Genomic DNA, 576,716 nt, shown 5'->3' on the forward strand with positions numbered 1-576,716 from the left:
CCCTCCCCCTCCACGCTTCCAAAAAGTGAACAATTGAGGCTTCCAGTTACTAAAGATACGCGCACTGCCTACCGCCTCGATCCTTTCAGCGTCATTTGTCTGTACTACTGTGCGCGCGTTGTGACTGAGCCATGAAACATTGTTGTACACTACCATCCAACCGGCGCCAGGGAGCTTTTTGAACTTGTTAAAAATACCGCTGCAATCCCAATCCCTCGGAATTTTTGCTGTTTGTAAAAGTTTCAGAAATCCGCCATCAGGTCTGGAGGGATACTGGCCAGTCCGTTAGACAAACTGCTGCTCTCCTTTCAGGCTGAAGGAAAAAGTCTCTCTCTTTCTGCTCAAAGAGCGGTTTAAGAGGACGTTTTATTTTGATTACGTCAGCAGGATTGGCCCATTCATATTTTCAAACTGATCATTGAAGTGGCCGGGCTTTAGGACCACGCGGAAACGTGCATTTGTGGTCGGGCGGACAGCTTCCCTGGGAGGACAGAAGCTGCTAAAGTGGCATTTTCAGAGCGGGGTTTCCCGTCTGGGTCTGGAGCACATGAATCGGGCATCTGAGCCGTGTCCTGCTGCTTTGGGAACACATGTCTCTCCAGCCCGTGTCCCAAGTGAACTTTGTGACAGTAACCGTGATCCTGCCTAGTCTGGGAGGGCTGAATGAGGCGAGTCACCCTCTGCCGGAAATCTCCCACGTCCTGATCTCGGCTCCCTCTATATTATGGTGCTGATCTCCCTCCTCCAGTCACATGAAACGATCGCAAAGTTATCTCACAGTCTGCACAAGATGACAAGAAGACTTGGACGCAGTGGTTTGGCAGCAAGGCTGCAAATACTTTATGTTCTGATCAACGTAACCGATGCCTTCGTAGCATCGAACGATGGTGAGATTTTTTTTAAAACAAACAATCTATATTTGTATAGAGCCCCAGAAGAATTATAACTTTTTTGTGTATTGCTTTTCCATGTATTTTATGTGCAATGCAACCCTCTTGCTACCGCGCTGTGCCCACTGCTACTAATTCACGTTAGTTGCAGCCATCCAGTGGCCGTTGCAGCATCTGGCTCCTATTTGAATTAATCAAAATACATTGGGAACAAACTTCTCTCCTGTGTACTCCATCAGCGAGACAGTTTACTTGGTATCCTGGGAGATAATGGATTCAATCGAGGTGATTCGTGCCCTGGTAACAATGAACTAGACTGGCTTTCTGCCTCTTGGTTAATTTCCAGTATCAGATTGTTAACTGTTAAGGATTTGATTGCCAGATCTAATAATTACTCTGTTCCCCAGTCTCGTCTGCATCGTTTCCAGCGCCAAGCAGTTCCAGTTTGTTACACTCTGCACTCTGGAAAACCTAATGACCATTTTTAGGTGCTAAAAGTTGGAAGTACCTTCAAACCAAATATTCTCCTTGTAACATTTGTCCAGTTAACTCATGCATAATAACAAGACCTCAGCATTTTACTTGTAAATTAACAGGATACTGAACAAAGTGGCTTTGATTGCACCTTTGAATAGAATCAGCTTTTAAATGCAATGTTCTGTGTACCTCACTAACATTCTGGTTTAGAAATATGAAACAAATACATTTAGCACTGTGTAGAACTTTACTATAGGTATCCTAGTTCATTGTTGTCATTACATCACCTCTCATCCATCTCTTCCTTACTAGTGTGACCAGCAGTGATTCAGACTTACATGTGCTAGCAACAATAGCCTGCCTCCAGACATCAGTGCCAAATGTCAGTTTTTGCCCCAAACCTCTGGCTTAATGCTCCAAGGGCAACATCCTTTTCTTATCTGTTACAGTTAGAGAAATGCTCACTGGTATTCTCCCAGTGAAAATGTATGGACTTAAAATATCTTCCAGTACTCTGTGAAATTACTGTAGGGCACATGTCTCAGCTCAACTGGTTACACAAAACGGGAGTCACTTGGTGTGTTCCTTGTGCATGACTGTAAAGTCTTCAGGTCTTCTTTTTGTTGAAATATATTCTTCATCTTTTATCAAAAGTTGGGACAAAGCATCACTGCTTCCAAGGCTGGACAGACAATAAAATATTCTGTTTATTTCTTCAGTTGGACAAATTACCTCAGAATTTACGAATTAGTTCAGCATCAAAGGCTAATTGCTTCTCCAGTTCAAGCAGTTGCAGTCATCAGCTGATTATTTTCTCTGCAATGATAGTGAATGCTGTTAGGATTTAGAATTTCCTCCACCTTTATGTCTGAATAAAATTGTTCAAATAATTCCTCTCTTCAAAGCAGAAATCTGGACTTTCACAAGCTGCATGATTCTGAATTGTTTGAACATATCCTTTTGAAGAAGGCTAGAATCCAATTAGGTGCCTTAAGGATTTTTTCAATGTCTTACGCAAGGAAATCAAAAAGGAAGAAATATTTAATTATAGACGATTGTCCAACTCCTTTGGAAACAATGTTGTCAGTTCTGTAGACAATAATAGAAACCAATGAATTATTTTTGTTTGTGAAATCCAATTTTTTTAAATTTCAATGTCAGTGAGATTAATACTCATAGAGGAAATACCATTTTTGTATGTAGTCATGGAACCTCAAAGTTCCATATCACAGACTGTTTCAAATTCTTTCCCAGACTCAGCAAACAATGAGTTTTCAACCCTTGCTGGGTTAGTATAGGAGATGCTGATATCAGGGCAAACACTCTCCTGCACAAGAATATGACAAATTCTAAAAGAAACTCACTGGAAGGTCAGTAAAAAATCTTGAATTGGTTACACAATGACATGACAGAAGCGTATGAGCTGCTGCCCTTTCTAATTCATAAATAATATGCTTTGCATCATTATAGGGAAGACAAACAAGCACTTTGAAATTCTTCAGAGAAAGAATATTATAGTTTGTATCTTGTTGTCACCACGTTTACAAAGAACGAGTACTAGTTTTCCTTCAGTCTCATTGAAGTTTGAGGATTATTTCTGAATCAGAGAATGATAGGAACATTATCATGGCACTACAGCAATTGTTTAGGAGAATATTGCCTTGCACCTTCACCAGCCACTCCAGAGCACAAATGAAGCTGACTGTCCAGTACAATATTGAAGGGGTGTTATACTGTCAATGGCATCCTCAGTTGGATGAGATGCTAAACTGAGGTTTTACCTTCCTCTTGGGTGGATGTAAAAGATTCCATGACACTATTTCAAAGAGGAGCAGGAAAGTTATATTTATGGTTTTCAGGCCAATGTTTAAATGTGACTGAGAACCAGATCAGAAAATTTTGAAATACTTGACACGTTTGGCAGCATCGCAAAACATAAACTCTGTTTTTCTCTCTCACTACAGATGCTGCCAGACTTCCTGAGTATTACTCATATTTTTTGTTTTATTTTTGTTCTCTATCCTTTGCAGTATTTTGCTTTTCTAAGAAACAGTTAACTTAGTCATAATCATATTTCTAAGGTGGGACCACACTTTGTGTATTGCAATCACAACTACAGTTTGAAAATACTTAATCAACTGCACAACATTTTAGGAAGTCTTGAGGTTTGAAAAAAAATATATAAACGCAAGTCTTGCATAATTTTTTATTTCAAAAATGTATTTTGTTCATAAAAATCATGTATTAGTACATACAAAGGTTCTAAATCATATCTGTACAGTCTTTTCAGAGAAAAAATAAACAAAACATTGGAGTTTTGACATATCTCCGAGCTTCTCAACATTTCAAAAAAATCAAAGGCATTTCCTACTTATGCAGGTAAGGATTTATGTTCATTTTGAGGCACCAACGGAATAGACCCTTGTTATATTTGGCAGAAAGTCTATAGACAGTGGTCTTTCCCCACAGCACTTCAGCGCGTCCCTCAGCACATGGTCGCATCGAATGAGCAAGTCTGAAGCACTCGGAAAGACCAACGAGTTTCAGGCAGATGAAAGGGCATCTTTCACTAAGTTGGTAGTCCACCAGGTGCAGTCAGTGTTTGTCTTGTGTGTGTCTTGGCGAACAGCCCATAGTTAAAGTCCTGCGTCACAGAACTGCTCAGAATAAATCTCGACAAAACCCATTGCATTTCTCTCCTGACGTCCTCTGCAAAAGCACATTCCGCAAGGAGGTGACTGATAGTTTCTTCAGCAGTGCAACTGCTTCAAGGCAGCCTGCAGTGTCACTCAGAAATTGAGTATTCATGAAGTATCTGACGGACAGTGCCCTTCTCACCACCAACTAAACTACATCTTGGTACCTGTTGGAAAGTACTGCTGATGAAGAATTCGACCAAACGACTTTAACAGTCTGCTCAGGGATGCCCCCGATCCACCCTCAACAAGATTCACACTCTCTCCTTTGCCCACAGAGTCTCAAGGAAGCTACGTGCTGACCACTGCCAGTTGGTCTTGTGGTCAAAGGCTTTTTCTTCACACATTTTTCCACAAGGGACAGGTGATATGGAATGGTCCAACTGCTTGGAACATTCCGCAGTGCCAAGGCCAGAGGCCAGACCCATCACAACACCGGGGGTAGGTAGAACCTTAGTACATAGTGACACTTGATTTTGCATACCAAGAAGATATGCACAGCTTGATGCAGCCACATACAAAGGTGGCAGTCAGGATGAGGGCAGCATTGGATATGTCCTTTCCCCCACTTTATTCAGAGCGTTGTATATGGTGTCACTGTGGATGCAATCTATCTTTGACCTCCAGATGAAGTGGAAGATGGCTCTGGTCTTGGTTGCTCATGAGTCTGTGCACTGACAGCAGATCTGAGCAGAAAACAGTATTTTTTTTTCCCTCCATGAACAGGGAGGCTTTGACTTGCAGGCCTCCGCTGCCTGGAATAGTCATCCCTCTGAGGTTTATTTTGGAGAGCACATCCGTTATGTAGGTGTATGATATCCTGACAAAGGTCTAGGATGGTGAAGCAGACATCCATCTGCCTGTCATACACTTAGGCTCTAAGAAATCTTCTGTTTCAGTACTGCACTGGTTTGGTGGCAGTGAATCACCGACCCACTACAGACCTGACGCGATTGGTAGAATTTTGTAATTGGTCATCAATTTCTGATTTCATCCCTCTCCGCCTGTAGTTGAGGGTGATGATACATTTCCTCATGGATTCGCACATGCTACCAGAAGCTTACTATTGTACATCTTCAGCAGGTATTAGAAAATCAAGTCCCACAGAGCTGAACATAACACAGCTGGTAAGCTGTCAGTTCTGGAAGTTTCAGTCTTCTCAAAGGACCCGAGGGCATTGGTCAGCTCATTGAGCTCACCATAATGGCTGGTCCAATCTCTCCTGCATACTGTCATGGTAGAGGACAGGAATAATTGGGAGGCCACATTGTCTATGGGCATCATGTCATACAGTCTGGCATAAAAGGATTTGCTGACCCTCAGGATGTCAGCCTGAGATGATGTTACTGAGCCATCTTCTTCCTTCAGGTTACTGATCACAGAGCTCTCCTTGTGTACCTTCTGGAAGAAGAAACACGAGCACATCTGATCTTGCTCCGTGGAATGGACCCTGAACCAGGAGATTATGTTGAAGACCTCAAAGGCAAAGATTGAAGCTTGCTGGTTCTTCACCTCTTAGAGATTCTCCTTGACATCAACACCCATTGTCTGCAGCAGGAGTAGGTTCTGCAGGCTTTTCTGGAGTTTGGACAGTTTTCTTGATATCTCTTGCCTTTTGAATATCTTTGAGGATGAAGACCCTCTTGATGTTCCCCTTGACTGTTTCCCACCAGTTCACTGGAGATTCAAAGAGGGATTTCACCATTCCCCAATCTGTGTATTCCCTTTCAAATTCCCTAATGTGTTCTGGGGTCAAAGGTTTCACATTCAGTTTCCAGATTCCCTTGATGGCTTGCTGGTTGTCCTATTGGTGACAGCTGGATATCAATAAAAGCTCATGTCTTAATGCTTGCCTTTATGTCATGCTTGTAGCACGTGATAAAATGGAACTGAAATCGGACATTAGGGATCCCATAGGGCCAGATGAAGTACTCAGTGAGATTTGTTTGGTAAGATATGATGAGAAATCTTTTTGGGCCTCATGGTACAATTCTGTCCAAAATACTCAATGCACATCTAAAATGAAGACCATAAGACCATAAGACATAGGAGTGGAAGTAAGGCCATTTGGCCCATTGAGTCCACTCCACCATTCAATCGTGGCTGATGGGCATTTCAACTCCACTTACCAGCATTTTCCCCGTAGCCCTTAATTCCTAGTGACATCAAGAATCTATCAATCTCTGCCTTGAAGACATTTAGCATCTCGGCCTCCACTGCACTCTGCGGCAATGAATTCCACAGGCCCATCATTCTCTGACTGAAGAAATGTCTCCGCACTTCTGTTCTGAATTTAACCCCTCAAATTCTAAGGCTGTGTCCAGGGATCCTAGTCTCCTCGCGTAATGGAAACAATTTCCTAGAGTCCACCCTTTCCAAGCCATGTATTAACTTGTAAGTTTCTATTAAGTCTCCCCTTAATCTTCTAAACTCCAATGAATACAATCCCAGGATCCTCAGCTGTTCCTCGTATGTTATACCAACCATTCCAGGGATCCTCCGTGTGAATCTCCGCTGGTCACGTTCCAGTGCTAGTATGTCCTTCCTGAGGTGTGGGGACTAAAACTGGGCACAGTACTCCAAATGGGGCCTAACCAGAGCTTCATAAAGTCTCAGTAGCATAACGGTGCTTTTATATTCCAACCCTCTTGAGATAAGTGACAACATTGCATTCGCTTTCTTAATCACGGACTCAACCTGCATGTTTACCTTTAGAGAATCCTCGACTAGCACTCCCAGATCCCTTTGTACTTTGGCTTTACGAATTTTCTCACCATTTAGAAAGTAGTCTATGCTTTTATTCTTTTTTCCAAAGTGCAAGACCTTGCATTTGCTCACGTTGAATTCCATCAGAAATTAAGAGTTGTAATAACCATGAAACCATTGCTGATTGTCAGGAAAACCCCATCTGGTTCACTAGTGTCCTTTAGGGAAGGAAACTGCTATCCTTACCTGGTTTGGCCTACATGTGAGTCCAGACCCACAGCAATGTGGTTGACTCTTAATTGCCTTCTGGACCATTAGGGATGGGTAATAAATGCTGGCCTAGCCAGCAATGCCCTCGTCCCATAAATGAATAAAAAAAACTTACACTAAGCCAAAAATAATAATGTACAACCCATTGTTGTGCCCCGATTTCATATTTTTGTTCCTGGAAATCTATATTTGAATCTCGTCAATAAAGGGCTGAATCTTTTGTTTTAACTCAGTGTAAGTTGTATTGAATGTGTTACAATGATTCTTGCTGCAAGGTCAGGTGAGTTTTCTCACCATACCTTACCAAACTCACCACATTAATTGGCATTTCTGACCTTATGGTGAGTACCATGTTTAATTTCCACCCATCTTACCATGTGCCATTCTTGGACCAACTTGCCACTCTCCATCAATCCCAGAATTGACCAGCAACCCTGGTGCCAGCACCATTTTTAAAAGGCTGTTGTGCCCCAGTACAAGCACTGTCAGGCTAGAGCTGCCCTTCATGAGTTCCTGACATTTGCCCTGGCCATGGCAGATAGGGAGAAATGCCCTGCTTTGTGGGCATTATCCTAGAGCCCCTGCTGATGGGGTCATACGCAGGGGTACCTTGCTCTTCCCCCAGGATGAGCAGTGGAAGCCACTACACCAAACCATGCCAGGCTGTTCTGGGGTTCCTACCCAGATTAAAGCAATCTCATCCACTTGTAGGGATACCAGGATTGTAGGTGGAAGTTCAATGACCTGCTGCATTTTACCAATATAAATGTCATGATTTTCTTTCTGAAATCTCACACTCTATCTCTGCTACTGTACCCACCTCCCTCACCAAATCCTATACTCCACCATTTTCACTCATGCTTGCACCATCTTCCTAACTACCCTCATCCACCTCAAACGGTGGTACCATTCACCCTGCATGTCCACTGCATGATCTTCTCACTCACTTGGGATGCCTCCCCACCTGCGCCGCCAACATTCATCTTCCATAAAATCTTGTTCTGTCTCATTCCAGGAGCAAAGCAGCCCACAGTAAGGCAGAAAGAGTCAGGACCAATGATGTACTGCTCATTATTCAGTTTCTCATTTCCTTATGAGCAGAGGAACCTGACTCTGACTGCCCCAAGCAGGGCCTTGACTGATATCAGAGGCTGCATTTGATTTACTGTGTCAGGGACCCTGAGCGATGAATATCTCCCTTGACTGGACTGAGACCTACTGACATCCATGTCAAGTTTCCTGACTTTATGTCTGCACTAAATTCTGTGGAATTCTAGCTCTATCTGCTTCCCTGTTGAAGAAATTTATCCAAAGTGTATGATAGTTGATTGATTTCATGTCCATTATTGTACTGCATAATAACCCAAAATTACCTCAATGCTGCTTCTCTGTTATCATTTTATTAGCATTCACATTTGCTTATAGAAACTTAATCAATTTATAACTGGTAGAAGAATACACTGTAGCTAATTAATATTAAGTAGATCATTTAATATTTAAATGCTAGAGTAGAATAATAGATTTTATTGCACAGAATGTATTAGGTACAAATTCAAAAAATGGAATACAAAATAAGAATTAAAATACTCATGAAGCACAATGAAATTTATATGCATGCAGGAGAAATATTTTTTAAAAATGAATTTGTAGCTGAATTCTTCAAATGGATTTCTCAAAATTTTAATGAGGTAGTATATGTTTATTGGTAGTGAGAAATTCAGGAATAAAGATAATAATCCCGGTGTTATTAACTTTTGATGAAGGAACTATTCTTTTACATTTCTAAGATCATAATATGCTTATCAACGTTCATAAACATATGATGTTAAGTATATAGCATTGTGAAATAAAATGTTTTACATAAGTCAGCATTTCTTACCTTTAATTCCATTTAAGATGCCCATCCAAGGAGTCTTCTCTAACTCAGATCCTTACAGAACATGTTCAAAGTTTGTCAATCAACCCCAGATGTGTTAGATGTTAAACCTAAAATACCAAAGCTGGCAAGCAAGTTGTGCATAGACGCATCACTTTTTTGAAGAGCAATAAATCATTAATATTAGAAGAGACTCACTTAAGATACAAAATAATAATTATTCTGTTCCTAACAATTTCAGTTATAGCTTTCTATACTATATATTATATGCGCTCTGCTGAAAGGCGGGTCCTTGGTTCATAGTCAAGATACTTAATTCTCAGCCATTTTAGGGCACTATTTGCTAGTGGTGACTTGCCAATGTCTTTCATTCTCAGAAGTAAGGTGAGAAGGCAGATCCCAAGATCACCTCATTTGGAATGGGAATCAAATCCATGCTGTTGGCATCTTAATAAACCATTCATTAGCCATTTGAGCTAATTGTGCTTTGTGTGTTTGTTGCTCTTAGTGAAGTAATATTCTTTATCAGTATATTCATTGCAGTTTACCTTGGAATTACAAACAATGAAAAGATTATTACAAATAAAGTAGTCCAGATGCTTGAATATTTTGTAGAGTCTTGCCATTTTACATTATTTCTGGTTAAAATGTCTTGATGTGATTGTGAAAAACCTCTATATTATCAAACATTTTGCCAAATGTTTTGGCAAAAGGAAGAATGTATTTTAAGATTCTTAAAATGTTTGTCCCACAATATCCAAACATTTCCTTGTAACTACCAAGTTTGAATTACAACAAAAAAAGTAATGTTCTTGACATGGTTTTTGGTTCATTGTGCTATCACCTGTTTGTTATTTTTTAACATTTCTGTTGTCTTCTCCTTCTGAGTCTGAGTGTACTGAGTCATTGTGGGCCCCTGGCTCCAAAGACCTAGGGTGGTATCTGGTACTTCATCCAAGTGGTCATTCTTCATGACCATATGCAAGGAATTTAGTCTTGAACCTGACGAAGAATTGACACTGAGACTAATCAACTTGTAACAAGTCAGAGAGTTTCTTTTTAAAAGCACAAAATTCTCAATCCTAACAAACCATGTGCAGGCTCAGACAAACTTTGCTTCCCACTTGTGAATGGTGGAGCTTTCTAGAACTCGTCAAGCAGTCTTGCTTGTTCCTTGCCTTTCACTGTGAGGCTGTCCTTTGTGATGATGTTCCTTGTCCACTGTGACTAAGGTTTTTGTCTTGATGTTTTATATAACATTGAGGTGAGAATCTCCACTTGCACGATCATTTCTAGTTGGTGTAGACAGATTTACACAAGGATTATATACAAGTCAGAATGGAACCATTGATGCAAAATTGAACAATCATTTGCATAAAACTGTTATTCCCTCAATGTACCTAGATTGTATCCAAAAGCTATTTTGGTATGAGGGCATCATAGTTGAGTCTAATCCTGTCCTCATCAAATATCCACACAAGCAGTTGCAACAGAAATCAGTCAGTGGCAACCAGTAGTGAAAACATGGATAGATTTTCTGTACTCTAGCCCAGGTTTACTGAAATCAGTTGCAGTGTGTGCTCATCACACATGGTTGTGATTGTTGAGCTTACCATACTAAGGACCAAAACTACAGTTTCTGGGGCTTGGAGTTTCAGCAAATCTTTCAAACCCAGGTGAAGTCAAATCAAGAAAACTTTATGACTAACCATTTGCATCCTTGCACAAGTTCAACACTCCGTTTGTAGAATCAGGGCAGAAAAAGCATTTCAATTACAGTGATCCTTTGTTGGAGCTCAAAATAGCAGGGTAAAGACGGCATTTATGCTAAAGGTGGGGGTGAGGTTAAGGAGGGTTGGAAGAAAATAGAGTATGTGGAGACACTGCTCAGAAACAAAGAGAGAAAAAAGGATAAGCAAACAAAGACATTGTTGATGATGAGCCAAGAGAGATAATCGCTCGAAAGATGCAAACGAGAAGTGTAAATGGTTGAAAGTGAGTTGGCTATGAGTGAGCAGCCTATACACAACAGGATTTAGGGGTTTGGCGAAAGGTAATGAACATGGAGAGGATGTTCATGTCCTCAAATTGTTAACCTCAGTGTTGAATTCTGAAGGCTGTAAGGTGCAAGGCAGAAGACAAGAAGTTGTTCTTCCAGCTTTTATTGAGCCTCATTGGAGCACTGCAGCAAGCCTGAGATAGAAATGTTGGCACAGGAACATGGTGGTATGCTAAAGTGGCAACTAGAAACTCAGGGTCATTTTATGGACAGGGCATATGTGTTTGCTTGGAAGATGCAATTGAGAGGTGACCGCTTTGCAGATTATCTCTCCCTTGGTTTGTCATCAGTAATCTCTTTGTTTGCCTATCCCTTTTTTTTCTCTCTCCCCCTCTCTCTCTCTGGGCACTATCTCCATGTACTCTGTTGTGTCCCAACCCTCTTCCACTCCATATCCATCATTGGCATAAAGACACAGCTATTTTGAAATATTAACAGGGCTTCTCTCTACACAGATGCTGTCAAACGTGATGTGTTTCTCCACTACCTTCTGTCTGTGTTTCAGATTTCCAGAATCCACAGTTTCCTTATTTTATTTCACACTTCCCTTGCCTGAAACAATCCTTATCCACAAAACAGTTAGTTTTACCAAGATGAAGTTGCACTCTGACTTATTTGAAGAAATGTATTAGCACAATACCAAACATAAAGTCTGCATCTATCAGTGTAAATTTCAATTTCTAAACAGAACAGAGCCAATCGTGCCTCAATGGTCTGGAGTGGAATGGTATAAAAGGTCAGCAAAAAAAAAATGTTCTAAACCAATTATTATTTCTGTTGCTGAAGGGCTGATTTGGTCTCAATTGACTGCTCCAGCTTGGGAAAATGAATTGTTGCCACTTGTACTTTTTATTTGGGAGAGGGGGGTGTTCATCACACTGTGTTTATATTCTCAAGTGTAAAAGCACTCCATGGTCACATGAATCCAGCATGTGTTACCTGACCACCAGACAATTGAGACAAAATCAGTCTTCAGCAACTGAAATAATAATTTGTTTAGAATGTTTTTTGCTGACCTTTTATACCATTCCACCCTGGACCATTGAGGCACAATTGGCCCTGTTCTGTTTAGAAATTGAAGTTTACACTGATACATGCAGACTTTATGTTTGGTAGTGTCTTAATACATTTCGTCAAATAAATTAGAGTTCAAGTTTCTCTTGGTAAAACTAACTGTAACCAACGTTTTATCAGCAGATGCTGATTGCATGCCCAGCAGAAACTCCAGACTTTGGATTTTATGGCATTGGACTATCTTGACCAACTGAGCCATTAAGCAGATCCAATTTTAAAATGTTATTTAAGTCACGTTTTAATCTATGTAATGGCTCATAGCGAATTCACAATCCCCTAAAATTCCCTTTGAAACCATGTCCAGCTGAAGCTGATTTAAATCTATAAAAGGCTCCAGTTTACATGAACATTTGATGTTTTCAGGTTTTACTTCAGGCACAAATCTAAGGCAGGAAATGAAATGCAAAAATATGTGTTGAAAATGCTTGTGCTTATCTTATCCCTCGCGTGGCAGCTTGGCACAGCTGATAATGCTGTCCTCTAAATCTGAAGGTTGTAGGTTAAAATTCCACTCCAAATTTTGAAAATGTGCAGTCAGTTGAAGGAGTTGTTACATTGTCGTGTGTGTCACCCTTTGGGTGAGATATTGAATACTGCCCCATTTGCTTGTTCAGCCAGATATGAAAAGAAAATCCAGAATACCATTTGAAGAAGAGCAAGAAGTTGTTCTGGTACAAAAACAGAAAATATTGAAAGAACAGGCAGTATATACTGTAGGGAGATAAGAGAGTTAAATGTTTTTTCTTGATGTCATTTAAGATTTCTCACATCTCCAGAATTTTGCATTTGTATTAAAACTCTCCTGGCTTTCTTTAACAAAGATGGATTAACTGATTCTTCATCTCTTTTGCTGTTTGCGATCCTGCTATATGCTAATTGCTTGTCACGTTTCTTCAATGATAACGGTATTCACAAGTCATTATTTTTCAGCAATTTGTTGAAGGTACTATTTAATGCAATTTCTTTTTCCTGAGTTCAATATGCTTGCATTTATAAACCACTTTCCATCGTGTTGAAATGTCTGAGACCACAGTGAGTGATATTTGAAGAACATTCTTGTAAACACCAGACTAACTGTGCTAGATAGCTGCAAGAATTTACACTTGTGAACTCCAATCCCTTCTTCTGATCAAATCTTGTTAGTTTTATAAATTATATACAGTACACAATTCTTTTCCTGGTAAACATTTACAATAAATTGTCTTATCTGTTTCACAGTCTTCAACAGTTCCTTCTTGTAGTGGGCTCCAAATTTCACAACCATTTAGTGATCCAGGCATTTTTGGGGGGAAGGGTTAAAGATAAACCTGCAACTGATGTCCAAACATTTTAAATCCACATATTTCTATTCAGTAGAAAGATAAAGCTTTGACATATCAGGAGTCTGTCTGACCTTCCAAAGTAGGAAGCTTAGATAGTTGGTTTCTTAGATAATCTATACCATCGCCAAATATAACCTGAAAAGGAACATGCAGATCATGGGGGTGGGGTGGTGAAAAGAATTTATTTTCTGTGGACAACTTGCAATGCCATTAAAATTATCTTAAAATAACACTTCCAAAATGTCTTTATGAATTTAAAGCTTGAAAACGTAATCTAATTCAAATAACTTTAACCAAACAGAAATTCTTATTTCACGTTTGCTAATCTGATAATTAACAGAACTAATAATAAAACTTAACCCATTACTACAATTCCTATGCAACATCTAAATGATAAAATGCAAATGCCCACAAAGCACACATAAATAAATTGGTACAAACCAAAATGATGATGCCTTAACTAGAAGATATTATCTGAACATTTAAGTACTGTATGCTTGTTTATATTTAAAGTGATTGAAATACATGTAGCTGTGAAAAATAATGGGAGACAGTTTCTTAATGGTTAGTTTCATGGCTACCCTCAAGTCTTTTCAATGCAGAAAACATCAGCAGTGTTCCACTGCAAATTTAGAAACAGTTTTAAATTGACATACACTGTGTATATCATATTTTCAAATTACATTTACACTTTGAATGTTTGTGACAAGAAGAGAATGTAATAATTATCAATAATGGTAATTCATTTCAGAAAGAAGAAACAATACACTAGATTGTTTTGAATAGGTCTGGTTTGATTCAACCTGTCAAATTGTCTCTTAATGTGGTTTGGAACCATAACTGTTGTACATAGATGAAGTAAGTACTTTGCTTATAGCTATAACATCCATTTAGGGATCGGTGCTGGACAACTGGATTATGATGGGAAGTGATGACAGCAGCGCAAGTTCAATTGCTGCACTGGCTGAGGTTACCATGAAGGACTTTCCTTCTCAACCTTGCCTCTCGCCTGAGGTGCAGTGACCCTCGGGTAAAACCACCAGTTGTATCTCTGTAATGAGGGAGCAGCATAACTTTACCTTTACTTAATATTCATTAAGAATTGGTGAAATAAGATGGCCAAACAGGTGGTTTTAAAGGTGCAGGTATCCCATTGGGGATTAGTTGCTCAGTTGGCAGCATTGTGGTATGCTAATTACACATTGGGTTTTCTGTACTTCGCTTGTGTATTCTAACAAATTATTGAAGTAAACTTAAGTTTCTTGTACATCTTGATTTCAGACATAGTAAATTTGGTTAATTTACTTCATGGATTGGAACAATTTATTTATTGTCAATGGAATTTGACTATTGCTAGAGCAATCCAAGGTCATAAAGTAATATCTGCAATGAAGTCTTTAGGTATATTGCTGTTATAAACAGTTACAACATGGAGAGTTGCTTTCAATTAAGGATTGGCAACCAGCTGTGTTTAGTGTCAGGTGAGTATCTACTTATAAATTCTGCTACGTATATTCAACCTAGTTAAGAGGCAAAATATAGTTTTTGTTGTTTCCCAAAGTTTTTTAGGAGTTTAGAGAAAATACGTGACATAAACGTATTAATTGCATTCACTTCTGTAAATCTCATGTAATGCAATTTTCTATTCTCACCTCCATAATGAATTGGATACACATCCAAATTTGCACCTGCAACAATGCTGTTGTGCTGGTATGTGCAATTAGGTGTAAATAACATTAGAATCTTTCTAAAATCTGCCACTTGCCATTCTGATATGAATATAATAGCACAAAAAAAGCCAATTTCAACAAAGAGTTCCAATAATAAGTGAGGACAGTCAAGCCCAACCTAAAATCCAAACTTGAAAACAAGTCTTTGTTGTCATTGGCAGAATTCTTCCACCTGTGGAAGATGTTGGTGATGTGCAGCAAATCCAGTTGTTGAGAATGGTTAACTTCATATAGTGCACTTTTGCTGATAACTGAAGAGATTAATCCATCAGAGGCACATTCTACCACAAATCCCCGTATGAAGTGATTATTGGGTGTTGTTGTGAGTTGACATTTTTAGTGTTGATGTTTCTTGGCAAGCTGTGCAGACACTGATTTTCATGGTGATGTGCATATATTGGTGAATTGATGAATTATAACTAGGATCATTAGATAATAATATGAAGTAGAAATTCAACAGCAGTTGATGCTTTTAGTCATAATGTGCTCTCATAGCCAGAAATTATATCACAAACACCATTATTAAATTGTAGATTATTGTAGTACAACGCATGAGACCAACAGCACCATTTTATAAGGCCATAATATATAGGAGGTGAATTAGGCCATTCAGCCCTTTGAGTCTGATCCACTATTCAATCATGGTTGATATGTTTCTCACCCCCTTTCTCTTGCCTTCTCCCCATAACCCTTGATCCCCTTATTCACTGTACATACAAGCATAAATACTTTGGAACAGAAAACTGTAAGTCAGAACAGGAGCACCCCACTCCAAATCTGCTTTGCCATAGAATATTATCATGGCTGATCACCTGACTAAAGGAGTAATAAAACCATTGAGGTTGTGGCCTATATGGGCAAGTCTTTGTTGAATGAAGGCAATTATTATTTCTTAATATATTAGAAACTAAATCAATAGGTAACGTTATATGATATGGCTACGGAGGAAAGCCGTTGGATCCTTATATCAGTCCAATTACATGATTATATTTAGTTTGCGTGACTGGAATAGGCAATATAACTGAGAGTTAAATATATGAAAGCAAGTTAATAGGAAAGTTGTGTAGAGCTAAAATTGAAACATTATCTTAAAAACAAGAAAACAACAATTGGTGAATTTAATCATTTTCCACATAACTCAGCTTGTTTGCATTTCAGTCATTTTGCAAGTTGAGTGGTTGCATGATATAGAGATGGTGGATGAACTTCAGCTAGTAAAGCTTTGAAAACCAGTTATAATTTTGGATAATTTGTTTACCCAAGGAAGTAATACTTAATACTTATAATGGCACTCCAATTTTAATCATTTCAATGTAAGTAGTCCTTCTTTCTGCTGTCAAGGCCCTACACTATTTGTCTACCCTCCCTAATCCTTCTCCATTCCCATATCCTCCTTTCAGGTGTTTCTTCTCATATCTCCATACGTGGCCTGGTGTCAAATTGTTTTTAATAATGCCAGTGAAGTGCCTTGAAAAGTTTAATTGATTTAAAAGTGCCACATCAATGCAAGTTGTTGTCATCTTGGCCAACGTTTATTGCTTAAATGACATCAGTAATTCAGATAGTTTAATAACTTATCTCATTGTTGTTTGAGAATAAAATGGCTGTCATGTTTTCTGACATTGTGAAAATAGCATTTGGTTGTGTCATGAGTACTGACAGTGCTTGGAGTGAGTGTCATTTCTGCATTGACACCATTATATTTATAGTGGACATTCTGTGAGTGGTAACTATTTTTGCAATTGGTACAGACGGATAGTGTTGGCTCAAGGCTGACTGTGAATTTTTTAACCTTCTCTGGGCTCTCTTTCCCACCATCTGTCTGTTTTCCCCAGAAACCCCTGATTCATTGCTTCCAAGTATTCCAGTCAGCATTGAGGACTTGAGTTTGGTAGAATGAGAGTGGGCTCTGATCGAAACGTACAAATAGTGGGCGGCACGGTGGCACAGTGGTTAGCACTGCTGTCTCACAGCACCTGAGACCCGGGTTCAATTCCCGACTAAGGCGACTGACTGTGTGGAGTTTGCACGTTCTCCCCGTGTCTGCGTGGGTTTCCTCCGGGTGCTCCGGTTTCCTCCCACAGTCCAAAGATGTGCGGGTCAGGTGAATTGGCCATGCTAAATTGCCCATAGTGTTAGGTAAGGGGTAAATGTAGGGGTATGGGTGGGTTGCGCTTCGGCGGGTTGGTGTGGACTTGTTGGCCCGAAGGGCCTGTTTCCACACTGTAAGTAATCTAAGTAATCTAATCTAATGCATAAGAATAATGAGAGGTCATGATAGAGTGGAATGTAGAAGCTGTTTCCATTCGTAGGAGAGACTAGGACCTGAGAGCACAGCCCCAGAGTGAAGGAACAACACTTTAGAACTGAGATGAGGAGGAATTTCTTCAGCTAGAAGGTGGTAAATCTGCGGAACTCATTGCTGCAGAAGGATGTGGAGGCTAAGTCTTTGAGTATTTCAAACAGAGATAGATAAGTTCTTGATTAGTAAGGGATCAAAGATTATGGAGATGGGCCAAATAGCCCAATTCATTTCTTATATCTTATGAATTTCCCATGCACCAACTCTGATCCCAGTAAACATGAAGTCTTGCATGCAACCAACCTTGCATCACAGATGTGGGAAAACAGTTGACCTCATGTTGGTAGCAAGCTCAATAGAGCTGGTGTTTGGCAAATTGGCTGTCATCTATTCAACATCCATGATGTAGCCAACAGAGCACCACTGAATCAAGAAGGCAAACATGCTGGGGATTCCTGCATGATGACATACTTCTGTATTTGCCACAGAGTCTTGCAAGGCAAGGCCCAATAATGGTCTGAGGAACAGGAGATAGAAACTGTTGAGCCTCTTTTCTCAGTTTGCATAAGGCCTTACTGATACAATCTGGTGAATTTAACATAAAAGTATCTGGTTTAGTGTGGGAAGAGTGAAAAGGCTTTGCAGTGGGATGTATCAGGCCCTCAGGAAGTTTATGCCAAATCAAACACATAACTTTTTTTTTGCATTTAGATTGCTGGGCCTGGGAAGTGCTCCCTTTTCTCCGGAAGGCAGAAGTAGGACCCAACATGTCTATCATCTGCCTTTGCCCCTCATACTCTGCAGGTAGTTCCTGCATCCTGTTTACACTCAGCACCATTAACTGGGCAAGGAAATTACCTCAACACTAATTAAGGTATTTACATTTTGAAATAGCATCAGGTTTTTCACTATTGTTTAAAATACATCCCAATAGCGAAAAAGACTTCACTGTTAAATATAATTTAAATTTGGTAGAAGGCATGCATAAGAAGATTCTTAAATAAAGAATGTAACTAAGCCAACCAGTTCTGTAAAAGATGACTGTTTTAAGACTATAGCATGAAAAGTGTAATATCTCTGTACATGTACACACACATGGAATCAAAAAAAGGTAGTGTAAAAGGGAAGACGCTGTGTTGAAATTATAGAAAAATGTAAATTTTTCCCTGTTGATCAATAGAACAGAGGGCATAATCTCAGAGTATCATACCATAGAATCCCTATACGGTGTGGAAACAGGGCATTTGGCCCAAAAGGTCCAGAGAGTAACCCACCCAGACCTATTCCCCTACTATACATTTCTCCTGACTAATACACCTAACCTACACATTCCTGAACACTATAGTCAATTTAGCATGGCCAATTCACCTAACCTGCATATCTTTGGACTGTGGGAGGAAACCCATGCAGACACAGGGTGAATGCGCAAAACTCCACACAGACAATTGCCTGAGGCTGGAATTGAACCTGGGTCCCTAGCGTTGTGAGGCAACAGTACCAACCGCTGTGCCAACCCTAAAGAAGTGCCAATTTAATACTGAGATGAGGATGAATTTCTTCTCTCAGAGTGGCTTTGGAGCTCCTTGCCACAGACAGCCATGGAGCAGATTCCTTGTGTATATTTAAGGCTGAGGAAGGTAGACATTTGATCATTCGGAAAATCAAGGGTTACGAGGATTGGCAGGAAAATGGCTGTGAGGAATGCCGTATCAGCCATGATCCTATTGAATAGTACAGTAGACTCATGGGGCTGAATGGCGTACTCCTGTTCTTATTTCTAATGGTCTGTGGTGTCACAGGGGATCACTTTGTTTGTATGAAGTACTTCTTTTTCTCATCTCTATTTTAAGATACAATCACTTATGATTCAGTTTGGATTGTTTAATTTGAAGAGAGGATGGCATTCTAATAATAGGGGCATAATATTGAAGGTGAACAAATTAATTATTTAGAATGTCCTTGTCATGCAGTTTTCAAGAAGAGAATTAACAGAAGTACAAACAGTTAAATCATCTTGTATACGCTACAATTGTGAATTATTGGAAATCAATTACATAGACGTAGGGCCTTATTATTCAGTCTGAGAGCAATGAGGTTAGGACCACTGTGCTTGGGAAGAACACATACCTACAGGGCATAAAACTGATCACAATGTCTCAAGGCAAGGTCAGTTTCTTCAAATTAATATCCATTGTTCCTTGTAATGCTTGAAATATCAAAACCAATGCCTGGGGATAATTGAGGGCTGAAAATCCTTTAAAGGTCCTTTAAAGGAAAGCAACATAAAATTTTTGGAATGTAAAATGATCTTTGTGTTCAAAATAAAATATAAATTAGTAAGCTACCTGGCTGTGCATGAAAGAACCTAACATATGTTTGGAAATAAATCAGCAGGTAGTAAGTGGAATTTTACACTAGGAATCCATTGTCTGAATCAAGACAAACATTATCCCATATCAACTCTTAGAACAACTATTTGAAACAACATTGAACATCCATGGCAATCATCAGGCAACAAAGATCTGCTACCGAGTTTTCCCTTGTTTACATAAAATTCAGGACCTTAGCTTTGAGCACAGTTCATTTGTACATTAGTGCATTGGGCAGTAAATAGAGAAATCAACAATACAGGGTGGTTTAGCACCACCATCATCATGGCTCGCATTATTGGCCTCATGGAGCTGTGGTAACAGTATTAAGTGCTGTTTAACAGAGTTAAAAATCTATCGTTTATTAAAAGCCCTAGAATGCAATGTCCGAGACAGCTATTATTTTTCAGAATTCATACTTTGCATTGCTACTGTTTCACATTTTGAGTTTCTACTTGCACGAGTTCACAATGTTTCCTATATACTATTTTTTTATATGTCATACCTTATAAAATTTATATTCATTCCTCAACTGTTAACAACAGTGATTCCATGGGGCAGAATATAATTCCAAGTTGTTGATAGTGTAGAGATGAAACTTGTTTTCATGTAAAGTGTCTCGTAACCATGGTACCCAGTAAATATAACACAATTTATCCCTTCTGTAAGCTGTATCCCAGCAACCAAAAGGAACCTGAGCATTGCAGGAAAAATTGGATGCCATAGAGTTTGTTCTTTTGAAAATTAGTTAATACCAAGTCTGGGCAATAATCTTCCCTGGAACTGTCCAGGGTACCAGACAGATCTTAGCCACATCAAATATGCCAATCAGGATCTGTAAATCTATTATAAACCCTTGTACAAAATTGATTATAAACCACACATACTTCACACAGCTTTTCTAGTTCAACAACAACATCACCAGTGGTTTTTAAACAAACTGTTGGAAGTCATTTACAAAAAAGTAACTGACTTTTTATTAACTTAATGCTTATGCGGAGGTAACAGGAATGTTTTGTGGTGCTTGCGGTAGTGTCCATGCCTCAGAGGCTGACGCTATCAATTTCCATCACACCGAGAACTTAATGGCCATAATACTATTGTGTATCATGTGGCCAAACAGAATGATTTCCAACCTGTAATTTTTTTCCGTTTTGCCTGAAGAATACGAGAGTTTCTTGGATTGCCATGCTGCAGAAGTATTGGCAAACTACTGCAGTACTTTTGCAAGCATAATCATGGACGAGCATAAACACTATGGAAGTCCAGCATGGTACCTGAAGAAACAGAGAGAAAGGGAGAGAGAGAAAAAGAGCAAATGTGCTCATATTCATTCCACAAAACTACTGCTGATCTAAGCCCTCTGACCCCAACTCACTTTCCCCCTTGCCTGTATACTTGCTCAGTGTTGCTGCCAGTGAGTTTCTTGAGTCTCTGCATCAGGAGCGGTAAGATGTCTAATTGGTGTCTGCAACTTAATGCCTTTATGCAGGTGAGGCACGAAATCCAATTTGCACTAAACCTTGTGTACGGATATACATTTTAGTCGACCAGCAATAATTTCTGAGATCGTTTGCCTCCTGTGGGGTCTTCTGAGGCAAAACAGACTACAATTGTGGATGGGCTGCTAATAATTCTCCATCCATTGCCCTAATAAGTCAAAACGTTGCACACAAAATGCATGTGTTTTTCTGATTTGTTACTTGTTAAGTTCTGGGCTTTATTGGAAGGAGTGAAGATTCAAGTATCCATTGATTTTTTTGACAAGTTTTCCATTTAAAAACATACTGTCATTTTAATTGGAGATTATTGATATTCCAGAAAGTCAGTTAATGAAGGACAGAACTGGAACTAATCTTCAGAAACTTTTCTAAGTGTTTATTTACATGTCAGAAGTTTACACCTCCGAATGAAACAACCCAGCAACCTGAGAAGTCCCACACAATCAAGGATAAAACAGCTCACTTGGCTGCAACTCTATCCACTAACTTCAGCATTCATTCTCTCCACATGTGCACAGTGCATTACTGCGTACCATATGCAAAAGGCATTGCAGTAACTCACTAAATTTCTTTGACAGCATCTTCCAAAGATACAACCTCTATCAGCTAGAAGGACAAGGGCAGCAGATTTATTACCACCAACTTCAAGTTCCCCACCAAGTCACACATTATCTTGATTCAGAAACACATTGCTGTTCCTTCCCTGACAATGGAATCAAAATCCTGGAATTCCCTTTATAATAGGATTATTGATTTTACTTGCACTGAATAGAAGACAAAGGCTCTCAGGGACAATTAACAACGTGGCTCAGTCAGTGGCACTTAGTTCCCATGGAAGATTTTTTTAAAAAATGTAATTGCAGCGTTTGTCTATTTACAAGCATCACCATCTGAATTTGTATGCAATAGAAAATTGTTACCTTTATGTAAATGCTTTCTGCAGTATCACTGAGTTTGCTTTGTCTTCACTTTTCCCTCAAGAGTAAGAATGGAAAAGAAAACATATTTGACAATCCGTTTGTCAATTAAACCTTTCTTTTGCCAGGATCCTCTCTGCCTCTTCATTCTCCTTCTGCTTAACCTGCTTGTCAAGCCTTCTTTGCATCTGCTCTTTCTTCTTTCAGTTAAACTTGAGTGATGGAGCAGTTTACATCTTGGCCTAAGATACTTGATCATTTTTCACCTTGATGACCTCTGTCCCCTCCTTCAGATGCCTTGTGAAAACCTATCTTTTCAAAATTTGGAGATGCCGGTGTTGTACTGGGGTGTACAAAGTTAAAAATCACACAACACCAGGTTATAGTCCAACAGGTTTAATTGGAAGCACATTAGCTTTTGGAGCGTCACTCCTTCATTAGGTGGTAGTGGAGGGCTCAATCCTAACACAGAATTTATAGCAAAAATTTACAGTGTGATGTAACTGAAGTTATACATTGAAAAATTGATTGTCTGTTAAGCCTTTCATCTGATAGAATATCATGATAGTTTCACTTCTTTCATGTAGGAGAAAGTGAGTACTGTAGATGCTGGAGATCAGAGCTGAAAATGTGTTGCTGGAAAAGCGCAGCAGGTCAGGCAGAATCCAAAGAGCAGGAGAATCGATGTTTCGGGCATGAACCCTTCTTCAGGAACACATTTTCAGCTCACTTCTTTCACGTGCAAATCAGAAAACCTTTTCTTAAAAAGTTGCCTTCTCAGGTTAGCTGTTAACAATGGTGATAGCTAGACTATATGTTGAAGGTGTTAGCCCCCTGTGTTCTCTGTCTATGCCATGATGTTTAGATTGATTCTAATCTAAAAAGTGAGATAACAGAGTTTTACATGAATTCGTGCTGTTCTTGAGCTCAGAGTTCCACATGAATGCATGCAGTTTTTGAGTAAAGTATAATGTAACCCTGCAAGTACAAATTCACCCAACAAAATATATGTGTGCATGTGGGTCGTTGTCTGTCTATGTGTGTGTGTCTGTCTGGGTTGGGGGTTGTGAGTGTGAGAAAGTGTGTGAGTGTGTGTGTGTGTGTGTGTGTAGTGAGTGCAGAGTGTCTTACGTCTGTGAGGGGATGCATGTGGGAGTGTGTGTCTATAAGGGTGTGTGTGGGTGTCTGTGTGCTCATCTGTGTATATGTGTCAATGTGTGTGTAGGAGTGCCTGTGTGTGTGTGAGTTGTAGGATGATGTGTGTGTATAGTGCAATGGTGGTCACCTGTAATGTGACATGAACCCAACGTCCCGGTTGAGGCCCTCCCTATGGGTACTGAACTTTGCTATCAGCCTCTGCTCGGCCACATTTCTCTGCTGCCTGTCCCGAAGTCCACCTTGGAGGATGGTCACCCGAAAGTCCGAAGCTGAGTGTCCTGGACCACTGAAGTGTTTCCCAATGGGAGAGAACAGTCCTGTCTGTTGATTGTTGTGCAGTGCCCATTCATCCATTGCCGTAGTCTTTGCTCGGTTTCCCCAATGTACCATGCCTCCGGGCATCCTTGCCTGCAATGTATAAGATAGACAACATTGGCTGAGTCACATGAGTACCTGCCATGTACAAGGTGGGAGGTGTTCCCAAGCGTAATAGTGATACCACTATTACGAATGGGAACACCTCCCACCCTGTACATGACAGGTACTCATGTGACTCAGCCAACGTTGTCTATCTTATACATTGCAGGCAAGGATGCCCGGAGGCATGGTACATTGGGGAAACCGAGCAAAGGCTACGGCAACGGGTGAATGGGCACTACACAACAATCAACAGACAAGAGTGTTCCCTCCCAGTTGGGAAACACTTCAGTGGTCCAGGACACTTAGCCTCGGACCTTCGGGTGATCATCCTCTAAGATGGACTTCGGGACAGGCAGCAGAGAAAAGTGGATGAGCAGAGGCTGATAGCTAAGTTCGGTACCCATAGGGAGGGCCTCAACCGGGACCTTGGGTTCATGTCACAATACAGGTGATCACCATTGCACTACACACACACACAGATATTCCTACACACACACACTCTCACATACACACGGACACAGGTACACACAGACACCCACACACACCCTTATAGACACACACACTCCCAAACTCACACATGCACCCCCTCACAAACTTAAGACACTTTGCACTCACTACACACACACACACACACACACACACACTTTCTCACACTCACAACCCCCACCTCAGACAGACACACACAGATAGACAACAACCCACATGCACACATATATTTTGTGGGGTGAATTTGTACTTGCAGAGTTACATTGTACTTTGCTCAAAAACTGCATGCATGCATTGTCAAACTCTGAGTTCAAAAACTGCATGATTTATATAAAACTCTGTTATCTCACTTTTTAGATTAGAATCAATCTAAACATCATGGCGTAGACAGAGAACGCAGGGGGCTAACACCTTCAACATATTGTCTAGCTATCACCATTGTTAACAGCTAACCCAAGAATGCAACTTTAAAAAAAAGGTTTTGTGATTTACACATGAAAGAAGTGAAACTATTATGATATTCTCACAGATGAATATCATAATGATATTCTTTGAGAAGGTGACCAAGGAAGTGGATGAGGGTAAAGCAGTAGATGTTGTGTATATGGATTTTAGTAAGGCGTTCGATAAGGTTCCCCATGGTAGGCTAATGCTAAAACTTCGGAGGTATGGCATTGAGGATACATTAGAGGTTTGGATTAGGAATTGGCTGGCTGGAAGGAGACAGAGGGTAGTAGTTGATGGATTATGTTCATCTTGGAGCGCAGTTACTAGCGGTGTACCACAAGGATCTGTTTTGGGACCATTGCTTTTTGTTATCTTTATAAATGATCTAGAGGAAGGACTTGAAAGCTGGGTAAGCAAGTTTGCGGATGACACAAAAGTCGGTGGAGTTGTGGATAGTGAGGAAGGAAGTGGTAGGTTACAGCGGGATATAGATAAGTTGCAGAGCTGGGCGGAAATGTGGCAAATGGAATTCAATGTAGCTAAGTGCGAAGTCGTTCACTTTGGTAGGAATAACAAGATGATGGATTACTGGGCTAATGGTAGGCTACTTGGTAGTGTGGATGAGCAGAGGGATCTTGGTGTCCATGTACACAGATCTCTGAAAGTTGCCACCCAGGTAAATAGTGCTGTGAGGAAGGCATATGGTGTACTGGGCTTTATTGGCAGAGGAATTGAGTTCCGGAGTCCTGAGGTCATGTTGCAGTTGTATAAGACTCTGGTGCGGCCTCATCTGGAGTATTGTGTGCAGTTTTGGTCGCCATACTATAGGAAGGATGTGGAAGCTTTAGAACGAGTGCAGAGGAGGTTTACCAGGATGTTGCCTGGAATGGTAGGAAAATCTTATGAGGAAAGGCTGAGGCACTTGGGGCTGTTCTCATCGGAGAAGAGAAGGTTTAGGGGAGATCTGATAGAAGTGTATAAGATGATTAGGGGTTTAGATAGGGTAGATACTAAGAACCTTTTACCGCTAATGGAGTCAGGTGTTACTAGGGGACATAGCTTTAAATTAAGGGGTGGTAGGTATAGGACAGATGTTAGGGGTAGATTCTTCACACAGCGGGTTGTGAGTTCATGGAATGCCCTGCCCATATCAGTGGTGAACTCTCCTTCTTTATGGTCATTTAAGCGGGCATTGGATAGGCATTTGGAAGTTATTGGGCTAGTATAGGTTAGGTAGGATTCGGTCGGCGCAACATCGAGGGCCGAAGGGCCTGTACTGCGCTGTATCCTTCTATGTTCTATGTTCTATGTTCTATGAAAGGCTTAACAGACAATCAACTTTTCAATGTATAATTTCAGCTACATCACACTGTAAAGTTTTGCTATAAATTCTGTGTGTTAGGATTGAGCCCTCCACTACCACCTGATGAAGGAGTGACGCTCCGAAATCTAGTGTGCTTCCAATTAAACCTATTGGACTATAACCTGGTGTTGTGTGATTTTTATCTTTTCAAATGCATAGTTAGTCACTCCTCTAAATATTCTACTACTGCTATGTTACTGATAATGATCAGAGTTAGGAATCTTGACTGATTTTCCTATGCATAACTTGAGGACAGTAAGGCCGACTGCCACATTTCTGCCAGTGCCCAGCAGATAGCTAACACAGCATTGACCAGATAATCAGGCTAGAGATCATATTGCTACCTTTCCTACCATGGATAGGTCATACAATTGTTCATTCACTGATGGATTTATATTTCTTAATCTGTTAGAAATTATAGCACAGAAAATACAATCTGTGACATGGAAGCAGGTATATAATACAAAATTCAGCATGCAGTGTATATAGTGCAAAATCCCTGTCATTAGGGAGCGAGTTAAAGATTCTAACCTACTTCATCTTAGTTACAGCCAAATATATCAGCTGTCAATTATCCAACATGTAATACACATTAAATGAACAAAAGATTATTATAAAATATACTTAAGCGTGCACAATATTGGCATAATCTTCTGATGCAAACATATTTCAAAACATGGTCTTTCTATGAAACGTTTTTGCTTTTAATATAAGCCAAACATGTGCTTACCATGACTGATGAGTACAGATTTCCAAAGTCATATGGTTTGAATGAAGCCATTTATTAGGTCCAGACTTGAGGTTTTCAATACACTGAAATTAGAAGCTTAACATATTCAAACTGCCTAAAGTTAGGTACAGAAACTAGATGTGATACTTCCTTTTTGGGATGATTCTGTGAACTTAGAATTGTGTTTCATGTTTTTCAAAATGTTTGAAGAAAAATGGATTTTGCAGAGTTGGAGCTATTTTCAGTATAATAGAGATAAATAAAAGTACTTCCGTCAGGGATGAAAGCTACTCAGTTACATGCTTGAGTACAGAACCAGAGGAATTTGAGAAGTTAAGAATTTTTTTTATTACATTGCATTTTGAATCATAAATTAACAAATATACTGAAACCATATGTAAAATTTTATGAAAACTTTAGAAACTGCAATTCACTGGGAGGATGGTAACTTATCTGCTATTGCTTTGCGTGCATTGAGTGATGGCATTTTTTAACAAATCCAATTTTTCCCTAAGCAATTTTGCCCTGACAACCCAATGCCACATTTATTTATCATGCAATGCAATTATCATTTTATTTGCTTTCTGTTTTTCTCCAGCACTGCTCATAGTGGAAGTTGCTGAAATATTAGAAGCTCAATTATTGAAATTGCAAAGTAGCAACTGCAAGGTGTATGTAGATGTTGATATTCTACAGGAAAAGAACTGCCCGCCATTAAAGGGCACAAAACAGTGAATGAAATTTGAGTTTAGTTTCAGCAAACAGCCATGGGACCAAGTAATTTGAATACTCTTGAGTTTAAGCCCAAGCATTCAAATCAATTGATGAAACCTCAGTATTTGAGTATGAATTTGCTTTCAAATTGACAGCAATGACATGCACTTGTATAGCAGCTTTAATGTAGTAAAACATCCCGAAATGCTTCACATAAGCATTTCTGAATTTGTTATCAGACCACATCGTGAGATATAAGGGTAATGATCAAAGCTTTGGTCAAATTGGCAGATTTTAAAGAGCTCATAAAGCCACAAAGATAGAGAGGGTTAGGGAGGGAATTCAAATGCTATGGTGGCTGCAACAGAGCCATCAGTGGTGGAGAAACTGAGCTAAAGGTTACTTAAGAGGCTAGAATCAAACGAGTGAAGATCGCTGAGAGGTTAGTAGGGCTGGAAGAAATAGGGCGTGGTGAGGTAATGAAGGCTTGGAAAAGTACGATCAGAATTTTAAAAATAGGGCATTGCTTAATTTGGATCCACTGTAGATCAGCCAACATAGTAGTGGTAAGTGAATAGGACATGGCATTATAAGGATGCAAACAGCAGAGATTTGAATGACCTCAAGTTTAAGGAGAGCAACAATGACATGGTAAAAGGTTTCAATAACAAATGTGCTGTGGAGGGAGTGGCAGTGGGCAAAAGTAGTATCAATTAATGAGGTTGAAGTTGAAACTTTAAATTAACTTCAATAATTTCACCCACCTTTTAAAAATGGACATACAAAGCAGCATGTTGTGTAACCCAAATTGTAGTTTGATAGCCAGTTTAGAAATTGGACTAAAAATACCTGTGTTGTTTTAAGATTGATGCTTCCCTGTGTCTTGGTAGAGGTATTTTTATTTTGTACTCTACTCATGCTACATTGTTCTGAAGTTTATTTGATTCTACCACTGGATACAAAGGTAAATTAATATTCCTTTTTTCAGTTTTAATGTATTTGTTTTGATGCTAATGAACAATTACCTCACTTCTCAAAAGAATTGATTTGCACATGCATCACAAAAACATTAATTTTCACAAATATCAGCATGTTTAGTTCTGATGAGACCTCTAAATTGAATATAACTCTATAACTTTGAACTGAGTTATCAAAAAAGCTTTTACAATGGCTGCATATTATCAGGAAATGGGATAAATCCCGCCATCAGGATTGCACCAGCAATTTGAACCCACCTGCACACGAAACTTTCTGTCAATTCTGATCCTAAGTGACCTGCAGACAGATTGAGTCCAGAGGAAGCAGCTAAAAACCCTCACTTCCATTCTGAAACATCTCTGCGCTATGATTCTGATTCAATCAGTGACTCATTTATGCACAGTTAACCCTTCTTAGTATTTCGAATCATAGAACCCCTACAGTGTGGAAGGAGGCCATTCGGCCCTTGGAGTCCACACAGACCCTCCAAACAGCATACCATCCAGACGCACTCCCCTACCCTATCCTTATAACTCTGAATTTCCCATGGCTAATCCACCTAACCAACACATCTTTCGACTGTGAGAGGAAACTAGAGCACCTGGAGGAAACGCATGCAGACATGGGGAGACTGTGCAAACTCCACACAGACAATCACCTGATAGTGAATCAAACCTGGGTCCCTAGCGCTGTGAGGTAACAGTGCTAACTACTGAGTCACCATGTCATCCCAAAAACTTCAAAACCCCCCAATCTAATTCCCATATCACTTCACCTCTCAACCTCGTGCACCCTCACACTTTCATCCTCAATTCCACCGGACCTTTCATTCCCTCACCCTTTATGAACAGAACTCACAAACCCTATAAGAAATAGTGGTCAGGTTTTACTGAACTTTAGTATTACTGAAAATAGACACATTTTGTTGAAGCTTTTCACTTTGCACTCATCAGGACAATTCATTGGAAATACCAATGTAAAGGCAGATCAGTGCATGTGGTTTTATTGGATTTTCTAAAAACTTTTAATGAAATCCCACATAAGAAGTCATTGTGCAAAATCAAAGCATATGGGATTGGTAGTAATGTACTGGCACAGTTTGAGAACTGGTTAACAGTCAGGAAATAGAGAGTAGGAATGAATATGTCATTTTTGTAGTGGAAGGCAGTGACAAGTGGGTGCCACAGGGATTGGTGCTTGGTGCTTCCATCTACCCACAATATATATCAACAGTCTAGACGAGGAATTAAAATGTAATCTTTCCAAGTTTGCTGGTGACACAAAACTCATTTGAAGATTGAGTTATATTGAGTTTTGAGGAGTACATAAAGAGGCATCATGACAAATTAAATCAGTGAATAGGCAGTGAATCACAGACACAGTAGAATATGGATTAGTGAAGTTGTCCATTTTAGAAGGAGAAATAGAATGACAGAGCATTGCTAAATCATGATAGGATTGGAAATGTTAAGTGCAGAGGGACGTAGGTGTCCTTCTAGGTTGGACACTCTATGCAAGCATGCATGTGCAGCAGCAAGAGGGCGACTGGTATGTTGGTCTTCATTGCATGATAGTTTGTGCACTGAAGCAAGGCAATCTTGCTGGACCTGCGCAGACACATCTTTAAAATAGTGTACAGTTATTGCTTCCTTACTCAAGATAAGATGTACTTGCCATGGAAGGAATATATTGATGATTCACCAGATGAATTCCTGGGATGGCAGGTTTGTCATATGAGGAGATTGGGTCTTTATTCAGCAGCTATTAGAAAATTTAGATCTCATTGAAACACAAATTTCTAACAGACCTGGCCAGATAAGAAGCAGGATGATGTTTCCCCTGGCTTCAGGAATCCGAAACAACTCATCATTGTTTAAGAATGTGCAGTAAGTTACTTAAGACAGAGATGAGAAATTTCTTGACTCAGAGGATGTGGAGGCCATGTCACTGCATATATTTAAGAAATAAATAGATTTATAGGAACCAAAAGATGTCAAGGAGTATGAGCAGAGAATGAGAGAATGGTGTTGAGATGCAGCACCAGCCATGATCATACTGAATGATTTAGTGGACTAGATAGTTCAAACAGCTACTCCTATCCCTATGCTCTATGATTCTAATGAACATTTATGCTGTTTGAGAGGGGAGTGCTGATCATATAGATTCGTATTAGTAAGAGGTGTTCCCATGAAGAATGCACTAGATAAATGATGACTGATAGCTGTCAAGCTTTGTTCAAATTTTAAAGCAGACAAATTGTCTCTAATTGGTCAAAGCACAGTCCTGAGAAATGAACCAGAAAATGCTGTCACCTAAAGAAAACAAACACAGGTACTGTATTTTTTTTCTGTCTGCAAGGAACAGAACTCTGTATTAATATCTCTTTTCTAGTGTAGTGTGCTGCAAGCCAGGGACAGACAGATCGAAGTTAGTTGTTGACATAATTCTTTACACACTCAGGAATTTTTAGCAAATATTGTCCATTTGTGGAATCACATCTAATGTTGGACATTGTTTTGAATTTTGCAGGCATGGGCTGATTGCTCACGGTTAATACTTTGCTTGCTGCAAATGGCTGAAGGGATTTTCTGTTTGATATGATTTGCAAATGTTTGGGCATATAGCCTATCTATCTCGCATCACACTGACACTGAAATTCATCTGCCACCTTACGTATTTGTGTGATAGAATGTGTTTCGGCTTGATGTCAGGATTATGTTAGTGGCAAACATCACTTGTGGTGCTACTGCATAATAGGAGCAAAAAGCAGCTAGCTTCACCTGTCGTGCAATTTTTCATATACCTTACCCTTCGATAATAATTTGAGGTAGACTGGGCACTAGATCAAAGTTGACAGCCTTGTGTTGACTCATAAATATACAGTGAGAAAAAATCTGATCAGAGTGACCATTATCCCACAGAACAACTTTGATGAGTCCTCAGTACATGTCTAGACAGAATGTATAAAAGCAATGGGAAAAGATTAAACATTAGCACATTGATATCATACCAGACGATCCTTTCAATGGTGAGACGTACACTGTACCTGTATGTCCATGAGATGAACTTTATTATCTGAACTTTTCCACATTTGTAATATTGCTTCTTTACGAGACATCTTGCCAGTTGGCAGAGGTAACAATCTCTGTTTTCGGGGAGTTAATTTTTCAGTCACACTGTCACAACTTGCCTTCCAGAATACAAACACGAATTATACTGCCACATTTAATGTAAAAGGAGGCAAAGCCACTTTGCATGACTTTTAAACTCTTCCTACCTCCATGTACATAAGAATGTAGGAACAGGAGATGACCATTCAGCTCCACGAACCTCTTCCACCATTTACTGAGATCATGGATGTTCACTTCATATATCTGCCTTTGACCCATATCCATTTATACTTTTGCTTATTTATCTCAGATTTGAAAGTAACAACTGAGCTAGCATGCACTGCCATTTGTGGAAGAGAGTTCCAAATGTCTGCCATCATTTATGTGTAGAATTGTTTCCTAACAGTTCTTCTCAACTGTGTGGCCCTAATTTTTAAAACATGTCCCCTAGTTCTAGTATTCCCAGCCAGTGGGAATAGTTTACCTATTACTGTCTTTTGCTGCTAATATTTTGAAGACTTTAGTCAGACCACAAACTTTTAAATTCTAGAGAAAGCAGGCCCACACAATAGGAAAATGTAGAAACAACAAATCAAAACATTGTTTTTTTTCCAGGGCTTGCTTGCATTTTGACCAATAGCAAATGTACACTCAATGAATGATGATTTCATTCAGCTCAGATCTAATGGAACTTGATGGGCTGAATGCCTGATTCCACACTTTAGAGATTCTATGATTCTCAATTTCCCTGTACCATGGCCACAGAAACGATAACACTTGCTGCAGTTGGATCGATTGGTCACGATCTTGATGTGTAGAGAATATCAGAAACAAAACAGTTCCTTAGTAACAGAAATAATCAGCATTCACATCACAAAAAAGTAACAGGTTACCATAGTCCTTAAACAGTGAGATATGGTGGACTCTGATAATTAGGGCCAGGAAATGGACTGTTGACATAATGGACCTTATTCTGATGTGTACAACACAATCCAAGCCACACAAATTGAATAGGAGATTGTAGATCTGGGAGGATATCTGGGTGAGATAAGGCCCACAGAAGACTAATTAAATGTCACCTATCATTGTTTATGTCTCACAGAATTTCTATGAACAATTTATAATAACCAGTGACATGTTTAAGATTGCTTATGTCGATGATTTGTATTCAACATAGTTATTCAATGCATACACTTTACATGCAGAATCCTGTGAATACTGATCTCTTTAACCAGTACTGTGTAAGGAGAAAGTGAGGACAACAGATGCTGGAGATCAGAGTCAAAGAATGTGGTGCTGAAAAAGCACAGCAAGTCAGGTAGCGTCCAAGGAGCAGGAGAATCGATGTTCCGAGCATAAGCTCTTCATCAAGAATGAGGCGTGTGGGTCAAGGGGGCTGAGAGATGAATGGGAGGGGGATGGGGCTGGGGAGAAGGTAGCTGGGAAAGCAATAAAGAAGGGGGTGAAAGTGATAGGTGAGAGAGGAAGTGGAGTAGATATGTGGGTAGGAAGTTGGACTGATAGGACAGTTCAAGAAGGTGGTGCCGAGCTGGAAGGCTGGATCCGGGATAAGGTGGGTGGAGGGAAAATAAGGAAACTGGTGAAATCCACATTGATCCTGTGTGGATGAGGCGTTCTTCCTCCAGGCAACTTGCGGATCAACTCAGGGAACATCTCTGGGACACCCAAACTAAACAACCGCATCGCCCTGTGGCTGAACACTTTAACCACCCCTCCCACTCTGCCAAGGACATGCACATCCTGGGCCTCCTCCATCGCCAAACCCTAATCACCTCTCCTATTTGTCTCCCAGCCCCCTTGGCCCACAAGCCTCATTCCTGATGAAGAGTTTATGGCCAAAACATCGATTCTCCTGCTCCCTAGATGCTGTCTGACTGGCTATGCTTTTCCAACACCACACTCTTTGACTCTGTACTGTGTAAGTGCCTGATTAAAGCAATTGTTGCTTGTCGGGTCTCTCATCACTCACAAATAGAATCCATGCCCTCTGATGGAAACAAAACCATTTACTCTGCCCTTTCTGGGTGTGTTGGCAGCTGTTTATCATTTCTATTGCAGATTGGAAATTTGGAAAAGATAGAAGGCAACACAGGTAGCACTTCCTAGATTAACCCCAGGTTCATCCTATTAATCTGAGTAACACCCCCATCATCATTAACCTTCTTCCTTGCACTGTCTGCTCCATTTACTCTGAACTTCCACATGTTCCCACCCAACTTGTTCATTTAGGTCTTCATCTCCCCACTGTACCCCTTGTACTTCAGGCCTACAGGTTAGTTATGCCAACCATCATGATACATTGTCTCCCTGTCAAAGCCAGTGTGATGGTGACGATGAATGACAAGCACTCCAGCAGTAACTCGTGCCTTCAGTTCTCTATGGACCTGTCCATACATGTGAGTTGCCTCTATTCACACATATTACCTCTTCCAATATGCCAGCAATTCTCACAATTGAATTCCCACATTTTTTTATTACAATAGTAGCCCCTGATAACCTCCCCTTGACTTTCATTGGGTTGGCATCCAGGACTGACCATGGTCCATCTCCTGACCAACTTGGAAGGACAGCCCTGAATGATGGCTGGTCAGACTTCTAACTGATTTATCACTATTCACCTAACTGTGCATGTGAACCTACAGAACTGACCATGGCCCATTCCCTGGATTATAATCACACGTAACCACTGATTCCAAACACCCTGTGAGAACGATTGACTATGTCCAAGCCCCTGGACTGAGATCAGATGGTGTGCAAGACTGACTGTGGCTAACCCTCTGACTGACGACAGTCCCCCTGGACCTGACTGAGTACTACTCCTTGTAGACTTGGAACATGTCCATTTGGCTGAAATACATTCAGTGTTTGCCGTGTACACTGTGGGTACATGATGTGGGCAAGAGACTGATGTACGGGTACAGAAACATGATGCCATCCTCTTTGATTGCTGCTGGCAACCATGACATGCTGCCTTGCTTTGTGTCGACAATGAGAGGTAAAGCGAAACAGAAATAACTGTAAGTTATAAATTCTGAACAAGAAATGTGCCAAAAGGCAAGGCAGGGCCAGTATTAGTGTCTAAGCAATGGCAAAGTGAGTGTACACTAAGATAACATGCGCAGGTGTAATTGCTCACTTCCTTTCCACGTCACCAGTAATTTGGTTCTACAATTTTCTCAACCTATTGTAAACAAAAGAAGAAAATACTGATCACCCTGTTCCAATAAATGGGATGGCACTTGTCTCTGTGCAGTAGGCGGCCTGGCAGCATATGGCAATGGAAGGTGTTGATGATCTTCAAGTACAGTATCGAAATGCATTAGAAGTGCATCAGAGATGTGCCATGATGCTGTTGTGAAACTGATGCATGCTCAATGCCATCTTCTTTGGATGAGTGATGTAGCTGCCCACAAAGCACTGGCCAAGATGTAGCCCTGAAAGAGCAACCACTGAACTGAAGCTGATAGGGACCCCCTCTGACTTTCGTGTTGGAAATTGTTACTTCTTTGCTACATGGGAAAAACAGAAATTTGTGTATAAATAAGGCAATATTAGATAATAATAAGTAAGCCCCTCATTGTTCACTAGCGAAACTCTTGCCTCACTGTTAAAACCTTGGGTGGAAAATTATACATTTTCTCTTGATGATGAAAATCTAACTTTACCAGCATTGCTATATTTTTACAATTGACAAGCCATTTTCCACATCATTCAGACATCGGGAAGATTTCACCCTAATGTTTTTCAATTTAGAGTAATAAGCCTGTAACTCAATATTCAGGGACAACTATATTGAGGATGCATGAATTCTCGTCAAATTTCATCCATACATACTGAACAAGTCCCAATTTATTGCTGTCTAAGCAGTGGAGTTGTTCACATCGCAAGTTTGATTCAGAGCAACAATTTTTGTTTGTTCCAGTAGATTGTTTCTATGTTATTAATTTTTACAATTTTCTGCACGTAACTGTGGTTTTGTCATGAACAATTTCCACAAGCATAAATGAGATTTCTGGACAACTCAGTCCATTTTCCCAAAGATATTGATGAATTGTGGGTGAGAGTCATACTTGATTGTCAAAGCCATATCTGGTACTGAAGTGTTTTGGCTTGTTTACTTTGTAATTGATTATTGATTGGCTTGTTAAAATCTTGGTTCTCACATTGTAAGGTATAATCTCTGTATAGTTTCAGACAAAAGATATTTCACAAAAAACAAAGATGTGAAAGATTTAAAAAAGTTTGGCATTTTTAGCAGGAAGGAACTGAGTAAGAGTATTTATAAATAAAAATGGGCAAGGAAGATGCAGGAGTATTAAAAATATTTGTTAGAAAATAAATATACATTACCTATTCATGTGGCAATTATTATACTTAATTAATAAGTTAACTGAGTTATTTCACAGTTATGGTAGGCCATTTGAAGAGAATGAGAAATTTCTTTATTGAGGGAATGGGAATCCTGTGGAATTCTCTTCGTTGGAAGCAACTGAGGCCAAAGCATTTACTTCTTTCAGGAATAAGATACATATAGTTCTTTGGGCTAAAGAAACCAAAGGGTATGGGGAGAAAGGGGGAACAGTGCACTGAATTGGATGATAAGCCAGGATTATATTGGAAGGTGGGGAAGATTCGAATGACCTATTTCTACTTTCTATGTGTCTATTCTTCAGTATGCATGTAGAACTCTATGGTGTACTATATGTAACTTTCCAAAATATTGACAATTCCATTGATCCCCTGTTGCATTTAAAAATGTGTACAGTACACTGCATACAAATGATAACACTGACAATTTTACATATTGGTTCAACATTTTTGAACTAATTTTATATTAGGGACAATTATTCATCGTTCAGTTACTAGGGAATATTAAATAAGTGAACACTATATACACACCCATACAACAAACACAGAACAGAATCAATCTTCCAGTTTTTTTTTGGCCAAGTGTAAGTGATGTTGAGTTTGGTGGAGTGATTCTCACCACAAGGATGAACAGGTTTTCTTGCTGTATCTTACCAAACTTGCCATATTAATTGGCATTTCAGCTCTCATGGCAAGTATCAAGTCAGTTTCCTGTCCAACCTTATCACATGCTGTTCCCAGAGAAACTCGCTGTTCGCTGGTGATCCCAGAAATGACTGTCATTCCTTGTGCCAAGGCTGTATTTAAATGACTGTTGTGTGCCCTGACAAGCACAATCTGCCCAGAGCTGACATTTACCTTGGACAGGGGGAAATTGGCAACTCAGTTTGCAGACATGGTCCTGGAGCTTCTGCTGGTTGGGCTGATGTACAAGTGGGGACGAAAGACCATAGACACAGGAACAGTAGTAGGCTATTCAGCCCATTGAATCTGCTCTGCTATTCAATATGAGATCAATTCCACTTTCCTGCTTTTTTCCCTGTAAACCTTGATTCCCTTATTCTGCATCAATCTGTCTATCTCAGCTTTGAATATACACGATGATTCAGCCTCAACAGCCTCTGGAGTAAAGAATTCTGCAGAATGCTACCCCTTGATGAAAGAAATTCCTCTTTATTTCTGTCTTAAATGAGTGACCTTTTGGGGGACTTCTTCCTCCCCCGGGACCAGTAATGGAGGCCATGAGATCAGACCATGCCAACCTGGTAAAAGGTTGACACCCATGTTGAGGCTGTCCCGGCTATCTAGAGGCATATTCAGCTCTGTAAGATGAAGGTAAATATCCCTTTCTAATACAACAGCGTAAATGCCACCATTTCTCTCTGATACCTCGCACTCACTCTATCACTACTACTGTTCACCTCCAACCAAAGCACATGTTCAATTACTTTAACTAATGCATGCAACATTTTCCCCACTCACCTTTACCCACGCTAAAGTATCTCAGCACTATTCCTGCGTCCCTTTTTGTAGCCAACTTACTCTCTTGGGAAACCTGCACCAAGGGTAGTAACTGTGCCATCCGCTTTCATCTTCCATCATATCTACTCCTGAGTCCGCAGCACAACAATCCACAATAGGGCAGAAAGAGTCAGGTGAGTGATATGGGCACCTTATCCTTTATGAACAGAGGATCCTGACTCTGACTGCCCTGAGTAGGGTTTGGGATGGTGTTGGAGGCTGCCCATGGCTGACTGTGCCAGAATGGCATGGTAAGATTAGTAATATGAACTAGATGTTTCTGACTGTGGAGGCAAAGTGTAAAAAGGCAAGGCAATCCAGGTAGGGTCAAAGTGAATGAATGCTATGATAGGGAGTGTAGAGCCCAGAGATGCAGTCTGGTCCAATCCCTGAGCACACAATGTTTTTGCTGCAGCATTACAATAATAAGTTGTCAGTGAAGCTCATAGTGCAGCATTGAAATATAAAAGCGTCCTTTGAAGCAGATTGAGATGAGCCACGAGGGCTGTTAGAAGCTAGCTGAATCCAAACGCTAATGTCCCTGGATGTGAGGGTGAGTGGGTCGGTGCCTATGCATCATGTCTAAAATGTTGGTACCCAGGGTCCAACATGGAGGTCTTTTGGAACAAGCAGCAAACTGAATCTGCCAAGAACCCACTCTGCTTTCAATGTCAAGTTTTTGTATGTCAAATGTGCTCAGATCACAACCAATGGTGCGTGGAATGTTAACAAAGTGTTTAACCAGCAATAAAGAGCATCAATTGGAAACTCACCACACTGTCATCAGAATCTCACTGCATTGCTTGGGAAAAACAAATGATGAGATGATCTCAACATCAAGATGGGCTTCACTAAACATCTCACAAAACTCTATCACTCACCTTCCCATACCCCTGTCACTCAGAGCCTAATCCAATTCTCTCATAAGATACATACTAGATTACTCATAGATGTACAGGAGATGATGCTGAAGCCTGCACATAAGTGAATTGCTTGTTTGGCCTGTATTAAATGTAGAAGCACATGAAAAGTGTCAGCTGACATATATATCAATCATTTGATAACTGGCCAATTATGTAAAATGACTTGAAGTGAAATGTTCTATCATATGCAAATTCCTTCAAAATCAAGCAGTCTGGTTTTAAAGAAAAGATGAGAAGTGGAAGATCCATTGTCTAAAAGAAATTATTAGAAAGGTTTAATATTGAAAACTTCATAGTTGTGTAGAAAACATGATCCTGTTATTTTAGCTAATACATTGACTGTTGGTGATTAGGAGCAACTTAATGTTATATCGTGTGTTTTTCAGGGCATAATAGTATTCTGCAATGGGTCAGAAACAACAAGAAAGTTATTCGTTATCAGATTTGAACAAAACAAAGTAGCTAAATCATATTTCTTTGGCAGAAAAACAGTATCATTATCAAGTTGCCTATTTTAAGATGATCAAAAGGTAAAGGTCTAATTTTTGTTTTACAAATGAAATCCTCCAAAATATTGCATTGTTTTGAAAACATTGACCAGTGTGGAAAGACGAAGGGTGAAATTTTCCACTCCCTGGGAGTGGTGAGGACATTTGTATGAATTGGAAATAATTATGTGAGTTGGCTCTGGACAGATACTCCCTCCCCCCCACTCCTCGCTAGCTTACCAATCAAGATCCACTGGGGACTCTCACAACTAAATCCCTTAAGTGGTCAATTACAGTCACTTAAAGGCTTCAAGCTGCCATGTGCCTGTGCATCTACACTTGGCAACAAAAAAAGAGCTGATTTCTCAACAAGGGAGACAATCACAACCTGCTTATCAGTTTGCGAAGGGGGTTTTATTTGCCCTAATCTGGGGGCAAACAGACAGAGGGCCAGATGGGGCAAGTGGGTAGCCTTTGAAAGCTTAACCTCTTCCCTTTTGTGTCCAACCCCTCAACACCCTTCTCCCCATGAAAAGCAAAAGGAAACTATTTACCTTCTCGTCTTCTCCCTGAAGATGAGGTTTTGACCAAATGGTCTTTGTACCAAGAAGTTGATTGTCAAGGCCTACAACAGGCTGAGATGCTCACTAGGCAGCTCTTAACAAGCTGACTTATAAAGAATTACACTAAGAATGAAGTTATACAAATAAATAAAAACATTAAGGTAAAACTGGAGATCAGAGTAAATTGTTGTCATTCTTCTTTATTGTGTCAGAAGTGGGCAGTTTTGGAAGCTGTTTATAAGGATTGTTGCACCAATTATAAACTTCCTGTTGCTTGGTTTAATCAGATTAGATACAATTTCACATGTGGGTGGATGTAGGTTAATGTAATGCATAAGAGAAAAGTATAGCCTCCACTAGGATTTTGCCATTGCACAGCATAATTAAAGGATGTTCAGGTATCCCATGTTTAGTAGTTGGCAGAAGCAATCCAAAAAATGCTCTCAAAGGTACCTTGCGCTTTCCTAAAAAGTAGGTATGGAAAAATCACTTTAAAAGATTTTTTCTTTAAATTAGCACTCCAGAAGCTTCTTGTCTTGTTTTCTGTATAGGTTCCTGAGGCCTATTCTGTCAAAATATTCACTTCAATTTCAAGGGGAGATCCATTGATGTATTTGTGGATGGTTCCATGACAAAATGAAGCTTGACCTCCACACTTTTGCATATGCACCTGAATTGAGGGATGTTAATGTACTGCAGTTGGTTCAATGTGAATCTGGCACTGAAGTAGGTTGCATGCATTTGGGTTTCTGTAATGTATTTTAATAGCGACTACTTCTAAAGTAAAAGGAATTGGCAGTAGAATCACATGACTATAACAAGCCACAATTATAAAACATAAAAATGCATTTCTCCAACCATCACCCATTTCCTGCATTTAGAAATTAGACAAGTTACCCCTATATATGGTCAACAAAGAAAATTGGCATTCATGAACTAACTCATGTATTTATTCCATTTCAGACTCTGCAAATACATTTCATCCCTGATTTTGAAAGCTTTCAGATCTTTAAATGGCACGCTATGACTTAAACTGGTACCTGCTCCAACATGGAAGTCGTTCAGAGCAAACTGGTGAGCTGAATCTGCCAGGTGTTCGCTCTGGCTTCCACATCGAGTTTTCTCAATGTCTAGCTTAGTTAGTGAGCTTGGTAAAATGGCAGGCTGAATATTGATGAATCAAGTTGCAGTAATTAACAAGCAACAATCCCCCTTAATTGGTAACTCACTGTTTCCTCATGAGAGACTCACCAAGCCGTTTATGAAAAGCATAAAAGATGGAGTGGGATGCTCCCAATGTTGGGATTGGCCTCACTGGACATTTTGTCTGATTCAGCCACAAACCATGTTATGTCATCTACACCCTATAAGATTCAGCCCTTGCCATGCTGGGTTGACTTCTAAAGTTTATTGTTATTTATTGGTTGATTTGAGTGAGAGCTGCTTCTTGTTCTGTGCATTAATACCACTGCACATCATTAGCAAAGAGTTTGCATATAATTTCATACCCTGATGGCCCAGACTGTCAGGAAGTTCACAAACCCAAACACAACTTTCACATCTATTGGTTGCTACATTTCTGATGCAGCACTTACATTGCGAGGATCACTGGAATCCTTTTGCTGTCAGTATATGACCTATGTTCTTGACATCAAGCATCTTCAATTGCTTATTTTTAACTCATCCATTTTTTCTGAATCACGCTTTCTCTTCTGTTGCTTTGTGATGACTGACTCTTATGCTTTTGTTTGCTTACCATAAACTGTCAGCTGTTCAAAGAACAATTTCTTTGTCTGCTTGTCTTTTCTTCCATACTTTCAGACCTTCTGAGTTGGTGGAGCTACCGGTTCCTCTATCTTATCTTTCAGGCTGGGCTTAAGAACGATTGGAACTCTCCCTGGCAAATACTGAGTGGATGGCTCACACTCATATCCACCTGGAAGACATCCAAGACCTGCAAATACATCTTTGCAGTCTCATTGGATCTGTGCAACATTCATTTGGTGACCTGTGAAACATTGCACATCTCTTCTTGCACATGTAGTGTTCCCAACTCAAGTATTAGACTTGCTTCAGCTGAGATGAATGGACTTTGCTGTCAACTATTTAGAACTCCAGATTTTCTCATTCTTCCTCTTGCACAGAGCTGTAGCTTCATTTGTTCTTGTGGGATGAGTATCATTCCATTATATAGCCTCAGTTTTATTTTTGAAGACTTCATTTTTTGACCAATTTATATAGGTATGTGAAGCTCATGATGTTTTATGAAGCACTGGTATCTAATGCTTCACATTCACCTGATGCTCTCCTGTAGTTATCTAACAGTCACAAACCATATATCACCTTTAGACGTGATGTGCCAACCAGTTTCATGATATGGAGTGACTCAGTGGAATCATTTTTGGATGTCTCTTAAGTGACCATCCTCATTGGCTTCTCTCAAGCTAAGGACATGTCATAGCAATAGATCACAAGTCTGGATTGCCTATGGACATATGGAACTTTTTAATTGCAATATATTCTATAAAAGAGGGCATATGGTCAAAAGGTGACTGCAGATGTAAATTCAGTGGCCATTTGTCAAAACCTGTGTGAACCAATGGAATGTCACACCTGTAGAGTGTCAAGGAAACTTTCTAAACAGGAAGGCATAAATGGAAGAGATAATGAGGGGCTGAGTACTCCATTAAACAGTTAACACCTAAAATTATGTCTCAAATTTAGGACATGCTTGTCTTTCATGCCTTCAGAAATATGCAAAAAATGTTTAAATCCAACTACAACCCTTAGTTTGTACGTTGCTACTGGGCTGATGAGCTATTGTTGGCTACTGTGCTGTAAAGGTCACCACTTGATTACAGCCAATAGGCACAACTCTGCTGCCAGTGGAAGAAAAATAATCTCTCACTTTGGAATGCTAGAAACCATGCAAACCAGTAATGTCACAAAGGAAATGGGACAAAAGCCAGTCAACTAATTGCACAGCCAAGAATCTTGAAAATAATTGCTCCGCAACCAGTGTCAATGTTGCCAACTTAAAGGCCACATTATTCCATCATCGAATCTTCATGGAACACAGAGTTTGACTTGTATACCATGTAACTGTTGCATCTTACTCAACTCATTTTTCTAATCTGCATGTACGCATGCCGTGTTTATAGTTATCTTTTGTAGTGTTTAGCAGCTTATAAAGTTAACCCTTCCTTAGCATAAGAAAGCTTGGTTAATTTGGCTCCTTTTATGGCCTAAATATATTTAGATTGTGGAGGGGTATCTATGAGGAAATTATTCCTTTTTAAATTCAGCTTGTTGTGACAAATTGAGAGGGGGCTGAATTAAAATGGGAAACTACTGCATGCCTTTTCACCTCGGAGCATAACACATAGGGGGTATCTCATGTGGAATCAAACTGGGGACCCTTGTTTGGGGACCAGACATAACAAAAATCATTCTACTTTTCACAGGTAGAGCACTGCTTCCCTCAAGCTGAACATGCTTCCTTTTGTGTGGTGTTTGCTGTAACTTACACTCTGGCGTTGATCTTTCTGCTTGACCGTCTGCAAATATTTCTTCCTGTTTTCCAATACATTGTTCTTTTGAGCTGAAATGTCTCTTAGTGTAATGCGAGCATCAACAGTTCCCTGTTAATACTTTCTAACTGATGGTTGACAAGCTTAGAGCTTCTGGACGCATTGGTAGCCTGTTAGCTCTATTGTTGAACACATCCCTTTCTTTCTTTAATGGTTCAAGATTTGTCTTTATGCCCTCCAAACTTTCTCCTGTAAGGTTTTTCTACTTCTCAGAACTAGATTTCAACATAGTTCTACAAGCTATGTCTTCACACTGATAACAGAGTTGCCACTCTTATTTGTTACAGCATTTTAATTCATTCTGTACCTATTTCAGAGTTTTGCGACTGAGACAGAAGAAATTCTAATTCTGTCTCATATCACATTTTATTTCCTCAGTAGTAGAGAAGAAGACTCAGAGCCATTCTGACTCAATCAGGAAAATCTAACTATATAATGTCCGCACAACGTTAGCTTCACACTTCTAATATCATATTTCAGCTCGTGTGTTTTACCAACAAATACTTATAAGTGAAATTAAGTTGCATGAGTATGACAAGCTGCAATTGTATAATGGATTTCACCAAACAGTCTGCTAGGAACCTGTAGTTAAATTTATTTTACCCCACTGTTTTTACCTTTTCCCAAATATCTATAATTATCAATGATCTCTAACACCAATATAGGTCTTAACGCTGAACAAATTTTGCAAAATATTAATACAAACCTTTCAGATTTGGAATTTTGTCTGTTGCTAGGATTTTTTCTTAAAACATAAAGTATGCTGAAAAAATATTTTGCTTAACGAGTCATTTTAACACTTGTTATTCTAATATTTCATAATTTCTGCTGTGAAAACCATTTTTTAAAAAATTGCAACAAACTGAGCTCTGCCTTTTGTTTCTGCCTGTTACCATAGCATCAGGATCTTTGGCTGGAGGTCAGTGGTACAGCCACGACAACAAAAACTATGTGTTCCTGTTGTCTCTAGGTCTAGGCAGGCTGTCTTTAATAGAATGACAGGCAGAAGTGAGGACTGCAGATGCTGGAGATCAGAGTCTAGATTAGACTGATGCTGGAAAAGCACAGCAGGTCAGGCAGCATCCTTATGAAGGGCTTTTGCCTGAAACATCGATTTTCCTGCTCTTCGGATGCTGCCTGACCTGTAGTGCTTTTCTAGCACCACTCTAATCTAGACTTTAATAGAATGACACTTTAGTGCATATATTTATGTTGACAAAAATACTTTTCTGACTGCTATGGAGATTTAAATGTAAGCACGTTGAAGAAACCATTCTGTATTTGGAAACAAAATAGTTGCCATTTTATTATGTATGTCTTCAAAATTGTTTTGGTCTCTAAAATTCATTGTCAGGTTTTACATACAATGCGACCATTTTTGATTTTCAATTCACAGATGTGAAAGACCTCCAACTGTTTTGGGCTTCTGTGAGCATGATCCATTTGCAATTACAATGATGAAAAATGTACATTCTCATTTATTGTAGATTTGTGATACATGTTTGCTTATGCATGCTGAACGCATGCATCAATTTGGATAAAATGGGAAGCCATTGTGTACATATGGGAATTTGCAGTGAGACATATTATCTTAAGCTTTTTCTAACCTTTTCAAAAAGTGATTTATGTTATAAGAAATAAAGCCAGATTTTTGTTACAAAAAGCAAAATCTTGAGTTATTATTTCTTAAAAAGAGCATGTTTTAAACATTTAGTGCTTTACCAGCAAGACAGATGAAACATCTTATATTGTACCCTTGGGCGAATCCTCTGTGTTTAGGGATGAAGAGAAATTTGTGGTTCAGATGTTCCTTTACAGCTGGTTTTATGACACTAGAAGGCTAAAATCATTGATCTATCACATTTTGGTAAAATTCATGAAATACTTTCATGTACAGATGTGATATTAAGAAAACAGAGGAACAGTTATGCAAAATAATATATAATTCATAGGGTAAGGTACCTTCCCTTGTATTGTACTTAAACCTAATTGTTATAACATTGCAGTAGGCAGAATTTGTGACCCAATGTAGTGGTGTGGAAGGGGAGGCTGGATGATGCCATAAATCTGAAAAGGTGAAGTGAAATGGACTGCCTGTTCATACTCCAGGTGCTTCACTCATGGTTGGGGAGTACTGAGCATGGCCTTTTTGCCTAGAATTTAATGAAGACCATTAAGTGGCCAGTTAAGAGCAGCTTTCCACTATTTCTAGCATTCAGTGCGCACTGAAAAAAACATTCTTCCCTTTTCTCAGCAGCTCTCCAACCTTATGATGAAGCCTACCTGAATAGCCTCAAGGAGGCCAACTGCAATAATGTCCATTCTGCAGCCTACTCTACATTTACTTAAACACCAACAATTTGTTTTTAAATAAGATTCATACATCTATGTAAGGTACATAAGTTCACTTCAGTGTATTTGAATCTGTTCTTATCAAAGTGATGCTTTTACTTGCTCTAGGATCACTCAATGTCTTCTGTTCTCCTACATAAATAATGTAAAGCTTCAGTATTTGATTCCTATTTTGGTTTAAAAAAAACACAGATCCCTCTTCAGACATTTCAACTAAATGGACTGTTCTTGTGATACAAAAGTGTTGGAAGAGATAATGGTATTGGAAATAGTTTTCGGTTGCTCTAGACATGAATTTGAGTCTTCTCCTATGCTGCAAGTTTTTTATATGGTTCTTTAGGCAATATCTGTGACCTTTATGTGTTTAATGCATTAAATATTTGAATAGTGGCAAATCTAAGAAGAGGTTTATTTTTGTGGAGTTCTTCTGAGATGATGTCATGCAGTTGAACTCCAGTATCATTAACAAAGGTAGAGAATATGGACTGCACTTCGTTTTCACCAAGGAAGGAATTCTACATTTATCCTTTGGCCTGCAGTTTTAAAGCATAAAGTGCTGGAAAGAATGAGGTTTGATAAACAATGATACGGGAACAGTACCTCCCTTTTGATATCTTTTAGAGTTAAGTAAATGTTTTGGTAAATGCATCTTAAACCTAAGTAAGAAATGAAATTAAGTTGTCTGTTATTTTATGACATCATTGCTCTGAAATTGTCATTGACATTTCTCTGCAAGTTATTCACCTTTGTGAACATCAGTAATGCTTTTGCTCATGAAACCAGTATCGACTGTGCCATTCAATAATTATTGAAACTTTAGCTGTTGAAAATGTCTTTAAATTAAAATTGCTTTCTAGTTTTCTTTTCAGAATTGTAAAAGAGATTAGCAGCCTTTCCGCACTAACAATTGAAACTAACTGTAACTGTATTTTAAAATGTCATACTGTAGCAATAAATACCGACTACTCATCATATCTTCATTTTTAAGAACTCTCATCCTGTGAAATGTACAATGTAAAATAGATCAAGGTAGATCATTAGTATCTTGTAACAAATACTCTACCTCCTTTGTTGTACTTCTAGCCACATACACCAATATCACAGCAGTGCTGACCACTTAGCTTGAGAAAGTATGCTTAACCTGTTGCACGCAATTGAAGTCAATGGTAATAGTGGATGTTTAATGCTACTTCCATGATGTAGTCAGCTTTCTAAGGCAAATGTGTTTGTTATCACAGTATGGGCTGTATTTATCCAATTTCCTTTATAATTTTATTAAATCTGCTTCCACAGCCTTTCAAGCATTGCAGTCGAAGTTAAAACATAATCTCCCCATCTCCTTCTAAATCTCCTTTGTAAATCTTTTGTCTGTTATCATCAATCTGTGTGTTCTTGTTACTCCCCCTTTTAACAATGGGAACAGTTTATCCTTATTTCCGCAATTGAAACCCCTTCATAATCACTTCCTAACCGACCCTGTTCTAATTAGATAAATCTCAGTATCTCCAGTCTCTCCACAAACCAGAGTTCCTCCTTTTGGAGAATTCTCCAGACCCTCTCAAGACCTTAACATCCTTCCTAGAGGGTGGTGCCCAGAATTTATTATAATGCTCCAGCTGAGGCCTAACCAGTGATTTATAAAGACTTGGCGTAACTTATTTGTTTTAAACTCTGCCTTTGTTTATAAAACCAGAGTCCCACTTACATCTTTTATGGCACATCTGGACTTCAGAACAGGAGAAGGCCACTTAGCTTCTCGTTCAGCCCACCTTCATTTCATACCACTAAATGTCTTTGTAAAACTAAATTCCAGCAACCTCTGATTTAAGATTTAAATTGATTTATCATTGTAGGGGAGCTCCAAATCTCTACCATCTTTTGTGTGCAGAATTGTTTATTAATTTCACTCCTGAAAGGTCTTGCTCTAATTTCAAGATTACATCCCCTGTTCCTAGATCCCTCCCATCTCCTTTCAGCAGGAATAGTTTCTTTCTATTTGCCCTATCTGTTTCACTTAATATCTGAAATCTTGGATAACAGGTTTCAAGAAATGCAACCCTAGTTACTGTAATCTCTCCTTATAATTTAAGCTTTTATCATTCTAGTAAACCTAAACTGCACTCAGTCAAAGGTTGCTAACATTTGTTAAGTTTCTTTTTTTAAGTTGTTCTTTTTATATCTGAAGTTGATGACCTTACAATTACCCCTACTTTGGATTCCAGTTCCATGGTTTTACCCATTCATTTAATCCATTAAATTTCTGCAATGTCATGCTTTCACCTACATTACTTATACTAGTGCTGATCATATGTCATTGGCAAATTTGAAACTATGGCTTTCTCTCTTATCATTTAATTTGTCAGTAAACACAAACTATCATAATTTATTACTGATATCGTGGAATCCCATGTAGATCCTTGAAGAACACCATTCGTCATTTTCTGTCAATTATCCTTTCACTCTGTTTCCCACCACTCAAGTTATTATCAAACCATATCAATAACTTTCCTTCAGTTACATGGGCTTCAACTTTAGCTAACAGTTTCTGATGAGGGACATCATTGAATGCCTCCAGAAATCCATGTAAATAGCATTGATAGACCTTATTCTGTACACTACTTCTGCCATTCTTTTGAAAAGCAGTTCAGTCAAGGTCATAAACCATGCTCTTTTTTCCTTACATAATTGTAAATAAAAATCAAGTTGATTATGATATTCCCTTCAAACTTCTTTTCACACTCCCTTTTTATAGCTCTTACTATCTACCTTGCCACATTTTGCATTTTTTTCAGTTTGTTTTATTCCTTTAAAGAATAGAGGCAATGCACGATAGGCTAGCATTTATTATCCGTCCCTCCTTGCTCTGGAACTGAGTGCTTGCTAGGCCATTTCAGAGGCAGTTAACAGTCAACCGCTTTATTATGGAACTGGAGTCACATGTTGGCCAGACTAGGCAAGAAGATCAGATTTCCTTCCCTAAATGGCATTAATGAACCAAATAGGCTTTTATGATAGTTCACAGTAGTTACATAGTCACCATTCAGCTAGATTTCGGTTTCAAATTTTGATTGCATTCAAATTTAACAATCTGCTATGGTGTGACTGAAGCCCATGACACCACAGCATCAGAGGCGGAGTCACTTTACCACTATGACTGCACACCACCACCACCACCCTTCCCCCACCCCGATCTATTTCTTTTTAATGCATTTTGCTGTATTTTCTCTTCCAGTTTTATATTGTCTCTTACCTTTCTTGTTATCCATAGCTGTTCTATTTAGGCATGTAGAGTTCTTGCCTCTTGAGAGTATTGATGGTTCTTTAGTTTTAACTTTTTCTGATTTTCTGACATATTATAAGGAGACCTTTTTTCAGTTTGCCATAGACAGTCTCTGTCTCACCCCATTTAAATCAGCCTTACCTAACCAATCTTGTCATTAGCTGTTTTATACTTTTACTTTTCAAATGCTGCAGTGACTTCAGCCATATTATAATTACTATTAAGTGAATATTCCCATCTGTAGATTCAGGAATTCAGGAAACAATATTGACATTTGTGGATAAGATGATAAATTATTCTGAATAGTATGAAAATAGGCTAACATGGCAACTAAGTAATCTAGAATTGCAGTTCAACGTAAAAGATGAATACATGTGTTTGGCAGACTAAGCAAAATTAATGTAACATTTTAAACATTGTTGCAACTATAGTACCTTGCCTATTTTTACTATAACTACAAAGGTTAAGGAATTACTCAATGCTTTTGGAGATAACATGTAAGCATCACCAGACGATTGGCTGGATGGCAAAAAAGCAGCGATAATGCATAATAGGTCTGTGTCTGATTGGCAGGATGCAACAAGTGGAGTCCCAGAGGACTCTGTGCTGGGGCCTCAACATTTTACATCAGTGACTCAGGGAGTGAAGACAGCGCAACTAAATTCGCAGATGACACCAAAATAATAAGAAAGTATGGTGTGAAGAAGACATAAGAAAGTTGCAGAGAGATATAGATAGGTTGAGTGGCTGGATGAAAATCTGGCAGATGGAATATAATATGGGAAAGTGGGACAATGTGACTACAACTTGCTGTTGTTCCATCTGGTCCACTCACTGAGAGAGTTTCTTGCACTCATCATTATGTCAATATTGCTACTTCTATTTCTGGTGTATCAATTATGATAGTAAAAATATTATCTCTGATCTTTTATCTTCTTGCATTTGATAATGAGAGATATTTTTGTTGTTATTTTTCTGGGTGTGACAATTTTGTAGAAATTAAATCTGTTTAGACACCTGCTTCGCATTGGCTCTCATTTTGTTAATGCCATGATGTTATGATTCTCCCTTCAACTTTGTCTTTCTTGTTTTCGAGGATTGCAGGTCTTCCATGTGGTTTAGCCCTACACAGCAAGCTGCATCATATGAATCAATAGTAGGATTTTACCCCCTACAATATATGAGCTGGTCTAAAAGTAAGCACATTAGCCAAAGGAAGAAATCATCCTTGCTGATAACACTTAGAAATATCCAGGGATGCAATTTTATTTGCTGTCTGAAGGCTGTGATTTTTATGTGTTGTATGGCAGAAGTTGGTTTTAATGAGGGAAATTTGTAGCATTGCTTATTTGATTTTAAGTCAGAGAGGATCTTTGTTGCAAGAATCTTGATAATGCATGGATTAATGTACTTCACTTTGCCTACTGCTGCAAGGTATAAACTTATATTTTTCATTCTTGACATCTAAAAGCCTGAACAATGTGTTACATCATGTACATATAGGAACATAGTTCATTTCCGATCTTTAACAATGATGTGTTTACAGGTAATACATTGTCCAGTAAACTCTCATCGTCTAGGCAACAAGGCCATCTAAAGCAGCTGCAACAATATGAACAAATAGTTCCTTACCTCCTGGATGGAGATCACCAGAAACAATCTAGCAACCTGCATGGAAAGGTCAGCATTTTTATTTTTCCTGTTTCTAACATGAAAAAGTGACCTATGCCTGATTCGACGTAAATCATTCTTCATAGCGGATCAAGTAGATATAATTGCCACTGTGTACTTTTAATATCTTTCTAACATGACTTATAGTGCTTTCTGTCTGGATTTTTAAGATTAGAGTTTGTATCCAAAGAAAATTAAATATTGCTTAGTTGGGCAAAAACAATAATAGCATTTTGAGAAAAAAATTATAATTCTCAGTAATGTTTATATTAATGTTTAAGATCAGACACAGTCCATTCGACAGAAATATTCTAATTTTCACAGGGGACAGCATGCAGCCAAATCTGACCTCAGCAAATTTCATGCAGCTTAAGTTTACTATAACCTCTAGGCTGAGGACTGCTGCCCAATCCATTCATTATTTTCATTGTTACTTATTACTTTCCTGAGGATAATATCTTCCTAACATTTCGGTACCTTTACAAGTCTACTGAAGATTTTATAAAAAGACCAGTACCTGGTATACTGAGGTCAATGAATGCGGGCAATAAGTTGGAAAACTAAAACACATTCAATTCATGTAAAGTTTGGTATCGAGTACCAGAAGCTGGACTTTTTTCTTCTGTGCTGACTAGTGTTTTTTTTTACTGTTTCTTATCTGATGTTAGCGCTACAATGGTAGAATGCACTTTTTAATTAAAGTTCAGGAGAAGCCCAAACATGGTTTACACTACATAGTCAGAACTAAATTCAAGTTGAAGTTTCGTGACCATTGTTATTCAGGATGTGACTAGTGATGTTCCTTAGGGATCTGCACTGGGAGGCTTTTCATGATATTTATAAATGACGTGGATGAAGGAATAGCAAGGAGAAATTTGGCATGTAATACACAGATCTACATCAATTACTCAGAAAGGGTAATGCTAGGGGCTACTACCTGTGTGGTCCATGTAGTGTTCTACTTTGATCTCGATGAAGAATGGCATATGAACTATTCAGGGAATAGCCTGTGGTGCTGGCTGCTCTGGGGAACCAACCTAAGTCTGCAGAAGCAGCGCTACATGAACACATTTCTCTCTCAGAGGGTGGCACAATAAATAATATAGATTGGAGCAGAAAGTTGCAATGGGGTTTTGATGGATTGTGGATTTTGTGGAAAATATGATATCATTCACTCTGGACCTAAGAAAGATGGAACAGAGTAAAATAATGAGAAATTAAGATCATTGGATAAGAAAAGATATATCGATCCAAATACAGAAATCACTAACAGCTAGTGGACAGCCACAAAAATAATTTAGAAGGCTATCAGAATGTAGAACTTTACCTAACAGAGTTGGAATACCAAAGGTTGAACATTGAAGAAGTCTTAAACTCTGGTTAGATCCCATTTGGAGTACTGCATCCAGTTCTAGGCATCATTCAGCCAGAAAGATATATCAGTCTTCAAGGCTGAGCAGTTCAGCTTCATAAAATGATAAGACAATGAGTGTTAAATTATATTATCTGGGTACATAAACAAGATTTACACTTTCTTGAATATAGAAGGTACATTACTTGATTTTATTGAGGTGTTTCCAGTGTGTTTTTATTGTTTGGATCAGGATTCTGGTAATTTGGATTTTCTTTATTCTTTAACATGATGTAGGTGTCACTGGCTCGCCCAGTATTTATTGTCCTCTTGATAGCTGACAAAGTACTCCCATTGATTCAGGACTTCAGAGAAATCTAGACATCCATCTGTAGTGCCATACTTCCTACTGGGAGACACTCCATACCCGACCAACTGATGCCACATTTTGATGTCACACCTTCTGGTTGACTGTGGACATCAACAACTGCAACTTAGTAACTGACCGGAATGAAGTTCTATGTTTCAATGATGCTCAACCTCCTGAAGGGAGATCAGAGAAGATGTGTTCACTTTGCTTCACAAGTGGTACATGAGGAACAGGTCAACTCATGACTATGCCCATCAATGTCAGACCATCTTCCACATTGTGAACTTATCCCCTGATAGAATCATTCCTGCCCACATCTTGATCATTCATAGTGCATCAGCTGAAACTGTTGATTGGATTGCTAGTCTCGACATTATACTTCCCAGCCATATGAATAGTAATAATTGAGGTGTTAAAGATGATTAAAGAATTTGAGAGAGTAGATAAGACAAACTGATTCATCTGATGGGAACAAGGGGCCGTAATCTCAAAATTATGCACATTTTAAGTCTCAAATCAGAAGTAATGTCAGGAAACAATTGTTTGAACAAAGGGTAGTGAAAATCTGGAATAAAATAAAGATCTGCAGATGCTGGAAATCTGAAACAAAACCGTAAATTGCTGGGGGAATTCAGAACGTTCTGAAGAAGAGTCACTGGACTCAAAATGTTAACTCTGCTTTCTTTCCACAGATGCTGCAGATCTGCTGAGCTTCTCCAACAATTTTGGTTTTGTGTTGGAAACCTGGAACCTCAATAGACCAGTGGAGAATTTCAAAATTGAGATTGATAGAGTTTTGGCTTTTCAAATATATCACGGGTTAATAAATGAGGATTGGTAGAAGGAGTTGAGATTCAGACTAACAGTGACTGAATAAATTGGTAAAACAGGCTTGAGGGGTTGAATGGCCAACTGTTGTTTGTGCATTTTGTGTGTTACCATTTGCAACTTTGATGTAGCACTGTCAAGTGACTTTGCTGAAGTGATAGTGAATGATATAATTGATTGCACTGGAAGTATACTTACTTTCATGTCTATACGGAATAGAAACTATTTGGCAGTAATGGAATAGCTTACTGAACATCTGATGGAGTAGATTGCAATGATCTTTGGAAGGAGGGCATTTATAATACATTTCTAATATTCTTATGACCGTTAATATTTATTCCCATTTATTTTACCAACAAGTGAGACATTTCCTTATGATCACAAAGTGTCTGCAACAGGATGTCCTAGCAATTTTCTTTAATGGGCCGTTCAGTTGTTCTTCTAAGCACTTGCATGAGCACAAAAGAGTTATGACATAAAATATCAAATTCTGAAGCACACATAGATAAATCTCTTTCTATGCTAAATTGCAATCTATCCCTTCAAATAGATGAGGCCATTTGAATTTTTTTGTCTTGTTTTGCAAAAATACTGGTTTTGTAGCCTTCAAGTTATTTGCAGTCTGTAACTTAGATACCTCAGATTCACAGCAAAATAACTTGCGATTATGGTCTGCATTATTTTTTCCTTCACCATCACTCCTCAAGGCTCTATACTTGTTCGTCTCTGATGTTGGAAAGGTAGAACTGCGTGTTTTCTGCAAAAACATGAAGCTGTTTTTTAGTGACATTATCCACAGGCACAGGACTATTTTATACACATATGTAGCTCTGCTTCATCACCACTGACTTGCAATTCCTAGCTGTCCCTTTGTTTTCAGGCTGCATGTTTTAGATGAGATGCTCTTCCTTTCACAGGAATATTGATAATAATGAGAATATTGGATGGAATCTTCCTAAGCGCTGTGCAATGATGAGAAGTTTGGCAAAATCAAGTGATATTTCAAGAGTAGCCTTTCTCAACATTAAGACCAAAAAGGTGCATTTTCAACCAAATCCCAGATCCCGAGATGAGATGCTTACCAGTGAATAAAGACAAGCCTATTAATGTCAATTTCTCATCATAACCCTCATTATTATCGAATCTCACCTCATTAATACCATTCTCCCACTCACTGGATAGAAACTAAATGCAGTCTGAGCTAGGGACAAAACCTGCAGATGTTGAACACCAGCTCACTACCTGGTCCTCCGAATGTTCATCTTCAATAGCAGGCACCAACATTCCAGGGCATGCTCAATAGGGAGTGACCAAACACACCCCACACCCACAGACATTGGCATCTGAAACATGCCAGCCTCCATCATCATGTGCCTCCAGTGCACTTACAGTAAATGCCTGCACTGTAATGCTGTGCATTGGAGCACTCTGTCACCTCGAATTGTAATGCTGATGTTAGGACACTTTGCGCACATGGACAAGCATCCAGCTGATGGATTGAATCAAGTTACGTCTCATGGCTTGCCACTCAGTATCATAGTGTACACTTACTGAACGCCTATCTGGATGCTCACAGCATCCCTGGCTTCGCCTGGCATTGTCTTTTGGCACTATGCCCGCGCCCAGCCAAAACATGAAGGCTTCCAGTACATCAAAGTTGCTATTTATCACAGATACAAAGTCAGGTAGCCTGTCACAGTTGTCAGCAATCAGTCAAGGGGATGAACATGTTGGTGTACCACGCTGTACTATGCCAATCTCACACCGACAGCATGTGCCAATAGCCTACGTGGCAAACAGACTCCATGAGCCTCAACCAAATGGCTATATTCCAAAGTCGAAGGGGAATAGTTCTTTATAAAAGCAAGGGGTCTGCTGTCACTCAAGAAACCCTGGTACAGTAAGGGCAACATCTGTCTACATTCAAGGGTTTGTCACAGTCAGCCATCCACTCAGACTTGTCAGGGTCTATAATCAGTCCGGTAAATCCAACCCACTCAGTGAATTATATGGAAAGTATTCAAGGTCTGGTCAGTGATCAGTCAAGACTGTGCATCCAAGTAGGTTGGGGTTAAGTCACAGTCAGTCCTGAGGTTATCAATTAATATCGGGGGAGGGGGTACCAGAGGATACTCTTATGGCAGGAAACTGGGGGGAATAAACACTGGAGATGAGGCATTGCGACATGGGATGCAGACAGTGAATGACGGTGAAGGGAAATTATTTGACTTATGAGGGTGATGAGAGCTGAATGGGAGGACATGGATGCTGCAAGAGAGAGGATTTTGGGTGGTCACCACCAGTGTGGCCTGGATGAGGAAAGTATGCATCATGATGATGGGCATGGCTAAACTGTACTGACAGGCTCAAGGGATAAGGATGAGAATTGCAGAGGGATCAGTAGATTGGGTGTGCAGGGAGTGCCAGGTAGAAAAGTACATAGAAGTTAGGGAAGGGCAGTTACTGATGACCAGACCAAACCTGGGACCATTATGGCGAGCACATTGTGTATTGTCTCCCATGATCTCTCCATTCCTACAAACAACCTCCAAATGGAATCTAGTTACAATGAAAGGGGCCCAGTAATTATGATAGCTAGCTCACCTCCTGCTTCTCCAAAGACTTTCCACTATCCACAAGGTACAAGTCAGGAATGTGATTGAATAGTCTTCACTTCCCTAGATGACTGCAGCTCCAACAATACTTAACACTCTCAAAATGAGCCAGTACAGAGCAGTTCACTAGATTGGCACCCACCACTGTCTCTAACATTCATTACCTTCACCATCAATGTACAGTAACAACGGTATCCAACATGGGTAAAATGTACTACAGTAACTCAGCAAGGCTCCTTCAACAGCCTCTTCCAAACCCATGACCCCTATTGGCTAGAAGACCAAGTGCATCAGAAGCCTGGGAATACCACAACCTGCAAGTTCTTTTGCAAGCCACACACCATCCTGAGCTGGAATTGTATTTCTGTTCCTTCAGTGTTCTTAAGCCAAAATTGTAGAACCTGCTTTTTGACAGCACTGTGGTGACCTTACACCCCAAAGATTACAGTGGTTCAAGAGATCAGCTCACCACCCCTTTTTCCAGGGTCATCAGGGATGACTTTGCTGCTGATTTTTTAAAAAATTGAAACACGTTAAAAACAGAAGGGTGCTAAAACAATTTATACAAGTTTGCAGGTCGCAGATTATACTCAGTTGGGACATATGTAATCTTGATAATGCCATTGTTTGTCCCTTGGTTTTCATTTTCAGAGACCTTTTGTTAGATACTTTCACTATAAGTGGGCATTTTAAATGTTTTCAATATATTTTACAGTATCTTCTAGAACCAACTTGGAAGATTTGCAGAGTAGTTAAAACAGGCCATTTTTTCTCCGACTTATTTATGTGCAGAGATTATTAATTGCACTCTCAGGGAGCACTTGACTACTTAAAGTACTTCTATTCAGTTTACTTTTGCATTGATGAGAGCAAATGCACACTTTTCAACATGAGCATCAACTGTTTTTTGTGTATTAGTTGTCAGTTGGCACATGACATCATTACTGTTAACATAGCATTACTGCAACAGATTCATAGAATCCCTACTGTGTGGAAACAGGCCATTCCACCCATCAAGACCACACCAACCCTCAAAGGGCATCCCACCCAGACCCACCCCCTTCCATCCATGTAATACTGCATTTTCTATGGCTGGATACAATGGGCAGTTTAACATGGGAGAATGTGCAAACTTCACACAGACAGTCATCTGAGGGTGGAACTGAACTCAAGTACCTGGTGCTATGAGACAGCAGTGCCACGGTGCCATCCTTATAGTAATGTTTATGGTCGGATATCACAGAGCATTGAATTCAAGAATGAAATTAATGTAGTTTATTTAGGAGCAGCAGTTTCTAAGCTGCATTAGCTAAACCCAAAGGCAAAGGCGTATGACTTGTGACAGGTTAGGGTGATTTATTGAACGAGAGGGTGAAGGGACAGGTGAAACTGAATTTGGTATTAGGGACTGTAGTTTCTGTTTGCAACCTTCTGTATTGTTCTCTTTCTGCTCAAGCTAACCAAGGCAGGGATCACTTTGAAAAGCTCTTTTTTTTTCTGCCTCTCAGAAGTTTGGTTTTTAACCTTTTCTCAGAGAGTTTGTTTATACATAGATCATGAGATCCAACCTTATCAGGAATGTCTCTGCAAGAGACTTATCCTTGGCAGAGATAACAGGCCAGTCCTATGTTTCTCAGACAACAAACTGCGATGATAGCATTCCTCATTACATTTTTATAATATGTAATAAACTTATTAAAACTTCACAGTGATTTCTGATAAAATTCACCTACTGCTGCAAGACATGACATTTTTTTCCATTTTTAGTATTTTTTTTAAAATTCACTCATGGGACATGGGTTTTTCATAGCTGGACCAACATTTATTTCCCATCACTGGTTGCCCTTGAGAAGGTGGTGGTGAGCTGCCTTCTCAAACTGCTGCAGACCATGTGCTGTAGGCATATTGCACAATGTCCTTAGGGAGGAAATTCCAGGATTTTCACCAGTGACACTGAAGGAACAGCAACATACTTCCAGGTCAGGATGACGAGTGACTTGGAGAGGAACTGGCTGATAGTGGTGTTGAAAATGTGTTGCTGGAAAAACACAGCAGGTCAGGCAGCATCCAAGGAACAGGAAATTCGATGTTTCAGGCATAAGCCCTGAAGAAGGACTTATGCCCGAAACATCGAATTTCCTGTTCCTTGGATGTGGCCTGACTTGCTGCGCTTTTCCAGCAACACATTTTCAGCTCTGATCTCCAGCATCTGCAGACCTCACTTTCTCCTGATAGTGGTGTTCCCATGTATCTGCTGCCATTATCCTTCTAGATGGAAGTGGTCATGGGTTTGGAAGGTATATCTAAGGATATTTGATTGAATTTCTGCACTGTATCTTGTAGATGTTACACACTGCTACTACTGAACGTTGATGTTGGAAGGAATGGATGTTTGTGCTGCAGTGCCAATCAAGCAGGTTGTTTTGTCCTGGATGGTGTCAGGCTTCTTGAGTATTGTTAGGGCTGCACTCAACCAGGGAAGTAAGAATATTCTATTACATTCCTGACTTTAGCCTTGTGGATGGTTGAAAGGCAATGAGGAGTCAGGAAGTAAGTTACTCACCATATTATTCCTAGCCTGTGGGCTCATGTAGCCACTGTATTTATATGGCTAATCCAATTCAGTTTCTGATCAATGGTAAACCCCAGAGTGTTGATAGTGTGAGGTTCGGTAATAGTAGCACCATTGAATATCAAGGAGTCAGGGTTAGATTCTCTCTTATTATAAGCAGTCTTTTCCTGGCATTTGTGTGGTATGAATGTTATTTGCCACTTGTCAACCAAAGCATGGATATTGTCCAGACCTTGTTAGATTTGTACATGGACTGCCCAAGTATCTGAGGATATGTGAATGGCGATAAATGTTGTGCAATCATCAGTGAATATCTCATTTCTGACCTGGTGATGGATAGAAGGTCATTTCTGATGCAGCTGAAGAGTATTTGGCCAAGGATATGACCATTAGCAGAGATGTCCTGGAATCGATGACTGACCTCCAACAATCACAACAATTTTCCCATGACTCCATGCATTGGAAAGCTTTTTCCCCCATTTCCATTGACTCCAGGTTTGCTACGGTTCCTTGTTGCTACACTGGGTCAAATGCAACCTTTATGTCAAGGGCTGTCACTCTTACGTCACCTCTGGAATTCAGCTCTTTTGTCCATGTTTGAACCAAGTCTGTAATAAAGTCAGGAGCTGAGTGACCTTGGCAGAACCCAAACTGAGCGTCAATAAGTAAAGTATTGCTGAGCAAAATATATTAGGTCATACATTGCAAAATGAACCTCTAGGAATATTACTAAAAATAGAGGAACTACATAAAAAGCAATGACATTATACTAAATCATTATAAAACATTTGTTAGACTTCAGGTGGAGTAATGAATTGTATGTTTGGGCACCACGCTTTCAGGAACGATATTGAGGCCTTGAAGAAAGTATACAGAAACTTTATTAGAATGGTATCGGGCAGGAAGGGCATCGGTGACATAGGGAGACAGGAAGGAACTGGAGTCACTGATTTTTGAGCAGAGACCTTAAGAAGAGTTGTTTCAGAGGTGTTAAAAAGAATTGTTTTGATATAGTAACTAAGAAGAATCCGTCTCCAATAGCAGCAAGGTCAATAACCAGAGGTCATGGATTTAAAGTGATTGACAGCAGAACCAGAGGCACCAAGTGGAAGCTTGTGGTTGATACAGCAAGGTAATATGACCTGAAATGTACAGCCTGGGCGGGGAGTGGAAACAGATTCAATACTAATATTTAAAGGACAACTAGATGCATACTTGGTTGGAAAAACGTTCCAGTGTTATGGGGACAAGCAAAAGTCTAGGATGAATTGGATAACTGTGAAAGAGCTGACACAGATGTGATGGGCTGAATGATCATTCTGTGACTCCAATTGAATTTTGGCAATAAGAAGGACATTCTCCAGAGGCTGCATTGCAGGATAAGTTATAGATTTTTGTTGTTGTTGTGGGTTGTGTGTATTCCTACATGTCAGTGAATGTGATGGAGGACAACTAAAAACAGGATGACATTTGCCCCAAGCCTGATTAACAGCACTGGACTTTACCTTTCCTTACTTCATTGAAGCTGTTATAGCAAAGGATATCAATAGTCACATCTTCAGTGGGAATAAAGGGTTTGTAATTTGAGTCTTCTTATAGTTTGAGTGTCAGCCAGGATTCTGTTGGTAGTACTCTCACCTCTGAGTCACAAGGTTTTGGGTACAAGTTCTAGCCATTACTTGATTTTTAAAAAAATCAGAACCTGGCACTGCAGGGCAGTATTGAGGGAGCACTGCAATGTAATATGATGCCATCTTCTCTATAGTAACATTCAACTGAAGAAACATCTACCCAAATGGTTAGATGCGAAAGATCCTACGGTACAATTTCAAAGAGCAGGGCAATCAGCTCTGTGTCTTGGCCTGTATTTATAACTCAGTCAACATCACAAACAATTATCTGGTCAATCATCTTGCCTCCTTTCATTCCTCCCTCCTTCCTTTCCTTCATTCCTCCCCTCCCTCATTTTCTCCTTCCTTAGTTGGTTCCCTCTCCTTTCTTCCCTCTTTCCTTCCTAATGCAGTTTAATGGCCACCTAAGGACCCAGTTGTTTTGTTCTGTTTAAGCCAATATTAGAAGTGTTTCTAGTTACTAACTTGAAATGGACATTACATTATGCACGTATTATGCATGTTCCTTGCTGAATTTCAGAAGTAATTTGTTCAAAAAATGAGAAGTAATGGCAACTGTTTCTGAGAATATGAAAAAAGACTGTTCAGTTTAATTTGGGGCTCTGGAAATCCCATGAGATGAAACAGATTTTTCTCCTGGTCTGTGGTTTGCCAGCTGTGCTTCTCATTCTGAGAACTATGAAGACAGACACTGAGTGCAGTCTGTTAATGATAAACAGCAACAACTTGCATTTAGTTAGCAGTCTGTCAGAAAGCTCCAACATTGGCCTAATTAAGTTTCATAAATATACAATGTCTGATGTTTATGTGCATTTTTCAGCCCCTAAGAACTCTCAATGGTCCAAATACTTCCAAAATCTGATATGAACAGGGCAATTTTACAAGAGTTCAGTTCATTGCCTAAGTCAGTTACTGGACATCTGGGTCTTCACTTAAAAGAGCTTGAAATTGAACTGCTAGGATCCCCATTTCCAACAGGGAAGCAATTGAATCTTGTAGTTGTGCAGTTAGTTTGGAAAAACTTAGTTATAACCTTAATGGAAGATGCTCATTTCAGGAAGATGGAGCAGTGCCATAAACTGCATTTATGACTCCCTTGGAGCCCATGAGCTTCTTTAACTGACAAAGTTAATGGTTCCCATGCTATAGAAAAAGGAAGTGGAAAACATAAAGTAGAGAAAGAATAGATATAGTGAAAAGTGAAATAGGCAGAATTTCCCATTTTAAACCAATTTCATTGGTGACACTTGGTTTTAAACAGTATATTATTCATTAATATAAAGTTTTATTTGTGGTGACATTCACTTCTGATAAAGACTGTGAAAGTCAGAAAGGCAGACTAATTTAGAAATGAATTTATGCGGTTAATATCAGACACCATCTAATGGTCAAACATTTATTTGTTCAATATCTTAGTAGCAATCACCCATTCATTTTAATACATTAAACTCGAAGATAAAACAAAACCATATGCATGAAGGTTTGCATGCTGACATTGTAAAGAGTGTTTTCCAGATTAATTTACCCTATGCCTTATTCTGATACCTTATTATGCTTTCAGTGGATCTCATAAACTGGCTTGAAAAACCATCAATAAACAAGCAACTTCTCACTCAATCAGATTTGTGCATTTTTTGGTCTGTATGACTTTACCTAGTCCTCTCAAACTAAGATGTGCCGAATGTTCATTGTATAGGTATACAAATCAAAGAACTGAAATGAATGATTTATCTGGAATGTAAACTTAGGAAAATACATATGCAAAAATTAAAAATCTTAAGATTTAAAATTTTAAAATATAATATTTCAAAGTTAATATAAATTAAATAGAGAAAATGCTAGAATCTACTATAAAATGATAATTGAAAATAATGGTAAGATTGAGAATAGCCAACATGGATTTATGAATGAGAAATCATGTTTGACAAAATCTGTTGTTGTTTTTTGATGATGGATCTAGAAGAATAGATAATGCTCTGGGAGTACAGATTTAAGCCCCACTATGGCGGCTTGTAGAATGTGAAACAACGGAGGAGGCGATGGTCTACTGAGATTGGGGGAATGATGACTTTGTGAGATTATCATTGGACTGTTACTCCTGAGACCAAGGTAATGTCCTGGAGAAAACAACAAATGCTGGAGATCACAGCAGGTCAAACAGCATCCACAGAGAGAAAGCAAGCCACCATTTTGAGTTCAGAGGAGTCTTCATCAGAGTTGCTGGAGGGGGCAGCATTTATGCCACAGTTGGCAGGGGGAAGTTCCGATCACTTAATCTGAACTATCAATATCTTTTCTCCCTAGCAAATGCACCCCACCGTACCAACACCTCCCCAAACTATAGCATCCTCCATGTTTCATTTCAATTCTGATAAAAAAATCATCTGGACTGACCCACTGTGACCTCCAGCATTTGTTGTTTTCAGTACAGATTCTAGCATCTGTAGTGATTTGTTCCTATAATTTCCTGGGGACCTGGGTTTGAATCCTGCCACAGCGGATGGTGGAATTTGAACTCAATGAACATCTGAAATTAGGACTCTAACGATGACCGTGAATACATTGTCAATTGTCAGAAGAACCCATCTGGTTCACTAATGTCCTTTAGGGAAGGAAACTGCCATCCTTACATGATCTGGCTTACATGTGACTCCAGATCTTTTGATAACATTGGTTAGGCCATGTTGGAATATTGCATGCAATTCTGGTCTCCTTCCTATCGGAAAGATGTTGTGAAACTTGAAAGGGTTCAGAAAAGGATGTTGCCAGGGTTGGAGGATCTGAGCTAAAGGGAGAGGATGAACAGGCTGGGGCTGTTTTCCCTGAAGCCTCAGAGGCTGAGGGGTGATCTGATAGAGGTTTACAAAATTATGAGGGGCATGGATAGGATAAACAGGCAAAGTCTTTTCCCTGGGATCGGGGAGTCCAGAACTAGAGGGCATAGGTTTAGGGTGAGAGGGGAAAGATATAAAAGAGACCTAAGGGGCAACTTTTTCACGCGGAGGGTGGTACATTTATGGAATAAGCTGCCAGAGGATGTGGTGGAGGCTGGTACAATTATAACATTTAAAAGGCATCTGGATGGGTATATGAATAGGAAGGGTTTGGAGGGATATGGGCTGAGTGCTGGCAGGTGGGACTAGATTGGGTTGGGATATCTGGTCGGCGTGGACAGGTTGGTCCAAAGGGTCTGTTTCCATGCTGTACATCTCTATGACTCTTAACTGCCCTCTGGGCAACTAGGGTTGGGTAATAAATGCTGGCTTAGTCAGCAACGGCTTCATCCAATGAATCGACTTTTAAAAATCTGTAAAATAAAGCTAATCTTAATAATTGTGATCATGGCAAATCTCATCAGTTGCTGTAAAGTTCATCTTTTTCACTGATGTCCTTTAGGGAAGAAAATCTGCCTTTTTTAGCTGACTTGGCCTATATGTGACTCTGGATCCAGAGCAATGTTCTTGACTCTTAACTGCACTTCAGTTCAAGGACAATTAGGAATGGGTAAAAAATGCTGGCCTTGCCAGCATCATCCACTTTCCATGGAAGAATAAAGAAGAAGCAATTTCAGCCTGTGACTAGTGAGGAACTTCAGTTCAGTGCGATGCATACCAATCATTTGGATGTGGGGGCTAGATGCAATATTTCCAAATTTGCTGATGACACAGAACTGAGTGTGAAAGTGAATTTGTTAGAAAGAACAGGAGTGCAGAGGATTTCTCAAAAGGTAAGAAATTGGAATGCGTTGATGCTCAAAAAACCTAGGTGTCCTTGCTCATAAATTATTTTAAGCTAACATGCAGGTCCGCTGGGAGAGCAATTGGTATGTTGGCTTTTATTACAGAAGCATTTGAATCCAGGTGTGAAGAAGGCTTGCTGCAATTGTATAGAGCCTTGGTGAGACTGCACATGGAACATTCCTTCCCTGAGGAAGTGCAATGAAAATTTATCAGACTGATTCTGGGATAATGGGATTGCTTCATGAGGACGTACTAAGGACACTGGGTATTTATTGATTAAAACTTAAAAGACCGGGAAGGGATTTTATTAAAAGCATACAAAATTGTAACAGGCCTCATCAGCGAGGTTGAGGGAAGAATGTTTTCTCTGGGTGCAGTGTCCAGAAGCAGGGAACACAGTTTCATGATAAGAGATAGATCATTTAGGAGTTTGAGGAAGAATTTCTTCAGAGGTTGTTAATGTTTGGAATTCTCTAACCCAGAGGGTTGTGATGATTCAGTCATTAAGTATATTCAGGACAGAAATTGACACATGTCTAGATATTAAAGATATCAAGCAATAAGTAAATGTTGCAAGAAAATGGAATTAAGATCAAAGCTCAGCCATGAATTAGTTGATGGGGAAGCATCCTATGGTCTTATATAATTGGCTTCAGGTTTTTCTGGAAATTAATGTCTCGTAATATAATAAATCTTTTGGTGATCAAACAATTAAAAAATATAGCTCTCAGGGAGAAAGCAAAATTTAACACTCCTTAGATGCATTTGAAGGAAGCATCTTTGCTTTGAGCGTGTCTGAATTTCAATTTTTTGGCAATATTAGTTTCAGACCATGCAGATTACATTACCCACATATGCCAGAAGTTCAGCCAAACTGAAAAAAGATTTCTTCATCACTGTGGGGTTTATTCTTGAGGCAGCTGTACAAGTATAAATCATCTGTTTTAGCTTTCTGTGTTCACGAAGGTTGTAACAGAGAACGAAGACTTAGGTTCAAGTTTGTGCACTAGATACTACATTTAAAAGGGTAGCGTTTCCTGCATCTGCACACAAGCTGAATAGCTTTAGCACAACAAATATCAGAAAATTGTATGAGTTAAAATGTATGCCTATATCAAATCCTAACTCATTTTTCTTCAGACATAATTTTTCAATATTGGCAGAACCTGAACAATCCAGTAGATCTTAAAAAATCTGCCTAATACATTTGAATTATTTGATTACCTCCAGTACATTTATCATCAATACAAACTTTCACTCTAGGTGCCACAGACTGGAATAATACATTAATTCAGACAATACTGAACAACAATGAGTGTCTCAGGCCATGCATGATCAGTTAAGAAGAAAATGAGAAAGTTAGCTGTAATTTATCACATGCAGATTATTTCTTTGGTATGTCCATCCACCCTGAAATTACACTGTATGACTGTTAAGCTTTAAAGATTAACATGTTCACATACAGTTGTGTGCCCTCTGTTCCAACAGATTCAGAATTCACTTTAACTGGTTGAAAACTGTGCAATGAGTCTCAATTGCAATGCCCTAAGCATCTGGGAAAACGAAGGTAGTGTATTCACAACCTCAGTAAAACAGGGCAAAGAGGTTCAGAAAACATTTAGCTGGAACAGCATTGGTAAAATGGAGCCATAAGGTAAATTGTAAAGGTGAAAGAGGGATCACCCATCTTTCAACAAGGGCTTATTTTAATATCGATGTCTAAGCTTTCACGAGTTGCATTAAGTATTTCTCCAGGTATAGAATCAGTTTCAATTCTTAATTAACGCAGGCTTTGTGGAGAGTTAACATCTATTGAGAGGCGATCAATCTTTACATGAATTAGCCTTTTTACTTTCCATTCTACTTAAGGCCAAAGGACATAAGGAGAAGTAGCATATTATAGTCATTTCTCTACTCATTCAGGGAGCATTATTTAACTTGGCAATTGGATCTTGCCCACTGGCTGGAGAGCAGGTAGGAGCCCAGTGCCCGCATATTAAATGGAAGTCAGTCATTTAAGTGGTCAGCAGTGGGGCTTCCCTAGATTCAAAGATGAAAATCCCACCTGCTGAGAGCTGGGGACCAATCACAGGCTGACACCTCTTCAGGCAGTAACTACTGGTAATGCACCTACCAGTTGCCCAGGATAAGTGAGTGACCCCAGGCAAGATGTGAATGAAGATCAGTGGCAGTGAACTGAAGCGCTTAAGTGGACATTAATTGCTTTGTGTTTAAATCCCTCATCTTCTGTCTTCAAACTTGCTTTGGGAGTCAGTATTTAATTCCACTCAGCTTTTCCCCCCCTCACAATCTGGACTTTGCTGCCTGCTTTCACAGTATTATCAGCTAGGCAGTTCTGATTATAATACGTAAAATGCCAGAATTCAAAATAGCCCAGTATCAGCTGGATACAAACTACAGAGGGAATCAGTGAATAGACTAAACACTACTTCAAACTGTATCAGACATCTACAAACAGAAGGTCTAACTACCCATGTATTTTAAATATTATATTTTGTGATTTTTCTATTTTGTACCACAGAGTCACCCGAAATGGGCTAAGTTCCTAATTGAAGCTGAAGGCAAACAGTTGGTCATCGAACTTGAAAGAAATGAGTGAGTAGTTCTTATGCAGCCTGAGCTACAAATTGATGACATATGTAACACCTAGGGCAATAACTGTGTTCTGTTAAACGATGCATAGCTTCTGGTAAACATTTTATAACTCTAATGTTCCTATTTAAATTTAAATTACTTCAAACTTAAATAAACATTAATCAACACATTCTAAGATTTTGGTAAATATGTAATATTGAACATTCATTAATATAGTAGATGAAATGTTCATACTAATTTAGCTTTGCTTTATGTATTTGTCTTGTGCTGAATATGATGACAAGTTAGTATGTCTTAAAGACCTTGCTGTTATTATTATTAATAATTAAAACATGTAACAATATTTCTTTATCATCAATCAAATATTTCTGTGTTGGCAGAATTGGTACTTTGTGGTAACACTGTCTTGCCCTTATAAATCTGAGCCTCAAGATTTCAGTTAAATATTTTTACTATGAATGCTCCAGCAATGCTTGAGTGCAGACATCACGCTCAATTTTAAAGTTGAAGATTATGGTTTTGACATTAAATCTGTCTCCTGAGGATTATAAAGTCCTTACTATACAGAACAAAATAATCCTTTTTTTGTATTACGCAACTGTAGTGAAAAGAGACGAGTTTTGGTTTTGGAAACATAAGCACTCAAGATGGAAGTTGATAAGGTATTTTGAAAAAACTGCACATGGCAATTAATTTTGAACCTCCAGCAGCTGCCATTCCTAGAAGCTCTCCCTGTTTTTATTCCATGGAGACATTATGACTGCACTTATTTGAACAAATGGAATCTTTGTTCCTCTAAGCCTCAGCTACCTTCTACAAAAGATTGGTTTGCCTGCGATCATTTCAATAACTAGTGAGGATAACCTGAGCAATGATGATGAGTCCATCAAAGTTGATTGGTAACCAATAAGTTTTTTTTAAAATTTGCTCATGGGATATGGGCATCACTGGCTGGATCAGCATTTACTGCTTGTCCTTAGTTGACTTTGAGAAGGTATTGGCTTTCTTCAAGTTCTCCAGTGCAACTGCTGAAAGTAGACCCACAATGTTGCTTGGTCAAGAGTACCAGGACTTTGACCCATCAACACTGAAGGAACAGTAATTTATTTCTATGGCTGAATGGTAAGTGGCTCACACAGGAACTTGCAGGTGGTGTTCTGCTGCCCTTATACATCCAGATGATACTCGTGAATTTGAAGGTGTCAATAATGAACATCCTTATTTCTGATCTTAAGATGGATGAAAGGTCATTGATAAATGAACATGGTTGGGCCTGGACACTGCCCTGAAGAGCTCCTGCAGAGCCCTGGAGCTGAGGTGACTTCCAGCAACTATAACCATCTTCCCATTGTGCCAAACATTTCTCCATCCAGAGGAGAGTTTTCTCCTGGTTCCCATTGACTCCAGTTTTGCTAGGGCTGCTTGAGGCTACACTGAGTTAGATGCGACCTTGATATTGAGGGCACGTGTACTTACATCACCTCTGGAATTCAGATCTTTTGTCTATGTTTGAACCAAGATTGTAATCAGGTCAGGAATTGAGTGGCCCTGGTGGAACCTAAATTGGGTATCAGTGAGCAGATTATTGCTAAGATGGGTTGGACAGAAGGGTCTGTTTCCATGCTGTACATCTCTGTGACTCTATAAGTGCAGTTTGATAGCACAGTTGATGACACCTTCCATCATATTACTGATGTTTGAATGCAAACCGATGGGGCGTTAATTGGCCAAGTTGGATTTGTCCTGCTTTTAGTATACAGAACCTAACTGAGAATGTACCATATTGTCAAGTAGATGCCAGTATCGTAGTTATATTGGAACAGCCTGGCTAGGGGTGCTGCAAGTTTGGGGCACAAGGCGTCCAGACTATTGCCAGAATGTTGCCAGGCCCCACTGCTTTTGCAGTATCCAGTGCCTGCTACCATTTATTGACATTATGAGGAATGAATCGAAATGGCTGAAGATTTGCGTCTTTGATGCTGGGAATCTCATATTGGTCTTGAAACATTAACTCTGTTTCTCTCTCCACAGATGCTATCTGACCTGTTGAGTTTCTCCAGCATTCTCTGCGTGTGTTTCAGATTCCAGCATCCACAGTATTTTTCTTTTTTATGGCTATCATGTAGCTAGCTTCCTAAACTGCAGCCATCCTTTCAAACACTATTTTTTAAACAGCTTTTTCGCATTCAGTTTCCAGTTTTTAAAAAAGCAAAATTAAAAGACATGGTCCTTCAATATGGAAAGTAAATGCTTTTGAAGATTGCTAACTAAAGACCTATAAGAGTCAAATAGTGTTGATTTCTCCTTCGTTCTATATTACTCTTATAAATTTGCTTTTAGTCATTGCCTTCAGTTGCTACTACTAACTATGTGCTAAGTAACCACTGTAAGGTTTCTTAAATTTGACTTGCAATGAACCTACCAGAAATAGTGGGAATTCTGTTGAGATAACAAAGCAATATTTGACTAGTTTATTCGTACATTGTACAGCTGAAGCAGAATTTATTCAGAACAGAGGAAATCAACAAAATCGATACATCTGCTCCTCAATACCATTTTTTTACCTGAATTTTTACCTGGTTTGTGATAAAATATTGTTACTCTATTGTTCAATTAATATATATTTTTAAAGACATATTGGGTTAAAATCCAATGTTATGCATGTGAAGTGAGATTAGATTACTTACAGTGTGGAAACAGGCCCTTCGGCCCAACAAGTCCACACCGACCCGCCGAAGCGCAACCCACCCATACCCCAACATATACCCCTTACCTAACACTACGGGCAATTTAGCATGGCCAATTCACCTGACCCGCACATCTTTGGACTGTGGGAGGAAACCGGAGCACCCGGCGGAAACCCACGCAGACACGGGGAGAACGTGCAAACTCCACACAGTCAGTCACCTGAGGCGGGAATTGAACCCAGGTCCCTGGCGCTGTGAGGCAGCAGTGCTAACCACTGTGCCACCGAGTGAGGAGGGTGAAACGTCTTACCTGAGTGGTGAGATCTATGGTGGCCCTGATATCAGGCCTTGTGCTTATTTTTAACAAGCTAATTTAGTACAAGTAGTCAGCAGGTGAATCAGCAATGTGGATCTGACTTGAGAGCTGCTGACAGTGCCACAACAGTTCTCAGGCAAATGGATCTTGAGGAGAACAGAGGCAGGGAAAGAAGTGTGGAAATAAGACTCAGGAGAAACATAGACAAGATAAATATTCAGGGACAGTGAAAAATGGCAAGGTGGGGAGTTGGGCACAGTTATAAGATCAGTGGTCCAATGTTGATCAGAGCCCAAGAATGATGGAGCCTGCATTCTTTAAATCTGAAATCCTTAGGTACATTCTAGCTTCTCAAAAAGTTATTGTGTTTGAAGTGTGAATCCGAAAATCTACTACTTCCTGAGTTCAGCCAAGGTAACCAGTCTTGTAGTGGGGGTCTCAAAAGATAATAGGCTCATTATTCTCCCAGGTATGGCATTGTTAGTCAAGGACAGTATTACGGTAGCAGAAAGGACACTTGAGAACTCGTCTATTGTGGTAGTATGGGCTGAGGTTAGAAACAGGAATGGAAAAGTCACCCTGCTGGGTGTTTTCTATAGGCCTCTGAATAGTTCCAGAGATGTAGAGGAAAGGATAGCAAAGATAATTCTGGACAGGAGCAAGACTAACAGGGTAGTCATTATGGGAAACTTTAACTTTCCAAATATTGACTAGAAATACCATAGTTCAAGTACTTTAGATGAGTCAGTTTTTGTCCACTGTGTGCAGGATGGTTTCCTGACACAGTATGTAGACAAGCCAACAAGGGGCGAGGCCACATTGGATTTGGTACTGGGTAATGAACCTGGCCATATGTTAGATTTGGAGATACTTTGGAGATTAGGTGAGCACTTTGGTGATAGGGACCACAATTTGGTGATGTTTACTTTAGCAATGGAAAGGGGTAGATACATAACACAGGGCAAGAGTTATTGCTGGGGGAAAGGCAATTTTGATGCGATTAGGCAAGATTTAGGATGCATAGGATGGGGAAGGAAATTGCAGAGGATGGGCACAATTGAAATGTGGAGCTTGAACAAGGAACAGCTACTGTGTGTCCTTGATAAGTATGTACCTGTCAGGCAGGGAGGAAGTGTTCGAGAGAGGGAGCTGTAGTTTACTAAAGAGGTTGTCAAGAGGAGGAAGAGGCTTATGTTAGGATGAGACATGAAGGCTCGGTTAGGGTGCTTGAGAGTTACAAGTTAACCAGAAAAGACCTAAACAGAGAGCTAAGGAAAGCCAGGAGGGGGCATGAGAAGTTATTGTTATGTAGGATCAAGGAAAACTCCAAAGCTTTCTATAGGTGTATCACGAATAAAAGAATGACTAGAGAAAGATTAGGGCCAATCAAGGATAGTAGTGGGAAGTTGTATGTGAAAACTGAGGAGATGGGGAGACGAAAAATGAATATTTTTCGTCAGTATTCACACTAGAAAAAGATAATGTTGTAGTGGAGAATACTGATGAACAGGCTACGAGACTAGACCTGGTTGAGGTTCACAAGGAGAAGGTGTTATCAATTTTGGAAAATGTGAAAATAGATAAGTCTCCTAGGCCTGATGGAATTTATCCTAGGGTTCTCTGGGAAGCCAGGGAGGAGATTGCAAAGCCTTTGGCTTTGATCTTTATGTCGTCATTGTCTATAGGAATAGTGCTAGAAGATTGGAGGATAGCAAATTTTGTCCCCTTGTTCAAGAAGGGGAGTAGAGACAACCCTAGTAATTATAGACCAGTGAACTTTACTTTGATTGTGAGTAAAGTGTTAGAAAAGGTTATAAGAGAGAAGACTTATAATCATCCAGAGAAGAATAAGTTGATTAGGGATAGTCAACATGGTTTTGTGAAGGGTAGGTCGTGCCTCACAAACCTTATTGTGTTCTTTGAGATGGTGACCAAATAGGTGGATGAGCGTAAAGCAGTTGTACGGGTGCATATGGATTTCAGTAAGGCGCTTTATAGTCATTGAGTCATAGAGATGTACAGCACGGAAACAGACCCTTTGGTCCAGCCCGTCCACGCTAACTAGATATCCCAACCCAATCTAGTCCCACCTACCAGCACCCGGCCCATATCCCTCCAAACCCTTCCTTTTCATATACCCATCCAAATGCCTCTTAAATGTTGCAATTGTACCAGCCTCCATCATATCCTCTGGCAGTTCATTCCATACACGTACCACCCTCTGCGTTAAAAAGTTGCCCCTTAGGTCTCTTTTATATCTTTCCCCTCTCACCCTAAACCTATGCTCTCTAGTTCTGGACTCCCTGAACCCCGGGAAAATACTTTGTCTATTTATTCTATCCATGCCCCTCATAAGTTTGTAAACCTCTGTAAGGTCACTCCTCAGCCTTCGATGCTCCAGGGAAAACAGTCCCAGCCTGTTCAGCCTCTCCCTGTAACTCTGATTCTCCAACCCTGGCAACATCCTTGTAAATCTTTTCCTGAACCCTTTCAAGTTTCACAACATCTTTCCGATAAGGAGGAGACCAGGATCGCACGCAGTATTCCAACAATGGCCTAACCAATGTCCTGTACACCCGCAACATGACCTCCCAACTCCTGTACTCAATACTCTGACCAATAAAGGAAAGCATACCAAATGCCTTCTTCACCATCCCATCTACCTGCAACTCCACTTTCAAGGAGCTATGAACCTGCACTCCAAGGTCTCTTTGTTCAGCAACACTCCCTACGACCTTACCATTAAGTGTATAAGTCCTGCTAAGATTTGCTTTCCCAAAATGTAGCACCTTGCATTTATCTGAATTAAACTCCATCTGCCACTGCTCAGCCATTGGCCTATCTGGTCCAGATCCTGTTGTAATTTGAGGTAACCCTCTTCGCTGTCCACTACAGCTCCAATTTTGGTGTCATCTGCAAACTTACTAACTGTACCTCTTATGCTCACATCCAATAAGGTTCCCTACAGTATGCTATTACACAAAATACGGTGGCATGGGTTTGAGGGTAATTTAGTAGTTTGAATCAGAAATTGGCTAGCTGAAAGAAGACAGAGGATAGTGATTGATGGGAAATGTTCATTCCGGAGTTCAGTTACTAGTGGTGTACAGCAAGGATCGGTTTTGGGGCCAGTGCTTTTTTATAAATGACCTTGATGAGGGCATAGAAGGATGGGTTAGTAAATATGTGGATGACTCTAAGGTCGCTTGAGTGTGGATAGTGCTGAAAGATGTTGCAGGTTACAGAGGGACATGGATAAGCTGCAGGGCTGAGCTGAGAGGTGGCAAATGGAGTTTAATGCAGAAAAGTGTAAGGTGATTCACTTTGGAAGGAACAACATAAATAAAGAGTATTGGGCTATTGGCAAGATTCTTGGTAGTGTAGATGAGCAGAGAGGTCTTGGTGTCCATGTACATTGATCCCTAAAAGTTGCAACCAGGTTGATAGGATTGTTAAGAAGGTATATTTGTGTAAACTTTTATTGGGAGAGGGATTGATTTTCGGAGCCATGAGGTCATGTTGCAGCTGTACAAAACTCTGGTGTGGCCGTGCTTGGAATATTGTGTACAGTTCTGGTCACTGCATTATAGGAAGGATATGGAAGCTTTAGAAAGGGTTCAGAGCAGATTTACTGGGATATTGCCTGGTATGGAGGGAAAGTCTTATGGGGAAAGGCTGAGGGACATGAGGATGTTTTCATTAGAGAGAAGAAGGTTGAGAGGTGACTTAATTGAGACATACAAGATAATCATAGGGTTAGATCAGGTGGGCGTTTTTCCTCAGATGGTGATGACTAGCATGAGGGGTCATAGCTTTGAATTGAGGCGTGATAGACATAGGACAGATGTCAGAGGTAGTTTCTTTAGTCAGAGAGTAGTGGGAGTGTGGAATGCACTGCCTGCAACAGTAGTAGACTCGCCAACTTTAAGGGCATTTAAATGATCTTGGATACATATATGGAAAAAAGGGAATAGTGTAGGATAGATGGGCTTCAGATTGGTATGACAGGTTGGCGCAACATTGAGAGCTGAGGAGCCTGTACTGCACTTTAATGTTTTATGTCCTGATGGGTAACTATTTCACACAGAGGATGGAACGAACTTCCACAGAAAGTGGTGAAGGCGGGTTCAAATATGACATTTAAAAGGCATTTGGATGGGTATATGAATAGGAAAGGTTTAGAAGGATATGAGTCAAATTCTGGCACATGGGACTAGATCAGATTTAGATGCTTGGTCGGCAAAGATGCGTTGGACCAAAGGGTCAGATTCCATGATGTATGACTCTATGACTCTATGAATGATGAGAGTTAGTTGTAAAAACAAACTGTTGATGGAACTGAGTAAAGTATTTGCACTTTAGAAACAAAAACAGTTAACAAGCCAGTATCTTGTAGCTTGACCCTAATGTTAGGTAAAAAAAACAAACAAAAATGTTTAAGTAAAGAGTCAGTCTTACTGGATAGTGTTACAACTGCAGCACATCAGTGAAATGTCCAAAGCAGGCTGGGCAAGTCAGTTCAATCCCCAATGAACCAAGCTAAAGCCTGCCGTTAACACTGATGCTAAGTGACCAAAGAAGTGCTACTCTGCTGAAAAAAAATTTACTAAACAGAACTTGCTCTTTCTACAATTAATTATGTACTTGAATTACTTGCACCATGCATTATTCTACCAATAGAATTGACCCTGTCATTCGTTAATGCCAAATTCAATATCTCAGGGAGGCGCATTTAAATTAAAACAGATTAGTATTATGTCAAATACTCCATACATATTTCAGGACTTATGTTTTGACAGCAGCATCTATTTTGTTTGCTGTTCATTGACTATCTATCTTGGTGTAGAAATTCGAGGCCATTAGAGCAGCCTCAAGTATATTAAAAGTGCTGCACAGACTTTGATAGCCAGCTTTTGCCTAAAACGTCGATTTTCCTACTCCTTGGATGCTGCCTGACCTGCTGTGCTTTTCCAGCACCACTCTAATCTAGACTCTGATTTTCAGCATCTGCAGTCCTCACTTTTGCCTAGCATTTGTTCACCTGCTCACTGACTACATCCTGCTCACCATCTGAAGCTGAAGCAAATGTCATTAAGTTGATGCAGAGACAAGCTTCCCACCACATCTTTGTGTTTGTCAACTTCCACCTCCATAACATCACTGCCTCAGCTAATTTGAGGCTAGAACCCTCGTCTGTGATTTTGTTACCTCTGGATTTGACTATTGTAGCGAGTTCTGCATATCTTATGTAAATTTGAAATCATCCGGCACTCGGCTACCTATTTCCTAACACACATCAAGCCTGGTGCAGAGTGATTTTGGATTTGAAATGTTAACTCTATTTCCCTCTCCACAGACGCTGCCAAACCCACTGAGTTTCTCTCCATGTTCGTTTCAGTTGACCAGCATCAGCAGTATTTTTGATTTTACTTGGTGCATACATCATTCCTGTGTTTGCTGATTTACAATTGGCTCCCTGCTAAGCAAAGCCTTAAATGTAAAATTCTCATCCTTATTATCAAAAGTCTCTGTTGGCCTGCCCCGCCTACCTCTATTATTTTCTGCAATCCTATTATCTGCTGAGATATCTGGACACTCCTAATTCTGGTTTCTTGAGCAGCCCCCATTTTAACATCACCTTATGTACCTGAGTGTTAAATTTTGTTTGTTAATGCACCTGCAAGGCACTTTGGGAGGTTTTAGTACATTCAGGGAGATATCTAACTGCAAGGTTTTGCTGCACTCTTCAATGTAGCATCATGAAATTGCTTCAAGGTCAGTATAATAGTATTGTTATGGAGCAGATACATCAATACTGTATTGGATTTAATTCTACCTTGTTAATGGGTTAGAAAGCCAAATGGGGGACAAATTAACTTCAGCAGCCGGCTTACCCACTGCTTTGCCATTGAGCATTGCAACAGTGCAGCTGCGTGCTTGTGTAATTGATGCCCGCTTCTCAACCTCAATCTGCTTCTGCAAAGATTTAACTGACAGCAGGAGAGGCCCGGCCAAGTAGTTTCCCTCCAAGGGCTAGTGAAAGGCATGGGTCAGTCCAACTTAACAGGCCAACTCTGTTCATTAGACCGCCTCCCCTACCATGATTTTACTCATCCTCCCCAGGTTTCTCCTGCAGTGATCTCTCAAACCCCAGCCACTCATTTTCCTTGCTGATACCTTCCAGCATGGAACTGACAACAGCAGTGTAAATATTCCAGCCTATGAAGAGGCCAGCAGCTCCCTGAGGTGAGAATACCTCCTCCACCAGAACAGAAATCCCATTTCTAGCCTGTGCAATGAAATGGCTGTATGGTAGCCAATGTTCCCCTTGTTATGAACAGATAAGGAAGGGTGAATTGGCCTCACTTTGCTTTTCCCTGATTGGTCACAGAAATCATTCAAACTCATTTCAAGATGCATAAGTGCTTTCCCCAATTAAAATGCAGTTCACTGTTTTCCTCAGAAACAATAAGCAGCCAAACATAAGGTCATCTTTAGTGAAAAATGTCAATTTTATTATCCACTAATGCTGAGATAAAGAATAAAGATGCAACTTTAAGTAAACAGACTCTGAAATCAAGGACTGATTCCTGATAACACAGGACTATTGTATGAAGGGAGACATAATTGGTTGCAACTATATTCACTGGAATTTGGAAGATTGTGTGTGTGTGTGTGTGTGTGTGTGTGTGTGTGTGAGAGAGAGAGAGAGAGATAGTGGAGGTGGTCTGTGGGGATGAGTCTCACAGACACCTCTAAAATTCCAAGAGGTATAGACAGGATAAAAGCAGGAAGGATATTCCTGATGACCAGGGAACCAGGAGTCAGAGCCTATGGCCATTTAACACTGAGATGAGGAGAAATTTGTTCACTCAGAGAATGCTGAGCCTGTGAGATTCTCTGACACAGAAAGCAATTGAAGCCAAAACATTGAACATTTTCAAGAATGAGATAGATGTAGTTATAGAATCACAGAACACTATAGAACCTCTTCAGCCCATTGAAGCTGCACCAACAAAAATTACTCTGAACCTACACTTGTCCCATTTTCCAGCACTTGGTCCAGAGCCTTGAATGTTATGACATTTTAAGTGCTCATCCAAGTACTTTTTAAAGATTTTGAAGTGTCTTGCTTCAACTTTCCACCCAGGCAGTGCATTCCAACCTCCAGCACCATTTGCTCAAATCTCTTCGAAACCTCTTGTCTTTCACTTTAACACTATGCCCCCATGTAATTTACCCTTCAACTAAGTGCAACAGCTGCTTCTTAGTTCTAATGGGATCAAAGGTTATGGGGTGAAAGCAGGAACAAGCTGCTGAGTTGGATGCTCAGCCATGATCATATTAAATAGCAGAGCAGGCTTGAAGGGCCAAGTGGCCTACTCTTGTTCCTATTCCGGTGTATCTATATAAACCATTTATTTGTAGTAACAAATCCAGAACACAATGCCCTGATGTATCTGTAATAAACCTGGTGTTCCTATAATTTTCTTGTGAATTCCTTAGTGTATGAGTTAGTGCTTTAAAAATGAATAAGTTTTGACGTTCCTTCTCTTTCTATCCTTTGACATGACTTTCCCCTCTCTATTGTTGGTGAGGAAGGTGGCAGGAAAGGCTAATGATTGGGTGGGTTGGCACTAGAGAGATACTTCAATTCCCTCCACCTCAGCCAGTAAATTCTGAGTAAGAAAGTCTGTGGGTGCCATTCTCAACTTGACACCAGCTCAATTACCTGGCTTGCCAGCAGGAGGGGTAGCTGTCTTCATTGTTGCCAGTCTGGGGCAATCGAGGGCAGGGATGTAGGACAAGTGGGTTGGCTGCTGAAGGCCATCCCGCCGCCTTTGCCATCACATCTTCTTCTCATGACCAGATGACCTTCCCACTGGTCACCAATGCAGCTCTTCATGGCTGTGCAGCCTGACTCTGCTGTACTGTTCTTCAATTCCTTGAGGTTGCCAGTCTCTGTTTGACCAGCAGTCTCAGTGGGTGGAACGTCAGCAGTGAGGCTCCTGATGGAAATGAGAACTTCTCCAGAAAGCCATTAAGTAGCGACTTGGTGCTTAATCCTGCCAGCTTTATTTTATTGTTGGAGGTGTAGAGTAAATCATCCTTGAGGTTACTACCTCAGCAACTCAGTGGCACAGAGCACTAAATGCATGAGACATAAGAACAGAAATAGACCATTCAGTCCATCAAATCTGCCCCTTGCCTGTGTTTCCATAGCCTCCTCATGATAGACAGCAAGCCTGAGACAAAAATCTCTACAAAATGTCTCTATATTTAAACAGCAAAGGGAAGGTATTCTTTCAAGTTTCTTTTCCTTTTGTGTGTTACTGTCTGGTTGGACACGTCCTCTGCAGGAAGTAAAAGGACAAAGGTTATAATTATCAGCTTAAGAAGCTCTAAGCAGGACATGACTTAAAGCTGAAAAATGTGTTGCTGGAAAAGCAGGTCAGGCAGCATCCAAGGAATAGGAGAATCGACATTTCGGGCATAAGCCCTTCTTCAGGACATGACTTAAAGCTCAACTGTTTTTCTCATGTAGGTTTGTAAACTCATGGAATATTTGCTACTAAACATGACTGCGTAATCTCTGGTAGCATTAGAGAAGGAAATAGAAAGGTTGCTGATTAGGGAAGAAGGATATACTCTTGGCACTGATTCAGATCAGCCTGTCTGGAACAGGAATTCAGGGAAAAAATAATTCAGCTGGAATAGTTGAATTATCTTCCTTTGTTCCAAAACATACTGTTTTTTCACACAGTGGATCACAACTCTCGATTCCCAACATTTGGAAGCCCAAAACTCTGGTGCTGAAGTCTTGCAGAATGCTTGTTAATAAATGGATGTAAATATGCAATTTAGAAAAAAAATCATAAAGTAATCCTTCACCTGAAGGCTCACGTTTCATTTGTATATAATTGTTCTTGCTGCTGTTATGTTAATGTACAACACTTCCTCAAGGTATTTTCTCACAATCCTTTACCACTTTAATAAACTTAAATTATTTATTTCCCATTATTCAGCTCTATAATTTGTCACCCATCTCAGTATTTTGTTTGTCTCTTGTTTCAATTCTTTAAGACGTTGTTAAACATTCTAAATTAAGCTGATAACCAGCTTTATTATTAAGTGCAGGACATTGAATAGTGTTTGAAGAAGGTTATTCGCAGGAATTTCCTCACCTTCTGCTCTGTTGCTTTACTTTTGGAAGATGTCAGCAGCAAGTTATTTTATCTGAATAAGTGAGGGTTTTTCTAACCTTTCACCAAATTTAAAGCAACACATTGAAGTTAGCTCAAAGAAATTCATACAATTCATGCAAAAACAGCCACAAGCAGCCCAGAAGACTGTTTATTACACTAGCATTTCACCTCTCCTGTTGAAGACTGAATCTTGCGAGAATTTATTTTTCATTTGTTAGCAACCTAATCCAACAGACCATTCCTTATACGAGGTTAGGTGGGACTTGTCAGCAGCTCATAACATTATGAAAGGCATGACAGTTGAGCCTGATCCAGTTTTAATTTGATGTTCTCAAATGCACACTTTACCAGCGTGGATCACGAACAATCAGAAGTGGAAACACTGCCTGGTTTCTCTGACGATGAGGACTTCAATTAATTCAATCAGCCTTAGACTCAAATGTGTCTGCTATAATACTCAGTACTATCATATGTGACATAAGATACATTACCTGCGCTCTCCTGAATTAAGGTATCAAAAAAACCCACCTAATGTTGAGCAGCTGTTAACAATTCAGCTACAAGAGATTATGGTTTTAGTCATTAATCTCAGGCTTTAATAGTAATGAGCCTTTTTTAACCAGACATTTACTGCTGTTCTGCATCCAGCTTCAATAGAGATAAAACCATTTCCCTTTATGAAATTGAGGCCTGGAGAGCTTTTAGGAATATGATAAAAAATGGAACTCTGTATCATGACTCATTGTTGGGAAGACACTTTGGCTTGGAAAGGAGAAGCTTTGGATTAATACCAGTTGTAAAAACATCACCCATTTCTTTGAAATTGTATTTTAGAGTCTCATAAATTTCAAGTGTCTATTTCATCCATTGCAGTAAATGTCAGCTTTTTTAAAACATGATCTAATGTTCCAATATGCCTCATCCACATAAAGTTTTCCTCTTTTCAAGTGTACATGCTTTTATGCGGCATAATAAGGATTATCGTTGAGCAGCAATGTTTTGTTTTGTATTAGATTTACCAAAGTTTGTAACATATTTAAAGTGATACATTGTTTATTGTAATCCAGATGTTAGATCATTTTGGCACTTTCCCGCCTTTGTTAATGCATTTTATTTAGGACATAGGAACATAGAAATGACTTCGTTGGCTTCATCAGTATGCAATACAGATAAACTCTGTGCAAAAAAGTCAACAAATGTGAAAAAGAGTGGGCAGTCAGGCCATCCACTTGTCTTTCCGCCACGGGCGTAATTGGGGCAGTGGGATAACATGCCAGGTTTCCAATCAATATCTGTCCACCGAACTGCACCCTCATCACCAAATTTGCTGGAGCAAAGGTATGAAATTCCACCTTAGCGTTAAGAAAACAATGTAATCAAGGTATATAGTCTGAAGTTTTGCTCTTCACATTTATTATTCACAATCACTGGCAGCTAATTATATTTCAATTCACAACAGGTCTAGTATTGTCATGATCATGTACTGCCCATGGGCTGGCTTTACAGAGTTGTGAATGCACATCTTGAAAAGACAGACTGAAACTTTGAATTTGACAAATTTAACAATTTGTCATCTGGTAATGGCTAGTATTGTTAATCAACCAGTTCAAACATGTAAGACACATCCTGGGAAAGAATTTGAACCTGGACCTACTGCCCCAGAGGTAAAGACAATACCATTACTCCACAAGAACCCTCTTCATATTTTTAATCAACTAGTTTTGACATGTTATGACACACCTCCAGGCAAGTAGAGCTTGAAAATGGAACTACTGGCTCAGGGATAGGGACATTACCCAGCAATGACTATATAAGCTATTACATGGTTCATCAATGACTTTTCAGAGCAATTCCTTCCTGGTTTGGTCTAAGTTGACTCCTAGGTGAAAGTGAGGACTGCAGATGTTGGAGATTAGAGTCAAGATTAGAATGGTGCTGGAAAATCACAGCAGGTCAGGAAGCATCCGAGGAGAAGGAAAATCTCCTCGGTGTTTCAGGCAGGAGCCCTTCATCAGTTGACTCCTGTCTCAATCAACATGGTTAATTGGTAATGTTCTCAAGGAATAGGGGAAGTGCAATGAATGCTGTTTAAACAGTATGTCCACTTGCTATGAACAATTTTTAAAATAAATTGCTTCTGTTTTACATTTGCATTTCAATGTGTTAAAGGCATGACAGCAGCATGACACGTCATCAACTGCAAACAAAACCCATTGAAAAACTCTGTTAAAGTATTAATTACAAGAAGTTGAAATGAAGTCCAGATTATTAGGAGGAAAGGAAGGTGATGATAAATAGCAAAATTCCTCATTGAGATGAATCATGGATTTGAAGATGGAGCAGGGACTTTGGGGGTGGTCTGTTTTTGACCCCGGCTGTTCCCACTATGATGAAACAAACTGAATGAGATCTCCAAATGTACATCTTGTATATATTAGAGGTTTGCTGATAATGCTAAGCTGTGTGGTTAAAGGAAAGTAAACAGTGTTCATAAACATTCCTATCAATTAAACAGGGGATCAAGGATGTCCAGATGAATTTTAATGTAAACAAATATGACGTAATTCATTTGATAAATGTGTGCACAGTGAAGGGTTCCCATTAAATTGATTAGTATTGATGGAACAGGCTATCATTCACCAAAGCTTTCCAGCCAATTTAAAATTGCCATTAAACTATCACAGCACGCAAACTATAGTGGAATCTGTCTTTTTTAAAATTGCAAGCAAATAGTTCAGTACTGGAATGTCAATCAAATAGCTATTGGTGTTTAAGTTACTGTTCACGATTTTGAGAATCTGCTACCAATTGAGACCTTTAAATGAACAATTAATGCCCACTTAAGGATCTCACCCATCACTTTTGATATTAACCTTGCAGTATGGAGAGGAAACTCACCATGTGAGGAATCTAAATAAAAAAACTGGTGTGTTTGTGGCTTCCGATGAAGTCTGTCACTCAGGTGCACTCAGTAGCTGATGGAGGGTACTGGCATTGGGCGAGACTGAGTGGGTGGCCTGCTGAGAGCAACCCCACACACCCTTGTTAACGTGCACCTCCCCTCACCCATTGTGAGCCCCAACATGAGACCTACAGTGACAGAGAAGGATGAGGGCATTGGAGGGACTGAAAAATTACAATTTCAAATATTATTTTATTGGGAGCCAGTGCAGGTCAACAAATACAGGACTGATGATTGCACAGGACTTTGTACAAGAAAGGACATCATAGCAGCCATAGCAATGTTTCAGATAACTTTAAGTCAAAGTCACCTCTGCTTTACTGAGTTTAAAAGGGCTAGATCATTTAGTGGCTTTGGTGCAAGTGGATTCTGCAGAATGCATAGGGAACAACAAATTGTGTATAATTCTAAAATGTTACAAAAAGTAATTGAATTACAATGCTATACTATTATTCTGCGTTTGCAGACTCACAACTTCACTAGTACTTCACTCATAATACGAATGGCACGGTGGCACAGTGGGGGGGGGGCGGCACGGTGGCACAGTGGGGGGGGGCGGCACGGTGGCACAGTGGTTAACACTGCTGCCTCACAGCACCAGAGACCTGGGTTCAGTTCCCGCCTCAGGCAACTGTCTGTGTGGGATATGCACATTCTCCCGTGTCTGCGTGGGTTTCCTCTGGGTGCTCCGGTTTCTTCCCACAGTCCAAAAATGTGCAGTTTAGGTTAATTGGCCATGCTAAATTGCCCGTAGTGTTAGGTGAAGGGGGAAATGTAGGGGTGGGTTGCTCTTCAGAGGGTTGGTGTGGACTTGTTAGGCCAAAGGGCCTGTTTCCATACTGTAAGTAATCTAATACCTCTTCTGCTGTGCTGAAATCAGCAAAGTATAAAACTTCATCTTCATTGAAGATTGTGATTTTTACATAAAGGCATATTTGCACAGCTTTAATTTGAGACTACCACCATGCTGACATCACTGCTGTCTGAATCTTGCTGGTTCTGACACCAGGTTCGTCTGAACCATACTGTTGAATCATGTCTGAGGCAGCGGCAAAAAAAATGCTGCCATATGGCATCACTATATTTTAATTTACTGCTGTGAATATAAAACATAACAGATCAATGAGACAAGATTTCAACTTGTTGAGTTCTGTCGTTAAGGAGATTTGTCCCAGAAAAAAGTTCAATTTAGAAATCTGCTCACCAGCCAGTAATGAGATTTGATATTGATTGATTTAATGCAAGCGTTAATGGAGGGTGGGGATGGGGTCTCAGCTAGTAGCTGAAGAACAAGCGAGAACCTGGTATTGCTGCCTTTGAGGAAAGTTTGTCAGTATTAAGTGACTCTCGGCATTGAAATAGTCAGGAGCAAGTCTTCTCTGGTATTAGGGAGCCTGGAGTGGAAAATCTGCACCTCCCTGGGAGCTGTCAGCTAGTCAGGGGCCAGTCACTCTCCATTACAGGCAGAGGCAGTAAGAGCAGTGGCAGCTGCCAGCAATGCACCAGGGCAGAGGCCTAGACCTGTCATGGGACTACAACTACGCCACAGGTGAGTGATGGCAGAATGGGTGTCCTGAGAAAGGCAGGAAGATGGAAATATTCATTTACAAGGACACAGTGATGACACTTAGCAGGCCTCATCATTGCCAATGTGTCCTTTGATCAGGTACTAGATGGGGTTGGTTTTCAGGCTCTTTGCAAGACAACTGTGCTGATTGAATACCAGCAGCAGCATGGTGAGGTCCTTAAGTGCACACTTGCTCCACAATTAAGGGTCTTAATTGGCTGCAAGACAAGAAAAGTCCTCCCATCAGGCACATTATCTTCCCCCAGTGCCCACCTTCTATTAAGTATCTTAGCCCCCAGACTCACCACAGGTGAGGGCATCAAATTTAGTCTGCAGTTTCTATATTGTGTTTAGTTATCAAAAAAGGAAGGTCTTGCAAAGCAACAGTAGCTGTCATTTGAAAACCTTAGCATCTATGTGACATCTAATTGAAGCCCAGGAGACAATGACATCCCTTTATAGGGTTGGACTTAACACAGAAGTGTGGAGTGTAACGTGCCAAACTAAAGACACTCAAGACAGTTGGTCATTCTTCACTCAGCCAAATGGATCCCTGCCTTGATTTATTATTTTATGTATATTGCCAGATGCTCCAAGTTATTCAGACACTGATGGCTCTTCAGACTAAATCACAAAAATGTCAAATTGTTGTGCTTATTTTTTTTCTTGCAGTGTGTTAGTCAAAATTACATCTTGTTTATCAACTACTGAAAGCTGATTGCTTAATACAACGACCAAAATTAATTTAAGGCATTTACATGGATTTCTCTTACCTTTTGTTACCAAATTTCCTCAAACTCAATTTTTTTCATCGTACTTCAGTTCAGTTTTAAAGTCACTTTCAGTTGTCAGCTCACATCTATGGGAAGTTAATTGCAAATCCCTATGGAAAATATGTATATTTTACTACAGTATGAACTGTTCCCTTCAGGTGCAAAATTTAATCTAAGTCTGTGCAGAACACTGCAAAGAGTGGTGTAAGTATTTCACAGAAATCCTTTTCTAAGTAGGTGGATTTCAAAGTTTTCTGTGGGGAAAATGACTGCGAATGAAGTCATATTCTATCAGGACTGGTAACTGTCAAATTCTGATCAACAAATTGAAGTGGACAGTCAAAGAGATTTACTGTATAATCAATGCCCTGTTTATGTAAGCTGAAATCCTTTGATCCCATTCACATCATGTAAGATCATTCCCTTCCACTCCATCCCATTTCCTTTCTCTCTTGTCTTACAAATAATGGCTTACCACTTTGAGCCATTGTTTTTCTTTTCATTCCATTGAATTGCATTCCATTTTGTTTGCATTTTCCCATTAGAAAAAGTGCAATCCTATTCTTAGCAGACACAAGGGCAACATCTAGGCATTACATTGCATATTAAATTTATTATTTTTCCTGATACACATTTTCATAATTTTAGCAGATTTTACATGGATTTCCTGAATTCAGAATCCTAATAAGGACATATGGCTGGGAAAGCAGAGGGAAAGCATGTGTCTGTAATGTTCAAACTTTTTTTTCATTTGGTTATGTACTGGGTGGAAGATCAGCCAGTACAGGTTCGCAATCTACCATTCATGTCATACTCATGCAAAATATCCAGTGTCACTAGTCTCTACATTTTATAGAAAATTCCAAAGAGAAAAGTGCTTACATTAGAGAGAATCTGGAGCATGTAACAAAAGTGCATCTTTAGATCATCTTTACCACTGAATTGGATACACAGCAAGAGCTGTTTATAATCTTATCCAAAACCTACTGTTCTCAAGAATGTGTTGTTTTCAAAGAGGAATTCCTGTGGACAAAATATGTAAGACAATTATCTTTTTCACTGCCTGGGTGTAATCTGGCAGAATGGTCATCTGTCCATTGGAGAACCTGTCAAAACTTCATTTTGAAGTCAGTAAATGTACATTTTTAATCTATTGAAAGTAAGGTTTTGGCTTAGTTCCGTATTCAGTAAAATAATTGATAGTGTAAAGAGATTGCCAAGATGTCCAAGGAAATTCTGCCCAATATTTCAAATTTTTTCCATTGCATTGGAAAAATGATCAGTGTTGCACTGCCTTATTCTGGACACTTGAATAATTTTTCACCAGAAATAATGGCAAACATCCATTTCAAAACAAAGAGAAGGCATTGTGGTAACACACAGCCATATATGGACTGGGAGAAAAGGATTTAAATTTTAAAAGAAATGTTCATCATGTTAATTGATCACGGGACATAATTTATTTCCGTCCATCTATTGCAGAAATCGTCACTTACAAGAGGTCTTTCAGTCAGTGAAATCCATATTGACATCCAGTCAGATGTCAAGTTCCACTTCATCCTTCATTCCTGTTCCTGATGACATGGTAAGGTGGCTCAGTGGTTAGCACTGCTGCCGCAGTCTGGGTTTGATTCCATCCTCAGGCGACTGTCTGTGTAGAGTTTGCACATTCTCCCCATGTCTGTGAGGGTTTCCTCCCACAGTCCAAAGATGTGCAAGCTAGATAGATTGGCTTTGCTAAATAGTCCTGTGGTATCCAGGGATGTGTGGGTTAGATGTGCTAGCCATGGGAAATATAGAAGTGATGCTCTTCAGAGGGTTGATGAGGACTGGTTGGGCGGAATGTCCTATTTCCACACTGTAGGGATTCTACTCTATTCTATAACTCAAATTTAAAATTCTGATCTTAAACCTCTAGCCTTTTTTTTTATCTCTGACTTCCTCTAATCATACAAGATATTCCTCTTTTACAATGTTTTTAACCACAACTTCTTAAAACCTTAGGCTCAGTGCCAGTGTATTTTAAATCATGGTGAAGTACCTTCAATGATTTCCTACAGTAAAGACACCATATAAATACAAATTGTTGTATATGTCAAATTAACTATTCCAAAAATTAGAACCGTATTTCTGAGGGAAATATATTCAATGAGACTATTGCAGGTTGTTTCTTCTCATTTCTGTCATTGTTGTCTTCTGATCTATTTACAATGTCTTTCAGATGAGGTCACACTTTTTCTCTGATGGAACTATTTTGAAGAAGGGCAGAGGAGTTCTGCCTAAAGTCCTGGCTAATATTTATCCTGCAACCAACATCAAATTTAAAAAAAACTAAAAATACTTATTTAGTCATCTATCACATTGCATTTTTGAGAGCCTTGCTATGTGCAAATTGGAAATTATATTTCCTACATTACAATAATAACGTACCTTGAAAATACTTCAATGGTTCTGAAGCTATTTGGGAGATCCAGGGGTTGTGAAAGATGCTATATAAATGCAAGTATTTATTCCTTTAATTTGTGACAATTAATTTTGCCTCAGTGCTAGTTTGGAATACAAGGTCCCAATTAATTTATACTAATTAGATATTTGCCAGAGTCATTCAGAAGCATCAGTAGTCAATATTACAATGCTTGGTTATGCAGGGGCGTCAGGTGGGTGTGGTGTTTAGTGGAAGGCAATATCTTCTAGGTAGAGAGAATTTAGATCACCTACTATGTTAATTGGGAGGAGGCTTGCACAAAGACCAACCATCCTTGTTCCATTAAGAATGGGAATGATGGTTATTGTTAAAGCTTAATCAACCAGCACAATAAAAATCTGCATTCCAGACTCGGCCATGTAAGATTGGCTAATATATGTTTGCCTTCCCTTCTTATTTAGGAAAGTGGAGCACATGCTTGGCAAATTTCTGGTTTAATCACGTACTAATTTTCATCAGCTATTTCTTTTGCATTCTTAAGTTTTAGGTCATGTAACATTTACTTCTTGAAGAACATCAGAGAAGTTATTTTCGTCATTTTGCACTTTTCTGGGAGAATTGGGAATAAAGCAAGGGGACATTCTGTACTGTGGAAAAGACCACAGTTATGCATGGCCTCTGAGAAGTATGTAACTCAGGTCAAGCTTCATTACTGCTCATGGCTAGTTTTGAAAATTTAATCTGAAGGCTGCATTGGTTCCAGAATTCAAACTGCATATTGGAATTAAATCTCTTTCTGGGCCTGTGTTCAGTACATAGGGCTATAAGGTTCTTCTGCTGAACGGAGCTCTACAGCAGGAGTGCATTTTGAAATGCCGTTCATTTCCTTATTAAGCACAACATTTTTCCACATATCATTTTCATGTACCTGGGACTTTACTGTGGGTTCTGCTCTCAAAATTTCTCCAGACATCTACTACATGTTTTTGTAATGTAAATACTTAATCTGTTTATTTGGTGTTCTTCCTTTGGTTATTATATATCCCCAAACTCTCACCCTAACCCTTGTATTAAATATTAACTAAATTCAAACATTTATTTTTTGAAATGCACGCTGTTTCAATACTGTAATATTTTCCTTTGACTCCGAGATTTGAATGCTTTAACTGGTTTAATGAAGTTTGTGCTGTGTCAGTGGTTTGGAGTCAGTGGTTTGTGCAGCTCTTTTCTAGAATATTAAAAGATCTATTGCAATAGAAGGAATGATTGCTCAGGCTGGTTATGTAAGAAAAGGGGTTTAAGCATTTTGGGATCAAAACTGATTTAAACTATTTGGGATTGTGGAATGTAAATTTTCGTATGGACTACTTGTGCTAAAAGTGTATTTTTAATTATTTTCTTATCTTCCTATGTGTTTAAATAAAGTTCTAATTATAAACAGGTGTGCAATTTGGAGATCAGCCCTGATGTCACCTTAAGGTCTAAGTGATGCTATTCATATAGATTCATACATGTTGATAGCACAGAAGGAGCTCATTCAGCCCATCATGTCTGCAACATCAACAAAGATCTGACCACACTAATTTTCCATATTTGACCCAAAGTCTTGCAAGCTATAGCAATGTATGTCAGCATCTAAATGTTGCTTTCAATATTCTAAAGGTCTCTGAGTCAACCACCCCTTCAATCAGTAGTTATGCTCTTTGGCTATTGACTCCTCTACTAATGGAAGAAGTGCTTTCCTATTTATATCCATTTATGTCCCTCATAATCTTATATACCTCTATTAGGTGCTCTCTCAACCTTCACTGCTCCAAGGAAAACAACCCTAGACTTTCCAATATTCCTCATATCTCTAGCCCAGGCAGCATCCTGGTAAATCTCCCCTGCATCTTTTCTTGCACACTCACATCCATCCTATGATGTGATGGTCTGAACTGCTCATAGTACTCCAATTGTGGCCTAACCAGCAGTTTATACAGTTCCAGCATGACCTCCTTGTTCTTGTATTCTATAACATAGCAAGTGTCCCATATGCTTTGTTTACCATCTTGTCTACTTGCCCTGCAACCTTCAGGGGTCTGTGAATATGTACACCAAGGTCCTTCTGACCTTCAGTGCTTTCCAGGGTCCTATCATTCATAGTGCAGTCCCTAGCCATGATAACCTACCAGGTGCATTACCTCACACTTGTCTGAATTAAATTCCATTTCCAACTGACTAGTCTGTTGATATTTTCCTGCAGTTTATGGTTATCCTTCTCCCTGTTTGCCATTCTGCCAATTTTTCTGTCTTCCACAAACGTCTTGATCATGCCCTCTACGGTTGAATCCATATAAATAATGTACAACACAAACAGCAACGGCCCCTGCACTGATTCCTGTGGGACTTCTTGTGAAACAATACCCTTTCTTCCTACTTCTCATCCAATTTAACATTTTCCTTTGGATCCCACAGGCTCTTACTTTGTTGATCAGACTGCCATGAGGGATCAAAAGCCTTGTTACTGTCAATTAGACCGCATCAAAAGCTTTCCTCTATTGGTCAGAGCATTGAGTATAGGAGCTGGGAGATCATGTTGCTGCTGTACAGGATGTTTGTTGGGCCACTTTTGGAATATTATGTGCAATTCTGATCTCCTTCCTATAGGAAGGATGTTGTGAAACTTGAAAGAGTTTAGAAAAGATTCACAAGGACGTTGCCAGAGTTGGAGAGTTTGAGCTATAGGGAGAGGCTGAATATGCTGGGGCTGTTTTCCCTGGAGCGTCGGAGGCTGACCTATTAGAGGAGATAAAATCATGAGGAGATTGGGTAGGGTAAATAGACAACGTCTTTTCCCTGGGTTGGGTGGGTCCAGAACTAGAGGGCATAGGTTTAGGGTGAGAGAGGAAAAATTTAAAAGTGATCTAAGGAGTAACATTCTCATGCAGAGGGTGGTGCATGTATGGAATGAGCTGCCAGAAGAAATGGTAGAGGCCAGTATAATTACAATATTTAAAAGGCATCTGGATGGGTATATGAATAGAAGGGGTTTAGAGGGATATGGGCCAAGTGCTGGCAAATGGGACTAGATTAATTTGGGATACCTAGTCAGCCTGGCATGAGTTGGACTGAAAGATCTGTTTCCATGCTGTACAACTCTATGACTCTAAATGCATTATCCTCAACAACACTCCTGATTGCCTCTTCAAAATATTTGATCAAATTTGTCGAACGCAACCTTCCCTTAACAGATCCATGCAGACTGTCTCTGCTTAACCCCTGCCTCTCTAAGTCCAGATACATTCTATCTCTCAGAATTATTTCTAATCATTTCCCTACTCCAAATATCACAAACCAGAATGGTTCGTGATTTCCTGGTCTATCTCTTCCTCTCTTTTTAAATAATGGGAGAACATTAGCAGTCCTCTAATCCACTGTTTCTCATCTGTAGCCAGAAAGAATTTGAAAAAGACTATGAGGGACCCTAATATCTGCACCCTTCCCTCCCTCAATAGACTGGAATGTGTCACATCTGGGCCTGATCCACTTTCACCCTCTCTAACCCTTTAACATCTTCTTTTGCTCTGACTCTCTCTCTGATTTAATTTCTTCTAATATTTCACAGTCCTCTGCATGGATTCTATACATGTACCATTATTTTCATTGAGAAGATTGACACAAAGTATTCTTTGAGAACTGTACCCACGCCTCCCTGGTCCATACAGAGATTAACATCTCTGCTCCCTAATGAGCCCTATTCTTCCCCTAGTTATTCTCTTGCTGCTTATATATTTAAACCATCCATTTGGACCTTCCTTTATTCCACTTGTCAATACATGCTCGTGCATGCTTTCCTAATATCCCTTTTAAGTTCCCTTCACTAGGGACTTTGCCATATCGAGCCCTCTATATCTGCCATAAGCTTCTCTTTTTTTGCTTAATCCAAACCTATGTGCCTTGACATTCAGCATTCTCCAGACTTAGTCCCACTCTTTGTCTTTATGGGAACATATTTGTCCTATATTCTCACTGTTTCTTGTATGAATGCCTCCAACTGGTCTGACACAGAAAACTTCTGCAAATAGTTGTGCACAGTCCACTTAAAATCCCTTCTGACTTCTGACTAAATCCAGAATTCTGAATGTCTACCTTCAATTCACAAAGAAATACGTCATTTTGGTAAAAGAGATGAAAGTTTCTGAATTATGCCCAAATTATTGCATTTTATCAGAAGTATTAAATTTTCTAGAATTAAAAACCTTGGGCCACACAGTCCATACATTTTTTTTTCATGAAGAAATTGACACACAGATGGCAACATTGGCGTATCCACTCACAATCCTTTAATAAGGGACATGTACATTTCAGCCAAAATGTCAAACAGCTGGAAACACTGTTGGAAGGATAGGTTGAATTCAGGAGGGGTTCTGTGCGATGCATTCTGTGGTTTGAAGAGCACTGTATATAGAAAGTATTGACATCTGTTTGATTTTACACCTTTACATTCAGCCTATGTATTCTAAACTAAGCTCCAAGTACTGTAAAAAGCAGAGATGACAATGTGAACATTGTCTGAGGCAGAAACTGCTACATTGCTAATATTCAGTTTCTAACTTGAATCCAAGGAATGAAAGTTTCTGGCATCAATTTAGGAACAACTACGTGTCCACCAGCCCTGCATCTTTCACAGACTGTGGTCTAACATTCCTTCCTGTACTGAGATGGTCTGTAGGGAGTGTAAGGATTTCAGTGTAGAATAACATCTGGAGGGGGCAATTAATAGAATTATAGATTATTTGTTGTTCTGCAGATTTTCCCACAAATAATGTTGTATGTTTTTACATATCCCCTATGATTTGTGTATTTTGGGCATTTTATTTATGTATTTGAAATAATCTATGATGTGATCTGATCACAGATATCTTTTTGGAGGGCTTGAGCAGAAACGTTTCATGAGGTTGCCTGGAGCCTTTTCCATATTATGATATTTTCTATTCTTTGGGCAAATATTCCTGCTAGTTCAATTATGAAACACCCAGCCTGAGGATGATGGTGGCTACAAGGAGTGCTCTTCATGCTGCTCGTTCAACACGGCTGTGCAGGGTAACATACTTACCGCATGAAAAGCTCTATTGTTCCTGTACAGTAATCATTTAGCTTTCAGTCTTTTAACACCATGAGGGAAATTTTCCTGCACTTTGTCCTGGAAAAAACTCCTGAGGCAGGAAGGAAAAGATGATTTCCATCATTGGGTCATCATGTCTTTTATGTTTCTCTGGGACTTTCAAGGGAGCAGTGCTTGGTTCTAGTCAGCAATAAGCTCAAGCCAGTTGGAGAATTTCTAACAAGGCAGGAGGTAGGAACTTATCATCATCTTCCCCTTTTTGGCTGCTTCCTAGACATCACAAAGCAAGAGCTGTCAAGTAAATTGATACTGTGGTCGAGCCCTGGATTCTCACTGGACAGAGTGATTGAGAGAGAAAGCCAAACATTTCAGTTGAGAAATAGCTGCATTTTTTACAAAAAAAAGTCCAGTTGGAACCTTTTGGCTGGCTGTAACTCAGTTTTTTACTCCTTTTTCTATTGCCAGCCCTACCCCTGCTTTGGCTACATTGTTGCTGATGCGTGGTGTGGTGAATAAAAAGAACAACCTCATAGCTATTTTGAAAATGTTACAGGGAAGGTGAGGTAATCTGAACCCCACAGGGTGAACAGGAACATGTTGAAACAGGTTGTAAAAATGTGAAGCCCAGTCCTAACCTGTTGCAAAAATCTGCTAATTTTCAATGTAGTTACTGTTGCTTGGGTATATCTCAAGTATGATGGGGCTTATGCCCGAAACGTCGAATTTCCTATTCCTTGGATGCTGCCTAACTTGCTGTGCTTTAACCAGCAACACATTTTCAACTATATCTCAAGTATTGTCACTCTGGAGAGGTAGGTCCATCAGTATAATATTTAATTGAGGCTCCCATCATTTGAGTTCAATGGCAGCTGCATGATCCAACACGTGTATGTTTTTTATTAGCATTGGCCCAGGAGAAAGGATATTTCCTCTCACCCCTCAAGCAAAATCTACCTCCCTCCCTGCCATCAGCAAATCACTCAGCAATCTTTAAATACCACTACAATCATTCAACCACTACCCGCCACTGCAAGCTCTTTCTCCCCCCAACTATGCCTCAATCATTTCAAATTGCTGGGAAACACTAATTCCAGCTATGCTGCTCTACTGCTGAACTTCCGACCTGGACAGGAAACCAAGTAAAACAATTATTGTGAGGTCCTGCAATTAAATCTTGCAGAATCTCCATGTTTCTTGCATTTCCACATTTTCTGACTGCAAAAAGGTAAGCTCTGGCCCCCTCGTTATTCCCCTGTAAATATTGGGGTCCATCCATCAGAATAAATATGAGGTTTCTCATAAGAAAATGCAAGCCGATGACGTAATTTTATTTTTTTTTAATCCCATTTCTTATTATAAAGCTGTTACTGCTCTTATTGCGAAGAGCAGTAATGTAGTTGGTACAGAAGGGTCCTATTGCTTTGCCAATTACTGATAACAGTGCAGATTATTTATTTGCCTTGTGTAGGTAATTGAGATCAAAGCACAGAAACAGATTGAGAAACCCTGTACAACAGATTAGTGTCAGCTGCAATTCAACCTTTCCCTATGGCAATTATTACATCTTATGAATGAAGATTTCAGGACTTTTCCAAGAATTGGGCCTGATTGGAAACTCCTAAACACACTGCACACTGCTGTTCATATAAACAATAGGAGAAGGTTAAGGAGCCACTTGCTGACTGACCAAGGGGTATTTTAATAATTTCACTGATACAATTCCAGATGTAGTTTTACATCCAGATTGGAATTATTGTAATTCATAAGTCTGTCAGTGCAGTACATTCCTCTTTAATGTATATATGGATGTCAGCCTGATCTGATGAGCACATTGCAAATGCATTGAATAATGAGAAAAAAACTATTTCCCTTCTCCATAGTTCCATAATCAGATGGAATTTTGACATGGAAGAAATTCAATAAAAAAATTTAACTAGATGAAAATATAATTTGCAACAGATAGAGAAAAGGAACATTCACAAAACGTTTAATGTCAAATCTTTAGTGTGTGTCTGACAGCCCCAGTATTCTCATGTCTCTGGAATTTCATTTTGTTAAAAGAGAATAAATTTGCCTTTTAGTTTAATGTGATCCCGGAACTTTTCTATTATTAATTCAGGCTATGTGGTCATCGCTGATTAGGCCATCATTTTTTGTCCATTTTTAAATGTGCTTAAGACGATGGAGAGGGCTGCCTTAATGAACTGTTGTAATTTATGGAAGGTACTTCCACAGTGCTTCTGTGGGAGCGTATTTCAGGCTTTTGACCAATTTGCACTGATAGAATAGTGATATATTCCAAAGTCAGGATGGTATGTGGGAATTCCCATTGGGAATTCGGAGGTTGTGGTATTTACCTGTTGTCCATGTCCAAGTAAATTAAGGAAGACTGAAACCATTGTTTACAATCCCCACTTCAAAATCCATACCCTTGCTTCTTACTACACACCTTTCCCGGGTGACAGTTTGCGATTAAGCCAGTTTCTTCAGAACTTTGCAGTCATATTTGATCCCAAGGTGAGCTTCTGACCACATATTCATGTTACCACTAAGACCTGTATCTCCATTCCATCACTCAGCTTGTTCCATGTCTAGTTTCATTTGTTGCTTCAAACCTTTTTCATTCCTTCAATACCTCTTGATTTGAGTATTCCAGTGGATTCCCATCTGGTCTTCCACATTCTATCCTCCACAGGCTTGAATGGTGATAGGCTAGGCGAGGGGGAGGTGCAACGACAGTTGGGTGTCTTTGTACACCAATCGCTAAAAGTAAGCATGCAGGTTTAGCAGGCGGTGAGGAAGCCAATTGGTATGCTGGCCTCAGAGCAAGAGGATTTGTGTATAGGAGCAAAGATCTCACTTAGCAATTGAACAGTGCCTTGGTGAGATCATAGCTGAGTATTGGTGCAGTTTGGTCTCCTTACCTCAGGAAGGATGCTATGGAAGAACTGCAATGAACAGTTACCAGTACCGGGGATAGTAGGACTCTTGTATGAAGAGAGACTGGATTGGTTGGGACTATGTTTACTGGAGTTTAGAAAAATGAAGGGGTGAGGACTCTCATAGAAGCCTGTAAAATCCTAACAGGATGAGATAGGGTAAACGCAGGAAGGAAAATCCAATAACCTGTCTTCCTGTTTTTGCAACCAAATTGGATAAGCTCACAGTTATCCACATAATACTTTGTCTGCCATTCATTTCCCCACTCACTGAACTTGTTCCAAATCACACTCAAGCCTCTCTGCATCCTCTCATCCTCCCACCCAGCTGTGTCATCTGTAAACCATCTGCAAATAATTAATATATATTGTGAATGGCTAAGGTTCAAACACTGATCCTTGCAGTGCCCTGCTAGTCACTGCCTGCACTTGGAAAAAAGACCCATGTATTCTTACTCTTTGTTTCCTGTTTGCCAACTAGTTCTCTATCCCTGTCAGTACACTACCCTCAATCTCATGCGCTTTAATTTTACATACTAATTTCTTATGTGAGACCTTATTGAAAGCCTTCTGAAATTCCAAGTAAACTACATTCACTGGCTCCCTGTTATCAACTCCACTTGTTACATCCTTTAAAAATTGCGGTAGATTTGTAAAGCATGCTTTCCCTTTCATAAATCAATGCTGACTCTGTCCAATGCTGACATTGTTTTCCAAGTAATAAGCAACCTGGGGGTTGTCATTAACTAGAGACTGAACTGGAGAAATCAGTTAGATACTGTGGCTACAATAACCAGGTCAGAAGCTAAGAATACTGCGTGAGCAATTCACCTCCTGACTCTCCAAAGCCTGTCCACCATCTACGAGGCACAAGTCAAGAGTGTGATAGAATACTCCCCACTTGCCTGGATGAGTGCAGCTCCAGGAACATTCAAAAAGACTAACACCATCCATTTTACAACAGCCCAATTGCTTGGAATCACACCTACAAATATCCATGAGCAAGACATAACAGTAGCAATGTGACCCATTGATAAGGTGCATTGCAGAAATTCACCAAACGCCTTAGCCACGAGATGGACTGCATTTGTTCAAGAAGGCAGCTCGCCATCACCTCCTCAAGGGCATCTAGAAGTGGGCAATAAATATTGACCCTGCCAGAAAGGCCCATATTTCATGAATGAATACAAAATAAAGAGCCTTCAAGATTTGTTGGCCGATGACGTAGTTGATGCATTGTTTTTAATTTTCCAAAATTCCCTTGGTTCAGGTTTCATCCTACTAGTTTGGAAAATAGTGAATGTAACTCTTTTATTCAAAAGTTGGGAGACAGAAATCAGGAAGCTACAGGCCAGTGAACATCTGGTACAGGGAAAATGTGAGAATTTATTATGGCAAAAAGTTATGGCAGGGCATTTTGATAAATTCAAAGTAATTAGGCAAATGAAGCATGGTTTTATAAAAGGGAAATCATGTTTAACCAATTTATTTATAAGCCGGATATAGACAGATTCTTGTTGGGCAAGAGGGGGTGAAAGGTTTCGTTATACAGGCAAGTGGATTTGAGGTTACATTCAGATCAGCCACCATTCTATTCAAAGATGGAGCAGGCTGAGGAGTTGAAGGCCAAATCTCTGCTGCTAATATGTATGTTTGTATGTATGTTTGTGTATTCATAATCTTAACCCATTTCAAAGACAGGTCATTGCCTTTATAAGGTGCTGTTAATTAATCTATAAGCCCCTCTGCCTCTCACACACATGTATACCCACAACTAAATGCGCGCGCGCACACACACACACACACACACACACACACACGTACGTACTGATGGTTGTGGAAGCAGTCACACAGGACGAATCCTATAACGATAGTCCTCCAGCTTATGTAAAAAAAATCAATTAAAATTGCAAGCACCATTTTCTTTCAATCGAGTCAAAGCAAGTTTTTATTCCTCCACAATTTACAGGGCAAGGGATTTAAGATCTTGACAGCTTAACAGTTCCATTGAGTGCTTGCATTTCTTATTCACAGCAACAACCATCTACTGTTACCAATCCTAAACAGAAGCCCAAACCTCTCTACAAGGATGCCCGGAGCTCTCCGAAAAAGGAGATCTCTGGTAGGTTTAGACTTTTCCACAAATACCAAAGCCTATGAGTCATGTTTCAGAAATGGTGACAAAAATTTCTTCTGAGTTAAAGCAACTGTGATCTTATGTATGCTGGGGCCTCCAATTCCAAATCTGACTCCTGACAACGTGGGTGCTGTATTTTGGAGAGGCTTCCAGAATGTTGACTCTGGTTAACAAGAGGAGCCCTTACAACTCAGCAAACCAATTGAAACCCAAGAAACGAAAACCAGGGAAATTGGAGTTTGCTTGCTAGGGGATAATTATAAAGTTCAAGGAGATAAAGCAGATACTGCACAAATGGTCAGGGTTTGGAATACACTCCAGACTCAATAGGAGCTTTCAAAAGGAAATTAGAAAGAGAATAAAGATTTCAGAGAAATGGAGTAACACTGGGATGTTTGGAACTGGCATTTGGATTATCAAAGAGCCATGGCAGACCTGGTAGGTCAATAGCCTTCTTCAATGCTCCAGTTTTGCTGATTCTCTGATGAGATGAGGCCATGAAAGAAAAATAAAGGGAGGAATAACTTTGAGGATTATGAGCCAATGGGCTTTAGTGAAGATAGAAGTGATGAGTGTAGGACAAAGTACCAGCAGCAAAGGTTTGAATGAGGTTGAGTCTCTGGAATTTGGAGGATGAGAGACACACAGGAAAGCATTAAAGTTATGAAGTCTAGAATTTTTGCAGGTATGCATAAGAATTTCAACAGCAACTCTCACGGCCTTTAATCTCTGTCCATTCACCCCACCTTCAGCTACTTTCCCCACGAACCTAGGTCGATGATCTCTCTTGTCCCCTTAGTGTTTTATCTCTCAATCCCATCTTGCAGGCTTCCCATCCCCAACCCCTTGACCACCAATTCCATCCCCCAGCCTCCAATCTCAATCTCACCCTTCAAGATCTTTGAATCTCCACCTCTCAGGACTCTGACTCCCCCCTCACACTTAGCTTGTCTCTGTGACTGCAGCATCCTGCCAAAGGCTTAACCACTTGATAGCTAGCTTCCCTTCTAGCTGACTGTGGTCAGGAAGTGGAGAAAAATGGATCTTGTATTGTAATCTTGTAATGTACTTTTGCAGGAGCTCGTCCTTCCAACAAAATGTGAAACAGGACAAAGCAGCATCTATCCCATGTCTCCTTTCTCAAGTCTAGACAGAGGCTTTATTGTGACAGGAGTATTGGATTAAAGGAGAAAGCTAAGGTTACTGAGGTTATGAAATAGGCTCATGCCTTTTGTGTGTGGTTGCCTTCAATTGCAAATGTTACTTTGCTCCAAATGAAAATAGTGTTTGTGTCTAAAATGCACAGGATAAAATAAACATTGAGTGTCAATATCAGACGATCAATAATACAAACCAGGACTTAATATTTGAACCACATTTATATATTATGTTGCACTGTGGCTAGCAGGGAAACATAAGCTTAAAGGCTTTAGGTATTTCTAGCAGACTCCCTAAGCTTCTGTAGGCTAAGTAATGTTTGAACTCTCAGCGCTGCAATAATGACAAAAAAAACTGACAGAGTGCATATTACATTATATTTAAGTTGGTGCTTTTGTTTTGTTTTGCCTAGTATTTTGCAAAAAGGTATAAAGCAGAAATTGAAAATTAACCTGGAGCTGTTTACAGAAAGTGGCTACTTATTGGCCTTATGTGGAAATACCAAGTTGGATCATGTGTTCTACTCCAAGGAGTCTAAAAGACAGAATGGTACTGTCAATTATATTTGCATTTCTGAATTATTTATGTTTGCTTCAAATTGGTTTATTCAGAAACTTTGTTAAAACATACTTTAAAACTTGCCTCTTTGACAAAACTCCTAGTCATGTAAAATGGTTTGGTGTGTTTCTCAACATGAAAGGTGCGGTAAACATATCAAGTTGTTGTTGTATGTTGATTTTAGGAAAAGCAGTATATGGCACCAACTCTACGTGAATTTGTATTCCTGACAGCTCCATTAATGCGATTTGGATGGAAAGGTTAGTGCTGTAAATCTGACGTAAAGTAAAAAATCCTGGAAATACACCACAATTCCACCAAGATTTGAAAGCAAAAGAAAATAATTCATGAGAATTGCAAGGAACTAAGGATCTATGTCCACAACCTTGTCTTTTATCCTTTTAGAAGCTATTAAGACTGATATTTATTTTAGGTGTTCAATTTTGAATTTCAGGATTAATCATCAGAAATATTGTTCAGAGATGGGAAAAACACTTATTTCTGTCGGTTTCTGATACTATAGGGGAACATTTAATTCCCAGGAATGGATAGGATTTGAAGTAGTGGGTTTAAATAAGCCTCGTTGGAGACAAGACAAATCCCTTGAGGAGATGATTATTGGCCCCTCAAGGGAACCCCAGACAGATACAAAGTCATTCTAACAAATGCTCCCAGCTCAGCGTAAAACCACTGAGCAGGCCAACAGGCATCTGAAGTTACAATTTCATGATTGGTCAGGTGGTGCCATCCTGCAAAAATATTTCTCATTGTAATGGTCTGGTTCAAATCACCATGACATGAGCCACAAGAAAGGAGTGAATCGACCTTGAGGATAATGAGACCCTGGAAGGGAACAGTTCATTAGTGAAGGAGTAGTAGGAGGAAGAGGAAACAGAAGGATATGTTGCTGAACAGAGAGCTGCCTCTGCTACAGGACAAGATGACATTCTGCTGCCAATGTGTAAAAAAAGGATCTAGCTCCTCTCTCTTACCGTGTTTAGCATTAGTTTCAGGTGGGCATTGATGTCCTCCCCTGCCATGGTAGCCAGACCTTTGTCGTTCTTGTAATATTTTGCTTCCTTTATGTAAGTGGAATGCCTTGTGCAATCAGTAGATCTGTCCCTCAGAACAACTAGATGCCTGCCAGAGGGCATTCTAAATGACTATATCTGATCCATCTCTGTTCTAGCTGCTGCTGACTCTGCAAGCACAACTAGAAATATAAACGATAATCTGATAGATATTACGGTGACATGACTGGATAATGCTATGGATTTGGGCTTAAATATTGAAACATACAGGAACTTAGGAAGAGGTCAAGGATTTGCTCTGTTAGTTAATGATGATATTGGGACAATAGAGAAGAAGACCTCAGTTCAGGAAAGCAGGACATTGCAGCATTTTGGATGAGATGAGAAATGGTAAAGACAAGAATTCACTTTGGGAGGTGTGACCAGACTGCCTAAGAGCAATGTCATGGGAGAATGGAGTATAAAGGAAGAAAGAAATGGGATAGAAGCGAAGTAATAAGAATGCTGGAAATTGGAAATAAAAACGAAATATTGGAGAAACTCAGCAGGTCTGGCAATGTTGTGGAGCGAGAAACAATGTTAGTATTTCAAGTCTGACATGACTCTTCGGAATAATGACAGCATTATGTTAGAATTACAAAAAATAAATGCATTCCAACAAGAAAGGAAAATTTCAACATTGGATCCAGTTAATAATGGAAATTAAGGAAATGGCAGATGAATAGGTTTTTTTTGTAAAGGATACAATTGAAATCAGCCTTCTACTGCACGCCCTGCACACTCAAGAACGTGTGTCCAAACTTCATCCAAACTCCACCTATACGTTTGCTGATGATACCACATTGTAAGCCAGGTATCAAATGATGACAAGACAGAATACAGGAAAGAGATAGAGTGCTTGGTGATGTGGTGCAAAGATAACAATCTCTTCCCTCAATGTCAGCCAAACTAAAGACTTGATCATTAACCTCAGGAAGCAAGCAGGAGGGAATGCCCCTATCTCCATCTATGGAACTGAGATGGAGACGGTTGAGCATCAACTTGCTAGGAGTAACAATCACCAACAATCTGTCCTGAACTACCCATGATGCGACGGTCAAGAAGACACAAAGATGCCTTAAGAAATACAGCATATCCATAAGGATCTTCACCAACTTTTACAGATGCACCATAGAAAGCATTCTATCTGGATGCATCACAGCTTCGTACGGCAACTGCTTGTAAAAAACTGCAGAAAGTTGTGAACACAGCCCAGATCTTCATGTAAGCCAACCTTCCATCCATTGACTTCTTGTTGTCATGGAATGGCAGCCAATATCATCAAACACCTCTCCCACCCCAGTTATGATCTTTTCCAACCTCCTCCATCAGGCAGAAGACACAAACGTTTAAACACACATACCAGCAGATTCAAGAGCAGCTTCTTCCCCACTGCTATTAGCCTTCTGAAAGGATTTCTCAAATTTCAAATCTAATGTTGATCTTGCTTTCTGTGCTCCTTCTCTGTAACCATAACTCTGTATTGCTCACCCTGTTCAATCACCCAATGATCTTTGTGCAGATAGATTTTCTATGACGTGAAGGTTGCATTCTTGTGCAACCCCGCATTATCGAAAAATCATCCTTTAGAAACAGCTCTTAGAGTGTTGGCAATGTAATCGCATTACAGTCAACACACATTTTAAAAGTTCGCACTTTAGAAATGGTGTCCCCAGTTCATCAATCACATTACAGCGAATTTGCGTTAATGAAATGTCTGTTGTAGCAGAATAACCTGCATGTTATGATCAGCCTGTAGTGCACATAAAACAAAACTTTTTACTGTATTTAGATACATGTGACAATAACAAATCAAATCAAATTATCTCTGAAATAGCTGTAAATTGGGAAGTGGAAGTAAGAAAGGATATGAAAGGAATTATAATCACTGCGGAAGTTGTACTGAGCATATTGTTGATGCTGAGGATTTGCATTTTCCCGGGTCCTGATGACCTTCCTAGGATCATCTGAGGATATTAACAGTAGCGACGAGTGAGACAGTCGATGCATTTGTTTTAATTTTCTAAAACACCCTTGATTCATAGAAGATTCCATTAGATTCAAAAATAGAAAATTTAATTATTTTATTCAAAAAGTGAGGAAGACTGAAAGCAGGAAACTACAGCCCAATTAACTTAACATCTGTCATTGGGGAATTGTTAGAAGTTATTATTAAATATGTTATACCAGGGCACTTAAAAAAGTTCTAGGTAATCAAGCAGAATCAACATGGTTTTGTGAAATGAAAGCTTTTGATTTGGGGGACAACATATTGGCATGGATGGAAGATTTTCTAGCTGACAAAAAAACAGAGAATGGGCATGAATGGGTATTTTCTGGTTGGTAAAATGTAATGAGTGGTGTACGACAGGGATCAGCACTGGGACTTCAGTGTGTTACAATTCACATAAATGACATGAATGAAGGTTCAGAAGGTATGGTTGCTAAATTTGCTGATGATACAAAGATAAGTATAATAGTAAGTTGTGAAGAGGATATAAACAGGCTACAAAGATTTGCGTGCAGATAAAACAAATCATGCGGAAATCTTCCAGAATGTGAATTTATTGTGATGGCAATTAAATACGAAGTAAGGCGATCATGCTTCAGTTCTATATTGGTGAAATCACATCTGTAATGTTGTATTAGTCTCCAAATTTAAGTAATGGTGTGAATGCATTGGGAGCAGTTTAGATAAGATTTATTGGACCAATAACTGGAATGGGTGGGTTGGTTGGTAAAGCAAAGAGGAAAGGTTGAAAAGATGGGCTTGTATCCACTGGAGTGTGGAAGAGTAAGAAGTGATGTGATTGAAACATTTCAGATCCTGAGGGATGATGACAGAGTGGATGTGAAAAGCGTGTTTCCTTATCTGGGAGAATATACAAATAGCAATCACTGTTTAAAAATAACATGTCACACAGATATGAGAAGAACTTTATTGTCTCACGAAGGGTCATGAGTTTTTGGAACTCTTGTCCTTTAAAGGCATTGAAAGCAGAGTCTTTGTAAGTTTTTAAGAAAGGAATAGATATATTCATTGTAAGCAAGGAATGAGAAGTTTTAGAGTAACTGGGATTGTGGAGTAACGGGTCAGTTTGATTCTATTGAACAGTGGACAGGGGCTAGAGGGACCAAGTGGCCTATTCCTGCTCCTAATTCTTTTGATAATCTAAGCTGTCAGGAAATCCATATCAATTAAGGGCTCACTCCCATTACAACCAGTTTAATCAGTTTCCCACCATGTTTCTTGAAACAAAGTCTGGTTCCTGTTGCCACATTCATGGCAAATGTTCAGCTCCTGAATTCTGAAAACCTGAGGCTGAGGGTTCCAGGTCCTTTGGGAGTGTGATTGAAGGTCGGAAGCCTTGAAAATGGTGTCAGAAGGCATCAAGAGCCATCCCACTGTCTTGCCTTATGTTGGAAAGTTGTTGTTTGGATGCCCACCTGGAGACCAATTGAGTCTGTTGTGTGCCAATTAGGAGTCACCACCCAGCTTCATGGGTATTTTGATTTCAGTATTCAATGATCCCTCAGTTCCTCTTGGAGGAGCTGTGCTGTTCAGGTGCCTTCTTTCTGGAGCTGCAGTCTCACAATGTCCGCCATTAGTGGCAATGGTGGCACTGCTGACAATGTGTTGATCTGGAACGCACCTCCTGCCAAAATAAGATAGCCTCCTACTTTCAGCTCTGCCATGGGAAAGGGCAAACCTCAGCCCTTGGTTTCATTGGAATGGTTGGAACCTAAATTGTTTTGATGTCTAAAAATACACGACTGCATTGTTAGTCTATTTTAAGAATACAATTTTAACAATTCACTTTGTAGCTGCTCAGTAAATTATAGCCTTCAATGCTCTACACTGTGGTACTTCAGCATACTGTGTAACAAAAATAGGATCATGGGGATTAAATAACTGTCTAGCTTTGTAATTGATGTAATGTAAAACAGTTCTGATCTGCTGCTGATAATATTTCAATCTTTCTGTTTTGTAGCACTTCAAGTCATGAGCAATGTTGCTGGTGCTCCTCGTACAATCACAATGTTACCTAGTTTCAGTTTAACACTGAAATTTATTTTTGATACCTAAAGCCTGTGCATGGGATTGTTAGAGAACTGGATAGGGAGCATTGGAGATCCCAAGATGGGAAGTATTTTGGGTTATTGAGGTAGGCCATAGTAGAAGGAACAGGCTGCACAGCAAACTATGCTGCTGTTAGAAAGACATGTAGTGAACTGGTAAGCAAGTGAAGAAACATATTGTTTAGTTGTATCAATTCAAAAGGCAGCCAGTCAAGAAATGCAACTGTGAGATTCGGTGAGCATGATTTCTTTGGTCTAATGTCCATAATTTCAGTTCAAATGGTAATTTGGAGAGGCCAAGACTGTTTTCCTTGGAGAAAAGAATGCTGAGAGGTGAATTGATGGAAGCATTCAAAATCATGAGGTACCTCGAGATAATGGATAGGGAGAAACTGTTCCCATACATGAAACGATCAAGAATGAGAAAGCGCATGTAGAAAGTAGGGAAAGGGTCATGAGGATTTTGTTTTATGCAGCAAGTGATGAAGGTCAGAAATGCACTGCCTGACAGTGTGGTGAAGGAACTGGATTGTTATCTTAAAATGGAAGAATGTGCAGGGTTACAGTGAGAAGGTGAGAGAATGGCACAAAGAAAACCTGGTGCAGAGAAATGGACCAAATGATGTCCACCTTCATTGTCAAAATTCTGTCATTCTGTATGTCTTGCTTAAGAACATAAGAACTGGGAGCAGGAATGGATAATTTAGCCCCTTGAATCTGCTCTGCCATTTAATATGATCAAACCTCAGTCTCAACTTCACTTTCCTGTTCGTTTTTCATAACGCTTCAACCAGTTACTAATTAATAATCTATTATATCTCCTCTTTTAAATTTGTTCATTGTCCCAGTATCCACCACACTCTGGGGTAGTGAAATCCATTGGTACACCATCCTTTGAAAGAAATATTCCTCCTCATCTCTGTTTGAAGTCTGCTACCCCTTATCCTAAAATTATGACCCTTTGTCCTAAATTGCCCCAGATGAGGAAAATGTTGGATGTTGTGGGATTGACTGGGCTGTGAAATGTCAAAGAAAACGTAACCTAGGTTGGAGATATTCATGAGGTTATGTAAAGTCGAACACTTGCTGTTTGAGTTTTCTTGAACAAGGAGTGTTACGATAACATTACAATTTGTTCAAAGAAAAATTGAAACTATTTTAATCTGTTGATTTCTAATTGCATGTAAAGTGAAGTATATTATTTTTAAACCTGTGCCAGTTCAAGGGATTTTCTGACTGTATTTTATGCACATAATAATTGACAGCATCATAGAAATTCATTATCTATGAAATAATTTGAGATGTCTTACTCACTTATGCTGATCACAAACTCTGATTGGCTTGAATCAGATTTTTTTGTTATTTGCCAAGTTCATTGAATAATGTCACAGAGCATTGCAGGAAGGATATGTTCTCTACCCTGTCTTTCCTCAAATCAAACTATACCAGTGGCTTCCCTTCAAGTCCTGCACACTGAAATATGCTGTCAGATTTTCCAATAGCATCTGCAGGCAGTTGGCTGTATTTTCCCACTTCTGGACCCCACAGACTGTACTTATGGTCTGATCGGTGAGTCAGTTTCCCTTCTTCAGCAGAAAATGTTAGCCTCAGGTCAGACATCCTGCTTTCAGCTTCCCTCAATAACTTTGTCTTAATCTGATTGAGGGCAATGGTCTGCATGTCACCAATTATGGCCTTTGTGGTGAGCACTCAACGGAAACATGTCATTTTCTGTGTTCCTTTGGGAGCAGTTTCCTCATTGCATGGAATCCTGTATTATTGGCTGACATATGCTGACTGAGTATTGTCAAGTGCACGTAGCTACCAAGCTACCCCCTCTGCAAACTTCCTGTATCTGGAAGGAATGCTCCAAGTTCTGACTAACTGTTTCTGTGAAAGTGTTGTCCTCATTTATTTCTTCACCCCCATCCCTCCCGCCCACCCCCATCACTCTTGCAGCTTTTTCATTTCCAACCCCTCCTGAAGCCTCTTCCCCCATTTCTCTTGTGGCCCTCTCTACCCCACCCTTCTTCTGGCCTTCTCCTCCTCTTCCCATTCCTCTTGCAGCCTTCTGTTCTTGGAGTGAATTGAATACTTTGGTTTTTTTAAAGTAGTCTGCAATAGGAAATAATCCTTCATTTCTACCTTAATCCAGGAAGGCCCAGGTTGCAGGGCATGTCCTCACATGGTCATATCCAACCTTGGTCGAATGCTCCCCTTTTAGGAACACAAATGATTTTTGCTGTCTAAATATATCGCTGTTCTGCAGACATTGGAAGAGTATTATGCATATGAATCTCATTATCCTAGCAACTCCAACAATTCCTTCATCCAACAGCAGTCAACTGTGTCAGCATTTTGGAAAGGGCCAAGAAAGCTGTGGAAATGCCTGTCAGGAGACTAGAATACGTACTGCTGCCATAGCTCATAGCCCAGGGACGGGAGCTGAGGTGAAATAAGATAAGGCATCAATTTCAACCTTGATCGTAATGAAGCACGTGAGCTATCCAGATGTCTGGAGCTATCAAGGGGAGTGTTAAATTCTGACTCACAAAGATCCTCAAGATTGTTGTATCTCGCTAAGCCCTGTTAAACATTGTCCTAATTAAAGGGTACAGCCACGCAAGAGGCAAAAAGATTTGATTTGATTTGATTTATTAGTGTCACATGTACTATCTTGCAGAGCAGACTCAATGGGCTGATTGGCCTAATTTCTGCTCCTATGTCTTATGGTATCTGGGTACAGTGAAAAGTTTTGTTTTGTGCTCAGCAGAGGCAGATCATATCATACAAAGAGCAGAAGGTGGTAGAGCAGAGCAAGGAATAACAAGTTAGGCTGCAATGAAGGTGCATGGTCAAAAAACATGATCAGCATGAGATTTGATTTGAAGGGAAAGGCAGCAGCAAATAGAGGGAGAAGTAATAGCTTATTTATACAAAGATGAGCTGAGTTATACAGAGTCATTAACCAGTAATAAATGAACCAAATATTCACTTATTATACAATCCATTTCAACATGTGTGCAGTCCCCTTACCAAATATAGCATTGTCATTATTGTACTCCTCATGAATACCACCTAATTTCGCTCTAAGAACATTAATCATGCCAAACAAAAAAAACCAACAGGACACACCATGATATCAGGAGTTGTGACTACCTCACTTGGGACTCCTGGATATGTGGGGCTGTCCTGAAGCAAGTATTTGTTGATGATTTTCTCAAAGAGAAGTAAACAAAATCTACCTCAAATGTCATTGAACAATATTGTATAAATGAATGCAGAGAACAGCTGTGTTCACAAACTTTTCATGTTCATAGTAATTCAGTGATGCATTGGTTGCTTGATGAACATTTAAGAATTATTTATACAGATGTGAGGTTTTGTTAACAAGAATGAGATTTATTTCTCATAAAATATGTCTACTACTACCTTAGAAGTGTATTACCTTAGCCTTCTGGAAGTTTAGATAAATAACATCCATCGACTCACCTCTATCCATTACCTTTTTTCATCTCTTCAAAGACTCTGAGGTTTGTCAGACATGACCTATCCATTATCAATCCATGCTGACTCTCCCTGATTAACTGAAATTTTTGAGGTCATCAGTTACTCTATCCTTGATTGTAGACTCCTACAATTTTCCCACCAGAGATGTTAGGCAAAATTAAAGCTGAATGAACTATGGATTTTGTAAATCCAGAAAAAGAAATTGCTGAGAAAGCTCAACAAGTTTGGCAGCACCTGTGGAGAGAAATCAGAGTTAATGTTTCAGAATGAGTAAGTTCTGAGGAGGAGTCACTCGACCTGAAATATTAACTCTGATTTCTCTCCACAGATGCTGCCAGACCTGCTGAGTTTCTCCGGCAATTTCTATTTTTGTTTCAGAGTTTCATCATCTGCAGTTTTTGTTTGTTCAAAGATGTTATTATACTTCACTGGGAAAAGTGGGACTTGCTTAGAGGTAGGGATATTACCACTGCACCACAAGAGATCCTATTGTCCCATTCGTTTTTAATCGTTTTGTTCAGATAGTTTAGAACAAACCTCTGGAGCAGGTGGGACTTGACCCTGAGCCATCTACCTCAGGGGTAAGGGATATTGCCACTGTACCACAAGAACTCTCAGAGTCCATCTCTTTATCCTAATTAACCTGTTCAGGGACGTTTTGACACACCTCTGAAGCAGGTGGGACTTGAACTTGGGCCTCCTGACTTAGAGGTTTAGCCATTACTAATGTGCCAATGAGCTCTAATTTTTTTCACATATTTGTTACTGACATTCTTTGCAACCATGAAAGCATTCCTAATTGGATTTGTGAGCCTTGATTGCTATCCAACAGTAAGTCTGCAACTTGACAATCTGATTGAATTAAAGGCAGCACTGCGGATAAATGCAGAGTGAAAGATTAGTGACTGTTGCCTGGAGCGCAGGCACAGACCTTCATAATGCTTTACTTATGCTCCCAAACCAGTTAAATATTGAAGGATTGGAATCACTTTAAATTGATAAATGTTTCAGAAATAATCCTTAGTGATTTCCCTGATACGTGGGTGGAATGCTAACTAAGAAATGTTGATGCTATCACCTGTGCAGTCTGAAAGGAGCTTGGGATATGTATGTTAAGGATAACAGTGATCTCAACAGTCACGTATATTGATGTGTATGTCACGGCCTGAGACTTTGGATGATGATTAGGCAGTTTCAATAATTTGTTAAGTCTCCTCATTCAAGTTGAGATAAGTATTCTCCCTGAAGTTCCTCAGTGTTCAATGCCTTTCTTGAAAAGCACCCTCCTTCTTTCTTTTCTGGCAACTTCTCCTACTCTCTGGTGCACTCTTTAATTCTCTTAACTACTATATTCAAATGCAGTCCCATCAGATCACTCATCTCTGCAGGCAGACAGTTTGTGAGACAAACGTTAACAACATGTGTCGTGCAAAACAAACCCTCCAGCTAGGAGGGTCCTCCATGTGAGAACTTTCACAAAATGAAAAGGTAGCAAGTAATAGTAAACCACAGCAACAAACCTCTTTGGCCATCCATTAGATGTTAGTGGTGAAATGGCCTTGATACCAATTATTGTCAAGTGTGTTAAGTGAGCTCAATATGTGGCATGCAATTATTGGGGGTGATCCAACTCAAAGATAGGCTTCCTAATAATGCAGGCCTGTCATCTGTGTGCATTACTCTTAACTCAGGGTGCAGATGCTTGTGCTATTCTCTTTACCAATATGTTAGACTTGTTACCCACTATTTTGAGATTTTTGAAGGACACATACACTTGGAAAACAGGTTATGCTGCCATGGTATATTGTTGCAGTGAAATAGCACCATTCTTACTATAATTGTTTCTACCTTCTGCCAGTGCAATGTATGAACAGATTTACTATTCATGCAGTGAAACAATAGCAAACCCGACTTCATAAACACATCAATGTTAACCATCTTGTACACACTCCAGGCCATAAGTAAACACTACATTTAAATAGTTTATGAAGGTCAAATTGAGAATCACTACCTTTTTCTTAGGAACCACTACTATGTGCTCAACTTTCTAAGGTCACAATTAAATTAAACTTTTGGCAGTTGATGTATAGTCTCAGGGGATGTGTGTCTGAACAAAAGTGCACAAATGGTCATCTCTACTCAAGGGACCATGAAAGCATGTGAAGAATGCAAAGTCAGCAAATAGCTGTGGGCTTTTAATGCTTTGGTAATTACTTTGACTTACTTAAACAGAAACGAGCATTTCTTCGATATGGTAACCAGAATTATGTATATTAACTTTCACTTTTTGCTTATATTGTTTCAGTAATGCAAATTTATACATAATAAATGACACCTGCTGCTTAGTCTTTGGGAGGTTAAACACCCCAATATTACAGGTTACAGCTAAATAATTTGAAAGCTGGAGCCAGCCAAATGTAGGCTGTCAAGTCTATTTAAGCTTTTCTTAATTGTTTAAATAGGTTCTAATCCAAATCTTTGTGCTCAGCTATACCTATGTTCCTGGAAAAAAATGACAAGCATATGCATGAATGAACAAGATGCACATGCTAGGTGCCGTTTTCTATGTCTCTTCTCTACAGGAGAAGAACACCATAGATCTGGAGCAGAGAGTGAATAGACGTGAGTGAGAGAGTGCTTAATGTTTCACTGTCAGCCAGCGTGTCGTTTTTACCTGTGCAATCCCATATCCTTCAGTCTACTTTTCCTGGAGGTGGGATGGGGATTGGAAGGGCTACCCATCCACCTATCAATGTCAGGTAGCCAATGAAGGTAGTAGTTAAATTACATATCACAAGTCAGCAGGAATCCTGGCTGTAGGAAAAAAGAGGTTTGGCTCATTCTGGCAAAACGTAGGACATGTTTCCCAAAGGCATTCGTGCTTGAACCACTGTTGTTTACAATATGCATAAAGAAAGCTGGACTCAAGAATTGGAATAATTGTGGTGAAATATACAGATACCACCAAACTGAGGGGTACAGATAATAATGTGGACAATTGAGCCAAAGTGTAAGAGGACATAAACAGCCTAATAGAGTATACAGGCAAAGGGAAAATCAGGTTTAATACAACAAATTATGGCGCATTTTGATGTGTGGAATTACAAAAGACTACTTATCCCTTGAAAAGTAAGATTCTAAAACACATAGTGGATTGAGATCTCCTGGAATAGTTACTTATATCACTAAATGTAGCTCCAGAAGTTAATGCATCCACAAAGAATGCAGAGTATTCCGGTTCCTTTCTAGAACAGGTGGTGAAATCATGGGGTTAAGCTCACTTTGCGTGATGCTTTGGATTAATCATACTTGGAATTCAATGAGTAAGTCTCCAAGTTGCAGAAAGAACACTGAAGTACCAGACGAAGTGCAGAAAGATTTTCAAGGGTGTTATCAGAACTCAGTGGATGCCACTATCAGGAAAAATTGAGCAGGCACAGTCAGCTCTTTTCCCTGGAGACTTGGTAAAAAGCTTTAAAAATGCAACAGGATTCAGTAGGGTGAACACGCAGAAATTATTTTAACTTGTGTGCAAATCCAAATAAAGGGCATCTGTATAACATAGCCATAACAAACAAAGAGTTTAGGAAAAACTTCCTTCCCCACACGTTGAGAACAAAGTTGTTATCAGGTGAAATTGTTGAAGAAGATAGCATTGATGGATTCAATGGGTAGTTAGATTAATGTGTGAATGAGAAGGAAACAGAAAAATACAGGGGCAGAGAAGGAAGAGATCATTTGAGTTCAAGGAGAGTCATGTGGAATATAAACATGGGCTGTGTGGTCTGTTTCTGTTCTGTTAGATATTGTGTGATGTGAATTATTTTTTTGTTCTGGTTGCTGTGTACACTGTTCTTTTTTATAGATTTCATGTTTTTTTGGATTGTTTTTACTTTTCTTAACATCCTTTTTACCATGGTTTGCCCTGCTATACAATCATTCTTGAGCAATAATTTTGATTGTATATGCATTATTCAAAAGAAAATGAATTGTATACTTTAGCTTCAGTACTAAAGTAAATAACATTGACAGACTACTTTGGAAAGTTCTGCTGTAGCCAAAGAACTAGTCTAAATAAAAATCAATTTCTTGCTCAATGAAAAGTGTATTGTCCAGAATAAAAATCTATTTATTTTGATGTAACACTTTGGGTATAATAATCGTATTGCCAGTGGGCTGTTTAATATCTAACCAAGCTGTGCTTAATTAATACTGTCACCAAATTTAAAAAGAAACAAATTCTCCTTGACTGATGTTATCAAGGCTCAAACACAAATGGTCACTTGGAAAAATATAGTCCTTAGTTAGCAATTTATATAAGATAGAAGCTGGCAACTCCTGCTTTTGTCTGCCAAATGTAGCAATGAGAAAAAACTGGGCATGATCAGCTATTTTCTTTGAAATAGTACCAGTTATTATTTAATTTTATTATAGTAAAAATACTAATTGAACCTTTAGCTCAGTTCAGATGTATTGGTAGTACAGTTTGCACCTCACTTATTTCTGAATTGAAAACCATGGGTTAAAACTGCAGTATGAAAGCTAAGATGATATTCCTTCAGCAGCGCTGAGAGAAGCTCTCTTTCAGACAGAATGTTATTGATGCAGTTTAATATGTAAAGGCATCATCAACCTGTTAGAAGTGGTTGCTGTGTGACTTTTACTGGTCATTTCCGATAAAGTTGAAATGTTTCAAGGCTTGAATTGTCACATGAAGCTTATGAAGTCTTCAGAAAGCTGTGTCCACCCTCACCTGAAGCAAGGAACAGTGTTTGTAATGTCACCCTTTCCTAAAGGAGCTTCTCAGAGAAATTTGCCACCTGAGGTAGGAGGAACTGTTGCCTCAGAGCAGAGTGAGGACAGCATTGTCAATGACTGTGAAGGTGATCATGGCTTTACACATCTTCATGTTAGGCTCCTTCCAGGCTGCATCAGGCAATATCATCAAGTTCTTGAGGTCTGACATCGACTCTTATTGAAAGAAGTTGTCTGACGCAAAGAGAGAGAAATGTATCGGGGGGTAAGGCATGGCCTGGTGGTATTATTGCTAACCAATTAATCCAGACGTTCAGCTAATATTATCAGGGCATTGGTTCAAATCCCACAATGGCAGCATTTGACTTTGATAGAATCTGGAATTAAATGTCTACTGAAGATAATGAAACCATTGTTGACCATTGGAAAAAACTATCTGGCTCAGCAATCACCTTTAGAGAAGAAAATCTGTCATCCTTACCTGGTCTGGCCTACATGTGACTCCAGACATGTGGTTGACTTGTAACAACCTGATGGGCAATAAATGTTGAACGAGCCGTAGACACTCACATTCCATGACTGACTTTTTAAAATGTCAAAACAGGAGGAACAAAAGTATGACTTTACCAGGACTGTGCACAAGTATTTTGTAGGTGTCAATTGAGTGATGCACTGCAATTGCTCAGGGTTTTTGTCTCCCTCTATAATGATGGACTGAGTAGAGTTGCATCCCTGCTGGATATTGAAGAGACTGTGTATGCTGACACCAAAGAGCAAACATAGTCACAATGAAATCTTGGAAATAAATTGAAATAAAGAGAGATAAAAACCTATCAAACGCCTAAAAATGAAAGAAAAAATGTATGACCTGAGGTACAAATCAATTTTTTTAATTGTACAGAATTAGCTTTATGTTATGCATGTGCATTTGAAAACAATTGTAGGTGAGCATGTGCAGTCAGAATTTATCATTGGATGATTGGTGTCAGCAGATACTGTCATAAATTCTTGCTACACAGGTAGCAGCCATTTTTTTTTAACTTTGTGCCAACCCATCAGTAGGAAGAGATATTAGGTAGAATGTCTGTACTTAAATTGATAAAAACACAGGCCCAGATGAAGTGCATCTAAGGATACTGAAGGAAGTGAGATTGGAAGAGGCACTGGCAATCATGTTCCAGTTATCCTTAGACCCCAGACTGGTGCTTGAAGAATTGCAAATGTTACAACTTTGTTCAAATGAGTAAAAATGAGACCAGGCCAGTCATTTTAAATTCAGTGAACTTTGGTAGTTTGTCTTCCAAAAGTGATATTTGGGGCAAAATAAACAGTCATTTTGGCAAATGTGGGCTAACTAAGTAAAGCCAGTGTGGGTTTGTTAAATGTAAACCATGTTGGTGAGGTCATCAAAATCATGAGGGGTCAGGACACAATAAATAGGGAAAATCTGTTCCAATTATTAGAGGTTCAAAAATTTGAAAACATGTTTTCATGTTGCGAGTGGTTAAGATCAGGAATACATTAGATTACTTACAGTGTGGAAACAGGCCCTTCGGCCCAACAAGTCCACACTGGCCCCCCAAAGAGCAACCCACCCAGACCCATTCCCCTACATCTAACACTACAGGTAATTTAGCATGGCCAATTCAGCTCGCTTGCACATCTTTGGACTGTGGGAGGAAACTGGGGCACCTGGTGGAAACCCACACAGAGAATGTGCAAGCTCCACACAAACAGTTGCCCGAGGCTGGAATTGAACCTGGGTCCCTGGAGCTGTGAGGCAGCAGTGCTAACCACTGTGCCGCCCCTCCCACATTGCTTGAGAATGTGGTGGAGGCAAGTTCAATTAAGGCATACAAGAAAGAGTTAATATTTTATCTGAAAAGGAAGGATGTTTCAGGGCTATGGGAGAATACACAGAGTGTCTTTTGATCAACTGCTTCTTTGGAGAGTCAGAACAGACATGTCAGGCTGAATGGCATTCTTCTGTGCTGTATCCACTTTCTGGTTCTGATTCTATAACAAGAACTATATAGGTACAAGGAAGACCATCAAACAATTGGCAAACAATAGTCTTACTTTTTGAAATTCTCCAGAGGACCTCTGCGTTCCAACCTTGATTGACTATCCAGATTTTTGGTTGTATATTGTATGTTCTAGAATGACAATTATGAAGGACCACCTGGGAAGCAATGCATCTTGGAGGAGGATGAGAGCAAGCAATCATCCATCTACTCAAACTCTCAGAGACCTACTCAATGAAGATTGCTTCTACTGAGTCCACCCTCCTAATCCCCATTCATTAGCTGTCATATAATTCACATCCCTCTTTTTACAACAACCACCATCTGATTGCTTTCCTTCACTCCACACTTGCTAGTTTGACCTCACTTCACGACAAAGGCAAATTCCAACATCAAGTCTAGATTTAGCACACATTTAGAATCTTTGAATCCTACAGTATAGAAGAGTCCCTTTGGCCCATCAAATCTGCACCAAAAGAAATTCTAAATCTACATTCATCCCATTTTCCAGCACTTGCCACATAGCTCTGAATGTTTTGACATTTCAAGTGCTCATCCAAGCACTTTTTAAAGGTTATAAGGTATCCTACTTCAACTGCCCTCCCAAGCATTGTCTTCCATATTTGCATTCTGAATGAAAGTCAATTTATTCAAATCTCTTTTAAGTTTCCTGCCTTTCACCTTAAAATTATGCCCCTTTGTTATTGACTTTCAAACTAAATGTAACACCTACTTTCTATCCACCTTGTCCATGCCCCTCATAAACTTATACACCTCAGTCAGGTCTACCTCAGCTTGCTCTGCTCCAAAGAAAATAACCTGAGCTTGTCCAGCCTTTCTGCATTGCTAAGCCATTCCATCCCAGGTGGCATCCTGGTGAATCTCCTCTGCAACCCTTCCACCGTAGTCACATCATGCTTATAGTGCAATGAGCAGAACTGCACACCAGAAACCCAACTTTGGCATAACCAAAGTTCTGTATAACTCCAAGATAACCCCTGTGATCTTATAATCTATGCTACGACTAATAAAAGCAAGTGTCCTGCATGTCTTCTTAACTAACCTGCCCTGCTGGCTTCAAAGATCTGCAAACAAGTACCTCAAGATCCCTCTGTAACTCTGAGCTTTGTAGTGTCCTGCCATTCATTGAGTACTCCCGGTCTTGTCACATTTCCCAAAATGCATCACCTCACACTTACCAGGGTTAAATTCCATCTACCACTGATCTGCCCAGCTGATCAATCTGTCTATAACATCCAGTAAACTAAAACATTCTTCCTCACTGTGAACCATCTGGCCAATCTTTGTGTTATTTGCAAGCTTACTTTTCATCCTGCACTGCATTTTCTTCTATACTATAATGACATACAATAAGAGATCCAGCACTGATTTCTGTGGTATACCCCTGGACACCAGCAACAACGAGCCTTCTAGCACCATCCTCTGTCTCCTATCGTGAAGCCACTATTGCATCCAACTTACTGAAATTCCCTTAATCCCATGTACTTTTACCTTCTTTATCAGTCTCCCATTTGGGATCTTGGCAAAGGCTTTGCTGAAATCCATTTCAACTACATCATCTGTGCTCCCTCAACTCCATACCCGATAACTTCCATACCCGATCCTTGAAACATTCAGTGAAATTTATTCAGCACAACCACCCTCTGACAAAGCCATGCTGACTATCCTTTATCAAGCCTTGCCTTTCCAAGTGGAGATTAATTCTCTCCTTTGAAATTTTCTCGAATAGTTTTCCTATCTCCGACATAAGGTTCACTGATTCGCTGGTTTATCTCTACTACCCTTCTTGAAAAGTTGAAGACATGAGCTGATCTGCAGGCCTCTGGTACCTCCCCTGTTTCAAAGAGGAATTAAACATTTGTGTCAGAGCCCTTGCAATTTCCTCCCCCATCTTCCACAGTAAATTCAACTCATCCATACCTTGGGATTTGTCAGCTTTTAAGCCCCACGAAAACATCCAAAACCTGCTAAGTCCCTACATTAATCTGATGAAGAACTTCACAGTCCCTCTCCCCAAATTCTGTACCTACTTCCTCCTTCTCCCAAGTGACGACAAAAATGAAGTATTTGTTTAACACCCTACCAATGTCCTCTGGCTCCAAACACAGATTGTTCCCGTGGTCCCTAATGGGTTACTAGCTCCAGACTTCCTGGGTTCTGATCTGCTTTTGTAACCGCAGTGGTTTTTTTTGCCTGTTTTAGTTCAGTTTCTGGTTAATATTAACTCTTCAGATATTGTCTATTATAATTATTGAAATTATAATGTTAATTGATGTTGATATATTGAAAATGTTAATACCATTGAATTTTTAAGGGTGTGGGTTAGATTCTTAGGAGATGCTCATTGCCTGTCACTTGTGTGGCATAAATGTTTCTTTCCTTTTAATAGTCCAAGTCTGGATATTGTCCATGTCTTGCTGTGCATTGTCACAATCTGCTTCAGTATCTGAGAAGTCATGAGTGATGCTGAACATTAGGCAATCATCAGTGAACTTCCCCACTTATGAATTTAGGATCATTGGTGAAGCAGCTGAAGATTTTTCTTATCTTCTGATAGAAATATATGAACATTTTGGTCATATCCTATGTAGAAATGCTAAGTGTTTACAAGTTAAATATAATTTTACTGCTGAGGTTCTGGAGTATTTCACTTTTTATGAAGTATTGATTTGAGTAAAGTAGCAAAAACAAAGAAACATTAGTGGTGTATATTAAAAATAACTAAAGTACAAGTTGAGCAATCATTCACAACAAATAATATTTGGTTTTCATCCAATCCACATGTGTCCTCAACACAGGCTCAATATCATGTCTGGCACCAAGTGAGGTTTACATTACAGTTCAACTCTTTTATACTTCCATTAAAAAAAATCAGAATATCCTGATCCCATTCCCTTTCAAAATAATCCAATGGAAAGAAAATCAAAACAACTTTACATAGAATGTAACTTTTACATTTCAATATTAATAGCTGGAAAAAGACTGGGCTGAGATCATAAGTTTTGTTCATATTCAAAATAATCACAATATCACATATTAGACACAATTCAGTCACCAGATGCCAGGAGTAACCTTTCACTTTTCAACTTATACTATCCAAAACTGTCCCTTCACGATGCTGTATGAAAACCTATCTCTTTTGCCAAATGTTTTGCTGATCTACCCAAATAACATGTTTTACAGTTTGCTGTCAAACTCTGCTTTATTATGCACTCGTAAAGCACCTTGTGGTGTTTTATTATGTTAATATTGCTACATAAATACATGTTGTTGTTATTGAAATATTGAAATATGATTGCATCTCATTTTCACTATCTCTTCTCAAAGTGAATGTAATTGCAAAAATTAAGACTGGTATGTTAATCCAGTGCTGGTTGTAACACTGAATGAAAGGCTAAATTATAGGCATATACACACGGATTAATCAGACATAATGACTGGATTACTAACTGTGTGTCTACTAATTCTATTTGCTCCTTCACGCTGCTTTCTCAGTGACTCCAACAGATCGAAAAAAATGTTCTAAAGATATAGGAAGAGTGAACCACAGGATGGTAAACTTAATCATAATTCTCTGTAACTGATTTTGAAGATATAATGGTAACAGCGTCTCAATCTTTGACCTAGCAAAAATATTTATAAAGCTAGCTCTGATAATATTCAGTTTATTTTTGTTCTGTTCTATATTATTCTACTCAGCATTATTTTCCTCTATGATATTGTGTTACAAAAGAACATTCTCTATCAGTGGTTCAGAGGAAGTTTCCACTGTGAATTAATATTAAATCAAAAAGATGAGGGAAGTTCTGATCTGTGGTGACCGCATTGACTGACTTGCTCCTCGGCTGCTGCATGAACTGCTGTGCTTTTCCAGCACCACTCTAATCTAGAATTAAGACTGTTAAAGGTTACCATTAATTAATCTGAACATAGAACATAGAATGAGCAGCCTTCTATGCCAAACTACATGGATGCTAGACGCAGGCATCCTCAAGACATTTAAGAATTATTTAGATGAACACTTAAAGCGCATAGCATGTAAGGCTATGGGATAAGTCCGGGAAAATAGGATCAGAATCAATAGCTGTTTGATGACTGGCACAGAAACGTTGGGCCAAAGGCCTCTTCATGCTATAAAAACTCTATGATGCTATATGATTGCACTGCTCGAGGTTTAGAGTTATGAATGGTACATGAGGACATAATTGGGACAAATAGTTCATTAGATTTTTACCACTTGGTTGAAATACCAGAAGGTCACTGCTGATCATGGAATCATGCTCTATCATCACTCACTGCCTTCAGAGAAAGGAATAAATTAAGCAAACATAAACTTGAAGAAATGTGTTAGATCATCCCAATACATGTCAATCCCTTTCAATACAATTTAATGGAAAGAACATTAAATCAATTTTCCAGCAAATGTAACTTTTACATATCAACATTAATTGTCAGGAAAAATATTAAACTAGCCTGTGATCCCAAGAGGTGCCAGGATCTCATTCACCAGCTGTAGAGCCAGCGAGGCACCAGCTCTGCCTCTTCCAGGGAATCAACTAGGCGGAAGTGGGTACTGCAGATGCTGGAGATTAGAGTCAAGAATAGTGTGGTGCAGGCAGCATCCAAGGATTTCATAAGGTGTCCATTTTCCTGCTCCTTGGATGCTGCCTGACCTGCTGTGCTTTTCCAGCACCACTCTAATCTTGACTCTTCCAGGGTGCCTACTGAACTATATACCAGACAGTGGTGCAGCCACTAGTGGATCTTCCTTTAATATTGTAGCAAGATGAGGTATACACTGTTGCAAGTAACTATTCAGAGGCTTTACTAAAGACAAAACAAAGGAATTGTAAGAAAGGAAATTTTATTCAGCCCTGTAGACTCAGGGTGCAGTTTCATGTCATCACACATCACTAAGATACAGCTCTTTACTCATATGCTCAATAGCTACTCCTACAGATAAGACATAATTAACCGTTAGTTCCACAGGAATCAAGAGCCTGTGACAGAAGTCCCAGTGCAAGAGCTGGTACTGGTTAAATGCTGGCAGCTCTTGTACTCAGCAGCACCACAGAGGAGGCCACACCTGCTAGAGGAAGAGGACCCCAGTGTCTAAGGATCACACAGAATCCAAAACAAAAGTAAATGATGAATCAGCTCAGTAAGGAAGGGGTTGGTTTTGGGTTTTGGCCATGGGGAGAGGGGTACCAGGGGATTCAGAAGCAAGGATAAGGGGGTGAGGCCTGGTGGGCATTCCCTTGCCTGATGGTCAGTCTCTCAATAAGGCCCTCATTGTCCATGTCAGCCTACCCAATCTAGATAAGCTGCCGGTGGGGCTATCAGAAATTATACCTGACAACAGACCTGCGGTTAATCCCAGTGGCAATGGACTGATGTCATTTAAATGCTCTTAAAAATGTCCCAAAAGTTCCATTTAAGGACCTCAGTTAGTTTCTGTGCAAGATTTGGCTATATCATTTCCTGCTCAATTAAGTTCCCTTCCCACTAGTAAGCTGCACATCTCCAGCAGCAGAGGATTCTATCCAAAGCATCTTAATGTCTTCTCTATCTACTTAATGAAATTGCGACAGTGTCTATTTATCAGCCTCTTCCTATAAGGTAACACTTTACTATATACTATCAAGAATTTTTATTTTGCATTTCTTGAAATTTACTTCAAATTAAATTGTCAGTTGTTATCTTTCTTGCTAATTAGCTCAGTTAGCCAATTTAATTTGGATCAAAGCAGACTTTAAAATATTGGTTTTAGGCAAGCATTGCATCCCAACTTCCTGGTGCTGCTGTTCTACAGGTACATCACTTAACTACCTTTTTAAGGGCATTTCGGTATAGGCAACAAATACTGCCCTTGCCAGTAACATTTATATTCTATGAATGAGTAAAAAATAGTTGTCACTATCCCTCAGAGGCAGACTCAAGAAATAACCTGCATCTCAAATTGTTTAATTAATGTTTCAAACTGCACAAAGGGAACAATGTATATCATCTATAATTTTATTATGTTAATGTGCCTGTGGCAGCATTAAAGAGTGTTCAGTCGGTTCAGCTGTTGAAATATCAAAAATAGTTTATTGTAGAATATGTACTGTGCATTTCTGTGTCGGTTGTTGCAATCAATCTGCAGTGAAGTAGATTTTGTGGCATTACTGAAACTATTTTTAAGCATGTGGATTGCTTTCATTTTTACTTTTTATAAAAGCTAAAGCAATAAATCAACATTTCACAACAGCAGACGAGAACAGTGTCCAACAAATCTGTTAGGTAAGGTAATCTTTATCTTCTTGATCTTATTGCTTGAATATGTAGATATCTAGAAAGATTTGTTTCTGAATTTGAGATTCAGATGTAGTGATGATATATGTAATGATTTCTGGCACAGCCTGAAAGGTATCCTATTCTCAAGTATAACATTCTTCTGGTGTAATTACATGCGAACGATTAATGCAATGAATGGCATCGGCTGTATATATTCACCTAACTGACAGCTTTTCTGTACAAAATCAAGGCAATAATCTTTACACTTGTTATGTGTGCCAGACGTTTCATCAGACTAAATATTCTCTATAAAGACACTCCACAGATTAAAAGAGGAGGAAAAGCAATGAAAGTGCATTTTGATAATTATGGTCGTTTGTACATTTGGTCACATTCAAAACCGACTGCAATGACCTCAGTGTTTAAATCTGCCAAGTGTTCTTCTGCACCTAGATCATGATATATTTTTAAATACAACAACATGTGTTACAGCTAAAAGTTAAATGGCGCCTTCCTCATCAAAGGGTGGAAAGGGTTAGGCAAACAGTGGTAATTATAGGCAGTGGTACTAAAGTATGTACGTAAGAGATTGGGCCAGCCCTGCAAAATATCTATGTTATTGTCAGAAGAACTAAAATGAAATTTGGTGGACAGCTGAATGTTGATAACTTGTTCAGAAGTGCACGATAATTGAACATTTTAGATGTTTTTGGGGTATCCATTGAGTATGCACAGAATTTCTGAGGTGGATTGCAAAGTTAAGCAAATTATCTGTGAACAGTTGTGCATAAAACCATATAGCAATCATGTAAACCAGCAAATTCTAAGCTGAATAAAAAGTGCAACTAAAAATGATGCAGTTGATGTCGTAGGTTATGAATATGCAATTAGAAATAGTGGAAGTGACACTAACAGGGTCAGTGAACTTATTGGAGTTCTGACAATAGATGATCCAAGGTGCTTGGTGGTAATAAAATTTGATCTTCATCATAACCATCAAATATAATAGAATATTAGAGGGAATCCATTCATCCAGATCATTGATCCAATGCAAGGCAGGAAAAGATGGGTCACAAAAGTTAGCTTTCTCTTCAGAAAAGCTAGGAATGGAATCTTTCAGAGTGAGGAGCAAAGTTATGAGAGAAAATCTGGTGGAATGTAAAGTAACCAACAAATTTGCTGTAGTTCATTTTTACCTAGTGACCCAAGTTACAATTGTTCCCACAGCGTGGTTTAATGTGGTGGACAAAATTATCAGAAAATACATAAAACAAAATCTTCACATCTCAGAAGACTGAATTTTCAAGAAAAGTAAGTGGATTAATGAAAGAAACCTTACAATATCATGATTCAACAGTTTCATAACATTGTTAACTACATTTTGTGAGTTATCATATCACAACCGTTCTTTCATTTATAGTGTTCTTGTAGTATTTTTGTTGTACCTTTAATAGTGGTGCTTGTTCCTCAGTCCTGCAGTCCAATGTACTTTAATTGAAGATAAAGTGGAACATTGCACAACAAGGATTGGGAGGCAGGAGACATAGGCCATGAGATGGAGAGCCCTTCATGTGCCCGGTTCCTCTGATTAATGAAGAACAGGATGAACAAGGCCATCCACTTGCTAGGATGACCAGATAAACCTTAAGAATGAGTCCCTCTTTCTCAAGGGGGAGTTTTCTGCTTCAATAATGGAGAAAATCATCCTGGATTTGAACCATTCACTCTTTTTTGCTCTACATAGATGCTAGCAGACCTACTGAATTTCTTCAGTTTTTTCTGTGTTGTTTCAGCCAAAAACATTTTGGAGTCAGAGACTAATATCTGTGTTTCTCCCATATCCTGAGGGACTTGATGGACTCTGAAAAGTCTGTTCCACTTACCTCACTTCTCGGCTCTCCATTGTTGCATCTGCTCCAGGATCTCCCGCAGTCACAGCAGTGATGACTGTTCATAATGGACCTCTGATAGCGTCAAGACAACACAGTTAAGGACACAGGAGTCCCTGGTGCTAGGCACTTAACTGGCTGATTGGCATTTAATCTTGTCAAAACCTCCACAAATAGCCACAGCTGTGATACTACTGGTTTTCCAGCTGGTGGATAGAGACTGCTGGTAACATTAAATTCAAGGGGCAGCATGGTGGCTCAATGGTTAGCACTGCTGCCTCACAGTGTCTGTGTTGAGTTTGCACATTCTCCTCGTCTCTGTGTGGTTTCCTCTGGGTACTCCGGTTTCCTCCCACAATCCAAAGATGTGCAGGTTAGGTGAATTGGCCATGCTAAATTGCCCATAGTGTTCAGGGATGTGTAGGTTAGGTGCATTAGTCAGAGGTAAACATAGGATAAAAGGGGAGGGGAATGTATCTGGGTGGATTACTCTTCAGAGGGATTTGCTGGACCGACAGACCTGTTTCCACACTGTAGGGATTCTATAAAAAAACATGGAGGCTGGCTTAATTAAGGCTAGTGATTGTATGTAGTTACTATTAGTAATATTTCTGCCATCTCAATCTTTTGTATTGCTTCATTTGTCCAAAGGTCATGGATTGTTTTGTAAAAATAGCTTGTTTGCTATTTGCAGTTAAGAGATACTTAAATTTCTTGGATCAGCTTCTCTGCGTGCTTTCAGCCATGAGAGAAATGATTGAAGAGATTCAGTGCTAAAACACTCCAGAGATCGATTAGATAACTGCTATAATATCTGGATTGTAGTGTCATTTTTGTAATTTAAGTTAAGAATTACTACTGCCAATATAATTGGATGAACACAATGTGTTTGTGTGCAATTCCTCTGCTGTTCTATCAACAGTGTATAAATGAGCTTAAGCGTCCAATAAAATACCACCCAGAGAATATCATCTTCAACAGATTGAGTATTAAAATTTGTGAATATCTCCAGCTAGCATTTCCAAACAATATTCTTTTATAATGAATTGGAATGATATATAGGCAACTGATACTTCCAAAACAAGATGGTCAAGAGAAAAAAAAAATCAGTAGCGACACAATAAAGCATTAATGCTTGGTGTAAAAGAGAAAAATGCTGCCAGAAGTGTAAGCAAAGTGGATCTCGGTTCAGTGGGTAGCTTACCTACCTCCATTCTCTGAATGCCAAGCCGACATCCAGCAGATTAGTCTTATCTGTTGAGATTGGAGTGGTCAGAGTTGTTGTACCTAGCCAGTCCTCCTGGTTGGGCTAATGACCGATCCGTACTGAAAAAATACCTTGTTGTGGAAAAAATAACTCTGGGATGTTCCTCAGCAGTGGAAGAAAGGGGTGTTGCTTATGCTTTTGGATACGGAAAAGAGAATGAAAGGTAGCGCAAGCCCATTCTTAGGTCATGCTGCTTAATAAAGCCTGCTATGCTTTCAGGCGTGGTGAGCATTTTGTTGCTTCATTTTTCCAATGTTCATTGAAACATTTTGATAAGCATTCAGTCGGATGGCTGATGAAGCCTGGCTTTTGTAATATCAGCTGAAAATTCTGTGAAAATGCTATGGCAGAAAGTAATCAGGAGCAATCAGGAACATAAAATTATAAAATCATAAGAAATAAGAACAGGAGTATGCCTTTCGGCCTCTTGTACCTGCCACACCATTCAATAAAAACATGGTTGATCTGTGATCTAATTCCACTTTTCCTGACCTCATCCCTCACCAAATCCCCTGTCCTTAACTGCCCTGTGGATCAAAAAATCTGTCTAACGCAGATTTGAATATGTTCAATGACCCAATCATCATTGCTGTCTAGGAAAGAGGATTCCAAAGATTAACAACGATCTCTGAGAGAAGAAATTCTACGTCATCTCTGTCTTAACCAAGACCCATTACTTTTAAGCTGTGTGCTTTAGCTCTAGATATTGAGGTTTTATTAAAAGCAACATAGACAGGAGTACTGTAGTCTAATTCATGTTTGTTTGGGTTGTAGCTCAACCTCCCTCCACTTGTACTGTTGGCTTCAGCCACTCAAGGAGAGGATCCCATATGCCTTCTTTACTATAAATGTATGTGGATAAATGTACGGTTATCCATTTTGGTGGCAAGAACAGGAAGGCAGACTACTACCTAAATGGAATCAATTTAGGTAAAGGGGCAGTACAAAGAGATCTGGGTGTTCTTGTACACCAGTCAATGAAGGTAAGCATGCAAGTACAGCAGGTAGTGAAGAAGGCTAATAGTATGCTGGGCTTCATTACAAGAGGGATTGAGTATAGAAGCAAAGAGGTTCTTCTGCAGCTGTACAGGACCCTGGTGAGACCACACCTCGAGTACTGTGTGCAGTTCTGGTCTCCAAATTTGAGGAAAGACATTCTGGCTATTGAGGGAGTGCAGCATAGGTTCACAAGGTCAATTCCTGGAATGGCGGGACTGGAGCTGAAAGACTGAGCGACTGGGCTTGTATACACTTGAGTTTAGAAGACTGAGAGGGGATCTGATTGAGACATATAAGATTATTAAAGGATTGGATACTCTGGAGGCAGGAAACATGTTTCCGCTGATGGGTGAGTGCCAAACCAGAGGACACAGCTTAAAAATACAGGGTAGACCATTTAGGACAGAGATGAGGAGAAACTTCTTCACCCAGAGAGTGGTGGCTGTGTGGAATGCTCTGCCCGAGAGGGCAGTGGAGGCCCAGTCTCTGGATTCATTTAAGAAAGAGTTGGATAGAGTTCTCAAGGATAGTGGAATCAAGGGTTATGGAGATAAGGCAGGAATAGGATACTGATTAAGGATGATCAGCCATGATCATATTGAATGGTGGTGCAGGCTCGAAGGGCAAAATGGCCTACTCCTGCACTATTGTCTACCTTCAGGGGTATGTGGATGTATATACTCTAGGATCCCATTAACCACTGCATTTCTCAGAACCCGATCATTTGTTGAAAATAATCATTTTCTTGTAGATTTTCACAAAATATAGTATCTTACACTTTTCTGAGTTACTATTGTGCCTACATGACCAGTCCATTTATGGTTTCTGGCAGCACACAGCTTTCCTTCATTTGCCACATGATAAATTTGACATCATCTGCAAGCATTATAATCATGTATGCCACCTATACATAAGTAAACCTAAGTCATTAACTGTGCCATAAAAGCAGGGATCACAGCACTGAGTTCAGCAGAATCTCTAAGAAAACAGCCTTCCAAACACAAAACACCCATCAATCATAAAAAAATGATAGGATTCTGAAGAAATCATATTGTAAACTCTATTTCATTCTCCACAAATGATATCAGGTTTGTTGAGTTTTTCCGTCATTTCCTATTTCATTTCAGATCCCCAGCATCCGGAGTACTTTGTCTTTTAATTGAACATAACTTTGATTTTTGATTTGATTTATTGTAGTGACATGTACCTAGGTACAGTGAAAACATTAATCTTGCGAGCAGTACAGGCAGATCATAGCAACCGAGGACATATAGATTGTAGGGTGCTTAAATAGAGCAAGACATGCAGGTTCACACTGGACAGGAGGTGCACAAAGCAAGATCAACATTATTTAAAGTTAGAGAGTCCATTCATTAGTCTAACAATGACAGGGAAGAAGCTGTTCTTGAACTTGTTGGTGCCTGATGGAAAAAGTTGTCGGAGAGCCGGAGTGGTAAGGGTCTTTGATGATATTGGCAGCTTTTCCACGGCAATGAGATGTGTAAATTGGATCCATGGATGGGAGGTTGGCTTCCATGATGGTCTGAGCTGTGCTCATAACCTTCCATAGTTTCATACAGTCCTAGGCAGAGCAGTTGCCATACCAGGCCGTTATGCACCCAGACAGTACGCTTTCTATGGTGTATCTGTAGAGATTGATGAGGATCCTTATGGACATGCCAAATTTCCTAAGCTGCCTGAGGAAGAAAAGGTGTTGTTGTGCATTCCTGACCATCACATCTACATGAGAGGTCCAAGGCAGGTTATTGGTTATAGTCACTCCAAGGAACTAGAGGCTGTCAACCCTCTCAACTTGCACTCCGTTGATGTAGATTTGGCCATGTCCTCCTACTTTCTTCCTGAATTCAATGGCCAGTTGTTTTGTTTTGCCAACATTGAGAGAGAAGTTGTTATCATTGAAACATGATACCAAACCCTCTATCTCTTTTCTGTGTTCTGAATCATCGTTGTTTGATGTCTGTCCTAGCAAGGTGGTGTTGTCAGCATACCTGTAAATGACACTCATTCAGAATTTGGCTAGACAGTGGGTTTACAGGGGCCCACATGCTTAGGGGACTCCAGTGTTGAGGGTTATCATGGAGGAGATAGAGTTGTATATCCTCAATAATTGCAACCTGTGGGCAAGGAAACTGAAGATCTGGTTGCAGAGGGCAGAGCCAACACCTAGCTCTTGGGGTTTTGAGATTAGTCTGGAGAGGATTATTGTGTTGAAGGCGAAGCTGTAGTCGATGAGTAGGAGTCTGACATAGGTGTCCTTGTTATCCAGATATTCCAGGGATGTGTGCAAGGCCAGGGAAATGGCATTTGCTGTGGACCTGTTATGTCGGTAGGCAAATACAGGAGATCGAGGCAGGCTGGGATCCTAGAGTTGATGTACGCCATGAACAGCCTTTTGAAGAACTTAATGATTATGGAGGTCAGCGACACTGGGCAGTAGTCATTAAGGAACATCGGCATGTGCTTTGCTTCCTGCCACTAAACCAATTTAGATCCAGCATGTTGCAGTTTCTTTGATCACAATGAACTTTTAATTTATGAACAGCCAGCCACATGGGACCTTATCAAATAAATTGCTAAAATTCATCTTGGCCATCAAGTGCATCAGCCCACCTTGTTATCTCTGCAAAAAACTGAGTTAAGTTAGTCTTTCTATTCATTCATGGGCTGAGGGTCTCACTGGCTGGGCTAGCATTTATTGCCTAGTGTTCAATTAAGAGTCAACAACATTGCTGCAGGACTGGAGTCACATGTAGGCCAGATCAGATAAAGAACACAGTTTCCTTCCCTAAATGAACCAGAGGAGTTTTTCCAACAATCATAATGGATTCATAGAGCCATAGAGCCATAGAGATGTACAGCATGGAAACAGACCCTTCGATCCAATCCGTCCATGCTGACCAGATATCCCAACCCAATCTAGTCCCACCTGCCAGTACCTGGCCTCTATCCCACCAAACTCTTCCTATTCATATACCCATCCAAATGCCTCTTAAATGTTGCAATTGTATTAGCCTCCACCACATCCTCTGGCAGCTCATTCCATACACGTACCACCCTCTGCATGAAAAAGTTGCCTCTTAGGTCTCTTTTATATCTTTCCCCTCTCACCCTAAACCTATGCCTCTAGTTCTGGACTCCCTGACCCCAGGGAAAAGACTTTGCCTATTTATCCTATCCATGCCCCTCATAATTTTGTAAACCTTTACAAGGTCACCCCTCAGCCTCTGACGCTCCAGGGAAAACAGCCCCACAGTCCCAGCCTGTTCAACCTTTCCCTGTAGCTCAGATTCTCCAACCCTGGCAACATCCTTAGCCTCTTAATTCCAGATTTTAAAAAAAAATTATTGAATTCAAATTCCACCATCTGCCATGGCAGGATTTGAACCCTGGTCCCCAGTACATTACCTGAGCTTCTGAATTAAGAGCCCAGCAGTAATACAACTAGGCCCTTGCCTCCCTACAGGCATGTACTTCACTAAATAAGTCAATACTGAATCTCTAAACAATCTGTGCCTTTGTCAACACATTCAGGATTGTTTCCAATAATTTTCATACCACTGAGGTTAGCCTGACTGGCATGTAATTAATCAGATTATCCCTTCCTCCCTAAGCAAGAGTAGAAAATTAACTGTCCTCTGGTCTTGGGGCACCAGGCTTGCTGCCAGAGAGACTTGGATAATGACAGTAAGAGCTTTTGCTATTACGTCCTTTGCTTCTCTTAGCAGACCTCTGGGCACAGTAATTTAACATTTCATCTGGGTCTCGTGATTTATCTAGTAATTTAACATTTCATCTGGGTCTCGTGATTTATCTAGTAATTTAACATTTCATTTGGCCTAGTAATTTGTCCACTTTCCAGAATGATAAATACTGTTTTCCCTTTCACTATCTTTATCACATTCAATATTTCACACTCCTCTCCTTTAACTACAATGATTACTTTGTCCCATTCCTTTGTGGAAAATATATGTAATGTTGATCATTAAGTATTGTGACCACATCAGTGTGTGTACTAACCCCTCCAAAAATGTTATACACAAGTTACCGGCCAGCTCTTTCATGATTCTTGTCATAATACCTAGTAATTTTGAGAGTTTCAAGATTAGAATAGGTGTCAAACCTTAAATTAAACATATGCTGTTTGACTTTGGCACTGATATAACAGATCTGTTCAATCATCCAAGAAAACCTATGTTAACCAGATACTTCCAAGAAAAGACAGATTGTAATTATGATGGACCAAATGTACTTGTATCAACACAGTGAGTGCTACTGCCAATATTTCTGCAAGTTATGCTCTGTTAGTGAATCCTACGAGACATATGAGAATTATCCAGAGTGATTTGCCCTCCATAAATTTCCATGTCTTGCTTCTGTTTGGTGTACTTCTTGGTCATAGAGTGAAGAGCAAGATATTGTGTCATTTAGAAGCTGTAGCCTCACATTCACAACATTCATGATCTGCTGTGAAAGCAACAGTTCTTTTTAATTATGCAATTTTATTGACTCCAGTACAGTCATGTATCCATTAGGCCATCTGCCATTTTGATCTTTCCTTTTTATTGTTATATGTAGCCAAGAATGATCATTTCAGACCACAAGGCACAGCAATAGGAAGTATTGACTGAAACAAATGAGACCAAATCTAGATATATCTAGCCATATTCTCAGGACATCTTAGGCAATGAAACCTAGTTACTGCTATACCACACTTTTACTGGTCACCAAAATGTAAACTTAGAATGTTGAAAACCTGATGAGAATCCTGGCGACTCTTTGGATTGCTTACAAATCCCATCCACCAGAAAACCTTCATGTCTTAACTATTAATTTGTGTTTTTTCTATACATTTGCATGTCTTCATGTTAAACTCCAAGTTCTATATTTAGGTTCTATATTGGAAACTGAACAATTTAATTAGCCATTCAAAGGATTCATATTTTCCCTGAGGAAAATTTGCTGTACTGAAGCTCATGAACAACAGTTTTGTATTTAATTAATAAATAGCTGCAGGAAATTATCAGCAAGTAATTTTCCATTGCCATGTGCAGTATTTTGAACTATCAAGACATATGTATCTAATTTACTCTATCTTGACAATTATATTGAACTTCTAGACAAGCATGTGGTATGTTGAAATCACTATGAGTGTAGAAAGTTTACGCAGTAATCCTTTGTTGCAATGTGGTGTGCTTATTGCAGACTTAGAAAAATTGCTCATTGGGAATTGCAGGATAATTCTACAGGACAATTGATACTGTTGGAGAGTCATCTGAACTTAATTGAGCGTCTTTGTTTTATGTAATGATTGTTTGCAGAATTTAAGGATCTGATTTTCCTTCCTGAATCAGAACACAGAGATGGGAGATTTCCTGGCTCTGTGAACCCAACCTGGGAAATACTGGCCCAACAGGTTGGAATTTTGTTTTCGGGCAGCTGGATTTCCTGGGAGGCAGCTGGTTGACTCCAGAAGGACAGCAGCTCCTACTGGCTGTGAATGTGAACTCAAAACAAAACCCACTTCCTTGTATTACAGTTTAATGAAAAAGTCTAAAATCAGCATTATCCCTCTGGCCCTCATCCTGACACATTTCCTATGCCAATCCATGCCACCCATGCACTAACTTTAATGAAATTTAATGACTCATACTGTTACTAACAACTGGGTGATTGTGGAGAAATCTGTGCCATCTGCCCTGATGACATTTACTGTTTGATGTTCCCTGTGGTTGTTTGATCACAATTATCTGTTTACCAATATTTATCTCATATTAATCCTTGATGTTCGAGGATAAATAGTATACTGTACATAGTATAGATTGCTTTATTGTTCTAATCTTGTATAGTATAGTTCAGTTTGATTGTTCAAAACAGTACAATCTTGTTGCTTTAATCTCTTAGTAAGGACATGGGATCACATACTCCACCTCTTTTAAACAAAGAAAGGTTACTGGTTCCTAAACAGATCGTAACATAAATATAGTCATCTCGGGGATTGTAACATAATTTGGTAGCTTCTCCAGGATTATTAAACAGTTCTTTGACAATACCTTGATAGTTCTTTGACAGTTTGTCAGCTCTCTAGTTGACATTGCTAGTGGTTCAATGCACTTTTTAGGCACATTCTTCTAAGAATCCCGAATGTTATCTGACACTCCTCATAAAGAGGGCATTTGACTGCCTAAGCGCAGCCGATTACCCCTTGAAGGTGTCCTGGTTCACATCCACAGATGTACTTCAGTTCTCCAAGCAGGTAGTATGGTTTTTCAAAATACATTTGCTGAAACAGACCTATTCTGACTGGATCAGCTTTGTGAACTTAGAGTTCCAGACCCTAGTTGCATCTAAATGAAGACAGCTGATCATTTAAATGGCCAGCTATCTTTGTAATTGTGCTCATGTGCGTCTGCCCCACAAAATCAGAAATGACGTGCTTGGAGTGGGACTTCTGGTTTTCCAGGAATCTTCACCATTTCCTGAGCGTTAGCTGAATTTTCTGATAAGTCTACACTGTTCCCTATGTGAGGGGTTATGCAAATTTTAATTGCATTTAGTTTTCAGGATTGACACAGAATTAATTTTCCATTAGTAATATGTGTAAGATTGGAGTAAGACATGACATAATTATTAATGGAACTGCAGAGTGAAGCATGCTAATAGCTCCATTTTATATGTGGTCTAATTGTAGATATACTAAAGGGTTTGATTGATAGTGGTTATAGTTGATGGATCCATTAGAAGTTGGAAAAGTTATGCGCTAGTACCTGGGTCACATGAAAATAAAGTGGCTATTTTTTTCTCTGGTAATACAACATTTTGATGTTTAAAATTTAGAATTCAGAAAAATATTTAAATGTTAGGTTTAAATACAACGTAAATCAAATTTCAACTTTCTAATGAATCTTTAGTTTGATTCTTCATTTTTTTTATGTTAATAAAACTGCTTTATTGAAGGTGAAATAATCTTTAATCAATAGCCATTGAACTTTTAACAGCTGTCATTAACAATTTCTGTGCTGAAGGCTATGTCAGAAAGTAATGAATGTTCTTTTGAATTGTATTCTTCAATGTTACATGAACAACATGGTTCGTCTTGAGCTTCAGGAATTCTATACGTGCCGCTGCTGTAGTACATCCATCAAGAGAACAAAAGAATAAAATAAAACAAAGATTGGGGACACTGAAGATCTGAAACAAAGACAGAAATTGCTGCAGAAACTCAGCAGATCTGGCAGCATCTGTGCAGAGAAAACAGATTTCATGTTTCAAATCCAGTGACCTTTCTTCAGCACTGATGAACTATCAGGTTTGATGAAGGGTAAGAGAACAAAAGAAACTTGGATTCACTCAAAAAAAGACAGAATTTACAAGCAAGTAGGGCAGAAAAATTATTTCATGACATGTTCTAAGAATCAAATAAGTATTGCTTCAGGGATAATTCACAGATCACAGATTAATCTATACTTTTCTAACAGTAGGAGGTAAAACAAAGCAGCTACTTATGTTTTCTAGTCCCAGAAATTGAACGTTAATTTAAAATTATGTCTGCCACGATGCTGCAAATTCATGACTAACTGATCACCAAGAATTTTGATATCATTGAAGGAACTTTCAGATTCTCTCAACCTGGCACCTTTACACTCAATATTGGTAAAGCTCTCAAATTAATTTAGTCAGCAAGCATCATGAAGCCATAACCAGATGGCTAAATAAAATGATTTAGACTAGATTTTAGAGTAACATTTTTGATGCTGTCCTTCATTTATAATTCCCCACTTGAGTTCAATGTTTCACCCTCTATTACTCCCTGCAACTTACTCATTCAATCCTGGGCTGTTGCTTGGGGACATTCGTATGAGATGGTGAGCCATAATAAGTGCCTTCTCTTCCTTCAGATCAGATGTGCCCCTAGCAGAGCAAAAGAACATAGGTTAGGGTGTTAGCAGTACAAAATTTCATTGAACAGAGTTTAGCTTGTGGGGATTTGTAAATTATAGGCTCTTGTGAATTGAATATATTTATATCATTGACTGAGTGAGTGATTGAATTAGCCAGTAAAAGAAAAAGTAGTCAAAACATAAGGGTGTTGCTGTCCCTGAGCTCCATTTTCTCAGTGAAGTCTGACACCAGAATTTTGAGGACTTCCTCTTCATCCTGTGTGGAGGACAATTTGGGGACCCTTTGAGTGTGCAGCCTTTATCCTGTATACATTAATGAAACATATTGGGGTAAATTTTCATTTTCACTGCCTGGGTGGTAATCTGTCAGAACTGAGCAGCTGCCCATTGGAGGACCTGGCTGAGATTTGTTCCATTGATTTATCTCCAGGAAGGAGAATAATGTGAAATCACTGTTTTGTTGTCATTGAATGTAATTAACAATTCCACAGTTGGAAAAGCCTGCAGAGTATCACAAAATAAGTGAAAGCAGCCAAAGCGATCAATGTTTGTTTTGATAAGGAGTTTTATAGCGAAGCTGTCTAGAAACTGTTGTCTCACATTATTAATGGTGAGATGTTGATGGTACCGACTCCACTTCACATCAGTGGGAATAAAAGAACTCTTTGAAATGTGCATTTTTGATTCTTATTCGTTTGTCCTTGCTGCGTAGATGTTGCAATGCAGAGCCTATACAGCAAGAAGCAGGGTAGCCTAACAATTGTACTTAATGGTGCAATTAACAAGGCATTGTATTTGGAATTATTTGTAAAACTGGATGGCAAACTAAACATTTCTGCAAGTGAAGTCTAGCCATTTGTAAGAATATTAAACTTCAGGCAGCTGTGCAATTTTTTTCTGTAAAAGCTTTAGAACTGAGATTGAAAAGCATGTCTGTGCTAAAAATCAATGACACATTCACAGAATTATCAAAAGAATACAGCACAGTCGGAGGCCATTTGGCCCATTGTGTTTGTGCTAGCTCTTTGACAGAAGTAACTAATCAGTCCTACTTACTCTTTCTTAGAAACCTTACAAATTCATTTCCATCTAGCATTTCTCCAATTTCCTTCCAAAAATTATAATTAAATCTATATCCATAGCTGCAATATATTCTAGGTCATAGCACCTTGCTGTGTATTATTTTTCTCTGATGTTGCCTCTGATCCTTAAACCTACATGTTCCAGTTGCTGAATTTTCCAACACTAAAAGCAGTTTATTTTATTTATTTTATCAAAAATCTTCAAAATTTGGAACATCTTTATCAAATCTCTCCTGAGGCTTCTCCATTGTAAGATTTCCAGTTTCTTTAATCTCTCAAGTAACAGAAGTATTTTGCCCTCGTAACATTCGTGTAAACACCTCTACATTAGAAATCTCCAAAACCGTGACACTTCTCCTAAAGGATAGCATATGAAATTTGTCACACCTTCCAACTTGGGACTAATCAATGCATCAAATAGTGTAACCACGACTTCCTTTCTTTTGTATTCTGTGTACTGTATTTGCATGGTTAATGTGAGAATCATAGGATCCTGATGTCAAAACTCATACCTCCTACTTTTCAGTGCCTACCAATGCTGTCTTGATCATGGGGTGACTGGCACAACCTACAGTTGAACCTTTAGGCTCTGGCAGAGGATTTGAGACAGGGATAGGAATGGGCTGGTTAAATGACCTTTTCACTGGTTAAGCGACTAGCCCATTTCTGGAGATGTGTGTGAGATTCTGTTGAATCCCCAACCCCCGACTTCCCACTTCTCCCCAACATCCGACTCCCTTTCTTACGACTCCTCACCCCCTCATACACCCCAAACCACTCAGCCATTATCCTTTATAAACAGAACTTACAAATCATATCATATAATTTCATATTCTTTGAAAAGCTCATAGATACAAACTTTAATAGCCATGCAAAATGATTATCGTCTTTGAAAACCTGTTAAAATCCATCAAACAAATTCACATTCCATTCACCATCTATGACTAGAAACCTAGCTGGGCATAATCCATTAGTGGATTATGTCAGGCATTCACAATGAAATTCCACTCAAAACTGAATAAATAACTCTTTGCTGAACTGAATTCATTAATGGGTTATAAGTCAGCAAAACATTTGTAATGAGACTCTCTTGAACAACTATGTTAACAAAATCACGTGTGCTGGATCCATTAAAGCTTTTGAACATAGACAGAAGCTCAGTTATCCATCAATACTTTGAAACAGCCAAATAAATGTCTGGGTTGCACTTCAAGAATTAAATAACAGCTCAAATATCTGTCAAAGCTTTGAAACAGCCATACAGATGGCTGAACTAAACTTCAAGGATGAAATAAAGCAATTGGAACATTCAAATCTAAATCACCAGATGTAGACTTCAGTATTGTACAATGCAGAACATCACTTTATCCAGTAATAACATACTCTGATGCATTTGAAGGATTTTCTCCTGTCACTGTGCTGTTCTTGGTAGAAGTGACAGCTGGCAACTGCACTCTGTAAAGGACATTTATCCTGTCAAAATAAAGTACCATGATCACACACTGTAGAAAATATACATGTCTAACTTATGGTACAGTACTGTATTATGACATGAAGTTGGTAACACCTTTTGAACATATCTTTCATACAGCTCACACCTCCAAACTGTAGTTTCAAGGCAAACCTCTACCATGCCTTTCAAATTAGGTTTGATTCCATCAAAAGTATGGAAGGTCTGAAATGTACAAGTCTGTAATAGAGCCAGCAAACTCTGAAACATCATCACGTGGCCATCTAAGCCAAAACCCTGTGCTTGCTTTATAGTGCCTTAAACATCACCCACTATGAAGATGCTATTTGGACTTGGTGGGAATCCAACTTAGAATTTCGAAGGTATTAGAGCTGTCACCTAGATTTTTCTCATTGCCTCTGTCACAATGTCTAAGACATCAGTGTAAATTATACACAGTTGCTGCAATGCAATAAACTAAATTTGTTTACAATAAGGCCTCTTCCTATTAGACTAGCAAGTGTTTTTTTCTACAACACTCGACCAAGCAGGCCTGATAGATTCACACCAGGAATGAAGATGGTGATAGTAAATCTACCAAAAAAGCTCATTCAAGAACACTCATCAGATTGGTCAGAGTGCTGGGAACGAGAGTGGGATGGCTAGATTTAGAACCAGCTTTCCAATTGTTTAAAGCCTGGCCAATGCACCCGAATTCTGTATGGAAATGGGGAAATCTGACCCAACCTCTGAAGCCTAGGAATTTTTATTCCTTTTAATAGCCTACAGAAAATCTGTACATCCATATTTTGGGCTCTCTACTTCTCCACCCCTTTAGAATTTCCTCATTATTTTTGATTCCCCTTCTTCCCATTCTTCCTACAAATTTGAATAACTTTATCCTGCTTTGAGCTTAGTCTGCCCATTTTATGATTTTCTAAATGTCTGCTAAAGTCTATTACATACCTCATTGTTTATTATAATTCTGAATTTCTGTCTCAGTCAATTACACTTTCATCATAACGGTCTCTTTAATCATCTTATGGTTTTAATATTGCCTCTCACTTAGGTATTGGTTGAAAGTCTTAATAATAATGGTTTAATGTCATTGAAAAGATGGATCTTCCTGAGATAAACTGAAGACCTTATTACAGAAATTTTGATGTAGAGTTAAAACATCCTCGAAATGTTAACTCTGTTTTTCTCTCTCTGCAGATGCTATCCGACCTGTTAAGTTTCTCCAGCATTCAATGTTTGTTTCACATTTCCAGCATTCACAACATTTTGCCTTTATTTTCCTAAACATTTCTTTGAATAGGGTATCCATACCTTAATAGGATAATGGACATTTCTGTACTTTATTACTTTATCTTTTGCTACTGTCTGTTTTCTTCCACTCCTAACTCAAGTTGCACACTCCACAAAGTTCAGTCTTTTTTAGCTGCTGAGAAGCCTGGAAATTAATTAAGATCACAAAACTAATATGCGAACTTCAAAACTAAAATGGCTCACTACTGTAGGTTTCACAAATACATTGGTCAAATCCTTCACAATATTTTCAATTGCTGAGCACAATTTCAATCCCAGTGTTATGATAAGGAATAAATGCACCTCAAATGTTATAATGACCTGCTGTGTATTGCCACCATTTTCTTCTTTTACATTTTACTGCTACGTTTTAAAATGTGTTCCTGGCCCTTGTATCACCAGGTGGCAGATATTACCCTGTGGTAATGTACATGAGCCTTAGCCAGAAGTGGAACTGCAGGAGTAAGAGTGGAGTTCTGAAAATCAAACAGAATGCTTTCAAGAAGCAACACGAGCTAAAATGGCCAGCTGCAGGTCAGCACTTTATTGAGCATAGAGGTTTCACGTTGTCAAGCTGTAAAATGTTTTTACCTGTCATCTAGTGGAAAACACGCATGCAATTTCCAAACATAAATCCCTGAGACATTGAGTTTTAAAATAAACATTTGACTTTGTGTTTGTTGAGTTTTGTTTTTTTTTCATACACATGCACAAATATCTTTCTCCTTATCTTTCATTCTATCACACAGATAGTTTCACTGAATTTATACCAACATGACAACCTAGAGTTGCCAATGAACAGCCAAGTCCTATGTTCAAACAGCAGTAATATGTATTTATTTGGCATCCAAGATGCTTCACAGGAACACTATCAAACAAAACTGTGATATGTGTAGAAATAGTTTGCAATCGTTCAATCTAGAGGCAACTGTAGCCCAGATGAGGGGTTCCGCAGGAAAGGGATAGAGGTGGGAGCACTGTCAGGTGATGTTATAGAAATAGAAATAGGCTATATTCATCATAGTATAGATATGTAGGCAAAATCTCACTTTGGAGTCACATGTGATGCCAGCATTGCAACCTGCCTGGTTTAAACTGAGACAATTGCCAGGGAGTGCAACGAAATCAGTAGCAAGAGAGGAGAGTTTGTGGTGAGACCAAAGGTAATAAATTCAGTCTTGTCAATTTCTCGTAAGAAAATGATTGAGCGTCAGTACCTGATGTTGGGTAAGCAAATATGGTGAGATTGGAGAGGTTGAGAGAGAGGGTAGTGAGAGGGAACTATACATCATCGGAACTCATGTGGAATGTGACATCATGTCTTTCTAGGACTTTGTCAAGGGTTTCTATGCTGATAAGAGATGGGAGAGAGCCAGGGATAGATCCTTGTGAAACACTAGAAAAATAGTGAGGGAGTGAGAAGATATTGAAGATAGTTATCAGTCAAGGATTGAATATATGAGAATGGAACCAGGCCAAAAAGTGTGAGGAGAAAAGTTTATCTTTGCTACAGTCACATCAGATGTCATTTTGACATTCACAAGAGCTGTTATTGAACTATAATTATCAGAGAAACCTGTTTCAAGAAAGTCAAACATGGATTTCCAAGTAAGTTGACTGTGGGTTTGGAAAGTGTTATTCTTAGAGATAAATCCTCTAGGGGCAGCACGGTGCCTCAGTGGTTAGCACTGCTGCCTCATAGCACCAGAGACCCGGGTTCAATTCCTGCCTCAGGCAACTGTCTGTGTGGAGTTTCACATTCTCCCCGTGTCTGCGTGGGTTTCCTCCGGATGCTCCGGTTTCCTTCCACAGTCCAAAGATGTGCAGGTTAGGTGAATTGGCCATGCTAAAATGCCAATAGTGTTAGGTGCATTAGTCAGGGGTGAATTTAGTGGGGGGGTGGGTTCTCTTCGGAGGGTCGGTGTGGACTTGCTGGGCCGAAGGGCCAGTTTCCACACTGTTAGTAATCTAATCAGTTGAGGTCAAACCGAATACAAACTGTACTTTCTGGAGATTCCACTGGGCAGCTCCAAGTATGAAGAAAGTTGATGCAGACAGTCTTAGAGGTGTTTTTCTATTCATTCATGGGTCACAGGCATTTATTGCCTGTCCCTAGTTAGAGCAAAGAACAATAGAACGATACATCGCAGAACAGGCCCTTTGGCCCTCAATGTTGTGCCGACCTGTAAACTATTCTCAGCTCGTCCCCCGACACTATCCTATCAGCATCCACGTGCTTATCCAAGGATTATTTAAATCTCCAGCTCTTGAGCAGCTGGAAGTGAAATGCTTTTTTCTACTGCTGCTGCCCATGTGCTGTAGGTAAACCCACAATGCCATTAGGGAGAGAATTCCAGGGTTTTTACCCAGCGACAATGAAGGAATGGTGATATACTTCCAAGTCAGGATGATGAATAGCGTAGAGGGGAACCTGCAGTAGTGTGTTTTCATATATCATCTGCACTTGTCCTCCTAGATGGAAGTGAGTTGGGAAGGTGCTGTCTAAGGATCTTTAGTGACTTTCTGCAATACATCATGTAAATGGAATACACTGCTACTACTGAACATTGCTGGTTGAGTGACTGAAATGTTTGCAGATATGGTGTCAACCAAATAGGCTGCTTTGTCTTGAATGGTGTCAAGTTCCTTGAATGTTGTTGGAGCTGCAGCCAACTGGCAATGGGAAGTATTCTACCATGCTTTTGACTTTTGTCTTGTAAATGGTGGACAGACTCTGGGGAGTGAGGAGGTGTGTTACTTGCTACAAAATTCCTAGCTTCTGACCCATTCTTGTAGCCACTGTATTTATATGGTACATCCTGTTCAGTTTCTGGTCAATATTAATCCTAGCATATAGACAGTGGGAGAATTCAGTGATTGTGATGCCATTGAACGTCAGGGGGTGATGTCTCTTAATGGGGATGCTTGGCATTTGTGTGCTGTGAATGTTACTTGCTACATTCAGCCTAAGTCTAGATATTGCAAGTCTTGTAGCATTTGGACATGAACTGTTTCAGTCTCTGAGGAGTGCAAAATAGTGCTGACTATTGTATAATCATTGCTGAACATCCCCATTTCTGACCTATAATGGAGAGAAGGTCATTGATGAAGTAGCTGAAGATGGTTGGGCCTAGGACATACCCTGAGGAATCTCTGGAGCTGAGATGAATGACCAAGAACCACTACCATCTTCTTGCGTGCCAAGTATGACTCTAACCATCAGAGAGTTTTCCCCATGATACTCATTGATTCCAGTTTTGCCAGTGGTCCTTGGTAACACACTAATGCGTCTTGATGTCAAAGGCTGTCACTGTCACGTCATCTTTGAAATTCAGCTGTTTTGTCTGGCAATGCTGCAGTGAGGTCAGGAACCGAGTGGCCCTGATGGAACCAAACTGGGCACCAATGAGCAGATACTGTTTGATAGCACTGTTAATGATATCTTCCATCACTTTACTGATGATCAAGAATAGACTGACAGGGCAGTAATTGGCCCAGTTGGATTTGGCCTGCTTTTTGTTCACAGGACCTACCTGAGCAATTTCCCATATAGTTGGCAGATGCCAGTGTCGGAACTGAACTGGAACAGCTTGGCTAGGGGAGGAGCAAGTTCTGAGCACAAGTCTCCAGTGATGTTGCTAGAATGTTGTCAGGGCCATAGCCTTTGCAGTATCCAGTCCTCCAACTGTTTTTTGATATCATGTGGCTAGAGTTGCTAAATCTATTCGAAGTCTGTCCTATTTAGCACAGTGATAGTGCCATGGAACATGATAGAGGGTACTCTCAATATGAAGGTGGGACTTTGTCTCCTCAAGAGCTGTGCAGTGGTTACTGTTACCACTACTCTCATGGACAGTTGCATCGCTGGCAAGTAGATTGGTCATGATGAGGTCAAGTATGTTTTTCCCTCACCACCTGGTGCTGACCCAGTCTAGCAGCTATGTCCTTTAGGACCTAACCAGCTTGATCAGTAATGCTACTGCTGACCCATTCTTTGTGGTGAATATTGAAATCCCTCACCCAGACTAAATTCTGCTACCTTTGCCATCCTCAGTATTGTTCAACATGGAAGTAATTAGCAGAAGGTTTCCTTGCCCCTCTTTGACCTGATTGTCTGGGATCAATGTTGACTCACAGGCAACTCCGTCCTGACTGTATACCACTGCACCACAATCTCAGCTGGGTTTAACCTGCCGGTGAGACACAACGTACCATCGGATGGTGACGATGCTTGAGACATTGTAAGGTTTGATTCCATGTGCATGACTGTGTCAGGCTGTTGCTTGACTGGTCTGTGAGACAGCTCTCCCAATTTTGGCACTAGCCTCCCGCCAAACTCAGTAAGGAGGACTTTGTGAGGTTGACAAGGCTGTTTCTGCTGTTGTCATTTCCAGTGGTTAGTTCAATGCCGGATGGTCTGTCCATTTCATTTCTTTTTTGAGACTTCATGGCAATTGATACAACTTGGTGGTTTGTTAGATTGTGAGGCAGCCTTTCAGGTCAAAGGACTTTTCAACCAGAAGCAAGAAAAACAGTACAACATTTCTTCCCAAGATGTGGAGCTGCTGGTGTTGGACTGGGGTGGACAAAGTTAAAAATCACACAAAACAGGTTTATTTGGAAGTACCAGCTTTCAGAGGACTGTTCCTTTGTCAGGTAGCTAGCTACCTTGAGTAGCACTCCAAAACCTTGTACTTCCAAATAAATTTGTTGGACTCCAATTTGGCATTGCGTGACTTTTATTGTTTTCTCCCAAGACACTTGTCTAACTTTGAGATATAAATCATTCAAAACTAGTTTTTCTGGGCAGTTTTTCTGTTGTTTGCCTAACACCAGACCCAAAGAAATTGTTCTACCCAAGACAACAGGCAGGTTTACGAATATCTTCAAAGCAGCCATGGTGAGGACTACAATGCTGGCAACCCATTTGGGTCCCTGGCTAAGATAAACCAAAATGCTGATAAGGTTCATTTGGAGGACACAGAATAAATTGCGAGACTTCTTGGGAAACTCGCAGAGATGAAAATAATTTGTTCGAGACAGCATAGAAAATTCTAAACAGCTTGTCAGTTCATTATTTGACACTCAAAGGACTACTTGCCTTGCATGTGGCGTAGACTGAACAGCATGCATTGGACCTATTACCTATCTCAGGACCCATTGACTTTGAGTGAAGCAAATTATCTCCAATCCCAAGGACTAAAAGGCTGAATGTACAGAAATACTTGGGTTGAACTAAAGTCAATTCAAGTTCTGGCAACAGTGCCCCCTGCACCTTACCACCATCCTCAAACCCCCACCAACCTCATACTGCTCCTACAGTGGATGGTTTTGCAAAATCAACTCTTTTTTATTGTTTTGTTATTGGTACTTCTTTGGAAAATATGTAGCAATCTTAAAATGCCATTATTTTGGTGTACACAAGTTCTTAAACTGGAATACAACACTAATGATTATATAAATATGTTGTCTTTGAGAACCCTTTTTTTCCTGATGTCACCAATTTCATCTCTCAAAATAAGTAAGACTAGAGCCAGACAAATCGAGCGAAAAGGTTGATCATGTTGCAATGTTCACGTTAAGACAATTCACAATCTGAAAAGGTGTTGGAAACAATTTGATGTGTAACAGTAGGTTATTAAATGACAAAGCAGAATCTAATCAGGAAAGACTTAATGCAGTCAATTCATGTCATATCCTAGAGCTGATTATTGACATGTTTTCTTTTATGTGTACTGCTGCTATTCGTTCAAGTAAATTATCTATCACTTGCAGATTGATTTCACAAAAGCAAAATATAAAGGTTTTGAGTCATACAATAATCTGACAGTTTTGATGTTGGCTGCAGTTTGGATATACTGAGAAAAAGGATTGTTTTTATAATTCTGAGAGAAATAAATTTTTGATTGACAACAAACACAAATGGGGTACTCTGCTTATGTAACATTTGCTGTCTTAATTTTTAGGAAGATATGCAAAGGAAGGCGATTGTATAAACTCAACAGATAAATTTATCTCTTAACTGATGCAAAACTGCTTTTTATTTAGTCAAAAATAAAGAACTGCAGATGTTGGAAATCTGAAACAAAATTGAAATAGCTGGAGAAACTCAGTAAATCTGTGGAGAGAAAGCAGAGTTAACATTTAGGGTCCAGGGACTGTTCTTCAGAACTCTGAACTTCTTCTGTACTGAAGAAGGGTCAGTGGACCCAAAACATTGATTCTGTTTTCCCTCTACAAATGCTGCCAGACTGGCTATGTTTCTCCATCTAGTTCTGTTTATGCTTTATTATTTAGATTGATTTCAACAATTAGATACTAAAATTATGTATCAGTTTGTCGTTGTTCCTTTGAACTTAATAGTTTAGTGTTGCTAATTTTACTGGAGTGACTGTGACTCGTTTGAATCGATGTGAATTTTGAATTCATGTGAGAATGCAGTGTAAACCCTTTGCAGAAATCCAGAGGCACTGGTTTTCTCAGTGCACTCTTATTTCATGCAGCTGGTCTCACTTCAGTTAAGAAGAAATGTGGGTTTGCCTGTCAGATCTGGCTTTTATATTGGACACAAGAAACAGTACCTAGTTGTCTTGAATTGTATGCAGTGTGGATGTAGGGGGTAGGAAAAGTATGTGGGCCTCTTTCTTTCATCGAAAACATGTGAGCTCTACTTTCTGTTGTCATTCCCTATTTTATCAATATTATGGTTGTCACTGGTGTTCTGAACTTACATCTTCTTCACCTCCTGAACTGGAAACATGCCATCTGAATGATGTGAACTGAAGGCACTGTTTGATTTTGCCTGGCCCATGAATCTGTGAGGTTCAGTTTCCCTGGTGGTCCATGGTACTCCATCTGCAGTTTTCAATTTCACTGGCAATTCTGGGGGAGGGCAGAGACGTTCCTTCTTTGGTTGCTAATTTCCCTAGTGAACTTTGAAAGCTGTCACTGTGCATCCTTTAGGCGAGAGTATATTTTTGCAGGCATCAGATTCTGTTGTCAATTCTTCAGAGATGGACAGATGGCATCCTATTCCAAAAGCTAAAGCCACCTGATCATTCATCCCTAATTTTAAAAATAAAAGTCTTGTCTGTGGTATTGGCAGAAGTGTTTTTCCCGTTTCCATGAGCTGAAAATGTTATATTCCCTCAGTCCATTTCACTGAAACTTTACAGTGGTTATATTTCAGAGCAGAACAGAAGAAGCTGAGTGTATCTTGAAACAGATCCAACTGTAAGCTTCAATAAAGGTACACATGATGTAACATGTTCATGATATAAGCCATTTTAAACATCTGAATATTTTTTCACTAATTAGGCCTATTATTTTGAAAACTCCCTTGTAAGGTTTACTATGACTCACTGAAACGTTGTAGTTACATTTTCTGGAAATGGTGAAAATTAATTCCAGTGAGTGACCCTTCACCCACTTCTACTGATCCTGAGTGCTGTTTCTCAAAGAGTGACTGGAGAGATAGCGATCATGTCTAAGTTAACAAAGTAACTTGCAGCAATCTACTAGTTACTCTTAACAGGCTTAATTTAGTGAACAACTAATGTGCTACTTAAAAGCAAAATCTGTGGAACAGTTGATAGGAAGTGCTTAATAACATTTGTCTGAACAGCTGCTAAGGTTTGAATTCCTGGCTGCATCGCTTGTCCTAATTGACAGTTCACCCATTGTATTAACTGATTGAGGCACCAAATTGGAGGGAGTGTGTCTAGTGGGTGTAGGGGTAGTTGGTAGCACTGCAATAGTTTAGTGAGGTGAACTCATTTCTGAGTCAAAAGGGTCCTGCTCAAATTGCAGGGTTCAAACATAAAACTCAAGGCTGACATTGCAGCACAATAGTGAGGGAACTGGTACTTGTTGTCATTCAGATTGAATGTTAAAGTTGAGGCTTAATCCACCTGCTTGGATGGATGTAAAAGATCCCTTGCTATTATTTGTAAGACAAACAGGCAAGTCCTCTTCAAAATCCTGACAAATATTTATCCCTCAATCAATATCAATAAAACAGATTTTCATATTGTTGTTTGTCAGCTTTCTGTGCTGGTACTACCTGCCATGTTCCCAACATGACTAGGAGTGAGTAAGCTTCAAAGAGTACTACATCAACAATAAAGCAATTTCAGACATTTGATGGTTGTGAAAAAATGCTATAGAAATGCAAGTTTTCTTTTAAAATGATGAGTGTCAACTAAAGTTTAGCCTTTGTTCACCAGATAGCTTGTCCAAAACAGCAAGTGGCATTTTTGGGCAGTAAAGGGAAACAAAATTGAGGATCACAAGACACTAACAGAATAATTTATGTTATTGGCTGTTATACTTCATGAGAATAAGTTTGTTATTGTCAAAGCTGATAGCTTACACTTTGCCACAATGCCAAGGTTTAGTTACTTGCCAACAGTTCCGACCTCCAAAGCAGTGAAAGTTTGTGAGGAACACCGGTAAAGTTCTCAACTCGTTTTTGACTCTTTCTGACATTTTGTTTTTTCTGACTGCCTACTGGTTTATAGCTTGTTGTAGCTATCTGCCTCCTAAAGGTCAATGGGCCCAATCCCTCTCCAATTTCACACTAAATGCATGATTTATTCTCCAGCGGCATTTATTTCTCCTAGTCTGTATTAATATTTGGTGAGTACAAAGTTAATTTCCTATTCATCAAATGGTAAGGCTTACAATGTCAAGATTATAGATGTTTTCTATCACTCTGAGAATTACATTATTGCAGTTTTATTTGTATACATTACTTTAAAACTAGTTTGATTTATATTCTCCATAGAATAACATGGTTTGATTGCTGAATCCAGTTGTATGCTTTAATTATAACAGTATTTTTACAGCCAATCAGAATCATGCTACTACTTTAACTCCAATAATATTGTTTATTTTATTCTGTCACTCCTTCAAAACAACTCTTGTGTTTTGAGAAATGAGGAGGAAGGATGGGATTCGAAAGAAAGATCATCTCAAAGTTTTGGAGATCGTGGATTCGTCTGTACATTTCTCACCTCAGTGCGTGACTCACTCAAAACATATGGGAGCACTTTCTGTACTACAGATGTGGGAGCAATGGTAGTTACATGGAGCTTTTTTATTGCTGTCATAACCTTCTTCTGTCATCTGACTTTAGACGACTTCAAATGCAGCTTTGTAAACGCATTAAAGTCAATTGCTTCATTTTTTATAAGAATAGTATGCATATGGCAAAGCAATTTAAATGAATTTATGGTTTGTCCCTCTGTATAAACAGTGCTGACTCAGTAAGTTGATGTGTCGTTTGCATTGACATGCCACTCCTATGCAAAGGTTTCTTTCCATTCATTCATATGCACTATGCAATTCAGAAATATAATAAGTTTTTTAGTTGCCTATCAATAGATGTTTAGCATCCTTTCATCTGTGTGGGATGATGGGAAACCAGTCTCAGAACCTTGGCTGAGGTCAAATGAGATCATTGGCTGCACTTTGTTTGATCGCGGAACAAACTGATTCTGGAAAGGCAAAGTTTGACACATGTGTTACACATGAAGTTTGCCCTTGCTGACGTGTGGGGTAATGTCTTTCAGTGCTTTGTTTGCTGACCTGGCACCTGCTTTGGAGGTGATCATAAGCAAGAGCCTTATGGTTGTCATCATTAACGTTGAAGGTTTTTATGTCTCTTTGGACAGCATTGCTGAAGTGGAGGTTTGGACACCCAACTTCTCAATTTAACATTTCCTTTTGGAGATGGCCATTTTCTATTCCATTTATATGACCAATCCAATGAAACTTTCCTTGTATCTCAGCTAGAACTCTTTGAGGAAGTAACAAGCAAGTTAGACCAGGGAAAGTCAATGGATGTTATCTACCTGGACTTCAGGAAGGCCTTTGACAAAATGCCGCACAGGAAGCTACTGAGTAAGATAAGCGCCCATGGTGTAAGAGGCAAGGTGCTAGCATTGATAGAAGCTTGGTTGTTTGGCGGAAAGCAGAGAGTGGGGATAAAAGAGGTCTTCTCAGGATGTCAGCCAGTGACAAGTGGTGTTCGCAAGGCCCAGTATTGGAACCACAACTTTTCACTTTATAGATTAACAATCTAAATGAAGAAACTGAGGGCATTCTGGCTAAATTTGCGGACAATACAAAGATAGTTTGAGGGACAGGTAACATTGAGGAGATGGGGAGGCTGCAGAAGGATTTGGACAGGATGGAGAGTGGGCAAAGAAGTGGCAGATGAAGTACAATGTGGGAAAGTGTCTCTGGTAGGAAGAGTAGCGGCATGGATTATTTTCTAAATGGTGAGAAAATTCAGAAGTCTGAAGTGCAAAGAGACTTGGGAGTTCGAGTCCAGGATTCTATCAAGGTAAGCTTGTAGGCTGAGTCAGGAGTTAGGAAGGCAAATGCAATGATGGCATTTATTTTGAGAGGACTTGAATATGAAAGCTGGGATGTACTTCTGAGGCTCTATAAGGCTCCGGTCAGACTACATTTGGAGTATTGTGAGCAGTTTTGGGCCCCATATCTCAGGAAGGATGTACTGGTCCTGGAGCATGTTCAGAGGAAGTTCACAAGCATGGCCCCAGGAATGAAGAGCTTAATATATGAGGAACGTTTGAGGACTCTGGGTTTATACCCAATTGAGTTTAGAAGGATGAGGGGGAATGTAATTGAAACATACAGAATATTGAATGCCCTGGATAGAGTAGATGTCGGGAAGACATTTCCATTAGTAGGAGAGATTAGAATCTGAGGGCACAGCCTTAGAGTAAAGGGAACACCTTTTAGAATGAGACAAGGAGAAACTTCTTCAGCCAGAGTGTGGTGAACCGATCATTCCCACAAAAAGGCTGTGGAGGCTTGGTCATTGAGTACATTTAATACAGAGATAGATAGGTTCACATATCAAGGGGATCAAAGGTTATGGGGACAAAGCGGGACAATGGTATTGAGAAACCTATCAGCCATGATTGAATAGCAGAGCAGACTCAATTGGCCAAATGCCATAATTTCTGCTCCTCTGTCTTATGGTCTTATGGTCTAATTTGCACTAATGTGCTCAACTTTGATGACTTTGTGCTGGATTTCCTTTTGCAGAATCAAGGAGATTTTGTGGGCCTTTAAAATTGATAGACAGTATCTGATTGCAGAATTCCCATCCCTATTCCCAGTTTTTGTTAACATGAGAGAAAGGTGCAGCGGCAAGCTCACACCCAGCACTCCTGACAGAGAAACCGCCATTACTTCTCCTAAATCCCAGAAATTTTCAGGGAGTCAGGACAGCTTCTCAAGGCCACGTGGTTTATGGTCCCTTACTAGTGTGTGAACCACAGTCTGTTCAGCAAAATCTTTTGAAAGATAACTTCCAGAGGTCTTAGCAATGGTCCACAAAACCATGACCCCAGCACCACCAATGGTCCCTGTTGCCTTCCACATCAAATGACAGTCCTTCTATGCCCATTTACCCAGTATACATTCTGTACAGAACCAAAAATTTTGCAAAGACTTTAAAAATGAGACATTGGTAACTTCCTTTTAAAAACATGTTATCATCATAACCCTAAAAAGTATCAACCAACCAGACTTTAAAGGTTTCAAGAGCAGAAACCGCAGAATCTGACCCCTATTTTATCTTGTGGAAACAAAAGACATTGACAAAATAGATCTAAGAAAGTAAACTGCACATCAGCTCTTCAGAACACTGAAATTGTGACTCTTAACTGTAGTTAAGGGGAAACTACAAGTCAGGGGAAACATTTATCATCAAACTTTATGCTGTCTCGTGCCTTTTTGATTGCAGATATTTTGATGACACCACCTGTTAGTCTCCTAAATTTAAGGAAATAAATGCTGATGAAAACCTGGAGAAGCTGGTCTTGTTTTCCTTAGAGCAAAAAAGGCTAGAATTATGTTTGATAGAAATACTTAAAATAACGAAGGATGTAGAAAATGTAAATGAAGAAACTATTTCCAATGACTAAAGAGTTGATACCCAGAGGACACAGATTTAAGGTGACCAGAAACCGAAGTAGAGACAATATGAGAAATTCTTTTTATGCAACAAGTGTTTAAGATTTAGAATGCACTACCTGACAGGATGATGAATACAAATTTAGTGGCAGTCTTCAAAAGGGAATTGTATATTCCTGAAGGAGAAAAAATGGCAGTGCTATGGAGAGCATCAAACTAACTAAATTGGTCTTTGAAGGAGCAGACTGAAAAGGCCAAATAGCTTCCACCTGAGTTGTACCATTCTGTGATTCCATTTGGTCTTTAATTCAGTAAGTTATGGTAATCGCAATATTTCACAGTTAAATATTGAAAAAATGGAAGCCATCATTGAATTCACAACAATATAAATGCAACTGCAAAATATTCTGTTGATATGGTTACAGTTTCTAAATAACATTTGATATCCTCAAAATAGGTATGAGTCATGAATGGAACGCACAGGTCAACTGTAACTGGCCATCTATGTTGCTGAGTTACAGGTAGCACACATGGAACCCTGGAGCAATGTACAGTCCATGTGGTATCTTCTAAGAGGAGCCATAAATTAATTTTCCAAGTGTGTTATTTGCAATAAGTTAATTATGTAAGAGTCACTTATATGCCACTTGCTGTCATTTTCATCTGATTGAATAGAAACTAAGCGATGTAAGTAATGGAGGCTAGATCAAAATTACCTGCAAACTAGTTTCTTAAATCCTTGTTATAATATCAGCAGTTGACCTGCTAATAAGAAACCCCAAAGGAGTTGCGATTGTGATAAGTTTTTTTAGATTTTCAATTTTTTGAAAATTAATGAATCTTCCTTTATTATGAAGTAACTAAAATGCCGCACATGTGCTTTTATGAGAGAAATGATCTTCAGAACACATCAGATTTGTCATGATTTAAATTCTTCGATATTTTGCAGGCATGCACATGTGCAGTGTTAAATTCATTCCTCTTTTGAAATAGTTAATTTATTAATTCACTACAGAGAAGTGTACTGTGCTTGCTGGGTTCCAGCAAGTGTACAAGCCACTGTGAAATTCTTTCAAAATATATTTTCTTCACTGAATATAATATATCGGTTTTACATACGTCCTGCTTTGCATCTTTTTAAGTTTATAATAAAACCCAAGGTATTGAAGGCTGTCAGAAGATCTGAAATGAGCACTTCACATGAAAATATTAAAACATCTCAGGAATTGGAGCAGGTCTTCGTTAGTACCAGTATCGTTTGAATGAGTCAAATGACCTCAATCCTGCTGAAATGTCCATACTTTTGGAAACAAAGAAAACAAAGAAAATTTACAGCCCAGAAACAGGCCCTTCATCCCTTCAAGCCTGAGCTGATCCAAATGTACTGTCTAAACCTGTCAGTCAATTCCTAAGCATTTATATCACTCTGCTCTCCACCTACTCATGCGTGTGTCCAGACGCATCTTAAATGAACCTACCGTGCCTGCCTCTACCACCTCTGCTGGCAACGCATTCCAAACACCCACCACCCTCTGTGTGAAGTACTTGCCGCGTGTATCCCCCTTAAAGTTTCCACTTCTCACCTTGAAAGCATGACCTCTGGTATTTGAACCCTTTGCCTGGGAAAAAGCTTGTCTCTATCCACCCTGTCTATACCCTTCATGATTTTGTAGACCTCAATTAGGTCCCCCCTCAATCTCCTTTTTTCTAGTGAAAATAAACCTAAACTTCTCAACCTTTCTTCATAGCTAGCACTTTCCATGCCAGGCAACATCCTCGTAAACCATCTCTGCATCCTCTCCAAAGTGTCCACATCCTTTTGGTAATGTGGCAACTAGAACTGTACACAATATTCTAAATGCAGTCGAACTAAGGTCTTGCACAATTTTAACATGATTTGCCAGCTTTTATACTCAATACTCAAGTATACTATATTCCTTCTTGACCACTGTATCCACCTGTGCAGCAACCTTCAGGGTACAATGGACCTGCACTCCCAGATCTCTCTGCCCATCAATGTTTCCCAAGGCCCTTCCATTCATTGTATAATTCGCTCTAGAATTAGACTTGCCTAAATGCATCACCTCACATTTGTCTGGATTGAAAGCCATCTGACACTTTTCTGCCTAACTCTCCAGTCTATACTGTGCAATATTGTAATCATACAGTAATATATTCATTGTTATATATACTGCACAGTATAAAATTGATGTACAGTATATAAAACATCATGTTGTACACAAACCATTAGACAGGAATTTGTGATACTACATTTTTACCTGTATTAAACACAATGACAAATTATGTAAATTTGAAGGTCATCTTTCTAGAGCATTGTAATCACTAATTGCATTACCATATCACCTGTTGACATTTTTGTCTCAAACTGATACCAAGCCATATTCAGACAGATGACCAAATGCTTCTTCTTTGACATACCTCTGCTGTTGAAAGGTGGGCAAAAATACAGAGACTTTTCTTCATGTATTCCCGTTTTTGCATTAATTTATTCCATTTTGAGGTGTTCAGTATCTTGTTTAAATCCTAATGAAAGATCAGCCATGCAGTCTACTATTAGGCTTCTGCCAGCTTTGTTTCTTTCTTGCCTAGGTCTCTTGCCCTCTCTTCTCCCATCTGTTCCTGTCGGGGTCCATCATTACCTCCCTTTGCTAGTGCAACAGTGATTGGAATCTTTGTGTACAAACTTGAACTATGATTAATTATTATGATAAAAATGTTAGAGCTGCCCTTCAAAAATGGAAGTTTTAATTTAAAGGTGTTTATAGGCACAACATTAAAATGACAATAAGCCAAATTGCAAGAGGCCCACTCACACATTGTTATTAAGTAGAGCATCAAAATAACCGAGGAACTCCAGTGTAACCCAATTTGCCTATAAATGTGCTTGGTGCCAAAACAAAATGAGAACGCAGTGACGCAACAGATATATGTAAAGTATCTTTAATTTTCAATTTATTCACACCTGCCTTCATACAATCAAATACATCAAAAATGTTCAGGGTTAGGTTTGGAAAAACTCCGTACTCTTTTTCTGCATAGTGCGCTGTCTTTGGATGTGTTCAGCAATTTCTGCACGTAGTCAAACATGCTTTCAGTATTTCCATAATCTTCTTCTTGTTCATCTTTTTCTTAATGCTTTTTGTCCAATTTCCTGCTCCGTGTAACAAGTGTACTGGAGATCATACAGGTAGATTTTGTTAATCTCATACTGCATGGGTAATGTCTTGACATTCACAAAGGAATGTAGTGTCTTGGAGTTCCTATCATTGTTGGCACAGAGACATGGATGATATGTCATGGAAAGCAATGACAAGTTTTTTGCCTCATTTGCCAACATAATACATTTCATCTTTGAACAATTAAGATGCAATCTGGTAAAAGGTAGTAAATACTCTATTTTCATCCAGGTTCAAAACATGTCTTGGTACATACATGCTGGAGTTCAGAGTAATGAGGTGAGGGCACAGAATTCATAGAAACACATAAAATCTTAACAAGACTTGATATTTAGGTACAGAAAAGAGGTTCCCGTTGACAGAGGAGTCCAGCACTAGGGGTCACAATCTAAGGACAGGGGTAACCTATTTAGGAATAAGACGAGGAGAAATTTCTTCACCTGGAGAGTAGTGAACCTGTGGAATTCACTACCACGGAAAGCAGTGGAAGCTACAACATTGTATGCTTTCAAGAAGGAGTTGTATATAGCCTTTGGGGTGAAAGGAATCAAAGGATATGGAGAAGTGAGAACAAGCTATTGAGTTGGATGATCAGCCATGATTATACCGAATGGCAGAGCAGAATGACATATACTTGCAGCTATCAGTAGGTTTCTGTGTTTACTCATCCGGGATATGGGTGAGACCACTTTGAAGCCATTATTGCACACTTCCCTGTGACTTTCTGCTGTAGTGTGACACAACCCCACTCCAACTGGTTGGTGTGTTCACATGGCAAGCCACTCCACAACTTCTATTGGATATTCTATTCTGTTAACAGGAATGGCTAACAAGTTCATGACAACAAGAATTTTGGGTCAGCCAAATTTAACACATCACAATTTCACTGTATTTCTGAAATTAAGTACTGATAGAAGAACAGTCCACCTTGTGACACATCAAAAAAATTTTGCTAAACCAACTTTTTGCTGTTGTTGCTCTCCCAAAGCAATAGAAATATAAATCAAATGCAGAACCTGTATGAGACAAAAAAAAACTGCAGATGCTGGAATCCAAAATAGGCAGGCGGGAGGCTGGAAGAACACAGCAAGCCAGGCAGTATCAGGAGATACAAAAGTCAATGTTTGGGTATAACTTTTCTTTAGGATTTGGGATAGGTGTGGGGGAAGCTGCAGATAAAGGGGATAGTGGAGGCAGGGTGGTGAAGTGGGGATTGGTGAAGACAGGTAGAGGGTACAATCTAGTTAGTCAATGGGAAGAATGAATCCGTTTGATGACAGGGAGCAGTGGAAGGGAAGGGGAGGGGGTGGGGGGATGTGGTGAGGGAGGTTATTTGAAATTGAAGAACTCAATGTTAAATTTCTGGGCTGTAGGGTGCCCAGGTGGAATATAAGGTGTTGTTCCTCCAATAGGAGCTGTGCTTTGTTTTGGCAATGGAGGAGGCCAAGGATGGTCATATCGCAAAGGGAGTGGTTGGGAGAATTGAAATGGGCAGTGGCTGGGAGGTCTGGTCGGCCTCTGCGGACCTGGCTGCAATGCTTGGTGAGCCACTCCCTGAGTTTTCGTTTGGTCTCCCAGATGCAGAGAAGACCATATTGGGAGCACCTGATGCAGTAAACTATGTTGGAAGAGAGGCAGGTGAACCTCTGTCACACCTGGAAGCATTGAATGGAGGTAAGGGGGTGGGGCACCTGCAGGTTTCGCATCTGTTCTAGTTGCAGGGGAAGGTTTGGGTATTTGTAGTTGGGGGTGGCCGTGAACCATGGACTGTTGGATTCTGAACTTGCGGAAGACAGAGAGGGATGGGGAGGGGAAGATGTTCTTGGTGGTGGGGTCTGTTTGGAATTGGCGGAAGTGTTTGAGGCTGATGCATTGGATGCGGAGACTGGTGTTGTGGTAGGTGAGGAAGGGGGACTCTGACTTTATTGCATTGGAGGGGGTTTAGAGTGGTGGAGTGGGGAATAGAGGTCGTGCGGCAGAGGGTTGTCTGGATGACAGATAGAGGAAAAGCACATTGTTCAAAATAGGTGGACATCTGGGATGCTCGTGAGCAGAATGTCTCCTCGTCCGAGCAGATGTGGCAGAGGTGGGCGAATTGGGAGAATGGGATGGAGTTCTTGTAGGATATTGGATGGGAGGAGGTGTAGTCCAGGTAGTTATGGGAGCCTGTAGATTTGTAGTAGATGCCCATGTGGAGACTGTCACCGGAAATGGAAATGGTGAGGTCAAAAAAGGGGAGGGAGGCGTCCGAGATGAACCAAATGAATTTAAGGGCAGAGTGAAAGTTGCTGGCGAAGTTGATGAACTGCTCCAGTTCAGCCTGAGTGCAGGATGCTGCATCAATGTAATCATCGATGTAACGGCAGAAGAGTTGGGGTACAGTGCCTGTGTAGGTACTGAAGAGCCACTGTTCAATATCGCCAACAAAGAGGCAGGTGTGGCTGGGGCCCGTCCAGGTACCCATGGTCAACCCCTTGATTTAGAAGAAATGGGAGGAGTTTAAAGGAAAAGTTTTGAGGGTGAGAACCAGTTCAGTGAGGCAGAGGAGGGTGTTGGTAGAGGGGGACTGGATGGGTCAGCTGGAGAGGACGCATCAGCTGGAGTGTGTGTACAGTTCCAGGCAACACATTTTAGGAAGAATATGAATCTGTTGGAGACAATAAAAGACTTTTGATAATGGTTCCAAGGATGAGAAACTTTAGTTGTGAGGTTAGAGAAGTTGGGGTTATTTTCCTGGAGAGGGGATTGCTGAAGGGAGATTATAACAGAAGGTTTCCAAATGATAAGGGGGCTAGACAGTGTTTAAGAAGAAACTGTTTCTGCTTGTAAAGGGATCGAGAACCAGAGGGCACAGTTTTAGACTCTGTTTTAATCTCTTTTCTCTCACAGACATTTCCAGACTTACTGAGTTTCTACAGCAATTTCCATTTTTGTTTGTTTCAGATCTCTAACATCCACAGTTCTTTGTTTAAAAAGTTTTGTGAAAGAAGTAAATATGGGGTGAGAATTCTTTTTTTCTCACAGCAATATGTCAGGGTCTGGAAGTGTCATGGAGGCACAGTTGAGGGATTTGGATGATTATTAAATTAAAAAAAAATGCATGTTTACAGATTATGGGCGGCACGATGGCACAGTGGTTAGCACTGCTCAGGCGACTGACTGTGTGGAGTTTGCATGTTCTCCCCGTGTCTGTGTGGGTTTCCTCTGGATAGCACCGGTTTCCTCCCACAGTCCAAAAATGTGCAGGTTAGGTGAATTGGCCATGCTAAATTGCCCGTAGTGTTAAGTGAAGGGGTAAATGTAAGGGAATGGGTCTGGATGGGTTGCGCTTTGGCGAATCGGTGTGGACTTGTTGGGCCGAAGGGCCTATTTCCACACTGTAAGCAATCTAATCTAAAACTAGCATCATTTGACACCTGCACAAGTCTTCAACTGCATGTGCGAATATCTGAATAGAAGTATGTCTAGAATTATGGAGTGCATTAATGGTAGACTCTTCACTACCTTGTCTTATACTTTGTTTCAAAAGTGTCAGGTGACCTCACATATGTTTAAATCAGACCTATTTTGATATTATTGGAACTTTCCAATTGTAAATCCATTTAAATGCTTCAGTAAAAGGTCATCTTTTCATTTCAAGGTAATAGAATGAATAATACACACATTTCTATCACAATGCAGCTCAAAGCAAACATGAATTAAATTAACTCTTAATTTATCTCTAGTATATTTCACAATTTCCTTAGATTTCTTTGAGTTGGAGCTTCCAGAAGAAATATTGTGATTCAAGTAACTTTAATCACTTCGATACCATGAACTGTAGTAAACTCTGTTGACTTTAGAAATATTACGATCCACTGGACATAATTAATGGTTAACACTAATTATCTACTCATGACGAAGCTAATTGAAATTCACAAAACGTGTGCACTTAATGATAAGACTTTTTTTTTCATGCCGAATTTCAGTCATTGACTAAATCTTAAGAGATTGTACCACTGGCTAGTTTCCATGCCACAGTCCAAAACATTGATGAGAAAAGAACTATTGTTCTATAGAATATATTTGCTTCAAAAATATGTGAACAAAGATGTCATCAAGGAAATTTAACACAAAGAGATTCATTGTGACTGTTCTGAATTAGATATTGCTTTGATTTTTATTGATCTATATAATTCTTTATTACTGTCAATTCAGTGTTCATTTGTTATATTGATAAATACATTTTTTTTGTTATTGCCAGCTCTAGGTTGCTGAACTGACTTGTCATGTATTCAGGCTGTAGGAACTAACCAACAGAGCAATTAATATGCGACAATGTGTCAGGAAGTAACAGGGTACAAGTTATCATTGCAGAATGTTCCAGAATCAGTGCAACGTGGCAGATGTTGTAGCAGTACATTGTGCACAAGTCTGGTTGCGAGCTATGATAATGGAAACTGTCATGCAGACAGCACTGCCTTGTCTTCTTTGATAGAAAACGCCTATCGAATTGTCTACAGATGCTTTAGTTATAGCATGTATAATACAGGGCAAAGAAAGGTTATTCCTCTGGTTTTTATTTAAAGGGACCACAATCATGTACACTCTGCCTGAGCAGTCATGTCAGATAAAAGACCGTTTATTATTATAGTCATAATATTAAGTTGCCCAGTGTCGTATTAACTGTGTTCTGCAAATCCATAAACCCCTATGCACAATAGTGAAGGTTAGAAGGCGTGAGTATTTAATGTAGTTCTGAAGAAGGGTCATTGGATTTGAAATGTTAACAGTCGTCTCTCCATAGAAAGTGCCAGAATTGCTGTTAATATTTAATCTTTTTGGATGGCATGATTGCATTGTGTGTTGCCAAGGCATGCAAACTCTCAATGACCACCTTTCACCTTGTCATTCTTTCTAATAAATTCACACTCAATAAGTAAATCATTAGAGGACCATTCACTATGGCTCAGATCATTTGAAGTATCAGTACATTTTCACCAGTACTTTGTTGAGTATATTCTAAGCAGATAGAATATTACTGCACACTGCTAAATCATATTAAGCATTAAACAATGACAGCACTTATAAAATACAATTAATTTATGATGCATAAGAGATTACTTGAACAGTGTACTTCCACCTTAATTTCAATACTGGTGCATAATTAATGAGCCAGATTGCAATTTTCATTTTATGGTGTCCTTAAATTGAGTCATAAAACAGTCAGATTAGCTTAATAAAATTTATGTGTAATATTTATTATGAGAACGATATGTTAGATTCTATTTTCTGGGATGGATTTAAGCCTAGGTGGCACTGCTGGAAAGGCTAGTGCTCTGGACCTAACCTGCTCATCCATTCTGCATCACATTCTGTATCAGTTATACATGCAAAACAGTCTGTAAGTTGTTTCTGAAGAAAGGAACAATTATGGACCATTTATCTTAAGTGTTTCTGTACATTAGCTCACAGAAAAATTTCTACTTACCTCATTTATGTGTATCTACAATTCTACCATTGGGATAAGTGATTGAATTTAGCAGAGTGCAATTAACAGCCAGACAGGTATCACTCTCAAACAGTCTGAACGACGGAAATGATAAATGAATTTGCTAGCATTAACAGACAACCACTTCGTTAATATATCCTTAAGTAAGTAGGATTTCTTTCTCACAAAGAGAGCATTCAAAATGATAGTGTACTGCAGAAAGATATTAGATTTGTAGAATCATAGAATTTTACAGTACAACAGGAGGCCATTTGACCCACTGTGTCTGTACCAGCTCCTGAAACAGCTACCCAGCTAGTCCCACTTTCCAGCCCTATCGCTGTTCTTCTATAAATTCATCACTTTCAAATATGTATCTAGCTTTCTGTAATCTCCAATGGAATCTGCCTCCACCACTCTCCCATGCAGCACATTCCAAATCCTAACAACTCTCTGAGTAAAGAAGTTTCTCCTCATCTTACTCTTCTGCTAAAAATTTTGAAATTGTGACCCCTAGTTACTGACATAGGAGAATGAGCCCATTTTCTCTAGTCTTTCCTTATATCTAAAATCTGTCATTCCCAGTATTGTTCTACTAAATCTCCTTTGAACTGACTCCACAAAACTGGCTTCACCATTAATCAGGGAGATGGTAGCTACATCAATGCTCCTAGTACTCATCAAGTCAATAAGTACAACTCACTCACCGCACATTACTTTTAATCTAAAAGTCCAATATCAAAATATCTACTTTTTGTTCAGAGTTTATTCAAGTCAATTATTTTGTCACATTGGTAGCAATCTTTGGTGTGCCATTCAGCTTTTCAGTACTCTCTAATGGGCAAACATTTTTAGATTTTGAATGTAAGGTTGATCAGAATATGAGGAACATTGATTTTAAATGTCAGTAGTCGCACATCAAACCTCCAAAATTACAACCTTGATGATATTTTGAACTATGTAAACAGTTTCAGACAAATGTCTGTGTCTTTAAATACTTCATTGAATAAAATAAATGGCAGTACAACTGCAATGTCTTAAATAAGCCAATGAAACCTGATGACTCTGTGGTTCCAGTTTTCTGTAGCCTGAGAAATGTTCCAAAAATAATGGCTAAAGCAAAGGAATTAACAGAAGGCTTGTAGGCATTTTTGGAATCTTGATTTTTTTTAACAGCAGTTTATATGTGGAGAATAGATTAATCCCTTTGTCAGTGCTTGAATAAGAGTCCCCAGAAATAAGGTCAGTCACTAAAATCTAGAATGTTTGAATAATCCACAGGATTATCCATAAAGGCTAGCTGTAAGATTTCTAAAAATGTTTCATGAAATTAATTTAGAAAGAGAGGTGTGAGTGTATATTCTCACTTCTCATTACAAATAGGGCTGAAAAACAAACTGAAGTCACTAATCTTTCAATTTTATAAAAAGGCAAGGAATATCATTATGAAACTCTATTGCTTACAGTCAAAATAATTTTTGATTTTTCAAGAGGGAAGTAACTCAATTCATTTAATGAAGGTTGATTTCATAGCCAGCAGATTATGGACGATATTGTCTTAGTGGGCGGCACGGTGGCACAGTGGTTAGCACTGCTGCCTCACAGCGCCTGTAGACCCGGGTTCAATTCCCGACTCAGGCGACTGACTGTGTGGAGTTTGCACGTTCTCCCCGTGTCTGCGTGGGTTTCCTCCGGGTGCTCCGGTTTCCTCCCACAGTCCAAAGATGTGCGGCTCAGGTGAATTGGCCATGCTAAATTGCCCGTAGTGTTAGGTAAGGGGTAAATGTAGGGGTATGGGTGGGTTGCGCTTCGGCGGGTCGGTGTGGACTTGTTGGGCCGGAGGGCCTGTTTCCACACTGTAAGTCTAATCAAAAAAAAAAAAAAAAATGGGTGAATGATATAAACATGGTGAAAAAAAGCCTACCCCTGACCTGTCAGAATTTTACCAAGTGAGGGAGAACAGACTAATTAGTGGCTGAAAATAGCCATGGTTTTAATGTGAGAATTGGAGGCATGTTTTCATTGGTGGTGCCTACATATCTCACGAAGGATCATTGGTTAGGCTGCATGTAGATTAAGTAAGTTTTACAGGAAACAAACTATTTTCACTTTGAAATTTGAAATGAGCATTAGGTTTCTTATTAGCATATCCAAAGAACCCATCAAAGGGTAAGAGGAGAAAGCGGGGACAGGATACTGATTTGGATGAGCATCTATGATCAAATTGAATAGTGGAGTGGCAAGAAGACCAAATTTTTATGTTTCTTGAACATGTGCTTGAGTTGGCTGCCAGTGAGGGCTAAACAGAAGTTCAACCAATCTGGTGTTGGATATTTTTCTTCTGCTGTTTGAGCATAAGACATTCAGTCCCTAAATCTGATGATTTTACACTTATTTCCTGAAAAATCAGTGCCACACAGCCTAATTTTACCCGTGTATATTCTCAGATGTATTCTAAATAGGAATGAACAGCTTTCAAAGATAGCATAGTAAAATTTGTAAATACCACCAAGTTGGATGAATAGTACATCAAAAGAAATCAGTGAAGTTTACAAGGAAGTATCAGAAATGACTGAACAAATTAAAGTATTGAAAGTTTGAGCATAATACCTTTTGGAGCTGAGCATTAAACATCGTTCAAAGGGGAATTATTCAGGTCAAATAGTTGACCAGACATTAGATGCATCGTCAATGAAAGGACAAAATTTGTGCAGACACATCTGAAATTTAGAAAATGATTTCCGGCTTTCAAAGAATGCTGTACTGAAATTATATAAAGCGCACTGTACATTTGTAGTCTCTCTATGATGAAAATAGAATCAGTGAAAACAATTTTAAATATAGGATGAGGAAGTTAAATCCATTCCCATTATTAGGAATAGGGGCCAAATTGTGAGATGTGATTTCAGCAGGATAAAAGGAACAATACTACCTGTAGAGTTACTTTTTGCAAATCAAGTTAAGGAAAGTTGGAGGACACTATAATAAGTCTATTATTCCTTGAATCATTATCTTATTAAATAGTCTGTTATTTCATGTTAAAAATGTTGATTTGTTGGAAGCATTCAAAATAGGATTGGTTCACATCCATTTTCTGCAACGGTCAGAGGGACGGATATTGAGTTACTGAAGAAAATAAAAACTTATCGGCTAAAATCTTGAAAAAGAACAGTGTGATGGAATAAGCTAGATAGAACGAATGACAGTCTTTACATTCAAATATCATTCTGTTCATCCTTCACATTTCCACACAATTTAATGATTTCTAGAAAATGGCAAGAATAGCGTTGCATTGTATCCAAATCAGTGCCAGAGGGAAATATTCCAAATCTCAACTTGTCACCGGCTCACAGCAATGACAAACACCTTCAGAAGGTGTTTGTCAATGAAGTTATGCATGGACATCAATTAATTGGAGTTGCAAGAAGGTATGTTTAACCCTTTATTTCATCTTAGACCAGATGAGATTCAGGCGTCTTTGTTAAAATGTTTCTTCATGCATGCATGGGAGATGAACACTTCAAGAAAATGACATACAGTGGAAATTGTATTGCAAGAACAAAGTGTTTTATACTGTTTTTACAGATAATGAGCTTCCAATCACAGGTTACAATTTACTCACTCCTATCTAGGGGGTGGCATGGTGGCTCAGTGGTTAGCACTGCTGCCTCACGCAGCAGGGACCTGTGTTCAATTCCTGCCACGGGTGACTTTGCGGAGTTTGTGCATTCTCCTGTGTCTGTGTGGTTTTCCTCCCACAGTCCAGAGATGTGTAGGTCAGGTGAATTGGCCATGATAAATTGCCTGTAGTGTCAGGTGCATTAGTCAGGGGTAAATATAGGTTAGGGGAATGGGTCCATGTGGGTTACTCTTCAGAAGGTCGGTGTGGATTTGTTGGGCTGAAGGGCCTGTTTCCATACTGTAGGGGTTCTAATCTATCTCCACCCTGTATATTTGTAGAGTTCACATCCCATGTATGTACTGTATCATTTACCATGTTCAAACAAATACATATGACTAGATTTTACAATCATATCCTCATATGTTCAAACCTCAACTGTTAGTATGTACTTTGCATTTACCTTTTAGTCTGTCCTATGCCTATACAGTCTCCTGTCTCTTTCACTGGAAATCAAGATAGCAATTTATCCTTAACAGAGTTATTAACTATACAGTGCACAAGGAATAAAGAAAGTTATCTGCACTCTGATCCAGAAGCAGCATTGCAAATATAATGTGGAAATATTAAAGAATGAAAGCCATCTGAACCCATACATGTAACACTGGCAGCATTTCAGAAGATAAAGGGATAGGGTTCATCTTAAGCAGTGGATCAAAAAAGGTGATCAGATTAGCAGCCCCAGATACACAGCACTTGATATTCCTTTCTGTTACAGTTGATGGAGTTAAATGTCAGGCATTGAATATAACATGTGGCAGATCTGATACCACTATTTTATTCCACCACCTAAGACAAATTTTCAGTGTTTCAACATTCATATTTCTAGTGAATCTAACGAGAATATGTACCTTACATGTCAATTGACAGCTAAAAGGACAGGGCCTGAAATTTACCAAAAATCAGCTGTCGATTTCAGGAAGTTTCATGGAGGGGTTCTCTCTACGTGCTCTAGTTAATCATTTCATGCAGTTCTCCACTGTTCATCTTACTTTGGTATGCACCGAAATTATACCGTGCCATGCTCACACAATCATGTGCTTACCAACAGCGAATGTGCAGGCCACTGACAGGACTCCCAGGACCCAAGCTGCTGGTGCCATATTTAAACCTTAACTGTACAATGGCTCAGTCACTGCCAGTCATATTCAGCCCTTCACAGTGCATGTAGTGGAAGGGAAACAACGTGGAAAAGCTTCTTCGGGCACATAGGTGGCACAAGTGACCTTGTTGCAAATAAGACGCCACATTCATTAACATATTGCTATTTTCCATTGTCACCTGTCTGATTGACTGTCATTGTAACTGTCACTACAATAATCAAGCTACTCCTTGGTGCTATACCATGTTAGAAACATGTCTAATGGAGTGCAACTCTTTCCCTAATGCTCAGTGTAGCATAACATGCTTACATTGTTCAGTGTGGGAATAGCACATGTTGGAAAGCCTTCAAACAGTTGAAAATGTTAGCTTTTACTCAACAACATAAAAAGTAAAGAAAAAGCAAACAGCTGTGTTTGCTTCTGGGAACAACAGGGACTATTTTCCTTTCAAGCAACAACAAACTTACAGTCAATGAATAATCATTGCACTGAGCTCTCATCTATTGGCATTGAGTGTAATTAAATCTTATCTGGTTAGTTGAGCCCAATGCTGCATCACTCTATCATACTAAATGTGATGTTCCTTCTGCTCAGTGGCCTCATTTGCATCCAAGGAAGACTGCTGCTGCTCTGCCACCTCATCAGTGTCCAATACATCCCCTGTTTTTCTGCTTGAGTTGTGCAGGGCACAATATGCAGAGATTATGCAGCACACTTTTCTGAAGTTGTTAGTATGCACACCTCAACTTGATCATTGACCAGACCCCTTACTGATCTCTATACAGCTCCCTGACTGAATTACCATGAATCCTTCGACTGGTTGCATTTGACCTGCGTGACTGACTATGGCCCACTCCCTGGACAGCGGTATTATAAAACACCTGACCCTGATCACCACAAGAGGCCAACCAACCATGTCCAAGCCACTGGACTGAGGTTGGTCTATGCCGTTGACTGACTGTGACAACACCCCTCACTAAAGACAGTCCATCTTGACTTGAATGAGTTCTACTCTCCTTAGACTTTGAGACATGGCTACTTGACTGAAGCACATGCAATGTGTTTGCCATATAAGCCGCTGGCCATGTGACATTAATGTAGCATAGTGCCATACAGCAACACGATCACCCTCTTGACTGATCACTACTGACAACCTTCACAGCTACCTGGCTTTGTGTTTGTACTGTTGGAGTCACTCAAGTTGCTCCAACAAAGCAGAGGAGGCCCATAAGCACCCACAGAAGAATGCTGCTTTTCTGATTCCTCTCAGTGAAGAATGGAGGTGTCTTGACACAAGTAATTAATTACCTTTGCCCAATATGATTTTAAGGCATTTTGCAACCTGAATGTGCATAAGTTCCTGGGGTTGCATAGCAACAGTCCCATACATGTTCCTTTAAGACCCAAAATTTCATTTCTATAACATTCCACCTATTAATTTTGAGGCTTGAAAATTGTTTGAAGCAGAATTGTAATTTTCAAATTTATTCTTCCTATCCTAATTTTATACCATCATCACTATAGTTTATAGTTGCCAACTTTAAGCAAAATCCTGGACCATTCCGTATTTGCAGCATGAGGTGTAATAAACCAGATAATGTTTTCCAATAGTTTTGTATCTAATCATTTTGAAGTCTATGATAGTCGGTTCTCTAGACAAAAAAAATGCCATATCACAATTAAGTTGGTGTATAATGTGCATTCCTCAATGTAGTATATTCCAAAAAAAAATCAGCACTTACATAACATTGAGCATTTCACCTTGTTCTGAAGAGGTTTAAAGTCAAAGACCACTATTCGTCCTGCTTTTTATCTGATTTCACACTTTATTTTTGCAGGAGGGTTTTACCACTTCCAGAATTTTTTTTATTTCGGATGGCAATGCATGGTTTTCCTCCCTTTTTTTTGCTTTACCTCTATATTCTGAATATTTTCCGCACTCTGCTTTCTCATAACAGTTACATTAGTGTAGATGAAAATGCAAGCACTTTGGGGATTAATTGTACAATAACTATATATTTGGAAAAATAATTTAAAGTATAATTGCTATTAATTGAAAACAAAGCATCAAAACTCTGAATTATTTCAATGGAAGTCCTGCCAGAGCCAACAACTGCAGTTTCTCCTCACTGGGACAGAATGATTTAAGAACTTGGATAATTTACGAGCAGCATCTGATCCCACCAACATTATTCAGTTTGACACAAACAAAGTGACCATAGTAGTTCATGAACTTTCCAATTATTGAAGTTAGAACTTAGGTTTGGATGCCGTTCCTAGAGAAAAACCCTCTGAAGGGAATTATCCTTTATTGGGCTGCAATTATATTCTCTAAGAATGGATTGACTTATCTGGTATTGAAACGTTGTTGGTCACACCGTGGGAAAATTTAATTGAGCATATTTTTCTGCTCTGTGCGTCAATAGCAGGAAGATGGTAATTATCTGATTGGCAGATGAATTTCTTTACGCAAAATTGGAGTCACAAAAGAGTCTAGTTTCTGTTCTGGAGCACCTGGGCAAGAATTAAGGTAGAGGATCAATTTTGATCATATTGAGGAGCATAGCAGGTCTGAATGGTAAGTGGGTCACTCTTGTAGATCTGGTCCTACTTTCTCACTCTTTTCCCAAGTAGTATTGTTTCTCTAGGTTAAATATCCAATTCCTTTTTGAGAGTCACAATTAAATCTGTCACCACCAGAAAACTAGGGAGTACATTCCAGTCCTAAACATGAGCTTCACAAACAAATTTATCCTCATACGAAAACAGAAATAGCTGGAGAAACTTGGCATATCTGTGGAGAGAAAGCAGATTCAATGTTTACAGTCCAGTGACCCTTCTTCAGAGCTGCTGTCCTCATGCTGCCTTAAGTTCTTTTCATATTCGGTGTCCTGTGATTCTTAACCCATCCACCAAATGGAACAGATTCTCCATAACTGCACTGTCTGGATTGTAATATAAACTGTGTAATTTCTATATATTTTTAATATCAGTTATTTTAAGTTTGGATTAGTGACATTGCCATTTTCTATGCATCTGAAAGTGATAATTATCGTGTAAATACTTCTGTAGCCATGCTTTTAAAAGGGTTTGGAAGAGTTACTTTGGCAGCACTAATGGGTATTTGTTCACCTTTGAAGCATTTTGACTTGGCAAATTAAACATTTATGCTTTAAAGTCCATTCAAACATTCTAGATTTAGCATTTTTTAAAGTTTAGGACAAGACTATTAGTTTAAAAGGAGATATTTCTCATTTTGTTTTACTTTGTTTTGGGTAATTCCTTGAAGGCTTTGGATGGAAATGGTTGAATAGTGCCTTACATCTGAGAAGGAGACAATGTGGTAAAACTAGTTTGCCTTAGGTAAGGAGTTAATAATACTCCAAAACCAAACGTTTGAGAAAATCCCTAAAGGTGTTGCTTGAAGTTGAGTATGTTTAAAATCATGTATACAATTACTCCAGAAAGAAACTATCAGCATTTCCAATCACAGTTAAAGTCACAGTTAGCTTAAGCTGATCAAAATGATAGGAAAATATCCTTTCTGTGGCATAAGTACTGCACAAAGAGTGCTTTTGGGTACAGTACAAGGGATTTTTTTCTGGAATTTGCAAAGGAGTGTTTTGGGATTAATGGAATTTTGCATTTATCGTGGATTTAAAAGTTGTTGAATCTGTGTTATAAGTGAATAATCTGGTTTATTCTAATTTATCTCCATTTCTTTTTGATTAATAAACTTAGGTTTTATTGTTGAAACTGAATCTGCAGCATTGTGTGCTTGAGTTTCAGTGAGAGACCACCTCGGTAAAACCTAAACAAAACAAAATATAACCTATCTAGTAATAGTCGATCCAGTAATAACATCAGCTGGGATCATAACAAGATTTCTCATGGTTATGACCACCTCAATCAAACCACACAATCTTCCCTTGTCTAAAGAGAACAACTTCAAATTTCCATGTATGTATAAGCAACTGTAGTCCTTCATGCCTGCAAGCATTTTCCTCAATCTTTTCCAAACCGTTTCCAATGCTTTCACTCCATTCTTAAAATATAGTTTCCAGTTGAAGCCAAACCAGTGTTTTAGAAAGCTTTACTATAACCTCCTTGCTTTACTGTTATCTGCTTCTAATTATAAAACCCAGGATGCCTTATTAACCACTTTCCCCTTGTGCTCCTTCAATGACTTGTGCATGTACACCTTTGAGTCTGTCAGTCTTTGCACCCACTTTTAAATTATATTCTTTGTTTAAATCTTATTCTGTGTCCTCCTATTCTATCAGATAACTTCTCTGAATTGATGTTTTTTTAGTTAGTGGTTGCATTTGCCCAACATACATACATAAATAAAAACCAAAAGATCTGCGAATGCTGTAAATCAGAGACAAAAATAGAAATTGCTGGAAAAGCTTCAGCAGGTCTGGCAGCATCTGTGGAGGGAATCAGAGTCAACATTTTGCGCCAAGTGACCCTTCTGATGTTAGCTCTGATTCTCTCCACAAATGCTGCCAGATCTGCTGAGCTTTCCCAGCCATTTCTATTTTTGTGTCTAACATATATACTGTATATAAAGGCTATGTTTTCAGCTGTTATGGCTTTCATAATTGGGAGGAAGTCACACTCCACTAGACTCAAATACAAAATACTTAGCCCTATAAATCTTTGTTACCGAAAAGTTGATTTGAATTTTTTTATATTAAAAATCAGTGAGCAGTCATTCATCATTTGAAGGTCCTTGTTGTGAAGAGGTTAGTAACTAATATAAGAAAATGTAATTAAATGAGGCTGCTGAAATGTGCAGAACAAGCAATAAAAACTTATCAGTAATAATTTTTTCAATCAGCAAAATTGGCACTTCCATAGTGGAACAAGCAGATATTTCACTGGGTTGTCTGTGCACTCTAGAAAACCCTATATGTTAATACTATATTTATAATATGAAGGTACAGATAGAATTTATAAAAGGTGACACTCAGATGAGGTTACAAATGGATTTCAAGAAAGAAATGTATGACTGAATGTTGCCAGAATTGGTGAAGCAATTTCAAAGAGTTTCATGGATGGTTTCTGTCCGTGAGTTCCAGTCGGCTATCTCATGCTGTTTATTACACTTCTCACCTCATTATGTATGTGTCACAGTTCGATAGCATCACGGTCACGCTGTCATGCTCACCAGTGGAGGAAGTACTCAATACTGCCAGGTCCTTCTGGGAATCCCAGCACTGACACTAGATTTAAACTCCAGCCTGTACACCAGATAAATTGCTGCCAACCTGGAGCTGTTCATTCCAATTGCAATGTAGCCACTATAGATGGCTGACAGAAGCAAGCTGGCATCCTGATATGCTGTCAGGAAAGTGGATGTCCTGGTGGACAAAGTCTTTTCTTAGGAAATCATGGTGCCAAATCCTGCCAGACTGGTATGAACTTGCCATCTTGGTTTGCATGACATCCATGGTTTGGAAGAATGGCCAGCAATGCAGGAACAAGGTTGATGAACTTCTCCATTGCAAAAGAATAAATGCTACTATCTTCCTTCTGCTGCCTCATACTCACTCTAACTCTGCCATTGCAACTATCTCCCACCAAGGTTTACGGTCTCATAATCTTAGCAGAGATATATATATATATATATATATATATATATATATATCACATATCTTCCCATGCTCACACTCACCCACCCCAAACCCCCCAGACTGCTAACCCTGCATGCTCTCTGTGGTGCCTATTCACATGGGGCATTTCATGCCCCTATCTTCACATTCACTGGCAGCCACTTGCATCTCACTTAATTCCTCCCTTGGTTTATTCCAAGAGAAAACATCCCACAGTAGGATGAAGAAAGTTAAGACAGGTGGTAGGGTGCCTGATATTCATCTCCTCCTCACCTGTGTTTTCTGTTGTTGCTGTCTGTACGTCCAAGGTCCGTGACTTCCGGAACTGGAAATCAATGTCTCCGTTTGCCAATTGGCATGTGCGGACCATCCAAGTGGCACGCAGCTTGGAGGAAACATTGTCCCTCGCCTCCTATTTGGAGTCAGGCCTTCCTTAGGGGAAGTGGTCTGTCAGCACCTATATGTCATGCTGAGACCTCCATGTCCTGATATGCATATAAGGTCTATTGTCAAGATTCAGAGTCTTCCCAGGTTCAAAACAATATGGCCTGTGGTGAGAAATTTGAGAGAATCAATGACATGTTGAGTGAGGCCTTTCTCTTCGTTGAGACTGACAAACTGCATTTTCTAACCAAGTCCTGCTAGTGAACGATGAGAGGCCTAATAAGGGGGATTATTGCTCAATAACACTCTCATTATTACCTAACCTTGCCTCGTTGATGTGTAGGCTCCCAGCCTCCCATTCACAATAGAAACTAGACGCTGAGAATTCCTGAGATGGAAGCTGGATTTGGGATCTGGTGATTCCAGCTCACCACTTCCTCCTCTGAAATGCCACCACGAGACACCAACATCTCAGGCACATCCATTGGCAACAGCCATATGAAGCCCATATTCACAGATACTGGCCTCTGGGACAATCCAGCCTCTTTGCATCATCACAGGGCATCTCTGATCCATTTACATTTCGGAGTGAACCAGCATCTATTATTGCTGTGCTGGTGAAAGGACACTGCATGTAAGAACAGGTATCCAGTTCACAGTCTGCATCAGACTGCAGTGTTAAAAGCTATAAGGATTAAACAGATGAGAAGAAATATATATATATTATATATATATATATATATATATATATATGGTCTGCAAACAGAAACATGCATCTTTTCCCTTCTCCCTCTTTCCATTTAGGAAAAAAGACAGAAAAATAACAAAAATGTAACAGAAAGAATTCTAATACAAAAAAGACCTAGGTTCATCTTATCGACTATTGAATCAAAGAATAATCACTATCCTACACAGAACCGTACACCATTCCTAAAATTAAAAGGTCTGTGCAAAAATAACTTTCCACTTTGAGATCTGGACTTTTGATCTTCAGAATTTTATTTATTTTTTACCTGTTTTTATCCTTTCTCAAACCATTGCCTTACTGATGATTGAGTGTACGTTTATTTAGGGTTTGTGAAAGGGTATCGTTTAAGTTGCAAAGTAGCAGATCAGAAATCTTTTCTTTTTTTTGGTTGTTAATTGTGTTATTTTCCATTACTGGCAAAACCTGATGTTAATTGCTTTTATCCTAAATAGCAGTTCATCAGGCAAATTGATATTTTGGATGTATAATTGGCATATATACATTTTGAGATGGTTTGTGGAAAAATGGGTCATGCTTATTGGCAGTTAAGCTATTACACAGTTAAGTTGTAACACAGGGCAGATATCTAAAGTACCCCCCCCCCTCCACATTTACTTGAGGGTATTCTTTCACTGGGCCTGGTAATAGAGGATGCTGCAACATGTGAATAGCATTGAACAGTCACTTAAGGCCATAGACAAAATAGTGGGAAGGTATTATGGACAGAATGCAATGGGAATTAATGGTAAGAACCAACAGTGGGGGGTGGTTACAGAAAACTCATCGTTTCATAATGGAGGACTTGCTTTCAATAAAACTGCCTATTATTTGTCGGTCAGATATTAATAGCACAAGAGCCTTCTGTGATGCCCCTTGAATATAAAATAATTGTGACCATCATTGATGATGCAACAGAGAAAGTCAGTTTACCCTGTAACCTTCTGTAAATTAGGACACAAATGTCTCCAGCGTCTAGCTGAGACTTGGTATTTCTGCTTTATATCAATATAATGCTTTCTGAATGTCTTGAATACTGACGTCCTCAGGCTCTGCTATACCATAAAGCAACAGTAACAGATTTCATCAATAACAACAGCAAAGCGCATTTACGTTCTGAAGAAGAATCTATTGGATTCAGACCATTAACTCACTTTCTGTCTCCACAGAGATTGCCATGGCCGCTGACTTTCCTCAGCAATTTATGTTATTATTTCAGATTTCCAACATGTGCAACTTTTTTAAAAATTTGAGTTCATTTATATAACTTATTTAACACAACAATATCCCAATGTGCTTCACAGAAGTGTAATGAGATAAAAGTTGAAGAAGGAGAGAGTGAGTGAGCTCATTCAAAGTTTAATTAAAAGAGATAGATTTTAAAAGGAGGTTTAAAGGAGGAAAGAGAGTTGACCAGGGACATGTGTTTAAGGAAGGGATCCGTGATCTTAGAGCTTATACAAAAATATTAGCAAAACACAGGCAGTGAGAATGGACATATTGAGAGGTGTAGGAATGCAGAGCCTCAGACTGTTATAAACTGAGAGAAGGTGAGAGAAGAATGAGGCCATAGAGTGATTTTAGTATGAGGATAAAAAGTTTAAATCTGTGACATTTACAAATTGTAATCCAATGTATGTCAGGAATACTCTTGGTTGAAAATTCCTTCATGCTATTTGCTGATATCAATGATGCTGTCATATTTCCAAATACAATTATTTGGACTGCTTACTAGTCATCCACTATCCTTTACTAAAAAAAACCTTGTTACTAAAATTTTCAAAAGCTCATTTCAGTAGAGTACGTAATCCATGGTAGTAGCAATAGTAGATGCAAAGTCAGTCACCATTGCTTTTCATATCAGCTCATCCTTGTACACATCTTTCAGTAAAATCAGAAGAGGATCTTGGTCCATAATGTCAAATCCTTGCCTTGAGGGTTCATCTCCTTCAATAGAACGAATTTCCAGAGAAAGCTTCCTTTATGAGCTGTTCCTTGCAGTTTTGGTCAGAATTAGTAGCAACAATAGTTGTCAACTGTAGAGAGAGCAAGTTGTGAATGTGATGTCTACACTTTTTTCAGATAATAAAATGTCACAATTTGAAAAGGTGACTATTGCAAATGCTGTATAGTGTGTGATAAAGTGACCTTGAGATAAGTAGAACAATGAGAACTGTTACCTGATGTGAGACTGAGAGCATGAACATAAACCCAACTAATTATTCTTGATTGTTCCAAGACAAAGTAAGTACTAAATGTGTCAATTTGCTAGATTTAAGATTGTACAGCTTCAGGGCCAAAGACAGTTGACATTCAACATGTTTAGAATTAAAAGCTACTGGAACTTCAAGAAAGAATCAGTTATAAATGAAGAATGTTTCTCGTATTTCTCTGAATTCCTCTGTGTGCAATAATAAGGTACATGGCTATCAGAGAAATAATCAACCTTCATTAGAACAATGCATAAATTAGAAGCTATCAGGAGTACGCAATTGAGTGAAGTGATTAGTGTCGCCTAAAGTTTTTTGAATAGTCTCCACTGTGTTTTCTATGAAAAAAAATGTCTGATGTGAACAAACCATTGTTTTTTGTTCTGAACAATTGTTCAAAGTTTGGGAGAAGATTTGTAGCTCGAGTGCTCGTTGTTGTGGTTCTGTTCGCCGAGCTGGGAATTTGTGTTGCAGACGTTTCGTCCCCTGTCTAGGTGACATCCTCAGTGCTTTGGAGCCTCCTGTGAAGCGCTTCTGTGATCTTTCCTCCGGCATTTATAGTGGTTTGTCTCTGCCGCTTCCGGTTGTCAGTTCCAGCTGTCCGTTGAACAATTGTTTGTGACAATATTTGCAAATTATGAGGCCAAGAACAGGAGGTTCTGAGCAACTGAGACACCACAAAAAGAGTCTGGAAAACCTAAGGCAATTTTTTTTTGGGGGGGGGGTGGTGGTGGGAGGGTAGATTGAGATTTTGAAGCATTATAAAGCATTTCTTGCAGCGTCACCTTTTTCTTGGCAATTTCTTTGCCTAATTCTGAATAGAATACATTTCATTATGGGCGACATGGTAGCACAGTAGTTAACACTGCTGCCTCACAGCGCCAGAGACCCGGTTTCAATTCCCGCCTCCCCGTGTCTGCGTGGGTTTCCTTCGGATGCTCCAGTTTCCTCCCACAGTCCAAAGATGTGTGAGTCAGGTGAATTGGCCATGCTAAAGTGTTAGGTAAGGGGTAAATATATGGGTAGGTTGCGGATCGGTGTGGACTTGTTTCCACACTGTAAGTAATCTAATCTAATTTGGTAATGGTCAGTTTGGGCTTACTTCGATCACAAGAAGTATTTAACCCCAGAGCTGAAATTAAGAGTCAATTATGTTTAAAGAATAACAAGAGCACTATCATCCAGTGTCTTGGTTATGCATCCTAATATTTGTGAATGAATCCAGTGTCAATACAACTCTGTTGTAAATTTTAATAGTACTGTATCTATTTAGCTTATGTTGCTTATGTTAAATTTATACCCATAGTATAGAACATAGAACATAGAACAATACAGCACAGAACAGGCCCTTCGGCCCACGATGTTGTGCCGAACATCTAACCTAGATTAAGCACTCATCCATGTACCTATCCAATTGCCGCTTAAAGGTCGACAATGATTCTGACTCTACCACTCCCACGGGCAGCGCATTCCATGCCCCCACCACTCTCTGGGTAAAGAACCCACCCCTGACATCTCCCCTATACCTTCCACCCTTCACTTTAAATTTATGTCCCCTTGTAACACTCTGTTGTACCCGGGGAAAAAGTTTCTGACTGTCTACTCTATCTATTCCTCTGATCATCTTATAAACCTCTATCAAGTCACCCCTCATCCTTTGCCGTTCCAACGAGAAAAGGCCGAGAACTCTCAACCTATCCTCGTACGACCTATTCTCCATTCCAGGCAACATCCTCGTAAATCTTCTCTGCACCCTCTCCAAAGCTTCCACATCTTTCCTATAGTGAGGCGACCAGAACTGCACACAGTACTCCAAATGTGGCCTAACCAAAGTCCTGTACAGCTGCAACATCACTTCACGACTCTTGAATTCAATCCCTCTGCTAATGAACGCTAATACACCATAAACCTTCTTACAAGCTCTATCCACCTGAGTGGCAACTTTCAAAGATCTATGAACATAGACCCCAAGATCTCTGTTCCTCCACCTGACTAAGAACCCTACCGTTAACCCTGTATTCCACATTCATATTTGTTCTTCCAAAATGGACAACCTCACACTTGGCAGGGTTGAACTCCATCTGCCACTCCTCAGCCCAGCTCTGCATCATATCTAAGTCCCTTTGCAGCCGACAACAGCCCTCCTCACTGTCCACAACTCCACCAATCTTCGTATCATCTGCAAATTTACTGACCCACCCTTCGACTCCCTCATCCAAGTCATTAATAAAAATTACAAACAGCAGAGGACCCAGAACTGATCCCTGCGGAACTCCACTTGTAACTGGGCTCCAGACTGAATATTTACCATCTACCACCACTCTCTGACTTCGACCGGTTAGCCAGTTTTCTATCCAATTGGCCAAATTTCCCTCTATCCCATGCCTCCTGACTTTCCGCATAAGCCTACCATGGGGAACCTTATCAAATGCCTTACTAAAATCTATGTACCCTACATCCACTGCTCTACCCTCATCCACATGCTTGGTCACCTCCTCAAAGAATTCAATAAGACTTGTAAGGCAAGACTTACCCTTCACAAATCCGTGCTGGCTGTCCCTAATCAAGCAGTGTCTTTCCAGATACTCATAAATCCTATCCCTCAGTAGCCTTTCCATTACTTTGCCTACCACAGAAGTAAGACTAACTGGCCTGTAATTCCCGGGGTTATCCCTATTCCCTTTTTTGAACAGGGGCACAACATTCGCTACTCTCCAGTCCCCTGGTACCACCCCTGTTGACAGTGAAGACGAAAAGATTATTACCAACGGTACTGCAATTTCCTCTCTTGCTTCCCACATAATCCTAGAAAATATCCCGTCAGGCCCGGGGGACTTGTCTATCCTCAAGTTGTTCAAAATGTCCAACACATCTTCCTTCCTAACAAGTATCTCTTCTAGCTTACCAGTCTGTTTCACACTCTCCTCTTCAACAATACGGTCCCTCTCGTTCGTAAATACTGAAGAAAAGTACTCATTCAAGACCTCTCCTATCTCTTCCGACTCAATACACAATCTCCCACTACTGTCCTTGATCGGACCTACCCTCGTTCTCGTCATTCTCATGTTTCTCACATACGCATAAAATGCCTTGGGGTTATCCTTGATCCTATCCGCCAAGGATTTTTCATGCCCTCTCTTAGCTCTCCTAATCCCTTTCTTCAGGTCCCTTCTGACTATCCTGTATCCCTCCACTGCTCTGTCTGAATCCTGTTTCCTCAACCTTATGTAAGCCTCCTTCTTCCTCTTTACTAGACATTCAACCTCCCTCGTCAACCAAGGCTCCTTCACATGACCATTTCTTTCCTGCCTGATAGGTACATACATATCAAGGACACGTCGTATCTGCTCCTTGAAAAAGTTCCACATTTCCACCACATCCTTCCCTGACAGCCTATGCTCCCAACTTATGCTCCTCAAATCCTTTCTTACAGCATCGTAATTTCCCTTCCCCCAATTGTAAAGTCTACCCTGTTGTGCGCACCTATCTCTCTCCATAACCAAGGTGAAAGTCACAGAATTGTGGTCACCATCACCAAAATGTTCACCCACTAACAAGCCCATCACTTGTCCCGGTTCATTACTGAGTACCAAATCCAATATGGCCTCCCCTCTGGTTGGACAATCTACATACTGAGTTAGAAAAGCTTCCTGGACACACTGCACAAACACCACCCCATCCAATCTACTTGATCTAAAGAGCTTCCAATCAATATTTGGGAAGTTGAAGTCGCCCATGACTATGACCCTGTGGCTTCTGCACCTTTCCAAAATCTGTTTCCCAATCTGTTTCTCCAAATCTCTGCTGCTATTGGGGGGCCTATAGTAAACACCCAACAAGGTGACTGCACCTTTCCTATTTCTGACTTCAGCCCATACTACCTCCAAAGGCAGATCCCCCTCAAACTTCCTTTCTGCAGCCGTTATACCATTTCTAATTAGCAATGCCACCTCCCCCTCCTTTTTTACCACCCTCCCTAATCTTACTGAAGCATCTGTAACCAGGAACCTCCAACAACCATTCCTGTCCCTCATCTATCCACGTTTCCGTGATGGCCACAACATCGTAGTCCCAGGTACCGATCCACGCCTTAAGTTCACCCACCTTATTTCTGATACTCCTTGCGTTGAAGTATATGCACTTGAGCCCATCTCTGTGTCCGCAAGTATTCCCTGTCAGTGCTACCTTCACAGCCTCCCTACATTCTTGGACATCCTGACAAACAGCTAGCTTACTTGCTGGACTACAAGTCCGGATCCCATCCCCCTGCCGAATTAGTTTAAACTGCCCTGAAGAGTGCTAGCAAACCTACCCCCCAGGATATTGGTGCCCTTCTGGTTCAGGTGCAACCCGTCCTGTTTGTACAGGTCCCACCTTCCCCAGAATGCAGTCCAATTGTCCAAATACCTGAAGCCCTCCCTCCTACACCATCCTTGCAGCCACGTGTTCAACTGCACTCTCTCCCTATTCCTTGCCTCACTGTCACGTGGCACCGGCAACAACCCAGAGATGATGACTCTGTCTGTCCTAGCTTTTAGCTTCCAGCCTAACTCCCTGAGCTCTTGAATGACCTCCCCACCCCTCTTCCTACCTATGTCGTTGGTGCCAATGTGTACCACGACTTCTGGCTGCACACCGTCCCCCTTAAGACACGGTCCGAGACGTCTCGGACCCTGGCACCCGGGAGGCAACAAACCATCCGAGAGTCTCGTCCATGTCCACAGAACCGCCTGTCCGTCCCTCTAACTAGAGAGTCTCCTATAACTAGCGCTCTCCTCCTCTCCCCCTTTCCCTTCTGAGTCTCAGAGCCAGACCTCACGCCACAGACCCCGTCTCTGCAGCTTACACCTGCAAGGCTGTCCCCCCCAAACAGTTTCCAAAACTGTATACTTATTGTTTAGGGGAACGACCACAGGGGAACCCTGCACTGCCTGCTTCTTCCCCTTCCCACCTCTAACTGTTACCCAGCTACCTCTGTTCTCCGGTGTAACTATGTCCCTGTAGCTTCTATCAATCACCCTCTCAGCCTCTCGAATAATCCTCAGTTCATCCAACCCCAGTTCCAGTTCCCTAACTCTTTCGGTGAGGAGCAGGATCTGACTGCATTTCCTGCAGACGAAGTCGGCAGGAGTATCGGTGGTCACCCCTACCTCAAACATCCTGCAGGAGGAACATTCCACTGCCTGCGCTGCCATGACTGTACACTTTGTCTCCAAAACAAGAACACTGAGTCAATAACACTGAGTCGCTTACCTATAGACTTTAAAGTTAGAGGAGGAGGATGGGAGGGAGGCCCTACGAAGTAGGGCCTGGGGTCTAGAACACACCCACTCAAATACCAATCACTTACCTTCCCGACCAGCTCTGCACTCCAACCTCACTTCCGCCCAGCTCGCGCCGTTCTCTGCGGTGAAAAGACCGTTGGCGTCAAGGTAAGTTCTTTAAATACCAATCACTTACCTTCCTGACCAGCTCTGCACTCCAACCTCACTTCCGCCCAGCTCGCGCCGCTCTCTGCGAGTATATCCAGTGTTATGTTGCAGTTCAACAAAGATTCATCTTAATCCAGGTCAGATGCTTTATCATTACTTAAGCTCACTCAATTTGCACTTTTATAGAAATCCATTTTATTAGTTCCAGTCTAACACAATGTATGGATATCTAACTCACCTTACCTGATTCCATAACATCCATTCCTGCACTATGGTATATTGGCCTAGCAACAAATAATCCATGCTGTGCTGTTTTAACATATTGAAGAGAATTTCTTCCTTCTGACTTCCTTCTAGTATGGTACTGGAAGTAAATATCATTGTTTTTAAACATCAAGACTGAATAAATGCACTTTCAAATCATTTCTGCCTACATTAACCTGATGCAAAAATCTCCTGACAGAGGCAACAAATTCTAAGCAGCTATAAGAGAGCAGTCAGTGAGGTGCATCCACAGTAATGCTATGTCAGATGATACAAAGGCTACATATGGGCCCTGAAAACATCCTGGCTGCTGTATTGAAGATTAATACTCCAGAATTAAACTTGTCAAGCTATTTCAGTATTTATAACAATGGTCTTATTTGACAATGTGGAAAATTTACCTGGTATGTCCTGACCACAAAAAGGATGACAAATCCAAACCAGTTAGCAATTACCTAATCATGCTATTCCTAATCATCAGCAAAGGGATGTAAGGTGTCACTGACATTGTTATTAAGCAGCACTTGCAATGAAGTTACCTGGTCACCAATGTTAATTTCTTCAATAACAGATCAGTTACAGGTTTCATTGTAGTCCTGGTCAAAACATGGACAAAAGAGCTGAATTCAAGAGATAAAGTGAGTGTGATGTCCTTGGACTTCAAGGCAGCATTTGACTGAGTGTGACATCAACGATCCTTACCAACATTGAATTCAATAGGAAGCAAGGAGGACGCTTACTGTTGGAGAGTTGGAGTCATACCTAGCCCAAAGGATGACAATTGTAGTTGTTGGAGGTCATTCATCTCAGGTCCAGTACTCACAAGTTCCTCATAGTGGAACCCAGACCAAGTCATCTTCAACTGTTCCATCAATATGAAGTCTGAAAAGAGGAGTTTCGCTGATAATTGCACAATATTGAGTACCAGTTGCAATTTCTTAGATGAAACAGTCCATGCACATAATGAATGGATCCTGAACAACATTCGTCCATGCCTGTTTAGTGGCAAGTAATGTCAGACAACAAAAGAGCCAGACAGAGATCATCAACAAGAGAGACCATACCATATCTCTTCAATGTTCAGTGGCATTATCATCATTGAATCCCCATCAAAATCCTGCTATCATCATTGACCAGAAACAGAACTGCAGCAGTCATTTAACTACTGTGGCCACAAGAGCAGGTCAGAGACTGGGAATACTTTGGCAAATAATTCACTTCCTGACTCATCTACAGGGTGCAAGTCAGGAGTATGATGGGATACTCTCCATTTCCCTGGATAAATGAAACCCCATCAGCACACAAGAAACTCACATTATCCAGGATAAAGAAGCTCATTTAATTAGCACACCTTCAGAGATCACCCCTTCCATCAGCAGCACAGAGTGGCAGCAGTATGTACCACCAACAAGATGCTCCACAGAAACTCCCAAGGCTCTTTAACATCTTCCAAACACCCAGTCTTTGCCATCTAGAAAAAAATAAGAACAGCGAATGTATGAGGAGAGACCAGCTGCAAGTGTCCCTCTAATTCATATGCTATTCTAAATAATAACCATATATTCTTGTCTTTTTGTCACTGGCTCAAGATCCTGGTATACCCTCCCTAACAACACTGTGGACATACCTACACTGAACTGATTTCAGTGATCCAAGGAGTTGGTTCACCACCACAACATGCACTTCAAAGACAATTAGGAATGGGCAATAAATGATGGCATTGCCAGTGACAAAAGCAACAGAAAGCTGGAGTAATGCTTTATTATCCAGTATGCACACGCTATACAATATATGTGGAAACAAGCATTGTGGATTTGTTACCAGCAGAAGTTTAGAGATGAGAGGCCAGTCTTTATATGGAAACTCATGCTTCCTCTGAGACACTATAAGCATTTGCTATTCAAATTTCAAAGGAGGGCAATTGTGTATGCTAGGTACAACGTGATCAGCACACTAGGGAGCTAGCTACTTTCAGGTGAATTGGGTTTTAATTCAAAGCTGTCTGTATTCTCTAGTGACCGAGTCTGCATCTTAAATGGCAAAAATGTTATAAAAGTACAACTGCTATTTGGAGTTACTTAAGATGCCCAATGGGCTGATTCAGATTTGAAGAATGTTCATTGCACTGAATTGGACAAGTTAATTGTAAACTGATTCCAGAATAACTTTTCATTAGGCAAGTAAAACCATTGAACTTGAATTCATTCTACACCCAATCCATTACAGTCCATTGGAAGACCATGCTGGAGAATTGACATTTCATAAGCAATTGTGATCTTGATGTTTTCTAGTCCATTTCAAGTGTTTTTTAAAGAATATTTGCATTGCTGGGCCTGAAGTATCCAGCTGATCCAAATTTATTCTGCTTCTCTAGAATAAATAAAGCTATTGACAAAGTCTGACATTATCATGTTAATTTAAATCAGCAAAGGAGTTTGAGAAAAATATTCTCCCCCTTAAGGCAAACCGAAAAGCTTTGCTTCCTGTCATAAATCCTGAACAGTGAACCAATGTTGTTTCACTTATTATACATGGTACAGCTGTGGTTGTCTCCATTGTCTTACAATGGTCACAGCTCCACTGTTGCTTTTTCTGTTATCTGAAATGAGAAATGCAAGCCACATTAGCAAAGCTGTGCCTCATGTTACAGACAATATCAAATAAGTCTAATGTATTGAGGTAGATCAAAGTACTTTTTACATCACTAATTTTACTTTTGTCTGAAGTCCACGGATCATTAGGTGGTAATTTGATCTTAGAAACAAAAGCAGTGAAATGATTAACATCATTGTAGCCCTTATTTAGCTTTGGATACTCTTTAATGTTTCCATAATTGTTACTTGTGCTTTTATCTCTGCAAACTCAGATTATTAAAGACATTTAGTAATCACGAGACTTAGTGAAGACGAGCCAAAAGTGTTGCAGTATTTAAGTTATTCTCTATAATCTAGTTATTGAATTTTACATTCTTGTCAGTCTTTCATAAAGTTTTAATATCCTGTCTTTGCTGGATGTATTTTTACTTTGTAAGTACGAGACATGTATGTGGCATGGGGGATTTCATGGATCTTTTCACAACTAGAAGGAATCAGGGCAATTCATTTTATTCTGTGAGTTTTGTGAACAAATGGAACACTACAACCGTATATTTGACCATTATTTGTGTGCATACAGTGCAATTGTGGAGTGTTTGACATTGTGAAATAAGAATCACCTTTCCGTTACTATCAAGACTGAAATGAGTAAGAACCACATTGACTGAATGCGCAGCATTTAAATGTTAAAGGCAAGGAACTGTGGTGAGCCTAGTGTGGTGGTGTAACTGTGATAACTTTCTTTTTGCTTTACTCTTTGAGTGAACCATTAAATGATGACATAGTCCATTTTAGATGAAAGCTTTAACTTTTTTGAAAAAGACTTCTAGGTTTGTTTATAAAATGAATGAAAATAAACATCTTAACTTTAAGTTTCTTTGTCAACAATTTTAAGTTCTTCATTTGGATGACTTTCTTATTTAATATTTTTTTGCACCAAAGCTCTAAGTTAAAGAAACAACTTTTAAGGCAGTGACATGTTTGTCAAATATTTTCATAACCTCTCAGTGACTTTAATAGTAATAAGATTAGCTTATTTCCCATGTGAGTGTAGCCTAGTCCTATTTGCATTTATCACTTCATAAATCTGAAGTTGTACTTGTGCATTTATGGATTCTATAACTGTGATGTAACCACAGAGAAGTTTAATATTTTATATAACAATGACTTTAACTTTGATTTTCTAACGTTAAGTTGATATGTGAAACACTTTTGGACTTTGTGAAACATTTTCATCTAATAGAATTAATAGGTTTTTTGGCCTTATGTTTTGGTCTTATTGTAATATGCTACAATTTGTCATCAGGGATGTTATTAAAACTTATATTGTCTTCTAGTAGTGTTTTAGTAAAATGCTGTGACAGGATTGATAATGTACTGGTCCAGTTAGATTTTTGATCTGATTTGAAACGTTAGGGGTAAATATTGTTGTGCATCTATGTTTGTACTTGTGACTTGTGACGTGTTCACACATTGAGGCACTGTGAACATTTGGTGCTTCTTCCTCTGTTACTGGGTGGTAGTGTTGGTCTGAGCAGTGTCCACACTGGTGAGTGCGTAGCTGTGGAAAAAGCAGTACCCAACAAGCTCCTCTTAAGTCAATCTGTCTCTCTTAAAGGTAATATGCTTTGAATTATGGTACACTGCTGCTGAATGTATTCGCTGCAGTTGTGAAGAAAGGAAAAGAAGCACCAGGGCAGAGATACAGCTTGCAGTTCATCAATGTGGCATAAGAAGCCTTAAAGCTGGATGTGGACTAGAGAAAAGAGATCTGTGTTTCTATGGTAGCCAGAAATCCCCAAAGGAGAACTCTTTGAGTTGCAGCAGTAGCTGGAGAGTTTTTTAGATTTGATTAGATTAGATTAGATTACCTACAGTGTGGAAACAGGCCCTTCGGCCCAACAAGTTCGCTCCGACCCTCCAAAGAGTAACACACCCAGACCCATTTCCTTCTGACTAATGCACCTAGCACTATGGGTATGTTTAGCATGGCCAATTCACCTGACCTGCACATCTTTGGACTGTGGGAGGAAACCGGAACACCCGGGGGAAACCCACACAGACACGGGAAAAATGTGCAAACTCCACACAAACAGTTGCCTGAAGCTGGAATCGAACCTGGGACCCTAGTGCTGTGGTCTCAAGCTCTGAATTGATCTCAAGTAGTTAGTCAAGGCAAGTGAATGAATCTTTATATGACATCTCTACCTACTATGCCACAAACTTTTCATGCCATTCGGTGTACCCTCATCAGACCAACTGCAGCACTTTGTGACACTCAGAACTAAAATCCAGATATTCCACCTCAACATTCACACTGGCCAATGATGTTAACCTCAAAATTAGACCCTTGACGTAACTCAGTTTATTCAACAATGGCAGGCTCATATGCAAGCACAGTATCATACAATTACTGACATTCCTCTCTCCCCCTTACAGGACAACATCTTTCTGAACTGCTGGAGGAGTCTTTCCAAGAAGATAGCTCCTGGGTGTGACATGTCATCTAATGACATTGACAATGTTCCTCAATTACATGCCTTTCTGTGCTATGTTCCAGAAAGCTAGCTGGGGAACAATAGAACCTTTACACACTATTTATTACTTGCTTATTTGGGGAGTCTATAAACATCGATCATGGACTCAGGATACAGAAGTGAGATGAGGAGAAATTTCTTTACACAAAGAATTGTGAAGCTGTGGAGGCCAAGTCCCTGAAAGTATTCAAGAAAGAGATTGATTGATTTCTGTTTTGAATATTCAAAGCATTGAGGGGTATGGGGAGAAAGAGAAAATATGACATTGAGATAGAAGATCAGCCATGAAAATATTGAATGATGGAACAGGTGTGAGGGTTGACTGGCCTACTCCTGATCCCAGTTTCTTTGTTTCTATATTTGCAGAGTTACACATTCTGATCATGCCCTGCCTAACCCCAACCACCACATTTAAGCTTACCTCTATTTACAGGAATTTAAGTGAGTCACCAATTAATGTTCAATGCTTTTATGTAATTAAACACAATTTTCACCGTCTCCTTATTTGGCATATTGATTGACAATGTTGCCATGAGCCTATTGCTTTCTATTCTCATGCTCCTTCCCTCAATCCAACCTTCCTCTTTCTGGCCATCTGCTTTTAGACACCCAAGAACTCTCACTTATCAAGTCACAACAGCATCAGGTAGAAAAGTGAACACAGCATCATGGTACTGGTGAAGCATCTCTGTCACATGATCTGTAATTCACAATGAATAAGTCAGATGCTATCACGGTACCTTAGTTTAATTACAGGCTTATAATCAGCATATGCTAATGGAAGGATATAAATGGTTTGCAACTAAGTCAGGGGAACAGACTAGTTTTAATTCTGTGGAGGTTGTTGTCACAGATGACGGAGACTCTGATGAGGATCTTGGTGAGGCAGTATTCAGGAGAAAACTGATGAAGATACAAAACAAGAAACTGAGGACATTGGTTGAACTCACATAACTTCCCAATCCTCTCAAATGAAATGGATTTAATTGAGGAACAAAAACTCAGTGAGAATGATATGTCTGTGGCCGACGAATTAGGTTAAGAAGTGTATTGGACTAAAGGAAGAGGCTTATAACTTTGTTAAGATTGACAGTAAATTGAAACATCTCCAGCAAATGAGAACACACAATGGATAAAAAGGAACATAAATTGTCTGCGATAGTGAACTAACCAGGAATATAAAAATGCATTATAAGAGCCACGATAAGTTTATGAAAAGGAATAGAATGTTTAAAGTTTGTCCTCAAACACCAAGATAATAGAAATTATCATGGGAAATGAGGAAATGGTGCAGGCATTGAATGAATATTTTGTGTATATCATTACAGAGGCAAGAGTGTAGTGCTGGAAAAGTATCTACAGTCCTTACTTTCTCCTGTATGTCATTCCAGTACAAAGCACAAGTTATGGAGCAGAAATAAATGGTACCCTACAGGGGCTACTGAGAAAATTCAGTAATTAATTTCAGAGAAAAAGTCAGCAAATCCTGATGGCCTTATTCTAAGTTTCTAAAAAGGATAATTAAAGAGATAGAATATATGCTGCATATCAGTTTCCAAAATTATCTATATTTTGAAACAGAACCAGAAGACTGGATGTTAGCAAATGTAAATTTTGCTATTCAAGAACAGAGAGAAAAAGATATTGGATATCTACAGGCCAGTTAGTCTGGCATCAGTCATGGGGAAAGCACAACCATCTGTTAAGTAAATCTTTGCAGTACACTTTGAAATGCATTTTGTGATTTGAACAAATCAACACAGTTTTACAAATGGGAAAAACTTGGTGTAATATGTTAGTATAGATAGAACAGTTATTAACATACTGGAAGTGTAATGTAGGGATAAATGGGACATTTTCAAGTTGGTAGGCTGTGACTAATGAAGTCCTGAGGACTTATATTTACAACACATATAAATGATTTGGATGAAAAGTCCAGGAGTCACATATCTAAAGTTTCTACTGGTACAAAACTAGATGGAATGCAAACTCTGAGGATGGCAAAGATGCTGCAAAGAAACATAGACCAGTTAGGTAAATGGGTAATGTAGTGATTGGGATCAAGTTGACTATGTTAACTACAAGGTTCCTGATTGGCCCAAGTTAACAACCCCAATCAAGAACCTTGTGGTTAACCAGGTCAACCTGGACCCAATCATTACAGGCAACAATGTGGCAATTAAACTATAATGTGGAAAAGTGTGAGTTTATTTCTTTTGGTATAGGATAAAAAAGCAGAACATTTTTTTAAAAAGTGTAATACATTAATGTTTGCATTCAGTGTAATTTGGGTATATTTGTGAAAGGAACCCAAAACGCTATAGCATGCAATTAGGAAAGTAAATGACATGTTTACCTTTATTGCAAGGGAACTGGTGTAAAATAATAAAGAAGTCGTGCTACATTGATATAGAGCATCATTAGACCACCCCGGAATACTCTGTGATTTTCATGTCAATGTTTAAGGAAGAACTGTGTTTATGGAGAACTGTGACCAGTGGTGTTCCATAGGGATCCATGCTGGGACCACCATTGTTTGTGATATACATAAATGATCTGGAGGTATAGGTATAGTTAGTCTGATTAGCAAATTTGCAGATGGCACTAAGATTGGTGCACTAGCAGATAGTGAAGGGGACTGTCAGAGAATACAAAAACAGTAGATTGGAGAGTTGGGTGGAAAGTGGCAGATGGAGTTCAAAATGGAAAAGCCTTGGGCAAAATTGATGTACAGAGAGATCTGGGTGTTCAGGTCCATTGTACCCTGAAGATGGCAAAGCAATTTGATAGAATAGTCAAGAAAGCTTACAGCATGCTTTCCTTCATCGGATGGAGAATTGAGTTCAAGAGTGGCAGGTCATGTTATAGATACATAGGACTTTGGTTCGGCCACATTTAAAATACTGCATACAGTCCTGGTCACCATATTAACAATGGGATATGGATGCTTTGGAGAGGGTGCAGTGGAGGTTCACCAGGATGTTAGCTGGTATGGAGGGCATTAGCTATGAAGAGAGGTTGAGTAGGTTCAGATTGTTTTCATTAGAAAGACAGAGGTTATGGGGGGACCTGATTGAGGTCAACAAAATCATGAGAGGTATAGACAAGGTGGATAGCAAGAAGTATTTTTGCAGAGTGAGGGACTCAATTACTAGGGATCACACGTTCAAGGTGAGAGGGGAAAAATTTAAGGGAGCTATGTGTGGAAAGTTCTTTATGCAGAGGGTGATGGATGCCTGGAAGATATTGCCAGCAGAGGTGGTAGAGGCACGCACGATAGTGTCATTTAAGATGTATAGACATATACATGAATGGGCAGGGAGCAGAGAGATACAGATGCTTGGAAAATAGGCGACAGGTTTAGATAGAGGATCTGGATTGGCGCAGGCTTGGAGGGCTGAAGACCCTGTTCCCGTGCTGTAATTTTGTTTGTTTTTTGAAGGGACTGCTTACATTGGAGGCAGGACAGTGAAGGGTCCCTGCAACAAGACCACTGTCCTGTGATGAGAGGCTGAGTAAACCCCCTCTGTATTCTCATCAGTTCCAAACACTTAAGAGGGTATCTCATTGGAGTATTTAAGTTTACGAAGTGGCTGGACAGGTTAGATGCTGAGAGGTTGTTCCACTGACAAGGGAGTCTAAAGCACAGTTTCAAGATATGGTGTCAATCATTTCGGACTGGATGAGAAGAAATGTATTCACTCAAAGCATTTGAGTTTTTGGAATTCTCTATCTTAGTAGATTGTGGAAATACCATCATGGAATACATTAAGGCAGAGACAATTTTTGATCTGTCAGTGAATCAGAGGAAATCAGATCAGTCACAATCACACTGTATGATGGAGAATGGTCTTCTCCTGCTCATTTTTCTTGTGTTCTTGCAATGTGCTTTTCCCAACATGTGGCACCATACAGGCCACATTCAGTGGACACATGCCCGCTCCATTCCAAGGACTTTAGTTTCTGTTCATTATGTATCCAAAATTGGCGGTCTTGTAATTTTTTGAGATTTAATATATAAATGCAAATACTGATTTGTGGAAAAATTGTATTATAACAAATACAGCATGCCACACAACCTTTCTTTAGTGTTTATGCAGACAAATCTTTGGAACAGGCTGCTCTTGTCTTTCTAGAAATCTGACCAAACTTTCCACTGAATTGGGAATAGCGCATGGGACATGAATGCTCAAAGCCCTGATTGAATGAGTATAAAGTTCAATAGATTTGATCAAATTGTCTGGAATGACAGAAGATGGTGAAAGGATGGGTACTTCCAGTTCTCTCAGGCATAGCTTTTGGTAGGGAGATGATCAAAAGCCAGTACTAATAATGCCTGTAGAGATTTCCACATGTTATCCACACCTTAGAAACATATGTGAATGTGGGAGAGTAACTCATGTGCTGTGAAGACAGAGGGAAAATGATGGAAGACAAATTTTCATTCAATAATAATATGTATTTAATCAAGTATGTAAAAATGTATTGAAAAAATAATAAGTAATGATCTGAATTTATTAAAGTCCAGCTGAGGAAATGTTGAGGCAGTGATTTGAAACATTTTGGCAGAATGTACTACATTTCATAAGGAATGAGATTCAATTCATTGTAGTCATTAATTCTAGCCTGATCTAATACTGTAATACTTCTGACAATTGTTATAAAAGGCACTGACACTGAAAATCCAGGGTCATAATCGAAGTGGATATGCCAGAAATGTACCCGCCAAGACCCTTCAATCCACATCTAGCCAAACAGAGACTGAAATAAAAAATTATAAGGGAACCTACTGTTATAGAGTCATAGAGTCATAGACATGTACGGCACAGAAACAGACCCTTCGGTCCAACTCGTCCATGCTGACCAGATATCCCAACCCAATCTAGTCTCACGTGCCAGCTCCTGGCCCATATGCCTCCAAACACTTCCCATTCATACACACATCCAAATGCCTTTTAAATGCTGCAATTCTAAGAACCTCCACCACTTCGTCTGGCAGCTCATTCCATACACGTACCACCCTCTGCATGGAAAAGTTGTCCCTCTCACCCTAAACCTATGCCCTCTAGTTCTGGACTCCCCCACCCCAGGGAAAATCCTTGTCTATTTACCCTATCCATGCACCTCATGATTTTATAAATCTCTATTAGGTCACCCCTCAGCCTCCGATGCTCCAGGGAAAAAAACTCCAGCCTATTCAACCTCTCCCTATAGCTCAGATTCTCCAACCCTGGCAACATCCTTGTAAATCTTTCTGAACCCTTTCAAGTTTCACAACATCCTTCCAATAGGAAGAAGACGAGAATTGCATGCAATATTCCAAAAGTGGCCTACCCAATGTCCTGTACAGCCGCAATATGACTTCCCAACTCCTGTACTCAATACTCTGACCAATAAAGGAAAGCATACCAAACGCCTTCTTCACTATCCTATCCACCTGCGACTCCACTTTCAAAGAGCTATGAACTTGCACTCCAAGTTCTCTTTTTTCAGCAACACTCCCTAGGACCTTTCTATTAAGTGTATAAGTCCTGCCAAGATTTGCTTTCCCAAAATTCAGCGACTCACATTTATCTAAAATTAAACTCCATCTGCCACTTTTCAGCCCATTGGCCCATCTGATCAAGATCCCGTTGTAATCTGAGGTAACCTTCTTCGCTGTCCACTACACCTCCAATTTTGGTGTCATCTGCAAACCTACTAACTACACCTCTTATGCTCACATCCAAATCATTTATATAAATGACGAAAAGTAGTAGACCTGGCACGATCCTTGTGGCACTCCACTGGTCACAGTCTCCAGTCTGAAAAATGACCCTTCACTACCGCTCTCTGTCTTCTGCCTTTGAGCTAGTTCTGTATCCACATGGCTAGGTCTCCCTGTATTCCATGAGATCTAACCTTGCTTACCAGTCTCCCCTGGGGAACCTTGTCGAATGCCTTACTGCAGTCCATATAGATTATGTTTACTGATCTGCCCTCATCAATCCTCTTTGTTACTTCTTCAAAAAACTCAATCAATTTTGTGAGACACGATTTCCCATGCACAAGACCATGCTGACTATCTCTAATCAGTAATTGCTTTTCCAAATACATGTACATTCCTGTCCCTCAGGATTCCCTCCAACAACTTGCCTGCCAGCACTGGTCTATAGTTTCCTGGTTTGTCCTTACCACCTTTCTTAAACAGTGGAACCATGTTACCTAACCTCCAGTCATCTGGCACCTCGTGTCAGATCATTAATTTTCATTGTATACCCCACTTGTATCATAAATATTAAACTATTAATACTACTGAGAACATTGAATTATGCATTTACTTTACAACTTTAAACAATTTTAAACGTAACTTCCCAGTTTAGAAATTCAACAAATGAAACATTAACATTTCACTGGATGCAAACTATTTTCTTGATGTTGAAACATTGATAAAACACCAAGCATCGTAAGCAAAGCCAATGACATATTCTCGCCAGGAGCTCTCCAGCAGTATATTAATTGTTTAAAGATTTTTTTGCTTAAGCCACTGGGCCTGGAAGCTTGAGACTAAGTGCTTTTTCTTTTATTTATACCTTGCTTTTGATCAGTGAATATCTTTATCTGTTTCTGATCATTTTTAATACTGCAAAACCCTTGATGGAAAATTAGATTGCTCCTGAAAATATGATGTGGAGGTGCCAGTATTAGACTGGGTTGGACATGGTCAAAAATCACACGATACCCATTTATAGTCCAATGGGTTTATTTGAAAACCCTAGCTTTCAGAGCTAGCCCCTGATGAAGGAACTGTTCTCTGAAACTAGTGTTTTCACATAAACCCATTGGACTATAATGTGGTGTCATGTGATTTTTGACCCCTGAAACTAGGCAGGGGTTTGCAATTCCTAACTAGCCCATACATGTTTAATCTGATGCTGTTATGTTGCCAAATTGTGCTTTACAAAAGCTGCATCTCTGAGGAGAATCCCAAGAAATATGAGCAGCCAGACTTCAAACTAGCCTGCATAATTTAAAGTAAGTCTGCAAATCTTCAAAGGAGATATGCTTAAATTGGAACAGATTCTGGAAATTATTCTAAGAGCAAGATTGACCTGAAAAGCACATACGAATGGCACAATATTGGACAAGAGTAAGCTCCAAGTTTCTCCAAAGACGCAACCAGCATAGGAGTTGGACCAGAGGCTAGAATGCATCCGATCCAGACAATGCAAAGGCAGTAGAAGCAGAGCATTGTGTGGGTCATTTTCAGTTTTGTATTCATGAGGACATTAATGCAGACCCAAAGAATATTAATGACTTCCCATGAATGGTCAAGATAAGTGAATGTGTCTTCAATGCCATTTCATTACAACTGAACAGCTAAACCTGGATTACTCAATTGGCCATTCATTCCTTCACACAACTACAAGCAACCCTAACTAATGACTTACATCTGTGAGTAATGTAACATACTTGCAATTTTGCCTGTAGTCACCAGTGAGCAGAGAGATTTTGCAAGGGCTCAAAGGAGTCCAGCAATCCATCTTCCATAAGATTACAAGGATTGTTGACACAGCGCCTGGGGAAGTGGGAGCAGTTGTTTGGATGATGAACCAATTGGATGATGAGCTCTTCCTGAAGAAGGGCTCATGCCCGAAACATCGATTCTCCTGCTCCTTGGATGCTGCCTGACTGCTGCGCTTTTCCAGCAACACATTTTCAGCTCTGATCTCCAGCATCTGCAGTCCTCACTTTCTCCTGATGAACCAATTTCCCATCTCAGCATGACAGATTCTTCCTCTCAATCTTGCCATGCTGTGGCTGAATCTGCTGTTGTCTGCCAGCCAGTCATGGCAGAATGCCACCCATGCAGAATGGATGCATCCAAAGCTAGAACTATGTGAGTTCATTCTTCAAGTTGTCTGCAGGCTCCCCAGTGAAAATCAGCAACGTTCTAGCAGCGCTGCTACAGCTAGTGTGGTAGCACTGTATAGCAGCACTAGAACAACCAAAGGGCAAAGGCACAAAAAAAAGGCTTTCAGTGAATGTATGTCAGTGATTATTTGACGTTAATGTGGATGGTTTGATTGATCATGCTAAGTTGACATTATTTCCAGTGGTTTTTATTTCATCGCTGTGTTCAAAGGGGTGTGTGATGGTCTATAACCGCAAGGAAGTAGGATATGGTGCTATTGTTGACTGGGATATTGGAGTTATGTTCATTTTCAGCTGTCAATTGAGCTGATCACAGACACCCCAGCCAAAAAGACGGTGAATTGGTTTCCTCCTCTTTCTCCTCCTTTGCTTCCACTTTCTACCCTTCTCTTCACCTACACACTGCATGTTGGTGGCAAGGACTTCATGAAGCTCAACTCATTTTCCCTGTCATACTGTTGGTCAAATGAGATAGAAACTAGAGCATTCATGCTAGTGTAAGTAGTTTGTGTAGAATCTTGTGTGAGGACTAACTTGCCATCTTTCTTTTTGTTTAACACAGCCTTTTATTTAAATGCGCACAGCCTGTAAATATTTTAGCATGGCCACATACATGCAATAACTTATAGAGACCTACTTGTTTTCGGCTTGTGATAGAATATCTGTGTTGCTAGGCAACCATGCAGTTTAGAGGAAATATTGACTTGTGCCACACTATTCCTGTAGATGCACCAGAGTGTATATGTATCGCCAGGAGACTATTTCAGTTCCAACAGGACACCTACAGTGCTAAAGATGCAGCAAGCCATTAATTAGAACATCTATCGATACCTAAATTGCCATCATTTTTTGCACAAATTTTCTGATTTGAGGACACTGTAATCTTTATTGAAATTGTGGTTGAAGACTTCTAGTGGCATTAAATATTTTAATGCAAAGTTGTAAACCTTACTAAATTGTTAGAACCAAATCCAATACAGATAAGTAGGCACATTAAAAGGCAGCAATCGACATTAACCAGATAAGAACACTATAAACTTAATCCCTATCATTCTGCTCCAAACCCAAATGCCACATCTCTCTTCAGTCTAGTTAAAAATGAATTTAAATACGTAGAAATCTTTTGATTGTAGGCAACATCTGACAGATGCTACTGTCAGCTTTTTACATCTTTTAATGTTTATGATGGAAATTGCTGAAATGTTATCATTTTAAATTATTTCAAGTCTTTCAATTATAATCTTGTGTTTAAGCTCTCATATGTGTGCAAATTAATTGAAGCATCAAAATCTTAGCAAGTTATTTGAGAATTGGAAAGCCCTTTATCCTATCCAGAAAATGGTTAACTATCTAACCTTTATCAAATGTACTCTCTATGAAGAATAATAATTAGCATTTCTTATTGCACATCTATCATATAAATCTAATGTACATGAATTTGTTTTCCCAAAGGTAAGAAATCACAAATAATACATATTTTGAAATAAACAAATTACTTACTTAAAGGAGAGGCAGAACGGCAGACATCATTGTTGTTGAAATTGAGAGGCATAAACAGAAAATGCTCGAAATTCTCAGTAGGCCAGATAGCATCTGTAGTAAAAGAAATAGGGTTACAATTAATTGTGTTCCTCTTTCTGGAGGTACTTGTTCTGCTGAATATTACCAGCATTTTCTGACTATATTGTTCATCAAACAGCCTGTGTCAATGAGCTATGAATTACAAACATGCTTAATGGGCACAAATACAATAGTTTTATGTGTGGTGTTTGACATTCTAGAGACTAACCTATGATTCTACATAGAGGTTTCATTTTAATTTTAAAGCTTATAAAGGTGGGGAGGCATGGTGGCCCAGTGGTTAGCGCTACTACTTCGCAGCACCAAGGACCTGATTCCGCCCATGGGCAGTGTAGAGTTTGTACATTCTCCTAGTGTCTACATGACTTTCCTCTGGGTGCTCCAGTTTCCTCCCTAGAAACGTGCAAGTTAAGTGGATTGGCTATGCTAAACTATCCATAGTTTCTAGGGAGGTGCAGGCTATTTGGATTAACCATGTGAAATGCAGGGATAGGGTAGGGGATGGGTCTGAGTGAGGTGCTGTTTGGAGGGTTGGCGTGGACTCGATGGGCTGAATAGCCTGCTTCCTCTCCATAGGGATTCTATCATTCTACGAAAATGATATTTAATAGAGAGCATATACAATTCTTCTATTGTCTTTGAGGCAATGTATTGTGTGCTGTTTCACATATAAAAGGTGGACATATAATGGGTCTGTTAGGTTCAATGTGTTGATGAAATTAGGAAAGTAGGTTTCTAAGTCCCATTGCTGGATTGTGGATTTCCAGACCTATTTTTGTTTGCAAGATTTTTGATGGTAATAGTGAAAAATCAGAATGTTTTGAATTTGTTAAGCCCATTAGCTCATCCAGTGTAGTCATCTGTTCTTGAATTATGCTAATACAAACAATTTAGCCATGATCCCGCAACTTAAGCACCCTAACAGGCATGTTTACTAATTAGTGCATTCTTAATCTTCCTGTCAGACTGTAGAGAGCTAGAAAATGGTAGCCCAATACCTTACTACACAAGAGACCTCAGAGCATTATGCTAACTGAACTAATATAACCAGCTGATTGTGTTTTGCAGCATATTTCACATATTACACATGGTAGTTCCCCTCAATGTCAAAAAATGACATTATATTATTACATTTTCATGGTATGTTTTACTAACAACTGGACATGTTTGACACTTTAAAAGTACAGGAAAACTGAGCAGTTTACAGGAAAGGCCTGACCATGATCTTGGAGCACTGGAGTGCGTTACAAGATTGAAACTCAATCAAGAGATTCAGATAGCATCATAAGCCACAAGAGACCATGCTTGAGGAGTTCCCCAGTCATCCGAACCAGCAGTGTGTTATAACATAAGACACACTCCAAGTCATTGTTCCTTTTTATAATAGCTTGATATCATTTAGCATTTCTTAAATATTTGGAGCTTTATTATTGGTGTTTGTATCTTCTATTACTGGCACTAACCACTGCCGTTACGGCTGCTGAATATTTTTGAGATGATCTGTGTCCTGAATCAGGAAGTGGCAATGTTTTACAACATTGTGACAGTCAACTGGCATTATAAAGGAAGAGAGGATTTCTACTGAGCAATAATACTCTGTTTTGACAACAACAGTTGCAATTGCAATGGTTATTTTGGGAGAGGATAAAGCATAAATTCATTAAGAGTGCTATTGCTAAAAATACTATTTCTCTATGTGGATTTACCAATTGGTAGAATGCAAACGCAGTGAGATTATTAACTTTTGGATACAACAAAATCAGTGCAACCTAGTTAGTTTTTCTAATATTAAACTGGTTTATTGGCTGAAGGCCAAAGGAAAGCCCATTCTCTGGAATCAGATTGACTCATTAATGAGAATGTATTGCGGTATATGGTTAGACATGATTTTCTCTGGTTTCTATCTTTTCATAATATCATAAACATAAGAACAACATTATCTCCCCATTTTAAGAATTCTAATTTTGCTGGAACAGTGGGCTTCTTTGTTGATACTGTTCCTAAAGCACAGCCTGCAGAGGAAGTGAGCTGATTTGTTTGTTTATGTTTGGGTCACGAACCACACTCCACAATGTTCAACTTAAACTAAACAGTGTTAATAATAGGCAGAAGCTTTTAAAGATTTTGAGACAGTGCTTTTACATGAATTGGCTTTACTGGCCATTACCAATTTCGTAAATTGGTTCAAAATGATCCCACAAATAAGATTCTTGTCATTAGATTTCTTGACCCCTGGATTCAGTGAGACAGTGTATGAATAAGATGGTGGGATTCTTGTAACACAGTGGTGGTGTCCCTATGGATCAAACTCCAAAGGTGTGTAATAACATGTCTGAGCAGATTGATTTGAAAATAGCTATAACTGAGGTGGTAGAACCAGTATAAGATGGATGGAAACAACAAAACTGTTCAGGGAAATTTATGTAATCTTTCTGCAACTGGGGCAAACAGGTAAGAGAGGTAAAGTGCTTAACTCTTTCATGTCACTCTTAAATGACTTAACTGACATCATAGCAATATTTTTTATTTCACTTGTGCACAATTTCAGTTCTGTGTTTCTGTTCATCCGAAAGTGCAGTGTAACAGGGAAAGAGGTGGGGGATGACACTAAGTTCATTCAAAGAGCCAGTGTAGACATGATGGACCAAATGGCCTTCTTCTGTACTGTGACAAATAATTCCACTTGTGACCGTTTACTGCTCCAAAAGTAACATTGCCTTGCACATTTGAAATATGTGCATCTTTTGATTTTTTAACTTGTAATACTATCCTTGTTTTACAGTTATATAGCAGTATCCAACTTCCATTCCAGATTATAATCAAAAAGGGAAAAATATATGTTCCCTTACAGTTAGACAACTCAAACAAAGTTATGTTCTTGACAAAACCTTGGTAATGAGATTGTTCACATTGTTGGGGGTGGGGATATTCATTAAAAGATGAGGCTGTAATTGCAAGTTCCATTGAAATAATATGGCATTTTGTTTTTTAAAATTTGTACGATTGGCATTTATCAATATTTCTCTCTAGCCATGATAGACATATATTTCAAAATGTTTAAGTGCCAGTAATAATCCAACTGTTACTTTTTCTGTCATGGAGTAGCTGTTTTGGTGTTGAATTAGATTTCTAGAAGGTTGTTTTACTGGTTTCTCTAACACCAAACCATGCTCTTGTAATAGAACTGCACCCAGTTTCAAGTCATTTGCATCAATTGTTAAGGGCATGGTGAAATTTGGTAAGGCTAACTCTGATTAATTGATCAAAAAGACTTTCAACATCTCAAAAGGATTTGACTAACTACACTCCATTGGCATTCATCAATCGTAGAGCTGCCCTCATGCTGGCATTTGGTATAACTTCATAATAAAACCCAGACGTTCCCAAAAATCCAATTTCCCATTTAGCTTTAGGGGCAGGGAACTCCACAAATTTGTAATCTTGATGTTTTTGTCTTTGTCCTACAATATCAATGTTTGGGCGGCACAGTGGCACAGTGGTTAGCACTGCTGCCTCACAGCGCCAGAGACCCGGGTTCAATTCCTGCCTCAAACAACTGTCTGTGTGGAGTTTACACATTCTCCCCATGTCTGCGTGGGTTTCTTTCCACAGTCCAAAAATGTGCACGGTAGGTGAATTGGCCATATAAAATTGCCCATGATGTTAGGTGAAGGGGTAAATGTAGGGGAATGGGTTTGGGTGAGTTAGTCTTCGGAAGGTCGGTGTGAACTTGTTGGGCCAAAGGGCCTGTTTCCACACTGTAAGTAATCTAATCTAAATATGCCCGTTCTAGGTTTTACATGTCTTTTCAAAATATTTTTGGAATGCGCCCTTCCAAGTCAGCCAATTGAAAGAACTGGAATCTTTGTTCAGGGAATTACAAGTGGTTCTCTCAAATGCCACTCTATACCAGGAAATTATCAATGTAAACACTGCAATTAAAAATGATGGCTATAAGTTGGTTCATCAGTCTGTGGGAAGCAGGTCCGTGTTGCTGAAGTGGAGGTGGTCAAGAGCACTGAGAGTTTAGGAGTGATGCTCACCAACAATCTGTCCTGGTCCATTTATGTTCAAGAAAGCATAACAACTCCTCTGCTTCCTCAGGAGGCTAAGGAAATTTGGCATGTCCATAAAGACTCATAAATTTTTATAGATGTACCACTATCTGGATGCAATGTGGTATGGCATTTGCTCTTCCCAAGACCCCAAGAAACTACAGAGAGTTGGAAACAAACACAATCCATCATGTAAACCAGCCTTCCTTCCATTGGCTCCATCTATACTTCCTGCTGCACTGGAAAAGGAACCAATATAATCAATGACCTCTCTCACCCTGGTTATATTCTCTTCCGTTCTCACCTGGCAGGAGATATAAAAATTTGAACACACGTATGAACAGATACAAGAACAACTTCTTCCATGCCATTTTCAGACTTTTGAATGGACTTCTTAAATGTTAATGTTGACCTTTTTTTGCATTTTCTGGGCAGGTGTAACACAATATCCTGCACTTTGTTCTGTTACCCTGATACACTTGTATAGAATGATCTGCCTGTACAGGCCATAAGACAAAACTTTTCATTCTAACTTGATATAATGTAATAAATCAAGTTAAAAACCCGGTTGTTTTCCCACCATCTAATGTATGTGGCGCATTTTCTAAAACATTCACTGCCACCCTTTATCCAGTTTGAGAAGGGTTTGAGCAAATTCACATAGCTCCTACTAGATCTTAGACTCAAAACTTTCCTCATTGGAACATTCCCCAGAGCCAGAGCTTTCTTTTTTTGACATTTCAGTTTCTAAACTTGTATTTTTAACACTTCCTGTCCTTTTCCCTTGCTTCAAATTCCAGTTCTACCTTCTTAAATTTTCTTTCTTTTGCCTTTTCTTTATGTTGAAGTGTACTTGCCTTTTAATTTCCACTCTATGAAGTGCTCTTTCTCTATTCTTGCTCTCTGGAATGCTTCTCATTTAAGTATTTTTTATTTCCATTTCTCTTTCATGTTCAAGCTGCTTCATTTACAATTGCTAATTCAATTGACTCACCATCTGGTTTAGTGTGTTGCTGGAAAAGCACAGCAGGTCAGGCAGCATCCGAGGAGCAGGAAAATCGTATTTTGGATTGGAGTCCTTCATCGGAACCTGCCCGAATCGTTGATTTTCCTGCTCCTCGAATGCTGCCTGACCTGCTGTGCTTTTCCAGCAACACTCTAATCTTGACTCTGATATCCAGGATCTGCAGTCCTCACTTTCACTATCTGGTTTGCATTGCTGTTCTTCCACTTTCAGAATGTAGTGTTTTTACCTCAATGTGTCACCTCCTAGCCCTCCTATATTTACTTCTAACTATGACCTCCAAGGAAGTTCAGTTAGCCTAACCTTGGTGATAATTTATAAGCCATTAAGGTATAAATCTACCACCCTTGGAAATGACTGAGCAACTGCCAAAGCCACTTTAATGTAATAATCACCACAAACCCAGGATACTATAGGACTGCTTTCTCATTCAAGAGAGAAGGCAGGTGATGAAGTTGACCTGAGGTTACCACTCCTCAGTTAAGGAAAAAAGTCAAGAAGGTAGGATTGTCATGATGACTTCAGTCATTGTGGGCATTGCAAACCAGCTATCTCACCAATTGGGCTACCGACTCCTCTTCTTTGATATAGTAATGCACAAGAAACCTAGTGTATTTCCTGTGTCCTTTTTCAATTATTAGAAACGCATTTCCAATTTAATGATGCCCTAGTTGAGTACCCAGAATGGTTCTTCCTTTTAAAGTTATGACTGAGGTTGGAGTATGCACTAGCAATCTAGTCCCACTACTCTGGAGGTCACAATGTTAAATAATTTTTCCCAGTTAATAGGATAACCAGTTAAATGCCTTATCTATATCAATTTGAAAAAACAGAATTTAGCAATCAGTTTTCTTTATAAACGCAGCTGTTTGTTCATTATGAAAGCAGAGCACATTTTATAAAGATGCAATGATTGCTTGATGTGCACAATCTGTAATATAGAAGATAAATATAATATGCCCCTAAATATTCCCAAAACACACACACACACTCTTCAGGAAAATGAGATATTCATTGAAGGTAGAAGAGTCTGGAGTTTATAGCTTTCATGTTCTGGTACATGGTCATGAATCAAGCATTACTGTCTCCGAAGTCTTGTAAGACCATAAGAAAGAGAAACGGGAGTAGATCATTCAACCTCCTTGAGCCTGTTCTGCCTTCAAAGCATAATGTCTGATCGATGTTCCTCATGTCTACTTCCTTGCCCTTTCCCCATCATGCTTAATTCTCCTGCTGATCAAGAATCTTTCTATCTCAGCCTTAAATATGCACACGGACTCTGCCTCCAAAAGCTTTCTGTGACAAGGAGTTCCAAAGATCTCAACCGTCCAAGAGAAGAAATTCCTGCTCATCTCAGTCTTAAATTCATACCAGTTTATTCTGATTTTATACTCTCTGATTCTTATTCTCCCAAAAAGGGGGAGTGTCCTCTCAGCATTTACCCTGTTAAGCCTTTTAAGAATCCTATATGTTTCAATGAGATCACCTCTCATTCTTCTAAACTCCAATGAGTAGAGTCCAACCTGTTTAAACCTTGCTAATAAAACAATCCCTCCATGTCAGGAATCATTCTAGTACATTTACTCTAAACTGTCCCCAGTGAAATATCTTTCCTTAAATAAGGGACCAAAACTGTTGGCAGTGCTCCAGATGTGGTCTCGCCAACACCTTGTACATTTGCAGGAAGGCTTCCCTTAGTCTTATACTCTAACCTCCTTGAAATAAAGGCCAATTTTCCATTAGCCTTCCTGATTACCGACTATACCTATGTGTTTACTTGCTATGTTTCATACACAAGTACCTCCAAGCCCATTCATGTTGGAATTTCTGCAGGTTTCCCCACTTAAATAATACTCTCGTTCTTTTGTTCATCCTTCTAAAATTATCAACATTATATTTTCCCACATTATAATTTATATGCCAACTCTACCTATTTACTTAACCTATGAATATCTCTCTGTAAACTTGTACACAGAGCTTACTCAAGAGATAGAAGCTTGAATTGTTTCTTCAATCACAATTTTTAAAGAATGACTGGGTTTCACCCTGAACTGATGTAGAGAGGTTTTATTTCGAAAAAAAAGGGAGCATCCAGCTGAGCAGCTTGTTCTTTGTAAGCTTTTCTCCAAATCAACATGTTCAAATCAGAATTTCCTCCAACTAAACCAAATAACCTTCCAAGTCAGTCGCTGTTCAAAAGAGCTGCAGAATGGATCAATAGCAAAGCAAACAGTTATCAGCAATCACGTGATTTCTAAGAATCCTTGTTTAAAACAAAATTTCTAATGTGCACAATGAACTTTCTATGACTTATTTTTCTAAAATAAACACTAGTATTTCTATAAAACTTGAAATAAATCCATTTTCCACAATTCTTCAAAACAATAGTCTTCTAAGCAAAATTGAATATAAAGCATCTTTGTAACAACTGGCACTGGCTTTCATCTCCCTCACACCAGGACTGCAGGATAGTGTTGGAAAGATTATGCATTCTCAACAGGACATGCACTGTTCATAGCTGTCTTTTAATCTTTTCTCAGTGTTGGTGCCAATAGACTCATCACTTTACTCAATACTTGCTTAAGTGACAAATCTTTATAATATTGTAAACAATGAAAAAGCATTTTGTGTGCTGAAACAGACCACTCTGTACAATAGTTTTACCGTACTTCATCTCAACCTATCAATGTAATGTGTAAAAGAAATGCATGTAGCCAAAGCTTTTCATATTGCACTCATCAGGACAAACACAAGAAAGCTGAATTTCAATTGACCACAACAAATACACCAGGAGAAAAGGGTGCTGTTACATTAGCAAGGCAGCTTTGATAGGCGAAGGCACTGCCAAGTATAAAGCAATGGGAAACTGTAGGCACCCCAGTTCCCAGATAATTTTTAAAAATTCAATGTTTCAACTTTTTTAAAGAAGAATGAATCCCTGCATATGAATACATTCTTCTTCCAGCAAACATAACTTGAGTCACATGATGAGTTTGACTAATTTTCTGAAATTGTTTGTTGAAATAGCTATTAACGCACTCCTGTTGATGCAGCAAGTACTGTCTAATCATGGAACTGGTAAACATTATATTTGAAATTTAGCAAGCTTGAGCTTATTTGTTGTGGTCTGTACTCTGCTGGTCATTAAAAGAACATTTTTATTCATAATGTGGTTCAATTATGTGGTCGGCTGAAGACCTTAATGGACTGAAATTCAGTGTCGGTATCACGCCAGGTACATAGATTGTGCATCCCAATGAATGGGTGATTGAGTCTAACCGCATGTTCCTTTAGTTGTGTTTTAATAATTAAATTAGATAGCCACACAGCGTAATGGCCTGATAATTGGTAAAAAAAAAGAGGCAATAAAAGGAAAAGCTTTCTTAATAATGTTTTTTATTAACATTGCTTGTCAGGTGATGAGTACAGCTTCAATAACAGCCTTCAAAACAGAATTGAGTCCATATTTGTAAACAAAATATTACTGGTCTGTTGGGAAAGAGCAACAGCAAGGGACTAACCGGATTGGTCCTTCAAAGAGCCAGTGCAGGGTTGAAGGGTTGATTGGGCTTTTTCTGTGCTGTGCTAACTTAGGATCATATGAAAAAGCATTTTCAAGCTACAGAAATCACCATATAAAGTTTTCCATCCTGATCAGGTAATCTCAGCAGCTGCTGTGCCTCCTGTGTCTCAGAAAGAATTGCACAAAGTACAGGACTAATGCAAAGTCAGGAAACCCAGAATTGGTTGGGTCTGTCTCTGACACATGCAAATTAAACCAGCGGGACTCATTGAGTTGATTGCAGCAAGGCTCAAAAGCCACGAGCAAGCTCAAGAGACCCGTTTTACGAGGAAAAATTGCCTATAAACAAGCTCAACAAATTTTCTCACGAAATAGCTTTCTGTGTTGATCCTGCACAGCATATGCTGAAAAATGCAAAGAAATTCATTACCATTATGTTATAGATTGCATCCACCAGTTCGTTACTTATTCTTGTATGTGCCACCATGCATTGTATTTTGCTCTTTTCTTTGTTGTTTACCCAACACTCTGACATTGTAAACAAATGTTTTAATGATATTTATACCATATGGTCCATAAGCAATAAGAATTAAAGGTGAGTATCCATTGACCTCAGGGTAAACCATTTATAATGCTTCTCCAATATATGCAAAAACCCTTAACACATTGTTTATTGATCTATTGACCAAATTGCTATTTACATTCTGACATGTGCCTGAATTTTGTGTAATGAACTGTCTGTCATATATTCTATTGAACACCTTCTGAACATGCATTTACCTTACAGCAGCTTGTACCTCTGTTATCTATCACAACATTAAACCAGGGTTCTTTCATTTTCTAAGGATGAGTTATCTGCATTCAGTAATTGATGAGCTCTTTCGGACTAATCCATGTAGTTTATTTAATGCACAAGTGTAGTTACTAATCTTTTCATTGCTGTCACCACTGGTCTTGGGAGTTAGTTAACTCTAATTATGAATTATGTGAACAGTAAACAAATATAAACTGTTATGTCTCCTGATGTTTAAATTTAAGCAGTAAAATTTTATGAGATGAAAATGTCTTGCCGTAAAGGTTTTTCTTTACAAACTCTGGAAGGATGCTGTCTGCTCCCAACACATGCACTGAGAAATGTTAAGATAATTAAAATTAGTATTTGCTACTGAATTTATTTGAACCATCCAGAGTAGTCATGATGGCAGAGTTGTAAGGGAAAATCAGGATGCTGTAACCATATTTAATTCCACACATCAGGAAAATTGTATGCAATTAACTTAGTAGTAGGAAGGTCCCGACATGGGAATTCTGCTTACTGGTGTTGAGTTAAGCTTATGACTGGACCAATACCACCAGATAGCTGGGTGAGCTGACTGGAATTTAGTAGGCCTAAAAGCCTGTTAGATTTGCCTGCAGCCTGGTAGGAAGCTGAATCCCTCATTTGCAGACACTTAGTGTCTGATTGATGGAATTGAGAAGTTACGGATTGCTGAACATCAACTCCTGACCTTTGCCTCTAACTCCTTACCATCCCCTCACTGCTAATGCCCCATTTTACACCTGCCCCCATTCATTCCATTCCCCAGCCCATACCATTCTCTATCCTGTACCATTTACCTGAGTCCAGGTATCCATAGAGTCATAGGGTCATGCCGCCTTTAGCCCACCATATCTGTGCTAACCAACAAATACCATTTACCAACTAATCTCATTTACCTGCACTTAATCCATAGCCCTGGTATTTTAAGTGCTCATCTCGATGCTTCTTCAGTGTTGTGAGTGTCGCTGCCTTCATCATCCTCATAGGCAGCACATTCCATATTCCCAACATACTGTGAGTGCAAAAAGAATTTCTCAGATCTCCTCTAAACTACTTACCCCTCACCTCAAGCTCATGTCCTCTGATCTTAGGTATTTCTGCCATGGGGATAAGTTTCTCACAATCTACCCAGCGGCAATCCTTGGGCTGAGACTCGGAGCACTGCAGACAGTAGCCATCAGATTGACAGGCAGTTCCCACGGATGTGATCGCTGATCCATTGGCATTTTAATTGTGTGAAAGGCCTAATGCTAGCCAGTTAGGTTACCAGCACTGGGTCTTCCCCATGGAAACAATGCATGGGTTCTGCTGGTGGCAGAAGGAAAGTAGAAAAGACCCTCATTGCAGTAAGTAAATCCCAGCCATGAGATGTGTTTTTCTATATTTCTGATTGGGACTGCATGCAGTAACCAGCCGAAATATACATGATGACATTAACCTTCTCAATGGACTCAATTTTGTAACCATATCTGAAATTGTAACCACCACAACTCAATATATGGAGCAAAGGATGCAAATCTTTGCTGCTGGCAAAATGGAGTGACAGATTCTGCACCATTTGTTTTCACAAGTGCCTTAATACGGCCTAATATCTTAGCATTTGGCCGCAAAAATTCCAGGTTATTTCAACTCACTAAATGCCTCTCTAATCAGCCTAAAACATTGGACCCTCACCCTGATGCTGCATCCTTCCTGCCTGAGGAGGGTCCATGCATTGGGGTTAGGTAGTAAACAGCTCTTACATTGTTTAATCCATTCAATTCCCCAGAAATGGAGCTATGCTGAGCAGTGTCCCACCATAAAATAGGTAAGGGGAGGAGGATGGGTGACAGGAACACCATTCAAGCTGCATACTGACCCGGGCTGGGTGAGTAGTATTCAGTGCAACATGACTTGCATTTCAGATGAAATGACAGAGCATTGGGGCTATGGGCAGCATAATGTAGCTTGCTGCTTCAAGAGTAACATCAGAAGGATTATATACAATGAGACATATAATGAAAATGCACTTCCTTTCATGAATACATCCACCCTATTAAATATCAGTTCAGACATAGAGAGTTTCGAAATCATATATAATAATTTACAATTCTGGCAGTTATGAGAAACTGGCCAAATAGCTCCTTTGCTTAATGTTCTGCCCATGTTCAAAAAACTAGTATAACTCTAAAGAAAAATTGCTATTCTGCAAAGTTTTTATGCACTCAATTGAAAAAACTGGTGCTTGATTATTTTAGATTTGCAAGGAAGAAAGATTTTTTACTCTTGAATCACACTGTGTGCATCTGATCCAGAGTTCGTCAGTGACAATATATACAATGAACTGTTTATGAAATCTGTATTATATGGGACTATGCTTTTAACTGTTTCATACTGTTCCTGTTTTGCAGTGTGCTTTTTGCTGAAAACTACACAGAGACACACTACCTGTTGGATGGCAGTGCTGTCATAAACACACAGAATCATACGGTAAGTAACTGCAATCTCCTGTTTGCAAACAATAAAACCACATTGCTATGTTTTCAAGGATAGTTGTTAAAGTGGCCAAAGAGTGTACTATGTCAGCACTAACAAAGTTATCCATGTTAACCAATTAAACTCACCATTGCTCTTGTATTTCTAATTCTTCTTAGTCTCTTAATTTATTAAAAATGTCTGGACTAAGTGTTTACCTTGAAAATAAAATCACATATATATATGTGGAGGAGTGCTTAATACTCGAACGTGCACACCAGTATAAGTTTCATTTGATCCTGTTTGAACCAACACATCAATTACTTTATGGGAATGAAAAGTTCACTTCTTTAGCAGATAAAAGATGATTTAGCCATGCTTGACCCTGCTTGAACTGTTTCTTATGGCTGCCTGATGACATTTGCAGAACGGGACTCGTTTGAGGCCATCCTGCTGTTTCAATGAAACACTTAAAAGAGTGGGCCAAAGGTGAACGTTGATATAAACTGCTCTGATTTGGAAGCCATATACTTCAGTTTATTTTCATTGGCCTTGCCTTGCTGTTAATAAATTGTCATTATTTCTGGTTTTACTCTTAACACCCTCAGAGAAACTTGATTCTATTTGATTCCAAATGTTGGAAGGATTACTTGGAAGAATCACATGAATTGCAATTGCTGTTTTGAGTATCAACACTAAAGTGCTCTTGGTTTGACATATCATTGCTGTATTTAACATGGCCAATATTGAATTTACTGCTTAAGCACTTGTACTATCGCACTACTACTGCCGAGTATTGCTCCATGTTGATTTTCCTGACCTCAGCTGACTTTACTGTCCTTGGGCTTGCGGAATAAAAAAAACAAACAACATTCTCACTTTTGATCGCGAATTAGTGATTGTGCTTATACGTTTTCTTATGTTTATGACCATTGAGGGTAGGTTTCCTGTCAGATTTGACAGCTTCCACTGGTAAACATCCCACTGACAGTTAGGCCCAAATTTCTATCTTCAAGGCTGGAATCAAAAGTTTCTGGTTAATGTTATCCCAGGATGTCAATGAAGGGATGCTCAATGCTGGTGCTGTCATTGAACATCAAGGGAAGGTGTTTAGAACTTGTAATTTGGAAATAGCCATTGCCCGGAATGTGTATGGTTTGAATGTTAATTACCAAACCTGAATGTTATCCAAACCTTGATGGATATCACAGAATCCCTACAGTACTGAAAGAGGCCATTTGGCCAGTCAGACAACAACAACCTACTTGCACATTTGGTTAAAACTGAAGGTACCTCGATACTGGCCAGCTGCCCACTTCCAATTCATTAATGATCCTGTTCTGAGTATTTAGGACGGGTCACAGATAGGACGGACAGGCAACTGAGAAATCCTGCCACTCCTCCAGCAGTGCAACAGGTCTCCTGGAATCCATGTAAGCTGATACCACAATAATGCATTCATCATCCCAAAGGCATAACCATAAACTTATATAGGCCTGATGAAATGATAAATTAAGAGTGCCATTGATTCCCAGATTTTGGCAGTATTGAAGAGCAGTGTGTTTTTTGACCTGATGTTGAACCATGTATGTAGCATAAAGTGGAGCTGTATTGTCAACTGTGCGACTTCTTTCTTGAGAAAGCAAATATTTAATATAGAAACAGTAACAAATGTATTAGATTCACACATATGGAAAACAATTCTTAATCATACCCTTTCTATTTTAGTGGTACTATGTAATGGGAAAAGATGACTATTGCTCTTGTCCTCCTGAAGCTCTTTGGCTTTTACTGCTCTCATGACCTCACTCTACATTATCTCAATGATATTTTTTCAGCAGTACGTGCTTCATTCCCCGCATACTATATATGCTTTTGTGCCCATTCTCTGCACTTCAATTTAATGAACCACTCTGGCTGCCAGTGCAAGCATTCCATCTGGTTTTTCCCCTCGTTTCCCATTGCCTTGCCATCTTCCACCTTGCTTTCAGTCTGATTCCTAAAACAATCACTTCCCTTTGACTCATGATTTGGCCCAAGTTTCATTTCTTTTCTGTTTACCCTTTCTTCCTTCTGCTTCCCAGCTTTGATGTGTCCATTTAATTCATGAAAAATGCTGCTGAGTTCAAAGCAAGAGAGGAGAATTAACTACTTTTTTATCCAGTTCCATAATAATACATTGCCATATGTTTTATCCTTGGGTTTACAATTGCAAGGTTTTATTGTCAATGGGATACTTTTAATGATTCTGGGTTGAAAACAAATCAAAACTCCAGTAAAAATTATTACCTATTTTATGGTTGTACAAAATTCATTCTTTTGTTTGATGCATCAGTTTTCAAAGACTCAGTATTCTAAGTTCATCACAGTGATTCCATGAGAATGTTTCACAGAGACAGATTTATGCAGCACACTATCATAAAGAAGATTTACTGATAGTATCTGATCTCAGGAGAGTAATAGAGGAAAAAGTAGTATCACTTAAGAGAATGAAATCTTACTAATCTATGATGCTTTTAAGCACATAGCCAGGGATATCCTGATGAGCATTGATCAGAAGAAGGTGAAGGCATTACAAAATGGTGTGGCATTAGTTAATGTTCTGAGGAGTGCCAGGCATTTAAGAGAAAAGTGATCTGGATCTAAGCTGCTGAAGGTTCTTTATTTTCTGTTTAGGCTGAAAAATAAGGTGACCATGTTGCGTTTAATATTCAGTCAGAGGCAGGAAAGGATGCTGGAGATTGCTTAGAGGACAGGAAACCCAAAGTAATGAATTTCTAGCAGATCCTGCCAAATTTAGCATGCACATTTTTTGTTTCTACCTCGCAGCATTAGAAGCTGTCTAATTGTTGGGCAGGTATGCTTTTGACAGATGGCCATTGAATAGGAGGGACAAAAAAATAGAAAAGACTTGGCAGGAGTGGGCTGGGGAAATATTAGAAGGCAGAGAGAAGACGGGTATTCAGATCAGCAGAAATCTGAGCCCAAAGGTAAGATTGGAATCTGGAACAGATTGAAGAGCAGAGCTCAAAGGGAAGATTGTAGAGAACAGTCAGAGAAACTAACAGGCCTGCTGGAGGTGATCAGAGATGTTGAAGTGGAAATCAGAAGAGTCGGGAAAAGATCGACGGGGTGTGGGGTTGTCCAATTGTGGAGATTTGGTGAAGCAGGAAAATTGGATCCAAAAGGTTAATGCAAAGTCACCAGCTCCCGGATCTGGCAGTACTTTTGGGAAAGCTGCTGACTTTCCCAAAACTTGGAAATTAAGCCAATCAGGACTAAGCTTAAAATGGTGCTAAACATGAGGCACACAGTCTCATTATGGTATTTAAATTTCCACCCTTTCTCCTGGGAGTGAGTTCGTTGCATATGCATTCCCTGTCCCACCCCATTAAAACTGAAGCAGATGTGTTGGGATTGGAATTCAGATTTTTAACATTCTAACATCCTACCCTACATAAAACCACCTACTTATGTGGCTGAAACACTCCACCCTCCCACCTCTTTTGGCATCAAACTTGGTTCACCACTGGAAATCCATTATTATAGATCACAACCAAATCTGTCTCTGATCTCAGTTCGATTGAATTTCAAATTGATTAGAATTTGTGTTCTGCTCCACAAATCGTTTTTGTTCCATTTCCGAGTGTTACAAATTATTTGAACTACAACGTAATCTCTCCTTCACCATTAAGCATTATTTCCTAATCTTCAACATGTTGCTATTGTTCTGAGACCATTATTTTTGTGTTAGTTGGTCAAAATATGGTAAAACGCGGGTTAAATAAGTTATGAGCACTGAAGTAACTGCAGTGGACAGGAAGAGGAAACTGTTACATCCTATCCTTTTACAGGTCTGTGCTGATGAGCTATCCATTTTGTACAGCCTCAAAATTTCCTGCTTGCCTTTTAATCTAAAATGAATTTGTTACTATCATAACATTGAATATTAGAGAGTGTACTGGACACAAGAACCTCCAGCTTGCATAGTACATTCGGAAGAAAATTATAATCCCGTACTGTTTTTGAACATATGTTTAAAATAAAATTCCATAAGCCTTTTATGGTATTATATTTACAGTCACTTATAAAAACAGGCCACAGAAAATAATGTTTTAGCTTATTACTTCTTAAAGAAACTAACATTAAAAGAATAAACTTATTCAGACCCTGACAAATAGAAATATGCTTTATTCTTTTGAGGCTCTCACTGCTGCTGCTGTGTCTCTTTTCTGGTTCTTCTTTGCAGTAATTTCCTGACTTCCTGATAGTAATTTCCTCCTACATACCAGTGGCATAATTACTCAAAGCCAATCAGGTAGTGCATTAAGTTATGTGTGCATTTGGAGACCTGATTTTGCTTTTGACAAGTTATCGGATCACCCCCACCGTCATACACATTGAGGCTGTTACCAAATTTAGATCTTTAAGTGACCTGAGTACCTTATATTTAAGCATGTGCCTGCTATCTAATTATCCAAGGATGTTACAATAACATTTCCTTACTTTTATTCTTTAATGGGATGCAAGCATCACTGGCAAGGCCAGCATTTGTTGCCTGTCCCTAATGTCCTTGAACTGAGGGACTTATTAGGGCATTTCAGGGAAGTTAAGCCTGAAATTACATGCCAAACAAGCTAAGGACAGAAATCTCCTTCACTAAAGGGCATTTATGTGGGAGATTTTAAGGCAATCAATAATAGTTGTCATGGTTACCATTAATGAACATAGCCTTCAATTCGAATTCATCGAATTTGAATGCCACCAGCTGCTTTGATTAAATTAGCTGTACCCATAGCATCACTATCAGCCTCTGCAGTACTAGCCCTGAGATATAACCACTTCACCACCATCTCCCACTTTGTGATCTGAATCATGCTTCTTGTGTGCTACTTCAATCCTCCAAAAGTCAGATTGAAACACCTAGTGGGATAAAACCAGATACAGATCATTAAATTTTTCAATTTAACTGAATATACAAAGTAACATAAGTAATCAAATCCTACCTTGACTCAACAAACTCTCAAAATGCGCATTGGGAAAGGAAACATCATAGTATCACTATTGATAGATTCATCTAACTATCTCTGGAACATATACTGGTCCTTAACAGCTTTAGACTTCAGAAGCATGAGTTTACCTTTAGTAAACTGACCTTTCTCCAGCTTTAACTGGATGGCTGATTCACTGCCCTGGATCTTTCTGCCCCTTTTCTCTATGTGATCATGGAGTATTTGGGCTCATGCCCGAAACGTCGATTCTCCTGCTCTTTGGATGCTGCCTGACCTGCTGCGCTTTTCCAGCAACACATTTTCAGCTCTGTCTTTATTTTCCTCTAGGTCAGTGATTCAAGAGGAACTCTGCCAATAATGCTAGCTACTCTTTGCTGGAAAAAAAAATCACATTTTTTGAAGCTTTTTGTCTTACCCTCATCTAGACGATTTGCAAGAAGTACCAAGTTAAAAGATAGAGAGGGGAATAAGAGAACTCAAAGGCTAGAATCAAACAAGGCCACAGTTAACAGTACTGGAAATGGGATAAAGAACAATAAAACAACAGACCTTAAGGCTTTGCATCTCAATGCATGGCATATTTGAAGTAAAGTGGATTAATTAATCACACAAATAGTTTAGTGTGAGGGAGGAACAAAGGAAATCTGTACTCGTAGAGAAATGATGTTGAAGAAATTAATGGGTTTGAAGGCTGACAAATCCACATTGCCAGATAATATATATCCCAGAGTAGTTAAGAAAGTGGCCCTAGAAATGGTGGATACATTGGTAGTCATCTTACAAGATTGTTTAGACTCTGGTACATTCCCTACAGATTGGAGAGTAGCTCATTTAACCACACAATTTAAGAAGGGAGGTAGAGAGAAAACAGTGAATTAGAGACCAGTGAATCTGACGTCAGTAGTGGGAAGATGTGAGAGTCTATTATCAAGGATTTATAGCAGAGCACTTATAAAACAGTGGTAGAATCAGACACAGTCAGCATGGATTTACAAAAGGAAAATCATGCTTGACAAATCTACTTGAATTCTTTGAGGTTGTAACTAAAAGAATTGCTAAGGGGGATCCAGTGCATATGGTTTGTTTGGAATTTCAGAAAGCTTTTTACAATGTCTCACATAGAAATGAATGTGTAAAATTAAAGTTCATAATGTAGTGAGATGGATAGAAAATTGGTTAGCAGGCAGGAAACAAAAGCAGGAATAGTTTTAGAACAGGTCAATTTCTGAACAGCAAACAGTGACCAGTGGGGTACTGCAGAATATCAGGACCTTAGCTATTCAGAATATATGCTAATGATTCAGATAAGGGAACTTAATGTAATATCTCAAAATTTGCAGATGAGACAAGATTGGAAGTGTGAGCTATGAGGAGGATGCTGTAGGGTGATTTGGTAGGCTGAATAAGTGGGCAACTGCATGAAAGATACATTACAATGTGGATAAGTATGTGGTTATCCGCTTTAGTAGCCAAAATATAAAGGCAGGTTACTATTTCAATGGCTGTAAATTGAGAGAGGGAAATATTCAATGACACCTAGGTGTTCTCCTGCACCAGTCACTGAAAGTAAGCATGCAGGCACAGTATGTAGTAAAGAATGCAAACTGTATGTTGACCTTCAAAGAGGATTCAGATACAGGAACAAGGATGTCTTGCTGCAATTATACAGGCATTGGTGAGGCCACATCTAGAATATTGAATGTAGTTTTCGTCTCCTTATCTGAGGAATGCTATTCTTGCTATCGAGGGAGTGCAGTGAAGATTTCCAAAATGGATTCTAGGGATGACAGAACTTTCATATGAGGAGTGATTGAGTTAGTAAAGATTACATTCGCTACAGTTTAGAAGCATGAGGAGGAATCTCAGAGAAATCTGAACAATTTTATCTAATATGAAGGGTTAACAATATTTGTAATTTGTGAGAGCAGAGTGCTGATTTGGTCAGCAAGCAGACTCTGATTCATAAAGGCATTACCATGCAGCATGCACTAGTGAAATGATGACTGACTACTAACAGCCAAGTTTTGTTTAAATCTTAAACTAGATAGATTTTCCCGAATCGGCAAAAGCATTTCTTGAGAAATTAACTAAAGAATGACTGACCTACTTTGTTGAGTTGTAACTGGTGCGATGTGTGTATATATATATTTCATTTATCAGTAAAGGACAGGCTGTGTGCAGATGTGCCATGAGCCCACCTGACAACCTGAATTAGTTTTGTTTGCAAGGGCAGGTTGGTTGGGTAAGATCAGTGCCTGGCCTGTCTGAACAGCTGAAGGGATATGCTTTTTGATACAATCGAGAGTGGACAGGCAGGAAGCTGGAGGAACACAGTGAGCCAGGCAGCATCAGGAGGTGGCGAAGTTGATGTTTCAAATCAGATATGATGTTCATACTAAAATTGTGTGATCAGCAGAATGTCTTTTAGCTTGATGACATTATCCTGTTAGTGGAAAACACCATTTACATAGTGAATGCATGTAACACCACCTCAACTTATCAAAGTCTGCTTTCCAACCAATTAGCAGTCTGCTCTCATTCAGTGTAAATGTTCATTTCCTTTGGTATTTCTTGCAAAATGTCCTGATAAATGCAAAGCAAAAGCCTTGAAGAAATGTCTTGTTTTCAGCAAGCACTAGTTGCTAAAGGACTATCAGCTATCATTTCTTGATTCCTTGGGATATGGCTTTAAAATAATCTTGTGTCACTCTCTCATGAATAAGGAAGATCCTGGCATAATAAGCCAGCCAATGTCAAATCAGTTTGGAAACTAACATGACATTACAGTGATCATCCTCCAGCAAGAAGACAGAACGTGGTCAACAAACATTCGACTAAGGCAATTTGTTCCCACCTGCAAAAAAAATCTCTTTTTAACAAGCTGTTGACCACAATTTGTCTGAAAACCCAGAGGCTTCCCATGTCTATTCACATTCAAAGAACTGTGAGATATGATCTCATCCAGATCTGCAATGATTTCATGTTAAAGGATTAATTTTTCACACTGGAAAGAAGAAGGAAGAGAGATGACTTAATTGATGTTTACAAGGTAATGAGAGACATAGATAGAGTGGATAGCCAGAGACCTTTCCCCAGGGCAGAAATGACTGTCATGAAGGGTCATAATTTTAAGGTGATTGGAGGAAGATATTAGGGAGATGTCAGAGGTTGGTTCTTTATACAGAGAGTGGTGGATGTGTGGAATGCACTACAAGCGCTTGCAGTAGAGTCAGAGATATCAGGGACATTTAAGCGACTGCTGAACAAGCACATGGACGGCAATAAATTGCGGTGTGTGTAGGTTAAGTTGATCAATGCTCAGCACAACATTGTGGGCAGAAGGGCCTGTACTGTGCCGTACTGTTCTATGTTCTAAACATGTGATTTGTTTCTCATTATTCCATTCTTATAAGTATTTGTCTGTGTGTTTGATCAAGTGAGTATTTTGTTCTGTTTTATTACTCTGAGTGAGTAAACTTTTCTCTTCTGATTTACACTTATCAGAAAACCTGCTTGTGTCTATCCACTAAAGTCATAACACTCAAATGGTTTAACTCACTCCTAAAATATATATTTTCTCCTCCTTCTCTGAAGGTGTTGATTGTTTGTAAGCTGTCCCCATCCCTACAAAATAATGCTTCTTTTGTTCCTTTTCCATGCCTTGTGGCATATGAGGTTGCCAACGCAATGCTTACATCTGTATCGATAGCTGTTTTTTTGTTTTCGCAGGACAGGTTACTAGTCTGCAGTCTGTAAACTGACATGCATCTCCACATCAAACATGGCTAATCAGGAGACTCTCCTGCTCTTACTGTCTGCCTTCGGCATGTTGGTGAAAATGGTGACATAATGATCCAGAAGCTCATGCTAATGCTGCAGGAGACATAGATTGCAATCTCATCGCAGCAGCTAGTGGAATTTAAATTGAATTAATACATCTGGAATTGAAAGTGACCATGAATAATTGTTGTAAACGTCTATCTGGTTTGCCACTCTCCTTTAGAGAAGGAATTCTGTTCCATAATCCTTAACTGCCCTCTGAAATAGCATTTCAAATCAATCAGTTCAAACACAATTTGGGATGAAGAAAAATGCTGTGCTTGCCAGTGTCATCCACATCCTATGAAAGAATAAAGAAACCTTATGAACAACTGAGCGGTGAGGGAAAGTTATCCCACTATTTCTCTCCTTCATAACACAACCTTTTCTAGGTTTTCTTGGCTATCCTATCTGCCTACCAGGTACACAGGTAGCAGTGTAAAGTCCATCTCTCCAGGTGATGAAGGTTCCTGCAAATTATGGAGTTAGTACGTTGTGTCATAATATTGTCACCAGATATAATTGTAAACACTGCATATGTGCTGCATGACAGTGCAAGTTGTAAGGAAGACAAAAGTTATTGAAGAAACAGGCTTTACGTTTGGAGCGACTACCTGCCTCTAAAGTGAATGTGATCAGTGCCATATCTATAACTCGAGAAGATAAAAAAAATTTGACAAAGAACCAATGCTAAACATAATGCAATGCAAGAATGAAAGATAAATGATGGCTGAGACTATTTTTTTTCTTTCTTCTAAGATATTAAAAGCTTTCATCTATAATTTCTGGAATTGTTTGTTCAGGTGCAGTATGAATGGATAAGCACATAGTCTTAATTGAATTTCATGGTACTATTTTGCTTACTTTCCATTTTATGAATCTGGTTCACTGCTGCAACTTAACTGAAGTTAATAATTATCATAATATTTATAGAAATTGTGCACTGGGCTTCAGTAACATACATTTCAGAGCCCCATTCATACCGCATATTATTGCAAAGTAACAACTCCAAAATAAATCGATCAGGTTTCTAACTTAGGCAGTGAATTGTGTTAATAATTTAACACTTAATGACCATGAATATTCTAAAATTTATTCTGTCAACTCTAGTTGGTATTGCTATCTAGACTTCTTTTGTTACTACAACAGTTCCATTGGGTGTCATAATCTATATATTTCAATACTATGATAACTGTTCCATTCTTTCAGCATGTATGTAATTATTGATGTTGGTAAATGCATTTTAGTTTCAGTACATGCCACACAGGGATCATCCTATGCCCTTAAATTTGATATAGAAGTCAATCGGTTTTGTCAATTGATTAGTGTTAAGTAATAAACCAATCACCTACAGCTTCTCCATGGTATTCTAGTATTTAATATCATCTTCTCAACTAGAGCAAAGAGACAGATAAACCAATTTACAGCTATATGGATAATCATTTGTTGAAAAGTCCTACCAATGTGTGTTTCCTCTTTCTATAATGTTTAAAATTTATTCTTACATCTTCTGCTCACCACTTCTTTTGGGAAGTGGGTGTCACTAGTGATGAAGTTTTATGGTTACTATATATTAGTCTACATAATTTTTATCGCAAACAGTCAGGTTCTTAACTCATATTGGTACGATGGTATGCCTATTTAGAATGTTAGCCGTGCATGCATAATCAGTACTTACTAATGTTGTTCTATATTAGTCTACACATAACCAACTGACTATACTGACTCCTTTACACAGGCAGACTGACGACAGGCAAGTAAGATACCTTTATAGTAGATCATTACATATCATGGTGTGATGTACCTGTCTTAAGTATACAGGCCTGTTTGGTCTGGATTCTGCGTCATCATTCAACATCCCAACTTCTCCCATCAGAGAATGAATCACAAGTACAAGGATCGATATGTGTAATTGTTTTTGTATGTTCAGATAACATCTTGTGCAACATGAACAATCTCAACATAATGTAGTTATCATAACTTGGTGGTATAACTTCACTCTGCAGTATGCCTTCTGTCTTTGCGGATGGATATGTAACCTTTGTCATGTATGTATAGTTGCTGCAGCTAACTAGCTGTCATGACCAGCTTTTAGTCTACACTTTCTGAAACCTTCTACTGTCCACATACTGCCCATAATGCTGCCATTTTTAAATCCATTACTGGGAAGTGGGAATTACTGGTTGGGCCAACATTTATGACTAATCCATAGTTGCCCTTGAGAAGGTAGTGGTGAGCTTCCATCTTAAACTGCTGCAGTCCATTTGTTGTAGGTAGAATCACAATGGCAGTAGGGAGGGAATTCCAGGATTTTCACCCAGCAACAATAAAGGAACAGTGATAGATTTCCAAATTTGGATGGTGAGTGGTTTGGAGTGGAACTTCCAGGTGGGTAGTGTTCCCATGTATTTGTGCTCTTTGTTGTTAAAGATGGTAGCGTTCATGGGTTTACAATGTAACTCTAAGGATCCTTGGTGAAATTCTGCAATGGATCTTGTAGATGGTAAACACTGCTGCTACTGAGCATCAGTGATGGAGGATGTGAATGTCTGTGGATGTGATGTTAATCAAGAAGGTTACATTGCCCTGGATGGTATCAAGTTTCTTGAGTGTCATTGGAGCTGCACTCATCCAGGTAAGTACGTAGGGTGCAAGAAAGTATTTCATCACACTCCTAATTCATGCCTTATGGATCGTAAGTAGATTTTAGTGAGTCAGGAAGCAAATTATTCATTGCGGGACTCGTAGTCTCTGATCTGCTCTTGTCACAGAACTCATGGCAAGTCTAGTTCAGTGTCTAGTCAATGATGGAGAGTTAGTTTAATGAATACTGATCTGCATATCCCAGACCACATTCAGTCGATTCCTCTTGCAATAGATATTTGAAGTTTATTTGTATCAGTGACTACTTACAAAGCTACAATAACACCAATTCACACACATGATCTGGGTTGGGTACTTACTATTATTACTGTACATAATACACACACATAACTGACTGATTCCTTCAGACAGAAAGAATGGCTGCTGGCAAGATGGCATAAAACACCAGAATGTTTTATGTTGTGATGTCACGTGACTTTCTTAAAGATACAGGCCTGTCTGGTCTGGAATCTATGCCGTAATAAAACTGGAGGTAAGATGAGTGTTGTACATTCCTATTAGCCCTTGAATTAAGCAGTTAGCTAAACCAATTCTGAGGGCAATTGAGAGTCAACTACTTTGCAGTTATATGGAGTCACATTTAAAACAGACTGAATAAGGACACCAGATTTCCTTCCCAAAAGAAGATTAGTGAAATTGTTTTTTTTTGTTTTTTAACAAGTGGCAATGGTTTCATAGTCACCATTGCGTAAATAATATTTTAAATCCAGATTTATTAATTGAATTTAAATCCCACCAACTACTGTGGTGGAATTTGACTCCATGTCCCCAGAGCATGAATGTGGGCCTTTGAATTACTAGCTTAATGTGATTATCACTGTGAACCCACCTCTGCTAATATTGATGTCTTTATTTTGGAAAAGATAATTTTGTTTGTCTGTGAGATATATTCAATATGAATGTTAATTATGTTAGTAGTACTTATTATGACTATCAGAAAAAATGAAGTGACTTCCAGGATATCGTAATATTCCTCGAAGTGTGGAGCAGTGTTTGTACAGAGCAATTATCTTTGATATCTTAATGAATTTAATAGAATCTTGCTTGTAATTTTGTATTGATGTAGCAGTCACTATGAGATTTAACAAATTAACATGTTGGTTATGCACCATGATTTTTTTACCTGAAATATCTTTTTAGTTTAACTTCAATAGCCTACAATACGAGTTAAATATATGTATTCAAGGAATAATTCAGTTGAATTATCAACCTATTTACCATGAAGCTGGACTACATATAGTTCCACCAATAAAGCACTGAACACAGAGCATAGAAGTTACATTGAGGGCCAGCCCTTCTATTCTTGCTTCTGTCTCCTGGTCCCCCTGTAACATTTAAACTACCTGAGAGCTCAGATGTCTCTCTGCCTTTTGAACAAGCAAACAAAACCTCCAATATAAACAGAAGACTCCACCAATTATTATTGGTAAGGAAATATGAATGTGCAAATATTATAATAAGTGCATATGTCTACAAATATTTACCAGTTTATAGATACTTATTTTCCTAATCTACATGTCCAGAGTTATCATTACACATCTCTGGAGCAAGTCGGACATGAACCCAAGCCACCTTGCTAAGAGGTAGAACACTGCCAATGTGTCACAAGAGCCCTAGTTTACTCATTTATACATTTATATTTTCTCTTAACTTTTCAATAAGCATAGTTTCTAAATCCGAATTATTATATTTTATCTGTATTCAATTAATATACTTGCGTAAATTACATTCCAAATCATAAAACTAATATCACAATATTTCTTAAGTAAGATGATAATGTTGGTTAGCTTCCACTGAACTGGGCGAAAGAGCTGAATGGATGCGTTAATATAGAGAAAAGAGGTGGGATTGAAATCATTGACTCAGTAATTGTATTTGAGCCAATCAGCGCGTTTGCAGAAACATAAAGAGAGGTCAAACAGTCTTCCACTAATGCCTTATGTGAGAGAGAACTCCTTAAGTGGACTACCATTTCAATAGATGCAGTTGCTTATTGTACAAAGAGTTTTAACTTAGAATCAGTAACAATCACCTAAGAAATTTGTTCTTCTTGGGTTATGTCTGCCAGAAGCTTTAGGATGAAGGAATTAAGGTAAAGTTTCCATAATCTTACCATAAAGTTTCCATAGGGCTGGTCTCTCAATAGACAGAGACAACTGGTTGTAGTTTAATCTGAGGTGAGACAAGAGGTTGAGAAGGTGAGTCCTTCATCATAACAGCAGCCAGTGCAGGAATTGAACCCACACTGTTGATGTCACTCTGCATTATCCAGCCAACTGAACTAATTGACCCCAATGAAGAAAATATGGACTTGCTGAACAGAAAAGTAAATTCATGATGAGCTCAAATGAATCTTTGATCTTGTTTGTAACCAGCAACCTCTCCCTTCTAATGCTGCTGCCAGTTCTCGGGTTGTCTCCTTCTCCCCAGCTGAGACTGCCCCCAATTGTTTAGCTCCCTTCAGCATGTGAAAAGTATGAGCTGCACTCTTTGGTCAGGACATTTTTCTCCCTAAAGATGGGTGGGAAAGAGTAAATGACCAGTTGGGTTGGCATTGGGAGATATCTGCCTCACTCCGGCCATCACAACAATTACATTTATGGTGGAAGGTCCATTGTCAAGCTTCCTAACTCACCTGCGATCCGCTTACCTGCCTTCCCAGAGAACATTGGCTGTCTTCCTGAATGGGAAAATGGGACCACTTATCTGCCGTGTTTGGGTAGAGCTCTCAATTTGCCCCCAACTTGGGGAGTAATCAGGGGAACGGATGGGTAGTAGGAGATTGGCCTTTGTGAACTATCCACTTCCACTTGCCTCTATTCCCCAACTCCACCCTCCCCATCCCACCCCCCAATCCTGTTCATTCCATGACCCTACCCTGTGATTTCCCCTGCACACACAGCCCCAATAAAAAACATATATCTTTCACTGGTTGGACCTCTGTACAGCTGGCAGTCTGGTCCTTCCCTCGGTCACTGGGAGAAGGAAATGCTTGAGTAACACTAATAAGATCAAAGATTCATTTCCGCTCAAATTTGTTCTTGTGTTCAGTGAGTCTACGTTTCCTTCAGCACAACACTTCTGGCAGAGATAACTCAGCAAAGATGTTTTCCTAATGCAACAGCAGCATGGGATATCTCTACTGTAGCACTGGTTTGACAAGACACCATTCCACTCACCACAAATATGCCTGATTATCAACTCTTTTAATGATTATCCCTGATAATCAGGGGATCCCCCACAGTCCATACCACCTTCATGAAAAATCATATCTACTTAGAGAAGGGGGCTGACATTTATGAAGATTATCATAAGTATTTAGCTGTTCACCCTAGCAATAGAGTTGGCAAGGACCGGAACAGGCAAGCTACATGTGCCAATGGCCTACACCTGTAAACCAGCCAGGAAATGGGAATAAGAGTCAAAACCCTGCAATTGAGTCCTGTCAACCATTTCTAAAGGATTCTCAAGTCGATTTAGCTCAACAGAAATCCAGACCGATATCTCTCACCTCCCCTTTAGTTGTACATATGTATCAGTCTGTACTTTAGTCTAAATGGGAAATCTTTTACAGACCGCTTATAATTGTGTTGGATGGAAACATTATAATGTCTGATTGTTGCCAGAGTGTTCAGTAGAATCAATGAAAGGTTACGTTTCAATGATCAGTTTTCAGCAGGCTTTCAAGAGTGTTCCTTGTAAGGGAAAGGGAAATTCCTGTTTAATTTAACTTGTTGCAAATTAACTCCTGGCAAACAAGCTGCTTCCAACATGTGGTATTTTCTGTTCTGGATGGCACAGGATTCATTTTTCTCTTTAACAAATTAGTGCATGTTATTTTAGTGCATGGAAGATGTCAGTTAATTTTTATTAAAATGCTTTAGTGATTAAAATAAATTACTGTTTCTACGGTCCTGTGAAAGCTGGTCTAACAGAGGCCCAACAATCAAACTTATGACTTTAAAACTAACAACAAATACAGAACACTTCTTCTTTACTGAAGATCTTAGAATCTTTTGGGGAATATATTTTGTCCAGTGAGTTAAGATAAACTTTGAAGAATGTATTTGAAATTGTTATAACTGAAGGATCCTATTTAGTCAAGCAGCAACTCATTCCTATAGAAATTCTTCTGTAGCAATATTTTCACATGTTTTTAATTTAATCATCATTCAATGAATATCATTGTACATCGTAAAAAATTGAAAATTTGCAAGAGAAGAAATATAGTTCATGCTTTGCAATATTTTCTTTTAAGGGTCACTGCTACTACCACGGTCACGTGCAAGGATATTCTCAATCTATTGTCAGCCTCAGCACTTGTTCTGGTCTCAGGTATGAATCCAACCCTTTTCATTTGCAATGCCTATACAGAAATAGGGTCATTCTGCTCTGGGTGAATGTGCCAAATTGATCATTATTCACATTGATTTGCACCATTTCCTGAAATAAAAATCTGTGCCCCTAAGCTTACTTCACAGATAGACGGAGAACAAAAGAGCAGGAAATTGACCGACTCCAAGATATTTTAAGAGGCTGAACTCCTGATTTTCACTCCCTGTGAACAGCACTGCCTGATTATCATGTTATGCCTCACCAAAACCATGCAGATGAAAATTGGAATTTATTGAACTGGGAATTAATGAGGCCATTCATCCCAACATTTAAGATTTTGTCTTTAAAAAGCTTGTTTCTTATTATGCCTTTTATTTCATATGGTTTTATCTTTCACTGAGAATATCAGTCTGATTTCAGAATGTGATTAGTGTTTGTAGTTACAACTAGTTGAAAAGGACCTGAAGTTTTTTATATATAAAATGCCCTTAAATGTGACAACGTTGTACTTATTATAACCGGAGCTGCCAAGCCAGGTTCTTTAATACAATTGCTCTGGAGGAAACCTGCAATTCATGTACATAGTAATAGAACTTTTATTTGGTGCCCGTGTTACGAGCTTTATGTTTTTGATCCGTGCACCTGAAGTAAGATTTAGAGCCATTGAGTTGGTCTCTGGGCACCAGTCTCTGGGTGGAGTCCCTCTACCATTTCTGACAGCAGGGGAAAGGGGACAGGGTATGAATCACAAAGGAGGAAGACCTAAACTCAGACTCACTGTCCAGTTTGATGGTCCCAAGGTCTTAACCCAATATGAGAGAGATTTATCAGGGATCCCAGTGCTGCTCAGGCATGGGCCCCTGGCCCTGTTATCACCTGGTCCTGACCAAAGAATATCAACTCCCACTCCTGGTCTGAGCACAGTGACCCCTACCCCCAACCACAGAACAGTGTCTCCTGCCCCAACACAAGCACACTGGCCCTCACCCCTGCCTCAAACACAGTGTGCCCCATTCCCTGACCCAAGCACAATGGACCAACACCTTGACTTGAGCACAGCTGGCCAAACCAAACACAGTGGCTCCGCACTCTGACCCCTAGCACACAGTCTCCCGCTCTAGTTGATAACTCAGCTACTGGGCCCTGACATGTTCCCCTCATCTGTGCCTTCACCCACAACGTGAGAGTCAGGAATTTTTAACATAAATGTACTCATTTGTCAGGTGAATAATGTTCATTTAAGCACCATGATTTTGAGAATTTCAAATCCCTATTTTTAAACATGAAACAAGCTGAAGCCGTCAGTGAGAGCTTAGAAAATCTTCTGATTATGCATTTTCAATTAGAATCTTTGTTAATAATTTCACAAGGAATTAATGATGAGTATTTTGCATTAGTGTTTATTGTGGAGAAGGACATGGAAGATATGGCATGTGGGGAAATAGATGGTGACATCTTGAAAAATATTACAGAGGAGAAAGTGCTGGATGTCTTGGAAAGCATAAAAGTGGACAAATCCCCAGGATCTGATTAGGTGTACCCGAGATCTCTGTGGAAGCTAGAGAAGTGATTGTTGGGCCCTTTGCTAAGATATTTGTATCATTGACAGTCACAGTTGAGGTGGCACAAGACTGGAGGTTGGCTAATGTGGTGCCACTATTTAAGAAAGGTGGTAAGGAAAAGCCAGTGAACTATAGACCAGTGAGCCTGATATCGGTTGTGGAAAAATTGTTGGAGGGAATCCTGAGAGACAGGATTTACGTGTATTTGGAAATGCAAGGACTGATTAGAGATAGTGAGCATGGCTTTGTACGTGGGAAATCATGTCTCATGAACTTGATTCAGTTTTTGAAGAAGTAACAAAGATGATTGATGAGGACAGACCGGTGTATGTGATCTATATGGACTTCAGTAAGACGTTTGACAAGGATCCTCATGGGAGACTGATTAGCAATGTTATATTTCACTGAATACAAGGAGAACCAACCACTTGGATGCAAAACTGACTCAAAGGTAGAAGACAGAGGGTGATGGTGGGGGGTTGCTTTTCTGACTGGATGTCTGTGATCAGTGGTGTGCTGCAAGGATCGGTGTGGGGCAACTGCTCATCATTTATATAGATAATTTGGATGTGAACACAGGAGGTATAGTTAGTAAGTTTGCAGATTACACCAAAATTGAAGGTGTAGTGAGCAGTGAAGAAGATTACCTCAGAGTACAACGGAATCTTGATCAGATGGGCCAATAGGCTGAGGAGTGGTAGATGGAGTTTAATTTAGATAAATGTGAGGTGCTGCATTTTGGAAAAGCAAATCTTAGCAGGACTTATACAGTTAATGGTAAGATCCTGGGACGTGTTGCTGAACAAAGACACTTTGGTTCATAGCTCCTTGAAAGTAGAGTTGCAGGTAGATAGGATAGTGAAGAAAGCGTTTGGTATGCTTTTCTTTATTGGTCAGAGTATTGAGTACAGGAGTTGGGAGGTCATGTTGCGGCTGTACAGAACATTGGTAAGGCCACATTTGGAATATTGCATACAATTCTGGTCTCCTTCCTATTGGAAGGATGTTGTGAAACTTGAAAGGGTTCAGAAAAGATTGACAAAGATGTTGCCATGTTTGAAGGATTCGAGCTATAGGAAGAGAGTGAATAGACTGGGGCTGCTTTCCCTGGACCATCGGAGGCTGATAGGTGACCATATAGAGGTTTATAAAATCATGAGGGGTGTGGATAGGATAAGCATACAAGGTCTTTTCTCTGGGGTGGGGGAGTCCAGAATAGAGGACATGGGTTTAGGGTGAGAAGGGAAAAATATAAAAGGGTTCTAAGGGGCAAATTTTCACACAGAGGGTGGTGCATGTATGGAATGACCTGCCAGAGGAAGTGGTGTAGGATGGTACAATTATAGCATTTAAAAGGTATCTGGATGGCTATATTAATAGGAAGGGATTAGAGGGATATGGGCCAAGTGCTGGTAAATGGGACTAGATTAGGTTGGAATACCTGGTTAGCATGGACGAGTTGGACGGAAGGGTCTTTTTCCATGCTGTACATCTCTATTACAGAATGACTCTATGTTTGACTCAGTTTCAAAAGCACGTTATTTTAGTAGGAAGTTCTGAGTTCACAGTTTGATTGCTGGCTTAAATTGAGGGATAAGATGTCTTTAATTTGAGCTCTGAATAGAAGTGTGTAAGTGGGTTTGTCGTAGTTGTGGGTATGTTTTTGCAAGAAACAAACTACTTGAGGAATTTAAAGCTTTGAATGCGGTTGTAAATGAGACATTTTTCTTGTTATCAAGTGTGTAGGAATATGAGGTGAATTAGATTGTTTGAATCTAGGAAGTTGAAAAATGTGCACTAGAAAAGGCACAGCAGATCAGGCAGCATCTGCGGAGCAAGAGAGTTGATGCATATGCCTGAAACATCGACTGTCCTGCTCCTTCGATGCTGTCTGAACTGCCTTTTCTAGCACCTCACTTTTCATTTCTGACTCTCCAACATCTGCAGTCCTCACTTTCTCCTGAATATAGGAGATGGATTGGGAGTATGAGGGAGCAGGGTTTGGTTAGGAGGCATAAATTGACACGAAAGTGGCATATGGGTATTTGGATGGGAAAGGGTTATGAGGTGGCATGGAAGTGAAAGGGGATTTGAGTGGATAGGTGGCATGACTCAACATGGAGATTGTGACAGCCCATTAGGGTCTTAGAATATGAGCAAAAGAGAGCCTAATGGCTTCCAATAATTGGACATAGGCTTAGAGAAAGAGGTTAGCCCTTCTAACCAATCCACCTCAACACTCACCCATCCCCAAGACCATCTAGAATCTTACTTTAGGGTTGACGGGCCAGATTTATTCTTGTCCCTGTGTCTCCCCGAAGGGAACATTGGGCCTAATGGGGCTCTTTAAAACCAAAGCGAGTGTGCCAACTTGGAACATTTCCTAAGTTGAGAGTGAAAATCTGTCCATAAGTCTTTTATATCTTTTATAGCTCTCACAATAAAATGCAGTCTAAAATTTGCTGACGTTGTAACAAACGGAAACAATTGTGCACAGTTCAGAAGCAGTCTATGCTGCTTTTGCTTTGTTGACTAATGCGCTCCACTGAAACATAACTAACATTAGATACAAGAAACATCTGCAAAAGATCTATTGCATGACAATAGCTTGTTTTACATTACCAACCTGCTAAAGATTGAATCATGTTTTATAGTTTCCCAAAGTAATCTGTTTCCCATCATATTAGTTTCTGACATTCTAAAAGGAAACCATAAGTTGAGTAGTCCAACATGTAGAAGTTGGATCGAAATGTTAGAACAAAATAATTAGAAACTTTTTAGGACAAAGCACAACAGTGAGAAGAGTGTGCTTCCCTGAGTTTTCTTATGCACTTGTATTTATGCTTCCAGCAATATACTGCATCCACCTGCAGCGAGGTCACAGTTATGATCTGAATAGCCAGTAGAGTGTATCTCAGTGGCAATTGAGCCCTGCATATATTTCCCTCTGTAGCAAGCTTGTTTAAAACAGGAAATTGAGATTAGGCGTGTTGCATCTCTCTTACAGTGACAAGAACTAGAAGTGATTGTTCAGATCTTCTGCACGAGCATGGTACTTGGGAATGTGAGTTTGCCTCATGTTGGATTTATACAGAATCTGCTGACAACTCCAAGCTATGTCTGTAAGTTAGGGAAAGGGGCTTTCAACTTAGTAGGCATGACTCCCCAGTTATTCAGCCAACTGTGATAAAGATTGCATTCTAATAATGAATACATGCCTTGCTTAACTAAGATTATTGTCAGGATGCACAAAATGGGCTGATTTTTCCCAACCCCTGAACAACGAGTCATTCGGGAAAATATGACAAGATCAGAAAAATGAGATTCTCAATGGGGAAAAAAAATCCCATTTTTCATCCAAGTTTTGAACAGTGAGATGAGAATTTTGCTAGTCAGAGTGGCAATAGATCTATTTGCATGCATTAACATCTCATCATTACCTACTCACTCCTCGTTTATATCCAGTTTGTTATCCTCCCACATGGTGGAGAGAAACTAGATGGTGACAGTTCCTGACATGAAACTCGTTGCAGGTACCTGCCAGTTCCAGCTTACCACTTGCTTCTCTGAGCATCTAGCTTGGACAGGACTCCTCGTGATCTCAGGGCACTCTGTATTGACAGTGACCACCTGCACACCCTGTCCATGGAGGTTGGCATCGGATGCACACCAGCACATCATCATCATCACATCATCAGGACTCATGGCAAATTCACTTAGAATACAACTGTCAACTTTTACATTTCATTTTGGAGCACACTGATTCATTTACAGTAATACACACACACACGCACACGCACACGCACTCACTCCCCACCTCCACCTTGCAATTTCTCTCATGTTGGTTCTTTCTTGCCTTGCCTTTCAGCACAGACATAAAGTGAGACAGCTTGTCATGGATATCAGCAGTGATCTGTCAAGGGGCTGGATGTATTGCTGGATGTCCTTGTGTTAAGTCAATGCCACAGCTGCACCATTTGCCAACAGTTTACATGGTAAACACATGTCCCATGAGCATGTCTCAAAGTGAAGAAGAGTGGTCCTTGCTCAAGTCAACAGGGACTGTCATCAATTAGGGGTTGCACCATAGTCTGTTAAGGGTCACATGCAATCTCAGACCAGTGTGTCAACTATAGTCAGAGCAGTCAAGATCAGGGGTTCCTTATCAGTAGAGTCAAGGGACTGGGCCACAGTCAGTCCTACAGGTCCAGGGCAGTTAGTGTAACTACTCATGGTAACTCAGTCAGGGGGCTGCACAGTGATCAGCCAAGGGTCTGGTAACTCATTTGTCAGGGTTGTATTTCCAAATGGGTGAAGGGTCATGGTGCCACAGTCAGTCCTGAGCTCTGATTGGTGAAAACCAAAGCAGATTATCAGGAGTCACAGCTGTACCAGGAAGTTGAGGGAGTCAATTTTGAGGATGTAGAGGGATGCAGAGGGAAAATGAATTGTGACAGGTGCAACTCAACACATAAGGATGGGAAACAATGGTGTTTTGGAGAATATGGAGAACTGTGCAAAGGGAATTTCATCAATGGTCACAAGGATACTAGCTGTAATGGGTGCAGAGTAACATTGCTGAGCTGTTGGCCCAGGGCTCAAGGGCAATGTTGGGCAATGATGGCTTAAATAAAAGACTTGGCTGTGAATGTGTGGGAACATATAGCACATGGCATTGACAAGAGTGCAAGGAAAAACAGAATATATAAGTTTGGGAGGAGCCCTTTGGTTAGCAGGCTAAGCCTGTAACTCACTCTGCCAAGCATAGACCTGTGTTACCTTCCATCGTCATCTGAATCCCAAAGGTTCAGTGGAAATAAAAATGGATTACACCACATTTGGAGGGGATGGAGCAACTGGTTTCATCTGTCTGAGCACATAGGCTCTACTTGTGAATTGTACATGACCCTTCATGGGGCAAGATCATTCATACAGCACTTTCACAGCACAGCTGACATCATCGAATCCTGCAGTGTGTGGAATATAAAGCCTGATCTAAAGCAATTATGACCTGTCTACGGTCATTGTAGATGGAAGGTAGTCATCTCTATGATGCACAAATAATCACTGATGACCTTTAAAATGTCACCTGCTGGCCATATTCCATAGAAACAATCCACAGGCTGCAGAAGGACGCAGAGCTGCTTTACTGTTGAACTGCAAGTATGGTGACATACTTGAACTGCAAGTATTCACTAACATACTTTTATATCCAATGCTGCATTTCTTGGGTGATATTGAGGGTGGGGGTCAGGTTTTCGTAAATCTACTACATTTAAAGCTCATATTGGGTTTGTTACTGTGGATGATGTTACATATATCAGAATAAGGTCCACTATGTTAAATTCCATGAAGGGGTATTCTATTTCCCTCTGACAGATTGCTCCAGGTTCCATTGTATGGAAGACTGCATAAACTGTCACCTGTGTGATGTGAATGCTGATGGCTCACATTACTAAGAAGCTATTCTGTTTCTGATATTCCCCACACCGGCTCATTGGAGCCGTGACCAATGGATCCAGCCACAGTACACATTATCATAACTGAGGCCGTGATGCAACAAAGACACTGAGAAATTGAGAAGCAAAAGATGAGCCAGTAAGCTCAGGACCAGGAGCAACCTCCAGTGGTCTACATAAGGAAATTTATGCTGATAGTCCCTCTCAATAAAGAGAAGATAACAGGAGGACAAAGTGTATTGTCCTCTATATCATTTCGCCCAGATGAGGAAGATGCAGTTTTACCACAGGCTGAGGATATCCTGGGGCACCATCAGAACTGTGTCATTTGTTGGAGTGAGCCTCTCTGAATGGTGGGTGGCCATTCTAACGCAGCGGCCATCAAGGCGATTGGTTCCTTTCTGAGGTCTCTCCGTGCTCAATCCACAAAAGTTTCAAGGCCATAATGGGAGTAATTTGTGCCAGATCACACTGCTCCGTCTTTTTTCCCCAGAATGAGATCAGTGCTATGGGCCAGGAAATAGGCTTTGCCAACATCTCTGGCTTCTCACATGGACCAGGCTGCTGTATGTATGCACATTGCAGTAAGAACACCATCTCAAAGTATGGCAGACATGGTCAATAGAAAGAAATTCTATTCCACCAATATACAAGCCATCTGTGATCATTGGTACTACATCCTAGAAGTCTGCACCAGGTACCCCAGAATGTAACATAATTTTTGAAAACTCTCAGGTTCCTGCTTCATTTCAAGGGCTGGCTGCCTTACACGGATAGTTAATAAGAAGCAAAAGCTACTATCTCTGAACATGGATGATATCTCCATTACTGACTCCCTGACTGATACAAAGTATTGACAAGATGCAGCCCATTCTTTAGCAAGGCCATCCTGGAGCAAATGATAGGCCTTCTGAAGATGAAGTTATAATGGTTTACTTTGTCTGGAGCTTGGGGTACTTTGAAGTACAGATGTGTCACATAATCCCAGCATCCTATTGGAGGAAGCAGAGTGGATGTGATGATGCTGAAAAGCTAGTAGAGTGGCAGTCATCTTCCAAGGAGGAAGATGGAGATGTTGAGCAGGAGAAATATTACCTTCTGCATGGTAGAGCAGCGCAGAGTCAGACACAACAAGCAGACTGGACTTGATTGACGTCCCCTAGGAGAAAATGAGGACTGCAGATGATGGAGATCAGAGTTGAGAGTGTGGTGCTTGAAAAGCACAACAGGTCAGGCAGCATCCGAGGAGCAGGAGAATCGATGTTTCGTGAATAAGCCGTTCATCAGGCTTATGCCCAAAACGTTGATTCTCTTGCTCCCCGGATGTTGCCTGACCTGCTCTGCTTTTCCAACGCCACACTCTCAATCTTTATTGGTGTCCCCTTCCAGTTGATGTTAGTCATCATTCATTGATTGTAAATTTTGTTGGTGCTTGAAAGGCAAGCAACTTCTGAATATTCCCAGGCAAATGCAACTTTTTTTGCTTGTGTTTTTTATCTTGATTTTTCATGTTATTCAGTAAATTGTTGTATCAGCAACTATTTGAAGGCCTTCCAACATGTGATGCTCTTACAGTCAACTTTGACAAGGTGTTATGCCACACTGGATGCTAAGGAAAAAAAAAGTGCATACTCTTTGGTGACAGCCTCATGAAACTCTTTACTGAAGAACAACTTCTGTGAAAACAAATAGTTCTTCAGTCTTCATAATTTCAGACAGAAATAGAGCAAGTATTTCAGGTCAGAACTGTCAAATGATCATCAACCTGAAATATTGAGCTGAATTCTGTCATGAGTTTAGATGTCCAGCTGTTGTGTGTGAATGTGGGATCCAATTCCCATTATCACAAGGTGTCAGAATCAAAGCAGCATTTTACCAGAGGCATCTAATTAAGAGACTACCATTTGTTTGAAGATGGAAACCCACCTTGTAGAGCCTCTGGTGCAATCAGAGAGCTGACAGCTTAACTGTCTCAGTAGACCCACCATTTTAAGGACAAAATATAGGGGACCTGAGTCAAGAAGGTAAGTTTGTTTAATTTTGATGTCAGGATGAGGCAGTTAAGCAGACAGGATGCAAGGAAAGGGAAAACTTTAAAGATTTTCAAAAAACACATTGCAAAAATTAATTTTTCTCATTGCTATGTGTGGCTAAGCATTATAGTGAGAAAGAACATGTTTGCAATAGCGTAACTTTTGTTTTCCACTGCTTGAGTAGTGATCCTTCTAAATAGATTGTCTATCTACTGTAAATCCATGAGATGACTATTCCATTGTTTTAAATAAAAGGGGGCTCAAGAGATACATAAGATGCTTGGAAATTTGCTTTGTCATATCTCTACCTAAACAATGAAGAAGAAAATTTACTTCCAATATCTTTTTGATTGGTGAGTGGAACAACTCTTCACCCATAATGACTAAAACCTAGCACATTGAGTTAAACCAATCATTTTCCCTAATAATTTGAGAAGAAAAGAAAGTAGTTATATAATTGCACTTTGTAATTTCAAGTGTGTTATGGTGTGGTTGAGGGAACTGACTTTGAACAGTAAATGAGTTTAACAGATTGAAGGAGATGAGTTAACATTGATGGGTGCAGAGTCATTTTTTTCTATATTCCTTGACCTTCTGTTCTGCTTCTGCTGCAAGGCAATCTCTTGACAATGTCATTAGCATTCATTATTATTAAAAAACTCAAAATGCGTAGATTGTTTGCAAATTTGAAACCTCAGTTTCAGTCAAACATAGTGCCCAAAGTCTAACCAATATTCAAAACAAAGCAAGGCAATATAAGCACCTAGATATGTAGAGCAAAAACAGGGAATGCACAGCAAATCAATGGAGAAAAGACAGCTAATGTTTCAAACTCGCATCCATCTTCAGGGCTTAAAAATTAGAGAGAAACATGTTAAATGCAATAGAAAACAAGAAGGAAAAGACAGACAAAGATAGAGAAACCACCTCAGTAAGTGCATCTTTAGTCTCAGTGTAAAACCTCACAGATCTTTCTCCTGTGTTTCCAACCTTTCCCAAAGTCTTAGCTCTTCAAACCTTATTGCTTCACTAATTAATTTAAAATTTATTTACATTCCTTAAATCATTTGTTAAATTTAAAATTCATTCAATTGGTATTTCCTTTCTGTGCTTGCTTGTTCTTTTCCTTTCTTTCCTGCTTTCCATATTTCATTATTATCTCTTAGTTCATCTCTTAGTTTTCAGGAAGAAACAACCCTCATCTCTTGACTGTTCAGTCCACAGATACTGGCGTGAATCACCTGTTTTTCCCTGTTCCCATCTGGGTTACTGAACAGATTTTATTTTGTTATAAAGGGGAGGAGAGAGAACCAATAAGACTGGTATTGTTTGAATATGCACTCATCATCCACGATCGAATGGCAGAGCAGACTCGAATGGCCTATTTTTAATCCTTTATCTCATTTTACCCAATTTCAGAGTGATGTGGAGTGATAATGAAACATCTAGAGCACACCCATACAATAATTCCAGCTGTGCCATCATGACATGTTTGCAGAAAAGAAAGTACCAATAGACAGGGCTAAGTGATCCCACAACCTAAAATTAAGATCTGTGTCCTGTATTCCTGACCATATGCAGTCATAAATAGTGGTGGATAAGTATACAAGAAACAGGAAGTGGAGACTACAATGATGGGGAAGACCACTGAATTGGTGCAAAAGATAAGACTGAAGCATTTGCATTCATCTTCAGGCAGAAATTCAGACCAGATGTTCCAACCTTGCCTTCTATTGATGCTCCCAGTATCACAGATACCAGTTTTCAATCAATTTTATTCAATCCACATGACATCAAGAATACAGGACTCTCCAAATGTTATGGACCTTATTACATTCCAGTTCTGGAGCACAAGATTTCATTATTACTGCATTCCAATAAAAGTAATGAAATGCTGTACTCCCAAACTAGTCATGTCCTTATAGGCAAGCTGTTTCAGTACAGGTGATACACAGGCATCTAGCCAACAATAATCCAAGTAATTCCTATACTCAAAAATAAGAAAACTTCAACTCAATCAATTACCACCTCACCTGTCTACTCTTCATCATCAGCAAAGTGATGGAAGGTGTCATCAACAGTTCTCTCAAGCAAGATTTACTTCCCAATATCCTGTTCATTGACACTCAGTTTTCATTCTGCCAGGGTCATTCAGCTCCTGACCTCATTACAGCCATTGTCCAAAAATGGGCTTGGGTTGAACCCCAAAAATGAGGTGAGTGACTGCTTTGCCATGAAGGCAGCAGTTGACCAAGTATAAAATCAAGGAGTGCAGCAAAACAAGGATCAATGCGAGTCAAGGGAAAAAAAACCTTCTATTGTTTGAAGTCATACTCAGCTCAAAGGAAGATAGTTCTGGTTGTTGGTAGTCACTTCTGCTCGAGGAGTTCCTTAAGTCTCTCCTAGGGTCAGCATCATCAGCTTCTTCATCACAAGGCCAGAGGTGAGTATGTTCGCTCATGATTGTACAGTATTCAGCATTATTCACGATTCTTCAGATACTGAAGCCATCTGTATTCATTAGCCACAAATCATGGGGCCCACTCAGGTTTGGGCTGATAACTGGCCAGTAGCATTCATACCACACAAGTGCCAGGCAATGGCCATCTCCAAAAACAGAGAATCTAGCCATCGCACCTTGACATTCAATGGCATAACCATCACTAAATCCCCTATAATAGGGTTACCATGCACCAAAAACTGAACTGGACCAGCCATATAAATATTACAGCTACAAGATTAGGCCAGAGGCTGGGAATTCTATGGCCAGTAACTCACCATCTATATTTCTGATGCCTGTCCAGCATCTACAAGGCCCAGGTCAAGATTGTTAAGGAAAACATTGCATTTGTCGGGATGATTCTAGCACCAACAACATTCAAGAAGTTCAATATAATCCAGGACCAAGCAATCCATTTGATTGGCACCTATCTATCTCTCCCTTTGCCATCAATAAACAGCGGCAGCACTCTGTATTATCTACAAGATGCACTACAGTAGCTCACCAAGTTTCCTATGATACCACCTCCCAAATCTGCAACTTTTACCACTTAAAAGGACATGGGCAGCAGATGCATGGGAACACCCCAAACTGCAAGTTACTCTCCAAGCCACACATTATCCTGGGACAAAACTATACCACTGTTCCTTCACTGTCATTAGGGCAATATCCTAGAATTCCCTACGAACACTACTGTGGCTATCCCCACACTCCAAGAACTGCAATGGTTCAAGAAGGCAGCTCAACACCACTTATTGTAGGGCAGTTAAGGATTGCCAGCAATGCCCACACCCTATCACTGAATTAAACAAATGCATATATGCATTTTCAACACATAAGCAACTTTGCACTTTACTTTCAAAAGGTGCCTTACCACTCCCAGAGCTGTCCTGGGCTTATCTCTCTATCAGTGTACGCAGCTCTCCAAAATAATGATGTGCTGAGAACAGACCTACTTGTTACCTGTTCTAACCTGCATATTCTGGGTCCCACACTCCAGGGAGTCCAAAACCCGATCTCACTGTAGGCAGTTGATCATTTACATCGCTAACTGCTTCCGTACCAGGCACTTAACTATTGACTGCCCTGAGTCCTATTCTGTCAAAAATGAGATGCTGGATCTGGGGGTGGGGGGGGGCGCGGTGCAAGACTAAGAATTCATGGCTTCATCCAGAATTTTCATCATACTGGAGATGCTTTCGGTCATTATGAGAATCTGAGTCATTGCATCACACATACTTGGAAGCTACTTCCACTATTTGTTCAAAAAAGCAGGACAGTGATGAAGTCCAAAAATCCATAAAAGCATGAGACGTAGGAGCAGAATTAGGCCATTTGGCCCTTCAAGTCTGCTTCTCTGTCTTATCATGACTGATGTTTCTCAACCCCAATTTCCTACATTTCACCTGTAACCTTTGATCCATTTACTAATCAGAACCTATCCATCCGTGTCTTAAATACACTCAATGACTTCTATGGCAATGAGTTCCACAGATTCACTACCCTCTGGCTGAAGAAATTCCTCCTCAGTTCTAAAGGGTTGGCCCTTCAGTCTGAGTCTGTGCCATCGAGTCCTAGTCTCTCATATCAGTGGAAACATCTTTTTCACGTCTACTCTATCTAGACTTCTCAATATTCTGTGAGTTCCAATGAGATCCTCCCTCATCCTTCTAAACTCCATCGAGTACAGACCAAGAGTGGGAGAATTAAATAAAATCTAGATAAGGAATCCAACAGTTTAAGACATGTCACTAACAAAAGAAATTTGAGAAATGTTCTTATCTGCAGGACAAATCCGGTTTTCCAGTGTTTTTTTTTCTGTATTACTTTCTCATCACTGTAGTGGTACATTGCTAAACAAGCAGTCAGAAAGGCTGGGAATTAATCTGTCTCATCAGTTAAGTGACATTTAACTTCTAACATCCAAACATTTAAACCCTGTGAATGGGAAAAAAATCAGTAGATTGCTGCTGCGTTCAAAGAAAATCTCGCTGTGGTGTCATGTCATGGTATAGAATATTAAAACTATGTATTTAGTGAAATCAAAGGAGGGTTTCATGGTAATGTGAAATTTGAACCAATGTTAACCTGTGACGAGTCTAGGAAAGTACTGACACATGAAATACAAGCAGACAGTTTATGTTGGCACTTTCTTCACTCCTGACCATGGTGCATTACATCAAATCAATTCAAGCTCTCAAATAGTTGGAAAATACAAAAGCTCCTTTATGCTTTATGGTTTCCTGAAATTTGTTGATTTATGGAATTTAATTGGGTACTCACGAAGGATAAATTGCTACAAAATTAGAAAGTGCTGTGGCAAACATTTCAGTCACCACTTAACAGATATTAAGTACTGGACGTAGTTTAATTTTAGCCAGAGTGATAATAAGATTAAAAACTGCAGGCTTTGCAGAGTTTCTTTAGTTTAAACTCAAAAAAAGGGAAAGACTTTATTCCCTGATCATTTGAATGGTATCCATAAGTTCCGGTCATTCTTTCACTGATCTATTTTAGTTGGCTGCATGTTCAGAATTTAATATTACAACATAAAAATGTTGTTAAATATTTCTGTGCATAATGAACACACTTAGGAGCAGGAGTACAGTAGGACATTCAGCCCCACTATACTGCTCTGCCATTTAATGTAACCATGCTGATCCAATTGTAGCCTTAGCTCCAGCAATTCCTGCCTATCCCAACAGCTTTAGATTACCATTCTTTAGAGTAGAGAGTTCCGAGGACTCAAGACTCACTGAGAGAAAAAAAAACTCCTTCTCATCTCTGTCTTAAATGGAAGATCAGTTCTGTTTAAACCATGTCCCTGAGTTCTAGTGTCTCCCCTAGGACAAACACCTTTCAGCATTCACCCTGTCGAATCCCCTCAGGATGTTATGTGTTTCAATAGATCACCTCTTACTCTTCTGATGGATACAGGCCCAAGCTATCTCATCTTTCCTCATAATGCTTCTTCCTCTACTATCCGAGGTATCAGTTGAGTGATCTTGCTCTACATTGCTCCTAACACTTTTCCATTCTTTCTTAAATAAGGAGCCCAAAACTGTACACAGTACTCCATATATGACCTCACCAACATTCTACAACTGTCGCAAAACATCTATATTTCATTACGCTTGCAACAATAATTTGTTGTTGCTGTATTCTAAGATTTTGCGATTCATATACCAGGACATCCATAAGACCATAAGATATAGGAGCAGAATTAGGTCATTTGGCCCATCAAGTCTGCTCCAACATTCGATTATGGCTAATATGTTTTTCAATCCCATTCTCCTGCCTTCTCCCCATCTCCTTACTAATCAAAAACCTACTTATCTCTGTCTTAAATACAATGAGTTCCACAGATACATCACCCTCTGGTTGAAGACATTCCACTTCATCTCAGTTCTAAAGGGTTGTCCCTTCACTCTGTCCCTCCTTACCTCAGACTTCTGCAATCTCTCTCTGTTTAAGTAGTACATTGCCTTTCTATTTTTCCTGCGAGAGTGAATGAGTTCACATTTTCCCATGTACTGAGCATCTATCATAATCCTACCCATTCCCTTAACCTGTCTGTATCTTTTTCAAACTCTTTATGTCCTCTTCACAGTATAATTCTTTTATTTACTTTGTGCCATCAACCAAGTTGGCAAATATGTATTTGGTCCCTTCATCTAAGTCATTGATTATAGATTGTAAATAATTGAGACCCTAATACTGATCCGGATGGCATACCGCTTATCATAAAATGCCAACTGAAAAATGACCGATTTATTCCTCCTGCCTGTAACCTATAGGTAACCAAACCTCTATCCATATTGACATGTTACCCCCTACACCATGATTTTCTAAGTCCCCCGCTCTATCTTCCTTAATAAAAATAAAATCCAGCATTTTCCCAATGACAGATATTTAACTGGCGTGTAGTTTCTTGTTTTCTGACTCCCTCCTTTCCTGACTGGGAGGAGGCATATTCTCTATTTATTATTCTAATAAAGCCTTTCCAGAATCCAGGGAATTGTAGAAAATTAAACCAATGCATCTATTATCTCAGTAGCCACTTTGTTGAGGACCCTAATATGAACACCATCAGGACCTGGAACTTGTCAGCTTTTAATTCTGATAATTTTCTCATTATGCTTTCTCTGGTGATTGTAACTGTTGTATGTTCCTGACTCCCTTTCAAAGTTAGTTAAATTATTTGAAGCTTGATATTGTATTCTCTACAATAAAGATAGATGCAAAATAACTAGAGAAACTCAGCAAGTCTGGTAACATCTCGGAGAGAAACAGCGTTAATGTTTTGAGTCCAGTATGACTCTTCTTCAGTACTTTTTATATTTCAGATTTCCAGCATCTGCTTTCATATGATACAAAATATCTGTTCAATTCATCTGCAGTTTCTTTATTGTCCAATATAAATTCCTCAGTCTCACTTTCTGGAGGGTCAATCTCATTTTACATGTTCTTTCCATTTTTAAATACGGAAAGAAACTTTTACTTTCTGTTTTGTATATTCCTAGCTAGTTTTTTTTCCTCTCTCTCCTCATTATTCTTTGAGAAATTCTTAGATGTTTTAAAAATATTCCATCCAATTTTCTGGTCTACATCAACCCTTCACAGACTTACATGCTTTTCTTTTCAATTTGAAACTATCTTTAACTTCCTGAGGTAATCACAGATATGCCTGCTTCTCCAGAGACTTTCAGGGGGTTTAAAGATCTGTTTAAAATGTCTGCCACTGCATCACTCTGACCCTTAACCTAGTTTCCCACTCACTTTAGCCAATTCTGTTTTCATACTCGCTTATTACCATTATGTAAGTTTGAAACATGAGTCTTAGACCCACTCTCTTCTCAAACTGTATGCAAAATTCAATCATGTCATGATCACTGCTACTGAAGGGCACCATTAGAATGAGGTCGTTAGTTAATCCTGTTTCATCCCAGATTACCAGATCGATCTAGAGTAGTCTGCTGTCTATTTGTCTCCAGAAAGTGCAGCTCTAAGAAACTGTCTTGAAAATACTCTATGAACTCATCTTCCAGATTACCTTTGCCAGTCTGATTCATTCTATCGATATGTAGCTTAAAGTTTACCTGTGAATGGCAGCTTTTACACCTAAAAAAAAACAATCCATATGTGCTTCACTCTGGTATGATCAGACAAAAAAAATGGAAGCTACACCAAAGAAGGAGCTATTAGGAGGGATGCTCACGAGCTTTGTACAGAGTTGTTTTTGAGGAGGGTCTTGGAGGACAAGGTAGAGAAAGGCAGAGGGAATTCCAGACTGTGGAGCCTCATTGGCGGTAGGCACAACTATCAATGGTGGGACGAATTGACAAGAGGTCAGAATCAGCACAATGGAGAGTTCTTGGGGAATGTTATAGAAGAGACAACAAAAAAAAGGGCGAGGTGAAGCTCAGTTATTTATTCTATTAGTGAAAGTTTTAAGTTGAAAGACTAGAATCTGTCTGTTTTGACTAATTTTCTCTATTTTCCTTGATAGGGGATTTGTTTCATTTGAAAATAAAAGTTATATATTAGAACCCATTGAAGGTGTCACCGATAACACACACTTGATCTACAGAGCGGAAAATCTTAAAGGAAATGTGGGTACTTGTGGACAGAACTTCAGAACATCAGCTACAACTGTGGACGCTGACACTGAGTCCTTACAGAGGTCTTCTACAAGGGTAGGTTAATTGCATTTGCTTAAGGGAATAAAATACCACATGCAATGTGTGGCCAAGTAGCAATGATGTTTTAAGAAACTTTCTGAAAAGAACTTCCTAATGTAATTATTTTGCAATAAATCTGTCACATATTTGAAGATTCCTAACAGATTTAATGTATATTTCTGTTTTTCCTGGCAATTATCCTCAGCAATAGTCTATCTTTTAGTATAAAAGATATGAGCAGACACAAAGAAGTTGGAGTTGGATGTTTTTCCTTTCATGCAAAGCAATATTTTTTTTAAAAATGTTAGGATAAGCGCATTTTTTTTAAAAAGTACGTGGCTAGTGTCTTCTTCCAGTTCATGTAAAACTAGCATTTGGAAAATTGCTGGACACTAACTCATTGCTGTTAAGGTCAGCAGATGAGCAGAACATTCTGTGCCTGACATAGCTGTGCAATGTCATGGGTTCGTTGTTGAACATTGCAAGAAAAACATTAGATCTACAGTTCCCCACTTGCATCCCATTACCCATTGACCTGATTTGCAGTTGAGGAATGAAGACTTCCCCAAATTAAAAATTGCAAAAAAGTTCAAAAAGATGAAAAGTAATAAAATGAAATCATGCATTTGACATTAAATCATCTGAAATATTTTAGAACTGGCTCTGGGTGAAAGGTAATATTAAGAACTGCTTTTCCAAGTGCAATAATGTTAGCTAGTGCAAGCAACATGGATATGCTTGCAAATCAAAATTACTATCCAGGTTAGTTGGACAGAATTTGTTTTGGTCAGTAATATTCAACACATGAAATTACATATAGGTCATTCTGCGATAACGTCTTTCATCAACGCAAATTAGCTGTAACGCGATTGGGAACACTGTTTCTCAAGTATGAACTTTTAAATGTGTGTTGGCTGTAACGTGATCACACCGCCAACACTTTAAGTGCTGCTTCTAAAGCACAATTTTTCTATAACGTGGGATTTCACAAGAAAGCAACCATTGTGTTGTAGAAGAACTGATTGTGTAATAAATTAAAAATTAATTGAGAAGAAGAAGCAACTGTTGGAGAAATGTTTTAAGAAAAACGCATCTTTAATGATTTTCATGTTCTCTGGATACCTCAAAGTGCATCATGTCAAAAAGTTACTTTTGAAGTGTAGTCACTGCAATTTTGTGTGCAAAGGAAATAGTAAAATTTTGCAGAGTTGAAGTCCAATCAGCACACATTAAGTAGCAAGTTAATGTGTAATACTGATGTTAGGTTGGGAAGTGGGTGAATAACATTGACCAAGATATTGGGATGATTCCTTCTTCAGTTCAAATAGGGACTTGAGCTCTTTTATATCTGCATGAATGTGGCAATGGAACTTCTATTTAACATCAGTGAAACAGAACTAGATTGAAATGCCAACCTAGATTACAAGTAGATGCTTAAATCCAAGAGTAAAGCTTGAATCCATAATTGTTTCATAATCCATTTCATACAAGAGAGATATCAACTTCTGCTATCAATTGAACAGCACAGTTTTAATTCCTACCTTTCACATATAGCTATAAAACATTTTCATGTATATTCTTTTTTAATCGGTTAGTGGTACATAATTCTCAGTATTTAATGTACAATTGTTAATGTAATAGCTACACTCAAAAACACTCACCAGTAATGTTGAATTGTGCTATTCATAAACTGTTACAAATCATTTGAGAAGAAACAAAAACAATTACATGTTTTAAATTAGATAAGGTTATGAATCTCTTGTTTATTACCTTTGCTTTTGAAATGTTTAACATGATTGTGACAATATGATGGATTTACAATCCAATCAAGTAATCTAACTGACTGTCAGTCTATACCCTTAACTGAAAAGAAATTAGCCAACAGTGTTCCTTTGTGTTATAAGATAATAAACATCTCCTAAGCAATCTTGACATTTAAATTGGGGAATTTATCACAAGTAGACTCAATACAACTGAATACCATTAGAGTTATAAGTGATTGTTTTTTACACTTTCCTTGTCTACCAGTGCCCAGAAACAGGTGTCTGTTTGGCTGTTAACATACTATTAACTTTGTCATTGGGAAACTGCCTCCAGGATAAGGTTCAATTGCAAAGTTGAGTATGTAATAAGACAATGTTTCTGTGTTCATTTTTTTTTCGGCCTCAATTCCAGAAAGAAATTGAACCATTTAAATATGACAGGAAATTGTAAAAAATTTGAAAATTCTTCAAACAATAAAAAATCCAAGTTTTAAAAATGTGTCTAATTTTCATGTTTTGTATACAATAAGAAAATAATTCCACAGAAGAGCAAGAAAATGTTCTGAGTCTCATACTGCCACAAGATTCCTATGTTAATATTACTAGCATATCAGGTGAATGTTGGCAATGTCAACATACAAGGCTTTTTATTAGCAGTGTTAATAAAATAGGATTTTGCTTATGATTAAAGAGAAATTGAACCCGATATGTGGTAGGCATTGTACACGCTGATGAGGGCCACATGTTTTAAATCTGAAGAATGTCCAAATTTCCCAATGTTTGGCACCCGAGCATTATCATCTGACGACAGAAAGCTTTTGTGTCTCTAAACCAATTAATGACTTTGCCATGTAAGCGGAAAATGTTCAGTTTCCAACTTGTTTTCCCTGCAAAGAAGAAATGCATTAAAGAGTATCTCCATTGGACATTCATATATATATACTACTGAAATATAAAATCCTTTGATAAAGCACATTTCTTTACAGATCATGTACTAATTCTAGAGGGAGAAATTTGAGACCTTCACATTTGGTTGAAGACACAGCCAGTATATTCAGAGTTGGGGGTAAACTGAGGTGTTAGAGGTTTGAAGAACTAAACGGTATGACAAAAATAGAGGAGGAATTTAGCACAGAGCTTTAAGTTCTAAATTAGAAATGTTCAGGGATTGACAATGTTGATTGGCTGGTCAAGTGTGAGTGTAGCTGGTGAAGGTTAGACTACAGACAGCAGACCTTTGGATAAGCTGAACTTCATGGAGAATAGGAGATGACAGGACATGCACTGGATTAAGTAGGTTCTGGATGTATATTAGCATCTAAAAGGAGTTAGGCTAGATTTTGTGAGCTATTCTGTGTGTAGCCTCCAGCAGTCTCTTTAAGGATAATTAGCTTATCCACTGATCATCTAATACAGGTAGGTTGGTTCACTCAGATGGTGAGATCGTGGTGCTAATAATGTCACAGTCATGACCAAAGACATTGTTATGATTTGCAAGTCGAGGGTTCACACTTGTAAGCTATGCATTTGTCATTGCTTTGGGGTGGCGCCGTGGCTGCCTCACAGTGCCAGGGACCCAGATTTGATTCCAGTCTTGGGTGACTGTCTGTGTGGAGTTTGCACATTCTCCCTGTATCTGCATGGGTCTCCTCTGGGTGCTCCGATTTCCTCCCACAGTCCAAAGATGTGCAGGTTAGGTGAATTGGCCATGGTAAATTGCCCATAGTGTTCAGGGATGTGCAGGTCAGGTGCATTAATCAGGGGTAAATGTTGAGTAATGGGAATTGGGTTTGGGTAGGATATTCTTCGGATGATCAGTGTGGACTTGTTGGGCCGAAGGGCCTGTTCTCACACTACAACGATTCTATGATTCTAAGATCCACATATGCACGCAAGCTTTGGCCATTTGTACCTGCAAATTGGAGACCTACAGCCAGTGCAGCACCTTGGTTTTCATATTTAAGCAACTTCACGTCCGCTTCAGGCAACTTGTCCATTTGGTGCATGTCTAAAAATTGCACCAGGTGGGCCTTATGCAATTAAAGGCCAGCTGTCATGACCTCTCTATCAGATCTTCAATTACTGCCTTTATGTGATTAAAAAACTTTTTTTTTTAAAAATGCCTCAATTTGTTTTAAATAATCTTGGTGAGACATTAGTAGGAAACAAAAATTTGTATTGCATTTTCAACAAAACATATCAGACAAGGAAGTTCACATGTAAATGTTTACCTTTTGTATAAAATTACCAACAGTTTGATGCTGCATTTGACCCTTAGTTATATCACCGATGACAATAGGTTGCATGGTTACTCTGAAAATGAGATTTGACACAACTTTGATGACCTGCAAAATTTGAAAACCCAGCCTCAAGTTAATTGACTGTGTAGAAAGTCTAGACTTTCCCACCCACTAACTCTAGAAATTTAAACTTGCCCTTGAGGGTTGGAGTTTTGAGCATTCCTGTACTAATGAGGTGCTGGCTGGCTGAACGAGGTACTGCCTTTACAAGGAGTGTAGCCCAACAGAGGTTGGTTTTAGCAAAAGGTTCACTTGCTGTCTCTTCAAAAACAAAAACAGAAGTTGCTGGAGAAACTCAGCAGGTCTGGCAGCATCTGTGAAGAAAAAGCAGAGTGAACATGTTGATTCCAGTGACTTTGCTTTCTCTTCACAGCTGCTGCAAGACTTGCTGAGTTTCTTCAACACTTTCTGTTTTTAGTTCAGATTTCCATCATCTGCAGCTCTTTGTTTTATCTAACTGTCACTTGAAAAACTTATTACATTTAGTGATGTATAGAGTTAAAAAATAGTTAATTATTCGAACATGCTTTACATGCCTGTGGTGGTTAATAGAAATATTGGTGTGCCATGTCACAGACACTTCTCAAGCTTTGTGATATCTTCTTTACTTCCTTCTCTATTATAGGATATATAAATAGAATTTGAGAGCTTTATAGAAATAGCAACTTATTACCTGTACCTTGTTTTGCAGCACAAAAGAGACATATCGAAGACCACTAAATATGTGGAACTTGTTATTGTAGCAGACAATCGAGAGGTAGGATATGAACTTACTTTCAGTTCAAGGTACTTCAGACTAATTTTTCAATTAGGTATAATTTTGCTATTTTTATTCTGTTCCTTAACAACTGCAAAAAAGTGCACCATCTTAGCAATATCTCATGAAATGTGAATGAATTATGAAGGAGCACCTTAAACATTTGCTATGTGTCTCTTTTTGTTTGTCCACATTTTGTCAGCTAAGCGAATTGTCGACCCTCAGCCAGTGTCTTTACCTTTTCCATTGCAATTTTAGTGCAAGATTATGGGATTTCAGTAGTGAGACTTTCCACAGGAAATATGTACTCTTGGAATCCACGCCCTGCCAATCAATTGTTCCAGCAATTAATATGCTTTGATCTATTTCTGTTGTTTCTTTAATTGTTTAGAAATTAAAAATTGCTTTAATTGAAAAAATTTCGCTAAAATACCTGAGTAATCATTATCAGCCTATGCTGTAATATAATGAAATGTAGCAATTTAGGAATGGGCCAGACCACCTTAGAGACACCCACATCCTACAAAATTTCTAATATCTTACTGTCAGATCATTCACCCAGTATTTATCTGGTTTGCTGATAAAATTAATCTTTTCTTGCAGTCAGATTTTATACCTTCACCACTGTCACTGTGCAATGATTGACTAAAAAAATGAGAATAAATTTCAATTTACATGTAAAACTGACATTTGCATATTCACCATGCAATTATACAGCATCCCCTCCCCCATCACTGTTTTTCTTTTTGTCAGTCAAGAGGAAAATCAGACTGATCACATGATGAGCTGCTGAAAAGGAGGCAGCAATTCTTCATTTACAGCCAAAATGAAAAATCACCCTCTTAATTTTTCCCTCTTTAAATTTGGTACATGCATACTAAAACTTGCAATATGGCCAAATTTTTATTTATTTATGTTTCTAAAAGTTTTAGAAGGCTAGTTCTCTTAGTTCATGACATGAACCATTTAAGAACATCAAAACATGTTTGGACCGGATTGCCTTTTGCAGTTAGCTAGTGGCCAAGATTAATTCTCATGCTGTGATTTACTGATCCTAAAGTTACGTCTCCACATGACCTGAGCTAATGGAAAATGACAGTGATACATAACATCATATTCTAACAACGAACACTTATACAACTTACTTCTTCATAAAAGATATCTATCCTTTTCAAATATCCTCAAATATCAAATACAGTAATGTATACTGTATTCTGTGAAAGCATTATAATCTCATCATTCATACATAAGCAACTGTAACTCTATAATGCATTGCATAAAAACAGGCATTGAATATTTTTGCAAAAGTACACCCTATGCTATTAGAATCCTTGAAGAGACTGATAATATTTTAAAAGATGTAAAATTCCAGGGAATAACTGAAAGGATCACAACAAAATTTCAGGATTTTATTGTAACACTAAAGGCAACTTTAACTGAGCTCTATTTCAGTCGAAAATATTAATTCTAAAACTACAGAAAAGTTACTCATGGGCCTTAAAATAATCAAAGGTCAACCTCTATAGTTGTGCTTTATTCAGTTCCTTAAACTGACACTTCATTCTCCAGGAACCAGTCAAAGGTGACTCTTAGCTCCCAAGGACTTCCTTAATTTTTTTTCCTTTCCCAGTCAGGTAACTATTAATCTAGAATTGATTTTTACCCTGAGGGATGAATTGGAGATTCTTCCCTCAAACCAAAATTAGGTGAGCCTTCTTGCTCTGGTTAAACTGTCTAAAACTTCAGTTTGAGCACAAGCTCCCACCCACATTCTATGTGGTGAATAATCAAGATTTGCTGCCTTTCTTCTGTGTGTGATATTCAGGGATTACTTAAAATAAAGCTCTGTGAATTGATATTACAATGGTTTGCTATGGATTCTTCACCATCCAGAGTCCCACACTCTGGCAGTGCGAATCGCATGGACTTTCTATCCAGGTGGAAATGTGAACTAGCTATCCTTTAGATCCCCAGGTCAGCTATCTGAAGATAAAATGACACTCTTTAAACATTTAGAAAACATTAAATTCTTAGCACTTCTATATGAGATGTTGAGACTAGTAATCTACCTAGAGTTATCACAGATGTCTTTTCCATTGTCCACAGGTCTAGGCATATTGTACCTTTTTTCCATTAAATTAATTTGGGGCTCACTGACACCAAAGCAACCAAACTAGCCAAGCTTGTTGTCAAGGAGGATTTAGAGCAGGTCACATGATACTCTTTATTATTCTGTTTTTCTTCAAATTAAGCAGAAAGTCCAAAAAGATAGCAAACATCTAAACTTCATATTTGTAATAATGTGCACCCTGGACCTCAATCACTTGCCCGAGCTCACTTTTAAGAATGGGTAATCATCCACATGGGACAGGATCATCCACATGGGACAGGATCATCCACGTGGGACAGGAGCAAAGTTCCAGTGCTTACCACATTTGAAATCTTGAGAAATCCCGTAAGGAATACGAGGAAAGACAATGTGCCACTTTCCCCATTTCAGAAAATGTGTGTCCCTTACTATCTCCTTATAATGAGATGAGGTTTTAAAAATATTTTTTAAATTGTTGCATTTTTGGGACCGCAACCCTGATTTAAATGCTTGACTCCCATTTTGGCCCATTATCTCTGATTGTCACAAATGTATGCCTGGTCCAGGATGCCAGACCCTGGGTCTAATCTTGTCAACAAGCTTCTTGAGTTCCTTTGAAAGTTGTACACCAATACACCCATATCTCTAAGTAACATTCAAGCTCAGTAAAAACTTAATCAGATACAAATAAAAATTTATTGCAGCATCATTTGTCAGATAAGTAAATAAGAACTAGGATCAGGTGTGGGCAATATGATCCCTGACCCTCCTTCGTGGAATCACTGTAAGATCATATCTGATTGTATTTCACCTCTATTTCACTTTCACATCGGATCCCCATGTCCATTGATTCCTTGAGAGTCCAAAGGTCTATGTGTTTCCACTTTGCATACTCAGTAACTGAGCAACTACAGCCCTTTGGGATAGAGAATTCAAAAGGATAACAAATCTCAAACAGTTGTTGAAGTTAAGGTTGCAATCTCATAATCCAGTGCGCCATGAACATTTTAGAGAGGACCATAATTGTCAGAAGTGATAAAGTAAACTTCATAAGCCAATGTAAACATAATTATAGTAATCTTTTGTGTAAATTTCAAGTTTCAGAAACAAGGGAAGGATTTGGAAAAGACTAAACAGAGACTGATAGAAATTGGCAATTTTGTGGATAAGGTAAGTATGCAAAACAATATTTTGAAAGCAATTAATTTTGTCCAACTATGTGATAAACAGAGAAGGGAGTAAAATGCATATGTGATAAATATTGTAGTTTGAGAATCAATAGGAACATGTCCTTGCTTTTGATTTCTGCTGATAAGACTTCATTAGAGATGCTGTCAGCTAGAGTACATTTGGAATGGTGACAAGAATAAGAAGTGTTCGATAAGGCTATCACCTCGTATCTACACCCAAAAAACTGAGCCTCATTTAAGTTCATCCCACAAACAAATCCTGTGCCCTGTAAGAGCCTTAAAAGATGCCTAATATAGTCTGAAACTTGTGGAAAAAGACTATGACTATCTTCTCAAACTGATTCCCCTCTTCTCTAATCAGCACCAACAACTTCTATTTGTTGGAAACCTTTAAATAACGAAGCGTCCCAAAGTACTTCACAGAAACATTACAAAACAAGGTCAATTCAGAGCCAGGAGAAAGTGAGGACTGAAGATGCTGAAGTACCAGAATCAAGAATGCAGTGCTGGAAAAGCGTAGCAAGTCAGACAGCAATTGAGGAACAGGGTAATCGACGTTTCAGGCATAAGCCATTCATCAGGAAGCAGACTGATGAAGATCTTATGACCGAAACGTTGATTCTCCTGCTCTTCAGATGCTGCCTTACCTGCTGTGCCAATCCTTGATACAGAGCCACAAAGGAAACGGGCAGTCAGTTGATCAAAAGCTTAGATAAGAATGACTTAAATGGAGAAAGTGAGATGTAAGCAGAAAGGTATAGGGAGGAAATTTCAGAGCTTGGGGCATGGCAATGGATTCTTTGGACACAAATGGTAGAACATTTATGATTGGGAATGCTCAAGAGACCAGATCTAGAGGTCCAGATGTCACAGACAGTTATGGCTTTGGAGGAGGTAGAGTGGCAGGGTCACAAAGACATTTGAAAACAAGGATGAGCTTTTTAAAGCCAAAACATTATTTGACCAGGAGTACATAATCATCAGTGAACAGAACGGTGTTAGGAAATGGAGCTTGCTGTGAGTAAAGAATTGGACAACATAATTTTGGATAACCTCAAATTTATGGAGGGCAGAATACGGGAGATCAGCCACAGTGCATTGGAATAGTCAAGTCTAGAGGGGACAAGAGCAAGGAGAAGGAAGTCTGAATAGATCAGCTGAAACAAGTGAAGATGGGTTGGAGGATTTGAGCTGTAGGGAGAGGCTTAATAGGCTGGGGCTGTTTTCCCTGGAGCGTCGGAAGCTGAGGGTGACCTTATAGAGGTTTACAAAATTATGAGGGGCATAGATAGGAAAAATAGGCAAATTCTTTTCCCTGGAGTGGGCCATCTAGAACTAGAGGGGCATAGATTTAGGGTGAGAGGGGAAAGATATAAAAGAGACCTACAGGGCAACTTTTTCACACAGAGAGTGGTACGTGTCTGGAATGAGGTGCCAGAGGATGTGGTGGAGGCTGGTACAATTGCAACATTTAAGAGGCATTTGGATAGTTATATGAATAGGAAGGGTTTGGAGGGATATGGGCCGAGTGCTGGCAGGTGGGACTCGATTGGGTTGGGATATCTGGTCGGCATGGACGGATTGGACTGAAGGGTCTGTTTCCGTGCTGTTCATCTCTATGACTCTATGAATAATGTTACTGAGATAGATAAAAACAATGTTAGAGATTGCTTGAATAGGAATTCAGAAGCTCATCCCAAGATCATATGCGACACCCAAGTTGCAATACAAACTGGCTTAATACCAAACTGCTGGCAGGCAGCAGACTAGAGTCAGTAGTTCAGGGACAGAGTTTGGAGCAGAGACCAAAATGTCTTTAATTACAAATATTTAATGTTCACCAATATTAATACTTATTATCACATCATCATCCCAAAAAATGATACTATAAATGTGGGACTGGAGACTAAAGGGTCATTCTTGGGGCAAATGGAGTCCTTAAGACAATTTTGTTCTTGTATTAAAGATTGGAATTTCTTTACCTTTGTTATATTATTGAAAGTTGTAATGAGATGTTTTTGATAATTATACTGCTTAGCATTCTTGATTCCATTTTCCCATGGAAATGAAGATGGATTTATTTTCATACTGTAAAGAGGAAGAGAATGAGGGCATGAAAATTGTCAAATTAAAAATGCTTGCAGTTGAACATCAGAGAAGGTAGCTCTCCACTGCGGTGGACACTCAGTTACCAGACCTGCACAGTAAGAACTGCCACAGAAAACAATACTCACCCTCCATCATCTCCAATAAAAGCTATTGGGGAAATATGTAAACTTCTCGCTCAAATCCTACACCCAAGGAACATATTGTATGGAGCAGTCTAGTTCATCACTACCAGAAACTCAATCCTCCCAGGCAACAACAGGTGATGTACCCCACATTAGCCAATTGTCAGCCACAGACACTTGCTTCAAGAGAGTTACACAGTTTGGTTCTCCAAGAACATTATTTCATGTTGTGTGCTCATGATGTTGGAACAAGAAAAGGCCTGCTACTTCCAGACCCTAATGTTCATGAAAATGGTGATAATCATAAGGAACATGACCAGCATTGAGGATCTTATGCAGGAATGAATAATTAGCACCAGAACAGCCTAAGGTCAAATAAAATTATTCTTTATTCAATGCGGATATGTTTGTTGCCCATCACTATTTATCCTTGAACTGAATAGCTTGCTAAAGTCATCTCAGAGGCATGGCTGTGGAGCCACAGGATGTCCAGAACAGGTAAGGATGATAGATTTTCTTTCTTCAGAACATCAGTGAACCAGATGTGTTTTTATGACAATCAACAATGATTTCGTGATCACCATCAGTCTGCCATTAATTTCAGATTTATAATTGAATTCAAGTTGCACCAACTGGAATCTGCATTGATCACTAGTCTGGTGACATTACTGCTGCACCACTGTTTTCCTTCAGTAAATAACTAATATTGAAGATTGCTTCATAGAATAAATCACATCACACCTCCTTGTAAAATTCTAGATGGTCTCCTAGGAGGATCAGCTACTGACAGGCTTTGTTCCAGTACAAAAGAGGAGAGAGACACACCTGAAGCACATGAAGGCATTAGAGGAAGGCTTTTGAGGTACCAGCCATGCTCAAAGTCACTGTCACTGGGAAGATAGCAGTATCTATGTCCACGTGATAAAACTTACTGGTTTAAGGCACAGGCTCAGAGATTAAATCACATACTATCATGTCTTCCAGGGACTGTAACATTCTTTTGTTTGGACAATCTACAGAAGTTAGCCGCTATACTGGAGGTCCCCAGTATTTTAAAAACACTTTGTTGTGTTTTTATCCACAGATACCTATTCAAACTCGTCAATGTAACTTTCTCCAGGGTAATCTACAGGTTTTTAGATACTTCCTGCAATATGCTATAGATGTGGGTAGTGAATTACATCCACATTGCATCTTAACAATTATGTTTATGGAATCTATCTCCATTTGAAATGTATCCTTCTGGTCGTTACTCTTATGAATGTGTTGAGATCTGGATTCTCTGGGTTTTCAGCTCAGGATGATTATCTTTCACTGAATATCCACTGCAACTTGTGCTTGCATAGCGTCTTTGATGTATCAGAGAAGCTTCCTAATGCAATTCCGGAACGTAGGCTCTTGACAGCTGAAGACGTGACTCCCAAATATCTTCTGCAAAAAACAATGGAGTCTTCCCTTTATTTCAGTCCAGGTTTTTATTCTCTACCATACTCCATGCTTCACTCAGCAACAACTCTTTTACTTCACTAATTGCTCACAAGTAGGCTCCTTGATACTAGTTCTCAGTGGAAAATACAGTATGACAGAGTTGTTGAGGAAATGGCAGGAATGGTACTTTCCTGAGAGTTGTAGATCATGTAGGAAGTGCCTGGACTGCCATTAGAGTGTCCAACCTTCTTTTTGAAAGGTACTCCATGAAGTGACATACAGAGAAACCTTCTTAGCAATGCAGAGGGTGACAATGCACCTGGAAGACCTAATTTCTGAGTACAAAAGCAGCGCAAAACTTTGAGAAAGCACGTGAGGTTGAAATGGATTTGGATCACTCTTCTACTGAGAAGCTCACCTCCAACCTGATGATGGCCTATCGACACTCTTTGGTGTCATCTCAGAATTTGTCAAGCCTACTTATCTTTAACATGGCTCTCCTCCATTAATATTTCCCCAATGAGAGAATGCATTGTTAACATCTTGTAAGTGTCATGGACTCTGTCCTCGATACAAGTGCTTACATGCCAATATGATGACAATATAAGTTGTTGGCTTAGATAAAATGTCTTTGCAAATTGGGAGTGGCATTTATTCCATCCACTGTGAGTCAAAAGAGCAACTGCTAGGTTTTGATGGTGATTAAGTGTTTGAAGAGATTGTCTTTTGCATTGGTGAGTACTCTTGACCACAAAAGCTTTCCTTGGAGAGAAAAGACTCAATAGCTCAATTACCAGCAACAATGTGGGTTGATTGAACCCTTGATTGTGCTAGTCACCTGCCTCAAGACAACCAATGAAATCCTCCAATAGCAACCTGTTACCACCACTAGTGAGAAACCTTGTCATCACAATATCTGTCTATTTTACGTTTCTCAGAACAGAATGATAATTTTAAATAGGAAGTTCTTTCCAATCATTGTTATCATAACTGCAGTTCAATTCAATAATTATTAGTAAATGCAAGATGCTGCAACTCTATCCTGACCATTCTGTTGTTTTCCATGAATGATGATTGTTCTGGCTGTGGATGAGTCACTTCAGCCACCAACTGTCCAACCCACCTTTACTTTTGGTTTTGATCCAGATACTTTACCAGTCCTTATTTGGTATTTATTTCATTTTCACAGTAATTGATTTGGGAAGCTCTAACAGTGTAGGTATTAACAAATGGTTACCATCAACTCTGTTTAATCAGGGGATTTTGACATTTTCGTTTCTGTTCTTTCATAGATATGTAAGTTCTGGTCATTGGATGCCTTTGGAAAATGTTCATAAAAGAGACCAATAATTTTGATAGATTATTTTGGTTTTAGTGAAATGATAGACAATTGTGAAGAATGAAAAGAACCAATATGATAAAATGTGATGATTTAAAGTAACTGAAATTATTAGCCAAGATTTAGTGGTCAGGAGTAAAGTGAATTTGCTCACTACTAACTTTGGAGTAAGCTGTCCATAAAGATCTAGTGATCTCTATGACATAGATTCCCCCATTGCAGATATCAATTTGAACCTGGCTGCAGGTTAAGGGGACCTTTAGGCATCAAACAATAGTATTAGCATCAAACAATGTGAGTAGCCAATCATATTGAAGAATTCTGACAGTCAGCAAATCAGAAAGATAAAGGCACTGATTATTCTTTATTTTTAATATCATTTTATTGAAAGTGAAATAAAGAATGGGACATAAATAGTGAATTAAGAAAGAAGTTGAAAATCATAAACTTTATAAATAACATATCACTTTTAAAAATGTGGAGTTCTTTTCATCATACTTGTGGAATGTCAGAAGTCATCCGTTAATTTTTCAGTGTCCAAGAGATTATTTAATAATAATTATCATAATTATTATGTTCATACACAATTAAAAGGCCCAGTTGCACCTCATTTAACTTCTATTTGATTGCAGTTCTATGGGGACATCTACAGCACACCTGATGAAAAAGCATTGAATCAATGATGTTAACTTATAAATGTCAGTATTGAACTGTGTTTGTATAGTCTCTGGGATTTGCTGTAGGTTTTGGAGGGGTGATAACAGTGAACATTCAGTTCAGTTGTTGCAACATCCAGCCAATGATTACATATTGTGATTAAATATGACCCATTTATGACTTTTTGGAGGTTTCATTGTCTTATAATGGATGTAACTGGTATTAAATGATGATTCACTGAACTACTTACAGCTAATATATGGTCCCTATGTTCCTTTAGGTATAATATTTATTTTATTATAGTTTTACAGATCTTTGAATATACGAGTTGCCCTTGTTGGAGTTGAAGTTTGGACTGACATGGATAAATGTTCAATAACTGGAGACCCATTCGCCACACTCAATGAATTTCTTGACTGGAGGAAAATGAAACTACTGTCCCGTAAACCACATGACAATGCCCAACTTGTGAGGTGTGTACTGTCTGGTACAATTAATTCTGTAGCCATGGAGTCAACAAGACCCAATCATATGTGCCACAATCTTAATCCATCATACAGCTGCACTCTTTTCTCAGTTATAGTAATAGAGGTACACAATCCTTTATCCAAAATCTGATTTTGGAATAAATTACATTTTCACCATGAATTTTTTTTTAAATTACCAAACAGCAGATGAATGTGTGAATAGTATGAGTGCTGAATCACAATTGACATCTGCCAGTGCTGGGCCACACTACCACGTCACATCAGAGTGATGTGGTTCGAGTGGATGTGGAGTTGGGTCACCTGTTTGCACGCCAAACTGATGTTCCACATTCCGCGAAAAGTATTTTGGATTTTGAAGCTTTTCTAATTTTGGAATTTTGAATAAAGGATTGTTTACCTGCATTGCTAGTTCAGTCACATCAGCTTTGACCTTTTGATGTTGACACATTTACATTTCAATCAAGAGTGTGGTGGAAAAGCACAGCAGGTCAGGCAGCATCTGAGGAGCAGGAGAATCGATGTTTCGGGCATAAGCCCTTCACTTTCTTCATACTTACATTTCAAACAGTTGAAACAAGAGGAGACAGACGAACAAGAGGTTCCCATTTGCCCTCTCAAATCTGAGTCACCATTCAGTCGGATCTGTATATTCTCTCTTTGCACCCACTTTTCAGAATCTTTCATATCCTCGTGTAAAAACAATTGACCAAGTTCAATTTTAAGGTTGCCTCCAGCTTAGGGAAAAATTAACTTAGAGTGGTAGAGTCTGACAGCATGGAGCCAGATCTTTTGAACCAAACTGGTCCATGCTAACCAAAGTGTCAGTCAAACAAATCCCATTTCCCTGCACTTGGCCCATTTCCTTCTAAACCTTTCCTATCCATGTATTTGTCCAAATGCCTTTTAAATGTTGTTAATGTACCCGCCTTAACCACCTCTGCTGGCAGCTCATTCCATGTACATACCTGTGTAAAACAGTTGCCCCTTAGGTTGCCTTTCATTATTTCCCCTCTAATCTTAAACTCCCTGGAAAAAACATTGAGTGCATTCACCCTATCCATGCCTCTCATGATCTTATGCATTTCGATAAGGACCCCCCTCAGTCTCCTATGCTCTAAAGAAAAACATCCCAGCTTGACCAACCTCTCCCTATTAACTCAGACCATTGAGTTCTGCCAACATCATTGTAAATCTCTCCAGCATTCTTTCTAGTTTAATAGCATCTTTCCTATAGCAAGGTGACAAAAACTGAACATGATACTCTAAGTGTGGCCTCACCAATGTCCCTACAACTGCAACATAACATCCCAACTTCTATCCACAAAACCCTGACTGATGAAGGCAACTGTGCCAAAAACCTTCTTCACTGCCCTGTCTACCTGTGACTCCACTTTCAGAGAATTGTCCATCTGAACTCCAAGGTCCCTGTATTCGATGACACTTCTTAAGGCCCTACCATTCACCATGAAACTCCTACCTTGATTTGACTTTCCAAAATGCAAGATCTCACACTTATCTATATTAAACTCCATTTGCCTTTTCTCAGTCCACAGCTGATCAAGGTCCTGCTGCAATTTCTGATAACCTTCCTCACTGTCCATGATACCTTCTATTTTAGTGTCACCTGCAAACTTACCAATCATACCTTGTACATTCTCATCCAAATTATTGATGTAGATAACAGACAGCAGTGGGCCCATCACTGGTCCCCGAGGTATTCCATTAATCACAGGCCTTCAGTCCGACGAGCATCGTTCAGGATCTCTGCTTGTATTCCTAATGAAGGGCTTTTGCCCAAAACATCGATATTACTGCTCCTCAGATGCTGCCTGAACTGCTGTGCTCTTCCAGCACCACTAATCCAGAATCTGGTTTCCAGCATCTGCTGTCATTGTTTTTAACTGGTCTGTATATATCCAGTCCACCACACAAACACTGCATCTCATTATGCATTAAAATGCCACTTTACTGCCAGTTTCGAGGCAGGTCAGTTTCCATGTTAAGAAATAAGTTCAGATGAATGTTGTGTGTAAATTACAATTCCAGCTCTCAATATAAAAAAACAGTTGAAATTGTTGATTATGGAGAGTAAATTATCTCTAGAAACACTCTACCAATTTTCAGATCATGACTACTCATAAAATTCTCCAACTAATGAAATACCTGGGCTGAATCTGAACTCAGCTGATGATTAACACAGTTAGACCACAAGAACAGTTCTCATGAAAGATATTTACATAAAATCTCATGTAGCTTTGCATGTGCCAAATCACGACAGGAAAGAGAGGTGATAGCAAGGAACAGCAATCTGAAACAAACAGCACCTCATAAATTAACTTCTCAGTTAAAAGCAAAGGATAAGTGAACTCAGTTGGAATCCTCCTTATGTGTATTTAAACCACTTCCTGTTCACTGGAAAGTATGAGATTCTGACAATAATTAATGACAATGGCTTTGTAAAATAAATGTTGTGCTATCAAAAGGAGCTGAAAATCCACATTAAATTTATTTCAGGCACCAGCAGACAGTGGGATATCACATGAACATTGCCAGTATCACTAATCCTCATTTCTAGACTAGAGAGTTAAACACTGATGCTTTTCAGTTTTTATGCTAGATCTTTGCTGAGTGCCTTGATTCCTTTCTGGAACCTGATTCCATAGGCATTAGGGACGTGAAATTTAACCGAGATTATCGGTAGGCGGTTTAACCATGGGGTCATTATGGACAAATCCAAACTTGTCCTCAACAATTGCTTTTCCAACAAAGTCATTAGATAATGATTAAGACTAGAAGTTTGGCTGAATTTTTCCACTGTTATCTAAGATGCCACAGCCAACTGTAACACCTCTAGTACAGTCCTGCTGAGATCAGCTAACTGAACACAAACCAGAAATCAAACCCAAACATTATGGCACAGTTTATTGAACATCAAGTGAGACCGTAATTTGAATCTGACAGCATCAAAGAGTAATTTATCCACAAGCAAATTCGCTGCCTTGATTTTGTATAAGGCATTTTTAAAATTTTAGATTTCATGTTCACTCTTTCTATATTATATGAGAAAAAATTATTGAAAGAGATAGTAGTAAGCTCCAAACTCACAGTTAATCTACTGTACTTTAAATTAGGATCAGTTATTAATAATGAACTGAATACGTTTATTTTTATGATGAAATTCTGCAAAAGAATTTTCCATGCACTGTTTGTCATGTCAAACAATGAAATAACACTGGTGGCAAGATGAAAAATGTATTTCTTCTGAAAAATATAAAAATAAATTACCTCAGAAACCTCACAGGGAATAAATCATTAATTCTGGATCTAATATTTTAAATGACAATCTGTCACAAGGATAAAATGCTTCAAAACCTTGGACAAAATTTAATTTCACCATTGGAAGGGGGCTGAGACGTAACTGAGTGATGGTGGAGGACGGGGTACAGCAGAGGTGCCTGTGGTGGTGGTGATAATACATATAGTCAGTTCAGAAACTATGGGGTGGAGAGCCTGATGTCTTCCCTACCATTTCATCCAGGGTTGGGAAAGTCAAGGAGGTCTACCTGCCCAGGCCAATTGAGCCCAATTAATGATCACTAAAGAGGCACCATGTAAGATCAGTCATAATGCAGCCAAACAGGTTGAATATCAATTTAAAGATCCTTCCAATATGCCAATGGCAGACAGTGAAAGTAAGGAAATTTCCTGGTCAACCAGAGCCATATGGTAACAGCCTTCTGAGTTAAAAGACTCCACATACAGGTTCTTGCCATAAACAAGTCTTAACATTGTTCTGAGGGACTACCGTACATGCATGAACACTCAAAGACAACCTCATATACATACACAAAAGCACAATCTCACACAATCACATGCAATCATACACAATCACACCAACACAATCACGCATCCACTCGCTCTCTCTCTCTCTCACACACACACACATATACACACACACACACACATTTTTTTTTAAACAGACTTCTATTACCTTTGGTAGAATACTTTGATGACTTCCCTTCTGGCACAAAATGAAGGGTCTGTGGAGCTTGTTTCCATGGAGAGCCCATTCAGCACACTGGGAGTGAATTTACTGGCTGTGACAATGATCCCATCCACTTAACAGAAAGTCTGTGGTTACCCTTCTGCAGGGAACATTGATGGGAGCACTGACAGGTTTAAATGTCATTCAGGCAGCAAAGGTTCTTAAAGACAAAGGCCTCACCTCTCAGAGCTGTATTCAGTCAGATTGATGGCAGGTTTTTAGTCTCTACAGTGGCACGGGGAGCAATAGACACTAATAGTATTACAGCAGGCCCAAGAGAAATAACAATAATGGAAGCCTTGCAAGAGAGATGAGTGGAGTGGGCTTTCTGAGATTAGTCAAGTAGTCCCCAGTGGTAGTGGAGGGCTTTCAGTTTGAGGGAAAAGGGACCTCAAGTCAGGATGAGAGGGGGCATTCCTTGCTGCAAGGGGCACACTCCAGAATAAATGTTGGCTCCTGCTCCCACTAAGCTAGAAAGGAAGTCTTCAGGGTGTACCATTAACTGGTCACTTCAAGTGGCCTCCAGCAGGATGGCTGCCCTCAGCCTTCCCTGCTGCTGACAACTGGAGGAATTTGAAAAGGCAACAGACTCTTCCTATCTCTTAATGTCTTCCCATCCCTCTTTGCTGCTACAGTGAGGTGTGGGAATGAAATTCTGCCTTCTTGGAGAGCAGTGGTTATAAGCTAAAAAAATCAATAGCCCCACCTGTTTATTCCTTCCACCACAGTTTCTTGACTGAGAGCACTAAATTACCTTCACTTATGAACATTCCTCAAGTAAACATGGTCCAAATAAATGTTTTGAATCCACCCTGGATTACAGGTATCTCAGTAATATACAATGTTCCACAGACAGCTGTTTTCACTGCATTCTGAGATCCACACTCAGTGCCATGCATCGTTACATGCACACTCACGGCCATTCTCTCCAACAGCACTGCTTCATGCTGGCTCAGAGCTGCATTGTCCTTCCAGTTTCACTGCATCTTCTGGCTCATTCGACAGGCTAACAAGAAACTTTTTCTTTTCCTTTCGAGCATTAAGGAACTCAGAGATACCCATAGCCCTCTAGAATCTTCCTCCCCTCCCCTTCCACTCTCTGATAATGAACGTTCTGTACTCAAAAAAGGTTTCTTTTTTGTCCCTCTAGGTCCCCAACTTAATGAATTTTGGGCACAACATGGCTCTTCTTCCATCACTTTCACCTCCATGCCCATTTCTTTGGACAAGAGCCCTCTCCCCATCCAATAGACCCCTTCACCCACCTCCCAACACTCTCCCTCCACATAGACTCCTCCCTCCTCCCTCCGGCACTCTTCATTGAGAATTGTCAATGTGACTTTGGTTGTCTCAATTTGTCCACACCCCCCCTCCCATTACAAATTATCTCCCCAAGAACTGACTGCACTCCGTGCCCTCAGATCCAACCCTGACTTTGTCATTAAGCCTGCTGACAAACGTGGTGCTGTTGTAGTTTGGCATACTGACCTCAGCATAGGCTGAGCACCAGCTCTCAGATACCTCCACCTATCTCCCCCGCACCATGACCCCACCACAGAACACCAGGCTATTGTGTCCACTGCAGTCACGAACCACATTTCATCTGGTGATTCCCCTCCCCCAATGCCTTAAAGCTCATAGTCCCACAACCCCGCACAGCTTAACTTTGCCAGTTTCCCAAAATTCACAAACAGGACTGCCCGGTCAGGCCCATTGTTTTTGCCTGCTCCTGCCTCACAGAACTCATCTGTTCCTACCTTGACTCAGTTTTTCTCCCCGCACCCAGAACCTTCCCACTTACATCTGTGATTTTTCTGATGCTTTATGTTACTTTCAGAATTTCTAGTTTGTAGGCTCCAGACGCCTCCACATCACCACAAACATGCAATCCCTTTACACATCTAATCCCTCATCAGGACGGTCTCCACTTCTTCCTGGAAGAAAAGGCCTGAAATGTCCCCATCTAACACCACTCTCCTCCGCCTGACCAAGCTCGACATCAACCTGAGCAACTTCTGTTTTAACTCCTCTCACTTTCTTCAGGTCAAAGGTTGGCCATGGGTACCTGCATGGGCCCCAGTTATGTCTGTCTCTTTGTGGGGTAAGTGGAACATTCCTTGTTCCATTGCTATTCCATCCCCTAACCAAAACTTTTTCTCTAGTAGATCAATAATATCATCAGTGCTGCTTCCTTCTCTCACCCAGAATTAGAAACGTTTATCAATTTTGCTTCCAATTTCCACCCCATTCTCACAGTCACCTGATCTATCTCTGACTCCACCCTTCCCTTTCTTGAGATCTCTGCTTCCAGTACTGGGGTTAGGCTGGCCACGAATATTCACTACAAACCAATTGACTCCCACAATTACCTTAACTATATATCTTCATACCCCACTTCCTGTAAAGACTCTATTCCATTCTTCCAGTTCCTCTGTCTCTGTCACAACTGTTTTGATGATGCCAGCTTTGACAAGGGAGCTTTGAAATGTCTACCTGCTTCCTCAACCAAGGGTTCCCCAGCACCATAGTTGACAGCGCCCTCAACTGAATCCAAGCCATCTCCCACACTTCAGTCCACTTGCCCCTTCTTCCCTCCACAACAGCGATAGGGTCCTCACCTATGGTCCACTAGCATCCGCATCCAGAGGATCATTTCTGCCACCTCCAGCGGATGCCACCGCCAGACACACATTCCCCATCTGTTTCCTCCATTGTCAGACTTCCACAAGGACCATTCTCTTCAGGATACCCTGGAGCTCACCTTCTTCACTCCCAACACAGCTCCATGACATCTTACCCTGAAACCACAGAAGATGTAACACCTGCCCATTTAACGCTTCCCTGCTCGGTATCCAAGGCCCAAACATAGCCTCCAAGTGAAGCAGCACTTTACCTGTACTTCCTTCAGTCTAGTCTATTGCATTTTCTGCTCAGAATGTGGTCTCCTCTACACTGGGGAGATAAATCATAAACTGGTGACTGCTTCACAGAACAACTACATTCTGTCTGCAAAAAACACTCTGTGTTTCCAGTTGCTTGCCATTTCAACACATCACCATGTTCCCTGGCCAACATCTCAATCTCAGGCTTACTGTATTATTCAGAGAAGCTCAGTGCTAGCTGGAAGAACAGCACCTCATTTTCTGCTTGGAAACTGTACAGCCTTCTGACTCGCTGTCGAGATCAACAATTTAGGGCTTGAGGTACCTTTCCCATGGCCTTACCCCAAAACCGTCAGACCAGACCTTGTTATCACATGGTCTGTTATACAAACTACCCATTATTAGACACTAATAGCCCCATTAGAAACCATTAGGATGACCATTATCCACTCCTTTGTCTGTTCCACTGTTTTTCTCTCTCTTTGGGCCCTATCTCCACCTATCGTTTACCACTTACCCCTCCCCCACCCACCCTAACCTCTGCATTAAAAAATAACTTTTTCCTGTTCTGAGGAAGAATCACTGGATCTGAAACATTAACTCTGATTTCTCTCAATGGATGTTGCCAGAGCTGCTGAGCTTTTCCAGCAATGTCTGTTTTCGTGTCTGATTTCCAGCATCTGCAGTTCTTTCAATTTTTTAAACATGATCCCAATGCATCTTCTTCAATAATAACTCCAGTTCCCTCTGGATCCTGAGCAGCCAGAGGATAAATGTCAAATCAGCATTTAACTGGTTTCTCTTGTCAACCAGAAGGTCCTACCGTCACGGGAGACCCAGATCTGTTGTTTGGTTTCTGGCCTGTTTACCAACTGTACCTGTTTCCCAACTGCCTGAACCAGGACTACCTTCAATCTACATAACTGTTCCTGGGGAGGAATTCCCAGTGATCCTTTATTGGAGAGATACACAGCTCCTGACAAACTTTGAGGAAGGCTAAATAGGCAGGAAAATTGTTGTATTCCCTTTTAAGTTATTTTGAACTATGGTGGTCAGCTGCCAACAAACATTGAAGAAGCAAGAATAAAGCAATCGACGTATGTGAAGACAGATCCCCATATTTGGTTCCCCTTCCCAGTTCTCATCCTGTGATACATAAAATCTAGTTAATTCCCAAACCCTTAGCAGTGGAAACTTTTTGAAGTCAGGAATTGGACTGCAAAGCATATTTCTCCAATGAACATTAGACATGTTTCTCCAAGTTATGTTTATTTGTTAGATTACTTATATAATGAAACTCATGAGACAGTTTTCCTAACACATTGATTCCTGAGGAAAATGATCCAATAGGTGCTATCCCTGCAGTATTGATTATGCTGATGGAGTTCTCAAAATATCTCTGCTTGTAATTTTTCTGCAACTCATTGACACATGAGTGATGATTCCATCACAGGCTTTATATCATTAGATCTGGCTCCACACAGAAAAAGTACTGGATGTGAAATGTACCCATGAACAATTCTCACAATTGAAAGCCAGAGTTCTGAGCTGGGAGTATGGAACATTGCTGTTTCTTATTACAGCATTGAGGAGTGTAGCCAGCGAATTTCACTTTTTACACATTAAATCCAAATGCTTTCTCTGCTCCAGTACAGAGCGGGTACTTAGAAAAAAAAAGTGAATGTTAACTTAAAAATAATATATTTTTATAAATTTGAGAAGTTTAATTTACAATTAACATTTGGATGCTGCCTGAACTGCTGTGCTCTTCCAGCACCACTAATCCAGAGACTTGATTATGTTAAAACGTATGTGAAAAGTAAATAGCTTTTGAATTGAAACTTATCAACAGACCAAGTTACCAGAATGGTTATTCCCTCTTCACAAATGAGCTCTTTCTGCATTCGTACCTCACTGCCAGACTAAAATGTCAATTTGAAAAACATACATTTTTACTGCATCAAATCACATCCAGATTGCTCTTTAATTTTCTTCTAATGATGGAAAGGGATCATGAACATCCATCTGAAATTAGCACATGTGCAGAATAAATGTAATCTCCCTATCCAAATCATCAACAGAGATTATGAATAGCTGGGACCCAAGCATTGATCCTCACAGTATGCCTCCAGTTAGCACCTGCCAATTGGAAAATGATCCTTTTATGTCTAGGCTGTTTTGTCTGTTAACTGATTTTCAATCCATACCAAACATAATACATCCAAATCCATGTGTTGTAATTTATTTACAATCTCCTGTGTGGAATCTTATCAAAAGCCTTCTCAAAATTTAACTACTTCGTTACTGTTGGTTCCTCCTTACCTTTTCTGCTATTTGTATCCTCAAAATATTTAACTGGTTTGTCAGTTCCATCACTGATTTCCAAATGTACAAATATCACACTCTTATAATAAATTCCAGCATTTCCCTGTCACTGATGTCAAGTCATAAGTCTATAGGTGCCCATTTTCTCTTCCCTCCTTTCATAAATGACATTTCCTGTTTTCCAGTTTACAGGAACTATTCCAGAATCTATAAAATATTTTAAATTGACCACCAATATATCCATTCATTACAACTACCTCTTTCAAGACTGTTATAGAGATCATCAGGTTCCAGGGACTTACCGGTTTTCACTCCCATTGATTTCTCCAGTACCACTTTTTTCATTAATACTAATTTATTTCAGCTCCTTATTCTTTCAAGTCCGCTGGTTCTCTAGTTTTCCAGGGAGGATTTTTATATCTTTCTCCATGAAGACATACATGCAGTATTGTTTAGTGTCTCTGTTATTTCCTTATTCACCCTTATACATTCCTCTGTCCCTACCTGTAGTGAATCCACATGGCTCTTTGCTAATCTATTTTTTATAAACAAGCTTTTTCTCAACTGTTTCTACTTGTGGATTCTATTTTCTTTATCTTTTTTCAGCTTTGTTGAATTCTAAATCATTCACAATCCTCACTTTTTTGACAACTTTGTAAGATTCATCGTTTGATCTAATACAATCTTTAACCTCCCTCGGTAGCCAGGGTTGGATCACCTTACATGTTTCCTCTAGTACCACAAAGGAACAAGAATTTGTTGTAAACCATGTATTAAATGTTTAAATTTTCAGACATTTTGTATCTATTGTCATACCTTTTAATGCAGTTTCCCTTCATGCCTTCTTGGTTTCTTTTGTTTAGATTAAAGTTTGCAATCTTGGATTGAGCTACATCAAACACTGTAAAACAATAAAGCCATCATGGTGGTGGTGGTAGTGATGGGAGGTGTAATCCTGTCGAGCAGAGTTAAACTGGTAGTTTGTGGATAGCAATCGACAGGCATGTTGTCAGGTACAGCGGAGTCAGGTCAAGTTGGAGGTGGAAATGATGTTGCATCAGGTGGATGGGGTCTGGTTAGACGTCTAAGAGATGTACATTAATGGAGGGAGTCAGCGTAGGAGGTAAATTGGATTTTTAATCCTCTAACTTCTCCTGGATAACAATATAATTTAACTGAGTTGGAATCCTCTAAATTTAAAGGGCTTCTTTGCAGTGTTCCAAATGCAGGGGAATTGCCTACTGGAGTCTTAAACTTCCGGGCAATTCCTATAGATGCAGCTGTGTCAGCATGATCCCAGTACCCAAACCCAGTGGCCATCTAGCCATCAGAATTCTTTTATTTTCTAATCAATCTGTTCAGAAATGTTATGACATGCCTCTGGAGCAGGTGGGACGTGAACCCAGGTCTTCTGATTTAGAGATAGGAACACAATCATTGTGTTACACGAACCCCTAGTCATCAGAACGCCTGGACCAACATATTGGAATAAAAATGAACACATCAACATCTTGACCATTTAATTAGAAATAATCAACACTGATTGGAGCAAGTTTGCACATCAATCAATCAACAATCTCCCCACGTAAATAATAGCAAAGGTTTAGAGGCTGTTATGGTACAGTGTTTGTGTCCTTATCTCGAGCAAGGAATGCCACCTAATTCAGATGTGTGACATAACCATTCTGAACAAGTTGATAGGAATATCCTTAGATCTTTAAAGGGATCTAATGGCACAGACCCTACCTCTATATTGGAAGGCCTGCGTTTCAAGTCCCTGCTTCTCTAGAGAAGTCTTAATGCTTTTGAAAAGGTTGATTTAAAAATATAGTACAGCTTTTTTGTGCAATAATCTTCAAGCAAGCACCTCATGCTAAACACCTTACATGTATCTCAATGGCTATCACCTCAGAGGCTGTTGTGTATTGATGAATCAAAATCATTTCAGAAAATGAATGCTCAGAGCTATCACCTGCAGTTTTGGCTTATGATACAATATTTTCTTCAGCCATTGTTGTTGTTTTTAACGGATAAAATGTCTATGCTTATTCATTATGTGGTTTGTGAAAAGTGACCCATGGAGGTATAATCTTGAAGACAAATGAAAAGAGGTAAAATAGAATGGGAAAATAATCAATGTTATAAAATAAAGATACTTTTCTCAGCAATGTATTGACTCATTACTGTTCTGTTTTCTTTCCGCAATTGTCTGACCAGCTGTTAATAAGTATGTCAGAGTGGACTTCGCGTCAGAAGTCTCAAATATCAATCTTGGTATCAGCCCTGCTGCTGTTACTGAACAAATAGACAGTATTGAAATTATGACTACATTCAGTAAGGTAAAATCTTTAACTTCATAACATGCTGAAGTGTCTTTTGTTATATATTTGCAGTGGGGTATACTTCCAAGGAACTACAATTGGAATGGCACCTATAATGAGTATGTGCACAGCTGAGCAGTCAGGAGGGATTGTTATGGTGAGTAGTGATCAGAAAAATAATGCATGCAAACCTAGAATCTGCCTATTTCTATAGGACTATTAGTTTCATACTTTTAAAGAAAAGAAACTGAACTTTGAACACTTCTTTCACCTCTGTGACCTAAGTTCAAAGGCAGTACAGCTATTGGTTGAAAGCCTCTCCCTCTCTATTGATTGCAGTAATTTGTAGTAATTTGTAGTTTTCTCTAAATCAGATATCTTCTATGGGATTTGCAAATGTGTAGATATAGATCCAGAATTAGATCAATTTTTAGAGTTTGAGTAAAGGAACATAATTTCATTAGTTTGAGAAACTAAGGCTGCTTTTGATCTTTCATCATTGACGTTCATTCTAGGATCTGGGAAATTACAGGTGTTCCATTTTCCTTGCCGGTAAAAACATTCATCTAAAATCATTTCCCTGAATTCTAGATTTACGAAAGAGTTCATTGGTACTGGTATTCTGTACCTGTTGTGTTAATATGTACAGACTGATTTAAAACTAACTGTCAAAATATGCTATATATGTGTTCTCACTTGCTCTTTTGCTGTCCTTTCTTGGTAGAACTGCTAAATCAATTTGTATACGGTGCAGGAGTGGGGCACTTAACCTCTGAGACAAAAAAAAACGGGGAATCTACCGTATTTCAAAAAATATATTTTGTTAATATCCTTGACAGATTGCCAGTGTTTACTGTATAATATTGTGGGAATTGTTTATCTGGCATTACAAGGCAAGTTATATTTCTTGCCCACCTACACCCCTTCCTCAACCTGAACCTTTAATAATTTGTTAGTGACTACACTTCCTAAAGGAATATGTTATATTTATAATGTAAAACTGAAAGAAATTGTTTCCAAAATACTGTACTTGCAACAAGTTCATTAAAACAAGGTTTTATAACCCTCACGTGTTCAACATTATTTTGCTTTATCCGTTTGTTTTCAAATTGTCAAACAATAATCCACTTATGTGATTCTGAAGCCAATTATTTAAGTACCAACAGATTTCCCAGATTTCCTTAAGGAGTCAAATTAAAACTTTTAAAAGTCTCAATCAGGGCAGGCTTCTCTTGCCATTTCTCTTAATAAGTAACAACACATTAACCTTTGTTTATGATGGACTTCAGCCAGATATTTAGCTTTGACTTTAGAATTATGAATTGCATAATAATAAATATAATTGTTACCATTTGCATATATCATCATAACCATGAGAGAATTGAAGTGTAGCAGAGGGGTCAAAATATTTATTTTACAAAAACACAGAATATAAAAATTGTAATCCTTTCACTAAATGATTAATTCGATACCAATTAATTAGTTCGTGCTAAAATAATAGGCAAGGTGCAACAAGATTATACTGCAGTATTTGTGTCAATACAAAGTGATTTCTGTGTTTAAACGATTCAAAAGCAGCAGCATAGCTAAGAAATTAAGTTGCTCGATCGATAGCATAATCATAATCACTGTGAGGCCACCTGAGGTAAATAGTCTCACTAAGCATTAGCTTTGCAGCTGCTGTGGCAATATACTTGGGCCACTTTGGAGCTAGTTAATTTTTAAAATTGTTCTTTAATTTATGTCGAATCAATTCTTCCCTGACATTGAAATGTAGCCATCAGTTCAATGACTATGGGTGTATATTTTAGCAGAGATCAACTTGACCAGCCATAAAGTGATACAGGACTGATTGCATAACATATCACTGGCAGCTCCAATGCACTTCTTAAGTGACAAAAGGAAAGGTCATGTTGTTAGTGAATAGTACTTGATGTGAACTGATAGATCAGATTTAAGTTCTCCGGTTCTGCCAAATCCAGTTGTGAACTGTAAATTATCAAAATATATAATGCTAAGGATTTGCTCATACTTATGAAAGAACAAAAATGATGTGGATGTTGGGTCTGTATTGTCTGCAAATATCTTTTCATTTATTTATTTACTGAATGCAAATCTGAGCAGCCAAGTGAAAGTTTCTCCTGAAGGTGATTAGCCTGACAGTTAGGCTAAACAGGGCCACATCTCAGTAATGTGAAACATTGGTTGCACTTCTCCATCAGTGCATAAACAGTTTCTACTCAGGCTTCAGCCATACAAGTAAGCAGTGTAGGGTACACTCTCCAAATCCCACAATCTAATGTAAAAGGCCTAACAAACCTCATTGGATAGATTCTAAATGTCCATCACAATAGCCTTAAAAAATATTTTGGCCTTTAAGTTAGATCTTCCAATTCACCAGGAGGTTTTCCCTTCCTGACTTCTCCACTAATTACATTGCCAAGCATTTTGGGCTCAATCTAATTGACATAACTTTGACAGAATTGCCTATGCTTTTCTAGCAAAATTACAGAAAGTTTAATGCACACAAAATAGTAATATGTAAGTTGACTGACAATGTGTGATATGGAAGAGATATCACCTGGATTGAATTGCCACAAAATGCAGCATGTTTCACTGTCAGCACATTGTAGGATGGATCTCATCGTCAAATTCCCTGTGGAAGTGCATTAGCACATTCAGTGTGCAGTGTTGTTGTTAAGAGAATAGTAGAAACTATAAAGTCTCATCTCTGCTGGTAATAAGTTATTTTCATAAAACTCCAATCATCTAAAACTGCTCCTAGCTCATTTCCACCAAACTAGCTGTGCTCTTAAGACCATAAGACCAGAAGACATAGGAGTGGAAGTAAGGCCATTCGGCCCATCGAGTTCACTCCACCATTCAATCATGGCTGATGGGCATTTCAACTCCACTTACCCGCATTCTCCCCGTAGCCCTTAATTCCTCGTGACATCAAGAATCTATCAATCTCTGCCTTGAAGACATTTAGCGTCCCGGCCTCCACTGCACTCTGCGGCAATGAATTCCACAGGCCCACCACTCTCTGGCTGAAGAAATGTCTCCGCATTTCTGTTCTGAATTGACCCCCTGTAATTCTAAGGCTGTGTCCACGGGTCCTCATCTCCTCACCTAACGGAAACAATTTCCTAGCATCCACCCTTTCCAAGCCATGTATTATCTTGTATGTCTCTATTAAGTCTCCCCTTAATCTTCTAAACTCCAATGAGTACAATCCCAGGATCCTCAGCTGTTCCTCGTATGTTATACCAACCATTCCAGGGATCATCCGTGTGAATCTCCACTGGACACATTCACAAAGGGGAGCTAGTTAGGTAATCCACTGATTTATCTATTTCATTTATTCTTTCTTTGTATTTCTAATGGATGCATTTTTATTCATACCCATCCATATATGTGTGAATCTATCTGCCATTATAAAAGCACTTCAGTTGCTTGCTAATCCATGCTGGTCCCACGACTCAAACAATATTCTTTGTGATGATTTTTAAATGTATAAACTTGAAACAATTGCAAGGGTTAACAATGACATCTTTCTTGCGCAACTAAAAAAATTGGAGACCAAACTGTCCTTGATTTTCTTATTTCAGCTGAGTTAGCAGAAAGGGTACTAAAGTTGGCCTCGGCATCTTGGAATAGGGTGGAGAAAATTCAGCCAAGCTTGCTGATTGCTTTTCAGTGATCTTTGTTTTATGTGTGAGTGTGTTTGTAGAGTTAAGTGATTGCAGGATCAGGCACAATTGTATTGATTCCCAGAATATAATTAAGTGCTTTGAATTAATGAGGCATATCCACTGGGTGAGAAACTGAGGCAGCCAACACCTCTGGAATTATGCCCCAGCATGAGTGAGCATTTTCAGTAAAGGAAATGGTGGGGAGAAAGGACCTCTTGAGTTGCACTGCTGATTGCTGATATCCCCTATTAGAATACACAGATTTGTAGATTTTGGCTCTGAAACCAGGCCCCGGCATGGGTCAAACCTTCAGACGAGGAAAGATTTTGCCAGGAAAGGTTTAGTAAGGAGTTTGTTCTTCTCTTGTGCATGTTGGAAACCATTGGCTTCGGTTTTTCATTTGCAAATTCCAAGTGTACTTTTTGAACTTGCTGCAAATTTTTATTAATAATAGAACAAAATATATCTTCCTTCATTCTGAAGACTAAAAGCAATGTAAATTAGACTTTAAGATCAGCAACGACATATTTGGCCCTAGTACAATTGCTGATTCATCAAGCTGGATCCAACATGTTTAGTTTTATTTGTTAGTTTTCTTAGTTTGAAAATGTAGATTTCTTTTAAAATCACTTTTATTAGATTGGTATATTTAATATGAAGGGTAAGAACCACTTGCTACTTAGAAAATAATGATGATATGAGCTTTCACTGACATTATCATTGCTAAGTACCCAGTGTCAACATCCTGGAGGCTGCCATCGACTGAAGTACTTTAGGCAGCACCTTCCAAACCATAACAGCTATCATCTGGAAGGGCAAAGATAGCAGATAGGTTGCCGTGCAGTCTACCCATCTGATACCCTTGGAAATAGATCGCCGTTCCTTCAGTGTTGCTGGGCCAAAAGCCTGGAACTGCCCCTCTAGCAGCATTGCAGATTTTGCTGCAGAAAATAGTCTACAGTAGTTCAAGAAGGCAGCTCACCACCACCTTATCAAGGGCAACCAGGGATGGACAATAAATAGCAACACCAAATCCCCTGAATTAATTATTGAAAAGAAAAAAGAAATATGCAACCAGCTTCAAATAAAATCCACCCCTCTGAATTTTGAGGTTTATTATCAGAATAGATTATTTGCCTTCAACATGAAATCACTTCTTGCTTGCCTAAAAATTCTTGCAACTGTCTTTTGGACATTCACATCCATCACTGTATTTGCTTACGTGTCCTTGATGGAAGAAATAGCAACTTCTCTAGAGCTTCTGATAATCATTCACTGACATAAAATTGAGACTGCCCTGAAAGAGACCAAGCTCTAATCTTAACCAGACCAGATAATAAAAGTTTGAGAAGTTGTTATTTCCTGTGCCTGATGTTTTCTTTCTTTTTCTATGATTAAACTTGTTGAGCTGGAAGACCCATTGACCTAACTAAACTGCTTTTGGAAAGTTCCAAATTGCTTTCTGATTAGTCGAAACCCACAAATTGGAGAGCAGCTTTTTTTTTATTCCTCCAGATCTAGAAGGTTTAAAAATCTGCTGCTGAACCAATGATCCAATCCTCATTTCTCAGATTTATCATTCAAAGTTAATTTCAAGTGTTTTTACCATCAGCGGTTGCATATATTATCAGAAGAAGTTGGCAAGTACTTTTGCCGAGAGTTGGCAGTTAGCATTCTATATATTTATTGAACTGGAGCAGGATTGAATTTTTAAAAAGAGCAATTTACAGATTATGCAACTTCAGAACAAAGATCTGTGGCAGGTGGAGCACAGTGTAGGGAGTTCTGAGGAGTTAGTTTCAGATACAAGAAAGAAAATTGGAATAATTTTTTTAATGACAGCAAGCTAAGAATTATGATTAAATGAAAATGCATGCAAACTAAAGTTTAAAAAAAACTGAGAGGCATTGCGTTGAAATCAAGGCACCAACATTCACCAATGAATCTAAGTCCTCAGATAACATCCCAAAGTCCCAGGATGAATTTCAACAATCCTTTCCCTTCTAAGGCTGGGGAAAGAAGGATGTTTAGAAGTAGCACAATGAGCTTTCTTCAGCACGAAGGCTAGTGTCATTATAATTTGGAGGTGCCAGTGTTGGACTGGTGTGTACAAAGTTAAAAATCGCACAACACCAGGTCGTAGTCCAACTATAACCTGGTGTTGTGTGATTTTTAACTAATGTCATTACAGTCCTCATTGCAAATATGGTACGTGGCCAAATGTTTCTTCACTGGCCATGTGGAATGGAGTTGGTCATGTTTCTCCTCAATCAGGACTTAGGGTTTCGATTGAATCTCTGTTAAAGAAATTGAGAGATTATTGGCCTAATTAATATGTATTTATGTAATTGTGTGGTAATAATGTGGGATCTCTATTTTTCCAACTCTGTTCTATCCACCTCCCTCAACCCAACTATGAAACTGTTACAATTACTACCTTATAAGGACGAACAATGCCATATTTTTAGCTCTGAAAGATATTCATATTCTGTACACTATGAACTTCCAAATGAGAACATATTGATGGTGAGCAAGCTATTTCCTATATTCAGGACTTTGTACTGACTGGCCAAATGTGACTCAGCTACTCTAGCATCAGGTTTACAGGTATAAATTTGTCCACTGAGTTTATTTAAACTTAGTCCATTGGGAATGACAATAAGAGCAGTTTCTTTTTAAAATCTGTTCCTTAGTAACCAGATGTTACTTTGGAACAGACCTTATACATGTGTGATCTCTGTGGGCAAGGCTTCCTGCTTTCAGCACAATTTCATAAAGTCTTATTTACTAATCCAATGTGAATCCCAAAATTCTGTCGAAGCAGAATATCTTTATTATTCCATATGTTCAAAAATATTTGATGTATTTTATAATTCTTTTAAAAATGTTTTATTTATATTTAAAATATTTTGTAAATTAATTGAAATTTTAAAATTATCTTTGTATTTTATAAAGTATTTCATGTTTTGATAAAAGTGAGGAGATAATGTAGAACTAAAGGAACGGATATACAAATGTGCATGAAATAGTGCAGATCCAGGGACTGGGCTAGATAGAAAAACCATGCAACAAGACAAATATAGTAAGAGTTGTAGAAAGAACATTTTAAAAGATGCTTGTGATGGATGTCAAGATTAACACAAACATTTTTCAGTTATATTAGGAAAGAAAGGGGAGTCAAGAGTTCCTTAAAAAGTGTTCTTTAAAAAGAGGTGCAAGTATCATGGGAAATGAAAATAAGGAAATTGCAGACTTGTTGAGTAATTACTATGGAGGGAGCTTGAGCCTAACAGAGTGAGTGGGTTTGAGTGTGGGCGGTTGCGTAAAATGCTGAATCCACAACATGTCAGGAATTCAGCTCAAATCTGCTGACCATCCTTTTAAATGTAGCACATTCAGCTGTGTGCGAGAAATCCCTCTGGGAGAGGAATGTTGCCAGTTTAAATATGTTAATGGGTAGTTAGCAGTTGTTTTAACCAGAACTACCAATTTTAATAGCGGGCGCATAAGATTCTCAAGCTTTGTGGAACTTGCCAGTGCAGGAAAGATAAATGGAGAGTGGGAATTGAGGGGATTGAACAAATGAAAGTCAGAAATGCTTTAAATACTGAGATCTCACATTAGCTTCCTTTCCTAAGTGAAAAGCATTTGTTTTTGCAACTTGTTCTGGGAGAGTGCTTTTCCTACTTTGAAGATGATTTTCGCCAACTTGGAGGTCATGGCTGCTGCTTTGAAATTTTGTCTGTGCGATGTGCACTTCTGGTCTGCCAAACCAGACAAGGACAGCAGTTGCATTGGGAGCCCAGCACTTGCATGGTCCCCTCCAAGCCACACATCACCTAGTTGGAACATTCTGACAGTTGCTTCACTCTGAGTGGATCAAAATCCTGGAATTTGCTTCCCAGCAGCACCAGGTGTATCTATTCATCCAGAACTGCAGTGATTCAAGTAGGCAAGATTCCATCAACTTCTCAAGGACAATTAGGAATGGACAACAAATGCTGGTTTAAACAACAATCTAACATATCATGAATTAATGTAAAACAAAATCAGTTCAGCTTTGGTGTCACTTATGTAGCTTTGCCTTTGTGAAGCTGTGATGAGGACCAAAATGAGCAGCAGCACCAGCGCTTTTCCTCACTTACCTGCTATTCCACAAGGACAGAGTAAATGAGTGCACAGTGAAGCTGACAGGAGGTGCTAACCCGAACACAGGATGTACAGGAGTAAGATCAGCTTCCAGTGATGAATCAGTGCCTCAGGAGGCTCAGGGTATCACATTTATAGTTTAGTGAAAGACCTCATACCACATAGACCTGTAACAACAATTTACCAATGGTTGCCAAAGTCACTGCCGCACACAGCTTATTAATGTTTGTCTTCTTACAGGTATCTGCGTGAGATATTTGCAAAACATCAAAAATCTGCTGACCACAAATAAATTGTACAAAAGACAGATGGCATGTTTACCAGAGTCAGCAATTCTGTACACTTTGCCACACATGAGGTCAGTCAGAATAAGTAAACACTTGGGTTTGTGGCTATGGCTGGCTTCCCACAAATCCAGGGAGTCATTGACTGCACACATATGGCAATAAAAACATCCAGAACTCTTCCAATCCACTGTAAGAGATGCATTCCATTAGTGTGCAGCTTGTTTGCATCTACAAAAAGATTACCTAGTGTACGTGTGGAGGATTCCCAGGCAGGTGCCGTAATGCTTTCAGCTTGCACTCTCCTTAAACTCCAAATTTTGAATCGGATTTAGCCCTTTGGAGGCAGAAGTTATCCATTTGAGGAATACCTGTTAGGATCCCAAATAGTGGGGCCCACTGTGATATAATGATATAATCAAAGCTCGCGGACCACAAAAACTGTTCTCAGGAAAGCAGGATGTTGAAAGTATGCATTAGATACCTGGACAGATCTGGGGACGATCTCCAATATAAACCAATCAGGCATCAAGTATGGTAACAGATTGCGCAGCAGTGAGGCTTGGAGAATACAGGAGGAAGAAGGTGTTAAGCATACCACCTCTTCAGTGGAGAAGAAAGCAGAAGATACTGTGACTAGAGCACCGGTAGTAACACACATTGTTATCAGGGATGGCCTATTCTGAAACAGTTTGTTTAGATTCAGTCCTTTGGACAAGAGGCAATATATATGTGTTGACTGAGGAGGGGTTCAGTGACTGTAAAGTGGAAGTATTTTAAGTAGGTTTCCCACATCTTTGTCTCTTTTCTCCATCTTCCCTTTCAAGGTCCACTTATACTTAACCTGCTCCACAAGGAGCTAGAGAGCACTTTGAAGAATGAAAGCTGGGTTTTCATCAATCCTGTTTAAGATGGCATTCTAAGATAGCAAACCATTTGGGAAGGCCACCTTATGCTGTCTGTCTGTCACCATTAATGCTCAGTACAATGGACTAAAGTTTCAATGGCTGAAGATGGCATTCTGAAGGCCTGAGACTTATGATGTACCTTATTTGAGACCGATTCCTCCAGTCTCCCTCCAAGTGTGCACAGATTGGCTGGAAAATCTGCCAGCAACGCATACATTTTTTTGCTGCTGTTTAGAATTATCCACTTTATTAATAGCCTCCAGGGCTCAATATTCATATTCAGCTCAGTGATGTTTGGAGCCCCTGTATTCTCCAACAGGGATTCCAATTTTCTAGTCTAGGATTTTCATAGAATCCCTACAGTATGGAAGCAAGGCCCACACCGACCTTCTGAAGAGCACCCCTCCCAAACCATACCCCTCCCACACCTTCACCCTATTACCTGAGCCACTGTGTCACCCTTGGGTTAGCACTGCTGCCTCACAGTGCTGGGGATTCAGGTTCAATCCCACCCTTGGGCAACTGTATGTGTGGAGTTTGCACATTCTCCCTGTGTTTGCATGAGTTTTCTCAAGAGGCAGCAGTTTCCTCCCACAGTCCAAAGATATGCAGTTTGGGGGAATGGCCAGGCAAGATTGCCCATAGTGTCCAGGGACATGCAGGCTAGATGGATTAGCCATGGAAAATGCAGGGTTGCAGGAATAGGGTGGACGGTGGTGGGTCAGGGTCGATGCTCTTCAGGGAGTCAGTGTGGACTAAATGGCCTTCCACATTGTAGGGATTCTCTGATTTTGGAGGAAGTAAATGAGCAAATTGCATCTGTTTTCACCATCATTTTCAAATCTCTCCCAATTCTCGTTTGGAAAATTACAATTGTAGTTTTGTAACTTTAGAAAGGTGAGAGAAAACAGGAAATTAAGGGTCTGTTGATCTATTCATTGTTTTGGGGAAATTATTTGAATTTATAATTAAGTGCAGACTAAAAGGAACAGTGAGAGAAACCTAAGTTGATTCAGGAGACCCAACAAGGAATTGTATAGGCTAGGCTGGTTAGCTTGGATGACTGGCTTGTAATGTAGAGTGATACCAATAGCATGGGTTCAATTCCTACACCAACTGAGGTTAGCATGAAGCACTCTCCTTGTTAACCTCTGCCTGAGGCATGCTGGTCCTCAATTAAAGCTCCACCAATTGTCTTTCTCTAATGAGAAAGCCGCCTGATGCCCTCGTAAGACTTTTCCTTTACCCAATCGACACTGTCCATAGGCCTCAACTATTCACTATCTATTAATGGTTTATAAAATACAATAGAAAGCCATATTTTCAACCATGTTAATGACACGTACAATAGTGGTATAGAATAAAAGGAACATTTAATTACAAAGAGAAAGTGATAAATTACGTGGGTGAACTAAACTGTGCTAAATAGAGTTTAGGTGATGTGTGAGGCAACTTTGGACCAAAACATGGTAGCCACGTGGATGCAACTGTCAAGAAGGCACAACAATGCTTCTTCTTCCTCAGGCAGCTCAGGAAATTCACCAACTTCTACAGATGCACCATTGAAAGCATACTGTCCAGGTGCATAACAGCGTGGTATGGCAACAGCACTGCCCAGGACCATAAGAAACCACAGCAGGTGGTGTGCACAGCCCAGACCATCATAAAAGCCAACCTTTCATCCATATACTCCATTTACATGGTACGTTTCTGCAGAAAAGCTGTCAACATCATCAAAGACCCATCCCACCCGGGTAATGATCTCCTACAACCTCTTCCACAGGCAGAAAATACAGGAGCTTGAGCAAAAGCTGGTGTCCAGCCATTATTAGACTGATGAATAGACTATCTAATTTCAAATAATGCTGATTGTGCTAACGCTGATCACGCCTAATGCACGCCCTGTGCGATGTAACCTATATACCTCTGTTTAAGTTTTTTTTAACATCCTATGATCTATACATCCTTGCTTACCATGATCTGCCTGTTCTGCTCGTAAACAAAGCCTTTTACTGTATTTTGGTACATATGACAATAACTCAATCAATCGAGTGTTATTTAAATCATGTGAAGCTAGGATATCCAAAGATGTTTAGATGTCCATTTATACTACTAAACTCTAGCAACCAAGTTTAAACAGAATGATTGCTCTGATTATGAGGATAAGACATAAAGAATAGCATGTTATTTTATTGCTATATGAAGCCCTACTTAAGCCACATCTGCACCACATGGGCTAGATTTTACCCCACCCCGGCCGTGTCCCCTCTTTCCACCACCCTATCAGCATGATTTTGGCTGGAGGAGGGAATGGTGAGGCACATCAAATACAGGGGATGACAAGGCCACCAGCTTCCCGTCTCCCCCAGTCCCTAATGAGCTGTACCCCCAAAGTATGGTTAGTGGAAAGGTGTTGAAATCAGCAGCATGTGTGCTGTTTTTGACATAAATAATTGTTAGCAAGACTTCAATATCATGCTGCCCATCTCACAGTACTATTGGTATGGGCAGATGGACAGGTAACTGTTGAAATGGTTGATGGTGGGACGCAAAAATCATTGACTCTACCCCCCACCCCCTGCCTTCTCCCACTCCACCGCCAATGAAGTTTCAGCTGATTGGCCTGGGAAGGAGAGCAGTGCAAATTCATTCTAATATTACCTGCACTCCCGGGTTACAGGAGAGGTTAATGAGGCTTATGCATCTGGAAAAGGAGTGGGTTGTGGTTTTGCAGGTTTTGAAAGGAATTGATAGCATGGATAAAAAAAAATTCTCTTTTCAACTGACCTAAAAACGAGTATGGTGCTCTATACTACAAAAAGCAGTTGATACTGGGTTCATAGTTTGAAGTTTGGGATTGACATTTTTGTTAGTCAAGGAGTATTAAGAGGTACACAATTAAACAGGGTCAACTGGGTTAGGATACAGCACAGCTGTCCTGGAGGTGAGTCACAACATGTCTGAACAGGTTGGTTGTGGGTATCTTTAGCTCCGTCAATGGGCAGAAAAGGCTTAGGGCATCAAATACCCTATTCCTTTTCTTACGACTGGGAAATGAATGTAGATGCTCAGAATTTCTTCATAGTGAGGTGTTCATTTACTGATTCAGACTGTAATTGATAATATGATCAATTTCTGGTTATGATTTAATTTGATTTCTGTACCCTTTCCGATCGCATTCTTGAAGTACAAATTTTGAAATGTAACTAAACATTGTTCTGTAATTTTACCAGGATCACTCAGACAATCCTCTTGGAGCAGCAGTAACAATGGCCCATGAGCTGGGCCACAACTTCGGCATGAATCATGATACTCCTGAGCGTGGCTGTACCTGCAGGGCAACATCGGAGAAAGGGGGCTGCATTATGACACCATCCACAGGGTAAGCAGGAGCATAATTAAATACCATAAGTGAATGTGGTTGTCTCTCCTTCCCATTGAAGCTTGGATATTGCCCAAGGAAATATTCCAAAGCTGAGGTTTTGGAAAAAAAAGAACAAGATTTTTTAACTGAAAAGCAAAAATGTGTTGACCATCTATAAGATTCTTTGAATATACAGTTAGCCAAAAACAAACCCTCAGAAAACTGCCTTGTTTGTTGTCTCAGTTCATTTTAGTTCATTTTCTTTAACACTTCATAAGTGCATCTTTGCTGGGTTGTCCTGGATATTCTCTCAAGACACTATTTGTCAATAACCCACTATAGTCAGGATTTAAACAGTATGTAGTCATAATGTCCGGAAACTGAGCTGTGTGTTGACGACCTGATAAAATTGTCCAGAAATATCAAAGAATGAATTACAAATCTCATAGAGTTATTGAGACAATTCAGAATGTGATTCAAATGTACAATTACAAAATTTATGGTTGCACTATATTACGTTAAGACAAGAAAAACCTGCAATGAGCACTCTGCAAACTTCACCACTGCATTTAAGGGTTTTTAGGATTGGGATTTTGGTCCATTTATGGAGACTTATTTTCAAAACATTAGCTGAATGGAATAGATTCTACTATCCTTTTCTGGTCATCTTGTTATAGGAAGAATATTATTAAATTGGAGAAGGTTCAGAAAATATTTACCAGAATGGCACCTGGAATGAAGGGTTTGAATTATAAAAGTAGGTTGGACTTTTTTCACTGGAGCATAGGAGGTTGAGGGGTGATCTGATAGAGGTTTATAAAATCAAGAGAAGCATGGATAAGGTGAATAGCAAAAGTCTTTTCCCACGATGGGAGAGTTGAAAACTAGAGGGCATATTTTTAAGGTGAGAGGAGAAAGATTTGAAAAGGGCATGAAGAAGCAACATTTTAACACAGAGAATGGTTAGTGTGTGGAATGAACTGCCAGAGGAAGTGGTAGATGTAGGTATAGTTGCAACATTTACAAAACATTTGGATAAGTTTATGAATAGGCAAGATTCAGAGGAATATGGGCCAAACACAGATTGGCATGGACCAGTTGGACCAAAGGGTCTGTTTTCATACTGTATGACTCTATGACTCTATCATGGTAGACTAAATATGGACAGCATTTTGAGCTGGTATTAATGGGTCGTTTGCACAGGGCATTTAAATTTCTTTAGAAATGCTAACCATTTTAACAATGGAAATCTTCATGCTATGACTACAATATTGTGACACATTAAAGATAATTTCAACCTAACTTGCCAGGTTGGAAGTTGACTCATCAACCATATATTTTATACCCTGTCCAGTTTTGCCAGGCTCAAAGTGGATGGTTGATACATGTCCATCCATATTCCACCGGTGAGTCAAATTAAAACTGCCACCGTTGTGACTAGGGCAATACTTTTCCTAATAATAGGGAAGCATGAACTCAAATATATGCCTGATTGTTTTCGTCTTAGGAACTCAAAGTTTATTTGTTAGGAAAGAAAATGGAAATAGGTGGAAATTGATAAAATTTACTTGCTTACCATTGCATTGAGTAGACAGTACATCATGACAAGTTCAGTTGTAACTTTCTTGTGGCCTGTGCATATTATCACCAACTCACAATAGATACATTCCAAACAACAGGGCCTGCTGCCAGCATCGTTGATACAAACTTATTATTGAAATTTAGGATTATTATCCCAGACTAATGTTCAAAGATTACTACTCAGCATGGTGATGTCACACAGACTTGAAACTGCCAAACGGAATTAATTATGTGCTGTCTTCCTGCTGGGACTAACTATATAGCCTATAGTTTTATTTTTCCATCACACTGCAGTTCATTGTAAAATGACTTTGTCAGTACAGGAAAACCTGGATTACTGCACGTTACAGTAAATATTTCACAAATAAAGATCGACCTTACTTTATTGTTGGAGTCAGTCATGCTGAGGTTGAAACTCTGCTTATGGAGAAAATAAGTAGTAAGAAGAACATCATGCTAAACCTCTCTCTGATATATTGCTTGTGACAAGAGTTGTATGGTTTTGCCAGCAGCACAAGATTTCATGTGATATGCAAGCAGAAATATCAGTTTTACCCAAGAGATATACTGTTGTAATATGTACTCCTGGGTCTCTTATTACTTTTCAGAAGTAAACTGTCCCAAATGCTAACATTTGAGCTTGTTTCAACATTTTAATCTCAATTTCTATTGTCCAATGGACTAGGCTGTTGCAAGTCCTATCCTAAAATCTGTGTGGCCAAACTATGTTTATTTCAATGTTTTATTTTTCTGCTTTATTTTAATATAGTATGTGATTTATGAATAAAATAAACAAAAAATAGTATTTATCTAACAGTTTTAAAGTAGTAAAACATTTCAAGACACTTCACAGAAGCATTCTGAATCAAAATGTGACAGAAAGCCAGATAATGATCCACGGATAGATAATCAGATGCTTGATCAAAGAGGCAGATTTAAGGAACATCTTAAAGGATAAAAGGGGAGGAAGAAAGTCAGAATGTTTATGGAGGGAAATTGCTTAGTAGCTGGAGACATGGCCACTATTGATAGTGATTAATCAAGGACATTCAAGAGAACAGAAGTGAAGGGACTGATAACTCGGAGGGTTGGACTGTTGAAGGAGATTATCCAGGTCGGAAGGTTCAAGACCACAGAGGAGACTAAAAGAAGAATGAGAACCTTTGGGAGACCCCTTGAAATCTGTTTACAGACACCTGATTGATAACCTCAAGGTCCAAGCTCTAAAATACATAAAGTGTCAGTTTCTGAGCTGATGCCTGTGAGTCTGAGTGACAATGGTTCTTCTTCATCATATTTTTTCTGCTCTTTCATCTATTTCTCCTCTCCCACTAATTGGACATGACTTGGAGACACCGGTGTTAGATTGGGGTGTACAAAGTTAAAAATCACACAACACCAAGTTATAGGTTTATTTGGAAGTACTATCTTTCGGAGCAGCACTGCTCCAAAAGCTAGTGCTTCCAAATAAATCTGTTGGACTATAACTTGGTGTTGTGTGATTTTTAATGAACTGGACGGGTTGTGTTATTAAGTATCTCAAAGGAGGAACAAGGGTAGGATTGTGCTGAGGGAGATTGGGGAAGCTTGCACTATTTAGTTTGTAAATCAGAAGCAATTGTGTGACATGGATCTAGTGGGACAGGAGAAAGTTTGAATATATTATTGTCACCATGGCCTCAGTTATGGTTGTTCCAGTGATAACAAGAGCTATCTCCCCCAGGGGTTAAGGAAACGCAGCTAACACTGTACTGCTGCTGCTGGATGTGCACCATCTTGCCCTTTAAGATAGAGGGAGGTTTACTAAGGAGTGTGGGCTATCATGATTAAATAGTCCAAACTGTGTGTAAGGAATGAAATGTTGGTGTGAGGCTTACAACATGTCCTTGTTGTGACAGCTAGGTGAAGCTATATATGTTATGTATTAGTTGTGGTTGATAGAGATGGTTGGCAAGTGACTGATGGGCATGTGGTGTATTGTGCAGTGTGTGAGGCTAGTATTAGGAGAATTTTGCATTTGAAGATGGCCATTTGTGAGGTGAATTAATTTCTTACAGGACTGTATTTTGATCCTCAAGGCTAGACTTGTGGCATTGACGATCAGTTATTTGATTCAGAGGATTTGTCTGGAAGGCCTGACCACTGCCTTCTCCTCTCTACTTTTTCCATCCAAGCATCTAGACCCCTAAAACTTTATGCCAAGTTGCAACATGCTTTTCTGACATTGTCATTTGCAACCAGCTCCTTCAGTCAGAATGCATCATCAAGAGGCTTATTGGCTGCCTAAAGCAACAACGATTAGCTTTAAGTAGTGCTTATATCATCCAAATGTGAGTCGTCAGATGAAGCATGCATCCATTCAGTACTATGTTTAGCACTGACCAAATGCAGCTATCATGCAAATCAGTCGACACAATGAAGTTTGCCTCATTGGAAGTAACTGGTACAACATAATTATGCACTGCGACATCCCCTTGTATTCTTTTTCAGGCCCTGTCTAATTTCACAGGAACTGTTTATTGAATAAATAAACTAGATCTTTATAGCCAAAAGAAGGAAAGCATTAGCATTTTACCATCCTTGCATCCATCAAACATAACTGTGAGACTATGGGAAAATAGCATTTCACCTATATGTAGATTTATATGATGTGTGCAAAAAACTCCAATGTGAAGTAACAAACTATAGATCAGCAACTTTATCCTGTTCTGTCATGCTCAATCCAAGGCCATTGAACGTTGTGCTAAAACACACACATGCTTTGAAAAATTGGCATGTAAGTGGTTTTCTCCATTTATCAACTTCAGAGGATGTAGTGTTTCTGTTTACCAAATTTAAACACAGCCAATCTATCTTGGCTTTTTATCAGTGGTTTTCTGCAGATGCAGATGTAATTACTTGCCAACACGCAACTGTGCTCTAATCCCATTGCTTTTAACATTCACTCTTTTTGTTGTTCAAAGTTTTCTAAAATGTCAGCAGCAGAAATGGTCTCAGATTCAAACACATAGTTCATATATCTCACCTGTGGTACTTTTGTAATTTATTTTCTTGTGGAATTGCGACATGAAAAGTGTTAGTGAAAGGGAGATGAGCCAACCACTGATACGTTAGAGCTGATTACAGCTACTTTACTTGGCTGTCTGATTTCCTCTAGGAAAAACTGTTGTCTGAATGAAATTCCCACTGTGGTCTGGAGACAGTCCCCTCTGGAATAACGTAGCAAGCTGTCAGCTTTGATGAATTAGCACTAGAGTTTACTTTATGCTTTAACCACAACTTCAAAGTTTTACTGTTACATTTGTAAATTTAATATCTTTTGTCAACCCAGCCTGGCCATGCATCAAATCTGTCATAGATCACAATAGCATTAAATTTTTATCATATGGCTTTCCTTGTATGAAAGTGATTTTATGTATCTTGTGAAAATAATGTTTCAGATTAAAGCTCAATATTTTCTTGTAGATTTTTGGAAATAAGGTGGGTGTTTGGAATAGAGCAATACCTAAGTAGTGTTAAATGTAGACTTTGAAATGTTATAAGATATTCACCCAGATATTTGTGAGGAAATGTTGTGTGTGCCGGTAGGTGATGTAGTACCAGAAGGTTTAAGGCAGCTCCTAATCTCGACCTGATGGACTCGACCACCCAAACAGCCAGACTGAAAGGCTGGATAGCAGTTGGGCTAGAAGATCTGTGACATCAGGTCACAACTGAAAGCAGAAACGAAAGAAGGGTTCATGCAACAGTGGGGACATTGGTGAAAGCTTTCCCAGAAAGATGGAATTGACGAGTCAGGGAGTCATTTTAACAGTCAGGTGATCACAGCGCTTGAGTCACGGGAAGGTTAATGGATTTACTTGTTGAGCTGGGGAAAACAATCCTGCTTCTCTTGGCCTACAAACAAGGCTGGAAAATCACATACCCATTTGATCCAGCCTGGAAAGCTGCCAACAGGCACTAGATCTGACCCAATGTCTCAGTAAAATACTTCAATAAGGGACTTACATCTGGAGAATATTATAAATCCCTACCTGCTCTATCCCACCTCCAACCCATCTCACCACATGCCCATTTCCAGTCCGCCTTGGAAGTTAACATTATTCTATTGTTTCATTTTTTTAAATTCTGTTTTTGCCATATTCCCTGGTGATGGTACAAACAAAGAAACAAATGGATCTGTCTAGGGAAAGAATGAAGGAGTCTGCTGTCTGAAAACAAGAAGAGAAAAAATACAAGACTGACAAGCCTAAACCAGTGAAGAAAAAGTAATGGGGGAAATGTTAGAATCTGAAATTGCTGAACTCAGTGTTGATTCTGGTAAGCTATAATGTTCACATTGAAAGATGGAGTGCTGTTCCTTAAGCTCTTGGCAAGCTTCAATGAAACACTACAGCAGGTCAACAAGAGAAAAGTCAGCCTGGGAGCAAGGTGCAGAATTAAAAGAAGAGATAATTAAAGACTAATTTACTTAATTTAAAGTTGTACTCATTTTAACTTATATTACATCATTGATTTCCCTAGTTTGAAGCTATTTATTTCATAAGGTGACAGTAATAATTTAATTACAAAAGTTTACAATACGTTATATATCGATGAAACACCTACCTGCCCACATCTGATGCTGCACCTTGATAGGTTTCATGTTCTCTCAGTCTCTGTTTATCCTCACCAGTGGTCTCAGTTGCTGATTGCACTCTCACTGTGCTTTTGAGCCTCTGGTCCTTTAAACTCTATTAGTCTCAGTCACTGACCTTGCTCTTCTGTGTACCCCATCTCCTACACCCTATTGCTAACCTGATATTTTATGTATTTTTGTATATCTGTAGAACAGTTTATAGTTTATTTTTATGTTCCTTGAAAACTTAATTTAATAGTTTCTCTCTGCTTTCCATTTTTGCTCATTTCTTCATCATTTTGTTACGATCTCCTCTGCTATTCATGTACTTAGTGTATGCCTTTTCCTTTGGTCTTAATTATATACATATTTCTTTACTCATCTATTACAGGCTGGTTTGTTCCTTTTTTTAGTGGGTTGCATGTTTTTGGTTCTCATGGTCACTGATTTAAATATTTCCTATTGCCATTCTATTTCTATATTCTCAGTATTTATTTCCAGTGTACATTCCCTAGTTCCATTCTATTTCACTTAAAATCAGCATTTCCCCAATGTATTACCTTGGCATCTGTTTTACTTATCACTCTCTTAAAACCTAATATGTTGTGACTGCTCTTGTTAAATGCCCCATCCATTTTCTTTCCTTATCTTTTCCAATATTTTTCTCGTTAGCAAATCCAGCAGAGCTCCTGTTCTCATCGGGATTTTTACACAATGGGGGGAGGAGTGCATGCATTGGAAAACTCTATTCATTTTAGTTCTTTTATTAGTAGTATTTGGCAGTAGTGAAAACTCCTGTGATTATTATTCTATGTCCTTCATTCATTTAATATTATTGCTTCCATATTTCTTCCTCTATGTCCTTTCCATTATTAGATGATCTGTGATACACTCCAATTATCAGGACCAATTTTTTCTCATCTTTTATTTCAATCTTCATGAAGTCTGCTTTGTTAATTGTGTTCTGTTAATACTGTGAACATTTGTTAATATCCCATTTCTCAACTGTCATTGTATTATTCAAATTAATTCAGCAACCTACAGCCTTTTTTCTTTCTGAGTTCTTTAAGATTAAATTATAATCTACAATATTTGGTTGTCAGCCTAGTTCTTTATAATGCCATGTTTCAGATGTATATTGTTGTTTGCTGTTTTTCATGCCTTCAGTACTTCATCTTTTGTATTTTTGTGTGCATTATTATGTTGTCTATGCTTTGAACACTTCAACTAGTTTCTACATAAACTCATTTACTTGGGTACTATACTTGGGAGACAAACAAAAAGGGTTAGTGTCGACTTACAATTTAATGTAATTTTATTCACAAAATTACAAAAGGGGCCATATGGTTGAATATTATGTATAAGCCTGCTCTTTCATGATAAAACCATGATTCTTCCGTTAATTACTCTACCAGTTGCATCATTGTCTTTGTTGCAATCCTTATCAAAACTACTGCTGGCTACCAGGTTAGGATCAGGTACTTATCCAAGCATTTAAACTTGGTCAGGCTATGCAGTCAGCTCTGATGAACTTGAGAAAGATTGATCTCGCACGTAGTTGTCTTCGCTTACTTTCCAGGTGTTTGGAGATCCAATTGAGACTTCACTGAGGGAATTGTTACGAGGTGTTCCTCCTTATCCCTCCTTGCTGCTTCTTTCCAGAATTTTGTCTGGCCCTTAGCCAATTGGTCTTCCAGGTCAAGGCCACAATGTCCAATGGGATCCCAATGGTCATGGCAAGAACTTGGGATGCCAGTGAACCGCTTGCTCTACTCCAATACAAAAACCCGCCTTGCTTTCCAGGGCATGTTCAGGCTTATCCTTGCCTATTTAGAACAAAGAACATGACAGCCTTTGACCCCCATTTCCATGCCAGTCACGATGCCATTCTAAACTAATCCCTTCTGCCTGCACATGGTCCATTTCCCTCTGTGCCCTGCCTGTTCGTGTGTTTATCCATATGCCTCTTAAATGTTGCCATCATATCTGCTTCTAACGCCTCTCCAGGCAGCGCATTCCATGCACCCACTACCCTCTGCTTAACAAATTTGCCTTGCACATCTCCTCGAAGGGTTCCCCTTCTCATCCATGCCCTTATGTGGATGCTTTGTGCTTGGCCTGTCCTGAAACTCACATCAGGCCTAGCTGTTCAAATGTTGCGCATTCTGGTTCTGAATCATTAGATGTAACTTATACATCTAATTTACATGCAGTTCCTTTTACTTTGTTTTTATACTTCTATTTTATGTCTGCATTCCCTCATATAAGACCAGAGGTCAGAATTTAGTGCCCTGTGCATTAGATATGAACATGTTGGCTGTCAAGCTGCTTGACCAATCAGGAACTTCACCACTGAATTTTCACCCTGTCTCTCAGGAGAAAGTGGGGGTCAGAGAAGACTGAAGGCAAGGCAAGGATGAGCCCCCTTCCACTGCCCAACTTGGCAGGCATACACCACTGGTGTATCCTGACGGCATGAGTTTCACAGGCTGCCAGGACAATTGGGCCCAAGGTGAATTAAGGTCCTTCAGTGATCAATGGTGGCAAGCAAAGACTTTCTCACATAAAATGTAGATTGTGAGGTCACAAGTGTCTCTTTGGGGCGAACCCACTCAATTACTTGCCCTTCTCACCACCTCTAGGGAGGAAGGTAATCCTACCTATAAGAATTAAGAGTACGATTAGACTACGTGGCATATTTAACCTGTTCCTCCATTTCATATGAACTTGACTCATTTTTGGCTTCAGCTCCACTCCCTCCCACTCCCAATATTCCTTGATTCCCTGAGAGTCCAAAAATCTGTCAATCTCAACCTTAAATGTATTTAATATGGGGCATCCACAACCCCCTGAGGCAGAGAATCTCAAAGATGAACAGCCCCTTTGAGTCATGCATTTCACCTCCTCGCAACCCTGAGTGATGGCCCTCTTATTCTGAGATGTTTTAGATTTCCCAGACAGGGAAACTTGCCCATTTGTCTTTCTCAAGTTGCTTTGTTCTGTCCTGTATAGTATATTTATTTGACTTTTTATATTAGATATTTCATATACATCTGATTCCTTTCAGCTTGCTTTGAGCCTTCAAAAGTCCTAAATTTGAATGGTCATGAAGTGAATCAAACAATGCACCATGTTTTGAGACCACTAGGGAATATAATACCTTTATTTTTCAACTTGTAGAGAAGAAATTCTATCAGTAAAAATCCACAACCAACCAAACAGTGCAGCAAGATTGTCAGGGAAACTGAGATACCTATTTTTGTCAAATGTCCAAATGATCTCCCTTTCCTCCCTCCTATCAGAATACATTGAGGCACATTAATTGACAAACCAGCAGGACCTAAGGAAACTTGAAGCAAAAAAGCAATACAAATTTATACTTCCAGTGTCGCTATGGCTGTGCCACTAAGAATATTTCTTTACTTATTACCTGTAATGACAGTGGGAATCTGATGAGATGACAGGTATAACATTAGAGTCTGTCTGAACATACATAACATGCATTCAGACGGAACAAAGTTCATGATGAGTGAAATCTTTAAACTGATCTGATAACTTGCATATCATGAATTTAGTTTAAATTCCACTTACTATTATATGAAGATTCAAAAATGTTCCTAGGTTTATCAGTTTCTAACTACAACAATTTATATAATGTAGTGCCTTTAACAGAAAAAATTCATCTGTATCATCATCAAACATTACATTTCTGTTGTTCAGAAAGTTTTGTTCTCAAGGTTGTCAGTTGTAATTGTAATGAAATACTTAATCTACCAATACTGTGCCTATCTTCCACAGTTTGAACAATCTGGATTCAATTAGAGGTGCACAAGAATTGACAGGAGAGAATTAGAAAGCAATGATACGTTAAGAACAAACCCAGAAATGCTGGAAACACTTAGTAGGTCAGTCAGTATCTGTGCAAAGATGTGAAATCTCCATCAGAACTTTAAAAGAATACAGATGAACTGCATTTAAAATGAAAAGAACAAAAGGAAACAAGGAAACACATATACATAATACTCACATATACATTCTCTCACAGTTTAAGTCTGCAGTTTAAATGCGAAATAAAATTCAGGTTATGCACAATGACCATTTCTGAGACATGTAATGCAGAGGTCATGTCTGTGCAGTGGCCCACAAATATTAAGACTTGACAGTTTCACAAATGGAACAGAAAATGCAAAAATGGTTTTAGGTTTTGAAACAAGGGTTAGTTGCGTTTATTAGAAAGAACTATTTTTCATAAGTTACTTTCCACATTTGTAATTATTATACGTTTTATTCAAGGATTATATAATATGCTATGTATCAAAGTTGTACTGCATAACAAGTCAAATAAATTTGACTTTTTTTTTCCCAAGCATCTGGATGGTGGCTTTTTGTCAATAGAAATCTGTTTCCATAAATGTCTTTTGATAAATCATCTTCCTCTAATTAAAATTTGTTCTAAATAACATACTTGATGCAATTCAGATGCAGTGGATGCATTGAAGTAGATGTAGGTTTTGATTTTAATTGAAGTTGTAATTCCAATGAGATAACAATACTTTTATCTCAGTTTTTATGGAATTATACTTGTGAATAAAAAGAGATGGTGAACTGAACAGATACAATGCAAATATTTAACTATTATTTTGAATTTAGTTTTGGAATATTCCCAACCCCTGATCAACATGGGCAACATGGGTTAGACAATTGGAAAAAGTGAGACAAAATTTTAAATTTCTATCTACGGTTTAAGTGGTCAGATCAGAATCTCACTTGTGAGCAGAGAGTGATCTACTTGCATGTATTAACATCTCATTAGTATCTAAGCTGACCTGATTTACATGCAGGTCAGTATTTTCCCCAAAAATGGAGAGATGGTATTGATCTCCAACATGAATTGGTACTAGGCATTTGCAGCTTCCCAGGATCTTTTCCAGGCATCTACCTTGGCCAGCATTCCCATATATCTCAGGACATGCTCTGTTAGTAGCAACAACCTGACTCTCATTACCCCCTCCCTGACTAGAGAGAGTGAAATCAGACCAGCAAAGGCTTCATTCTATCATCCTGACACATCTCAGACTCACTGATAATGAAGCTCACCTCTTCAATACTGCACTGGAGCTCACCAATACCTTCCAGACCATCTTACAAACACGGACAGGAGCTGATCTCCTGCTTAGGAATGAAGTTCACCTCAGTGCTCTTAGCTTGCTCTCTTAAGAAGAGAAACTACTTTGTGCCTAATTGATGTTCGCAGTAGCCTTTCTTTGCCTTTTAGCATGGACACAAAGCCAGGCAGCCTGTCATGTTTGGCAACAATGAACAGTCAAGGGAATGGATATGTAAAGCACCAAGTTACAACAGCAACGTACATGGCAAACACACTGCATTAGCTCAATCAAATGACCATGTATCAAAATATAATGAAAGTAGCCCTCAGTCAAGGGGGACTGTTGTCAGTTAATGGATATTGCCACAGTCAGTCAAAGGTACTGTCCAATCTCAGCAATCTCACATTGCATTGTGACCACCATCTTGTAATGCAACTGACATAATCAGTAGAAAAAGTGTTCATTTGGTCAATGTACAAGTCATTGTGATCATTGGTACCACATTGTGGAAGTATGCATCAGGTCCCCTGGAACTGCCATCATGGCTATATCCTTGTTAGCTTTCAGAACCTGCTTCATTTCAAAGGCCAGGTGCATTGCAAGGAAGGATGCTGAGAGACAAGAGCTATCCTGTGCAAACATTACTGATGACTTTATTATGGAACCCTGTGACAGACTCTAAGCATAACTATAATGCAGCCATTCTTCAACTAAGGCCATCCGGGAGCAGACGAAAGGCCTTCTGAAGATGAGGTTCCTTTCTTTGGCTCAGTTTGGGGTGGAAGCTTGCAGTACTCTCCAGACATTATACGCTGCATAACCCTTGCATGTTGTGCTCTGCATAACTGGAGCAGGTAAAGATGAGATGTGAAGGACATTGAAAAGCTGGGAGAGTGGCAGGAATGTTCCAGTGAGGAGACTGAGCAATAGGAACATCATCTTCACTGTGATAGACCAGTGCAGTGCTGGGCACAAGAAGCCAAACAGGATTTAATTGACATCGCTTCCAATAGATCTCAGTTTGATGAAGACACCATTCAGTGACATAACTTTATTGTTGTTTGAAAGACAAGCAGTCCTGTGTGCTCCCAGAAACAAATGCAGCTTTTTTTTGTTTCTTCTTTCTCCTTTCCTGTTGTTTCATAAGTTAACTTTAACAACATTTTCAGCATGTTACAATATGTAACACTTCCACATTGAACAATGATGAAATGTTATGCTATGGTGAGTGTGAGGGAAAGTGTAGCGCAGTTAAGATTAAGTAGCTTTGTTCTTGTAGCTGCAGAAACAGTGACAGTCGGTCAGGCAGGTTATAATTTAAAGTGCTAATGTATTTATGAATGTGATTTTCTGTTAGCAATGAAGTATCATCTATGCCACCTATGTACCTTCAGAAGCTTTTCTTTTTCATTCCCTCTCCACTCTGTCTACTATAAAGGGCTATTCCTGGCTGGCAGCATTTGGCTTGGTGCACAGCTGAGCTTTAAAGTTGGTGCTGTTGACACGAATATCAAAGGTGTTGTTGGCAGCAAGTACTTCTGCAAGGGCAGCACTATAGAGGTGTGCTTGTTGAGGTGAGCCATGGAGAATTGTATGAGATAATGCACTGGGGCTCTGAGTGAGAACCCCCATGAAACTTCTCGAAATCCGGTTCGCCAAGTTTTGGGAAAATTCAGCCTTTTAGCTTTGGGCATCAAGATAAGTTTTATGCAAAGTAGGCTTGTTTTAAATATTACAGCAACCATTGAGAATTGATTTGAAATATTTTAGTTATAAACATTAGTATTATGTGAAACGTTTTAATCTGCCGATGATCCCAATCTAACTTGTACATACTATAACAAATACCGCATATTGTTAGCAACGTTTTGCTGGAATCTTAGTTTTCAAACCAAATATGTTAATTAATTAGTCTTTCCTCTCTTTACAAATGTGTCCTATTCATATTTATGAAAACTGATAAAGAAGAAAGAGGATATAGCAAGTACCATTGCATTGAGTTGCACACTTAACCTTAACCCTGTTTTTCTTTTCAGATATCCTTTTCCCACAGTATTTAGCAGCTGTAGCAAGAAAGATCTGGACAGTAGCCTGGAAAAGGGAGTTGGAATGTGTCTCTTCAACATGCCAGAAGTAAAAGAGCTCTATGGTGGGCAGAAGTGTGGCAATGGTTACGTGGAAGAAGGCGAGGAGTGTGACTGTGGTGAACTCGAAGTAAGGCAATAAAAGAGGCACTGAACTTGTTCCTTAGTTGTGTACAATTTACAATTCACTCTGTGGGATGAGTGTCAAGCTTAATTCTGAGCAGAAGTTTTTCATAAAATAAGTGCAGAATAGCAATGCTTATGGCCAACATACTTAATGTAACTGTATATTGTATTAACTAGTACTATTGTAAATCACTGTTTGAACAAAAGATACAGCTGATTCTAAATCCCATGTGTGTTATCAAAATGTTCATACATGAAGTAGTAAAAACATCAATTTCTAAACCACACAACCCACACTTTGAAACATTTTGCATGCTGTCCCAGAATAATATTGTACATTATCTGCATAAACTTACAACAAAACAAGGTAAAGTTGCCATAGTCCCAGAGGACTATAGGCCTACTCTCTCATTAGAGATACAAACCCAAACTGTTGGTATCATTCTCCATTGCATTCCAGCAGTCCAGCCAAAGAAGGTGGGTTCAATTCCCACACCAGCTGATGTTACCATGAAGGACTCTTCTTCTCAAACTTGCCCTGCACTTGAGACATGATGACGCTCAGGTTAAACCAGTACTAGTTGTCTCTCTCTAATGAGAAAGCCACTCTGTGGTCTGTAGGACAATGGTGACCTTTCCTTTTACAGATAAAGCAATAGAGACAAAAATCCTGCAATGAACAATAGACACTGCAAGTAGTGGGTTAATTCACTTTTATCTGAAAGAATAGATAATGTTGGAATGAATGGCCTTCCTTTAGAGAAATAAATACAACATGCCATCTGACCATTTCCGAATAGTGGTAGTGGCAACAAAAAGTGATGCCTTTGGCCAAAGACATTGAAAACTTCTGTGTCAAGTTGTCAACTGTTCCATTAAGAAAATATTCGAGGACAGAAACGAGAGAACATAAGTTTGTACTGGGGATCAAGGTTTGGTGAGATATCTAAATTAGACATATATAGTGAGTTTGTTATGGCTTTCAGAAACGTTATCAGTCAATCAAATGAGCTAATTTATTTTATTGCATTTTCCAATCATCACTCCTATAGGATAAATGATAATCTGAATGTAGCATGCAGAATCATTCAGACAATTATATCAATAGATGACTTATTTTTTAGAAAATGGCTTAAAATTATTGAGATTTGAATCTTTCAATGTATGCAGACTGTTTTTGTGCACTGTTACCTAATAATAATTACAAGTCAAAATGTTTTCCTATTGTATTGTCTATTGATCTGATTATTGAGTATAAATGTATGGACATAAATAAATCTGCTTTTTTTTGAGGAATGTACCAACCCCTGCTGTAATGCAAGTACCTGCACTCTGAAGCCTGAAGCAGTTTGTGCTCATGGACTTTGCTGCAAAGATTGCAAGGTAACAGAATTTTTTGAGAACTTGGGTTACTTCTCCCTCAAAGAAAACAACTTTGTATCCTCAGTTTCTAAACCATGAATCTTCATATATACACATCTCTGAAGCTGAACAGAGCTTAATAGATGTGGCAGCGATACCGAATGGTAGCAACATTGTCCCGGACATGTTCGGGATGACCAATGGGATTTACTCCTTCTTTTGAGCCTCTCAGCTCATGTGAAGGAAGTTTCTCTCCAGAGATTCTAGTGCAGGATGGATAACCTTCCCAGAGAGCTGCTGACCAATCAGATCTTCATTATCAGTGAACACCATCAGCAGCAGTGACCAGAGCCAGTGCAGATGTGTAGCCATGAAGGAAGATCAGAGATAGAACCTCAGAGCTAACATAAGTGGGATGGGTTTGACAGGAGCTCCCTTTAGCGCCCCAGTGACATCAGGAAAAGGACATCCAAAAGGATGGCACTGTGGTTCAGTAGTTAGCACTGCTGCCTCACAGCTCCATAAATCCAGGTTCAAATCCAGCCTCAGATGAGTGTCTGTGTGGAGCTTGCACGTTCTATCTGTGTCTGCGTGGATTTCCTCCAGATATTCCAGTTGCCTCCCACAGTCCAAAGACTTGCAGGTTGGGTAAATTGGCCACGTTAAATTTCCATTCCTGGAGAAGGGCTTATGCCCGAAACGTCAAATCTCCTGTTCCTTGGATGCTGCCTGACCTGCTGCGCTTTTCCAGCAACACATTTTCAGCATGTTAAATTGCCCCATAGTGTCCAGGCTAGGTGGATTAGCCATGGTAATGCAGTGTTATGGGGGTGGGTCTGGGTGAGATGCTCTTCAGAGGATTGGTGTGGACTCAATGTGCTGAATGGCCAGATTTCATACTGTAGGGCTTCTAGGATGGTATGAATGTGGTGGGGTGCACTGTCCTTAACTGGAGCCCCCTGTTCTACAGGTGCCCTCAGCCATCCCACTCTACCTCCCTCTCTCTTGGCAGGCTCCAGACCAACCTGCCAGGGTATTCCTGGTGGGAGACCCACATTTAGTACCCCCACTGGCTGCTGCCTCAATGCTATTGGCTTTCAGATGAGGTCCTAAAGTGATTACTTAAGAGCCTCGATTGTTTTCCAGACAGGATGGCCATCCTCAAGCCTTCCTGATATGAACTAAATCAAAAGGAGGTAGAAAAGGAAGGCAATGGCAATCTCCCCTCCAGTTCTTCCTGCCCAATTATTTTCCACTTCCCCCCACCAACTGCCTCTAGACCACTCAGCAGAGTCATTGCTTGCCACCCACTGCATGTAAAATGATATGAAATAGAGAGTCAGGATGAACTGCACTTATCAGATAATTAATGGATGTAGAACCCAATGTAGAAACTCAATCAAAAGGTGAATGTTGCACTACATTGGTAAAGTGTTGTGCTTGCCAAGGCATTTGGATCCACGTGTGATTTTTCAAAGAGTGGACTTATAGTTTTGGTTGGAATGCCAGACCAAGCAACAAGGTGAGATGATTTTGGTTATACATAGCAATTCTGGACACAAGGTGGGTGAAGTTTGTCTCCAAATACTTTACACACCTAGATTTGTTCTTCCCAAATTTGCTGCCTCTCCACAACTTCAACCCCAAGGCATCACTGTCTTCTAAATTCAGTAAGTCATATTCCTTGTCCTTCTTCAAATTTTCAGAGTGCTGCTCCTTCATCAAAGTCACAATGTACTCTAGATACATAGATCCTTCCTTGGAGTGGAGGATACACTTAGCTATGTTAGTCACACATCTATTGGTATTCAGTCATGTAGCGGTATTGTTAAATAACTGGGAACAGCTCAATTTCTGTGGTATAGGAATGGGATATGAATATAAATAAATTAGCTCATATATATTAAAGGTGAAAGATTTGCATGCTATACATTTTAAACAGATGTCATTTCTATTATGGAAATACTCAACAGATCAAGCAACATATGTGAAGAAACAGAAATCAGCTATCGGGCCTCAGAGTCCTTCCTCAGGAAAGGAAAGCTCGATAAGGTTCCACATGGTAAACTGGTTAGTAAAATTAGATCACATGGGATCCAGGGGGAGCTATCCAATTGGATATAAAATTGGCTTGACGGTAGGAATAAAGGGTGATGGTTGACGGTTGTTTTTCAGACTGGATGCCTGTGGCCAGCCACAAGGATCAATGCTTGATGCACTGCTTTTTGTCATTCATAGTAATGATCTGGATTTGAATATAGGAGACATGGTTAGTAAATTTGCAGATTACAGCAAAATAGGGGGTTGTATAGTGGATAGTGGAGGAGATTACCTCAGAGTACAACAGGATCTGATAGGCCAGTGGGCTGAGGAGTGGCAGATGGAGTTTAATTTAAATATGTGTGAGGTGTTGAATTTTGGTAAGGCAAACCAGGGCAGGACATATAGAGGTAGGTTCCCAGGGAATGTTGCTGAACAAAGAGACCGAGGAGTGCAGGTGCATAGTTCCTTTAAAGTGGAGTCATAGTTAGACAGGATGGTGAAGAAGGCATTTGGCCTGTTTGCTTTCATTCGTCAGAACATTGAATAGAGGAGTTGGGGCTTTATAGGACATTGCCCAGACCACTTATAGAATACTGCATACAATTCTAGTTGCCTTTCTATAAGAAGGATATTGTTAAACTTGAGAGGTCACAGAGAAGATTTACAAGGACATTGCCAGGACTGAATGATTTGAGTGATAGGGAGAAGCTGAATAGAGTCATAGAGTCATAGAGATGTACAGCATGGAAACAGACCCTTCGGTCCAACCCATCCATGCCGACCAGATATCCCAACCCAATCTAGTCCCACCTGCCAGCACCCGGCCCACATCCTTCCAAACCTTCCTATTCATACACCCATCCAAATACCTCTTAAATGTTGCAATTGTACCAGCCTCCACCACATCCTCTGGCAGCTCATTCCATACACATACCACCCTCTGCATGAAAAAGCTGCCCTTTAGGTCTCTTTTATATCTTTCCCCTCTCACCCTAAACCTATGCCCTCTAGTTCTGGACTCCCCGATCCCAGGGAAAAGACGTTGTCTAGTTATCCTAACCATGCCCCTCATAATTTTGTGAACCTCCATAAGGTCACTCCTCGGCCTCCGACGCTTCAAGGAAAACAGCCCCAGCCTGTTCAGCCTGTCCCTGTCGCTGAGATCCTCCAACCCTAGCAACATCCTTAGAGGTTTATAAAATCACAAAGGGCATGGATCAGGTGAATAGCTAAGGTTTTTTTTCCTAGGCTGGGGAGTCCAAAACTAGAGGTCATAGTTTTAGGTGAGAGAGGAATGATTTAAAAAGGATTTGAGGGGTTCAGCTCTTTTTCAAATTGTAATCATCTTTAATATCTTCAAGTCTACTGAAGACTTTAAGACTCCATGATTAACTGATGAACTTCATTTACTCTTCAAATTCTGCCCAACTTACGGAGTAAATTTTGTATATTTTACTGTTCTTGTTTTCAGATTTCCAGTATCACCATTTATGTTCTTTTTGCTTGCATCTCTCTCTTCCTTTTTTTAGTTTTATTCCAAATCTTCAGAAACTAACATTTTCATCTTCTTCAAAGTGTAAATTGAACAAATGGTTCTCTTATTGTACATTGTGAGTAAGCATCACCTTCAATATCACTGCAAATGTTTTCATTGTTCTAATGGCAGTTTGAAATGCAGTAGCTTATCTACTTTGCTCTTCTGTGGTCAAGTGCAAGATGAGATCAATGTTTTAAATGTTGTGAAGTATGTGACAAGCTTTGTCAAGTTTCAGCTTTATCGGTACTGATGGTAAAGCTGATGGAAGCCTGTGTTGAAGTAGCGCCCAGGGAATGCTGCCCAATTTATTCCTGATTCACTGGGGACATCTATGGGTCAAGTTAAAGATCAGTTGTATGAGGAAAATTGTTTTTAGTTAATCTATAGTCTTTATCCATTTGATACAATACCATGTAGAGTAGCAGATTGGTATAAGTGTGTTCTAGTTCTGCAACAGAGTATGAGGTCAATGAGATAACGTTCCACCTTCCAGCTGCTACCAGGCAGAAATTCAACCATTGTGTATAGACATTTATTTGTGAAAAAGGCACAATTTTACTACCACTTAAGTTGATGGGAGGGATACAGAATATGATATATTTCCAAATTACTGGAATGTTTTGCCAGCATATGAGGGCCTCTGCTGGTGGTGCAAAGGTGGAAAATTACCCCTTAGAAGGAGAATAGAAGAAAAGATTTTAAACATACATAATGTGACCCTTCTGTATATCTTCAATCAATCTGTTTATATTGGAAATGAGGACTGTGTTTGACTTGGGGTTACATGGCATTTGTATTAATAGCAATATATGAGAAGACGCAGCCGATGATTTCATTTAATTTTAATGGCAATTATTTCCCTTATGCAAATTGACAGGAAAATCATTCCATCATCATTTTGGTAGAAATGCTGCCAAAAGTGTATGTGATGGCCCCTCAGGATGAGTATGTTATTTGGTTATGGCAAGAGACTGCACATGTTGCCTTTTAACCTGGGAGGCTGTTGTCCTGAAGCTACCACAGTTCTGGCTGGCCAAGAAATTCTCTCGTTCTTACCATCTGCCATACTTTCATCTGAAGGATTTATAAATTGCTATTCAACCTGTTTGGCCACGTTATGATACAATTTTCCTCAAGTCCTGAGGTGGGACTACAGAGGTAGGAACACGACCATGATGCAATACGACCTCCTGCGCTGTTAGAAGTGTGATTTCCACACGTGGCTTAATTCAACGCTAATTGCCATAAATTTCCCAAACTTATTTAAATAGTTTCAGTGGGTTTATTCATGTGTTCCTAACTGTCCTTAGGAGCTTATCATTAGAGAGATGTTGGGGTGGGAAATGATAGTTGCTAAAGAACTCTAAAACCTCGAGAAGCTTAAGAAGCCAGTCAGATCCCCAAATGCATGTTGTAGCCTCATTTTGTTAAAGGACATCATACCTATGATGGACATTGCTGCAATGTCTTCCTCTGAAACAACTTCTACAATGCTATTTAAACTTTCTCTCCATTGTCCTGTTGCCTTGTAACTATAGAAACCCGTCCATCTTTTTATTTCATTCTCACAATGTGGATGGCACTGATAAGCATTGCTAACTATATCTAGTTGTAGTGGGAATGTAGTTGTGGGTCAAAAGTTTGGAACTTATTTTCTGTCAGGGCTACAGATATATTTATACCACGTGGACTGCAGCAGTTCAAGAATGCTGTTCACCAACACTTTCTTGAGGGAAATTAGGGATGAACAGTAAGTGCTTCCTTTATCCACAGCCTGTGACAAAATGTGAAAATGATGGTTAAATTCCAATTCTCAAACCGCCACAGTGGAGTTGGAGTTTGTGTTTTCTATTATTTGTCAGTATTTTTGGGTTACAAGTCCAGCAACATAATACTGGCATATGTAGGATACTGTATCATTGAAGCAATAATGATGAATATGCAACACATAGGGATGAATTATCATATCTGTCTGCCACAGTTTTCATACTAGATGCAAAGAAACCTGAGAAAAATGGTCTTAAGGGCATGGGAGAGTTGTGAGAGTCTCTGCTGAGTTTACTCCCATGGTGTCACACAATTTTATTGTCTCTATTTAAATATACCCACTTTAAATTTGCTTAAAAATTTTATTGAATCTACATTAAATGTTAAGATTAACATGTACTATAAATTGATTTACACCATCATTCTGTTTTCAAACATTTAAAATACATGATGTAACTTTCAGCCCATTGATGCATTTTTTTTTGTTAATATATATTTACAGCTGAAGCCACCAGGAACCCCTTGCAGAGATTCCAGCAATTCTTGTGATCTGCCCGAATTTTGCACTGGAACAAATGCACATTGTCCAGCCAATGTGTATCTGCACGATGGGCAACCCTGTCATAAGAAGGATGGTTACTGTTACAATGGGATATGTCAGACCCATGAGCAACAGTGTATTACTCTTTGGGGACCAGGTAAATCGTGATTTTAAATCTAATACAGCATAGAATATTATTGACTGATCATTGTATGATCATTTTTGAATGTATTCAAGACAAGATTTTAAAATTGCTGTTATGGATCTGAGCCCTTTACAATGTCATATTGTATGTATAACTTAGGAGAAAATGAGGACAGCGGATGCTGGAGATCATAGTCGAAAAGGGTGGCACTGGAAAGCACAGCAAGTCAGGCAGCATCTAAGGAGCAGTAGAATTGATGTTTCAGGCATTAGCCCTTCAGGAATGTGGGGGAAGAAGCCCCCTTCCTCCAGCCACCACCCCCCTCTCATCCTAAAAATCCTGATGAAGGACTTATGCCCAAAACATCGATTCTCCTGCTCTTTAGATGCTGCCTGACCTGCTGTGCTTTTCCAGCGCTCCACTTCTCGACTCTGTATAACTTAGGAGCAGAGTAGGTCATTCAACACTTCAAGTGTGCATTGTTATTCAATAAGGTCATGACTGTTCTGATTGTATTCTGAATTCATATCTATCCCTGATAACCTTTGATTCCCTTGCCTATCTATCTCTGCCTCAAAAGGTGGTAGAAATGGTTTCATTAAATATTTTTTTAAGGTAGAGTTCCAAAGCCACACAACTCTCTGAGAAAAATGTTCTTTTCATCTCTCTTCTACTAGGATTATCCCTAATTGGAAAGCAGTGTTTCCTGGTTCTGCATTCACCAACAAACAGAAACATCCTTTCCATATTCACCTTGTCAACACCATTCAGATCTTATCAATTTCAAATAAATCATCCCTCACTCTTCAAAAGGTATAGTCAAAGAAATTGCAGCCTATCCAATCTTTCCTTGTAAAAAAGCCTGCTTATTCTATGCATCAATCTAGTAAATCTCTGCTGGACTACCTCCAACAAATTTACATCCTTCCTTAAATAAGGAGATCAAAACAGCGCACAGTATTCGAGGTGTGATCTCATCATTGCCCTGCATAATGAAGCCAAATATCCTTGCTATTACATTCATTTTCCAGCATCCCATTAACCTTCTTAATTCATTGCTGTATCTGCATACTAACACATTGTGGCTGATGCCCTAGAGCACCTCAATCTCTCTGCACCTTGAATTCTACAGTTTATGTAAAGTTTGATGTAGTGATTGGAACCATGGCCAGATGGATCTCATTGACTATGTGATTCTGTATTGGGGTTGTTAACCTGGGTCAATCAGGGAACCCTGGTTGACAGAAGGTCCCCTCAGTCGAGACACCATATACAGTGCGCACATAAATAAAGAGTGACTTGGTGATGGGATAGTGGCATCTGTGCAATTGTTTCACTTAAGGAATACTCTACTTGGTTATTCTTATGGCCAAAGTAACCAACTTCACATTTTCTGGCATTATACTCCATCTACTAAGTTCTTGCACACACTCACTAACCTATCGATATTGATCTGTATCTTTGCTATGTCATCTTCACAACACACTTTCCTACCTATCTTTGTGCCAACTGCAAATTTAGCCACAAGTCCTTCAAGTCATTGATATAAATTACAATACGTAATGGGCTCAGCACAGACCTTGAGGAACCTCACTTACTCACATCAATCTGCATACTTTCTGTTTTCATGCCTGGCATCCAATCATTCATTGTGCTAATATGTTGCCCCCTATACCATGAACTCCTACTTTACGCAATAATGTTTTATGTTCAACCTTGTCAGAAGGCTTTTGGAAATTTCTCATCCAGGAACAAATGTCTACCTAAAATAGTTGCCATTATTATAGAGGATCTTTGGAGAAATGGTTGTGCTATCTTCAGGGCTGATAATCAGCCTTTCTACACAAGGGCACAGATGTTAATGAAGTGGTATTAACTCCAGTTGGTGAGACGTTTGCAGCATATATTACCATGACGTGAACTTGAAACTAGTGAGGAATAGATGGTTCTTGACATGATTCTTTGGTTCATTTTGATCAGAGATTTTTCCAAATAGATATGAAAAGCTTAACTTCTGTACCTAATGTCCATAAATCAAATGTTATATTTATGAAATCCTTACACCAAATACATTTCTAATAAGTGAACAATATTCCTCCATAATTCACCAGTTTAGCTCTGTCATTGGTATAAGATGAAAGCTAGGTCCATTTCTTAGGACTTTGTCCATCTTGAGATGTATTCATAAAAGTAACTGAAATTATTCCAACTCCTTCAGGTGCCAAACCTGCCCCTGGAATCTGCTTTGAAAGAGTTAACTCAGCAGGTGACCCATACGGTAATTGTGGGAAGGACTCGACTGGTCTGTTTGCAAAGTGTGACATCAGGTACAAACATACATCTTGCATCTTCTCAAGACACAAACAGTTGACTGAAGACTTTTCCGCTCTGTAATTACTGTATGTAAAAACATATAAAATGTACAGAAACTTGTACAAACTTCCTGTTAGCTTTGTATTTTTCATCACTGCCTTTGGATCTACTCCCTACTTAGCACACATCACTTGGTTTTGTTATATCGGGTGACTTTATTATATACTACCTGCCCCACAATTGGAGGATTTCATCTTTGAAGTGTTAGTACCTCTTACGTGTTATGAGAATTTTAGATGAGTATAAATTTAAGTAAACTAGAGGGTGGAGGCCTGTTTTACTTTTTATTTAGCTGTGATATAACTCTTCCACCTTATTTCATCTGTGACCTAGGAACAGTGTATCTGTGAAGTGTTTTACTCTCCTACACTGTTCTTATATATATTTTTTAAACTTAAAGGCCTGTGGTAAATGATGCTGTGTTTAGAGCCATAAAATTCTGTTGTCAAGTAATGTAGTTATATTATTTGTAGTTGAAGAGTGTGGTGCTGGAAAAGCACTGCCTTCCAGGCAACATCCAAGGAGCAGGAGAATCGGCGTTTCAAGCATAAGCTGTTCATCAGGAATGAGAGAGGCTGAGAGATAAATGGGAGGGGGTGGGGCTGGGGGGAAGGTAGCTGGGAATGCGATAGGGAGATGAAGTTGGGATGAAGGTGATAGATCGGAGAGGAGGGTGGAATGGATAGGTGGGAAGGATGATGGACAGGTAGGACAGGTCATGCGGGTGGTGCCAAGTTAAAAGGTTAGATCTGGGATAAGGTGGGTGGAGGGAAAATGGGAAAACTGGTGAAACCCACATTGGATTCAATGTGGTTGGAGGGTCCCAAGGCAGAAGATGAGGCGTACTTCCTTCAGATGTCAAATGGTAAGGGTTTAACAGTGGAGGATGTCCAGGACCTGCATATCCTTGACAGAGTGGGAGGGGGAGTTAAAGTGTATGCATATGTCCTGAAGGTGTTCTCTGAAGCCTTCTGCAAGTAGGCATCCTTACTCCCCAATGTCTCTCTCCAGCATCACAGTCTTTGACTCTGATATCCAGCATCTGCAGTGCTCACTTTCTCCCTATATTATTTGTAATCAGCATTTAATTTTCCACCAGTCTTGATTTTCTACAATGACAAAATCATTATTCCTTAAAAATTAATTAAATATGTATGATGTCTTGTTCTGGCTAATCTGAGTTTACTTTACATCCATGGCATTGAAATTTCCAATGGCTCACATTAGTTCTATCTCTGTAATGATTCACTTTCTATTAGTACAATAGAGCCGTTTATCCACTTATTCGAGTTCCCAGAAAATCTTTTATAGATGTCCAACTCTGATTCCCTAATTTCTCCAGAACTTTAATGTTTTTGCCTACATTGCTGCCTGATTTTGCAAGCAGCTTAGATCAAATTACCAAAGAATAACATCAGATTTCTTTAGGAGCCAACACCAATTAGTGAAAAGACTGTTCCATTCTCCCCCAGCAGTTCAGATTGATACAGTAAAACAAAGTATTGTGGATGCTGGAGATCTGAAACAAAAAAACAGGAATTGCTGTAGAAACTCAGTAGGTCTAGCAGCATGGAGAGAAAACAGAGTCAACATTTCAAGTCCTGAGACCCTTTTTCAGATTGATGGTTTTGCTCAGGTTGCCTGTTTTCTGGTTAGTTACAGCAGCTAGCACTCTATTGCCCTAAAAGAAAACTAGCTTCTGTGCTGAACTAGCAAGGGTATCTATATTCTTAAGCAGCAGAATGTTTGGCGTGGGGACATTTTTAATTTAAATTCGAACAATCATATTTTTTGAGGAAATGCAAAGGTTTGGAAGTTAAATATTAGTGAAAGAAGGTGTGAGCCAGGTCATAAGCCCACTGCATATATCTAAAGAAACTAATGACTGGAGTACAGCAAAATTTTTCACAAGCTTCATTTGATGGTTAGTCAGGCAGTATCCATGGAGAGAAAGCAAGCTAAGGTTTCAAGTTGAAATGACTCCTCATTTAGACTCGAAAGGTTAGCTTGCTTTCTCTTCATGAATGCTGCAATGATCCTGTGATCTCCAGCGTTTTCTGTTTCCAGTTTAGATTCCAGCATCTGCAGTAATTTACTCCTCATTTGTATGTTAGTCATGAATTGGAGGTGGTGGTAGGGTGGGCCCCTTGTAATCTTGGCATTTTGAGAAGTCCACCCCACCCAGCGCAAAGAAAACATTCCACTGGCCAGAATGCCAGGCTCCTCCTGGCTCCATGTTCAGTTAAGAAACAAGTATCAAATGTATGACTTGGGTGGGAACCTTAAGAAATCCATTTGAGCACTGTTGGTTTGATTGCTTTGCACCTGAGAAGACTAACTGTAGCATGCACAGTACAAACGGTAATCAGCTGCAAACCATTTACCCAAAGAGACCTGAAACTCTTGTTAAACAATTGTTTGTGGAATGTGGAGGCATAATATCGAACCTAGGTGGGTGTCCTGGACTACTACAGGGCCCCCTATCCATTACAGTGCACATCTGATGCAGGCTGAGCACATAAATGCTGCACATCATTCTCACAGAGATATATTTAGTTAAAGTTCATTCAAAATTTTCATGAATGTATTTTCATGAAGAGAATGTTTCCAGTTGGGCCCTGGTGGTTGAATTCCATAGCTCATAGGAAAAAGCCTTTTGACCAAGAAAAAAACAGACATTGAAGCTGTAACATCTCATTTATTTCCAATTTCAGCAATCGGATACTTTTGTGAAAATATCCCAAGTCAATTCTGGATTGCTATGCATAAATTTATTAAAGCAGCAAGAAGGATAGTCTTGCTGTTGTCAAGTAATGTAGAGCTCTCAGTTTTTAAAGCTATGTGCAATCTTGAAACTATATTTCAAACCAGATGGTGACATTAAGAAGCATTTGTTACACTCAAAACAGAAAAATTCAAACAAAATGCAATAAACTGACACCAAAAGAGAAAATACTGGAAAATCTCAGCAGGTCTGGCAGCATCTGTAAGGAGAGAAAAGAGCTGACGTTTCGAGTCTAACTGACCTATTGTTAAAGCTTTGACAAAGAGTCAGTTAGACTCAAAATGTCAGCTCTTTTCTCTCCTTACAGATGCTGCTAGACATGCAGAGATTTTACACTATTTTCTCTTTTGGTTTCAGATTCCAGCATCCGCAGTAATTTGCTTTTATGCAATAAACTGACCTTGCTTTCCATTTTTGTGTCAATACAGCCTGTGGGTTGACCTTTATTTCCAAATTAGCTTGAACAACCAGATTGTAATACAGGTGAAAAGTGGTTCTGTGCTGACCTGTCTGGGAAGCTGAGGTACAAAATAATTCTCAGGGCCCAGGCAGGATTTCATCTGATGGGTTTTTATACAAGAGTGTATTTGAAAGACAAAACACTATTTCTTGATACCTTTTACAAACTCACCACATACATTGGGAATGTGAATTCCTTTTTTGATTACAATCCACAATCTTTAATTTTTAATGAACGTTTGTAATTTTACATACCTTGTTCAGACTTAGGGCTTATAGAGGTCTGAGTACATGGACTATGGCCACATTTGTGGCAGAATTGGATGGGCATGTGAGGCTAATCTGACTTCAGGAGTATTTCATTCCATCTTTTATGCTTTTCACAAGCAGCATGGGAAGATTCTCACTTGGCAGCAGCAAGTTGCACATTGTTCGGGGGGTTATTGATTGTTAAATTGTTTTTTTATGGTCCAACCTGCCTCATTTAATATTCACACTTCTATCTACAAAACTTACCATACAAGCTGAATGATAAAAGTTGATATGGAGATCAGAGCAGATAGCTGGAGAATTCAGCTCACTGCTTGATCCAAAGAACCTCCATGTTGGACACCATCTCAGGGCATATTCCATGGGCACCAATTTCATGCAGGGTTCATTGTCTCAGCATGCTCATGCCCCACTGAATTCATCTTTACCTACCTAAACATTGTTCTATCCCCCCAATCCAGGAACTCCCCACGTACGTTCGAGACGCCACCTACGCCCTCCACCTCCTCCAAGACTTCCATTTCCCCGGCCCCCAACACCTCATCTAACCATGGATATCCAATCCCTCTACACCTCCATCTGCTGTGACCAGGACCTCCACGCCCTCCATTTTTTCCTCTCCCGACGTCCCCAACAGTACCCTTCCACCGACACTCTAATTCGGTTGGCTGAACTGGTCCTCACCCTTAACAATTTCTCCTTCAAATCCTCCCACTTCCTCCAGACCAAAGGGGTAGCCATAGGCACACATAGGGGCCCCAGCTATGCCTGTCTCTTTGTTGCCTACATGGAACAGTCGATCTTCCGTAATTACACCAGCACCACTCTCCACCTCTTCCTCCGCTACATTGATGACTGCATTGGCGCCACCTCGTGCTCCCGCCAGGAGGTTGAGCAATTCATCAACTTCACCAACATATTCCTACCTGACCTTAAATTTACCTGGACCATCTCTGACACCTCCCTTGCCTTCCTGGACCTCTCCATCTCCATTAATGACGACTGACTTGACACTGACATTTTTTACAAACCCACCAACTCCTACAGCTACCTGGATTACACCTCTACCACCCTACCTCTTGCAAAAATGCCATCCCGTATACCCAATTCCTCTGCCTCTGCCGTATCTGCTCCCAGGAGGACCAGTTCCCCACAGAACACACCAGATGGCCTCCTTCTTTAGAGACCACAATTTCCCTTCCCATGTGGTTAAAGATGCCTTCCAACGCATCTCATCCACATCTCACACCTCCACCCTCAGACCACACCCCTCCAACCGTAACAAGGACTGAACGCCCCTGGTGTTCACCTTCTACCCTACCAAATCGTCCGCCAACATTTCCGCCACCTCGAAAAAGACCCCACCACCAGGGATATATTTCCCTCCCCACCCCTTTCCGCCTTCCGCAAAGACCGTTCCCTCCGAGACTACCTGGTCAGGTCCATGCCCCCTTCAACCCACCATCCCATCCTGGTACCTTCCGCTGCCACCGCAGGAACTGCAAAACCTGTGCCCACACCTCCTCCCTCACCTACATCCAAGGCCCTAAAGGAGCCTTCCACATCCATCAAAGTTTTACCTGCACATCCACTAATATCATTTATTGTATCCGTTGTTCCCGATGCGGTCTCCTTTACATTGGGGAGACTGGATGCCTCCTAGCAGAGCACTTTAGGGAACATCTCCGGGACACCCGCACCAATCAACTACACCGCCCTGTTGCCCAACATTTCAACTCCCCCTCCCACTCTGCCGAGGACATGGAGGTCCTGGGCCTCCTTCACCACCGCTCCCTCACCACCAGATGCCTGGAGGAAGATCGCCTCATCTTCCGCCTCGGAACACTTCAACCCCAGGGCATCAATGTGGACTTCAACAGTTTCCTCATTTCCCCTTCCCCCACCTCACCCTAGTTCCAAACTTCCAACTCAGCACTGTCCCCATGACTTGTCCTACCTGCCTATCTTCTTTTCCACCTATCCACTCCACCCTTCTCCCTGACATATCACTTTCATCCCCTCCCCTACTCACCTATTGTACTCAATGCTACTTTCTCCCCACCCCCACCCTCCTCTAGCTTATCTCTCCATGCTTCAGGCTCTCTGCCTTTATTCCTGATGAAGGGCTTTTGCCCGAAACGTCGATTTTGCTGCTCCTCGGATGCTGCTTGAACTGCTGTGCTCTTCCAGCATCACTAATCCAAAAACCAATTTCATGCATCCCACATCCATGGGCATTGATATCCGATATGTGCCAGCCTCTCCAACCTTTAAGGCACATCACCAATCCAATTACTGGACACTTCTGCACTTCAGTGCTGCACCTCAGGCTGTACCAGTAACTATTGTTGTAATGCTGCAGCAAGGATATTTTGTGCTTCAGGACAAAGACTCAGCTCAGGGATTGGGTCAGGCTGTATCTCTGGGCTCTTCACTCACTGTCATAGTGCTGACTCACTTTGACCATACCTGAATGCTCACATTGCCTTTCCATTTTGCAAAGACACAGAGGAAGGAAGTTTGCCATGATTGCCAGTGGGCCACAAAGGGGATAGCCTTCACTCAGGGGGCCTCAGCATAGCAAATCAAGATAATTCATATGCAAAGGCATGGAAATGATCAGGCAGCCATTCTAAGTCCGAATGTTCTGTATGTAAAGGGTGAGGAGCTGAATATCAAATAGGCCACCACCCATATTGATTTTGCCCTTGAGGGGCTGCATTCATTCTCAAATGAGAGAGAGGTGTATTGTAGGGGAGATGAAAGTGGGTGGCATAGCTGATAATTCTGATGCAGGTGGGGAGGTATCCTGAACTAGTTAATAGCAGTGCAGGGGGCCTGCAGGGTTATTGGTGTCGGAGTTTGCATTGGCTGACAGTGAGTCAGGGAAGATGTTCCTGGCTATAGACCAGTGGATCATGAGCCATATGGGAGGTGGATACAGTAACAGAGATACATTGAATGTGAGATATCAGAGAGAAGATGGTGGTATTAACACTGGTGAAGTGGAGAATGTCATTAATCTTCTTTCTCCAGTGCTGTGCATTCCTCCAGATGACTGAGACTGGACTGACCTGGGTGGCAACCTCTTCTGTTTGTTCTGAAGGGGTCATATCAGACTTGAATTGTTATCATCTGTTTCTGTCTTCTTAGACGCTGCCAGACCTGCTGAGTTTCTCCTGCATTTTCTGTGTTTTTCTCGTTTATTCCTAATCAGCGGGTCACTATTGGAAGATTAGGTGAAGTCACTATTCATTAATATGATCGCAAGCAATCTATGTGTCAATCAGCCCTTAACAAATGTCTGGGTGGTCATTCATAGTGTAAGCTTTAAGTCATTTTTCAAGATGCTGGCTTAAACTAAACACAGACTAAACTGGTGATTCAGCTTCAGATCAAATGGTGGTACCTCAGAGGCTCTTTAGTGCTAAATTATTCAGAGAAAATTGCCCCCTTGAGTTTTATGGTAGCAGTCAAAGAGAGGCTTTGGTTTCACCTTTGGAACAGATAAGAATAACAGGCCTTCTTATAGTATTGTTTTTAGATATTACAGAGCTATACTACGAATCAGTTAAAAATAGCTGTTCCTATTTTACAAAATCAACAATTCTTTGCCAACACTTAAACTGACTAGGTGAAAAATCTTAGATAATCTGGAGGAAATTTTGGCCCAGACTTTGTCATTGTAATGAAAGTAAAAATGTCAGTGTTTTACCATCAAAGAACAGAACAGTACAGCACATCAAGACTATGCAGGCACATGATGCCTTTCTAAACTGAAAACCTTTTGCCTCCACGCGGGTCTGTGTTCCTCTATTCCCTGCCAATTCATATCTGTCTTTTAAAATGCCTCTTAAAAATGTTACTATTGTATCCAGCTCTATCAACTTACCTGCTTGCCAGGCACATACCACCCTCCTAAAAAGTTAAAAAAAATTGCCTCACACATCTCCTATCCGTTTTTATCTTAAACCTATGTCCCCTAGTAATTGATGTTTCTACCCTGAGAAAAAGACTATCGATTCTATCCATGGAACTTATAATGTTGGAAATATTGATCAAGTCATCCTCATTCTTCGACTTTCAAGTGAAAACAAACCAAGTTTGTCCAGTCTCTGGCAGCAGCTTCTGCAATCCACATGTGCTAATTTGGTCCCAAATTTTCAGCAGTAGCTATCAGTACTCTCCATTTCCCCTACATTATTGAAGTCCGCATGACTGCAATAAATGGAAATAATTGAATAGTGAGAGCTTATACTTTTACCCTTTATGTCTTGCCATTAAAACTCTTGAAAGTGTGGTACTTTTTGAATGTAATTAAGTTTAACTGCAAACTTAGTTCACAATATTTATTAACAGCCCTGAGAGAGTAGTCTTATATTAGTTGAATGTCACATGGCTCCCATTATGTTAAGAAACTCCATATATTTCTATTTTGTTTTAAAAGTATGGCGAAGATCATTCAGTTTTAGCTAAATTCCATGTTCCTATCCAAAGTATTTACTGTGGCATTTGTAAAATTTAAAATGAAAAGTGAAGAGATTCAGTATTTTTACTTTCCTACTGATTATGAGGATACTTCAAATTGATTGGCTATTTGTCCTGCTTCCAGCCATAAGCTCCTGCTAGATGCCTGGGGATGTCCTTGAATTGCTGCAAGGTTCAAATGGATGTTTCAAAATGGGATGTTTGAACCAAAACATCATCAGATCTTTGCAGGCAGCTACATTTGATGGCAGCAACAAGAGCCTTTGCTTCAATGCTGACTGCAAAGTTCACCCTCCCTTAAATTTGAACTGCAAATGTACCCATAGATGCAAAACAAAAAATGTTTCTCTTTTTAGAGTCATCCTAATACTTTAAAGAGACTGACGATCAACAATCGCAAATTTGCAGACAAATTCTTAGGTATATGACAACTATTTTATAGTGTCAGTCTTACAAAACTAACAAATGAAGGTGCAAGCAGCTCATGCGATTAATTCATAGTAATTTTAATATAAAGCTCAACAAACATATTAAAGCTTTATTTTAAAGGCAAATGCACTGCTGATTTCATTCAGCAGTTAACAGGAGAAACACGATTATTTGCTTTTAAATTTAAAATGTAATAGCCAAAACCATCTTTGCAGAAGGTTGAATAAATTCTGCCAGCAGAATATTGATATGTATATGAGAAGCTGTCGATTCAGCAAAAATGTCTTACCCGCACGCACAAGAACAACTTCACTTGAGGCCTAATCGTTTATTCAGTGCACAGGAGCCTCATTATTTATTTATTGCCTAGTAAATTTGGCAGCTCAGACTATACATTACTTAAATGAACTGCAAGTTGAACATTTTCCAAAGTTACAAACTAAATTGAGGCCTGTTTGTTACTTAGTCAATCAAAACAGCCAGGTTCAGGAAATATGGAAAGAAATATTATACTAAATGAGAATCTTCTGATGGCAGCATGAACAACTCTCAATTAAATAAAAACCTTTTATATAGAGAGAGTATTACAAATTAAGGATTAATTTGGATTTCTCTACAGGTACTTCCCTTTCAATGCACTTTGTAATGTGTATCATCAGTAAAAAAAAAATAGAATTCTCAGTGTGCTGTGTGATCTGCTTACAAAATGGAAATTTTGGAAGATGTTCAAAGATATAAAAATATCACTTCTTTGTAATTCATGGATTTAGCTGAGTATTTTAGCACAATAGATGATATTTTTAATGTTAATGGATTGACATAATCCCCTAAAGCTTAACTATTCTCTGGATTCTGAAGTTTAATTTGTAGCCATCACCTTTCCACTTTATGGGACTGTGCCCTCAGTTATACAGTCTGTCTACTTTTCTTAACAGAGATGCCCAATGTGGAAAAATACAATGTCAGGGAGGAGCGAGCCGCCCTGTCATTGGGACAAATGCAGTCTCCATTGAAACTAACATCCCCTTGCAAGAAGGTGGAAAGATCTTGTGCCGTGGCACACATGTCTATCTAGGGGATGATATGCCTGATCCAGGGCTTGTACTAACAGGCACCAAATGTGGAGAGGGGAAGGTAGGAATAAGCCATCATCATTCATTTATTGAGCCTTCATTCGAGTAAGCATTCTTCTCTTTAGACAAGATTTTGTGTTGCTAAATATGAGTTGACTGACCTTTCGTTGCAGTGGGAATTCCTATAGAGGACTAAATTGATAATATTGAATAACTGTAAAGATTTGACATTCGCGATAATTTTCAATGTATTTGTAAGTTTCATAATGCTGACCATTTTCCTAAAATAATATTGTGACTTAATAAGATATATTGGGGTAGATTTGCCTCCATGGAGTCAGCGCATACCTAAACCAAGAAGATTGATAGGAGCTGTTCCTCAAACCATTTCAGCACTATCAGCTTGATTTGCCAGGGCTGATTATGCCAACTCACACAGCTCCTCTGAGCAAAGACATCAATGTTAGGCTCACCAACAGAGGCCTTCAGGTAAGGTCCAGGAAAACAGAAAAGGAGCAAAACACTGAATGGCTGTTCACAGCCGCTGTCAGAGGAGTGCTCCTGTTCCTACTGGCTTCACAGAATTTATCGAAAAATAATTTTTAATGCCATGTAATTTTTTTTATTCGGTGTCAACAGTTTGAGGAAAATCAATCCCTGCCCCATTTATTGCCCACAGAGTTTGAAAAGGGTTCATAATGCTTGTTTGAGGTGTTTGCTCAGGTGGTGAAGAAACTGGAGCCGTGAACTTAGCTTAGGAAATACAGCATTTAGTTTACACACAATGTCACTCAGAGAGTAATAATGTTGACCTGTATGTCAGGGAATTCTCCTGTTAGATTAATTCAGTGGGACTTCTGCATCTGCCTGAGAAGCTTGATTATTTAAAGTTTCATCCAGTCTGAAAGACAACACATCCCACCATGCGAGCACCCTCTCTTATTGTACTTTGCTCAAATTCCTGGATAGCATTTGCTACCACATTCGGGATTAGATGGGAATCCTACTACAAGGCCTAGTATAAGTATAATCCTCACCAAAATATCAGCGCAGACTCCCATTTGTCAGTGCTTACATGAATTTCTGTTGTGCAATAGAATTTATGCTCAAAGTCATTTGTACCCTGAACTTGCCACTTGCCCATATGGGCAAAGCTCACTTTAGGGGCTACTATCTCTTGTAGACAGTTTGGATGGATTAGAAAGTGGATTTTTGTGGAGGGTTTTGGGGTAGGAAATTTACTCAAGAGGCAGGAAGGCAGATGGTGACCCAGGTGTGCTCCCACCTCCACACCAATTAAGATCATGGCAGGAAGGCAATTAATACCCACTTTCAGGTCTCTCTTTCTGCTGCTGATGGTATTACCTTGGGAGTGGGCTTACCTTATAGGAAATGAGACAAACAAACTTGTGTTGAGCTGCCTGTGGGATCCCAAGGGGATTGTGGGATGGGGTTGGTATCGCTCATTTAAATATTCTAAGTGCCTGAACAAGTGATCCAGGAAAGGGGGAGGGACAGACCATCTGATCATTATTGCTTCTGACCCCTCATTTCCATACCCTGTGCAACCCACCCCTTGATCCTTGCCCTGCCATTATCCGGGAGTCCGGTGACGATGCTGCACCTGATGGATGGATGTCATATGGACTGCAGCCAGCATCTCCCTGTTGCCAGCACCTGATTGGCCATTTGTACATTGGTTTGAAACCATAAACACTTTGAGTCCTAAATCTGTTCAGCATCCTGGGGTCCTCAATCCTGAGGAATCCCTGCTGTTGTCCTGGTATGTACCAGAGTGACACTTATTGTAGTGCGCCTTCCCTAAAAAAGACACCATAGGGCACCCACTATCTTTTCAACTGATGGATAAGATCCCATTTCCTCAATTAAACCAGCCCTTTCAGTGCAGTATGTGATCCTAATGGAAAAACAAGAATGTCTTTTTCCTGTTTTGTACTTCTCACTTTAGTTTCTGAAGTCTGAGTTGCTGTCTAACACTGTTTCCTATCGACATGAAGAAAATAACATATTTCAATTGGTTCACTGTGCAGCAACTTTTGTGAATACATTAATTTTAACAAAGAAGGAGAAAATGTAACCAAATCCTAATAATTAATGCGCACAATGTTCATAATCCCTACTCCAGCTTCTTTCACGTTATGCTTGTGCAGCAAGTTAAATAACTGTAGGTGGAAGAATTGATTATACTACAGTACTGTTCCAGTTTTCAATGCCATTTGTGCACTATGCTTGGTGGACAATCCAGTTGTGTGGATGAACATAAAAATTTCATTTTTTGAACCTCACTAGTTTGAGGCCAGGAACACTCCTCCTGTGATCCTTATTTTTCTATTCATGTCTAACACCCATTGAATGTTAACCTGACTGAAATTTGAAAAGCTGAAACTAGAAACATTTTTCAGTCTCCATTTTTGTTTGTAGAATACATTTTGAATTACATAGATTGTACAGCCTAGAAACAGGCCAGTCAGCTCAACTGATTTATGCTCATGTTCACAATCTGTATCAGTCTTAACTTAAAAAGCACAAACTAAATTAAATTTGTAAATTATTTATCCTCCTACTGTATTTTGTCTAGCCTTAGAGGATTACTTCATTAGATGTGAACTTGAATCAGAGTTTTAGCTGTAGCATTATTGCCCAGTTATTGTAGTCCCTGGCTTGTAGCCAGTGAGTCTTTTCCCAGATGTAGGGTGTAACAATTGTCATTCTAGTTTCCCTGTCTTTGACTGGATTTCTAAACTGTATAAGCAGCACCGTCCTGGCACAGTGATAAATTGGATTTCAAGTACACTCCCTGCCATCTCCAATCTATATTAATCCATCAACGGAATCAGAAAGGTTTTCATCCTCAGCACTTTTTTTTTCTAAGTTTCCTTGTTCATGATTGAGCTTTTTCATTTCAAAAAGATGAAAATCAAATCAAAGTATTGATAAAATACCTGACTTCATGAAAGCAAAATAAAAAGTTCAGTGTTGCAGAAATGTTTGTCATTCATTTTTGAAGAGGTTTGAGCCTATCCCTTGTCCTACATCAAGTTCTGTTAACACACTGTCCTGAGTTAGCTAAAGTTACCAAGTCCTACAAAACCATAAGGCTGCTCTCTCATTAGAGAGAGACAGCTGGTGGTGGTTTAACCTGAGGGTCACCATGTCTCAGGGGAGAAGACACATTGAGAAGGAGAGTCCTTTATGCTAACGTCAGCCAGTGTGGGAATTGAGCTCATTGTTGGCAATGGGAGTGGCTCGGTGGCTCAGTGGTTAGCACTGCTGCCTCACAGCACCAGGGTCCCAGGTTCAATTCCAACCTCAGGTGACTGACTGTGTGGAGTTTGCACATTCTCCTCGTGTCTGTGTGGGTTTCCTCCGGGTGCTCCAGTTTCCTCCCACAATCCAAAGATGTGCAGGTCAGGTGAATTGGCCATGCTAAATTGTCCATAGTGTTTGGTGCATTAGTCAGAGGGAAATGGGTTTGGGTAGTTTACTCTTCAGAGGGTCGGTGTGGACTGGTTGGGCTGATGGGCCTGTTTCCACACTGTAGGGAATCTAATCTAATCATTACTCTGCATCACAAACCTGCCATCCAGCCAACTGAGCTAAGATACCTTGGCACCTCAAAGTTAAAACTTTTATTGTTGTGCCTTATATCCCTCATGGCTCATCCTTCCCTATCTCTACAGCCTCTTCTAGCATTGTAATCCTGTCACCTCCCAAGTCATGTCCAAATGCTTTGTCCCTCTGGCTCTGGCATCTTGTGCAGCCTCTTGCCTTGCCCCATTATTGATTTCAACTGCCCAGATTTGCCTAAGAATCAGGAACCCTTTCTGACTCCCTCACCTCTTAAAAAATAAACTCTTTGGTCTTTCTTCTGATCATTTTCCTGAATGTATTTGTTTCATTGGCTCAATATTTATTTTTGCTTATGCTTCAATTAAACATTCTATGTCATTTTCCATATTAAAGCAAATGATGCAACTGTTCCAGTTGTTTAAGCAGGGATCTCTGAGGACTGGATATTAATTTACATTGTACCACAAGGGATTATAGAAAAGAAGCATTTTTTTCTCTAATCCCTTGTGGTACAATGTAAATTAATACATAAAGTAACTCAAATGTTGATCAGAGACACCACTCTTTTGTTTACTTGCATAGTCAATTTTCTTTATTTAGAATAATGCAGACATTTGTATTTTCTCAGATTTGCCTAAATCGACAGTGCCAGAACATCAGTGTCTTTGGAGTGATAGAATGTGCTTCAAAATGTCATGGCCAAGGGGTAAGATTGTGCAACAATGCAGATAAAATGTGTATAATAATTCCCTAATTATGCAAATAATCATACATTTTTCTGCATGTAGCTACTTTTCTTGGTCAAGTGAAGATTCATCTTATATAATGCAAACATACTTCAATGTAAAAAACCAAGGATGGATTGAATGAAGTAGACTCATTCCTAAATTTAAATGTTCAATTCTTTAAAGTTTGTATCCATCTGAAATTAGTCTTGTTCTCAACTGACAACATTAATCAAACTGTTATGTAAATATAATTCATTTCCACAGTCGCAAATTAAGTCTTATTGAATATTTAATATTAGCAAAGCAAAACTGAAAATGTCAGTTCTGATAATATTAGATAGAATTTAAGAACCAGTAGTAACAGCAACAGTAACAAACATTTTCATCAATGCCCTGTGATGCAAGTCCCAAGTCCCTGTTATGTGTTTAGAAGGGAAGATATGAATAAGTTAAAATCCAAGCCTCATTCTCTGATGGATATGTTTTGGGGGAAAATGCCTGAATTTATAAAGGTAATTTTGGACCGAGCATTGATTTTCTATCTCAGCCTTGAATCTACGTAGAAGGGTTATAAGAGCTGAATAGAACTTCTGTTCTAATCATGTAGGATTGAAGGATCAAAAAACGCCAAGTCAGCCAAGAGAGCTCACTCCATTATCCAAGTGGTGTTCACTAATCGGACTAGGTTGTAATGATTTTCTATCATAAAATAGCATGCATGCACTCCTGAATGATTCATAAATCAATGTACTTCTCTTCTGAATACTTCAGTGGATTTTCACCTAGGTGACTGTTTGATTCTTAAGAAAATAAGACTTAAATGTTTCAGAGCTTAGCTGAATTCAGTTTGTCATGAACAGCAGGTTTGTAATGCTGGGTGGATTCCTGCACCAGCTGAGGTTACCATGAAGGACTCTCCTTCTCAACCTCTCCCCTCACCTAAAGCATGGTAACCCTCAGGTTAAACTACCATCAGTCATCTCTGTTTGACAAGAGAGCACCTTTTTGTCTAGTAAGACAATATGGGAGACTTTATCCTATTAATCATGGCCATTTGTTCTCTTACCCTAATCCTTTCTCATGTACCTTCATGCACCAATCTTATCCAGGATCCTAATTATTGCAAACAAAGTTACAGAATGGCTTTCTCTTGTTTTCAGTCTAAACACCAAGTATTTTTGCTGGTTTCTGTGTTTAAATATGGCAGATTTTCTAACAAAATATGGATGCATGAGCAGACTGGTCTACTTGGCCACGGCAGCTATGACCCAAAGGTGTTGAGTGTCTCAGTCATTCCCCTATTTCCCCATCCCCATAGATCAGTTTGTCAGTCAGTACCAGACCATGCTGCCCAAGAAAGCTCCTGCCTTGGAGCTCTTGCTTCACTTTGGGGATTTTTTGCCTGAAATTCCTCTGCATAGAATGGGTGGTTTCCCCAATCTGGAGCTTTCCAGTGAAGAGGAAACAGTGTTATTTTAAGGAGAGCAATTCTACCCACAGACTGTGTCTGTTTGGGATTGGGGAGCTCCAAAAACTCCTCACATTGCTTCAACTCCATTCTCTTCAGTTCACCATCAGTGTCTGTTACAGGAGGAGATAGCCACATGATGCTCTCATTGGTCATATATGTGCTAGGGATTGGGCATGAAGATTTAGACTCTATTTTTCGATCACTTTTTATTCTATGTAGCTGTGAATGTTGGCATCATTCTGTAGTGATATGGGTTGTAGCTTGCTGATTTAATTCTTTTATTTTTGTTGAGCTTAAGTGATCATTCTTGCAGTAAATTTCTGTAAGGTGAATAAAAATGTGTGTATGAGTAAATGGCCCTTTTTAACCCTTTAACCATTGAATAGGGTAAATGGGGAAGAAAGAAAGGTATGGCTCCTTTCACAACGACCAGATGACTTCAACTGCCAACCAATGAGGCAGTTTTGAAGTGTAATCAATGTTGTAATGCAGAAAATAGAGTAGTCAACTTATGCAAAACAAGCTCCCACAAACAGAAAGGTGATAGTGACAAGCTGCTAGCATACAGAGCAATATGAGATCAATGTTGCACTCTGCAGTACAGTAAAATGTATATCCCCTTGACTCAGGACTGCTTGGTTGTGTGGCTATGCTAATTAGCACAGCTAAGCAAGGCAAGGTAATGCACAGATGCTGTGAGCATTTAGCTAAACACTAAGTAAGCAAGCACTAAGAGCTTGAGGAAGTAGCCTGAGAAATTCCCTAATCCAATCTGTCCATACTGTGTCCCTTCTACAGCCTTCCAATACTTCTTGCCACTGTGTCCTACAATGCAAACCTGTGCTTTCAGAGCACCCTGTCAATCTTCTGGAGAGGGGTTTTATTTATTCACTTAGAGGATGTGGCATCGCTGGCTTCCTGAGCATTATTGCCCATCTCAAGTTTGCCTTGAGAAAGTGTTGATGGATTGTCTTCTTGATGTCTATTTACTGTATGTAGAACCATAATGCCATTAGGGAGGGAGTTTCAGTGACTTAGCGACACTGAAGCAATATCAATATTCTTCCAAGTCAGGATGATAAAAGGCTTGTAAGGAAACTCACAGATGGTGTTGGTCTCATTTATCTGTTGCCTTTCTTCTTCTAGGTTATGGGTTTGGAAGGTTCTGTTTAAGGAGCTTTGATGAAATTTGCAGTGCATCTTGTAGATAGTACACACTGCTGCTAGTGAGGGTCCTTGGTGGAGGAAGTAAATATTTGTGCATGTGGCACCAATCAATTTGGTTGCTTTGTCCTGGATGGTAGCAAGCTTCTTGAATTTTATTGGAGCTGCACTCGTCCAGTCAAGGGAACTGTATTCCATCATACTCCTGACTTGTGACTTATATGGGGGACTGATTTTGGAGAGTCAGGAAAAGAGTTAATATAGTTGCACTATTGCTAGGCTCTGACCTCTGTTGTGGTTATCGGAGGCCAGTCATCTCAACTCCAGCACATTTTTTCCGGAGCTCCTCAACCAAGGCACAACCATCTTAAACTGTTTTCCTCAAAGGCCTTCCCTTTATCACAAAACAGAAAGTTAACTGATAATTGTAAAATGTTCCATTCCATTTGCTGCTTCACAGATAAGGAAGCAATCCATTCATGCAGCCAGAGCCAGTCAACATCTGGGCTTAGGCTGAAAAGTGGCAAGTAACTGTTGTACCACATAATGACCATCTTCAACCAGAAAGAGTACAATCCACTCCCCATGACTTTAGTGACATTACTGTCATTAAATTTTTCACCATCAAAATCCTGGCATTAATGATTGATCTTGAATTGAACAGGATCAGCCGCAAGAATACAGTGGCTACAAAGACAGGTCGGAAGCTTGGTGTCCTGCAACAAGTGGCCTATTACCTGACTTCACAGACGCTTTCCACCATCTATCAGGCACGAGTTGGGAGTGTGATGAAATTATGCCAATCCCTGTCATGTCTCACCATACCTATCATCTTCACTGAAACATCTCAAACACACATAGTCTGTTTTAATACCTTCCTTCATCAAAATTAGTTATAAACAACAGATGACTTCCATCCAATTATTGAAGTTTTCAATTTCTATTATTTAGGCAATGTATTATCCAATCTATTGTATCCTCCTTTTATTAATAGGTCTCATACTCATTGGCTATCTTTTTTTTTAGTTTTATCTTTCTGAATTTTAGTCATTTTGTTGTGGTATTCTATCAATGTCCTAATGATGTGCAATTTGGATCTCTCAAATGAACTAGCTATAACTTAAGAATGATTTGAGAAAAAATGAGAAAATATCATTGAATTTGTGAAGCCTGCCTCATCTCATAAAAAATGCCATCAATCTATCATTACCAACTGAATTGTTGGGAGAGATGAAAATCCTGATGGAAAGATCTCTGATTTAAAATATTTAATTGAGCTCCACTCTTCTGTCACCATTTCCATTTCTTAATTTCTCACCTGAATGATCTGGCTTATTTCCTGTTTTGTTGCATCTCCTCATAATGTAACCCACAAGATCCAGGTCACATTCTGGTGAATATGCACAGTACTTTTGCTAATGCCAACATACCCTGCCTAAGAAGGTTACCCACATTACTGTACATACTGATCCAGATGGAGTCTAATTAGGACTTAATATAACTGCAGCAAAACGTCCTTTCTATGTCCTTCATCTTTTGATGTTTTATTGTAACTGATTTCTATATTTTGGTGAGTTGGTGCTGATGAAGGGAGAAGTAAAGTATATGGCATTTGATGTCACATGGCACTAAGTGTAGATCTTAGTTTGTAGCAAGAACAGCATAGAGTCATAGAGATGTACAGCATGGAAACAGATCCTTCGGTCCAACCCGTCCATGCCGACCAGATATCCCAACCCAATCTAGTCCCACCTGCCAGCACCCAGCCCATATCCCTCCAAACCCTTCCTATTCATATACTCATCCAAATGCCTCTTAAATGTTGCACCACTTCCCCTGGCAGCTCATTCCATACATGTACCATCCTCTGCGTGAAAAATGTTGCCCCTTAGGTCTCTTTTATATCTTTCCCCTCTCACCCTAAACCCATGCCCTCTAGTTATGGACTCCCCAACCCCAGGGAAAAGACTTTGCCTATTTACCATCTCAGAGAGACCTGTAATCCTAGGTGGATTCAAACACAAAGGATTGAACTTCATTTGGAATTCATATGGGATAAGTTGGGTGATATCTGAGAAAGGAGATATGGCTATGAAAGCAGATTTTGTAAACATTTGACCTAAGATCAGAAGGGAAATGGAAAGCAATGAATTTCTCTAAGATGACTTTTTTTCAGAAAATGAGTGACAATGGATTCTTCACTAAAACGAAAGTAAATTACTGAAATCTGAAATATAAAACTGAGCAGGTCTGACAGCATCTATGAAGAGAGAAACAAAGTTAATGTTTTAATTTCCAAATTACTTACCTCAGAACTCTCCAGAGACAACATCACTGCAACTCTATTAATGAGGAAATAGATTTATAAGAAGGTGCCGCATGTCATTGTTGAGTGGCAAATCAATTTACTACCCTGCAAGGGCCTTCCTCATTGTGCAAGTGATCAATATAAATAACAAGGATTTGCTTCTCTATGGTTCTCATCTGTGAACTTAAATCACGATTTTCTTCTCTCACCCATGTCTTTTTCAAATGTAAGATCTTCAGTCATTAATTGCAGCAGCAAGTTTCCTTCAACTATAACTCTGAGCTGAATTTCAAACAGTGAAATTCAACTTGTAATATTTACTCTGTTTCTCTTTCCCAGGCTGTCAGACCTGCTAAGTTTTTTTTAGCTCTTTCTGTTTTTATATTCTATACTTTGATCTACAGAAGATAGAGCAGGATCTGAATAGGATGGAGACATGGGCAGAGAAATGGAATATGAAAATTATCTGAACAGATGTGAAGTGATGCATTTTGAAAGGTCTAAGCAAGAGGAAAGTATACATTAAATGGCAGAACCCTTAGAACCATTAACAAACAGAACAATCTAGGTATACAGGTCCCCGATTCCCTGAAAGTGGTCACACAAGTGAACAAAGTGGTCAAGAAGGCATATGTCCATCAGTTGGGGCATAAAGTACAAACATTGGCAGGTCATTGTTGTAGCTGTATAGAAATTGAGTTAGGTCACATTTGGAAAAATTGCATTCAATTCTGGTCGCCACACTACCAGAAAGATGTGGAGACTTTGTAGAGGGTACAGAAAAGGTTTACCAGAATGTTGTCTGGTTTGGAGGGTGTTAGCTCTGAGAAGAGATTGGCCAAACTTGGTTTGTTTTCACTTGAATGTCAGAGGCTGAGACGTGATCCGATAGACGTTTTACAAAATTATGAGAGGCACAGATAGAATGGATAGTCAGAGTCTTTTTCCAGGGTAAAAATGTTAATTATGAGGGGACACAGGTTTAAAGTAAAATGGGGCAAGTTTAAAGGACATGTGAGAGGTACGTTTTTCACATGGATTCATGCAATGCACTGCCAAAGGAGGTGATTGAAGCAAATGTAACATTTAAGAGGCATTTTGACAGATACATGAATATGCAGGGAATAGAGAGATATGGACCACACACAGGCAAAAGACTTTTAGTTTACAAAATTGTCATGTGTCAGTGCAGGCTTGGTGGGCTGAAGAATCTGTACCTGTGCTGTACTGTTCTTGTTAGATATCCATTGTTCCATTGTAATTATTTTTTCACCAGTTAAATAACAATAACTAGTTGGTAGTATAGGATGTGAGTATTGCTCAAAGCAAATACACATTTTGTTGAAATTTTTGTCTTACACTTGTCAGAATAATTCACAGGAATATCAATAATTTATAGTGAAAACCAACATTTATACTGCATGAGAGGCAAGTGCTGATTGGCTAGCAAGTAGACTCTGTTTGGAGAGTGCACCAATTATTAATATTTGATAGTTAATTGCCAGACTTTGTTTTAATTTTAAGTTAATTTTAGGGAGCTTGACTGATTGGTCAGGGTATTTCCCTGAGAAATGAATCAGTGACTGGCTGTTATTTATTTTGTGGAACGAAATAAATGCAATGCATGTACATGTTCTTTCTGTCTGCAGAGCAGAAGGCCTCATGTCTTGCAATACATGCAAATGTGCCACATTGTGAGCTTAACTGACTGTTCTGAATTTATTATCGATGTAACAGTCAGGAATGTGCAACAACAGTCATCCAATTGCAGAACCACAGTGGGTTCTCTACTATGTCTACCGCAAATCTGCCTTCACTGGTCACAATACATGTTGGGATTCCCACACTCCACATACTGTAAGATTGGCCTTATCACCAACCATGCAAATAGGAGCCAAGCTATTTGTTCACCATGCAAACTTAGCACTTACATGAATGGATTAAACCCTGATCAAATAGTTTCTCTCTCACCAACTATTGCGCAAACTCATGAACAGCTCTAAAGCAGTGAGTCTAGGCCCTGAAAAGTATTCAGTATATCTCAGATTACACTGGAAGGGTAAGATATCTCAAACGTTTGAGCAACATGTTGAGCCAGTTATTTCACACTGCTAACAAGCAAAAACAACATTCGGCCTATCACACAAGTGAGTAATGTAATGTACAAATTTCAATGCCAGTCTGAAAGCAAGAACATAGACTGTACGTCCTAAATGCTGACAGATTGCATCAAATAGTTTATCTCTTCATCAATTACATCATACCCAACTCACTTGTGCTTGCAAAAGTTGCAGTACGGTGTCTAACATTATACAATTGAATCACATTTACTGGATCATCCTTAGTATACAAAGAATTATGGTGGCAACCAATTTAGAATTGTCAGTCAGGCTCACAGTGTGGAGTAATTGCAAATGCTCTATTTATTAATACACAGGAGACTGTCTTTTGCAATTAGGAGGTACATGCACTTAACTCAACAAAATAGATGACAGGCATTCACTATGTAATTTTACAGATCTTTGCAAGTTAACTACCTAGTTTAAAATTTAACCAAAGCCCAGCAAATAACTGTAAATCATCACTAGTTGCTGCATTCCCCATAGCAAGTCATACACCAATCAAAGCCTACTTGCCAACCAATCGGCTGTTGTGCACTCATGCAGTATAAATGTTGATGTTTCCATTGAATTTGTACACTTGCAAATTGTCCTAATGAGTACAAGACAAAAAGCCAGAGATTATACAACATTGATTTGCTGGGATGGTGCCTGATAGGAAGTAAATAAAGGATGGAGCAAGATTTGAAAAAAGTTCTCTTTTTCCTGAAAACAACACAAAAAAATAGTGATGACAGAAGTGTTTTAAGTTTGCAAAAGGCTGGATTAGAGTGACAGATTTGTGAGAGATCAAAAATAAAAGATTAAATCTGGGACATCTCGAATAGAGACCAAAAGGAACTTGTTTATATAAGTTATAAATGTATGGAACTAACTTCCAGGTTTAGTGAGTGGGACAAGAATATAGTTTACTTCCATGGTCCTTCTAGATTGGAGTGTGTTTGATTGGACAGGAGGCAATGAAGTATGGATACCTTACAGTAGATTCAACCCACCTCCCCTGAGCTTTGGGTGAGGCAAGAGGCTGGCAGCCTTTCCACTGGGAGGACAATTGAGGCCCTTAATCCTCCACTTAAAGATGACTGACGAGGTCTATCCCAATGCCACTGCAATTCTATCAATCACATAGCAAACTGCAACCTATTAAAAGTGGAGCCTCATTCTCAGGCACTCTATGCTCGATTAGTGACCTGATATTGGGAAAGAAATGGCTTTGAAATACCATCTATTGTGCTTTTGGTAGACTTGCCTACCTTGCCTGTCAGCAGTACCCCAAAATTCCCATCTTTCCTAACATACTCCATTCAGATAAAAGCCCGAGTACAGTTCCAGCAGTAACCATCGGATTTGGTGATGCTGCTGATACTCAAGAGTTGCTGGGTCCAGACTGATCAGACTGGCCAACACTCTCAGGGTAGGGTTTCCATCCTTTAGCGTGCTTAATTCAGGGGGAAACCTGGCACTGTCCAAGTAAGAGTTTGTTGTGATAATTAAAATCTGGTTAAGATTCAACATTTCCTTGGGCTTGTAAAGAAAGAAAAGGAGCTGAAGGGATATGGGAGCTGTGCATTTTAAGATGAAGTCTACCCTCATGTAAGTAAACATTAACTTTGTTAAACATGACTGTAAATAAGGGATTTTTGGAGAGGAGATCTCTTGGAATCGTATAGATTCAGGCTCCAGTTCTTTGTGATCGGACATCACTTTGACATAGCACCTTTTGCAATTGCTCAGTAGCTAATCCAAGAGTAAAGGTATAATTGACCCTTTTTTCCACACTCAATAGTGGGTATCATTTGAACTGTTTGCTCATGAGGAGTGGAAACATCGCCGTGGACTGGTTGTGGTAAACATATCCATGTTGTAACTTTTGTGGGATTTAAACAAAATAATTTGAGAATACTGTCCTGACTTCAAAACTACTATTGGTATTCAGTGTTATTAAAAGAAATTGAAATATTGAGTTTAAAGGGAATCTATGTAACCTTTACCTCATAATTAATTCAAACCTTTTTTTTATCTTTTAGCATTTTTGACATTTTGTTTCTGATTACTAGAGCAACCCTAGAGTGTTCCAGTTGTTGCTGTCATTGCCTGATAGTGTTAGCAAAGGTAATAGAGCTCTTGAGCTGTTACAGTATAGCAATTGATCCCCTTAGAATCAATAGCAAAGGAAAGTCTGGTAGCCTTGAAATTAAAATTGGCAATCTGTAAAGGGCTGGAAACCTTTTTCTTCATTATTTGAATCAACCAGCGTTTTATTGACATTATTTTACTGATTCAGTGTTGGGGAGTGGTACTGCACATTATTTTAAAGTTTGGGTCTGATTACCAAGCAATGAGATGGTCCGATATGTCAGTGCACTAAAGAATATTAAGCTACAGGACTTCTACATTATCTGGGTTTCTCAGTGTTGCAGCACTGCTTGGGAATTTAGCAAATGAAGGTTTTGTCTATGAAGTTCAAGCAATCAGTTCAATACATTTGTAAACGCACATTACTCTTTTTTTTGTTAGATCATATGTTTTAGGTTAGATTACTTACATTGTGGAAACAGGCCCTTTGGCCCAACAAGTCCACACTGACCCGCCAAAGCGCAACCCACCCATTCCCCTACATTTACCCCTTTACTTAACACTACGGGCAATTTAGCATTGCCAATTCACCTAACCTGCACATCTTTGGACTGTGGGAGGAAACCGGAGCACCCGGAGGAAATCCACGCAGACACGGGGAGAATGTGCAAACTCCACACAGTCACCTGAGTCGGGAATTGAACCCGGGTCTCTGGCGCTGTGAGGCAGCAGTGCTAACCACTGTGCCACCGACAAGATTGAAGAAATAATAATGTAGCATGTTTAAAATCAAATTAAAAATAACATTTTAAGAAGTGATTATGAAGTTAGGTAATGTATTCCGGTTTATAATTAAACAAATATAAATTATCTCATCAAGAAAACATAGGCTGCTATAAATGGGATTTTACCTTATCTTAGAACTACATATTCATAAAGAAAACAGATTAGAATTATGTCGTCATGAAATTGCAGCAGGATCTTGATCAGCTGGGGAAGTGGGCCAAGAAATGGCAAATGGAATTTAATATAGAAAAATGTGAAGTCTTACATTTTGGAAAATCAAATCAAGGTAGGAGTTTCATGGTGAATGGTTGGGCCTTAAGCAGTGTAGTGGAACAGAGGGACCTTGGAGTTCAGTTGCACAGTTCTCTGAAAGTGAAGTCACGGGTCAATAGGGCAGTGAAGAAGATCTTGGCACACTGGCCTTCATCAGTCAGGGCATTGTGTATAGAAGTTGTACAGGATGTTGGTTAGGCCACACTTGGAGTATTGCGTTCAGTTTTGGTTCCTTTGCTACAGATGCAAGTAAACTGGAAAGAATGCAGAAGAAATTTACAAGGATGTTGCCAGGACTCAATGGTCTGAGTAATAGGGAGAGGTTGGACAATCTAGGGCTTTTTTCTTTAGATTGTAAGAGATTGAGGGGGGATATTATAGAAGTGTGTAAGATCGAGAGAGGCATGGATAGGGTGAACGCTCGCATTGTTTTTCCCAGGGTTGGGGAATCAAGGACTAGAGAGCATCAGTTTAAGGTTAGAGGGGAAAGAATAAAATGGAATCTGGGAGGCAACATTTTTAGACAGAGGGTGATATGCATATGGAATGAACTGCCAGCAGAAGTGGTTGAGGCGGGTACATTAACAACATTTAAAAGGCATTTGGACAAATACATAGATAGGAAAGATGTAGAAGGATATGGGCCAAGTGCAGGGAAAAGGGGTTAGTGTTGATGGACATTTTGGTTGGCATGACCAAGTTTGGACCAAAGAACCTGTCTCCATGTTATAGGTCTCTATGACTCTGTGACTCAACTGGAAGGTGTTCCTATTAATCCGGCCTCACTGCTGTACAAGCTGTGACAATGTGTTGATATGGACCAGACCAAATCCCCTCAAAATATTCAAAAGATAGTCTAGACTCTAACTTCTTCTTATTTTAAAGATATAGGTGAGGTGTAGCATTCCAGATGCAATTTGATTGGTTGAGCTGCCAGATTTAAAGTGAAACACACTTTATTCATCTGTTATAGTTAAAAGACAAAAAAAAAGCAGGAACAGAAACAGAACTTGCTGGGAAAGGTCAGCAGGCTTGGCAGCATCTGTGAAGAGAAGTCAGAGTTAACGTTTCGGATCCTGTAACCCTTCCTCAGAACTAGGGAAAGAAGGAATTGAAAAAGCCTAATTCTATTGGAAATCTTAACAGAACAATAGATGCAGTATCTATTACGAATTAGTCATTCCAATGTAGAAACATCCCTTGGCAAAAGGCAAAGTCAGAACACAGATTGTCTCATGTACAATTTCCTGTAGCAGGCAGACAGCCCCCAGCTTTTGGCTGTAACTGAGAGAGGGACAAAAAATAGCGTCCATCTCTGCAAGACCCCAACAGCTACTGCTGAAAGTTAAACTAAACATCCTGGTTCTGTGGGGATTTGACCACACTCATTCAGGCTGCTTCCATTGTTTCAACTTTACAAATATCCAAGGCCTCACAAGCTGTTTACTCTCGTCATACTGTTAGGCTGTTCTGCCTTAAAACCTCTCTTCAAAAAAAAGGACAAAATAACCTCTTAAAGTCCACAGCATCATCAAAATGTAGATATTCGATGAAACCACCAAGATGGTCAATTTTCCTTAAGGGATGCTGTTCAGGACAAAAGTATTTCAGGCTATGTTTCATTATTAAAGGGAAAGTAACTATTAATTGCAAACATACTTTTTCTGTAAAAAGTGGCAAACATGGGTGACAAATTTACTGCCATGTGAGTTAAGTTGCACACATTTTAAACCACACAAAACACACACATTTATTCATAATTAAGATAACTTGATGCCAATATTATGGTTTGCAAAATAGAAACAGGGAAAAAAAATTCTGTTGATCAAAAGTACAGACCACAAGAGTGAGATGAGTTATTTCTCACAGTGTTTTTGATTCTTAGTAGAGATGATGCAATGTTGTATGCCTTGTGATGATCAGTCTTTCACTTAGTAGTTAACCAGGTAGTGCCCAGTCTTTCCTTTTATTAGAATTCTTTCTTTCAGAGTCTTCAAATTTTTTCTTTTTCAGTCTGTGAAAGAGAGAGAAAAATGGGTGAGAAGTGCTCTTGTTCACAGGCTTTTGTTGGTTTCTTGACTGCACTGCACTCACAAGTCTCTATTAAACTGCAGCTGGACCAATCCAAAGGCTGACATGAGGTAGTTTTTCCTGACTCGAAGATTCCTGGTACCACTCTGTCTCACAAAGTATCCATCTCACTGCTCTAAAATGTAACATAATTTTTATAGTTAAAGTGTGCACTGCACTTGATCTTCAAGTTACAAAAGCGTTCCTTGTGCCTTTAGCATTCATGTCCATTTTCCAACTTATAATTCAAAAAGGCAAAGTAAGCAGTCCCTTGCACTGTTTGCAATGTCTTTCCAAAGAGTACTCATAATGCCTGCAATTCATTTACCATGAGCAGTGTACTCCTCATCCCTATCAACTTGTTTACAAACGTTTCTTCTAAATCAGTTTTAATTGATTTTTGATAGTTTTGTTCAGAGGTTTTACCTTTATAAAAATGTAACATTGTATTTTCTAGCCATAGAAAGTAGTTTGATGCGCATTGCAGGAAATTTGACACCTACCATTTACTAGTAACATTCTGTATTTTGTATGTAAGATTCTTGTTCCACGTATTTTATCATGTGATCCTGATAAATGAGAATTCATATAATTATAAGCATTTTCTGCAAATGCATTCCTCATGATATAATGTTAATAATGTTTTATATTCATAAACCCTTATTCAATCCTATTTTGAATATTGCATTGAACTCGTGCTTTTACAATGAATCCATTTAATGTTTTGAATGTAGTAAATCTGGTTGGTATTTTGGTGTATCCTGAGAGTTATTAAGATACACAGCATTCAATACAAGTCACAATATTATCTAAGTATATTTTTCAAAAGTCGTGTTTATTAGTATAATGAAAGCTAATCAGCTCTTTTATTGAATAATTGATTCTAATAATCATCATCACTTCTGCACCTATAAGGAGAGATTAACATGTGGACTGTGCCTATACCTCTAGAATTCAAAAGAGTGCAAGTTGTTCTAATTGAAACACATAATATACTTAAAGATTTGATTGGAGAGATCCAATAGGGGACTCAAGAACAAGCACAACAGTTCCAGAATGAGGGGTCAACCATTTACAACTGAGTTGAGGAGAAATTTCTACACTCATTGGTTGTCCAACTCAGGCAATTCTATGCTCTAGCAGCAAGTTAAAAATTAGATCCATTAACATTCCCAAGAAAATTATCATTCAGAAGATGGCATGTGAAATTACCATGTATAACAATGTCAATAAAATCCTTTTTTAACAAAACAAATCAAGACTGCAGAAGCAATTTCACAATCTGTGTAATATCCTTTCCAGACATTAAAAGTAATTGCATAGACAGCCTTTCCTTATTATTGTTTAGATAATGTGCAGCACAAAAAAAACTCAGTTTTGCTTGTTCAAATAATTTACTGCAGATGAGGTTTCTAATCACTAAATTGTGCCATCAATTGACTTCAGTTCTAATGTATTGTTACATTTTGTTAATTTGTTTATTCATTATCTTAATGAGATTTTTGTGAATCCCACAAAATTGAGATTCAGGTAACCAGCAAGCACATTTCATTTCCTTCTGGCAACTCCATCAATTTAGAAATGTTTAAGTTTTCTGAATTTAAATTTGAATTATTAACAACATTATATTTTTGAAGACAGAAATGTTTGCTTTTTAAGTGATCTGTATCTCTTAGAAATATTTCTGATTTTCATTAATGTGCAACATAAAAGATTTTCACCAACACTCTGCAACCCTTTATTACAGTTAGAAAGAAACAGGGATATTCAGTGTTCATGTGGTCTCAGCATTGATCTATGTGCTCAGTTTTATGTTCCCAATGAGCAACTTTGCCCAGCAGCAGTGCCTCTCAAAGATTTGCTGGCTCTGAATATGATTTTTCAACCACTTTAAATGAGATTGGAAAATTATGCACAATGTGCAGTTGAATTTTGGATATACATTTGTAGCAGCCAATGCTACCCACCAGGAACACAAAGTGGAAAAATTAACCTTTTAGTGTTTCTGGAATAAGGAATCAATGGTTGGTAAAGGAAGGAAGCTCATGACAGAATAATAACACATTGGTTCTGTTTAAAGGTTAAACTCAATTTCCACATGTTCTCATACTTACTGCTTTTTTGCCAATTACAATCGGTTTGCCTTATGGCATTGCCTTTATGTTGCATTATGTGACTGAAAAATAGAGACACGGTATGTACCCACCCTGTGTCTATACTGCTCTTGATCAGGCTAATGGAAAATGCATTGGATTAACTATGTATGGTTCAGTCTCCAATATTTACATCCTTTTTTTTAAATTCATAAGACGTAAACATTGGTGCTAAAGCCAGTATTTGTCGTCCACTCTGAATTATCCTTGAGAAATATGCCTAATCTAGTTTCAATCTATCTTTCTCTCCTCCACTCTTCAGAAGTGCTTATTCATGCCTTTTGACCCTTCGGCTTAAGGCTAAGCTTTCATTGGTGAATGGTAATAGTGTCAATTGACTGTATGAACAGCATAGCAGGGTTTCTCCTGTCCTCATGTGCTAACTACAATAGTTCCAACAGAAGTCACTAGAGGGGCATATGGAAACCATAAGTTTTGGGAACAGGAGTAAACAATTCAGCCCTTCGAGACTGCTCTGCCATTGGGTAAGGTCATGGCTGATCCAATATTCCTCATGTTCATTTTCCTGCATTTTTGACTTAAGCCTTGATTCCCCTATTGATCAAGAATCTGTCTATCTTTGTTTTAAATATTCACAAGGACTCTGCCCACAGCTCTCTGTTGAATGGAGTTCCAAAGACTCACAACTCTCTGAGAGAAGAAATTCCTCATCTCAATCTTAAATTGGAACCCATTTATTCTGAGACTATGTTCCCTGATCCTAGATTCTCCCATGAGGGGGAACATCCTCTTAACATTTACCCTGTCAAGCCGCTTAAGAATCCTTTATGTTGCAATGAAATCACCTCTCATTCTTCTAAACTTCAGTGAATAGACTCCCAACCTGCTTAGCTTTCACTGGTAAGACAATCCCTCCATACAAAGAATCACCCTAGTGAATCCTCTATGTACTGCCTCCAATGAAATTATATCTTTCTTTAAACAAGGATATTAAAACTACTCACTGACTCCAGATGTGGTCTCACCAGCAACTTGTACAGTTGCAGTAAGACTTTCCTATTCTTATACCCCAACTCCCTTGAAATATGGGCCAACATTCCATTAGCCTTCCTGTTTACCTGCTGCACCTATGCCCTAGCTTTCTGTGTTCCATGCACAAGTAGCCCCATGTCCTTTGCAGCTTTCTGCAGTTTTTCTCCATTTAAATAATAACTCTGTGCTTTCGTTCTCCCTTCCAAAATGAACAAATTTATATTTTCCCACATTATACTCCACTTGCAACTTTTTTGCCCACTTATGTAACTAATCAATATTTCTCAACAAACTGTTTGTATCACGCTCACAACTTGCCTTTCCAACCATAACATTCAGCAACGAGCACTCCATATGGTTTTTTGACTCCCTGGTTAGAGATATAATTTGGAGTTACCGATTGAGAACAGCTGGCCAGCAGCCTGACATAATGCAGACTGCCATGCCATACAATGTATTTACCAATCGATCTATCTAGACATAGTGGATTTGTTATTCATTCTAAACATAAAATCTGAAACATTTGGCACACCACTTATGAAGGTGGCTAGCTTCATGTTATTGCACATAAATTGATAAGTAAAATAGAAAAATAAAACTTTTTTTTCACTTGAACTGTTAATAATTGCTTATAAATTATTTTGTGCATTAATAGGTTTGCAACAACAATAAAAACTGCCACTGTGACCATGATTGGGCTCCTCCATATTGTGATAAACCTGGTTTAGGAGGGAGCATAGACAGTGGACCCATGAGGCTTGAAGGTGAGGAATGGCTGAATATTCCCATAACAACAATGCATTACATTCACATACATACAAGCTGATGTTAAAGACTTCTGCACAAGTCCACCAGCATTTCTCTTGACTTTAAAAAAACAAAATTTTTTAAACTAGCTGATGAATAACATACAATATGTAATATTAGAAATAAAAATCTGCGTCATATATTTGTACGAAGTATTGTAATGTTAAAAATCACACAACACCAGGCTATAGTCCAACAGGTTTAATTGGAAGCACTAGCTTTCAGAGCGCTGCTCCTTTATCAGATGGTTGTCAGGTGATCAGGTCATGAAGGAGCAACGCTCCGAAAGCTAGTGGTTCCAAATAAACCTTTTGGACTATAACCTGGTCTTGTGTGATTTTTAACTTTGTACACCCCAGTCCATCACCAGTATCTCCAAATTATATCATAATGTTAATATGTAAGCTCCCTTCTTGTACAGGGCACTAGCACGCTGAAATGCAGAATAAAATGAACATTTATAGTTTGAACCAATTTTAGCATGAGCTTTTTATAATAAAAAAAACTGTGTTACTAAATTACAAACACATTACTTAACTATGCATTGAATATGGTCTCTTGGAATTTGATTGGTGTTTGGGGATAATTTATTGATCAGCCACTGTAACTTTAGCAGAAACCACATTTATGGGGATGCTCCAGTTACAGCAGTCGATTGAAAGAATCCTTGAGTAAATTCTTGGAACCAAAACTTTAGAAATTGATGGAATAAATAAACAATGAAGCAATTCACTAGATTCATTAGTTGATTACTGTTTATGCGATTGGATAGAGATTATTTTGAAGACATTGTTGCTGGCAAAACTGAATCTATATTTATTAATTTTTTTACAGAAAGTAACAGCCTATTTGTAGGCATACTAGTTACAATCTTGAGTCTTATTGCTGCGGGAGTGATAATGTGTTTCAAACGGAAGACATTGCTTCAGCTGCTCTTCTCACATAAAATAACAACAGTTGAAAAGTTAAGGTAAAGTCTTTCAAAAAAATATTTCCACTAGTTTTTTGTATGGATCTGTTCAATGATGTTTTCTTTTATTCTTAAGATTCTGGTTAATGACAAGTCAGATTGCAGAATGAAACTTGGCTTGATAGATTATAAGTTTAATTTTTGTACTTGGTTACCATAATAGTCAAAAAGCATGAAGTTGCTGATGGGTCTTTAAAAAATGGAATGCAAATTTATTGCATGGAAGTAAAAGAACAAAGATATGTTTAAATAAATATAAAACAGTTTAAGAAGATTTTAAAATGAACAACACAACAGAGCTTCATTTCTTAAAAATGTTATATTTAACTGGGTTTCCAGTTTCGATGGGTCTAAACCTTTTTTCAGTTTGGACAACTTCAAAACTGTTACACAAACTTTCATAACTCGGACATTTTACAAACTAACCTGGCCATTTGTAATGGTGAATCTGTTCTTCTGCATTGAAAATCTGATTCTTCTGAATGGAAACCTAATTCTGAATTCAAACATCCCCGTCTGTTGTCTCCATGCGTCATCAAAGTATATTTTGTAAATACTTCATCAGTTAACTTCATAGACATACTGTTAGATGCCAAATTGATGTATTGAATCCAGTTTCAAATGACCTTTTGACCTATTTTTAAAAATTCCTTCAGAGAATGGAATCACATATCTTTTTTACTTTTACTTCCCAACTGATTATAACATATTATACATCTTTATCAAAATCTGTATTCTTATTAACAATGTATGAATAACAAATTGTTAATTTGCAGGCACAGCAAGTGATTAGGAATGCAAATAGAATATCAGTGTTTATTGCAGGGGGAATAGAATATGAAAGTAAGCAATGCAGCTGTAAAAAGCTTTGATGAGGTAATATCTGAAATGCTGTGTACAACTTGGTACTCTTGTAAAAGAATTTTGTTGCCCTAGAAACAATACAAAGAAAATTCATTTGATTCATTCCTGGAACGTTCAACTTATCAATTTAAATTTATTTGTGATTAAAAATATTTGTGGTGCACAGATTTTCCTATCAATGAGCAAAGCAGTTGAAGGTTATTACTGTGTTGCATTGGAAAAACTGCTGAGCAATGCTAACTGGTAAATAATTGTTGATGAACTTGTGCTCTTCTACTACAATAAAATGCTGCAAAATATTTCAGAGATAAACTTTTAAATAGTTAAAACTTTCATTGGTATATTAATTCTATAAGTGTCTTCTCCCTATGTAGTCTGGCACTTCCATTTTATTGGCATGACCCAAGTTCTAGATGTTACTGACATTAAAACTATAAAAAATGGAGAAATTTCCCTTTGTCTATAGTGTGGAGCGTTTCAAGCGTATTCTCTGAGTATTGAAATGCTCCAAGGACTTGGATCAAATTTGGGCTGAATTTGAAGCCAGGTACCTGATGTGAAATGACAGAGCACAACCAGTTGTATGACTTTCTTTCATATTCTTCATTTCCAACTCAAGCAAACTATTTCAAGGCTTTTCTCCCCTTTTTCTCCACTTAGAACATAAGAACCAGGAGCAGGTGTAGGCCATCTTGTACTTGCGAGCCCTCTCCGCCATAAATAAGTTCATGGTTGATCTTTTCATAGCCTCAGCTTCACTTACTTGCTCTCTCACCCTAACCCTTAATTTCTTTACTGTTCAGAAAGTTATCTATCTTAGGGTTAGAAGCATTCAGTGAGGAAGCCTGAAATACTTCACTAGGTGGGGAATTCCACAAATTCACAACTGAAGGAGTTCGTCCTCAATTTGGTCTTAAATCTGCGCCCTCTAATTTTTAGACTATGTCCTCTTGTTCGAGTTTCACCCACCAGTGAAAACATCTTCTCTATTTCTATTCTATCTATTCCCTTAACAATTTTATGTTTCTATAAGATACCCTCCTCATTCTTCTAAATTCCAATGAATATAATCCTAGTCTACTGACTCTCTCCTCATAAGCCAACCCCCTCAATTCCACAACCAATCTAGTGGACTTCCTCTGCACCCCCTCTAGTGCCAGTACATCCATTCTCAAGTAAGGAGACCGAAACTGCACGCAGTACTCCAGGTGTGGCCTCACCAGTAACCTGTACAGCTGTAACATGACCTCCCTGCTTTTAAATCCAATCCTTTAAGCAATGAAGGACAAAGTTTCATTTGCTTTCTTAATTGCCTTTTGCACCAGCAGATCAACCTTCTGTGATTCATAAACAAGGACACCCACGTCCCTCTGCTCTTTGCATGCTGCAGTATTTTACTGTTATTCCTACCAAAATGGATGACTTCACATTTATTAATATTGTACTCCATCTGCCACACCTTTGACCACTCACTTAAACTATCTGTGTTTCTCTGCAAATGTTCATAGTCCTCTGTACACTTTGTTCTATCACTCACTTGCCCCAGTCCTTAAAATTACAATTGCATATAATCAAGAGGGAAAAGAAAGGTGGCCTGTATCCAAGTTTGTAATTCTGCTGATAGTAAGCCAACTTCTGAGTAGTTTTTAAGGTAACAGGCTGCACAGTATAGTAAAGAGACAATTAGAAAGTGATCAATTTGTAAAAGAAATCTGCCCTTATCTCAGCCACCTGGCTGTGGAGACGTTAAATTGGATATTGTTTTCCCAGGGCAAAATATGATTTATGTAGATTATCAGACTTACCCATAGTCAAAGAAACTAATTGTCCAACTAAATATAGGAGAAGAATAACTGCTTGGAGCAGGTATCCTAGGATATTGATGTGCTTTTCAAATTTTACCATATTTATTGGAGTTAAAATTAGAAACAGTTTGTGGAGTGAAAAACTTGGAATAAATTGTGACAGATAAAGGTTTAGCCATTTGTGCTAGAAATGTCTATATTATATCTGGATTTCAAATACTGTAATCATAATTGACTGTATAAAGATTGTACAGATTAACTATACTGAGATTTTTGCTGTTCCTATTTGCAGGACTGTAGGTCCAACTAGATCTTCAACCCCAAGCCAATCCAGCAGTACCTACACAACTCCCATCAAAAGACAAGCCAACATTTACAAGGTATGTCATTAGAAAAATCTATTGAGCAAATATTCTGATCAGGTCCAATAGCTGATGCAAGGATGTGATATGCTATCACCCCTTTCTGTTTGGACATGATGTAGGTGGCAGGGAATCACTTAGTCGCTTGGTTATCTCCCCGATTATGGTGTGCAGCCCAATCCTGTATTGTCTGGTAAGTGGTTACACATCCAGCAGGAAGTCTAAATTCGTGTAAGACGAACACCAATAATAGCTCAATGACATCTCCTAAGGTGGAGGTGCATTCCAGCTGCAGTTGGTGCTAGAAATGGCTGGTGAAGAATTTTTGATGAGGAGGAAAACAAACCAGTGGAGGTAGAGGCTAGAGAAGGGACTTGTAGGTTCTCAAGTACAGCAGTGTCTTGTAGGTGACATGTTAATATAAAGCTCCAAACAAATGGTTGCGTAAGTGTAACAGATATAAACAAATTATGCGTTCCATCTTGTTTGCCACAAAATGAACTTCCAAATAAATATTCATAAAACATATTTGCAAACTGGATTTGAAGAAAAGTAGCAGAGGTATCTCCAGTGTCCAGGCATATATTTGATTATCTAGTTGTTATCATTCCTGATGAAGGACTTTTGCCCGAAATGTCGAATTTCCTGTTCCTTGGATGCTGCCTGACCTGCTGCACTTTAACCAGCAACACATTTTCAGCTCTAGTTGTTATCACATTGCTGTTTTTTGGAAATGTGCTGTGTGCATATCGACTGCCATGTTTCCTACGTAAAAACAGCGACTCCCCTTCGAAAAGTACTCCTTAGTGACTGTCAAGCAATTTAGGATGTACACTGGTAAATGCATGTGTTTCTTTTATCTTCTATTATCAACTTGTTCAGTAGCTAATTAATGTTCTTAAATGCAAAGTTTAATATGATACCTGGTTAATAAGGCCTCAGGAGCAGTGTTGTATGATTGCTAACTAACATATCCTGATCAAACATTTTATTACAGTTAATTTTTGTTGGGTATTCATTTCAGCAGACAGACAATCTGCAGTCAACCAGCTCATTTACATCCCCTACTACGCGAGATCAAAGTGTGCGAGAACCACCTTGCTATCAGCCGGTTCACATTAGTAACCCTCTGCCGAATTCAGTCGCAAGAGCAAATTTGCACTTTTCCCTGACACCTCAGTGGGTGCTGCCCCCACTGAACCACAGCACGGAGTCTAATTCAGGAGTACCAAGCAGACCATTGCCAGCTAAACCCTCCTTCAGAAATCCACAGGTATGCATATATGTTCTGTGTACTACAGATGTCTAAATGAGACCACATGCTGAAGTATTCAAGAGAAGTCTAATATTTGCAAAGAGCTGTCTCTCTGACGTTTCTGCAACCTTTACTAGTGATTTTAAGCTTTCTCACAGTGAATTGTGGTGATTCAGACTATTAATGTTTATGCAAAACAATCTTAAGTATGGAAAGGTGTATAATTCAACTTATTGTTTCATTGCTCACTATATTAATGTTCAACAAAGATTATTTCAATTTATTTTGTGGAAGGGAATCAACTGTCTTGATTAAATATTTAATTACTGCAAAACAAATGATGCATTCCATATTGTTTGCCATCAAAGTAACTTCCAAATAAATATTCATAAATCGTATTACCTAGGCCTTGTTTCCAGTCACAGTTAACAGCCCAAGTAGAGATGACAGTTGTAACTCACAGCATCCAGATCTTTTGCTAAACCTCAGCCAAAGTTGTAGTGATGGAGCAGGAGCAACTTCAAGAAAATCCTTACCCCACCTCACCAAAGATCTCAGCTTCTTTGTTTTAGAAAGGTTATGTGAACATTCAATGGCTGGTGTGACATTTTGCTTTAAAATGACCACTCAAAATCTTACATGACGTTTTAGTCGCCAACTTTGACCTGAGCTTGTGTTTGAGAGAAGTTGAAATAAATGGCTTGAAGAAAGCAGAAAAGTCATCTTGTTTTTGAGAATGACTTGAGTGACAAACAGAAGGAAGATAGCGCCGTAGAAAAGATTGCTGAAACTTCTTTTTCAATGACCAACTTCGAATAAGAAGCTTGGAATTCAAGTTCTAATTATATGCAAATGAGGTGTTTTACTTTAAAAGGTGATCTGTTGTAAGTTTGACTGTCGTTGACATTTGTGGCTTGTTTTGCCATTTGAGGGAATTTCAGTAGGATGTTATCTCTGAAAAACCCAAGCACAAATTGTTGGAATATTCAAGGCTGAGATAGGCAGATTTTTGATCAGTAAGGGTTTCAGAGAAAAGAGAGGAAAATGAATTTGAGGATTATTAGATCAGCTGTGATCTCATTGAATGGCGAGTACAGACTCAGTGGGCTGAATAGGCTACTACTGCTCCTCTGTCTGATGATGAACTGTTTCTAAAACTGTTCTCGACCTCTCAATCTGATGCATGTGTGTGACGCGTGAAAATAAAATTGTCAGCATTCAGATGTGAAAAGACACCACTAGTGGAACATAAAAGCCTGAGAAACAGTAGTTCTGATTTTTCTTAATACATTCATGGGATGTAGGCATTGCTCATTCCTAACTGACCTCGTGAAGGTGGTGGTGAGCTGCTTTCTCAAATACATCTGAATTATTTGTAGTGGATCATCACATTGCTATGTAGCTGGAACCATAGGCCAGACTAGGTAAGGTCAGTAATTCTGTTTCCTTAAGGGAAAACAGTAAATCAGATTTTTTTAAAAGAAATCTGTTAATGTTATGGGTAATATTATTGAGTTCCTTGTTGCCATCTGCCCACTGCAGTGCCACCAATTTTACAAAGATCAGCTAATTTTATGATTAATATAATTGAGAGTTTCTTATTGCCATCTGCCCACAGCAGTGCCAATGACAGTGGGGATTTCCCCAGTAGCAGATTGCACTTCAAGGAAGTGAGTAGCTGATTTGCATGATGAAATCTTCTATGAAGGGCCATTTTACTGGGTTCCTGATATTTGCTGCCAGCATCATGCTTCCCTGTGGTTCCAAGCACCAAGATGGCAGACGAAGAATTGATGTTCCTTAACCCCTCCCCAACCATTTCCCCACCCCTGAGGGGTTCTTCTCTCATCCCTTGGCCCTCTGATCTTTAATTTTTTAATTATCTGGTAGGGCCCAGAAGTTTCTTTCCTGCTTCAACAGTGTTGGGGATGGAAAAAAATTATGCAGGGGATGGGGACTCGCTGCGGGTCACTAGAGGGCTTAGGAATGGGCCTTTTCACCTAGGAGAAAGAGAGTTCTTCTGAAATGACTTGATCATAACACAGTGCCCAGGTTGGAAAGGATGCATGGGTTCATCACTAGGTACAGGGACGGCTGCCTTAACAAGGTCATGATTGTGCATGATGAGATAAGACACAGCCTTGGTGTAATCAAGGAGAGATTCCTGTGTCAGAAGGAAGGGCAGATCAGCAGGGAGGTTGGGTGGTCTAGTCACAATAGGCATGGGCTTACCCATCAAGACCGCAAAAGGGGTGAAGCCTGTAGTCCGGTTAACCTGATTCTGGATTGTGTACTGAGCCGGAGCAACGCATCAGGCAAGGGCAAGCCTGTGCCCTGCGCAATTTTAATAAAGACAGTCTTGAGAGTGCCATCCATCCTTTCCACCATGCCTGAGGACTGCGGTTGGTATGGGATGTGATGTTTCCAGGTTATCCCTAGAGCCTTATTAATCGCAGTGACAATATCTGCAGTGAAATGAGTGTCCCTATCACTTTCAATGGAGCCTGGATCTCTTAACAAGCACTTAACCACCATTCGAGTATCATCTTTCTTGGTGGCAAAAGCCTCAACTCATTTTGAAAACATGTCAAGAATCACTAGCAGATAGTGGAAACCCTGCCTTGTTGCCATGTGTGCAAAATCTATCTGCAGTTGAGCAAATGAGCCTGCAGGGGCCGGGTGGTGGTCGTATTTAGCCACTGGTTTAGAATTATTTTTCTGCAGGCAAATGAGGCACCGTGATAGCAGAGAGCAATCAGGGGCATACCAGGAATGTGCAACAGCATGCCACATGCCCTGCTTCCCAACATTCCCAACCCCATGGGCAGCTAGGGCAAGGACATGCAGATGAGATTTAGGGCAAATGATGAAGCCATCAGGATGTGTAAGAAGACGCAGTGAGCAGGATTCAGTGGTGCCCAAATGAGTCCACCGATCCTGCTCAGATTGGGGGGCTGAGTCATGCAAATGCCTTCAATTAGGTCAGGAATGACAGGAAATTGTTAGGACTATGCAAAACCTGCACAGTAGGATTTGTAAGGGCCATACGGCGTGCCCGTCAGCAAAAGCATTACCACGGATGACAGGCTCCCAAGCAGCTGTACAGCTAGTACATTTGATGACCGTTATAGTGGATGGGAGAAGGATGGCTTCCAAAAGATTGTTAATAAGCTGGCCATGTTGGAAGGTTTTCCCCAAAGAAGTGATAAAGCCTCGATGCTTCTAGAGGGTACCGAAATCGTGAACCACCCCAAAAGCGTGGCAGGAGTCTGTATAAATATTGACAGATTTGTCAGTGGCTAGGATGCAAGCCCAGTGAAAGCAATCAATTTAGCTGCCTGAAGTATCATTAGGAAGCACAGCAGACTCAAGGGCATACATATGGCATAGCCAGCTCATGTTTGATGATCGGTAGGAGGATCCATTGGTGAAAAGGACCATATCAGGGTTATCTAAAGGGGTCTCAGAAAGTTCAGGGCGAGGGGTGATGACCTCATGAACAACATGCAAACAATCATGGTCAGCTGTCAGAGAGTGGTTGGTGGCAGAAAGTAAAGCTGTAGGATTCAAGGCTGGGGCGCGGCACAGTGTAAGATTAGAACAAGAAACGGGGTGACCTCAATGCCCGTAAACCTGGATGCAGAAAAAAGTTGAGTTGTGTTATGGACTGGGCCAAACCACTCAAAATATTCTTGAGCAGGTAACCCAGACCATAACTTTGCAATTTGTATCAGTGAGTGTACAGTGAAAATTACCCAGAGCTAGGTTGACTACTAAGTTTTAAAACAGACAAAAATTTATTCACAAAATTACACAATGAAACACAAAGAACAGAATAAAGAACTCCTACAGAACTCAGTCTGTCCAAATGAGACTTAATTATGCTGTTACGAATATACACAACAGTCCCAATAAGAAAACCCTCTTGACAAACAGTATATAAAAAAAGTAACAGATGCTTACAGGTTGAAGTTAGAAAGGCTGAAAGAGAGAAAGCCTGTTCACACAGTCCACCGCTGAACTTCCCAACGAGTTCTGCACTGAACTAAATTGCTCAGCTAGAGAGCTGACCACTCCCCTTTCATTCTACAGGTCACTTCTAAAACATGACCACTTTGACCAAAGTCTCATCTGTTTACATATAAAGAAAAGACCTCTCAAAATCCTTTTCATCTCTATACCAAACCAGTTTGATCAGAGCCCAGCCTGGCTTATTACCCTCTGAAAAATATCTAGGACAGAGTCTTCTTGAGCCAAGATAAAAAAAGGATACGCTTTATGACAGTTGCTGTGGAATTTAGCAGCAGGGAATCTGAATGTGGAGCAAAACTGTGCATGGATGATCCAGCACAAGAGAGGTAGACTTTTCAACCAGTACAGAGGCAGCCACCACGGCTCGCAAATATGCCAGTATTCCCCTCATACCAGGTGCTAACTGTATAGAATAAAAGGCTACAGTGCACCAGAAATCCCCATGCATTTGTGTCAAAATGCCTGAAGCATATCCCTCCTTCTCGGTAACATAAAGCTAGAACGGCTACAAGTAATCGTGAAGATCCAGGGCAGGCACAGAACTCAGTCTTGAATGTTAACTCTTCAAAAGCATGTGTCATTTCAGGTGTCCACCATACCTTTGTTCGTTATTTTGGTGAAGATGCCTCCCTGAGAGGTGTATCGATCTCACGAAGGTCAGGAATCCAATGCCTACAGTAATTCACCATCCCCAGGAAAGACCTCAGTGCAGTGCGTACAGCAGGGGGAGGGAGACTGGTAATGGCAGTGAGACGGTCAGGGGCCAGGGGTCCAATACCTTGGGAAAGTGCAAAGCCCAAGTATTGCACTTTAGGCTGACACAGCTGCGTCTTGTCAACAGAAACCTTCTGGCCATCCTGTGCCAGGCACTGAAGCAGGGCAACAGTATCTTGCATGCAGGCATCAGCAGAGGCAGAGGTGACAAACAAGTCATCAGCTTAATATACAAGGACACTGTTGCAAGGTATGTGAAGGGTTTCGAGTGTCTGCTGCACAACGGTAGTGTAAACAATGGGGCCCTCCGTATACCCTGGGGGAAGCTGTGTCCATGTGTACTGGTGACCACCAGAAGTAAATGCAAAAAGGTATTGCCTTCAATGGACAATTTAACAGAGAAAAAGGCAGAGCAGAGGTCAACCACAAAAAAAAACAAGCATTGGAGGTAGGGACATTAGTGAGAATAGCATTATCAGGCACCACAGGGGAACAGGGAACAACAATGGCGGCACAGCCTGTAAATCCTGCATAAACCTCCATCTGTCCACTTGTCCAGGCTTTGGAACCAGCAAGACGGGAGTGTTGCAGAGACTCCATGTGGGCACAAGGACACCCTGCTGTCGGAGGGACGTAATGATGGTCGTATCTCTTCTGTAGCAGCAGTTGTTAACTCATACTGGCAGACTGAGGGCAGGCAAGCGTCAACCTTCAAAGTGACAGTATGTGGGAGGGCAGAAAGGACATACCCGGCATGGTTAGGGTGGCGTGCCCAAAATGTGGGCGGCAAGCTGTCCAGGAACCGCAGGCGATCGTAGGAAGATGCAGCCGAGGGGTCCAGCATAATAAAGGTAGCAGTGATGGTGCGGGGAGGGAAATGCACACAGATTGTGTTCTGATTGAGCATAGCAGCATGTAACAATGATGAATCATCAGGGGTCAGGGGCTTGAACGAACAGGGAAGCTTGGGGAGGCACCCATGCATGGAGGTTAAATCGCTAAATATCCAGGGGGTCTTGAGGATGATGGGAATAAAAGGTATAGCGCTGGGGAGGAAAAGCTGAGACTGCTGAGATGTCAGCGAGACTTCAGCAGAGAGTCTCTGGTGTCCAACATAGCAAAGACCTGTAAGGGTAATGTAGCTGTCTTTATTCAAGTGTGAATCCGCTAGCACAGAATATGATGAGTTGGGAGCACACGGTTGAGCAGCCATGCAATAGAAATCACAAAGGGGATGACCAGTCAACAAGACTCAGTGCAGAAAAGATGCACAAGGGGATGAATGGCCCCGCGTAACTGTGTAATGAGGGATCAAAAAGCGAGCGAATCAGTTGGTGGCACAGTGCCAGATGTAGAGGGCAGCTATAGATCATGGCAGTGGTGAGTCAGTCAGTGCAGAACCTTACTCCTCCCCACCCCCGGATAGATCCACAGAGAGGGAGGTGCAGAAGAGTGAGTGACCCTGGAATACACCAAAACCGGAACAGCACGAACGCCCCCCAGCTCCACTGTCATCGTGGATTTTCAGATGGGGTTAGGGAGAGGCGTATCGAAGCGGCCTGCTGAACTCCCCCCCCCCTCCCCGCCGCAGCCTTAAGCACTAGGAGAATGAGGGGAAGGGTCATACACTTGGGGTTGCATAGTGGTGCAAATGGTGGCTGTGAAGATGTGAGCCACCATAATGCTGATGTATGGCAGTGGCCAAACTGACCGCAAGACCATTTGCCAAATTTCCTATCCAGCTGAAATGAACTTTGTGACTGAGGAGTCATATTTTCTAAAAGCAGATAAGCCTCTCTGTCATGCTTAGTGTCAAAAAGATTGTGTCTGTCCATGTTATTAAGGGTAGTGAGTGCAATCTGCCAAGTAAGCTTTTGGGCTTCGTATACCTGAGCGTGATGTGGCAAGAGGCAATTGATAAGGGTCTGGACAGTGAGTTTCTCATTGTCCTCTATAGGCTCACTGAGAGCTCTAGAGAGCTCGCTGAACTCTCCCATGTATCCCGAAAATGAGCAAGAAAATCAGGGACAGTTTCAGTTGTCTTTTGCAGGCAGCGAGTGACCTCACCAAAGTCATTCTGCTGTCTAGCAATATTCATGATGGCATCTTTAATATGTCTACCCAGCCACTCAGAGTGCTCTTCAGCTGTGGCCCAGTGTGTGGAGGGAATATCAATGGAGCCCTTAATGGTAGCCCAATGGGAACCATAAGCCAGTTGAATTAAAGTCTGCACATTCTGTCGAAGACAATTGTAAATGTCACAAGTTTGTAAAAGCCAATTATATAAATGAACAGGGAGCTTGACGGGATCTGGGGCAAGTTGTAGATGCCACAGACCTCAGCATGGGTCCAGGTTTGTCAAGCAGCATATCATCCATCATGATTCTGGGCAACTGTGGCGCAAGATGGCTATAAACTTCCGAGAGGACACTTCCCTTGGAATCAGTGTGCTGTTGGCGCCAACTTAAATGAGTATCGTAACAGTGGCCAGAGTTAGTAGAGTCAGGTGCCTGCTGCAGTGAAGCAACAGACACAAGCAGAGATGCTGTTGCAGCAGCACCATCCTCATGGGGGCGATGTTCGAGGGGTGGTGCAGAAGCACGGCTGGCTGCAGCGCTGGCTTGTCCTCCATTGAGTGACAACGATAGCAACAATCTCATCCACTAAAGGTTTGGGTTCCGGAGTCGAAATAGGGGTTTTTAGGATATTGAGAATAGAGCGGAGGCATATTGGGAACAGGTGTGGGAGAGGGAGGATTTCCAGAGGTTTGGTGGTGATTCTTAACCTTGGGGGGCTGGTGTCATTCTGCAATTTCCTTAAATTTTTTTGGGCATCGGAACATATAATTCCCAGGTGGTATTGCCATTCCCTTCCTCAATGTTCACTAACCAGTAATCAATCTTGTCTAATTTAAATCAACCTGAGTAAGGCCAATTTCCATGGGACCACTCATACAAATCATGGGTAAAAGGAATACCATAACGAGTGTCACCCGTCTCCCTCCAAACAACGTCAGCTGCTGAACCCAGAAGTACCAGCTGTTCTCCTGCCTCATTCTTACATTTCACATATTTACCATGGCGTTGCTGTGTCCTTTCCGAGGGAGCGAAAGGTTGCGAGCCGCCCTTCTCACCAGGACGAGGTAACCTCATCCCAGGGGCAGCCCGTCACTGGCGATCTTTGAAAGTTGCAATCCCATTGATCTGTATGTCGGTCAAACAGGGCAAACAAACAAAACAAAACAACAAAGTGAAGCAAGCCAAGCCAAAAGACAGAGACAACAGAGAAGCCGAGACAGGCAACAAATATTGGGATCCAAATCAATCTCTCAAGGCGGACACAGCCAAATTAGTTACAAAGTCCGGCACGGTCTCCTTCAACCCGATCTTGCCTCAGCGTCTCACAGACTGTAGCTACAAGGGAATCCAGCTCCCTTCTCACGCTTGTTGGCTCAGAGGAGGAATGGTCACAAATGCTGGTGGAAACCTTTGGAGCAACTCCAAAACTTAACCTCTACCACCACAGCCCAACTGGCCCATGGTTTAAGGTTCACCAAAATAAAATTCAACCTCTATCAGATCACTAAGGACCACTAAACTAAAACTAATCACGTCTTTCGCCACAGTCTGACTGTTTTGTGGCTCAAGAATCGCTAAACCAAAACTAGACCCTATCACCACAACCCAATCCCACTCAGTTCAGCTCGTGGCTCAAGGTTCATCCACCTGCAGCAGTCACTTCGCCTCTCCCGTCTTGTCGCAATATCTGCCGACTCAGGGAGGCAATTAGCAGAATAGAGGACAAACTTTATGAGGTTCCAGGAAACCTCATGAAATAGAGGTCCTGCCGGCTACACCAACTACTGGGGACAGAAGAAAAGTATGCAGTGGGTGACTCGCTCGTAGTGGTCCCATTTAGAAGTGGAGCACCACTCACAAGCCTTGAGTATTGACTGCTTTAATCGTGAGCTTACGGGGAGAGACAAGTTGACTGAATGGTCACAAGTCACTCTGACGAAATACAGAGAGTTGTGTGCTTATATAAGTTACAGTTATTTTAACAATTAGCAAACTGTTAATTGCAGGATAATGAGCAAGCTAGACACCATGCCCAATCATTGGCTTCAGTCACATAATGTCTGGACATTGTGTTTAGGAGCTGATAAGCAGATGTTAGTATAAAATAGGCCCTTGCAAAGAGAAGAATAGCTCCATGCAAGGAAATAATTTGTTTATCAGGTATCGGTACAGTTGCGAGGCTAATCATCTTAGCTGGGCATGGGAAATACAAGCTTTTAGCAAGCAGGCACTAAAATGAGATTTAAAATGGCTTCCAGACTTTTACTAATGTGACAAAATGGCTGCCACGATTCTAATAATTCTCCCACAAGCAGTCTCCCCCTGTCCTAGAGCCATTGCTGAGGCTTCAGCAGCAGTATTGAGCCCCACCTTCCAAATGTTTTTGAATGATGAGCCTTCCAGGGCAGCCCCTTAAGAGGCTACCGGTAGAAAAATCACTGTGTCTTTCCACTGCCATCAAGTACAGGCTCACGACCCACTTTTTGCCCATGGTTATGTCTTTAGATCATTAGTCCACACCTTTCATCTACCAACATAAGCACTCTTCTGCCATGCCTCCTTGGGAAGGCTTGTTTGTCCACTAATTGTATAACCATTGTGATATATTTAAATTTAACCATGCATTATTTGCATGATGTACAATGTCAAGAATGCACTTGTAGCATCTGTGTGACATAATTGCACAATTCCATCCAATTGCATTATTCCACTGCCTTCTATACAGAAGTATCATTAAAAAAATTTTGTATGTCATATTACCATAGCAACATCAGTCTTTTGACTCCTAGTGTTTGGGCCTGTATTTAAATTTTCACTTGCATAATTAATTATGAATATTTCTAAAGAACCCAACATGATTTCATTCTTTTCAAAAGAAAGAAAAGATGCAAATGCTTAAAATCTGAAATTAAAAAAGGAATCTGCTGGATAATATCAGCATATGAAAAGAGAAAAGGCCCCTGTTTAACATTTACTCATGAAATGGTGACCTATCTTTTCTCTTTTGTCAGCTTTTGATAGATCTGTTAATATTTTCTAATATTACAATTGATGTAATTAGAAAATAACATTGGGTTTTATTCCTCTATTGTGGGGAAAGGGGAAGGAAATCGCTTGTGGTGTTTTATCTGCAATTAATACTTTTCTCTTTGTCTGACTTAACATGTTAAATCTCTTCCTGTTAAATCAAAGTTGTAAAAAGTTATTATTTACCATAATGAATGAAGCAATTATTGTTATTAAGTATGTTGGCACTTTATAAATGAACAGCAAATAGAACATTTTACAGATTGCAAGTACAATTTACACTCCCAATTATAGTCATTAGTCAGCAGAAGACCGATTATTATCCTCCATTTATATTAGTGGCAGTTAACCACATCTGATTCCAAGACCATAATATATCTGGAACTGTCACCATTTGGCAAGCAAAATAACTCAAAAGCAGAAAATTAGGCATCCAAGCCAAAATTTTAAAAGCTCTGATTCTCTATAATAGTGCAGCTAAAAAGTTTAGTTGGCATGACTGAAGTAACATGAATATTGCTCTATTAATTAAGGTAAGCAATTTCACAAAGCATACTATGTAATTAAACCATCAACTCTATTTAGCCACCAAAACAACCCCATGTTGGCCTCTTTGCCAATATGAACCATATTATTTGTAATCTCAGTGTACAGCTTAACTCTGAACTGAATCCAACCCCACAACCTTTCCATCAAAATGAATTGACTTCCACTCCTATACCAGCCTTCTCTCTTCTTTAATCAATCTGCTGCTGAAAGCTTCCTATATGTTATTCCAGGCCTGTTTACTGCAAGTTCAGAAGTCACATAACACCAGGTTATAATCCAGCAGGTTTATTTGAAATCACAAGCTTTCGGAGTTCTGTCCCTTCATCAGTGAAGGAGCAGCACTCTGAAAGCTTATGATTTCAAATAAACCTGTTGGATGTAATTTTGCTCGCTGAGCTGGAAGGTTCATTCTCAGACATTTCGTCACCATACTTGGTAACATCTTCAGTGAGCCTCCGGATGAAGCACTGCTGATGATTCCTGCTTTCCATTTATATGCTTGGGTTCCTTTGGGTTGATGATATCATTTCCTATGGTGATGCCATTTCCAATGGTGATGTCATTTCCTGTTCTTTTTTTCAGTGGGTGGTAGATGGGGTCCAAATCAATGTGTTTGTTGATAGAGTGCCGGTTGGAATGCCATGCTTCTAGAAATTCTCATGCGTGTCTCTGTTTGGCTTGTCCTAGGATGAATGTGTTGTCCCAGTCCCAAATAGAGACATGCACGCGAATTCTTTGAAGCATGGCATTCCATTTGGAACTCTGTCAACAAACACATTGACTTGGACCTGATTTACCACCCCCTGAAAAAAAAGCGGGAAATGATATCACCACAGGAAATGACATCACCAACCCAAAGAAACCCAAGCATATAAATAGAAAGCAGGAATCATCAGCAGTGCTTTGTCCGGAGGCTCACTGAAGGTGTTACCTAGTGTGGGGATGAAACATCTGAAAATGAACCTTCCAGCTCAGCAAGCAAACCTACATCCAGAACCTCAAACTGAGCTACAAATCTTCTCAAAACTCGCTAAAACCTGTTGGATTATAACTTGATGTTGTGTGAATTCTGACCTTGTCTACCCCAGTCCAACACCGGCACTTCCACATCATGTACTCCAATGCCCTCCTGTTCTGCCTCCCAGCTTCGAGCTTGCATCAACCTGAGCTCAGCCAACATCCTGCTGCCCATCTACTAACCAGTAATATGTCTCTGTACCCATCACCCACTTGTGCTTCCAGTTCACCAATGCTTAAATTTTAATATTCTTATCGTCATTTAAAATGTCTCTGTTGCATTGAAGCTCCTTCTTCCCAAAACCTCTTCCAACATTTCATGTTTCTCTCAATTTGTTCCATCAGTCTTCTCATGTAATCACAGTCAGGAAAGCAAGGAATTGTAGCATATATGTATTTGTATATTTATGAACGATGCAGGTATTGCTTCTCTACTTGGTCAGTCTGGTCTACTGGAATCTCATTGTGTTGTTCATGTTGATTGCAGGGTCCTTCTATGCGTAGTCCTCCACAGAAACCTCTGCCAGCAAATCCCATAAACAGGCCATCACAACTGGATGCTCCCTTCATACAACATCCTGAGATCCAGATCAAACCTGTCAGGTGAGTTACTCATACAGTTCAGCTTTTACTTGACAGTGAGTGAAAGAAACCCATGAAAAATACAGCCTAACTGATTTAGATTTGGTAGTCAAATACAAGAATGCATGCTCCATAACTACGCTCACAAGCAATGCACCAATTTAGTATACCTCCAGAAAGCCAAGAGAATGCTCATGAACTTCTACATGACTTCGGAATCGTCATTGCTTGGATATTTATTGAAAACATGATGATATGTGTGAATGTGAAGCATGGTGGAATGGGCTTATACCAGAAGCCAAAAATGAATAATTGATAAATGGTGAAGCCCCCAGACATTAATGAATTTCATATATACAAAGATATGAATTGTAGGTTAACTTACTTGTTTTTATTTTAACTGAATCTGTTTGTAGTGTTCATTTCAAAGACTGGTTTCTTTGTGTAATATGCGTCAAAAGAGTTCTTTCCTCTCTCTCCTGTTCTCCTGTTGTCTCAAAACATTTCTCCAGTCAAGAGGCTTATAAACACCTGCCAGTATTTCTTTTCAGGTTACCTGGTAATCTCATGAAATTGATTTTCTTGTCAATTTTGTATTACTCTCTGTAAGGAAGCATGTAGTCTCTGCTTGACATCTGCCTGACACAACCAAAATTAAAAATTTGTACTGCAGCATCATCTTGTGCCTTCCTGCTGAACAGTACTGCACACTGAAACACTGACCCGTTTCTATATTGTAAAAGGTTATATTTAATTAAAGCTTGACAATAAAGTATTTCAATGATGATTTAGGGCCACCTATCGAAGATGTGGATTGGTTCAGATTCAATGGGCATTATCGTTTAAAAGAAACAAAAGACAAATAGAATACTGCAGCAGAAAACAGGTTTTAATTTAGATTTCACAGACATATTATTTTCCATATTGCCTAATCTGTGGAGTACACTCTTCTTGTTAATAATCTTAAATTAAGAAAAGTTGCATTTAAAATCTGAAAATACAACTTGCACTCTGAAGTCATATTTGAAATGTTGCATTATTATTAAGTAGCTTTCTTAAATCTGGTGTATTCAAAGTAACTTAATTTAACAATAAATACAGATTATTTCATTTATTAAAAAGTTAACAACTTGAATCCATGTCATTAAAAAGCCAAAATATTGAGGTAATTTCCTATTTCCTTTCTATCTCAGCACAGCAACCCCAACAAAATCTGCATTCTTCCAACCTAGCGTTTTTTTTGTGTAGCTGACTTCCCTTTACCCCACTATTCTTGAGCTATCTAGGTCTTATGGCCTAAAACCGTCTCCCTAAATCTCAACACTTTGCACTCCTCCTTAAATTGCTGGGTAAAGGCTATCTTGTTGACCGAGCTGTGCAATGGGCCAAATATTGTTTGCAAAAGAGCAGTGAAGCTGAAGTCAGTCCCTGTTGTTTCAAGTCGGGGCAGCTGTATGAATATTTATCTCTCCAAGCTGCAATCACTTGCTGTTAATTTCGTGAAAGCCAACATTATGCTATCTATCTCCCTGATGATTTACTTTAAACGGTATGACATTACTGTTCCTGCTGTGCAGTATATAGAACATAATAAGTCTTAGTTATTGCAAACAACCTATCAATGAAATTTTACTAGTACAGGTGCACATTTTGTTTATTTCAAGTATTAGTTGTTTTTCTAGAGATTAAAAATAATGTAAAATATTGAATCAAATTGTTTTGTTTTCTTTTCTCCTCTCTCAATCTAGTCATAGCTCCTTCTTTAGTTCTCTTTCTATGCTTGATTCAATATGGAAATTACTAGGTCTAATTTACACTTTCTTCCATGTCCTTGCACTTTTTTCTTTAACAAACCTTCATTCTGATTCATTCAGGAAACACATGTTTGTTTGTTCTGTTCACTCAGTATCCTGTTATCAACTTGCACTTGCAGAAGCCTGCCATTCAAACATTTAAAAATTTAACCATGCAAGGTCAAATCTAATTAATAGAAAATGCTGTCAGAGAGCTAGCAACAATGTAATTTTAATAGATTAATGATCAACAATTTGGATTATGTACTCTGATTCTAGTAAATGGTGTGATTTGATAGAGGGGCGTAAAATTATAATGGGATAAAGCAGAGGATAGAAACAGACTGCTGAAAGTTATCTTTCAAGATGGTGGACGCCATAAGTTTGGGAGGTACTATCGAAGAAGCTTTGATGACTTCCAGCCTACAACAGGGAAAGAGACCTTTTGGCCCATCACGTCCATCTTATCGTGAAGCACTGACTTACTCTTGTCCCATTTTGAGCACTTGACTCACAGCCTGTACACTATAGCACTTCAAGTGATCACCTAAATACTTCTTAAACATTATGAAGGTTCTGACGTCTATCACCCTTTCCTGTTCTAGATACCCACCACCCTCTGGATGAAAAAAGATCTTCCTTAAATCCCCCCAAACCTCTTGTCCTATACTTTAAATCTGTACCCACCCAGGTTATTGATCCTTCATCTAAGGGGGGGAAGTTTCTACCTATTTACCTGATCTATGTTCTTCATAATCCTCAATTAGAGTCCCCCTCAGCCTTTTCTGCTCTAATGAAAACAACCACAGCCTATCTAGTCTCATTTCATAACTGAGATTCCCCAGCCCAGGCAACATTCTGGAGAACCTCCTCTGCAACTCCTCTTGCTGCTGTAGTTATTACATTCTACAGCAGTGATGAAAGGATAGATGCATAGTGACATGGATATATTATCAGTCAAGCTGTGTGCCTGGTTCTGGCTGTTGGTTATGACCTGATTAAGTCACACCCACTGAAGAAGGAGAAGACTTTAGGGAGTGTGGAGCTATGTCCGTTGTCAAAGGTTGGGTGTTTTTTGACTGACTCTAGCAATCATAGCATTAATGTGGCTGATCCAGTTAAATTTCTGGTTAATAATAGCCCTCAAAATTTAATTGATGAGGTCATGACATAGAATGTCAGGAGACAGAAGTTAATGAGATGATCACTTTCTAGAGTTACGTGGCATAAATATTATTTGTCACTTATCAGCCAAAGCCTCAATGATGTCCAGATCTTGCTGCATATCTTTATTATCTAAAGCATTCTGATTATGTACAACAATTATCAATGAACAGCTGCAATTCAAATCTTCAAATGGAGAGAAAGCCTAATAAAGAGAGACAGCAGAAGACAATAGTCATGATTTGGAGATGCCGGTGTTGGACTGGGGTGTACAAAGTTAAAAATCACACAACACCAGGTTATAGTCCACCAGGTTTAATTGGAAGCACTAGCTTTCGGAGCGCCGCTCCTTCATCAGGTAGTTGTGGAGGACACAATTGTAAGACGAAGAATTTATAGAAAAAGTTGACAGTGTGATGTAACTGAAATTATACATTGAAAAATACCTTGATTGTTTGTTGAGTCTTTTATCTGACCGAATACCATGATAGATTTGCTTCTTTCATATGTAAATCACAAAACTTTTTTTAAAAAGTTACATTCTTAAGTTAATTGTAACAATTGGTGTTAGCCAGATAATGTTGAAGGTGTTAGCCCCCTGTGTTCTCTGTCTGTGCCGTAATGTTTAGACTGATTCTAATCTAAAAAGTGAGTTAACAAGAGTCTTACATGAATTCATGCAGTTTTTGAGCAAGTACAAATTCACCCCACAAATGTATATGTATATGTGTGCATGTGGGTTTTTGTGTGTCTGTCTGTCTGTCTGGGGTGGAGGGTTGTGAGTGTGGGAGAGAGTGTATATGTGTGTGTCTGTGAGGGAGTGCATGTGTGAGTGTGGGAGTGTGTGTGTGTGTGTGTGTGTGCGCGCGCGTGTCTGGGGTGGGGGTTGTGAGTGTCTGTGAGAGTTGCCAATCTCCAAACACCATCCTACAACTCACCCGCTTTATCCTCGATCACAGCGTCTTCCCCTTTGACAGCCAGTTCTTCATTCAGACAGATGGAACAGCCATAGGGACCAAATTTGCACTCCAATATGCCAACATCTTCATGCACAGGTTCGAACAAGAATTCTTCTCTATGCAGGATCTCTAATCAACATGCCACAGCAAGGAACTGTAATTACCTCCTCAGGAGACAGACACGTGTTGCAACCGATAGGGTACCCTTCGTTGTCCAGTACTTCCCAGAGAGGGGTGTGTTGGACAACACAATTAAATTTAGTGCAGATAAAAAAAAGACGAGCATCTATATGACATCTTTCACAATCACAGAGCATTCGTTGGCCTTGAAGTTCCTTGGAAATATTTTTGACAAAAGTGGCAACCTATTTGTACACAGCAGTGTAACTGTGATAGGATGTTCTGTTTGTGATGTTTGCCTGGGAATATTTCTTGGTCAAGAAATCAGATATGACTCTCTTGCTCATCTTCAATCATTGAATTTACCTGAGAAAATACATAGACCTCAGTTCAACATCTCATCCAACTAACAGTGCCCTACTGACTGGCTAGATTTTTGTGTTCACATCCTTGGGAGTTGTTTCTGAATCCACAATTTTCTGACTCAGAAACTAGATGACTCACAACTGAGACACAGCTAAATGTGATTCTGCATAGTTCCTGCTGATGGCCAACAGCACTTTGCGGGCCGAACTGAGGTACTCCCACCCAAAGTGCATTCTCTGTTTATACCACTGTCACTATTCCCTCCAAATGATGTTAAGTATGTGGGAATAATGCATCACCAGTTATGGGAGGATGACAGTTAGATTGTTTCATTGGTTCTATGTCTATGTTTAATCTGAAACATCATGGATTCCGGAATCAATGTTGCGGAATCCCATGACCAATCACACCTGACTATAAATTGTTGCGCTTCTGTATTTAAGAGATCTCAGCTGTCTTTGGATAGGTCAAGCCTATTGACTTTAAGTTCTCACCTTTGTGTTCACTTCCTTACTGCATCCCATTATATCCATGTAATCTGCCCCAATCCTACAACCCTCTGGGGTACTCAACATTCCTGGAACTTCGGCCATTTGCACATTCCCCGTTTTATTCACCCCACCTTCAGTGGTTGTACCTTCAGGACTAGTTTTCTAGAATTCCCTCAGTAAACCTTTCTACAGAATTCTTTTCTTCTAAGGTGCTATTTATTAGAATCTAGATGTTCAACTAGGTTACTTGAATATCACTTTTGTTGCCTCAGTGTCTTAATCTGTTCGTGTGCATTGCATTATAATATTTAACTATGTGAAAAGCACCATGTAAATGCAAGCTACTGTTTTTATGGCATCACTAGCTCATTTGTACTAAATAGAGTTTATGCTAAAATAGCAAAAAGAATAATGTATGTCTAGTATAGTTGAGGTCCACTGAACAAACCTTGAGGACCAAACAGATACATGAAGAAACTGTGATTAGCTCTATCCTAATTTGATTATAGTCTTATTTATTTCAGACCAGCACCCAAGAAGCCTCAGCAGTACAGTAAAATTAACCGACGATGTTGACATTGAATGATGAAAAGAATTTACCTGCCAGCAACTGACCAAACACGTTTGCACTACAAGAGAATTCTAAATGGAGTTAGTCCTCTTATTAACCAGCATTGCAAGTAGGAAGTGTTCTTCTATATATCCATTTCTGTGCTAGCATTTCTTGACTGGCATGGGCAACAGATAGCAAGGTATAGGTGACTATCAAGCTATTCCTTTTACCCTAACTAGAAGAGAAATATTCTTTATCTGCATATAGTTGAGAGATGCTGGTACCTCAGTCTTTTATACATTGGAAGTGGTCCTGTCATCCTCCTATGATTAATATCTCATGGTACCACAAAGAACCGTAGCAATATGCCATAGTGGCTTCATTGTACTACATCACTGGGTTTTTTTTACTGTACCATTTGCTTCCACACTAAAGATGCATTTTATTCCATTTTTAACTAATATGCCATCAAAGCAATGTATTTAAACAGTAAACACACCAAAATATATCAGTGCCTTCACTGTATAAACAAGATACCAGATGGACACAATACCCTTGTGTACTATGTCATCAGATCCATTCATTTTATGGGTTGTATGACTGAGGGCCATGAATGGCTCTTGTAAAATCAATCAAATTTTTGTATGACTTTAGAAATCACATGATTAGGCATTTTAATTTAACAGAAGTGCTAAATATGTTAATAGTGATTGATCAACTGTTTGAAATGCGTTCTTATACTGTAAATAAGAGGTAAACTCACACCACTAAGGGTTGTGATAAAATTAGTTGGTGCTTAACATATTTTGTGTACTATAATAGAACTGATAGATGAAGGAATTCTGAGCTCCTGTTTTTGGTGCTGTGGCTCCTTATGGTGCTGTGTACTTGCTCAGGTACGTGTAAATTATTAATTTATGTTGAATATTTATTACAATGCAGTGCACTGTGGTAGACACTTTTACAGTAGCTGAATTTTCTTAAAGGAAAATTTCTCTGAGTGTCATAATTGTGATCATTTTCAGTGAAAAAAAATTCTGCTTAATTGCAACTAAGCAGAATAAATGTATTGCTCTAAAGTTACTAGGGCACCAATAAACACAATGTGCTATTATTTTAAACAGATGGAATTAGAATAAATCAGATTGGGATGAGGAAATTCAGCACAGATTGGATTGATTCACAGAATTCATCAAAAATCAAATCACTGCATTGTTTCCTTTTCAGGTCAACCATTTTGTAAAATGATTTTTAAAAATTCCAAACTTGTTATTAGTGTCTCTAGTTTATTGATTAAACTATACTCACATTTTTGTAGCATTTACATATACTAGAAGGTCAGCTAGCCACTCAGAGCTCTTTTTTTTAAATGAAATGTATGTAACATTCCATTTAAGCTAGTTCAAGTTTGTTGTGCATTTTAGGTTTTACAGGGAAACAATTTCCACATTTTGTTTTCCTCTGCTGTTGATTCAAGGTTATGCTTGTGAACTGTCCATTATTCACTAAACTTGGTGTTCAAATAATTCCCTTTGTGTCGGTACTTATTTTGTGCATCGTCAAGTTTTAATTCTTTTGAGATCGCACTAATAAGTTTATATCAAAATAAAGAAGAGTTTGCATTGAATCAGTTATCTGTGTGAAATTATAACAGTATTAGCTAGAAAAGAGGAAACTGAAAGAAGCTTTCCTTCCATATGTCTTACATTCATGAAATATACATTAATCTTTCCGGGTAACACATATAATACTTTGAGGTCAGAAATTGTATTTAAATTGCATTTAGAATTATCTTCTGGCAAGACACAGAAGCAAGCCAAGGATATTTCAATTTTGATTAATGCATAAAAACCTACTCAACCAACTGGAGTGGGAAGATGTTGTTCATAAATCAACACTTTAAGGTTGTTCAAACAACCTTAAAAATCTAATAGCAAAATAAAATTTTAAACCAACCTCATGACAACCCATTGGAATAGAGTTCAACTTTGAAGAAGCAAGCCATTCTGTATCGTTACTTAAATGTAATTACAGTCTTTAGTTTCAGCTACATGATGTAGCATAAGGAGGTTTTCTGATGCAATGGGTAGTGCTCCTGCCTTTGTGCCAGAATCTACGGATTTAAGCCTCAATCCCTGACTTGAATGGTCAAAGCAAATGCATTCATAATAGGACCCAACATGTACAGTATCATTCTGCAGTCCTTCCAGCACACTGTTGGCAGGCAGTAACAGTGGGAGAGATTCCTGGTCAGCCATGTGATAGATAAAGAGTAAATGCTTCTACCATCATCATTCCTAGATCCAGATTGTAATGAGCATGTAAAAGTGAATGTTGCCACAGTAATCAGGACACCTTAGGGGTGCTGGCGGCGGATGACTCATTTGGCTGACATTGGCCAGATTGATTCCAACAGCATGACGTCCGATACTTGTTTCAGCTGCAGTGGACTTAGAACCTACTTGTGGTGGAGATAGCTATGTTGTCAGTCAAACCAGCCTTTAGGCAGATAACGGAAGAAGTTTGAACATCAGGAAGGTATGGTTCTTTTATGGCTCAATAAAACAAATCTTAACGCAAATGAAACTCAGCCCTTTATGCTCAGTATACTGGGCCATAAATGGAAAAGGATACTCATTTACGTCTTCTGTGAAGTGAATTCTAAAATAAGGTTCATGGCTGATTGTAAATCCTATACAGAATCGACTAAGAAGTAAAAATAAAAAGCAAACTATGAGTGCTATTATCTGAAATAAAATCAAAATAGGGTGAAAGTGCACTTCAAATTAATCAATGTATTAAAACTGAGAGAAGAGACCTATTCCATACATATGTATCATTAAAAAAAATTATGTTGTCACCAAATCTATCCAGTATAAAATACCATAACCTGTTTCAAATTGTGTTTTAATTTATGTCTGTCAGCCAATGATTTGCTCTGCACTTTGTTAAATAAAATTTTCTCTTACCTTATTTTCAATTTCTTACTGAAATCCAAGACCAACTTTAATTGTAAAAATGTGAGCCTCATTAAGGTCTTATCAAAACATCTCAACTGTAAGAAGTGCCTTGGCTAATATGCTTAAAAGCACTGGTGATCAATGTTGGAGCACTGGCTGAAGGCTTGGTTAGAAGTACATATATTCCAAACTATGTTACAAGCCTCCTCCAGCTGATTCAGAATGACACAGGCAGAAACATAGCATTCCCATCTAATGCTCATGGACAACTGACGTAGCCCAGTCAGAACAGTAGAAAAAAAAAGGACTTTGCATCCTCACTAAAAATACAGGGGATTATGAATAAATAATCAGATACTTCAACAATAATTATTTTTGCCAGTAAGATTTCAAGTTTGAAAAGCAGAATTTAGTCAGTGAGTAAAACAGTGATTGGGGTGAAATACTCATACAGAAGCAGAATATTGCAGATGCTGGAAATCTGAAAAAATTACTCAGGCAAATAAGGCAACATCTATGGACAGTAATAGAGATAACATTCCAGGGTGAAATGTTAACTCTGTCTCCACAAATGCATCCTGACCTGTTGCATATTTCCAACATTTTTTTGGAATGAGATTTGCCTTTGATGTTCCCAATCTCCTGAGTATTTCCCGAGTCTCCCTTCATCTTGTAAATTCTCGTCTTCCATACTCTTCAAGTAGACTGATCACATTCTGTGGAACAGAATATAAGCCATTCATCATTAAATAAAAATATAAAGTAATTGTACGGTAAATAAGATACTAATCCATCTCTGAGTTAACAAGAGTATCAACAAAATGCAAAATACCTCTGTGCTAAAGGATTTGGCCATCTCTAGGACACTTGTACCATACTGGAATCAAATAGAGAAAGATGTAAGGATTCAGAGGTCTACAAACAGTAATATTGGCATTTTGCTAAAGATAGTATACTTGATCTACTGTGTTAATGTACATTATGTAATCAATTCAGATATTAAACATCTTGTTCCCTATAACTTATATAGAAATTGCTATGTATTGACGTATCACAAAAAAAGCTTGACAAGATTCAAATATGGTAAGCAAGTAGTTGTCAGTTATGTATTTCAAATACCATACTTTTGGTAAAAGTATGCCAATTGATCAAATTCAATTTCCAGGTGTAGAAAGTTTAGACTTGTTCTATATCATACTGGAAAACGATCCTAAATAAAGGTATTTAGGATAAATAAATGATTATTTCCACTTTACTTTCAATTTTTTAAAAATCCTAGGATTGAAAATTAAGAATGTTGGCAAATTAACTTAATCATAAAAAACTGAAACACACAACAGCCAAAATCAAGAAGGCCTGCAACATGTCACCAGGAATTACTGCTGTTGAATTGGCCAAAGAATGCACTATAAATGCACTAAATACTGCTTATGGACAATTGTGTCACTGTGGGAGAACCTCAAAGAAGTGAAGACAACAGAAATCTACAGTGCTTGAGGACATGCCAACAGCATTGGCCAGATAGGGCAAATCGAAAACCAATCATCCTCTTTTTAAAGGGACTGAGAAAATAAACCTTCAGCTGTCCAATCAGGTCCCAAACATGCAACTACAAGTAGATCCCACATCTGCTGTGTTGCAGGCCGAATCACTCATCCAGAATAGCAGCATAACCACCAGGGCCAGGGAAACATAGGCTGAATGTCCTTGTTCATTGTCCAAATCCCTTCTGATGAAGCATAAAAAAGTTCTTCCCAAACAAACCTTTATAGAAAGCGACAGTGGGGGCTGATCGCTGGCATATTTATGTTCTCAATTTATTTCCTGAACAGAAATGCAATAAAATTGCTCATGGTGGACATACTGGTCAGTGGAGAATCAGTGTTAATGTTTCTGTCACTGATGGTCAGACTTGGAAAAAGAAAGAGTAAGAGATGTAACAAGCAAATGCACTGTCCGAGAAACAGCGCAGGTGACAGAACAAAAGACAAGGTCTGTATTAGGATGTAAAGACAGAGAGATGAAGTGTTATACTGGATGATGGCGCAAAGCAAAAGGAATGGGCAATTAGACAAGTGAAGAAACAAGAGATGGCACTGGAGGATACAATGAGAATAGTAAAATCATTACCAACAGATGTCACCATACAAACATCTTTGGTTAGAAGTCTATTCCAGTGGCACAGTGAACACTTTCTCCTGACTCCAGAATTTCAGTCCCACCTGGACAGCTCCCTGTTACCCCCAATACTTTTTATTGAGAATTGCTGGCATGACACTGGCCATCTCAATTTCTCTGCTTCTTTCATTCATTGTAGCTTACTTGTCCTTGAATCTGTAGCACTCCATTCTTTCAGGTCCAGCTTAACATTGTCTTTAAACCTATTGGCAAATATGTTCTGTTTGCAAAGAATCGCTACCTTGTTAAGGTTGAGTATAAACTCTCTCATGCCTTCTTCTACCTCCAGGACCATTACCCCACTACTAAACATCAAACTACCACTTTTAAGACAATCAGTGGCCTCAGCACTTCTGAAGATCTTCTCTCCATGGCCTCCAATTGCATAGTCCACAACAATAACATTTCATTTCCATCACCTTCCCAAAACTATGGACAGGACTGCCATAGTTTGTAGCCCAGTCAGTTTGTAGCCCAGAAAACAAATTTTTTTTCCTACCTGAAAATAACTGCACAGGGGCCTGTAGCCCATCACCAAGTCACCCTTTATTTAATTGTGCACAGTACACTGGCTGAGGCCAACTAGCTCAGAGTCAGTCCCCTGAGTTGAGAAGATTTTAAATCCCCTGATTATATATGTTTTTTTCATGTTGTGTACATGTAGGTATAGAACACAGTGAAGAAACATTAAGTGCAGAAAACTTTATTAGTATTCCTCCACCAGGAACAAAAGACACCCGAGTAGTCAGGGACAAGCAGTGCCCCGTTCCTTAAGGGCAAAGCCTGCATGAACAAAAAAGTGAAGGAGAGGGTAAGGGTTAAAGCAAAATAATGTTGCTGAGGAAAACAAAGCACACCATGCCCCATAGTGCCCACTTCTCACTGAAAACCTCGAGGGTATTGGTAGACACCGCACACTCCTTCTCCAGAGACACCCGAGCTCGGACATAGCCACAGAAGAGGGGCAGGCAATCGACCATAATGACCCCTTTCACGGTCCGCTGCCTGGACATGTTTATGGCCAGCATGGGCAGACCACAATGAGAAATCCACTGTATTGCTCTTCAGAACCTGTCATAAAGCAGTCTGACATTAAGCTGCAATCCACCTAAATTCGAAAGCACACTGATCCAATCCCTGCAGGTACGGAGGACATCACCAAACAACAATGAACAGACAACAGTCAATGTGCAACAGTGACAACACTTGAATCAGGAAGGACTCAAACCTACAACCGTCTGATCCACCGTCATATATGTTATCCATTAAGCCATTGGCCCAATAGGCCAATATCCACTGTATTTGTTTTTCTCTTACAGAGTCAGTCCCCTAAACTGAAGCGATTCTAGATCTCTGGGGTTTTTTTTCTTTTTATTTTTTTTTCTTGGAGGAGAAGAGTTTTCCCCTTGTTTAGGGAATGCATTTGTTCTTTTGGTTTTCTCTATTGTGTTTTGCAAAAAAAAGAAATCCACTGTGATATTTTTTCTTTTTTTTGCTTATTTTTTCCCAGCACCCATGTTGTGTGTGCAGGTGTGAGACACAGCGAGAGACACAAGGTGCACAAATCTTTATTCAATTTCCTCCACCAGGAAGATAGGAAAACACCCAAGTGGCCAGTGACAAGCAGTGCCCTTCACAAAAGGCAATGCTGTGTGATCAAAAGCCACTGTATTTTTTTAAATTTTTTTTGTTTCTTTTTCACACTGATCCAGCTCCCTCAGAGGCCGCTCTCAGAGTGAACAGAACCCCTGACTCTCCTGTTTTTCATTTCCTCTGCTGTGTGATCAAAATCCATTGTAGTTTTTTTAGTGAAGGGGAGGGCAGGGAATCCCCTGTTTCTCTTTTTAAATTAACCCCCGCACTACCGCCTAACTGCGGTAGTGCTTATTTTTTCCCCAGCACCCATGGTGTGTGTGTGCAGGTGTGAGACACAGTGAGAGACACAAAGTGCACGAGTCTTTATTTAATTTTCATAACCAGGAAGAAAGGAAACACCCGAGCGGCCTGTGACAAGCAATGCCCTTCACATCAAAGGGCAATGCTGTGTGATCAAAACAGTGAAGGGGAGGGCAGGGACTAAATCAAAATAGAGTGGAGGGGGAAATGATGCATTCCACTCCCTGCGGTGCCCACCTCTCCCTGAACAACTCCAGGGTGTTGGTGGACACCGCGTGCTCCTTCTCCAAGGACACCTGGGCCCTAACGTAACCACGGAAGAGAGGCAGGCAGTCGGCCCTAACGACCCCCTCCATGGCCCGCTGCCTGGACCCGTTTATGGCCAGTTTGGCCAGGCCCAGGAGCAGACCCACGAGGAGGTCTTCAGACCCGAAAATCCATTGTATATTGGTCCTGATTGGCTCAGGTTAACAACCCGAGTCAAGATCTCTTAACGATGTCCACCTGGTTCCAATCACTTCATACCTCAATGAAATGTTTGGTGTTCCTTGTCAAGTTTCTTACCAACCACAACTGTAACTCTTCCAATGCCCTCTAGCTTTTTAACAGATGTTAATTTCCCGAAATCCAACAGTCTCCTTTTCCTCATGAACAACCAATCTGATTACATATCCATGTCCCACCAGCATGGCCTGAAGACTGCCTGCTTCTTGCTTAAACAGAGATTATATCCGTCATCATCTGGCTTAACCCTGTTCTCATGTTTAACCATTTCCATTTTGATTCTGTTAACTCCATCCAAGTAAAGGATGTACCTCCAGGAACCTGTCTGGGTCCTAGCTATGGCTAACTCTTTGTGGAATATGTGGAATATTGATTGTTCTCAGTTCTCCTACCCACCTGTTTTGCTAGTATTTTGACTGTTGTTTCCTACACCTGTTCTGAAAATTTAAGAAAACTTTGTTTCTGATTTCTGCCCCTTCTCTTTGCTTGCTTTCACGTGATCTGTGTCAGACTCTTTCATTCCTTCTTCAACTTCTCTGTCTGTAATTGTGGGGATAGGTTATTGATAAATATCCATTATAAACCCATCAACTCCTGTAGTTACCTCATTACATTTCCTCCAATGTCTTTTTATGCCAAGTCCATTCTCCTATTTTCTCTGTCTCTACCTCTCGACCACATCAATTCTAACAATGCCACCTTCCAAATAAGTATTCCAGTTATATCTTTCTTTGTCCCCAACGAAGGGATTTCACCCCTCCCCCACTCTCTCCCTACATTGTGATTGTAAGGGACCCAGGTGTGCCTATTTCATAAGAACCTATCTCCCTCTCAGCATTCTAAAGGTGTGTTTCCTCTGTGATGCCCTCATCTACACCTCAATCAACAATCCCTCCCTTCCCATAGGTCTTGTTATTCAAACACAGGAAGTGCGACAATTATATTTTTAGTCCCTTCCTGCTTACTATTAACCCCTTACCCGGCAAAGACAAGTTAACGTGTCTTCACCCAATTTGTCTTTTTCAGAGTGCAACGAGTAAACTCGTCCAAAACATATAATTTCAAAAACAGGCCACAAACGAGTTTATACATCAATTTTTGGAATTTCTGGGCCTTTCTCAGCTAGAAACGAGTATACTCAGTGACTCATACGTCTGGTAGCTGTGTCTCTTCCGCCTCAGGCATTGCAAGAAGCGTCGACGCACCGCTTTTGGGCGCACACACTGTCATTCGTTTTTTTTTACAAGATGTCGAGCTCAGAAGATGACAATGAGTATGAACTTTCTTTTAGAAGCTTGGATACATTAGATGAGAGTGCAAGCTTGTCTGATAATGGCCATTCTCTCTCATGTGAGGAGGAGGAGGATGGACAAATTTGGTGTCGACATGTGGTGTCGGAAGAATGCATGCTTCCTCCACCACCACGCTTCCCATTCACTGGAAATCCCGGAATATCAATTGATCAAGATACAGCTGATATGACTCCTTTGGATTTTTTAAGTCTTTTTTGTGACAACAGAATTATTGATCGAGTTGTGGACGAAACTAATCATTTTGCTGAACAAACTGGAGAAAGAGATTGTATGTGGTGCCCTGTAACAAAGGCAGAAATTTGTGTGTTTTTCACCTTGAAAATGCTTGGGGGTATTGTGAAAATGCCAGATCAAGAAATGAACTGGTCGAAAGATGAACTACTTGAAAGACCAATTTTTTTTTGCCGAAAATGGTATCTTCAAAATAACATTTCAAGTAAAATATTGGAAATAGATAAAAACAAAAGTTATTTCCATAATCAGCATTAAAAATACTATTTAAAAAAGCAATTAAAAAATCGTCTCTGAAAATGAAACATTTTCTCTTAAAAAAGTCATCAGGGAAGGGGTTAAGGGCCAACATATGCTTTTCAGGTGAAACAGTGATTTACATGCACTGCTTTCAATTTCTGCTGTGTTTGCAGCTCATCATGTAGTTTCTTTTTTATTGGGAAGACCAAAGGCCTACTGGAACACGTCCTTGCGGAACACCCTGCTTGGTCTGTAAGGGTGAAACCAAGCTTCTAGTCACCTACCATTTTAATCCCCCCACCACCACCTCCCAAGCCAACTCTAGCCCTGTATCTTTGACATATTTATATCATTCCAATAAATTTCAATATGAGCTCAAGGAAGAGAACCTTATCTTTCATTTCAGCATTTTATAGTCTTGCACACTTAATATTGAGTTCAAGAATTTCAAATCACAGTCTCTGCCCCCAGTTTCACAGTTAGCAACCATTGATAGTGATATTTCCATTCATGCCTCTTCTGATACTTGTTCTATTACTACCTCCTTTTGCCTTAACCATTTAATCTCATGTGCCTTCCATTCTATCATAAAGATTCCCTTACATTCCCCACCCCAAAGCACACACACACCCTTCAAAGATTCTGTTCTTGCTGTGAACCTCTCATTCTCTATCCAAAGAAGCTGTGTAGCCAGTAGTTTCTTTTTCCTTTTTATTTTTATTTCTTAGATACACTGATGTGCAATCAACTTGCTTCATGGTAGCAGTGTACCTGAAGGGATTTGGAAATTTGGAACCAAAATATCAATTTCTGTTCATGTAATCTCTCTTACAAAAATAGTCTGTCTATTCAAAGCTTGAATCTATTATTGTAATTACCTTATTTTTTACAGCAGAATCAGCCCCATTATTCAGCAACAGTTGGACCAGGTTTTCATAGCTATTGAGCACTGCCACCTATAGTTTTTTAAACAGTAAATAAAAAAGCTTATGAACATCAACTGTCACTGTGTAAGTGGAAATGGTGTGGTTAAAGTTAACTTGATTGATCTAAGCAGATCCGAACATTACCAAATTGTAGAATGACATGACATGTCAGTTTAGGTGTGTACTAAAATGGTCAAAACCTCAAATTTGAAGAAACAAAAGTGGATATTTCACCTAGAAAGTGGTGAGGAAAGAAGATTGTGAAGGTTTGGGCATCAAAACTGGGGTTGTAGGTTAGAAGAGAGAGTTGAAAGTTAGAGTAGATGCTGGCCATTGAACTCTGGATAACTTTCGCTGCATATAGAGTTTGGGTCATTCAGGGAGAGCCATGTGAATGTGTTGAGGACAGCAGGAGAAATAAAATAAAGAACTGTGGATGTTGGAGATCTGAAATAAAAACAGAAATTCCTGGAGAAACTTGGCAGGTTTGTGGAGAGAAAACAGAGTTAACATTGTAAATCCAATGACCCTTCTTCAGATGAGGTATTGGTAATTTAGATGAAGGTCAGAATGCTGAGTCTGAGGAATAATTCAGTACAAAGTTTAATCTTTCCAAATCATCTATTAACGGTGAACTCCTGTTTTCAAACTGGTTATTTGCGTTTGATTTATATTGATCTTATTCCAAATGTTCATATGCATCTGAGATATGTGTAAATCCTATTCATGAGTAAAAAATGCAATTGGCATCATTGGAATATGAATGTGATTTGTAGGCAACAAGATTAAAATTATGGTTCTTTTTCATTGTACTCAGTGGAGTACTCTAGGGCATTGAGCCATTGATTGCAGTATGCTCCACTATCAATTTCCTCACAGTAATCACTGCCTTGTTGATAATGTGGTTATTCATCAAACGTGTTAAAAGCTGCAGCCCAGGTTAACATGGTATTAATGAGTACAAGTGTTCACGAGATTGCAAATTATTTACGGATGAAGAATATTCAAGTCACCTTCATTAATCCATCCAGAATAATATTTACCATTCTCTCAATATTGTTTTAATTGAAATTATTTCAATGTGTTCTTTAGACATCTTTACTCCTGCACTTAAATCCCTTTGTGATGAAGGCCAACATACTATTTGCCTTCCTAATTGCTTGCTGCATCTGCATGCAACTTTTAGCTATCCATGGACAAGGGTACCCATATCACTTTGGGCACACGCACTTCCCAACATCTCTCTATTTAAGAAACACTTTGCCATTCTGTTTATTCTACCAATGTGAATAACATCAAGCATTCATAGTACATTCTGTATCAAGTTCTAGCCCATTCATGGATCCTATACAAGTCCTCTTGTAGTCCCTTAGCTTTAACCTAACATCTTGTGTTTCTTCCAGTTTGGGTCATCAGCAAATTTGGAAATATTGCATTGGTCCCCACAACCAAATAATTTATGCAGATTGTGAACAACTGTGGACTAAGTACTAACTCTCGTGGTTCCCCACTAGTAAACAGCCTGCCATCCTGAGAATGGTCCATTTATTCTTACTGTCTGTTTTATGTCTGTAAACCGATTCTCAGTCCATATTGGTATATATTTCTCCCTATCCTTGCTCTGATTTTGTTTATTAACATCCTATACAGAACTTTATTAAATGCCTTCTACAAATCCAAATACACTACATTTTTTTTAATCAATGCAACAAGTAATATGCTCAAAAATGCCAAGTTTGTCAACCATAATATCACTTTCACAAATCTATATTAACTGCCAAATGTTACCATTCTTCTCTAAATATCCAGTTATCACATTTTTTATCCAATATTTCCCTACTATATGAAAAATTAGCAGGTCTGTAATTCTCCATTCTCTCTTTTCCTATGTTCTTACATAGTTGGGTTACATTTGCTACTTTCCAATTGCAGAAATCTCTTCAGAACCTATGGGATTTTGGAAGATATCTATACATCCATTACCTCATCAGCGAGCTCCTTCAACACTCTGACATGTCTCAGAGTACCTGCAGGACACTGGGAAGGGGGAGGGTGAACAACATGGAAACAAAAAAAAATGAGTTCTTTCAACAGGAATGTAGAGTTAGGCTGTAGATTAAAGAGGAAGACTACTAAAGTTGTAATCTCTGAATTACTTCCAGTGAAGTATAGGAATAGGAACATAGGTCTGATGAGGAAGGGTTTCTGACTTTTGAATTATTGGGACAGCTTCTGATGTAGGTGTGAGCTGGACTGGTTGCACCTGAATTGGAATGGGTTCAATATCCTTCCTAGGAGGATCACACATGGGAAGGTTTTAAACTGATTTGACAGGTAGATGGGGCACAGGGTAGATGTAAAGTTGCGGAACAAGATCCAATCATATATTGAAGGAATACGAGGACAGTCCAGTCAGCAGTCAGAGAATGAGCAGGATAAGGTAAATGGGAGGTCCAGAAAGATAAATTGTATCTAATTTAATGCAAGAAGCTTGATTGGTTAGGTGGAAAACTTAAAGTGGAATATAATATTGTTGCAATCACTGAGACATGGTTGAAGGAAGAGCAGAATTAGCAATTCAGCATTCAGGATATAGAGGTTACAGGCACAATAGGAGTAAGAGAGGTGGGGACATTGCATTACTGATAAAGCAAACCAACACTATAGTAATGAGGGAGTATGTCCTAGAAGAGTCTTCAAATGAGGCTATTTGGTGAGAGTTTAGAAATAATTATTTTGCTGTGATTAATATAAGTCTCCCACAGTTGGAGGGAGATAGAAAAATAGATATGTAGGAAATTCAGAAAAAGGTGAAAGACAAATATAATTTTCTCTTAGCTAACATTAACTGGAATCACCTTAGTGTGAAAGTATTAGATGGGGTGGAATCTTTAATGTATATCCAGGAGAGCTTTTTTGTGCCAGTATGTAGATGTTTCAGTTTCTGGTCTTTAGAATTTGATAGCTGCTGTGTTGAGTCTTCATACAACTGAAATTAGAATTTCTGAGTTTTAAACAATTACTACAGGGTTTTAACCAAACACTTCTAGTCTGAAACTTCCAAATTAAACTCCCTGCACTGCGGTAACCTATTTCTAACAGTTCAAAACTATTTCTTTCCTTCAGGAGAAACTGTTTTACACATCTAGCTTCAACCGCATCTGCAAACTGAAACCAAAACATTACTTCAACCTGTGGGCATTTCCCCTAAGCCAAAAGAAAAGCAACTCCAAATTCTTTTAACTGAAGCCTATTACTCTTCTGTGTTCACTCATAAAACTCTCCCAATGTAAACAAATTCTCAACAGTCTTCAAGAACTATTTTAATGTATTTTTTTTAAATCAGCATGGTTACATAGATATTTACAATTTAATCATTTAATTCCTGTGTAGACACAGACCAAATTGACATACCACTAGTTCAAAACTCAATTTCTAATATAGCTATTAAAATTTATCTTATTCATTGTCCTTGTACCTCAGTGTCTTTTATTACAACTTAATTTTGATCAGTATAATCATTGCAATTTGAAGATGTCTAAAGTATAAAGTATTGTACATCAGGAAAGAGCAGAAATGCCAACCATTAGTGGTGTTGTTCCTTTCTTGTCTTGGATATTCACATTTGCACCAGCTTTAATTAAAAGAGAAGCAACCTCAGTACTGCCATTCAGGACGGCAACCCGCATGAGTGGTGTCCACAGTAAATGTCCATCAGTGATGTCAACCTGTTCACAATTAACAAAAAAAACCCAGAGAAATATGTGTATCATGCCAAAACATCTGAAGTAACTTCATTAGGAAATACAATCAGTGCTGATCAGTGGACAGAAAGAGAAAAAAAAATCCATCATGTCGCATTAATCTAGCTTCTCTCCTATTATTAATCTTGGGAAGTTAATTTCCTGAATCACGTATGATAATTTTCTGCCAACTACTATGATTCTACTTTTGTTATGTTAGCACATCCTGAGTTACCTCATAAGAGAAGAATTGGGAGCAAAAATTGACCACATGGAATCACAGCTGCTAAAGAACAGGAAGGCAGATTACTACCTAAATGGAGCTGAAAATGTGTTGCTGGTTAAAGCGCAGCAGGTCAGGCTGCATCCAAGGAACAGGAAATTCGACATTTCGGGCACAAGCCCTTCATCAGGAACGAGGAAAGTGTGTCCAGCAGGCTACGATAAAAGGTAGGGAGGAGGGACTTGGGGGAGGGGCGATGGAGATGTAATAGGTGGAAGGAGGTCAAGGTGAGGGTGATAGGACGGAGTGGGGTGGGGGATTCCCTCTAACTCAGCACCGCCCTCCTAACCTGCAATTTTCTTCCTGACCTCTCCGCCCCCACCCCACTCCGGCCTATCACCCTCACCTTGACCTCCTTCCACCTATCACATCTCCATCGCCCCTCCCCCAAGTCCCTCCTCCCTACCTTTTATCTTAGCCTGCTGGACACACTTTCCTCATTCCTGATGAATGGCTTGTGCCCAAAACATCAAATTTCCTGTTCCTTGGATGCTGCCTGACCTGCTGCACTTTAACCAGCAACACATTTTCAGCTCTGATCTCCAGCATCTGCAGACCTCACCTTTTACTACTTAAATGGAATCAATTTAGGTAAAGGGGCAGTACAGAGAGATCTGGGTGTTCTTATACACCAGTCAATGAAGGTAAGCATGCAGGTACAGCAGGTAGTGAAGAAGGTTAATAGCATGCTGGCCTTCATAACAAGAGGGATTGAGTATAGAAGCAAAGAGGTTCTTCTGCAGCTGTACATGGCCCTGGTGAGACCACACCTGGAGTACTGTGTGCAGTTTTGGTCTCCATATTTGAGGAAAGACATTCTGGCTATTGAGGGAGTGCAGCGTAGGTTCACGAGGTCAATTCCTGGAATGGCGGGACTACCTTACACTGAAAGACTGGAGCGACTGGGCTTGTATATCCTTGAGTTTAGAAGACTGAGAGGGGATCTGATTGAGGCATATAAGATTATTAAAGGATTGGACACTCTGGAGGCAGGAAACATGTTTCCGCTGATGGGTGAGTGCCGAACCAGAGGACACAGCTTAAAAATACTGGGTAGACCATTTAGAACAGAGATGAGGAGAAACTTCTTCACCCAGAGGGTGGTGGCTGTGTGGAATGCTCTGCCCCAGAGGGCAATGTAGGGCCAGTCTCTGGATTCATTTAAGAAAGTTGGATAGAGCTCTCAAGGATAGTGGAATCAAGGGTTATGGAGATAAGACAGAAACAGGATACTGATTAAGGATGATCAGCCATGATCATATTGAATGGTGGTGCAGACTCAAAGGGCAGAATGGCCTACTACTGCACCTATTGTCTAAATAATGGTATAGGTACTCCAATGTGCTGTGTGACAAACTTGCCAATTAAAGATTAGATTCCCCAACAGTGTGCAAACAGGACCTTTGGCCCAACAAGTCCACATGAACCTCCAAAGAGTAACCCACTCAGACTCATTTCCCTCTGACTAATGCACCTAACACTATGGATAACTTAGCATGGCCAATTCACCTGACCTGCACCTCTTTGGACTGTGGGAGGAAACCAGAGCACCTGGAGAAAACCCACACATATAGTCACCTTAGGCTGGGATTGAACCTGGTTCCTTGGCACTGTGAGGCAGCAGTGCTAACCACTGGCCATCGTGCCACTCTAAGATTAAAACTAATCTTATATAATTAAAACAAACAACATAAACTTTAAAATTTGAATCAGCCATTCATCAAACCATGTGTGTGGCTCAAATTGAATGTATGCCAATATCACAGATTCAGGGTGAATTTTATCTAACTGAAATGGGTTTGGGGTAGCGGGGTTTGAGAGCAGGTATTGGATTATAGATCTGAAAAATGATGGCACATGAGGAATCCAGAATGTTCCAACTCATTTCTTCATTGAATAGGAAACTGGAAACCTGCTTATAGCTATTAGGTCAGACACTTAAATATGCTAGGTAGCTATTAACTGACAATTCATCAGCAATCTGGCTTCAGTGACCTACTTATAGATTTCTTGAGCTGCGTGAACCTTACTCACGGTCACTAAACAAGAGCACAGTGGGACATCATACAGCATCAAAACTTCCACATTAGTAAAACCCAATAACTGTGGCCATGCCCATGGAAAGGACCTGTACCCTTACCTGTTATCAGAGTGTGATTTCTGTGAATTAGAGGGCAGCAATAACATTGTGGAAATAATCATCCTGTACTTTACTCAGACTGGTTTGAACTAACCTGCTGTCAGCCTTTGCTGTGGGAAGGGAACACGTTATGCAGCCATTTTAGAGTCATAGAGTTGCACAGTACGGAAACAGATCCTTCGGTCCAACTCATCCATGCCAACCTGACATCCTGAATTAATCTAGTTCCATTTGGCCCATATCCCTCTAAACCTTTCCTATTCATATAACCATCCAGATGCCTTTTAAATATTGCAATTGTACCAGCCTCCACCACTTCCTCTGGCAGCCCATTCCATACACACACCACCCTTGGCATGAAAAGGTTGCCCAGTAGGTCCCTTTTAAATCTTTCCCTTCTCATCTTAAAACTATGCACTCTAGATTTGGGTTCTTACCCTGGGAAAAAGCCTTTTGCAATTCACCCTATCCATGCCCCTCATCATTTTATAAATCTATATAAATCACCCCTCAACTTCCGACACTTCAGGCAAAGTAGCCTCAGCCCCTACGGCCTCTCGCTGTAGCTCAAACCCTCCAAACCCCACTTTTGAAGAGAACTAAAAAAAAGGGCAGTAATGCCAACACCAGCAGCAATAGTGGCAGCAATAATAGCTTCCCTTCCGGCTGCCACACGTTGCTCAACACAACTGAAGGTCAAAGCAGGTCATACCCCAAAACAATGTCTACAAATTGACAACCAGCTCCCTGGAAATAACGTCTCAATTCTTTGTGACTTATCATTGCTGACAACTGCTGATTTTTAAACAATAACTTTTTCCATGACAGCTAGAGGGACGTGCACTGCTAATAGCTGTTAAGGTCATGACAGCCCTGAACTTCTACACCTCCAACTCCCTCCACGCATCTGCAGGAGAACATCTGTAGGATTTCAGAATTTGCAGTACACAAGTCCATATCCTAATTCAAAGATAAATTGTTTGCGATGTCATTTGGTCAATGAGCCAGTCAGACATATAGGCTCTGGCCTCTGGGGCAGTGGCTGTATTTCTGCAGGTTCAGGGAGTCAGAATATGTGTATGTGGTAACTGAGGTACTCTTGGATCATTCTGGAGCATTCAACAACCAGAAAGGATTCTATTCTCTCAATGTCAGGCTACTATAGTGTTTGTCCTATCAAGTGGATGGAGCACATGTTTCTTTCAGACAAGGGCTTTGAGGACACAGTTAATGATGTCTCGAAGGAGCTCAGCTAATGATGCAGGACAGGTATAACAGGGGCCACCTCGCCACGTGATCAATCACTGAGCAAGCATTGGTTTGATGTGAGATTTGTTTGCCTTGACAGTTCTGGAAGTGCTCTTCCAAATATTCCAGCAAGGGCATTTAGAATGGTGATGTTCTGGTCTACCTTGCACAATTTGATGCTGCAGAGAGTTAGAAAGGAAGAGTGCAAACTTCAGGCTGCTCAGCATCTTCAACTGAAAAGCAAGGGATTAGGACCAACTGGAGTCTTAGGAACATATTTTGACAAGGTTGGCTGCAGCCTATGATGGCCTCATAATAGGCATAATTCAGCTCATGTATAAGCTTAAAGACACTGTCACATTAACCCCTTAGGGCCCAACCCAACCACTCCCCCTATTCTCCTCACCACCTCAACACAAAGTATTCACAAATATCCTCAAGTTTTTTGAATTACTGGAGGTGGTCAGTGTTGAGGATTAGATTAGATTAGATTACTTACAGTGTGGAAACAGGCCCTTCGGCCCAACAAGTCCACACCGACCCGCCGAAGTGCAACCCACCCATACCCCTACATTTACCCCATACCTAACACTACGGACAATTTAGCATGGCCAATTCACCTGACCTGCACATCTTTGGACTGTGGGGGGAAACCGGAGCACCCGGAGGAAACCCACGCAGACACGGGGAGAACGTGCAAACTCCACACAGTCAGTCGCCTGAGTCAGGAATTGAACCCGGGTCTCAGGCGCTGTGAGGCAGCAGTGCTAACCACTGTGCCACCGTGCCGCCCACCGAGAGGAGTTGCCCCTCTCAGAGCAATTGAAGTCAAGTGTGGATTAATAATAAAGAAACAACAGATTCTTTTCTAAAAGATCTGAGAGTGAACGCATTTTTTAATCATTTCCACACATCATTGTCAATCAAATGACTACTTAGCTCTATGTATGGTGTATACTGGGTGAAAGAACATGGCAATGCTATAAAATTGCATAAGGTGCCATGGGAGGCTAATGAGGGACATGTTAGCAATTGGCAGGGGGTACAACAAGGATCAGTGCTTGGACCTCAGATGTTCACAATCTCAAAATCAATGCATTGGCTGTGGGAGCCAACTGTAATATTTCCAAGTTTATAGATGGCAAACAACTTGGTGGGCATGTGTGTTGTAAGGAGTTGCAAAGAAGTTCCAAGCGGGTCTAGACAGGCTAAGTGAGTGGGTAGGAAGGAATATAATGTGGATAAACATGAAGTGCAGAATTTTTCTTAAATGGTTAAAGATTAGAAAGTGTTGTCATGGGTGGCACAGTGGCTCAGTAGTTAGCCTCACAGCAACAGGGAACTGGGTTTGATTCCTGCCTCAGGCGACTATCTGTGTGGAGTTTGCACGTTTTCCCCATGTCTGCGTGGGTTTCTTACCGAGTGCTCCTGTTTCCTCTCACAGTCCAAAGATGTGCAGGTTTGGTGAATTGGCCATGCTAAATTCCCTATAGTGTTCAGGCATGTGTAGGTTAGGTGCATTAGTCAGGGGAAATGTAGAGTAATAGGGTAGGGGAATGGGTCTGGGTGGTTTACTTTTTGAAGGTTCGGTGTGGACTTGTTGGGCATAATAGCCTGTTTCCACACTGTAGGGATTCTATGATTTTGTGATCCTAGATGAGCCTGTTCATACGTCACTGAAAGCTAGTATGAAAATGCAGCAAGAAATTCAAAAGGTAAACATATTTTAAACTATATCACAAGCAGATTTGTCTAAAACAAATAAAAGAGTCTTGCTTCAATTCTACAGAATGGTGCTGAGACTGCAACTACAACATTGTGTGCAGTTCTGGACCCCTTACCTAATGAAGGATAATCTTGCCATAGTCTGATTCCTGGGATGATGGAACTAACCTATGAAGGTAGACTGAGGATACTGAACCCATATTCTCAGGGGTTTAGAAGAATGAGAGGCGAACTCACAAAATCTTCGCAAGTATAGACAGATTTGGTGCCAATGTGATGAATGCCCAGGCTGTGTGGTATAGAATCAAGGGAACCAAAGGAAGACCATTTAGGACTGAGATGAGGAGGAACTTCTTCACTCAGGGTGTGGTGAATATTTGGAAGTCTTTACCACAGAGGACAGTGAAAGTTCAGTCATTAAGTAACTTCATTAATAGATTTCCACATATGAATGACAGGTAGGGGACACTGAAGGAATATGGCATTGAGGTAGATGATCAGTAAAGATCTAGATTGGTGTGCAGGTTCAAGGAGTGAGATGACCTACTTCTACTCCTATGTTCCTAATACCATCGACGAATCCATGGTTATCAACGTCCTCAAGGTTACCATTCACCAAAAGTGAACTGATCCATCCATTTAAATATTGTGACTGCGAGGTCAGATTAGAGACTAGAAATTCTGAGGTGAGTAACTCACCTCCTAACTCCCCAAAGCCGGTTTACCATCAACAATGCATGTTAGGAATGAGATTGAACATTCTGGGGGCAGTATGGTAGCTCACTGGTTAGCATTGCTGTCTCACAGCACCAGGGTCCCAGGTTCAATTCCAGCCTTAGGTGACTGTGTGTTTGGAGTTTGCCCTTTCTCCCCGTGTCTGCGTGGAGGATGCAAGTCAGGTGAATTGGCCATGCTAAACTGTCCATAGTGTTAGTTACATTAGTCAGAGGGAAAATGGGTCTCAGTGGGTTACTCTTCGGAGGGTCGGTGTGGACTGGTTGGACCGAAGGGCCTATTTCACACTGTTCATGGACAAACCAACAACACTCAAGAAGCTCAAAACCATGCTGGATTGACATGCCTGTTGAATTGGCACCCATCCACCATCTTCAATGTTCACTCCCTCCACCACTGACTTAAATCATATACCACCTTCAAGATGCACTGAAGTAATTCACCAATGCTCCTGTACTACAGCACCTTCCAAACTTGCAATCTGTACTACATAGAATGTCAAGGGCAACAGATGCAAGGGAACACCAGCAGGTTCCCCTCCAAACATAGATGGTCCTAACCTGTAACTATATTGCTTTCTTCACTGTCACTGGGTCAAAATTCTGAACTTCCTTCCGAACAGCACTGTGCGTGCACCTACACCCTAAGGACTGCAGCTCATCACCACTGACTCCAGAGCAGTTAAGAATGAACAATAAATGCTGGCATGGCTAGCTAAATCACATGAGCAAATTTATAAAAATGTATTTTTGCACTACTTACGCACAAACATGTATTCTTTGACAGTCTCAAATGATACCTTTCCTTGCCCAAAGATGTCCTGGGACCAAATCCAAGGGGGCACCTTAACTCTCTAAAAGGGTCTCCGAAAGAAATGCATGGGAAACACACCTGCTCTTACTTGGTCTAATCTCGACACTCTGGGTTCCACACTTCAGAGATGGCAAAATCCAATTTCATTGGAGCTTGCTTTGAACAGTCTACCTCCAGGAACTGCACATGTGTGAACTATGGACCATCCCAATCCCATCCCTGCAAAAATGGAACAGGCTGGATTTGATGGTTGAGGGACTTGGGATTCTTGACTTCTTCCAGTATTTACAACGGAGATGTTCTGCATCACAACCAAAGTGTCTGGATTCTCCGCTGACAAAATGCTTCCCTTTGATCAGTGAAAACCACCTTCATGCTCTTTTTAATTTAGTCAGTTTTGATGACACCTTTAAGGTTTTCTATCTGAATTGCCACATTTCGAGGTATATGCACGTACAAAACATGCTGAACAAATCAATACTTTTAATGGTTTCATTTGCTAAACAGTTATAAAGCTAGTCTGCTGATGGATTTACACACCTTACAACCTTCATTTATCATCCATTCAATCATATTGAGGTGTCCCCCATCTGTAGCCCAGTGTATGGCAGATGAACCCCCATTGTCTTGGGATTCCCACGTAGCTCCAAATCTCCGAAGACATTTCGCCACATCCAGGTGCCCAGCAAAACAGGCTAGCATTAAGCTGTAATATGAGATGTAAAAGCACAGTCTTAACCCAAAACATGTCATGTACGATTTTCTTCCCTTTTAAATATGTTCTACATTTACCTGACCTTAAGAATTGATTCTCACATTTCCTATTTATGGGGAGGGCAAGCTGGATTGAAAGGCAGGCCAGATGACCTGGGAACAGCAGAGCAAGCTACTGGTTCCCAAGTGCCAATATATGTCCCATCACCCATTGATTCTCATATGCCCCGCCTCCAAACATTTTAATGGTTCTTTACTTTCTGCACAACCTAATGCCAACTCATTCTAATTCATGATTCCCATCCCATGCATATTCTTTGCCCTTCCATCTCTTTGCCAGCTTACCTATTATCAGCAGAGGCACTAGTCAGGAGGCATGCTTACTGGAAGTAACATTATCTGTCAATGGATGATTTCGTTATTGAAAACAAATGCTTTCAATGACACAAAAAAAATTCATAACATTGAAATTACATCAACTAATCCCTTGTGCAAACAAACATTTCAGTTCAAATCCTCAATACTTTTATATAAATAAATATTTTTCTTAAGTGCTTAAGTCTTTATGTAGATAAACATTTCCATTGTATAAGCAGCTGTAGTTTTCTACCAAACTGCTCATTGGACAGACACCCCAATGTAGAAATTATAGTTTGGGAAATCAATAATGCATCACAAATCAAAATTTGGCAGTCACAGTCATTATCCTAATCATCAGAAAAGTAATGACAGCTGTTCTGTTAAGCTGTGCTTACTCAGAAATACCTCACGGACTGACGCTCAGTTTGAGTTCTGCCAGGGACACACAGCTACTGAATTCATTCCAGCCTTTAACCAAACATGGACAAAACAATTTAATTCCAGAGGTGAGGTGAAAGTAACCTTGACATCAACTCAGCCCTTGACCAGGTATGCTATCAAAGAACCCTAGCAAAATGAGTCAATGGGAATCAGGATGCCTAGCAAAGAGGAAAGTTGGCATTATCAGAGGTCAGTCATCTCAGCTTAAGGCCATCTCTGCAAATGTTTTTCAAAGTAGTGGCCTTGGCTCAACCAATTTCAGTTGCTTCATTAAACAGCATTCTCCCATGAATAGGTCAAAGTAAGGATGTTTTGTTGATGATTGCATATGTTCAGATACTGAAGCAGCCTGTACCTGTATGCAGTGGGACCTGGATAATACCCAGATTTGCCTGATAAGTGGCATTCACACCATCAAATTGTCACACAATGGTAATCTCCAATGAGAGAATTGAAGTACCTACTTTTCACAATCCAAAAGGAACCCTTACCTCCAAGGAAGAGTGTCTTACCCCTCCTAAATGTATCTCAGGATCAAAAAGATTACTATAATTCTCTAAAAGGGTACCCTGACAATTAAAAACACACTGAGAATAAACCTGCTCTCACTTCATCTAATCTCTACCCTCTAGGTATTCCAAAATCGTTTTTTATTGGAGGCAGGCTGCCATTTAAATAGCCAGCTGCCCCTAGGAACCATGCATGGGCAAACTACAGACCAATCCTCAGCCTATTACCAAAATAATAAGTAATATGGGTTTGGGGTCAAGATTTGTGATTCCTGATTTCTGCCAGCATTTCACCATAGTGGAGACATTATTGCTCATGGTAAAAATCTGGGGCATCTAAAATAGAGTATCTAAAATTAGTTTTGACATAGAACCCCTCCAGTGCAGAAGGAGGTCAGTCAGCCCATCAAGTTCACACCTACACTTCAAAGAGCATCCCAACCAGACCCAGCCCTCTACCATATCACATAACCCCATATTTTGCATGGCTACTCCACCTAGCCTTCACACTCTCTAACAATACAGACAATTTCAATATGGTCTAATTACCTAAACTGCACATCATCAGAGTCTGGGAGGAAACCATAGCAGCTGGAGGAAACCCACGCAGACACAGGAAAATCGTGCAAACTCCACCCAGTCGCCCAATGGTAGAATCGAACCTAGGTCCGTGGTGCTGTGAGACAGCAGTGCTAACCACTGAGCCACCATAATGCTCAAACTGGCAATTAAAGTTTTTTTTCTACATATGATTCAATACAAATCAGAATTTCATTCATTGCCAGGTCAAACTAGATTGTCTGATAATCTCTTCGATGCCTTTCTACCATTTGCTTTACTTATTTTTCACCTTACCTGTCTTTACCACTGCCATTTTTCTGATTAACATCAGCACCGGATTTTATCAGAATTTCCACTATTCTGGGAGATGAGGAGAGAAGTATTAATTAAGGTATGTGTCACAGTTAAGGAGGAAATACTTTTTAATAAACAGCTAGAATAGAACTTTTTTTTTGTATGCTCCTCAAATTAAGTTGTGTAATTATTGCCTTCTCTGCAGCATGTGCACCACTTCATTGAAATATTTATAATGAAATGAATTTAGCTTATTGTAGCTCATTCTGTTATTACAGTCAAGACAGTTTTGATGCAGGGAGCATAATAAAGCATTGCCATTCTTCATTTGTTGCTTTGGTTAAAAAAAATGTGGTGTTTGTCTCTTTTATATTGTAATCCTTTTCCAAGATGCTATCTTCATTTCATCCTGCCCTTTATCCAATCTCACCCCAATCAGTCCAAGCATCAAACAGAACAAAGAAGCCCAGTTTGATCAACAGCCCATCCACCACTTTAACTCTATAGCTTGCAGCATTTACTGGAATCTCTCAAACACATAGCTGCCAGCGAGAAGAACAAGGATAGCAGACACATGGAAACACTATGATCTCTAATGAACTGAGTGCAACGTCCCTGCCCCCTGTATCCTTTCAGTGGAGGAGGTATGGAAAATATTTGCAGGCCCAGCCCACCTACACCAACCTGTTCCCCATTATATGTTGTTGTGTTAATTGCTTGCCCATCCTTAGATCTATTTAGCACTTTAAGTGCCCAATGAATTGTTAAAAGGACTTAAATTTACATCTACCACCATAAAATGTTAGGTAATGGAAGACCAGCCTGAATGCAAAAGGTTTCATGTTTGAAAGTGTTTAATTGAAAAGGTGGGAAGAAAGGCAGGGGCATATGGATCAGAAGGTAGTCTGTGCACATTAGGGGTACACCCCTAGGATGTCAGCACACAGAACTCCTCCCTCCCACCTGCCTGCCAAAAGCCAGACTCTGTAAACCCTGAACTCTTGGTCGAGCTCTCCTTATCATAGACTCTTAGAGATGTACAGCATGGAAACAGACCATTCGGTCCAACACATCCATGGCGACCAGCTATCCTAACTTAATTTGCACATTCTCCCCAGGTCTGTGTGGGTTTCCTCCAGGTGCTCCGATTTTCTCCCACAGTCCAAAGATGTGCGGGCCAGGTGAATTGGCCATGCTAAATTGCCCATAGTGTTAGGTGCATTAGTCAGAGTGAAATGGTTGATGTGGACTTGTTGGGCTGAAGGGCCTGTTTCCACACTGTAGGGAATCTAATCTAATCTAATCTAGTCCCATTTACCAGCATTTGATATGCATCCCTCTAAACCTTTCCTTTTCATATACCCATCCAGATGCCTTTTAAATGTAATTATACCAGCCTCCACCACTTCCTCTGACAGCTCATTCCATATACACACCATCCTCTGCATGAAAAAACTGCCACTTAAGTTCCTTTTAAACCTTTCCCCTCTCACCCTAAACCGATGTCCTCTAGTTCTGGACTCCCTCAGGCCAGGGAAATTTACCTTATCCAGATCTGGGACATATTTATCTCCAGTTGCTATCAATTATCTTCTTGTACCTCCTTTTGGAGCCAGCAATGCCCACTACTGTGTCCTGGCACTGCTGAAATTGCAGGAGCAATTAACCGATCCAATTGTGAGGAGGTCCACCTCTAAGCCTGGTTAGCCTGCACTCGGTGTATTAGCATTGAGAGGCAGGCTTTTAAATAGTTTGCTGTTTAAGACTGACTTTCCTGCCAAAGGAGGGAAGGGGGCAATAAACAGTCTACAGCCCATCTTCATAAAATCCAGGCCCACATTTCCCAACAAGTCACAAGTCACATTCATCATCACTACGTCACCACCTTAACCTAACAATATTGTCTGAGTACCCTCAGTACACAAATGACAGCCATTAAAGAAGGCAGCTTACAAGCATTTATTAAAAGTAAAAATGGAAATTGCAGTAACTATAAGCCTCACTGATGATGCCTATATTTCAAAACTTTTTGTGAAAACATACCAGAAACATCTACTGCTTTTCCTTCACAGTCAGACTTTTAGTATAATTCTGTACTACCCTATTGCAGAGAAATAGAGTCATGGACGTTTTCAAGGAGCTATGAACCTGTATCCCTAGATCTCTTTGTTCTACAACACTTTGCAGGGCCCCATCATTGACTGTGTAAGTCCTGCCCTTATTTGACCTACCAAAATTCAACACTTTGCATTTATCGAAATAAAACTCCATATGCTATTCCTCAGCCCGGTTGATCAAGATCTCATTGTACTCCCAGATAACCTTATTCACTGTCCACTTACCACCAATCTTGTTGTCACCCACAAACTTACTAACCATACCTCCTAAATTCTCATCCAAAACTTTTATATAAATGATGAATAATGGTGGACCCAGCACCTGTGGCACATCACTGGTCACAGACTTCCCCATTGAAAAACAACTCTCTACCACCACCCTCTGTCTTCTACCTTCAATCCAATTTTGTATGCAATTGACCAGCTCTCTCTGGATCCCATGAGATTTAACCTTTCCCAATAACCCACCATTCAGTATCTTGTCAAAGGCCCGGCTAAGGTCCACGTAGACAACGTCTACTGCACAGCCCTCATTACTTTCTTGGTCATCCCTTCAAAAGGTTCAATCAAGTTCATAAGATAGAATTTCCCACACACAAAGCCATGCTGACTATCCCAAATGTATTTAGATTCTATTTTTCAGAATCCTCTCTAACAACTTACCCACCATAGATGTTAGGCTCATGGCTGTAGTTCCCAGGCATTTCCCTGTAGCCCTTCTAAAGTAATGATACAACATTAGCCATGTTTCAATCTTCGGGCACTTCATCAGTGACTGTTAATGATACAAACATTTTTGCCAGGGGCCCTGCAATTTCCTCCCTAGCTTCCCACAAAGCCCTAGGATAAACTTCATCAGGTCCCAGGGATTTATTCACTTTAATGCATTTTAAGACTTCCAGCCCCTCCTTTTCTGTAATGTGGACTCTTCAAGACATCACTATTTATTTTCCTGGCATCCATGCTGCAGCTCCGAATGTAGATGACCTTGTTGATTTTCACAAGGCCCTATTCTCTCTCTAGTTACTCTTTGGCCCTCTTTGTACTTGTACAATCCCTTTGGATTCTTCTTTACCTTATTTGCCAAAGCCATCTTGTGTCCCCTTTTAGCCCTCCTGGTTTCTCTCTTGTGTACTCTCTTGTCACTCTCTATACTCCTCAAGGAATTCACTTGATCCCACCTGCCTATACATTGTCATATACCTCTGTTTTTTGACCAGTGCCTCAATAACTATAGTCATTCAGGATTCCTCACTCCTGCCAGCTTTACCCTTTACTCTAACAGAAACATACTGGTGCTGAACCCTAATTAATTCACAGTTGAAAGCCTCCCACTTACTCGATGTCCCTTTGTCTGCAACCAGCTTCACCCTATCAACTTTTGAAAGTTCCTGTCTAAGCCAATCAAAATTGGCTTTGCCACAATTTAGAACTTTAACTTGCAGACCAGACCTATCCTTTTCCACAACTACTTTAAAACTAATGGAATTCCGATCACTGGTTGCAAAGTGTTCCCCTACTAACACTTCTGTCAATTGCCCTGCCTTATTTCCCAAGAGGAGGTCATGTTTTGCCCCTTGTCTAATAGGGCCATCTACATACTACATTAGAAATTCTTCCTAAACACACTTAACAAATTTTTCCCCATCTAAGCCCTTAACACTATGCTAGTCCCAAGTGATGTTAAGAAAGTTAAAATCCACTACTGTTACAACCCTAATATTCTTGCAGCTATCAGCAATTTCCTTATATCCATAGTCCTCAATCTCCTGCTGACAATTGGTGGATGACCTATAGTACAATGCTATCAAAGTGATTTTCCTCTTTTTATTTCTACACATTTAGTCTCAGCAGACAAATCCTCAAGAATGTCCTTTCTCAGTACTGCCATGATGTTCTCCCTAATCAAAAACACAATTCCCCCCTCTCTCTCTCTTACCTCCCCTTCTATCTTTCTTATAGCATCTGTACCCTGGAACATTGAGCTGCCAGTCTGTCCCTCCTTCAGCCATGTTTCTGTAATAGCTATAATATCCCAGATGCAAGCAGCCATCCATGCCCAGAGTTCACTTGCCTTACTTGTCAAGCCTCTAACGTTGAAATAAATACAGTTTAACCCAGACTTCCCTTGCTTCCTGTCATCCTCTTACCTGCCCTGTCTAGCACTAGGATTACTAAAACTGCCTTTACTATTTAACACACTCTCATTAACTTCTGTACTGTCCTCAACCTTCTCTTTCATCTTCTTACTGATTTGGTTCCCATCCCCTTGCCAGACTAGTTTAAACCCTCCTGAGTGGCTCTAGCCAGGATATTGGTTCCCCTCCAGTTCAGGTGCAATTGTCCCTCTTGTACAGGTTCAGCGCTACCCCAAAAGAGATCCTAATGGTTCAAGAATCTGCATTCCTATCCCCAGCATCAGCTATCAAACAATGCATTCATATGCCAAATCCTCCAATTCCTACTCTCGCTAACACATGGCATCAGAAGTAGTCTAGAAATGACACTTTTGAGCTCCTGCATTTTAACCTTCTGCTAATTCCCCATAATCACTCTTCAGGATCTCATCCCTTTTCCTAATTATATTATTGGTACCAATATGTACAATGACCTCTGGCTGCTCAACCTGCCACTTAAGGATTTCATGTAACCGCTCAGAGACATCCTTGACCCTGGCAATATTCTTCTCTCCTAATCAAGGCTGTCATTTCTATTTTCCCTCAGCGTCACCTGTCTTTTTTTTTCTTCTCTTCTGACATGACAACTTTGCATTTTTTTCACTACCATATTACAATGATTTCTAAAATTTAAAACACAATCCTGCAAATTAGATTAGACTTACAGTGTGGAAACAGGCCCTTCGGCCCAACAAGTCCACACCGACCCGCCGAAGCGCAACCCACCCATACCCCTACATTTACCCCTACCTAACACTATGGGCAATTTAGCATGGCCAATTCACCTGACCCGCACATCTTTGGACTGTGGGAGGAAACCGGAGCACCCGGAGGAAACCCACGCAGACACGGGGAGAAAATGCAAACTCCACACAGTCAGTCGCCTGAGTCGGGAATTGAACCCTGGTCTCAGGTGCTGTGAGGCAACAGTGCTAACCACTGTGCCACCGTGCCGCCAAAAGAGATCCTAATGTATGTTTATGAGCAGTCACCTCAATATTAGCCATCATCACTTTCCCTGGGGCAAGCTTATTTTGTGGTAGGGAAATGAAGGTCACAAACATTAAATTACATATGAGCATGGTTTAGTGGTTACCTTTGTCATATTTGTACATTGCCCACTAGGTAAAGCAGAACATAAACTATTGATGATTCTGGTGTTTATGATTTTCTCATTGCATGCATTATATATACTTTTAGAAATGTTTCAAACCTAAGTGCTTGTAGGAATGAATTGTTCAACATTTACATAAATGGCTATAAAACCTTTGCTATGTTCATTTCATTGAAGTGTGAAGCTGAAGTGTTTCTTTTGTAAATGTGTTTTTTTTTTAAATGCATAGGTATCAAGTTTTCTTTCAGTTTGTATTAACTTACCATTTTGAGATATTCTGAACTGTCATGGTTTCATATGGAACAAATAAATCAACCTAAGTCATTCTCCATATTGAAGATCAGTTTTTAGCTGAGCTGCAAGATATAACATCACTGTAACATAAAACTCTTAACTGTGACTGCTGAGACAACACTAATGTGCAGCTCTGGTTCACACACACAGCTTTCTTCATGTGTGTTTATTCATGATAAATAGTCGGGCTGTCAAAGGGACACGTTTTTCCCACAAATGTCCCAGATTCAGAATTCACAAGTGGTTGATTTGCAAGCGCGTTGCTATGGTGACAGTCCCAGGTGGGATATTATATCTAAATGTCTAGATCACGTACTGAGTTTGCACTGCAAATAAAAGTTAAATTGTTACACAATTACAATTTTAATATAATAATTTCCTAAATGTAATGGATGAAGGCCCATAATGTACAGATAGACTGTTAACAGTGCTGTTGTTATCAGGTGTTCCAAATATCGAATATAAAGAATGGTATTTTGAAGTGTTTCTTTCCTTCTGCACATGGTTATTAATGTGTCAATGGCTTGGCTCAAGATTAATTCCCTAAAATTCTATTCTCAAAATATTGGTGACCTCCTTACCTTACATCCTATTTCACATCTGTTGATGTTCTATACATTTTCTTTTTCCACATATCAACTTTGCACCATCTGGTTTTCTACATGTGCTGCACAGCCTAGGGGGCAGTTGATATAATTTTCATCTGCAGAGTGTAAATCCTAAGAGGAATTTTACCTTCCAGTATTGTTTGAGTTGGCTCACCATCTAAAATCTTTCTAAAACCATCAGTAAACCATCATGTGGCTGATTCGGTGTGATGGATTGAGATAGGGACCACACAGAAAATAACATGAACATTGAAGGATGTTTTGAATTATTTCTTTTATGGTGCATATTTTTTATGAACCTTAGGAATACCTTTTTAATATACTGGAGGGATCCTCACAAATAGTTCTCACAACATTGCTATTCATAAAATGTAAACAGCTCCTTAAAATGTGCAAGATGCCTATTTCTAAATTTTTCCAATGGACCAATTATGAACATTATAATTGAGAAACCTAGAAAGAATTCCAAGATCATGGATTCACATATTGAGAATGCAATTGACAAAGAGAGCAGAACTGAACAGAATTTTAAAAATGCTGACAATAAACATCAATCTCTTATGATCAGGAAAAGATATAACTCAAGCTAATAGCTTGGGTATTAAAAACCTATCCCTTGGGTATTAAAAACCTATCATGGAAGTTACCATTTTGCTAAACCCATTATTTCAGGTTTTCTTTATACATGTATTTCTTTCTTCTTACTAGTATCTGATAATTTGTGTAGATTCTGCCATTGGCAATGTAATGAAAAGTTGATAAGATGCTGGAGGGAATTTCTGGGATTGCAAGTATAAGATTCAGGAAATGTACATTTCAACATGTAAACATAGAAATTTGACAACCACAGGAAATTAACGCAAGCATTTTACCATTGAACCACTGAGAAATTTTGTGCCTTTTGCACAAATACCTTTGGTATCCTTTCTGAGCAGCTAACATAAGTGGAGAGAACCCACCCTCATCAAGAACATCCACCTTCATATTTCTGAAAGAATAATAAATAGGTTCGAAATGAAATTCTTCTGAAATATTCATACAAGAAACAGAAGTCTACTTTCAAACTAAAATATAAGAAATAAAGAACATGTTTAACATCTTAAATGATTTGCTGCCACTTTATGTTCATTTATGAAGAATAAACAGATGAGATCATGGAGCCAGCAAACTCTCATAAAAGTACTAAAAAGAAAACTCCCACCTTAGAAAGTACAAAGAGGGCTGATTTGTGTTGGGGCAAAACTATTTGCTGGACAATATTTATATAACGCGCATAAGTTTACAAATAATTTATAATTCAGGTATTAATTTCAGTTTTACTAAAACAGCAGCCATATAACTGGTTATATTTTGGTGTATACAAAATAGTTATTTGAAAATAATTTGCTCTTACTTATATGCATGCTTCTTCATTTGTAAAAGAAAACCAATAATCCAAAATTCACATTACACCCAATATATAAAAATCAGCATTAATGTTCCTCTTTCATCTCATAAAACTCAGTTGCCCAGAAGTAAAACCTACTAAACTTACAGATAGCAGTCCTTTTCTTCAATGGCCCTCCTTTCTAATTGTCACCAAGGATCATCATCTGCATGGCTGAAGGTAAATTCTAGTTGTTCTCTCACTCCATGAAAAACTCTGATGCTGACAGTTTCTGCTCTGTGCTAATTCATCTGCAACCATTTCAACACTAACATCATTCAGGCTATTACTTGCTTGAAACTGTCATCGAGGAAGCTCAAAGTATTATAGAAAGTGCACCTATCATGGCAGATCTGGATATCAGACACACAGTGGTGGAGCTTATCAAAACTTCTGACTCATTTGCTATAGGTAAAACTCCAGGTTGTCATGCTATACAGTCTGAACTCATCAAGCATGGAAAACTAGAACTCCAGCAGCATCTACACAGACCTCTCTATCTCTACCCGAAAATGGGGTCAGTGCCTCAGATCATAAGACGTGAGGGCAGAAGCAGGCCTTGCAGCCCATCAGGTTTGTTCCACATTTAACAAGATTGTGACTGATCTGAAAACTCTCACTCTTGCTTCCATTACTGACTAAAAACGTTATCTCAGCCTTGAATACACTTAACAAGTAAGCATCTACAACCCACTGCAGTAAAGAATTCCAGCAATTCACTACCCTTCATCTTAAATGGATGTCCTCTTATGACCTCTTTATCTAAGATTATGCCCTCTGATCCTAGATTCTCTCAGAAGTGGAAAAATCATTCTGTACTTAACCTGCCAAGAACCATAAGAACTTATACATCTCAATAAGGTCATCTCACATTCTTCTAAATTCCAGTGAGTACAGACACAATGTACGTAACCTCTCCTCAGAAGACAGTCCTTCCATACCAGGTAATTGCCTCGGGAACCTTATATGGACTGCCTCCAGTGCCAGAATATATTTCCTTAGATTAGAGGACCAAAACTATTCACAGTATTCCAACTGAGGTCTGACTAGCGCCTATAATTTGAGCAAGATTTTGCTACTTTTATACTTCATTCCCTTTGAAATAAATGCCACCATTTTCCTCCCCTATTATCTGCTGAACTTATATCCTAGCTCTTTGTGATTCCTGCAGGAGAATTCCCAAATCTCCTTGTGCTGTCATAAAATCAAAACACTGCATTATGCCTAAAATATGAAACAAAGACAGAAAATGCTACAGAAACACAGTAAGTCTGGCAATATCTGTGCAAAGAGGAACAGAGTTAATGTTTCAAGTCCATTCTGAAGACGTCGTAGCTGCTTAGCTTCTCCAGTATTTTCTGTTTGTTGCCTTTGTGCTGTAGCCTTCTGCAGTTTTTGTCTATTTTATTATATTCAGCTCCTCTACTCTTTCTATCAAAGTGGATAACCTCACATTTTCCCACATTATATTCCATCAAGCAAGCTTTCTGAGGGCTGCCCCATCTTTTGTTGTAATTTTGTACCTCCTTGGGCAAAATGTAGATTTAATTGACTCTTCCAACTTAGGTGGAGGTCTTTTAAAATTTTGCAAATAAAATAAACACCTTCCTTTGATTCATGAGCTCATATACAATGCTTGTCCCAGGCCTAATTGTTCACACGAATTTGTGACTATTGCCTTAACCATGTTGTCCCACCAAAATGGCCTTCAAATTATGCATCTCTCAATCTTGTCAGTCTTAAATTTTTTTTTAATTAATTTATTTCCTCGGGGACGTGGGCATCACTGGCTAGCCAATATTAATTGCACATCCCCAGGTGTCCTTGACAAGGTGGTGGTAAGCTGCCTTCTTGAGTCATTGCCAGTCCCTGAACTCTAGGTTGACCTAGGGCTTTAGAAGAATATTGGGAAAGTAGGAATCCAAAAGAGGAATTAACAGGGCTGAAAGGGGTCATGAAATATTTTTAGAAAAAGGGTTAAGGAAAATCCCAAAGCCTTTTATTCATATATAAGGTGCAAGAGGGTACTAGAGAAAGTGCTGGCCCACTCAAGGACAAAGGAGGAAAGCTATATGTGGAGTCAGAGAAAATGGGTGAGATTCTTAACGAGTACTTTGCATCGGTATTCACCGAGGAGAGGGACATGACGGATGTTGAGGTTAGGGATAGATGTTTGTTTACTTGAGGTCAAGTCGGCATAAGGAGGGAGGAAGTGTTGGGTATTATAAAAGGCATTAAGGTGAACAAGTCCCCAGGTCAGGATGGGATCTATCCCAGGTTATTGAGTGAAGCAAGAAAGCAAATAGCTGAGGTCTTAACAGATAACTTTTGCAGCATTCTTGAACATGAATGAGGTTCCAGAGGATGAAAGAATTGCTCATCTTGTCCCCTTATTTAAGAAAGGTAACAAGGATAATCCAGGTAATTACAAACCGGTGAGTCTGACATCAGTGGTAAGGAAGTTGTTGGAGAAGATTCTGAGGGATAGAATCTATTTACATTTGGAAGAAAATGGGCTTATCAGTGATAGGCAGCATGGCTTTATGCAGGGAAGGTCATGCCTACCAACTTAATAGAATTATTTGAGGAAGTGACGAAGTTGATTGATGAGGGAAGGGCTGTAGGTGTCATATACATGGAGCTGAAAATGTGTTGCTGGTTAAAGCACAGCAGGTTAGGCAGCATCCTAGGAACAGGAAATTCGACGTTTCGGGCCAGAGCCCTTCATCAGGAAACAGTCATATACATGGACTTCAGTAAGGTATTTGATAAGGTTCTCATGGTAGGCTGATGGAGAAGGTGAAGTCGCATGAGGTCCAGGGTGTACTAGCAATATGGATAGAGAACTGGCTGAGCAACAGGAGACATAGAGTAGTAGTTGAAGGGAGTTTCTCAAAATGGAGAACTGTGACCAGTGGTGTTCCACAGAGATCCATGCTGGGATCACTGTTGTTTGTCATATACATAAATTATCTAGAGGAAGATATAGGTGGTCTGATTAGCAAGTTTTCAGATGACACAAAGATCTGTGGAGTAGCAGATAGTGAAGGGCAGCAGAGAATGCAGCAGAATATAGATAGACTGGAGAGTTCGGCGGAGAAATGGCAGATGGAGTTCAATCCGGGCAAATAGGTGATACATCTTGGAAGGTCCACTTCTAGAATGAACTATATGGTAAATGGAAAAGCCCTGGAGTAACTTGATGTACAGAGAGAGCTGGGTGTTCAGATCATTTGTACCCTCAAGGTGGCAACACAGGTCAATAGAGTGGTCAAGAAGGCATACAGCATGCATTCCTTCATTGGACGAGGTATTGAGTACAAGAGTTGGCAGGTCATGTTGCAACTGTATAGGACTTTAATTTGGCCATATTTGGAATACTGCGTACATTTCTGGTCACCACATTACCAAAAGGATGTGGGTGCTTTGGATACGGTACAGAGGAGGTTCACCAGGATGTTGGCTGGTATGGAGGGTGCTAGGTATGAAGAGAGGTTGAGTAGATTAGGATTATTCTCATTAGAAAGATGGAGGTTGAGGGGGGACCTGATTGAGGTCTACAAAATCATGAGAGGTATGATTTGGAGATGCCGGTGTTGGACTGGGGTGTACAAAGTTAAAAATCACACAACACCAGGTTATAGTCCAACAGGTTTAATTGGAAACACACTAACTTTCGGAGTGACGCTCCTTCATCAGGTGGTAGTGGAGGGCTCAATCCTCCACTACCACCTGATGAAGGAGCGTCGCTCCGAAAGCTAGTGTGCTTCAAATTAAACCTGTTGGACTATAACCTGATGTTGTGTGATTTTTTAAATGAGAGGTATGGACAGAGTGGATAACAAGAAGCTTTTTCCCAGAGTGGGGGACTCAAGTACGAGTGGTCATGACTTCAAGGTGAGAGGGGAAAAGTTTAAGAGAAATATGCATAGAAAGTTCTTTACGCAGAGGGTGGTAGGTGCATGGAACACGTTGCCAGCGGAGGTGGCGGGGGCGGGAATGATAGCATCATTTAAGATGTATCTAGACAGATACATGAATGAGCAGGAGGCAGAGGGATACAGATCCTTGGAAAATAGGTGACAGGTTTAGATAGAAGATCTGGATCGCTGCAGGCTTGGAGGGCCGAAGGGCCTGTTCCTGTGCTGTAATTTTCTTTGGTCTTTGACCCACAATACCTTTAGGGAGGGAATTCCAGGATTTTTGCCCAGCAACAGTGAAGGAACAATTATATATTTCCAAGTCAAGATGGTGATTAGCTTGGAGGGGAATTTATAGATGGTGGTGTTCCCATGTATCTGCTGCTCTTGTCCTTCTAGATGAAAGTGGTTGCGTATTTGGAAGGTGATGTCTAAGGATGCTTGGTGAATTTCTGCAGTGCATCTTATAGATTATACACACTGCTATTACCAAGCATCAGTGGGGAGGGAGTGGATGCTTGTGGATGTAGTGCCAAATAAGCAGAATTCTTTGTCCCAGATGGTGTAAAGCTTCTTGAGTGTTGTTGAAGCTGCACCCAACCAAGCAAGTGGGGAGTATTCCATCACACTCCTGACTTGTGCTTTGTAGATGGTGGGCAGGCATTGGGGAGTCAGGGGGTGAGTTACTCACTGCAGTGTTCCTAGCATCTGACATGCTCTTGTAGTCACTGTATTTATATGGTAAGTCCAGTTGAGGTTCTGATAGCCCCCAATATGTTGATAGTGGTAATGGTAACACCATTGAATATCAAGGAGTGGTGGTTACATTGACTCTTATTAGAGATGGTCATTGCCTCACATTTGTTTGATGTGAATGTTACTTTCCACTTGTCAGTCTAAGCCTGGACATGGCCCAGATCCTGTTGAATTTGAACAAATTTGGACTGCCTCAGTATCTGAGGAGTGTGAATGGTGCTGAACATTGTGCAATTATCTCCAATCCTGACCTTATGACGGAGGCAAGGTCATTGATGAAACAGCTGAAGATGGTTGGGCCTGAGGAACTCCTGCAGAGATGACTGGAGCTGAAATCACTGACCTCAAACATCCACAACCATTTTCCTATGTGCCAGGTATGACTCCACCCAGCAGAGAGTTTGCTCCCTGATTCCCATGGATTCCAGTTCTGCTCAGGTTCCTTGATGCCACAATCTCTCAAATAAGGCATTGATGTCAGGTGCTGTCACTCCCACCTTCTCCCTTTTATCTTTAGCTTCTGACATCTTAAATCTCTTAAATCTACTCCTCATGTTGCTATTACTACAGCCTTGGCATTAATTAATTTAATGGATCTTGATTCCCTACTGTGCCCTGCTCCAGTGCCTATTTGCAATGCTCACTGAGAATATTAAGTATTTTGTTTTTATTTCTATCCTTTCTGGTCTGCTCCAATGCAACTTTTAATGTTATGTTTTTTACCCTTGCCAAAAGGGATTGGTAACATTGAATTGGGACTCTTCCCTACAGATGCTTCTTCTCTAAGGACCCTGTAACTGCCAAATATGACTGGTCTCTTTACTGCACATACTAGTTCTAGCCACACTGTCTTTCTTGCATCTCTTACCAACTCTGAGTTGAAGGTTTTTGCCTGGAGTACTGGGTTTGTCCTGTTGCTCCTTCTATGAGTACTTTTGATTGCTTGTCTGTTCAAGCTTTTGCTGTCACTAAGTGACTGAGTGTCCTTAAAGCAGCAATGCCTTAAAAATGATAAACCCATTTATTTTCTCAGAAGTTTTGCTTCTAGGCAGATGGTTTTTTTTCACCATTGTTACTTGAAGATAATTAAGCAGCAATTCTACCACTGAACTCTATGCCATCATTTCATATATTCGGCAAACCAATCACAATCAGGTAATGATTGGGGTAGGATCCTCTTTTCTATACTGCATCAGAGGGCTGGGAGAAAGTGAGACTGCAGATGCTGGAGAGTAAGAATCGAAAAGGGGGGCATTGGAAAAAGCACAGCAGGTCAGGTAGCATCCTGCTCCTGCTTTCTCAGCTATCTTCCCCCCAACCCCCTCCCATTTATCTCTCAGCTCCTGGCCCACAAGCCTCATTCCTGATTAAGGGTTTTTGCCTGAAATGTCGATTCTCCTGCTCCTCAGGTGCTGCCTGACCTGCTGTACTTTTCCAGCGCCACACTCTTGACTCTGATCTCAAGCATCTGCAGTCCTCACTTTCTCTAGTGCTTTTTCCAGTACCAAACTTTTCGGGTCTGGCCGTCTGTTTGGTTAACAGGACAAACCACTAGTGAGTCTTAACAAAAAGAGTCACTTGTCATCACAATAAGATATATTTTATTGCATAAACGCAATGGGTATGAGTTACATTGATTAGTTATATATTATTACTAAAACTATCAGTGACCAGGAATGGCATGTCTGACCCCATCAGGATCTTAAGCTAGACTCTTTATTTCCCACTCAAGACAATGTGACATCATCTGACTACTATCCTTTCACTACTGATGTGTTTACAGAAGACTTTGTGATTTCCTTTCAGGTTAGCTATCAATCATTTTTTAGAATCTCTTTGTTTCTCATGTTTACTTTTCATCTGCTTTCTGTATTCTGCTAATTTCACAACAGTATTACTAGCTGATATCTATCATAAGCACATATTTTGTTCTTGAACTTCATTTCTATCTTTTTTGTTATCTAGATTTGTGTTTTCTATCCTTCCCTTTTAAGGGAATATCACTTGATTGACTTTCCCAAGAACCATGTCTAGCAGTGCTTCCTTTCTTGTAGAATTTACTGCTGTTGGAAGTTCTCCTGAGCACAATCAAGGAACTCTTGTCCCTTGCTACCCCATATACTACCACTATCCAAATCTGCATTCAGGTAATTAAAGTCTTCCATTGTCGCTATCTCATAATGTTTACATTAGTCTGTAATTTTGCTACAAATTTGTTCCTGTACATCCTTCCCACTAGCTGGTAGACTATTATTCTTACCTATTTTATTTCTTAGCTCTCACCAAATTGATTCTGTCCTTGAACCCCCCTGAAGTACCATCTTTCTCCAGTACTAAAATGCTTTCCTTGACCAAAACCTCTACCATTCCTTCTTGTTTCCTCTCCCTATTTTTTCAGATCACTTTTTAACTGGGAATATTTAATACCCGAATCTGCCGTTTCTTAAACCAGATTTCCATTATTGGCACAACAGCACAATCCAAGGTAATCTATGCTTGAAACTCCCCAGTCCTAACAACTACATTCCTTTCATTCACACATACGCAGCATAAACCTGAATTAAACTTCATTACTTCTTTCCTTACTCTGACTCCACTTATTATCTGACTATTCTTTAATTTAGTATTATCTGCCTCTGCCAGAGTGTCATACATCCTGGTATTACTTTGTAATATTCGCTCCTTTTTCTCACATCCCTGATCAGTTAGTTTAAATCCTCCCCAAAAGCACTAGCCAAACACCCCATCAGGAACTCATTCAGTTCAGTTCAGATGCAACCCATCTGAATATCCAGATGCCCTCTCCTCCACAGCCAGACTGCTAGGAATCTAATTTCTCCATTCGCGCACCAACTCATTTGGGGAAAAAATATTAAGAGTAAAACAATTGAATACTATTAACCATAATCACTAGATAAAAATATTAAGCCTATGTCTGTAAATAATAATTAAAGTGATGCTGTTGCAAGGATTTGTAAATAATCAGCAATACAGTGGTACCACCTACCCTGACTGCAGAATATGACATACTTCCTCTATGTCATTTTTAATTACAGCGCAGTGCAGATGTTTTCCATATTTTGGTTCCCCTAATTATAAAAGAAAACAAAAATTAAACATGAAAGGGAAAAAGCAATACAGAATGTTTATTACCGTTGATTAGCTCATTGGCTGGATAGCCATCAGTGGCAGGTTCAATTCCCAAACCAGTTGGGATTATCGGGAAGGACTCTCCTTCTCAATCTCTCACATTACCTGAGACATGGTGACCCTCAAATTAAACCACCATCAGTCATCTCTCGCTAATGAGAGAAAAGTCCTATGGCCTTGTAAGACTATAGCAACTTTGCCTTTAACCCCAAAAGGCAGAACCCCCATGACTTTCTCACTCACCCATTACTGTGCATCAAATTGAGAAACACTCTGCCTCAACTGTTATTATGTCAACAAATACAGACAACACATAAACATGGAATTTCTAGAGCATATTATTTATATCACACAATATCCCTGATCCTAGATAGATAGAAATGTAAAGAAATCACAGACATCTTGGGGTCGCTTTACAGAGTTTGTAGGGTCTAGACTCTGGGTTTGAAAACTCCTGTCTTCACCACCACCTTCTCAAAGGCAATTATTGAATGGCAATAAGTGCAGGTCTTGCCAAAACATCTATATCTCAAGAACACATTTAAAAAGTCTAATTTTCAAATAACTTTCCAATCTCAGTTGAGAGATAGCAAACTGATGAGAAATGTTTTGCAGCTTTGTACAGTCCACCCAATCTTCATACAAATTTACTTGAGATTGCCCAAACTTGTTTTGGGAACATTAAAGAGTGTAAATCCTCTCACGAACTTGAAACAGATTCAAAACAACAGACAGAAGTGTAAATGTTGTATGATAATCAATACTGCTATGTAATCACAGAGTCATATACAAATATATCTTAACAATGTCTTGTGTCTTGTAGCAAAACTAAAATACAAATGTTTTTTCCTTCAGTTATAGTAATGAGCACACACTGATGAGAATATGAAAGATCAAAGAGGTGAAACAGGGAGCCAGGAACACTGGCGTTATTGCCAATAAACAAAGAAAGAAAAAGTAAAAGCTGGCACGGAGCTGAAAACAGAAATATTTCAATTATGTCTCCAACATTCTTGTCTCGCCATGTGTATTCAGAGACTGTAATCACATTGTGTATCTAAGATGGGCATCCTGATTAGTTTGATGATGAACAACAGTTTAATTTTTCATCGTCTCTTTGGTCTTGGATACCCTCAACAACAAATGTTCACCGCTAAGACTGAAAGCAAAATATTTGTACAATCTTATCTTTGTTATAAGACTTCTGTGAGACATATTTGTTTATGAGTCCATTTCTGTGTTTATAAAATATTGTGTTAGTAATACTTTCTTTGTTTAACTCTTGTCCTATAAAGATTTTTGGTTAAAATGTGAAATGTTTTGGCACAATTTCTCTAATCTGTAGTTGTGAATTTAAATTACTTCTAAAAAAAGTTGTAGTCTCTAGGTGCCATGTTAGCTCAGTTGGCTAAATGGCCTGCATGTGTTACTGAATAAAATCAACAGTAAGAGTCCAATTTCTGTTCCAGCTGTAATACACTTGGGTTCTGCCTCCTTGACCTAGCCTGAGAGTGGAAGGTACTGGCAAACCACCCACTGACAGAAACTGCCAAGAACACAACATGAAGCATCAGCAGATAATGAGCCAAGGACCTGCCTTCAGGCAAAGGATGCATAACACAACACTTGCCTCTACTGAGATTTTAACAAATAACGCCCTAGTAGACATTAAAAAGAGGTTAATTTCTCTCATCAGTCTGAGATAACATCAAAGACAAATCCAAAACAGCCGCCAGTAGTATAAAGATAGTTTGGTAATCATCAGTGCCACATAGTCTCGTGGACTCATAAACAAATATGTCTCACAGAAGTCTTATAACAAAGATAAGATTGTGCAAATATTTTGCTTTCAGTCTTAGCGGTGAACATTTGTTGTTGAGGGTATCCAAGACCAAAGAGACGATGAAAAATTAAACGGTTGTTCATCATCAAACTAACCAGGATGCCCGTCTTAGATACATAATGTGATTACAATCTCTGAATACACATGGCGAGACAAGAATGTTGGAGACATAATTGAAATATTTCTGTTTTCAGCTCCGTGCCAACTTTTACTTTTTCTCTCTTTGTTTATTGGCAATAACGCCAGTGTTCCTGGCTCCCTGCTTCACCTCTTTGATCTTTCATATTCTCATCAGTGTGTGCTCATTACTATAACTGAAAGAAAAACATTTGTATTTTAGTTTTGCTACAAAACATTGCTGAGATATATTTGTTTATGCCTCTATGCAATTACATAGCACTACTGATGCTGCCTGATCTGTTGTGCTGTTCCAGCACCACACTCCCAACTCTGATCTCCAGCTTCATTTACTAGCTACTTAAGTCAGGTGTTTTCATTCATCTTACCTTAAAAATTCCAATTCCCAAACTAAATGTTATATTTCTGGAATGTATGATTCATGAAATTACATATTTATAACTGTATATGAGACTAGTTTGAGCAGTCTCAAATCAGTTTCTATTGAGCTCGTGTACTGTGCAAAACAACAGAGAATTTTTAACATGCTTGCAGAAATAAGAGTTCGCTGTTAGAACAGAAAAGGAAATCTGATCTTTACATAAAATCTTTTTAAAAGCCAAATTGCAGCTAGAACTAGTCAGCATCAACCTGTTCCAGACAACTAAGACATCACTTCAAACAACTAATTGAACATGATAGTAATGTGGTGCTACTAATTCAGAGCATCAAGAGTACAGTTCTTTCAGCCGCTTGGTAACAGACTGCTCTCTGCTTTCTCTTGCATCTGAAGTCTGAGATCAAGTTGACTACTCAATCAATATTCATTCAGCTCCTAAACTGAACTGCATATACAAATAATTGAGTGTCATCATGCTAGCAATACAAGAAACTGTGAGTAATAAATTTAAAGTTGTAAATCCTGGAGCATTCTTACCTGTACATCAACCACTAAACTAAACAAGCTAATAGATACTGCAAGGTTGTAGAAATTGTGCCATAAGCAATAAAGGAAATAAGTGAGACTCACGTGTTGTAGAAACTGTCACAATTGGGCTGTAGGCACAATTTCCTGTAGAACTAATGACTTTTAGTCGAAATCTATATGGGGTGGAAGCCTCAAGGCCTGTCACAACATGGTGTTTTGCATATCCTCTGGAAAAGTAAAGACATATAGAATTTTGGGTCAATTGAACAAATAGCTCCAACATTCAAGAACTTAAATGTAAGAAGTATTTTTAATACATACTTACAAAGTAGTTAAGTAGCAACATTATTAAAAGAGTAAGCATCACTACTACAAAAGGTCACAAAAGATTAGAAAAATGTAATCAATTTTAATATGTTTTCTACTGAGGTTTGAGCATGAGATATTTTCTGATCATGTTATTTGAGAACAGTCTGACTAAGTTACTGAGACTTATCAGTGTCAGAGAACCACATCGGCAAATTAGCATCAGCATCTAGATTCTTTAATCTGGGACACTCCAACTGTGTTAATTTAAAAAATCTCCAGTCAGTTGTTCTCCCCAAGGACAGGAAATCCTGTAGCAAAGGTACTAATGCGAAGACATAATGTTTAATATTAAGTGTTTCAGCATGAAGAGTCATGGTGTCACCGACTCATAAATAAGTCTAGTGATGAATACTGTGTACAGTGTATTCAATTTCATAAATTTAGAGATGACAGCACATATTCTCCTATAGTTAATAGGTCAGAAAAGAGCAGGTTATTGTGAAAAAGAAACAAATTATCAAGTTCATCAGAGAGAAAAATTGTTTCTTTTTACTCTGATAGGATTTAATTTCATACAGAATGAAAGAATGTTATATTGCTGGGCTAAATTAATGTTGTCTTGTTGCCTACCAATTTGAAATCAATGTACTTCTGCCATCTAGTGGTGAATATCTAATAGCAAGGAAATTAAATTTGTAAAAACAACAGTGAAAATTGTCGACAAAGATATTCCCAGCCTACTGCAGCAGTCTTACTATTTTAGAAAGACATCAAAGAGGTTAAAGAACAATGATCTAAAACAAAAAAAAATTATTCATTGTTCTATATAATTCTTAGCAATTGCCGGTGTTTATAATAGTTTGAGTGTTTGAGACTACATAATGGTAAAACATTCTAGATTATTCTTAGAGAAGCTAGGTGCAGTTTTAACAGAGCCCATGCACAGAAATGTCTTTCCTGACTGAAGCTGTGAATTGATCAGCAAAAAGCTGTCAGTATACCAGCAGTGGTAACAAGCACAATGGTGTTGTTGCAACAGAAATGATCAATTGCTTTATTGTTTTGCTTAATTTAGTAGCAAGCCCATAACTGTTAAGCTCCACAGTTAGTTAATTTAGCAAAATGGAACAGGCATTAATTAAGTATCTAAAATATTTGGTTTCCTTTTTGTTAGCATCACAGATCCTCAAATGTTAATGGTTCCTCAACAGAATATCAAATGAAAAAGACACAAGGAAAATGTTGAATGAGTTTTACTAAACAAGCTTGCCATTTCCTAATTGAAGTTTAACAGTACTTAAAAATTACCTACAGTTTCCCTTCACAACATTATTTCTACAAACATACTAATATGTATAAACTATTTATGTTTCGGGAAGAATAGAAGCATGACAATTAGAAAACACATATGCAGTGTTTTGTCCGAAACAAATTCAAACAATTAATGCCCGAATGTCATGTAAACACAAGAGGGCAAACAACACAACTTCGGTCATCAATATGCTCCCTTATATAGAGTTATGTGCAATCCAAACTTCCGATAATTTCCAGAGTGAAAATTCTGCAATTACCTTCCTGATTCTGCAAAATCATGCATGTGGAACTCCAGAATATTCAGCTAATTTTCATCATTTAACCGTGGCTGGTTATCTTTGACAAGAGAAGAAATTTATGTCAACTTGTATTTATATGGGATAAGGGCAATAAACCTTTAAATGAGCAAGAACATTTTTGTGGAGTTCAGAGAAGCAATCTTACTCTTCTTGTCCCAAGGGGGCAAGTTTAACACAACTTACAAGGCCTCATCTAGCACATTAGACATTACTGAACAGATCAGACATACAGTGCATTGCACTGAGATGATGTACAAAATGCTATTGGGGTCCGAAAATAGGCCTTTGAATTTAATCTGCTTATAAGTATGAGACCATTTTTGTAGGAACGATACTGCCTCGCTATTTCTTTGAGTGCCTTAAATGTTCCAAAATCAGCAGCACTCCGACCATCTTGGAGCAGGAAACTGTCCCACTGCATATTAACTTTTAATCTGTCTATTACCACTGGGTGAGCAGAGTTAACACGCACCGCAGCCCCCTCCTCCCCCCCCACAATATTTCTTACGTAGCGTCAATAGAATTGCACTAAAGTGCATTTGGGCAGAGGTCAAACAGAAAAGGTATTCCCTCATTTTTCTTTCCCTAACAGCCAGGAATATGGTACACATGGGTGTTGGGAACAGGAAACCTAGCTCTCTAGTGGACAAACTAGCAAAGACATATACTAGAAAATGTCATTAGCTGGGTTAGGAGCTCGTTCAATTCAAGAACCATACTACAAAATGAGACAGGAGTTCCTGCTATTCGATTTAAAGTTGCCATAAATTGAGATGGGAATTGCTCATGTAATACAAAACAAACAATGTTGGAAATGCTGAACGGGTCTGGGGTATCTATTGAGAGAGAAACAGAGTTAACTTTGTAAGTCAAACTGCCCTGATAAAGGCTCTGCTTTTCTCTCCACAGTTATTTGCAGAGCTGCTCAATATTCCTTGCATTCTCAGTTTTTGATTCATAATTGCAGTATTATAACGCTTAGCTCTCCTATAGATGCTGATTAATGTGTTAGGAGCTTTGGTTGAAAATTTTCAAAGTCCTGATCAGGGAATTCTGTTTTAGTAACTAAGATAATGGCTGAGATGATATTCCTACTAGATCTGTAATCTAATGACTAAAAAAAAGAGCCTCTACTGCTTAAATTCAATGAAACAGTCATGGAACAGGCATGTGTTATATTTCTGAATTGTTTTTAATATTTTTGCTGGTTTCCCGAAGGCCAGAATAGGTCCTTACTTGACTAATATCTGAGTAATTTTCCCAAACTCAAGGTTCAAACCTACTTACTGCATTTTACCTTACTGGTTACATTGCACATTCCCAGATGATCTTTGCTAATTTAAAATGCTGGAGAATACCTTCTAGATTATGACTTAGGTTATAAACAACTAGCTGGATTTTTAACATGTAAATCAATAAATGAAATAAAACAATGACACCACACCTCAAATATTGTCTGCAATGTTGGTCTTCTTGTTATATGAACATAGGCCATTCAGCCCCTCGAGCCTGTTCCACCATTCCTATTTAAGGATGGATATAAATGTGCTGGAAGCAGTCCATGGAAGTTTACTGAACTGATACCTGGGATGTGTGTGTTTTAATGAGGAGAGATTGGTAGGCCAGGCTTGTTTCTACCAGAGTTTAGAAGAGTAAGAGATAACTGGATCAAAGTAGGTAAGATTTTGAATGGCTTTGATAAATTAATATAGAAAGGATAGTTCATCCTCTGGGTGAGTCCAGAACTTAGGGTCACTCTTTTAAAATCAGGTGTTACCTTTTTAGGACAACGATGAGAAGATATTTTTTATCTCTCAGGAACTTGTATGAACTTCGTCTCTCTGCCTCAGAAAGCAGGTTTTTATATCTCTAAGGTGTAGCTTGTAGATCCTTTTTAGAAAACAGAATGAAAGGTTTTATAGGGTAGATGGGCATGTGAATTTAAATACAGATCAGAGCATTCTCAGGGAATAGGAGGGAGTTTGGCAAATGGTTAACTTGTGCTCTTATTTCATATTTTCTTTTGTAATATATAGATTCACATTACTTAATTGTTTAAACATTCCAAACATCTTACCTTGGAAGACAGAAAGTAATACATTTGCCAAAACAGGGAAGGTATCTCTGCCAAATCTGAAGGCATGTTTCATGCAACTGCTATGAATGGCTGTGTAAATTAATATGATACTGGATGCAGTTTGAATACTGTTTGAGTATAAAAGCTGCATTCTAAACTGTACTCCTGCATCCTTATTTTTCAGTCAAAGGACAGGCACAACAATATCAGTTTCCATTGCCATGATATCTGAGTTAAATAACGTATGTCTGACATGTATAGAATACAAAGCAAAAGCTACAATAGTTGCACAATTAGTGGTTACATTTTAATGATTTTTTTTTACAGAAGGCTTGTTTAGAATTTTTAATTAAATGGATAAATGAGAATGGGGAAATTTAGTGATAGGAAGACAATTAACTGTAAAATCACCCACTAAAGTCCAAAAAATAAGGTTGGCATTAAGTTGATCATCTGGTATTGTGGTGACCATGTGAAAGTTGGGAAAAACAAAGGAAGAGGAAGAATTAAAAAGCTCAATGAGCAAAACAAGTTTCTTAATAAAAATTATCCAATATTAAATGTTTTCTATTTTTTTTTCCAAATGCACTTTCTTTAAATCAATTAAAAGTGATTTCTCTAAGAGCACAGATACGTTAAACTGTTTTGTATGGTAGGGCATGTAGGGTAGTTTAAAGGATCTGGCTTATGAATGTGCTGAGACTTCCAGGTTGTTAAGCAGGGAACATTATCTACGATACTGTCGAGGACTCCTTCCTTTGCCAACCTAGTAATACGCTTGATCTTTATGCATGCTTATACTTTGACAGGAAACCATTTTTTTTTACTTTGTCAATAACTTTAAAATTTTTATAGTCAGGTTTGATGGGCTTCAGCTGGCTGCATGTCTGGGAGATGATGAATCAATATTTCACATTCCACCTCTTTTCATTACCTGATGTGGAACATCTGGGGTCTTATTGTTTGTGCTGGCCCAGCCAGTTACCTCCATGAACGAATGAAATGAGCCAAAGCTTGAAAAACGTTTTCTATTTTAGGGCAGTAAAACTATTTTGTTAAACTGGTGGAAAAGTCAAAGGTTACTGGAATGTAAAACAGATAGAACAATATAGACTTGGTTAAATGAAAGCACCTTTTCAAAAACGCAAAATTACATGGTAATACAATGAGATTTTCCTGCAGAGGAGAGGATTGTAATTCCACTTTTTGTTTCCTGATGCCTGTTAAAACCTTTGGCTAAAAAGAGAAAATTGGCTATGACTTCACAAATGCTCCATACATCTACATTCAAGGAGGAAAAGATAGACAAATATAGGGCTGGATCCTACCATATATTTTCACAAGCGATCATTTTTCAGCAAGTTTCCTGGTATCTCTTCCGAGAGGCCTAACAAGTTTTCTTGCACTATCATTCCAAACCTGTCTCATCAAGTACCTACCATGGCTCTATGGTGCCCCACTCATCCAATGCTAACTCAATCCTCCCACTCATGTCGATGGATACACTCACATCACTGACACCAACACAATATTTAAAAGGCGGTCGTGCACTTGGTCAAGCGCTGGCAGTCCATAGTCCTGTTCATCACACTTCCCTCAGGTATGGCAAATAACAGGAAATTGGTGCCTTACTTTGCGGACAGGAGCCAGGGAAGTCCAGAGTGGTACAGAAGAAGGATGTGCTCTTCCCACAGGGCTGGCAGAGGAGGCCATAACACCAGACACTGCCAGCCTGGTCCGACGTTGAAACCCAGGTCATTGCATTCTCATTCTATCTGAAGTAATGTTCAGCAGAGTAGGAAGATGGTCAGTGACCTTCTCTGCTCTGCCAAGTTAAATGCCACCCTCTTCTCTCTGCTTTCTCACACTCATTATATTTGTGCTACTGCACCTACCTCTCACCAAGTCTCATGCTCTACCACTACGTCATTGCATCACCCATCCCTCACTTTCCCCTACCCACCTAATTCCTTCACACTATAACTCTACATGGTCTCTGTGCCTCTGACTCACTCACTCACTCACTCAAAGCACCTCACCACCTTTCCTCCACCTGCACCAGTACCAACAGCTGTGCCATCTACTTTAATCTCACTCAGTCACTTCTCATTTTCCCTCATTCAAGGAGAAAACAGTATATAATGTAGACCTCACACCCTAAGAAAAGTAGGTCCTGACTTTGACTGCCCAGAGTGACTGAATGACTTCTGGAGCAATACTGGGGGCTGCCCTGGATTTACTGAACATGATCCCCAACTGAAAAATGTCTCCCTTCGGGTTTACTCCACTAAGGAATTGAGACATGGCCATTTGCTTGAAGAATCTGCAGTATATTTGGTGCATACACTGTTGGCACATGGCACAAATGTGACAACAATGGCTTGATCGATGGTTGCTAATAACCATGCCAAGCTTTCCAGCCTTGTGACTGTGCTAAAAGGCAAGTAAAGAGAGCAGTACTGTCCGTCTGTTAGTTCTGGCTGAGGGGGCAAAGTGTTAAAAGGCATGGCAACACAAGGCAAGGATGCTGTGAGTCTCCATGTTTGCACCAATGAATGAGCATCATAGCGGCTTGGAGTCACATATCATGGAAACAGACCCTTCGGTCCAACTCATCCACATTGACCAGACATCACAATCTGACCAAGTCCCAATTGCCAGTATTTAGCCCGTATCCCTCTGAACCCTTCCTATTCATATACCATCCAAATGTTTTTTAAATGTTGTAATTGTATCGGCTTCCACCACTTCCTCGGGCAGTTGGTTCCAACAAGTCTCTTCACAGCCCAGATCCTTCAGGGCCTTGGAAGATATTGGGAGAGAGAATGGTTTCTAAGCTACTGAAAGTGAAAAACAAATCATTTAAAAAAAGAAATGTAAAAAAGGAAGAGTAAATTCAATGGAAAAAGTAGTAAACATTAGTACAGGTTAATTAAAATTGTTTAGCTATGACTTTAACATCTTTGTTGTCGAGAAGTAATTCTTAACGTATTCCTAAGTTTGCTTGACATCAATCTGAAACAGTTTCTTCTATTCCTAGAGTCATGGTTTAGGTTTCTTAACCATGTACCTCAACATCATACAAACCAAATCTTCTTCAGATCTCTGTTCCAAGACAGGTGCAACCCACAACAGCACAACCTCCACTATAAGAACAGCAAGGAGGCAAGTCACAAATCCGACACATTTGGAATGGGGGAAATCAACCCACTTGCCATTGAAACCAATGCGATCAACACCAATCATCTAGCCAACCAAGTTATCCAGAGAAGCAGCATGTGTCCATGCAAAACTACAGCCAGTATAGTACTTAACAAAATTCTCAATGATTCTTGAAGTTTTGCTTCTTGAAAGGTACAAATTTAATTGTTTGAGAGATTAAAGTCCAATGGGAATCCAAGAGTCAAATTCTCATTGAAAGCAAGTAAAACATAAATGAAATGGAACTTAGTTATTTTCATGGTCTTAAATGATTCAGAATCCAAACATGAGAACACAAGAAATAGTGGCCAAGTAATGCTTACATGTGGGTGCATGCTCACACAGTAATACAAATGTATTACACAGGGGTTGCACAAGGAGCAGTCCATTTAGGCTGTGTGCATGTGCAACCACATGAGAAGGGATGGTACAGTGCAACAAATAGGCCATGCACAATGGACGGCACTTAGAGGAAATATTGAACCTGATTAGACTATTCTGTCCCTCAAGCCTGCTCTGTCGTTCAATATGATCTTGGCTAACCTTCTACAAGAACTTTATGTTCTCACCCAATCCCCAATCCCTGATTTCCTGACAGACCAAAATTGTATCTATCTCAATGTTAAAACTGCTCAATAATAGAACGCCTAGAATTGTTGGGGCAGAAAATTCCAAAGACATTTACAAAAGCAATAGTCATAACAATAATAATAACTATGTCACACCAACAATGATATAAATGAAAATCTGTTCTGGAGTTAGAAATTATCTGGCTAAGCAAGGGAAAAGGAAACATGTCACTAGGAGGAACAAAGTGTCCACTTAAGGAACAGTATAAAGTAGAAATATGACAAGGATTGTTGGTTGTCTTAACAGTCACATGGCAATATAATCTGTAATTTGATGTGTAAGTTGCCTGCAAATAGTGGTTAATCAATGCTGTGTTTATAATATTAAAAATCCTAAAATTTTAAATCTTGTTGATTGATCCTTTCAGCCAGTCACTAAAAAGTTATTGATCTCTAAGTGATCATAACATGTTTAAAAAATTCAATAAAGCTAAGTGAACATGATTTGCCCTAAATAAATCAATGTGGGCTTTCCTTAAATTAATCAACATTTTATAAATGAGCACTGTGTCAGTTACTCGCATATTTTTTACTGTCCTGGATGGAATACGTTTAAAATAGGATTCAGGCAACAAAAGTGAAATGTTGTGGCCCACTTAGCAATGTTAACATATCATAAGGAGATATAATTTCCAATTTTGACATTCATTTATGTGAACACTTGTTTCTTCTGGCCGTGCTGAATCTGACCTAAAGCTAAAATACAGAACCACAATCAGTAGATTTCACCCCCTAAAATTGATCTAAAATCTACTACCATAATCTTTGAAAAGCATTTATAATTATAGTCCTGAGTGAGTGGCAGTTATTATACGGTGTAATACCTGCAAATACATGTAATTATTTCTTTCAAAGACACAAGTAGTCTTACAGACATTATACACAGAACAGGCCATGCAGCTGAACAAATCTGTTTCCCCTCTGGCAGTCAATTTGCTAATGGTAAAATTGCATAAACATCAAAGATCTGATTTTTTTGGTTAACCTATTCTGCTGGGTTTGGTTGGGATAAAATTAGTAAGGATATTCAGAGAACAGCTTTCTTTAAAAAATAAATTGTTTATATCCCTTTGAAAGAGCAGACAAGATTTTAGTTTAATGACTCATTAAAAAATGCAACATTTCTAATGATGTAGCATGCTCTCAGTCCAGCAAAAGGGTCAAGCTGGATTATACTGTCATGACTACATTGAGTCATACAGCACGGAAACAGACTCTTCGGTCCAACTCGTCTGCACTGACTAGACATCCCAATCTGACCTAATCCCATTTGCCAGTAATTGGTCCATATCCATCTTAACCCTTCCTATATATACACATGAAAATGCCTTTTAAATGATGTAGCTGTACCAGCATCCACTACTTCCTCTGGCAACTTGTTATGTACATGCACTCCCCTCTGCATGAAAAAATGACTCCTCAGATACCTTTTAAATTGTATACTTCTCATATTAAATCTATGCCCTCTAGCTTTGGATTCCCCCACCCTAGGAAAAAGACCTTGGCTATTCACCCTAGCCATGCCCGTCAGGATTTTATAAACTTCTATAAGGTCACCCCTCATCCTCCGACACTCCAGGGAAGTAAGCCGCAGCTTATTCAGCCTCTCCTTATAACTCAAACCCTTTGCTCTCAGTACATGTTCCTGTTAAATGCTACTTTTTAATTCATTGTCTGGAGACAATTGGATTTTTAATAAGACAGTTTTTGACCAAAACAAAGACTCCTACTGAAACTAAAATTAGTGGCTGCCAATTTACAATGTAGTTCACATTCCGCACCATAGGGATAAAAATGAAAAAATATCAAAAGCTTTATCAGAGACAATAAACTCTTGGAAAAGTGTAAACAGATTGTTTCCTACCTTATCAAAAATCAAGCTTTACAATGCATAAAAGCAGGAAAATGAGCAGAAATTAAATGATTGAACAAAAGTTCTTGATTTTCTCAAGATGACTGGCTGTATGAGCTATCTTTTGAAACACCTAATGGACTTCTGAACTTCTCAGTCAGAAATGACCAACTAAGCTTTTTTTGTGGTAAAAACAATGACTGCAGATGCTGGAACTGAAAATGTGTTGCTGGTTAAAGCACAGCAGGTTAGGCAGCATCCAAGGAACAGGAAATTCGACGTTGTTGCTTGGATGCTGCCTAACCTGCTGTGCTTTAACCAGCAACACATTTTCAGCTCTGATCTCCAGCATCTACAGACCTCACTTTTTACTTGCAGATACTGGAAACCAGATTCTGGACTGGTGGTGCTGGAACAGCACAGCAGTTCAGGTAGCATCCAAGGAGCAGCGAAACCGACGTTTCGGGCAAAAACCCTTCATCAGGAATGTGTTTACCAAAGTCATGTTTTAGCAAATGCAGTGTTTGCTGACACTTGAAAGGACAGACAACTTCCCACATATGCTAATCCTCAAAAGCACATTCGCATGTATCCAGACACAATACACCATCATGCAGAATTTACTTGTGACGTCATATACAAAGTGTGCATACATGAGGAAGCGCACACACCTTTCAACTGGGGTTCAGCAGTGGGGAGCAAGGACCGGGGCAGTGAGAATCTCTGTCTCCATATAAAAGTCTGTGCAGTTTGACTCTAGGCTCATAAAATATAGGAGGAGAAATAGGCCAATCAGCCTTTTGAGTCTTCTCCACCAGTCAATGAGATCATGCGTGATCTAATAATCCTCAACTCCATTTCCCTTCCTCTCTCCCATAACCATTGATTCTCTTAATATAACCATAAAATGTAGGAACAGAATCAGACCATTCGGCCCACTGGAATTGTAACAACATTCCTGCAAGCAGATAGAGAACTTTTAAAGAAAGTCTTCAATTTCCACAACAGTGCCTCCAGAAAAAATAAAAAGACATCAGGGACAACATCAAACTCCAGGTGAAGACCAAAACCATTGGGAACCACAGTCTGACTACACAGCCGGCTAGTCAGTGAACACTCCTTTAAATTTTTTTTCTGTTTAAATTTTAACTTGGTCAAAATGGCAACTTGGTAACTTTGTAATTTATATTCTTGTATTTTTGTTTTGTGTGTGTGACTGTGTGAGTTACAGAACTCAGGACATTTTTAACATTTTTATTATTTTTAACAGGAGTGTTTTAGTATAATTAAAACCCCTTACATGTTTACTTCAAGAAAACCTGTGCCTACTTTTTACACATCGCCATGTACAATCAAGTAAACAATGAATTGGCAATATATTTATTTTAATTCAAACTCTGTCATAGTCAAAGGATAAGTGGGTAAAGCAGCGAACCAATCCACCCCTCCTCACCTGGTTGTGACAATGTGCTGAAATCTGACAGTCTAATATCAGTGTGCAGTGAGTCAGTTTCCTTATGTATCTTTTAGGTCACATTGACACTCATTGTTAAAGCCTGATGATGGCACAGCTACTTATTCTATCATGCTCAGTGTTCCATCTTATAATAGTGCATTGATGATGCAAAGGAAGACACAGCAGTAACAGAAATGTTAATGACCTAAATTTTACATTGCCTAAGTTCAGAATCATCTGAAATTCCACGCCTACGTCTACTTGTTTTTGAAGAATTTACTGTATTTTTTAGCAAGATGTGTGGCAGAACTGGTTCTGTTAAACAACACTGATAGATGCAGTGACAGACAGATTAACTAATCAAGAAGAACTTAGATGGGCGTTTTCTCAGATACCACACGGAGGTAAGGAACAAAAACACTGGCTGTGCGCAAACTATATATCCACCAGCTGTTCAGCTTTCATTTCATTTTATGTTGCATACCATTCTGAACATATAACTTTACAGTTCAGAAATGTCAATACATCAGATTAAAAGTTTTTGATGGCTTTTGCCCTGGAGATTCCTGGACAGGGGCTCCTGTTACAAACCCGTCAAAGAATCCTTGAATCTAGCCGCGGAGCAGATCATTGTCAAAATTTCAATGACTGGGTAAGGCTGTCAGGATGGTGAGTGAATAGGATTCCAGGTGGGTGAGAAAAGTAGAGTGCCAAGTTAAAGCGGGTGTAGGATGCCAAATGAGAGAGGTGGTAGAGTGCCAGGTGGGCATAGGTGGTTGAGTGACTGGTGGGTGAGGGACATTGACTAGCTGATGAGTTTGGGGGTATAAATACACAAGTGAATTTACTTAAAGTAGGGCAAGGTGTTGGGTCAGTGAGGTGTTTGATCAGGCAGGGTGAGGTAGGGTTGTGGGGGGAGGCATTACATGCTGGCTATCAGATGTGCTTAGGTCCTTGTGATCATGTCAGGTGGTGTCAGTTCCATTAGGTTAGGGAAATGGTGTGGGAAAGGGATTGGGGAGTGTTGGGGTGGTGGTGGAATGTCAGTTCCAGCAGGGTCACGCTGTCGCCATGGAGTGAGTGTCAGGTTCGATGAGGATGGAGTGACAAGTCCAGCAGGGGTGGGGGATATTGTCGAGTCCAGTGGACATGTGTCACCTCTGATCAGCAGCTGGGATGTTGTCGGGTCTGGTGGGGGAAGAGAGTTTGTCATGTAGCACTTGGAGGTTGTGGATTCAGGCAAGCTGTTGTTGGGGAAGAAACTGCGGAGAGTCAGGGTTCAAGTTAATAGCTAACCCAGAATTGAAACAAATTTCAAGACCTCTAACTTTTTCTGATTAAATATTAAGCTTAAGTGAATTAAAACCTTACAAATTCTCTGACTTTAAGGGACTTCTTTCAGAGAGTTTCAGACACAGGGGTATTGACAATTGAAATTTTCAGATTCCCAGCAACTTCGTCAGAGTCAGCTCTATCAGGATTTCCACATGGTTTGAACATGCATCTCCAATCTACACTGCAGGAACAATTGTCTCAACATCAAAAAGTCTGGGCTACAGTAAATTTCTCAGTAATATTTTGTTCTCAACAAGCAAGATGAATTCTCTGTCAGTGTGAGGAATCAAAGCTATACAATATCTATGCTGCAATTTATCACAGAGGACTTTGTGAGTCAGAGTGAATTATCATTTTAAAAGTTTAAGTACTCACGTGTATATGTTACCGAATGTATGTGTTTTAATGTCCTCCTCTTCAATTGAAAAACATAGCCCTCGATTAGATGCTATATATCCTTGCAATTGGTGGTGCTTATTCCAGTAAAGTTCAATACTGTGATCGGTCACTTTACCCACAACTGGAGGATCAGGCTTGGGGACATCTACTTGGCCATTTTATTAAAAAAAAAGAGGTGAAAACACATCATAAGGTCATAAGGCATTGAAAAGTGCTCTTCTACAGAAAGTTGGTGAACTGTAAAAGATTGTCAAAGTCCAATTTATATTAACACAACATATTTTGCACTGACTCACCATACTAAGTGAATGAGGCTACTTCTGTAAAGATGCCCCACATTACAATGTTATATCAATTTTATATGTCTTTTTGTGGTAATACTAGTGTAAATAACACTAACATAATTGGAAATAGTTCATAAGCATTGCAAACCTATTAAAAAAGGTTGAGACTCTGAAGGGAGATTACAGAGAGTTAGGTAGAAATTTAAAAAGGAGATCCTCAAGGGTAGTAATATCTGGATTACTCCCAGTGCTACGAGCTAGTGAGGGCAGGAATAGGAGGATAGAGCAGATGAATGCTTGGCTGAGGAGCTGGTGTATGGGAGAAGGATTCACATTTTTGGATCATTGGAATCTCTTTTGGGGCACAAGGGACCTGTACAAGAAGATTTCACCTAAATTGGAAGGGGACTAATATACTGGTAGGGAAATTTGCTAGAACTGCTAGGGAGGATTTAAACTAGTAAGGTAGGGGAGTGGGACCCAGGGAGATAGTGAGGAAAGAGATTGATCTGAGACAGGTACAGCTGAGAACAGAAGTGAGTCAAACAGTCAGGGCAGGCAGGGACAAGGTAGGACTAATAAATTAAACTACATTTATTTCAATGCAAGGGGCCTAACAGGGAAGGCAGATGAACTCAGGGCATGGTCAGGAATATGGGACTGGGATATCATAGCAATTACGGAAACATAGCTCAGGGATGGGGCGGACTGGCAGCTTAATGTTAGGATACAAATGCTACAGGAAGAATAGAAAGGTAGGCAAAAGAAGATGGGGAGTGGCATTTTTGATAAGGGATAGTATTACAGCTGTGCTAAGGGAGAATATTCCCCAAAATACATCCAGGGAAGTTATTTGGGTGGAACTTAAAAAAAAGGAAGGGATGATCAACTTATTGGGATTGTATTATAAACCCCCCCCCCCCCCCACCCCTGCAATAGTCAGAGGAAAATTGAGAAACAAACTTGTAAGGAGATCTCAGCTATCTGTAAGAATAATAGGGTAGTTATGGTTGGGGATTTTAATTTTCCAAACATCAACTGGGACTGCCATAGTGTTAAAGGTTTAGATGGAGAGGAATTTCTTAAGTGTGTATAAGATAATTTTCTGATTCAGTATGTGGATGTACCTACTAGAGAAGGTGCAAAACTTGACCTACTCTTCGGAAATAAGGCAGGGCAGGTGACTGAGGTGTCAGTGAGGGAGCACTTTGGGGCCAGCAACCATAATTCTATTCGTTTTAAAATAGTGATGGAAAAGGATAGACCAGATCTAAAAGTTGAAGTTCTAAATTGGAGAAAGGCCAAATTTGACAGTACTAGGCAAGAACATTCAAAAGCTGATTTGGGATAGTCAACATGGCTTTGTGTGTGGGAAATCATGTCTCACAAACTTGGTTGAGTTTTTTGAAGAAGTAACAAAGAAGATTGATGAGAGCAGAGCAGTAGATGTGATCTATATGGACTTCAGTAGGGCGTTCGACAAGGTTACCATGGGAGACTGATTAGCAAGGTTAGATCTCATGGAATACAGGGAGAACTAGCCATTTGGATACAGAACTGGCTCAAAGGTAGAAGACAGAGGGTGGTGCTGAAGGGTTGTTTTTCAGACTGGAGGCCTGTGACCAGTGGAGTGCCACAAGGATCGGTGCTGGGCCCTCTACTTTTTGTCATTTACATAAATGATTTGGATGCGAGCATAAGAGGTACAGTTAGTAAGTTTGCAGATGACACCAAAATTGGAGGTGTAATGGACAGCAAAGAGGGTTACCTCAGATTACAACAGGATCTGGACCAGATGGGCCAATGGGCTCAGAAGTGGCAGAAGGAATTTAATTCAGATAAATGCGAGATGCTGCATTTTGGGAAAGCAAATCTTAGCAGGACTTATACACTTAATGGTAAGGTCCTAGGGAGTGTTGCTGAACAAACAGACCTTGGAGTGCAGGTTCACAGTTGCTTGAAAGTGGAGTTGCAGGTAGATAGGATAGTGAAGAAGGCGTTTGGTATGCTTTCCTTTATTGGTCAGAATATTGAGTACAGGAGTTGCGGCTGTACAGGACATTGGTTCCGCCACTGTTGGAATATTGCATGCAATTCTGGTCTCCTTCCTATTGGAAAGATATTGTGAACCTTGAAAGGGTTCAGAAAAGATTTACAAGGATGTTGCCAGGGTTGGAGGATCTGAGCTACAGGGAGCAGCTGAACAGGCTGGAGCTGTTTTCCCTGGAGCGTCGGAGGCTGAGGGGTGACCTTATAGAGGTTTACAAAATTATGAGGGGCATGGATAGGATAAATAGGCAAAGTCTTTTGGATCGGGGAGTCCAGAACTAGAGGGCATAGGTTTAGGATGAGAGGGGAAAGATATAAAAGAGACCTAAGGAGCAACTTTTTCACGCAGAAGGTGGTACATGTGTGGAATGAGCTGCCAGAGGATATGGTGGAGGCTGGTATAATTGCAACATTTAAGAGGCATTTGGATGGGTAGATGAATAGGAAGGGTTTAGAGGGATGTGGGCCAGATGCTGGCAGGTGGGACTAGATTGGGTTGGGATATCTGGTCGGCATGGATGGGTTGGACCGAAGAGCTTGTTTCCATGCTGTACATCTCTATGACTCTCTATGACTCTATGAACACCTTTTCAAGCACGTAATTACAATACTAATAAAGATTGTAGCAAACTAATTGTTATGACAGTTAATAATCAAGTCTTTATAAATGGTCAAACTTAATATTTAAATGAACTATTAAGAGTATTTCAGTCTGTTAAGAGCTTGTGTCATGTTGATGTTAGAGATGCTGAGGTTCATTACTTGAACCACCAGAATTTTGAAACCTGTGGAAGTTGTTTTCATTTGTAAAGTGTAATTAACCATCATTTGTTTCCTGTTGGACAACCAGCTCATTTATCATTGAATGATAATGAAAGTATTGCAAATAAATACACTTTCTGTCAAAAAACATTTATAGTTTGTGACATTTTACAGTCATATCTATTTGTCAACTGTTTTGTACCATGGGATGGGTCTCCAAATGCCACAACCTAGGCTTAAACAGAAGCAGCTAAGGGGCGACCTTTTAAAGCCTCAGTCCAGCATTGCAATGCCACCCCTCCAAGCCTCCCATCTCCCCATGACCTCCACCCTGAGAGAAGAAAAATAAAGATACTCTTACTACTGAATCCCCTGAGAAATAGGTCTTAATTAGGGACTTTAAAACTCAGAAGCTGCCTGCCACTGATTGGCTGGCAACTTCTGGGATCACAGACTACTAGCATTGAGGCCTGTAGTTGGGCATGATATGCACCTCCCTTGCTTGTCAGCTTTCAATAAGCTGGATGACAGACAATTGGGTGAACACTTACATTGATGTGGGTGGTGTGTCAGCCGCCACCTAACAACCTAACAGTCTCATCCCCATACTTTGAGGAAAAAGAGGGAAAGTTCTGTCCATTGTATCTCTGTAGAAATTCCTTACAAAAACAGCATCCAGATCCAGGGTCTTTTCTGTATGTTATGACACCCGTACTACTCCAAAGGCTGACAGATCCTAGGAAACCATCAATGTGCAAACTTTCAAAAGCAAAATATTGTGGATGGTGGAACAGAAAATGCAGGAACTATTCAGCCAGCCTGGTAATGTCGATGGAGACAGAATGCGAGTTTATGGACTTAACTTTCATAAGAACATAAGAAATAGGAGAAGGGGTAGGCCATCTGGATCCATTGAACCTGCTCCATCATTCAATAAATTCATGGCTGATCTTTTCATGGACTCAGCTCCACTTACCCACCCCCTCACCACAACCCTTAGTTCCTTTATTTTTCAAAAATCTATCTATCTTTGTCTTTAAAACATTTAAAACCTCAGCTGCTTCACTGGGCAGGGAATTCCACAGATGCACAAACCTTTGCATGAAGAAGCTCATCCTCAACTCAGTTCTAAATCTGCTCTTCCTCATTTTGAGATTATGTCCCCTAGTTCTATTTTCACCCGACAGTGGAAGCAACCTCCTTGTTCCCTTTCCCTCAAACTAACCAAATATCAACTTTGTGAGCTTCACAGAGGATTTCTCTCTGTGAGAATTAGGTAATTTTGCACAAAATTCTCCACTGCTTTCCTTATTAGGCATGCACTATACTTCTGCAGCATCATGTTTGTATAATCTTTTCCTCACCAGCAGCTGAAGAGCTCATCACTGCTGGGATCTTCCAAGTTTCTGACCAGCTGGTGCCATATTTAAAACCCAGTCGTGCACCTGGTCATTTTGCTCCCAAACAGGGATAGCCCTTTCCAGCACCCTCTATCAAATCTCCTCTCAGCCTTCCTCTCTCCAATCCCAACTCCAATCTATCCTCATAACGAGGTATCTCATTACTGGAACCATTCTTGTAAATCACTATTGCACTCACTCTACTGCATTCATATCTTTCCCATAATATGACGTCTCAAACTTTGCACAATACTCTGGCTGAGGTCTAACAAGTATCTTGTGGAAGTGCAACATCACCTCCTTACTCTTATACTCTATGCCCTATGAATAAAGTTGAGGACACCATATGTTTTATTAACTGTTCTCTTCACTTGTCCTTCAATGGTCTGTGTACATTTACACCCAGGTCCCTCTGCTCTTGCACCCCATTTAGAACCGTATCCTCTTTTTTATGTTTCTGTGTTCTTTCTATCAAAGTGCATTACTTCTTGGCATTGGATATCATCTGCCAACAATATGCCAGCTCTATCAATTTGTCAATGTCCTTTTGGAGTTCCAAGTCTGTCCTCCTCACAGCTTACAATTCTTCTAAATTTTGTGTCATTTGCAAAATTTGAAATTGTCCCCTAAATACCAAGATCCAGATTATTAATATATATTATGAAAATCAAGATTTCCACATCCAACCCTTGGGACTCCACTATAAATTTTCCTCCAGGCCACTTGTACATTCATTGCAGCCTTTTCAAAGAGTCATGTAGATTGCCAATCTCCGCTACATTCTCCTAGAAACATTTAAATATGGAAACTAGGAGGAGTAGGCTTTTCGGCCCTTTGAGCTGGCTGTGCTATTCACTATGGTCAAGGCTGATTGTTCAACTTTGCATCCTGTTCCTGCTTTCTCTCCATGCTCTTTGATCCCTTTAGCCCTAACAGCCAAATCTAATTCTTTCTTGAAAACATTCAATGCTTTGGCTTCAACTGCTTTCTGTGGCAGAGAATTCCACAGGCACACCATTCTCTGGGTGAAGAAACTTCTTCTCATCTCAGTCCTATATGGTCTACTATGTATCCTTACTCTATGATCCATGATTTCCATGGCAACACCCTGACCAATTTGAGTCTACCCACCTGGTCTGATAACTAAGATTAATAGTTAATTGTTCTTGGTGCACCTCCATGTCAATGATGTCCCCAACCAACCAGAAGCACCTTTTCATGTAGAGAATGATGTCCTTTTTTTACAGGTATATTTCGTGTCCTAGATCTAACGAATGAAAGCCAAAAAACTTTGACTTCTTGTCCCTTTTTCTGGCAATGTTTAAGTTCTGTACTAATAAGCAACAACAAAGAAGTAGAAACTTCTGGAAACTGACAACACAGTTCTGTTGTCATTGTGTGAGGGAGGCAGATGGTTAACATTTCAGGTCACTCTGTCTTCCCATTTGTAAAATTCCAGTGAGACTGAACAGGCACATCCTATGTCCACTCACCTTTACAAGATTTTTTTCATGAGACGTTGGCATTGCTGGCTAGGCCAGCATTTGTTGCCTATCCCTTATTGCCCAGAGCGCAGTGAGAATCAATGACATTGCTGCGGCACTGGAGTCACATGTAGGCCAGATCAGGTAAGGATGGCAGTTTCCTAATGGCTAATAGTGAACCAGATGGGTTTATCCTGACAATCAACAATGGTTTCATGGTCATCATTAGATGCTTAATTTCAGGTTTTTTTTAATTGAATTCAAGTTCCACTATCTGCTATGGCAGGATTCAAACCTGGGTCCCTGCACATTATTTGGGTCAGTGGATTAATAGACTAGTGTTAATACCACTACACCATCATCTCCAGGCAGTTCCCCACAAAAAAAAAAGAGGTGGGGCTGGCAGGATGTCTGTTTGAAATGCAGCCTAAAGGGAAGTGTGACATTTATGAATTGATGGGTAATATACACTTTATTATCATTGCTGGTCTACAGCCCTAAGATTCCATAAACAACAATGAGTAATTGTATTCATTGAGAAATGAATTCAGTCAATAAGGTGGGCTTAATGAAAAATTTAAAGGGATAAAAGAAAGTGGTTAGGTGGAAGGACTCAGGGGTGGATTCCAGATCATTTGGCTTCAGGAGCTGAAGATGTGGACATTTAGCAGGATAAAGAAGGTGGATATGCAAAATGCAAGAGTATGATCATAGAATCAGAGAATGGTTGCAGCATAGAAAGAGGCCTTTTGGCCAATTGTGTCTGTGCCTGCTCTCTGATAGAACAACTCACCAGTGCCATTGTCCAGCCTTTTCCCTAAAACACTGCACATTTTTCTTTTTCAGACAATAATCTAATTCAATTTTTAATGCCTTGACTAAACTTGCCACCACCAGACTCTCAAGCAGTAGATTTCAGAGCATAACCGTTCACTGTGTGAAAAATCCTGTCTCATGTTTTCATTGCTCCATCTGCCAATTATCTTAAATCTGTGCCATCTGATTCTCAATTGAATCACCAGTTTTCCCTATGTTCCCTATTCGGAACCATCATGATTTTGACTACCTCTATCAAACTTCCTCTCAAATCTCTTTTCCCCGAGAACAGTCCAACTTCTCCAATCTATCTATTAAATTGCATTTCCTCAATGCTGGAACCATTCCCATGAAGCCTTACAACACCCTCTCTAACACTTTCACATCCTTCCTAAAGATGAATTGGAAGTTAGGGGCTGAGGAGGTGTAGGGGCAAAGGATTACCAAAGTTTAGCTCGAGTGAAGAAATGAATGATGTGTAAGGGATTCTAAAAAATGATGAAAATTTTATTTGTGAGGCATTGGATCAGCAAGGACACGGATGTTGACTTGATGCAGATAAGAATAAATGCAACAGAGTTTTGTATAAGCTGAAATTCAAGGATGAGAAAGACAGAGATTAAAGTCCACTGACAACAAAAGTAAAAATAAACTGCAAGCTGCTGGCACTAAGAAACTTCTAATGGAATGAAATTGCACACTTATAAAAATTTTTTCAGATCAGAGACGAAATTGGCAATAACCATTACTTACCATGCTGTTAACAAATCACTTACTCCTGAGTACATCATATTAACTTTTACTTGAGGTCTTTAGTGGGGAACACTGTTGAACATAAATCTCAAGTTCACCCCCATTGCACTGATTTCATTGCTGAGTTGATCACGTGTTATATCATGCTCTGCGGAGGTGCCAAGTGCCTCAGATTTCCATGATTAACTCTGTACACACAGACACCATACTTGCTATACAATTTACTCCATAGTAACTATAAACCATGTTGATATCACTACAACTATCTACATAATATAGATAATTCATGCCATTATTTATAAAAAAAACAAATGTATTTTCAATCTAATTTGCATGAAATTGTAATCATTTATTAGTGTCAGCATGCCTCAGTTAGTTTTACTCTCCCCTTTGCATCAGCTGGCCAACAATTATCCGTCAGTAACTACCACCAGCACCTCCAAAATTTCACTTCAGTATGTGAAATCTTGGCCAAATTCAAATTGAACATCTTTTTAAAGATAAAAGTTTAAACTTGATAAAATAATTCCTTATTTGAGAGTATTTTGGGACATTCTAGAAAAAGCTGCTTGTTAGCAAATTATTTATTTCTATATGTCATTTTACATAGATCGTAATGTAATATTTAGGCTTAATACCAAAATTCAGTATAATAAGTACTTATTACTGGTTAATTAATATTATGTATGTTATCAGTGTAGGTAACTTTTTGGACATGGTATTTTGTCAGTGCTCACGTGTGCTCTCATTGTAACTGTACATCGGTGACCCATGAACCACAGACATTTTGTTTCAATCAGCGAATTCATTTACAAACTTAGTAAATTGAAGTTACCTTCCATGATAGATGTATGTTTTTACTTTTCAATTGATCAATCCTCCGTCTGTTAAGGCTGAGCTTGTAGCCTCCCAGTGTCTTGTCCACCCTCTCTCAGCCTGTGCTCACGGCTTGGTCCTATCCTCTCATTCCCTGCTCAGGCCATCCGACGCCTTTTCCTTTCTCTCCCTCTCCCTTTTTCCATCTCGCGTTCACTTTCCGGACGCTGATCCTTTGTTGCCCGGGAAACACGAATCCTCTGAACCAACGGCGCCCCACACTAATCAACCTCGCTGCTTTGTCGTTGTAGCTGAGTTCGCCTTCGTGTTGTATGTGATTGTAGACATAGAGACACTGCTATACTCACTGCGCTAAACAAAAACACCAAAGGTGAGGCTTTATCACTAACGAAACCAATGAAATAAATTAGACGTTGGTCAACAAGCAATTTTAGAACTTGTATCACTTCTTCATGAAAATATTGTTAATTTAGTGTTGAATGTTATGGTCTAGTTAGTCAAATAATATTTGATCACTTACATGGAAAGGTGAGAGTTATTCGCCACGTTATAACTATGTTAAAGGTCACACAACACCAGGTTATAGTCCAATAGGTTTATTTGGAGGCACCAGCTTTAGAAGCGCCGCTTCATCAGTTAAGAAGCAGCACTTCGAAAGCTCGTACTTCCAAATACTTCTCCACCAATTGCGGTTTCTATTTGTACATAAATACTGCTTCTTCCTCGTCCGTCTTTCTAAATTCCTAATAGTTCGACCGACAACTTCCATCTCCTCAGTACAACCCGGTTGTGTTGAAATCACGATTAATCAACATTCCCCAAGGTTACAAGTATGTGGAATTCTTCATCTCCCGGATTCCTGTAAGCCCTGTCTGTTATAATAAACTCCAATTCGCTTATGCATCATTTTCTAACTTACACAGGCTCTTTAGATCAGCCGTGGCTTCTCGTGCAAAAACGAAAGTGAAGTGCATCTGAATTGAATTATGAACTAGATAAATGCGAACTGCACTTTGCAAATACTTTCCAATCAACCTGTTCAACGATGTTACTACACACTTCTGGGGCAGGTGCAGCGAAAACCCAGCTCTCCTGACCTCTCCGGCCTATTACCCTCACCTTGACCTCCTTCCACCTATCACATCTCCATCGCCCCTCCCCCAAGTCCCTCCTCCCTACCTTTTATCTTAGCCTGCTGGACACACTTTCCTCATTCCTGATGAAGGGCTTATGCCCGAAACATCAAATTTCCTGCTCCTTGGATGCTGCCTGACCTGCTGCGCTTTTCCAGCAACACATTTTCAGCTCTGATCTCCAGCATCTGCAGACCTCACTTTCTCCTCTCCTGATATAGAGTTAGGTACACTACCATTGTGCCACAAGACCCCTTAACCGCACTTGGTATGGTTTTACAGAATCACAGAATAGTCACTGGGCAGGATGCCATGAATACACTGACTCTTCAAATGAGCATTCTGCGCGTGCAATTTTCCTACCATCTCCTAGTAATCCTTTTCTTTATTTCAAAAATATACTTTATCACAAACTATCTCTTTATATGGCACTGTACAGATATCAAGTAAACAAACATTTGAGTTTGACTCTATCACAAAAAACGAAAGACACTATTTCTTTCCAAACAACAAATGCATTTTCTTAGGGATGCCTTGATTGAACCTGCCTTCCCCATACCCTGAGGCAGTACATTCCTGGTTATGACTGGCCAATGGGCCAAAGAGTGGCAGATGGAGTTGAATTTAGATAAATATGAGGTGCTGCATTTGGAAAGGCAAATCAGGCCAGGACTTAAACACTTAAATGTAAAGTCCTGGGCAGAGTTGCTGAACAAAGAGACCTTGATGTGCAGATTCATAGTTCCTTAAAAGTGAAGTCCCAGGTAGATAGGATAGTGAAGAAGGCATTTGGTATGCTTGCTTTTATTGGTCAATGCATTTAGTCTACGAGTTGGGAGGTCATATTGTGGCTGTGAGGCACATTGGATGGGCGAATTTTGGTATGTCGTGTGCAATTCTCGGAAGGGTATTGTGAAACTTGAAAGTGTTCAGAGAAGATTTACAAGGATATTACTAGGGTTTGAGCTGGAGCCAGCAGCTATAATGGCTGGGGCTATTTTCCGTGGATCATTGGAGGTTGAAGGATGATCTTTTAGAGGTTTATAAAATCTTGAAGGGCATGCATAGGATGAATAGTCAAGGTCTTTTCCCCAGAGTGGGAGAATCCAAAACTAAAGGGCATGAGTTTAAGGTGAGAGAAAGGAAAGGTTTAAAAGGGACCTAAGGGGCAACTTTTTCACTGGTGGTACTGTATGCAAAGAGCTGCCACAGGAAGTGGAGGAGGCAGGTACAATTACAATATTTAAAAGGCATCTGGATGGGTATATGAGTAGGAATGGTTTAGAGGGATATGGGCCAAATGTTGGCAAAGGGGACTACATTAATTTATGATTTGGAGATGCCGGTGTTGGACTGGGGTGTACAAAGTTAAAAATCACACAACACCAGGTTATAGTCCAACAGGTTTAATTGGAAGCGCTAAATTTCAAAGCACTGCTCCTTCATCAGGTGATTTTTAACTTTGTACATTAATTTAGGATACCTGGTCGGCATGGATCAGTTGGACTGAAGGGTCTGTTTCCCAGCTGTGATAAATGCAGCAGGTACGGTTAGTGTCTATTCCTTTTTTAAACAAAATCACATAACACCAACAGGACTATAACCTGATATTGTGTGATTTTTTAAACTTTGTCCACCGCAGTCCAACAGCGGCACCCCCACATCACGTCTATTCCGTTTGGAAGTTTACTTTCTGGAGTTGAGAAAGGGGTCCACAGTACAGTGCCTGCTCGGATTGCGGACAACACAATACAATGTGATTCCCATTCGATGACAAGCAGAGAGGGTGATTTGCATTTCTTTCAGGGCCCTGGCCAGCCGGTTCTGTGGCAGATGTGTTTGTGCAGCCGGTTACTGAGAGACCAATTAAACCCTTCACACTCTGCAGTTTCCAACAAGCATTCCCCCACCCGGTATTGTCAGGAGATTAAGTGTCCACATGACCGTATTATTCTGTACAATACTCTGTCGTTTCAGTCAATAAATAGCGCGACACGTGGGCTGGGATGGAGGGAAATCGGCAGCTTTAACCAAAAAAGGGATGCGCTTGTTTTAGTGAAGCACCTTTAAGCGGTCGGTTTGCTTTAATTTCGTTTGCAGATGATCGCTGGCAACAACATACGATTAGGAGAGTGGCAAGTGGCTGTGGACTGCACCAGGAAATGCTCGTGTTGGTCTCCAACTCTTTACAGGACCAGGTATTGATAGAACAAATGATAAGAAGTTGAGCGTGATAGTTCTGCTAAGCCCCCTCCATCCACACAGGCGGCAATGGCTGCTGTTCAAGTGCACACAACAAAGCCGGACAGTGCATCGCCCTGTGACAGAGAAACTTTCTCCGAAGAGTTTGGATCCGACAGTGGCGACGAAGTTTTACTCTGCGATGCAGACTTGGAGCTGAACCCCTTTGATGGGCTGCCTTACTCCTCTCGCTATTACAAACTCCACCAAGAACGAAAGCAGTTACCGGTGTGGGGAGCAAAGAGCGCCTTCATGGCGAGTTTAGTGAGTAATCCCTTTATCATCCTATGTGGAAACGCCAGGATCGGGAAAAGCAGTCAGGTAAGAGCAACCAAGGCAGTGGGAAATATCCAGCAGAAGTAAACACTGGCTTAATAGGCTTTTGACTTTAAAGACTGTTGTCACATGGTTCCCAATATGTTTTGAAAAAGGCGCCAATATTTCCATGTTTTTTTTCTCTATACTTGTATGAGGCATGGCTACTATAAACTTTCAAACAAGCTTTTTTCCACTAACGCTATGCAAAGCTGTAAACACAGAGCTGTAATTTCTGCTGACCTGGCCTTAATGATAAGGCTGGCATTGAAAGGACAACGCTGGCACAAGGGAGTACAATACATGTTTTGTGATTTGTTTGTGTTGTGCCAATATCTACATAATATGAACAAGTGTTTACGACATGTAATGATAAAATAATATACTTTTCTTCTGGGAATCCTTTCATTTGTAAACTAAATTTGGCAATGTTTCCATTTATTGAAACATACAGCACATTTGGAGATGGTTTTCACGAATATCCTGAACAAAATCTACAATATATTACAGATGCCAGATTACAGACAAAGAAGATTTTTTAAAAATTGGATAAATGTTTTCTTTCAAATTCTAATTGATTGGAATGCTGTGCTTAGGAACACGTGATCTTTGTTGTGTTAGTTGTAACATAGATAGCAATTGGTAAAGGTAAAATTGTTTGCTGTAATGGCATTTTAATGTGTTTTTGAGAGGAAAACTCAAGCAAACCCCCTCTTTAACTTGATCAATGGCTGAAGAGTGGCAGATGGAGTTTCATTTAGATAAATGTGAGGTGCTGCATTTTGGAAAGGCAAATCAGGGCAGGACTTATACACTTGATGGTGTTGCTGAACAAAGAGATCTTGGAGTGTAGGTTCATAGTTTCCAGAAAATTGAGTCCCAGGTAGGCAGGATAGTGAAGAAGGTGCTTGCCTTTACTGGTCAATGCATTGAGTGTAGGATTTGGGATGCTGAAAATGTGTTGCTGGAAAAGCACAGCAGGTCAGACATCATCCAAGGAGCAGGAGAGTCGACGTTTCGGGCATGAGCCCTTCTTCAGGAAGAAGATTCCTGAAGAAGGGCTCATGCCCGAAACGTCGACTCTCCTGCTCCTTGGATGCTGCCTGACTTGCTGCGCTTTTCCAGCAACACATTTTCAGCTCTGATCTCCAGCATCTGCAGTCCTTACTTTCTCCTGTAGGATTTGGGAGGTCATGTTGCTGCTGTACAGGACATCACTTTTGGAATACTGTGTGCAATTCCAGTCTCCCTGCAATATGAAATATGTTGTGAACTTGAAATGATCCATAAAAGATTTACAAGGATATTTCCATGGTTGGAGGGTTTGAGTTATAGGGAGAGGCTAAATAGGCTGGGGCCATTTTCCCTGGATTGTTGGATGCTGAGATTTATAAAATCATGAGGGGCATATATAGGGTGAATAGCCGAGGCCTTTTTCCTGGAGTGGGAGAATCCAAAACATTGCTAGGTTTAACTTGAGACCAGTTTGTTTAATTATGGGATCATAGAGTCATACAGCACAGAAACAGACTTGTACAACTCATCCAACCTGACCAGGTTTCCCAAACTAAACTAGTCCCATTTGCCTGCGGTTGACCCAAGTCCCTGTAAACCATTCCTATACATGTACCTCTCCAAATATCTTCTAAATGTTGTAACTGTATTTGTATTACCACTTCCTCTGGCAGTCCGTTCCACATATGAACCACCTTCCATGTGGAACAAGTTGGCCCTCGGGTCCCTTTTAAATATCTCTTCTCTCTCTTTAAAAATACGCCCTCCAATTTTTAATTCTCCTACCTTAGCGAAAAGACCTTTGCTATTCATCTTATCTACAGCCCTCATGATTTTGTAAATATGTGTGAAGTCACCCCTTAATTCCTGCACTCCAGTGAAAAATTGATGACTTGCATCCTTCACAATTACAGGATATAGTATTTTTGAGTTCTGAGTGAATGGAAGTCTCTTCAATTTGCTCTATCAGTGAACATCTTTCCAGAGGCTGAGAGAAACAGGGACAGAAAGAACGAGCAAGCCTTCCTGTTTACATTGTTAATAAAATCAATTTTGATCTCTCTGCTCTGCCCAAAAGCAGTTGAGTGGAAAGAGAGTTTGTGTATTGCCATGCCTGGCATCATTACTTTTTCCAAACTGGATAATTTGCAAATGACTTCCATCACAATATGTAAAGCTTCTAGAAAGATGTAAATCAAATAGAATATATAGATCTTAGGTGATTCAGCCATTTTGATGTATGTTAATTTCAGTTCTGATTTTTGTTTACTGATGATTTCATAAATTGGCTCAAACTGTCGTCAGGTGATCATTGCAGCCATCTTAACTCAGCTTCTTTCCTTTGTAAAACCATTTTCACTTATGAAACATTTTAGGTATTAAAATTGGATGATGGAAGTCGAAAATTGATATTCCATGTTACTGCTATCATAACATTGTTTTGCTTAAGCAGCATGGATATTCAGGTTTATTAATTCGGCTAACTTTTGATGGAAAATGACACAACTTTAGTTGAAAAGTCACATTTACCTGTAATTGCTATTAGCATCTGTTGAGAAATTTTAAAAAATGTGGAGACAGACCTCATTTGCAATGAAGGTGGCATTATTAATCAGACTATGAACTTGGCGCAGCCATGTTGACATGGATATAATAAGTAGTGATTTAGATGGACAGTTTTTTTCTTATCATTTGTGGAATCTGAGCATCAGTGGCAATGTCAACATGCATTGACCATCCCTAGTCAAAATAGAGGTATTAATGAGTCACTTACAATTGTGTGGCTTGCTATGACATTTCAGAGGATAGTTAAGAGTCACTCATTGGTGGCATTACGGTTCAGTGGTTAGCACTGCTGCCTCACAGTGCTGGGGACCCAGGTTCAATTCCAGCTTTAGGTAACTGTCTGTGTGGAGTTTGCACATTTTCCCTGTGTCTGTGTAGGTTTGCTCTGGTTTCCTCCCACAGTCCGAAGATGTGCTGGTTAGGTGACTTGGCTATGCTAAATTGCCCATAGTGTTCAGGGATGTGGAGGTTAGGTGCATTAGTCAGGGGTCAATATCGGGTAGGGGAATGGATCTGGATGGGCCACTCTTTGAAGGGTTGGTGTGGACTTGTTCGGCCGAATGCCTGTTTCTACATTGTAGGGATTCAATGTTGGTTATATAGTTGATGGAAAAAATATGCTGCAGAAAAGGCATTGTGTCTCAAAATTCCACTGCTAATATAGAACAGGAATTTAACCTCAGTTACAAATTGTTCTATTTCACGTGAAAAAATGTACAGTTGATTTATTGGCAAGAGTCTTGAAGTGTGTGATTGTGAGAAGACATGCAGAATTGCGAGTATGTAACATATTGCTTCTGTGAATTGCATGATAAACTACATCCCCATAGATTGAGCTGAAATACACTAGCTGAAATGCTATGCAAGTGAATACGATGGTAACTTGAGAAAGGAAATTGAATACACACTTAAACAGGTATGCAGAAAGACCTGAAAAGGGGGAAAATTGAAACACTCTTGCAGAGAGCCAGCAAAGACAGAATGGGCCAGATATCTAATTCTCTGCTACACACCTATTTATATGTAAGTGCAATAATGGTGCATGTGGCTATGTTTCACTACTTAAATATATATTTGCATTTGGTGATGTATCATTCGATTATTGGGTTTACTAATTGTGCTGATTTGCTCTTCACATAGCAGAGTGAACTCAGAAAGGTGCATCTGGACAGTAATAGACCACATGAGTCTGTTTTAAAGCAGATACCAACAAAAATATGACTGGCAACAATGGTGACTCATGAAAAACTCACTTTTCATGCCTGCCTGACAAGATTTGTATCAAGTTATTGAAATGGCCTACCTTCAAATGGAAGCTGATAGTAGAGCATTACAGTCACTAATGCATACTGGATGGACACTGTAAAGGAGTTGAACATCCAAATACCCATTCTCTGTAAGTGATAATGGTATGCATTGTAGACTACCATTTGCCACTGACAGCTCTAACGGAGGTCTTGGCTACAAAGACTGTAAATAAATTTGGAGCATCTTTCTGATTGCCTGGAAGGTTTTAGGATGATAACACAAGAAAAGCTTATTAAATATAAATAGATACTGTAAGTATGGGGAACCAATTTTAAAATAAATCTTAATAATGTTACATATCTTGGGAAGGTTTCCAGTCATTGAGAGTAGAATGATCTTACCTCATAGATAGTTGACTGCCCCAGTAGAATAGGTCAGGCAGCATCCAAGGAGCAGGAGAATCAATGAGGAATTCCTGAAGAAGGGCTCATGCCTGAAACATCGATTCTCCTGCTCCTTGGATGCTGCCTGACCTGCTGCGCTTTTCCAGCAACACATTTTCAGCTCTGATCTCCAGCATCTGCAGTCCTCACTTTCTCCTAGAAGATTTTTGTCCCAGTAGAATAGTCAGCCTGTGGCAAACATCACAATCTTAGAATTTCTACAGTGCAGAAGCAGGCCATTCAGCACTGCCAATCTACACTAACCCTCTGGGCAGTATCCGATTCAATAACCATGTATTTCCTCTGGCTAATTCACATAACCTGTACATCCCTCAACACTATGGCAATTTAACATGGCCAATCCATCTAGCCCAAACATCTTTGAGCTGTGGGAGGAAACCGTAGCACCCAGCAGAAACCCATGCAGACATGGGGAGAATGTGCAAAGTTCACACGGACAGTCACCCAAGGCTGGAATTGAACCCGGGTTGCTGGTGTTGAGATGCAGCAATGCTAACTGCTATGCTGCCCCATGTAATCTTTCCTTGTAATATCCTGATAATACGCCCAAGTAGCTTATCTGTTGTGTGCTTATGTGTATCCAGTACCTGGTGTGCTTTTCCCATGTTTTCTTTTAATCTATACAGTTACAGGACTCATGGGGTCAATGAAAACTTAAAAAATATGGCTATTGACACTTTTTATCAAGATTATGTTCATTTTTGATTTCAACTTCCACTTATGCTGGTTCTCAAAAACAGGCACATTAAACTGTCTTAAAAGTTTATTTTCTCCAGCTCTTTGTAATAATTCACATTAATGTGAGTTTGCAACAGATATTTTGGATAAACATTGTTTATGTTCTGTGTCAGAACACTATATGTATCAGTGTTTGAGAATTTATTTCCGAAAATGTGAATCTATTTGCACCTATTCCTTTTATATTGAACTTGCACAGAAGCTGCCAGAATTTCTACACCATTCTGTGTTTGTTTCAGATTTCCAGCATCTGCAATATTTTGCTTTTACTCTATGTAAATTTGTTCATTACATCTATGCATTCAGGAATGTGAACTTCTATTTCCAATCATGCGTTAGCTGTGCACCCTCAGAAGTATTTCTTTTTCCTTTCCTGTCCACTACATGTACTATGAGACATTATCCATGGTTGGCACTGATTGACCTGGTGCACAGCTGGGCGTTAAACATGGTACCAGTAGCAGAATTCCTGGAAGAACCCGTAGTGGCTAGTACTTCCATCACTGGTGAGCACAAGGTAGCATATGAGTAGTTCATAAGAGACATGGTGCATACAAAATCATGCGAGGAACAGACAAACCTTCCATTGAAATGCACCAAAATTGGCACTTAGTCAGCTTTTGGTAAAATTCAGTCCATAGCATTCATTTTAAAATTTGAATTTTTAAAAAATATTTTTAAAATCTCTGGAAGTCCTACTAGCCAAATTTGTATCAGGAGGAATGGCTACATATGTTTGAAAGTTGTTGAGAGCAGCCATTCCTCCTGGGTACATTTTTGTATATCAGATTTTAAAAATTGCAATTACAAAATAGTGTCAGCCACATACTGTATTGGAAGTGAAAGGCTCATGTTTCAAGCCTAGATTTTCCCTTTTAGACTATTGTCTGTAAGGTTTAAAAGTATTTATGGTAAGTTTTAAAAAGACATCCCTTTCCTTTTAAGCAGAATATATAACACATAACTTGAAAATTGATGATAATTGTGTAATCTTAGATACTATGTACTCTCTTATCTATGTCCTCATGTTTAATAGATAACTAAGCAAATAACTTGTATTACTGTTCTGGCAATATTGAAGACTGTCAGATTGCACTTTGCACAGTATTGATCACTCTTTTGTTCTGTCCTACTACCTTATCATCCTTCAGTATGGCTGCAGCATGGTGGAAAGAATGTATTTTCAAGTTTATTTTCAAGTTGAGATGCGTATCGGTGGCTACCTGTTTTGTAGGGCTTGAGGATGAAAAAGCAGAGCATGAAGTCAAAGCAAAGTGGGGTAATTTAAACCAGTAGTTTTTTAAACAAATGAGGTAAATATCTCATCAAGTAAAGCAATATAGAGTATTGTAGAAATTATAAATGGTAAAGTACATAAGTTAGGCGACATTAAAGCCATAAGTCACTTAAGGTAAGTTGAACTATTAAATTGCCAATCTTAAGCAAGAAGGACTAGGGAAAGAAAAGAAAGTAATCTGAGGGGCATGGTTGTTTCATGGTATATTTAGAACCCAGGGTAAAAACAATGACTGCAGATGCTGGAAACCAGATTTTGGATTAGTGGTGCTGGAAAAGCACAGCAGTTCAGGCAGCATTCGAGGAGCAGTAAAATCGACGTTTCGGGCAAAGACCCTTCATCAGGGATACAGGTATTCCTAATGAAGGGCTTTTGCCCGAAACTTTGATTTTACTGCTCCTCGGATGCTGCCTGAACTGCTATGCTTTTCCAGCACCACTAATCCAGAATCTGATATTTAGAACCCAGGTAAGATAAACCATAGACCAGAGAACACTAGGACCCATTCTGATTTTTTACTGCACCATAAATGCTTTTGTCTATTGACCTAATTGTGATGAACAGATTGGGTTCAGTGTGCAGCTAGCCAGCATGAAGCAGATTAGAAGGTGAATGAAGCAAATTTGTGTCGCTTGAGACAGTTTGGGAGCTATGCACAGCAAATCAGTGACGAAAATGCAGCAACAGCAAATGCCTTCAACTTGTCTGAGCCAAAGTGTGACTTTCTCTGTGTCTTTTGAATGGCCAAGTGGTTTAAATCTGTTGAGTTTGGTGGAAATTAATTTTTAAAGTATTTGACATACAAATTATTAGTTAAATAGAGCAAAGATGACTGGGCAAGTGGTCCATTACAGCTTTAGTTTGTGGTTTGATCCATTCTGACCACATCCACAACAAGTATTGGCTGCTGGAGGAACTTCAACTCAGAGTTGATGAGTTAGAGTCCAAGGAAAGAGGGAGCATTCCTGTTTACTGCGTTTCAGAAGACAGCTGAGTCCTTTTGATTAATTGCAACAAATTAATCACAACAAATCTGGTCTGTGGTCAGAGACAGGAGAGTGTGACTACAAATGAGGCAGTTATGGGAAGGTAGAATTTCGCCTTGGAGAAGCCAAAACCAAAGGTTTATCTAATAGGTACGAGGTTCTTCATCCTAGTGTGGACGAGGTGCAGACTGCAGGGAGGACGAGTGAACTACCAAAACACTGCGGTTCAGAGTACTATTCATTTGGGGTGGGGGGAGGAGAAGGAGAAATGTAAGAATAATAGGGAATAGCACATTTAGGGGAGTAGAGTAGATACTGTTTTCTGCAGCAAAGATAGAGTCCTGAAGGCTGTGTTGCCCTACACAGCCTTCAGGACTCTATCTTTGCTGCAGAGCCTTCTCCTCCTCCCACCCCAAATGAATAGTACTCTGAACCGCAGTGTTTTGGTAGTCCACTCGTGCCAAGATTCAGGACATTTCTTCTGGGCTGAAGAGGAAATTTATGAGGGGAAACATCCAGTTGTCATCATGCATTTAGATACCAATGAAATAGGTAGGATTAAGAAAAAGGCTCTGCTGATAGATTATGAATATCTGTGGACTAAATTAAGAAGCAGAGCCTCAAAGCTAATAATCTCCATATTATTACCTGAAGCACTTGCAAATCGACACACTGTAAATAAGACTAAAGAGGTAAATGCGTGGCTCAAAAGTTGGTGTGGGAGAAATGGGTTCTGATTCATGGGGCACTGGCAGCAGTACTGGGGAAAGAGAGAAATGTTTCATTGAGAATGCTTCATTTGAACAATGTTAGGTCCAGTGTCCTGGAGAAATCTATATCTAGAGTTCTAGATGCAATTTTAAACTAATTAGTGGGGAAACGGATCAATTGAGGGGAAGTTTAAAAAAAGAAACAAGAGAGGAGAAGTGCAAGGTGCTGAAAATACAAACAATGAACATGTGGCAGAAAGCAGTAGGTTCCTTAGTCTGTCCTTAAATATAGTTTAACATAGTTCTTAAATATAAGAAGAGTCCTGCAGAAGTTAGAGCCAGAATAATTAATAATGGTAAAAAGAATCCAAACTTAAGGCTCTTTTATCTGATGCACACAGTATTGAACATTACTTTACAGCTCTTACAAAGACATGGTTGCAGAGTGACCAGGACTGGGAGTGCAATATTAAAAGGTATGTGATGCTCCCTAAGGTCAAAAGGTTAAGAAGGTGGAGTAGTGTTATTAATAAGAAGGGATCTGTACAGTGATGAGTAGTTAGTAGGTGCAACTAATCATGATGTGGAATCATTTTGGACGAAAACAAGAAATAGCATGGGAACGAAGTCAAGGGTGGGAGTTGTTTGTAGCCCCCAAAAAGTTGTAAGAAGAAGTATAAATGGAAGGTCTAGAATTGTGATGGGTGATTTTAACATGTGTTTTGATTGAACAAGTCCAATTGGCAATAGTTACATGGAAGATTAATCACAGAGTGCATCTGAGATTGTTTCTTAGATTGCACAACCTACCTAGGAACAGGCAAGATCTCGTAATGTGTAATGAGGTAGAAGGAATAGGAGATCATGTAATTAGGGATGCTGTATGGAGTAGCAATCCAACATGCTAGAATTTCAACATCAGTTTGAGGGAGAGCAGCTTGGGTCTCAAACCAGTGTACTCAACTTAAACAAGGGTAATTGCAAAGATATGCAGAAAGAGTGGTCTAAAACAGGCTAGGAAAACAGACAAATGGGAAGGTCAGCAGACAAGCAGGAGTGGATATTTATAACACTCTGCAAAAAGTTATTCCTGTCAAGAAGAATGGCTCGATGAGAAGAATGAACTACCCCTAGTTAACAAAGGCAGTCAAGGAGATTGTTCAATGAAAAATTAAGGTATATGAAGCAGCAACAATTGCTGGTAGATCAGAGGATTGGGTTTTTTTTAGGATCCACCAGTGAATGAGTAAAAAGTTAAGAAAAAGTGAGGAAATTAATTATGAAATTAAATTGGCATGAAATATATAACCAATGGAAAGAGCTCGTACAGGTATATAAAGTTAAACAGTAGCTAAAGTAAGTGTAGGCCTTAGAGGAAGCAACGGGAGAATTGATAACGGGGCACAGGCAAATGACAGATAACTTAAACCAAAATTTTGCATCAGTGAAAGATTCTATAATCTCCCAAAGATAATAGATGTGCATGTTAATGGGAGGAAAGATTTTGTAAATGTCTCTGTCATGAGGGACAAAATGTTCAACAAACTAATCAAGAGCAGACACATCACTAGGGTCTGATGACTTGCATCCAAGAGTCTTAAAGAAAGTAAGTACAGAAATACTATAGGCATTGGTCAAAATATTTTAAAACTCACTGGATTCTGGGAGGGTTCCAGTGGATTGGAAAAGACTAAGGTAATACACATCTTCAGGAAGGGAGGGGGACAGAAATCAGGAAACCACAGGCTAAAATCTGTTAGCGTAAAATCTGTTGTTTGGAAAATGCAAAATCTATTATTATGGAGGAAAAGTATGGCATTCAGAAAAGTAACACAATCAAATGGAGTTACCTTAGTTTTGATAAAGAGATATCATGTTTACCAAATTTGTTGGATTCTTTGGTATAACAAGCAGGGTTGATAAAGGGGAACCAGTAGATGTAGAGTATTTGGATTTCCAGAAGGCTTTCAATAGGGTTCCACATAAAAGTAAAAAATTACACAACACCAGGTTATAGTTCAACAGGTTTATTTGGAAGTACTAGCTTTTGAAGCACTGCTTCTTCATCAGGTAGCTGTGGAGCAGGATGATAAGACACAAAATTTACAACAAAAGATCTCAGTGTCAGGCAACTGAAATGATTTATTGAGCAAACCTTTCGGCTTTTAGAATGGATTGCAGGTTTCGGTTCATTAATATGTAAATCCCAGAACTTCTTTCCAGTCATATTCTTGAGATAACTTAAGGTTTCATAAAAAAGGTGACATCTCAGCTCAGATAATGCATTAAAGGTGTGAGATTAGAGTCGGTCTGTATCCTAATCTTGAGCCAGACTGATTCTATTGTACAAGATAGGAGCTCATGATAATGTAGTAGTATGGATTGAGGATTGGTTAACACATCAAAGATAGAGAACTGGGCTTAATGGGTTTTTTTCAATTTAGAAATACATAACTGGTGGAGTGCCACATGGATCATTCGTAGGGCAATAATTAATTACTACCCATATTATGGACTTGGAAGATGGAGCAGAATTTGCTAAATCCAAAAATAGGGGGAAGGGCATTTGTGATGAAGACGCAGAATCTGCAAGGAGAGATTGATATTGGCAGATGGAGTTTAATGTAAGACTGGGAGGTCATACACACATAGGAAGAATCAAAAGACAAACTGTTATTTAAACAGAGAGAGATTATAAAAACATCTGCACAGAAGGATCTGAGTGTTCTTGTGCATGAAACGCAAAAATGGCTAGCATTCAGGTGCAGCAATAATTGAGAAGGCAAATGGAATTTTGGCCTTTATTGCTATAGGGCTGGATTTTAAAAATAGGGAATTCTTGTTACAGCTATCCAAGGTAATGGTGAGGCCACATCTGGAGTACTATATGCCGTTTTGGTCCCTGTATTTAAGAAAGGGCTCGCAAGCATTGGAGAAAGTGAGGACTGCAGATGCTAGAGAATCACTCAAAAGGTGTGGTGCTGGAAAAGCACAGCAGGTCAGAGACCATCCGAGGAGTGGGAGAGTTGACTTTTTGGTCATAAGCCCTTCATCAAGAATGTGGAGGGGGCGGGGGGCTGAGAGATAAATAGGGGGGGTGGGGTGGGGCTGGGGAGAAGGTAACTGAAAAGGTGATAGATGGATGCAGGTTGGGGGTAATAGTGATAGGTTGGTGGGGAGAGTGGAGTGGTTAGGTGGGAAGTAAGATGGACACGTTCTTTCTCCAGTTGTCAGGTGGCTTGGATTTGGCAGTGTCACTTCAACTCCCCCTCCCATTCCCTCAAGGACATGTAAGTCCTGGGCTGCCTCCGCTACCAAATCCAAGCCACCTGAAAACTGGAGGAAGAAAGCCTCAACTTCTGCCTTGGAACACTTTAATCATATGGCATCATCATCAAATTCACCAATTTCCAAATCTCCCCTCTCCCCACCTCATCCCAGATCCAACCCTCCAACTCGGCACTGTCCTCATGATCTGTCCATCTTCCTTCCCACCTATCCTCTCCATCCTCCCCGCTGACCTATCATTATTACCCCAATCTGCATTAACTATCACCTTCCCAGCTACCTTACCCCCAGCTCCACCCCCCCCCCCATTTATCTCTCAGCCTCCTTCCCCTTTCACGTTCCTGATGAAGAGTTTACGCCCAAAACTCTCCTGCGCCTCGGATGCTGCCTGACCAGCTGTGCTTTTCCAGCACCACACTTTTTGATTCTTACAAGCATTGGAGGCAATTCAAAAGAGCTTCTAAGATGAAGGTCTTAACTTATCAAGAACAGGCAAACAGGTTTGGCCTTTATTCATTAGAGTTTAGAAGGTTGAGAAGTGATTTTAATGAAAGATACAAGATCCTGAGAGGGCTTAACAGGGTGAATATTGAGAAGATTATCACTAGCGGGGGAATTGTGAATGATGAGCCATAGTTACAGAATAAGCAGACACTCATTTTAAACTGAGGATTTTAAACTAAAGGGCGGCACGGTGGCACAGTGGTTAGCACTGCTGCCTCACAGCGCCTGTAGACCCGGGTTCAATTCCCGACTCAGGCGACTGACTGTGTGGAGTTTGCACGTTCTCCCCGTGTCTGCGTGGGTTTCCTCCGGGTGCTCCGGTTTCCTCCCACAGTCCAAAGATGTGCTGGTCAGGTGAATTGGCCAAGCTAAATTGCCCGTAGTGTTAGGTAAGGGGTAAATGTAGGGGTATGGGTGGGTTGCGCTTCGGCGGGTCGGTGTGGACTTGTTGGGCCGAAGGGCCTGTTTCCACACTGTAAGTCTAATCTAATCAATATGTGAAAGACTTTCTTCTCCCAGAGGGTAGTGAATGTCAGGAACTCTCTGCCCCCGAAGGTTATGGAGGTTAGGTTACTGAAAGTATTTAAGGAAGAGGCAGATGGATTTTTGAAATTTTGAGGAGTTGAGGGTTTTCTTGAGCTGGTAAAAAGAAGGAATTGAGGCTTGAGGTAGATGTTCCATGTGCAATATCCAGGTGCATACACATAATGTCTGTATCTAAATATATAGTGACGAGTACAGGGGAGGCAATAGCCTAGTGGTAATATCCCCAGACTATTAATCCAGTAATTCCAGGTAATGTTCTGGGGACTTTGGTTTGAATCCCACCATGGCAGATGGAGGAATTTGAATTCAGTTTTAAAAATCTGGAATTAAATGTCTAATGATGGTCATTAATCCATTGCTGATTATTGGAAAAACCCATCTGGTTCAATCTTGTCCATTGGGAAGGAAGCTGCCATCCTTACCTTGTCTGGCCTGCACGTGACTCCAGACCCATAGCAATGTGGATGACTCTTACCCATCGTCTGGGCAATTAGTGATGGGCAATAAATGCTGCTTAGCCAGCGACCCCCACATTCTGTGAGCATAATAATAAGTAAGAAAAAAAAGTGCCACCATGCAAATGTTGGTTAAGAGTTTATTAATTAATGCCCTGCTTATTCTGAAGCCATCAAACATTTTTTTAATAAATGTCCAGCTCTATGATCAATTGTAATGTAATAAAACATCATGCTAGAAGGTAGTGGTACCCTGATTGTTTCATTTGTTATCTCTTTTAGATCCCACAGTGGTGTGCAGAACACTGTCTTTCTTCCAAGTATCAGTATGGTGTTGTGGTGTGTACACAGACTCATAAGCAGACGGCTGTCAGCCTTGCACTCCGCGTGGCAGATGAAATGGATGTCAACATAGGGCATGAAGTGGGCTACACAATTCCATTTGAAAACTGCTGCATCAGTGAAACCATCCTGAGGTCTGTGTGCTTGCATATACTTTTGGTGACCCTTGCAGAATGATCAGTCAAATGCAAATAGGAAACAGACTGCAGCTGCAAGTCCTTCTGCAAGCAAATGACACCATATGCTGGTCCTTACCATTTGCATTACGCTTTACAAGCATCAACAATAGAATGCAATCACAGTACCGGGACAAAAAGAGAGGATTAGAATGAATAAGATTAGTTGGAGGGGGACAAGGATAAAAGAAAATCTGAGTAAAATAAAATTTGAACAAAGAAAAAAGGCAATTTAACAAGAAGAGTGTATTAACTTTCATAAATGCTTAAACCGATTAAAAGTAATTGTAATTACCTATGGTTGTAGGAGAAATACTTTGTAAATAACTACTTTTGATGCATCCAAGCAAATAGCTTACTTCCGCAAGGTCTGATGTAGTCCTGCTGCACATATGCACACAATAGATTATGTTCATAACTTTAAAAAGCAAATGAATAATTGAGGGATGATGACTACTTAAATGTAGCAAAGCTAATACGATCCTATGTTTATACTATCACATTTTAGCTTGACTTATTTCCAGCTCATAAATATATGTTTATGATATCTAAATGGAATAACAAAGCACAAGTTCAGAAAATGTGTAACTGTTTCTTTCTTTCCCCATTAATCCAATGTGCGTTTGAACATACTATATTATTTTCAATAGCAGGAAAAGCTTAGGAGGTCTTGTGATACCATGGTATTGTCCCTTCCACTGGGCCAGAAACTCTGAGTTAACAATTTGATTGTTGGCCTTTAAGATGTTACAGTATGTCTGATATCATGTAGGAGAGTTCCCTTGTCAGCCATTTAGTAGGATATGATAGGTTATGTAGGATTCTAAGTAACATCTAACCTTTTCTTTCACTTTAAACAAACTCAGATCAAAACCACCAAATAACAGTATTTTATTATTCTAGATACAGCACAGATGATATGCTACTGCAGGAAATGATGTCAGACCCTCTATTGGAGCACTATGGTGTTATTGTTATTGATGAAACTCACAAAAGAACAGTTTCCACAGATGTACTACTAGGCCTTCTAAAAGACATTGTGAGACAGAGGCCGGAATTAAAAGTTGTAATAATAAGCTCTCCTCATATGTCCAAGAAGCTGCATTCCTTTTATGGCAATGTTCCTCTCATACAAGTGGAAAATGAAGAGCCCATTGGATACCCCGTTGAGGTTGTTTACAGTTGCATACCTCCAGAAAACTATTTCATGCCTGCACTTAAGCTGCTGTTTGAGATACATCATACAAGGGAAAAGGGCGATATTGCAATTTTTCTATCCTGTATAAAGGTAAGCTCATTCCTTGAAGGTCTTACAATATATTCCTCCTCAATATGACAATATAGGAAAGTTGGAGAGTGCTTAGTTAGCCTGGCAGCTAAAACCAAAGAAATCATGAACCATGTCTGTGAATAACATAAGTCAAATTACATGTTTTGTTTCATTCGATTAATTTCATGTGTAATATTTTCTGTTAAAGCAGAGGTGACACAGTGGCTCAGTAATTAACTCTGCTGCCTTACAGTGCCAAGGACCCCAGTTCAATTCCACCCTTGGGCAACTTCTGTCTGGAGTTTAACACATTCTCCCATGTCTGGGTGGGTGCTCCATTTCCTCCCATAGTCCAGAAATGTACAGATAAGGTGGATTGTCTATGGTGTCCATGTTTGTGCAGGCGAGATGGGATAGCCATGGAAAATTCAGGGTTATAGGCTAGGGAGGTGGGTCTGGATGGGATGTTCTTCAGAGGGTAATTGTGAACTCAATGGGGGAGGGGGGTTTGGCTTACTTCCACATAGTAGGGATTCTATGATTCCACGACAAGGTTTGTTTGTCATAACTTTTCTTGAAATGTTTGGATGAAACTGATGAAACTATGACTTTTCTGGCAATTAACACACTTATTTTATATCTTGTACAGAAATTTCAAATCAATAGGATGTTTTAATTTATATGTTTTAAAGATAGGCTAATGATTTACTTTCTGAATTTTAGTAGCTTCTTTCCGAAATATTTGACTATTTGGTACATTGCCGAAGCACCTTGTTCAGATATTTGCAATTTGTTGCAGCTTTGAAATGGCACTCATTGTCTTTGAACATTTGTATGATTTTGAGACAATATGCGTGATACATGGATATGTATGTGCCCACAGCTTGGTAGCATAGCACAGCACCTTGGCACCAGAAGGCACCCCCATCAGGTTGCCACATACATGATCCATTTTAGGGTGGAGAAATAACGACATATAATTTTCTAGCATTATTAGTGAGTAAATAAAGCAGCTTTCTTGTGCAAAATAATATTCCATATCTGGCAGAAAGTGGAATTTCTGTTCCAGAACTATCTGAAACCGCGCCCCCCCCCCCCCCCCCCAACCTAGTGACTTACCCTCAGCTCCCACCTCTTCCATATCCAAGTACAAATGTACAATGCCATCTTGAAAAGAATTACAGTCAGATCATGTATGCTGCCAACTCTACCTTTCTTGACCTATCTGCCACCTCTGCGTTATCAGTCGGCTTGTCCAACATCCAGTTCTCCCATCGTTCCATAGCCATTGTCCCAGGTACAAACAAATAGTTGCAACTCAACATCCTTTTTGATCCCAGCTGACCTTATGGCCTGTATCATCACTCCAGTTTCATCTGTCTTCTCCCGAAACACATTGTCTTTTACACAATAATCTAGGTTTGATTATTTTACTGGTATCCTGGCCAGCCCCCATCCTTGAGTCTTCATGAGTGTCATCTCATCCCAAATTTAATATATGTAACCATAATAAAATTCACTAAAGAGGAGGAAAACAACAACAAACCGCTATTCCTAGGTTTCACAGTAGTGCGAACAGCCAATGGGGAACTTCACACCACACCAGTGTACACAGGAAAACAAAACATACAGACCAAATATTGAACTACAGAAGCAATCATCCTAACATCCACCAACAAAACTGCATCAGAACATTATTTTAGTGAGCCAACACACACTGCAGCACAGAGGAACTAAGCAGAGCAGAGGAAAATCATCTATAGTGTATTCAAAAAGAATGGGTACCCAATGAACGCAGTCTGCCAATTTCTGAGGAACAAACCCGGACAAGCAGCCAAAACATGTCCAGAAACCCAACCATTCTCCCCTACATCAAGGACATCTCAGAAATGCCTGCCAGACTACTCAGACCCCTTGGCATCATGATCGCCCACAAACCCATCAATACACTAAAACAACAGCTAATGAACTTGAAAGACCATATACAGATAGCAAGCAAAACTAATGTCATCTACAAAATATCTTGCAAGAACTATAACAAACACTACATTGGAAAAACAAGCAGAAACCTAGCCACCAGGATGCTAGCCACAAAAAGACATAACCCACTCTCACTAGTATCCTTACATTCGGATGAGGAAGGACAACACTTTGACTGGGACAACATATCCATCCTAGGAAAAGCCAGAAACACGCACGAGAATTCCTAGAAGGATGGCATTCCATCTGAAACTCAATCAACAAACACATTGACTTGGATCCCATTTGCCACCCCCTGAGAAAAAGAACAGGAAATGACACCACCATAGGAAATGATGTCACCACATCAGAAAAAGACATCACCAACCCAAGGAAACCCAAACATATAAATAGAAAGTGGGCTACACCATCAATGCTTCATCCGGACGCTCACTGATGATGTTGCCTAGTATGTTGACAAATGTCTAAAAACAAAGCTTCCAGCTCAGTGAGCAAGCCTACGTCCATAACCTCAGCCTGAGCTACAAATCTTCTCAACACACTAGTACCCACATGTTTAAAGCCCTTTATGAATTGACTCCTCCCTATCTCTGTAACTTTCTTCAGCTTTATAACACTTAATGAGAATTGCATTCTTTCAATTCTGGCCTAGTGGATCCTCCACTATCTTTGTTTCATCAATAAGCATCTCAGCCTTATGTTATAGAATTCAGCACCTGAATTTCTACAAATTCTTTGCCTCTTTAAGACCCTTTTTACAACTTATCTCTTTGACCAAACTTTTAAACAGCTTTCCTAATATATATTTCTTTGATGTACCATTAATGATCTCATTTCACTAAAGCACCTTGGGTCATTTTTTTTCTACATTAAATATGCTATATAAATGCAAATTACTTTTGAGTCAATGACATTGATTTTGTGCTTGAGGGACTGATGTTGCCAGGTCATCAGGAAAACTCACTTCTTCTCTTTTAAAGGACAGAAAATGATTTTGTTTATCTGCTTCACTTAATTTGTTAAATATCCTAATGTTCACATTGTATAGTGTACCAATGTTTGTAGAATGTAAGAATCTGTTTGTATTTTACTTTTGCCAATTCACTGAAATAAACCAAGGTGAAGGAAAACTATTTAAGCTTAAACAGAAAGAAATGTATTGTCCCAGTATATTATCACACTACAAAAAGTTTTATGTGGCAATGTCTTTAATTTGGTGTGCCTTGACTAATGTCGTAAATGTGTGTTGGATATTGAATTAGTGTTGGAAACAGTCACTGTTTTTGGGCACAGAAGTCTGCAGGGTTCCACATACAGCTAATATCTGACCAACTTTGGTGTTGGACTTAAAGGATTAATTTGATCAGAACACCTAGAGTTCAAGTCATTCAATGATTCCTTGAGCAAACATTGAATAAAAATACAACCTTTATTTGTTATCCGAAAAAACATAGTTTAGACAATGTAGCTCTCCAACTAGTGTATCCACTAGCTTTAACTTGGAAGCATAAATTATGTTATTCTTGAGTCAGGCTGCCATTAATTAAGCTTGCTATGGGCATTATGCTAATTTTCTGAGGGAATGAACAAATTACAATAAAGATTCCCTAAGGATATGGTGGAGGCTAATAATATGGATTCCTGTACATGCAAGTTAAATAGCAAATCAAAAAGAAAACTACATATTAGCATTTTAAAACATGCCGTACGTTAAGCATAACATGGTTTGGAAGAATGACTCCCAATTTATTCCATGGACTGGGCATTTTCCAAACCTCATGTTCAAATTTCTTATTGACAAATCCATATAAGTTGGTGACACTGATTATTCAACAACTACACTGCTGCTGTATCATGCAACTAGCAAGATGGTAAATGGGAAACTAATAGAAGGTTTTCCATTTACCAGTTATCGTAGTTTGGCAATTATTTCAACATTGAAAAAAATTTCTGAAAGGCCAAGATTTAATTTAAAAAGTACAAAATCCAAGTGAATCCATTGATGATTTCATTAATGATCTGTACAGGCTAGTAATTCTTAAGAGGCCTAATCATCATCGGCATTGCTGATAGTCTTTGTCAGATTTATTACAATCCACAGAAAATTGAACTCTAGAGGAACCATTCAGATGGCAAGTGAAGCAAATATCTGGAAGCAAAACAGCTCAATCCTAAGGGGAGAGGATAAAACTTCTAAAAAATAGGAGATCTGTGGAATCTACTGAATTCTTGAGGTACAAACCCTCAAAAGACACTTTAGGTAGACCAGTGGTAGGATGCTAGACACACTAAGTTCTTGCCAATGCTATGGAGCAATGAAACATCACAGGCATGAACAGTATGAAGCATTAAAATTGAATACTTGTATTGTGTGAATGTAGCTTTAGGTTCAAACAAATGTGTGGAAGTAGGCCGAAACAGAACACAGCCACAGAAAAGCAAAATACCACACAACAAAATAAATGAGGTGAAACAGTTGCCTGTAGAAAACAAACCCAAAAGTTTACTAGGGGAAATCAATGACCCGGACCAAACATTTGGCATGCAAACATCCGTGTCAATGGCCATATCACAATTTCAAGTTATACATGGGAGTACGCTACAGTAATATCTGATAACGAGCATCATTGACAAAACACTTATTACAGCTAACAGATGTTAAACTACACAGTCAAGGGTTCATTGTACTTCAAGTTAAAACTTGGCCATAAATAACAGTCCAACAGAGGGGACGCCAAATACCAGGAAATCTAAATGTATTTCCCAAATAATAAATTTCTGACCTGAGTAGGACATCTCTTGACCTCGATCACATTCAAAAAATGGATGAGTAAAAACATTTAAAAAAACAAAGAAAAGCTGGTAGAAATTGTGTTGACTGCTGTAAGCTCATGGCAGAACGAAAACAAAAAGGAGAAACTCTTGTTTAGTTATGCTGGAGTAAAACAATTGTTTCAAACCATAAATGATTGATTGTGCTGGTTTGGCTAAAATGTTTTCCAGTTATCAAGGGTGAAGAGTTAAAGCTGTAGTGGCAAAAGTGCAGCAGAGGTTTACGAGAATGGTTCCTGTTATGAGGATAGATTGGATAATTGGGATTATTTGCCTTGCACAGGTGAAGGATGAGGGCAGATTTGATAGCAATTGTCAAAATGATGAGGGGTCTCGACAGAGTAAATAGACGAAACGTTTTGCACTTATAAAACCATTCAGAACCACGGCTCAGTTTTAAAATCATTTCGCATAAGAAACAAATACAAGGTGGGAATCAGAGTCATAGAGATGTACAGCACGGAAACAGACCCTTCGGTTCAAATTGTCCATACCGACCAGATATCCCAACCCAATCTAGCTCCACCTACCAGCACCTGGCCCATATCCCTCCAAACCCTTCCTATTCATATACCCATCCAGATGCCTTTAAGTGTTGCAGTTGTACCAGCCTCCATGCCTTCTTTTGGCAGCCCATTCCATACACGTACCACCCTCTGCGTGAAAAAGTTGCCCCTTACGTCTCTTTTTTTATATCTTTCCCCTCTCACCCTAAACCTATGCCCTCTAGTTCTGGTCTCTCCAACCCCAAGGAAAAGATTTTGTCTATTTATCCTACCCATGCCCCTCATGATTTTATAAACCTTTATAAGGTCACCCCTCAGCCTCCGACGCTTCAGGGAAAACAGCCCTACCCTATTCAACCTATCCCACTACCTCAAATCCTCCAACCCTGGTAACATTCTTGTAAATCTTTCCTGAACCTTTTCAAGATTCATAACATCTTTCCAATAGGAAGGAGACCAGAATTGCACACAATATTCCAACCGTGGCCTAACCAATGTCCTGTATAGCCGCAACATGATCTCCCAACTCCTGTACTCAATATTCTGACCAATAAAGGAAAGCATACCAAACACCTTCTTCAGTATCCGAACAACCTGAGACTCCACTTTCAAGGAGCTGTGAACCTGCACTCCAAGATCTCTTTGTTCAGCAACACTCCCAAGGCCCTTACCATTAAGTGTATAAGTCCTCCTAAGATTTGCTTTCCCAAAATGCAGCACCTCACATTTATGTAAGTTAAACTCCATCTGCCACTTCTCAGCCCATTGGCCCATCCTGTTGTAATCTGAGGTAACCTTCTTTGCTGTCCACTACACCTCCAATTTTGATGTCATGTGCAAACTTACTAACTATACCTCTTATGCTCACATCCAAATCATTTATATAAATGATGAAAAATAGTGGACCCTGCACTGATCCTTGTGGCACTCCACTGGCCACAGGCCTCCAGACTGAAAAAACAACCGTCCACCACTATCCTCTGCCTTCGACCTTTGCGTCAGTTCTGTATCCAAATGGCTAGTTCTCCCTGTGGTGCATGTATTCTAACTTTGCTTACCAGTCTCCCATGGGCAACCTTGTCGAATGCCTTACTGAAGTCCATATAAATCACGTCCACCACTCTGCCCTCATCAATCCTTTTTGTTACTTATTCAAAAGGTGGTCTGGATTTGGAATACACTTTCTGGAAATCATGTGGAAGCAGGTTCAATGGAAGCACTCACAAGGGAATTGGATGATTATTTAAATAGGAACAATGAGCAGGGATATGGAGAAACAGCAGGAGTCAAAATGCGCAGATTGTTGGTGCAAGCATAGCAGCCTCCTTCTGTACCAATGCAATTCTGTGATTCTGTGAAGAGAATTCAGATTTCAAGTGGCAATAACACTTAGGAAAAAGTGTTAGCAAAGAAGCAGTAACCTAAATATCTACACCACTCATGGATAATGGTAGGCCATGCCAATTGTTGCAACATATGTGAGTCAGGTTGCCACAAACCATAATGAACAAATGTCTACTCCAAAGTAAGTCTGCCATTAGGGAGTGGACAAGTGCAAACAAAATGTCCAATCTCCCCAATTTCTAAAGAAGAATACCCTCAAAAAAATAGTGCATTATATCAAGTAAGAATTGGTCTCCAGTTAACACAATACAAAATGTGAACAAGTATGGGTTTCATCAATAATTTACTCAGGGTGAGGAAGGGAAAGCCCATCGTGTTCAAGAACTTGAAGTAATAAGCAGAGATTCCAATTCAGCAGAGATCAACTGGTGAATAACAGTCAAATTCCACTGTCACAAATTGAAGATGGTGTGTGCAGTGATTGGAACCAGTTTGACCGCATTGATTACGAGGTCCTTGATTGGGGTTGTTAGCCTGGGCCAATCAGGAAAGCCCTGGCTGACCACCATAAATAGGAGATCCTCATTGTTTCTTCACTGTGTCGTACACCTACATGCACAAGACATGGGTGCTGGGGAGAAATAAGCAGTACTGCTATTTGGTCATAGTGTGGGGTGGGGATTTAAAAAAGAATCTAAAACAAGGAGATTAGAATCTACTCTGTAAGGAAAAAAAAATTTAAAAGAGAAAGAAAAAGGAAAAAGAAAACAAAAAATATAAACAGGAGATCCTCTGTGAAGTTATTTCACTTATAATTTGAGCAATTTGCAAAAGATTATCAAGCTAATTATCACTCTGACTGTGTCATGAACACTCCGTTTATGCCAACAGGTTATTGGGTAGGACTTGACCGTCAAGCTTCTGACTAGAGGCAGTGGAGCTGGGAATGGGTTCTACCCATTGAGCAAAACTTCCTTATCCTAACATTCTACCAACCAATTAATGCTGAGAAAGTCCACCACACCTAATCCTATTACCACCTCCTTCAACCCTGATATTATCTCAGCCTGCTCTGCTAGTAACCCTTCACATCCAGATATACACAGCGTTCTGTGTTGTTTAAACAGATATACATGTTGCAGCACAGAGACAGGAAATTCACTCTGTCAATGTGTATATGCCACACGAGCCTCTTCCCAGTCCCTTCCTCTAACCCTGTCAACATCTCCTATTCCTTTCACCCTCATGTGTTTATCCAGCTTCCTCTTCAATATATCATTTTCATTCAGTTCAACCGTTCTTCTTTGTAACAGTTTCCCCAATTCACCCCCTCTCGATAAGGAAGTTTCTGACTGCATTTATTAATGATTATTTTAAATAATCCTTCATTTTTAAAATGCTGAGAAGTGGAAATATTTTTCTAACTATATTGCGACACGGTCTTTCATGGTCTTAGTACCTCTATCAAGTTGCCTCTCAACATTAATTGAAAAAGAAATATAAACAGGAGATGTAGGATCTCCTGAGTTCAGCGGACTGACTCTAAGCTGGCTGACTACAGCCAGTGTACTGTGCAGTGGTGAATGAAAGGTGACTTGGTGTAAAGATACCAGCCTCTGTGCAGTTATTTCAGTGGTGACATGAGAAAACAGGATGTGCCTGAAGAACATTCACTTATAACTGTCATCTTGGAATTGGGGTGAGCATTTCTGCCATCATGCCTTAGGAAGCTTGACTCATTTGATCCTGCTGAAAATGTGTTGCTGGAAAAACAGGTCAGGCAGCATCCAAGGAGCAGGAGAATCGATGTTTCAGGCATGAGCCCTTCTTCAGGAATGAGAAAAATGTGCCAAGCAGGCTAAGAAGCCTCCTCATTTGATCCTGCTGTCAAAGACAGGGCCCAGTATGGGGAAAGAATATGATAACTTTTCTCCAGGCAACTGACATTGCAGCAGACAAAAAGCAACAAATAATTTTTCTGACTGCTTGTGGACCTACGGTATTGTCGGTTATAAGGGGCTTACTTTCCCAGAGGCACCAGACACTAAAACCTTCCAACAGTTGACTGAGTTGGTTAAGAAATATTAAAACCCCAAACCTCCTCTAATCCAAGGCGCTGTCGGTTTTATTCAGCTATTAGATTACTGAGGGAATCTGTATAAGGATACTTGATGAGGTTGTGACGACTGGCAGACGCATGTGATATTGGTATAACCCTGAATGACATGCTAAGAGACAGTTTGGTATGTGGGATTAATGGTGTAACCAAGCAGAAATGCTGAAGCCCAACTGCACTTCACACATGCACTACAACTAGCCTTGTCATTCGGAAATGTGACAAGTGGTGCATGGTAACTACAGCATGTCCCAATGGAAGTGGACACTCTCATCTGTCCAACTGAGTTTGGGGAACACCACTTGAGTGTAGGCAATCACAGAGCCTCACACAGGGCATATCCTGAGCAAAGGGACCCTAGATCAGGCCACAGCAGGGATTTGAGTGAGAAAAGGCGTGATTTGAGTGAGAAAACTCATAGGCCAGTACCCAAGAGAATGTACACCCTGGAAAGTCACCTTTCATGGGTTGGAACAATTAAATTGTTTAGCAACGTCTAAATCAGAACCGATTACTGTTTGGCAAAATTGTCAGCCAGTTCCCATGGAGGTTGATACTGATGTAGCAGTATCTGTGGTTGCAGAAGTTGGCTTTAACAAGATTCAGTTGGGTCTCCAACTTTAAGTTTGCCAAGACCTCAGCCAGACTGAGATCATACAATGGGGAACCATTGCAGATTAAGGGTAGGACTTTGGTTCCAGTCTCCTATGAGAAGCAGTCGGTGCAGTTACCACTGATGGTCATAAAAGGCTCAGACCCAAGCCTATTGGTTGAGAAATATTCACCTAGATTGGCTCAACATTTTCTGATTAGAAAATGTCTGCATCAGTGAAGTCCTAGTGAAATATCCAGGTGTCTTTTAAGAAGTGCTTAAGAATATCAAGGGGCCAAAGCTACTTTACATGTTGACCAAGGAGCAATTCTGAGAGTCAACTGCACCTTTACAAATAGACTGTCTCTGTGGGTGGACCAGGCCTCTGTGGGTGGACCAGGCCTCTGTGGGGACCTGTGCATATGTGCTGTGAGGAGTTCATTTGCTGCCTTCAGGTGCAGTACATGCCTTTGGGCGTGGACTCTAGTTTGGTAATGGACTCAGGCTTTCTGATGGTAACTTGTTTCACCTGCATTGTATCTTGAGTGTCCCGAGGTCTGGCAGTCCTTACTGTAAGCCAGAGAGTGAGTAGGTTGTTCTGAAAACTGGAAGGTTAGTAGGCTGTCCCGAAAGCTGTCACCCCAAGAGCCGGAGGGTGGGTAGGCCACCCTGAGCGCTGTCGTCTGCAGAAATATAGGGATAGGCCATCTTAGAGGTGGCCAGAAGGCACTGTTACGACATGGGATAAATCGTTCTGCTAATTTAAATCCGATACACAGAAAAACTCACCTTACATCGTAATCTGTTAAATTTCGAGTGGCAAAGAACTATCCCAAATATTACTATTTAAAGAAAAATTTAACAATGTCATTATTTAAGTCTAAAAGAGAACATTAGAGAACAACTATTTACAACTCCTTTCTCTTAAACCAACCTTTTATGTCCCATTGTACAACACTAGTCCGAAAAAGTCCCTCCCAAAGGAGCGTAAGGGCGGGCTGCCTTTGAGTAGCCAAAAGATGGGAGAGGTGAGCTGTTTGCTGGTTTACCAGGGGATATATGCACTATTTTATTATTTGATTGATTGAATTTGTTTTGTATGTATTTATGTCTACTGTTTTCTCCTCAATAAATGAAGGTGGGATTTGGGGTTCATCCTCATTTCCCTGCAAATTGGTTGTGCGATGGGCTTTCGGGTCTGGTTTTGCCGTCCCCATTTCCTTGTGTATTGTTGTTTATTGTTAACTGATGGCAGTTTGTATTTTTGTACAGTTTTAATGAAATATTATATAACCAGGGAACCAAAAAATAAACAGGAGATGTAGGATCTACTCAGTTCAGAGAACCGATTCTGAGCTGGTTGGCCACAGCCAGTGTACTGTGCAAAAGTGAGTATAGGTGACTTGGTGACGGGATATTGATTTCTGGGCTGTTTTTCAGTGTGCATACAGCTCCATGAAACTTAACTAAGAAGAGGCAAACAAGATCCAAGAAATAGCACATAAAGAATTGGTGGTATATCAGGGCCACAACGTCTCCAGTATAGAAAGCCATATATCACAACTCCTCCATGAACAAAACACAAGAAGTTAAAAGCCCTTCAGTCCAAGACAGAATGACAGACATCAGACGATCAAGAAGGCAGTTCAGGTCAGCTGCTTTCTACACAACAAACTACAAATCTTCTGAACCTAACGAGGACATTTTGGGACAAATAGCTATACCTTCAGATTATCTGTCTGAATTTGTCAAGTCAAAGTCTTGGAACTAGATGGTAGTGGTAACTGTAAACATATAAACAAATATATAACAATAAAAGAATGAGAGCAGAAAAGACGTGTAGGAAGATTTTGCCTGTGGGTCTGAAAATACTTAACTAAGTTCAGGAACCACCACCCAATGTGGTGATATCACAAGGATTTGATGTGAGTAAAGTGGGAGCTGGTAAGGGACCGATCTGCAACTGGTGCACTTCTAACCTCCAAACATTGAATAGGTTTATGTAATTTGTGAGTAGTTACAATAATGCAGAAACTTTTTATTGTTTACTCAACAAGACCCTGGTTAGAAAAGGTGGCTAACTCTTTCTCTCTCACACACACAAACAGACACACACACACCTTCTCTACTCACAATGACATTGCTGGATGCACTTACAGTAATAATTCAAGGAATATAAATAACTAAGTTCTTGAATATGCTGACATAATTGTCTGTTGCCTTTATCAACTTCTTTTAGAAATTAAGGAGGTGCTCTCTGATTGTCTTCCTTTCGTGATGTCATTAATACTGGTCAGTAAATTAAAAGCATTCAATCTTATTTCAAGTAACTTCATCTTTATAATTTAAAAAATATTCCTGAGACTTATTGTTTAATATTATACAGGCAATCTAGTTGCCTTTCTATTTCTTCTGCTTTAAATTTCGGTAGTTGCAGAAATGTCTCTGGCATTCTTGAACTGATCAGGTAACCATTCTCTCCTTGTGAGTGTTGAATGTTGCTAAGCTTTATGACCATAGAGTATCAAAACTACACACAATCTACACATAAATATAATGTGCTTTTACCAAGAATCGTTGAAGAGTAAATGGAAGAGTAACCATCTATTTGTCTTTAAATAAGTCCACCAATGGGCAGGATCAAAAGAAAACTGATGGGCTTAGAATATTGATTAGTCTTTTGTTACATCCATGGATCAACTCTAGATTTTTTTTGTGGTTTGAATGATAACAATCTGATCAAGTATAAGGATACAACAGTTAGTTTTCTTAATGCTTTTGATTGTGAGTTATTAGAATTTGCATGGCATTTTATGTATTTGCAGGAAATTGATGAGGCCTGCAACATAATCAGACGAGAAAGTTCTAAACTGCACCCAATGTTAGGAGAACTCGTGCCAATTCCTTTTTACCCAGAGCAGAGTAGGTATGTTGATGGACCAAGTGACATATTGGAGAAGAACTCCAGGCAGTACAAAAGAAGAGTGCTACTGACCACAAGTATGGGAGAATCCTTAATTTGCATAGAGAATGTCAAGTTTGTCATCGATGTGGGCATGGAAAAAAAGAATGTGAGTACACCTTATCTCTTGGCTGACTTTGTTTAGTAATTGTGTATTAAACGTTTGGATAGCATTTGCCAGAGTACAGAAATTGCACAATGGCAGTCATTTACAACGTTATTGATCCAAAACAATCTTTTCTTGACTCTTGCACCAGAACACAAAGGAAAACCAATGAGATTGGAATGAAGGAGAAACAAAGGAAAAACACAGAAAATGTTTTTCCAGTTTCCATTACCAACCCTTCTTCACAGAAGGATGTTTGTGTCCTTTCTTTCTGCAGGCAAATAACTTTATCTTTTTAAGCAGAAGCCTGATTTTTAACTTTTACATTTTTTAAATCAAGTATTTGGAAATCAAGTTCTCAAGTGGAGGTTGACATTTATACTTTATGGAATGATGATAAATCTTAATTGCAGTCCTAAACAAATGATGCCTTGATCTAGCAAATTTATTAGCTTGAATTAGCTGAAGAAAAGGAGTTTTTTTTTTCATTTGGGTCCTTTGGAAAATAAGGGAACTGCTTATTAATCAACTTATTGATTTGAGATTGTTGGCTCTTTTTGTCAGTGAGGAAAATGCTGCGCTTGGCTGGAATGGAGAAAGAATGTATTAATGAGCCTGTGACAGATTGGTTTTTCACATCCCAATTCATGTATGTGGTTTAGCCACGTTTGCTTTGGGAAATACTTCCCTTTTAAATAAATAATCACGGGGGATCCAAGATGGCGGCGACCCAGCAAGTCTGAGTCTATAGTGCTCTTCCCAAGACTTGGGCAAAGTGGGTCACCCATCCCCATCACACTCACCAAATCATTCATAATAGCTGTTAACTTTAAATAGCTGCTTAGTATTACATTTAAATAGTTTAACATTTAGTGAAAAATGACCAAAGGGAAGGGAACCCGCAGCTCTCAACAAGCAGGACCCCCTCCCCCACCTTCTCCCTCTTCAGCTGCAGCAGAGGCGTCCACAGCCGCCCCGGGGGACTTACCGACGGTAACAAGCCTTGTGGAGATGATCACCAAGCTGGACGCGAAGATCGATGCCTTTATCGAGGAGTCCCAACATCGCTGAGAATCACTCTCGGCCGCGCTGCAGAAGCACGGCCGAGACATCCAGGAACTCGAGCGCCGAGTCGGAGGAGCGGAATTAAAGGCCACGACCTCCGAAACTGCAGCTCAATCGGCCGCCGATCAGGTCCGGGCTCTCGAGCAGCGAGTCCGGACCTTAGAAAATCATATTGATGACCTCGATAATCGAGGTCGTTGAAAAAATATTCGTTTGCTGGGCCTTCCCGAACGGGAAGAGGAAGGCCAGCTCACAGCATTCCTGGAGCAATGGCTGCCACGGCTTTTAAATCTGCATGCTGGATCAGGCCAAGTAAGGGTGGAATGGGCCTACCGAGTCGCAATACGTGGGCCCAGCTCGAACCAGCGCCCACGCCCGGTCCTGTTCCAGCTGCAGAGCTATAGGGAGAGGCAGATGCTCCTGGAAGCCTCAAGAAATCTTGGAAAAGATCCCCAAGCCATGATCTAAAAAGGATCCAAGATCATGCTATTCCAGGACTTTTCCCCAGCTCTGGCCCGAAAGAGGAAGGCATTCGATGAGGTGAAGAAGCGTTTAAGGAACTTAAATACTCAGTACTCCTTACGTTATCCAGCGACGCTACGCTTCAACCACGAAGGATCCATATATAACTTCGGATCACCAGAGAAGGCTAAGGAATTCTTGGACTCTCTTAAATAAACTGTAAGAGATTGTGAATGTTGGTTTGCCTTTCCCTCTACTTTGGTTTATATCCCCCCACCTTTTTTTTGTTTCTCTTTTTTCTTACCTTATTGTTTAATATTATCATGGGGGCGGGGAGAAGGATTTGATTTTCTCCCCCCCCCCCACCCGCGTGGGGTTGTTTTCTTTTATTACTTTATGTATATATGTGGGTATGTATGTATGTATATATATGTTGGGGCGTTTGGTTAATGTTGGTGGGGGGAGGTGGTTACCTTATTCTATTTTACTTCTGTTTTTAGAGCGGGGTTGTTTTTCCCCTGTTATTTTGTATTATTATATTTAATTATTATTTGTTGAGATTGTAATTTTATAGTTATATATTTATATATGGTATTAACATTCCCAAATATATTCAGGTGTTGGTGTGGGCGGGGGTAGGGTGCTCACTGTTAACTCTAGCTTTGTATTATATTTGAATTCTCCTCATTTTATTGAGGAGCACCTGGGTCAAGGGTGGGGCATTGGTTGGGAGAGGATAAGATGGACTTTTGGAGAGGAAGTGATGCTCCCTGGGAACAAGGGGGAAAATCTCCATTTAGGTACGTTTTATATTTTTTTTATTTAGAAATAGTTTTTTATTATATTGTTGTGAGTGTATTAGAGAGCCTTTATTTTTGTAAATTTTATATGCTCCATGCTCGGGATGTTCCAGATAGGGTTTCCCCTCCCGAGGTGTCTCGGATCTGCCCAGATGATTATGGTTGATCAGTCGGTTAAGTGGTGCACCTGGAATGTCAGGGGGAGTAATTCGCCAGTTAAAAGGAAGAAAATATTATCAAATCTTAAGAAAGAAAGAGTTGATATAGCTCTCCTACAGGAGACACACCTGTCGGATAAAGAACACTTAAAATTACGGCAGGGTGGATTTGATCAGGCCTTTTTTTCTTCTTTTAGCTCAAAAAGTAGGGGAGTTGTTATTCTTGTTAGGAAGAATTTCCCTTTCAAAATTCTAAATCAGACAAAAGACGAATCTGGACGATATATTTTGATTAAAGCCCTCGTAAATGGAGAGGAATATGGGATTCTAAATTTGTACTGCCCCCCGGCACACCCCTTTAAATTTATAACGGAAGCCTTTTCAAAATTGATGGCCTTTGGTGCCCGTCATACAATTATAGGGGGAGACTTTAATTGTATTATGGATCCGGAAATAAATAGGATTCCCAAGAGTGCTGCTGGAGTATCTCCCAGATCTAGACAATTGGCGGATCTGAATAAAGAATTAGGATTGGTAGATGTATGGAGATGTCTCCACCCACAGGGTAGAGATTTTTCTTTCTACTCTAATCCACATAAATGTCATACAAGAATTGATATGTTTTTTGCCCCATCGATTTTTTAAAATTCCATATCATCCTGTAAAATAGGTACTATAGCAATTTCTGACCACGCCGCTGTATATATGGAAACTAAGGCAAGGAACAATGGAACATCCGCTCGGCATTGGCGTATGGACCCCTTCCTGATAAAAGATAGTAAATTTGTAAAGTATTTCTCCCAAGAATTTAAAACTTTTTTAGAAATTAATTCAGGTACGGCTAGCAACCCATCAATGATGTGGGAGACCATCAAAGCTTAAGCGCGAGGTTTGATCATCTCCTACTCAGTGACCCAGAAAAAACTGAAGGGAGAGCAACAGCGCCTGCTCGAAGCACGCTTAAAAGCAGCTGAAACAGCATACGCTGATAGACCTTCTATTATAAAATTGCAGAGGATTACGGCTCTTAGGACAGCTCTAAACACTACGCTTACTCAAACGGCTAAGAGGGAAATATTATTTGCAAAACAAAGGTTATATGAATATGGCGACAAACCAGGTAGATACTTAGCATTTCTTGCAAAGAAAAAGAAGGCCCCTCAGACTAATACGTCTATCAAGGAAAGTACAGGTACTCTGACTCATGATCATAAAAAGATTAATGCGATCTTTAGAGAATTTTATTCTGAGTTATATAAATCGCAGGATTGTGAAGACAGGACTAGGAGGATGCAGTCATTTTTTAAAAATTTGACCTTTCCGGGCTTGACTCCAGAACAGGTATCGGTCCTAAATGCTCCTCTAACAGTCCAAGAAATACTTCATCCAATTAGGCAACTCCAGAGCGGAAAGGCACCGGGCCCAGATGGTTTTCAAGCTGAATTCTATAAAGAATTTACAGAAATATTGGCTGATCCACTTATGGACATGTATAACTATGCATATAGTCAGGGCTGTCTCCCGCCTTCGCTGAAAGAGGCAAATATCTCTCTTGTCCTTAAAAAAGGAAAAGATCCAGAAGACTGTACATCATATAGACCAATATACTTGCTAAATGTAGATTTTAAAATCCTCTCTAAAATGTTAGCACTGAGACTAGAAAGGGTACTGCTATATATTATAAAGGAGGATCAGACGGGATTTATTAAGGGCCGTAGATCATCCAATAATATTAGAAGGGTTTTGAACATGATCCAAGCCTGTCATCAGGGAAAGATACCAGGAGTAGTAGTCTCATTAGACGTGGAAAAGGCATTCGATAGGGTTGAATGGTCATATTTGTTTTACACATTGGAAAGGTTTGGCATTGGACAGGTGTTTACCAAATGGGTCTCAACATTGTATAGTGATCCCAAAGCAGTTGTGGTTACCAATGGATTAGGTTCGGATAGCTTCAGTGTGGGTAGGGGCTGCCGTCAAGGATGTCCTCTCTCGCCATTATTATTTACACTAATAATTGAACCACTAGCAGAAGCTATACGGACTGATCCTAATATAACGGCCCCGAGGATTGGTACAGGTAAACACAAAATTACCCTTTATGCAGATGATGTTCTTTTATTCCTCAATAATCCTCTGATGTCCGTACCTCATCTAATTCAAGTTATTAATACATTTAGTGCATTCTCAGGCTATAAAATTAATTTTTCAAAATCGGAGGCTATGCCAATGGGTGGCCTGGTTATGACACCCCACTTAGTGGACGGATCCCTTTTTCCCTTTCGTTGGTCCCTGGAGGGTTTCTTATATTTAGATATTTTTATTACTCCAGTATTTGGTCAGTTGTATAGGGCTAATTTTGTGCAATTACTGGAAAGGATAAGGCACGACCTCCAGCGATGGGGAGACCTTCCAATTTCCTGGTTGGGTAGAATAGCACTAATTAAAATGAATGTTCTGCCCCGTCTCCTATATCCTATGAGAATGCTCCCGGTGATGCTGCCAAGGATGGCCCTACATAAATTATATGGCTGGCTGGGTTCCTTTATTTGGAATCATAGACGGCCCCTCATTAAGCTGAAGAAGCTACAGCTTCCACAGGCAAGGGGAGGACTGGACTTCCCAGACTTTAGGAAATATCAGTTAAGTTCCCTACTAAGTTACATAGCTGATTGGGTCTTGTCCGACCCACAATCAATCTGGCTTGACATCGAGGCCTCTCAAGTAAAATACCCACTTATTAACCTCTTATTTTCAGACAAGAGGAAAATCATTACAGATCACTGTAAAAACCCCATAATACTAAACACAATTAAGGCCTGGAATATAATGTGGCAAAATGAGGGTAATTTACATAAAACATCCCCCCATGCACCGATAGTAGGGGCATAGGGATTCCAACCGGGGTTTACAGATGCCACTTTTAAACTCTGGAGATCCAGGGGTATTTCATGTTTAGGGGACCTATTTAAAGATGGGGTCCTGATGTCTTTTGAACAGCTGCGTCAGAAATTCGGATTACCCAATGGAGACCTCTTTCGATACTTCCAAATTCGAGATTATATACAGAAGAAGACTACGTTAATAGATAGTCTTTATAAATCAGATAGAGAATGTAATGTCCTACGACCAGTGGGGGTATCTTCCGTCAGTACTATTTATCATTTACTACATGATGAAGTATCGGGAGATATGGACAATCTGCTTAAAACACGGTATCAGGATTTGGGACTAGAAATCTCTATAGAAATGTGGAATGATATTTGGGAAAATGCTAGAAGAATTACTATCTGTAACAGAACCCAGGCTATCCAGCTGAAGATACTTCATAGGGCCCATATAGCACCGGCTCGATTGGCAAAATTTAAGGCAGGAGCATCTCCAGTGTGTCCCAAATGCAAAATAGAGGTGGGCACTCTTGTACATTGCCTATGGACTTGTCATAAGATCCGTAGATATTGGATTAAAGTAGCAAGTACCCTGACAGAAATTTTAGGAACGGAAATTAGAGTGGACCCTGTATCTCTCCTTTTGGGCTTTTCGAACTTTTCCTCCCTGGATATGCACGGGAAGAGATTATTTTCTCTTCTCTCTTTCTGTGCAAGGAAAAATATTTTAGTGAACTGGGTGGCTGAGGGCCCCCTGGACTTTCAAATTGGCACAGATTAATTATGGAATGTATTCCCCTTGACTTCCTTACAAATATGGTGCACCGAACGACTGAATTATTTTATAAAATATGGCAGCCCTTTTTGAATTACATAAATGCAGATATTTCAGCCATCCTAACAAGGGCCTTTATTTAATGAAGATCACAAACCTGGCTGCTCCGGGGCCCCTTGGGAGAGGAATCCCGCACGAATACGGGTTTTATTACATTTGATGTTATTATATTCCGAGCATGTAAGAGACTTAAGTATGCACTCTGGTTAGTTATAGGTTAGATTAGTAGAAAGTTGAGTTTTGTTTTTTTTTATTTTGGTAATTTTTTTTCCCCTTTGTTAAATTTTGACTATTGTATATTTGATTTAATTGTACATCAATGTTTGTATTTGAGAGTTTTGTTTATTTTTGTAAACTTGTAAAAATGTTTAATTTCTAATAATAAAACCAAAAAATAAATAAATAAATAATCACAATGCTCTTTTTTCCCTTTTTTATTTTTTCATGGGATATGGGCATCACTGGTTGGCCAGCCTATCCCTAATTGCCTTGAGAAGATTGTTTCAGTGTTTCATTTTCATTTCTCTGCCCAAAGGCAAATCCAACCATTGCACCAAAAAACTGCAATGGTAGGGCAAGACGGTAGGTCCTGATTCCAGGAGAAAGTGAAGACTGCAGATCCCAGAGAACAGAGTCAACACGTGTGGTGCTGGCAAAGCACAGCTGGTCAGGCAGTATCTGAGGAGCAGGACAGTCGACATTTCGAGCATAAGCTTTCATCGCTCCATCCCAATTAGAACAGGGATCAAACCCCATACTGGTCAGCACTTATTTGTTGCAAACCAGCCATTCAGTCAACTGAGTCAACCAATTCCCAGTTCCGAAATGGTGTGACAGCTTGCATTTTTTATGCATGCTGTAGTCCTGAAATGAAAATTGTGACGATAGGAATCCAATTTCCTTTCCATCACATGAGTGACTAGGAATCCCTCCCAATTTTATCACCTGTTATTGATGTATGTTAGAAAAAAATAACACCTGTTTGACCTCATTGTGAACACATCTTTCTTGGCTATCAAGTCCTAGAATAGGAATCACAGAATAGTAACTAAAGGAGGCCATTTGACCCATTGTATCTGCACCAACTTTCACTTAGTTTCATTCTCCATCCTTATCCCAGAAACGTACAGTCTTCCTTGTTCAGAGAACAGTCTAATTCCGTTTTGAATGGCTCATTGAACCTGTGTCCACCACTGTCATGCAGTGAATTCCAGACCTTAAACACTCACTGTGTGAATTTGTTTTTCAGATTGCTTTTGCGTCTTTAGCCAATTAATTTAAATCTGTGTCCTCTCAGTCCCAATCCTCACAAAAGGGTGCAGTTTTTACCTATTCACTCTGCACAACCCATTTCAATCTTCTGTCTGAGAGAAAAAGAAACTATAAGTTTCAATCTGTCCTTATAGCTGAAGTTTCTAATCTATGGAACTATTCTTATGAATCTTTTGTGAACTCTCTCTCCAATACCTTCATAACCTTCCACAGTACAACACTCAGAGCTGGATGTGAAACTCCAGCTGAAGCTGAACCAGAATCCAATTATACAAGTTATCTATAACCTCCTTGGACTGATATCAATATCCACCATCTACTCAGTGAACTGCAGATTGTGTAGCTCCTTTTAAATTTGTAATGATCCAAGTAAAAACAAACTAACAATAAAGCTTTTATGTAAAAAAAAGTTTAAAGTTTAGTTTACTACAAAGGTATCCCTGAAGTTTTCCTAAGGATAAAAAAAATACATTTATTTACAAAATTACAGGTACCAAAATTAAAACAAGTACAATTTAGGTTGAACTTGCATGAAGAAAATCCCAGTAAGTCTATGTGGTGTATTGTTAGAGCCTTGTGCTGAAACAAAGAGGTTAGCTCTTTAAATGAGGTCTAGCAGCTTTAAGGGATATTATGGTTGGGTAGGTGGTGGTTTATTGTAGATGGGCCACCTGGACAGCATGATTTGGGAGGGAGAGAAGATTCCCTGTTTATTCAGTAGTCCTGTGCTTTTGGGACTTTCACACTGCCTGACTTTCTTTCAATAGAACAGTAGATGGTTTCTGTAAACCTTTTCTCTTTAGTTAAAATTGTACTGAAGGTAGTTCTCAAAGCCGTCTACTTAAGAGTTTTACACAGTGGATGTTCAGAGGTCTTTTTTTAAATGCAGTCCAGAGGTCAAAAATGGTGGCATGTTAGATTTGAGGAACATTGGGACGTACAAAGGAAGAAGTCAATTATGCTGAGTCACTTTTAAGTTCTTCCTGTTGTCTGATGTTTCTTTCTGACGCTTGATTTCTTATACTCAAGCAGCAGATATTTCAAGAATCTATACATATCCAGATTTGACTCTGAAATCCACTAATATTTGCAGCTGTGTAGTCAGGTGACTTGTAACTTTTTTTTGTCCTTTGTGTCAAGTTAGTCAGATTAGATTTTAAATCTATATCACCATAGTAGACTGTAAAGTCATAACGCCTTTGACCATGACATTAAAATACTGTACATTTTATTAAGTGTGCTCTCTAAATTTGTCTTGCTATATTCAATACTTACACATATATATATACCTCCATGTTCCTTTGCTCATGTGTCCCCTTTGGGAATGGGCCTTTTATATTGTCTCTTCCCAGAGCCTCTTGATCAGCGGCAGAGACAATACATACTGTACTGCAAGATCTTTTCAGAATTTATTTTTTGAGTATTCAAAAAATTTATAATTGGAATCATTCAAACTTTTTGGGGTATCAGAGATGTATGGAATGAAGAAGTGATAGGGTTTCCATCCAGCAGCAGAGTGCTGCAGCAAGAGCCCATGTGTGGGTGAGCAACTTTGGAGTTAGATTAAAATGGGAAACAAATACTTGTAGAATTCTGATGAGACATACATAGAAGCATGTTCAAAATTCATTTTCTTGTAAAGTTTTAGTGAAGTGACATATATCCCACTAGTTAAAAATCTGTATTGGCCATCACCAAAGATTCATTTTCCAGGTACGTCAACCCTTGAACCTCAGTTCAAGTCCCACAGTTTGAAAACAATGCTGCTGTTATCTGGTATACTTTACTGAAAAATGAAGAAATATTTTCATGTACAAAGGCTAATGAATGGTAGCATTTTATACATCTACCACTAGAATTGACAGAAAGTTTATTGTTAATTAATTGTTTGGCAGTTTACTAGTTTACAAGTAGGTAAATAAATTACTTACAAAGTATGCAAACTCTTAATGGTGGCTTTCAGAAATCTTAAGAAATTCTTGTGAATGGTCTTACCATGTCCAACAATTGTTAAATCACTATCTTGGAAACAAGTAGTCCAGTGTAAAAAGTCATGGGAAGCTGATAGGCATGCTTATAAACTGAATGATTTTATCTGATAAAACTCCAGCAGCCCCTCTGAAGTCCCAAATATTTGATTTTATGTGACAGGAGCCTCAATTTCCTAGGTTGTGGCATGCTGAAAATGTTGCTAGCTGAAGAGTGTGCATGTGCACTGCATATGTGGAGATCATCTACCTGTGTGAATTTCTCTACAGCTTTGTTTAAAGTAGCTTTGTTCATGTTGGATACCCAGCTGCCTAAACAATTCTGCTTCTCTTTCATTTTTATTTATTGACTGTAATTTTGTTCACTGTTTAATCCTAGGTTTACAATCCAAGAATACGAGCAGATTCCTTAGTGACACAACCCATTAGCAAAATCCAGGCTGACATGCGCACACAGATCAGGGGCTCAGCTGGATTGGGTAACATTTCTGAAATCATTTGATATTGTTTAAGATAGATGAGATAATATACATAAATCAATGAAATATGTGTGCTAGAAACTCGAACTACTGAAACTGGTGATACCAAGAAAGCAGGTGATTCCCTTATGTTGTAGTTGCATCAAAGGGACTTTTACTCTAGAGCTTCTTGTGTAAGACATGGGAGTGGTTGATGCTGGTAATGGTTCCTTCCTTTGAGTAACACCAACAAAATTATTTGCAGTGAGGGAAAATTAATTGCTAGCAATATTGGGGTGGGTATAAGAATATGTAAGATAATATGTCTTATTGCACAAGCTCAGGATAACATTGTGTTCATTTCTTGACACCAAAGAATAAGAAAGAAATGTTAAGGTTTCCCATTTACTCTACTTCATGGAACAAATATTGGTTTTGCCTGAAGTTTTATATAACTATTATTGTAGCCTTTTATTTTGCATAAAAATAAACTTCAAATTGTATAACTGAGCTATTCTAATTGGCTTCTTAAGGTAAATGTTTCCGATTATACACTGAAGAATTTCTGAAGAAAGAGATGACAGAGCTTTCACCCGCTTGTGTACTAGAATCCAAGCTTACACGCATGGTTTTATTTCTGAAAAGAATGGCTATAGCAGACATGGGCCAGTGTGACTTTATTGATAAGCCAGGTAATATTATAGTAAAATATGCATCAAATGGGTGAAATGAGATGTTAATGTGTTTAAAATATCAAAATTTGACCCAGGTTCTCCAGTTCCAATGAGGTGTCAACACTTATGTAATATTTTTGAAACCTCAATTTATTTTCTGCACCTGAAAATTAAGTAATCCATAAATCCCAATATACTTATCAATTCAACACTTTTTAGACAATACACATGTATTGCTAAAAATGTTCTACATCTTTAATTTTATACCCAATGAAAAATAATCTCGCTTGAAAAACTTTAAACATGAAACTGTGATTGATGTACAAAGCATATTTCAGCAGCATGTATAATTATCCTATTGTAATCTCACAACACATCAGGTCAGTGTTTGCATTATATTTTACTTCTGATGGCTGCATTTAGCTTTCTCTGCATTTTTTTTATAAATTCCATTGCCAGAATACAATTTTGTTTGTATTGCACAAATCCTTTGTCAAAACATGATCCAATGCCTAAAATCAGAAATTTTGAACAGCTGCAAGGTTCAAAGTTAAAATTATGTACAGTACATTTAAGTCTATAAAAGCATTCTTTCTCGATTTAAACAGATTGATTTCAGAGTCTGTTCTGGCCTACTAAAAATCTGTCTTATGAAAATCTATATGCTGTCATCTGTACCCTAATTAACAGAGCAGTTCTAAAGCCATTGTTAGGAATCTATTGACTAGCTATGTCAGAGATGGCTGAGCAGTACTGTATGCTACAATTATGACATATGCCAAATCTTTTCAGATTGTTAAATTCAGCAGAAATTAGAAACATTCATGGAGATGCATAAATTCTACACAATCAGCTGTACTCTGGCTACTGAATATGAACAAGATGCCAAAACAAAATTAAAAGTATTTTCCAACACCACTGCATTAAATGACCCAATTTACCCAGTAATTGTAAAGATAGTTTGAGAAGAGAAACAAATTACTATAATTCTGAACAGTTGTAGAAAATTTAGGTGCATGCATTGCTTACTGTAATGTTGGTCAAAGTATTTTCTCAGATCTCCGCCTGCTCCCAGCAATTAGGTTCAAGGATGCTGCACTTTAAATAATATAGTTAGATGTCATGGACCCAAAGATTGGGTCTAGATAGTTTAATCAACCTGTTCAAACATGTTATATAACATGCTTCTGGAGCAAGTGTAACTTGAACCCAGACCTTCTGGCCAACAGTAAGGATACTACCACTCCGGCACAAGAACTCTTTGAGTGTGGGTCATGGCAAGCTTAAATGTAATGGCTAATACTTTATGTAATTAGTACTTATGAACCACTTGAACCTGCTCATTGCCTATACAAGTTGAGCATGTGTGGTGGATTCCTTACAGCTTCGAATAATTTGTCAGCAAAAGTGATTTTTTTTAAAACCAGCAGTTGATACTGCAGTCTAAAAATAAAGTTTTGACTGGGATAATAATTATACATCATAGCGGCGTAGAAAGAAAAGAATGATGGGCACATAAATTGTGCTCATATAACATGCTACAATGTATAGAATTTAAAATAAGTTCGTCATTACATAATAAACAATTATTTTGCCTTTTCCACCAGCCCCTGAAGCCCTAATGCAGGCATTAGAAGACCTTGATTACCTTGCAGCCCTGGATGATGATGGAAATCTGTCAGAAATTGGAATCATTATGTCAGAGTTCCCACTGGATCCCCAAATGGCAAAAGCTCTTGTTGCATCCTGTGAATTTGATTGTGTGCATGAAATGTTAACAATAGCTGCCATGGTAACAGGTATTTGAGCAACTAGTTACATTTTTGTACTATTTTTTCTGTTTTCGCCATGTTGCACAGACTAAAATGAAAGCAGCAATACCAGGTAGCATGTCAAACAATTTCAGTCTTTACTTTGAATGATGACATGTATTTAAAAAGAAAATTAGATCACAATACTCATATTTTTGGAAGAAACACAAGTTTTGTTTTACTATGTAAGCCTCTATAACTCCCAGCCTTAAAAAGTCATTCTTCTTTAAAATGTTCGAATTTGCGTGCATTAATTTTTGATTATGATATCTGTTTTCATTTGACATTTTAAAGATCTGCTAGATTTTGATGTATACATGTTCATAGAACATATTTCAACTTTTGAACATTAGAATTCTTTCCCAGAAAGTTTATACCAAGCTTCAATACATTTCAATAGAGTCATGAGTACAATAGAATGACAAATTACACCTATAACATTCTGCAGTAATTGTTTCCTGTGTTTTCTCTCTGTAAAGCTCCCTTTTGTTTCTTGGATCCACCTCCTGGTTCAGAGGAAATTGCATGCACTTGTCGGAGGAAATTTTTGCATTCAGAGGGTGATCACTTTACCCTTATAAATGTTTACAATGCATACAAGCAGAACAAGCTGTTATCATCAAACCAATGTAAGTAAACTTTAAAATCAGAGGAAGGAAGACAGTTGAAGGGGATCTTTGTTAACTGTTGAAAAATCTTTTTTTTGCATAAAGCTTTCCCTTTAAACTCTAGTTGTTAAAAAAGTTGAATAAAAAATTATTTCAATTGATTTTTACTCCTATCCATCTTCTGTTAAACTTACTATTTGAAAAACACAAAAATTCTGTTGTTCAAATGAATTTTACTTTATTCTTATGCAGTCTGTGAAGATGAAAAGTGGTGCCATGACAATTTCTTGAATTGCTCTGCTCTGAGGACAGCAGATGCCATCCGAACTGACCTACTGGATATTATGCAACGCATTGAATTGCCCATTTCAAAACCTGCTTTTGGTACACACAAGAATTCACTGAATGTGAAAAGAGCTTTGTTATCTGGTTATTTCATGCAGGTAAAAACTTTTGGGAATATCTTTCACCGTAATTTTGTAACTGATTCTGACTTCTGAATTGTGACTGTGTGTAAAAGTACAAGATAGCACTGTGAAGAGTTGCAGTGTCCACTCAAAGAGTTAAGGACTATGGAAATATTTATTTATCTCTCTAGACTCTTTATTTATCATTCTCTTTACTGTGTGTTATGATACAGCTCATCAGTTTTTTTATTTTCTTCATAAAAGTCCAATCAATAAATGACCAAACGCTTCACCCATCAAGTGGCTTTGAATACTGCTTAAGTTAGAGACACAAATTGACAACTTGAGAACTGATGCAAGAATCCTTCCATGGCAGAAACTATAGACTTGCTTTACTGTTACTTGAACATCACACAGTAATAATACAGGAATTTTTAGTTCTACAGTTTGCAATTGTACAAACTTTCATTAGGCCAACATAACATTCCTATTTCTAGACAGCTCGAGACGTTGATGGATTAGGAAACTATGTCATGCTAACGCACAAACATGTAGCACAGCTGCACCCTTTCTCAAGCTACTGTTCCACAAAATTAAAACCAGAATGGGTTTTGTTCCATGAATTTACAATATCTGAGAACAACTGCATCAGGATCGTTTCAGATGTATCACCTGAAATGTAAGTATACCTTCATAAATTCTTTCAGAGTTCAGAATCCAAACAGAGGACCGTTTAAAAATCTCGATTATAAAAGTAGTTAATTGAATGCTTTAATTTGTGTTGGCTTCAGATAGTGTCAGTTAATCTGTGCAATTAAATGGCAAAATTACCATCAAGGGTTTGAAAAGATATAAAATCAGATAGAAAAACTGGAATGATGTATAAGTATTCCCTCGGTCTCAAATTGCATGACCAACTCAGAACAAAAAGGTTTTTCTGCTGACGGATGTCATTTTGAGCAATAATGATAAGAAATACCATTGGTGAATCTTGATTTTTCACATTTAATCCTTATTTTCCTATATAAAATCTGCTTCCTTCTCTTAAAAGTTGGAGTTTATCTTTGCCAGTTAATTAGCAATTCAAATTAAAGGATTTTGCCTCTAACCATTTCCTTTCAAAATGACGTTTGAGTCATATAGCATGGAAACAGTCCCTTGCTGACCAGGTTTCCTAAACTAGTCCCATTTGCCTGCATTTGGCCCATATCCCTCCAAACCTTTCCTATTCACGTACCTGTCCAAATGTCTTTTAAATTTTCTAACTGTACCCGCATCTACAACTTCCTCTGGCAGTTCATTCCATATACACACCACTTCTCAGGTCCCTTTTAAATCTATCTAAAATCTCACCCTAAACCTATGCTGTCCAGTTTTGACCTCCCCGACTCTTGGAAAAAGACCTTTGCCCTCACGTTATCTATGCTCCTCATGATTTTATAACCTGTACACAGTCATCCCTCAACCTTCTAAACTCCAGTCAAAACTCCAAACTCTCCTTATAACTCAAACCTTCCAGTCCCATAAAATCCTTGTAAATCTTTTCTGCACCCTTTCCAATTTAATAATATTCTTCACATAGACGGGCCACCAGAACTGTATGTAGTACTCCAGAAGTGGCCTCAAAATCCCGCACTTCCGCAACATGACGTCCAAACTCCTATCCTCAATGCTCTGACCAATGAAGGCAAGCATGCCTTACACCTTAAGAGCATAAGAGCAGAAATTAGGCCACTCAGCCTATCGAGTCTGCTCTGCCATTCAATAATGGCTGATAGGTTTCTTAACCTCATTTTCCAATTTTGACCCTCCCTTGGCAATCAAGAACTTATCTCTGTCTTAAATATAATCATTAACCTGGCCTCCACAGCACTCTGTGGCAATGAATTCCACAGATTCATCACTCTCTGGCTGAAGAAGTTTCTCCTTATCTCTGTTCTAAAGGGTCTTCCCTTTACTCTAAGGCTGTGTCCTCAGGTCCTCATGACTCTTGCCAATGAAAACATCTTTCCAGTGTCCACTCTGTCCAGGCTGTTCAGTATTCTGTGAGTTTCAATCAGATCCTCCTCATTCTTCTAAAATCCGAGTATAGTCCCAGAGTCCTCAAATGTTCCTCATATGTTAAGCCTTTCATTCTCGTGAACGTCCTCTGAACCCGCTTCAGAGATAATACATCCTTCCTGAGTTATGGGGCTCAAAATTGCTCAAATACGCTAAATGTGGTCTGACCAGAGTCTTATAAAGCCTCAGACGTAATCTCTGCTTTTAAATTCTAGAACTCTCGAGATGAATGACATTGTATTTGACTTCCTAATTACCAATTCAACCTGCAAGTTTACCTTAAGATAATCCTGGACTAGGACTCCCAAATCCCTTTGTAGTCCTGATTTCTGAATTTTCTCCCCATTCAGAAAATAGTCCATGCCTCTATTCTTCCTATCCAAGTGCATTACCTCACACTTTCCCATGTTGTATTTCACCTGCCATTTCTTTGCCCACTCTCTTAACCTGTCTAAATCTTTCTGCAGCCTTCCCACTTCCTCAATATTACCTGCCCCTCCACCTATCATTGCATCATCTGCAAACTTAGCCAGAATGCCCTTAGTTCCTTCATCCAGATCATTAATATATAAAGTGAAAAGTTGTAGTCGCAACACTGACCCTTATGGAACGCCAATAGTCACTGGCTTCCATTCTGAGGACATTTTTATCTCCACTCTGCCTTCTGCCAGACAGCCAATCTTATAACAGTGTTAGTGTCTTGCTTCTAACACCAATGGGTCCTTATCTTACTCAGCAGCCTCCTGTGCGGTACCTATCAAAGGCCTTCTGAAAGTCCAGATTGATAACATCCATTGGCCCTCCTTGGTCTAACCTGCTCATTACCTCCTCAAAGAATTCTAATAGATTTGTCAGACATGACCGCGCCTTGATGAAGCCATGCTGACTTTGCCCTATTTTACCATGCACTTCCAAGTAATCAGATATCTCAAAATTCACATTGGACTCCAAAATCTTACCAACGACTGAGGTCAGACTAATCGGTCTATAATTTTCCATCTTTTGCATTACTCCCTTCTTAAATAGGGGATTACATTGGCAATTTTCCAGTCCTCTGGGATCCTTTCGGATTCCAGTGATACCTGAAATATCACAACTAAAGGCTTCTCTATCTCTTCAGTTATCTCCTTCAGAACTCTGAGGTGTAGCCCAAATGGTCCAGGTGATTTGACCACTTTCAGACCTTCCAGTTTTTATGCACTTTCTTCTTGTTGATGGTCACTGTACTCATTTCTGCCGCCCAGCATGCCTGAATTTTTGGGATATTACTTGTGTCTTTCACCATGATGATTGATGCAAAGTAGTCATTCAATTCATCAGCCATTTCCTTGTTCCCCATTACCAGTTTTCCATTATAATTTTCTAGTGGCCCAATGTCCACGTTACCCCTTGATATATCTAAAGGAACGCTTGCAATCTTCCCTAATATTACTGGCTAGCTTACCATCATATTTAGTCTTCTCCCTCCTTATTTCTTTCTTTGTTGTCCACTGTCGATCTTTGAAGGCTTCCCACTGTCCTTCGAAACATTACATGCTCTCTTTTGCTTTTATGCTGTCCCTGACCTCCTTGGTCAGCCATGGTTGCCTCATCCCTTCTTTAGTATGCTTCTTTTTCCTCAGGATGACGTTTTACTGTGTCTCCCAAATTACTCCCAGAAACTCCTGCCATTGCTGTTCCACTGTCTTTCCTGCTAGGTTCATCTCCTGGTCAATTTTGGCAAGTTCATTCCTCATGCCTTTGTAGTTGTCTTTATTCAACTGTAATACTGGCACGTATGATTCTACCTTTTCCCTCTCAAATTGTAGAGTAAATTCAATCAAATTATGGTCACTGTCTCCTAAGGTTTCTTTCACCTTAAGCTCCCTTTCAAGTCTGCCTCATTGCACAACACTAAATGCAGAATTGCCTATTCCCTAGTGGGCTCCACCACAAGCTGCTCCAAAAAGCCATAAATTCCTTTTCTTGAAATCCAGTATTAACCTGATCTTCCCGGTTCACCTGCATATTGATATCACCCCTCTTCACCACTCTGTCTCCTTGTGACACCACTTTCAATCCCAATCCCCTTAGTCTCTCTGATCAGTAACAATCGTCAGGGATTTACCATTAAATGTTTACATCCTGATCTCATTTTTCTTCATAACATGCAACACCTCACATTAGCTAACTTAAACTCCATATGCCACTCCCTGTCCATTGACCCAGCTTGCCAGTCATCCATTTTTCAAACCATTGTCACACCAATGCAGCCTATATCTTCCAATTTCAACAAAAAAGATCAATTTCAACATCCCAATTACAAATCTCCATACTCTTTCTTTCCTCCATTTCAATACCATGCTGCTTCATGAGTAATTTTCAATGTAGCTTCTATAGTGCTAAAGAACTGAAACTGAATGTGACCTTTGTTTCAAAGACAATGGAGATGTTCAGCAATCACTCCAACTCTAAGGCTTGCACTATTTCCAATGTATTCTCCTACTATACCTGTAGTCATCTGTAACATCCATATCATTTCCTCTTTTTTGGTAGGTAATACTGAGGGCTAAATTTTGACAGCCTCTCATTTTAAGATGAAGGCCAAGAAACAGGAAGCCTGGCAAGATATGGTGGGAAGGAATTGAGCAACTTGTTCAATGTGTTCTAACCACAATGCCATTTTGTCAACACTTTCCTTGGCCACTAAGATGCCCTTTCCTTATAGCTGCAGCTTCAGCACTGGCCAGTGCTCAAAGTGCTGAGTTGGCAGTCCTTTGAGTGGTTCAGCAGACCTCTTATGGTGAGGTAATAGAGCTTAACGCTGCCAAAGCTGAAATTATTTGTTATCTCAGGGTCTCAACTGCCAGCCTTACGTTGGCTTGCCTCCTGCTTTCAGTGCTGGAGGTGGGACTCCTAGCTCATGCATTAATATTCAGCCCTTAGACTTGCACCTATATTCCGTCATTAATCACCTATTTCAAACTTTGAGACCTTATTTCCTCAAACTTAATGCTGGCAAAAGATATCCTCTTCAATTCCTGCAAGTCCTCTAGCTTTTGTTTCTATCCATATGCTTGAGCTATGACAAAGACATATAGTCATGAACTATTCAATCCCAAATGTAGATTTGAAATAAACCAAACTGCTAAAAAAAACTCAGCAGAGTCCACATTTCAGGACCAGTGATCCTTCACTGGAGATTACTTTTCATTCATTTCTCACCAGCACTCCAAATGCCTACTGTTACTAAAAACTTGAGATTCCAGCTGCCTAAGCTGATCTCTTTTCCATTGCTACTAAAATTCTATTTGGACTTTACTGCTCATTGAATTCCACAAAACTTTTCCAGCACCATCATTTAATTCAAAGTGCCAATGCCAACATATTCACTTATTCAAATTCAATGCTTCCTGCAATTTTTCCAACATTTTCAAGATCTGGACATATACAAATAGCCTTGTGTGCAGTGCAAATTTCAAAATTTGCAGACAAGTTGGAAGCATTGTGAAGTAAGGATGATCATAGTAAGTTGAGAGAACACAATTAGGTTAGTGAATGGCCAACAGACTTGGAGCAGAGATTTGTCATATGATTCTTAAAAATGTGAAGACACAATATAACAAAGAATATAATTCTAACTAAAATTGTGCAATCATTGAAGGTGATAGCACAGAAATTGCTGGAAAAACTCAGCAAGTCTGGCAACATCTACGGACAGAAAGCAGAGTTAAATTTCCGGGTCCAGTGACCCTTCTTTGTAATTGTTGTTTGCTTAGTTATGCGGTTAGATTGGAGAAGTGGAGGTTATTCTGAAAAAAGGCCAAGGGAAGATTTAATAATAAAATTTCAAAATCATGAACGAGTCTAGATTGAGTAAAGATAAATTGTTCCCATTGTGAAAGAGTCACAAACCAGATGATTCTGATCAAGAAGAATGGCTAAAGGACATTATTTCTGGAATGTATTGCCCAAGTGCATAGTATAGGTAAATTCAAATCATGGCTTCCAAAGGGAAACTGTTAAAAACCCAAAGAGAAAAAAAATTACAGGGCTATGGGGAACAGGTACAGGAGTGAGACTAGCAGAGTTGCTCTTTAGACAGAGCTTGCATTGATATGGGCCATACTGCCTTTTTCTGTGCTGTTAGCAGTATGTTATTTGACTTGAATTTCAAGTCACTTTTCACAACAATCTTGTGGTAGTTTTATCAGTTAGACATTTCAGCACACATCTGTTACTCCTTGCTCTATTCCCTACAACATTCCATAAAACAATATTCCTTGATGCTCTACCTTTACTCTTTACTTTCCTCATACGACGCTTAAATTCTTTCCTTCCAAATCCTCTGGAAATATGAGGAATAACAAGAAAATTAAGTTAGCATGGACATAACATTTTTTCCCTCACTTCCACTTATTTTCCCAGCTCAACCTCTTTTCTGTCTTTTTATGCTATATAGAATATGTGCTATCTTGGGTAAACTCAAATCAGATATAGATTGCTTTTACTGCTGCATCCCCAGACATTAGTGAGTAAAGCATCAACAACAAAAAAAAAATTATTTGGCGCATTTAACTACTGAATCTGGCAATATAAAATTGCATTAAAATTAAGAGATTTGAGAAAACTAAGCCCTTACCCATGATTTCCTACAAATTGTGGTTTAAAAACTGAAAATCTCATTCAAAACAGAATCTGAAAGAGGCATTCATGTTCTGAATGACACAGCACCAAACTAGTTATTTTCCCATTACAGTGGAGTCATTTGAGTTAATTTACATTAATACTATCTGAAGCTTTGTAGATGTGTCAGGTAATAACCATCCAGACTCTCAGGAAGACCTTCAATAATGTTTCAAATCACTTTTGGTCAGTGTTTAAGTTACAACAGTCTAGCATGAGCCTTGATTCTAGTGGCAATAGGGTTCTGATGTTACAAGTTCTCTTTCTGACTGCGCGATATAAGTGAATAGCTGAATTTGTCAGCAACTGAAGAGGTCAAACACAGCTGGTTGTGCTATGTTTTAGGATGTTTGTTCAAAACACAGTTTTGAAATGCACAAAAAGGCAGGCTTAAGTTACATCAGATTCTTCATTTGACATTTTGTTTCCCCTATAGGTTTGTACAGCTGGCTCCTCAGTATTACTTCACCAACCTACCCCCTAGTGAGAGCAAGGAACTCCTACAGGAGATCATTGATCACTTCTCAAAACTGTCAGATGGAGACGAACAGCATGTATCCAACAAAGAAAACAAACAAGAAGATCTTAGCCACCAACATGAAGACAGATGTGTGATTCAGTGATGGACTGAATTGCACAATTACTAGAATGGGCAAAAATAATTCAATAGAACAATAAAGGGCCAAAGCTTATGTTTCTATGTTGTGAAAAAATGTCACATAAAACATCTCCAGGAACTTGAAAAGCTTTAATTCTCTTTAAAGCTGACTTCTTAGATTTTCCTCTTGGTTAATTTTTAGCCCAAATGTATTCTTTTCTTTAAAAATTTTAATATTCATTTGTCTAAATAAAAACAGAACAAAGAAAAATGTTTTATATTTCTATTTCAAAAGGTATCACTTCTTTAAAATACCAAGTTAATGGGATAAAATACTCATATTTACAATTTGAAACTTTAGTACAATTTATTTTTCCAAAATGGATGATTTCTATAGTTTCAGTTCATCATATTGTTAAGTACTCCTCGAGTTTGTTCATGATTGCATTTATTCGGTCAGCAGGAATTAGCATAACTGTTCGAAGAGGTTTCATAGGTATGTCATCAAAAGACCAGCGACCAGATAGACAGCTGTCACTGTCTTCTTGCACAGAGTAGCTGTATGTTATAACAGATTGCTAAAACGAAAGCAGATAATTAGAACATGGAAGTCAAATTAAAAGATACAACATTCAACAAAGCAAAAGTGATGCATTTAAAGTTTAAACCATAGTAGACACATTACATTTCCCTTATTCACAGATTTCATTAAAACAAAAAACTGTAATACACAGGTACTTTGACAATAAGCTTAACAAGGAAGTGAATCAAACTTTAACTGACCTATCACACCAAATACAGCAATCTGTTTTAACTGGCACCTTATAAACCAGTACTTTCAATAAACTGGCAAAAGTTAGATGTCTGGAGGTTTACTGTGTTATCACAATCTCCATGATGTCTGAGTAGTCATTTGAGGGTGAGAGTGAGAAGGCTCTCTGCCATTAAATTTTATTATTTCAATTGCATTATTTACAGAATAAAACATAGAAATAAAGTATAAACAGTGGTGTGTCTACCACTGTATTACACTTCTGTTACTGTGTGATTTACACTGATTACGTGGAACTTTTATTCAACCGGCTCACTGCTCATGGACCCATAGGTGCCGGCTAATAAAACACTTACCGTACCTTTTTTTAGGATGGGGTGCAAGGAACTCACCTCATAAAAGAATTCCTCTTCTGCATTTGTAAACATTAGTTCTTCTTTCACTTTGCCCTTTTGTTGTGGCATGTTTTTCTTTCCCACTTCCATATAAGTCTTGCTGATCATAAGGTAATAATGACTTTTGCCACAAGGTTTATTGCTCTTGTGGGCATCCATCAATTCAGTTCTAAACACATTCAAGATAGTATTGAAATTAAATATAGGAAAATTTTCATGAAAGAGGTATGTTAAAGTAGAATATTTAAAGAATTGTGCTTCTGTTTGCCAAATCATTAGCTTTACATTGCAAATAAATAACAATCACTCAATTATGATCCAAAACATTAAGTCCTTCTTCATCACCAGCCTGAGTTAAATTCAACAGGAGTATCATTAGCTAATATGTTTGTGGGCTTTTGAAAATCCAGAGAGGGACCTCTAGTATCTTGAACACTTCTGGGCAATACATCTTAAATGATAGATGTTTTTTTAATCAGACCAAGCAGAGATGTTATGTGCCTCTGCAGCAGGTGGGACTTGAATCCAGAAATCCTGTTTCTGAGGTAGGGACAGTTTGACTGCACCATATGAATATACTATTCACAAAAAATGGCAATAAATAGACCTCAAAAGATTCCCTCCAACTCAAAGCCATGGAGACAGGCAGAAACATCCCAAAAATCTAATGAACCATATATATGCACTTACTCTCAGGGTGACACAGACATACCCACAGATATTATACGTTCCTAGCAGCCTAAAAGGTTGGAAATTTGTGAGAAATTCATTAACGCATTTTAAGAAAAAACAAATATCCTACCTGAACACCTACTTCTAAAAGATCTACATAACTGTACTGATAGACTCTCTTGTCCTACACTTTATCAAGAATTCCTGAATACTTGTTCCATGTGCACATTACAACTGTCAACAGGGATAGATACCAGATGTGGAGAGGTGGTCACACCACAAGCTAAGACTCCACTGACAAGGAGTAAATGGATCACTTTCAGACATAGAAAGGAAACCAGCAGGCATTGCAGGAGTCCCCTATGAACATTCCCCTGAAAATAGGTAAACTATTTTGGAATTTGTTTTGGAGCAGAGAGAGAAAAAAAAGTGGAGAGAATGGCCTCAGAGGAAAGTAGCAGCAGCCAAATTTATTGTATCACATTTAGCTCTGCTGCATTAGAAGCAAGGAATAGTGTGGGAAGGTTATAGTAATAGGGGATTCAAATCATAAGGGGCATAAGTGAACATTACTGTGGTCACAACGAGTTCAAGGATGGCATGATGCCTCTCAGGTGAGGGTCAAGAATATCAGTGTGACTACAGGACATACTTGAATGGGAATGGGAGGGTGAACAGCCAGTGGTTGTGATACATATCTGCCAATAATATAGATTTTAAAAATTCCAGTGAGTTGGAAAACAAGTTAAAGTAGGACCTCACAAGGTAGAGATTTTGATATTGCTACCGTGCTGTATGCTAGAAATCGCAGGGTACACCAGATGAATATGTGGCTGGTGAAATGATACAAGAGAAAGATTTCAGGTTTCTATAACATTTGAACAGGTCCCGAGGGAAGTGGGACTAGTATAAGCAAGGTAGATTGTACTTGTGTAGTACGATCGGGGAGACTTTAAACTAAAAGACAGGAGAATTGGGAACCTATAACAGGAAGACAGAAGACTGGGAAACAAGGCAAAAACAAAATGACAGAATGGAAAATATGAAAAGTGACAGCAGAGCATTTAAATGGCAAAACTCAAACAGAGCCACAGTACAAAATAATGCAAACAGGACTAAGAATGTTAAAAAGATATGCTTTAAGGTCTCGCATCATAATGCACACAACATTTGTAACAAAATGGATGAATTATTCACATGAATAGGTATAAACAGTATGATACTGTTGGGACTGCAGAGACATGGCTGTATCATGAGCTGGGTGGAAATTGAATATTTAAGGGCATTCAGTTTAAGGAAGAGCAGACAGAGGAAAAGGAAGTGGAGTAGCCATAAGGTGGACGGGATGCTCTTCAGAGGGTTAGTGTGAACTTGATGGGCCGAGTGGCCTACTTCCACACTGTAGGGATTCTGTGCTTCTATACTGTGTAGGAGTAGAAAGAGAGCATTGGGCCCATGAAATCTGCTCAGACATTCAATCATGGCTCAGATGTTTCTCAACCACATTCCCCTCTCTTCTCCATATCAATTTGATACCTTCACTAATGAAGAACTTTCCTCTCTGTCTTAAGTACACTCAATGACTTGGCCTCCACAGCCATCTGTGGCAATGAGTTCCAGAGATTCACCATATTCTGGTTGAGGAACTAAACTTCACTAGCTGCTGTGGTAGGATCCATTGCTGGTTAAAAAGATAAATTAATGCAACAGAAGAAGGGTATTAACTCCAGTGAAGTGGAATCTAGCAGAAGAGCTTAGAAACACCATGGGGCAGAAAATGATTGTGGGAGTAGTGATAGTCCCAAAATGCAGTGGTAATGCCAGTGAAGGCATTTGAGACGCACATAATAAAAATAACAGCTATAATTTTATGGTTGACTTTAATCTGCATATAGATTAGGCAAATAAGTTTAGTGACAATGCTGGAAACTGAAGGGGAGCTGGAGTATGTGATCAATGCTTAGACCCCAGCTATTCATAATACATATTAATAATTTAGATGAGGGAACTAAATGTAACATCTTCATGAACTATGAGAATACAAAGTTGCTTCATTGCAATTTGGACAAGTTGAGTGAATGGACATATGCTTGGCAGATAAAATATAACATGAATAAGTTTAGAGAAATTTGGGGGGGAAATCTCATAGAAACCAGTCAAACTCTAACAGAACTAGGTAAGGTAAATGCAGGAAGGATGTTCATGATGATAGGGAAGTCCAGGACCTGGGGTTACAATCTAAGGATATAGAGTATGCCATTTAGCATTAAGGTTAGAAGAATTCTTTTCCATCCAGAGTTGAGTCTATGGAATTCTCTATCACAAAGTGATCGTGAACACAATGTTGAATGTTTTCAAAAAGACAAAAGATATAGTTCTTAGGTCTAATGGAATCAAAAGCTATGGGGAAAAAGCTGGAACAAGTACTGAGTTGGATGATCAATGGTGATCACACTGAATGGCAGAGCAGGTTCGAAAGGCCTTATCCTGCACCTATTTTCTGTTAAACTACACTTGTGTGACAATCCACTACATTATACTTTGTTATCTCTTGCATTTTTGATGATAAATACAAGTACTTTGTTTAGATCTGTCAGTAAGGGAACCACTGAACAACGTTTAGTATTTCAGAAACAACTCATTTTATTCTTCCTTCACTATGAAATTAAAATTAAAGTGGTACAGGTCTTAGCATGCTTTTTCATTTCCTAACTGAATTAGAACTCCTTCACCAGTTTGCAAGTAATGGAAAATCAATGGAAGCACCAAGCCAAGCTATTGTGGCATTCAACCATGCTAGTTTTGGAAATGACATGCCAATCAAAAGAAAACTAGGATCCCAATTACTCCATTAAGATTACCATTTTCAGCCTAGACAGGGTGATAAACCACTAGTGTATCTATTTTAACGCTGTCTATAATACAAAGTTGGATAGTGATTAGATCCAACTTTTGTAGATATTCATTATGGCTTAGCTGGAAAATATGGGCAAGATTGTGGTAGCTGAATTAAAGATTCATCAATTCATACTTAAAAAGGAATTTGTACAGATGCTGTCAAATTTGAAACCTTACTATATATCAAAAAAAAATTGCAGGCCCACATTTGAATTTGGAAGCCATGGGGTTGAGCTTAAACTGTAGATTCAGGCTGTCTAACATACTGGTCTTACCTACCTACAACTTTTTTTTAAATGGAATACATAATATACTAGCAAGTACAATTATGAGTGTATGCAATAAGCAACAATAATTTTTTCTGACCATTTACTCCAAATGTGAATCAATACTTTGTCTACTAATGAGGGCCTCACTCATTTATGAGGAACTTTTAACTAATTTTATTGTACTAATTTGTGTCATTAGATTAGAAATTCAACATGTTTCTGCCAACACCCCCACCATGTCCTTGGATTGTTCACAAACAAGCCTTTTATCACAACACAATAGCTCAGCATAGGGTACTTACTGGAGTTGTTTGTGCAAGGGCAGAGAGATCTGTGGTGGCACATTGATGAAGCGCTCACTGATGAGAAAACTCACTGGCTTGCTGTTGTCATTTAGTATTTTGTCCAGCTGCTCAGCTGTACCCTGGTGATGAGACTTGGACTGGCTCAGAACCAATTCTTTAATCTGCTTAACAGACTCCATTCCCTAGAGATCACAGAAATAAATCAGCCATAATGATTTACATTGTGAATTAGTTTTATGCTGAGGCACAATGATTAAAAAAGTAGCAAAAATCTGCATGTTTTTCAGATAAAACTTGTAATCATTTATGTTACTGAAAAGGCTTTAACAGCAAAGTAGCCATTATTACTAGCTTTCGGAGTGATGCTCCTTCATCAGGTAATAGTGGAGGGTTCGATCGTAACACAGAATTTATAGCAAAAACTTAGTGTGATGTAACTGAAATTATACTTCGAAAAATTGATTGTCTGTTAAGCCTTTCATCTGTTAGAATACAGTGATAGTTTCGCTTCTTTCATGTGTAAATCATAAAACCTTTAAGTTGCATTCCCGGGTTAGCTGTGAACAATGGAGATAGCTAGACAATATGTTGAAGGTGTTGGCCCCCTGTGTTCTCTGTCAGAGGGGGCCAACACCTTCAACATATTGTCTAGCTATCTCCATTGTTCACAGCTAACCCGGGAATACAACTTAAAGGTTTTATGATTTACACATGAAAGAAGCGAAACTATCACTGTATTCTAACAGATGAAAAGCTTAACAATCAATTTTTCGAAGTATAATTTCAGTTACATCACACTAAGTTTTTGCTATAAATTCTGTGTTACGATCGAACCCTCCACTATTACCTGATGAAGGAGTGTCGCTCCGAAAGCTAGTGTGCTTCCAATTAAACCTGTTGGACCATAAAAATCACAGCACCAGGTTAACATTATTGAATATCCAGTGGCTTGAAAATTTTATTGCAGCTGTCAAATTGAAGGTACAGTTTTATTTTGAAAACTGTTAAGAAAATCTGGATGAGAAGAAACATTATTTATTTTGATTTTACATTTATTTAACTCCAAACTTACCCAACTCATGCAGCTCAAGCAAACCCTAGCCACAAATGAATTTAAAATCAATTTGAATAGATGTGCTTTTAATTATGATAATGTCTCTTGTTATATAGTTGCATAACTGCTTCTAATGAATACTGTATATGTCTCCACCTGTCACTGTTGCATTTTTTTCCCCCACCAGTTAATAGGCCACTACTTAAAGTAAATCATGCCATTCTAACAAAAGCAAAGTGTAACTGATCCCAGATTGAAATCTCTTTAGATCCCCAGAGATCTAAAATGAACACAAAAAGCAGTGGAGAAACTTTGGTTTGACAGCAGTGGAGAAACAATTAAGATTCAGACCAATAAGATTCTTCTTCAGAACTCAAGTTTTCTCCAGAACTTTGTTTTTATTTCATGACATTCTAATTTTATGCTGAATTACACAGAAGTACAGAAGTGGTTTCTCATGCTATTTGTACTTTACGCAGGCAAAGTCAGTTCAAAACATTTAAATGGAAAATTACCAAATTACAGACACAATAAAGAAAATTACTCAATGAAATATTTGGAGCATCTATCTTACCTCTTCATATAGCTTTCTCCAAACTGTCAATTCTCACTGTACTTCCCATTGTTTCCTCAAGTCTAACTATTTATTTATTCCTGCAATCATGTTATTTCTTCATTGCAATGCATTTCATGACAGGTTGAGCTTCCTGTATTTAATTTCTGAACTTGCTTGTTGACGACTTTGGACTGCACAAAATCACCTTTCCTTGACTAGCAAATTTGAGATTTGTCAGTGTGTATGACAGACATTTAGACCCATTGTCCTAAAGATTCAGTATGAAATCAAAAGCATGAAGCAGCTAAATCGCAAGCACATAAGCAGTTGTTACATAAAATGAGCATTAAAAAAAGAGCCATGCCAAGTAAAATTACCAGGTGCTCTCAGACATTAGAGGAATACAAATATTTTAGACCCACTAAAAGATTTTTGATATCAAATTATTTGCATTGAAGATCTGCCTTGAGATGCAGTGCAACATCTATCTTTCAGCACAAGATGAAACTAGCCAATTATGCCTATTCACATTTTTTTCAGCTGGAAAAATTTTATCCACTTCTGATAAAGACTCTTTTTAAATAATCAGTTTCCTTTAAAATGATCATTGCCTTTCAAGCGACTTTTGAAAAAATATTCCATGTTTAAAATGCTTTCTATTAAAATTCTTTTATCTTTCTTTATTATTGAGTGATGAATTATTGTATTTGTCAAACAGTGGATACTAATTTTCACTAACTGCCTGCACAGTATCTTTTGAAAGTTTTTGAAAGCTGCAACTGGATTCCACTTCAATCTCCATCTATAACATTTTAATTCCAGGTCATTTCAGTCAATGATCATCTCTCCTCTTCTAATCACTGAATCTGACCATTCAAATGATGTTGTTGTATGCACTGTGCTTATTCTCAAAGTTTACATATCATATTCAATGAAGTTTCCACTAATCCCTTTTAGGAAAAGGAATCTGCCTTCCTTACTGCATTTGTCCTGCAAGTGATTCCAGACCCACAGCAAAGTGACTAACTTTTAACTATCCTCTGAAGTGACCTAGTAAGCTACTCCATTGTAGCAAACTTCCATCAAGTCCAAACAAAGGGGTGAAATTGACAAACCATGCAGCACCAATCTAGGAACTAAAAATGACAATTATGAATAGCCCTGTTGACATTACAAAATCCTGCTTTACATCATCTGGGAGGCTGGGCCAAAATTGACACTGCTGTTGCACAACAACTGAAACAACAGCCTTACATCATATTCACAGAATTACAGCTTACAGACAACAATGCAGACACCACCACCACAACCTCAGCTATATTCTGTCCGAATGGCAGGACAGACCAAACAGAGGTGATGGGACAGCGGTACACAATCAAGCAGACGTTCAAGACCTCATGATATCTCAAGTCAAGTATAGAAAAGGAAACCTCATGCTGTTTATTATCTATGGTCTTCAAAGACAGTCTGTAACGTCATGACCTTGCATATCTCCCAATCAAGTGGATGATCCACTCCAACATCCTTCAGAGGATGCCATAAGTGCAATATCTTGAAACAATTCAATTCATTCCACATGACATCAAAAAGTGATTGAAGGCAGTTTATTTGTATAGAATCATTCGCTAGCCATAGTACTGAAGGGCTGCTCTCTCAAACTAGCTTTCCAGCACAGCGTTAGCATCTACTGACAATGAAAAAATGGCCAGGGAATTTCCTGAACATAGAAGACAAAACAATATGACCTTATCAGTTATTGCCTTATCAATAAACTTGATCAGCAAAGTGATGACAAGACCATTGACAGTGCTATCAAGAAGTAACCAGACCACTGATACCTAGTGTCACTCAACTTTTAGCCTCACTGCAGTCTTGGTCTACATTTAGATAAAAAGGACTGAACTCTAGAGGTGAAGTGCAAGTACTGTCTGTCTCAACGTAACATTCGACCAATTATGGCAGCAAGGAGTTCTCTAATGACTGAATGATGGCCAGCACCATTTGCAACTCCTCAGGTACTGAAGCAATCCATATCCATATCAGCCAAACCTAGAATAAATTCAGCATTTGGCTACATGGCAATATCCACGACAAACAAATAGCAGGCAATAACTATCTCCAACAAAAGAGAATCTAACCACCATTCTCTAAACTTTCAATGGCTGTGCCGTCACTGAATCCCCGACTATTAACATCCTAAGATTCCCACTGAATAGGAAGTAGCCTGGAGGAGTGACATAAATACTATGGCCATAAGAACAGATCAAAGATTAGGAATCCCACAGCAAGTAACTCACCACCTGATTCCGCAAAGCCCACCCACAATATACAATGCACAAACCAGGAGTAGGAATGGTACTCTCCACTTGCTTTGATGAGTGCATCATTCAAGGAGCTTGACATCATCCAGGACAAAGCAACCTACTTCATTAGCACCTCATTCAAAACCTTTAGCATTCACTCCCTTCATCACCAATGCACAACCAATGCAGTAGTGTGTAGCATCTACAAGACAGACTACAGTAACTCACCAAAGCTCCTCCAATAGCATTTTTCATACCCACAATCTTTGCAACCAAAAAGAACAAGAATAGGAACACCAACTGCATATGCGCACCCCCCCCCCCCCCCCCCCAACCATCCTGACTCGGGAATATATTGCTGCTTTTTCACTGTTGCTGGGTCAAAATTCTGGAACTACCTTTCTAACAGTACAGCAAGTGTACCTACACCTCTCTAACTACAAGGCAGCAACTCACCACCACTTCTTCCAGGACAATCAGAGATGGACAATAAATACTGGCTAAACAGCAACATCGATTCCCATGAACAAAAAAAAATGCATATGTCTTATTACAATTTCTTCCTCACAGTTTGCCATCTGATGTTGGCAAACTTTGATAATTCCCATAAACATGTTTAAATCAGTAAAAGAGGACAAAAACAAAATTCCCATGGAGGCTCCTGTAGAACATCACGATCCAATAAGTTTTTAAAAATCCATCTACCCTATTCTTAGATCGCTTTTCTCGAACATTTCTATAAATACCATGTTCTCTTTTTTGAATCATACCTCTTAGATGACTAAACATAATATCTATTAACTTCATTCTCATTATCTCCATTCTGAAATTTTTCCCCCAAAATTAATTAATTTGCTTAAGCATTACTTGTCTTTTGCAAATCAACATTAACTATTCTCAATTAGCTCATGTCCAAGAATTCGGAGATGGTTGGGAATGTAAAGTAATCAGATCAACCATCAGGCTCAGCGGGTTGAGTGTCCTACTCCTGCTAATTCACACATGTGCAGCTCACTACCATATTTCCTATTCACTTATTTCATCCTAACTGAGAAATTCTAGAAGTTTACCCAAATTTTCAATTTTGAACATGGACGTAACATTTGTCAATCTCTAGCCATTTTGCATAATTCCTACCCCCAAAAGTGCTTGTAAAAATTTAAGGGTAGCTTGCTTGCTTCAAAAGGTGGTGATTAGCACCACTGCCCTTTTTCAGGGCAAAGCACCAAGAATCCTGATTTCAATAATTTACATCAACATAAATGTTGAGTTTAGTTGCAGTATTTAATAGCTATTAAATGTATTGGTCATGAAGACAATTTTTAAAACAGTCAAGGAAAACATGTAATAATTTGCTTAATTTCTATATTAGATGATATCAGTTGCATATAAATTCAGGAAAATTAATACTTCACTCCCAAACATAAAGCAACTTACAAACTCAGTTAATGCATAGTGCATTTACCTTTCTTTCAGTCAGATTTATAGCAGTGATGAACCCAAAGATATCATCTTCATCACCATCTTCATTATTTTCATCCAATATCTCAGCTTGCTTTAAAATATAAAACAATTCAGTTATACAACGCAGTGAAGCAAAAATTCAGGCTAAGTAGAACATACAAGTCTTATTTCCATTTAATACCTAGGAACACTTCAGAAGTCGTACATCTCATTTTATTTCGAACCCCTGATACTTCATTGACTTTCATGTTTCGCCAACATCAAATCCGAAGCAAGCCCTTTATTGCATCATATATTATGAATATAATTTACATGGCACCAAATAGTGCAATGTACTTTAATAATATCAAGGAGTCAAGATTAAAAAATGTCAGGAACCATTCTCATCTTAAAATTAAAGATACTTCTAGTAACACATCCCAATGTCATTCTTATAAACATAACTGTCAGGGCAAAAATATGTTGGCAATAATGAGGCAATTAATATTGATATACCCTGATAAAGCATTATGCATGAAGCATTAATCCAACTTTCTTCACACCTCCAACATTCTGTTGTGATGTTTCATCCCCCCACATTGAAGTACCACTATTTCAAATTTCCAACAAGCTATTATCCCTGTATAATTGGCCTGAGAGGATAGATATGAAATCCAATAAGCAGGCAGTAACAGGATTTCTTTCTCTACAAGTTAGAGGAGAATATACATTTTACATATAGGCTATCATGACAATTAGGAGGAGAGAGTGAGGACTGCAGATGCTGGAGATCAGAGCTGAAAATGTGTTGCTGGAAAAGCACAGCAGGTCAGGCAGCATCCAAAAAGCAGGAGAATCGGCATTTCGGGCATGAGCCCTTCTTCAGGAATAAAACATGACAATTATACATCTTGAACCGTAGCAATTGCTATACAAACTGAACTCTTACATCAAAGCTCTAAAAGAAATTTTAAAATAATAGTTGCATTTCATAAGGAAGGAATCACAGTGATACTAATACCATCTGCTCATAAATCTCCATCTCTGAACAGGTCTCATGCTTATGATAATTAAATCATATCAAGGATATGAAACATTACAGGTGAACAGAATAATCTGGAATTAGCAAAACATGCATCACTAATATCCAATCACTATTATGATCTGTGACTTTTTATGAACTAATTTGGACCAATTAAAAACCAAATTTATTTTTCTTAGTTTTGATCAGGTACTTTGTCATAATATTTAAGAAATGTACCCAATTCTGCTGACTTACCCGGATAACACTTCCAACATGATTTTGTTGTATTATGATGTCTGCTAGTTCAGTGATGTTGACGCTGGCCTTGAGAAATAACTGCAAAAGGAAAAATAATTGAATGTGGCATTAAAACTGTTACAAATAGATACTAAATTTGCAAACCAAAACCTACATGCAAAGAATTTCAGATTTTCCAAGTTACCTGTTGTAACAATCTCTTGATTCCATTATGATCAATGTCAGATATGGTATGCGCTTCAAAATCTACTTGCACTTCCTGCAGGATAGAAACACACAGTCCATGAGACAACACTGGCAAAGTCTGTGTTCTTTACCCCATTTGTAATAGCAAACATGGTGCCAAGGTTCCACCTTGCACCATTGTAGTTAGGTAGGGGGCTCCAGGATTTAACTCAGTGACAGTAAGATAATTAACGTATATATTTCCAACACAAGCAACTTGGAAATGCCACTGGTATGGCAAATGAGTTTGGGAAATTTAGAAGGAATATTGGTGAATTGCTGCAGTGTATTTTGCAATGGAGGTGGTGAATCTAGTGATTAAGTTGGAGGAGGTCCTAATTAATTGGGCTCTCTCATCATGCTTGCCCCCTTCCCTTCTTACCCTCCTCCAATCCCTTGCCAACTTTCCTGTCTTGCCATCCTGGGAATGGGGAAGAGAAGGTAGGAGAATGGGATTCAGAAGTACATCAGCCATGATGGAGCAGACTCGATGGTCTGAATGACCTAATACACCTCCTGTATCTTACAGTCTCCTCACTCTGTCCTCCCCGACCCCACGTGGTTGCTCGCGCTCGGGTTCGGGTTCTGTCCCCGTCTCGCGGTCGGCTCGGCCGTTATTTTCTCACTTGCTCTACTTCTTGCTCCGATTCTCCGCTGCTGTCCCCGGACTCCTCATCCGATGCACTTTCCTCTACTGCCGGATCCAGCTGCCGCCGTTTGGCCGACGACGCCATGGCCCCGAGCTCAGCGTCAGCGGAACTACATTTCCCATAGCCGGAAACCACAGCTCGAGTCCGACAGCCGTTTCCGCTTGTCGCGATTATAAAAAACCGTCGTTGATTCTGTATCAGGTGAAATGTGAAGAAACTCCTCTTTATTAGCTTCAGATTAAAGCTTCCGTTTGGGTTTAGGTATCACTTAGAGCAGTCCACTCGTGACCTTCGACCCCAGAGCGGGTGGCCTGCGGTGACGTCATTGGTGGGCTCTCCTTGTCAGTGAGTGATAGAAATCAATTTAATGTGTACTGTATATTGGGCGGATCTGGAATATGGGGAACAGGAATATGGTGGGAGAGTACAACAGGAGTTCAGGGAAAGTGGAATATAGGGGCATCTGGAATATGGGAGGAACTGGAATATGAAGGGTCTGGAATGTGGTGGCGCTGGAATAATGGGGGGAGGTCTGTAATATAAGGGAATCTGGACAACGGCATTGAGATATAGTGGGGACTGGAATTTAGGGTACTTGAATATAAGGAAGGACTAGAGTATAATGGGGATCAGGGTCAATAGATGTAAAGCTGGAGAAGTACGAGGAGTAGGAAAGTCAACGTTTCAGACCAAATACAGAGAGGATCTGGAATAACGTGGAGATTTGGAATGTAGGGGGACTTGAATAGAGGGAGGTTTGAATATAGGAAGGAACTGGAATATTAGAGGAGGACTGGAATATAGGGAATTGAATATAGAGAAGTAAAAGGATAGCTGGAAAATGGGAAGCCTTCAAAAATGAGATGATGAGAGTTCAGAGACAGTATGTTCCTGTTAGGGTGAAAGGCAAGGCTGGTAGGTGTAGGGAATGCTGGATGACTAGAGAAATTGAGGTTTTGGTCAAGAAAAAGAAGGAAGGATATGTCAGGTATAGACAGCAGAGATCGAAGGAATCCTTAGAAGAGTATAAGGGCAGTAGAGTATACTTAAAGAGGGAAATCGGGAGATCAGAAAGGGGACATGAGATAGCTCTGGCAAATGGGGTTAAGGAAAATCCAAAGGGGTTTTATAAATACATTAAGGACAAAAAGGTAACTAGGGAGAGAATAGGACCCTTCAAAGATCAGCAAGGCAGCTTATGTGTGGAATCGTTGAAGATGGGTAGATATTAAACAAGTATTTTGCAATAGTGTTTACTGTGGAAAAGGACATGAAAAGTACAGAATGTGGGGAAATAGATGGTGACATCTTGACAAATGTCTATTTTACAGATGAGGAGGTGCTGGATGTCTTAAAATGCGAAAAGTGGATAAATCCCCAGGACCTGAACAGGTGTACCCTAGAACTCCGTGGGAAGCTAGGGATGTCATTGCTGAGATATTTGGATCTTTGATAGTCACAGATGACATGCCAAAAGACTGGAGGTTTTCTGATGTGGTGCCACCATTTAAGAAAGGTGGTAAAGAAAAACCAGGGAACTATAGACCAGCGAGCCTGACATCAGTGGTGGGCAAGTTATTGGAGGGAATTCTGAGAGACAGGATTAACATGTATTTGGAAAGGCATGGACTAGGGATAGTCAACATGGCTTTGTGCAAGGGAAATCATGTTTCACAAACTTGATTTGAGTTTTTTGAAGAGGATTGATGAAGGCAGAGCGGTGGACATGATCAGTAAAGTGTTTAACAAGGTTCCTCAAGGTAGACTGGTTAGGAAGGTTAGATCACATACAGTACAGGGAGAACTAGCCATTTGGATACAGAACTGACTCGAAGATAGAAGACAGAGGGTGGTGGTGGAGGGTTACTTTTCAGACTGGAGGCCTGTGATCAGTGGTGTGCCACAAGGATCGGAGCTGTGGCAACTGCTTTTCATCATTTATATAAATAATGTGGATGTGAAAACAGGAGGGATAGTCAGTAAGTTTGCAGATGACACCAAAATTGGACTGCGAAGGTTACTTTAGAGTACAACAGGATCTTGGTCAGATGGGATTAGGGGCCAAGGAGTGGCTAATGAAGTTTAATTTAGATAAATGTGAAGTGCTGATTTGGAAAGGCAAATGAGGGCAGGACTTACACACTTAATGGTAAGATACTGGGGAGCGTTGCTGAACAAAGAGACCTTGTAGTGCAGGTTCATAGCTCCTTGAAAGTGGAGTCACAGGTAGATAGGATAGTGAAGAAGGCATTTAGTATGCTTTCCTTTAGTAGTCAGAGCACTGAGTATAGGAATTCGGAGGTCATGTTGTGGCTGTACAGGGCACTGGTTAGGCCACTTTTGGAATATTGTGTGCAATTCTGGTCTCCCTCCTATAGGAAGGATATTATGAATTTGAAAGGGTTCAGAAAAAAATTTACAAGGATGTTGTCAGGGTTGGAGAGTTTGAGCTATAGGGAGAGGCTGAATGGGGTGGGGCTGTTGCCCTGGAGTGTCAGAGGCTGAGTAGTGACCTGAAAGAGGTTTATAAAATCATGAGGGGCATGGATAGGGTAAATAGACAAGGTCTTTTCCCTGGGTTGGGGGAATTCAGAACTAGAGGGCGTAGGTTTAGGGTGAGAGGGGAAAGATTTAAAAAGACCCAAGGGGCAACTTCTTCATGCAAAATGTGGTGGGTGTATGGAATGAGTTGCCAGAGGAAGTGGTGGAGTCTGGTACAGTTACAACATTTAAAAAACATCTGGATGGGTACACAAAGAAGAAGGATTTAGAGGGATATAGGCCAAGTGCTGACATATGGAACTAGATTAGATTAGGATATCTGGTCGACATGGACAAATTGGATCTGAGGATCTGTTTCCACGCTGTACATCTCTATAGACGCTACTGAAACAAAGTAAGAACTGGAATAAAGTGGGAGTTTCGAATACAGTCGTGGGGACTGCAATACAGTGGGATGAGAATATAAGGGGAATCTGGAATATAGGGAGGGATTGAAATACAGTGGGGGAGATGTGAAGTGCAGGGGGGACTGAATATAGGGGACTGAAAAATAGGGATGACTGAAATATAGTGGAGGGTCTGAAATACAGAGGGGACTGAATATAGGGTCATTCTGGAATATGGAGAGAACCGAATATTGGGGAGAGTCTAAAATACAGAGAAGTGGAATATGGGGGTGTGTAGAATATGAGCGTTCTGGAATATAGGGAGGACTAGAATATTTGGGGGGATCTGGATTATGGAGGTGGATCTGGAATATGGGAAGGGTTTGGAATCTGGCGAATTTTTGGAATATGGTGGGGGGGGGAGTTGGAATAAGTAGGGTTCTAGATGTAGGGGAGGTCTGGACATGGTGGCAACTAGAATATAGGGACTGTTCTGGAATATAGGGAAGGGATCTGGAATGTAATGGTGTCTGAAATATTGGGCTGAATGCTGTCTGGAATGTAGTGGGGAGAGGTATTCTGGAATACTGTGGAGGGAATCTGGAATATACTTGCAGACAAATATCTGGAATATACTGGGGAGAGTCTGAAATCTAGGGAATGCAGACAGGATGAAATATGTGGTGGGGAATTACTATCTGAAATATAGAGATTTGTCTAAAATATGGGGTGGGGGGAAATGGTGTGAACTACTGTCACTGTTTGAAATACAGAGAGGGGACAGTGTGAAATATTTAGGTACCTTTTGTTAATATAGAGAGGGACATTCTGAAATAAAAGGGTACCTTTTATAGTATAAACAGAAACCTTTTAAAAAGAGATCCCTCTTACATATAGAGAGGAACAGTCTGGATTATAACGATTCATCTGAAATACAAGGAGAGGTGATCTGAAATGTGTAGAGAGAAGGACTGTCTAAAGTGCATAGAGTGACCATCAAATACATAGTCAATGATAGTAAGTAATTTAAAGAGTGAGCGATACTCTCTGGGTATATAGCTGACACTTAGAGGGACTAAGTGAAATATACAGAGATAGATAATCTCAAATACATGCATAGTGACAGTTAGAAATATAGAGAGTGAGAAGACTCAGTGACAGTCTGAAATATGCAAAAAAAAATGATAGTCAGAAATATAGACAGTACTGTATGACTTTTCAAAATGATGATCTGAAGTAGGAGCATTGATATATAACCCAGAATGTAGGAGTAGGCTATTTGGCCGTTTGAGCCTGCTCTGCCATTCAGTGTGGTATGGCTGATCATCCAAATTAATACCTTATTCCTGGTTTTGCCCCATATTCTTTGATCCCTTTATACAGGGACAGACAGAAATACAGAATGAGCCACAGTCAAAAGTATTCATAATAATTGACAGTTATAACTAGACAGAGTGACTGACAGGAATATATCATCAGAAATACTTGAGAGTTTGGAGGTGATTCCAGAGAGAGGCCATAGAGGGATTTGAAAAGGATTAGAATTTAAAAATTTAGGAGTAGTTTGACCAGGAGCAAATACAGTTTGGCAAGTACAGAATTGATGAGTGAATCCGACTAGTGCAAGGATACTGCAGAATTTTAAAAGAGCTTAAGATTATGTAATGTGGGAAGGAAGCCAGGAGTTTTTTAGACTCGTGAGTCTAGAAATAACAAAGCGTAGATCAGTGTTCTAGCAGCAGATGTGCTGAGGTAGTGATGATGCAATGGAGATGGAAATCAGACAGTCTTAGTGAATACGCAGATAAATAGTCTGAAAACTGTTTTGGGGTCAGAAATGCCACCACTGTTATGACAATTTAGTTCAGCCTCAGACTGCGGCTATGGACCCGTGATGAAACAAAATTTGTGGTACTGATTGAAGACAATGGTTTCAGTCTTCCTAATATTTAATTGAAAGCAATTTCTGTTGTTAGCTGTCAGACAGGTAGTCTGATAATTTAGCAATCATAAAAATCAAGAGAATAAGAATTGACAGACTGAGTGAGAGCTGCATAGAGCGAGTGTTGTAAGGATACAAACAGTATGAATTTCAGTTACGTGCAGAGTCACATAAACTGAGTGACACTTATCTAGCAGAATACTGAGTAACAGTGACAGTTACAAATTGAGCCAAAGGTGAATGCAGAATGTCACATTGACAAAGACATTGTTTTGACTGACAGCTACATGCAGAGGGACTTCGTGTTGAGTAACTGAGATACGCAAGAAAGAAGTACTGTAAAAGTAAGAAATGACACTGAGTGGCATTGAGAATTAAAATACTTTCAATGAGCAACAGAAACATCAATATTCAAATACACAAAGCGAACGACAGAGGGAAACATTTTCCATGCATCTGTTTTTGGCATGTTTTCGGTAGGGTGGGCATATAAATTTGGGTGGGTGCCAAACTCACCATCTTCCCCCCCATCTCTGAGCCCACCCCCATACAATCATAGGTGGACAGGAGCCAAACTCAGCATGCCTGCAATATTTCATTAAATAATTAGGAGTCAACTAAGGTGTTACCATGCTTAGTGACTTCAGTAATACGTTTCCTGTACCATTAGGCTGCCTTTTTGCTCCTAACTGTAGTCATGGCAGTTACTGTGCTCATGATGCTACTAGGACTGCTGGAGCTGTCAGTTAATCAGGTTGGCCAGCGGCTTCAAAAGTCAGGACCTCTCCCCAGTGAAGGGCAGTTGTCCCAGTCTCCACCATCAATTCAACTGGCAACACCAATAACCCCCACCCCCTATTCTGCAATGTTGATAGTTGCAGGATGGCTTTCTTTTTGGTTAATCAACTGCCCACTGAATTTGCTCTGGGGTGTGTTGGGGCATTGGGTAAGCAGGGTGTCTCCACCACTAAGTCGAAAAGTATGGCGCTGGATAAGCACAGCAGGTCAGGCAACATCCAAGGAGCAGGAGAATCAATGTTTTGGGCATAAGTCCCTTATTAGAAGTGTGGGGGGAAGGGGGCTGAGCGATAAATAGGAGGGTGGGGTGGGGATGAGGTTGCTGATTAGGTGCTAGATAGGTAGATGCCTCCACCACTGACCCCTGTAAAAGTGTGCCCATTGTGATTTTGCTTGGACAGTGACTATTTATTTACATCACATTTACATGTTTAGAGAGTGAACTGGACTGAATCAATTGTCCTTCACCACATGTACAAAGCAAATAAGGGATTTTTGTTCACATTGCAGAGTTGGAAAATGAGGGTTTATGCCTCCATTGATTAAACAGATTCCTAATATTTAAATTGTTTAGAGTAAATTAGAGACCTGCCCATCAGGAGTCATTAGTATTAGAGTAATGTTAAAATGATTTATGAATAATGACATTATGAATAAGAAATCAAGATCTCAGATGTGGGTTTGATATTATTGTTGCTCCAAAAAGCTGCATTAACCTGAACCCAAATAAACTCATTAAACAATATAGTGCATTAGTTATTTTACTGGCATTCCTATCTCATTGCAAGCAATGCATTGGGAACATTTCAGAAAGGAACATTGTGCCAGTTGCAATGTTCACTTGTCAACATCCAGGGAAGGCTATTAGCCCGAAGAGTAATAAGTTTTTATCATTGGCAAGTTTTAGAATGTAATTCTTCATTTTGCAAGTTGTATTCAAGCTAGAATACAAAATAGAATAAATATGGATATTGCCCCCAGGCTATAAATTAAATCCCCAAGCCAAAACAACATTTCCTGAATTGCCTGCACTAAATTATTAATAGGAACTTGCTCAAATACAACAGGCACATCATCTTTAATTTGAACTAACGTTGACATCTTGAAGTGTCATTCTATGGGATTAGTGAGATTTGTGCATGTTTCTTATACCATTCTCCAGCATGATTTTTCGTTGTTGGCCACTTTGTGGAAAGATAAAATGAAAGAAACATATAGTGACTACAGTAAAAACTGCAGTGTTGCATTATCTGGCACAAAGAAACACTGCCCTCGGGTTGAATCATAGAGTCCCTGCAGTGTGGAAACAGGGCCTTTAGCCCAACAAGTCCACACCAACCCTCTGAAGAATATCCCACCAAAACCAACTCCCCTACCCTATTACTCTATACTTCACCCTGACTAATGCACCTAACCTACATATCCATGGGCAATTTAGCATGGTCAATTCACCTAACCTGCACATCTTTGGATTGTGGGAGGAAACCACAGCAACTGGAGAAAACCCACACAGACAGAGAACGTGCAAACTCCATAGACAGTCGCCAAACCTGGAGTTGAACCCAGGTCCCTGGCGCTCTGAGGTAAAAATACTAACCACTGAGCCACCATGCCGTGTTCAGTGAGAAAAAGATAAAAACATTGATAAGGGACATCATTTCAAAATACGGTTTTTTTAAGAGAATGGTGACAGATTCAGGTACAAATGAGTACACAGAATAAGCACATAGAAAAACACAGAGTGAGCTGGACTTAAATTTCCCCAGAACAGATCTAGAACATATGACAATAGGAACATAGGAGTCCCTCAAATATATTCTGTTATTCTAGATAATGGTTGATCATCTCCCTCAGTGCCATATTCTCACACTGTCTCCATATTCCTTGGTGTCATTAGCAATTAGAAGTCTTACAATCTCTGTCTTGAGTTTACTTAATGACTGAGCTTCTCCAGCCTTCTCAGGTAGAGGATTCCAAAGATTCACCACCCTCCAGGTAAAGAAATTTCTCCTCATCTCAATCTAAATGGTTTGCCTTTTATTCTGAGGCAGTATCTCCTGGGTTTGAGACCCCACAGACATTGGAAACATCCTTTCTACTTCACACCTGTCTATCTCTTTAAGTATTTTGTAAGTACCTAGTAAATTAGTCTCAGCCTTCCAAATTCCAGAGAATACAAGCCCAGTCTGCTCAATTCCTCCTCATAGGGCAGTTCCGGCATCTCATGAATCAATCTGGGACACCTCAATGTAATCTCATGCAAGAGGATCAGAACTGTAAACAATACTCCAGTCTCGCCAGTATTCTATTCAACTGAGCAAGACTCCTTAACTCCTGCACTCAGATTCTATTGTGAGAATGTCCAGCATTTGGTTTGCTTTTTGATTTGCTTGCTGCACGTGCATGCTAGTTTTCAGTGGCCTATGAACAAGGACGTCTAGGTCTTTTTCGATGCCAGCATTTTCCAATCACTCCAATCTTTAGTGCAATGCTAAGTACCTTTGTTTCTCCTACCAAAGTGGATAAACTCTCACATGTCAATGTTGTGTTCCATCTGCTGTGCTCTGGTGTAATCATTCAGTCTAAATCCAGCTGAAGCCTCATTGCATCCTCCTCACAGCTCAGATTCCCATAAGGTTTTGAATCATTTGCAATTTTGAAATATTTCACCTGATCTCCAGATCCATATTATAGGTATAGATTATGAACAGCTGAGACCTGAACAATGGGATACTCTGCCAACCTGAGAATGGCCTATTTATTCTTACTGTCTGCTTTCTGTGTGTTAACCAGTCTTTAATCATTGCTGTTACAATATCCCCAATCCCACCCACTTTCATTTTGTTTACCAACTTCCTATGTGAGATTTTATCAAAAATCTTCTGAAAGCATCATCAAAAATCTCCATCAGGTTAGTCAAACCTGATTTCCTCTTCATAAATCCAAGTTGCATTTGTTTAATCAGACAATAATTTTCTAAATATCTAGCAAAAACATATTTTAAAGTAGAGTCTAGTATTTTCCCTATTACTGGTGTCAGGCTAATAGATCTATAATGTTTCCCCTCTCCCTCCTTTCTTAAACAGTTTGGTTAAGTTTTCAACCTTCCGATCTGCAGGCACCATTGCAAAATTAGCAGAATATTTGAAATGCATCTACTATCTCTCTAGGCATCTCTTTAAAGGTCATTTGGGCCCAAAGATTTGTCCCATTAATTTCTACAATACTGTATTTTTACTAGTACTATTTTCTTTCAGCTTTACAATTGGTCACTGAAATTGTGGATCTTCATTATTTCAGGGAGGCTTCTTGTGCTTTCCTCTGTGAAGACAGACATAAAGTACTTACATCGCTTCTCTGCCATTTCTCTCATCCTTATAAATTCATCTGTCTCTGACTATGATGGACCCACATTCGCCTTTGCTAATTGTATTTTTTTATATAGATATTTTTATTGGAAATTTAACATTTTTACAAGTTTACAAAAATAAACAAAACTCTCAAGTATAAATATTGATATATAATTAAATCTTAAATAAATAATAACCAAAATTTAACAAAAGAAAAATACTGAGAGAAAAAAACAAAACTCAACTCAACTAACTACTAATCTAACCTACAACTAACCAGAGTGTATAATTAAGTCTCATACATTATTCAAATAAGAGAAAGAAAAAAACCAACGGATAACACAGAAATTGTATTATTTTTACTTATCTACAGAGGCTTCTACAATCCGATTTATGTTTCTTGCCATTTGCGTTCATCCTGTTCTCTGTTTTTGTAACAATTTCTTTGTCATCTTTACATAATTCTAAAATATTCAAAATCTTTAGGCTTGCAACATTTTTGGGCAGCTTTATAAGGTTTCTCCTAGAATTAACTTGCCTTGCTATCCATGCCACTTTTGTATTTTCTGTCAAACTGGGAATCATATAAAATCAAGCAAATGGTCTTCTTGCCACCTCCCCATCTATTCATGACATTTCTAAAGTTTTACAGTTGGGAAACATCTGCTATTCACCTGCCCTTCGGCCTTTTGAGGATTCCTCTGCCACTGTTATTTTACCTGTACTAGGGAGGCTGACATCATGTGAGAAACCCAGTCAGCTTTAATTGCACAGGCAGGTGTCAAGCAAGGGAGTACAGTTGAGGGATTTGTGGAGAACGCCATTGCAAATCCTCTGGCCTGACCCCCATGTATTATCTGATCCCTATTACACTTTCCCCTGGACTCATGAACCTAGCCTTCCAACCACTTCACTTCCTCACTGAGACTCCTAACTCCAGAATTACCAGGCATCTTCAGCATGATGTGACTGTCTATAGTATTAGCATAGGACACTGCTCCCAGCTGGTGTTGTTAGTCTGTAGAGTTTCTGATTGTCAATACCTTTCCTCCTGAGAAATGGACAGAAGTCTCACCATAAAGTAGTTAACCCTGCTTCCAGTGTTAAATTGCTGTGGGCCAATCATCAGGATCATTGTTGGGCTCCCCACCCATCTATCTCCTAGCCGAGGATGCAAAGGTTGGTGCCCTGTAAATTCCAACCCTATAATTTGAAAAACAGTGAGAAAAGAACAGACCCATGATCAGGTACATGCAGAATGAATGGACAGAAATAAATACACACAGGAAATGTAGATAATTGTTTGAGGTACAGTAAGCAAATACTTAAGTTACTGAAAGTAAAGGGGACCTGGGTTCAATTCCCGCCTTGGGCAATTGTCTGTGTGGAGTTTGCACATTCTCCCCGTTTCTGCATGGGTTTCCTCTGGGTGCTCCGGTTTCCTCCCACAATCCAAAGATGTGCATGCTGGGTGCATTGGCCATGCTAAATTGCCCATAGTGCAAGTACATTAATCAGAGAGAAATATAGGGTGGGGGAATGGGTATGGGTGGGTTACTCTTCAGAGGATCAGTGTGGACTTGTTGGGACGAAAGGTCTGTTTCCATTCTGTCAGGAATCTAATCTAATCTAATCTATAAAGGGATTAATAGAAAAGATATGGCAAACTCAAAGTAAATGCACTTCAGAATTCTTAATGCGCAGTACCAACTTGAATCTCCAGTATCTCATTAAGTATGTTGCATAACATCAAACAACAGTACAGTTGAAAAGAAAAATCAAGATTCAATGCCCAGCATGTGCTGAAATAGCTGACCTCTGTCAAGATGGGACTGAGTGTGTTACAAACATTGTCACCATTCCTAGGCAAGTGAAAACTTAGCTGAGGACACAGACTTAATTAACACAAATTTTTGTCAAACAGGTATATTTAAATAATTAAATATTATATATTTGCTGCATTGACAATGATATTGACAAATATTGGATATGGTATTAAGCAGCATTCTATGTGTGAAATGCTTTATTCCAATAATGGGATTTGAATGTACACTATGCATTGTTCAATTATTTCTTCATACATTTGCTACATTTTACTTTGAGTGTCTGAAGCATTTCCTTGAAAGATGAGACAGAGATAGAAACTGGTGTCAACAAAAAAAGGCTTATCGTAACAAAACATTTGTTGAAGTGGGTAGTTTACTGACTGCAGAGTAAATCTTGATGATTATGATTTGAACGAGACCCGTAGATATTGTTATCCAATCCTTAAAACCAGGGTGTTGCTGCAAAACGAAGGCATGAATGATTATTTGACACACTGTTATCTTGTTATAACAAACATAGGTCTGTACTTTTCAATTTATAGTTCTGAGCACCAAGCAGTTTAGTTCTTTGTAATCCATTTGATGTTAGCAATACTGATGAAGTGTGAGAAATGAAAGTCCTTTTGCTTAAAGATCCCAAAGAAGGATTATTGGAACCTGATCCATATGTTCAAGTAAGTGGCCTGAAAAAGATTAATTTTGATCTTTTTATGTTATATTTCTAAAATTCTTAAAATGTTATTATATAGAAATATTTATTCAAAGTAGTACATATTTTATTAGTACCACTTTGTTGCAAATATCTTGATTTATAAGTAGGCATTTTTTGTGCAAGATTTTACTTGAATAACAACAGTATAAGCTCTATTATGTAGTTTTATATGAAAAAGAGTCAGAATTTATACAGCACAATCTAACTTGAACTGTTTCTTATCAGGAGTTTACTACACACGGCCTTCAAGCAACTTTAATTCCGGTTTTGTCATTTGAATTTATATCACTTCAGGAATTAACAAAAAAGGTAAAATTTCTAATAATTATTGATTTTGTGTTAGGTTTCAGGTACTAAAATGTCAGTGGTTTGAAATTATAACACAATACATACTAAAGTTGCCACATTGTGACAAGCAGAAGTTATTATTAGGGTTTGTGAATTTGAAGTGAAACGAAGAATTATTGTCAGGAAGAATAGAAAAGCTGAAATATTACATAACTTGGGAAAGACTGCAGAGATCTGCAGTACAGAGAGATTTGGGGGCCCTAGTGTATGAATCGCTAACGTCTAGCATTTGGTTTAGCAGATGATCAGGAAAGCAAATGGAATATTGATCTTTATTCAAAAGGGAATGGAATATAAAAATCGTCTTGCTAAAACTACATAAAGCACTAGTCAAACACAGCTTAAGTACTGTGAACAGTTTTGTTCTCCTTATCTAAGGAAAGATATACTGGCATTGGAATCAGTCCACAGAAGACTCATTAGTTTGATCCTGGGTATGGAGAGATTCTTTTATGATGAGAGATTCAATAGGTTGGGCTTGTACTCATTGAAGTGTAGAAGAATGAAAGGAGACCTTATACAAATATATTAACTTATTATGGGGCTTGACACAGTAGATGTGGAATGGTTGCTTCCCCTTGTGAGAGAGTTAAACTAAAGGATAGAGTCTCAGAATAAGGGGTCATCCATTAGGACAGAGATGAGGAGGAATTTTTACTCTCTGAAGGTACTGAATCTGTGGGGTGCTCTCGACCCTGGTTTGGTAAGTATATTCATGATATAGACAGATTTCTTATTACTAAGGGAAAAAAGGCCATTTAACCCAAGGTTTCTGTGACAACCAAGAAAAGCTATCCACTCTAACTCATGTTCGAGCCCTTGGTCCATAGCTCTGTAAATTACAGTGCCTCATGTACATACCCAAGAATTTTGCAAGTGCAATGAGGCTTTTTTTCTGTTACCCTTTCGGGAAGTAAGTTTGAGGATCCCACCATGATTTGGTTGAAAAAAGTACTCCTAAACCCTCCTTTAATCCTTAAGCAAGTCACTTTAAACCTATGGTTTTTGGTTATTGACCTCTCTGCCAGCAGAAATAGGTCATAGAGTCATAGAGATGTACAGCATGAAAACAGACCCTTTGGTCCAACCTGTCCATGCCGACCAGATATCCCAACCCAATCTAGTCCCACCTGCTAGCACCCAGCCCATCTTCCTCAAAACCCTTCGTATTCGTATACCCATCCAAATGCCTTTTAAATGTTGCAATTGTACCAACCTCCACTATTTCCTCTGGCAGCTCATTCCATACATGTACCACCCTTTGCGTGAAAAAGTTGCCCCTTAGGTCTCTTTTATATCTTTCCCCTCTTATCCTAAACCTCATCCCTCTAGTTCTGGACTCCCCAACCCCAGGGCAAAAACTTTGTCTATTTATCCTATCCATGCCCCTCATAATTTTGTAAACCTCTATAAGGTCACCCCTTAGCCTCCAACGCTCCAGAGAAAACAGCCCCAGCCTGTTTAGCTTCTCCCCATCTTCCAACCTTGGCAACATCCTTGTAAATCTTTTCTGAACCCTTTCAAGTTTCACAATATCTTTCCAATAGGAAGGAGACCAGAATTGCATGCAATATTTCAACAGTGGCCTAACCAATGTTCTGTACAGCTGCAACATGATGTCCCAACTCCAGTACTCAATACTCGGACTGATAAAAGAAAGCATACTAAATGACAATAGACAATAGGTGCAGGAATAGGCCATTCTGCCCTTCAAGCCAGCATCACCTTTCATTATGATCATGGCTGATCATCCTCAATCAGTATCCTGTTCCTGCCTTATCCCCATAACCCTTGATTTCACTATCTTTAAGAGCTCTATCCAACTTTTTCTTGAAAGTATCCAGAGACTTGGCCTCCACAGCCTTCTGGGGCAGAGCATTCCACACACCCACCACTCTCTGGGTGAAGAAGTTTCTCCTCAACTCTGTTCTAAATGGCCTACCCCTTATTTTTAAACTGTGTCCTCTGGTTCGGGACTCGCCCATCAGCGGAAACATGCTTCCTGCCTCCAGAGTGTCCAATCCTTTAATAATCTTATACGTCTCAATCAGATCCCCTCTCAGCCTTCTAAACTCAAGGGTATACAAGCCCAGTCGCTCCAATCTTTTAACGTAAGATAGTCCCGCCTTTCCGGGAATTGACCTCGTGAACCTACACTGCACTCCCTCAATAGCCAGAATATCTTTCCTCAAATTTGGAGACCAAAACTGCACACAACATTCCAGATGCGGTTTCACTAGGACCCTGTACAGCTGCAGAAGAACGTCTTTGCTTCTATACTCAATTCCTCTTGTTATGAAGGCCAGCATGCTATTAGCTTTCTTCACTGCCTGCTGTACCTGCATGCTTGCTTTCATTGACTGATGTACAAGAACACTTAGATCTCGTTGTACTGCCTCTTTACCTAACTTGACTCCATTTAGGTAGTAATCTGCCTTCCTGTTCTTGCCACCAAAGTGGATAACCACACATTTATCCACATTAAACTGCATCCGCCATGCATTTGTCCACTCACCTAGCCTGTCCAGGTCACCCTGTAATCTCCTAACATCCTCATCACATTTCACCCTGCCACCCATCTTTGTATCATCAGCAAATTTGCTAATATTACTTTTAATATCATCATCTATATCATTAATGTATATTATAAAAAGCTGCGCTCCCAGCACTCATCCCTGCGATACCCCACTGGTCACCGCCTGCCATTCCGAAAGGGAGCCATTTATCACTATTGTTTGTTTCCTGTCAGCCAACCAATTTTCAATCCAAGTCAGTATTTTTCCCCCAATACCATGCACCCTAATTTTGCTTACTAACCTCCTATGTGGAACTTTATCAAAGGCTTTCTGAAAGTCCAAGTACACTACATCTACTGGATCTCCCTTGTTCATCTTCAGAGTTACATCCTCAAAAAATTCCAGAAGATTAGTCAAGCATGATTTCCCCTTTATAAATCCATGCTGACTCTGACCTATCCTGTTACTGCTATCCAGATGTGTCGTAATTGCATCCTTTATAATTGACTCCAGCATCTTTCCCACCACTGAGGTCAGACTAACTGGTCTACAATTCCCTGCTTTCTCTCTCCCTCCTTTCTTAAAAAGTGGGACATTAGCCACCCTCCAATCCACAGGAACTGATTGTGAATCTATAGAACATTGGAAAATGTTCACCAATGCATCCACGATTTCTAGAGCCATCTCCTTCAATACCTGGGATGTAGACCATCAGGTCCCAGGGACCTATCAGCCTTCAGACCTAACAGTCTCTCCAAGACCATTTCCTGGAAATATAAGTTCCCTTCAGTTCAGGTCCTTCAGCCACTATTACCTTGGGAGATTGCTTGTGTCTTCTCCAGTGAACACAGATCTGAAGTACCAATTCAACTGTTCTGCCATTTCTTTGTTCCCTGTAGTATATTCACCCGTTTCTGTCTTCAAGGGCCCAATTTTAGCCTTAAAATGCCTCCTTCACTATCCTATCTACCTGCGACTCCACTTTCAAGGAGCTATGAACCTGCACTCCAAGGTCTCTGTTCAGCAACACTCCCTAGGACCTTACCATTAAGTGTATAAGTTCTGCTAAGATTTGCTTTCCCTAAATGCAGCACCTCGCATTTATCTGAATTAAACTCCATCTACCATTTCTCGGCGCATTGGCCCATCTAATCAAGATCCTGTTGTAATCTGAGGTAACCTTCTTCGCTGTCACTACACCTCCAATTTTGGTGTCGTCTGCAAACTTACTAATTGTACCACTTATGCTCGTATCCAAATCATTTATGTAAATGACAAAAAGTAAAGGACCAGCATTGATCCTTGTGGCACTCCAATCTGGAAAACAACCCTCCACCACCACCCTCTGTGTTCTACCTCAGAGCCAGTTCTGTATCCAAATAGCTAGTTCTCCCTTTATTCCGTGAGATCTAACCTTGCTAACCAGCCTCCCATAGGAACCTTGTCAAACGCCTTACTGAAGTCCATATAGATCAAGTCTACCACTCTGCCCTCATCAATCCTCTTTGTTACCTCATCGAATAACTCAATCAAGTTTGTGAGACATGATTTCCCAAGCACAAAACCATGTTGACTATCCCTAACCAGTTCTTGCCTTTCCAAATACATGTACATCCTGACCATCAGGATTCCCTCCAACAACTTGCCCACCACCGACGTCAGGCTCACTGGTCTATAGATCCCTGACTTGTCCTTACTACCCTTCTTAAAGAGTGGCACCACGCTAGCCAACCTCCAGTCTTTCAGCACCTCACCTGTGACTATCGATGATACAAATATCTCAGTGAGAGGCCCAGCAATCACTTCTCTGGCTTCCCACAGTATTGTAGGGTACACCTGATCAGGTCCTGGGGATTTATCCACCTTTATGCATTTCAAGCCATCCAGCACTTCCTCCACTTTAATATGGACATTTTGCAAAGTGCCACCATTTATTTATCATTCCTTATCATTCACTTTATCTAGGCTCCTCATAATTTTATCTGATGCTCTCCTCAGCCTCATCTGTTTAAACAAAGCAACTTGAGTGTTTCTAATACTCTCCTCAGCCTCACCAGTTTAAACAGAATAACTTAATCTTTCCACATCATTAAAAAGCACCATACTGGCAACATCTTTGTAAACCTTTACCTGCCCTCTCTGGATCCCCAAAACTGTATCAGGTCTCTAATTAGTGTTTTATTCAGTTCAAACATAATCTCCCTGTCCTTGTACTGTAGGAACATTTTCTGTATATTTTCTGCAAACTGTGCCCAACTATCTAATTAGTCGATATGCAATGAACAAAATACTTATACTTTGAGGTCTGGATTGTTGAGTATTGTACAGAAATGTACCTGATTCCTGTGAGTGCTGAGTTATATTTACATTCTGCAAAATAACGTGGTTGTATCAATGCATTTTCCAGTGCAAAAAATCTATTTTTGAAGACCATAACAATTTAAAATGTATCAAAGTAATAACAATTTTCTATGAAATATATTAATTGTATTTATATTTATATTTGTTTTCATTCTTTTTGATAATGTACAGTGCTGTACATTTTACATCAAGTTTGAATAATACCTTAGTCTCTAGTCACATTTAGCTAATCGAGATTCCAGATGACCTAATTGCATTTCTGATTTTTAAATATAAAATGAGTACTAGATGTCATTGTTATGCATATCAGTGTCATACCTATTCTCACAATATACTTTTGTGTACTATTATATTTTTGTTAATTTGTTGTCAACATAATATGAAAAAATACACTATGTTTGCTCAGTTCTCTAATGAGGAAGAAGATAATTCTTTGTCATTTTATCAAGAACTAATAAAGTTCTTTGCACTCTTCCTTTCCTTACATGACTGCTGTACATCCTTGGTTTCTGAATGGTACAGACATTACTTAAGTAAACATGTATATGACATACACTCATCCGTGGAGAGAAAGCAAGTTAATGTTTTGAGTCCAGATGACTGCATCAGAGCTATTTCTTAGCTTGCTTTCTTTCCATGATTGCTGCCTGACGCTCTGTGATTTCCACCATTTTTTGTTTTCAGTACAGATTCCAGCATCTGCAGTAATTTGCTCATACACTTACCTGTATTGTGCAAGTTGAGTCATAGAATGTCTACTTTGAGGAAGCAAACCATTCTGGCCCATCTAGTCCACATCGACTCCCCCGAAGAACATCCCACCTAGACCAATCACCCGGACCTACTCTTGTAACACTGCATTTCCCATGGTTAATCCACCCGACCTACACATCCCTGGACACTATGGGGTAACTTAACATGGCCAATCCACCTAATCCACACATCTTTGGACAGTAGGAGGAAACTGGAGTGCCCAGAGGAAAGCTACACAGAAACTGGGAGAATGTACAAACTCCACACAGTCACCTGAGAGTGAAATCAAACCTGAGTCCCTCGTGCTTTGAGGCAGCAGTGATAACCACTGAGGCACTGTTTCTTTTCTCCTAAAGTTAGTACATGTACCACAACAATATACAGAGAGAGATATTAATCTGTTACTTGGATTATGTAAAGTACATTTTTGCTTAAGTTAAATTAGTACTATTTTTGATATATCCAGAAACACATCTAAGGTGCTCTATCATTAAAAATATTCTGTGGCTCCATGAGGTAGTGAGTTTTTGGTTTCATGCTAGTGAGTTAACAGATTTGAACAGTAATAGTGAGCGTGCATCATCATTTGTCACTGGTCCATTGTCAGGTTCTACCTTCCTCTTAATTCCACCTACAATGAAAGGATATTGGGTAGCCCCTTGCCACAACCTCATCCACCCTCTTCTCCCTCCTCCCCCTCCTCCTCTTTCCCCAATTCCTTCTCTCTTCCCATACTGTGTCTTTCCCACCTCCTTCAACTCCTCTCTCCCCCCACTTCTCTTTCACCATCACTCACTTCCTCCAATCTGTAGTTGCCTTTGAGAAGGTGGTAATGAATTGCCTGTCATTATTGTGCTGAAGTACACCTACAATTCTGTTAGGGAGAGAACTCCAGGATTTTGACCCAGCAACACTGAAGATATAGCACGATATTTCCAAGTCTGGATGGCGTGTGATTTGGTTCCCATCTCCCCCACCCCCACCCCTCCCTCCCCTCCTTTTCTTCCAAGAACAATATAGAAAAGCTCATCAATTCCTTATTCATAAAGATTGATGTTCCAAGTAATTGCTACCATTGGCATTCCTCCATTTCCCTAACGCACTAAGCTGAAACTCTCCGCTCATAATCCTAAACAAATATCTCTCTCTAGTTTCCATGGCTAATATTACATAGTCACTACAGCAAAGATATTTCACATTATCCATGTTTGTGCTTTACAACAACCTTTTCTCACTCCTCTTAATCAAACTTGTATCAAAATATCTTTCTATTCCTTGTTCCCCCTCCTGTGTGTATATAAATACAGCTGTGCTATTCATTTCAACTGCTGTATTTTATTGAATTTCACTTTGAGTATAGAGTTAGTCTGACGTCAGTGGTAAAAAGATTATTCAAAAAAATTCTGAAAGACAGCATTAATCAATACTTGAAAGACAGGCATTGCTCAGGGATAGTCAGCATGAATTTGTTAGTGGGAGATCCCGTCTGAGGAATTTACTTGAGTTTTTTTGAAAAGGTGACTAAGTACGTTGAGAGTAGCGCAGTTGAGGTGGTTTACATAGACTTCTGTCATGCCTTTAACAAGCTTCCATTTGGAAAGCTGGTGTAGAAGCTGAGAGCTCATGGAATCCAAAGCAAGTTGGCTTCCAAAATTGGCATACAAACAGGAGGCAAATAGTGATGATGGAGGCTTGGTTTTGTTATTGGAAGTCTGTGACCAAACGTGTACCATAGCATTTGGTGCTAGTACCCTGACTGCTTGTTATTCACATTAACAACTTTGATGTGAATTTAGAAGGTACAGTTAGTGAGTTTATAGATGACATGAAAATTGTTGGTGTTGTTGATAGTGAGGGGGGTGGTCTCAGGCTACAGTCTGGTATTGATCAACTGCTAAATTGAGCAGAGCAATAGCAGATGCAGTTTAATCCTGACACATGCGAGGTGATGCATTTTGGAAGCTGTAATAAGGAAAAGATATACACAATGAATCATAGGTCCCTAGCGAGTATTAAGGAATAAACTGGCCTTGGTGTACAAGTCTTTAGATCTCCAAAGATGTCAGCATAGGTAGACAGGGTGATGAAGAAGGCATGCAAGATGGTTGCCTTCATTAGCTGAAACTGAAAAAAGTGTTGCTGGAAAAGTTGCCTGACTTGCTCTGATCTCCAGCATCTGCAGTCCTCACTTTCTCCTAGTTTTTTCATTAGCTGAAGCACAGAATATTGAAGCAGGGAAGTCTTGTTACAATGTAGGACAATAGTTAGGTCACACATGAAATACTGTGTGCATTTCTGGTCACCACACTATCAGAAGGACATGATTGCATTGGAGAGAGCACATAGGAGATTCACCAGAATGTTGCCTGGGGTGAGCTGACTTTGTTTTTCTTAGAGCAAAGGATGCTGAGATGGAATCTGATTGAGGTTTGGATAGAGTAGATCGTGTTAATCTCTTCTTCTGTGGCAGATGTGTCTAAGATCAGAGGATATAAATTTAGTTGGACTGAAGGGTTTATTTCCATCCTGTACATAAGTGAGATTCAGTGCATAAAAGAAGTTGAGAGTTTTAGTGCAATAATAATTTGAATAGTCGATTCAAATAATTGTCAAATTCACATAAGGATTATAACATCACCATATTGTAACAGCTATTTTAATTGTACACCTTGTGTTCTGTACAGGACTACATTTTGTAAAGAAATACATTTATGAAGATGTGGGTGTACTGAAACTTTAAGAAAGTTAAAAGCTAGCAGAACTACCTGACAGCACCAAGTGTTCTGAACAAGATATGGGCAGCACAGTGGCACAGTGGTTAGCCAGAGACCTGGGTTCAATTCCCGCCTCAAGCGACTGACTGTGTGGAGTTTGCACCCGTGTCTGCATGGGTTTCCTCCGGGTGCTCCGGTTTCCTCCCACAGTCCAAAAAAAAAATGTGCAGGTTAGGTGAATGGGCATTGCTAAATTGCCCGTAGTGTTAGGTGTAGGGGAATGGGTCTGGGTGGGTTGCGCTTCGGCGGGTCGGTGTGGACTTGTTGGGCCAAAGGGCCTGTTTCCACACTGTAAGTAATCTAATATAATGTAACCTTTTGGTCCAGCAGCTAGTGTAGCTGGTTGCCTGGAGACAAAAGCTATTTTGAATTAGGCCAATCAGTTTAAATTCTACCCCCCAAAAAACCAAACTCCAATCAAGTTTGGACTTAGTATATGACAATATTAGAAGCCAATGACACAATCCGATGCTATGGGGGTATAAGACTGGGAAAAACTGAAAAGTTGGAGGAGAACTGCCAAAAGACCAACAGATGTTGGCTGCTAGTAAGAACTCTCTGAGAGGTACCTGTCTAGAGAAAGAGTTTGCACAGAAAGAAAAGCATTGATACCGACCTGGAGATCGAATCTACAGAGCAAGATAAAAAGAGAAGATTTGATGGCTGCCTGGTTTGAAATTTGAGTTTTTTGGTAAATCTTAATCAGGAGTTTTATTGGACTGGTATTATAGAAGGGAAAGTAAAAGATAGGTTACAGGAAGGAGTTGTAAATAGTTATTTGTTAATTATTCTCTGTTATACTTTAAGAAATAAAGTTGTTACTTTTACTTTAACTAGTTCTTCACCTCTCGAATTTTCACAGATCACTGCATGGGATAACTTCTCTGTGTTGCAGGTTTAAATTAATCAGGGTGGTTTACCCAGTGACGTAACCAGCCTACGAACTAAAACTGGTTTTGTAGAAGATGATGTGAGGCAGAGACTAATTAAAATTGTAAATTTAGTGCACAAAGAGGCAAGCACATCCACGTAATATGTTTCTCATAAGCAATTAATTGTACAGTAACACTATTTCATTCTAATCTGCATGTAGCTTTCACATCCTGAAGTTTATGGTGGTCTGATATTTACCAGTCCCAGAGCTGGTGAGGCTGTGACATTATGTTTGGGTGAAAAGGCTTTTAGAGAAGGTAAGCAATTAATAAATTGTACCAGTATCATGAAAGCATCATGAAAGGTTCAAAGCACTAGCAATCCTATCATCTGTTCAAAGTTATGTTGTAGAAAAGCATTAAATAATTTACTCAAAAGATTTGTATAATGCTACCAGGCATGGGGACTTTTGTTATCTAAAGAAAGTGGAGAAGTTGTGTTGTTGTCCTTACAGCAGAGACGGTCAAGAAAATATTTAATATAGGTTTTCAAAGTTATTCAGAACTCCTGAAATAATTTTGCTGCAGATCCTAAATGCTTTTGTGTTTTACTTTTTATTTTAAGAAAATATGGATACTACAGTTTTACTCTCTATCAGTTTTATATGAATACCTTGACCACATAGATTAGTTTTCCAAGAAAAAGACCTTATTTGGAGCAACTTTGGAGCCAGCAATGCTCAAATCCTAAACATGAGTAGAACCAGAGAGTATTAAAGTACAGAGGGAGGCATACAGTGTGTTATGCCTTTGAGAGCTCTTGAAAGAGAGTAGCAATAGACCACGTCCCTGCTCTTTCTGTTACGATGCTGGCACTTTAAAAAGGTTATTTTGTCCTTGGTTTTTTAGGAGAGGTCATAAACTCAGAGGTGCCGAGCAGTCTAGGGAGGTTAACAGTTTTGCAATGGAAAGGGAGTGGCTTGTTCTCCCAGTTCAGATTTTGTCTAGTTTTCTTCACTGTGGTAGCCAAGATATTGGAGTCCAGAAGAGTTGCAGGCTTCAGTAAAGGATTCCTCAGAATTTCTCTGAAATCTCTCTCTGGACATTTTTCCCTCCTGCCTGTAAGAATCTGTGTTTGAATTTACCTTTTTGCAAAGGGGTATGTTTATGGGGTGTTACTGTACTGGTACAGTTAATTAGTTAAGTTACTGTACCGGGTCAGTTAGGTTTATCAGTAGTTAAGTTATTCTAAATTCTACTTTCCTTTTTTTGTTTTTCAATGATAGTGTTTAAATTCTGTTTTGCTTAAAGCCAAGTGGTTTAACCAGTTGCATCACACCTGGAACACCCACATCACATCTACCTTTAAAATAAGAAAATGTTAGGGTCTAGACTTCCTTCTTAAAATATTTTGAGGGGGTCTGGCCTGGTCCATAACACTTCCCATAAGCTTTTCTTTCCCCATCAGGTATTCATCCAGTTCTCCTTAAAGTTCCTATTGTGTCTGTTTTCACCACCTTTTAAAATAATGTATTCTGTATCATGACAACTTGCTGCATAACTTAAAAAATCCTCGTGGTTTGTTGTTCTTTTCCTATCACTTTAAGTCTGCAATCTCTAGTTACTGACCCTTGTTCCACGGGAAGCAGTTTCTCTTAAGTTACACAAGTAAAACCATGCTTAATTTTGGTAACCTCTAATCTATTGTTACTTTCCTTTCTTCCAAGGAGAACAAGCCCAATTAGCTTGACTTAACTTTGTTGAATCAATAATGAAGAATTCCTAGAAGATTCAAGACTATTGATATTTACAACTATTTTCAATGAATTAATGAACATACTGTATTATTAAGGGATTAAAAGAAAATGCACCAAATAAAAGAATCTGAAATAGAAAGAAAATATTGGAAATATGCATTTACTGGGGAATTAAAAATTAACACTTCAGGATGATTCTTCATCAGTACTGGTTTTGCCTATGTCATGTTTTTATATTTTGAATATTATTTGGTTTACATTAGAATATATCAACCTTGTCTCTGAAAACCACAAAAAAATGGAGCCAGAAAATGAAATCAAACAATTTTCTTCTTTGTTTTAAACAATAAATTTCAGTTAGAGTAGTCATTTCTGTTTGGTTTTAGTTTAGATGTCCAGCATGTACAATTCTTTGTTTTATTAGCTCATGATGGTCGTTTGCTATTAAAATTGCTCAGTTATTAGAGAAAGTATTGCAATCATCATTATAGACTGGATTACGTAGTAGCGATTAATGTCATTACTGCTTTGAAATTGACGGCAACTTTTGGAATATCAACACAATTAAATGTGGAAATCTAGAAATGATCCTATGTTCAAAATGTGTGATAGTGAACCTATAAAAATCCTTTAGTTATATTTTATTAAATGAATTGTAACTAGGATTTTAATGCTATAACAAATTCATAATTACTGCTAAGTATCCCTGAAAGAGTTATTTTATATTTGAGTATTGCTGAAAAATGGCACATTTTTGAAGAACTCATCTTGCACCCATCTGAACTATTCACAAGAGTACAAATTTAAGGTGAAAATCAATATTTTTTAGCATTGCAGAATCACAATTGGACAACATTTGCAGGAGATTCCTGAGTGTGCAAAGATTTACTCTTAACAGCCCATTTACAATTGTTAGTCAGGCTTATAGTGTGGCACGCTTCCGTGTTCTAGAAGCTCCATATATCAATACACAAGGTCCTGTTATTTGCAGTCAGAAAGAACATCAAACATGCCTGTTGCAAATCTACAAAACTGGTGACAATCAGTTGTTGATTGTCCAATCAGAGTTAATCTGCTTTGTTTAAACTTTGAGCAAAGCCTAACAGCTACCTGTCAATCATCATTAACTGGCGAACTCTCGTATGGCAATGCCTCTTCCAATCAGAAGCCACTTGCTAACTGGCTGGGGCTTGTGTAACCTGATTTCACAAGCTGTTGTTTTTATGTGTGAGCAGTTCCTGGCCAACATAATGCTTCTCTCATGCTGTGTAAATCTTGGTATCCCCCTTGAACAGGTAAAGTTGTGAATTGACACAATGAGTGCAATACAAAAAACTTGGACAAATGTGTCTTTTTTCAACAAAACACAAGTTCTTTTCTACTAAACAAAACGAATTAAATGCTTAAATATCAAATTTATTTAATATGAGAAATTCCATATAATGTTAAAATTTTTAAAACTTACAAAGTTTTAGCTTTTACATTAATTAAATGTATGTATCCAAACCATTTATTTGCAATCTGGAAAATATGAATTGCTTCACTGCTGACTACAAAATCTAGTCTGCTGTAATCTGGAGTAAAGAATGAAGTATGAAGTACCATAATCTTACATCTCTGGGTTGGAAAAGAATGATAATTGTTTTTATGCTTAAAGATTATTATACAATGAAATGATTTTGGATCCAACAAGTAGTACATATGTTATATATACACATATTTTGAAGCATACTATAATAAATTCTCCTATAATAAATATATTCCCTAATTTTTTTTCATTGATTTTGAATTCTTAGATTTAGTAATGATTAGGAAGACTGTTGACGTAAACATAGAATGTTGTATCAAAAATCTTAACGTATTTCATCACGTTTCCAAATCTCCATTTTTATTTATAATAGAATGGAATAATAACCTCTTAAAAGACAAGTGGAATGAAAAATCTATCTATGTTGTAGGAAAATCTACAGCCAATTTGGGTAAGAAAACTTAGTTTTGTGTACAATCAGCTCTTCTATAACACAACCATTGTGTTCTTGTGCAAACCTGCATTATAGAAAATTGTGCTTTAGAAACAATGTTTAACGTGTTGGCAATGTGATCGTGTTACAACCAACACATGTTTTAAAAGTTCACACTTTAGAAATAACGTCTCCGATTCATCAATTGTGTTACAGTGAATTTGCGTTGATGAAATGTGCATTGTAGCAGAATGGCCTGCAAACCATATATGTATGTGCGCTAATAGTCAGAGCAAATATAATTAATTAGAGTATTGTGGTAAATTTGCATATTGTGAAAGTGAACTTTAAGTGGCTATCCCTGACCTTGCAAATTGTAATGCCAATTCAGAGTACTGCTGAAAGTTTAATTACTAGGCCATCTACCAAATTTTCGCAGGATGAGGATATGGAGCTTGAGAATGAACTTTAAGACTGGATAGAAAATTAAGAAATGGTGAGACCACTTCAAGGTTGGCCATGTGGGAAGAGGCATGGTGTCAGGCAAGGGCTAAGGTTTTTCAAAATGTCAGAGGCCTATTAAGGAGCAGTTGGGAAAAATTAAGATAATGGAAGGATATTTGAACAGGAAGCATCAGGGCTTACATTATGCAGGTTAATTGCAACTTGATCTTTTTAAAATAATGCCTTACACATTAAAATGCTTATGTTAGTTCAAAAAGAGCTGAATTTTATATCTACTGTAATGAATCATCTAGTAACAATAAGCTGCTTGGTCCTCAGCTCTGAAATTCACGATCTTATGGAAAAGTCAAACACCATGTTACAGTATAAGGTGAATGGCAAAATACAAATGGCAACATCAGGCATATCTTTTATACACAGCATGTTAGATTTTGGGATGCAATGCCTGATAGTGCAGTAGAGGCAGATTGAATCATGGTTTTCAAAAAGAAATTGAATAAAAAGGAAGAGAAAGAAATTGCAAGGCCATGGAAGAAGGAGAGGAGTGGATTAAGCTGAATTGCTCTTGCTGAAAACACAATGGGCTAATTGACCTGTTCTAACAGCTCTATCTTTTTTTGGTTTCCTTTGTTTAAAACAGTTCTTAAAACCTCCCTCTTTGACCTAAGTCTTTCTACCCTAATATCTGCTCATGTGACTTAAAGTCAAATATTGTTTTAACCCATGACATGCCCTTGAGGCATTTTATTTCATTAAAGACATGATATAGAAATAACAGGAGTCTTTCTTCTCAATACTGCCTGTACCAAGGCCTCCAAGACAATATTAAAGAAATTGTTGTTTCACAGTGCTTGTTTCTGTCACATTTGTGCTTGCAAAAGTCTTTTCCTTATGTCTCTCCTGTAAGCAATATTCACCCTCACTCACAAGCACATAATCATTCAGTTATAGCTTAATGCTTGCATGATTAAAATCATCAAGTAGCACAATATTATGCGCTATCTGAGTCAATAGTAACAGTTATGTACAATGGCCAAGACACCCTGATTCTTGAGGCAAATGGACTTCTTTAACCCTTTACTCTTGCTGGGTTCTATGGAGTTGCTTGATAGCTACATTTCACACAAGTTGCTATTAATCAAAATGAATGTAGTCAGTCAGTGTCAGCAGACTATACACACAAATGTACTTTCTAGTATTAAGTGAACTTGATAGTAGTTGTGCCTGTATGTTTTTCCTTCTCCTACCCAAGGACGTAGTAGTGCCCAATTACTTCTTTAGCTGAGAGCAGCTAGCTAGACAGCACCGAGGGATCAAACCTGGAGTGAGTGAAAGATTGGTAATCTGAGGCCACAGTTATAGAGTGATTGCAGAATAGGCATCAGTGACATGAAATTTTTAAATTGATGGTTAGATTCGGAATGAACCACTGATGGGGTGATGGATGCAGATTCAATAGCAGTAAGATAATTTGATAAATACGTGATGAGGAATGAATGGAGGGATGGCAGGAAAGATTAGGGTAGTGAGGTTAGCTGGATTTCTCTTTGAAAGATCTGGTGTAAACTCAATGGTCAGAATGAATTGCAGAATCACAGAAATCTTATGGCACAGAAGGAGGCCATTCAGCCCATCGCGCCTGCTCTGCCACTTCAAATGAGCACCATTACCTCCTGCTTTTCTCTCTATACCATTGCACATTAGTTTTATTCAAATAATTATCCTCTGCCTTCTTGATGCCTCAGTTGAATCTGCCTCTACCATACTTCCAGGCAGTACATTTTGTAACCTAACTACTCACTGAATGAAAATGTTTTCTCGCATATCACCCTGGCTTCTTTGCAAATCACTTTAAATCTCTCTGTTGTTCTTTATCATTGTACAAGCAGGAACAGTTTCGACCTTTCTGTTCTATTCAGCCCATTATGATTTTGAAAAACAATATCCACATAGCTTTCTTCTCTCTAAGAGGAACATGGTAAGGTCAAGCCAGGGAAGTATAGACCATTCAGCCTGACGTCAGAGGTGGGCAGGTTGTTGGAAGGAATCCTGAGGGACAGGAGGAACATGTATTTGGAAAGGCAAGGACTGATTAGGGATAGTCAACATGGCTTTGTGCTTGGGAAATCATGTCTCACAAACTTGATTGAGTTTTTTGAAGAAGTAACAAAGAGGATTGATGAAGGCAGAGTGGTAGATGTGATCTATATGGACTTCAATAAAGCGTTTAACAAGGTTCCTCATAGGAGAGTGGTTAGCATGGTTAGATCTCACGGAATAAAGGGAAAACAAGCCGTTTGGATACAAAACTGGCTCAAAGGTAGAAGACAGAGGGTGGTGGTGGAGGGTTGTTTTTCAGACTAGAGGCCTGTGACCAGTGGAGTGCCACAAGGATTGGTGCTGGATCCTCTACTTTTTATCATTTACATAAATGATTTGGATGCAAGTATAAGAGGTATAGTTAGTCATTTTCAGATGACACCAAAATTGGAGGTGTAGTGGGCAGCGAAGAGGGTTACCTCAGATTACACCAGGATCTTGACCAGATGGGCTAATGGGCTGAGAAGTGGCAGATGAAGTTTAATTCAGATAAATGTAAGATGCTGCGTTTTGGGAAAGCAAATCTTAGCAGGACTTATACACTTAATGGTAAGGTCCTAGGGAGTGTTGCTGAACAAACAGACCTTGGAGTGCAGGTTCATAGCTCCTTGAAAGTGGACTCGTAGGTAGATAGGATATTGAAGAAGTGTGGTATGCTTTCTTTTGTTGGTCAGAGTATTGAGTACAGGAGTTGGGAGATCATGTTGCAGCTGTACAGGACATTGGTTAGGCCACTGTTGGAATATTGCATGCAATTCTCGTCTCCTTCCTGTTGCAAAGGTGTTGTGAAACTTGAAAGGATTCAGAAAAGATTTACAAGGATGTTGGCAGGGTTGGAGGACTTGAGCTATAGCGAGAGGCAGAACAGGCTGGAGCTTTTTTCCCTGGAGCGTGAGAGGCTGAGGGGTGACCTTATAGAGGTTTACAAAATTATGAGGGGTATGGATAGGATAAATAGACAAAGTCTTTTCCCTGACGCGGAGGTCCAGAAGTAGAGGACATAGGTTTAGGGTGAGAGGGGAAAGATGTAAAAGAGACCTGCGGGGCAACATTTTCACACAGAGGGTGGTACATGTATGGAATGAGCTGGCAGAGGAAGTGGTGAAGGCTGGTACAGTTGCAACATTCAAAAGGCATTTGGATGGGTAAATGAATAGGAAGGGTTTTGAGGGATATGGACCGGGTGCTGGCAGGTGGGACTAGATTGGGTTGGGATATCTGGTCGACATGGATGGGTTGGACCAAGGGGTCTGTTTCCATGCTGTACATCTCTATGACTCCAAAAGAAAAACAAAGCTAAATATTTAAACCTAGCCTAAAATGGATTGAAAAAATGTGATGTTGTCCAAGAGTCACTATCTCATGGAAGAAAGTTGCCTCAGTGCTTGTGGCTGATGCGTTCACAAGTTTGAGTATACAGATTACTTCCATAGGATTTCCTGTAGACTTATGTAATTTTAGTCATTTCATTTCTATCATGCTGATTGATGTGTAACAGCAGCCAGTAAAAAATATTTTTGATTTTTTTAATAGTAAAGGAAATTGGTCTTGTAACACAAGGAGAAGACTCAGGAAATGCAGAAAAACTAGCTGAACACATCTGTAACAGTAAGTGAACAATAATCTTAAGAATTTGTGAAATTTTAGAAAATACTTAAATTCAGTTCATACATGTTATGGATGTAGCCATTTTTGCTTATTGAGAACTTAACAATTAATAATTAGACTGATCTTAATCAGACATCTTTACTTGGATCTATACCTGTGTTCCTTCCTGGAATCAGAACCAAACCCAGATCTTCTTTCCTAACAACTGCGGGTGTATCTACACCAGATAGTCTGTAACTGGTCAAGAAGTACACAGCCACCTTCTCAAAGGTTGTTACAAATAGGAAATAAATGCTAAATTTACTCACATGCCATGAAAGAATAAAATAAAGCTTATTATCTAAGAAAGTGAGAAGATAAATATATTGGGCTATGTCTTCATTTCTTTTTAATTAAAGCATGGTAGAGACATTCTGTTGTTCAACAACAAACAGAAATAGTTATATTTTTAGAAATAGTGTATAATTTTTGAGTTTCATTTGTCTTTTGTATTTTTGTGTTAATAAGAGGAAGACATTTTTGAAGTTTTTGTGGGCTTGGTGCTGGAAGGTTTGGAGACCTATTTGTATACATGCATTTTTAATGAGATTTTACAACACCTGGTGGGAAATTCAATAAGTCTATCAATTGATATTTGCCAGAGAATGGAAGCAGGATTAATTAATCCGACATATGACTGAAAACTGAATTTAGGGAACAACTGTGTTTGCTCTGAAGTCAATGAAATAATAAGTCTTTTTTTTAATAAACATCTTATTATTTGCATAAAAAATACAAACTCTTGAGAATATATTCACTAACTGACCTCCATGGTTTAAAAAATGTATAGTCAGTGTTTTGTCAAGTCAGGTTTCACTCTGGGATCTAACTTGTACAGCGTTAATATCAGTTGGAATTTGACAATACATGTGACTTACATACAATGACATCAAGAAATACATATGCCATGACTGATGAGGCGCGTTATTGTTACGATGCAAGCTGAAATATTAAGATTTGAACTGGCAGTTATGCGGCAATATTACTTGAAGTGACTTCATTATGGTGTATTATGTAGAATGTTTAGCACAGGAACAGGCTATTCATATTGGCTTTGTGATTTCATATTCATAGCTTGTACAATATTGATTGTGCTTTGCATTACCATGCACGGATAAAAATTGTCAGAAGTCCCATGGTACCAGGTGAAGTCACACTTCACCTGACGAAGGAGCACTGCTACAAAAGCTTGTGACTTTAAATAAACATGTTGGACGATAATGTGATGTCATGTGATTTCTGACTTTGTCCACCCCAGTCCAACACTGGCATCTCCACATCACAGATGAACGTATTAGAGCTTTATTTCTAAAGAAAAATCTTGTTTTCATTTCTGCAGAAGAATCTTCAAATTCCCTGCCTCTTCTGTTTCCTTGTGGTGCTCTAAAAAGAGAGATACTTCCCAGATGTCTAAGAGAAAAAGGTACATTTTAATTTTCTGAGTTACAAAGAAATCTATTCACACTGGAAATGCATAATGAAATAAAGAATGCTGGAATAATATTGCACACCAGTCAGCATCTTTAGAATAATGTTTTTGTAGTGACCTTTCATCGAAATCCATCAGTCTTAATGAAGAAATGTTAAGACGCAGATCCATCTTCTACACATTTATTGTCTTTTTTTTATAGATATTTTTATTGGGAATTTAACATTTTGACAAATTTATAAAAATAAGCAGAATTTTCAAGCACAAACATTAATATAAAAATAGATCTTAAATATATAATCATCAAAATTCAACTAATCCACAATCATCCAGAGTGTATAGTTGAGTCGCTTACATCCTTCAAATAAGAGAAAATGTTCTCTAATACACTCATAACAGTATGATAAAAAGGAAGCTATTTCCAAACAATAAGAACAAAAAAAAATTAAACATGTTTGAATGGAGATCTTCCCCCTTGTTCTCAGGGGGCCTTACTACCTTTCCAATGTTCCACCATATCCTCTCCCAAACAGTGTCCCACCCTCAACCCGGGCGCTCCTTAATAGGATTTAGATATAATACCGAGCTAGAGTTAACAGTGAGCGCCGCACCCCCACCCCTCCCCACCCATACCTGAGTATATCTGCTAGCATCAATGCCACGTACAAACACACATAACTATAAAATTACAACTCCAACAGATTACAGTTAAGTATAATAACATAGCAAGGAAGACAACCCCGCTCCCAGAGGCAAAAGTAAAGTAGAATAAAGTATCCATTTCTCCCCACGGAGTGTGGGAGAGGCAAGCCAACATAAATTGTCTCTTACGATTTATTTAACCGAGTCTAAAAGTTTCTTGGCCTCTTCCGATGATCTAAAATTATACTCGGATCCTTCGTGGGTAAAGCATAACGTCGCTGGGTAGCGTAAGGTGTATTGAATATCTAAGTCCCTTAAACATTTCTTCACCTCATCAAACGCCTTCCTTCTTCGTGCCAAAGCCAGGGTGAAGTCCTGAAATAACATAATCTTGTATCCTTCATGAATCATAGCTTTAGGATCCTTTCCAAGCTTTCTGGAGGCATCCAGGAGTATCTGCCTCTCCCTATAACTCTGCAGCCGGAACAGGACCGGGCGTGGGCGCTGGTTTGGGCCAGATCCGCGTACTGTGACCCGGTAGGCCCACTCCACCCTTACCCGGTCAGTTTCAGCCCCCAGGTTTAAAAGCTGGGGCAGCCATCGCTCCAGAAATGCTGCTAACTGTCCTTTCCCCTCTTGTTCTTGAAGGCCCAGCAACCGAATATTCTTTCTCCGATTTCTGTTGTCAATATCATCCATGTAGATTTCAAAGGCCCTGATTCTCTGCTGGAGGGTTCGCACCTGTTCTGCAGCTGTTTGAGCTGCAGCCTCGGAGGTCGTGGCCTTTAACTCCGCCCCCTCCACTCGGCCCTGCAATTCTCCGATAGAGTGATTCTGTTTCTGCAGCTTTTCTTCGAATGCATTCCATCTCTGTCGGGATTCTGCGATGAAATTGATGAGTGTCAATTCCAATCTAGCAATCATCTCTATAAGGCCTGTTTTTACATCAGCTGCAGCCGGAGGAGAGGAGGGTGGGGGAGGGGTCTTTGTTTTCTGAGAGCTGCGGGGTCCCTTTGATTTACTCATTATCCACTCAGTATTAGACTGTTTAAATATAATATTCAGCAGCTAATTAAGATTAAAGAAATTTTTTGGGTGGTTTGGCAAGTGTGGTGGGGGCAGGAAACCCACTTTTCCCAGGCTTTGGGAAGGGCTCTGTAGACTCAGACTTGCTGAGTCGCCGCCATCTTGGATCTCTATTGTCTTTTTTAAATAAGAACCTGCATCTCATTAAGTCTGTTCTCACTTGAATTACATAAATAAAGAATTTAAAATTGTATACTTATACTTATGACCACTTCCTACTTTTCCCTACATTATAGAGAGTAATGCATGTCTACTTTGTGAAACACCTTAAGTCCACAAGTGTGACCTGAGCTACCAGTCATCTGTCATTTTAATTCTCCACCTTGCTACCTTTCTGAATCTTCTAGCCTTGGCTTCCTGCAGGTCATTCTTCTCAAGCAGTCCACTCACCTTGTCAGACCATATACCCCTTCACACTCATACCTACCCTAAGCAGTCAGTCGCTTACCTAATAATCTTCCCAACTTGTATCTTGGCACTCCACCCACCTGTCACCCAATCTTTCTGATATCAGAACCTCACACATGCTTTACATCCTTACCCATTCATTAGAAGCTGTCCTAATGTCTGTGCTGCTGGACATTTAAATTACAGAATACAACATTTACTGCCATGAGAAAGGGAGCATGGTATGCCTCCCCAAACTTTCCTGCACTACAAGGGCATAGTTGGATTGAAGGTGCACTGCACATTTTTGTAGAATCTGTAATCAGAATCAGAAGCAGAGCTTTTTATTAATGTAAAGAAAAAAGACCATCTTTTTTTTGCCACTCCTCAGAAAATCTACTTGCTCCAAGGCCACTATCCTCGTTGGCCCTTCATTCACACAAGTTATCATCAGCAAATCATCACACCATCATATCTGTTCTCAGACCAATACTCACACCACTTCAGTCCTTCAATATTTTACCGTGAAGGTCAGGAACATCGATGATTTGCATGCTTCTGTCAGATTTCTTTGTGCACATCTCATGTATCTGTTCTTAGGTTGATCTCGTAGTGCTCACACACAGATTTCATTACTGACTTATGGGTTGTCAGCCTCTGTATTGGTCACATTGCTTTATTAATACACAGGTCTTTAGTACTCAGTTATAGGCTGCCAGTCATTGTAATCTGCATTGCTTTCTAGCACATAGATAGTCAGTTTGTCACAGTGAGGAGCACTAAACAGTTAAGAGGGTGGGTATATCATTTTACAGCACCGGGCTACGTCAACAGGCTGAAGGGGTTGAATCATACCCTCTTGCTCCTAATCCTTATGTCCTTTTGAAACATCATCCTGCAGTATGTTCCAACAGTTTACACAGCAAATGCACTGCATGTGCTTCAAAAAATTAGTCATATGTGAAAGTCAAAGCGGAACAGTCCATAGTGGGATGAAGAGGGGCTACAGTCAATCAGGAATTACTACCACAGTGAGTCCTATTCCAGTCGAGAGGATTTGCCATGGTCAGTCCTGCAGGTCAAGTGCAACAAGTTTGATGATGACGGGTAAACTAATCAGATGCTGTGGAGACATCAGTCCAAGGGTGTGGATCAAGTTTTCTTTCAAAGAAACAAAAAGAATGATTGAGTATGATGGAAGTGAATGAAAAAGCAGTTCCTAGTGAAGCAGAGGCAGGAGGGATCATGAGGATCATTGAGTGAATAGGAGGTACACAGACCAGGATCAGTTTGTAGTTTGGGAACTTGAGGAGAGTGAGAGCATTTGAGTAAATATAATGGATTTGAGACATGTAGTCCTGAGCCTTGGTGAGATGTGTGTATGGTGACGGAATTAGAGTGAGCGGTGGTCTTGGGAGGGTGAGGTAGTGGAGAGAGTATTGTGACATTTATCCATGCAGACTGCAGAAGATTATTAGCTGTCTTCCTGCACAGCTGGGCATTCTGCTTGAACCAGGACACACCACTGATCCAGGCTGCAATGCCATCCTCTCCACTACCTTGTCCACCAAGGTCTCCTGATGCTTCTCTGTGAAGTCAGGAGGGAGCTTTCCTCCATGTTATGTCCATGGTGATAACAGTAAAGCATCACATTATGAGGGCCCAGTGCTGGCTTGAAGCTTCTGAAGTGGTATGCAATTGTGCTTAAATATGGTACCAAAAGCTTAAACAACAAAAGATCCTATCATTGGATAACACGTCAGCCTGTCTGGCTGTGTCATTCCAAGAAAATGGTGCCCAAGAGCACATAATTGATGAGGGGAAGTGGAAAATTTATGTGAGAAAAGTTGCTCAGAGCCATGGCAGACCAAATGCCATGAATTTTCTGCTCCAAAACATGCTCACTGAAAATGGGAAATTTCCACTCATTAATTATTCTTACCCTTCCAATCTATCACAAAATTTAGCTTATGTGCTCTTTCCTATCCTTTCTCTTTCAATGCTCAAAATGAATTACATTTCTAATCATTCTCTGTTCTGATGGAAGGTCATGGATCTGAAATGTTAACTCATTTTCTTTGTCCGCAGGACCTGCAGGCCTCCAGTATTTCCAGCATTTTCTATTTTTGTTTCAGTAATGCAGCATCCATGGTATTTTCATGTTTAAGATTGAATATTATATATTGTTAGTTGATGCAGTATTTGTTTTCATATTCCTTTTTGTTCTCAATGCTTCATTCTATTCCTGCTATACTTAGCCTCCACAAACATTTTCAGAACATTAGTAATTCATTAATATGGGAAATGAGAAAGAATGAGCAGAAGCAGAATTTTCTACCCCTCACATTCTCCCTAAATAACCTTCAAATTTTGGCCAGTTACAGTATGATTCAGACTTAGTCTATTCAGCACTCCAGCTATTCGACATTACAGCTACTCAACTGTTTCTAAAACTGTGTCTATTACACATCCATATAACTCTCTTGGATAAACAATGAATGCTGCACATTCAAAATGCCTATTAAGAATTCAGACACAAAAATTGACACATCTGATTTATGGTTTGCATTATGTTCCTTTCATTAAATGTAATTTGCAATCGTGTACGATTGTTGTTTTTTAATCTACAACTTATTTACACAGACGTGGAACCTTACAGCAAGTAAACTTAGGAAATTCTAATTCCTGAAGAAGGGCTCATGCCCGAAACGTCGATTCTCCTGCTCCTTGGATGCTGCCTGACCTGCTGCGCTTTGCCAGCTACACATTTTCAGCTCTGATCTCCAGCATCTGCAGTCCTCACTTTCTCCTAGGAAATTCTAATCCCAACTATCTGGGATATATTTAAATCTAGTTCTCAGAAAGCCTATTTTCTATCTAGCACCCTCTTTCCAGAGTTTTCAAATAATTTAATGAGTTTTTCTCACAAAGTTTGCTGTAACACACAGGTTAACGTTGCAAACTTGCTAAGAATCAATTCTTGCTGATGTATTGGTTGCAATTAATATTGAAAGAAGGAATGTTAATTGAATCTGTTCTACTTCTACAAAGAATAGTGTACATAAAGAGGAGGTGTACTTCATCAGAGCTTTTACAATGTTTTTGTTTTCAATTTACAAAAGTCTGCACTAATTTCAGGTGTTCCATTGGAAACTTTAACTGTCTATAAAACGTCTCAGCACCCTTGCTTCCAGCAAGCTTTGGATGATTATTTTTCAGAACAGGTACGTGATTCAGGTTATTTTCCATCACATGTTTATTTAAGTATATGGAATTATGTTGATATGTGAATTGTTCTGTTAACTCTATCAGCTAAAGTACCCACTGACAGGTATCATTTTATAAAAGGTACCTCTCTATTGTAATTGTAGTGAGTGTCTTTCCAGGGTTTAATCGCTGTAAACATGGTTTTTTTTCCAGTTTTCCCCCATAAATATATACTCAGTTTACTCATAACCTCTTCGTACCTTGGGTGAATTAAGGTTGACAATTGTGAGCAGTCAATAGATTGCAGCACAAGTGGAAGAGGACAATTTCAGTAATGGTGGGATTAACCAGCTGTGGCATTTTCTGACTTAAATTACTGATAGAATTGTGATGATGCTGTCACTTTAAAAAGGTTATTTTGTCCTGTGTTTTTTTCAAGAGTGGTCATAAAGGCAGAGGTGCTGTAATGCCTACTTTAATAATGGCAGGGGAGTGGCTAGTTCTGTCAGTTCAGGTTTTTTCAGTTTGGTTTAGTTGTAGCAGTCACTGAAACTGCTACAGTGCAGAAAGGTTCCAAACTTCAACAGATGATTCTTGACTGACTTTTCCCTGAACCTTTCCTGCCTTTAAGAACCCATGATTGAATTTACCTTTTGCCAAGGGGTGTGTTTATGAGATGTTACAGGAATTGGAACAGCTCCTTAGTTAAGTTGCTGTGTCAGGTCAGTTAAGTTTCCAATACTTAAGTTATTTTAAATTCCATTTTCTTTTGTTCATGTTTCAATTGTAGTGTTGAAATAAATTCTTATTTTGCTTAAAGCCGAGTGGTTTGACCAGCTGCATCACATCTGAAATATTCATTTTATATCTGCCTTTAAAATAAGAAAACGTTAGGGTCTAGGCTACCTTCTTAAAATATTTTGAGGGGGTCTGGCCAGGTGCATAACAGAATGAATGAATGTAAATAAGTTGGAAGAGCCATGGGTTCCAACAGGTTATATGAGAGAATCACTTGGACAAACTGAGTAGAGTGTTTGCACAAATCATCCAGTTTGAAGAAAATTTCCAACGTAAGAAATGAGGAACATTGGCATTTAGTATCAGGGAACAATCACCATGAAATGTAGTTAAAAACATCTGATTGACTAATGTCCTTCAGAGAGCTTACAAAATATGGGTTTTATATGATTCCATTGGAGGGAGCAAAGTTGTTTCTCTGTTTGCTGGTAGACAATATGCAGGTGGGAAGATGTACACTTTCAACGATATGAACAAATGGAAATTTAGAGACAATGGATGGTTAGTTCTGGCATAGCTACAGGAAGGAATCACCAGAGTGAACCATGCTGCTGCTTTTTTGAAGACTAACGGAAGAGAGTTTGATGTTCATTAGATATTGGGACTTCGAAACAGACTTAAATGAGCCTTTTTGAAGCTAGATACAAGGTTGCACAATTCTGCAGAGAGTGTACTATCCCAGAAAAGTGATGTGGAAGTTCGAGGGTGTGAAAATGGCAATAGTTTGGTGCAGTAGTGCCTATGAAGTAATGTTTAGTTGATGTTGTAAAAGTCTTAAAGCATGGAATCTTGTGTGATTTCTTTAAATTGGTCATTCACAATTCAGATCTCCTTTTTAACAAGTTAACATAATAACCATTCTACTTCCACTGAAAATGTTGTCCAAGGTTACCATGAATGTAATTCAAATTTCTGAAGCTAAAGTGTTTAAAATCATTTTCCTGTAAAGACACTGCCTTCTTACACACTTTCTCGAAGAGGTCATTATGGATAGCGCCTAGTTGAGAGGGATACCCTACAAATCCATCTCCTCGAACAACCAGGCTTGGGTTTCCTGAAGTTGCTGTTGACCCTCTCCAAAGTATTGAATATTGACAGATCAGTTGTAGAGATTTCACTTTGACGATAAGCTTAGCAAGGAAATTAATCAAATTATAATAGACCTATCATACTAAATACATCAACCTGTCTTAACCAGCACTTATGAACCAGCACTCTCATTAAACGCAAAAATTATATACCTGAAATACTGGACATTTACTGTATTATCATGTTCTCCATGATATCTGAGTAGTCAGTTGAGGATTGGAATGAGAAGGCTCTCTGCCATCAAGTTTTAATTAAGGCAAAGTGGCATTATTTATGTGATTTATTCTGTAATTATTACAGTGGCATGTCTTACCCTGCATTCCATTTCTATTACTTAATGTGTGCTTTTATGTTGATTATTTGGACCTCTTGTTCAACCACTTCCTTGCTGGTGGACCCATAGGTGCCAGCTAATGAAACGTTTGCTGTACATTGTTTGGAATGGGGATGGGATTCGTTATGGTAAAGTTTCACTTTTCCAGTTCCTTCCAGGATATTAATACCAGTATTAAATAGGACCAATCAACATAAGGGGATAAGTATAAATGTGAACATTCCACATTGATTATTGCTCAATGTGAGAGTAAGAGAGTAATAGACAGAAAATGCTTAATACTAGCATCATATATCAATGGGTCAATAAAAATATGAACTCACAAATGCCAAATGTACTGCATGTGATATCAAGAAATGGTTGGAGGCATTGGATACTGCAAAGGCAAGAGCCATGACACATTCTGGCAATTTTACTGAAGGCTTGTGCTCCAGAACTTGCCCCTCCCTGAGCCAAGCTACTCCAATACAGTTCCAACATCTATCCGACAATGTGGAAACTTGCACAGCTCTGTCTTGAACTCACAAAGCAGGACAAATCCAACCCGGCCAATTACTGCCCCATCAGTCTACTCTCTATCGTCAGTAAAATGATGGAAGGTGTCATCAACAGTGCTATCAAACAGCACCTGCTCAGCAATAACCTGCCCAATGATGCACAGTTTGAATTCTGCCAGAAACACTCAGTTCCTAAATCCATGTTTAAATATGGATCAAAGAGCTGAATTCCAGAGGTGAGGTGAGAATGTCAACTCTTGACATCAAGACTGCATTAGACCAAGTGTGGCATCAATGAGCCCAAGCAAACATGGAATCAATAGGAATCAAGGGCAAACTCAGCTCCTCATCTCCACTCAACTTCCGGATATCTGTGCAGGAATTCCTCAAGGTAGTGTCCAAGGCCAAACCTCTTCAGCTGCTTCATCAATGACCTTCCCTCCTTCACCAGGTCAGAAATGGGGATGTTCGCTGATGATTGCACAATTTTCAGTAACATTCACAATTGCTCAGATACTGAAGCAGTCCAGTTTCAAATGCAACAACATCTGGACAATATCCAGGCTTGGACTGACAAGTGGCAAGCAATACTTGCGCTAAACAAATGCCAAGCAATGATCATCTCCAATAAGAGACAATTCAACCACGACCTCTTGACATTCAATGATATTATCATCACTGAATCCACCACTATGAACAACCTAATGATTACCATTGACCGGAAACTCACCTTACTCACCACATAAGTGCAGTGGCTACAAGAGCAGGTCAGAGGCTAGGAAGACTGGATTGAGTAACTCACATCCTTGTTAAGTTCTTTGTCTTCCTGAGGTCCTTACACACTTGGTGCAACAGCAACACACCAACTTCTGTGAACAACAGCCAAATTTTATTAAGCAGAGTACAGTACAAACTTTCTGGAGGAACCTTTAACACACACCTCGCAGGGCTTACAGGGTTGTGGCAAAATCCCTCTCCGTACAAAGGAAACAGGCCTTCCTTTATTCAAAATCTTTATATCATAATTAGCAATGTCCACAAGGCAACCCCCAGTCATTCCCTTACAGTCACATGCCACTCAAGATACAATGCCGTGATCATCTCACCTCCAGAAACAATGTAATATAAATCATCCCTTAATGGCTAGATTTGGTGTGAATGGTATTTTTTTAACTGCAGGGAGTAGTCAGAATTCCAACAATAATGTTGTTATTGATTTTGAACAGGTGATGATGACAATGTAAATCATCCCTGAATGGCAAGGAATGGGAATGTAAACCTCCCACATTCCACCTTTAAGGCAAAGACACACAGCTGTACCCCCAGGGCATTTAATTTCTTGCAATCAGCAGAGAAAATTAACTCTTCAATATTACATTCCCTCCTTTTATCATTCCATAATAACCACCTAGGTGGCACTACCACCTTTTTAAGAATCTTACTGCCAGTACTTAAGCAAGTTATTGACACAACATACAATTATTATATCAAGAATTACTGGTCCGTGCAGCGGATAGAATCTGCAGGATCCTCCCATGTTGAAACAAAGAAGTGTTTACCAGTAAAGTTCTTAAAGCCACAGTCCTCAGTGACCACTCCACCCCCTCCAAGTTGAGTGGAAATGAGCCAGTTATCCAAAATCTCCATCAGTAAAGATCAACCTGAAAACAAAATCCAGTATGGCCTTGCACTCCACTCCACAGAAAAATCTGAATTCTTGAATAAGGGCAGTTAATTACTTAACAAACTGACAAGACTTCCATCCCTGCTGAGATGCTTCAGATGGAGGATAACAGCACATCTGAGTGTGAGGTGCAGCAGCTGCAGCATCAGGCTAAATGAATGCAGCATTCTTTGGTGCTTCTGCTCCCGCTCTGCTGTCAAATGTAACAAAGCCAACTGGCTGATTTGATGCTATCTTGATCAGTGAACCATCATATTCTTAAATGATCATAAGAGAAGGCAAAGGTTTAATATCCATAGGAAGGCCACTGACAAAAAGCATACCGACCTCCTCTCCACTGTTGTTAGCTCCTTCACTTTTCGTGCTCATGACTGGGGAGCTGATTGAATCCAGTGGATCAGGTTGTGGAAGGGCGGTCAGTGGTCCAAAGGCATGTTTTACCTATGAATGGAGAAACTCTAGAGACCATGTTAGCTGCTGAAAGTATTTTTGCATTTTTTCTCTCATTCCTTCCTTGCCAAGGTGGATATCAGTATGAAGACAGTCACACATTTAAATTGTGTCTGTCTATTTCAATATTCTTTGAATTCTTGAAGTCTGTTACTCTATTCACTATTTATGAAATTATCAAGTTTTGTACAATCTATAAACTTCTAAATTGTACTCGCTAAACAATTCAATCTTTATAAACAATAATCAATGGTCCTAAAATCAAACCCTTGGATACCCCATTCAGGTTATTCAAAAATTATTTTCCTTTAACAAGTTAATACTTGGCTGATGTGAAAGCCATCTGGAAAAGTATTTCAAAATTCTGAAACAGCAAGAAAGCAACAAAATGTTTCCTTCCTTTAGCCATTGAAGAGGCTATTTCAGTTCAGATTTAAATCTCAAATATTCATGGGAAACAAATGCAGAATATATTAGAATATGTTCTCCAAATGACACTTCCCAAATAAAACAGTCGGAATTACAATGGCAACTTTGGTAGAGATCAACATTCTTTGAATTTGCAATATGAAGGGGGCCAATGTGTACTGTTAAACAATTAAATTGTACTGTCTCTCTGGACGTTAATGTAATGTGAAAGGGTTAAATTGTACATGTCTTTCTCCAAGGAGCTGAACATGCTGGAAATGGGTGGGAGCAATATTCTGTCTCATAGACAGCATGCAGAAATTTAGATGACTATCCATTACAATCCACACTTCATTTGGACAACCATTTACTACTATTCTGCTGCTGTTATCAAATTTAACTCTCAGTCCCTTTGATCAAATGGGCAAATGGGCTGAGAAGTGGCAGATAGAGTTTAATTCAGATAAATGCGAGGTGCTTCATTTTGGGAAAGCAAATCTTAGCAGGACTTACACACTTAATGGTAAGGTCCTAGGGAGTGTTGCTGAACAAAGAGACCTTGGAGTGCAGGTTCACAGCTCCTTGAAAGTGGAGTGATAGATAGGATAGTGAAGGCGGCGTTTGGTATGCTCTCCTTTATTGGTCAGAGTATTGAGTACAGGAGTTGGGAGGTCCTCCGACGCTCCAGGGAAAATAGCCCCAGCCTGTTCAGCCTCTCCCTATAGCTCAAATCCTCCAACTCTGGCAACATCCTTGTAAATCTTTTCTGAACCCTTTCAAGTTTCACAATATCTTTCCGATAGGAAGGACACCAGAATTGCACACAGTATTCCAACAGTGACCTAACCAATGTCCTATACAACCACAACATGACCTTCCAACTTCTGTACTCCACATGAAAACCAGACTCAGAGTGGTCTCTGGCCTCTCACACAGATGTAGTAAAGGAGCTCCGAGTAAAGATCGATTTGTGCTACTGAACATAGACCTCAGCCTCCTCTTTAAAATTCCTCTCCAACACTAAAGACATAATCAATGAACACTTAAACATATTCATTCTAACCCACAAATCTAATTAACCTTCAAGAAATAAATGTTTACAATACCAACATTAAAATACTTAGTTAAATCCACAGGGCATTCCTGTGTACACAGTTTGAAGGGAAATGTTAACCCATTTCTAACATATAGGACAACATATGTACTGAATTAGTGAATAGCGGGATGCCGTACAAACATATTATAAATTTATGTATGTTACTTGTAAATTCCAATGTATCTATAATGGTGAAAACAAAGACTATTTATTATCTGATTAAGATGATTGATAGCGATATGGCATGCTATTCTGTCAAGAGATGTATTTTCTCATGGAATTTCATAGTTTGGAACTGGTAAGAAAAGTACATTAATCTGTTTTCCTTTCTCCCACTAGGGAATCCCAGATATCATCACCTTTTTCAGTCCTTCCGGTGTTAAATTTTGTCTGAATACTATCAAAAAATTGGCAGGGGACCTCTTTGACACAATTAAGGTACTATTCTTGGAAATATCTTTTGGCATGTACTTGACTGATTTTATCTCAAAAATAAAGGCAACAACAGAAGACCCTATAGAACCAAATCAACAGTTGTGATTTTACAGGATGTTTCCTGCATTGTGGAGCATGCCACAAGCAAGCCAATGCTCCTCATTTGTAATACATAAATTAATTGATGGCAAGATTTTCTAGCTTATTGAAGCAGTAACATAGGAAGTATGAATCCATATAAGATCGTTTAATTTTAACTAGATATATTCTGATTGATCCCACAGAAAAACGTCAGCAATCTTCTTTAGCTATTCTTTCTTTTGGCACATGTTTTTAATTCATAATCATCATTACTGTGATCTCTGGGTCTGACTTTTTACAAGGTTGATTCTTAACAAATGGTTGACAGTTGAAATTGTACTTTTTTTTCTTAGTAATTCTCACATTGCTTTTTTTGAACTATTTAATGCTGCGATTTGGTGCTGCATTTTCAATTGCAAGACTATTTGTAGACATATTTCCTAAACATGCCAATAAAAGCAAAATATTACAGATGCTGGAAATCTGAAATAGAGAAAGTAAGTACTGGATTAACTCAGTAAGTTTGGCAGCTCCTGTGGAGAAGGAATTAAAGTTAATGCTTTGAGTCCAAATATTCTTTTTGAAAGCTTCAAAGAAGAATCCTTAGACTCAAAGCATTTAGTCTGCTGCCAGACCTGCTCAGTTTTCAGCATTTTCTGTTTTCCTAAACATTGTTTATACCAAATACTTAACTGATGTGCAGAATTCCATTACCATGGAAGTTGTGCCAAGAGTTTGTGTTGAAAAAGTGAGCAGTTGCTCCTCAGCTTTTGACATCCCCTTGGCCTCAACCCAGATATTCATTCTAACCCACAAATCTAATTAACCTTCAAGAAATAAATGTTTATAATACCAACATTAAAATATTTAGTTATGTTCACAGGGCATTCCTGTGAACACAGTTTGAAGGGAAATGTTAACCCATTTCGAGAGGATATTGGCCCTTCAAATAACTTGTCCAAAGATGCTTTAACTTCCTTCTCCTTCCAGTGCAACCTCATGTAGGTACCAGTTGAGTTGCCAGTGGCTCTCTGTTGCAAATTTCCCTGTCTCTTTTGTAGCAATGAACAGGTGTCAAATCAGCATTATGTATAGGTTGTGACATGCCGTGGAGGAAATTTGGAATATTCTCAAAGAACTCTGGAAGCTTGTGACCAGTGGAATGCCACAAGGATCGGTGCTAGGTCCACTTCTTTTTTGTCATTTATATAAATGATTTTGATGTGAGCGTAAGAGATTTAGTTAGTAAGTTTGCAGATGACACCAAAATTGGAGGTGTAGTGGACAGCAAAGAAGGTTACCTCAAATTACAACAGGATCTTGATCAGATGGGCCAATGGGCTGAAAAGCGGCAGATGGAGTTTAATTCAGATAAATGCGAGGTACTGCATTTTGGGAAAGCAAATCTTAGCAGAACTTATACACTTAATGATAGGGTCCCAGAGAGTGTTGCTAAACAAAGAGACCTTGGAGTGCAGGTTCATAGCTCCTTGACGATGGAGTCGCAGGTAGATAGGATAGTGAAGGCGGCATTTGGTGTGCTTTCCTTTATTGGTCAGAGTATTGAGTACAGGAGTTAGGAGGTCATGTTGTGGCCAACAGGACATTGGTTAGGTCATTGTAGGAATATTGTGTGCAATTCTGGTCTCCTTCCTATCGGAAAGATGTTGTGAAACTTGAAAGGGTTCGGAAAATGTTTACAAGGATGTTGCCAGGATTGAAGGACTTGAGTTATTGGGAGAGGCTGAACAGGCTGGGGCTGTTTTCCGTGGAGTGTCAGAGGCTGAGGGGTAACCTTATAGAGGTTTACAAAATCATGAGGGGCATGGATAGGTGGGGTGGGGGAGTCCAGAACTACAGGACATAGATTTAGGGTGAGAGGAGAAGGATGTACAAGAGACCTAAGGGGTCATTTTTTCACGCAGAGGGTAGTACGTATAGGGAATGAGCTGCCAGAGGAAGTGGTGGAGGCTGGTACAATTGCAACATTTAAAAGGCATTTGGATGGGTATATGAATAGGAAGGGCTTGGAGGGATATGGGCCAGTTGCTGGCAGGTGGGAATAGGTTGGGTTGGGAAATCTGGTTGCATGGACAGTTTGGACTGAAGGGTCTGTTTCTGTGCTGTACATCTCTATGACTCTATAACTGCCTAAAGTGATTTGTCAACTAATTCCCCTTTGCAAGAAGCCATATAATATAATTGGCTGGAAGCCTCTGTTCAGGTTGTTTATGCTTCTCTATAATTACCACTGCTTGTTTCTTTGCATTTGAATTCTGCCTTAGCTGGTGCTTTCTTCTAATCTAGCATCTAAATGGAGTGAAGGATTTTATGACATTTTGTTTGATTGTGTTTACAGTTTGCAGCAATAGGACCAACAACAGCTGATGCCATGGCAACACAGGGACTGACTGTGAGTTGTACCTCAGAAAAACCTACAGCTCAAGATCTAGCAGCTAGTATAAGAAAACTGCTATAAAAAAGTGACAAGTACATAACAGCAAAACATTGTTTCTTTTTCTTTAATGGCTAAAATGTTTGCTTAGTTAACATGTGTTTTTTTAGATTCTGTTTAAATTGTAACCTTGTTTCCTATCATTGTAAAATTACTTTAAATCAGGAAATTTCTCTTTAATTAGTCTATTTCTGTAACATGATTTTCTAAAATATATTTGTGAATCCCAGGAAATTGCATGTTCCTTAGTCAGACTGAGACAAAAATGTAAGAAATCTCTTTATAAGGTAGTATCTCATTTACGGTACACAATCATTTTTTATATATCTTTCCCATAGGTTTTGAGAAATCTTGATTTTTTTTCACATTAATGTGAAAGTCTAGCAGTGCTGTAATGTAAACAACAAAATATTGGATTCTAATCTTTACAATCATTTTTATGATAAGAAGAATAATTTTGGAGCAGTGGGGATTGGACTTTGGGAAGTATGTTTGCACCATCCCATTAAAATGTTTATTATTCAGGTTGATGATAACATATTTAAATTATACATATTCTTTCAGCCTATAAGGTCTATGATTTGAGACTCAGGGCAGAATTTATTCACTAATGGGATTTGGATATTGCTGACGAAGCCAGCATTTATTGCTCAGAGGGCAGTTAGGGTCAATTATATTTGTTATGGGTCTGGAGTCATTTGTAGACCAGACCAGGGAAGAATGAAATGACAGACTTACATCCCTAAAGGACTTTCGTGAACCAGAATTTTTTTTTAAATGACAATCGACTGTGGTTACATAGTTGTCATTAGGCTAGCTTTATATTCTGGATTGCTGTTGAGTTCTGTTTTCACCAGCTGCTATTTCAGGATTCAAACACATGTCCACAAGGCTTTTGCCTGTGGTTTTGAATTACTAGTCCAGTAACATTACCACCAGACCATCACCTGCCCTCTGTACAAGATTTGCTCAGTTGTATTCAATTCGGTGACCTTTTTTTTCATAAATATAACTGATAAAAATTATGTTTTGTTCCCACTTTGCCTCTGTTTTGTCTTTGGAATGGCAGTCAGAGCAAAGATGACTTGGGTTATTACATTTCAATAAACTTTCTGAGCTGAATCTAAACTCTAAATAAGATTGTGGTCTTATTTACCATTCATTTCTGCAATGTCCTGTAGATTGGTGAATGACAAAGTCTAGTGTCCAACCAGGATCTTGTATATTTTAAAAAGCTGATTTGATTTTTTGAATCTAATATTGTAGTTTATTGTTTGCAATGTGTTATTTATTTTATCAAACCAGAGCAATACCTAACATTGTTTAATATTGTTTGGTCTTTAAAAGGACAACAAGAACTCAGGCTAGGGGCTGCACTGAACTGATGAATTTCTGCATGTCAATAATTGAGAGAACAAAGGCTTTTAAAACAATCCATGACTTGAACATATTGGTTAGAAATTGGGAACTCTGTATTCAAGTGAAATATTCATTTGCTTTTGTTCAATGAACCAGATTTATAACTTACAGAACCAATATCTAGTTTGTCAATGTTCATCAGAAAAAAGAAGCATGAAGTGCATCCTGAATGCTTAACAATGATCCAGAAGGTGCACTGGGGAGAACCGAGAGTTTTTACTTTTGTTCCTCCAGTGAAACTGACTACTCCTTTTAAGATTAGATTACCTACAGTGTGGAAACAGGCGCTTTGGCCCAACAAGTCCACACCGACCCTCCCAAGAGTAACCCACCCAGTCCCATTTCCCTCTGACTAATGCACCAAACACTATGGGCAGTTTAGCATGGCCAATTCACCTGACCTGCACATCTTTGGACTGTGGGAGGAAACCGGAGCACCTGGAGGAAACCCACACAGACACAGGGAGAATGTGCAAACTCCACACAGATAGTCGACCAAGACTGGAATTGAACCTGGGACCCTGGTGCTATGAGGCAGCAGTGCTAACCACTAAGCCACTGTGCCGCACATTAAAGTACAGAATAATGCAGGAAAACAGAAGATTCCGTGTCACTTCAATGGGCTCATTTTGGCATTATTTCCCAACTGTAATCAGTGAGAAATTTTACAAATTAACAAAATGTGGGAAAAGATTTGCTAACCCACGCTAGGCCCACAAAAACAAAATTGGCCAAACTGTACCAGAACATCCAGAATTCCTGAGCAGCTCACAAGCTGAGTCATATAACACGCAGATAAGGCAATACACTTTAAGCTCCCATGGACATGACAGAGAACCACAGATATCTCAAAGCCCCAAGGGCAGTTTCACAACCCAGCAAGACCCAAGCCACACAAAGAGCAGAACAAACAGGCACCAGTAAGGACATGCTCCAGGAACAGGACAATGGAAGTACCTCACCACTTCAGAAGAGACATTGACACCTGTGAAGATGAATGGAACCATGGTACTGTCAGAATGTTGCATTGTGTGAAGGAACAGGACACTCATCCGATAAACTGTTTTCCAATTAGCATCCTTGCAACTAAATTACTCCATTTCCAGAAATATTATAGTTTCCCATTTCTTAATCAGTGTCATTGTGCAGAATTACTATAAAACTGGTCTCATCCTCAGTTCTGTGAGGAGAAATCTGATCTACCTGTGTAGACTGTCAGTTCTGTGTCAGCCTAGTCAATTTCTCTTCCAACGACATCGCTTGCAATAAACTGGTTGACAATTTCAGTTCCAGCTGTGTTTTGTGATCTCTCACCTATTGGGCAAATTTCTCCGACACAAAATTTCAAATCTTACCTGTTAGCCTTATTCTAAGAATCCTGAAAAGATGACAGAATAGAAACAAAAGAACTGTGCATGCTGTAAATCAGAAACAAAAACAGAAATTACTGGAAAAGCTCAGCAGATCTGGCAGCATCTATGCAGAGAAATCAAAATTAACCTTTCAGGGCCAGTGACCCATCCTCAGAAGGTTACACTTTGGTGATTGCATTGCAGCTGGATTTTTAAGGGTAGTATTTTCATATTTACTGCTAAACATCCTGACAGGCTTTGAAAGAGAAATTTATATTTCCAGTTTGTCATATTTCTTCATTATAAAAAAATGTTACACTTAAAGTTCCACGAGCTTGGCTTATCTTCATTTTAGCTTCTGTTTTAATTAATCCATAAATTTGTTGTTATCTGAAAATATAAATTAAAGGTGTTGCGCTTTAATTTCCTTTTTACTGTGTGTGCATATTTCAGTGTGTTTTTCTGCGTAATGTGCTTGCTGGTATCACTGCTGCAGCAAGTTATGACACCACTTTAACATGACGCTAGACTTAAAATGCCACTGAGGAAGAGGAACACCACACCACAAAACTCCCTAGATATTTGTAGGCAGCTGTCTATATGGTGTATATCACTGTTTCACCATTGACCATAAAATTGAGTCATGATCAGAGTCAAATAGAAAAAAAATACATTTTGGTTGTTAGAGAATAAAAACATCCTTGTGGGAGTTATTCTTTGCCCTAAAAGTTGCAGTTTTTCTCCACCACTGTTTTTGTAGCATTTGATAACTGATGAATATTGTAGTTTTACAAATCTAGTAAATTAGAAGGGACGATTTTAACAGACTGAGGGCAATATAACTCCAAAGAACAGCTAATATGGGGTTTGGCAAGTGGTTAAAATTTGAAAAATTTCAAATGTTCCACCAATCAATCTTAAACCCCCCCACTTTCATATTTAGTAGGTTTGGGGCTGGCCACGGCCAAACAGTCTGCCCTCGCGTGGAAGGCCAGAGCTGCTAAGTCTGATAAGAGGATTGCGTGCCTCCTTTGTTCTTCTAATTTCTTTTGACCAAGTTTCCAGCGTCATAGAAATCCTGAACATAAGGCTTTGAGAAGGCTGTATCCAAGAACACCATCCATATATTGTGTTGAAAACTTATAAGCTCTGTTTGTGGCTGAGGAGGAGCATGCGTACCTGTTTCCAGGTCCATGTTCGCCAAACCTCTGTGACTATGACTGAAACTGCTGGGTTTTTTTATCGTGATCATAACTAGAACCAACTTCCCTCAAAAACCATATCCAAACCCCTCAGCCTTCCCTGTGACCATGACCTACACTTTCCTCATTAGAAGCAAAATACTGTGGATACTGGACATCTGAAGTAAAAGTTGAAAGTGCTGGAAAAACTCAGCATTTGCAGAAAAACAAACAAACTTAATCTTTCAAGTTCAATATAATTCGCTTTGTAGCTGAAGGAGGCTGGAAAAATAATATCTCTGGATGCCCTTGTCTTCTGTTACCATCAGCATCTCCCTTGCCTTTTGCTCTGGGTACTTTTACCATCTGTTCTAATTCCTCCTCCCTAGTTTTTCAACAGCATTAACTACTAGCACTTTTGCTGCCTTGTTCAGTTCCAAAGAAGAGTCATTTTTGGACTCTAAGTGTTAACTGTATTTTTCTGCCTACAGCAGGTTTAAAAAAAAAGTGGGTGGCACAATGGTTAGCACTGCTGCCTCACAGCGCCAGAGACCCAGGTTCAATTCTCACCTCAGGCAACTGACTGTGTGGAGTTTGCACACTCTCCCCTTGTCTGCATGGGTTTCCTCCCACAGTCCAAAAAAGTGCAGGTTAGGTGAATTGGCCATTCTAAATTGCCCGTAGTGTTAGGTGAAGGGGTAAATGTAGGGGAATGGGTCTGGGCGGGTTGCTTTTCGGAGAGTCGGTGTGGACTTGTTGGGCCGAAGGGCCTGTTTCCGCACTGTAAGTAATCTAATCTAATCAGAAGCTGCCAAACCTGTTGTTTTTTTCTCCAGCACTTCCTTTTTTACCACTACTAATCCATGATTCTTCTCAGTTATTTGCAGAATTTTCTACTCAGTAAGCCAGGAACTCGTCAAACAGACTGGCTGTCAGATAGAAAACCTGTACAAACAAAAGCTGTCATATCTGACAAAAAAGTATTCTAACTCTTTCCATCAGCTTTGCAAATGCACATTCCAGGGGTGATGGGCAATAGTGTCTTCCCATCACAACTGCTTTGTGTGCTGTGTGCAAAAATACGGGATTCCAGGCATGCAGGTCAGTTTTTCTCCTCACCAGGCAAGTAACAGCTTAGCAAATTACTTTGACAGGTATCCTTCTGACAGATCCACCATTAATAGATTTTCCTTTCGACTTTTGGCATATCCCCAAATAAATCCAAACCAAATCTTTGGGGACAAAGTATCTGCTCAAAGAAAATTATATCATCCATGTGCCAGGAAGCTTTGACCTCTATTTGCCGAAATTGTTATCCCTATTGTTCCCACAGCCTTCCTGGTGGGCTTAGACAAAGGTTTGAATGAACTCATAAATGAAACATTAGAGAGAGTATAGCAGTGTCATAAAACTTGTCGATATTATTTGAGATGTTGCTGCTGATGTTTGCACAGAATCATGGATACATTTGCAGATTTCCTCCACCAGATGCATGTTGGAGACCCTCCATCATTTATACATGGAATGTATTGTCAAGAGTCTATGGTTCAAGGGAATGAAGAAGGTGCTTATCCTATTATCCTGCCCATTGGCAATTACTGTATATCTCTGAGTAATGTGAGGTTATCAGAGATCTTCCTGGCAGGTACACTGCAGCTCAAATCATTGGGAATCACTGACTCCAGAACAAAACTGACATACTCACAATCAAATAGGCCATTGACTTCTGATTTTTTTCCTTCTGTCCCTTTTGCTTCTAGGTGAGACTGACTATATCTTTTCTCATATATGCTGCCAGCCACAAACATACTCTTCTTTTCCAGCAAGTGTGGGCCAATACTGTCTCTTTTTTATTATTTAACTTTTTTAAAATTCAAACCATTCAGGAAATGTTATTAAACACCTCTGGAGCAGGTGGGACTTGAACCAAGACCTCCTGGTTCAGGGAGAGGGATGCCAATCCAGTCTCAGAGCTACTTCATCATTGGTTTCAGTTGCTGAGGACCTAGAATTTTCTTCCTATACCTACGGAGTTGTCACTGTTTCTCTATAGACAGTTGCAACAACCAGATCACACACGGTTACACATTTTTTTTATTCACTCATGGGACATGGGTTTTGCTGGCTGGACGAGCACTTGTCCTTGAGCAGGAGGTGGAGTGCTGCCTTCTTGAACCATTGCAGCCCATGTGCTGTAGGTAGATCCACAATGCCCTTAGGGAGAGAATTCCAGGATTATGATCCTGTTAACAGAGAAGGGACATATCTCCAAGACTGTGGCTTGGAAGAGAACTTGCAGGTGGTGTTTTTCCATGTACCTGCTGCTCTCTTTCTTTGAGATGGAAGTGGTTGTGGGTTTGGAAGGTAATGTTTTTGGAAGCTGCTACTGAACATCAGTGTTGGAGGGAGTGGATATGTGTGGATGTGATGCCAAACAAGCAGGCTGCTTTGTGAGTGTTGCTAAAGCTGCAACCATCCAGGCAAGTGGGGAGTATTTCATCACACTCCTGACCTGTGCCTTGTTAATCATAGGCAGGTGTTGGAGAGTTTGATTGTGAGTTACATACTGCAGGAGTGCTAGCTGTTGAAAGGCTGGGAAAACCTGAATATTTTCTAATAAATTCAGAGATGTTATCGTGGGCCTCTGGAACAGATGGGACATGAACCTAAAGCCTTCTAGCTCAGAGAAGCCACAAGAGCCTAAGTCCACCAGTGCAGGAATCTGGTATTCCAATTCATACTAAGCAATAAAGGCACTTAAAATGTAAGGGTCTAGATTAGAGTGGTGCTGGAAAAGCACACCAGGTCAGGCAGCATCCGAGGAGCAGGAAAATCGACGTTTAGGGCAAAAGCCCTTCATCGTATTTTACCCGTGTGTAAAGATCACTTTCAAGAACTCTGTATAGATTTTCCTGCTCCTCTGATGCTGCCTGACCTGCTGTGCTTTTCCAGCACCACTCTAATCCAGACTCTGGTTTCCAGCATCTGCAGTTCTTGTTTTTACCTACTTAAATTTTAAAGCAAGGCATTTAAGATAATCAACCCAATTAAAATCAATGACTTTTTGAAATAATAGTTATGTCAAATATTTAAGAAAATAAAGTATCTATCCTCCAAACCCCTTTGCACATGTTACGTTCTCTTAGGTACAGCCATGATGCACCTCTCCGATAATTTAAAATCTCCTGTAATTTCCTTTAAAATTTCCTGTATTTTATTTTTTGCACGATTCAGAATTTTGAATATAAAGCTCCCCAAATCTACTTGATGCTACACAGAGTTCTTGAAAGTGATTTTTACACAAGAGTAAAGTACGATTGGATTGATTCACACTTTTCCTGACAACCTTCAAATTGCAGTCGACTCTAAAGTTTACAGTTTGCCTCCATCAACCACTCGAAAATAATCTACAGCCCGTTCAACTGTCAGTAATTAATTGCTGAAAAAAGATGACCAACTGCATTCCTTTTGGCGTGAGGTTCTCAAAACTCCTTTCCTAAGCGAAGTTCTCCAAGTTATATTTACCAATGATCGTAAATATCACCTGATTATCATTATCACCCGATAAAGGAGCGTCGCTCCGAAAGCTAGTGCTTCCAATTAAACCTGTTGGACTATAACCTGATGTTGTGTGATTTTTAAGATCGTAAATAAGGTCGAGAATGGGACAATTTGAATTCCTCTTGTTTAAAACACTAATTTGAAATGTGAACAAAATCAGGAAAGTAGGCTCGAAACACAACGTTTTATTGATGAAAAGTTAATCTTTTTCACATTAAGCTCATAATCACCAGATGATTCTGGTCGCAAATGGCTATCGCAGTTCCATCGTTGTCAAATTTAGATAACTGTTACATTTAGAGAACTATCAAATTTACATAACTGAAATAAACGGTGTTTACCAACTTTAGAAATCTAAACAAGAGACCGACCGCATCCTGGTTACAAATCTCATTTTACACAGCAGCTCAGCTTTTAAAATGCAAAAGCCAAAGGACACAACACTTACATGTTCTTTCTGTGAAATTGTGTTGCTGTAAATATACCATCGGTCCGTTAACAAATAACACCAGAATTCAGGGAGCCGATCTACTCCGCGGGTGGGATTGAAATGAATATTTGCGAAACTCGAAGAGGTTATTTGAAGTTTGGCGAATGTGGATTGTATCAGGCTGGCTGCGTTTGGTATATAAACCAAAGATCTTCGTAGGTTAACGAGACCGGCTAGGAATCGTCAACATGCGGCTCGTCTTATACCTGAGCGTGTTCTGGCTCACTGTGGGGCACTGTGAGAAACTGTTTCATAATCGCGATTACTCGGACATCTCCTCATCCTCACAACACCAGGCACGTCCCATCCGGAACCAAGCTGCGGCTGAGGTAGGAAAGCACAGTTGAACGTTCACCATTGGTGAAACTCTTTAATTGTGGAATGTGGTATATTGGTTTATTACAGAACCCACTGAGATGTATTTGAGGAGATGGTGTTGTCATATCTAATTGGAATACCATTGCCCTGGGATCTGAACAATCTTTGCCTATGCTTTAGGGCAGGGTTTTGGATCAGATATGTTGATGTGGCGTGGCTGAATTGAGGGAGGAATTTGAATGGGGCTGCAGTTTCAGGTGATTGAGAATGGTGGAAAATGCAACGTGAACCAATACCCTCCGAGTTGTGACCAAGAGTCTGACCTAAGACACTTATCATCCACAGATTCTGCTTATCGAGAATTTCCAGCATTTTCTCATTCTATTTTATTTGCATGCTTACCTGTTAAACTTCGGTACGACATGTTTATTGAATTTGGGAAAATTTTGTTTTTGTTTTATTCAAGGAATACCTGCGTAAATATGGATGGACAGATCAAATAAACTGGAAGAACATTCAACGCCAGAAAACTGAGAACTCTGCAGGTGAACACCGAGCTCCGCAAGATTGGTTGGATCGGATCAAGGAAGGCTCCTCAGCTTCCAAACAATGGCAACAATCTCAAGCTGAGTCCACGACAACCCCTGCTTACATTGAAGCTTTAAAACAGTTCCAGAAGGCCAACGGGATCCCGGTGACTGGAGAGCTAAACAAAGCCACCCAGGAAGCTATGAACAAACCGCGATGTGGGGTCCCCGATAGAGTGATGTCTGAAAGTACTTTGATGGATAATGAGACACACGATATTCTCAACCAAACCTCTGATCTCAACAAAACAACTGACACCAATGGTGGTACCAACATGATTGGAACCTCCAAAGTTCGCAAGAAGCGATTTTTAGAGATCCTGCTTTCTCCCAGTCAGCGAGAGGTGCCTGTTGGCCCGGACTTGTTTAACGGAGCACCGAAAATGGCCTTTTCTAAAGCAAAACTTACGTGGCGCCTGATGGGAGAAGGCTATAGCAACCAACTCTCTGTTGAAGAACAGAAACATGTGCTCAGAATGGCTTTTAGGATGTGGAGTGAAGTAATTCCTCTAGAGTTTGAAGAAGACAACCATTCTCCTGCGTCAATGGTTGACATCAAACTTGGCTTTGGGACAGGTAATGTTGATGTACATGTCCCATTTAACAACTACAGACTAGTTAAAACTTCATTAACCCCCTCAAGAAGAGAAAATATGCTAACTTTTGTGTGTCAATAAAATAAAGATTTGAACGAACAATTATGTGAGGTTTGATACTTTGCCGTGGAAAAGTGTTTTCTTGGTATACATCAATTGTAGTCCAAATGATAAGCACTAACGTATTAAGCATGATCATTTTTGCTCTAGGTCGACATATGGGCTGCACACGAACATTTGATGGCAATGGACAGGAATTTGCTCATGCTTGGCAATTTGGTGACATTCATTTTGATGATGATGACCATTTTACAACACCAAACAATGGGAATGGAATTAACCTACTGAAGGTAAGAATCATCACCAGCATTTCTGAACTTTACTTATTTTATGTTTCACTTTCTATGTTTATGTTTATGGTTAAATTTGTAACAGATCGATTCCAAACTTCTTGAACTGTAATATTTCAAAGAATATTTGTTGTAATATCCTTACATTTCACAATTTTCTCTCATCTTGAAAACTATGGTTTGAGTGGCAGATCTTGTTTAAATGGCATTGCTATAGTATAATTATTTGACATTGGTGCCTACCCTTACAGTAGTACAAAGAAAGAGGTGGAAATAATTTGCTGTGCATTCACACCGTTTTGAGTCATAGCAGATTTGTTTTTATTTTGTGTCAACACTTCATGTACTTTAAATTACTTGTGGCAATATCCCAAAAAAATGGAACCAGTTTGTGGAAAATAGCAAAAATGATGAAGAAACTTACATATACAAATCAATGTTTGTAGCATAACTCATAGGATTGGTGAGCTGCAAAGTCAAGCTGAGACAAAAGATTGTGATGTGGTCAAGAATTGACATTTACTAATGGTAGGAAGTGAGGTCTGCAAATGCTGGAGATCAGAGCTGAAAATGTGTTGCTGGAAAAGCGCAGCAGGTCAGGCAGCATCCAAGGAACAGGAGATTCGACATTCCTGAAGAAGGGCTTATGCCCGAAACATCAAATCTCCTGTTCCTTGGATGCTGCCTGACCTGCTGCGCTTTTCCAGCAACACATTTTCAGGTTTAATAATGGAAGTTGCCACATATTCAGGAAAAGTAGGGAAACAAAGAGTGAAGAGTTTATGTTATTATTGATTAAAGAGTGATATTACAGTTCAAAGTGGAAAGGATACACTAGGTAGTTCTAGGCCTGAGTCTATTTGTCTCAGTGTTAGGAAGCAAAGTGTATTTGTGGATGGATGTTTTACAGGTTGGGAGGGGTGTCTAGCAGTGTTCCTAAAAGTCAAGTTTAGATCTGCTCTTCTTTTCAATTCTAATAAATAATCTACACTCAGATGCATTATAATGTTTCAGGTATTACAACATTTAGCAATATTATAGATAATGGTGAGCATAGTTTTAGACTTCAGGATGACAAGCAAAATGGTGAATCAAGCAGAAGTGTGGCAAATTATGTTTAGTGCAGATAAATGTTAAATGATTTGGGAGAACTAATATTGAAACATAGTATAAATGGTTTTGTTTCGAAAACTGCAAATAGCAGTTGGAGGCAGTTCAGAGAAAGTTCGTTTGGATGATCCCTAGTATGGAAGGATTTCTTATGAGCAAAAGCTAAATAGGTTGGGCTTTAGTGATATGATCTCATTGCAACGTATAGAATTCTTAAGGGGCCTGACAGGGTGAATGCTGAGAGGACATTTCCCTCAGATTAGAAGGCATAGCTCAGCATAAAAGGATGCCAATTTAAGACTGAGATGAGGAATTTCTTCTCTCAGAATGTTGAGTGTCTTTGGAACTACTTACCACATGAAGCTGGGGATGCAGAGTACTTGTGTATACTTAAGGCTGAGATAGAGAGATTCTTCATCAGTAGGCGAATCAAGGGTTGTGAAGAAAACAGAAAGTGGACGCGAAGAATGTTGGATGAGCCATGATCTTACTGAATGCTCCTGTTCCTATTTCTTGTGATGTTATAACCATGATATATAGAAATGCTTAAAGATGGCGGGACAGGTTGATAAGCTGACTAAACAAAAAAAATTGTTTATAAGTAGAGGTAAAAAGAATTCATGAATCACTGCAATAAAAGCAATATACTATCAATGTTGAAGTCTTAAATAAAAATGAAAAATGCTGGAGAAACCCCACAGATCTGGCAGTCTGAGAGAGTGAATCAAGTTAATGTTTTGAGTCCAATGTGACAAAAATGCTTCAAAGCAGTGTCATATTAGACTCTCAACATTAACTGTTTGTTTCCACAGATGCTGCCAAACCCATTGATCTTCCCAAACATTTTGTTTTTATTTTGTGTCGTTTTTTTAGGCTTTAGCAGGCGTCCTGTGGACAATTCCAAGCACTACACTTCAGGAAAGAGCAAGAGGATAGAGGGGATGCATGCTAGCTATGAGCAGAGGCTGAAGAGTCAGGACAGTTATCCTTGGAGCAGTGAAATTTGAATGAAAATTTCAAGATGAAAAATGTTGAATATGTTAAGACAGGAGGGAGACAGATAAAACAAACTCCTTTATCTTCCACCTTCTGTAAACAAGCAGTGTTCTTCCACCCCCGCTCCCCTCCCCCCACCCCCCAAACCCCCTTTCTGAAGCAGAATGTGGTGTATTTCTCCCAAAGCCCCTGCTGGTGAAGTCTGATTTTAAAGTAACCCACAACAAATTTTCTTGAGAATGGTTTATTAATGCATTCAAACCCAGGGATGATTGTTGCAACCCCTGCACTACCAAACAAGCAAACAAAGAAGCAAAAGGAACAGAAGTTTACAATTGAGAATAACTTAAAAATCAAAGACATGAATATTCATTCACAAGGTTGTCCGAGTCCAGTAAGTTATTGACCAGTTGACTGAAGGTGAGGTGTTAAAGAATTTCTTCAAAGGTGGTGAGGGTGTGCCAGGATATGTAAAGAGGGAATCAGTTTACTTTGCAGGCAAGTACATTTTTTTCTCTCAGAGAAACAAGTTTTCAGGAAAATTACTTGGATTGAGGCTGGCTTAGCCATTAGCCTGGAATCTCATGTTAAGTTTGATTCTTAGCAGATTGAGGTAAGGATGGGGAGGAACACAAACATCGCAATTAAATTTTTCAGAGACCAGAGGAGGTTAGTCATGTGACAAGCCCATAAGGATTCAGTTTAGAACATAGAACATAGAACAATACAGCACAGAACAGGCCCTTCGGCCCACGATGTTGTGCCGAACATCTATCCTAGAGTAAGCACCCATCCATGTACCTATCCAATTGCCACTTAAAGGTCGCCAATGATTCTGACTCTACCACTCCCACGGGCAGCGCATTCCATGCCCCCACCACTCTCTGCGTAAAGAACCCACCCCTGACATCTCCCCTATACCTTCCACCCTTCACCATAAATTTATGTCCCCTTGTAACACTCTGTTGTACCCGGGGAAAAAGTTTCTGACTGTCTACTCTATCTATTCCTCTGATCATCTTATAAACCTCTATCAAGTCACCCCTCATCCTTCGCCGTTCCAACGAGAAAAGGCCGAGAACTCTCAACCTATCCTCGTACGACCTATTCTCCATTCCAGGCAACATCCTGGTAAATCTCCTCTGCACCCTCTCCAAAGATTCCACATCTTTCCTAAAGTGAGGCGACCAGAACTGCACACAGTACTCCAAATGTGGCCTAACCAAAGTCCTGTACAGCTGCAACATCACTTCGTGACTCTTGAATTCAATCCCTCTGCTAATGAACGCTAATACACCATAGGCCTTCTTACAAGCTCTATCCACCTGAGTGGCAACTTTCAAAGATCTATGTACATAGACCCCAAGATCCCTCTGTTCCTCCACCTGACTAAGAACCCTACCGTTAACCCTGTATTCCACATTCTTATTTGTTCTTCCAAAATGGACAACCTCACACTTGACAGGGTTAAACTCCATCTGCCACTCCTCAGCCCAGCTCTGCATCATATCTAAGTCCCTTTGCAGCCGACAACAGCCCTCCTCACTGTCCACAACTCCACCAATCTTCGTATCATCTGCGAATTTACTGACCCACCCTTCGACTCCCTCATCCAAGTCATTAATAAAAATTACAAACAGCAGAAGACCCAGAACTGATCCCTGCGGAACTCCACTTGTAACTGGGCTCCAGGCTGAATATTTACCATCTACCACCACTCTCTGACTTCGACCGGTTAGCCAGTTTTCTATCCAATTGGCCAAATTTCCCTCTATCCCATGCCTCCTGACTTTCCGCATAAGCCTACCATGGGGAACCTTATCAAATGCCTTACTAAAATCCATGTACACTGCTCTACCCTCATCCACATTCTTGATCACCTCCTCAAAGAATTCAATAAGACTTGTAAGGCAAGACCTACCCTTCACAAATCCGTGCTGGCTGTCCCTAATCAAGCAGTGTCTTTCCAGATACTCATAAATCCTATCCCTCAGTACCCTTTCCATTACTTTGCCTACCACAGAAGTAAGACTAACTGGCCTCCCTCCCATCCTCCTCCTCTAACCTAACTTTAAAGTCCACAGGTAAGCGACTCAGTGTTATTGACTGTGTTCTTGCTTTGGAGACAGTGTACAGTCATGGCAGCGCAGGCAGTGGAATGTTCCTCCTGCAGGATGTTTGAGGTAGGGGTGACCATCGATACTCCTGCCGACTTCGTCTGCAGGAAATGCAGTCAGATCCTGCTCCTCACCAAACGAGTTAGGGAACTGAAACTGGTGTTGGATGAACTGAGGATTATTCGAGAGGCGGAGAGGGTGATTGATAGAAGCTGCAGGGACATAGTTACGCTGGAGAACAGAGGTAGCTGGGTAACAGTTAGAGGTGGGAAGGGGAAGAAGCAGGCAGTGCAGGGTTCCCCTGTGGTCGTTCCCCTAAACAATAAGTATACAGTTTTGGAAACTGTTGGGGGGGACAGCCTTGCAGGGGTAAGCTGCAGTGACGGGGTCTGTGGCGTGAGGTCTGGCCCTGAGACTCAAAAGGGAAAGGGGGAGAGGAGGAGTTTCTTCTTATCAATTTGTTTTTACCCTCTGGCCAAGAATCTATTGTTCATCTTAGGAAATAGATGATGTTTTAGTGCTCCACAAATAAAAAAAGGTTTGATGATTCTAACTTTTTTGTTTTCCTCCGCTGCTGGAGAGTATTACTGTTGTCCTTTTGTGTTTGTGACTGTCGTATCCAGTCAAATGAAAGGGCTGAAGATTCCAGGAGGATAAATGTCTAAACTCTGGTTTGATCATTGCTATTAGAATTTTCCAGAATTGTAGTTAACTTGCATCATATAATTGCTAGATTATGCCAATGTCCACTTTCAAAATTGGATAATACAGCTTTAAAAAAACAACTAATGATCTGTTTTCATGACTTGCAGGCCTGACAATAGACATAGAATAGCTCTTCCCTCCCATGTGAATCAATAACTAGAGGTTAGAGAGTTAAAATCAGAGCCTGAAGATCTCGAGAGATGAGGAGAAATATTTCAATTTGGAGTTAATGGACTGGTTCTTGAAAAGGCAGTGCAAGTTGATTCTTTAAATAATTTATAAAAGGAAGTTGAATTGGTACTGGAGGATGAGGAACATAGATGGTTGTAGAGCTGTGGACTGAAGCAACAAGCCTCTTCAAACAGTCAGCACAGAATAATTTAAATACCTTTTTTCTCCACTGTAGGTTTCAATGCAGTGGAAGATTGGATGGCAATTTTAAACAGCCTCTCTAGGGAGAGTGCAGGCAAGCTAGATCTACTTGCCAGCAGGTATAATCAGTGGATGTCAAAATTAGAAAACAGAATTTCCCTCTTATGCCAGATTGGTAAAGCCAGTTGTAGTATCTTCACTGTCAAGTGTTTGAAACAGTTAACAAAACAGTTCAAGGACTTTCTTGAAATAAACAAAAACAAAGTGCTGAAGAATTGCAGCTGTTTTGAGCATCTATGAGAAGAGAAATAGAGTTAACCATTTGTAAATACATTGGAATGTTAACTTGAAATGTTAACTGTTTCTCTCTGCACAGATACTACCAGACCTGCTGAGTTTCTTCAGATCTTCTCTGTTTCAGATCAAAGGCATCTATTGTACTTGCTTTTGCTGAAAGCATTTCTTGCTTAGAAACGTACTTACATATTCTGGGTTTTAACACTATTAATAATTTGAAAGCATACAAAACTAATGCTCTTTGTTTCAACATGGTAATCTAACCAACATTGGAACACAAAGGGTGTAGATGTAATATGGAGTTGACTAGTCATTCTTTGGTTAGCTTATTTCATGGCATATTTCAATTTGTCCAAATGTATAGGTGGCTGTCCATGAATTAGGTCATGTACTGGGTTTACCTCATATCTACAGAATGGGCTCAGTGATGCAGCCCAGCTACATTCCACAAGATTTGATGTTTGAGCTGGATTGGCTTGACAGGAAAGCGATTCAGCAACTCTATGGTAAGAGCAAAACACCCAAATTTAAATTTCAGTAATATCTAATGAATATTTTAATTACCTGTAACACATTAAAGACATTTTCTTAATATTACAGACTGCCATCAATCAAATCCAGTATCAATAAAAACTGAATGAACAATTACAATAATATTGCAGATGGTAAATAGCATTGAGGCATGCTTTTAGAATGATTTGGTCCAATACAATAGAACCTTCTACAGCTTAGTCTCTCCCTAGTTTGTTGGTAAAGCAATTTGCAATGAAATTCTTGTAGAACTGCGTCTTTAGGTTGTTTGTCAATGAAAGATCTGAGCTTTCAGAGGAGTTGATTAAACAATTCATTTCTAGGCTGAGAAACTGAGGGACGAGTCCGGAGACCTTTAAAATTTAAAAAGCAAGTTTTGTTATTTTTACAATGTACAAATTTCACCTTCTCTTTTCCATAAATGCTTAAAGATATAGATACCAAGTCAAAAGGAGATACTAATTGGGATGGCCAATGCTTTGGTCAAAGGGTTTCTTAATTAAAAGAGTTTCTTAAATGAGATACAGTGGTGACATAGTGGAGTGGCCTAATCCTCACCCCTCCAATACAGTACTTGTAATATCTTGCTTCACAACAGCAATTCATAACTAAATAATCTCCTTGGAAAGATAAATTCCGCTAGCAACCTTTAGCAATGAGAATCTGTCAACAAGACCATTATTTATTATACTTAATACATAATTTACCTTCTGTATGCTGAGATTTCTGACCAAAATTAACCCAACTCTCCCTTTGCAATGAGTGAAACAATAGCAATTTGTTCCAGAACGTGAACATTTTTTGAGAAAAGTTGCACCTCCAAACATCTAGCCCTCATGCAATGTAAATGTCCCCCACTTCTCTCTAACCAGTCTAATTGTAATAATCTTAATAACAACAAGCTAGCACAAAACGTTGATCTACCAAGTGACTAATGTCAGGAAATTGAATGAAAATGCAGCCAAACTGAAGGAAGAAAGAATGTGGCCTTGATATTTGAGTATAGAAAGCTGCACCTGTTGACTCGTCCAGATGAGCAAAAGGAGGGACTTTGCATTCAGCGCATTCGGAGTTGGAATTATTTTTGGATCCAAAATCCCTAATTTCACAGATGCTGAAAGAACCATGTGACTTGCTTGCCATCACAAATACAACATTCTAAAATATAACAGCTTGTATTCATCATAATTACTGAACTTTATTTTGCAATGGCAATAGATTTGACTCAGATCATTCTTTTTAGGTGTGTGCAAAAGTCCTTTCGACACAGTGTTTGACTGGATTCATAGCGAGAAGAATGAATATGGGGAGACAATAATTCAATTTAACACATACTTCTTCAGAAATAACTTGTATTGGCTTTATGAAAATCGTAACAATCGAACACGCTATGGAGATCCCATTCCACTCTCAGTTGGTTGGCAAGGAATCCCAAGTAGTGGCATTGATGCTTTTGTACATATATGGACATGGACAAGAGATGCCATCTATTTCTTCAAAGGTGATTCAATCGTCAACAAATTTTAAACCAGTTAATTAATGAGATGTTAATTTCAGTATCTACTTGTACTGTTATACAGGTACCCAATTTTGGCGATATGACAATGAAAATGATCAAGCATACACGGAGGATGCAGAGGGAAAGAAATATCCCAAATTAATTTCTGAAGGTTTTCCAGGTGTTCAAGGTCCAATTGATACTGCTTTTTACAATAAAATGGACCAAAATATATATTTCTTCAAAAGTTCAAATGTAAGTTTTTTTGTGTCCTTGGGGTGTGGGCTACATTGCTGGAACTGGCAGTATGAACCATTTAGCCACTTTTGTGCCAAATTCTGCTACCATTTCAAATTGCTGTAATAATGCTATTTTGGGAAAACCCTCACTAAATGCACTACCGAAGATTACTATCTAAACTAATTACAGACTATTACTCAAAAATAATTAAATCAAAATGTTATTTCAATAAGATTGGAATTCCTTGTATTGAATGTCAGAAAGTTTTAAAATTCTTACATTTATGCAGTTCTCTACAACCACACTTAGAATGGAAACTGACTATACATCCTCATCACATTGTTCCCTAATTTCCTTTCCTATCACTCCTCTGTCCCACCATTGGAACTTTAATTCACGTATTTGTAACTTACAGGCTTGACTCTTTCATTGCACACCTGACTTCCCTTCTTCAAATCTCTGCAAACTTAGGCTCATTCAGAACCCTGATGTCCAGATTGTAACACATGGTAAATCCTGTTAACCATTATTGCTGCTTGCTGCTCTATATTGGTTTCTATCTATGAATCTAGTTTTAAAATTGTAATTTTTTTGTTCAAAACACTCCAAGGCTTTATCCTTCCTCATTCCTGTGACCTCCTCCAACCCTCAAAGGACTTCAGATTCCTTCAATACTAACTTTTTCTGCATGTCCTCTTCACATTGCCTCATCGTTGGAAGCCTCGCTGAACAGAATATGAAAAAAATGTTTATCAGCACAAATTGAATCATTTACACCACTTGCCTCCAACATACAATATCTAAAATTCAATTGGAGTATAAGGAGCTTGGGTAGCTACAAATTAAAAACCCTTAAAAAAAAAGTTAAGGCACAACAGGCATGGGGTGGATTTAACACCTGACTGCCCCCTTTTCAATGGTTATGTTCACATTTGGGTGCATGAGTACTTTCACGTGGAGTCCACAGGCTCACTAGACCTTGCATCACCAGTGGGCTTTGTAGGCACCAGGGTGCATCATATCCCAGACTAACAGTTTGATTTGAGTTTGCCAAGTTTGTTAATATTCTGACACTTTTGTTACAGAAGCTATTTAAGGCATTTATTTATTTATTTAAAGAGCAAAAGTTTAAGGCTAACACTTAAAAGATAAATGACCCTTTTGATGGTCATTTGCTTTGCTGCAACTCTCATCAGTCAACTGCTTAATTGAGCTTTTCCTCAATGTAATTTTGTGTCGTCGCTATACCGAGGAAGTGGTGGAGGCTAGTATAATTGCAACATTTATAAGGCATCTGGATGGGTATATGAATAGGAAGGGTTTGGAGGGATATGGACTGGGTGCTGGCAAATGGGACTAGATTGGGTTGGGCTATCTGGTCAGCATGGACAAGTTGGATCGAAGGGTCTGTTTTGTGCTGGACATCTCAATGTCTCTAGGGAGTATGTAATTTACCTTATTCTCTGTTGTTCCTGTTTAAATCTCATTAGTCAAGGTCATAGACTTGGCCCTCATGCATCAGATTATTAAATGCTCTAATAGATGAAAAATTAAGATAAACAAGGGAGCTTGACAGGATCTGTTTAAATTCTAATGCCTAGGCCTCTTGTGGCATAATGGTAGTGTCCCTAACTCTGAGTCAGGTGTCTAGGTTCAAGTCTCACCAGTGTCACAACTCTCAATAGGCCATTAAAAAAATTCTTATGCCGTTTTTCTTGGTTTGGCTAGAAGAACTTAATATTTGAAAACATCCGTAAGTACAGGATTAGTGCATTATTGCACTCCTGCATGATGTAGCATTTCATAGGTGCAATTAGACCAATAAGTGCTGATTTCACTCGTGACAATTGTTCATTATCAAATTTCAGTCAACACATTTCATCAGACCGTAATTCTTTTTCTTAAAGGGCCATTTTAGTTAGTAAAACACATTTTAAAAAAAACAAGCACGAGACAGTATTTTAAGATTTGATGGTAACTTTAAGATTTATTTGAAAATAATTTGGTAATGATGACTGAGCCTTTGAGGGGAAAAGTTTTTTTAAGGCTTGTCCAATGATTTTTCATCTAATTATGGTTCAGGGAAACTGGATTACTTTGGAAACAAAAAATGATGCTTTTGTACACCTGAAATGGACGCTTCCTAAGTCTTACTACATTCATTTTCTTTATAGGTGATCACTTTCAATGTGAATACTAACCAGATTATAGGATATCCAAAAAGAATTATAGACGTATTTCCACCAGTTGTACAGAATGATCATCCCATTGAAAATCTGAATGCTGTGTACTACTCATACCACTACCAGTCCATATTTTTCTTCAAAAGTAATTTATTTTGGAAAGTGGTCAATGACTGGGATAAAAAGCAGAACCCATTATTGCCAATAAATGGTCTAATGCCTAAGAAAAATATATCAGATCAGTGGTTTGATATTTGTGATGTCCATTATTCAATGTTGAATAAGAATTAAAAATTGCTTCAAATGTTTTCACAAATTGGAAACCGGTGAAAGGTGGTTAAGGCATACATGACAAAGGTGGTTTTGCATTGCAAATGCACAATTAGCCTGCTTTTTACATTTAATGCTACAAGATTTTATCCCAGGCATGTGCAAAATCATGTGACTAGAAATTAAAAGTAGAAACTATCTGTAGTAAAGTTTGCCGAACTGTTGGTAATTCCATAGATAAAGACTTTTATATTTGTTAAATCATAATACACTAAGGCTAAAGTATTTATAAGACTGTGAAAACAGTAGACAAGTAAACAAATGCAGTCAAACTAATTAATTTGTTTTCCATGTAAGTACTACATACAAATTTGTTTTCTAATTCAAACTGTTTTGACATTTCACTGCCTGTTCTAGCTTACATATTTATTTGGTATCACTGTACATAGACTTCAATTGACAACAAACTGCATGATGGGTTGTTTCATATTTTATTATATTGTTTAAAAATGTCACAAAGTATTAGTTTGTATCTATTAGCAGCAGGGAAAAAAAACATTCTTCCAAACAATATGTATTTCTGAGTAAACTCTGCAGAGCTCTCATATATAGATAATATGCACTTATTGAACAGGAAACGTGAAAAATCTGACTTTTTAATTATAAAAATTACAAAAGAATTTCAGATCTTGCAACACTTTTGCAATAAACTATAAATAAAGTAACCAGCTTGTTCATTTAACTTCCAACATTTTTAATATGGCTTGTGTTATCCTGTGAAACCTAGATATCTTCCACTTAACATTGTTTTTTTAAAAAGCTGATAAATTTTGAGATGGATTCATAAATAGCTGTTTTCACTGAATAAAATTCTCCAATTCAGCCCAAAATACAGTGGAAACTTCATAGAAAACCAAGGGAATAAAACCTGACCTAAGCAAAACTATCAGAATCTTCATTTGGTACTAGTTATCAGGCACACTAGTCCCAGATTCTACATGTGCTTCTTTATTTTCCCATTCTTCACACTTCTTAAATTGACAGTATATGAAGTAATTTCTAAATTCAATCCTGATTTTTAGAAAAGAATGTTGCATTCCAAATTACCTGGAGAACACCGCACACTTTTTCAACATATATACACAATTGTAGTTACAAACTTTACATGTTAGCAAAAGTCCTGCAATGCTATTATGTAATATACAAACTGTACATCTTGAAAAGCAGACATTCATTTGTGATTTTAGAGAAGATTTGTAGCTCAGGTTATGGATCAGGTTGTATGTTTGCTCACTGAGCTGGTAGATGTGTTCTCTGAAGTTCCATCACCATGCTAGGTAACATCAGTGAACCGCCGATGAAGGCTTCATTGGCGAAACATAGTGACGAAACATATGAGAACAAATCTACCAGCTCAGCGAGCAAACTTACAACCAGACATTCATTTATTGAATTTTATTTATCAAAACACAATCTGCTTGTGTAACTGTAAACGTTTAACCTTCTGACGAAGGAGTGTGTTATCATGTGGAACACCTTTTTCCCTCAATCATTTGCAACAGCAAATAATTTTAAAATAATTCCAAAGCGAGTGTACTCCTTTATTTCACAGAACTATTGGCACTAATGACCAAAATGAAAATTGTGCACATAAATAGCTTCTTAATTCCTGCCTTACATCCTCTTTGAATGTCAATAAAAAAGCCTGTGACGACAAACCATTCAGGCTAAGGCTGATAAGAGGCAAGTAAAATTTGTGTCACAAAAGTACCAATGACAATTTCAATGAGATGGTGAGCCTCACTACTTCATAACACTGAATGCTGTTAACACAGTCAAGTTCTTCACTCTCAACATCATGGGAATCATTCTTAACCACAACCTCAACTAGACAATTTACATAAACATTTTAAATAAATCAGAGGCTGGGTATTTTACAAAGAATGATTTACCTCCTGACTTCCCAAACCCATCTTGGGGCTAAATGATACAATTCACTGTCCAATTGCCTACGTACACATTGCTGCAACAATTGAGGATCTTAACACCATACATCAAATTCCACATGGTCAGCAATTCATCTCCTATATCAAATGTGCACCCACCTTCAATTCCAGCATTATGTTCTATCTATGCAATGCACTGTAGGAAACTGCCAAGATATCTTTGCCTTTCTCCCAAAGCTGATGACCTCCAATTAGAAAGTCAAAGATATCAGGTGCACAGGACAATCAACTCCCAAGTTTTATTTATCTAAGTTTAGATATTCCCATTCCTTCACTGTTGCTGGATCAGAAATACCCTCCGTATTGTGGCAGCAATTGCATCACATCAACTGCAATATTGCCTTCTTAATAACAAGTTGTAATAGGCAATAAATTATGATTTTCCCAGCAATTTCCACATTTTAAGAATTTTAAAGAACCATTCTGATATTCATCAACTAGTCATGAATGCGGATGTTCAAAAATTTTAGTTCACCCTTTTCCTTGAAAGTAGCCCCACGGTACTGGTTTTCACTTGATTCATCGACACATTGGTTTAACAGCAAATAAATCTTTACTATCCATACATTGCCACCAAGAGAAACATGCTAGCTTAGTTATTAATATATGAATATTTTGCTTAATTAGCAACTAAAATGCAACTTGCTACTTGTACCAATATGTGAAACACTGCTTTGCGAGTTAAGGGCTTAAAAATCCATTAATATATTTATTTCCATTCATTAATCAACATCTGAAGAGGGTCATTCTTTTTGATAGTATTTACAATGTAAACAATTACGTACAAATTTCATGTAGAAACTCACTGGCAAACCTTTGAATACAAGGTGCACACATATTGTAATTCACAATTTTGAAGAACAATTTCAACAAAAAAAAACGGTTTATTTCGGTTAGCAATTTTCTCTTTCTCTTGATGGCAGTGACTCATGTTGTGAGACAGGTCTCCTCAGTTCCTCATCAAGTGGCCATTCTTCAAGTGGAGGTAGAATGTCTGAATAAAATATTCAAATCGGAAGTACTACTGCCTTTACCAGACATTGCATTTATTCCATTTCTAAGAAGGGTAACTGAAAAGCAATTGAAAACAGGGACAATGAATGTTTTTCCTCCTCTCACTTCAGGAATAATATAGGTACCAGCAGCAGCTTTACTGACAACCTGATGGAAATGGGTTATTCACAACAGGATCTGAACCTGGGAACTTCTTGCCTGTGTCAATATGACATTCATGGGTAAATTAAATTATTGCTACAAAGACAGTTTAAATTGGTACCAGTCATTTGTTCAAGTACTGTCCACATCGATAACTCCAAATGATTTAAGATTTATGTATCTTGAGTGATAAATGCCTTTTGAATTTTGCTAATTTGCCTTTAAACAGGTTACTTCAACGGTCATTGTTCAACGATCATCTTAGCAAAAATAAATTCAAATTTTAATAATGGGCCTTTGAGTACAACAATGGGGGAAACAACTGATGATCACACAGATCCAGTCTCATCAACTGATGATCTAGATGATAAATGTTTCAGTAAACTCAGTATCAATTCGATTCTCTGAATTAGAGGGATGTCCTTATCTGCTGTTGCCCGCAACAATGTTGAATAGGCATGCTTGTAGGTTTTCAACAGTATTCGATCATCACCAACACCACTGTAAAAACACAAAACAATGTCATTACTTTAAGCCAAAATTAGTACAGAATTTGACAAACTGAGCTCGATCCAAATCACTCTTAACTACAATGAAGCCCACAATAAGCTAACAGCCATCTTCACTTGTATCTAAATTTGCATTTTGATTAACAGCAGCAACATCAGAACTACTGTAGCCAAAATTAAAAGTTAGATTTTGCCTCTAACATAAATACACGTATAAGACAGAGAGTATAGTTCACTTATGAGTTATTCATAAAACACAAGTTCCTCACTCTCCATTCAGAGACAATAAAAGCCTCCTCACATTTTAGTCCTAAAAATACTTAAATTGACAGAACAAAATACCATCATATATACTCACTCCACACTGGAACATAAGGTGAGGAATTCACTTTGGTACTAATAGAATGGCATAATCTTTTTAAAAGGCACAAAATTTATTAATATCAGAAGAAATTAGAAGGAATACAGAGTAGCACATAGGTACAGCAAGCATTAAGGAAGGAATTGGTATTTTATCTTTTATTGTAAAGGAATTGGAGTGCAAGAATAAGAAAGTCTTGTTACAATTGTGGGTCAGATGGTCAAATTTATGTAACAGTCTGCCTGGGAACATAACTCTTCCTCTTAAACTTGATAAAATGCAGTATTCCAGGAACATACTATGAGAATGAAGCCACAAAACTCCATGCTTTTGAACAAAGAATAATAAACTTAAATATATATTGCATTAGAACATTAATACAATCAACAATACATGTATAACTTCTATTTGAACAACCATAATTAATGTGTGGTAAATATGGGTAATAGACTGTGATTGAACACCACAAAGACCAAATTTAATGGCAAATGTGATCAAGACAGATCCCACAAATTTCTCAGTAATTTCCCCCAGATAGCTATGACATGATGGATCAACAAATCTCATTAAACTTTATAAGGATCATAATTTTTCATTTTGGGCAACCCAGTTTGTAATTTCCTTCCAGAATCATTCGGTCATGGACTGCATTAATAACTGCTCTTGTTCTGGTTAATCACCTTTTTCTGGATCTAAGCCGCCCCTGGACTCAAACTGCATTCCAGTACTCATGCACAACAATTTCAGCTCTTAACTGATAGCTAGCTTCACCAGGCTAAAATTGCCCCTATGTTTTATCAGAATTCCAATCTTGTTCTTTTGCATCAGGTAAATGCTGCGTTGTAAGCTCTTCAACTTTCAATTTCTCAGTTACACTGAGCTATTAATGCTCACAGGATAAGCCCAAACCCTTCACTGCTTTCCCTATACAGTACCAGTAATACTCTCACCATAGCAGCTGCCCAACACTACTCGGTTCTGAGTTAGCTGCCTAATTCCTAGAATTTGTTCCTGAATTTTCATTATCCAGCTGCTCTCAACTCTTCACTATATCCCATAAACAGAATTTGTGTAGTTTGGCTGCCACATCAGCAGTACATTAACAGAAAAAAAACAAGAACAGTAAGCTATTTAGTACTTTGATCCTGCTCCACCATTCAATATAACCATAGCTAATCATCCTATTCAATACCCTGTTCTTGCTTTCTATCAATACTTTATGATCCCCTTAACTCCAAGAATTATATACACACCATTCTTGAAAACATTCAATGTTTTGGCTTCAAAGACTTTCTGTGGCAAATTATTCACAAGCTCATCAGTCTCTGGGTGAAGAAATTTCTCCTTAGTCTAAAATGGCCTACCCCATTTCCTTAGAGTGACCCCTGATCTTGGGCGCCACGCTTATCAGAAAAATCCTTACCATGTTCATCAAAAAACCCTTCCCATGTTTACTCTAGCTTGTCCTGTTAGAATTTAGTAGGTTTCTGTGAGATCCTACCTCATTATTCTAGACTCCAGAGATCAGAGTCCTAATCAATCCAGACTCTTTTCATAAGTCAGTTCTGCTATTCCAAGAATCAATCTGGTAAACCTTTGCTGTATTCCCTCTACAGCTAGAGCATCCTTCCTAAGATAAGGAAACTAAAGCTGCACACAGTACTCCAAGATGTGGTCTCACCAAGGTCCTGTACAATTGCAACAAAACATCCCTACTTCTGTACTTGAATGTGCTCGCTATGAAGGCAAACACATCATTTGTCTTCTTCACTGCTTGCTGCACTTACATATTTACTTCCAGCAACCAGTATAGAAGGACACTCCAATCTCTTTGTAAGCCCCCTCCCCCACCTTCTTGCCATTCAAATAATCTGCCTTTCTGTTTTTGCTACACTTCACATTTATCTACATTATATTTTATCTGCCATGCATTCACCTATTCAATCTGTTCAAATCACAGTGAAGCATCTCTGGATTCTCCTCACAGTTCAACTGTCTACCCAGCTTTGTGTTGTTTGCAATCTTGAAGCTATTACATTTAGTTCCCTCAACTAAATCTAGGCATTGATTCCTGCAGTACTCCACTAGTCACTGGCTGTCACTCAAAATGACTAATTTACTCCTACTCTATTTCCTGTTTGCCATACAGTTCTCTATTCAAATCAGTACACTACCTCAATTCCATGCACTTTAATTTTACATGCTAATCTATGTGGGACCTTATCAAAAGCCTCTCAATTTCCAAGTGAAGCAGATCCAGTGTCTTTCTCTCATCAACTCTATGAATTACATCCTCAAAAAATTCCATAGATTTGTCAAGTATGATTTTCTTTTCATAAGTCCATTCTGACTCTGAAAGACCCTGTCACTATATTCCAAGTGCTCTGCTATTAAATCTTTCATAATGGACTTTGTCATTTTCCCCACTACCAGTGTCATGACAACTGGTCTATAATTCTCCTGATTTCTCTCTACCCCCATTTTAAAAAAAAAAGTGGGGTTACATTAGTTACCTTCCAAACCGTAAGAACTGTTCCAGAGTCTATAGAATCTTGAAAGGTGACCACCAATGCATCCACTTCCTTAAGTACTCTAGGATGTAAATTATCAGGCCCTGGAACTTCTCTGTTTTAATCCCACTTAACAGCAGCATTCCTAACTTCAAGTCTGCACCTTTCGGTCTCTCATCCTTATTCACTTACTGCAACCCCTGTGGAGACCCTCAAAAAGTGTTTTGAAAGACCTATTTAAAATTTTAAGTAAGCACCACTCTGATTGCTGGATAGAACAATGTTTTTTGAATGTTGTAATTCAGAGATTGATGGCTTCGGAGCAGAAAAAATGCTTACAAAAGGAATAAGTACAATTGTACAGAGTTTGCCCTAGACCACACCTTGAGTACAATGTTCAGTTTTGATCTTTATATCCAAGGAATATACTCGCCTTAGAGGTGGTATGGAGAAGTTTCCCTAGGTTATTTCCTAAGAGAGTATTGTCTTATGAGAAAAGGCTCAGTAAATCAGGCATATGCTCTTTGGAGTTTAGAAGATTGCGGGGTGATCACATTGTAGCATTAAAGATTCTGGTGGGGGCTTGACAGAGAAGACACAGAATTTGTTTCCTCTGGCAGATGAACTGGAAAACAAGAACATGGCTTCAGGATAAGGATTAATCAATCATTCAGGAGTGAGATGAGGAGAAATTGAATCTTTAGAATTTTCTATTGAGGATTATTGATGTGCCTTTTTTGAATGTAATTAGGGCTCAGGTATTTGGTGTCCTTGAGCATAAAGTGAAATGGAGAGCAAGCATGAAAGTGGAGTTGACATAGAAGATTAGCAATGATCACACTGAACGGTGGAGCAAGCTCAAGTGACAGTATGGTCTATTCCTGCTACTATTTCTTGTGTTTTATGTTCTCATACACACAAACAATGGTGTTGTGCACGAAAAGTACACAATAAACATACCTAGGGAAATTGGCAAAAAATGGTAATTTGACAAATAAAGAAAGGACTGCATTGCATTACCTGCTTTTCTTTTTAGAGGTCAGTAGTTTGATAAGTTGAAACAACAGGAAAGAAAATCGAGCTTCAAAAATGTTGACAAGATTTATGATCTCTTCTTCATTCAAGTTGGAGGAGTCATTTTCAGGCATTTTGCCATCATGGCATGCTTGACAATTTCCTTGCTAATATTAATATGAAAAAGAGAAATTTTAAACTTTAGATGACTTCTGAACATTCATGACAATTCAAATTTTTAATGTCTATTATCTCTCCATAATGGATTTAAGATAATTTGACAAATGTCCATAACACAATAAATAGAGAGAACATGGCCATATTAGCTAACATTTTGGGAGAAAAGTTTTGGTGTCAGGTCAAAACTGATCCATTGTAGTCAAAACATCTGGCCCCTTTCTGAGCTATGGAGTTGCTGACAGAGTGGGATAGTGAAAATTGAAACAGAATGAGCCTAAGGCATGCTTCCAGATTCGTCCCCAGAGATCCCTTTTTGAAAAGCTCATGACAAGGTGGTTTTCAAAGCACTGATTTCCTGCAGTATGTTGTAAGGTCCATTAGTGGAACAAGTATTAAGCCCACAGGGAGAAAACAGACAACAGGCACTAGGATGCAGGTTGCCTTCCCATATTGTCAACACAGGTGTTTCCTGAACATCCCATCAAATAAAGGTGAGCAACAATCCCAAAATGTTAACTAGGCCAGGTTCCTCCAGCAGCAGTTGAAGTATAACAGCTGCACTTTCATAAGCTTGGGCACCTCTGTGTCTCTGGCCATAAGAGACCTCAATAAACAGTAGTGAGATCCATCAGCTCTGCTGAAGACATCTGAGCAGCACCTCAGTAGTGGAGTTCAATCAAAAATCTATGAGAGTAACTAAAAAATTGATACGATACAGAGCTCGAAACCAAAATCAACACTAGCAATGCATTTGTTGTTTCTTCTCTTTGGTCAGCACTATTAAAAATTTTACTAATTAAGAGGGTGGGCTTAATAATTTCAATTCATTTTATGCAAAATCAAGGGAGTGGTAATGTTAAATTACCTTTGCAACTTCTCAAGAGATTATACAAGTTACCAAAAGTACTCATCCATCAACTGCTCCCTGCCCAGACAGCTTTCCTTCTCGTATTTCTCTATAAATAATCAATCATTCTTCATCTGAAGCAGCTTTCTTTTTGATGTTATATCTTTGGCAACACCTGCCTCTTCACATTGCAAGCTGTGCAGAATGCAGCAAAATAAATGTGACCTACATTGATGGACTACATTTTAAGGAGCCTCCCTACCAACATAAGTATAGAATCTTTACTTCAAAACTCTTATGATCTGCTTTATCCTGCTCCATAGTTCTTATACTTATGACATTTTTCAGAATTAGAGGACTGTCATTAGCCAATGTGGGGTGATTATCACCTGTGTTCCTGTAACCATCTGACATATATGAATGGGCGAAAAAGTAAAGGAAAATTGATGTGTCCCAGATGAAGCTATCTTGGATTCTGCCAATAATAAAAAAAATGCGCAGATTCACATGAGCCTTTCTGGTTTTATTACAGACCAACTGAACAATTATGCTACGAAAGACCTTACTATATTTTTAATAATTTCAACACTGCCATGCTTTTATTGGTCAGAATCCAGGCTCCAGAATTCCCTTCCTAAATCTGTCTGGCTCCCTACTGGATTTTTGCCCTTTGTAAAAAGGAGGCACTTGTTATCAATCAACAAATACTCAAGACTGGTTAGGGGAATGAAAATCAGAAATGAGCAAATTTGAATCTTAGTGGTTAAGAGATCCAGCACTCTATCACTAAGGTCCTAATGATGTCAGTGCTATAGACAAGTGCCTATTGAAATTCAATGCATCAGTCAGTTTTACTCAGCTTGTTTATCAATAGACCAAACCCACTCAATTAAAATCCTGGTGCCCAGCAGGCATCATCAGACTGCAATTGAATATATAATTTATACAACGTGGATATCGAAGAAAACTCATCATAATCATGCAATTGTTTCATAATAAGACCAGTCAAAGTCTTGAGTGGGTGGGGTTCTGAACAGCTCTATTCCTGATGAAAGGCTTTTGCCCGAAACGTCGATTTTCCTGCTCCTCGGATACTGCCTGACCTGCTGTGCTTTTCCAGCACCACTCTAATCTAGAGTCTGGTTTCCAGCATCTGCAGTCCTTGTTTTTACTGGGGTTCTGAAACAGGTTACCTTTCAAAAGTTACCTGATAGTAACTATTCATCTCAAGATAAACTGCCCTTTGATGACAGTATTAAATTCATTACATGAATACTTCAATGTCAAAACTAGACTGTCCAGTGAAATACTTCTTCTACACTTTATGGTTGACTGCAATGTCACTGCCCACTCTGCATTAGATTTGTAAGCCAGACTGAATCCTTCCAATAATACATTGAATAAACATGGCCCGCTCTTGAGTATTACCAAACCAAAACTTGTATCAGACCACACTAGGTCAGTTAATATCCCACATTCCAAACCTTTTGAAGGAGAGAATCTGGAATGAAACACAATAATCATGTAATCACTAAGAATTCCAAAAGCAGGTACAAGATCAATCCAGATGCAGAATAAAACCTACCTTTTCTCCTTGGTCTCCATCCTGATTGCAGAGAAGCAGCAGGAAGATTTTTGCTTTTCTTACATCTGTTTTATTTTAAGCAGCTCTTAAACAAATATTATTTGTGGTCAACTGAGCATCATCAACTAAACATACTAAAGCAATTTCACCAAGGGATGCTTTGACTGGCTGAGGGATGATCTACCTTTCTTTACCTACAACCATTTAATTGATTTGAAATGAATTTGACCTCAGTGGAAAACAAACCTTGCTAGCTTCTGTATCATTTTTCCTTCCTTCCCTTCCCCTACTAAAATAATTGGAAAACATTTACCAGTGCTTGCATGCAGGACAGTTCACTCTGGATAAGCAGAAATGGATATTCTGAGTTGATGATGATATCCAGTGCTCCTGAAAGAGTCTTCAGTTTTGATACATTGCTGTTTTGATCTACAAAGCAAGGAAAGTAAATTTCACTATTTTACAGTTTTATTTTAATAGGAATGTTACAACAAAATAGAAATAAGTTTTGAATAAGCTTGATAGTTTATAGTTGCAATTTTCTTGACCACAGTGCTTACCAGAAATTAAAACTTAAACAAACACTTATAAGTGAGTAGCTTACATTTTAAAATTAATCTAAAATGGTTTATTGCTCAAAAAGCAAACTAGGAAACACTTGCACAGCAATCTTCCTGCAATAGTTGCCAAGTTATTCTGCTTGCTAATACGGAGGAAAAAAAATAGCCTGAGTGGAAATATTTGGGGTGAAAAGTGATTTCACTCAAACTTTTAAAGAACCTGTGTCCAATGTGTGGAATACAGTGAATAGCAAGCAGATAAGCCCAGGAGCTGTACAGACCTTGAGGTGGTTTAAAATGAAACTCAATTTTTCAAGTGCACTAATACTAACACATACATTTGCAAGATGATTCTTTTTAGAAATGTAATCCACCACTGTAACACCAATCTAAATAGAAATTGTGTTTTTTTTTAAAAAGTCATTTCAATAATTATTGATGCGATTTAATTTGGTGGAAAATGGCAGTGATTTAGAATGTTTTTTTCCTTTTGCATTTTCAGCTGAATTTACCAAACCACTACAAAACCCAATATGTATTTTTCAAAACAAAACTTTTCTTAATATAAAAGTGTATTTAAAAACAGCAGTTAATGGAGGATATTTTGCAAAACTGGTAAAATCTGTGCTTAAATCCCAATTGCACTCTAAGCGAACCTTTACCCTGTGTTTTTTGGAATGAGGTATAAATAATCATCTGTACAGAAGTTTTGGCACCCCATCTGAAACAGATACCCAATTTATCAATCAATTTCAAAAATCTAAGTTCAGAAAAAATATATTTGCTTCAAGAGGCGCACTGGATTCATCAAACATTCTGTCAAGTCTTCAAGGGTTAAAAATTAAGAGACTAGGTTACACATATAGCTTGCAATCTGCGTTTTTTTCTTCAATATCTTGCTTCTCACTGACGTCATCCTAAAATGTAACATCAGATTTTACATGCATGCTGACAGCATTCAGTGCTGCGTCACTACCACCTTTTTACCACCCATTGAATAAAACTGATTATCCAACATTCAGTACTAGATGAAAAGAAATTTCCTAACGACACAGGGAAAATATAGAAAGTTAGGCAGGAATTTAAAAAGAAGATCCTTGAAAGTAGTAATATCTGGATTACTCCTGATGCTACAAGCTGGTAAGGGCAGGAATAGGAGGATAGAGCAAATGAATGCGTGGCTGAGGAACTGGTGTATGGGAGAAGGGTTCACATTAGCATCTCTTCTGGGGTAGAAGTGACCTGCACAAGGATGAATTGCACTTGAATTAGAAATGGACTAATAACTGGCAGGGAGATTTGCTAGAGCTGCTTGGGAGGATTTAAACTAATAGGGTTGGTGGGGGCCGGGGGGGGGGAGAACCCAGGGAAATAGTGAGGAAAGAGATCAACCTGAGACTGGGTATAGTTGGAAAAGGGAGCGAGTCAAACAAACAGTCAGGGCAGGAAGGAATAAAGCAGAGAACAAAGTAGGACTGAAGTAAACGCAGTTTAATTTATCAATGTAATAAGTCTACCAGAGAATGCAGATGAACTCAGGGCATGGTGAGGAACATGGGACTGGGATATCATAGCAATTACGGAAACATGTCTCAGGGATGGACAGCACTGGCACCTTAATGTTCCAGGATATAAATGCTATAGGAAGGATAGAATGGTGGGCAAGAGGGGAGGGCGAATTGGCATTTTTGATAAGGGATAGCATTACTGCTGTAATAAGGGAGGATATTCCTAGGAATACATCCAGGGAAATTATTTGGGTGGAACTGAGAAATAAGAAATGGATAATCACCTTACTGGGATTGTATTATAGGCGCCAAATAGTCAGAGGGAAATTGAGAAACAAGTTTGTAAGGAGATTTCAGTTATCTGTAAGAATAATAGGGTGGTTATGGTAGGGCATTTTAATTTTCCAAACATAAGACTGAGAGTGCCATTGCGTCAAGGGTTTACATGGAGAGGAATTTATTAAGTGCGTACAAGACAATTTTCTGATTTAGTATGCGGATGTACCTACTAGAGAAGGTGCAAAACTTGACCTACTCTTGGGAAATAAGGCAGGGCCTTATAGCGATGAAAATAGCGATAGAAAAGGATAGATCGGATCAAAAAGTTCTAAATTGGAGGAAGGCTAATTTGACAGTATGAGGCAAGAACTTTCAAAAGCTGATTGGGGGGACAGATGTTTGTAGGTAAAGGTATGGTTGGAAAATGGAAAGCTTTCAAAGTTGAGATAACAAGCATCCAGAGACAGTATAGTCCTGTTATGGTGAAAGGAAAGGCTGGTAGAGAATGCTGGATGACTAGAGAAACTGAGGTTTTGGTTAAGAAAAAGAAGGAAGCATATGACAGGTATGGACAGGAGAGATCAAGTGAATCCTTAGACTGGGTATACTTGGGAGAGAAATCAGGACGACAAAAAGGAAACATGACATAGCTTTGACAAATAGGGTTAAGGAGAATTCAAAGGGTTTTTATAAATACATTAAGGACAAAAGGGTAACTAGGGAGAGAACAGAACCCTGCAAAGATCAGCAAGGCAGTCTACGTGTGGAGCTGGAGGAGATGAGGGAGATACTAAATGAGCATTTTGCATCAGTGTTCACTGTGGAGATGGACAAGGAAGATATCGAATGTAAGGAAATAGATGGTGACATCTTGAAAAATGTCCATATTATGGAAGAGGTGCTGCTGGATATCTCGAAACACATACAAGTGGATAAATCCCCAGGACCTGATTAGGTGTACCCTAGAAGTCTGCAGGAAGCGAGGGAAATGATTGCTGGACCCCTTGCTGAAATATTTGTACCATCGATTGTCACACAGGTGAGGTGCCAGAAGACTGGAGGTTGGCTAACTTGGTGCCACTATTTAAGAAAGGTGATAATGATAAACCAGGGAACGATAGACCAGTGAGCCTGACCTCGGTGGTGGGCAAGTTGTTGGAGGGAATCCTGAGGGACAGGATTTACATGTATTTGGAAAGGCAAGGACTGATTAGGGATCGTCAGCATGGCTTTGTGCGTGGGAAATCATGTCTCATGAACTTGATGGACTTTTTTTTAAGAAGTAACAAAGAGAATTGATGTGGGCAGAGCAGTGGACATGACCTATACGGACTTCAGTAAAGCATTCAACAAAGTTCCTCATGGGAGACTGGTTAGCAAGGTTAGACCTCATGGAATACAGGGAAAACTAGCTATTTGAATACAGAACTGGCTCAAAGGTAGAAGACAGAAGGTGGTGGTGGTGGAGGGTTGTTTTTCAGACTGGAGGCCTGTGACCAGTGGAGTGCTGCAACGATCGGTGCTGGATCCACTACTTTTTGTCATTTGTATAAATTATTTGGATGCGAACATATGAGGTATAGTAAATTTGCAGATGACACCAAAATTGGAGGTGTAGTGGACAGCAAAGAAGGTCACCTCAATGTACAAAGGGATCTAGATCAGATGGCCCAATGGGCTGAGAAGTTGCAGATGGAGTTTAATTTATGTAAACGTGAGGTGCTGCATTTTATAAAAGCAAATCAGAGCAGAACTTATACATTTAATGGTAAGGTCCCAGGGAGTGTTGCTGAACAAAGAGACCCTTGAGTAGAGGTTCATAGTTCCTTGAAAGTGGAGTCGCAGGTAGATAGGATAGTGAAGGAGGCATTTGGAATGCTTTCCTTTATTGGTCAAGAGTATTGAGTATAGGAGTTGGCAGGTCATGTTGCAGCTGTAGAGGACATTGGTTGGGCCATTTTTGGAATACTGTGTGCAATTCTGGTCTCCTTCCTAATGGAAGGATGTTGTGAAACTTGAAAAGATTTATAAGGGTATTGCCAGGGTTGGAGCAATTGATCTACAGGGAGAGGCTGAATAGGCTGGGCCTGTTTTCCCTGGAGTGTTGGAGGGGTGACGTTATAGAGGTTTATAAAATCATGAGGGGCATGGATAGGATAAACAGTCAAGATCTTTTCCCTCGGGTGGGGGAGTCCGGAACTAGAGGGCAAAGTTTCAGGGTAAGAGGCAAAATGTATAAAAGGGACCCAAGGGGCAACATTTTCACATAGAGGGTGGTATGTGTATGGAATGTGCTGCCAGAAATAATGGGGGAGGCTGGTACAAATACAGCATTTAAAAGACATCCGGATGGGTATATGAATTGGAAGGGTTTGGAGGGATATGGGCCAAGTGCTGGCAAAGGGACTAGGCAAGGTTAAAATATCTGGTCAGGATGTACGAGGTGGACCAAAGGGTTTGTTTCCGTACTGTACATTTCCATGACTCTAAGTATTGCTGTTGGTCCACATTGCAAACTCCATTCCTCCTTTTCAACATTCTAAAGCAAAACCAGTACACCTCTCATTATGGTGCCACATCTCATCTTGAGATGAGGTTCTGAAGGCACATTTCAGCAATGCTGCCATCCACTTCTATTCTATAACATTGCCCGGCCTCAAATAGCACAGATCTTTTGCTGCCGAAACCCTTATACGCCTCTGTCACCTCTAGACTTGATGATTCCAACACATCATCAGACTATCTTTCCTATCCATGTTTTAATTTGCATCTGTCACCTATGGTTGATGACCTTGGAATTTCTAGGGCAATATCTGAATTTTAAAATTTTCAATTATTCTCCATGTTATCATGGTACCTTTACAATTCCTTACTTTAAAACTGTATACAGTACTCAAAAGAATTTCTTTTTAAAATGACATTAACAAAACTAGGTTTCTTTGAATCTAACTTTTACTTACTTGCCATCTGAAATTCTGAAAATGCAACCCGTTCTAGCTGAACACGTAGCAGTTCACAAGGTGCATCTTTCAGCAACTGAAACAATTTCACAGCCTTGTTGTAATGGAGATCAGCCAAACTGCGATGCTGCTTACGAAAATGGTCATCACCAACCTAGATTTCAGAAAAAAGAAATTACATATATATCTTTTCAGTTAAGACTTTTAAAAAAAAGTTATTTTACCTTTGTAAGGATGTTAACATAAATAAAACAATTGCTGCCAGTTTCTTTGTCTCTTGTTTAAGATAAGCTTCTTGGATTAAATGATTGCGAGAATTCATGTTATTTGAAATAACCAATCTAACCAGTTGACCAGATTTTGATGCTTGGATTTTTTGAATGAACAAAACCAGAAAGGTAATGTCAGTCAACCAAAGTATGCCCAAGACTTAGGAGAACAATTTTCAAGGTGTCGGGACATCTGGACATCAAGATGTCAGAACCAATGAATTACTTTTTGATGTGCAGTCATTGTGACACACTGACTTCCTCCACCACTGTTGCAGTGTCAGTAATGTGTCCATAATGCACTGCAGTACCTCACCAAGGCTTCATTTTGATGATACCTACCAACCCTGCAAACTTTACCACGTAAAAGGACAAGGATAGCAAAAGCATGAGAACAGCACCATTGCAAGTTCCTTCTATTTGGACTTGGAACAAATTGCTATCGCTGTAACAACACTGTTGTACCTAAACCACATAGTAGTAACTTAAGGCAATAGTATACCACCATTTTCTCAAGGACAGTTAGAGATGACAGTACATGCTGGTTTGGTCAGCAACACTCAATCCAACAAATGAATAAACAGAATGGAAAAGCTTTGATAGAACACCATAACTATAGCTTAATAGCGACATTGATCTTATACAGTCACCCGAGGGGCAGGCATGATTTAATTTGATGTCATCTGTAAAGCAGTACCTCAAACTATGAACTGCTCCTTAGGAATTGTATCAAATATCACTCTAGATTAAATCCTCAAGATTCTCCAGTGGAGATTCAATCTACAACTTGCTCACTCTTAAAGGAAATCACTGATTCAAGATTGATATTCAACATAGCCAACCGACACAGTAAAAATCCATGAAATTATTTAACAACATAGCCCAAATAACAGAATACACAAGTCAGAGGAAGTCATGATCAAATTCTGTAATATTCTGTATAGACCACAACTTAAGCATATTCTTCAGTGATGGTCATCAGCAAAGAGGAAGAATAAGTATTAGATTACTGCAGACCTCTGACGTTGACTGCTGGCATTATAACCATAAGTTACAAAGACAGATTGGAAAATGTGAATTGTTCACTTTAAAAAGGTGATAGAGAAGTTATCTTGAGATAAACACAATGAAAAAAGTCATTGCAAGCCACTGAATCAAATCAGTAAAAGGTAAATTTAAAATGTATTAGAAGATTCTGTTCATAAAAAGTATAAATTCCCACATGAAAACCTAAGTATCATTAACAAACTCAATAGTTTTTGCAATGGAGTAGCTTTAGAATGTTTATTAACTAATATAGAGTAAGTGGCCTTGCTCGCCAAGTATAACTTACGGTCTGCATTGCCACATATTCATCCCTAATACACCACTTTGAAGAAACTGTATATTGAGAAATATAAAATAGAAAAATAAGGTACCAATTCCTCACTTAATAAAGGGATTGAGGAAGATAGAAAATCTTGAAAGCGTGATGCCTAAATAAAGGTTTCTGCATCATACTGTTCTAGTTTATTCATTTATGAGATGCGGGCAGTTATATTGCCCATCCCTAGTTGGCCAGAGGAGAGTTAAGAGTCAACCATCTTACTGTGGGTCTGAAGTCACATGGGTGTAGGTTTCTTTCCTGAAAGGACATTAGTGAACCAGGTCTGCTTTTCCTGACAATTGGCAATGGTCTCATGTTCATCAATAAACTCTTCTTTTCATCTTCCAGCCAGAGTATGATCGCAGGTCTCTAGAACATTACCTTGGTTATTGGATTTATAATCTTGCAATACCATTAGGCCATCACCTATTCCCATTTGAGTGCATAAGATGACAAATTCACACAAATACATAATGTGAATTACATAAATATCTAACACGAAATGAAATACAAAGATTTATATTTCTTTAATATTTCTCTCTCCAGCTTAATTCCACAAAAATATCATTCCTTCAAAATAAATTAGTACAACACTACCCTAATCATTTAAAAAAAACATCAAATGACAGGCATATATAACATGAATAAAATATCTGTTAACTGATGCGATTTATCTTCATATTTATAGAATGTTTTAACAGCATATATTTTGCCTACATATTAGAATTGTCATGACGTCACATGAATAGATCAAGGTAGAGATTGATAAATTCTTGATGTCACAATAAATTAAGGGCTACGGGGAGAATGCTGGTAAGTGGTGTTGAAATGCCCATCAGCCATGATTGAATGGCGGAGTGGACTTGATGGGCCGAATGGCCTTACTTCCACTCCTATGTCTTATGGAATCACAATCCTGAGTTCAAGATGGATTTTGAAAGAAATGCTTTTCATTATTTTGCTTCTGTTAAATTTGAATGGAGTAATATTTGAGATAAAGTGCCTTGACAAGCGACAAACGTTAATTAGCTGTTGCATTATGAGAGATTTTTGCGGTTCTAAGCATATCTTTTCATTAAGTAGTTTTAAATTACCTGGTTTCTAAGAGAATTATGATACATAGAGGCAAGTCTATGATGAATTGTCGCAGCCCGGTACTGACACAAGGGTTGTCTTGCAGATTCTGTATGTATATCACAGTATTTGAGAGATTTCATCATAGAATCAGCAACTTCTCTCTCAATCTGAAAAATTGCAAGACAATAACTTCAATTATCTAACAAGATCTCAATTAACCTCAAGTAAATACTTACTGAACATTACTTCAAAGAAGGAAATAATGACATCTTTTAGTGAGTTTTGAGAAGATTTGTAGCTCAGGTTGAGGTTCTGGATGTAGGTTTGCTCGCTGAGCTGGAAGGTTTGTTTTCAGACATTTCATCACCATACTCGGGAACATCTTCACTGAGCCTCCGAATGAATCACTGGTGGGAAAGCCCGCTTTATATTTGTGTGTTTGGGTTTCCTTGGGTTGGTGATGTCATTTTCTGTTCTTTTTCTCATGGGATGGTAAATGGGATCCAAGTCAATGTGTTTGTTGATCAAGTTCCAGTTGGAATACCACGCTTCTAGGAATTCTTGCGCAAGTCTCTGTTTGGCTTGTCCTAGGATGGGTGTGTTGTCCCAGTCGAAGTGGTGTCCTTCCTCATCCATATGTGAAGTTAATGGTGAGAGTGGGTCATGCCTTTTTGTGGCTAGTTGATGTTCATGTATCTTGGTGGCCAGTTAGGACAACATTGGACGAACAGGCAGAAAACTAGCCACCAGGATACATGAACATCAACTAACCACAAAAAACATGACCCACTCTCACTAGTATCTTCACATACAGATGAGGAAGGACACCACTTTGACTGGGACAACACATCCATCCTAGGACGATGGAAACAGAGACACGCACGAGAATTCCTAGAAGCGTGGCATTCCAAGTGGAACTCTATCAACAAACACATTGACTTGGATCCCATTTACCACCCCATGAGAAAAAGAACAGGGAATGACATTACCAGAGGAAATGACGCCACAACATGAAATGCCATCATGACAGGAAATGATGTCGCTAACCCAAGGATACCCAAACACACAAAGAGAAAGCTGGCTCTACCAGTGCTTCATCCAGAGGCTCATTGAAGATGTTACCTAGTATGGTGACGAAACATCTGAAAACAAACCTACAGCCAATGACATTTTTATTACAACAACAGAATTATCTTTAAATGACTTTTTAAAAATACGACAGGATTTGTTCATGAAAACCTCCTTCAGTTATTCAACACCTTACATTTAGTTTTAAATGTGATATAGTTAGAATCTGATTTGTTATCCTAGATTTCCTGCTTGTATTTTAGAAACATGTTTGTCCAGAATTTGCATGAGTAAAGCATACCGAATGAGTTAAACTTCTTCCTCACTCTTCAGCTTGTTGCTGCAAGTGAAAGCTGATAACAGAGGTGTGGGCAGCACGGTATATCAGACTTCTGGAATGATAATATTTACTCTTTCACCTTCATCAACGAAATTAAAAGAAACAATAAGGAATGACTGTGTAGGAAATATGGAAGTGGGAAAAGAGAGATTGAACTGAAAAGATTAGATTAGACTTACAGTGTGGAAACAGGCCCTTCGGCCCAACAAGTCCACACCGACCCGCCGAAGCGCAATCCACCCATACCCCTACATTTACCCCTTACCTAACACTACGGGCAATTTAGCATGGCCAATTCACCTGACCCGCACATCTGTGGATTGTGGGAGGAAACCGGAGCACCCGGAGGAAACCCACGCAGACACGGGGAGAACGTGCAAACTCCGCACAGTCAGTCGCCTGAGTCGGGAATTGAACCCAGGTCCCTGGCGCTGTGAGGCAGCAGTGCTAACCACTGTGCCACCGTGCCGCCCCAAAGAAAAGGAGGAAGTAACAAAAAGCTAGAGAAAAGGTGAAATTCATAAAATCTTTAAGACTGATTTACCATTTAAAAGGAAGGAGATACCAGTTTGAACTAACTGGTGTTCTGGACCAGACGGTGCAGTGGCAATGCAGAACCATAAAGTCTTGCAATCAGAAGATCCTTGTGCTGTTAAGCCATAATTTTGTGGGTTAAACTTTATGTGGTTCATTTCGCAAGCGTCACAATTGCTTGGAATTACCTAGAAGCTTGAGGACGATGCCAAACTCCAGGCTGTGTCAGGCTAACGGTTGAGTGGCAGAAATCGTTCAGTAACTTATGTATGCCTTGCCAAAAATTGCTGATCAACTTATACACTAAAGATATCTGGTGAATAAAGTGCACCATTATTTTGCTAGAAAATTGTTGGTTGCTGCTTAAAGTATATAACCTTTTTTGTGTTACAGAATCATTAATAATCATTGAGCTCCCTCTGTTGGCAGTGTGTGCAAACAAACCATCTGGTATGCTACTAAACCCAAGTTCTCGGAAGGTTCCAGATTGCTGAAACACTTACCCATGCCACTGTTCTCTCTATACTTGGTTATTCCAATGCTCCCATGGTCAGGCCCTTACGTTACACACTACAGTTTGTTTAAAAAAATTTGCTTTTCTCTAATTTGCGCTATATCTTTTCCACCTATAGTGCCATCATGTTAAAATTATTCATCTTGCTTTCAAATTCCTCAAACCTCAACACTTTCGCTTGTTTATTACTAGTTGCTGTGGCTTCAGGAACCTAAGCCTTAAACTCTAGAATTCCCCCCCTTTAACTATGTTTGCCCTCTTTCCTCCTCTAAGATGCTCCATAAACTGATAAGTTTGGCCAAAATTTTGTTTTTCTCTCCACATATCTGATTACGTGGCTTTGTTTCAAAACATTTTTGTGAAGTACAGTGAGAAATTGACTAAGGCACTATATTAAAGCAAATTTGTGACAAGTAGATGACACAAAGCTAGCTCAGAGCATGAACTGAGGATGCAAAAAAGCTTCAGTGTGATTTGAACAAGCTCAGTAAATGGGCAAGTCCATGACAGATGCAAGATAATGAGGATTCATGTAAGATTATCCATTTGATAGCAAAAACAAGGCGGCAAACTATTGTCTGAACAGCTATAAATTGAGTGAAGGGAATTGAGATCTGGGTACTCTGATACATCAAAGGTTCAGCAAATGGTAAATAGGCAAATAGTATATTGTCCTTCATAGCGAGTACAGGTGCAAGGATGTTTTGCTGCAATTATTCAGGACCTTGGTGAGATCATACTTGGAATAGCGTGCAGAGCTTTGGTCTTGTTATTTGAGAAAGATGTTCTTGCTATGGAGGGAGTACAGCAAGATTCCAGGGATGGCATGATTGGTTAATTCGTTAGGATTATATTCAGTGGAGTTTAGAAGAGTGGGGGTGGGATCTCATAGAAACATATAAATTTCTAACTGGACTGATCAGGGTAATTAATGTGAGATGGATGTTCCCAATAGCAGAGGAGTCCAAAGTTATGATAAACCATTTAGGAATAGGAAAAGGAGAAATTTCTTTGTCTGGAGTGTGATGAGCCTATGGAATTTGTTATCAAAGAAAGCAGTCAAGGTCAAAACATTGTACGATTTCAAGAAGGAACTAAATAGAGCATTTGGTGCTAAAGGAATCAAAGGATAGGGGGGAAAACAGAAACCGGCCACTGAGACAGATGAGCCGTGAACATAATCAATAGAGCAGCAGGCCCAAATTGTCTACTTCTGCTCCTATTTTCTGGTTATTACTGATCTCCGTACAGTGAGATTAGATAATTACATATCACATATGACGTAGAAATAGGGTTATTCAGTGCTTGCTCTATATGGCAGTATTTATTCCCATTACTATTTAAATGCATGTATAGTATCCATTTCAACCAGTTCCTGTGGTAGTGAGTTCCATTTTCATGCCACGTCTTTTGAATTCACGAGTAAATTTCGTCATGATCTTGAGTTATATTCTTCTGCACAAGTCCAACTATTCTTAACCTCCGCCAGGTAGTAGTAACAATATTAGACTTGGGTTCAGTTTTCTAAATTGGAGCGAGGAAAGCAATTTAATGGTGAATCAGACTGCTGTATGGTAGCTCCTGGAGGAAATCAGGTGAGAACAGCATCACTGTTATCCTTCCACAATCTACTGACAATTCCCAAAATATGAAACCATTTACTGAACTGAATAAGGTGAACAGTGGACTAAAAGGCCACATACTGCATCTTGTTCAATACCTGTTCCTGAGCTTTTCTTGATAATGGAGCATAATCTTGTTCTAGGGTTGCCATTGTAAAATAGGTTGTTGATAGTTCCCATTTTACAGAATCCCAAACAGCTGGATGTTTTTCCCAACTGGTAAGTGATCTCATTGCCTTTAAATAGTAATCCACAGCCTGTATGTAAAAGAAAGACTTTAGGTAAGTTAAACCCATGAACTCTGCTATTCCAGAAGAGGTTTAAATGTTCATTTGCATCATTAAAAAAAAAGGACACATGGACATCAGATAGTTTAAAAGTGTTTCCTGCAGCATTTGCATAAATTACATGGAGATTTATTTTAATTTAATACAGGATGCACAAGGGGAAACATTACACAGATTCATGTCTAAAAGTCCCATTCCATGTGCTCAAATCTTTTTCATGAAAGAGTTTTAAGCATTTACTTTTGATTTAAATAACCAAATTCACATCTCCAGGGCATAACTTGCTACATTGGAGTGGAGTTGCTTAGCCATAAAGAGAAGGATTCAAGCTTTGAGCCCTTGAGAACGTTAAATTAGCTCCCATTTGAGGTAACAGTTCAAGTAATACAAATGCTCTTGGCATGCATAGACTAGGGAAATGGGGGAATTAACCATTGTCAAGATTAATGAGCTGTCTTCAGTGGACCCTGAATGAAGACAAGGTAATCTCAGTGGCACAATGCATCCTGATCCAAAATCAAATAAACCAAAGGGTGCTTGACAAGCAAATTAAGATTAAAAGTGAAAGAAATACATGGAACACACCCAAGACAGGTGGTGGTATTGTGAAAATATCATTGAATTAGTAAGCCCAACTCCAGGCTGTGGACATGGGCTGATATCCACTGTGGCAACTGCTGAAGTTTAGACCATAAGACATAAGGAAGGCCATTCGGCCCATCGAGTCCACTCCACCATTCAATCATGGCTGATGGGCATTTCAACTCCACTTACCAGCATTCTCCCCGTAGCCCTTAATTCCTCGTGACATCAAGAATCTATCAATCTCTGCCTTGAAGACATTTAGCATTCCGCCTCCACTGCGCTCTGCGGCAATGAATTTCACAGGCCCACCACTCTCTGGCTGAAGAAATGTCTCCGCATTTCTGCTCTGAATTGACCCCCTCTAATTCTAAGGCAGTGTCCATGGGTCCTAGTCTCCTCGCCTAACGGAAACAATTTCCTAGTGTCCACCCTTTCCAAGCCATGTATTATCTTGTAAGTTTCTATTAAGTCTCCCCTTAATCTTCTAAACTCCAATGAAGACAATCCCAGGATCCTCAGCCGTTCCTTGTGTGTTAGACCAACCATTCCAGGGATCATCCGTGTGAATCTCTGCTGGACACGTTCCAGTGCCAGTATGTCCTTCCTGAGGTGTGGGGACCAAAACTGGACAAACCTCGGTTTTTGGTAAAATTCTAGAATCCATCATTAAGGATGAGGTTTCTAAATTCTTGGAAGAGCAGAGTCTGATTAGAACAAGACAACATGGATTTAGTAAGGGGAGGTCGTGTCTGACAAACCTGTTGGAATTCTTTGAAGAGGTGACAAGTAGATTAGACCAGGGAAACCCAGTGGATGTGGTCTATCCAGACTTCCAAAAGGCCTTTGATAAGGTGCCACACGGGAGGCGCTGCTGAGCAAGGTGAGGGCCCATGGTGTTCGAGATGAGCTACTGGTATGGATTGAGGACTGCCTGTCTGACAGAAGGCAGAGAGTTGGGATAAAAGGTTCTTTTTCGGAATGGCAGCCGAAGACTAAAAAAAAGTCTTGAATTAAAAGCCCAGTGGTGACATTGAAACCACTGTTGATTATAGTTAAAAAGACATTTGGGGGTTCATTAATGTTCTTTAGGGAAGGAAACCTGATCCTGTCTGGTATGTGCATGCTTCCGGTCCCACAGTGATGTGGTTGATTCTCAGCTCCCTCTGAGCAATTTGGTATTGCCACTCCTTGAAAAATACAACCAATAAGATCAAAAAGAAATGGACTTGGATATTGTGGTCAACATCAAACAAACAGTGCCTATCATAACATTAAATGCTCTGTAAATTATAGCAATTAGCAGCTAAATGAAGGCAGTGCCTTTCTCGGGATTCCAAAAACTGCATGAACAGAATAAGTAACAGTGTATGTCCTCAATTACATACCGAAAAATCCTTACTTAGGACATGGAGGGTCTAAACTGGGAAGCACAAGGTAGAATATTTAATTTAGTGCTGAATGATGTATAGAAATAAAAATAAAGCATTAGAGATAGATAGGATTCAGAGAAAGATGAGACATAAAAGAAAAGGTTTTCTTTTTTAAAAAAGCAGCAAGATATGAAGGATTACTTGTTTTAAAGTCAGACAGAGTATGAGACAGAGTATGCTATTAAAACAACTTGTACTTCATTTGAAAAAGCTAACATTTTTCTGCCATTTTCAGGTGGCTATCTAGTGGGCAAACAACACACTCCTCAGCTTTCATGTACTTTAATGTTCAATTTCTCAATAAAGTACCAGTTTAGTAAAGCAGCTTGGATAGCAATCCTCTTAGTTCTACTGTGCCTGTGCTGACACTAGAGATTGTTGTATAAATTACATCCAAGTAATGATGAGTGTTGAAACCCTCACCATTATTCTTAACCCCTCCCAAGAGTCTATGCCATTAAAACATTTAGGGAAGTTAATGTGAATGTTTTCCTAATATGTCATATTTTGCTTAAAATCCTTATTTTTTTTGCAACTGCTTAGTCATTCTTGCATGTGTAACTAAGATTTTTGTTTTAGTCTTCAACCATGTTATGAGAGGGTACTCGAATATGAGGGGTGATTATTAATTCCTATTTTTAATACTAAAGTAGTGAGTTAAAATTATGGAAATAAGCTTTAGATTAGTTACTGAAAGTGGTATGGAAGTCTCGAGCAAAATGTAGGATAGAGCAGAGTTTTTATGCAGACACAATGTATCGAATGTGACTCATATAAAGAAAAGAGTATTACCAAAAGCACAGATAGATTGATGTCTCTCAGGCACTGGAAATTTTATGCAATCTTGACAGGGATGTTTAGACATAGATTTTCTTATAAGTGAGGCAAAATGAACAAGAGAGAGTTGTGTAAGGTGTCTTCTTTATTATGCTGACAGGATTTTAAGTCAATAATTTAGCTTCTGAACACCAGTAAAGGTGTGAAAATACTTTTTTTATGGGATCCTGCAGCCATCTAGCTTTGCATCAATGTTGGATAGGTTCCAAACCATGAGGAACTAAACTCTATTTTCTGAAATAAAAACATTGTGCACGTTAACTGAGAAGCATAGCATCTGAGATGTTATCAATAGCCATCAAAAGATTACCTAGAAGCTAGATTTAAAATACTGAACAGAAGTTCAGACGTGGATCAGAATTTTATACATCTGCATGGTAGCCTGTCTGAGAATGTGTAACTGAAGTTGTCCTCACAAGTGAAGATTATACAACTTGTTCATACATGCCTTCAGCTGAAGTCAACTACTGAATAATTTTGGAAAATGCAATTCAAGACTTTGATAAATAGTCAAAGATAGAGATAGGAAAGAAAACCATAAAAGACATGCCTTATTATAATACATGGCTTCCTCAGGTGAATATTCTCCTCTTTTCGAATCACTTCCAGTTGGAGTATGGGCCTGCGCGCAAAGTCTCATCAATCTCCCAGTGTTACAAAGCAATAAGGCAGCATTAGTTTCATCTTCTATAGTCTCAAAGTCTTGAATACCCTTTTCAAAATAAGAAAAGCTTTTCTTCCAAAGCTCTTGTTCTATCATTGTTATTCCTTTGCTGGCTGCACAGTGAAGAAATATAAACATATTATTGTTCCATATGAAAACATTTATCTCAAAGATCTTTAACATTCCCATGACCTTTTAGCTAAATTTTCCTATTACCTAACGGGAGGAGTAAGGTGATTTCAAATAGTTCACAGTTCACCAGAAAGGTGTATGGAACAAGAACAGATAGAATCCTTACCTGTTCCTTCAGTTTGCACAGCAGCAGCCTGATTCATGTAAAAAACTCCAACTTCATTTCTGCTGTTGCCTAATCTCTTCAACACTTGTTTAAGTTGCTCGACAACATGAACATTCTGATCACAGGAATGAAGCAATTCATTTGCTGCCTCGTAACATTTGCAGCTTACTGAAAGTTGGTATTCCAAGTCTGTATAAAGCTCTGTAGCCCAGCTGAAAGCTAGAACAATGACAGTTATATTCAAACTGTGAAGAGGAGGGAATTAAAGAAAAAAAACCAAAGGACAGTTAAATACTGCTACTAGTTTTAGGTAGCTTCTCTCTTTTTGTATGAACTGTAGTTTGCAGCAGATAGTTGGTTATCCTCAGTTCTCTTTCCACATTCCACACTTCTACTCTCTAACCAATAGTGGTGAAATACTGAAATATTATTCCACAGCACACCACCATCTGTCAGTCAAAAAATCCTTCCAATCTAATGTTTCAATAAAGTAAGAGGAGGAAAAAAAGAAAAGCCCAATGACATTCTAAAGAGCACTCACTGGAGGTTCAATGAAACTCATGGAATTCTTTTGCGAAGAGGCCCAGAGCCAAGAGTAGTATTGACACCACTCCCAGCACTGAGATGAACAACAAGGAGATCAGGGATACAACCAAGAGTCCTCCCAGTTCAGTGCTATGCTATGCGGCAAATTTATCCATTAAGCTTTCCGCCAAACACTGATGTTTATTCCATGGAAAAGGTTGGAAGCATGAAGTAATTCTAGACAAAGGCCAAACTGACACAAAGTACTTAAAATAATCCAATCAGACACTGAGTATTTTTACGATATTTGCCCTAAAAGCAAATGTTTGTAGATCTCATAATTGTCTTCAGAAATTTACAAAAACTGAACTTGCAGTCAATGAGGGATGGTAGTGAATGTCATGCTGCCACTGAAATTCCATTGTTGATAGCCCTACATAATGGGATAATAGCCAGTATACCAGTGATGTGCATTGCACAAGTTTCGTTTTGGAGGACTGCAAAAGTTGTCTTGTCTTGGAGGACTGCAAAAGTTGTCTTATTTTGTAGTGAAAAACATGAGATGAGTGTACGTTAATCTGAATTATTCAGTGCACAATGTTGCAGCAATTTAGAAAAAGTAATTATGAAAACTAACCTTGGCAGCTGGACTCTCTGTGGAGGCTATGCAAAATTTCTTGATCCTCTCTAGTTTGGTAGCTATATTCCTCTTGATAAGCTGCTCTATTACTGGCATGTTGAGCTAACATTAACTGAATGTCACCATTAAGTGTCAAACATTGACTAAGAAAGAACAGGACTTCAGGTGACAAATTGTTAATAAGGCAGCAATAGGCATCTGTCAAAAGGAATTAAAAAAGGCAATAGTTAAGACAATATGCTTATAATGGATATACCAGAAGGTCTTGTGCAACATTGTTCATTGTAGCCCACCATCTGGAGTGAAAAATGATATTCTAACATTGACCATTCTTCTCGCTGCAGGTCATTTGCCCATTGTTACAACAAAGGAACTTTACTGAAGCATCAGATCCATAAAATATTTACTTAAAACACAAACAGTTGACTAACATGTTTATTTTTCAACATCCCTTGTAAAAATTCCTTCTTGCTGTATCTATCATAAAATGGAAAGCTTTCTTTCTCCCATAAACCCTCTCAACAGGGGATTGCAGCCCTTATTAAAAACGTTGCTGATAAACAAGGCAGTTTATTTCGCTTTTGAATGTCCAAAGTCCAACATGTTGTCGTAGCTCGCTGAGCTGGGAAGTTGATTTTCAGACATTTTGTCCCCTGTCTAGGTGACATCTTTAGTGCTTTGGAGTCTCCTGTAAAGTGCTGCTGTACTGTCTCTTCTGGAATTTACAGCTGGTTGTGGCATTTAGTGGCTACTTGGTGTTCGTGAATACTGATTGCCAGTTGTCCTATATAGTGTTTCATGCACTCTTTGCATAGAATCTTTTATATTACCTTTGACTTGCACATGATCGGTACAGGGTCTTTTGTTCTGGTGAGCTGTTGTCCGACTGTGGCTGTCAGTTTATGGGCTGTCATAAATCCCTGTGGTCGGAGAAGTCTGGCTGCCAGTTCGGAGACTTTTTCTATGTAAGGTAGCATGGCTAGTGAGTTAGGTGGTGGCGTTTTGTCTGTAAAGCATCTGCGGATGAGGTTGCAGGATATCTGTTCTTGGCGAATGTAGTGGTGGTATTCTTCTTCTCTTACAACAACCACCCAAACACACACACAAAAGAAGCTGAATTACGATCCTGTTCAAAAGCGCTACAACACACTGCAACATTCCCAACCTACACATAGAAGAACATCATGTTGACAGTCACGCTCCAACTATGACTCACCAGGACAAAAGACCTGAACAGAGACAGATGTATAGCATGGAATTAGACCCTTTCGTTCAACTTGTCCACATATCCCAACTCAATCTAGTCACACCTGCCAGCACCTGGCCACATATCTCTCCAAACCCTTCCTATTCATACACCCAATTGTACTGGCTTCCACCACTTCCTCTGGCAGCTCATTCCATAAACATTCCACCCTCTGCTTGCAAAAGTTACCCCTTAAATCTCTTTTATATCTTTCCCCTCTCACCCTAATCCTATGCCCTCGCATTCTGGACTCCCTGACCCCAGAGAAAAGACTTTGTCTATTTATCCTACTCATGCACCTCACGATTTTGTAAACCTCTGTAAGGTCACCCCTCAGCCTGTGATGCTCAGACAATTGTAATTTACAAGATGCCATGCAAAGACTTCATGAAACACTATACAGGACAACAGGCAGACAACTAGCAAGCCGCATCCACAAACACCAACTAGCCACTAAATGCCATGACCGGCTGTCCCTAGGAGCCACACACACAGATGACAAGGACCACAAATTCGACTGGGACAACACAACAATCATAGGACAAACTAAACAGAAGAGATTTTCTAGAAGCATGGCACTTATCCACTGACCCCATCAACAAACACATAGACCTAGAAACAATATACTGACATCCGAAAGTAGCACGAACGGAATCAAATAAATTCCAGAAGATACAGTGCAACAGAGATTCACAAGAAGCTCCAAAGTACCGTCGATGTCAACTAGACAGGGGACAAAACGTCTGCAAATATATTCCCCGCTCGGGGAACATAACCACAACTGCGATAGCTGACACCCAAGCTACAACTCTTTAGGCAAACCTTGAATCCAACATGTTAAATCGAGATATTTGCCACTGACCAAACCTGATGAGTGTAGCCATAATGACTGACCTCAGAATCAAAGCTTTCTCATAAGCAAACCCTTTGCGCCACATCAAATAACAAGACACTTGCTGCAGAAAAGTCTTATTTGAAAACTCTTTAGCACAATTATCAATTGTTTTAAAACAAGAATGTCAAAACCAATGACTGTGCTGCCCTATGCACAAATTTTAATTTGCATGCTACAATTTCCCAGGGCTTATGATTCAAAAACACTATCTGCTCATTAGCTGTAAAGGATATTCTCTCAATAACTGATTGGAGATTTACATCCCAATGAGGGAGCAACCTTTTTCAATTCTTGAGATGGATAGGTCAATACAAAAAGCTAAAATCAAACAGATGAAGAACAATTCGTGAATTAATAATATGAATAGAACTAAGTAGAGAGTAGCAGCTCAGACTGATGCAAAATGGTACATAAGCTGCACCAATGCCAAATGGGAAGTGGAGAGAATTAGCCTTCAGCTATTAACAGGTGACAAGTAACCTGGCAGGCAGCAACAGTTAAAAACAGAGACTAAATAATGAACAGTATACAAGGCAAGGTTAGCACTGTCAAATTATCGAAAGGGAGTAAGTGCTTAAATTTTGATGCATTATATGAATTACGAATGTTTGTTTTGCTAAAGAAAATCTCTCAGAATTCAAGTAACTATAAACTATAAGAAAGCAGAATTAAAAATACATGTAATAATTCTGTAATACAGTGTAGGAGCTGCTATGAATTGTTGGATTAATGGAGTTAACAAATCATGCTATCAATGCAGAGAAGCTTATTGCTAAGCTCCCAACACTCTACCTTTATTCTTCTCAACAATTTTACAATCTCTGAAAAAGCAAGAGGGCAAGAACCAGAGCAATTTCAACAAGGATGGGCAAATTAGTTATGTTTTTTTAAGTGGACAACTTGGCAGTCATCATTTTTATGCATCACAAACAATGCATTTTGTGAATCATTTTTCATGGTCAAAGTACCAAAACAGCTCTTATGAAAATTGTGCGTTGATTGTTGTGTGGTGCCCATTCATCCGTTGTCGTAGCCTTTGCACCACACAACAATCAACAGACAGGAGGGTTCCCTCCAGTTGGGGAACACTTCAGCAGTCCAGTACATTCAGCCTCGGACCTTCAGGTGACCATCCGCCAAGGTGGACTTCGGGACAGGCAGCAGAGAAAACTGGCCAAGCAGAGGCTGATAACTAAGTTCGGTACCCATAAGGAGGGCCTCAACCAGGACCTGCAATGTGACCACCTGCAATGTGACCATCATTGCACAATACACACACACACACTCCTATACACACAGACACCCACACTCACACATGCACCCCCTCACAGACTTAAGACACTCTGCACTCACTACACACACACACATACACTTTCTCACACTCAATCCCCAACCCAGACAGACAGACAGACACACACGCAGAGACAAACACCCACATGCACACACATATTTTGTGGGGTGAATTTGTACTTGGAGGGTTACATTGTACTTCGCTCAAAAACTGCATGAATTTATGTAAAACTCCGTTATCTCACTTTTTAGATTAGTATCAATCTAAACATCATGGCATAGACAGAGAACACAGGGGACCAACACCTTCTACATAATGTCTAGCTATCGCCATTGTTAACAGCTAACCCGAGAATGCAACTTTTTTAAAAAAGGTTTTGTGCTTTACACATGAAAGAAGTGAAACTATCATTGTATTCTAACAGATGAAAGGCTTAACAATCAATTTTTCAATGTATAATTTCAGTTACATCACACTGTAAATTTTTGCTATAAATTCTGTGTTAGGATTGAGTCCTCCACTATCAACTGATGAAGGAGCGTCGCTCCGAAAGCTAGTGTGCTTCCAATTAAACCTGTTGGACTATAACCTGATGTTGTGTGATTTTTAACTTTGTACACCCTTGTCCAACACCGGCATCTCCAAATCATGAAAATTACCCAGGTATAGTATGTACAATCAACGAAAAGCAGGAAAATCCAATATGGCCAATTATGGCATGATCTATCATTGCTCAATCATCAGGACAGTGAAGGAAGTTATTGTCAATAGTGCTATTAAGCAGGACTTACTGTCACTAAACACTTCACCTCATTACAGCTTTGGTCTAAACATGGACAAAATATAGTAAACTGAAGGGGGGAAGTGAAGGTGTTTGATGTTTAACATCAAGGCAGCATTTGATTTAATGCAGCAGCAAAACAGCACTAGAAAACTTGAGTCAATGAGAATCAGAGAAGCTTCCTTGCTGGTTAGGATCATACCCAACACAAAGAAAGATGGTTGTACTTGTTGTGGTTCTGTTCGCCGAGCTGGGAATTTGTGTTGCAAACGTTTTGTCCCCTGTCTAGGTGACATCCTCAGTGCTTGGGAGCCTCTTGTGAAGCGCTTCTGTGATGTTTCCTCCGGCATTTATAGTGGTTTGTCTCTGCCGCTTCCAGTTGTCAGTTCCAGCTGTCCGCTGCAGTGGCCGGTACATTGGGTCCAGGTCGATGTGTTTGTTGATAGAATCTGTGGTTGAGTGCCGTGCCTCTAGGAATTCTCTAGCTGTTCTCTGTTTGGCTTGCCTTAAAATAGCCAGGGAATTCCTAGAGGCATGGCACTCATCCACAGATTCTATCAACAAACACATCGACATGGACCCAATATACCGGCCACTACAGCGGACAACTGGAACTGACAACCGGAGCGGCAGAGACAAACCACTATAAATGCCGGACGAAACATCACAGAAGCGCTTCACAGGAGGCTCCCAAGCACTGAGGATGTCACCTAGACAGGGGACGAAACGTTTGCAACATAAATTCCCAGCTCGGCGAACAGAACCACAACAACGAGCACCCAAGCTACAAATCTTCTCCCAAATGGTTGTAGTAGTAGAAGGTCAATTATCTCAGCCATAAGACCTCATGGTACAAAGTCTTCAGGGTGTCATCCTCGGCTGAACAATCTCCAGCTGCTTTATCAATAGCTTCCAACATAAGATTAGAAGTTAGGGTGTTCACTGAGCATTCCACAATGTTCAGCATCATTTGCAACTTGTCAGATGCTAAAGCAGACCATGCCCATTTGAGACAAAATCTGGATAACATTAAGGATTGGGCTAAGTAGTAACATTCAGAGAACACAGGCAATAATCAATGACCCTTAACATTTACTATCAATGTCCATTGCTGAGTCCTTTGCAACTAACAATCAGGTTAGTTGGTCTAGCATTGTAAATGCTATGGTTACGAGAGCAAGTCAAAGGTTAGGAATTCTGCAGACAGTAAGTCGTCATTTGTTTCTTCAATACCTATCTGCTATCTACAAGACACAAATGAGGACTATGATAGAATACTCTTCACTTGTCTGGATAAGTGTATTTGAAATTTCCAATGTGTAATCACCCTGCATTTGGAGCTATTCAAAAAAAAGAAGCCCCTCCAAATCAGAGAATTTGGAGTGTTCTGACTCACTAACAATAGTTACAAAGGAAAAGTAAGAGGATTAAGCCTAATTAACTTCTAGATAAGTACTATACACTAAAGCCCAGAGTTACTATTGAACCCCAACTCCTAACCCTCCGTAACTTGATGCGAGACCTTAACACCTCTTGTACTTCCTCACCCAAGCAAAGACATTCATATGCTTTGATAAATACTTTCTCAATATGTACTGAAATCTTCAGGCATCTGTAAACATGAACCCACAGTTCCCTCTGTCCATGTGCATGTTTCAAGAGTGGCATTAGTCCACTTACCTTTTCTTCCTAATATGATTAATCAATTCATATTTCTCTGTATTAAATTCCACTTGCCACTCGTCTGCCTTTATTTTGTTAGCCTATTTTGTAGGGAGATGTTGGTGTAGGGCAATTTCACTGGCCTTGCAACCCAGAGGCTTCAGGCTTACGCTCTGAAGAACAGGGGTTCAAATCTCACCACAGCAGCTGGTGGCATTTAATTAGGGAGGGAAGACAGGATTGAGATGCACAAGATTATGAGGGAATCAGACAGAATAAAGGGAAGGAACTTTTCCTCCGTGGAGGAACAAATAACCAGCAGGCATAGGTTGAAGAGGTAGAAACCTAAGGGGAAACGTGAGGAAGAATTCCTTCACTTCAAGGGTGGTGGGAAGTTGGAACTCACTGCCTATAAGAGTGATAGATGCAGCAACCCTCACGACATTTGACAGGTATTTAGATGTGCACTTGTGATGCCAAGACATACAAGACTATGAGCCAAATGCTGGAAAATGGTATTAAAATAGTTAGGTGGTTGTCTTTGAACAGCACAGACTCAATGAGCCAAAGGGCCATTTCCATGCTATATATTCCGTACTAATATATAGAATATATAGCATCTTCAGGTGTTTGCCACACCAAATTGAGAAATTTATGGTGTACTTCAATATGCAAGTTATTCATCATGAGAAAAAATAGCCATCGTACTAACCCTTGG

At 39.3% G+C, this 576,716-nt stretch overlaps 7 protein-coding genes across 28 annotated transcripts in view; 4 read left to right on the forward strand and 3 right to left on the reverse strand.

The window, feature by feature from the left end:
- Positions 1-306: 306 nt before the first annotated feature.
- Positions 307-350,981, forward strand: LOC132826253 (disintegrin and metalloproteinase domain-containing protein 12-like). 6 transcript variants are annotated; one of them, XM_060841979.1, is made up of 24 exons: positions 307-887; positions 40,444-40,554; positions 50,249-50,382; positions 66,023-66,096; positions 202,074-202,152; positions 217,891-217,967; positions 235,031-235,217; positions 239,957-240,022; positions 243,210-243,281; positions 249,260-249,429; positions 261,090-261,174; positions 273,287-273,435; positions 286,761-286,938; positions 288,228-288,317; positions 294,146-294,341; positions 296,548-296,656; positions 306,069-306,267; positions 310,426-310,503; positions 326,595-326,703; positions 327,581-327,716; positions 330,678-330,765; positions 331,772-332,020; positions 343,907-344,022; positions 349,419-350,981. In XM_060841979.1, exons 2-24 carry the CDS (start codon positions 40,494-40,496, stop codon positions 349,468-349,470), a joined length of 2,754 nt encoding a protein of 917 aa, XP_060697962.1. In that variant the 5' UTR covers positions 307-887; positions 40,444-40,493; the 3' UTR covers positions 349,471-350,981. The 6 variants fall into 6 exon arrangements, with proteins under 6 accessions (XP_060697962.1, XP_060697959.1, XP_060697963.1 ...); XM_060841976.1 differs by lacking the exon at positions 40,444-40,554 and having other exon boundaries at positions 331,775-332,020; XM_060841975.1 differs by lacking the exon at positions 40,444-40,554 and having other exon boundaries at positions 309-887.
- A 1,376-nt stretch (positions 350,982-352,357) lies between these two features.
- fank1 (fibronectin type III and ankyrin repeat domains 1) lies at positions 352,358-420,959 on the reverse strand. Of its 8 annotated transcripts, none has more exons than XM_060841991.1 (12): positions 420,886-420,959; positions 412,966-413,318; positions 404,559-404,727; positions 391,814-391,938; positions 388,681-388,762; positions 380,485-380,559; positions 373,262-373,327; positions 370,923-371,088; positions 363,280-363,423; positions 359,648-359,725; positions 353,240-353,284; positions 352,358-353,123 (listed from the first exon to the last, which is right to left on the reverse strand). In XM_060841991.1, the coding sequence occupies exons 2-12, from the start codon at positions 412,970-412,972 to the stop codon at positions 353,073-353,075; spliced, it is 1,008 nt and encodes a 335-aa protein (XP_060697974.1). In that variant the 5' UTR covers positions 412,973-413,318; positions 420,886-420,959; the 3' UTR covers positions 352,358-353,072. The 8 variants fall into 8 exon arrangements, with proteins under 8 accessions (XP_060697974.1, XP_060697980.1, XP_060697973.1 ...); XM_060841997.1 differs by lacking the exons at positions 404,559-404,727; positions 420,886-420,959 and adding exons at positions 393,592-393,670; positions 419,445-419,528; XM_060841990.1 differs by lacking the exon at positions 420,886-420,959 and adding an exon at positions 419,445-419,528.
- On the forward strand, positions 387,760-464,580 carry LOC132826255 (putative pre-mRNA-splicing factor ATP-dependent RNA helicase DHX32). 5 transcript variants are annotated; one of them, XM_060841982.1, is made up of 12 exons: positions 387,760-387,820; positions 416,201-416,662; positions 429,755-429,948; positions 430,894-431,278; positions 443,456-443,701; positions 453,546-453,645; positions 454,158-454,316; positions 455,906-456,097; positions 456,589-456,738; positions 456,970-457,160; positions 457,622-457,803; positions 464,287-464,580. In XM_060841982.1, exons 2-12 carry the CDS (start codon positions 416,372-416,374, stop codon positions 464,471-464,473), a joined length of 2,277 nt encoding a protein of 758 aa, XP_060697965.1. In that variant the 5' UTR covers positions 387,760-387,820; positions 416,201-416,371; the 3' UTR covers positions 464,474-464,580. The 5 variants fall into 5 exon arrangements, with proteins under 5 accessions (XP_060697965.1, XP_060697967.1, XP_060697968.1 ...); XM_060841984.1 differs by having other exon boundaries at positions 416,201-416,605; XM_060841986.1 differs by having other exon boundaries at positions 387,766-387,820; positions 416,201-416,298.
- bccip (BRCA2 and CDKN1A interacting protein) lies at positions 464,580-477,399 on the reverse strand. The gene is made up of 7 exons (XM_060842002.1): positions 477,249-477,399; positions 476,582-476,656; positions 476,395-476,475; positions 475,138-475,227; positions 469,757-469,941; positions 465,613-465,784; positions 464,580-465,026 (listed from the first exon to the last, which is right to left on the reverse strand). Exons 1-7 carry the CDS (start codon positions 477,354-477,356, stop codon positions 464,856-464,858), a joined length of 882 nt encoding a protein of 293 aa, XP_060697985.1. The 5' UTR covers positions 477,357-477,399; the 3' UTR covers positions 464,580-464,855.
- A 32-nt stretch (positions 477,400-477,431) lies between these two features.
- Positions 477,432-525,125, forward strand: uros (uroporphyrinogen III synthase). 3 transcript variants are annotated; one of them, XM_060841999.1, is made up of 11 exons: positions 477,432-477,617; positions 478,604-478,788; positions 488,619-488,750; positions 489,014-489,097; positions 498,634-498,730; positions 502,071-502,148; positions 506,229-506,303; positions 507,682-507,765; positions 513,025-513,110; positions 519,789-519,887; positions 522,325-525,125. In XM_060841999.1, the coding sequence occupies exons 3-11, from the start codon at positions 488,688-488,690 to the stop codon at positions 522,442-522,444; spliced, it is 786 nt and encodes a 261-aa protein (XP_060697982.1). In that variant the 5' UTR covers positions 477,432-477,617; positions 478,604-478,788; positions 488,619-488,687; the 3' UTR covers positions 522,445-525,125. The 3 variants fall into 3 exon arrangements, with proteins under 3 accessions (XP_060697982.1, XP_060697984.1, XP_060697983.1); XM_060842001.1 differs by having other exon boundaries at positions 478,604-478,664; XM_060842000.1 differs by lacking the exon at positions 478,604-478,788.
- A 5,289-nt stretch (positions 525,126-530,414) lies between these two features.
- Positions 530,415-542,803, forward strand: mmp21 (matrix metallopeptidase 21). 3 transcript variants are annotated; one of them, XM_060841987.1, is made up of 7 exons: positions 530,415-530,752; positions 531,208-531,904; positions 532,135-532,274; positions 538,236-538,377; positions 539,646-539,903; positions 539,983-540,155; positions 542,315-542,803. In XM_060841987.1, the coding sequence occupies exons 1-7, from the start codon at positions 530,612-530,614 to the stop codon at positions 542,612-542,614; spliced, it is 1,851 nt and encodes a 616-aa protein (XP_060697970.1). In that variant the 5' UTR covers positions 530,415-530,611; the 3' UTR covers positions 542,615-542,803. The 3 variants fall into 3 exon arrangements, with proteins under 3 accessions (XP_060697970.1, XP_060697972.1, XP_060697971.1); XM_060841988.1 differs by lacking the exon at positions 530,415-530,752 and adding an exon at positions 530,933-530,998; XM_060841989.1 differs by lacking the exon at positions 539,646-539,903.
- A 275-nt stretch (positions 542,804-543,078) lies between these two features.
- The window catches only part of edrf1 (erythroid differentiation regulatory factor 1), a 74,911-nt gene continuing 41,273 nt past the window's right edge, over positions 543,079-576,716 (reverse strand). Inside the window, exons 16-24 of one of the 2 annotated variants that reach the window (XM_060842004.1) lie at positions 570,121-570,321; positions 568,959-569,177; positions 568,547-568,773; positions 564,956-565,114; positions 560,797-560,946; positions 558,068-558,221; positions 553,074-553,189; positions 550,155-550,315; positions 543,079-546,255 (exon numbers count right to left, since the gene is read on the reverse strand). In XM_060842004.1, coding sequence (XP_060697987.1) covers positions 546,084-546,255; positions 550,155-550,315; positions 553,074-553,189; positions 558,068-558,221; positions 560,797-560,946; positions 564,956-565,114; positions 568,547-568,773; positions 568,959-569,177; positions 570,121-570,321 — 1,559 coding nt within the window. In that variant the 3' untranslated portion in view covers positions 543,079-546,083. The remainder of the gene's footprint in view (positions 546,256-550,154; positions 550,316-553,073; positions 553,190-558,067; positions 558,222-560,796; positions 560,947-564,955; positions 565,115-568,546; positions 568,774-568,958; positions 569,178-570,120; positions 570,322-576,716) is intronic. The other variant, XM_060842003.1, reaches the window with a different exon arrangement.

The sequence above is a fragment of the Hemiscyllium ocellatum genome, chromosome 22 (assembly GCF_020745735.1).
Source record: "Hemiscyllium ocellatum isolate sHemOce1 chromosome 22, sHemOce1.pat.X.cur, whole genome shotgun sequence".
In the NCBI taxonomy this organism is placed as follows: Eukaryota; Metazoa; Chordata; class Chondrichthyes; order Orectolobiformes; family Hemiscylliidae; genus Hemiscyllium; species Hemiscyllium ocellatum.

What these genes read in the sequence shown, in the direction of transcription:
- LOC132826253 (XM_060841975.1), top strand. Translation starts at nt 725, where the DNA reads ATGGTGCTGATCTCCCTCCTCCAGTCACATGAAACGATCGCAAAGTTA. An exon ending in CTAGCAACCTGCATGGAAAG is followed by an intron (nt 50,383 to 66,022) that starts GTCAGCATTTTT and finishes TTTGTACCACAG; the next exon opens with AGTCACCCGAAATGGGCTAA. An exon ending in TTGTAGCAGACAATCGAGAG is followed by an intron (nt 240,023 to 243,209) that starts GTAGGATATGAA and finishes GTAAATTTCAAG; the next exon opens with TTTCAGAAACAAGGGAAGGA.
- fank1 (XM_060841991.1), bottom strand. An exon ending in GCTCAGAAAGGATACCAAAG is followed by an intron (nt 373,328 to 380,484) that starts GTATTTGTGCAA and finishes CTCATCTCCCAG; the next exon opens with AATAGTGGAAATTCTGATAA. An exon ending in TGATAAATGAAGGTTGTAAG is followed by an intron (nt 363,424 to 370,922) that starts GTGTGTAAATCC and finishes AATTGTGAACAG; the next exon opens with GTTGACATCACTGATGGACA.
- LOC132826255 (XM_060841982.1), top strand. Translation starts at nt 416,372, where the DNA reads ATGGCTGCTGTTCAAGTGCACACAACAAAGCCGGACAGTGCATCGCCC. An exon ending in GGATCGGGAAAAGCAGTCAG is followed by an intron (nt 416,663 to 429,754) that starts GTAAGAGCAACC and finishes TATCTCTTTTAG; the next exon opens with ATCCCACAGTGGTGTGCAGA. An exon ending in TCAGATGTATCACCTGAAAT is followed by an intron (nt 457,804 to 464,286) that starts GTAAGTATACCT and finishes TTTCCCCTATAG; the next exon opens with GTTTGTACAGCTGGCTCCTC.
- bccip (XM_060842002.1), bottom strand. Translation starts at nt 477,356, where the DNA reads ATGGCGTCGTCGGCCAAACGGCGGCAGCTGGATCCGGCAGTAGAGGAA. An exon ending in ATGTTGGAAGTGTTATCCGG is followed by an intron (nt 475,228 to 476,394) that starts GTAAGTCAGCAG and finishes TATATTTTAAAG; the next exon opens with CAAGCTGAGATATTGGATGA. An exon ending in AAGAGGAATTCTTTTATGAG is followed by an intron (nt 465,027 to 465,612) that starts GTGAGTTCCTTG and finishes CTTTCGTTTTAG; the next exon opens with CAATCTGTTATAACATACAG.
- uros (XM_060841999.1), top strand. Translation starts at nt 488,688, where the DNA reads ATGAAAGTCCTTTTGCTTAAAGATCCCAAAGAAGGATTATTGGAACCT. An exon ending in AAAATCTACAGCCAATTTGG is followed by an intron (nt 502,149 to 506,228) that starts GTAAGAAAACTT and finishes TTTTTTTAATAG; the next exon opens with TAAAGGAAATTGGTCTTGTA. An exon ending in CAGATGTCTAAGAGAAAAAG is followed by an intron (nt 507,766 to 513,024) that starts GTACATTTTAAT and finishes CACTAATTTCAG; the next exon opens with GTGTTCCATTGGAAACTTTA.
- mmp21 (XM_060841987.1), top strand. Translation starts at nt 530,612, where the DNA reads ATGCGGCTCGTCTTATACCTGAGCGTGTTCTGGCTCACTGTGGGGCAC. An exon ending in AGCGATTCAGCAACTCTATG is followed by an intron (nt 538,378 to 539,645) that starts GTAAGAGCAAAA and finishes CATTCTTTTTAG; the next exon opens with GTGTGTGCAAAAGTCCTTTC. An exon ending in ATTTCTTCAAAAGTTCAAAT is followed by an intron (nt 540,156 to 542,314) that starts GTAAGTTTTTTT and finishes TTTTCTTTATAG; the next exon opens with GTGATCACTTTCAATGTGAA.